Below are 413032 nucleotides of genomic sequence, written 5' to 3' on the forward strand. Positions count from 1 at the left end.
TTTAGTGTTTAGTTTTGGACTAAGGGGGGCCTCGTGCGAGAGCTCTTCAGCCACAGTGAAAGGGGCCTCGGAGATGCGACTTCGCCCACGGCTAAATTAGTTCACGCTACACCACTGAACCTATATCTACATACACCTGGAGACTACAGATCATCCGTTGTATCTCTTTCCCGCAAATCACAGTAATTAAATATTAGGTATTAGCTCAGTCCGACGTCTAAGTTGTTTACATTAGTTGCGATGCCATCGCCGGGCGACCAGCACGCGAGTGATAACCGTGACGTGCACGTTGTTAATATCGATGCCGATATCGATCGGATCATTAACGGTATCGATAAGAAGGATTCAATCGTGGTGCAGATCGAGAACGGAAACATGAATGGAAACGGTGAGTCTTAATTTTTGTGTTGATACACGATAATAGGCTGGCCCAAAATACGTTGGCATTTTTTTTTACTGCGGCATACAGTTTTAATTTTATTTTTTGTAAAAAACTTGTAAGTAATAACATTTTTGTCAACGTATTTTCGAGCCACCCTATACACTATAGTTCGTTTTTTTTAGCATTAGAAAGAAGGTAAGCGATCTTGATTCTTGACATGTCTTTTTATTAAAAATCACCATTGAGAAATAACTGAAATAAGTCACAGCAATTATGTTAGAATTATAAATCATATACGATCTTTTACATTCTTTTGAATTCATAAGTAATATACTAATTTTTTAAAGCGTTTTTCAATATTTTTTTAATAAAAAGACACGTCAAGATTGTTTACCTTCTTTCTAATGCTAAAAAACGAACTATAGAGTGAACGAGAATTAGATGCTTTAACTATTGGAGTATTAAAGTAAAAGTACCCGATATACATACCTCCCGTATTCATAATATTGTTTTATGTAAAACGGCATAGTTTGTGTGGTTGGAGTCTGCTCTTGCAAATATACGTAATCTCCGTATAATTCCGTGTGATTTTTTCATGGAATTTTCCTTTGTAAAAACGTGTAACAATTATATATATAAACTGCAATTATGCATTACCCTCCCATCTAAATACTTACGTAGAAATGTTAATTTACCTATAATACCGTCAGGAACAACATATTGAATAGGAATGATGATGTCACGAGATTGGATCGAAATGATCATGAAAACAAAAATAATTCGTTTTATGAATACACAATTACACATAAGAATGTGAAATCTAGCTAGAGTACTATTCGATACCTTACACTACACTGAAAAATAATCTAAGTAAATACATACATAAGTTTTAGCAACCAAACAAAGTAGAAAATGATTTATTACTTAGGTACCTAAGTACCTACACATAAACCACTTTATACGTAGTTTATAACATTTTCCACACATTCCGAGGCTGCTACTGCGAGTACTGCGACAGAGTTATATATAGGGTAATTCGCATAGTCTAATAAAACATGGTCTTCCATTCCCAGAGTGACACGGGCCTACGTCACAACAACATGGCCGCTATATATAGCGCTATCGCATATTATCATATAGCGCTGTCGCATGATGACGTAGGGCCGTGTCAGTTAGGTGACCTAGAAAAGACGGGAATGGAGTACCAGGCGGAGTATATTATTATACCATGGGTAATTCGGCAGTAACTGGCCACCGGCCAATAACTGGACACCCTAAATTAAAAATGAATTCTATTCACCTATAAACAGAATTCATTTTAGTATAAGGTTGCAATAACTGGCCAGCCTTCAATAACTAGCCACCTTATACTAAAATGAATTGTGTTTACCTATAGGTGAATAGAATTCATTTTTAGTTTAGCGGGTGGCCAGTTACTGGCGAATCATCCTACTTACTTATATGAGTTATATGTAATGCTTCATCTCAGTATAATTTATAAATCTATTCCATTTGGATCTTAAAATAATTTAAACAATAACTGTTATTTATTTTTGTAAACTTGTGTTGATTAGATTATAGATTAGATGATTTTGTTGCGACTTTTTTTTCGTCATTTAAAGCAGGCAATTATTTTTCTGTGCATATTTTTGACCATTTGTCATAGAAAAAGAAACTCTTCACCTGCCTGCAAATCTTCAGAAAATTCGCGTTTGTACGGGACAATCGGTAGACAATTTCATGGAATGCTCCTATGTATACATGTACTACAATATAAAACACGTGACTTAGCCATTCGGCCATACTTTGTAGTGTATTAGACTCAGTCACGTGGTTTTATTGTTTAGGATTATTTTAAGGTCCGAATGGAACCTACTCCTTATACATAAGTAGGTACGAGGCCTTTCAAGCGCCTAATACCTAAGAATAATAGTTTATTTTATTTCATAATAATAAATTACAGTAAAAATTATTCTACGTCAATCTAAATGAATTTATATTATGAACGTCAATTATTCTTTAATAATTTAACATATTATTCACCTTTGTTCCAAATTTCATTAAAATGGACGAACAGGAGATATGACCAAACTATAAGCATCCGTTTTATATCATTTTGGCTACGGTACCCTAAAAAACGTGAGTTAAACTATAAAATAAATTTTATAAAAATAAAAGGTACGTTTATATTATTATGTCGCAAAATTTCGTATATAATACACAAATCAAGAGCGAATGTTAATTAAGGTCGCAGTCATATGACGTCCTTAATATACATAGTAGTTTGGCGATTATAAAAATATAATAAATATATCAAAAATTACCGGTTAGTCCAGTATGCACTAGACACTATGCCTAACACGGCGGTAAATATCACGATGGCACAAACATTCGTTTTCGAGTTGACTCAAAAATACTGATGACGTTTTCCTATTTATACAGGTTGTCTCTAAAAGCTTATTATTAACCGGGCAACTAAAATATTAAACAGGAACTTTCATTGGGCATATAATAATATAATTTGGCTGTGCATTATTATTTTAGCACCAATACATTTAAATATCAGCCTCAAATATAAGCATCATATTGATAAAAAACTGGCAGCAAAATCAAGTCAAATCAAATAATTTATAGGGAACATGAAGTGATAAGTTGGCGTCTAAAATAATAAGTTGGCAACTAATATTGAAAAGCGATCATAAAATTTGGTAGTCATCTAGTTGTTCACATCTAAGTAATCATATTAAGCAAATCTTTTCAAGCATATTTTAATTCGAAAGCAGTTAAATGTAATGAATATTGTTCACTATTTACACAAAACACCTCAAATTAATTTACCAATGCGCAATGGTCAGTATGCTTATAGTCGAAATTCCTAATCATGAAACACTTAGTGGCCATTATACCACTAGATCTTTCAATTTTTAATTACTAATTTCAATAGTTCCCACTGTGTTCTGCCAGAGTCAAAAGATAGGTGCGACGACGAGCGAAGCGAGGAGGAGCGTGTTAGGTTGACCGTGTAGTGACCAAACAAAATATTTTAAAAGAACTTCATTTCTGAATTAATAGATAGCCGTTTTCTTTTTAAAATGTGTTTCATAAATGGTCTCCAATATAATAATTCAGTTGCCAAATAAATACTTGGTACCTGCCTAAAAATAATCAAACGCTGTAACGGCATTAAAATACAACTCATATTGATATATTTTAAGGCTCCGTTTTTGTTGCCAATCTATTAATTTTAGTACCCATATCAATTTTTATAAACTACCCAAATTCGATTAATTAGTTGACCGGTTAAATAAGTGCCTCTCTAAAATAAGTACTTAGTGAAAATATCATATAGGGTACCTACCTGGTGATGTAAAGAGTGTACTCCCATCTTAAATGCCGACAGCACAATTACAACGTGTTGCGGGTGTCTATGGGCAACGGTAATCGCTTACCATCAGGCGACACGTCTACTCGTTTGCCTCCTATGTCATAAAAAAAAGATCTAAACATGTGAGTTTTTTAATTTAAGTTAATTAAATTTTTAATGTTTCAAAGGTGGCGCTAATACAAAACTAAGTATATTATATGGATGTTTGTAAAACTGGTTTCTTTATTCGGTACTTTTTCATGTTAACGTTAACGTAAGGTGGTAAGAAAATCATAATATGTACTATTGGGTCAAACAGATCACTGTGTTATGTCTTTCCTGTAGACATACACGAGAGTTCAGGGCTATAAAGGTTAATTTTCATATTTAACCCTTATCCACGTGAAAAGGTCCTCCTTTTATTTAAAGAACTATGATAAAATCATTACTTACATGCCCACAAGCTGTTAACTATTGCCCACAGGAGAGAAAACTAGTGTGTTATCGCGAACAGTACATTTTTCTCTCCTGTGGGCAATAGTTAACAGCTTGTGGGCATGTAAGGAATGATTTTATCATAGTTCTCTAAATAAAAGGAGGACCTTTTCACGTGGATAAGGGTTAAATGAAATAATTAACCTTTATAGGCCTTAACTCTTGTGTATGTCTACAGGAAAGACATAACACAGTGATCTGTTTGACCCTATTACGGTAATATCCGACTGGGCGATAGGTCCTATTTTAGGCTATAAAACTTAATGATTAATTCATATACCTATTTTATTTTATTTTATTCGTCTCGTATAACAAACAAATGAACGCGGGTGGCGCTCTCATACTGAATGCGACGAACTCGCAGCGAAAATGCCTGGTGACTTGACTCATCTTCTAGCGACCCGCCCCGGCTTCGCACGGGTTAACAAACACGGGTTATACACCTAAACCTTCCTCAAGAATCACTCTATTGATAGGTGAAAACCGCATGAAAATCCCGGAGTTTTTGAGTTTATCGCGAACAGACACAAACAGACAGACGCGGCGGGGGACTTTGTTTTATAAGGTGTAGTGATAATCCATCTAGTAATTCTAGTTGTGTGTGTAACAGATCCATACCTAAGAGCCTGTATGGATTTAATGGAGTTTTAATGAGTAGACACCAACCAGTGGAACCAATTGCCCCTCTCTAAATTTGTCGTCGCCATTCATAGATATTTTGAAGTTTAAGATCAATTTGATAATTGATAACATGACTTTGTTTGTATGGACCTCGTTCTAAAGTTCAAGTTGGCGTTTATAACCGGCTTTCTAATCACTTGGGCATTCCATAAGCTGTCCAGTACAAGCGCATTTTAGTCAGTCGATGATTATTTAACTGAGAGTTTCACACATCCATTGTTACAAAGAAAAACTCCTATACTTACCTCAGAATCTTCATTAAATTCCCGTTTGTACGGTAGAAATCTTCGTGGATTGGTCCAGTTTGGCAGTGCCATGTCGGGTCGCAGTGCACACTGCACACCGCCAAGTGAGGAAGTGACGTAGCCGTGATTAGACTCAGTCCATGAAAAGTCTGCAGCGGATTTGATAGCCCACGCAGTGCACGTGTTATTTTAAACGTCAAACTTCTATGAAATTATGACGTATAAATGTCACACGGAAAAGGCACGTTTTCACGATAAAGCAGGACCCTAAATGGCATAGGTACAGTCGCTTTTAATTTACCGTGGACATTACCTACTGCATATAGCGCAACATCCACGGTTGTACAGTCACCAGCTATAATATGTTACGCAACAAAGGCCGCAAAAATATCTGACACGATCTTATTTGTAGAGCCATAAGAGCGTGTCACATATTTTTGCGGCCTTCGAAGAGTAACATATTATTGCAGGTGACTGTACAGCTGTACACAAATTAATAAATTTACGTCCCCTAACTTTACCATGAGGACAAAACGTACCATGGCCATGGACAAATTGACATCCACGATAAATGATTAAAGGGGCCAATTTGAGAAGGCGGCATGGCCCCGCCCCGTCCTTCCGTGCCCCGTCCGTGTAAAAAGTGTAAAAACTAGTTTTTGTTAGTTTTAGGTATTATGGCTCTTTGACTTTTATTTATAAATAATTTTCAGATCAGTGACACGCACACTACGCATAGGCTCGCATCACAGGATAACAAAGAAATTTTGATCTGGATTTGGTATGGATATGATGGACAGATTTTTTTCAACCAGAAATGTCACTTAACAGTTAACAGATCATGAAATAAATAAATCCAGATCAAATGCATAACCTGTTACTACAATCCGAATAAGCCTGCTGCTCCATTTTATAATACTTCCTGCCAAAACGCCACCGGTTACATTACATACCATTACATACCGGCCTGATTACGGCCACTCGGCCAGTTATGATGAGCCCGCCGGCCTCGCAACACGGCGTTGACACCGTCACACCAGTGGCCGCGCGCGAGTGTGAAACCGTCGTGACCATAGACACCGTAGACCAGGATTGTAAAATGAGTGAAGGTAACTCACGATCCAAAAACGAAAAAAAAAGTTTTTTCTGTTGGCTATTTCAGAATGAGTGAAGGGTAGTTTTACCCACGAAAAAGACAATTTTAATTAGTAACTCATTCAACTTTCAATTCATTCAGTGTTATCATGAGAATCGTAACATGATTAAAGTACTTTGTTCCCATAAAAGTCATAATAAATGTATACACATTTAAATTTGAACCAGTAGTACTATTTATAGTTCATCGATATTCTTTACTGTTTTCGCTGTCGGCATCGTCGTCATGGTGACGGTTTTCGGCGTGTAATCGGTGAAAGTAATTGTGTAGCGGATTGTATACTCGTGGTATACCTACTCGATGTGACATTATTATTATTATGCAGAATTGGTGGACTACGCTTAGTAATCTTTGGTTTAGGGTTAATAATTAATATTAATTAAAGCTACTTAAATCAAAACATTTTTCTTTCTAATTTGTTTTGTCTCGCTACGCTCGTGGTTCAAAATTGGAATATTTCGCTTGCTCGGGTATCAATCAATATAAGCACGAGCGGTTAAACAACAACTTTTGACCTCTTGTAAAACAAATAACTAGTGTACGGACAAGTGGTGGCATTTTGAACAGAGCGGGAAATGGAGTCGTTATTATCTACTAACTTTTTATGATTGAATGAATAAATTCAAATTTTATATGATATCTATTTACTTATAAAATTTATTTCTCTTGCTCTCTCACATTCAATCAATATACTTACTAACCATATACAACAACCTTAATTAATTACTGGCCAAAAACTTTATAAGCTGTAGATACGATAAAATAATTTGATGTTGTCGATTTAGACAACTGTTTGCTATATTTGTTGTTGTAATACGCTAGGCTAATAATTGAAAACAGCACGACAGCAGAAATGTAAATGAAACAATATGAATGACCCACCAGAATCGTCAATTTTGAAGTGGATTGAACCATACGATAATCTTGTATAAAACGATAACAATAGCGTGTACTGTATATCATGTGAAATAATTGTGTTAGCACAATTAGGTAAACATCGCAGCAGATACTTGAATAAATAAATAAATAAACTTTGGCACTACTTGAATAAGAATTAAAAAGTGTAATAAATATGTTTTCGAAAAACATTTAATCGTTATTCATCAATCATAAAATGCACCTAGGCGACTCCATTTCCCGCTCTGTTCAAAATGCCACCACTTGTCCGTACACTACAAATAACTAATCTACTCCTAGAGCTTGAGGCTGGTTTCGAACCAGCATTAGGTATATTGTGCTGGTACCTTGTTCTGACGTCTATTTAATTTTGGTCCAATAATGTTTACAATCAACTTGATATACCGCCAAAACGTTTTTTTTAAGTGTAGATGGTCTCTTCATGCAAAAATAAACATAACAACGACAACGATTTGACGCCGCGGCAGACATTAGTACGAGCTATGCATACATAATTGAATAAACAAAGAGTTTTTATGACCGGCACACAACCGGAAAATGTCAACAAACAATACATTCTTACAATTCCTAAGACTAATATGTATGTCTTTTGGACAATTAACAAACTATAGATGGTCAAGCAAATCCTGTCAGTAGAAAAATGCGCGAAATTCAAATTTTCTATGGGAACGATATCCTTTAGCGCCATAGATGTAAGTAAATTGAGGTAGATATGGTACCAGGCGCACGATTGTGAGCCATTAAATATAGGTTCCGGAACCTATATTTAGTTAGGCGTATGGGTGACGCCAACCTGTCAAGCTGTCAAAATCGTTGGATCAATTTTTAATTTTGTCAACTATGAACGTCACACGTCTACATAAATAAAAGGTCATTGTTTAGCGCCTACATTTTTCAAATTTGCCGCCTTTTTCTACTGACAAAATCTGCTTGACTCAGCATAGTTTACGAATTAGCGAACATTATATATATCTAATGTAAAAATTAGGATTTGTTGTGGTTACCTCACATTAACTAAACTGAAAATTGTAATTCAAGACCAAAAAAAGTAAGACAATGCTGCCACTGCAATAATTTATTTGTAAAATATAGCTGGTCAAGCAGATCTTGTCAGTAGAAAAAGGCGGCTTTGAAAAATGTAGGCGTGAAGGGATATCGTCTCATAGAAAATTTGAATTTCGCGCCTTTTTCTACTGACAAGATCTTCTTGACCAGCTATAGTAAATTCCTTTTTTATAAATAAATACGCTAAGATAATTTATTTATTGGTAATTTTACTCCTACGATTTAAAAAAGTACTTTTATTTACTTTTTTTACATAAATACAAGACGCGCTAGTAAAAAGTGGCAACATTGTCTTACTTTTTTTGGTCTTGAATTACGATTTTCAGATTATGAAACAAAAGATTTGTTTCCCAATCCACACACACCCACATACTGGCACACTAGCCGACAAAGGCGTACTTATTAAAAACTACCTGATATTTTTCAGGGATTATCCCTATGCCTCTACAATGATCTCCGCCTGAATCTCTTTTAAGAAATTTAAATATTGTCTATGGCTTCTCTTTTAGTATGGACAAACTATGGTCACGGAAGATCTGGATATAAGAAATTCATGCTCTGAATTTCAGAAACTTTCAGCTCGAGCTATAAACTAAACTAATAAATGATAATGAGGGAAAATCATACAACAATCATACATAAATCATCATTACTTCTCCTTCTTCCTCGCGTTATCCCGAATTGACGTAGGCACTAGTTTTTACGAAAGCGACTGCTATCTGACCTTCCAACCCAAAGGGCAAACTAGGCCTTATTGGGATTAATCCGGTTTCCTCACGATGTTTTCCTTCACTGAAAAGTTCCGAAAAACTCCGGATTGTAAGTCGCAAGCTCTTACCGCTAGGCTAGGTTCACGTTTCGCATCGCGTTTCACAATCATCATCACTGTAAACGAAAAATATTAAGTAATAATTTATTACTAATAAAGACCCCAATGGAATCGTCTTGTGTGGCCCAATAGATCGGGGAACAAAAAGTACAGCCTATTTGAATGTCAATCGGTATTTTACATTCGCAGCACGATTCGCATCTATCTATTACGATGACGAAGAGTCAAAAATTACACGCACAGCACCCACAGTTTAGAAAGCCTTTCATAACTTAAATAATGTCTAATTTACGAATATGTAGGAATATTACTTAAAGATATAGCTATCAAGTTACTTTCAAGAGACTAACCCTAAAATAGGACAAGACAGACATTACTTGTAATACGCAACCTCCTGCTTGGTGTAAGCACCAGTGTGTAGGTAATAAACTTCGGCACGTATTTAACCAGTCAACTAATTAATCGAATTTGGGTAGTTTAAAATAATAGAAATGGGTACTAAAATTAATAGTTTGGCAACTAAAACGGAGCCTTAAAATATATCAATATGAGTTGTATTTTAATGCCGTTACAGCTTTTGTTTATTTTTAGGCAGGTACCAAATATTTATTTGGCAACTGAATTATTATATTGGAGACTATTTATGAAGCACATTTTAAAAAGAAAACGGCTATCTATTAATTTAAAAATGAAATTCTTTTAAAATATTTTGATTGGTCACTACACGGTCAACCTAACACGCTCCTCCTCGCTTCGCTCGTCGTCGCACCTATCTTTTGACTCTGGCAGAACACAGTGGTAACTATTGAAATTAGTAATTAAAAATTTAAAGAAATAATGGTATAATGTCCATTAGGTGTTTCATGATTAGGAATTTCGACTATAAGTATAGTAAGTATAGTAGGGTATTATACGTAAATAAATTTGTGGTGTTTTGTGGATTAGAAAATTTGTCAATTTAAAGTACTAGGTATGCATATGTTTAAATTTAAATTATTTAAAAATGGAGTATTTAAAGCTTATGTATATGGTATCTTAGGTATTCTGTTTATGTACAAAATATATAAACAACCAAATTTTATGATCGCTTTACAATATTAGTTGCCAACTTATTATTTTAGGCGCCAACCTATCAATTCAAATTCCCTATAATTTTTTGGGTGGCTTGATTTTGCTGTCAGTTTTTTAATAATATGATGCTTATATTTGAGGCTAATATAAATTTATTGGTACTAAAATATTAATGCCCAGCCAAATTATATTATCATATGCCCAGTGAAAGTTCCTGTTTAATATTTTAGTTGCCCGGTTAATAATAAGCCATAAACTTCTAACAGTGCTCTCGTAATAAATCGCTACACCTTACCATCAGGTAAGGTGTAGATCTTATTAAGCGTGTATATGAGAAGAGCTCTAGAAAGCGACAAAATTTTACGATAGGTACCTATTTCATTTTTTTTTTCGTTTTCAATAAAGAAGGAAGTTTGAGAAAATTTTGTTAATTAACAATTGCCTAACTTGTTGAAAAAATAACTTTAAGATAAATTTCTACAAGTAGCGCATTTGTTGACATGTTTTAAATACACCATATTTTTTTTTTATTTTTTAATGTAATACCTTTGAAATTATATTTAATGTTACGTAATCGCTTTTTCACGCCGCGCGCGTTTCCCGAAAATGAGTCGCGGAGGTCTGTGTTCAGCGTTGAATAAAAAGTATAAATAATGGAGATACAGTTCTGCAAGTATGGAATGTTTTATTGAAAATATCCTCCTCTTTTATAATATTAATTTTGGTTTCTTAAATATTAATACTTTTTGAGATATAGGGGAAATAAAAAATATCTACTTTTTCTCCCCTTTTTTTGTTTATAACTTTTGATATTTTTTGTGTGCTAAATTGCTAATACACGTTTCGAATACCTTTTTTTAGGCATCATGACGAATCTAATGAGGTATCACACGTATTTTTAGGAGTAATATCTCTATTTTTCACCGTTTTCAGTTTCTCGAGTAGTCTATTAAAACAAAGTTCCCCTCCGCGTCTGTGTGTTTGTGTGTTCGCGATAAACTCAAAAACTACTGAACGGATTATGCGGTTTTCACCTATCCATAGAGTGAATCTTGAGGTTTAAGTGTATAATTTGTTAACCCGTGCGAAGCCGGGGCGGGTCGCTAGTTCTTTAATAAACTACTATACTAGATATTTGTAGCTATAATTTAGACATAGGTTTAGTTTAGTTTTAATTTGTATATTATGTTTATTAAACTTGTTTAGTTAAGGCTTGAATATGAAATAAAAGCAACTTGCGTTTAACTCGTTGGCGTGACTCGTGGTCAAGAGAAAGGCAATGGAAGCAGGAAGTATCCAACGAACAACTGTTTAGATGGAGGAGGAACCGAGGAACTGATAGTTAGTGTTTCATTGACAAGGACGCCAATTGTGAGTTGTAAATACTGATATTGTAAACGCATTTTGTATTCACGTGTGCATTTTGCTCGTAGGTAGGTTGTTTGCACAGGTATATGACTAATATTTGTTAGGTACCGTAAAATGGGGTGAGTAGGTGCAAAACTGACATTCAAACCTCGATAACTTTTTATTTTTACATATGCAAACTGAATGGTGTAGGTATATAATAAGTGTTCCGGACGTTTGTATTTTAGTTTTTATTTTATTTTGGGTAGTTCCATTTCATAACTTTGACGATAAACAGGAACACCTGACGCCGTAGCCCCTCGTATTTGGGGTGAGTTGGGTTTTCATACAAAGGTGATTTTGGAAGATTGTTGGATCGATTTTTTTTTATTATGAGTATTACTATAGCTCCATTTTAAATTGGAATACATTATTTTTGTAGCAGTAGCCTTAAAATCCCATCTCACCCCCCTTTCATCCCTTCTCTCCCCATTCATAACCCAACTCTCCCCGCGAACTCTACTCACCCCATTTTACGGTATCTAAAAAACTACATAGGTATACATAAAAAGAAACGACAAGGTATCCCTACCAACACCCAGCCGCAAAATTGCATGGCCCCTTTTATGAATGAGTTCATTCATGTGTCCATGCAATTTTGCAGCTCGCTGTACATTGCCACACATTCTATACTACTTACAGTTTGACTGTGGAAACAGCAGAAATTCTCAGATCAGATGGCAGTCGTTTTTGTAAAACCAAGTGCCCGAGTGCCATAATATATCTTCAGATGTTTCCGAGCGTGTCCCAGGCTTCCTAGGTGAACTGAGGCCAAAATGCTGGGAAAATCTTGAACAATAATGACTGACCTAGTACTTACCTGAAAACTGAAGGCACTAGGCAGGTATTTCTCCGAACTATGGGTGCATCAGTAGTGTTCTTGCCTCTTGGTAGCTTTTTCAATTTCAGTTGTTACAGGTACACATTAACACGCACACACGTACAGATGTCCAAGTTGTGGAAAGTTCCCAAAAAGTTGGAAAAGTTTTCGGAAACTTCAGGAAAATTTCACAGGAAACAAAGGAAACTTCCACCATTTCGATTACCATAAAAGAACATGAGGTATTTCCAATATTTTCCATGTGGAAATTTCGCAATTTTGGAAACTTTCCGACGGCATACCAGTGCACACACGTTGTAAAATTACTCTGTTAGCGTTCCGAATATATCGGTGGTAAAGCAAACAAAAGGCACTATTTTTATACCACAAGTTTAGATATATATACAACTTTGGTTCTAAATAAATCACTAATAAGTAAATAGCAGCCTCGTGGGTCTTTGAATAACTTTGACTTAGACTACATGACAACAGGAGTTCATGAAGACCGGTTCAATATCTGTGTATTGTCAAAAGAGGTTCAGTGTAAAATTTCCAGCCAATAATCAACACGGGATATTACTGCAATGTTCTGCCGCCAGAGTGCAGCACTACCGACTCAGTAAATTCATAGACTAACTTATACATACTGTGCCTTAAACTGTTTTTTGACAAGTTTTCACAGACAATAAAATATGACATTGATGCATCAAGGCGGTTTGTTAACAAGGGCCTACCGGTAAACGCGAAAATCGAAATTTAGTTATCTGCCTCTTTATCGCTCGAATATGCAAGAGTGATAGAGAGATTAGATAACGAAATTTCGATTTTCTTGTTTCACGGTAGGCCATGTAATTGACGGTGACGTGTGATGTGTCAATGTGGTTTGTTTACTGTATGTGCCACAAAGGTGCCATCTATGCATAGCTTTGCCTAATATTCCCTGAGCCATACAGGGTGGATTTGCGTGCTTCGTAGTATTGAGACAACTTTAAACCCGGATCATATACGATTACCTATGCAGTGGCGGATTTGCCCTAAGGGGTCATCCATTAATTACGTCACACGAATTTCAAGGCTTTTTGACCCCTCTCCCCTTCCTTGTCACACTTGGTCACATTTGGCAAACCCCTCCCCCCCTGGTGTGACGTCACATTTTTTCAACGAAATCGGCAAATCGAATTAAGTATTATTAATTTTTTGTCAAAATATTAGTAAATTTATAACCCAAAACTGATTATGAAAAAAAATTAAACTTATAAAAACGATTATATATCCAAAAACTTGTTTTTGAACTGTACAGTAAATAAAATGATTATAATAAAATTTTGGTTACTGATGAAGTTAAAGTGACGTCACAAAGTTTGTGACTCCCCTCCCCCTTGTCACAAGTTGTCACATTTTCTTGACCCCCTCCCCCCCCCCCTAAACGTGTGATGTAATTAATGGATGACCCCTAAGGCCCAGTAGGCCCGGGCCTAGGACGGCAAAATAATTAGAGGCGGCAAAATGTGACAACAAATTCGCTGATGATAACAAGAAATAACTCAAAATGTAGTCAATATGATGGGTGCTGCGAAAGGGGCGGCTATAGGGCCTGGGGCCTAGGGTGGTAAAGACTGCAAATCCGCCACTGCGTTTATTTATGTATGCCTATGTATACATTCCGTAACAGTTATCTAATACCTGATAGACTCAATGCCCTTACGGGGACAGGCTCGCCTGTTCACCTTGTACCTCTAGTGGCCTAAACCTAAACGAACATGATGTGTATAATTAATGCTAATTAGTGTTATTCGTCGTATGGAGCAAACATACATTTATTAATAATACCTATCCAATGTGTTAGGTAAATTACAATTTTATATTACCTAAGCGTCGTTGATTGAAGCCATCAGACGTAAAGAATCAAATTTCAAGACATTGTTAAAAAAAATACGTCCATACACTGCATGTACTTAGTAGAAGTAATTAACTGCTACTAAGTACATACATACAAATTATTTTATTTTGCTCTGTATAATCTTACTAATCTTAGTAACTAACTAGAGAGACTGATGATCCCACAGTCAAACTGGTCATTTAGTTTTGTGGGGCACTGACTATATTGTAAGATTAATATGTAGGTACCTAGAATATATGTATAGGTACCTAGATGATTGAGTATGCGAGTACCATTTCAATCTAAGAGTCTGATGAATAAGATTTTTTAATCAAATTTTATTATCCTGAGCTGACCCATTTTTCTCCTCATACTATGAAATTATTTTAGAACAAAAACAAAACTGAGTCGAGCCGCAATTCATAGTATCGTGTATGTATACTATCAGTACTCACTTATAAAAACATCCTGTATAATGAAAACAATCTTATTTTTACACATATTTACTACCAAACCTGCTACAATTTCGTCATTTAAGAAAGGTCAAGATTATTTATAAAACGAGTTTTGCGACTCTCAATAATATATGCTCTCAATATGAATCGTAGACAATGTAACTCGTAAAATTTATTTAGATTAATTCAGTCAGGTTGTTAGGATGCTGCAGGATGATGACAAGTTGACAATTAAAACTTTAACCTCAGATTAATATATTTACCATACTTTAAAACTGCCGCAAGTTCAATCAGCAGCAGAAGTTGCTAAGCGGGCCAGGTGTTCAAAATGATCTTGACGCGACTTTATTATTAAGAGAATAAGAGCCTGTCAAGGTAATTTTGAACACCTAGCCCGTTTAGCAACTTCTACTGCTGACTGTACATTTTCTGCCACTCAAAGAAAAGATCGCTTTATGTCTACAAATTTTAGCGTTACATAGCCTTGTCGTCTTTATAGTCGAGGGTGGAAGCCCTAAACGACGGCGTTGCATGAACAAAAGATTTCCTTTGGCAGGATTGGTCCTTAAGACCCAAGGATGGATTTAAGAAGTGGAACCACCGAGATTTTTGATGTAAATTTTTAGGGGGGGGGGGGCTCTCAAGTTTCTTGATATCTATATCATTTTAGTTACTAGGCCAAGTTTGGTACCGTTTTCGTATAAATCGGGGATGCCGAATTCATTTATGATATCATTCCGGCACCATTCCGAAGTAAAAACACATAAAATATGAAAAAAATACATTTTTTTATTCCTCTTTACGCTTAAACTGCTGAACCAATTTGTTGAAATTTGGTATAGAGATGGTTTGAGTCCCAGGGAAGAACATAGGATAATTTTAATGTCAAAAATAATCCCTAAAGGGTGTAAAAAGGGAGGTGGAAATTTGTATGGGGATTCAATAACCGCTGAACCGATTTAGATAAAATTTGGAATAGAGATAGTTTGAGTCCCGGGGAAGAACATAGGATAGTTTTTATTTAAAAAACCCTTAAAAATGAAAGGTAAGGTAAATAAATAAATAAATAAATATTGGGGACATCTTACACAGATCAACCTAGCCCCAAACTAAGCAAAGCTTGTACTATGGGTGCTAGGCGACGATATACATATGTACTTATATAGATAAATACATACTTATATACATAGAAAACACCCATGACTCAGGAACAAATATTAGTGTTCATCACACAAATAAATGCCCTTACTGGGATTCGAACCCAGGACCATCGGCTTCGCAGGCAGGGTCACTACCCACTAGGCCAGACCGGTCGTCAGTAGTAAGGTGTAGGATTGTATGGGAAATCAATAAACGCTGAACCGATTTGTATGAAATCTATGTCTACATCTTTGATTTAGTTGAAAATGATACTAAACTTGACTTAGAACCTAAACTTAAAGAATTATTAACCTCAGACGTCGCAGACGCTTAAACTCTGAGTGGCTCCACTTCTTAAATCCATCCTTGGATCCTAAGGACCAATCCTACCACAGGAAATCTCTTGTTCATGCAACGCCGTGGTTGACCTTTTTATGCTCTGAGCACACTCAACTATTACGAATATAATGATTACGATATTATTACCAATAACAAAATACTTAAGTTTCATCCATCACTGACTACTTTCATACTTAATGGTATGTTGTGATACATATTGCAACAACACTACAAACAGGCGCTTAATATTCTGGTCGATCCCACGCATAATACGCTATGCCCATTAAAATTATTACCATTTCATACCAAGTACCCAGTATCTAAGTATCTTTTGCTTTGATTTTAAAATCTTAAATCATCCCAAACTTACCGCAGGTGGCAACATTTAAAAAAATCCCCCCACTTCGTGATATGTCATTCATTTCATTCGTCCATTCACAGCTCGTGAATACGAATGGCGAAGTTCGATTCGAACTGTCAGTGTCAGTAGTGTCAAAAGTGAATTGTGCTTATTCCGTGTTATCGTAAATTGCTCAATCATTATTTCATTAAAATACGATTTATGCGGTGAAGTAGTTGTCTTGGCACTTAGATAAGAAAGGAACTAGTGTAAACGGTTGCTACTTATTTTTACTTTGTTTACTCGTCCTCGAACTTTAATCCAAAACAATGACTCTCGGTAAGTTATTTATTCGAAACTTGTTTGCTTCATAAACTATGTTTAATACATAATCAACTACCGCGTAAATTGAACTTAACATACCTACTTTGCTACATAAATAATGTACTAGAAATAAAGCGACATATATTTTGCCAGATGCCACAAAAACGACATAATGATATGTTTACCTTACACAACAAACATTAACCTAGATAATAGGTAACTATGTATCGCACACTAAGTTGCTAGATTGATTATGTAAACTATATGTCAGATCAGATTGGTAAACACTCCAAAGCTTAGAATTTTAAACTTTAGAAATGTTGCTTCTAGAATCACTAGTTGGTAGGTTTTAAAAAGTGTGTTGTAATAGTCTCAGAAATGTTTTAGGAAAAAAAGTTCACAAAGTTGTAGTGAGGTGAACAGGTTAGCCTTGAATGTGAATATTAAGTGGAAAAATTGAGTATTCATGTTTGCCTGTTGTTGATTTTTTTAGCAGATTACATAGACAGTGTATTTAATACTGATACTTTATAGAGTTCAAAACCGCTTACAGGAACCATTGTAAATTGGTGTATTCAATGAGAAGTCATATTAAAATCTGATTGTATTTATGTTGGTTCTACTGTATTATTATTTTGATTAAGTAGGTATGTTCTTTTGAAAATATTTCATGTAACTTAGATTCATGTATTAAATCAGGAACCAAGATATTATTCCGTACACGGAGGGAAGAAGTTGATATCTGGCGATAAAAAATTGAAGAAATTTGAACCTTATGTAATTTTATTTTAAGTTCAAATTCCTTCAGTAGAATATCTCGAGTTGTCAACTTCTTCCCGCTGTGTACGGTATTATCCTTTAACCCTTTAAGGGATAAACTGATGTTTTTAATTTAATTTTCCATTTTTCTTTGTTACAGGAGCAATATCAAATTCAAAGCCAAAGCCGGTAAACATTGAGGAGGTATGTAACCTGGACACAGTAACCGTAAATAGTTATTTGTTTTACAAGGGGACAAAGTTGTTGTTTAACCGCTCATGCTAATATTGATACCCGAGCAAGCATACAATTCCAAAATTGAACCTTGTGATGAATTAAACCAAACATTAAAAAAACCACTCAAAATTGTCATTTGATTACTTTGCTTCACATGTGAATAAAATGCAACTTTGCTATTGATTTTTGAACAATCAAGAGAGCCTTTACCAGTTGGTGTGGTGAAAACAACTTAACTATAGTCCAGTACCGTAAAATGGTCCTACTTTGCTCCTTGGTGGGTAACCTTTGCGCTATGACATGGGATTCTTCAAGAAGCGGGTATTTAGGGTTCTCAAGGGTCGGCAACGCTTAAGTGGCTCCTGTGATGTTGCTTATGTCCATGGGCGACGATGACCGCTTCCCATCAGGCGGCTCGTCTGCTCGTTTACTGACTATTACATGAAAAAAGAAAAAAAACTGCATGCTCCAATTCAGAAAAAGGTCTTAAGAGCGCTATTACATTTCGGCGTTGAGCGAGTTTAGGTATTTTACGCGCTGCGGCAGGCCGTGCGAGCTCAGTATGCCGATCCCTTCTACCACACTCGCACTACAATGATGGATTAAACATTCTTGATCCTTCGCGAAGCATATTGAAATCAACCATAACAACACTAACTGTACTTAACTTTTAAAGTTCTAAAACTGTTATTTGGTAAGTACGAAAATACTAAATGCAGTGCAAATGTACATAGGGGCTGTTCATAAATTACGTCATCTATTTTTGACGATTTTTGACCCCCCCACCCCTCAAATCATCCAAAAATCAAGCTTCGGATGAATCTGTTTCCTCCTACGTCATGTTACCATCATCCGATGTCCAGACCCCCCCCCCCCCCCCCACTCCTCCCATTTGAAACGACGTAATTTATGAATAGCCCCATACTCGTACTTATGAAGGTATATTACTCGAAAGAAATTATAGGTACCTACCTACTCGCTTATTTACATGTTTCGTCATTGCATTTGGTACCTATAGGTTGTAAAGTTTGTATCAACGAGGGTTTAAAAACGAACTGGTACTGAGGATCTGATGATGATTAAGGTGGTCACGGATAGTAGTAACATGATTAGGCTCGTTTGATTCGTCTCAACAAGATCTTTGACACTGAAGATACACAGGGTCTGATGATGGAGCTGGAAAGTGGCCACGGGTACCAGTCTATCATGTAACTAAACAACTTCGTGTTTGGGCTCGTTTGATTCGTCTCAACAAGATCTTTGACACAAGACAGTACTCAGGGTCTGATGATGGAGCTGGAAGGTACCATTACCAATCAACCATGCAACTAAACCACATCGTGTTAGGATCGTTTGATTCGTCTCAACAAGATCTTTGACACTAGGTGATACTCAGAGTCTGATGATGGAGCTGGAAGGTGGTCACCGGTATCAATCAACCATGCAACTAAACCACTTCGTGTTTAGGCTCGTTTTATTCGTTTCAACAAGATCTTTGACACAAGATAGTACTCAGGGTCTGATGTTGGAGCCGGAAGGTGGTCACCGGTACCAATCAACCATGCAACTAAACCAGTTCGTGTTTAGGCACGTTTTATTCATCTCAACAAGATCTTTGACACAAGGTAGTACTAAGAGTCTGATGATGGAGCGCGAAGGTGGCGACGGGTACCTGTCTATCATCATCAGCTCCATCATCAGACCCTGAGTAGTATCTTGTGTCAAACATCTTATTGCGACGAATCAAACGAGCCCAAACACGAAGTGGTTCAGTTACATGGTAGACTGGTACCCGTGGCCACAGTCCAGCTCCATCATCAGACCCTGAGTACTAACTTGTGTCAAAGATCTTGTTGCGACGAATCGAACGAAGCCAAACACGAAGTGGTGTAGTTGCATGGTTGATTGGTACCGGTGACCACCTTCCGGATCCATCATCAGACCCTCAGTACTACCTTGTGTCAAAGATCTTGTTGCGACAAATCAAACGAGCCCAAACACGAAGTGGTTCAGTTACATGGTAGACTGGTACCCGTGGCCACAGTCCAGCTCCATCATCAGACCCTGAGTACTAACTTGTGTCAAAGATCTTGTTGCGACAAATCGAACGAAGCCAAACACGAAGTGGTTTAGTTGCATGGTTGATTGGTACCGGTCACCACCTTCCGGATCCATCATCAGACCCTCAGTACTACCTTGTGTCAAACATCTTGTTGCGACAAATCAAACGAGCCCAAACACGAAGTGGTTCAGTTACATGGTAGACTGGTACCCGTGGCCACCTTCCAGCTCCATCATCAGATCCTGAGTACTATCTTGTGTCCAAGGTCTTGTTGAGACGAATCAAACGAGCCTAAACACGAAGTGGTTTAGTTGCATGGTTGATTGGTACCGGTGACCACCTTCCGGCTCCAACATCAGACCCTGAGTACTATCTTGTGTCAAAGATCTTATAGAAACGAATAAAACGAGCCTAAACACGAAGTGGTTTAGTGGCATGGTTGATTGGTACCGGTGACCACCTGCCGGCTCCATCATCAGACCCTGAGTACTATCTTGTGTCAAAGATCTTGTTGAGACGAATCAAACGAGCCTAAACACGAAGTGGTTTAGTTGCATGGTTGATTGGTACCGGTGACCACCTTCCGGCTCCATCATCAGACCCTGAGTATTATCTTGTACCAAAGATCTTGTTGAGACGAATCAAACGAGCCCAAACACGAAGTGGTTTAGTTGCATGGTTGATTGGTACCGGTGACCACCTTCCGGCTCCATCATCAGACCCTGAGTACAGTGAGTACTATCTTAAGTCAAAGATCTTGTTGAGACGAATAAAACGAGCCTAAACACGAAGTGGTTTAGTTGCATTGTTGATTGGTACTGGTGACCACCTTCCGGCTCCATCATCAGACCCTGAGTACTATCTTAAGTCAAGGATCTTGTTGAGCCGAATCAAACGAACCCAAACACGAAGTGGTTTAGTTGCATGGTTGATTGGTACCGGTGACCACCTTCCGGCTCCATCATCAGACCCTGAGTACTATCTTGTGTCAAAGATCTTGTTGAGATGAATAAAACGAGCCTAAACACGAAGTGGTTTAGTTGCATGGTTGATTGGTACCGGTGACCACCTTCCGGCTCCATCATCAGACCCTGAGTACTATCTTGAGTCAAATAAATACATATAGAATGTCAGGTCGTTTCAAATATTTTTAATCCTGTCCGGTAGTTTATTATACTGTACCATTATAAATTATAATACTATAAAAACAGTGCTAGGATCAAAGTCTCTCGTTGCGGTTTACACGCACACAGTATAGCGTTTTACACGGCGCCCGCCGCACACAATGATAAAAAACCTCGTCGTCGCCGTTGAAAATGTGCGGAGCCGACCGACACACGTCCTGCCTCTACAAGCTCTGCCGCGGCACTGAGCTGGCGCAGCGCGCGTCATCGGTAATATAGAGTAGTTTTCAAAAAATTGCCAAAAAATTATAGTAGAATTTCATAAACACTAATGTATACCAACAGTATAAGCAAACGTTGCAGATTGCTTGAGTATGAAAATGACTTCGATATTAAGTAGATTTTCGTAGGAATTGACACTTGTTTCGGAGAGAAAATCGAGTTCGTTTTACTTTGATTTTCTCTTTCTCAAAGGTATGTAGGAAAAATATAGTTTGATATGCCTAAAGTACAGGGTATTAGTAAAACAAAATAGCCAGGTTTAGCAGAGTAAAATTCTCAACATTTCCAAATAAGAGCTCGCCATTCAGTGCTTCACGGGGTTTTTCGGAAACGACCATCAGAAAAAAAATCATTACTAATTTAATAAGTCCTTTTTCTAATATTTACAACGATATTTATAAAGATAAGTAGACGCTTTTACTGGAACAAGTACTCATTGTTTCTAATAATGAGCGCAAAGTCCTGAATTTCGTCGACTAGTATCATCAATTTTGCATTATTTCGACTTTTCTTGTAAGAGCGCTCTTAACGTCTAATCTAATGTATTCAAACATAATATTTCTATATTATTATTTATAGATATTTTTCTGTCACCACTTATTTGTCTCCCTCAGGCCTAATCTTTCCCCAAAATTCAAACGCAACACAATATTTGGCTAGTTCTTGAGTTTGAGTTTTTTTAACAGGTAGTCCAAAGGGCAAGAGACACATTCGCTCGCGGCGTGACCAAACCGCTAGCATGGCGCAAGCAACAACTGAAGAACCTCTTACGTATGTACGAGGAGAATTACAATGCTATGGTCGAAGCCCTGCACAAGGATCTGCGGCGATCCAAGATGGAAGCTGTGCTGCTGGAGGTCGACTATCTTATCAATGACTTGAAAAGCATGTTGCATCATATTGACGAGTGGGCCAAGCCAGAACATGTAAGTGAATAGGGTCCATACAGAACAAGTGTGTCGCTTAACTTCAAACTCGGGTACATACATTCGACACTCTCAGCAAATATCTACTCTATTACCTAATTTTCTTAATACCAAAATCGCATAATCTGACAGATGGATTTAACAGAGTTTGAAGTTAAGCGACTCAAGTCCCCTTTAAAGGAAATTGCCGCGGGAACAGCTGCGAAAACGTGGCTCGCGCGAGGCAAATGCGGTTATCACACTGACGCGAATTCGCAATGTGTAGACCGCCTATGGATTATTCTTTTCAAGATGAACCCATAGGGCGATTGTGCACTACAATGAATTTTACTGTCCGGAAGTCCGAGTTTTTACGGTCCGATATGGCCCGCCATTAAATGTATATAGTAGCTTGTGCACTAGACGTAATTTTACCGTCCGACATTTTACTTTTCCCCATTCCGGACAGTTTTTTTCCGGTCCGAGATGACAGCTATGAAAAACGTGTTTATGCTTGTGCACTGCGTCTGGAATTAGTATTATTCATGACTTGGCCGGGCGGGGGCGGGCTAGGGGGGGTGTGTGTTTCATACCACTGCGCCGCACCTGCGAGTAAAAAGACGGATAAGTGCACAAGCCAATCATCCGGTTTTTTCATGCCACTGCGCCGCACCTGCGAGTAAAAAGACGGACAAGTGCACAAGCCAATCATCCGTTTTTTTCATACCATATCGGACCATGAAAACTCGGACTGCCGGACAGTAAAATTCATTGTAGTGCACAATCGCCCATAGGTGGCAGCAGCGTCACAGGTGCTACGCGCGGCAATTTTCTCGCTAGGCCTTTTAGCGAGTAAGATTTTTGTGGGATACCTGCCCTGTGTTGACTGCTTGCTCACCTATGTATGTAGTTATAAATTACTTGAAGAATATAATGCATCATACCGGTGAATGGGTCAAGCTAACGTTTGTTATACTTCGTTTTTTAGCAAAGGTATTATAGGTACCTCGTATTTTTTATCATTATAAAATGGTAAACAATCTTGACGTGTTTTTGTATTGAAAAACGAAAAAAAAATGTATGAAAATAAATGCTTAAGTGAAATCAAAAATAGTGATGATTCCATGCGTCATTAAGTCTGTATTTTTACCTGTACTTACTTTTAGAATTAATATCAAAGTCAAAAAATATCAAACTTGTTATGCGAACTTCTGAACCGTGTACTCAAAACACAAACATATAGGTAGCTAAAACGTTAATTATTATGTAAACATGCGCAAACCAATGAGCCAAGTTTCCGACAGTTGATAAGTGACAATAACACATTTCCAATGCCTTTATTTACCTCTGTCCTGACTTATTTTATTATACATTAGGTACCGGTACCTAGGTCTAGGTACCTACTGTAACAAAACTAACAAATAAATCGAGCACTAGCCAGAAACATTATAAAAATTCTTTTAAATGTATTATAGTATTGTTTGAAATAGCTAGTGTTTTTAGGTAATAAACACCTTTAAGTATGCGTGTTGTGACTGCGCCAACAATGAGTTCATAAAAAGTGTCTAATTGATCCATCAATTAACATAGCCTATTGTGATATCGAGTCTCGAACGCAGAACTACCTATCTTACTTGAGACGTAAATAAGCATTGTCAGCTAATGAGTCTTAGTTTCTCCTTATCATGTTTCGATTGTGTTCAAAGGTTAGTAAGGTGCAGTACATGCCGGTCAATTTCGGCCAATTTGCCGGCTTTCAGTATACGTAGCGTAAACGATTGGCATATTGGCTACGCACGCACCTTGTCCGTTATTAACTTTTCGATTGGCGTTTACGATTACCGATTAACCTTGGTGCGTAGCGAACAACACGCATCCGTCACTGTCGCTATAATATGGAAGAGTGATAGAGAGACACAAAGCATTGTCATGTCACCTTGGCTAGGCATCCTTGTCTCTCAGATCTCTTGTGCACTGACGAAATTAGTAAAATGTAGCTGCATTAGGCTTAATATCCTCGAGAAAAAAAGTTGCTAAATTAGGATATGTACCTACTTAGGTACTATCCGATAAATGTTGGAATCATTTATTAATCAAAAATACATAATACACACAAACAAAAAGCAGGGATGATAAAATGAATACCTTAAAACCTAAAGGGACTAAAACTAAAATACTACTAAATATAAAACACCCGATACATCCGATAAATGTTATTTAAGTACATAGGTACATGTACATGATTACGGACGAAATTAGTTACATGATAAATACGAGTATTAATACCTGATTAAATAAATTATGTTGTAATCTTTGATTGAAATATAAGATATAACTAAACTATTTCATTAAGCCAAATGCATCTTTTTATTAAATTGATATAAAAAGCTTTGTAATTTGAGCCTGGGTCTCGTATAGTAGCCAATATCTGCGAGACCGAGCTTTGCTCGGAAAACATATAAAAACTCAAAAATGCCCGTTTTCCCAGAGATAAGACCTAGCTAGATCGATTTATCGCCCCTGAAAACCCCCGTATACCAAATTTCATCGAAATCGTTAGAGCCGTTTCCGAGGTCTATATATAAACAAGAATTGCTCGTTTAAAGTTATTAGATGTTACTTGACCCCAGCTGATATTATAGTGCTGTTAATATGTATAGTGTTACAGTTCGAAATCTTACCAAATAAAATCGGAGTCGTGGCTGAAATTTTAACAAAACAAAACAAAAATTTTATGTAGGACGAAATGCACCGCCACTGCTCTTCTTCCTCGCGTTATCCCGGCATTTTTGCCACGGCTCATAGGAGCCTGGGGTCCGCTTGACAACTAATCCCATGATTTGACGTAGGCACTAGTTTTTACGAAAGCGACTGCCATCTGACCTTCCAACCCAGAGGGGAAACTAGGCCTTATTGGGAAATGCACCGCCACTGCAATAAATTCAAATCACAAATTCTCATACACATTACCCGATATGGTCAGTGGCAACGTAAAAGGACAAGGAGGGCAAGGACGGATGTCGTGAAAAAAAAAAGTAAAACCTGTAATATAAAAAAATATATTTAGACTCTGTGCGGAAAGAGAAGAGTCGTGAAATGTATGGCTCCCTTACATTCCACGACTATTCTCTTTCCGCACAGACTCTATCAATAAGTCCTATGTTGAGGAATTTATCTAGTGTGCCGGTGACGCCCATACCTACTTCAACCGTGATAACGACCGGCGCCCGATGTCCGTAATGACCCTTTATCTACACACATATCATAAACTCTCTATGACGCCTTCAAAATCCGTAAATAATGGCCCACATTACGATAAACTGTTTTGTTACAGCAAATTTCTTATCTGTGAAAATGTGGTAATAGCTTCATTACTATATCAAAATCGATTTGGTAATGCATTTTAAATTTCGAACATCTCTGAATAAAAAAAGCAATTTGATTTGACCCCTATTCTAATATCAGTCGTCATGACGTTTTATTCGAAATCAAATGACAATTGCATACAATATTGACAAATCCCGTATGTAAGTTGGTATCGGACGATATGGTAATCGACCCCGACTCTAGTTTGTCTCTGAATTAAAAAAAAAACTACGGATGCGTGACATACGTGAAAAAAGTTTTCCTTTGCCGCCATTTGACGTACAGTTTATATTTTAATTAATTTGTAAGTAAAAAATAATTTGTTTTGTTATTTTTAAAGTAACTATAACAAAAGTTTCGTGTAAATTGTGCGATAAAGATATTTCGGAGACGCCAGCTCATATCCGCGATTTCCGCCAGAGAGGAAAGTGCCCCAATGTCGGCTGTAATATGAGGTTAGTGAATTTATCATAGAAAGTTTATAATATGGGTGTAGATAAAGCAGTGTATGTAACTGTACATAATTAGGCATTAAAACACTCGTGTGATACTATTATGAAACTCATTTCATTCGTTTCATAAACCCACACTCGTATTTTAATGCCTTTCATTATGTAGCAGTCACATAAACTACTATTAATGATGTGTCGATGACTTGTCGCCGTCACCGCTGTTGGTAAGGCACAAGATAAGAAGAAATTAACTGATGAAAATAAATATAATAATAAGGCGTTCTACATGACATTAAAGCTCTCCATAGGGCCTCTACGTGTTGGATCTATATCCCCACGCAAGCCTATCAAAAGATTTATAGGCCCGTGAAATCCAAAATGAAGTTACAAATAATAATAATTCAGCCTATATACGTCCCACTGCTGGGCACAGGCCTCCTCTCACTCGCAAAAGGGCTTGGGCTATAGTCCCCACGCTGGCCCAATTCGGATACCTTTGAATTTCTTCGCGGATGTATGCAGGTTTCCTCACGATGTTTTCCTTCACCGAAAAGCAAGTGCTAAATATCAAATGATATTTCGTACATAAGTTCCGAAAAACTCATTGGTAAATGCCAGGATTTGAACCCGTGACCTCCGGATTGAAAGTCCGATAAATATAAAATATAAAACATATAATTGCCTTTTGATCCCTAAGTGTCGAATAATAAAAATGTGCCATAGATGACGTAGGTGCGAAGGACAAGACAATAGACTTAAAATGATGAAATTAAATCTAAAATCGAAGCTATTACGCATTTGTTGACTTGTCGTGTGTGTTTATTTCGGACTTTAGAAACAATTTTAAATTATCTTTGTGCACTCATTTTAAGAACATTTTTTTTGCTCTGTATGGCACGACAGAGGTCGAACCCAAGATTTTAGCAACACGTATACGAAAGGTTAAAGTACTTAAGAATATTAAATAGTTGTTCGAGTTCAAGATGATAAAATCGAACATCACGATTTGTATGGTTTATAATTTTGTATAGTGATGGTTATCATGAAGCGACTTTTAATATATTTGGGTCGGGGCTCGTATTCCGTCCACATTGTGTTGTCCAATGTTTATGTTAGCAACATGACTAAGAAACATTTTGAAAAGGTATCACGTACTTCATTCGGATGAAGTTGACCCTTAATCTGTTCCACAGCCGTCAAAAGGCTTTGTGAACATGCTGGACGAGGTGGTGATCTACAACGACCCGTACGGCGTGGCGCTGGTCATCGGCGCGTGGAACTACCCGCTGCAGCTGCTGCTGCTGCCCATGGCCGGCGCCATCGCGGCCGGCAACACTGTCATCGTCAAGCCCAGTGAGCTGTCCGTAGCCTGCGCCAACTTCGTGGTGGAGACGCTGCCCAAATACCTGGACAATGTGAGTGTATACAGATCCCACTCTGATGTCGGTAGACGGCGCCACTGCGGCAACAACATCTGTCAACGTATTTTTGGGACAATGTGAGTGATCCCACTTCTGATATCGGGGATTGATGCCATCGCCGCCGGCAACACCGTCATCGTCAAGCCCAGTGAGCTGTCCGTAGCCTGCGCCAACTTCGTGGTGGAGACGCTGCCCAAATACCTGGACAATGTGAGTGTATACAGATCCCACTCTGATGTCGGTAGACGGCGCCACTGCGGCAACAACATCTGTCAACGTATTTTTGGGCCATCCTGTAATTACCAATAATACCAGACTTAAAATTGCTGATTGGGAGAGAAACAATATTGTGGCGTTACTTAGTGCTTGAACGTATATATTCGTCCCAATGTTGAGCGTTCTTAAAGCAAATGTTCCTTTCAGGACGCAGTACAAGTGGTGGAAGGCGGTCCAGCAGAAACAACAGAACTGCTCAAGCAGAGGTTCGACTACATCTTCTACACGGGCGGCACCAACGTCGGCAAGATCGTGCACGCCGCCGCCGCCAAGTTCCTCACGCCCGTCACGCTCGAGTTGGGCGGCAAAAGGTAATAGATGTTAAGTATAAGATGTAATGTTTTAAAAAGATGTGTCCCGCCGAGTTTGTTGCCGCTCCCATATGTGGATACGTTTCTGCAATTGAGGGGGGATTTAAATCTACTCGAGGCAGAGGTGTAGGGTTGCAGCCGGTGTAGCTTTATTTGACGTTCATAAGCGCATTGTAATATGCCTACTTGGATAATAAACTATCTTCATCTCTTTATCTTATCTAGACAGTTAAACCTAATATTGTAGTGGTCCAGTAGAGACGGAGCTGCTCTATATTTCGTTTTTTTTAGCATTAGATAGAACTTGAAAGAAGGTAAGCGATCTTAACATGTCTTTTAATCGAAAAACGCTTTTTAAAAATCAGTAACTATTATGAAAGCAGAAGAATATAAATGATCGTATAAGATTCATAAATGTTACATATTTGCCGTAACTTATTTTTAAAATGTGGTTTTCAATTAAAAGACACATCAAGATTGTTTACCTTATTTCTAATGCTAAAAAAACGAACTATAGTGGTTCGACTACATTTTCTACATGGGCGGCACCGACCGGCAACGGTCTGCATGATCGTGCACGCCGCCGCCGCCAAGTTACTCATCCTGTTTTTGTACTGAAATGACAAATCGGTCGGACAAATTGGGGCAATGGAACTGTCATTTTAGTACTTATATGGAATATAAAAAACAGCTTGAAAAGTCTAATCGTAGCGATAATTTTATAATTTAACCGAACCGATGACATATTTCTTACAGCAGTTGATAGTAAATATGTGACAATCTCAATCAAAAGGTACCACATTGTCGCTTGCCATAAGAACGCTCTGACAGGTTATACGTATGAAGATACAAGCAAATTTCGTCTTTATGGTGGGCGACAAAGTGATACCTTTTTATTGAAAACGTCACATATAATTACTTAACCTTCAATATGCATTAATTATTTAACTATGCGTAACATACTATAATATGAGACGGCTTCAGAAAAGCTGTTGTGCTTAAATAGTGACAAAGATAATTTCTAGCTATATCTTGGCTACATTGTTTTTAAATATGACTACCTACCTATAAGTAAACCTATTTGAGTTGTAAACAATTGCCACTTGCAGGTAAATAGCCATGTGCCAATGGAGTCGCCGAGGTCAAGGTCGTCTATTTTAGCATCGAATACAATCAACTAATATAGAATGCGTCTTCTTAGGGTTCCATAGCCAAAATGGCAATATTTATAGTCTGTATCTTTAGGTATTTTTTTTTTTTTTTTTTTTTTATTTGGGGCATCAACAGCAATACAAAAAGTAAAAATACATGGCACAGTGAGCAAAATACAAAGCCAATAACAGATGTCCACAATAATACAGTTAATATGCAATAACTAAGTGGAAACTATACAAAAATGTTAAGAAAAGAGAAGGGAGGAAAAATACATTTCACAAAGTAGGTGCATGGGCTTGCGTAACGTGTGTGTGTGTTTACGTGCATGTGTTAGTGTTTGTGTGTGTGTGTATTTGTCTGTGATAGAGTGTATGGTGTGAGACGACTACGATGAATGTATGCATTATAATTTACTTATCTATCTAGTTATATTTTGTCAATTGTCGCTAATTTTGGATTTCAGTAGCAGTGACCGAACACGATTCTTTAAAGTTGTTTTTGTGCAGTCGAACAAGTCGATACTACTAAATTGTTTATTATATAGTTTTAGAATACGATTGATGGGCGAATTTTGAGCATAGTTGGTATGAACTTTGGGTAGACTAAACAGACAACGCTCAGAATTCCTAGTTCTAATTGATGGCACTGAGAATTTGATCTCCGACAGCAAAGGAGAATTGTCAATTCGCCCCGAGAGTATGTCGTACAATACAGTAATATCTAGTAAAACCCTTCTATCCTGGAGACTAAGTAAGCGGTGACGAATACACCTGGACTCGTAGTCGGTATCCCATTGTCTGATACGGAAGCCCAGGTGGCGCAAGAAGGAGCGCTGGATTTTCTCTATTTTTTCCTTATGAATAATATACTGGGGAGACCAAACGCAGCTAGCGTATTCAAGGACGCTTCGGACATACGCATAGTATACTATTTTAATGCATCCGACATCCTCGAATTCACCACAGACGCGAAACACGAAACCCAGATTTTTATAAGCACGGTTCACAATATCGTCGATATGTTGAACGTATGTTAATTTTGAATCAAGGGTCACCCCAAGATCCCTCACTGAGTATACTCGTTCTACAGCTTCACCTCCGATACTATACTGAAACTTAATTGGACAAGGACTACGGGTAAAGGAGATTTGGGCGCATTTTGTTATGTTTACAGTTATACGGTTGTTAATGTAATACTGAGATAAACGGTCCAGATCACTCTGTAGCTGTTGACAGTCGCTGAAACTACTGACATCCGTGAAGATTTTTTTGTCGTCAGCATACATAAGAAACTTTGAAAATCTAAATACTGAGTAAATATCAAAGAGATATGCGTTGTAAAGCAACGGACCGAGGTGCGACCCCTGGGGGACACCAGAAGGGACATTCACAAAGTTTGACCTGCATCCACCGAGGACTACCGCTTGCCGCCTGTTCGACACGTATGACGTAACCCATCTAAAGACATCACCACGGAGACCCAACCAGTGTAGCTTGCGAAGCAGGATGACGTGATCCACTCTGTCAAATGCTTTTTCGAAATCTGTGTAGATCACGTCAACCTGCTTTCTTTTATCCATATTTTTAACCACGAAGTTCGTAAAATCTATTAGATTCGAAATTGTAGAACGATTTCTGAGAAATCCATGTTGCTGAGGGGGAATACCTTTGTTAATTACATTGTAAATATTATTTAATATAATTTTCTCAAACGTTTTAGCGAACTGATTTAAAATTGATATAGGGCGATAATTTATTATTTTAGATTTGGGTCCTTTCTTGTGAATTGGGACAATTAAGGCCTCTTTCCATTTTTCCGGAAATAAACCCTCAGATAGAGACTTTTTAAATAATATAGCAAGTGGATGACTCAGGCTCGAAGCACAGTGTTTAATAAAAAAGGGGGGATCCCATCGCTGCCAGCGCTGCCATTGGGATTTAATTTAGATAGTAAATTTTCTATTTCTACGGGTGAAATATTTACTGCCGAGACAATCTGCTCGCTGTTACAATAGGGTGGCGCAAGATGCATCTCAGGGTAAACTGTGAGAGGCAAGCTAAATACGGAGTGAAAAAAATTATTAAAACCTTCACAAATCTCAGCATTATCATCTAAAGTTTGACCTTGGTATTCAAATGACTTAGGGTATGCGGAACCGCCCCGGCGAGCTTTTACAAAAGACCAGAGCTGCTTTGGATTACTTTTTATCCCATCTTGGACCGAGAGGAGATAACGTTTCCAGCACATTTCTTGCAGCTGTTTTTGACGTTTGCGTAATATTGAAAAACTATCATAATCAAGAGGATTTCTATATTTTTTCCATTTAGAGTGCATGTTATTCTTTTCTTTAATAACCTTAATTAAGCAGGTGCTGTACCAAATGGGATACTTACGTTTATTAGAGCGGGAATCAAGTGGTACGTGCTTAGCAATTACCTCGTTAAGCACATTATAAAACTTAGACAGCCCATGATCCATTGAGTCTGAGGAAAGGTAAGAGTGCCAATCAATGTCATTAAGGCTATTATTTATGTGAGTATAATTACCTTTGCGAAATTTAAATTTTGGTACCGGAGTGTCTTTTAATGGGCCGCAAAAGATGTCACTTATAGTTATTTCAAGAGGAGGATGGTATTTATCTGCGGTGACTAGAGGAAAATCAGAAATTAAAACCTCACATGAGAAATTGGCAAAGACTAGATCTAAAGTATTATTACTACAGTTTAGTGTGAAATTATGTTGTTCTAAGTTTGCAAAAAGAAAGCTTTCGACCAGTAAGGATGCGGCATTTTGGACTCCTACAGCTCCTCGTCTTTCAAACACTGGCAGTGCTTCGCTACTCCATTTAATATGAGGCAAATTAAAATCTCCTGCTACAAATAAATACGCGTATTTAAATAAAAGTAAACAAACAATATGTACATTTTCGGGTATACTACCCGAACAATTATTGGTTAACCGACCAATTACAAAACCGCCTGGACCAGTCACTAAACGACCTGACTTTAACCTACATTATTTGATCGTGTAATGTTTTTATCTACCCTCAACTGGCATAAGGAGCCATTTGAAGGTAGATTTTGTTTACTTTTATTTAAATACCTAAAGATACAGAGTATAGCAATTTTATTATCAACGAAATTCACATTATGCGATCCTTAACTCTTTAAACATCACTATTATTATTAATTATTCTTATTAAATTCATATATTTTAATGACGATTTAGTTTAGACATTCATTAGTCATTCTATGAAGACTTGAAATGTCTTGAGTTAAAGATTTGTAATGTCAAGGAAAACTTCGGAACTTATGTACGAAATATCATTTGATATTTACCACCCATATAACCATTCCAGTCGCAGAATCACAAAGTGGTAACTAAATGTCAGATGTGTCGTAACAGAGTCCACACAATGTGTCTAGAATTGTTTCGAAACAAAGTGTCGTCGCCGTGTCTACACTTTTCCGTAACAAGGTGTCGACACATTTGTGTGCACTTTGCGTGCGGTTTGCGACTAAATCTGACAGCAAATTTGTGACAGCAAATGTCAATATAAAATACCTCTTGAAAACCAAGGTTTGTCAAACTACTATTAGTGTCTCGTGTGCTCGTAATTCTAGTAAGTCATCATGGGCAATGCAAATGATAATAATCGACCGAAACCATATAAACACCCAACACCCGTCAACCTTTTACAGAAAAGTTTTTAAAGAAATTCAATAAGCTACTTAGGTCAGGCAACGAATGCTCCAAAAGTTGTAGAGGGAAATGCTCGGAACACAATTTTTGACTCCGTAACTCGGTTTGACAAGTTAGGAGGTGAACATATCAAAAGTCCCCGGCCGTAGCCCTTGAGCGGGGGGAGAGAGGGGGCTTTGAAGGTCCCATTTTCCCGTTTTTCGATTATATCTCGGAAACTATGCATCTCAGCGACATGGCCAGTTATACAAAATGAAAGTTAATTTAATTTGTTACAAGTTTATTCAGTCAATTTTTTCGATATGTTGAATAGTTTTTGAGATATCCGCTCTTGAAAGTTTATTTAGGGCTCTCAATTTTATCTTGATATATCTATATCAGTGAAGGTGCTAGGCCGTGTTTGGTATCGTTTTCGTATACATCTGGGGTGCTGAATCCATTTTCAGATATCACATTGACACCATTCCACAAAATAAAAATAAATCTTTTTAGGGTTCCGTACCTCAAAAGGAAAAAACGGAACCCTTATAGGATCACTCGTGCGTCTGTATGTATGTCCGTCTGAATACACAAAATAGTTCTTTACCTATAGATGACAGGAAAACCTATTAGAAATGTGCAGTCAAACGCGAGTCGGACTTAATGTACGGAACCCTTAATACGCGAGTCCGACTCGCACTTGGCCGGTTTTTTTGAAACTCTTCTTGACGCTTAACCGCTGAACCGATTTCTTTGAAATTTGGTATAGAAATAGTTTGCGTCCCGGATAGTGATGTGCCGTTACCGGTAAAATACCCAAGGTGGTAAAATACCCAGTAATGTTACCGGTAAGATTACCCAGAATCAGTAATTTACGGTAATATTCATATTAAGTAAATGTCAACATAAGTTGTTTTACATTAAATCATTACTTGTCAACAAATGCATCATACGAAGTGCAAAAAATCAACATAGGTTTACTTTTCTAGTAAATTCCCAAAACTACTGGTAATTTTCCCAATGTTACTCGGTATTTTACCAATATTACTAGGAAGTATTCCCCTTGTCTGGGCAAGTGGGCATAGTCAAAACCAGTTCCAGTCAAAACCACTCAATGAATAATACTAGAATTTTAGTAAAACTAAAACGAAAATGTATAAATCACATTGATTTAATAATAATCGTCACATCTTTATGAGTAGGTAAGGTGTAGTACAATGACATTGTTTTTATACGTTAAGTGGTAATTTTTTATAGCTTAATTGATATAATTATATTTATTTTATTTATTTTATTTATTTTATTTATTTTATTTATTTTATTTATTTATTTTATTTATTTTATTTATTTTATTTATTTTATTTATTTTATTTATATTTTATTTATTTTATTTATTTTATTTATTTTATTTATTTAGTGACATAATTAAGCCATTTCTACATGTTTTAAATTAAATTAATTCATTTATAACGTAAGCGTTCAAGTACGAGTATATTACCCGCTTTTGGGAATATTACCGGGAAGAATGGTAATTTACTGGTAATATTCCCAAATGGTAAAATACCGGTAATGGTATTTTACTCTCGGCACATCACTAGTCCCGGAACAGGACATAGGATAGATCTTATAACCAAAATCATCTTTTGAAGGTGTGAAAAGTGGCGTGGAAATTTGTACGGGAAATCAATAACCGCTGAACCGATTTATATGAAATTTGGGATGGTCTACATCTTTGATTTAGTTAAAAATGATGAAAAAACATGACTTCAAACCTAAACTTAAACAGTATTAACTTCAAGAAGTCAATTCTGAATTCCCCCCTACACCTCATTTCACACCTTTAAAGGATGATTTTTGAGATAACTTATTATATCCTGTCTCGGGACTCAAAATATATGTGTACCAAATGTAAATTAAAACTGTTCAGCAGTTTAAGCGTGAAGAGGAGTTTAAAAGAAAGTATTTTAATAAGTTTATATGTTTTTACTTCGGAATGGTGTCAATGTGATACCTTAACTAAATTTGGTACTTACTGCGAATTTATACGAAAACGATACCAAACATGGCCTCGTAGCTTTACTGTTGTAGAAGTCAAAATAAAATTGAGAGCCCTAAATTCTTATTACTTGGCCAAACTTGTGTAGAAGGAAAAGGTAAAATAAAAGTCTTCGGCAGGAATATAAGACACAAATATATTTTTTTTTTGCGTTACTATTTCATTCATCAAATATAAACATACCTTGATTATACTATTCTAGTGAGATTGTTAGAACATATAAACCTATCAGGTTGTAAACCTTACGCCATGAGCTGGCGACTATTTTGTTTTGTCTGTGGTTTTCTATTTTGTCAGTTTACTTGAACAAATGAATATATATATCGTTTTTCTGTCTGCACAAATAATGTTTTACTCTATTCAATCCTGGTAGAATTCCACTCTAAACCCAATAGGTTTGGGCCCAGGATACGCGAATAATTAGTACGTAAATAGTTTTCGGCAAAAAGTACAAAATTAATTCGAAAATGTCGAATGAAAATTTGTCGACGACGACCTCGTCTTCCGGGTCGAGTTCCGGGATCGCAGTCAATTTCGAAAAGCTCAGTGGCATAGCCAACTATGGAAACTGGAAGTTTTCGATGCGTATGTATTTGATTCACGAGAATCTATGGGATTGCACAGAGGAAGCGTCACCCGGCGTTCCCAAGATCAGCGATGAGCGTCGACAACAGAGAACGCTTGCAAAAATATGCCTGATGGTGCAACCGTCATCGTTTTCACATGTACGTAACGCAAAGACTGGATACGAAGCTTGGAACAATTTAAAAAAGGCCTACGAAGACAAAGGGCTATGTAGAAAACTAGGCCTGCTACGTACTTTATTTGGATTGAAACTAGAGCAATGTAAAGATATGGAGGCGTATCTCTTGAAGATCATGGATATAGATCAACAACTACGAAACATAAATCCTCCATTAGATGACGATTTCCTGTCAGTCATTATGTTAAGTGGTCTACCACCAGACTATGATCCACTTATAATGGCATTGGAAAACTCGAACGTTACATTGTACAGTGAAACAGTTAGAAGTAAATTACTACAAGAAAATTTACGAAGAGACGATAAGACCGAAGAAAGTTCTATGTTTACAAACCGGGGTTCTAGTACAAAAAGTGTCAACAAACATCCATCGAAGGTTAAGTGCTTCATATGTAAGAAACCAAATCATTATGCGAAAAACTGTCCGAACAAAGCCAATAAAAGTAAGGAACGCAGTGAGAAGAGTGAAAAAGCATGGAACGGAACGTTGCTAACCGCTTTGACAGTTGACGTCAAGTCAAACTCGTTCTACGTTGACAGTGGCTCTACAAGTCACATGTCAAACGATAAAACGTTATTGCAAAATTATGTTTTGGAAACTCCGCGTTCAGTAACAGTGGCGAATAAAGAAAAGTTACATAGTGAGGGACATGGAACCGTGGAATTGTTGTTAAAAGGACACAGTGAAACAACGAAACTAAGCGACGTTGTTTACGTGCCGGGATTGTCAACAAATCTTATTTCCGTTGGCAAGATGGTAGACAAAGGACTTGAGGTGCTTTTTAAGAAGCAAAAGTGCTATATTTACTGTGGCAAAGACGTAATTGCCAGTGCCACGAAGGTGAACGGCGTCTATGAACTGGACATGGCGAGTCAACCGTCACATGGATGCGAGCTAGCTGCGGCATGTCACTCTGAGGTTTTGGGTGAGCGAGTGCCTGAGGTTCTTTCAAGGGTTCCGGAAGCTGCTAATCTGTGTGAAACGAAGCCATCCCAGGAGTTGTGGCATCGCAGACTTTCACATCTGAACAGAAGGAGTATGGATTTACTGAAACAAGGTATGGCTAGTGGAATTGATTACACTAATGATAAACATACTCCGTGTGTAGCATGTCTTGAAGGGAAACAAAGTCGATTACCATTCCCTAAAAGGTCTTATACCAGAGCTACTGAGAAACTTGGTCTGATTCATACTGACTTAATGGGACCTATGCCAGTTTCCTCATTCAGTGGCAGTAGATATCTCTTGACTTTCATTGATGACTATTCTAGAATGACTTTTGGATATTTTATTAAAAGTAAAGATGAAGTATTGTCTGTATTTAAAACCTTTAAGAGTTTTGTTGAGAATCAAACTGACTTAAAGATAAAAGCAATTCGTTCAGATAACGGCACTGAATATGTGAATAAACAGTTCCAGATGTTTCTGAGAGAGCACGGCATCCAGCACCAGACAACCATACCATATTCTGCAGCCCAGAATGGAGTCGCGGAACGCGCCAACCGCACAATTATGCAGGCAGGACGCTGCATGCTGCAGGATGCTGGAATGGACCCGAGGTTCTGGGCCGAGGCGTTGAATACAGCAATATACATTAAGAATAAGTCACCAAGTAAGGCGGTAAGAGGGACCACACCTGAAGAGCTATGGTCAGGTAATAAAGTTAATTTATCCAATTTGAGAGTATTTGGCTGTGTTGCCTATGCAATGATCCCTAGTGAAAAACGTAAGAAATTAGATGCAAAAAGCAAAATGTATGTATTTGTGGGATATTGCGATGGATCAAAAGGATATAGACTGATTGACCCTCAAAACCCGTCTAAATGTATTAAGTCTCGAGATGTACAGTTCTTTGAAGAGAAAATGTTTAAAGATATAAAACTGAATCAGCAAAATTAAATAAACAAAAACATTTACTTAAAAAATTACAAGGTCGAAATGTCACGGAACTTGTGAGAGTAATATGTGAAAAATATAAACTTTTATGACAAAAAAAATCTGGACACAATGTAAGAATCACCCAATTGCGTCGAGGAATCATCTGTATTTTTGCTTGTTTCATTACCTCCTCGCTTCTTTTTTGTCCTTTGTATTCTGTAGCAATTTGTTAGATCTGAAAATAAAGATAACTTGCGTCGTCACGGATGTCGATTTATAGGTTTTAGGGAGTGCAGAATTCGAAAACGATGATCATTTTATAATCCAAGATGGCGGCTACGTATTTTGTCATAAAAGTGGAATCCAAAATAGTCATCATTTTCGAAATCTGCGCCCCCTAAAACCTATAAAACGACATCCATGACGACTTTTATGACATAGTGCATGGCCGCCATCTTGGAATCCAAAATAGTCATCATTTTCGAAAACTGCGCCCCCTAAAACCTATAAAACGATATCCATGACGACTTTTATGACATAGTGCATTGCCGCCATTTTTAAATTGAAAATGTTATCATTTTCGAAATCTGCGCCCCCCAAAACCTATAAAACGACACCCATGACGACTTTTATGACATAGTGCATGGCCGCCATTTTGGATTGCAAAATGGTCATCATTTTCGAAAGCGGGGCCCCCTAAAACCTATAAAACGACACCCATGACGACTTTTATGACATAGTGCATGGCCGCCATTTTGGATTTCAAAATGGTCATCATTTTCTAAATCGGGGCCCCCTAAAACCTATAAAACGACATCCATGACGACTTTTATGACATAGTGCATGGCCGCCATCTTGGAATCCAAAATGGTTATCATTTTCGAAATCGGGGCCCCCTAAAACCTATAAAACGACACCCATGACGACTTTTATGGCATAGTGCATGGCCGCCATTTTGGATTCCAAAATGGTCATCATTTTCGAAATCTGCGCCCCCTAAAACCTATAAAACGACACCCATGACGACTTTTATGGCATAGTGCATGGCCGTCATTTTGGATTCCAAAATGGTCATCATTTTCAAAATTGGGGCCCCCTAAAACGTATAAAACGACATCCATGACGACTTTTATGACACAATGCATGGCCGCCATTTCGGATTCCAAAATGGTCATTATTTTCGAAATCGGCACTCCCTAAAACCTATATATCGACACCCATCTCGACTTTTATGACAAAGTGTTTTGCTACCATCTGCATGCAAGACATTTCTATTATTTTTACGTACAAAAATGGCCCCCTGTCAACTTTCAATCGAGATTTAATCGATAATTTATTCGATTAATATTCAGATTAATTCAATTTCAATCTATGTTAGGTCGACTAAACTAATCGCGATTAAAATTTGAGAATTAACTTTTTTTATTCCATTAATTAGTCGAATAAACAGTTAATCGATTAATGCCCATCTCTGACCACGGCATTTTTACACTTTGAGAATATCTGAAAACAAATCAACACAAGGAGCCATTTTGCAAATCCAGTAACATACCAGTAACTTTGTTATTACTTTTGACAGCGCGTGTCATGTGTCAACACAGAGTCGACACAAAGTCGAAACATTGCAACTACTTTGTGACTGCAATATTTCTCAGCCTTAAACCATATTTATACATCATAATTAACAAGTTTCGTAGTATGTAAAGCGTTATTTCTGTTATTTAAGTATAGTATACGCATCGAAGTACTAAAAATGCTTCAAATAATATAGTTATGAACACAGGCACTGAGAAGTAAACAATTTCATTTCCGGCTAAACTAAAACAATGTGGTGGCGCGTTGATTATATTACACATAGTTTATCAAATCACTCGAGCAGTTTAATTCCCCATAATAATTTAAGTCATATTGTAATATAAATGCAAACAATATATAATTACGTCTTGTAATCCGTTTTAGAGATGGCGTATTAATGTCACTTATTTTTATTTAAGTATTTTTTCATCTGACAGTTTCCATTTGACAGGAACAAAATGAACGAATGAACGAATGATTTTGGCATAAAGTAGTCGCAAACCCGAAACAATGTGTGCACACGGCGACCACACTTTATGTCACTTTGTGTCATGTGTCGACCCTTCCCCATTTCTGGTAACTGTGTCGACACGGCGACGACTCTGCGACTGGAATTGTGACCGAAACAGACGGTGTCGACACAAGATGTGTCAACACCGCGTCGTAACGGCGACTGGAAATGGTTGTATGGGCAGTTGCTTTTCGGTGAAGGATAACATCGTGAGGAAACCGGACTAATTCCAATAGTTTAGTTTCCCCTCTGGGTTAGAAGGTCAGATGGCAGTCGCTTTCGTAAAAACTAGTGCCTACGTCAATGGGATTAGTTGTCAAGCGGTTCCCATCAGGCTGCCATGAGCCGTGGCAAAAATGCCGGGATAACGCGAGGAAGAAGAAGGAAAAACACAAAAAGTACATCGTCTAAAAATATTATAGTCATTTAAGAAGCAATTGCCTTGAACGTGACAGTTTACCCGAATGTGTTGTTTCCATAATAACCGGCAATTTGGCAATTTGAATCGTTAATAATGCTAGCTAAAACGAGTTAGCGTGTATTTTTAACTGACTTGACAAAAGGAGGCGGGGCTAAGAACTTTTGATATCTTTTGTACCTACATGTTGTATATATAAATTATACGTATAATTTATACGGATGCGATGTTCGTATGGAACGAATAATTATTGAATGATTGGTGTTGGTGGTATTAAGCGTGATGACGCGATTCGCATCCTGAAAATGATAATAGTATGTATTTTACGATTTTCAACTACAATTTATATAGTATGTATGTCTCTTTTAAAAAATTCAATTGCCTTAAATTAATCTTACTTGCGACATACCTATAGCTTTTATACTGTACAGATGTAATGGTGACATTTTTATTAAAGGAGTATTTAAAGTTACTTATATTTGGTCAGGCCATGTTTATTGACCTGAGTATAGTTATCGTCGAAAATTTATGAAACCGGCCAAGTGCGAGTCGAACTTGCGCACGAAGGGTTCCGTACCATTACGCAAAAACGGCAAAAAGTCACATTTGTTGTATGGGAGCCCCACTTAAATATTTATTTTATTCTGTTTTAGTATTTGTTGTTATAGCGGCAACAGAAATACATCATCTGTGAAAATTTCAGAGATACAGCCTGGTGACAGACAAACGGACAGTGGAGTCTTAGTAATAGGGTCCCGTTGTTACCCTTTGGGTACGGAACCCTAAAAAAACCTCATTGCCTCATTATTTACGTCGTCATGCAAAGAATGCTTTATTATACTCCCTCGTCTAAGCGCCGCTTGCACCATCCCACTAACCCGGGGTTATGGGTCGTGGGATCGGACAGATTAACCGGGTAAACCGTTAACCTAGTATCAAATTGTACTGGTAATCATGATAACTCACGGGTTTATACGGTTAACCCCGGGTTAATGAATGGTGCAAGTGACCCTAAATGTGTTTACTGCAAGGTTTCATTTTATTTTTTCCCACAGCCCAGTGTACATCGACAGCACAGCGGACCTCGAGGTGACCACGAAACGCATCCTCTGGGGCAAGTTCATCAACTCAGGCCAAACCTGCATCGCGCCAGACTACATATTATGCAGCAAAGAGATCCAGGACAAATTCGTGGCCGAAGCCAAGAAAGTTTTGAAGGAGTGGTATGGAGAAGACCCGCAGAAGTCTCCCGATCTATGCAGGATTGTAAACAGCAGGCATTTCAGGTAATGTTTACTAGGATAGGCTAGTTTAACACAGGGATCGGAACCGGTTTTTTGCAAAAACGTCAAAATAACCATGTATTTCGAATTATTTTACTCTCGACATGTAGGACTCAGTTGTGTTTTAGGTAACGATTTCGTATTATTAGATTGCTCAATTAGAAATGTAGTAATCGACGAAGAACGAAAAAATACCGTTTTCGTTCCCATACAAAAAATACCGGTATCCGATCCCTGGCTTAACACCTTCTCTGGCCAGTTTTCGACTACATACTGTTCAGCAAGGAGAATAGTCAACCAGGATAAAACCAAAATTTTAAATTAAAATGGCCATATATCTCAAATATTCCATAGTCATCAGTATTAAGGTGGTATTCCTCTGTCCAATATCTTGGTCCAATGTGCAATGCATCTCACTGACATTGGACGACGATATTGGACAGATGGAATACCAACCCTACGTAGGATTAGTTGCGAAGCGTCTTCCATAAGCCGTGGCAAAAAACCGGGACGGGACGATAAGTAATCAATATTACCTTGGATGTGTTCTCTCTGCAATGTTTATTTTCTTATTTTTCATCGTCAATTCTTCTTCAACTTACACGTGTCTGATAGGTTCACGTCAGAGCATAATTATGTTATTAATCTCACCGACCTTCTTACTTAGTATGCTGCTTGTAAATTACAGTACCTACAATAATTTTATTGTTTATTATTCAAGTCATAGATTTACTGTGCAGGATAATAAATAATATAAGAAAAACCGGTCAAGTGCCAGTCGAACTCGCATTCACAGGGTTCCGTACGTTACACAATATTTAACAATGTATTTTTAATGTGAAACGTGAGATGAAAATTTTAGACCCAGTAGTTTTGGAGATAAAAGGGGGGGGGGAGGGAATGGTCATTTTTTGCCTATTTTCTTAAATTACTTCTAAACTATTTATCTTACAATTTATAAAAAAAAATATTTGAGATTCTCACATTGAGCTCTTTCATTTGATATATAATATAACACAATATAGTTTGCAAAACTTTGTTTTTTAATTGTCTCATTTACCCCCCAAAAGTGTTTTAAATTCATTTATTTACATTACATGTCCGTCTTTGGGTCACAGACTTACATATGTCTACCAAATTTCAACTTGATTGGTTCAGTATTTTCTGAGAAAATAGGCTGTGACAGACGGACAGCCAGACGCACGAGTGATGCTATAAGGGTTCCGTTTTTTCGTTTTGAGGTACGGAACGAGTGGAAAAAGGAGCGTGAGAATTCTAATATTCCTTTCACGCCTTAGGGTGGTATTCCACCTGTCCAATTTCTTTGTCCAATGTGTATTTTGTCTCACATTTTGCTTAATGAGAGAGCACCAATATATTGGACAGGTGGAATACCACCCTTAGGGAGGCGCATCTACCTATGTTTTCGAGCTCTAGTCTGATTTCCATAGTTATCCTATCCGTTTGTTGAATGCAGCCTGCAGGGATCGGAACCGTTTTTTTTGCAAAAACTTGGAAATAACCATAATTTTCGAATTATTTAAAACTCGAAATGTAGGACTCAGTTGTGTATTTAGGTTGCGACTTCATATTATTAGATTGCCCAATTAGAAATGAAATAATTAACAAAGAACGAAAAAATACCGTTTCCGTTCCCATACAAAAAATACCGGTATCCGATCCCTGATTGAATGTACTATAATTATATTCCAGCCGCCTCCAAGCCCTAGTTGACGCCAGCAAGGACAAAATCGCCATCGGCGGCAAATACGACGCGCAGGAGCGGTTCATCACGCCCACCATCCTCACCAACGTGACAGGTTCGGACAAGATTATGGAGGACGAGATCTTCGGGCCCATCCTGCCCATACTGCCCGTACAGAACGCTTATGAGGCCATCAAGTTCATCAATGAGAGGTAAACCTGAAAGATTTAACCCTTATCAAGGCAGAGGCGATTTAACTTAAAACATGTATCTACAGGCTAAAAAAGAACTGCATTCCCGTTACCAGGGAGGTTTTGGGATTATACTGAGCAACTTTTACTATGGGACCAACCCCGAAATCGCGAAATTGGCTGTTTCATACATTTTGGCTGCTCCATTTTCTCTGGGAGGGTAAACTTTTTTTTCGCGATTTCGTGGCTGGTCCCGTAGTAAACGTTGCTAAGTATACTCTCAAAACCTCCCTGGCGATGGGAATTAGTATGTAGTTATTTTTTAGCCACCGTGTATATTTAATAAGTAAGACTGACATTCGATTGTCATTTTGTACCTGTCAGCCTAAGAGTTATTCAACAACAGGCAATGTTTTGTGAGTCAAGCCTCATGTGTGTGTTTTTCTTTTGTTTTGCTGGAGTTGCGTTTCTGTCGTTTTGTAATCAGATGCTGTACACAGTTCTTGTAATTACGTAATGCAACGTTTTTTATACATCGTGTATCGCCAAGAATTATACAACCTGGTGTTGTGACTTGTGAGCGTTGTGTGCCAACCGAGTAACAACATGCATGTAAGGGTCTCCCCAGATATATCGACGCGCATTCAGCAAAAGCCGATAGGAAGAAGCTTTATGTCCGCGCAATAAGACCGAAAAAGCTGTCAACAGGCATCGGCAGGCGCCGGCCGATGCGAGCCGAGCCGAACAACGACGTTCGCTGAGTTCGCTCTTATTGCGCAGACATACAGCTTTTTTCTAACGGATTTTGCCGATTCCGCGTCGACATATGTGGGCAAACCCAAACATTCACTCGGTATATTAATAACATGAATCGTGTTATTAAAAAGACCAAGTGCGGCTAGTTCAAAATACATACTCGTACGGTTATGTATTTACTCAGCCTTTCATCGGGACCACGAGCGCAATGCCGAACCCGAAATATCAATAACTACATTCAAATCTATATGATTAAAATGTATATGCTTAATACCAATGTCTCTCATATGGCTTAAAAATGTCTCTCACATATCTTAAAACGATATATACATACATGTGTATAAATAGATATTACAAGAACTGTGTATTCCGGGATACATCACGTCCAATTATTTTAACAATAGGTGTGTGTCATCTTTTTAGGTGGATTACTCATCTCAGAAATTCGTTTAATTGGAGGTTTTCATTAAGATAACTCCATATAATGGGCTCCATATTAAGATAACTCCAAACTTATCAGAAACATTACAATTTACAAACCATTACATTAATGGAATTCATCGTATATCACTTTGAAATATCGTCACGCGATGTTCCGTACAGTCAGCGACAGAAGTAGCTACAGCATATCCAGCTAAAATATTGTCTGAGTCTTCTCTTGACATTAGAATCGCATACGTGGCATATAGTATGCGCGTTCGTGTTATTAATAAATACATTATACAATACGCATGTTTTATGAAAGTTCGCCTCGGTACATATTTCCATATCTTTAATTGTGTTTTATTTTTGTTATAATTATGTTTATGATAATTAAATTGACGTACATATTTACCAAATATGTACCTACATATGTACTGATTGACATAATAGCAACTTTTGTCGTTGACATCGTATCATTGAATCTGACTATTCATGGAAGAAGGCCGATATTATCATAGTCATCGTTTTAAATTGTCGCCTAGAGTCCGGATGTATGACGGCTGCAATTGGTTTCCATACTTATTAATATGTATGGCTCTGTCGTAGGTACTTATCGTCGACTAAAGTCTCTATCGAGCGGAGTTGAGCGGTTTGCAACTTTAAGTATTGATAACTAAAGACGTAAATCCCTTACCTCTTTGAAGAGTTACGTTTGCAAATTTAGCCGCAGTTAGGTATTTAAAAAGTGACATAGTCCACGAATAATAGCCAAACATTTGTGGCGAACCTACAAAAAATTTTTAGACGTATATGTGGATTATATTTAATTAAAAACAATTGTGGCCTACTCGTAACTTATGTCAAAAAAGTATTGATATTTAAATGAGAGCTAAGAGTAGGAGAATAATAATAGCTTTACTGATTGTATTATACTGTTCAAAGGTTAATGTCATTCAATGCCATTACATTACTCAACTCGTACGAATAATACAAAAGCATAATGTTACTAGTGGTAATGTAGCATATTATTATAGACCAGTGTCGACAAGGTCAGATATCTTTAAACTGGAGTAAAGACACGAATAAATTGTTTGTTGTTTGACGATGCAATTTACTGTACCGGCCCATACAGTATTATGTCAGAGTATATTAGTTAGTTTGGAATGTTTTAGACTTTGAGTTGGCTATGGGACGACCGTTGTCTTGCCGTACTCAAGTCTCCCATATCAGATCGTGTTAATGCAACAAATCGAATAAGTGCGAAAGCGTAAAATCATAGTATGAAAACAGACGCTTAATCGGTTTTTATACATTTATAGAATTTGACAGAGACGCAGACAAAAATTCGGAAAATCACTACAAAAATGCCTACCTAGAAATATCATCACCATCCAATAGGGAGTATTACTGCAATGTTCTGCCGCCAGAGTGCAGCACTAGCTCCTCTAGTAAACCATAGAGTAACTTATACATACTGTGCCTTAAAATGTTTTTTGACAAGTTTTCACAGACTATAAAATATGACATTGATGCACCAAGGCGGTTTGTTAACAAGGGCCTATCGGGAAACGCGAAAATCGACATTTAGTTATCTGCCTCTTTATCGCTCGAATATACAAGAGTGATAGAGAGGTTAGATAACGAAATTTCGATTTTCTTGTTTCGCGGTAGCCCCCAGATTGTGACGCATAGTGGTAGTGGCGCCTCCTACGCAGAGTTTCGTGTAATATTCCGTATGCTTACATCGCCGATTTCTACTGATTGGGCCTCATGCCAGCTAGAGGGTTATTTCCACAGCCATATTTTTAGTTTCCGTTTTCTTTTTCCTGTGTTGTCATTGTCGTGTTCATCGCCATGTGACGGTTCCAGGGAGCACCCCCTAGTGCTTTACGTGTTCAGCATGGAAGCCAACATTCAGAAGTTGTTCAGGGAGCAGACCCGCTCGGGCAGTCTGGCCTACAACGACACGATCATGTTTTACGGCGGTAAGGACTGGCACGGCTGGAACTCGTGAAATAGATGATAGAAGGCCTTTTTTAATTCAATAGTACTAAGATCAACACTCTTAACTGTCCATTGATGAATCTTATGCACTTTGTAATAAGGTTTACCGTTGGACGGTTAACAGTGTGGGCGAGAGTGTAAACTCACGTTTCGGTAGATATATCGCAGACAACTGAACAATAGACATGCAAAGTCAAACAAGGGTTTTGTCGACTAAAGTCGCAGGCCAATTGTCTCCTTCGAAAGGAGTTAAGTGGTTTACGACTTTAGCACATGATTTGTTATAAAAATATAATAGCAACGTCATTAAACTGTAAACACACTTTAACTTTAAAATAGATTAGTTCCAAATTGTACAGTGACATATGTTTTGTAGCAATCTTATTGTAAAACACATGACAGTGTATAAACTGGCTTAAAAGACAACAGTAAATGCCATGTTGTGACGATACCATTGCTATTTTGCAACGAAATCTTGTTTTAGTTGCTAGTTTAGTTGCCTGTGATTATATCTTCTGTATAACTATTTCAATATAATAACTTCTATTATTGACAATAAACTAGAACATCCAAAAGGCCTTTTATGACTATTTCAGTCGATTGTCTTGCTGTATTTTAGAAACGCCAGTATAGGTAATGGGCCAGATTTGCTTGTCCATCTCTTACAATAACGGTGGAGGCTAGGCTCGCACGTTCCTGCTAATATTGTGGTGTAGGTTCTACAGGTTGTGGTTCATGTTTTTGGTGGTGGTACAATGCAAAATTGTTTGTGCTTGACAGCTGAATTTAAAAGTTTGATTTTGTACCTTAATGTAATAGAAATAAAGTCATTATTACAAGCAGCATACGATTCGACGTGTATAAAATATTGTCTTTAATTTTGTTTGTGTTAAGGTAGAAAACATGGCTTTAAATCATCTATAGAGCATACACTTAAAACTTACTTAAGTATATTTTGTGATAGTTTAAAAGTCGCATTAATCTATTGAGTTTTGTTGATGCCATATTTTAATTAAATTTAAACGCTAGTTTATAAGTATCTTGTATAAACTGACAGCTAGCTATTTTCTGTGCAATTCGTATTTAGTAAAATAATAATTATTAATATAGTAGAACTAAATATATGACCTAATTACGCTACTTTATAACAATTATACTATGTAAATATAACCTTATCTTCTGCTTAGCATACCAGCAACAGAAACACCAGAGCTTTAGAGAGTGGATGATAAACGCTTATTTGCTGTAAATCAAATTTAACATTGTTAGTACGTTTCATTTTTTAATTATGTTAGCCATTCTACTCTCTAAGGCAATGAGGTTAAAAACTAGACAATCTTCATATGTACAGGGGTAACCTCTTCTTATTAGATCCAAACTGTTGAATAGACTCATACTAGCATAGCAAAACAGAGATTAGTGTTTTGTGTGCCACCAAACATTTTGGTCCGTGACGTCTATAACGCGAAACTTGTCTTGTTAAAAAATTCTGCACTATTAGATATACTGTCATCTATTTCGTGACCAAGCAATCCTTCTAATTAGCACACACTCAAAATTCAATTGTAAATTTAAATATTCAAAGTCGTTCTTTGTCTGGCAGACCTCTGGGAGTTGGGATAATAGCCTGACATTCATACATTTAGATGAAGAGGAGCCCTCTGGCCGCAGACAGGGCGCGAGTGGCGCGCGGCGAGCGGCAAATCAAGGACGTTTATAGTAAACTTTTGCTCATAGAGAAATATAGTAAGCATAGAGTGCTCACTCCATACATCAGTTTTTGTATCAAAACGACTATTATTTTCGTAGTCGACATCTAGCATCGAGTAGCAGAAATATCAGTACCGCTACTTGATACTAGATGTCTCTAGTGTCGCGACTCACGAAAATTGTATTGAACAACAATTTACAACTAATATTAAAAGCAGAAGGAGTTGTAAATAGAGTTCCGGTTAATCCGGTTATAATATTAGCTGAAAATTGTTGAGCATTAGACTTTCGGTCGTCGCAACATCTATTGTCAAGTAGCAGTACTGATAATTCCGCTACTCGATGCTATATGTCGACTTCGAAAATAATAGTCGTTTTGGTGATGGTGATGTATGATAACTGATGTATGGAATGAGCTAGATGTATTTTTTTTCTCTATATGATTTGGTCGAGCGCAATGTGTGAGGCTTTGATTTGCCGCTTGCCGCGCGCTGCGTTCGTCCAGTCCACGGCCTCTATGTTAAGAAAGTCAGTTTTCAACCTCATCCGCCACGGTGGCAGCTCGCTGACTCCTCCTTTGCTTGCTAGAGAGAAGCCGCTGACGATGTACGTGTTCAGCAAGGACAAGGCACTGGTGTCCACCATAGTGGACAGCACCAGCTGCGGCGGCATGTGCGTCAACGACACGCTCATGCATATGGGAGGTTTGGAACATGCACCTTTTATAATGTGTGTCAGTGTCAGTGGGATAAGTTAATAGTGTTCAAATTGTTTAAAAAATAAACAAGTGCTAGTCGGACTCGCGTCCAAGGGTTCCGTACATTACTCAATTTTTAACAATGTATTTTAGTAATGTCTTTAAAAACCCGTAGGGCTCGGACCAAAAACTAAGTAATTATGTCCGACTCACGCTTGACTGCACATTTCTAATAGCTTGACAGGAAAACCTATTAGAAATGTGCATCTATAGGTAAAAAACTATTTTATGTAAGTATTTTTTTCAAAATTTTAGACAGTAGTTTCAGAGATAAGGGGGGGGGGGGGGGGGTCAGACAGACAGACGCACGAGTGATCCTATAAGGATTCCGTTTTTTCCTTTTCAGGTACGGAACCCTAAAAATGTTTAATAGAATAGGTTTTGAATGAATAATGAACATCTTTATTTCAAGCAACTAGTGGCCCATAGATATATACCATACAGATGTAGTGCATAATTATTTTCCATCGTATTTTCACGGAAACGTACGAACGCGTCTTACTGTTTCAGACAGTGTCGGTACAAAAAGTACTGAGATTGACTGAAGTAGCATGACAAATACGAACATTTCCGAGAAAATACGATGGAAAACAATTATGCACTACATCTGTATCTATCTATTTATTAGAAACTTTGAGGTGTAAATGTTCGAATACTGTATAAATTAAATTTTACCAAGCTCTTCATGTTAAACAGTTTTCTTTTAAAAAAAACAACAAGTATGTACTTATCTATTGCTATTAGAAGTATGTAGTCGCTTATATTATGTAGGTTTTGGGCACTTGATTATTTTGTATAAATAATGGCATAGTTTTTAGCTAAGTATGTATTATACCTGAAGTCGCTAACAATTGCATGCTCAACGAAACCATAGACAAAGGAACACTAAGACGCGCATAGTAGTAATTGACTAGACTAGATGGCGTTGTAAGGTACAGCCCGTTTCGTCGTAATTTAACCTTTTGAACGCCAAACGGCGCATCCATTTGCCGTGGCACTGACGCCACGGGGGTAAAATTTAGTTTTGTGAATAAATAATGCCAACCTAAAGGTGGGGTGTTTTTGAGTAGATTTTCATCAAAAAACGATCGACGTCAAATGCCGTACTTGGTGTCGTTGTCACGATTTTGCGTTGACGTCGTTTGCCGTCTGTGGCGTTCAAAAGGTTAATTATCAAGATTGCGCTACTTTGTGCGTCCTATTATTTATGGGCTTATAGCATAACTATAACTTGCTTTATATTTGTTTACACAAAACTTTAGCTATAGTATTGACCACAGACCATAAATAGATTGAAACACCTAACACGGATGTACGGGTGCCAGGATTTTTCATATCTTCAATGGTGTTACGAGAGCATATCTCTATGTATAGAAAACTCTTGGAACTTAACCCTTCGTTTCCCATCGATGTCTTCAGCAAAGGAATAAAAATATTTAGACCCCTCGAAATTGATCCTGGGTTAATTATTAACCCCTTACTGCATGTATTAAAAAATATTTGTTTAAGCCTTCGTATCCGCGTACGAGGAAAATATTAGAAAAAAATAATCACGGCACACGAGAGGTTATTAAATTTGAACTTTAATAGCTGTCAATAGAGTTGAATATCACATCCGCTATATATGGCATTGGATGCGGTAAGGGGTTAATTATCACTAGGGATGTACCGACTAGTCGCCGACTAGTCGGGAAAGCCGACTATCCGGCCACATTTGTAGTCGGCGACTAGTCGGCAAAAATGGCCGATTAGTCGGCACTTTATTAGTGAAAGAATACCATATGTTTTATTTTTATTTTACTAAAATACCTATTCAGGATGCATACGAAAACTTTTGTTCATATAAATAATTGACCGTTTGATCGTTATCGTATGTTGGTGGGCTGGTGTTTTCCTCTACAGGTCGATCTCAACTGATTCTCGTGTAATTTCATGTGCAAGTTCGATAGTTATTTTTTTTAATTAACTCAGTTTTTTTTTATGGTAGAGCCATGAGGAACTATTAATGTTATTGCTAAATTTAGAGACAGACAGGGCACGTTGCTCATAAAGACGCTGACCACAGGGGATAGGTTCTTAACTGGCGACTACGTACGGGAAATAGAGCCTTGGAAATACCTCCTACAAGCTGTACCCACTGACGGTCTGCTCAGGTTCGTAAAATAAAAGAACTAAAGACAGAAATTGAACGAGGATTCCTGTGATAGGTCTTTGGACCTGTAGAGAACACCTTTTAGCCAAGCTATTATGATGAATAGCGCAACCAAAGGAGCAAAACTATTGTTTTTCACCTGAACTTATACGAAACTAATGATCTGGCCGACTAGCCGACTAGTCGGCCGACTAATCGGCCATTCGAGCGCCGATTAGTCGGCTAGTCGGCCAAATCAATAGTCGGTACATCACTAATTATCACGCAAGGGTTTTTTAATGCATGAAATAGTAACTCGACCGAGCCGTGTTCGGTGCCTGACACCTACACTCGAAGAGATAAAAAGACGCACGAAGTACAAATGTAGTGCATAATTATTTTCCTTCGTATTTTGACGGAAACGTACGAACGTGTCTTGCTATTTCAGTCAGTCTCGGTGCAAAAAGTACTGAGGTTGACTGAAGTAGCATGACAAATGCGAACGTTTCCGAGAAAATACGATGAGAAACAATTATGCACTACATCTGTCTGTACGAGCTGCCTTGATTTCAATATGTATATGGTTTGTGGAACAAAGAAGTCAAAAATCTTTTTGATAGTGGGTTCAATGTTAAAACTGGAATAATTGACTCCAGTTTTCGTGTGCTTTCAATCCATAATATGTCGTAACTCGTATATAATAAGGGTGAATTTGCAGTTGAGACGCTACCCTTCGGCGGAGTGGGCCACAGCGGCGTGGGCGCGTACCACGGGAAGGCCACCTTCGACACGTTCACGCACAAGAAGAGTTGCCTCATCAAGAACTTCTCGCCCATTGGAGAGAAGCTCGCTTCGTGAGTACCTATATTACTTTTAGGGATCCGTACTCGAAGGGTAAAAACGGGACCCTATTATTACTAAGACTCCGCCGTCCGTCTGTCTATCACCAGGCTGTAACGCGAGCACCGTTGAAATTTTCACAGATGATGTATTTCTGTTGCCGCTATAACAACAAATACTAAAAACAAAACTAAAACTAAGTGGGGCTCCCATACAGCAAACGTGATTTTTGTCGTTTTTTGCGTAATGGTACGGAACCCTTCGTGCGCGAGTCCGACTCGCACTTGGCCGGTCTTTATTGATATTTATGTTGGCGTAGGTCAACACAGGACAGGTTTCGTAGTTGCATGTCTATGTTCCATTCGGATTCGGGCAGCCGTAGTGATTTTAGGAGTTCCCTCAATTCCTCGTGGAATCCATAATCATAACTCATCTTGACAAAATGATTGCATAAAAACCTAACTTGTTAAACAAACTTAACGAAAAAGCTATTGCCAAACGAGAAATACGTGTCTTTGAGGTTTTTAGTCTTGGTTATCATCAGCAATTCCACTTCATCAAATGTCGATGCTTGATTTGTTGATGGAAATACTCAAATCACGATATGTATGTCTATAAAATTAGAGAAGTTCCCTCGATTCCTCATGGATCCCATTATCAAAACTAGACTTTGACGACTTTCAATCAAAAAAATATTTTCCATATCGGTTGAGAAATGAGAGTTCGGAGGTAACAAACATTAAAAATAATTAAAAAAAAACATACAACCTAATAAGAATCTCCTCCTTGTGGAATTACGAAGTTGGTTATAATTGGTAAATGTATTTCGTGATAGGTTTCTTTCATTGCATTTGCAACACCTACTGACATATGTAAATGTATTAATTTCCGCTAACCAAAGGTTGTCTGGAAGAGATCGCTTTTTGGCGATAAGACCGCCTGTTGTTTACCTATGCTTGTATTTCTGTTTTATTTTGTATTGTCTTCTTTTATTGAAGTGTACAATAAAGAGTATTTGTATTGTATTGTATTGTAAATTGTTATCCAGCGGTCGGTACCCGCCGTACACTGACGGCAAGCTGAGCTTCATCACGACGCTGATGCGCAAGCGGCACGGCCCCTCGTTCGCCGCGCTGCCCTACCTGCTGTGCGTCGCGCTCGGCGCCGGCCTCACCTACGGCATCGTGGCCTGGAACAAGGTAAAGAAGTAAAGGTTACTGTCACGTCACAACTGGCGGCCTAGCCAAGGTGACAATCGCTTGCGTTTCGCCATATACAAATACAGTATCACTCTTCCATATTGATGTGACAGTGACAGTTGCGTTTGGTTCGCTACGTAGCATTAGCGATTGGCATGTTGTCTACGGGGCCTGAACTGTTATTACTGTAATAGAGAGATTAAGTCTAATAAAAAGTCATGCTCCTAGTTTAGATTACGCTGTATTGCGCCATGTTTTGTGACTGTCACTGAATTGTCAAATATCAACTTTTGACAACCAGAGTGCCCGCGTAATGTACCTACAGACCAGTACAGCGCCATCTACTGTCAAATTCGAAGCACGAATTTGAGTTAGACTAGTGCGATGCGAAAGAGATCATCAAACCCAAGAACTGTGTCTCACACAATATTGACATCTTGTATTCTCGTATTGACTACTTTGACTTCTCTTTCAATCACACTTTTTGGTCGAAGAGCTCACTCTGCTTTTAGTTATACTTTCGTGGCCCAGTAACAGTCACTGCCATGTATCTCCTTCGCTGGGTAACTGTTGTAATATTTGTTGCGCGTTTCACATGAGCCAGTATACCCCATCCTAAAGTAATATAGGTAGTTAAATGTCAGCTCATTCAGTTTCAGTTCTGCTATGCTCGTTTGCCACCGTGTAGATATTTAAATCTGTCCTGTCACTAATAAATTGTATACACTTAAATCGAATTAGTTCCATTTCTTTTGCTATTACATTCAATTGATAATACGACAGACGATTAAATGTTGACAGACGTTGTTGATTGTTGATTATTGATTAAGGATGCCGTTTAGCAAAAATGTGTCAACCCACATTCATTCATTCATTTTGCAGTAAAATGTTAAGCGTCAATTTTGACATATTATTGCAATATGAATGTGGGTTCACACATTCTTGCTTATCAGCTTCCTAATAACATAAGGATTACTTTTGTAATTACAATCTATAAATATTATAGATCCTATGTCGAGCAATAAAGTGTCAAAATATTTTGCTTTTATGTAAAAAAATAACAAAGCACATATATTATGTATATTAGCTTATTTTTAGTATTATTAGGTAGGTTTAACAAAACATATTTTCATATGTCATGAAATATAGATTTGGCCCCAATCGATCATGTTCAAATTATTTTTGTGATATTTAGGTGCTAGTATTATTTATCTAATGGTAGTAAGAATATTTAACTTTCAAGCAAAATGTAGTTCAACTAAAGTTGTAAGATAATCTTGTTATTGTTTAATTGGCAAATAACTTGTGTATATTGCAATAAATATTATAAAAGTAAACCTTTTGTTTTATTATAATGTCAGTCGCGAGAGCTGAAGCCACTGGTTCGATTCCAGTCCTGGGCATTGACATTCACCTATTACGGCAGGACCATACCATGATACTTCTACTTAATAGATTGTATTAAGATTTGGTCATATTAATTTTGTGATTTACACGGAGGATTTACAGGAAGTACCTATTAGAGCAATCATGCCAATACTAAATCAAACAAGGCGTATCTTATCGACATATTGTACAATGATTATCTTGTTATCAAGGCATAACTAGTTTTGAATAGACAATAAAATATAGCATAACAGTTAGAGAAAAAGATCTAGCGTGGAGTTGCCATTCGCAAAAATACAGTACCCGATATTTGCTTCGACTTATAAAACAATATTATCACAAATATCCCATGTATTAAAATCAAATTAGAATGATCGTTAATTATTAATGATTTTATAGGCACTATTCCCCACAAAATATAATTTAATCGTAGCTTAGATTGGTGGTATTCCACCTATCCAATTTATTTGTCCAATGTGTATTACGTCTCACATTTTGCTTTAATGAGAGCTTTTTTTTTCAGGCTGCGTCTGAGGAGCTGTAGACGGGTGGACTCTTAAACAGTCTCAAGAAACGAAGTACCAGGGATATTTGTGATAATATTGTTTTATAAGAAACGTTATATCTTTACTATTAACTATTTTAAATAATGAAACTAAGTTGGCAGGCATTCCGCTCAACTGTTGCATTTATATGTGTTTATTTTTGTTATGTATTGTTTACTGTATCATTGTTAACACGCTTGCCATCTGCTACAATAATAATTTTATATTGATATTTGGGCACAAATGTTCTTACTTACTTAAAGGTTGATAATGATCTAATTTATACCTTAAAAAAATTATATTATTTTTATCTCTCAATCTAAGTCACTATTCCCCTAACGAATTTACTTTAATGTACAAAAATTACTATATTTGTTTTAGTTAAAGCGGTATCCAGACGGGATGATCCAATCGACCGATTTGATCAGAAATTAAATTGGCGTCAATCTCCAATTTAATCACCAATTTTAGATTTATGGTGATATAGCCCTCTAAATTGAAAAAATGCCCCAGAACGAAAATACTGGCGTCATAAATTGGTATTCTTGCGTCCGCATCTCATTTTATCGGTAATATCGGTCATTATCGGGGGTTGAATTTGATCGGACAATTTAATCAGATTGGCGAAAAATTGTCCCCGTCTGGACACGCCTTAAAGGTGATGGTTTTTGAAGATTTGTGTTGCCTACCTTTGAAATAAATATTTCTTACAATTGGTAGGACTAAAAGCGATGTATACGCGTCGCGTAGGTACCAATGATTTAATAGCTCATTAAGAGGTTAGATTTTTAACTGTGATTTTGGTTGGGAAGTGTAGGGCGCTGAAAATAAATTTGGTACCTACCTAATAAAAAAACAGTATTGAGAAAAGAAGAAGTCCTTAAACAGTTTTCTTTTTAGGTCCTTGCACGGGTAGCACGATTGCGTGTATGACTGACATAAAACATTCTTCTCTCTCGCACTTACATACTTTGACCATAGGAAAAAAACCGGCCAAGTGCGAGTCGGACTCGCAAACGAAGGGTTCCGTACCATTATCTATAAAAACGGTCACCCATCCAAGTACTGACCCCGCCCGACGTTGCTTAACTTCGGTCAAAAATCACGTTTGTTGTATGGGAGCCCCACTTAAATCTTTATTTTATTCTGTTTTTAGTATTTGTTGTTATAGCGGCAACAGAAATACATTTGTGTAGTGAAAATTTCAACTGTCTAAGCTATCACGGTTCGTGAGATACAGCCTGTGGCCTATTTTATAAAGCTACAAGTTACAATTTACAAGCGGAAGTCTCGTTCTAACACATAGGGTTAGAAAGAGACTTCCGCTTGTAAATTGTAGCTTTATAAAATAGGCCACTGGTGACAGACAGACGGACGGACGGACGGACAGCGGAGTCTTAGTAGTAGGGTCCCGTTTTACCCTTTGGGTACGGAACCCTAAAAAGGAGTGCTACATGTCAGACATATATACGATTTCTCCTCTGTGTATGTTTTTATTGGTTGTATAAATAAGGGACGTTGTAAAGTCGTTTGGGATTTCAAGGACATGTAATAGTTTGATTAAATACTTTTTACTGTTCACCTGACGGAATGTATGGTCGTTAATATAACACATCATTAAAGTGCCTTAACAGTGAAATTTACTTCGTATTATTTTTATTCTATTCCCCATACCAGTTAATACAAAAAGAAACTCATTAAATGATAAAACCTCATATAATTGAGGAATTGGAGAACGATTCGATAAACCTCCTTATCGCCTTGGTTATAAATATACCCGCCTCTTTGTTTGGGCGTAAATTTAGCGTTCTTCACATGGAATTATGCTAATTCTAGAAATACCGCTGATGGATAGAACATACGTATGTAAAATATTGAAGTTTAATATGGTTTAATACTTATAATTTATCAAAATTTATTTTATTTCTCGCGTTGATAAAATATTAGAAACTACATGAAATGTGACTTTATTAATTAATAGAAGCCGAATTAAAGGGACCCACTGATTAACAGTCCGCCGGACGGTATCGGCCTGTCAGTTGTTCGGAACTGTCAAAATTTTGTTCTAACTCAGGCCCATAATAATTTGATATATATAATATACAGAGATACCTTCCAAGCGAGCTGTCAGTGGGACCACTTTTGTTTAGTGTACGATTAACACTTTCGCAACTAGAGCCTCTACCATCAGTTTTAACATTGACATAACGCTCACGTCTACGTAATTTACTTTCTGTACATCTCGCTTCCACTATTGCTCGCATATGCGAGTACGAGCGAGATGCATAGAAAGTAAGTTACGTAAACGTGAGTGAATATGTCAATGTTAAAACTGGTGGTAGTGCTTCAGTACGGTTACCATCAGTTTGTCACTGACATAAACGCCGTCGAGAACGTAATTTACTTTCTATACATCTCGCTCGCACTCGCATATTAGTGCAAACGGGATATATAGAAAGTAAATTACGTTCTCGACGGCGTTTATGTCAGTGACAAACTGATGGTAACCGTACAGGCAAAATTTCAAACAATACCCCAGAAACCGACAGTACTCGCTAGTCGGGCAACGACGTGCAACTCAATGCCGCACGCCGCGAACCCGCTAGTCGGGCAAGCGGCGGACGCTCAGGGCTGTGCCAAGTAACTTTCGTATAAGTACGTGGATAAAATTAAATCTGCTGTCTCATCTGTTTAGGCTCCCCGTTTTATCAATTATCACAATGCATTCAGTGGGGCAGTAGGAAATGAATAAAATCACACAAAGCCAAATCATCAACATTTATTAATATTGCACATCACAAACCATTACGGAATGGCTCCGATTGCAATTTTACACCGAGACCGGGTTGAAAAAAAACCCGGGTCGCAAACTTCAAATAGATAAGGGATGGTAAACAACATCTCCAGGGTTAAGGCGTGCTTTTCCCGTACGAGCTAAGCGAACCAGTTTTTTGAATCCATCGGAAATATAAGAAACAATGTTTTAAAATTGTGAATAAAATATATCTTATACTTAAGGATCTGGCAGATATGTTTTGGATCTCAAAAACATGATTAGATAAACTTTGCTCGATAGAAAAAAAATCCAAAGTTACGCCTTTTTTTAACAATAAATCAATCTCAGAGCTACAATACAAACTTTTTTGACTTGTTTTTTACATAAATGTATAGGTAATAAGATAATCTAGATGATTTGGATCACTTTGTCTCGGTAACATCATTAAAATAATTTCTATGTTTCAATACCTACTAAATCCGCAACCGCCATCACTCGCGAACGCACTTACGCCCTCTTCAGTCGCGCGGCAGCGCTTGTAGAGGACGGACCTGCGTCAGTATGTTCCGCGCGGTCACGTGATTTTACCATTTACAAACAATGGGAAACAAAGCATATGAAACGTAAGAAAAAGTCACTAAGTGCTATAAAAACACACTTTCTGATAACAGAAGCATCTAATACTTTACGAGGTGCTTGAAAGCGCCTAGCTTTCCTACATCAACAGTTAAAATATTTCAGTATTTTCACTAGGTCAGCAACCAATTGCAATGTAGGTAAATAATATTATATTCCTAGATACTATAATTGTGAGTATGTAAGTATGATATATTTACAGTATCTCACCTTTACTGATATACCTACGTCCGATCTGCAAAATGATTATATTCCTTCGTGCTCTTTGACTCCTTTGAAAATCAGAAATTATTTATTTGGATTGATACAGTATGGGGATGTTACAATATATGTATAGTGTTACGCTTTTAGTATGAGGGTGCCGAAGGCGCCCGGCTTTGGATCGCATGCAACGCGCCACGCCCGTCAAGCGTGCAAATTCATCATCGTAATCATAAAGTTAAATAAATATAAAATGTCAAATTGAAATAATTGAAAAAATTACCCTAATAGGCATATCGCAATACAATTATTTAAGAACTAAATACATATCACTAATTTTAATATTTGACCACGGTCGACATGAATTAAATATAATTGAGAGTTCAAGGTGCCTACAGGCAGTTCATCTTGCGCTTGGTTGTATTAGTCTTGTTCGAGAAACTGAACACGGTGAAAAATAGAGATAATACTCCTAAAAATACGTGTGATACCTCATTAGATTCGTCATAATGCCTAGAAAAATGCATTCGAAGCGTGTAGTAGCACACACAAAATATCAAAAGTTATAAGCAAAAAAAGGGGGAAAAAGTAGAGATCTTTAATTTCCCCAATATCTCAAAAAGTATTCATATTACGGTGCGAGATGGGTGGGGGGTGCTCGACCAAATGTCATAGAGGGCCCCAAGACAAAACAAACTGCATTTAAAATTTTTCAAAATGGCCGACTTTATTTTTTATTTTTTTTTCAAGTTGGTCCGAGCGCGCTGAGATTTGGCATGGCGAAAGATAGAGGCCTCTAGAATCCTATGAAAATAAAAAAATTTCGAAAAAATCTAAGATGGCGGAAATAATGGTCATTTTAATTTTGTATGGCAACTTTTAAACGGTGTGAGATGGGTGGGGGGTGCTCGACCAAATGTCATAGAGGGCCCCAAGACAAAACAAACTGAATTTAAAAAATTTCAAACAGGCCGACTTTTTTTTTAATTTTTTTCAAGTTGGTCCGAGCGCGCTGAGATTTGACATGCGGCGAGCTTGGAGGCCCAAAATTACCATGTGAAAAAAAATTTTTGGTAAAATCCAAAATGGCGGCGGACACGGGCCAAATTCAAATTTCCAAGTAGGTTAGGCGAGCCCGAAGGGCGAGCTTCAGGCTGGGAGGCCGAAGGCCGACCCCGCGGAGGGCCGTCAGGCCCGGAGCTTTATCTCGAATGTCCAAGCATCCTCCCCCCCCAGTAATTTTGGGCAAGGCCGAAGGCCGAGCTGCGGGAATGACGAACAAAGCAAAATCCTATACAAAAAGTGTGTTAAGCGAGCCCGAAGGGCGAGCTTCAGGCAGGGAGGCCAAAGGCCGACCCCAGTGGATGGCCGAAGGCCCGGAGCCTCCACCCCGACTCCCAAAACGCGAGGCCGAAGGCCGAGCTGCGTGAATGCAGTCCCTCCAAACGTCCTACAAAGTCAACTTTCTTGATAAGCGGAGCCGGCGGGCCGAAGGCCCGACGGCGAAGCGTCAAAGCTCGCGAAGGCCGAAGGCCGAGCTCCGCGTTGGGCCGAAGGCCCGAAGCATCACACGTGAGGAGGAAGTTAGGTTAGAACTGCGACCCTCACAGGAACGGACTGCTACCAGAAAAGTGGGTTAGGTTAGGTTAGAACTGAGAACCCGACAGAAACGGACTGCTAACAGAAAAGTGGGTTAGGTTAATAGTTACAACAGCACAAACAACAGCAACAACAACACGTCAACAACAGCACCAACAGCAAACAACACGCGTACCGCGGGGCCCTCGGGCCCCGCGCACAAGGCAAAATCTAGTTAATATTATTAAAGAGGAGGATATTTCCAATACAACATTATATACTTGCAGGACTGTATCTCCATTATTTATACTTTTTATTCAACGCTGAACACAGTCCTCCACGCCTCATTTTCGGCGTGAAAAAGCGATTACGTAACATTCAATATAATTTTAAAGGTGTATAAAAAAAAATATTAAAAAAAACATTTAGTAAACTTTACTAAATCAGATTATTTGTGAAGGGTGCGGAATACGGGGTGTGATTACAGGGAGTTCAAAATAAGGCGGGTATAAGACAATTTTTTTTAATATTTTGTGTTATTCAGTCAGTTACGTGGTCTTTCACTATCGGCCTCATCTGAGAATTCAAAGTCGCTCAACGAGCTATGGAGAGGGCTATGCTCGGAGTTTCTCTGCGTGATCAAATCAGAAATGAGGAGATCCGTAGACGAACTAAAGTCACCGACATATGAAATGAATGAAATGAAATGAAAGCATTTATTTCGGATACAAATACATCCATATTATGTTAGTACTAAGTAATAACTTATATTAGGTGTGTTAGTAGAAAGTATAATTATAATTATAATTGACATGCAAGGACATCCAGTGAGCGAGGATAGGGCTGTCCATCCTCTCAGCGATCACCTTCAGGAGAGTGTTGGCACTGCCCCGCACGCGCTCGCCCAGGGATGCTACCCGCTTGCGCAGCACGGCTTGGAAACCGTCGGTTCTCCACGCGGCGAACATTCCTGACGCGCTGCAGCGCCAGGGCAGCCCCAACAACCCCCTGAAGGCGTTATTGTATTGGACGCGCAGAGCACTGTAGGCTTTTTTGGTGTAGTGACTCCACAGGTTGCACGTGTATAAGGTTTGACAATACGTTTTGAACAGGGTTATTTTCACCTCTGTCGAACAACGCGCAAACCTGCGTGCATATTTATTTGCGTTATTTGACATCTGTCACTCACAACAGCAATACAACGTAAAATGTCTCGCACATCGAAATCACAAAGGAAAACAATTGCACTACGAACGTTTACGTTCTACGTCTTTTTTTTAATTTTATGGCTAGCCGGACACCACCTTTATGAATCGGTAGTCGTCTAAGTAAATCGATATGAATTTTTCATTTTTCTTTTAATAAAAATAAGGAAAAGGTGGATAATCAACTGTAAATATGGATATATTTATCGTCACCTAACAGACATCAAATTTGACACAGAAATAACATAAATAAACTTTAAAATAGATCCCCAGTTAGTTTAGATTTTGACGATGGGTGCGACCTACTCGGTCGGTGTATTAAATGCCTTGCGCGAAAACCATATAATTCTAGCTTTATTTAAATCGCAAATAAAAATTCATTATACGTCACAATTCGATACCTCAGTCTACGTGCCATCCAATCGTAATCGCTTGCTGTGACTATCGATTTGGGTTAGTTACATCTCTATACAGGATGTCCAGTAATTAATGGACAACCTTCTAACCATCGACAGGGCAGCTTAGGCTGGTCCAGAAAATGCACTTATAGGTCTAGTAAAAGTTTCGTGGTTTTCGAGATAATCGCACTTTTGTCTTTTTTACTAGTTAGCACCATACTTCACTTTAAACACCATCTAGGCCATATCTTTATTTGTAGAAATGTAAATAGCATGTGTGATACCATTTTAGAATCAGTATTAGATAAACTATTTTTAAGAAAGTTGGCCACTCTGTTCTCCATACATTTTTTTTTTACCACAAGCGACCAGACTTCTTGAAAATGTTATATATATATATATATATATATATGGGCAGGCCACATTGCGCGCAGAGAAGATGGCCGATGGTGTCGAAAAGTGCTCGAGTGGAGACCACGGACTAGCAAGCAAAAAAAATATATATAATGTACTTAATAAAATGTAGGTACCATCGGTGCGCGAGTTTGACTCGCACTTAATTGAATTATTTTCTTGAAAACATTGTTTCGTTAAAATTGTGTGATCATTAAAATAGGTATAAAGTCGATAGGTATTGTAAACAATAATTTATTAAGTTAGGCAACAAAAGTATTGAAAATTGTGATAATGAGACCCACCAAAAACATTTTCATGTAAAATGTTGCCAAGAAGAAACCATAAGGCTTGCACTGACAAAAAGTTATCAGAAATTTACTTTGAAACTGTTTTTTTTTTGTTTTTAGAGCTTATAAAAAAGTACTACTGATCAGTAACAACGTTTGAATTTCACGGCAGCGTTATTGAGTTAAAGGAATCTGTAAAGTAAAATTATTGATTAAGGTTAATAACCTTTATAAATAGAACCCTTAATTGACCGTCTCCTTTAAAATTGTTACTTTCCTTTAGGTACTTTAACTCGAACACGCTGCCATGAAATTAAAACGTTTTTTACTGATCAATAATAACTACACATGTCTATATAAAAATAATAATTCTACATGAAATTATCAGAAATACGTAATGCAAAAAATACATACGTACATATACAATAAAAACTCTAAAACGTGACCATTTCCCGGTCTAGTTAAAATACTGCCATCATAAGATCATTATACTGTGACCCGTCTGCTATGTTTACCGTGCGCGGCGCGCGCTCACGATCTCGGCGAGCGGCTCGCGGGACGCGCGGGCGGGGCTTCACGGTTTGCCGCGCACCTCACCCCCTCAGATTCGTTGATGAGTCGAATCATATCGCCTTAAGTGTATGATCACAGTAACTACATTCTTTTGTCAAAGAAGTTGCGACTTTATTGTATGTGTACGAACGTACTAATTATCGTAACTATTCAAAGCTACTTGTTACGTTTTGCTTCCACGCAGTTGCAGTGCAGTGCTGGTTTATGATGACTGACCTATTGTCTTTTTCTGAGAACTGCCGCTTAGAAGTTAGAATGTTGTTAGGTACTTAGTTGAATTTCTTGGTTTATTTTTCTCCGAATTTTGTTTCACAAAAATCATCCTATGAGTACTCATGAAATAGATGTATACTTACTAAATATTCGTAAACACAAATTAGGTTGTACGATTTACGAAAATTCTAACTCCTATTCATACATACCTTACCCGTGTATGCAATTTCACGTAACCAACTAATAAGAATTTTTATTTTGTAATCGCATTAGGTAAAGTAAATAAAAATACAAAGTGAAGTAATAAAATATAATAATCAACTGTACCAACTTTTCGACCACATCATAATCAGAAGACTTACAATTTTTTCTGTTAGTGGCAGTGGCAGCCCTGAGGTAGTGAAGATGCAATGCTTGCCCGCCTGTCGGGCACTTCGGCGTCGCGTGTAGGTTTATAGCTCTTGCCCGACTAGCGGGTATGCCGGCATCTGAGTAAAGTTTACGAGTGCCCGAGAGTCGGGTACGCGGTGTCGAATGTGTTAACAATGTGGCCCACCTTGCTGTAGCCATGTCGATAAAGTCATATCGATAAACTATCGACATTTCTTGCAATTTAAATTTTACTTCAAAGGTTTAACGATACCTAAAATGAACAAAAACGCTTTTATTCTTTATTGTGGTTATCAGATCACAATTTTATAGTCACGCCCCAGCAGGGAACCAAGGGAAAGTTCCGATATTTAATTAAAATACATACATACCTACTAAAATAGGTGTTCCGCAATAATTGAATTATTTTATTATATTATAATATATTCATTATTCATTAGCATTTCAATTATGTTTATGTTTAACGAAGATATTGAAGCTTCAATTAATCGCTATTTCGTTCCGCTGTGTAGCGTTTATCGATATATAACATTATTAAAATCGACTTTTCACATCCCTAAAAGAGCACACATATACGTTTTCACGCACACATACACAACCTGGGTCTACCTAAAAAGGGGACACCTGGATTTGAAGTCCATCTTGTTAACAGTATGGTTGTCCTTTTTTGACAAACGGCATTTTTAAAAGAGCAAGGAGAGCGAAATTATACTAGTTGCTGCGCCGTCAAAGAGAACAGACAGCGTTGGGGCCTTGCTCAGGCCGATACCGTCCGGCGGACTGTTAATCAGTGGGCCACTTTAGGGGGTTTCCCAAAAATCTTGAAATTCCCATATGATTAACGAACTTTTTTTTCTTTCATCACTACAAATATATTAAAAGTAAATCCGAATTAGTGCTGGATCGTGTGAAACTCTTTCTATAATTTTATTGATTGCTGCGTACAACGGAATTTAAAAATAAAACAAAATGTCAAATGGTGCGGTCATCAATTTTAATATCATTATGGCAACTCAGCGCGCTTATGTCATAGGAAAAAATAAAGAGTTAATTATTTTCTCGGAATAAAAGTGCTTCATTAACGAGTTATTGGTTGGAGTAGACATTTAAGGTTGGTTTTTTGTTATTTACTATTACTTTATCAATATTTGTTAAAAAATATTAAGGTCTAAATTAAACTCGTTAATTTTTACATATCGCAACACTCATTGCACGAACGAAAGTGCTTGTGATGAGCAGACGATTAGTAGTGTCGATAAGCCAATATTCTGCAGAAATTAGCCAGAATCTTCAGGTATCTACAAATATAATAAATAACCACCCTCGCATGTGAGGGTACTATGTGGTGGTGCTGTTCTTCTTCCGCTAGTTCAGGTGCTTATTCACAATTGAGGGCTTGTCTGACTACTCCCTACCCATAATCCTATACGGCGGCCATATTTATAAGTCACGAAAGGCGTTGACGCTCACTTGTAATTATTTGCGTTGCATTGTTTTACAGGAGCGATGGCTGCGATACGCAAAAAATTAGTGATCGTAGGTGACGGTGCTTGCGGTAAAACATGCCTGCTGATCGTGTTCAGCAAGGACCAGTTCCCGGAAGTGTACGTGCCTACCGTGTTCGAAAACTACGTCGCCGACATCGAGGTTGATGGCAAACAAGTGGAACTGGCGCTGTGGGATACGGCCGGACAGGAGGACTACGACCGGCTGCGGCCGCTGTCCTACCCCGACACTGACGTGATCCTCATGTGCTTCTCGGTGGACTCGCCCGACTCGCTCGAGAACATCCCCGAGAAGTGGACGCCCGAGGTGAAGCACTTCTGTCCCAATGTGCCCATCATCCTGGTGGGCAACAAGAAGGATTTGCGCAACGACCCGGCCACGATCAACGAGCTCCGCAAGATGAAGCAGGAGCCTGTGAAGCCGCAGGAGGGCCGCGCCATGGCCGAGAAGATCAACGCGTTCGCCTACCTCGAGTGCTCGGCCAAGAGCAAGGAAGGCGTGCGCGAGGTGTTCGAGACGGCTACCCGCGCCGCGCTACAGGTTAAGAAGAAGAAGAAGACTAGGTGTTCTATGCTGTAATTGTGCTGTTGTTGGGAGACTCTGATTTATGAATGGTTCGCATACTGCCTGAACACTTACGTTTGAAACGACCGGGCTGCAGCCGCGCCGCGGGCTCCGCCTGCTGGCGCCGAGTTTCGCCACTGCACGCACATCCACTCGGTATTCGTGTGGCTACACTTTCACAATTGGTACTTGTATATTTTATAGATTATCTATAAAGATTAAGCATAAATGCCTTAACAAATGTAGTCGGGGACGAAAGTGGGCCCCCCTGTCTATGGGCCCATGGAATTTTTGTGCTATTCTGTCGTTATATAATCAAGTAGCATTTCTTCCTTAATAGATTATTCCTTGCGCCCGTCTCAATGAGACTCGATTAGTTTCATATTTTGTATTTTAATTTTTCAATAAATTAGTGATGTATAATGTGTAGGATGTTTGTTTGTTTGACTCGGGCGCCCTGACGCAGCCAAGTGCCTGTCAGCTGATGCGTCTCTGAGACGTCCAATCAATCTGATTCTTCTCGTGTAGTGTAGGGCAGTTTTTTTGTAATCTATTTGTTTGTGTGAAATCTTAACTTCTGTATGATTACATTGCATGCTAATATAATTTATTAGTAATAAACAAACCCCATGTTTTAACAATTCTTTTCTAGACTCTTTTTGACTTTTATAAAAATTTAATACAGCATTTATAAATCCAAGGTGTTTAGGATGGGGAAATATTTAAGTTAAAATCGATCATCTATGTTATGTTTTATTAGTATTGTAAGTACAAAATTATCTTTCAAATATACATGAATTAACATAAAATTAGACTTCCTTTTATAATTTAAGATGACATGTTGGATCTACTCCAATTACACTTTTATTAACTAACGGAAGCTTTCACTTTAGGAACCCTAGACATTTTGAGTAGTTGTAGCGGGTTGTAGCGGCGGCGGGGCGCCGACATGAGCTGCCGCTGCAGCGCCGCGGCGGGTGCGCGGTAGGGCAGCGCGGCCGCCGCCGGCAAGCTGCCTCCCGCCCGCAGCTCCGGCGCCCAGTCCGCGTACAGCAGCGTGTCCGCCGCGCCCAGCCGCTCCCCCGCCGCCGGCGTCACCACGTAGCACAGCCCCTTCTCCAAGTCTATCCCGCGAACTAGCCCTGTGAGCGATACAACTATTACTCTACTTATCTTTAATCGGCACTTTATTGCCTCTATGTATCTGATAACGGAATTATTTATGACTTAACATTACTGAAAGGAAATTTTCAACTAAAATTGGTTGCGTGCCAATAGTTAAAATGCTGAGTTGAGTTAGAATTCTTTATCGCACATGTATCTGCGCCGGTCATTGATAAACAGTTATTATTTTGAACAAGTTTTTGGCACTCGTTCGTTCGCGCGCATCATAACTGCGGCATATGACCTAGTTACTTTTGATCGTGCAACCCTCTATAATTTTATTTTTACATCTCAAATTGTTATGACGTCACATAGGCAAATTACTCAGTACAAATGTTGTCATTACGTGAGTCACTGCAATGAGGAAACACCAACATTACAGATTCAGTAATTCATTGATAAATTATGTTTGTTGAAGCTATTTCCAGAGGCTCTAAAATTCTCGTTAAACATGTGACTAAGTAATCGTAAAATATTAAATTAGCTAGAGTTAAAATAAATATGAGATCTGCTTAAACCATTTTATCATATCCAAAAATGCGCACAAACATGCCAACATTTGTATTTGTACGAGCTAGTAATTTGCCTTCAGGGTTCTTGGTATCAAAGGGTCAAGGTAGGGGCCCTAGGTCTCTAAATCCGGGCCTAAATTCGCAAATTGCGGGGATCTTTCTCTTTTACTCCAATGAAGGTGTAATTACAGTGTGACAGAAAGATGTCCGCAATTTACGAACTTAAATTTTTGCGGTTATAGCCCTGATTCTACGCAAACAAAAACACGAGCAGAGGGCCTACCGCGAACCACGTATGACGTGTTGCCTCCCTGTCACACTTACGTACGAATTTACAACTGGAACAGAGAGGCAACACGTCGATCGTGGTCCGCGGTAGGCCTTCAGACGCTAGTTTAGGATATAAATAGGTATAGATGAAACAAACCGTGTCCGTAGCACCGTAGCGGAGTGTCTTTGAGCGTGTAGATCTTGCCGCTATCTCCCTGGTGTTTGCACAGCGCTACTATTTTACCGTTGATCACCCGCGCTATGTTGTCTTCGTTGATTCTAACATTCAACGCGATGTATAAGTTGCGTAGGTCCACTCTGAAAACAATTATGGGATGTTTTGAACCTACAAGTTAAAAGAATTAAAACAAGTGCGAGTCGGACTCGCCCACCGAGTGTTCCGTACTTTTTGGTATTTGCTATAGCGGCAACAGAAATACATCATCTGTGACAATTTCAACTGTCTAGCTATAACGGTTCATGAGATACAGCCTGGTGACAGACAGACAGACGGACAGTGGAGTCTTAGTAATAGGGTCCCGTTAATTTTTACCCTTTGGGTACGGAACGCTAACAAGTCTTTAGTAAATAAATAGTTCAAAAACAAAACAAATGCTTCTGGGGCTCCAGAGGTTACGTCTAAAATATAGGGTGAGCCAGAAAAATGGGTCAGTACGAACTCGAACTAATTTCATCGTCCCAAAATGTTGTCTGAAAAATATCGCTTTAAAGCGATAAGGCCGCCTGTACATCGACAGATCGATGATCGATGTGTCTGTCGATCGATGTGTGTTGTGTGTGACATTAGTTGTTAGTTTTTAACTATTCGGGCGGAAAAGTATTTTGGTGTAGTATGTAAGGTAAGGTAAGTACAAAGAATATGGATAATTGGATGTTACAATTAAATGATGTCATCGATGGAATTAGCTGCAGTGGTGATAAGGGCGATAGATCGCGTTGTCCGCGATGAGTCACGGCCGAGACGGTCTTCATTCACATTCGTACCGGGAACTCGGTAGTAACGGGAAGAGGTGGGCACGATGCGTGTTTGTGTACATACTACGTGTTTTTGCTAAGCGTTTTCAAGGTTAGCTTTTTGTTGGCTATAGTTTTTAATGTCGTGTCTGTGTGTGGCGATGGTGAGGGCAATAAAAGCCATGGAGTTCGGTAAAAATGTGAACAAACAATGCTAAATGTGATGTTATCTATGAAAAGGGACCTTATCGGCTTATACGCCATTTAACGATGCTCCGATATAATACAATGCCGCGCGATGCTGTGCGGCGTAAGCGCCATCGACAATAAGGTCCCTTTTCATAGATAATGCCCCAAATATGTTTACCAGATCGATGAAGAGAGTTGTATGTATGGGAGAAAAGAGTTTTAGGCATAGTATGCCTGTTTTTAGACACATTGCGCAGCCCTAGCAGCTTGATGGATTCTTGAATACAAGTGGTCGATATATTTACAATTTGGACTTGGTTTACATACGTTATTCTGGTTGTAGTCACGTCTAAAAATATCGATACGGACAAAGCGACAAAAACATGTGTACCACCTTAATATATAGGCAATAAGGTCGTGTATACCTATTTTTGGCACTTTGTCCGTATAAATATTTTAAAAAACACCGAAAAAAAATACTCGTTCATCCAAACTAATTATGTAAATGCGAAAGAAACTATCTGTCTGTTACTTTTCGCGGCGAAATTACTGAAGTGATTTTGATGATATTTGGCATGTAGAAAGTTTCCCAAGCGAGTGGGAGTGTGGATATAGCTAGTACCTAATATCACAATTAAAACCAACTTACTCATACGGAACAACGCTCAGCAGGAAGTCGTCAGTGGCATGATTAGTCATCATGCTGCCAAAATAGGCCAAAAAGTTTAGGTATCTCTCCTCCTTAGGCGGCAGGGAGAAATTGCCCTTAACACTATCAGCGTTTGACACTATCAAGGCATAATCCAACTCATTCTGTAACTTAATTGGTTTGAAAAGATAGTTATACTGATACTTATAATACAGAGATTTGACTGTGTCAGAATCAAGATAATGTGCGTATCTCTTTTTAGGGTTTTTAGAGTCAATTTGCAGAATGAATGTGGGTTGTAGAAGTATGGTTATCAGGGCCATGAACTGGAGGCCTAGGGCGTTGACCATGCCCATGGTGTTGACGATCCAGGGCAGGTCGCGGAAGCGGGGCTCGCTGTGGCAATAGGCGATGAGTTGTTGCACCGCTGTCGCGTAGCGTCTCGGGTTGTCCATTGTGTTAATGATACCGATGTTCAACATCCTGGAACAAAATGGTTTGTAAACAACGTGTTGATTTACTGAGCACGTATTTACGTTACTTTACTTGGTTTAGTAAAATGAATCAAAGCACAAATGTAATACATCGAATACCTAGGGGAAGGCCGGAAGGGTCGACAAACCGTATTCTTAGACCACTAAAAGCAACATTTATGGCTTTAGAAATTCTTAAAACTGGCAATGTATCCAGTGCTAGGTATTTTTTATTAACAAGCAGGTACGCTTTTGTGTCTTAACCAGAACCGGATCATAAGATTGGCCATTTTACGATATCCGGTCATTTCATAAATAGCAGATAGCCCTAGCTTAAATTGGCTATAAGGCTATATAATTCAAACGCATAATAATTTATCTTTTCCGAGACTTGAATCCAGGACCGTAAGTTAGTTTATTAGGCAGATTCACTAGGGCATAGATTACTAAAACCTAAGCAGACAGGCAAAGAAACAAACAGATAAAGCTACCCAAGGCGCCAAATCTTGAAATACGCCGTGAATGTTTATAAGTTTTGGGAAAACTACATATGTCATTAATCATTATTCTATCTTGGTCAGCGGTTTGATGAATTATTTACTTCAGTCTAATCTTTTGCTATGACTAATCTCAAGATACGAAAATAGGTACGAGTACAGATCAAATTGACTGCCTACATCATCACGACAGCACAACAACGTCGTACGACATGTTCGTGTTATATTTTAATATAGGTACTGCCGGTTGACTGGCTAATTAATACCTGTGACGTTAAGCAAAACCTACGCAGGTTCCGTATAAAATTAGGAAAATGTTCAATCAAGCAGAAGAACAACCAAAATAGCCGTTTGGGCGTTTCCGAGTGACTGAACGCTGCCGCCGTGTCGAGTAACCAGCAGTGGCACCACCAGGCGTATCACATGCGCGTTGCCCATGAAACGGTAATCTCTTTCTATCACTCTTCCATATTAGTGCGTGCGACATTAGCGTTTCGTTAGCTGGCATCTTGGCTCGGCGAACTGAACACGACTTTATTGTTTGGAGAATAAGAGTGTATGTTGTGTAGAATACTGTAGATCATTATTAATACATCAACCGCTTGGCCACGTGCTGACTGTACACTCTGCAGGAGTATGTTAAATTTCAATTGACGTACGATTTTTAAACTTAAAAATATGTTTCGGTTTAGTACAAACCTAAGTCACATTCGCAATTAGCGCCTGAAGTAGGTAAGTGGTAGGGCTGTACTTAGCAAGTCGTTACAATGTGGTCCTTTGTAAGTGGACAACTGCTCCTAACATAAGCGTGAAAACTAAATGGACCCCTACAGCTATGAAGCTCGCCCTAAATTTCAGTAACTAAGAAACCCAGTTCAGTATAAAAAAGAAAAAACAACTAACCTTTCGGGTGTCTTCAAGTGCGTGAAAGCCGGTCCAAGCAGCGGTTCCTCCACCACAGTAGCCGACACGGAGCCAGCCGGCGTGAACTCGCTCTGCCCCGGGTCCAGGTCCAGCACCAGCGCGGGACCGCGCGACAACATTTTGTTCACGTAGTAGCGGAGGAACGAGCTCTTGCCCGAGCCTTTACCACCGCATACGATTCCTCTGCTTTGGTGCTCTGAAAGAGTTTGCAAACATATATTTTAACACATTCAGACTGTTCATTACACTGTTCGTAGCGACTACGCGCTACATACGGCAAAGATACGGCTACGAGCGTAACCCGTAGCACTTAGTGGCAATGAATGTCTTAAAGTGATAGGTTGTAGATGCAAATGTGTAAAAATGCATTCCCATTGGCAAGGTGTAATTTCATGTGACAAAATTAAGAAGATACATTTGCTGTGCATTCGTTTTTGTACAAGAGTTTCCACTACACATCCTTCATACTAAAATGACAGTTTGATTGTCTCAATATATCTATTTGAGAGCCTACCGCAAAAAAAGTACTTAGTCGAGTATTAATTTAGTATTGTAGATTGATACAAAATGTACAAATACAACTTCTTAGAACACTATCTTTTCTATTCTTTTTTTACTTCTTAGAAACAATCAATTTCTTACAGTATAATGGCATTTCTAAGTGACAATATTAAACAAAATCTTACTATATCCATGTTGCAAAGCTTGGCTCCAACAAGGATTCTCTTCAAAACTCTTCCAAGGTTTCATAAGGTACAGTGAGCATCCCAAAAAGTCCGATGCTTTTCTGAAGCAGCCATCAACATTCTTATTGGTCTTGGAAAACAGATCTGTTATAGTGCAGCTGTTCTCTACAAACTGAGCTACTCTATCATGCAATGGTTGCAATTGTACAACACTGTCATGGGGACTGAGGGTAGTTACAATTTCTTCAGCAGCCACCACGGACAGGCCGGATCCTGTCAGCTTTCCAAATAACCCATAATAGCCCTTATCATGGTCTAGTGTCCGTAAGTATTGAGCACAGTTGTAATTTGGTGTGTAAACCCTATAAGTCTTATCTTGTAGAGTGTAGCCACCAATTTCTACTAAACCTCCCAATGATGTGACTTTCACTTTTCCATGAATGAATATTTCAGTAGGATGCTTAAGGATTAGTATGCAGCAATATTTCCCATAAAAAATATTTACAGGATTGACATAGTTGGTGTCAACTGACTCTGTTGAAGCTTCTCTTTGGAATGTTTCCTCTGATTGTATGGTATCGTCATAAGCAAATGAGCTCTCTTCCACTGGCATGTCTGAACTGGACTCTAAGTCCATGACTTCTGGGTCATCAACCTCACTTCCTAACTCAGGGAGTAAACTATCATTTGCATCATTCACACTCTCATCATCCAATGTTGGGAATATACCAGACTTATTAGTAGCAAACACATTCTGGGCTTCAGATGGCAAGTTTCTGATGGTTGGGTATGTGTAGTCTCCGAGTACATCGCTGAGGGTTTGATGGGGCATGTCTACTGCGGTTATAGAAACAAATGAAGGTGATGCAGTATTTGAGTAGTCAACAGTGTCTTCTGAATGTCTCTCTAATCCTTTATCAGAAAGCAACTCCACGCTTGAGTCACTTTCCATCAGAATAGATTCTTGACTATAATTCTCAGATTCTGGTATCTGACCTATTTTCCTTTTTCTTTCCTTTCTGGAAACTTTAGGATTGTCTCTCAGTTTTAATTTTTCAAATATTTTTGAGGCCAAGCTGCCATCGGGATCAAACGGTTCACTAGTGCTGGACTCAACATCTGAGGCGGAATCTACAGAAGTGCTAGTCATTGAGAAATGATCATCACTCTCAATGCCTTCAACAATAGAAATAGAGCCTTCAGAGAGACTTTCGATGTCCTCGTTTATATCAGAAAGAGACACATCACTGGTCTTTGGCAAACTAACATTTTCCTCAAAGCTACTGTCTAGATTTGAAGATTTATGTGATTGACCATCTACAGAATCATCTAAGTTGACAATTGCAGTATCTCTTACGCTTCCGGGTCCTATAAAAGAAATCCTTTGCCGTGTGCTGTTTCCCTCGCTGCTGGATGCTGTCAAGTCGAGGTCGGAAAATCCACTTACAGATGAGGAATCATCTTCCTTTTCAACATTAGCCGCGTCTCGAATGAGCCGATTATCGTTTTGTTTGTACCCGTACAGCATTTGCTTTAGTTGTTTCTTCATATTGTCGTCTGTGTTGTGATTCCGTTTTACAACATGCGCTTTTTCGAAAAACTCCATACCTGCAAAGCAATCAGTTAAGCCATAATAGTTCAAATACCATCATATGTTTATAGAAAATACTTTGATTTTACTCTTACAAATCTAATTGCTTTGGTCACTTCTTATTGAACATTATTTTCAACCAAAATGTAAATTGTACTTTATTAGTTTTACTAACTTAAAATATGCTTAAAATAAACGCGGTCAGCGCCGTCGGTGGTATTATGACATTTTTGACAAGACATTGTCAATAAACATTCAAACTATTTGAGACAACATTAAAACCGCTCATGTTTATCTATAATAGAACGACATCTACCGGTGAGTAGAGTAACTACGTGAAACTAAATCAAACTATGAACTTCAAAGAACCGCCAAAAGATGGCACTGTGACTTCGTTATCAAGATTATTGGCGACCTAAATTAAAAGCCCGCTCCACACTCGTTCGCGAAGCCGTGATAAGCGCACGAGTGTGGTGCTAAAGATAGAAACACTCAGGAATTTTATACGTAGCCAAACGTAGCGCAAGAAGTTATATGCGACAGTTAACCAACTTTACTTACTTATTAATTACTTTAGCGTCGGCTTAGCATTTGGCTGCAATTTTTATTAGCCCCCGCCGCAAATTGACCCCTATTGTGTCGTTTGTACTGGTAGCATAAGCAAAATTCTCTAACAATGATGAGCCCTTCAGTCAATAGCCTCTATTTTCGTAGGAGTCTTCAATAGTGCCTCAAAATAAGGTCGACACAGACTTAAAAACAACCACCATAAGAAAAGAAACCACCATACATTTTTAAAGACGTATATTTTTATATAACCAATACTCCTGCTCCTGACATTGCGAGAGATAAATACATTCCATGATTCGTATTCACATACAATACAGTCCATACGAATGTTAAACTACGTGAGCTGCTGACGGAAGCATTGGGCGTCAATGCTTCCGTAGGCGGCCGTTAGCCCGAGGTTGTACTGCGAGCCAGCCGATTTCTTGTACCGCAGTACAACCCCGGGTTATAAATAATATGCTAGTTTAAGACGAGGTGAAGGTAGCCAGGAAGTCGGTGACGATCTTCTTGAGCTGGGTGTCGGACTCGGGCGTGATCTGGCCGTCCTTGGCGATGGTGGCCAGGAGTGCCTGGTGGCTGGTCTTGATGTGGGCAGTGAATTCCTTCTCGAAGGCGGTGATCTTGGTGGGGTCCAGCTTGTCCAAGTGGCCGCGGACACCGCAGTAGATGATGGCGACCTGAGGTACACAAAAGATTTAGTCTTTACGTAATGATTCTGGATACCGTCTTGTTTATTTCTATGAAGAGACTATGAAAGCGAAATAGTTTGTGGGCTAGTTTAACAGAAACTTTATAAACAAGTGGAAGTATCCGAGGGCCTACAGTGATAATCGAAATTTCGCTATCTGCCTCTCTAACAATCTTGCATATTCGAGCGATAAAGAGGCAAATAGAGAATTGAACAAAAGAAATTGTTCACGGTGGATACTATGACTCCTAATTTCAACAACAAATTACTAAACAGGTAAAAAACAGGTATCATCCAAGATCTTTTCCAAGCGTAAACTGATCTTTAAAAATCTATCAATATTTTGATCAGTTTGTTCCATTCCCTCAGATATTTATTTATTGAATTTAATTTCAAACAAAACAAGGACCATTAAATTGAAAAATCTAAGTTACAAGGAGAAATTACATCTGAAATAAAACATTACCTGCTCCTCAATAGCCATGGGCACGTACTGGCCCTGCTTGAGCAGCTCGGTGAGACGCATGCCGCGGTTCAGCAGCTGCTGGGTGGCGGCGTCCAAGTCGGAGCCGAACTGGGCGAAGGCGGCCACCTCACGGTACTGAGCCAACTCCAGCTTCATGGAGCCGGCCACCTAAGAGGGAAAGCGGCTTAGTTTTCTGGACGTTTTTATACTGTTGGGGACTAGTGATTGTGTACCTAAAAGGCTCAGCTTTGTGAACATTTTACTTTCCTGTTTTAAGTAATAAAGTTAAGACGAAATTTTAGAGCACTTGTTTGAGTTTCTAGGTTGATCTGACTGCATCTGTGCCCGGCGGGGACAAATGGGAATACACCCGTATTGTGGCTGATTAGAATCAAAGATCTTAAGTAAAGAGAATTTGAAATAGAGGCGGATTGTCAACGTAAATTATGTAGCCACAGTACATTTACTGCCATCTTTCAACAAAAGATTAAAACTGTTAGAACGCCATTTGACTTTCAACCTTATTCTTAACAGTAACTCTCTATACACTATATTCTCTTTGTCTTAAATAAACAGTTTTTCAAACTGGTCAAATATAATATATGTTTTATGAATTCATATGAAAGTACAGAAAGTGTATGCGATCCCGCAGTGTCTGTGCTTACTGCTTAGATAATTTTCAATATTGTTACCTGCTTCATGGCCTTGGTCTGGGCGGCGGATCCGACGCGGGACACGGACAGACCGACGTTGATGGCGGGCCGGATGCCCTTGTAGAAGAGCTCGGTCTCCAAGAAGATCTGGCCGTCCGTGATGGAGATCACGTTGGTGGGAATGTACGCGGACACGTCGCCGGCCTGGGTCTCGATCACGGGCAGGGCGGTCAGGGACCCGCCACCCATCTTGTCGGACCTGAGAACATAAAAAAATATGTCACTAATTTATATTTCCTCAAATTCAGATATATTGAACGAAGTTTGTTGCCCTTTGAACGCGCATAGCAGAAAAATTGGCCTGTTTAAATAGGGCGTAAGGGCCATCTTTTGCCTTATCTGTATGTTTTTTTTTGTTTTTATCGTGTCTTATAACGGCATGGGGCCATCCTCTAGCCTGCAGTAGGCCGATATTTTATTTAATTTCAGGCATAACTTGTCTCAACTCGCCTACTTACATCTTAGCGGCACGCTCGAGCAGACGGGAGTGGAGGTAGAACACATCACCGGGGTAGGCCTCACGACCCGGGGGACGACGCAGCAGCAGAGACATCTGCGCAAAACATTCACATTAGCTTCTTTACAATTACTACCAGAACTACTAAAACCTTGTAAAACATGTTGTGCTTGAGAAATTCCAATGTTTTGTAGAAAATCCCACAAGTTACAGTATTTAAGTTTCCCTTTAGTTTCTGGACACGGAAACTGTACACACAAATACGTTTCAATTGGAAACATCATGCTTTATAGACTTAATTCTGGTGCAGGTTACAATTTGGCACCCTTTGGTACTTGATTCTGAACCTCATCCCACCAAAAACTTTTTTTTAACCAACTGTGGACTTTAGCATCGTCGAAATATAAGACGCAGCTTGAATTATTGACCTGACAATATTTCTGTGGTCGTGTATTACCTGGCGGTAGGCCACGGCTTGCTTGGACAGATCGTCGTAGATGATGAGCGCGTGCTTGCCGTTGTCGCGGAAGAACTCGCCCATGGCGCAGCCCGAGTAAGGCGCCAGGTACTGCAGGGGAGCCGCGTCGGAGGCCGTCGCCGACACGATGATGGTGTAGTTGATGGCACCTGCATACAACGTATTAGTTATACTACTTGTCTTACTTTAAATTAACCTATTGAGATTTACCCAAAAAACTAGAGCAATATTTCAGTGCCCACAAACTATGGCGGTATTATGGTTTATAAATAAATCTAGGAACAGCTTTGGTGGGTTTTCTTACCAGCATCAGTCAATCGCTTGACAATCTGCGCGACGGTGGACCTCTTCTGTCCGATAGCGACGTAGATGCAGTACAGCTTCTTCTTCTCATCCTCGCCCTTGTTGAAGCGCTGCTGGTTGATGATGGTGTCGATGGCCAGAGCGGTCTTGCCGGTCTGACGATCGCCGATGATCAACTCACGCTGCCCACGGCCGATGGGCACCAGGGAGTCTACGGCCTTGATGCCTGGAATTAATGGGTTTTTTTGTTAGTGTAGTTTGCAATCTGGTATAAAAAAAATGTAGGAGACTGTCAAGTCATCTTAAGAAGTAAATCTAAGCACATGATAATGGCTTGTGTAGAATTGAGAGCATTGGCACAGTTTGCAGTCAAAGCTTGCATAGTTGCATTCACAACTATGTAGGATTGAAAATCAATAACTGCTGACCTATTTTAAATAGAACTGGTTAGTAGGTGTTGTACGTATTATGTAACATGACACCCTCAGATATTTGTTACTTCTGATTGTCTGCTGCTGCTAACCTAGCCTTATAATAATATACGATATTAAATCAACTTCAATTCTTATATCAGAGATAAGAATTTAGCACACACTACATTTTGTTTAGGCACAGAAACTCTGCATTACGGCACCTTTACGCTTATAAATTGTGCTTACATAATATTGATATATGTATCATTGCAATCACTGCATACTATCTTTTAGAATGACAGCCTATCCTTGTTTCTGAAACTGACCTACAATTGCAATAAATAAAATGGTTACAACTTTCAAATAATCATATTTTTATTGATTTATAGTCAATAAAAACATGCCATGTACCTGTTAACAAACTCTTAGGCAGGTAAAGAGTTTGCGATTTTAACTGCTTTATAATAAAGTTGTATCTTTTGACTCCATTTGATGGAATTAAGCCTTAGTTAGCAAATTTAGCTATCAATATGCTAGGTCAGGCGTCTCCAAACTTTTTTACCTGAGGGCCATATTGCGCCTCAGAAACTTTCTGCTTCTTGCTGTTAGGACTGAAGCCCTGGAGCCTGGCTCCCGCGGGCCGTACGCTATAGATGTCGGCGGGCCGGATTGGAACGCGTCGCGGGCCGGGGATTGGAGACCCCTGTGCGAGGTTACAAAACTCACCAGTCTGCATAGGCTCGCGCACAGACACACGGGGGATGATACCCGGAGCCTTGATGCCGACACGCTGGCGGTTCTTGGTGTCGATGGCGCCCTTGCCGTCGATGGCGTTGCCGAGGGCGTCCACGACGCGGCCGAGCAGCTGCTCGCCCACGGGCACGTCCACGATGGCGCCGGTACGCTTCACGATGTCGCCCTCCTTGATCAGCTTGTCGTTACCGAACACGACGACACCCACGTTGTCGGGCTCCAAGTTGAGGGCCATACCCTGGGGATCGCTCGCTACTTTTATACATTGAAGAATGATAAGGAGGGTATTAATATAACTTTTTTTTAATATGTTTCCTTTTATATGATTAACTCTTACAAAGACAGAAGGTCTATAAATCCTGTTGCCAGAAACTGCAAACCAATTATTTTGGGTATAGGATTGGAAGTGGAACAAATAACAGCAAGACTTCTTACTGTTGCCTTTTTTTACTTAAACTTTTTTTTTGCTATTATCAAATTGATAGAAAACTAGAATATCTGGCACTGTGCCAAGTTATTCAACTTGTGTCACCATAAAATACCTGTTTTTTAAAGACTTTAAGCAAAAAAACAAATAAACTTACTATTTAATGCTTTTAATTAATTAACATGTTTTATTTTTTTTCCACTCATCTACTCTAAGGTTAGCTGGAAGAGATCCTGTTCTTGTACAATAATGTGACAGGTGTAATTAAATGTCCCAAATCTAGTTTTCTTTAAGAATACTTAGAATTCTGAAATATCAAAAAAAATTAAGGCTAAGGATATCTCATTAGCTAAAATCTCTCCAACTAAAGTAACTGCACTTGGCATTTCTTTTCTCTCATATTGTACCAACCTTTTAATGCCGATATAAAACATGTGTAGTTGTGTACCAACCTTAAGACCAGAAGAGAATTCCACCATCTCCTCGGCCTGGATGTTCTTGAGGCCATACACACGGGCGATACCGTCACCGATGCTCAGCACACGGCCAGTCTCTTCCAAATCAGCCTGGAAATAAAGGCCTGTGATTAAGTATTGATTTATTAGTAATAAGTTTAGTAGTAAAATGTTTTTTTTTGGACAATCTTGAAGACAACACAATATAATTCACGAGACATTAACCAATTATTTTGTAAGCCTTAATTCAAAGAAGGTTCTATTGGTTACTGACATGTATCTGTAGTGTATGACTGTAACATTAACACTTAGTACAAAATCAGCTGTTTGACTTTAATTATATATCAATAAATTAAAAAAAAACTGAAATTTTCCACAATTTTTGATTGAACTGAACATACAATAATTGACATTGAGAAAAACTTGTTATCTTAACCTCAACAGTTTATGTAATCACTCACCTTAGGTGCAGCACCGAGGATTCTCTCCTCCAGGATGGTGGAGATTTCGGCAGCCCGCTGCGTGCAAGAGACATGGAGCTTGCGCGCCGCCACGGACACGGCGGGGACGGCGACCTTCGAAACCTGCCGCAGCCATAACCCAACTATCAATAATCAATTCACTATAAAACACTTCTTAACACTATTATACGGGTTACGGTTGTCCATTTTAACGATCCACTAATTAGATATGCACTGTCCATTGCCATTTCCAGTAAAATACCGACGTCCTGCAGTATCGCCCTCTGTTACATAACACGAATCATACGCGAAAATTAACATCATATTAGACACAAATTATGAATGATTATGAACAATATCACTACACTGATGAACTAAAACAGTAATTCCACTGTGATAATTAGTTGAAAGTGGCAATTCATGTGATTTGCCAAGTTATATTGCAGGCTATCATATCACCGGTTAGGACACTAAGGTAGATCTAAACCTTGAATTTTAAGTAACGTAAGAACGCATACCTGTGTCGCGGCATTTGGGATACGCCTGGCCACCGAAGAGGCCAAACGAGCGGAGATCAGCGACATTTTTCACAAATTCTTATAACACTGGTGGAAGGAAGGGCCGTGTGGTTCTCCGCTCGTTTCTTCGTTGGTGCTAAGCCGGAAATGACATAATCGATCCTTGTCTGTGGTCTGTCGATGAAAATGTAGGTCGTTAAGAAACCAACATACTTATTGCTTCTAAAATAGTTTTTACGAAAATAGAATTTATATAAGTAACAATTGTGGACTTCATACATTTTGCTAGTATTAAATTTTTTAAATTTGATCCATTAAAAATAATTTAATTTGTATCTAAAGACTTTACAATTGTAAAGTTTCAAAGATGTAACTCCAAATAAATCGTCGAAACTTTCAGAACGCATTTCAAAGCGGATATTGAAATATTGAGAGACTATAATTATTATAAAATTCTTGAATTAAACTTTTATGCTGAATGCTACACGACTAAAAGAAAATCATTAATAACAACAAATTTTTTAGAAGTATTTCTTTAGATTTTACAAAATGATTAGAGATTTACCATTGCCAAAGTAGAGATGAAAAGAAAAAAAAATGAAACGTCATGTGTCTTTAATTTTACTAGCTGTCAAACGAAATCGCCCAGTTTTTAGCCTTTTTTTTAAATGTTTTTCCAGTGATAACAATAAATTTGTTATTCTTGTATAATGTAAATCGAAACCAATGAATTCTTATTACTTTAAATGTGATGGCTATATTTGAGAAAGAGTCTCATTCCAAAGTTATATTAGATGATACAGAGAAACTTATTTGTATCATAGAAAATGCACAAAATATCAACAAGCACACTGTAAGTCATATTCGTTGCGAAATATTTCACGGTTTGTTGAATCACATAGGTCATTGTCTTGCGAACATATTGCCTGAATACCAAATTATATTTAATTTTATAGGAATACAGATTACAAGTGCAAAGAGGTCCCAGCAAAGAGATCAAATGGACGGTGTCTCGGCGCTACAGGGACTTCGCAGCGCTGCATTCGGTACTGCAGCAAGCTAACATTGACTTGCCATTGCCACCAAAGAAACTTATTGGGAACATGCAACCATCTTTTATTGCAGAAAGACAAGTAGCCTTGCAGGTACACATCACCTCAGTGTAAATGAGTGGCGCAATATAGTCCTCCTCATCGTTTTCGATGACGGCGACCCTAAATAAACATGATGGACGTTGTCTAGCGTGAGCCCTTATGTGGCTGGCCAGGCCTAACTTGGTCTTAAATACTCTATTGCACGTGTGACAATAAAGTTGGCCAGCAGCGTTGAGCGTGTACACGTAGGAGGGCTTAGGTCTCTCTTTCCGTAATTGGCGTTTTGTGTCTAAGCTTGTGAGGCGGTTATATGCTGACCAAGTAGCTAATGCAACATATATTTTCAGGAATACATAAATCAAGCACTGAAGCATCCTATTCTAGCATTATCTTTACCAGTGAGGAGCTTTTTGGATCCAAATAATTATTTATTAAATATTGCAGGTAATTTTTTCTTGTTCTATAATTGTTATAAAGTTGTAGTACATGTTACTTAACAGATCTTTTTGTTTTAAGAAAAAATAATTGTATTTTCTATAATTACTTTGTTTTTCAGAACAAGCACTGCAAACAATGTCAATAGCATTGCGGGGAGATGGACAGTTTGAGTTGAAGGGGCCTCTGGCTGCTATTGGCTGGAGAGTTAGGAAACACAATTTTTTGGTAAGTTCTAAAACATTTTTATTTATTTATAGCCTTACATCAGAAATACATTTTTATACTATATCTACAGTTTTCCTTAATCTACAATAACCAATTCTGTGTGCCTTTGGGCAAAGGCCTTTCCCAATCTTCTCCACTCTTCCTTATTTTGAACTAATCTGATCCATGTTTTAGTCCTTCCAGCCATGTCTTTGATTTCTAAAACATAAGTTAGAATAAATGAAGCCTTATTGTGTGTTACTATTAGCTAAAAATATTGGGCATTAATGAGTTTGAAATATGGGTTCTGACATTTTAAAACTGGGTATGTTTTAAAAAAGACTTCAGTAATAAAGGCTATTTTTATTTTTATTTTATTATGTTTTACTGTTATGTCCTGGCTTATGGAACATAAAAACGGCAAAAAAAATTGATAGATGCAATAAGGATATTTCTTAGGGTAGTGTGTCTGACTCTCTCATTAAAGCAAAATCTGAGACGCAATACACATTGGACAAAGAAATTGGACAGATGGAATAACACCCTTAGTCAAAAAAAAGACAAACAAGCTCAAATTTAAAGTGGACTGTCAAAGAAACCACTTGTCTTTTATGTTTATTTTTAGATATACATTGAATGCGTGGTTGTGAGAACTGAAGTCATAATAAGCTTACACCCACACTAATAGTGTTTGGCTTGCTGTTACTGATGTATTCTAGTATGCTAATTATAATTTTCTGAAGCAAACTGCCAAACTCTCCAGTAATGTCCATATTATTTTATTTTCTTTAGGTATATAAAATTAGTTTCTACAATATATAAAGGTTTCTTATTCTTATGTTACCAATTTTTATTTATACCTAATTAATCTAACTATTAATCCAAATATGGCAATATAAAACTAGGATAATAATGTTCTGCTGTTTTTCATTTGGGGGTCACCCATTAATTACGTCACACGAATTTCAAGGTTTTTTGACCCCTCCCCCCCTCCTTGTCACATTTGGTCACATTTGGCAAACCCCTCCCCCCTGATGTGACGTCACATTTTTTCAACGAAATCGGCAAATCGAATTAAGTATATTATTAATTTTTACTCAAAATATTAGTAATTTTATAACCCAAAACTGAATATTAAAAAAATTAAACGAATAGAAACAATTATCGTTCCAAAAACTTGTTATTTAACTGTACAGTGAATAAAATAATTTAAATAAATTTTCGGTTAGGAACTGATGAAGTTAAAGTGACGTCACAAAATTTGTGACTCCCCCCTCGCCCTTGCCACAACATGTCACATTTTCTTGACCCCCTCCCCCCCTAAACGTGTGATGTAATTAATGGATGACCCCTTTCAGTGTCCATCACAGCAGTTGGTTTTACATCAAAAATAACTTTGACTCTTATACTTTAGCATAGATCATGGTCTAATAAAACATGGTCTTCTATTCCCAGAGTGACACGGGCCTACGTCACAATAACATTGCCACTTTATTTCAACATAACATGTTACATGGGTACATTATACCTATGGTTAATAAGTTAAAATATTTCTTTATAATTTTATAATTTTCATTTATATGTATTTTATCTTAAATTTTACAATAACACGTCATTTTTAATTATTCGTTAGCAATATCTTCCGATTCACGACAGAAATTTCAGACGTTCGGGGTAATTCTGTTTACACTACTGACAACACAGGATAGCGCTGTCACATTTGACAATTCGGATCTAGATAACTTCATGCCCTGACCGTCATCCTTGTCGAACGCGTTTTAATTGTTATTTCCTTCTCGCTCAGTGTCAGCAGTCGCAGTGTTTTCCAAACTTTTCACGCCGTAAGCTTGGTAATTAAGGTGTAACTGTTAATTAGTTTTTCAAACGTTTGTCTTGTATAGATAAATAAAGTTTAATTTAATACATTAGATTTGTTTTATTTTACTATGTTTCTACATGAATAACTTAAAATTAATGCCGTTAAAATAATTTTCACCGTTGGTTAAAATTCTCCCACATTTTAAAGTTTGAGAACCTGTAAACAGCATGATGACGTAGGCCCGTGTCAGTTAGGTCATACGCGAATCTCGGAATAGAGTACCAGGCGGAGTATATTATTATACCATGGCATAGATGTCTACTTCTTCTACCGAAACACCTTGGCAGACGAGATTATAAGCAAGATGACCATCGCATGGATTGATGTAGGGTAACTGATGTACACCTTGCTCACATAATCTCGTCTGCCAAGGTGTTTCGGCAGGAAAAGCCTTGGCAGACTTATATATTCCTGACATGAGGGTTCATACCTACCCACTGGAATTGGTTTCATGGTGGTATCAGATGGGTTAAATTAGGGGTCCCGGTGGCCACCTTTGAGAGCGTCTGCCAAGCACTTCCGGCAAAAAAAATACTGGCAGACTTCGCTTTTCTGTGTCTACATGTAAATTTCTAACTGCTGCCATAACTATTATTTCGGTATCAGATGGGTTAAATCAGCCCCCTTTTTTCGCACCGGAAGTGGCCTTCTTTTTCGTACTTTCGGCAAGTTCCGCCGTGGCAGGCTATCGAATTCGGACTTAGCATCACTTTTATGGGAAACCATTGTGCCTTTCATCGTGGTATCAAGTCGGTTAGAAAATTTGCGGCCGGCTCTTCTACTAAGTATTATAACACCCATTGAATTAAGCTACTAACAAAGTTAACATTTTTAGTATTAAGTATACGTATTGCAGGATGATGCATTAAATACCTAATTACGATAATATAAAAACATATTTTGCATAATTATAACACTATCTTTGTTATGAATCACTGCGAAAAATATTTAGAATATACAGTTATCATACGAATGATAAATTTGTTGACTACTTTTCTTGTAAGTTCAATGTCCTGAATTACCTTGATTGTTCTCAGGTGACTGACTCGGAGACAAGAACGAATTGTCTGTTATCGTGGCAGAACTATGGGCCTGATAGGTATTTAAGTGATAAGGATCTGCAAGCAGCTTTTAAGAGTATAAAGGGTGTAAATGTAAGTTGCTTTTTGTTAATATGTAAAATTGTAAATCTGTTATTTGTGACCCTATTTTATTCTGCTCGCCGCTCTAATCTCTTACAAAATACGAAAGGTCTTTGAACAATGTTTACTTTGGTGATTATGCGATTTATCATACTGATGGCGTCCGGCGCCCCGCGCGCCATTCAATTTCATGATGAGCTGCTCCTTGCGAAAGTACAATCTGATTTGAACCTTTTATTCGAGTGCAAAGATATAAAACTGACATGTGTACGATAAATTGGACTATTAAAAAGGCTTAATAAAAACTAGACGCATCGCAGCATAAGCGCCAACGCTTTAAGGTCTCTGCCCACTTCACCGTATAATACCATGACCGTGCTATGAACGTGTCAGGCAAAAATATATTCTTTGTATTAAAAAGTATGAAACTATGCCCACTAGCGCGTTCCGTCACCGACCGAATATAACCGCGTATGGTGACCGTTCTAAGCACGTTATAAACGCGTTGCTATATTTCTTGCTCGCTCTGACCAGTCTGATAACTATTCGCTCGCTCTTTCTGACGAGTCATGCTCTCGCGGATAAAACGCGGGTAATAAGGGGATGAAACGCGGATGCTAAGGGGATTATAGGCGAATGCTATGGGGATGATGCGCGGTTACTACGGGCACTAAACCCGTTATGTACGGATATGAAACAATGTGGACACGGTGTAGTGGGCATAGTAGTCCGTATCGCGTTACATTCCGTGCCTGATACGTTCACAGCACGGTCATGGTATGATACGGTGTAGTGGGCAGAGACCTTTATGGTTCGTTTTCCAATGGAATGGCACAATCAACAGTATGTTAACTTCGACTGGCTGAACCAATATGTAGTGGTTGTGGTAACTCAAGCGTGCTGGATCAGATGAATGGATTTGGATGAAATTACATATTCCAGTTACAGAATGGCTATAGGTGTATCTTATTCGATATTTAGGTCATAGCTACCTATCTAAAGTGAAGCAAAATACAACCTTATATATTATTGTTTGTTAATAGTTAATACATTTTCTTAATATGTATAACTTAATCAATACAATACATGTAATAAATCAAAATATACTTTAATTGCAGCATCCACATATAGATAAAATATTAGCAATTCATAGTTTGGAATCGGGGGCCTATGTAGTACGAAGGATACACGAGACCGGCAGCCTAAGAGACATACTATACGGGACCGAATACACGCGGAACCATCTAGCCAAATATGGGAACCCTAAAGTGAGGAAACCGTTGACTGAGGGCCAAATAGCGCATTATGGATATCAAGTGTTACAAGCGCTGAAGTTTTTACACGATAAGGGATTACCGCACGGTATGTACGCTTATCTGTTTATATCCGGTTATTTATTGCTTGGTTTTATGGTTGATAAAGACTACTAGTCAAAAAGTAATTCTAAATGTTGAATAACCCCAACAAAAACGTAACAGTGCATCAAGTGAATTATAACTCATTTAATTTTAAGATCCATTATTGGTGGAGCATAAAAATCACAAATCAATTATAGAAAATTGCTTTTTGATCGATTCATCCATTTGGGAGGTCCGATGCCGCAGACACAGATATACATTGATAAACTTGTAATTGTATTACCTTTCTCTTTAGCGAGGTCAATAACCCGTGTCTGTGACTTGTGTATATAAGGGGAAGGAAACGCATGTTTACAAAATATAGATATACGTTTTAACACATTCAGGGCCAAGAACCCGACTGTCGGGTACACTGTTCGTAGCGACTACGCGCTACATACGGCAAACCCGTGGCTACGCGCTACGAGCGTAACCCGTAGCACTTAGTGGCAATGAATGTGTTAAAAGCCAGATTTTCCTTCCCCCTAGCTTTCTTTTTTTGAAGTTAGAGTTTTTCAATCCCTTTTTGTGTAGGAGGATCCTAATACTCTTTTTTGTATAAATAATGCTTTAGTTTAAAGTTTAAACTATACCACACCAGCTCGAAAGACCTATAGATACTAAATGCTAAATTATGAAAGCTATCATCCTTTCAGGTCACCTCCACCCTGGCAACATAGCGATAGAAAACCAAAAAGCCCTCCTTATGGACATAGAGAACAGTATCCTCGGTGTGGCCAGCCTCCACCGGCCGTACCTTCTAGAATTAAAAAGAGTCTGGTCATCTGAAGCGGTAGATGTGTACTGCTTTGGGCGGACGCTGTACGAGCTAGCCTTTGCAGAACCGTTAGATAGCTACTACTGTGATGATTACCCTCATGGAATCTCAGCTGAGTTAGGTAAGTTGGTCGTCAAGAATATTCTGGGTGTATAACTCGACAGTGACAGTCGAAGAACGCAGCTATGCAGTCATTTGCAATAATATCTTGCATAATCCAGCTCAGAATAGTCATAAGAACGAACTTGTCAGATATTTTTGCGCGCTTCGTTGTGCATGATATTATTGTTAGTGACTGTATCCGACCTATACCACAGAATAAAATAATAGTACTAGGTATAGAAAACTCACTCTCTAACAAAACGCGTCTGTTGCGATCAGCACAGATATGGCCGCTAGGTGGCGACAGCGCCACGCGCGGCTTATGGCTTTCCCCAAAATTGGTGTGGAACGGATGTACTTTTAGCTACCTGTAGCAAAGCGACGAAATCGCGGAGTGAGCCACGCCTGCCTATACACTTGACATCGTCATATCACCATTTGTAAAAAACCCAATCATATCCATATAATTTCAGAATCAGTCCTCCAGCTGTGTATATCGAGCGTGGCGTGTAAGAACGCGCGCGCGTCCGGAGCCCTAGAGCCGTTACTGCAGCACCCGTTCTTCACTCGAGCCACGTTGAATGGGTCGCGGCTAGAAGCCCATCACCTCAAGTTTCCGCTGCCGCTTAAGGAGGAGCTAAGAAGAGCGGCGGACGCGATCGAGGCGCGGCTGAAGGCGGATCAGAAGTTGGTACGTTCATATTGTCACGTTTGTTACCTCCTGTAGGGTGATTCACTTTTGTATGGAGAAAAAAAAGTTGTAATATTTTTCCTGACTTTGCCCACCAATGGAGTCTCCCCACACTAAAAACTATCTATTTCAATTTTCAAAAGAATTGAATAACGTTTAGAGGTTGCACAAGTTGAAAAGGTAGAGTGAGAACCCCATACATTGCGTGAAAATGAACTATGCTCTAAAATGACAAAATATAATGAACTGATACTAAAATCGAATGAGAAAACTGAATTTTGCGTCTAAAACACGATAAAAGCACTTTTCCTTTGGAAACAGGTGGAAAAACTGAAAAATCATAATTAGAACATTTATCGAGTAACCAAAATCCAAGTTTACTACTAATTTTAAAATGTATTTATATGTAGAAGGTTCAGTATCACACTACTCTCCGCTTTGATGGTAGCCGCTTAAACCATTTTCTACCCTCCGATGTAGAGTCGTTGGTTATTTGAAAAATCTTTGTTGAAGTTGTGCAACCTCTAAATGTTGACCGATTTTAATTTTTTTTAACGTATAATATTTTTTTATCAGTTGGAACAAGAATTCGAGCAAAGTCAGATGAAAATCGAAAATTCGGAAAAATGAAACAACCTAACCTCCTGTATCTATTTAAACTCCCTGTTTGACCGCTAAAGATGTCAACTGACGCGCGCGGCTACAGCCCGATATCAACCTTCGTGCATTTCGACAAGGTTCACGATGACGCGCCGCAAACGATATGCATGAGTCATGGGATGTAACGATACCGATAACGATACCGATATATCGGCATCGCCGATTTAAATTCAGCCGATATCACTGTTTGAAAAGCGCGCGAAACGAATGACGCTGCTAATAATTTGAATAAACTTTGTTTCATTACCAAAAAATCTACCTAAAGAGAACTATAATTACTGATTTTGATTTACTTTCGCATTGATTTTTTGATGGTTACCTAAATCAATGTTTGCTTTGATTTTGATTTGGCATTTTTCTTTATTTGTTTTACAGTTTTTCACACTTCACAAAATCGAGTGTCTATATATATATATATTTATACTTATGTATAATGTATGTTTTATGCATATTAAGTATATAATTCCTTATTTATTTTATTTATTAACTAACTACTGTGCCTTTGATATCGGTATCTGTATCGGTATCGCCGATTATTTACTTCAAATATCGGTATCGGTATCGTATCGGCAAAATCATGTACATCCCTATGCATGACGTTAAAAGGGTTAAAGACAAGCTACAAAATGCAAATTCCTTTCTAAGTCCTCTCTCAAGTGCTTTTTGCACTCCAGAAATGTTTTTTTTAATTTTCAGGTGCGGAGTGCGAAACGTGAAGTGCGTATACAGGAAATACTCAAGTCCGAAACGGAATTAAAGAAACAGAAGAAAAGAGCGGTAAGTTATCTTTAATGTCACAAAAATGCCTGTAAACAGACATTGATTAGTTTAATTTATTTATTTGGAGATCTCAAGTATAATAGAAGCCTTATTGAGCTTACTGTGGGACTGGGTCGGTCTGTGTAAAATTTGCCCTATAATATTTATTTAATATTTAATAGAGGTTGTCTTCTCTTGCAGAGAAAAAGAGATAGCATGTGGAAGTCGACTTCGTCGCTGGCGGAGACGTTGCGCTCGCAGAGTGCTAGCACGGCCTCCTCGCCCACGCCGCCACACATATGTAAGTCGGAGTTGTGGTATTAATCTTCATTTATAATCTAGCCCTTACCATAGCCATTACGCATAACCAGGTAAAAAGTGGGTATAAAGTGGGTTTATTCCGCGAGAATATAATAGGTTTTCTATGTAATATATGCGTGAGCCAGAATCCATGCCATAAAAATTAGTCCCATGTCAAAGGCAATTCGCGCTCGCAGTCCGAGTGTATAGTTAAACTTAGTAAAGGCGCTAAATTTTAAAATAGTACAGTAGGAGGTATATTTGAAATGTCCCATCTGTTACGACTCATTCTTTTTACCATGGTGTTTTTGACACGCCACTCAGTTCTGCGAGTTAAATATTTTTTGATAACGTAATGTCGGAGGTTAATGAAAGTTGTCAGCTTTTTTATGATCTGTCGTAGCGGGCGAAACGAGCGGCGCAGACGTCAGCCCCCGGGCCGCGTGCAGCCCGAGCGACGCCCGCGGCGCGCTGCTCAGCGCCATCTGCGGCTTCGACCGCGCCCGCCTCGCGCGCGTCAACTCGCGGTGAACCACTACACTATATACTACCCCAGGGTCACGGAACGCACGCGCTGAGCTGACGCCGTCCGCCGTACATTTGGTTTAACCCTTTTCCAGGCATAGTACGATTTATCAACCACATACGCGCCACTAGAATTTCAACTTTAACATTCCGATTTAAAATTCAAATTAGATTGCACTTTCGGGAAAGGGTATAGCCGGGTAAGCATGGCCAAACTGCCCTTAGCGAAAAAATGAATTTCCTTTTACTGAATTATTAACCTATATATATGTAGTGCTTTCACGAAAAAATAATCCTCAAATGCTTCAGGTTTTTAAAAAAAAAAAAACAAAAAAAGAAAAAACATTTTTATTTTATTACAGCCAAAGTACTAATCCGATTTCTTTGTAATTTGGGTATGTTGTAGATACAATTAAGGTCGCTACCTGAAAAAAATAATATTGAATTATCTCTTGAAAAAATAGTAAAAAATTGAGTTGAAAATTTTCAGAAAAATAAAAAAAAATTGTGCGAAATTGCGACAGTTATCAAATTTACATATTTCATGTAAAATTTAATAATGTTTAACATATATTTTTTTCTAAAATTAAAATCGGGATAACAGTGTGAAAAACTCGAATTTGTAACACCCCATAATACTTTCTCTTCTTAATTTTCTCTTTCATAATACTTTGGCTGTAATAAAATAAAAATGTTTTTTCTTTTTTTGCATTTTTTTTTAATCCGCAGCATTTGAGGCTTAATTTTTGGTGAAAGCACTACATATATATATAGGTTAATAATCCAGTAAAAGGAAATTCATTTTTTCGCTAAGGGCAGTTTAGCCATGCTTACCCGGCTATACCCTTTGACTTATCTTCAAATGAATCATCAAAGCTGGATTAATTGAAATATATTTGGATTTTTCGGGAAAACCTTGTATATTGGTGCGGCCTGGAAAAGGGTTAACCGATGTATGAGGCTTGATCGTCAGCAGCGTCGATCGTACGGGTCGTGGCCGAGGCGTTGAGTTCATGAAATGTAAAACTTCTTTACCGACACACCAGTGGCGTAACTTTAGGGCAGCAAAGCGGGCAAAATGCCACGGACCTGGTCTGAAAAGGGCTCCAAATTGACCGAAAGACCGTGAGTTCAAGCCTCCATGTCCATTCGATAAATTAGCAACAGGCCTCTGTTGGTGCAGTTACGTCACTGATGTACCTTGCTTTACAGGTGGTTTATATTTGACTTTCTACCTTATTACAACAAGTAATACTAAAATCTTTATCAGCATTATATATAAACACAGTTGAATTAAATCACTAAATATTAACGCGTTCGTTTAAAAATATCCTAGTTGACATGACACAACTACAAAAAAGTGTGTAATATTGCTATAACAACTTTGTGAAAACCTCAAAACGTACAACTTCTCGAACAACTTGATTCCTGATCCACGTGAAACCTTTTCACATATACTACGTCATTAGTTACATTGATTTAAAAGGTAAAATTATTATGATACTTACTGTTAAAACGTGCTATGGCGGGTTCACAAATCAGTTTGTTCGATTGTACACAGGTACAACTTATAGTCAATTCGAAGTAATTTTGTAACTGAATTTCGTAGTTAGATACAAATAGTTCAAAGTGTTCGTGTGAATTGAATCCTTACGTTAACTGAAATAAAGACACGTTTTTAATTAACTTCACAGTTTTTCATCCCTAGGCCCCTATTTCACTAACACTTGCAAGGACATACACTAGCGGACGGTACAGTTACATTTTTGCCCATCAAAATTGAACTGTATTACCAAAGGACTAGAATGTCACTTGATAAAGACAACACGCAAGATAGCAAATTGATAATGATAACCTAGTGTGCATCTATAAATGTATATACAGAAATATCTTTGTCAGGAACTATACAACACACAGATGTAGTGCACAATTGTTTTCCATGGTATTTTCTCTGAAACGTTCGTATTTGTCATGCTACTTCAGTGAACCTCAGAACTTTTTGTACCGAGACTAACTGAAATAGCAAGACACGTTCGTACGTTTCCGTGAAAATAAGATGGAAAATAATTATGCACTACAACTCTACTGGTAGGTTTTGTAGGTAATTGTGTTGTCAATTTGGCAACATAGGAGCCATGGTTTATTTTGTTGGCATCGCGTTTAAAAAATCAAAGTTTTGATTATCGACCAAAGGCTTTCTGGCAGATCTCGGTTGGTTATTGTATTGATGTTTTACGTATAAGTATTAAATGGTGCCACGCAGTAACATTGTGTATTTTATAAGCGCAGTTAATGTGTTGATATTAACCTCCCGAGTCTAAATGTACATTACAATGTACATATTCGTGCAATCTAATTTGAACTTTTCATGAACCAAATAAAGTAGCATTTCTTTTGTTTCATTGCTTTTTAAAACAAACGCAATTCGTTCTAATTTACATATAGAACAAGGTTCACGTTAAAATTGAAAAACTTTCTATGGTGGGTCTTACGAGGGATTGTTTAAATCGTGCTTATTCACCAAACTCACCTGTCGTATTTAAGTGTTTTCCTTACTTTGTCACTCGAATTTAAGCTCGGCACTAAGTTTTTGCAGGACAAATAAGACCACGTCACAATTTTACCTTTTACATTACACTGTGTTATAAAAAGTTCAAGGGATTCACTCAAATTTACTAAATAAGTTAATGGATTATTTAACACTTTAAGGACATAAGGGTGTCAGAAATTATGCAATATTGAACCCTATCACTTTGAAATAAAGTTCAAACTCAGGTGGGAAATATATTGCCTCTGCCTTATAAAGGGTTATCGCCACTGGGGTTAACCGGGTTTTAGTATAAGATGTGCATATTAGAAGTTATCTTTTTGTGATGAAGGTGATCTTAAAAATGCTTTATAGAGAGAAAGATTCTAACCCTTTCAGTGCAGTGCATAATGTTTTTTTTTAGTGTTGTAATGTAGCCCATACTACACTCATGTTTTTAAAAGGAACTCAGGTGGTCAAAATCCTACCTACTGTAGGTAAATAAGTTATTTTATTTAAAATACACTTGAGTTTCTAGTCGCGGTTTTAATTTTAGTGATCGAACAAATAACTTGTTTTATTAGACGTGCGTAAGGGTCGTATTCCATCTATCCAATATATTGGTCCAATGTGTATTTGCGTCTCACATTTTGCTTGATGAGAGGGTGAGATGCAATGCGCATTGGGCCAAGATATTGGACAGATGGAATACCACCCTAACATCCAGAGGTACTATATCTCGTAATTCATAAATGTCCTTCAAGCTTTGAAATATTTGTGATCTGTGACTTTTATATTAATTGTGCTTGGTCGAATGAGACAAAACAATTTTTTTATCTAATAAGGACTATGTTAATTTTATGAATAACGGGACAGTTCCAGGTGACCGGTTGCCGGTCTGTTAACACTTTGAATGACAAGAGTAAAATGTTATATTTGCAAGCTTGTATACCAATGATGTTGGCGTGTACGTAACATTTATGAGTATGAAAAATTACGGTCATAAGGTTAACATTCGTTGCGGCTGCCGTATTAGAAATACTAAAATAATGCCTTTACTGTGCGGCGTATGCCGTGACAAACTTGTAATTGTATATTAGCTGTAAGTTAAAAAGTGATAAGCGACTGGTCAGTCTTCATTTGGGATTATTAAATTATTTTTAACCCTTTACCAGGCGGACAATTCAAAAATAGAACATGTTTGAAGTGCCGTATGTGGGAACTATATATCCCTTTGCCTGGTAAAGGGTTAAATGTATCGATGTAATAGCTTTAACCTTTATAAATAAGATGAACTATAAATGTTTAATATATTTTGTTGTAAGTGTATAAGAATATACAATATAATAAAACATTGATTAGAAGTCATTATTTATTTCAATTTAGTTGTGAAGTAACTAACAAATGTACGAAGATGCGTATTACATTCACTACTATAATCGTCTAAGCATATTTTTACGCGCTTGAGCGCATTATAATCACTTTATAATTTCTAAAGTCCAAGACAAATGTATTCTATAATTATTAAAATAAAAAATAAAATGTACATTCATTACACAATTGCCTTAGCTTTCTCAATCGACCAAAGTATTCTAGCTACACATACAGTATTCCACCATCGCTTATGAAAAATAAAAAGTTAGATCACAATCAGATACAATCAATACAAGCCTTATGAGATAGTATTTACAGGACATCTAGAACTTAGTGATAAAATAAGATAGAGACATATCTTTATTATTATATCATAACAAAGAGAATTTGGGTATCGTCTTGGGTCGTCCCATTCGTTTTTCGTCACGTTCTTAAATTAGTCCCATTCTGCCTTCGTCACTCATTCTACATTGAAAGCCACCGACGATTGTGACGAATGTAGAATGAGTGACGAAAGCAGAATAGGACTAATTTAAGAACGTGACGAAAAACGAATGGGACAACCCAAGACGATACCAGAATTTGAAATAGAGGCGGATTGTCAAAGTAAATTATGTAACCACAGTAAATTTACTGCCATCTTTCGACAGAAGATTTAGGGTCGGTTGCACCAAACTGTTCGTATCGTTAAAGAGTTCGCTAAATTTTTATGTATGGAAAGTTTCATAGTAAAGTGCCGGGGCGCGCCGGCTGACGTTGATCAGTCTGTCAAATGTGGTTGGTGCAACTGGCCCTAAATATGTTAGAACGCCATTTGATATTGATCCTTATTATTTCACTGATATGTGTCAATCTTTTCGAGCGAAGGCGCCATAACCTTTGGCCTACTGGATCAAAGTCAAATGGCGTTCTAACAGTTTTAATCTTCTGTCGAAAGATGGCAGTAAATGTACTGTGGCTACATAATTTACCATGACAGTAACTCTCTATACACTCTATTCTCTTTGATCATAATAACCAAAACAATATTTTTTCACATAAGACAGATATCTATGCAACTAAATAGTAACATAACCAAAATAAAATAACATTCCGTAACTTATTAGGGTTTAAAACACTGACTGTGTACTTAATCTTTTATAAAATCATGCTTATACTTATTACTATCATAATATTCGAAACATTTTTACCTGCAGAACTCAGCAAATCGTCAATAGTTGCCCGACAGGGTCTGTGATAGTCTGTGCGGAAAGAGAAGAATCGTAGAATATATGGGCTTCCATACATTCCACGACTCTTCTCTTTCCGCATGGAGTCTACCGCCAAAATTTTAGAACAATTGTCGATAAACGTACTATGAAATAATTCAGTCATAGTTATTATGAAACGATGTCAAGCTATCATTTTGACAGTTTAAAAGAATCCTTTATTTAGACCTGATGTATGTGTGTGTTACGAATCAAAGCACCAAATTAAATCAAAGAATCAAGAGATTACGTAAAAACATACAATCAAAATAGCTTTCAAACTAAAATACATCGTCAGGGTGCAATCTTAACACGCTAGCAGTAATCGGGGACTGCCCCATAAAAGAGATCACGAATCACCTGTAGGTTCATTTATCGACAAATGTAAATACTGCCTAGTTAAAACGTACTAAATCGCGACCAACGTATTTAGTGCTCTCGTTTGTATCAAAGAGTCAAGGTTGGTTTCTTTTTTTTATTTTCCAGATAAGTATTTTCAGTGTTTATTCTAACTCGATGATGTCGTCAATGTCATCTATGTCGAAATCCTTGAGTGTCATGGCTGAAAAAAAACATAACATTTTATTTCGTGCAAAAATAAAATTGCACTTACGTGACAGACATATGTGAAATCAAGTAAAAAAATATATAGTTCGTTTTTTTTAGCATTAGAAAGAACTTGCAAGAAGGTAAGCGATTTTGACAAGTCTTTTAATTGAAAAACGGTTTTTAAAAATAAAATTTAATACTTATGAAAGCAGAAGAATATAAATGATCGTATTAGATTCATAATTGTTACATATTTGCCGTAACTTATTTTTAAAATGTGTTTTTCAATTAAAAAACACATCAAGATTGTTTACCTTATTTCTAATGCTAAAAAAAACGAACTATAGTTATAAAAATAAATCTCGGTTCTGCGTAAAGCTTGACCAGGAATAAATGATCACGCGCCATGTTGCGGAATTTCACTGGAACTATTTTTTTCATATACGACTGAACTGTCACCCTATATATTAGAAAAACAGCGCCCTCTTGACAATGATCATATATTACCGGTCAGGCTTTACATGGTACGATTATCTTGCCTCAAACATACGATTATCGTACAAACAACGAGAGTTGAATTATTATAGGTATACGATACGAGTACCAAATACACTTGTACGATATAATCACAAGCGATATTTATCCTACGACGTTGGCATACGATTTCTTGGCTTGCGGCGGTAGTACGATCGAATTTTTATCGCTTGTCACCATGGCTGTCACGTTCTAACTAGTATGTAAGTGCGAAAGTGACGGGCATAGTGACTGGCGATAAAAATGGAACCATACTGCGCCCGCTGGTTAACTTTTTGTTTGTGTATGATAAGGATCCTGAACGAAGTCATCACTCATCTACTTGCATTTTTTCGAGGGAACAAAATGACATATTTACGGCGAGGACGTACATTGAATCCTAAACGAAGCGAAGGATTCTAAAGTAAAAACAGAAGTGTATCCCTCCTAGCAGGGAAGAAAAAGTACATATGTCGCCTGTAATGTAGGTACTCACGTTCAGTCTTTTTCCTCTTGGGCGCCTCTGGCTCCTGTTTGATGGCGGGCCGCTTCTTGTCGACGCGGCCCTTGACCGTGGCCGGCGCCACCGTCTCCATGTTAGTTACGCGCACCGAGCTCTTGCTGCTGGAAGTTACATGTTTTATTACAATTATTACTAAACAGTACAGTCATTTGGTATATAAAATCAATGTGGTTGTTATACAGGAAGTTTTTTCAACCCTTTTACCGCTTTTTGACGTTACGGTGTCAATCACCGCCCTCTAGGAAACCGCGCCATTTGGCTTACATAGACAACGTTTTATTGACGTCATTCACCGGCCCGCTATATGACGGCACCGCTTTCCTAGGAAACCAGTAGTGATGTACCGACTATTGATTTGGCCGACTAGCCGACTAATCGGCGCCTGGATGGCCGATTAGTCGGCCAGATCGTTACTCATTAATTTAAAATAAAAATAAAAAAAGTCTCAAGGCAAATTTGATAGGACATCCGAATCGGACATAAGAAAGCGACGACACGGTCAATAATTCGAACAAAAGTTTTCGTATGTGCCCTAAATAGGAATTTGATTAAAAAGGTGAAAACCTTATGGTTAATATTTGCCGTTATTTTTTTGCCCTGTTTTTCTGTCATTTATAAAGTGCCTACTAATCGGCCATTTTTGCCGACTAGTCGCCGACTACAAATGAGGCCGGATAGTCGGCTTTCCCGACTAGTCGGTACATCCCTAGAAACCAGAGCTTTATTGAAAGGTACAAGTAAAAAGAGGTACTTACGAGCTAGACGGCGCTGATCCCACGGTAATCTTGTTCTTAGTAGTCAATATGATGTTCTTAGACGTCCCGACCACTGTTTCAATCTTCTTGCTCGGTTTTATCGTCACCGAGCTCTTGCTAGTGACTTTATCAGGTTTGCTCTGTGACGCAGGCGCGGCAACGACGTCCGTTAAATCGACGGAGTCGAACACTGCGCTCGAGCTCTTACTAGTTATGGTTGTGGTCTTTTTCGGTTTCTCGGCTGGTCTCTTAGCCATTTCCTTCGCCTTTATGTCTTTTAACGTACTTAATTTTTGGAGGAGAGAGGGTTGTTTCTCGGGAGGTTTCTTAGTCGTGTTTACTTTGGAAGGTGGAGCATGGGGGGTCGGTTTGGAAGAGCTCGCTTTGGGGGTGGTCGGGGAGGGGTCGACGGTCTGGCCGCTGAGGATGCTCTGGTAGCGGTCGGCCGGGATCTGCACCACGTCCTTGAGGATGGACAGCGGGTCCGCGTCGACGGGGCTGGCGGAGCGGGAGCTGGAGCTGCTGCCGCTGTCCAGACGGAACGGCTTGTCCGCCGGTCTAGGAGCCGGCTTCGGGGCGACTCTCTCGGCCGGTCGGGCGGCGGGTTTCGCCGCCGGCTTTGGTGTGATTTGTTCAGTCGGTTTCGGAGCCAATTTTGGCTCGGTCGGTTTGGGAGCCAATTTCGGCTCGGTCGGTTTGGGAGCCGCTCGCTGCGACGCCGGTTTAGGAGCGATCTTCGGCTGCGCCGATTTCGGTCCCGCGATTATTTCGCTAGCGGTTCTTCCGACGGCGGGCCGGGCGGGGCGGCCGACCGAAACGGGAACGGAGTCCACCTTGCTCAGCACCTCGACCATCCCGGTCTTGCCGATGCGGATGATGTCGCCCGGCTTGCACACGGTGGCGGGCGCGGGCTTGGGTGCGAGCCTCGCCAGGTGGCGCGGCGCGGGCGGCGCGGCGGCGGGGTGCGCGGGGACGGCGGGCGGGTTGCCGTCGCCGATGTAGTAGTCGACATCGAGCACGGGGTCGCTGCGAGGCGGCCGCAGCGGGGTCTCGCGCGGCATCTGCAGCTCGAGGCGCGCGCCGGTGGCGGCCGTGAGCGTGACGGGCACGGGCGGCGCGGGCGCGGCGTCCTCGTCGTCGCTGTCGAGGCAGATGGTGCCGCCCGGCGCCGGCGCCGGCGCCGGCGGGGCGGGCGCGGCCCTGCTCCCGACGACCTTGATCATGGTCGCGCCGGCCGGCGCCTGCGGTGCCTGCGGTGCCGGGGCGATGGGCACTTTGATGTTTGTGAGGAGTCGCTCGTCCTGCAAGAGTCGCTGGCCGCTGGCGGCGGCGCTGTTGAGCAGCACGGGGGCGGCGCGGGGCGCGCGACGGGGAGCGGCGGGGGGAGGGGGAGGGGGGTCGGCGATCACGTGCACGTCGTCGTCGTCGGGCAGGATGCACTCCTCGGCCACCGCGCCAGAGTTGTTGGTATTTTTTATTCTGAATAATAAATACACACAATGAGGTTGTTATTCAAAGTAAGGCCGGTAATAACCGTAACCATATACCTATAGGTATACTATACAGATAGATGGCCCACCTGTCGGCTAAATATTATGAGCTGAGTACCGAGCTGTTTTAAGCATTTGGCATTTTTTAATCCATTTATCCCTTGCAAGTCTTGCAACAGTTACCTACCAAAATAACGCTTACGAGCGCTAATGGTTGAATGCTTCTAAAAGAACTAGGAAACTGATTTGTAGTTAAACAAAATTCGGTTTCCAAGGATCTCCAAAAAATTTAATTGCTCTTAAAGTGTTGCAAACAAAAATGTTCATACGTACAGTCGCCATCAGATATATCGGAGCGGCCAAGGTGCTCACAAATATCGGAACACGCCTCTATTGTCAGGGCGTTAGAGCGCGTGTTCAGATATTGTGAACACCTTGGCCGCTCCGATATATCTGATGGCGACTGTACGTGTCGTGAGTCAAAATTATATGTATCTGCTGTGAGACTGCATTTATTAGCAATCAGAACACTTGATTTCCATTAATTTACAGAAATTCAGATGGTATGGTGGTGATGGTGGTCAGGTATAATTTACTTTACATTGTTTCAATTCTTGAACAATTAAATAAACAATACCTGACTGTATAGTCTGTAATAGTCTCGAAGGCCAATGATGATGATGATGATGATGATGATGATGAAATAAACAATACTCACAGCCCCACAGGAACCACGACCGGCGCCGCGAGGACCGGCGTGACGGGCGTCAGCTTCACGCGCCCCAAGTTGGCTATCATCGGCTTCCTCTCCTTGGGCATCAACTCCGAAGTGACCTTCGGCTTGAGTAGGCCTCGCTTGGACTCGGGCGGGGCCGTGGCATTGCTCAGCATTTTCTCGGTGTCTGAGAGCGCTTTCTGGTTCTGTTTGTTGGCCTTGGAGTCGGCGGTGGGACCGTTGGTGTGGAGTTTTTTGAGGATGTCGATGCCTAGGACCTGGTGAGAACATTCATGTTAGTGAAATGCTCTTTAGGTACGAGATAAAATTGGGATAGCTACAGCGCTGGACCTAAACAGTATTTAATATAAATAATACACGCGTAACATAACATACAAATAAATAAAATTAATGAATAATTTTTAATATTAAAACCTCAAAATTAGGAATCAATAATTACTTTCAAGGCAAAACTGCCATTAAGTTATTTATTTACCTTGATTCATAATTATGTAAAACTGCTAAATCAATAACTGGATACTATTCAAGTTTTAAGTAAGATAAATAAAATAATAAACAGATACGGCTGGGATCGGAAGCGGTTTTTCGCAAAAACTTCGAAGGAACCATATATTTTGAATTATTTTATACTCCAAATGTAGGACTCAGTTGTGTTATTAGGTAACGACTTCATTTTATTAGATTGCCCAATTAGAAATGAAATAATTAACAAAGAACGAAAAAATACCGTTTACGTTCCCATATAAAAAATACCGGTATCCGATCCCTGACATACGGTATATTTCCTTAGTGCGTAAAAAATAAAATTGATGTAGAGCAGTACGCGCAAATACGGAACTGAAACTATGGCTTTCAAATTATTTTCGTGAAGATAGTTTAAAGTTATCGCTACGGTTTTGATTTTTTTTAAGTGATGTTACATTTTATATACTAAAAGATATAGAATTATAGCATGAAAACTTTCAACACATCGGTCAGGCCAAATAATTAGTAATGTTGGTAGTTACCTGGACAGCGATGTCGTAGATGGGCCCGCTGTCGATGGGCTTGCCGGTGGCCTCGGTCTCGCGCAGCGCCTTGCCGGTGCTGTACCACGCTGCCAGCGTGGCCGCGTCCTCGTCCAGTAATGTTGGTAGTTACCTGGACAGCGATGTCGTAGATGGGTCCGCTGTCGATGGGCTTGCCGGTGGCCTCGGTCTCGCGCAGCGCCTTGCCGGTGCTGTACCGCGCCGCCAGCGTGGCCGCGTCCTCGTCCAGCATGGGGTTCCCGGCCAGGTACGTGTGCGCCACTATCTTTATGAAGTTCTCGTTCGTGAGCAGCGACGGGTGAAGCGGATACTTCTCGCCTTTCTTTGCTGAAGGTTCCTGTTTGACTGTCACGGGTGGTCGAACTTCAGGCACGATTTCATCGTCGCTTAGCAATATACTTTCTCCCACTATGGATTGTTGAATGGTCTGCGCTAGCTGCTGAGGCATCTCGACCGGTGGAGTTTCGACCGGCTTCTTTTTACTCTTCGGACCCGGTTTGTATTTAGCTTCTTTTCTTTCTGTCTTTTCGGGCTCCGGGTTTCGAGTCGGCGCGACGATGAAGTCGTCGTCGTTGCGCCAGTCGTCGTCGTTGAGATCTATGACTACGTCGTCCGCTATGGCGTCGAACTTCTTCTGCGCGGACACGGCCGCTCGCCTTTTTCTTTTTACGTTGGCGTCCGGTTTGGAGGTTAGATCGCCAGTGATGGTTTCCGCATCTTCTTGTTCGAGTGGTGGATTGCTAGGTATCGTTTGTTGTATATCGGTGAGGGCCGGAGGGGTTCGTATGTCGGTGAGAGCCGGAGGGCTCCGTATGGCGGTGTGGGCGGGAGGGGTCCGTATGTTAATGAGTGCCGGAGGGGTCCGTACGTCGGTGAGGGCCGGCATAGACTGGGGTGCGACGGGAGAGTTCTTCCGCAGCAGTATTTGCGCGATGGCCGCGGCCGCCTCGTCCCCGGGCGGTAGTTTGCTCAGATCCCCGCTCGCGACGACCTGCTGGACAGTCGATATAAGTTTGGACAGATCCCGCGGCGTCCTCCTATTGTTGAAATCGTGACTGACTAGAATCTGTGAGATCTGGGCAACGATGTCGGTTTCCTGCCTCCTGTCGACGAAGTAGTCCGGCTGGCTGCTGGTGGACGGCTGCGGTGTCTGCCTTTGGATCGGAATGCGGCATTGGATGATCTTCTTCCTCCCTCGCTTCGATTTAGGCTCAGTAGGCGTGTAGTCCGCGTCGGCGTGTGGTTCCGGTTTGACCTCGGGCAGCGTCGGCTTAATATCCGGAACCGGAACCAGGGGAAGGCTCCTTTTAGTTCCTTTTTTGGGCACTTTATCCTGCGGCATCTCTGCGAGAAAACAATACATATAATTATTATGAGGAATCCTCATCTACAATCCCCTAAAAAGATGAAAAACCGTCTTCCCATTAAAATATCGCTTATTCTTGAAATGATCGAGAAAATATGACATGCTGACCCCCCGCAAGTAGGGATAGTAGTGGAACAAACAAAGCCAATCAGATCGGCGGGCGTGTCAAGCCGTGTGTGAGGGTATACTGACGGTTGTGCTGCGTCTCCTGCTGGAACTGGTGCCAGGCGGCGGCGCGCTCGTGCTCGGACAGCGCGGCCTCGGAGCCGCGCAGCAGCGAGTCGTGCTCGTGCACGGCGTGCAGCGCGGCGTCGCGGGCCACGCGCAGCAGCACCACGTCCTGCACGCCCACTGCCACGCCGCCGGCCACGCTAGTGCCCGTCTCGTCGAACCTGACACAACATTATTATCCCATCAAAATATGTATATACGATTCATTCAGACTTGTCGCAACTCGCAACGGCCGGTCGCATCAGTCCTATTACTAAAACCTAGAGACATTTATTTTTAAGAGCTTTATACTGGTCGAGGCGGTCCGTCCATACCCAACAGTATCCAACCGGTGACACGTGACGACAGTCGAGGTCAGCGACTCTGCGAGTAAGGGTGGTATTCCACCTGTCCAATGTGTATTTGCATCTCAAATTTTGCTTAGCGAGAGAGTGAAACGCAATGCAGGTCGGACCAATATATTGGACAAGTGGAATACCTACCTAACCGACGTGACGGAGTGTTTCTCAGAAAATTACTGTTGTACTTTCCAAAATTGACGACAGAAGACCAAGAGGGAAAAGTCCAATGTGCTGAACTGGGAGAGAAGAGGCTGATAATAGAAGATTGCCAGCATTGGGGTAATAGCCAACGCAAGGTCACAGAATAAATAATAGTACTACCGTATAGAAAGGACACTTATTCCTACAAAACCAAAGTTTGACAGCGATTCAGGGACGAATCGTGCTATCTCTTTCTAATGTATGGCACTTTCCCTTTCGGCTATTTAGGGTTGTGAAAATTCAAGTGATTATCTTATCTGTGGTCATGCACGCAAAATGACGTCAAGTGGTGCCATGCCAACCCTAATAATTGCTCGGAGCAATGCTGAGTCGAACGGAGCCGGTTTGCCCGAAGTCAGGTGTGTCTCCCCACTGGCAAGGTGTAGAATTGTCTCAAACATACCTGTATAGCTCAGTCAGCTCGGCCATGTTGTAGTGTCTGTCGATCTGTTGCTCGTCCACCACGCGACATGACACAGCCTGTTTCGTCACGGCTCGTTCGTAGATCTTCTGTTCCATAGTGCCCTGCGAAAAACGTAGCTTAAGTCCCCGATACTAATATACATTAACCTCTTTCTTGGGTTTTTAGAACGTCTTATCTCAGTGTGCGATAAGAATTGTAGGACTACATGCTAAATGTCTGGATTACTAACGAGAAAATATTCAAACGTTAAACGTTCGAGTTGATAAAAGTTCGGAAAAATCTCGCGGCTATAAAGACGTTGATATCAATTTTAGCCAGTCTTTCTGCGGGATCATTAAAAACGTCACGTTCGAAACGTTGGACGTAATTAACAAGCTTATGTTTACGCGATGTGTGTCGTGTCGCTGGCCGCCGTCATGCTCAGGCCAAGGGAACTCATCCCGTTTGACAGGCGCCCTATTGAAAATATTCAACTCACCAACGCCACCAGTCAGTAAATGTAGCATTCCTTCTTCTGCCCGTAGCCGTACACTCGGAAGATGCTCTGTATATCATGTATCGGGTTCCATGACGTGTCCAATATGATGACGCGGCTGGCCGCCGTCATGTAAAATCCGACGGAACTCTCACTGTTTGACAGGTGCCCTATTAAAAATATTCAACTCACCAACGCCACCAGTCGGTAAATGTAGCATTCCTTCTTCTGCCCGTAGCCGTACACTCGGAAGAAGCTCTGTATATCATGTATCGGGTTCCATGACGTGTCCAATATGATGACGTGGCTGGCCGCCGTCATGTAAAATCCGACGGAACTCTCACTGTTTGACAGGTGCCCTATTAAAAATATTCAACTCACCAACGCCACCAGTCGGTAAATGTAGCATTCCTTCTTCTGCCCGTAGCCGTACACTCGGAAGAAGCTCTGTATATCATGTATCGGGTTCCATGACGTGTCCAATATGATGACGCGGCTGGCCGCCGTCATGTAAAATCCGACGGAACTCTCACTGTTTGACAGGTGCCCTATTAAAAATATTCAACTCACCAACGCCACCAGTCGGTAAATGTAGCATTCCTTCTTCTGCCCGTAGCCGTACACTCGGAAGATGCTCTGTATATCATGTATCGGGTTCCATGACGTGTCCAATATGATGACGCGGCTGGCCGCCGTCATGTAAAATCCGACGGAACTCTCACTGTTTGACAGGCGCCCTATTAAAAATATTCAACTCACCAACGCGACCAGTCGGTAAATGTAGCAGTCCTTCTTCTGCCCGTAGCCGTACACTCGGAAGATGCTCTGTATATCATGTATCGGGTTCCATGACGTGTCCAATATGATGACGCGGCTGGCCGCCGTCATGCTCAGGCCGACAAAACCCGCCTCGCTTGACAGGCGCCCTATTAAAAATATTCAACTCACCAACGCCACCAGCCGGTAAATGTAGCAGTCCATCTTCTGCTCAAAGCGGTACACTCGGAAGATGCTCTGTACGTCATGTGCCGGGTCCCACGATGTGACCAACATGACCCGGTTGGCCGCAGTCATGTTCAGGCCGACAAAACCCGCCTCGTTTCACAGGCGGCCTATTAAAAATATTTAACTCACCAACGCCACCAGTCGGTAAATGTAGCAGTCCTTCTTCTGCCCGAAGCGGTACACCCGGGAGATGCTCTGTATGTCATGTGCCGGGTCCCACGACGTATCCAATATAACCCGCCTGGCCGCATTCATGTTCAGGCCGAAAAAACCCGCCTCGTTTCACAGGCGCCCTATTAAAAATATTCAACTCACCAACGCCACCAGTCGGTAAATGTAGCAGTCCTTCTTCTGCCCGAAGCGGTACACTCGGAAGATGCTCTGTATGTCGTGGGCTGGATTCCAAGAGGTGTCCAATATGATGACCCGGTTGGCGGCCGTCATGTTCAGACCGAGGGAACCGGCACGGGTTGAGATTAGGAACAATCTGGAATAAAAGAACTAGTTAATAAGAAGCAATTTCAAGTGAAACTTATTGTCCCGAACTGCCGTATTTATCGTTTGCAAAAAACCAGGCGAAGTGAAGAAAAAGTCGGAAAGTAGTCCCTATGGGCTCCGAAGCGGCGGACGCAACCGGGGTAAAAACAAAGATAAGAGAGATAATTACATATGTCACACAATAAAATGTGTGTTCTCGACGACAAGACGGTGCCGGCGTTTTTAGATCGAGTGTTATTGTTCGATTCAGCACAGCAACGCACGACCGCGTCTGTTCGACTGCTAAAATCCGAAGATGTATTAGCCGGAAAAACAACTTTTTCAGTAGAAAAAGGCGCGAAATTTTTGAAATTTTCTATGGGACGATAAGTCGATAACCCTTCGCGTCTACATTTTTTTAATTTGCCACTTTTCTCTACTGACGGAAATGGCTAGACAGACTTTACTTTACACACGGTGATAGGCGATTAAACCCTAATGAACTTGACTGGGCGTGACAAAGTCCTTTGGCACCCTTTGCGTCGACACGGCCTGCGGTAGATGTGTATCATCCACAAAAGTTGATAAATAAAGGTAAACTCCTCACTTGGTCTTGTAGTTGTGCTCTGCGTTGAACTCGCGGCACCACTTCTGGCGCACCTCGGGCGGCACGGAGCCGTCGAGCCGGTAGTACTCCTGCCCGAGACTCCAGTTGTTGATCTTCAGGAAGTACTCCAGCGAGTCCATGGTGATAAATAAAGGTAATTGTACAAACTCCTCACTTGGTCTTGTAGTTGTGCTCAGCGTTGAACTCGCGGCACCACTTCTGGCGCACCTCGGGCAGCACGGAGCCGTCGAGCCGGTAGTACTCCTGTCCGAGGCTCCAGTTGTTGATCTTTTTCAGGAAGTACTCCAGCGAGTCCTTGGTGATAAATAATGGTAATTGTACAAACTCCTCACTTGGTCTTGTAGTTGTGCTCAGCGTTGAACTCGCGGCACCACTTCTGGCGCACCTCGGGCGGCACGGAGCCGTCGAGCCGGTAGTACTCCTGTCCGAGGCTCCAGTTGTTGATCTTTTTCAGGAAGTACTCCAGCGAGTCCTTGGTGATAAATAATGGTAATTGTACAAACTCCTCACTTGGTCTTGTAGTTGTGCTCAGCGTTGAACTCGCGGCACCACTTCTGGCGCACCTCGGGCGGCACGGAGCCGTCGAGCCGGTAGTACTCCTGTCCGAGGCTCCAGTTGTTGATCTTCTTCAGGAAGTACTCCAGCGAGTCCATGGTGATCAGCGACGTGGAGAATATTAAACTGTTGAAAAAGAAAAAAAAGTGTCATAGAAATAATATTTGGGTTTAGCATTTTTTTTTTGTATTGTGAAAAAGTATTTAAATCAATCAAATGGCGTCGCCGAATTCGGTGTACAGTTGAAAGATTGACAGTATAGCTATAAATGTACAAAACCATAGATAATCAAACAGATACAGAATTCGATTGCATATCAAATTTGTACACGGCTTTATGCTTAACGCGTCTGCGCCGCGACAGCACGAGATAGACTACCCGTCTTTTTGTAACTGTATTAGAGTTAGAACAAGAAAAGTCTACAACGATTTTGATAGCACACTCAGTGCAAGTGTTATTTTAAACGTCAAACTTCTATGAAATTATGACGTAGAAATAACACTTGCACTGCGTGTGCTGTCAAAATCCTTGCAGACTTTTCTTGGTCTAACTCTAACTAGAAAGGGACGGGTAGGGTAGTCTATCTTACGTGCGAGACACTGTCGCGACGCAAAAATGCAAAGCCTACTGGCTATAGAAGCCTACCCCCTTATTCATAAACGTCTACTAAAGTTGACAAGCCGATAATCAGTGGCGTAGCGTAAACTAACCTAGCCGTAGGCGAAGTCGCATCTGCGAGGCACTTTTCTTTCACTGTGCCCGAAGGAGCCTCGCGCGAGGCCGCCCTTGGGGCGCGAGGCTGTGGGCGACGGCCCACTTCGCCCACGCTTAGCTACGCCACTGCCGATAATAATCGTTTGTCCCTTTCCTACGTATTGGTATGATGGAAAGGGACAAACGATTATTATATGGGCTTGTCAACTTTAGTAGATGTTTATGAATAAGGGGGCTAGTATATGTATGACTCACTTACACTTTGTCGTCCAACGCGACGGCCTCCTCCAGGATCCTGAAGACGGTGATGAACTTGTTGGAGCTCTCGAGCCGCTCCAACATGTCGCCACCCTCGAGGTACTGCAGCCACCACACGTCCGTGCTGGATGGCTTCATGTCCTCGCTGGCGGTCAGGTCTTCGCGCGCTAAGTCGTCTTCTAGCTTCTCAACTTTAGTAGACGTTTTCTAAGGGGGCTAGTATATGACACACTTACACTTTGTCGTCCAACGCTACGGCCTCCTCGAGGATCCTGAAGACGGTGATGAACTTGTTGGAGCTCTCGAGCCGCTCCAACATGTCGCCGCCCTCGAGATACTGCAGCCACCACACGTCGGTGCTGGTCGGCTTGATGTCTTCGCTGGCGGTCAGGTCTTCGCGCGCTAAGTCGTCTTCTAACTTCTCGGCTATCACAAAATAACATCGTCGTCATAAAGCATACAGAATTACCCCCTTATTCATAAACGCGCTACAAACCCCAATTAGCTAATAATCGTTTGTCCTTATCAGTCATTTTGACTTATGTATTTGTAAGAAAGGGATAAAACATAATTTAACTAAATCAGACCCGTAAAGTTTTATGAATAAAAAAACTGGGTATTCCGCTTCCCTTACTAGGTCAAAATCAGTGGCGTAACTAATATAGGGTAGCAAAGCGGCCTTGGCCTGAGAGGGACCTCAATTTGACAGAGAGGCCGTGACAGGTACAAACACTCAACACTCCTAAAAGTACATCGGTGGAACTTATTAGAAAGGCATAAGGTCCACCGATGTAGTGTGAGCGATGGTACATTACTCCCATTCGGTGAATTTTCCACGGGCCTTAGTTGCTATAGTTACGCCACGCCACTATAAATAAATAAATAAATAAATAAATATTAAGGACATTTTTTACACAAATTGACTAAGCCCCACGGTAAGCTCAAGAAAGCTTGTGTTGTGGGTACTCAGACAACGATATATATAATATATAAATACTTAAATACATAGAAAACAACCATGACTCAGGAACAAATATCTGTATCATCATACAAATAAATGCCCTTACCAGGATTCGAACCCGGGACCATCGGCTTCATAGGCAGGGTCACTACCCACTAGGCCAGACCGGTCGTCAAACTATAGTCTGTATCTTAAGGTATTTAAATAAAAGTAAACAAAATCTACCCTCAAATGGCTCCTTAAGTCAGTGGTAGATGAAAACATTACATGATCAAATAATGTAGGTTAAAGTCAGGTCGTTCAGTGGCTGATCCAGGCGCTTTTGTATTTGGTTGATTAAACAATAAATGTTATGACTACCCGAAAATGTACAAATTGTTTGAATAATTTTACGGTTTAGACTCACTTGCGCGCGCAGCGTGCGACGCGGCGAGCCGCAGTACGCGATACACGGCCGTCGTGAACGCTGCTCGCACTGTTAGTGCTTGAGAAAGGAGACCTAGGCTCTCCGAAACATGTCGCGCGAGTGACTAAAAACAAGTGAGTCTAAACCGTAAAATTATTCAATGTTAGTATGTCTCCCAACAGTTTAAATTCGATTACAAATTGTTTGTTTAGTTTTATTTAAATACCTAAAGATACAGAGTGTAGGGTAAAATGTTGTATATTTCTTACCTTTAACTTTCATCTTCTCGTCCCTCGCTTTCATATTGAAATTATGCAACACCTGAGGATGCGACCATATCTTCTGCAACGTATGGAAGTCCTTCAAAATACTCTGCTTATTCTTGTTCGCGTACACATTGAGGTAATGCTTGTACAAGTCACACTGGCATCTCGTTAGAGATATGAATACTGTGTATTCGTGTTTCTTTGGTAAGTAAGGGTATAGTACGGAGGCTTCCTGCCTTTGGAGGCAGCCCTCTAAGACTTTGTGGAGAATGTGGGTACGGGCCTTCATTAGCTTTATGTCTTCAACTACGGAATCGCGGTGCTGACCGTTCATTATGGGGTTTTCAAATCTGAAAATGATACAACAAATTGTTGACAGCTAAATTTTGGTGTAAAAGCTTACCTTTTCAACTGGGAACAAATCAAATAATTTTATTAAATACCACAGACTAAATAATAGTACTAGGTACAGCAGATTCACTCTCTAATAAAACGCGTCTATTACGACAGATATGACCGCAAGGTGGCGCAAGTGCGGCAACTAGTACTGCTAGACACCAAAATTGGTGTGGGCCGCATGTACTTGTAGCGACGCGACGAAAGCGCGGAGTGAGCCACGCCTGTCAATACTTTGATTTTAGTCTCTCAAATAGTCACAGTATTACACACAGGGTGTCCGGTATTAATTAATGGACTTCCTTGTAACCACCGACAGGGCTCCAAGGTTGAAAATGGACTTACAGGTCTAGAAAAAGTTGTGGTGTCTACAACGATTAAACAATGCTTGAAATGTAAGTATGATTTACCTGTTAGAATACTCCGAGTACGTCCCAAGCAGATTCGGCTTGACAAAGTTCACCATGCAATAATACTCTCTCAAATTATTCTGCATCGGCGTTCCCGTCAGCACAATCCTTCTGCGAGTGGCGACCCTGCTCATAGCCACCGCTAGGACCGAGCAATCATTCTTTAGTAAATGTCCTTCGTCACAGACTATAATGTCCGGGCCGGGATCGAGTAGGGCTGTGCGTATCTTGTCTATGATCGTTTGTCGGACGTCATCTAGTTCGGCGTCCAGGGTTGTCAGACTCCGGAATAGTTCGTATCCGACGATGAAAATGCCGCCTCCGTTGTACCAGTCCTCTAATTGGTACGCTCGCTCGTAGGTTTTTTTTAGCTTTGATAGTTCAAAAACCTGTGAATTGTGAATTAATTTTAATATAATAAATAGATATCATTCGTTATTTCGTAGAAAATAAAGTTGTAAAGGAGTAAATGGTGGTAAAAAATACCTCCTGAACGGTCAGATGGAATAAGATAAACATAGCTTATTTTGCTTGGCGCAAAATAAAACGTTTGAGTAAAGTCCCACGTAAGTAATTTTAAGTTAATTTTATTTATGCAACATTTTTATTTTTAGTATTTATTTTAATTTAGTTTTTAATACCTTCCTTGACCCATAGTTTATCTTACCCCACCTAACCTCTTATTGAATACTGAAGGCCGAAGGGGAGGTAGATGGATTCAATCATGAAAGATCTTGAGTGCAATGTAAAGCCGACACGTCAAACAGGGCAAAGTGGAAGACAAGGAAGGCAGGCAAAGAAGGAGAGAGAGATATGTTACTATTGATAATAATATTACCTGTAGCTTCCGTCTCATTTTACTTGGCTTGAAAAAATAAACGTATATAATTTATTGAAATTCTATTAAATGGTGAAAACCAAGTGAAAACGCTCTAAATCGTTCAATTGACCTGTATTTAATCATACTTAAGAATCTTAAGATACGTAAAGCAGTGCATATTATCGCCTCAAATTTAACAGTTGAAGTAGATGGCGCTGTATAGCCTGTTCCATCTGTCCAATATCTTTGTCCAATGTGTATTGCGTCTCACATTTTGAGAGTGAGACGCAATGACATTGGACAAACAAATTAGACAGGTGGAATACCACCCTAAGGTTTGACAATCCAGTCTACTTCCGCTAAGTACCAAATTCATGTCAGAATTTTGGCACTCCTTTACGCGTCTCAGCATTTCCTTGTCTATGGTTTTTACCTTTATTTCGTCCGTAACGGGTCCGATCCACTTGTGTATTTCGTCGACCCAGTTCAACACCGTCGACAGCGGGCAACAGACGAGGACACGTCGCATGCCCACGCTCGGGTGCGTTAATACCTGCGTGAATAAAACAAACTGGTTATATCATCGAAAATTTAAAATCTGTCATTCTCGGGTAACAAGAGGTGCCAATTTGTTTCGGGGGCGTCATGGCAGAATGTTCGCGATCCCATGACGTCTCCCATACGGCAATGCGGGTAAAGCCGATGTGGGTTTAGTGGGTACGACCCTCCCCCTCCCCTCACTCAGAGAAAGGAATGGGAGATGGGAGTCCCACATAACCCCCGACGCCTCCCAGGCTACAGGGGGTATGCGTAACAGCATTACCACATCGTTAAAAAAAAAAAAAGGTGCCAATTTGTTGTTTGTCAATAACAATTAGCTTAACACATTCAGTGCCGAAAACCCGACTATCGGGTATTTTATAGGGATGTCCCGACTAGTCGGGAAAGCCGACTATCCGGCCACATTTGTAGTCGGCGATTAGTCGGCGACTAGTCGGCAAAAATGGCCGATTAGTCGGCACTTTATTAGTGAAAGAAAAACCGAAAAAAAAAGTAATCAACAGTCAATATTTACCATATGTTTTATGACTATTTTACTAATATACCTATTCAGGATGCAAATGAAAACTTTTGTTCAAATTATTGACAGTTTGATCGTTATCGTCTATTGGTGGGCTAGTGTTTTCCTCTACAGGTTAATCTCAACTGATTCTCGTGTAATTTCATAGGCAAGTTCGATAGTAAAATAATTTTATTATTATTAAGTTCTTTTTTTTTATGGTGGAGCCATGGGGAACTATTAATGTTATTGCAAAATTTAGAGACTTAGATAGGGCATGTTGCTCGTAAAGACGCTGACCCCAGGGAATAGGTTCTTAACTGGCGACTACGTACGGGAACTAGAGCCTTGGAACCTGTACTCCTACAAGCTGTACTGACGGTCTGCTCAGGATCGCAAAATAAAAGAAAGATAAAAATTTAACGAGGAGTCTTGTGATAGGTGTTTGAACACTTTTAACCTGTAGAGAACACCTTTTAGCCGAGCTAATATGATGAATAGCGCAATCAAAGGAGCAAAACTATTGTTTTTCACCAGAACTTATACGAAGTGATAGTCGTTTTATTGTCTTTTAGCCGAGTTGCCCGGTAATTTTATTGCTTAAAAAAATGTTTAAGAGATACCATGGATCTGACTAATGTGGTGTAATATGGTTTCAAGTAATATAATTACCAGGTAACGCGGCTACAAGACATTAAAACTGTTACCACCGGATAACTACGTATCACCGAATAGCCAAGGTTTGCCCTACCTAATGATCTGGCCGACTAGCCGACTAGTCGGCCGACTAATCGGCCATTCGAGCGCCGATTAGTCGGCTAGTCGGCCAAATCAATAGTCGGTACATCACTAGTATTTTATTATTTCGTTCCCAGGCCGGACGACCGTGGCACTACTGCTTTATATGACGAAATAGTTGTGGCCTGGCGCGGATGTCTTCTTCGGCTGGGTGGCAATGAATGTGTTAAAGAGACAATTAAATAGTGAAAGGCTCTTTCGTAGAATGACCCTTAAAGATAATTATTATTTTCCATAAAGCAGGCGTCTTGCAGAAACGACTTTTACAAAAAGGACAAAGGGTAATTTTGCGTTTATAACAATTAGAAATCGCACTAATTGCATCACCTGCGTTCTCGAAACAGACACTGTTAACAAGGTAATAAATAAAGTACAGATTACTTAAAACTTTCGCGTTTTGAACACATATAATCTCACATTTATTGACGGGTCTATCGCGAATTTATTGTATTACCTTTATTTACCGACGTTTCGACACAAGTTTCACTGGTCGTGGTCGCGGCTAACACCTCCGCGCGCGAGGCTGTGGCGGCGGCGGGAAACGTCGGTAAATAAATTATAAAGGTAATAAAATAAATTCGCCATAGTCCCGTCAATAAATGTGAGGTAATACAGATTACTTACTGTGTGTAACAGGGCTAGGACTTGTAAGGTCTTCCCGAGTCCCATGCAGTGCGCCAATATGCAACCGCCGCCTGGGTGGCCCGACTGGACGCGCTCCAGGCTTTCGAAACAGGCGTCCCACATGAATTTGACACCTTCGTACTGAAAAGTCACGACTCCGTTACGTCTCGGCCACGAACTGCACGCTCCGAGCGTGCACGCTTGGTGCTAACGCCGACCGCAATACAGATATATAGTAAATAATTCTTTACCGTCGTATTTTTACGAAAACGCACGAACGCGTTATGCTATTTCAGTCAGTCTCAGTATAAAAAGTATTGAGGTTGACTAGCATGACAAACACGAACGTTTCCGAGAAAATACGATGGCCAGGATTGTTCACTATATGGTAAAAAGTAAAAACAAATGTACGACGGTCGGCGTCAGTGTCGAACTAGCACGCTCGGAGCGTGCGTTCCGTGGCCCTTGAGTTACACCAATGTCAAAATGTACGTCCCTACGCTAATGCTTTTATTCTCATACCTAAATGTGTTGGTTAGTTGGTTTGTAATCCTGATACGCCTAAATCATCCGGAGCTTGATCCAGATCCAACAGATCTTCCATAAAACTTGTTGCTGAATTACAAGGCTTAATAGTCTTTTATTGCTTGTAGAATTTGTATTACAAAAATATTTTTACATTACTTACCTGATGCGCTTTCATAACTTTGGTAAAGAACGGATGCACTGTGACCGCAGGCTGGCCTATATTGAAGTCGTATTCCAAGCAGACCTCGTCATTAGTCACTATCACATTTACGCCCTCTTCGCAGCCTAATATTTCTTCCTGCAAATCGTAATTAACATATGGTTTAACGTTTTGCTCCACTCTAAATTGAACCCTAATAGTATAATCCAAAGGTTCAAATTTGAGTGAATGGAGAAGTGTCGGGTGTCGGACGCGCGGCAATACTTCCCGCCAGACACTTGAAAATTGAACCGTTTAAACTTATCATTAGGGATTAATTTAGAATGCCGCTATCACTTGCGCTCGGTTTAGGAATATTAAACCATGATACCATATTCTTAACATCATTTAAAAATTAAAAATGTAAATTAAAGTGAAGCGCTGTGAGAAAATCGATAAAAATCCAGGAAAAATGGTAAGACAAAACTGATTTCAAGACTGCTGTAAAACAAAACTAGTACATCTGTAAAGGTACCTATAGTAAAGTAGTCTATAACTCACCAGTTGTTTCTGTTTCATGCTCAATCTTCGCTTTCTCTCGAATTCCTCCATATTAGCTATCACAGTACTCCGGGCCAAGGATTTCTTATCAATGACCTAAAACAAAAATATAAAAAATAATTTAACTGGAAATTAAGTTTGTCTCATACAGTACGGATATGATGGTCGTTCTTGTCTGCGTGACAGCGTGATAAAACGGCGTCCGTCACCTTCTATCCCACGGTGTTAAAAAGTGACAGTTATTTTATCATGTGGACAAAGAGGGATAAAGCCATCCATAATACGCCCGCAGGACAGGATATACACCCGTGAAATTACAGATATGTCGGAGCAGGAGTTGTCCCAAAGATGGCGTTAAAATTACAGAGTTGACAGATAGATAGAGGTAAGAGTCTTTTAAAATAAAACTGAATTTATGACAAGCCGATTTCGCACGCAGACATATTTATTATCGGGTTTGAGCCATTCACCGCTCATCCTCAACTTGTGTATGTGCATGTGTAAACACGAGGTAATTGGCGTGTTATGAAATCAACGTTTTGTCTTAGCGACCTAGATCTGTCTGTCTATCAACTCAACCCGGAAGGTTATAAATTGTGAGTTTAAGTTAAGCTAACAATGTTTCGGAATATTATTAAATTAAATATGATTTATTACTTAAAACATACCTTTCTAATATTACGCCGTCCCTTAAAATATGCTGCGGAGCTTCCTTTTGTGGCGTGCGGTCCCGCTTCTCCGAGTAGCTCGTACGACAGTACTCTGGAATAGTCAGACATATGGGTTATGTACTTATGTATTCAGTAGAGATACACCGGATATTCGGTTACTATCCGGTATCCGGCCTATCCGGCCATTATTTTAATATCCGGCCGGATAACGGATAGTGACCTACTATCCGGCCGGATACCGGATAGTAACATTGCTTGATTTCGGAGTAAACAATTGGTCATAATCGTACTCGTATTTATTTAAAAAAAAATTTAAACATTCAACTGACTTGCACGCGCACTCATTTCGAATCTAGAAATGAGTCCGCGCGAACGTTCACTAGGAAATAGATCAAACCTGATGCACAATGCGCACCTGAAAAACCGAAATGAAGGTATAGTTCCGCCGGCCGAATATTCGGCGGCCGGATACCGGATATTCGGCCGATGGTCCGGCGGAATATCCGGTATCCGGCCAAACAACTATCTGTTGCATCTCTAGTATTCAGGCAGCTTGGAGACAAATAGAACAACATTGAGAAATATTGTCCTAAAGTAATTCAGGCTTATACATCGCCCACACTGTTAACTGACAGTTCGTAAACCTTATTACAAAAGGCATAAGGTCCACCGATGGACAGTTAAGTGTGTTGCTGTTTGTACGAGTTACTACATTTTTTGCCTTCGATGTTAAGGGTGGCATTCCATCTGTCCAATATCTTTGTCCAATGTGTATTTTGTCTCGCATTTTACTTTATAAGAGAGTGAGACGCAACCACATTGGACAGTCAGCAGCAATGTTGCTAAGCGGGCGAGGTGTTCAAAATGATCTTGACGCGACTTTGTTTATAAGAGAATAAGAGCGCGTCAAGGTAATTTTGAACACCTTGCCCGCTTAGTAACTTCTGCTGACTGAAACAAGAAATTGGACAGGTGGAATACCACCCTAAACCATGAAAAGTTATAGGTATATTACCTCATCTGCTTCTGCCTTTCCAACATCTTCTTTCTAGAACGTCTGGATCGACCGCGAGGTTTATGATTCAATATCAAAGGCTTGTCGCTTGTGTTCCGTCGCTCTATGAACTCAGTCACCAGTTTAGCCCGCTTAGCATCATCTTCCCTACAAAAATAAGCAAACAAATTTAATAAAAAACAAACATAAACAAATACAATATAATTTAATAAATAAAATATAATCTATTCTATTCTAATGAAACACTTGCGAAATATTGCATTACAATATTCACTATGAAGTAAACAAACTTACATTGCAGTCTCTTGTTTTTTCCCCATTCTTTTTAGAAGTTTTTCTTTAGTATTAACCCATTGTTTTTCTTCCTCTGATGAGGAATCATCGGACTTTATTCGATCTCCCTTACCACCACTCTTTGTACCACTCCTCTGGAAAGCAAAAATAATAAAATATAATTTTAATCAATATATGCTAGCATAGTTACTTAAATTTAACTGTACATACCGGTTTATTCCTTGTAACGGGGCCTTTAACAGGTGTTTTCGCATTTTCGTTATCTAAAACTACTGGTGCATGTAAAAGGGTCAATTCTTTGTTCATCATCTTGTCGGCAGTAAGCATTAACGAATCTGTATGTTCCTGTTTTATATCAACTGTTTTAGATTTCGGCCCGGGCCTCTTCTTTTTATAAGTGCCATCAACTTCTTTCTTGATTTTTCTGTTGGATAGTGGTGTGTCGTCCTCGTCATCATCATCATTCATGAGCAAATTTTTCGCCATATTGTTTTCCGTAGCATCTGGACCCTATTATAAAACAGTTCATTAGTATGTACTTAAATAAAATAAAAATTGTTCATACTTATTTAAGCTATGAATAAATTTTAGTAGCAAACTTTCGTCTAAAATGCTTACTGGTGTTGTAAAATCGTCCTCGTAGTTATCACCTTCATCTTCAGATGGTAACAATTCATTGTAATGGCCTGCGTCTGCATCTGCAGGACTTTCCGGTCGTTCATCATCATCTTGAGAAGACTTTCCCTGCTCTTCACCTGCCACTTTTTCTTTGCGAACTCTAGGTTTCTTTACACTAGATAAAGATAACCTATTCAAAGACTGAAGGTTTGTCAATCTGAAATAAAGACAAGTTTAATGAAAGCTGTCCCTTCAAAACCAATTTACAAGGTAAATATTCGTGATTATATTTACCTATCGATTTCTTCATCGTCTTTGCTTTTTACCGCTATCTCTTGATATTCAAAATATGTCTGAACAAAAGCTTCTGGTAATTTTTCCAAGGGAATGATGGGGACTTGTTCATAAAGTTTTGTATCACTACTGAGAATCGGATAGCACTTCCATCCATTGCGTTCAGTGAATAATTCACTTTCCTGAGGTTCTTTGCCAAATAGTTCTTTTTTCCCATTATTATCATGTTTAGTATCCTCTTTGTCTTTGCTAACTGATTCTTCTTTAGCATGTTTAACTTCTTTCTTTTTGCCTGGTGATTTTGTGGTAGGTTTTCGATTAGGTTTAGCCTCCTCCTCCTCAAATATTGGCATGGTAGGTGTGCATTCTAAAAGTTCTATTGGTTCCTGTGAATTTATTATCTCATCTGTCTCTTTTTCAGTATCCTTTGTCTTTTCATCTTTGTTTGATTTTTCTTCTGTAGTTTTCGATTCCATCTCTTCATTTACTTTTGGTAAAATTTGGTCATAAACATATTTAACGTATTTATGATATGTAGAAATTTCATTTTGATCAACAGCAGTAAATCCAGTGAACTTATTATCTTCTTTGGGATTTGTTCCAGTTTCATCCTTGGATTTATTAGCAGTAGTATCCGTTACTTGTTCTGTTGAATCTACATTATTGCACTGTATCTCATCATCCACAGGCGTGTTATTTTTAGCAGCCAATCGTGATCGTCTCGTTTCTTTCTTAGTTTCTTTTTCTTTCTTTGAGGTTTGTGCCACATTTTCAGAATCCGAATCGGATGACGCGCCTTTTTTCTCCTCTTGTCTAATTCGTTCTCGCATTCGTCTAGTTAGTATTGCTAGCTCATTTACAGGAACAGATTTGTCTTTTGACTGTACCTCTTTATTGTCCTTTGACTGGACTTCTTTGTTTTCTTTTGAAGGGACTTCTTTATTTTCTTTTGCTGGTACTTCTTTGGTTTGTTTTGGAGGCTCAGGTTTCTTTGTTTTACGTCGACCAGGTTTTCGTTTGTTGTTCTTTTTACCAACATTTTCACTGTCACTCTCGCTGTTTTCCAGAAGGCTTCCTTTAGCCGATTCAACAGTTAGAGGCTCAAATGTATGTGGTATTAGTAAACTCATACTCGTGTCATTTTCGTTATCAGAATCAGGTTCATGCTGTCTGCGAACTCGCAAAGCACTTTGACTAAATGTTTCTTCATTCTCATTTTCGTAAGTGCTAATAGCATGTATCATTTTGTTAGACTTTACAAAATTTTCAAAATTTTCTTCATCAAAACTTGCACTACTTTGCCTTTGAATTGGTTCTCTACCAACGGGTAATGGATCTACATTATCAAAAGATTCAGTTTTTGTAACAACACTTTCTGGTATGATGGTCATTTGATTAACATAATGATCTGGTTCAGTTTTAATAATAGGAACAAAGTTCTCAGAAATAGCAGGTGTCTCCTCTAAACCCGGTTCTGTTTTGATATTAGCAATAAGAGGATAATTCTCAGCTACCTCAATATTATCATTTTCAGGGATGGGTTTTGAACCATTTTTCTGTTTGTCAGATTCAGCACAAGACATAAGTTCTTTTAACTGTACTTTCGACATCCAACTTTCATTTTCCCTATGATCCTCATTATCTTCATTATAATTGGGTTCCATGGATTCATCCTCATAAAAAGTGCCACCATCATCTTCATAATAATTGGAATTATCTTGATCATTTGTATTTTCCTCAATATTAAGGAATGCTTCTTCTGAGAGTGTATTAATGGCATTGATAGTTAGTGCTATAGATGGGGCTTCAGCACTTTCAGTTACTTGAGAATCGTCAGCTTCATACAACTTTGATACAATATCAAAGCATATATCAGCTAGCTTTTTCACTTTATGGGGAGTTAAATTACATACAATTTCATTTTGTGACTTAGCAGTGTCAATTATGTGACATTCATTTAATAAACTTGTTATACATTTAAAAGCGATATGCTTCAAAGAATTTGGAGATCTAAATGAGAAAGTGTCCTCAACACAAAAATCACTTGGCTTATTAGGTTGAAGAACTTTTTGTCCTTGTTGGATTACCTGAACACATAAAGTCAACAGTGACTTGACTTCTTGGCTGTAATCATCACATGAGAAGTCACTTTCACAATATTCAGTTTCGTCAATTTCACTATTAGACATTACAGTCTTATTATCACTTTTTATGCTATTTGCAAAGTCAAGTCTGTTTATTTTTGAAAGACACAATGCTTTCAAAGAGGGTATATTTTGGGTTAGGATTTCTGAAGCATTTAGTAAACAAATGTCCTCTTCTTGATTGTCTTCATCTTCGTCTGAATTTTCAATTTGATTTTGAGGTACAATCTCGGGAGCATTTACTAACAACTTATGTTGTGCCCTCAAATTCTGCTGATTTTTTTTCAGGTGCTCACAGCATGAAGAAAATAGTGTTTTTGGCTGATAAAACAGAGCTGCACTATTATCAATTGTGCATTCGGGAATGGAAAATGTATTGATAATATCACTAGGTTCCCTCAGGTAAAAGAGTTCATGCAGATTCTTCAAGCAAATTGATAAAAGTGTTGTCGGGTTGCTCAATTTGCTAACTTCACATTTTATTTTCTCACTAAGTTCATTGCCACTTTCACTCACACTTGGGTTACTTTCATTGTCCGTGAAAATCTCCTCAGTTCTAGAAATATTACCATTTGTAAGATTATCAGGTTCAACAGTAAAATATTGGCAGATGTATCTGTTGTATCGCCAGGTAGACCATTCCGTGGATACAAATGGAGCACACGCAAATAATGCTTTCTGGCGATAATAATCCTCAAAAAAATCACTTACCATTTTTTCTGTAATCTTATTATCGGGTGGTTTTTTATTTCGGCTGTCCTGGGCTAAAAAAGACTGCGGGCCCTTTACTTTCTTTACCATCACCGAATCACTGATCCACACAGTGTGTCTGCCTTTGATGTTAATATTTTTATTACTCTTGACTTCTTCACTTGGCTTTTTAGCAATTTTGATGGAAAGTTCTTTATTTAAAAATACTGTTTTTGGGTTGAATTTGGGTTTGCTTTCTTTTTTCACTTCAACCTTCACCTTTTGAGGTGGTGTTTCCCCAACTATTTCACAGTCACTATCACTGTCTTCTTTTTCCTTTTTAGGTGTAGGCTCTAATTTCTTCTCTTGTTCCCTGTATGATGATAGGTCATTTTCTTGTAGAAACTTTTCATATTGATTGGATAAGTCCTCTTCCATTTGCATAATATTATGTTTGGCAAGTTTCAGTAGTAAAAATGATTTCTTGACACAATAATCTATCTTAAAAGTGTCTACCACATTAGTTGTATTTATTTTCTTTTGAATAAAGTCATCAGACTTTTCCGTCATCAAGGTTCCTAATTCTGAAGTAGTTTTCACAATGCTAGTAAGGAATTTGCATGCATTTTCTGACTGTTCACTATTTAAAGGAACATTGGTCTTCATTGAAAGTGTGCAGGGCCCACTAGTCTGAGTACTTGTAGTTTCAGTATAAACTTTGTTGGTTTGAGCAGATGCTTCTACTTTCTTCTTAACTTCGTTTGCTTCTAAGACTGGGATTTCTATAGGTACTACTACACTTGGTGATGACCTTGATATTTTACGCACTTTTTTAATTTTCAAATTAGTGCCCTGTGTTTTCTTTGCAAGGAAGTTTTCAAACTCCTTACTTGAACCCCAAGTATTTACAGACTGTGGAGGCGGTGTAGGTTTGATTTCATTATTTACAGATGATTGCTCTTCAGTATCATCACACAAATCCTCAACTGTATCAGGTGAAAACCTCCAAGGTTCTTTTTTATCTTCAACTGTATTCAAACTTGATGTTTTCATAGGACTCTGGCTAATTACATCTGAAATAACGGGCATTTTCTCTCCTTCTAATTGAATATCTTTTTTCTTTCGCCCTCTTTTCTTTGTTGTCATTTTTAGCTCTTCTAACTCATCTAGTGCATCACCAACTGCACTATCTGAGGAGTCTATGGAGCTTGTTCGTCCTTTTCTTCCCGGTATGTATTCATCATCAGAGTTATACCTGCCACTTTTCTTTTTTCTCCTTGGTTCATCATCATCCGAAAGCTCAACATTAGCAAATGGATCTTCATCAGAATCATCATCATTTCTGTATTTTAATGTTTTCTTTGCATTCCTTCTCTTAGGTCTCTTAGAAGTATCTTCGACAAGAAGTGACTCATCCATACACTTATTTTCAACTTCATTGCCTATTATATTTTCTGCAGTGGTGTTTTCTGTAGTTACATTTTCTGTAGTTGCATTTTCTGTAATTGCATTTTCTGTAGTTACATTTTCTGTTGTTATATTTTCTGTTGTAACATTTTCTGTTGTAACATTTTCTGTTGTAACGTTTTCTGTCAATGGGGTGTCTGTTTCTTTTGTGGTGGCATCATTGTCTTTGATGACCTCAGCCTGGGTGATTGGGTCACTAGGAGCGCTTGCACTTTCATCAATTCCATTATTCAAATCTGCCTCAGGTTCAGCCAATGGTGAAGAAGGCATTTCTTGCAACCCTTGCAATATGGGGTCCTTGGCTTCAGATGCTCTTTCACAGTCAATTGATGTTTTCAGCTGACTTAAGCACATGTCTTCCTCATCATCATCATCATCCTCCTCTAATTTCTCTATATTAGAAAGGTTGTCCTGTAATTTACGCAACTTGTCTTCAAGTTGGGACAAATTTGCAACCATTTTATTAAGGTCTTTGATTTCGGAAGTGCTGGCAGTGACAGGTAAAGTATTCCCATTGACTGTTTGGTTTTCAGTTATATCGTTCAGACTTGAATTTTTCCTTGGCCGACCTCTTCTACGGGAAGCTCTTGGACTTTCAACTACCGGACTTTGCAAACTTCCAGTATCTTTAACTGGTGGAGCTCTTCTACGAGGAACTTTTGGACTTACAACTTCTGGACTTTCCAAGCTTCCAGTATCACTTACAACAGGTGGCTCTTTCTTTTTCCTGCCCCTTTTTCTAGTTACAGGGACTTGTTCAGTGGGAGTGTCCATACTCTGAATTGATGATGGTAGAAACCCATTTGTGTCAGTTTGAATTGAGTCAATATTGTTGTTTGGGGAGTGTAGTGTATTCTCAGGGAGAGGTTCTGAACTTATATTTGCCCTAATATCACTAGAAACGTCTGTGCCGAAATTAATAGAGGTTGAATCATTAAATGATGTTGTTTTCCTACCTCTGCCCTTGCCTCGCCCTCTCCCTCTTCCCCGTCCTCTCCCTCTGCCTCTGCCCCTACCTCTACCTTGTTTCGAAGGAGATAAGCTAGTAGGCTGACATACTTCTGAGCTGCTCACCGTTTCTATATCCACTGTCTCGTCCACCTCCATGTCTACGTCGTTGTCCACATCGTTACTTACTGCATAAGTTGGTTCTTGCACATAATCGGTTTCAAGTGAATTATTAGGTTCAGAGTTGGCCTCGTTACCAAGATCAAATGTGGTTTCGTCTGGCTCATCTTCGTTGATGTTCACTTCGCTGCCTACATCCATGTTGCAGTAACTTAGTTGCGATTGATCCTCGTTGTTGGTGGATGATACAAGATCGTTTTCTATGGACATATCGCTTAATTCGCCCACATCTACGGCAGCAGGCTGCGAGCACTCTCTGCCAGGAGAGGAGACACTCTCATTTTCTAAATACAAAGAATTTGATTGGGATACCTCAAAAGCCTCTCCGGCAGCGGAGAGGTTGTTTACATTCATGTCCATTTCTTCAGACATGTTATAAAGTAGTTACACTAATCATAGTAGATAATTCCGATAAATAACTGTCACATACTAATTGGCTAACGATAGCACATAGAATCGCAGTAAAACAAAAAGAAATCAAGGTTTTAAGTTGAACAAAATCTAAACTCGAATCGCCATCGCCATTGCATTGTATCGGTACGCGGAGCAAGAGGCGTTTTTAACGTTTTTTTTGTAGTGTTGTCAACATCATATTCAAATTACATAAAAATACAGGTTTTGAAATTGTCTTTAAGAACTAAAACAACAGAAATATTATTAAATAATTATTTATTTAACAATTTTTTGTTTCCAAAAATATCATGGTTTGTGAAGATTGCAAAAACCGGTTTAGTCAGAACCGGTTAATTTTCCATTCGATCATTGTACAGTCTGACACAAAAGAGTAGAAATTAAAAAGTTGCAATACTGTAGTGTCGATCCGTTTTCTTAAATGTATTGATTTGAAAGGGACGACACTACAGAATTGCCACTTTTTAATTTCTACTCTTTTTTGCCAGACTATATTTGGCGCTCAACACATGGGCTAAAATTACCTTCACAATTCTATGGTACATGTACATATCTATTTTTTATAAGGAAAATCTAAAAAATATAGACAATTACCTAATATGTATATTTATTCCGTTATTATAAGCATATGGTTTTTTTAAGCCAAGTTCGTCCCGACAATCAATTCAGTATTTTTTTTAACTGCAAACTGGAGGCGCCGTTCCACCCCAAGCTATTTCTATATTGTTTCTGTTTTTAATTTAAATGTTAAGTTGACGATCTTTTAATGAAAGCCTTTGTTTTATCTTTTGTGTAAAAGTACTGTGTCTTTTTCTTTAAGAAATAAGTATATCTAATCTAATCTAATCTAATATAATCTAATCTGTAGCCCGCTCCACACTCGTGCGCGAATTGCGGCGCGAAGCCGCGAACGCGAGTGTTGAGAGGGCAACCGTATGTTCTTTTGTTCGTTCATGCAAGATTGACCTTGACGGTTGACAAGAGAAGATGAAGACTGTAGTACTAGCGGTTGACCAAAATCAGCTGCAAATGGTGTTAAAGGTATGAAAATCGGCACGATTAATCTTTAGGCCATTTGAATCAATTTGACCAGAAGCGCCAAAAAAATAAAACAAACGGAAAGGAGTTATGACGTCATCTATTTTTTGTATGGAATAAAAAAAAATTGTTCAGAAACCTATCGTGTGTGGTATTAAACAAAAGGGCATTTTGAGCCGGTTCTAAAAATATATCACATTATTATATTTCCGTCACTTGCATTCAATTAAAATAAAAATAATTTTCAAAACATACCAAGTTTGGGCTCCTCCAGATACGAAACCGTTGAATTATTTTTTGTAAAATATACCTCAAGTAATACCCAATATCCTCATATCTAACCCCAAGAAATTAATTTCGAAAATATTAATTTTTAGTATTTTATTATTATTACAAATTGTGATCTATCAATTTATCAATGAAACGGCCTCCTAGCCTAGTCGATAGTGACCCTGCCTATGAAGCAGGAGGTCCCAGGTTCGAATCCTGGTAAGGGCATTTATTTGTGTGTTCATCATCATCATCACACAAATAAATGCCCTTACCAGGGCTTGTATATATGTGTATATTATATATATCGTCGTTATATGGGAACCATGATGATGATGAACACACAAATAAATGCCCTTACCAGGATTCGAACCTGGGACCTCCTGCTTCATAGGCAGGGTCACTATCGACTAGGCTAGGAGGCCGTTTCATTGATAGATTGATAGATCACAATTTGTAATAATAAAAAAATAAAAAAAAATACTTAAACTAAATATTTTCGAAATTAATTTCTTGGGGTTAGATATGAGGATATTGGGTATTACTTGAGGTATATTTTACAAAAAAATATGCAACGGTTTCGTATCTGGAGGAGCCCAATCTTGGTATGTTTTGAAAATTATTTTTATTTGAATTCAATGCAAGTGACGGAAATATAATAATGTAATATATTTTTAGAACCGGCTCAAAATTCCCTTTCATTTAATATCACACACGATAGGTTTCTGAACAAATATTTTTATTTTTCATACAAAAAATAAATGACGTCATAACTCCATTCCGTTTTTTTTTTGGTGCTACGGGTCAAATTGATTCAAATGGCCTAAAGATTAATCGTGCCGATTTTCATACCTTTAACACCATTTGCAACTGATTCCCGAATTTCAGGGTGTACCGCTATCGCTACTGGCAGAAAATGAAACTTCATATTTCTATTAGATTAAAATTTTTATTTTTTGAAATCTTCTTTCCCCTGCCCTTATCCCACGTTATGTGGGGTCAGCACAACATGTTTTTCTCTTCCATTCTCCTCTGTCTTTCGTCTAATCAGCACTCACTCCTTTCTTTCTCATATCCTCTTTCACACAATCCATCCATCGTTTTTTGGGTCTACCATACGCTCTCCGTCCATCAACATTCATCCCTAACATTCTTTTGCCTATATGGCATTCATCCCTCCTCATTACATGCCCATACCACGCTAACCTAGTACTCCTCATTTTCTCCGTTACTGGAGCTACTTTCAAACTTCCTCTTATATACTCATTCTTAATACGATCCTTTCTCGTCACTCCACACATCCATCTCAGCATTCTCATTTCCGCTGCGTGCACTCTTCTTTCATCCGCTACTTTCGACGCCCAGCATTCTGATCCATACATTACAACAGGTCTCACGATCGTTCTGTATATTTTCCCCTTAAGTTTAAGGAGCATTCGTGGATCGCAAGTTGTTCCAGAGACCTGTCGCCATTTCATCCATCCCACATTTATTCTATTTTTCACGTCTCGGTCGATGTTTCCGTCACTTTGGATCAATGACCCAAGGTACCGGAAGTCAGAGCAGACTGGTAGGGATACACCATCTAAGGCAATATGGGAAAAACTGGATAGACCACCGAAATCGCAGAACATGTGCTCCGTTTTAAATATTAGTAAAAATTTTATTCTTTGAAATACCGGCAATAAATGAAACCGGTTAATGATCGGTTCTTTATTGGTGATATAAGATTTAAATTTATTTCTTCGAGATAATCGGTAAATGATCGGTAAATAAAAAACGCCTTCGTTGTGTAAAATGTTGCCATTTATATACATTTTAATCTGTGATTTTGAAAGTGTAATTTATGTTCTTATATTATACTATGAAATTCAGTTTTGTTCACTTTATCATAATATTTACCTATTTCTATAAGTTTTGTAATTTTGTAGTAACAAGTATGATGTTCTTTGCACTAATTCGAGTTATTGTTTTACATTGCAATAAATAAATATAATTTGTATCTAGTAACACTGGCACTGGATTGTCACAAAATTGACAAATGAAAATGAGACGTCGAGACGTGTGTTGTGTTGTGTAGTAGAGAAGAGAGTATTTACTTGCTAAATTATGCGTTAACTCTCGTTTCATGTAACATGCTTTATAAATTATAGCAAGCTAAACGGCTGTTGCCTACCGGAATCAATATTCAATTGTTAGTGCATCAAATGTTGATTCTGCACAATGTACTTTCCAATAGGATGGCCCAAAGTTCTGAAAAATCCCACAGCAGATCATCAAATCATTCAGATTGTTTCAAACAGAGATAAAATATTGTTCGCTTCGCTTAGCGAGGACTGTTTAATGGTATGGTTTTGTAAGGTAAGTCGAAATTCTGATGTTGTTTGGTGGATTAGTTAAAATGCAGGACAGAACAGTCCTTTTTGTAACAAATAAATGAGTACAATATTGACTAAAATTACATTTTTATCTTCTTATGTTCCAGCCAAGTGTACCTATTGTGCATCACAAGCGTAGCACTGAATCCTTGCAGCGCCTTGGGGTTAATGTCGGAGTGGAATGGAAGCCAGACTCTTCAATGATATGCATTTCGGTAATAAATCTATATTATCTGTCTATAATATAATATATAATTTCTAACGAACTAAAAACAGAACTTAGATAGTTTTAAGAATATAATTGTGATTATTTCCCATATTTTTTATTGCAGACATCAGAAGGGCATTTGATTCTATATAATGTAGAAGTAGTGAGTGACCAGACTGCATACCAGCAGTATGACCCTCCCACTGCTAGCCTGCGGAGAGACTCAGCCGAATTGTTTGTGAAAGAAGTCATACCTTCTCTGAAGATAACATTGGTTTGTTATTTTTTTTGTTTTATTATTCCTTTGCAAAGGCCTTAAATGCTATTCTACAGTTATCTAAATCCCCAAATCCTACCTCTAGTATTAATGGGAACAGAGTTGCATTTGTTTTATTTTGTGAAACATAGTGCCAGTACTCGAGTTGTGGAAACCTGCCCATACTTACTACAAAATAACAGTGTTTCCTACAAACTGTCATTAAACTAATAAACTGTAAACTGGGCATCTATTCCTCCTAAAATAATTTTGGTATAAAGATGAAGTTCAATATTATCCACATGTATGCCAATTAAAAATATACATTGGGTGCTGTGTGTTCTATCATCTTTGCATATTCATTGTCTGGTAATGAATGGCCTCTTTATTTAATTCTTGAAGCCTTTTAACCTTTTGAATGCCGCGCATATTGTGCGCGCCGCGACTTTGTGAACCTTGCTGGAATGCACGAAGATTGATATTGGGCTGTAGCCGCGCGCGTCAGTTGACGTCTTTGGCGGTCAAAAGTTTAAAATATTCTTTTTGATTTCAGTTTAAAGAAGTGCTAGTATGGGACGGTCAGATCACTCGTATGTGCTGTATATCGGGCACAGAAATCTTGGTGTGCACGACTAGAGCACACCTGCTCCGGTACCGCTGGGACGGCTCACAGAATCGAGACTACTGCCTCGACCTTGGAAGGATACCCTTCTCTATCAACCAGCAAGTCTCCAAAGGTTCTAAACTTTATTCTGTTAAAGCAACACTGCCATACAATGTCTAGAGGACCGACCAAAAATACCTGAAGCATTACAATGTACATGAAACTATTTTTGGATTTCCAACTTTTTTGTCTATGTAGTGGCTTTTACATGTCTAGAAATGCATATCCTTTTGTCAATATTATGTTATTTTTAAGATGATTCATAGGGCTTCTTCACGTAGCACAGCAGTGATGTTCTGACTACTTACATTGATAAATATTTAAGCACCTTTATACCGCCAATGAGAAATAAGTAGCGAGAAATGTTTATGCATCTCTTATATTCAATACATATCATCCATATATTCGTACTTCGCTCAACTGGCTGCAGAATCTAGTTATTCACTAGTTTATTAACTAGGAAGCGAAAGAGGTACGTCAGGATCGCAGCAAGTGGAAATCCGTGGTCTCTGCCTACCCCTCTAGGAAATAGGCGTGATTATATGTATATATCAGGGATCTTACGGAGCTCCGGTTCCGTTTCCGTTAAGGCGGAACTTCCGTTTGGTATTGGTACACATCCGTTTCTGTTCCGGTTCCGTTATGTTTGAAACGGAAGTTATAACGGATGTCAATGCTTCGCGCGGCGGCGGCGTACATCAAAAACAAACAGGTTCATACCAGTCATTCGTTCATCGCCCCGCTTGCCACGTGCTACGCTAATTTGTCGTTTGTTTGTATACTTTGTTTTATTCGTTTTATTAAAATTAAAATCGTATGTGTTCTGTTGTGTACTGATTACTGACTGTGTGTAGTGTGTGTGGTGAATGTTTGTGTGTAAAAAAAACGCACAATGAAGCCGAAATCAAGTTCGATTTGGAACTATTTTGATGAAGTTAGTGGGGACATGGCTAAGTGTAAACTTTGTCTGAAGGTTTATTCTAGAAAGGGGAAAACGACTACATCGTTAAAAAGTCAGGCTCCGATTCTGGTTCCAGTTCCGTTTTCGGTTCCGTTTCCGGTTCCGTTTTCGGTTCCGTTAAACTAAATTGAAAACATCTGTTTCCGTTTTCGGTTCCGATAAAACCACATCCGTTACATCCCTGGTATATATGTATGTATTAACTATTTAAAGGTTTATATATTTAAAGGTTATATAAGGTATATGCAGTGGTGTAGGTAATACTACTCTACTACATCAGTATTACTGTTAGATCTCATTACGGGGGTGACATCATAACTGCATGACAAAACCCCTTTTAAAAAAAGAAAAAATACATAGATTTAAAAAAAAATCTTGTTTCAGCGGAGCCCATCCTAGAAGACAACACGCACGTAAACGACATAGAGTACTCGCCTCTAGTGTGCGGGTTCGGAATAACCCTTAACGACGGGCGCGCGGCCTACCTCACTGCGCCTAACCTAAAATTTGATCCTAATGTAAGCATGCGAGCAGCTACAGTATGTAAACTCAAACTATAATGGCTGTGGTCATCAAAAACCTTGAATTAGTCATCATCATTACCAGTCTATATAGGGTGACTGCTATAGTTATTAGCCACTATATAGTAATATTAGTAATTGGCCACTCTTTACAATAAGGCTTCAATTGGCTTGTTTCATTCTGATTTGATAAGAGTGGCCAATTACTATGAAGTGGCCAATAACTATAGCAGTCACCCTACTTAAGATACACCCCACTGAACTCCTGGGTAATAGGAATAGTACAACAAACTGCAAAATTGCATGGATATACGAATGAATGCACTCATAGTGGCCATGAATTTTTACAAGAGAGTTTTGAGCTAAATTCCTTAGGGTGGTATTCCACCTATCCAACTTCTTTGTCCAATGAGTATTGCGTCTCACATTTTGCTTAATGAGAGAGTGAGACGCAACGACATTGGACAGGTGAAATACCACCCTTAGCTAACCAAAGTGGAATGGGGACCTCACATAGCACCTATGTATTTCAGTATTAAGTAAAAGTTTTACTCCTCAAATTTAACATGAAATAGTCTTTGAATCCTTCCTCATTTGTTATTTATATTTACAAACATACTTATTTTTGATTTGTTTTTCATAAAATTACATTTTTACTACCTCAGATATTGTTGGATACCGATTTGAGGGTAAGGTTATGTAGGTGTGCTAATTTTCTGTCGTTTGATTTGAACAGAGGAAGTCAAATATATGTATACTATTTTTTGCCTTATTACAATGAAATATGGTGCATAGTAAACATATATGTGACATCAACTGACTCGAACATTTAACTCGCACAAAATGGATCATTTAGTCACTAACGTCAGTCGCAGCATCTTATTATTACCTGACTGCCGAAGGAAGATTAAAATATTCACTAAAAAATGCTCAATATGCTATAGGGTATTTCGCCAGTAACTGGCCACCCTAAACTAAAAATGAATTCTATTCACCTATAAATAGAATTCATTTTAGTATAAGGTTTCAATAACTGGCCAGCCTTCAATAACTAGCCACCTTATACTAAAATGAATTCTGTTTATAGGTAAATAGAATTCATTTTTAGTTTAGGATGGCCAGTTAGGTAGTACTAGGATTACCCTATAACTATATTCGAACTAAATCTTTTTAACTTTTAGTGTTTTACAAGTGATTATGTGCTCAAAATGATTTTATTAGATAAGTAGATGTCGCTATCCAACGCAATTGTAGTTAACAACATTTTATGTGAGTGTAAGTTGAAAGCTATGTGAGATTCAACTTAAAATGTCGCTAAAATATAGTAGAGAGTATTTATGTATTTACAATTATGAATGCGTAGCTCACAGGAATAAAAATCAATCATCATTTGCTTATTACTTTTGAACAATAATCATTGTAATATTTTTATGAAGTGGACCATGGGATGGGCAACTTTGTATGGAGTCTGGACCAATAACCAAGAGAAATGAGAGTTAGGTCATTAAATAGGTATTTTTATGTACTTCATTTCGTTATATGGTCTTGGTCACCAAGCGGAATTCCATTGCAGAACTGAGATATTGGTATTTTAGTCAAAATGTCGTCACCCTTATTACCTAGGCAATAGAGTCCTAGTAAGTAAATAATTGGTGCCGGGTAGATGTTCGCGCACCGCCGGGCGAGCGCGGCGAATGGTTTGCCGCGCTCACCCAGCGATGGACTCTATTGCCTAGGTAATAAGGGCGACGACATTTTGACTAAAATACCAGTATCTCAGTTCTGCAATGGAATTCTGCTTGGTGCCCATAAAACGAAATGAATTAAATAGAAATACCTATCTAATGACCTAATTCTCAACTCAGTTGGAACTATTATAACGGGTTTTTAACCTCATTTGATTATATTTCAGGCGGTCCAGGGCATCTGGGCACCGGCCATAGATGACGCGACGTGCGTGCGCGTCAACCATAAATTTAGACTTATCGCCATTGGTAGAAAGAAGTAAGTACTCTTTTCATTCAAACGATTGAAACTGACCTTTCTTTTGCTTATAGTGCTAGCGGTTGACCAAAATCAGCTGCAGATGGTGTTAGAGGTATGAAAAGCGGCACGATTAATCTTTAGGGCATTTGAATCAATTTGACCCGTAGCATCAAAAAAAAAAACAAACGGAAAGGAGTTATGACGTCATCTTTTTTTTGTATGGAAAAAGAAAAAAAATTGTTCAGAAACCTATCGTGTGTGGTATTAAATGAAAGGGCATTTTGAGCCGGTTCTAAAAACATATCACATTATTATATTTCCGTCACTTGCATTCAATTAAAATAAAAATAATTTTCAAAACATACCAAGTTTGGGCTCCTCCAGATACGAAACCGTTGAATTATGTTTTGTAAAATATACCTCAAGTAATACCCAATATCCTCATATCTAACCCCAAGAAATTAATTTGGAAAATATTTAGTCTTAGTATTTTTTTCAAATTTTTTATTATTATAAATTGTGATCTATCAATCTATCAATGAAACGGCCTCCTAGCCTAGTCGATAGTGACCCTGCCTATATCACACAAATAAATGCCCTTACCAGAGCTTGTATATATGTGTATATGGGCATTTATTTGTGTGATGATGATGAACACACAAATAAATGCCCTTACCAGGATTCGAACCTGGGACCTCCTGCTTCATAGGCAGGGTCACTATCGACTAGGCTAGGAGGCCGTTTCATTGATAAATTGATAGATCACAATTTGTAATAATAATAAAATACTAAGACTAAATATTTTCCAAATTAATTTCTTGGGGTTAGATATGAGGATATTGGGTATTACTTGAGGTATATTTTACAAAACATAATTCAACGGTTTCGTATCTGGAGGAGCCCAAACTTGGTATGTTTTGAAAATTATTTTTATTTTAATTGAATGCAAGTGACGGAAATATAATAATGTGATATATTTTTAGAACCGGCTCAAAATGCCCTTTCATTTAATACCACACACGATAGGTTTCTGGACAATTTTTTTTCTTTTTCCATACAAAAAAAGATGACGTCATAACTCCTTTCCGTTTGTTTTTGTTTTTTGGTGCTACGGGTCAAATTGATTCAAATGGCCTAAAGATTAATCGTGCCGATTTTCATACTTCTAACACCATTTGCAGCTGATTCCCGAATTTCACGGTGTACCGCTATTACTATTATTATATCATTTAAAGTTGAACCACAGAATAAATAATAGTAGGGTAATTCGCCAGTAACTGGCCACTGTTAGTAATTGGCCACCCTAATCTAAAAAAAAATCTATTCACGTATATACAAATGAATTCTATTCACGTATAAACAGAATTCATTTCATTTTAGTATAAGGCGGCTAGTTATTGAAGATTGAAGGCTGGCCAGCTATTGAAACCTTATACTAAAATGAATTCTGTTTATAGGTGAATATAATTCATTTTTGGTGTAGGGTGGCCAATTACTAACAGTGGCCAGTTACTGGCGAATTACCCTACTAGGTACAGAAGGTTCACTCTCTTACAAAACGCGTCTATTACGAGAGATATAAGCGCAAGCAGGCGTCCGTTCCGTAGCGGTGCGCGGCGATTACTGCTGCTAGACACCAAAATTTGTGTGGGCCGCATGTACTTGTAGCGACGCGACGAAATCGCGGAGTGAGCCACACCTGGTTTAACATACATTTTATAGTGTCGGAAAACTCCGTTTTTCAACTTTTTTCCCAGTTCTGTATACATCGACCCACAGACTACACAGACATCGCATTATGTAGTGTTTACGAAGAGCGCGAAATCACCACACATAGGTGCAATTTAATTCAACAATCGCTGAATGCGCAAGCGATGATGAACGCGAGATGTCTAGTATGCTTCATCAGAAGCCCATTGCTCGAACGATATTATATTAGTCTAATACTATAAGTGTGTTGTAATGGCAACCCATTCGATTTGACAGTTCGTGAACTAATAATATTAGCAAACGTCGGACTATAGGGGGCAATTTGAGGGCAAGGTAAGGTTTACAAAAAAATCTTAACTTACGAGTATTATAATGTACCTAGTATTTGTAACATAGTTAATTAAATTAGTTACCCGTTATCATTTATTCATCTTTAATGTGTAAATACTCTATGAAGTGATGACTGATAGCCCACTGAAGTGGCCACTTAGAAAACAAATAAATAGCTGACATGCGCCATTATGACTGTTGTTCATACTTATATTTGGAATTTCACATTATAAATACTAGGTACCAAATACTAAGTACAAATACTCGAAAGTGAATTGATTGATTTGCGAACCTTACCTATGATTCTGACATGCCACGAAAATGCCCGCTGGAGTCCGACGTATGAATATTAGTCTAATATAATATCGTCCAAAAAATGGGCCCCAACACTGCAATAAAGTTTTAATTTTACATTTGTCTAATTTTACGATTGTATTTCAGTTCACAAGTGGATGTGTATACGATCGACGAGGCGACGGGAGGTTTAGAGCTTTCTCACACAATGGTGCTAAGTTCCAAAGATTTTCCCGGTGACCCTGGACCCGTTAAATGTATAAGGTATGACTTTTGTAGTTTTCATCCTTATTACATAACACTAAAGTTCAATTTTAAGTGCTACGGAAACCTATAGTTTTGCTTATGACTAGTGATCGTTATCAACGTGCAGTTTTCGTAGCAAAGGGTATGGTTGGCAGAAAAAACAAATACATTTGAATATTCACTTTTGTTCTTAACTATAAAATGAATACTTATCTTAGGATTACACCTCTAGATATAACTCTTTACGCCGTAAGGTTTTGTACCGTAAAGTTTACGGTACAAAACCTTTTCCACCCTAATATATTTTTAAAACAATGTACGTCAAATGCCATTAAATGTCATTAAAATACAACTATATATGCAATATTTTAGGAACTTAAATTAACCTTCCTGTGACTTCTGTTAACGTAGAAAGGTCATTTTTTAGCTATTTAAAATTGATTTTTTCCAATCGACGTGAACGACTGACAGCCAAATCTGTTGAGCAAATTTAAGTAGTTTATTCAGTATAATTTGGATACGTGATTATAAATATGTATATAAATCTCATAATTTGTGAAATATATAATGTTTAAAATACTTGCGTATTTGTTTTTTTGTCAACCATACTTTGCTACCAATACAGCACGTTGATAACGATCAGTACTTATGACTTATACTGGCACTTGGCAGTCAAGTTTCAATCTACTCCATGTAAGATTAAGGTTGTTTTTACTTTGTAAGGCAATTAGGTTTATAAACGCCCGTTTCATTTAACTTCAGCGTTAGACACCTAAGTGTGATGAAGTTTGATCCTTATTTCAGTAGGTTTAAGGTTGATATGTGTCGTAGGTACAACGAATAGCTGTATATTTACAGTAACTTTGATCCTTACGGTACTATTGTTAAGGTTGATTATTAATTAAAGGTGGACGGCCGACGGTCGAGCAGTAGCTGTCAGTTGGGAGAGGGGCGGAATCTCAGTGTGGAGTACTTTTGGAGCTTTACTCATGTGCTCTTTGGCGTGGGACTACGGCCTCAACCAGGACTTAAGCAAGCACAACCCACTCTGCGTGTCTAGTATGGTAAATATGACTTTATGTCTGTGAAGTAAGGTTCAAAATTGGGTGAAATCTCAGCATGTACATTTGGAGCGTTACTCATGTGCTCTTTGGCGTGGGACTACGGCCTTAACCAGGACTTAAGTAAACACAACCCACTCTGCGTGTCTAGTATGGTAAATATTACTTTATGTCTGTGTAGTAAGGTTTAAAATTGAGTGAAGTCTAAGCATGGAGTACTTTTGGAGCATTACTCGTGTGATCACTCGCGTGGGACTACGGCCACAACTTGAGCAAGCACAACCCACTCGTCGTATCCGGCATGGTAACAAAACATGGTGGCTGTTTAACAAAAGCTTGTAACTTGTAATACAACTGGAAGTCCCTTTCTAACAAACGCTGTCAAAAAGAGACTTCCACTTGTATTACAAGTTACAAGCTTTTGATAAACAGGGCACAGGACTAACACTTATGTCGGCGGAATAACTAGTTATGACTTAGTTACACGTACATATAACCCGTTTGTCGTATCGCGTTTGCCAGATCTGGACGCATCTTTACTTTAACTTTGGTTTATGTTTCAGGAATGGGCCACAGAAGGTTATCAGCTGTGGATGGTGAAAGTTGAAGCCGATTCGAATACGAATCTGATACAGCTGGACTTTATCAAGAGTCCACTCAGTGTTAACCCTTGTATGGTAAGGACAATTTAATTGTACTTAGACTTATCAATCATAAGACTAAATCAATTTTAACTAGCCAGTCGTTAAAGTATTATAAAAACCCGGGCAAGTGCGAGTCGTACTCGCGCACGAATGGTTCCGTACCATAATGCAAAAAAAAAAGAAAAAAATAAAGCAAAAAAAAAACGGTCACCCATCCAAGTACTGACCACTCCCGACGTTGCTTAACTTTGGTCAAAAATCACGTTTGTTGTATGGGAGCCCCATTTAAATCTTTATTTTATTCTGTTTTTAGTATTTGTTGTTATAGCGGCAACAGAAATACATCATCTGTGAAAATTTCAACTGTCTAGCTATCACGGTTCGTGAGATACAGCCTGGTGACAGACAGACGGACGGACGGACGGACGGACGGACTGACGGACGGACGGACGGACGGACAGCGAAGTCTTAGTAATAGGGTCCCGTGTGTATTTAATTAAATGTATTTAATTTCGGAATTTACACATTTTTGCATAAATGAACCGTGAATGGGGTTGGCCGGTCGAAGTATTTAGCAGATGGCGCCATCATAGCTTGCCCTGTCATCCCTACAATTGTGTCAAATTTTTGTTTTTTAATGCCCTGGATGCGAGCCTTTTAAGCCAAATCTCATAGAAAACAGTTGCTAACCCAATTGTAAAAGGATTACAATAAAATGCCTATTGTGCTTTTTACGAGAGGATAGCTCGAGTGACGACCAATGAGCCGGATGAGCGCGTGGAATATGATTTTGGAGGGCTTTATCATTAAATGCCTGTTAATTTAACGGTACAAATAATCGTAATAGACCATCTATTGACATGACATACATATTTCCTAGCAGTGCCGTGAAAATTGTATTCTACATTCATATGGGCAATTAATTTAGCTCGATAACGCCAGTCATTTCTTAGCAAAACAAATAGAAAAAATATTCGTAGAAATTGCAACAATACAAAAAACTTAGCAAAACGAATGTACCTTCTACACTAACATGTTTTAATTTACAGAGCAATCAAAGGCACCTTTACCTGCAAGCGGACGACAAACTCTACGTCAACCTAGAAGACAACCTGACGAAGCGGACCAAGATGTCCATCATAGACTCCTCTGCCGAGACATATCAGGAGACCGGACTCGACCAGCCGAGTAACGAGTATGACTCCAGCGCTAAATACAGGTGAGTCTTACCTTAGAGAGATATTACGTCAACCTAGAAGACAACCTGACGAAGCGGACGAAGATGTCCATCATAGACTCCTCCGCCGAAACCTATCAGGAGACCGGACTCGACCAGCCGAGTAACGAGTATGACTCCAGCGCTAAATACAGGTGAGTCTTACCTTAGAGAGATATTACGTCAACCTAGAAGATAACCTGACGAAGCGGACGAAGATGTCCATCATAGACTCCTCCGCCGAGACATATCAGGAGACTGGACTCGACCAGCCGAGTCCCGAGTATGACACCAGCGCTAAATAAAGGTGAGTCTTACCTTCAAGATGATAGACAAGTCTACATACCTAGAAGACAACCTGACGAAGCGGACGAAGATGTCCATCATAGACTCCTCCGCCGAGACCTATCAGGAGACTGGACTCGACCAGCCGAGTAACGAGTATGACACCAGCGCTAAATACAGGTGAGTCTTACCTTCAAGACGATATACAAGTCTACGTAGAATACAACCTGACGAAGCGGACGAAGATGTCCATCATAGACTCCTCCGCCGAGATCTATCAGGAGACCGAACTCGACCAGCCGAGTAACGAGTATGACACCAGCGTGAAATACAGGTGAGTCTTACCTTCAAGACGGTATACAAGTCTACATAGAAGACAATCTGACGAAGCGGATGGAGATGTCCGTCATATACTCCTCCGCCAAAACCTATCAGGAGACCGGACTCGACCAGCCGAGTAACGAGTATGACACCAGCGCGAAATACAGGTGAGTCTTACCTTCAAGACGGTATACAAGTCTACATAGAAGACAATCTGACGAAGCGGATGGAGATGTCCGTCATAGACTCCTCCGCCGAAACCTATCAGGAGACCGGACTCGACCAGCCGAGTCCCCAATATGACACCAGTGCTAAATACAGGTGAGTCTTACCTTCAAGACGATGTACAAGTCAACCTAGAAGACAACCTGACGAAGCGGACCGAAATCAGAGTTGGGCAAAAATTAACTTGAATAAGAATAAGAATAAAAACAGAAATTTTATTCTTATTCAAATCGATTTGAATTAGAATTATTCTTGCACTAGTTATTTTAGAATAAAATTAAGGTGAATAAATCATGTGACTCTTATTTTAAATGCGGAATAAAAAACAGAATAATTATTCTAGAAGTGGGCCTATTCTAACTAAGGTTTTATTCAATTAAAATGTTATTTAGAATTAAGTTAATTTTTGTAGTACAATCGGTTATAAGACTTATAAGTTGATTTTCACCCTTCTATTTAAAAGTCGGATTGATTTGATATTTGTTACTATAGTTTAGGTATAGTACACATTGAAGAGTTCCGCTATACACTATCTAGTTCTATCATCCGATCAGGGTGCTTAGCCAACATACCAAACGTTGACCCTCCGTAGAGTTGCGCATAGTCTCTCTCTATCACTCTTACATATTAGTGCGATAGAGAGACAGATAGCGTTTCGTTGTCGTAGCGCAAACGTTTGGCATGTTGGCTACGCTCCCAATGTGCCTAGCCAAGATGCCAATTTTTGTTTTTATTTTAATAACCGAATCATTAGGTAAATTTAGCTGTTCTGGGGGCCTAGCCAACATGCCAATCGCTTGCGCTCCAACAACGAAGCGCTTTCTGTCTCTATCACTCTTACATATTAGTGCGATAGAGAGACAAAGATAGCATTTCGTTGTCGTAGCGCAAACGTTTGGCGTGTTGGCTACGCTCCCAATGTGTCTAGCCAAGATGCCAATTTTTGTTTTTATTCTTATAACCAAATCATTAGGTAAATTAAGCTGTTCTGGGGGCCTAGCCAATATGCCAATCGCTTGGGCTCCAACAACGAAGCGCTTTCTTTCTCTATCACTCTTACATATTAGTGCGTTAGAGAGACAAAGATAGCGTTTCGTTGTCGTAGCGCGAACGTTTGGCATGTTGGCTACGCTCCCAATGTGCCTAGCCAAGATGCCAATTTTTGTTTTTAATTTAATAACCAAATCATTAGGACAATTTAGCTGTTTTTAGCGCTTTCTGTCTCTATCACTCTTACATATTAGTGCGATAGAGAGACAGAGATAGCGTTTCGTTGTCGTAGCGCAAACGATTGGCATATTGGCTACGCACCCAAGGTGCCTAGCCTAGATGACAATTTTTGTTTTTAATTTAATAACCAAATCATTGAGTAAATTTAGCTGTTCTGGGGGCCTAGCCAAGATGCCAATCGCTTGTGCTCCGATAACGCAGGACTTTCTGTCTCTATCACTCTTACATATTAGTGCGATAGAGAGACAGAGATACCGTTTCGTTCTCGTAGCGCAAACGATTGGCATATTGGCTACGCACCCAAGGTGCCTAGCCAAGATGTCAATTTTTGTTTTTAATTTGATAACCAAATCTTTGGGTACAATTTAGCTGTTCAGGGGGCCTAGCCAATATGCCAATCGCTTGCGCTTCAACAACGAAGCACTTTCTGTCTCTATCACTCTTACATATAGTGCGATAGAGAGACAAAGATAGCGTTTCGTTGTCGTAGCGCAAACGTTTGGCATGTTGGATATTACGCTCCCAATGTGCCTAGCCAAGATGACAATTTTTGTTTTTAATTTAATAACCAAATCTTTGGTTACAATTTAGCTGTTCTGGGGGCCTAGCCATTATGCCAATCGTTTGCGCTCCGACAACGAAGCGCTCTCTCTGTCTCTCTATCGCACTAATAAATAAGCGCTTTGTTGTTGGAGCGCAAGCGATTGGCATGTTGGCTAGGCCCCCAGAACAGCTTAATTTACCTAATGATTTGGTTATAAAAATAAAAACAAAAATTGGCATCTTGGCTAGGCACATTGGGAGCGTAGCCAACACGCCAAACGTTTGCGCTACGACATCGAAACGCTATCTTTGTCTCTCTATCGCACTAATATGTAAGAGTGATAGAGACAGAAAGCGCTTCGTTGTTGGAGCGCAAGCGATTGGCATGTTGGCTAGGCCTCCAGGACAACTAAATTTACCTAATGATTTGGTTATTAAAATAAAAACAAAAATTGACATCTTGGCTAGGCACCTTGGGTTCGTAGCCAATATGCCAATCGTTTGCGCTACGTCAACGGAACGCTACCTCCGTCTCTCTATCGCACTAATATGTAAGAGTGATAGAGACAAAGCGCTTAGACCAGCTAAATTTAACCTAATGATTTGGTTAGTAAATTAAAAATAATACGGTTACTGAAACTATGCGTTATGCGACAGTCAATTTGTAAGATTTTATTCCATAAAATAGGTATAAATTAGACAAGAGACTAACTACTATTACATCTACCTAACTATACGTAATTAGTATCTATACGGTACCCGGACTACATTTTTATTCGTGGAATATTATTTCGATTAAAAATCATGATTATATTTATTTGATTAAGAATAAGTTATTCTCATTCAATTTTTTCTCATACGAATTATTCCCGACCAAAATTATTTGAATATTTTTGACGGGAATAAAATCGAGATGATTTTATTCCTACGAATTCTTATTCAAATAATGATTTTATTCTTGAATGCCCAACACTGACCGAAATGTCCATCATAGACTTCTCCGCCGAGACCTATCAGGAGACCGGACTTGACCAGCCGAGCCCTGAGTACAATACTAGTGCCAAATACAGGTGAGCCTTACTATAGAGAGTGGACAACGTCTTCGGCAACTTTAGATGACAAGTTGACGAGGTCCATCATACCTTAAAAAAAGACGTTGAAGTTTAAATTTAGAATTTAATATTGACTTTTCTGAATCGATGTCGATGATAATCCCGGGTGGGAAGCGAGGGGTTAATGTCTAAAAAGTCTTATCTTAATTTTTTCATTTGTACAGAGAATATGTTGATGACAACGAGTGCCGGAAGCAGTGGATTGTGCTGCCGCTGCCGGCTACGTATATTGCCACGAACTGGCCACTAAGGGTAAGTTTTGAAATAGATCTTATGATATTTTTCACAGTTTCAAACTTATTTCACACAAAATAACTCTACCAAACGCTAACGTTACTGACATTATATATAGGTGATAACAAAATACTTACTAATTAGGCACTACTGCAATTTCAGAAATCAGAACCTTAGTTAACGTCGACCAATTATCAGTTAAGAGTGTTCCTACTCCGGTGTCAAGACTTGATTGTGTACATATTTTTTTAAATCTCTTACTACTTTGATCTTAATCAACTAATCAAGATCAAATCTTATAATACTGTGCCTGTCTATTCAGTACAGCGCGATAGACGAGACCGGAGTGAACGTGTGCGTGGCAGGTCGAGCCGGCCTCGCGCACTACAGCTGCGCCGCGCGCCGCTGGAAGCTGTTCGGCAACGAGTCGCAGGAGAAGGAGTTCACCGTCACCGGCGGCATGCTGTGGTGGCGCGACTACATCGTCATAGGTGAAACACCCCCACCATGTATATAGATACTGTTACATAGACCGGAGTGAACGTGTGCGTGGCAGGTCGAGCCGGCCTCGCGCACTACAGCTGCGCCGCGCGCCGCTGGAAGCTGTTCGGCAACGAGTCGCAGGAGAAGGAGTTCACGGTCACCGGCGGCATGCTGTGGTGGCGCTACTACATCGTCATAGGTGACACACCCCCACCATGTATATAGATACTGTTACATAGGCCGGAGTGAACGTGTGCGTGGCAGGTCGAGCCGGCCTCGCGCACTACAGCTGCGCCGCGCGCCTGCTGTGATGGCGCGAGTACATCGTCATAGACGCGTGACGTCATCTTCTTTCATCCTGTTACCCACTGCTGGGGTGTAGGGCTCAAGAGCTATCATGGCGCAGTTTGTAAACATTCGCTTTGAAGTACGGAGGTCCCTGGTTCGATCCCCAGTAATTGTATGCTGGGACATAACATAACTTTTCGGGTGAAGGGCTCGAATCATATTCTCCTATTGACTTTGGTCCTGGGCAGTTTCGGTAACCTTCTCCTCCCCATCCCCAAAATACACCCAGCTCTTGCTCCACAGAACGGTGCCAAGTAAATTTAGGGCGACCATGTTTCTGTTTTCCGGGCATCTTCCAGCGGGCGCAGCACGGTTCCATTTTTATCGACTATCACTATGCGCGTCCCTTTCGCACTTACATACTTGTTAGAACGTGACAGGCATGGTGACAAGGGATAAAAACGCGACCGTGCTACGCCGCCAGGTCAGGGCCACTTTGGATAGATGCATTTTCGTGTCTGGATCTCCGGGTGCTTGTCCGGTTTCGTGGTTACGGCATGACGTCATACCGGCCACAAGAAAAGCATTGCAACAAAAAACTGTGACAAAACTATTACATTGGGTTTTGTCACAATTACAATTCAAACAGCCGAATAGTCCAGCAATGGTCTATGTGACATGATTATACACACCGTTTGTTTCTTTCTGGTTCATTTAACATCCGATATAAAACGAGCTTCTGTTCCAGGCTGCTACAGTATCGTGGACGGCCACGACGAGATCCGCTTCTACCCGCGCGACTCCAAGTTGGACAACCGGTTCGCGAAGATCGTCCGAGTGCATTCTCAGGTGTGGTTGCATTTGTTTTCATTTAGTTGTGTCCCGAATATTGGGCTCTCTTCTCATTAATGCCAGTCGTCCCAATTATTACTTGTGTTGGGCTTACTCACAATTCTGTAACCTAAAATTGATGTGGTCTCACTCTCAATGAATATATTCCAAGACAAGTACAAATGTTGTTTCATTAATCTAGGTGCTTCAGGTAATTCAGCTCGGTTGACGTATATATATGTATAATACGCTATGATTGCATAGTCAGCATCAACAAGTTAATGATGGGCAAAGTGGCCGAATATATCGGGACACATGCTTTTTTCCATGGTAACAAAAGAGTTACGATATATTTGGCCACTTTAGCCGCCACTACCTATCTATTGCGTACCATCGCCCACACTGTTAACTGTCCATCGGTAAACCCGATTACAAAAGGCATGGTCCACCGATGGACAGTTAAGCGTGTTGATGTTGGTACGACGCTAGATAAAGTAGATACTCGGAAGTCGAAGCAAGGTTTGCGTGAGGTATGTGTGACATAGTTTATGGTCCGCTAACAATAGGGCGTATTACTGCAATGTTCTGCCGCCAGAGTGCAGCACTAATTTGTTTAGTAAACCATAGAGTAACTTATACATACGAGGCCTTAAACAATTTTTTGATAAGTTTTCACTATGACATTGATGCACCAAGGCGGTTTGTTTACAGGTGGCCTACCGCGAAATGCGAAAATCGAAATTTCTTTATCTGCCTCTATATCGATTGAATAAGCAAGAGTGATAGAGAGGCAGAAACCGAACATTCGATTGTCGTGTTTCACGGTAGGCCACATGTGATTGACCTAATGACGCATGATGTGTCATTGATAATACAATGAGGTTTGTTTACTTTATGTGCTAGTGGTGTCACCTACGCAGAGCTTTGCCTAATGTTCCCTATTTGTTGATTTTTCACAACAAATATAAATAGATGAGTTTTTAAGGTGGTCGAAATAACACAGACTGACATAATTCTTATGCAGGTTTTCGTGTTGGACGCGCTGGATGATCAGCTGGTCGTGTTCGGAGCGGACGCGCTCGTCACCATTTACGAGCTGAGCTGTACTGACAATAGTGAGTTCCAAGAAACTAACATTTACTATTCTATCTATCAATACTTCCTAAATACGATTGAAGAATTTAACTGTAAGCAGCAATTTCGCCAGTGTTTTCATAGGTTTGTAACCCAGTTAAAAGTAGATGAAGTTCAAAATGTAGTGGCAATTCTTCTCTCACTGTCCTTTAAGGAGTTATATTATACTTAGACGTCGTCAGGTATTTTTGACAACTGACGCAGAATCGAACGCATTTATATCGGCGAACCGGCCTAACGGTAACGTAAATGACACAGGCGCAGTTATAGATGTTCAAACAGCTCCAATCACATGCGTATGTCTCTAACAACGTTCTCATTTTTCAGCGGGCAACATTGAGATGCGATGCGTGCAGGCCGTGGACGTGTCCGCTCTGTCGCACCCGGCGTGCGTGGTGTCGGCGTCGCTCTGCCGTCTGCAGGACTGCCAGCGCCAGCCCGCCGTGCAGCAGCCCGACTCGCTGGTAACATTACTGTGTGCTACAGACACAGCGGGCAATATCGAGCGTGCAGGTGGACGTGTCCGCTCTGTCGCACCCGGCGTGCGTGGTGTCGGCGTCGCTCTGCCGTCTGCAGGACTGCCAGCGGCAGCCCGCCGTGCAGCAGCGCGACTAGCTGGTAACATTACTGTGTGCTACAGACACAGCGGGCAATATGGAGCGTGCAGGTGGACGTGTCCGCTCTGTCGCACCCGGCGTGCGTGGTGTCGGCGTCGCTCTGCCGTCTGCAGGACTGCCAGCGCCAGCCCGCCGTGCAGCAGCCCGACTCGCTGGTAACATTACTGTGTGCTACAGACACAGCGGGCAATATCGAGCGTGCAGGTGGACGTGTCCGCTCTGTCGCACCCGGCGTGCGTGGTGTCGGCGTCGCTCTGCCGTCTGCAGGACTGCCAGCGGCAGCCCGCCGTGCAGCAGCCCGACTAGCTGGTAACATTACTGTGTGCTACAGACACAGCGGGCAATATGGAGCGTGCAGGTGGACGTGTCCGCTCTGTCGCACCCGGCGTGCGTGGTGTCGGCGTCGCTCTGCCGTCTGCAGGACTGCCAGCGCCAGCCCGCCGTGCAGCAGCCCGACTCGCTGGTAACATTACTGTGTGCTACAGACACAGCGGGCAATATCGAGCGTGCAGGTGGACGTGTCCGCTCTGTCGCACCCGGCGTGCGTGGTGTCGGCGTCGCTCTGCCGTCTGCAGGACTGCCAGCGGCAGCCCGCCGTGCAGCAGCCCGACTAGCTGGTAACATTACTGTGTGCTACAGATACAGCGGGCAATATCGAGCGTGCAGGTGGACGTGTCCGCTCTGTCGCACCCGGCGTGCGTGGTGTCGGCGTCGCTCTGCCATCTGCAGGACTGCCAGCGCCAGCCCGCCGTGCAGCAGCCCGACTCGCTGGTAACATTACTGTGTGCTACAGACACAGCGGGCAATATCGAGCGTGCAGGTGGACGTGTCCGCTCTGTCGCACCCGGCGTGCGTGGTGTCGGCGTCGCTCTGCCGTCTGCAGGACTGCCAGCGCCAGCCCGCCGTGCAGCAGCCCGACTCGCTGGTAACATTACTGTGTGCTACAAATACGGCGGGCAATATCAAGCGTGCAGGTGGACGTGTCCGCTCTGTCGCACCCCGCGTGCGTGGTGTCGGCGTCGCTCTGCCGTCTGCAGGACTGCCAGCGCCAGCCCGCCGTGCAGCAGCCCGACTCGCTGGTAACATTACTGTGTGCTACAAATACGGCGGGCAATATCAAGCGTGCAGGTGGACGTGTCCGCTCTGTCGCACCCGGCGTGCGTGGTGTCGGCGTCGCTCTGCCGTCTGCAGGACTGCCAGCGCCAGCCCGCCGTGCAGCAGCCCGACTCGCTGGTAACATTACTGTGTGCTACAAACACGGCGGGCAATATCAAGCGTGCAGGTGGACGTGTCCGCTCTGTCGCACCCGGCGTGCGTGGTGTCGGCGTCGCTCTGCCGTCTGCAGGATTGCCAGCGCCAGCCCGCCGTGCAGCAACCCGACTCGCTGGTAACATTACTGTTACAGAGATACCACAGTCGGAAATATCTATTTAGCTTGTAACATTACTCCACATGCTGGTAACATTAACTAGCAAATTACACTAACTAAATTCAGAAACAGGATCTTTTGGCCCAATGAGAAAACTCTTACGTCGTACTCTAAGTATGGAACCTGAGGGTACAAATAACCGGCTTAAGCGGGGTTAAGTGGTTATACCGTTAACCCAGTGTCAAATTGTACTGGTAACCATGGTAACTCCAGGTTTAACCGGTTAACCCGGGTTAGTGGAATGGTGCAAGTGGGCCTAACAAGCGATCATATACTACAGGACGCTGCGTAGAAAAGCTCCCAACAAGGTGGACAGACGATGTCAAAATCTTAAGTTCTGCTATATAATAGTAAAAACGATGTTTAGGCACTACAATAAAAGGTTTTTTTCTAGGTACTGAACGCAAGCGGTCGCCTCATGATGGTCCAGAGGGAAGAATACGACGTGGATGAAGGCAACAACCCGGTAAGTGATTTTACTTTTGTTGCTTATGTAGTTATATGTTCCTAGTTGCCGGACAGATTCTTATATTCGTCGTTTAAAAACTGTACAGGTACAAAAATGCATTTAATAATGTACAGATGTAGTGCATAATTATTTTACATCGTATTTTCACGGAAACGTACGAACGTGTCTTGATATTTCAGTCAGTCTTGGTACAAAAAGTACTCAGGTTGACTGAAGTAGCATGACAAATACGAACGTTTCCGAGAAAATTCGACGGAAAACAATTATGCAGTATCTGTAATTCGATATCATTGTAGCTGACTGCATTTAGTCTGCAAATATTATAGAAATAATGCAAATGTATTCCATCTCTGAAAAATCTGTTATTAAGAACTCTGTGTTTTTATCGGAACCACGAGTGCGTTTTTACGAGTCAGCGTTTTCTAGCGCTTTGGGATTTCCCAAGCGGATTTCCGCTTGTTATTCATAAACATCCTAATAAACTCTGCTAGCATTTCTTGCTTGATCTCACTACATAATTTAAGTGTTTATTCAGCTTTTTACAGCGGTTCTTACATTATACTCAACAGCAATGTTTAAGATTTAATCTCTAGAGTTAACTTATTTGGTAAACGAAATACCAACAATGCCGGGTCTAATACAAATCAGATTTAAAAAAAAAAAAAAAAAAAAAAACATTTTTGATACAAGCTTTTATCGCTGATTATACTTTTCTTAAAACAGGCAACATTATGTTGCGTTGTTTTATGACAGAGTTCCTATGGCTACCTCCAGTGCCCTAATCAGCTCTATGGTACCATAATATTATATTGCCACCCACCAAGTTTCAGCTCAATCGAATAATGAGAATTAAAAAAAAGGTTAAGAATTAAAAAAAAAACAATTATTGTTTATGGAATCCAATTCGACGGCCATAAAAATCTCTCAAAATTTGCTTGTTTAAATCTAACAATAATGGTACAAAAGCGAGCGGACTATAAACTACAGACATTTGTTGGGTTCCAATACAAAAGACATTTACAACCAATTAAATCGGTGGGTGGATCTTATTAAGAATAATGATTAATCATGGTTGAAACACTCGAATTTTCATTCGCCTAATGAACAGTCAACGCCTATTTTAAACAAATTCAGTACCGCGTCGCGCATCGCCGGCAAAGAGGACGCTCGCATTGGCAAGAGCACAATTAACACAATTGGTTTCCATTTGAATTTGAAATGAGACGTTTATCATACTGATCTAGATTATCGGAAATTATCGGCTACTACGTAATATTGGTAATAAAGAAAGTAGTACAATCATTGGGTGCAAACAAGTGCAGTTAATTATGAGCAAAAATGTTCCAAAATGACTTTATCATACAATTTCTACAGCTGTCAGACCGATAATATTTGTTTGTATGCGTATGTGTAGGCATAATGTTTATTGTAGTGTGCGTGACCGCTAAAGACGCCCGGGCGCGCCCCCGCAGCCTGACTACGGGGATGTAGGATCCTACATCCGATATCGGATCGGACAATGTGAAAACGCTCTTATTGAAACATAAAGAAAACGAAACCTATAAAGCCTTTTTGTTTTAGCTTTGCCCATTTGTGTATTGATAAATAAAATTTTGTTTATTTAATCAATGGAGCATTAAATTCTATGTAACTTTGTGATAGTACCTAGTTTTTCGGGTTTATTTTGAGTCCGACGTCAGAAAAGGAAAGGCCGCAAATATATTTTTACATTTATTCTTAAATACATATTCGCTCAGGTACACTTCGTTGCTTTGGAATTTAACCGTAACTTAACTTCTATCAAGACCTATGTGTATTTTAACATATATCTGTATGCCAAAACACACAAGCGCCGTGAGTAACTATGGTTACCTATACACGTAGAAGCTTATAATTATTAGCACTAGATCAGTGCTTGGTTCGAATGGTCAGCTTTTGGCCGGCGAGAGATATGGGCCCGGCGGTCCATCGGCGGACTATGTTGCCTTTGTGGCCGTAGGTGGAGCCCGAGAGGTGCACCCAGGGCTCTAGTGAGGGGTAGATCGGGTATACGTCGTAAGGGGCGATGATAGGCGCGGTGTCGATTACCGGGGTGATGATCGGGCTGTGGACGATAGGTTCGGGGTCGATGGCTGCGATGGGAGCGTGCGCTATCGGGATCGGGGCGGCAGCGATGGGAGCAACCGGTGCAATAACCGGCGCGGCCGCCAACCCTACAGAGTGCACATTAGGGCCGGTCCTCTTTACAACGGCGTTGAAGCCACGCAGCGAATCGGCAGTGTACTCGACGACTCGGACGTTCCCGTCGGGCTCCACGAGCGAGTAGGCGCCCTGGACGACGTCGCCGTTGCGCGTCTCCCACTGCGCCTTGTTGTCGCCCGTGGCCGGGTCGTTCACGGCGTAGTTGAACCCGTAGCTTGGGTTCGGCTGGAGGATTAAACAGCAGGGTAAACAAATTGTGGCGTCGAGGCTTTTCGCGCATTCGGAACGTTCTACTTACGATATTCTCGATGGTCGCTACGGGGAGGTATGAGAGCGTCGCCGGGGGGTTTGCTGAGACGATGGCAGCGAATGCCAAAAGGCAGGATACCTGTAAATAATTATTCAATCGTTGTTATCCTGAATTCATTATGTTATGGGCTCACTATTATAACCATTATTATCATAACTCGTGCACTGAGAAGAGACTTCTGTCAGAAGTGTATTTTCACTAGACAACAGTAATAAGTAAGTAGATGTTGAATTATATTAACACTGTTAAGTTCGTCTACTTACAGAATGTACGACAAATGATTAGGTACTCTATTTGATGGTCTGGAGTGAGGTGAAATGGAGAAAACTTAACCCTCAATTTCGGCGGCCGCACTAAAGCGTTAGGTTCTATGAACTATAAAGCTTTAAAGCTTTTTTCGGAGACAAAATGCCTACATTCTTAATCAAGAACATCCACTTCCATTAAGTTAATCCAATCAGCAGGATTCACGAGACGCAAATGCTTCTAACACTTTGACCAAATTGTATAATGATAATTACCACAATATATGAGTTCATGTTGTTGACAAGGTTCTCCAGTGAGCAAGCGAAGTGCACTGTACCTCTGTCGTTTTCCGGCAGCGTTATATACTACATACCACACTAATTATTCAATTCAGCGCTCCAGTTTGTCAAACATACACGGATCAGTACACTCTTTACTTGCAAATTTACCTTGCACACGTAACCTCACGAATTATACAAATGAATTACGTTAAGTCCTAATTAATTGTTTGTTTATTATTGGGGTGGGTCTTGCAATATCGTGTGTTACATGCCCTTTTCAGTGGGTGTTTATGATTATAATTCATTCAGTAATGTGTTGGCTGCTGTAATGTTTTAACGGCTCAGTGGTTCGAAATAATACAAACGCTTTATTATCATCTATTAGTCCCGTTGGGTTTATCTGGAAATATAAACCTGCATTTAGAATAAATAAAAAATACTTATATTTGTACATTTATCTAAGTATTTCCAGGTCGGTTCTCTTAGAGACAGAAAAAAGCAGAATCTTGTCTGTAATTGTAGTTAAATATAGTTTGTTCAGCCGAATTTGGTGAATAATCATCCTTAAGAACAGCGCCAGCTGTCAGCTTAGCGCTAATCTATCATGGCAGGTCCGACAGCCGTGTAAGCGCTCATTAACATTTCCTACAAACTTGTTTACAGATTGCACGCTAGGTGGCGGTAGCGATGTCTTGTATGGTCCACTTAACACATAGTCTGGATCTGGAACATACAGGTTTTGTTTGTGAAATTCTGTATATGCTTTAATAATTAAAACAGTTTTTGCGAAAATAAATATGTTTGGTTATGGGTTGCACACCTGCACAGTCATTGAATATGTAGGTGCTCGGTATTTTATTGCAGAGTTCTTATTTTTATGATTAAAACTAAGTAATAATAAAAACTAAACGAAATTAAAAATATGACTAAATTTAATCTAGAATAAATCTAAAAATGGGCCCTGCGGAATTAACGAGGCTTTCATTGTATGAGTGACATCTCTATCTGACAGTGTACAGTCAGAGGCACCATTTTATTGGTTAAAGTTATACACACATAGATATTTTCTTTCACTCATTCATTCCATTCGTGCCAGCTCTTGTGAATCGACCTGTACCGAAGACTCTGGCAGCACATCAGACGTGCATAATACCAAGCAAAAATGTGAACAGTCAGAGGCACCTTTTTATTGGTTAAAGTTATACACACTTAGATATTTTCTTTCACTCATTCATTCCATTCGTGCCAGCTCTTGTGAATCGACCTGTACCGAAGACTCTGGCAGCACATCAGACGTGCATAATACCAAGCAAAAATGTGAATCGTTTATTTGTTGACAGTTTTGAGATATGCTAACTGTATAATGTAGACCACAGCTGCAGAGTGCAGGTCGGTGTCAATCATAATTGTTATGACTCATGAACACAGTTGTCATGAACACAGTTCAATGCAAAATTGAACCAATTAAAGGTCCGTAAATATTCTTATAAAAGGATTCAGATAAGGTCATGTTAGGTAAGAGTGGGTAAGAAAAATATAGGGGCAAAAGAAACACTTGTAGGGAATCATTATATTGTTTGTCTTGCCCCGAGCAAAATAAAATATGGTCGGTCAAACATGATCTTACATATCTGTATCTGTTTCCATGAATGTAATAACGCTTCGTGCATTAAAATTTTATGATGTAATATGGTGGACCCTACAAAGAAACATACATATTTGATTATACACACAAGTTCAACATTGTTTGCCTCTTTTCGTCGTGAGTCAAGTGAAAATCCTGAAAAACTCGTACGCGGCACATAGATCATACGCAATAGTGTGGTTTTTGCAGGAATGTAAATACCTACCTACTGTAGCTGTAACCGTTTATTCATAAAACTTAGTCGTCCCGGCACGATCAAGCACGTAAGATTAACACTCGTGATTGACCGTAGACACCGATTGAAGCGTTTGTCATACGGAGCTCTTTAGGATCCTACTTATATGAATGGGATTAACAGATATTTTGACTGACGTCACCGATTGATCGCTTCGCAATGTGATTGACAAACATTTTCGTCTTCGTCTATTTTATCTCTATTCAATAAAACAAAATGTTAAAGTATGGAAATAGACGGCAGAAAGCAATTCAGATTCGACAGCCGTTTATTAATAAACAATCTATAGGTTAGGGATGTCCTATCTTTGTATGATTATAGCCCTCGTGAATTTGTACATAATTTAATTAGACAGTATTTAAAATTGTTGTACTAATTACACGTGATAAGTAGTGTGGTACTAATTGATTATCAGTGCTAAGCGTAACACTATGTTACATAATATGTGATATGTATAAATATCATATAACAATCAATCATCGATCACCACCACCTACGATTCTGGGTAGTTTTTAGACGAAATCTATTGCGGATTTGATTTGTCGATGATTAATCGATTGTTACTGGATGACTGAACATTCACTTGATCGATAGTGAGTTATCATCTTTTTAGAAACACTACTCGTAGCAGGTACAGAAAAGGAACTTGGGAAGGGAAATGATTTAGTCGGATACGTCGATAAAATGCTTTATTTTACACGTTTAAAACACGCATATATAGCTTCGAATACATCCCGTAACAATAATAAAATAGACTAGTAACATTTCAACTCACAGACCTCAGGTACAGTAGCGTATAATAATATTTACAACATATCACTACACTACCGTTTCTTATATTCTAGTAGTTTCTATTGTTTTCTACAGGACCTAAAGTTTCTTCTTCAATACAAGCTTTCTTCCCGCTAAGGAGATCGGACCCGTCGTCCATTTGACAAGTTTCCCATTGACGATTTTCTTGCTATGTATGGTCGCGTATGGTCCCGGACCTAGGGATAAGGGCCACAGGGGTCCGTTGAGTGGCACCCAGCCTCCGAAAGAGTGCGTTAGTGGGTCCCATGGGAGACTCCATTGTCCAAGCGTAGCGGGTTTGGGTAAGCCGATTGCTAGAGGAGCTGGGCCGAAGCCGTAATTTAAAGGCGCGATTAAAGGCAAGGGTTTTATAGGAGTTAAGGGTATCTTCGCTAGCGGAGCAATAGGAGCTAACGAAGCTATGACTCCTTGTGCTATTGGTATTTTGGCAATAGGTGTTATAAGGGCTCCCTTGGACGGATGGACGTTAGGGCCTAGTCGTTTGACGACTGCGTTGAAGCCGGTCTGAGGACTGGCTTTATAGTCGACGACTCGGAGGCTTCCGTCGGGCTCCACGAGCGAGTACGAGCCCTTGACTGCGTCGCCGTCCCGCACCTCCCATTGCGCTTTGTTGTCTTTTGTTAGGTGGTCGTTGACTGCGTAATCGAAGGCGTACCGCGGATGGTTATCCTGTCAATGTGAAATGAACTTTAAGTTGAGGATATTAAGATCGAATTGATGCGTGAATTGGCTTGTATAGTACGTACCACTACGACGGTCGCTGCAGGCGCAACAGGGACAACGCCGCTCGAAACTGTGGCCGCTAGTAGCGTCAGAGTTAACGCAGTCTGAAATTCAAAAACATAATCGTTGAATAACAAAATATTTATATACAATGTTCAATAGTTTTCATGCGAAATGCTTGCAAACAGCAATACTCGTAAATTGTAATTATCTATTAAACGATAATTTTTATGATAGAATTGCAATATCTTGCACAAAAAATACCAATGGGTCGTTATCTATTACTATGTTACAATGTGTTCATTATACACGGTGAGTGAACACGTTTAAAAAAAAGAACTAATATATGTATATCTATGCGCCACATTTTTTTTTAAATAAATATAGTCTCATATTTAGTAGAGCAGGGTCAGACTCAGAAGTTGCTGTAGCCTGTATTTTGTCAATTCAAAAAAGAAAGAAGATATAGTCTGAGTTTCGACTTTGACAGAAAAAAAGTGTGAAGTGTCACTATAAACGTCATACTTTCATAGATATATGACATTTCCACGCTATGACATGCAAAGTTTGGTCCGACTCTAGTAACCTCGGTTCTGACAACCGGCACACTGACAGGTCAAAGGTTATAAAAAGTTTCAGTGTCAAGATCAGGATTGACTTGTTACCCGTCTACTAAATCAAATTAACCGTCTGTCGAAAATTAATTACCAATGTTCTCGTCATAGTCGGTTCCGTCTGTGAGCTGTCGTAATTCAATGCGTATTTTAGTGGAATACAATGCTTTTATACGGGCGCCTCGCCTATCGAAGCGGAGTCCTGAAAAACTGGCGCGACCCGTTGCTTCGACAAGTGTTCGAGTTATGCGGCCCCTGCATGATTGGCTGCTATTAGCGCTGTCGATCGGGTTATTTCTACTTATTTTTAGGGTTACTGAAACGCGTGTAAAGAAACCTTTATTTTTAAGCACATTGTTATCGTTCGCAGACGTTTCTTAATACAAAGACTAACCTGGAATGGCTCGATTATTTTATGTAAGTCCAACGAAACGAGAAAGAATGTCAACCATTTGACAGATTTGAACATTTTGAACGTTGATAAAATATACCTAAACCTCGAACAGGTACCTACTCGTAAATAAGTACAGCAGTCGCCATCAGATATATCGGAGCAGCCGAGGTGTTCAAAACTATCTGAACACGCACCTAGCGTAGGGTGATTCACTTTTGTATGGAGAAAAAAAAGTTGTATTATTTTTCCTGACTTTGCTCACCAATGGAGTCTCCCCACACTAAAAACTATCTATTTCAATTTTCAAAAGAATCGAATAACGTTTAGAGGTTGCACAAGTTGAAAAGGTAGAGTGAGAACCCCATACATTGCGTGAAAATGAACTATGTTCTAAAATGACAAAATATAATAAACTGATACTAAAATCGAATCAGTAAACTGAATTTTGCGTCTAAAACACGATAAAAGCACTTTTCCTTTGGAAGCAGGTGGAAAAACTGAAAAATCTTAATTAGAACATTTATCGAGTAACCAAAATCCAAGTTTACTACTAATTTTAAAATTTATTTATATGTAGAAGGTTCAGTATCACACTACTCTCCGCTTTGATGGTAGCCGCTTAAACCATTTTCTACCCTCCGATGTAGAGTCGTTGGTTATTTGAAAAATCTTTGTTGATGTTGTGCAACCTCTAAATGTTGACCGATTTTAATTTTTTTTAACGTATAATATTTTTTTATCAGTTAGAACAAGAATTCGAGCAAAGTCAGATGAAAATCGAAAATTCGGAAAAATGAAACACCCTAACCTAGCGCCATGACAATAGAGGCGTGTTCAGATATGTTTGAGCACCTCGGCCGCTCCGATATATCTGATGGCGACTGTACAAGAACACTGCCCCACACCACGCATAGGTAACGGTCAAAACGACCATTGGAAAAAGTATTAAATTTTATATCGGACTAGACGGGCCCGCAGCTCCGCTCGCGTAAATGAAATAAAGAGTTTGTCTTATGTTTAGTTAAATACCGACATTAGTATGTAGCCCTGCCAGGGTTTATAACTGTGATAAGGATTTCTTATTTGTCAAGTAGGTAGCCGTTATTTGGATAACTTAATTCGAAAATTTCTTATAACGTACGTAGGTATTTATTTAAAACTTGTTTTAACATAAAATTATTACTTATTGTTGTAAGCCTAGTTGCAAAAACGTTCATTAGATTACTTATTTTCCGCTTTAAGCCACGAATATGGACGACCACCGCCCATAAATCGCCTTTTCATACAAACGTAGGTAGTCCCCATTTCCCTTTGTGGATCTTAACATTACTACGGCTAAGGTGACGCAAGGATCCAAAGGACTCACCTGGCCTCCGATACCAGATCACGTCATGTTTCTTGCGATCTTGCGATAGCTCTCGCCATCGGGCGTCTCCCATTTTGTTGTCCCAAGTACGCTCGTCTCCCATTTTATAACTTTGTATTTTTGGCTCATCTCGGCAGCCCTTTCCCTGGACGAATGACAATGTTTGCCGAGCCATGAAAATCAATCTGAATAATAATAACTCATAAAGAAATTTAAAACAATAAAATACAAATTATTAACACGATAATCATACGATAATATTAATTTGATTGATATGTTATAAATGGCATAATTCACTCGTATGGGCTATGGACTAAGGTTGAGGTTGGCAGCACTTTTTATTTTACTTCGTGTAAAAAAACTCAGAAATACCTGTATACCAACATGACAAACATAATTTAGTTTACTTTAACTTACGGATTATTTGGTCTAATCTATAGCACCGCCAAACGAAAGCAACCGAGAGTTCCCGAGAAATGGTCGAAGTCGTAAAATGAAGATTGTTATGAAAATTTCTTTTCCTTATTGTAAATTAAATACGCATCGAAAGCGATAGTTTTTATGTTCTAGTTTTATTTTCATATGTAGATAATAGATTTAAACAGTTTTTTCTTATCATACGTGCGTTGTATTCGAGATACGTGTCAAAAACTTTTTTAGAAATTTGTAAGGCGCCATCTCTCTTCTTCGCTCGTTTTTTATCCCGTTCTGGTTTTTCAATTTTATATATATGATTGCTGCGCACTAAATTCTAAATTCAAACAGGTTACGGCTGCAATGGTAGGGCAGAATTAAAGTGTAGTTGCGCGGAACCATCGGTGCGCAGGTATAACTCGCAATTGACAGCAATCATATTTATTTAACGTTTAAGTGCTTGTTAGGGCGATTTATTACACCATATTTAATGCACAACACGCATTTTACATTGTAGTGGAGCATTCCACGGGCTGTCCCGTACAAACGCATTTTATTTCCTGTGTTGCGACTTTTTTTTCGGCATTTAAAGCAGGTGATTATTCTTCTGTGCATATTTTTGACCATTTGTCATAGAAAAGGAAACTCTTATACCTACAAATCTTCAGAAAATTCGCATTTGTACGGGACAAACGGTAGACAATTTCATGAAATGCTCCAGTACATTTTTAGGGTTTCGTACCCAAATGGTAAAAACGGGACCTTATTACTAAGACTCTGCTGTCCGTCCGTCCGTCTGTCGTCTGTCTGTCTGTCTATCACCAGACTGTAACTCATGAACCGTGAAAGCTAGACAGTTGAAATTTTTAACAGATGATGTATTACTGTGGCCGCTATAACAAACAATACTAAAAACAAAATATAATAAATATTTAAGTGGGGCTCCCATACAACAAACGTGATTTTTTTGCCGTTTTTTTTCGTAATGATACGGAACTCTTCGTGCGCGAGTCCGACTCGCACTTGGCCGGTTTTTTATCATTGCTGAAGTATTTGTTCCTAATCCAATGGCCAGTAATCGTGTCGCATTCGTCCCGGTAAAGGGGCCCACTGATTAACAGTCCGCCGGATGGTATCGGTCTGTCAGTTAGAACAAAATTTTGACAGTTCCGAACAACTGACAGGCCGATACCGTCCGACGGACTGTTAATCAGTGGGCCCCTTAAGCAGGCGCTTTAGTTATTCCAGAAGTGTCACATTCGTTTTACCGACTTTTGAAAGCTTTATGAGGATTCACCGTATTGACAGCTCTTTTGTAGAAAAATAATAGGAGAACCAGTGCAATCAATCTGTAAAATGCAGGAAGATGACGAAATACGGAACTCTATAATTGTAAAATTAAACATGTATTGACAGGCAACAATGGCCCATATATACATACAGATCTATAAATCGTATAATCTTAAAAACTAAGATTCATTTTGGCGACACAACAGTTTTGTTGCTGCGTCACCCGTTCTGGTGCAGGGAGGCTACAGCGAAAACCGAAATTCGCAAATTGCGGGGATCTTTCTCTTTTACTCCAATGAAGGCGTAATTAGAGTGACAGAGAAAGATGCCCGCAATTTGCGAACTTCGATTTTCGCGGTTATAGCCCAGATTCCCACGAAACCGCCGAAATACGCCAGAAGTCCGCGCTCGCGATGGTTTCCGGCAGCGTGACTCACGAAAGTTTAAATTCGATTAAAAGCATAATTATTTAAGTTTTAAAAACTGAGTACGTAATTAATTACGTATGCTTAGACATGCACGCATACGCCACGCAAAGTGTGTGACGTTTTTTTTAACGCTGCATACATTACAACGCGCACATGCATGTGTACGCATGGACAACCATTGCGACTCGGGCTTTAAGACTGTGACATACTCGTAATGATTCAATTAATAATTTTCTCAGTCTAGTAAACGTTCTAAGCCCATTCCAAGGTCACTAAATGTATACCTATTTACTTTAGCTGGTTACCGGCCCTTTCGATTGCTCCAAGGTGACCGCCTCCGCTCCGCTGGACCGCCCGAATTCCCGATCGTTGACTGTTATCAATGTTATCATTCTAATTAGCGTTTACCAAAGTATAGAGACCATGACAGTAACCTATAAACTGAAGTTAAAATGTTGAAATGCTTATAATTGGTCAAGCAGATCTTGTCAGTAGAAAAAGGCGGCAAATTTGATAAATGTAGGCGCGAAGGGATATCGTCTCATAGAAAATTTGAATTTCGCTCCTTTCTTCTTTCTTTCATCTTCTTTTCTCGTTCTTATCTCAATAAAGAAACAAGCCTTTATCTAACCATCAGCAACAGCGTGGTATAGGTATGTTGTCATAACATTTGATTAATGAGTTGTATTTTTATTTTGATAGGACGCTAATCGAGTTAAGGGGTAGGACAATAAAACAGTAATTATATACCACACGGTGGCGCATGCTATATTGTGTTCGTAAAGATATACTAAATATCTTAATCGTAGCAACATAAATATTACATATCCTAAAATAATTACAATTTGGTCTAAACTATCGACTACGTTGTCATATCACCAATGAGGGCTCATGGTTAGTTATTCTAATCAAGACATGGCAAAGGAGCCTTGAAAAAGGCAGCGGCAAATGATTGGTAAAGTAAAAAGCCCACTGCACACTATTACTTGCTTTTGTCATCCTTTGTGGGTGCGTCGCGTGTGCCGTTGTGGGCTTCCGGCTGCTATTTATCGTTGCGATCAGTGTTTGTACCCGTCTTGTGGGTACAGAGGATACTCTATCGGACCGTTCCAGGAGGGCAGCAGACGGCCTTTTTCTAATCCTGCGTAGGGTAGGACAGGTCCAATGTTTCCTTTTAGCAATCCGTAACCTCCCAGGGATGGGCTCAGCGGACCGATGCCCTTGCCCAAACCATAGCCCTGCTCGAGCTGTCCTCTACCTAAACCTTCCCAATCGAGCGTGCTGATAGGTCCTTTACCATATAGTCCAAGATCTACTGGCCCCTTTAATAAAGGCAAAGCGGGCAACGGCTCCTTGTAAAGAGGTACGTGTTCATTGTAAAGGGGTAGTGGCGCTTTGTAATCTGGTAGCGGGCCTAAAGGCTCAGAGTAAATCGGCCCAGCCTTGTAGATAGGCCCGGGCAGGCCTTTGAGGATTGGCAGAGGTCCGTAGGAAATGGGACCGTTCTTGTAGATAGGACCGGGTAGGATTGGGCCGTTTTTGTAGATGGGTCCTGGCAGGAGTGGGCCATTCTTGTAAATAGGTCCGGGTAGAATAGGACCTTTGATATTAGGCTCAAAAAGAAGAGGAGAGGTCACGATTGGACCATTCTTATAAATGGGTCCGGGCAGAATAGGGCCTTTGATGATCGGTTCATAAAGAATAGGTTCAGACAAGATTGGGCTTTTTAGAATTGGCGAGTGATGGATAGGCTCTTGTAATATAGGTTCAGAGAGGATCGGCGCGGGCAGATGTTTCACGATCACTGGTTCTTTGAATAGGTTCTGAGACGACACAGCGGGGCTATAGATCGGGCCTCCATGGATCGGCCCTGAAATCAGAGGTGCGCTCGCCAGGTGTCCCAGGTTCGCCACCGGGCCGACGGAAATCGGGGAGAGGACGGACCCATGTCCGCCGAGTACCGGGATCGGGGCCTTGTAGATTGGGGCCGCGTGGACGGTGGCCGGGTGCAGGTTGGGGCCCAGGCGCTTCACGACGGCATTGAAGCCCGTCTTGTCGTCGGCGTAGTACTCCACGACACGCAGGCTGCCGTCGGGTTCCACAAGTGAATATGCTCCTGCAACGTTTTAACTCACATTAGAGATCGAACTATTTAGTCTCAAATTATGAATGGATATATTTTACCTTTGACAACGTCTCCGTCACGTTTCTCCCATTGCGCTTTATTGTCGCCGGTGTGAGGGTCTTTCACAGAGTATTCGAACGCATAACGGGGATAGGCCTAAAATTCAAAATATTTTTGAAATTAACACTGAATAATTCATTCAACAATCACGTTTAAATTACTGCAACTTACATAATAATCAACTGAGGCATGCCCGGGTGCGTACACTGGCCCACCTAGGCCTCCGAGCCCCAGTCCCCCGTCAGCCTTCGTCGACGCCGTGAGCGCCAGAAGACATATCTGTGGAAAACCAAACCGTCACTTCACTGTCATACAAACAATCCAATATGGCAAATATAATTCACGCACCGCAACGTATAAATTCATGTTCACGAGACGCACTTGACCGCGTCGTGTCGAAAACGCACTGATACGCAAAGAGCAATCTGAGCCATTTATACGAGACCGCTGTAGACCTTCGTGTCCTGGTGGCGGCGGATGCCGGTCGTTCGCGCTGCTCCGCTTCAACAACAATCACTCAAGGGTTGCATCAGGCTTCCTACAACCTTCGGCTAGTGAAAACGTCTGTCTTACATTTACGATACCATTATACTCGTATCTACATGTGGCTCGCTCGCGGAGGATGTAGCGTCTATTTGCAAATGTCTGTGTATGTGCCTACTTGTAAAATTATTTGTATCCGAGTATTTGATCCTAATTTGGTCGATTAGCGTTATTATTGGCTCAGTGTGTTACATAACGTTCCCGAGGGTAATGATAATGATAGTGATGTGACACGGGGGTTGTACCTTGCGTGTCGATTTGACGCAATGCAAGCGAGCTATTCGACGAGTTGCTCTAATTCCAAACAGCAATTACCATAGTCGACACAGTTAAATGGGCATTCTTATTGCAATGGGATAGGGTGTACTAATGATCAGTTAAGTATGTTGCTTTGCTGTGTACCAAGAGTCGAGCACGCGATATTAGGTGCATATGCTTAACAATGTTTACGAGTATTAGCTCATTATCAAGCCTAATCCATTCGCAGTGCCGACGCGTAATCGTTACACAATTTCTTCTTACAGACATTACATTTACATCGCGCCCTTGCTGCTATTGAACTTGAATAACTTAATACTCTACATACTAAGACCTTGAGATATTTGGAGAAGTTATGATGCATTAATTCATGATGCAATCTCGATTCGAACACGCGTAATAGCTGCGTATTAATGTAAATCAGTTCATTGGCTTTTATTCCGCACTTTTTGTTTTCTTGACATACATAACATTGAGAATTATTGCTGTTTACTTTACAATGATATAAAATGAATGCCGCCCATTTTTTGACTGTCAATGTTTTCACACAATTCACGTTTCTTTATGTATAGTTAAACATATTATAAAGCTTATTAGTTTTATAATAGTCAAACTCTATAGCAAATCTCATCTACCGTCTATCTCATGAACAATTAATCTATCGTTCAGGTAAAAATGTAACAGACGGACTGTCTTATGTTTGCTTTTACGTTTTATGACGTAGTATAAAAACTTTGCCTTAGTTTACAATTTACATACGCTGCATCGATTTCCGGGTGTCAAGCTAAATATGTAAAACGTACTTGAATAATTATATGTCCATGTGTCAAATGTAGAGGCTGACCGCCGAATTTCGTTTCGTTTCCGTACGTAAAGACACACTTCCCTTTCCTTTTCATAAGCTTTTATTTAACTTGCAATGTCAGTATTTAATTATGTTTTAAGTTATCGTCAAAATTTGCAAACCATTTTTCGATACTTATTGGTATTGAGCTAAAATTTGGCACACCTATGAAAAGCAAAACAGACAGACGGAATTTATGTCATTTCGTTTTGACAACGGGACTTTAATAAATTTAGTCATTCGTTATCTAGTTTTTCATAAATGGCCCGAATATCAATAAAAAAAAAATCGAGTTATATGACGCACAAACCTTACTACCATATAGGGCTAAAAACAAATGTTCTATACATTAGGGACGGAGTACGTATCCAATGTTATGGGCCATTAGGACCTAAAATATTTATAGGTCCTATAATTGATTTGCACTTTTGTTTTTGCCTTTATATGATTATTCTTATTTACTTTTACCAACAGGCATACAGCTGCCTTCCAGCGACCGTGCTCGCGTCCTGCGTCGAGAGCGTCTGGTCCTGCGGCGGCGGCGGCAGGGCTCAGACACAACTGTCCCGAGCACTTTGGCTGTGGTGCGGCGCCCTCGGCGCGCGAGTGTGGCTCCCTTTGTTACCACGGGACGCGACAAGACACCCCGACTCGTCGCGACACACGTTCATGGCTAAACGGATCATGCTGCCCTTCCATCTAAACATATATCCGCTAAGTAAGTATAGCAAATGTTTGAACGTATTGACTGGCATAAATCTCACAACACAAGTATAGGTATAGGAAATATAGTCTGGCAATCAAGTCTGCTTTTTCGGGGATATAATACTAGTATAAGAAAAAGACAGTATGATTCTCTCTGCTTATACTCCACTGACAAACGGTTCTTGACAAGCTGTATATTCGGCCAATTACAGCAATGGAGTTAAAACGTCTCTTTTCCCCAGTCTGATTGAGTAAGACTGACATTCGAGTGTCATTTTTGAGCTATAGGCCGAATACGGCCTAAACTGAACCTTGTGCCTAAAACAGAAAGTCGTAATTAAATTAAGAGGTTGGAACATTTTCACCATAATTTGCCGGTATGTTGCAGCGATACTATTTGACGACGCGATCCTCTTGGGAGCCGAGAACGACACGACGCTCTACACGTCGGACTCCAACTCTGTTTTCTCACTACCGTTCTGCGTCGTCAACAGAACCGTAAGTGTTGTTAGCTTAATGCCTTCAACGCCTATTGTCGTGAGGTAATTAACCATCAGAAAATCGCTTATTTCTTAAACGACATCGAAAATTATTTATATCAAACTAGTTGTCACATTTAGTAAGTACTCAGGTGACAACCAAAACTCACTAATCCAAAAAAATAAACAACCTTGTTTTGATACTAATACGGTTCACGATGGTTATGAACTTGTGGTAATAATTAGAATTAGTGAGTCTTGGTTGTCTCTCACCATTTAATCGTTTGAGGTCCCTAAGTGGCCTTTATACAGTCTGAACCACTGATGCCATTCGTGAAGAATCGACAAAATTACGTATTCAGAGGTAGAAAGTCTCGCGCATACGAGTATTCCACCATAGTACTTTTAGCAAACATGCAAATTAATACTTAATGTATCGAATATTCATGCATCCGTGATTCATACAGTTAAATATTCGGCATCAGAATTGGCGTATTTATGCAGTAATTGTGTCTATTTAAACCTAATTATGTTTATTGATTTAATCACTGAAGCGCTTCGACTTTAGGTGTAGATTGCAACCTAAGTGTACCGTTATTTACGATTAGAAATAGCCGTAATAGATACAAGGTAAGATATATTAGACAATACACCGTAGGGGTATTCGCAATTGAGCAGTAAAAAATGATTTCATGAATTTTTAGCAGTATTTTTTTGTTGCCTCAGATTACCGATATTAACGAGGTTATAGTGCTACGTAAGCTGCGTTGTTTCAATCCGAGACTGAATATCGTACAAATCAATACTGACTATATTGAGTGTTCTGTAATTTCTGTATGTTCACTCTTAAGTTGATATCCAGCGATGTACGAAGGTTACTAAGAGTAATTATGGCAGGCGACAACCAAAACTCACTAATTACTACCACAAGTTAATAGCCATAGTGAACCATATTAATACCTAAATAAGGTTGATTTTTGTTTAATGTTTTTTTTAGTAATTAGTGAGTTTTGCTTGTCACCTGACGTTATATGAGAACGCCTCTAGACGTGGTAATTAGACGTCCCATCAAATTCTTTACCCCTTTTACTGTTGTAAAAGAGGTTACTAAGGTAAACGTCGTAGTGCTCGACATGCTAATGCCCCATGATCCTTTGCTGTCACCTCTATCGACAATGACTTAAGGTGCAGTAGGTTCAGAAAACAGTTTTTTCAAAAGTCGCTTTTTTGGTACACAATACGGCTGCCGTAAATTTAATTAGCAATCTTGAGGCCTTTCTCGAGGGATCCGAATCCTCAGTTTTTGACTTTCGCTCGATAGAAAAACGAACATAGGTCTAAATAGTCTAAAATGCACTTTAAAAAATTATGCACAAAAACTCAAATTATGAAAATTGCTTCTAAAAATCGACAGTATCATGCTTCAGAGAACTCAGCGATTATTTTTAATTAAAACGTTTATAAAATTTTAAATTAATAAAACATAATATTAGCGCTCCCGAGGACACACTTCCATCTCGCTCACGCTTACGGTCAGTGAAAGTGAGAGAAGAACACGAACTTACTGGGATTTAAGTTTAAAGATCACATGTATTGGGACAGTGACGAGCACTCGGACGTCTCCCTTATTTGATGATGATGATTGTTACAGAGCCAAGTGTATCTGCATCAGATATTGCGGCAGCTGCTGCGGAGGAATCTTGGCTACCACGCGTGGGAGATCGCCCGCTCCTGTGCCCAACTACCCTATTTCCCCCATTCTTTGGAGTTACTGCTGCACGAGGTCAGTGTATTTTACTCCTAATTCTCCCTCTACTCCTGAATCCCTGATTGTTGAACAAGTTTAGTATAGTTTTCATACTTTTTTTCAGGTAAATACGCTTTTCGGCGTACTTGTTTTAAGTGTGGCCCAGAAGAAGGCTCCAAGATTTCACATGTTTGATTTGACAAGAGATTACCGTGTAACATGTTTTTTCATTGTTATTCTAACGGGTGAAATTGTCATCTCTGAGGGGTGAATATGTAGGTCATACTTAACAACTTTTACTATAGGGCCAACCCCGAAATCGCAAAAAATTCTCAATGTTTTCTATAGAATAACTGTTTTTTTTTCGCGATTTCGGGGCTGGCACCATACTAAAAATTGTTCAGTAAATGTAAATGATAACAATTTCAGCCTGTATATCCCACAGTCCGAGCATCCCATCGGAGTGTGACTTTCGAGCGCTACTCTTTTAATACTTCTGATAGCGCAAGAGAGCCAGTTTTAACTTGACGATATTCCTACAGCATGACTAAAATATAAGTTCAAAATGTTGAAGTTTGTATTGACCGCAGGTTCTGGAGGAAGAGGCGACGAGCAAGGAGCCGATACCGGACGCACAACTACCCAGTATTATTGAGTTCGTTCACGAGTTCCCTGTTTACTTACAGGTTAGTTTCGCGTAAACACTTTCTAGCCTCCTAAGGCCCAAGGTCCTACCTACAGTACTTAATCATTTCGATGAAATTTAAACCATATTCAAATAGGAATAGAGTTGCAATTGTTTTGTTTCGTTCAATTTTCTAACAAAACAAACTCAACTCTATTCCCTGCATTATAGGTTCAAATTTCAGTGGGAAATTTTGAATTTTTTTATTTGTATGGCAGGGCCTGAGGAGGAAGATAAATGTAGATGCATCAGAAACAGACACACAAGATTAGAAATGAAACATGTTTGCCATTTTTCAGACTGTAGTTCAATGCGCGAGGAAGACAGAGATAGCGCTATGGGCTTACCTATTCTCGGCAGCAGGGAAGCCGAAGGAACTGTTCCAAGAATGCCTGCAACGGAAGATGCTCGATACAGCTGCGTCGTACCTCATTATATTACAAGTAAAATTTATTAACTTATTATATCCGTACACGGCGGGAAGAAGTTGATAACTCGAGATATTTTATTGATGAAATTAGAACTGAAAATAAAATTACATAAAGTTCAAATTTCTTAATTTTTTTTCTCGCCACTTATTAAATGTAAGTAAACAAAAAGTTTTGTGTATGTATGGCTCACCCGGTATTGTAATTATCTTAGCTTTAAGTAGATAATATATTGTCTTGCATGGTAGGTTTTAATGAAAATTGTACTCTAACATTAGTATTTAAGTCCTGTTACTAACACTTGTATGGGTCTTGCCTGAAATAAATGATTATTTAATTTAATTAACTTCTTACCGCCGTGTACGTGTGTATATATTACTTGCAATTGTCGTACCACCGCCCACACTGTCAACTGTACATCGGTGGACCTTATGCCATTTGTAATAAGATCCACGATGTACAGTGGCGTTCAAAAGTGCATGGATAGATGTCGACCGTAATGCCTTAATATTACGGTTGAAACATCTCCATGCACTTTTGAACGCCAGTGTACAGTTAGGAGTGTTGCTGTTTGTATGTAACTAACTATACATAAGTACGGCAAACATATCTCCAATCCATAGTCTAATAAAACATGGTCTTCCATTCCCAGTCACAACAACATGGCCGCTATATATAGCGCTATCGCATATTATCATATAGCGCTGTCGCATGATGACGTAGGCCCGTGTCAGTTAGGTGACCTAGAAAAGACGGGAATGGAGTACCAGGCGGAGTATATTATTATACCATGCTCCAATCCAAAGATCAAAGAACTGACGCGCGCGGCTCAGCCCAATCTCAAACTTCGTGCATTACGGCAAGGTTCACGTTGCGAGATGACGCGCCGCGCATGATAGGCGTGGCGTTAAAGGGTTAAGCAAAAGTAGTGCGATAAATGATTTGTCAAGTGTTAACTTTTTCGACGCCGTGGCTAACACAAAAGCTGTCACTCGGACGCCACGTCACCGAAGTATCAAAACAGAAATGGAACTTTATGCATATGTACATAGGGCTGTGTTGCTCTGTGGTCTGTGACCGATTAATCGGTCTTTGGCGTTAGACCTACGGTACGGATATATCGGTAATTGGCGTCCAAAAGGTTAACGCGTGACAACAATGTGTTACAGCGAAATATAGCAATAATAGTAAGGTAACATTTAATATAATATCGAATAGGGGATATAGCAATATATTCTATTATATAAAAACTTCAGAAATTTATGAGATATTTCCTATATGTAAATTCTATGTACAAACTCGATAAACCTTGATTACATAAGTGTTACAAGAACTGATGTAACGATTACCTGAGTGCGCTTATTATCATGCCGATTGTTATAATTAACTATAATCGGGTGCGTAGTTTTTTTGCGGATGTGCGCGTCAGCCGCCGTACTGACAATGTATATTCGACGTCAAAAATATGTTTACACTTTTGCACCTTACTCCTTTGTAATAAGGCATAAAGTGTAAACATATCTTTGACGTCGACTGTACGTAGTTGGTGTTATAAGGTTTTTACAACATTTCTTATGTACCTGGTATGTGGGTCAAATCTTGGAAGTAAGATTTGATGTAGTTCCCGGTGTCAGATTGACCTGAAAATTTGCATATTTATAATAAACTGATGATACTTATAGTTAATTTGGCGTTCATACGGAATAAACAAATGCTTTGTTGTTGTTACAGATTGGAAGGGTAATACATGATTCTATTCTATATTATTGTCCGTTGTGAACTTTGTCTCAAAAAGAGTTTGCTTTTATTTATTTCTAACGGATCGGCCACGACATGCGACGTCGACGGTGACTGGCGACGGCGGCGGCAGCAACCATAGGTTCGAGCGAGACACAGCGATTGGACCTTTCGTTCCCACCTATGGTTGGTGCCGCCGCCGTCGCCAGTCGCCCAATGTCGTGGCTGAGCCGTAAGGCTTCAACTTTTTACTCTTGGTCTCCGGTTGATACCGCACGCAACGTATCGTATCTCCCAAACAGTGTGTGGAAACCGTACCGCGTTACCGTTGACCATTTGACCAAGTTTTTAAGCTTCCAGTACTGTTGGTAATGACAGTTATGTTGCAGAACTTGGAGAGTTCAGCAGTCAGCAGGCACCTGGCCACGCAGCTGCTGGACACGGCGCTGCAGCACGAGCGCTGGGACCTGGCGAGGGACCTGGTGCGCTTCCTCAGGGCTATAGGTAACTAGTGCATACTGTCGAGGGAAGGGAGTTCAGCAGTCAGCAGACACCTGGCCACGCAGCTGCTGGACACGGTGCTGCAGCACGAGCGCTGGGACCTGGCGAGGGACCTGGTGCGCTTCCTCAGGGCTATAGGTAACTAGTGCATAACTGTCGAGGGAAGGGAGTTCAGCAGTCAGCAGGCACCTGGCCTCGCAGCTGCTGGACACGGCGCTGCAGCACGAGCGCTGGGACCTGGCGAGGGACCTGGTGCGCTTCCGCGGGGGTATAGGTAACTAGTGCATAACTGTCGAGGGAAGGGAGTTCAGCAGTCAGCAGGCACCTGGCCACGCAGCTGCTGGACACGGCGCTGCAGCACGAGCGCTGGGACCTGGCGAGGGACCTGGTGCGCTTCCTCAGGGCTATAGGTAACTAGTGCATACTGTCGAGGGAAGGGAGTTCAGCAGTCAGCAGGCACCTGGCCACGCAGCTGCTGGACACGGCGCTGCAGCACGAGCGCTGGGACCTGGCGAGGGACCTGGTGCGCTTCCTCAAGGCTATAGGTAACTAGTGCATACTGTCGAGGGAAGGGAGTTCAGCAGTCAGCAGACACCTGGCCACGCAGCTGCTGGACACGGTGCTGCAGCACAAGCGCTGGGACCTGGCGAGGGACCTGGTGCGCTTCCTCAGGGCTATAGGTAACTAGTGCATACTGTCGAGGGAATGGAGTTCAGCAGTCAGCAGACACCTGGCCACGCAGCTGCTGGACACGGCGCTGCAGCACGAGCGCTGGGACCGTGCGAGGGACCTGGTGCGCTTCCTCAGGGCTATAGGTAACTAGTGCATACTGTTGAGGGAAGGGAGTTCAGCAGTCAGCAGACACCTGGCCACGCAGCTGCTGGACACGGCGCTGCAGCACGAGCGCTGGGACCTGGCGAGGGACCTGGTGCGCTTCCTCAGGGCTATAGGTAACTAGTGCATACTGTCGAGGGAAGGGAGTTCAGCAGTCAGCAGACACCTGGCCACGCAGCTGCTGGACACGGCGCTGCAGCACGAGCGGTGGGACCTGGCGAGGGACCTGGTGCGCTTACTCAGGGCTATAGGTAACTAGTCTTCTTAATTACAAAAGTTCCTTTTAAGTTGAGGACTCCTTCCATGTAAGAACAGATCACTCACGTTTTTAACTTGAGAATTTCTCAACGTTCGTTCCACAAAAAAGAGCATTATGGAGAGATTCTAGAGCCATACATGTTGGATAACACGACGGAAATCTCGTCTTGTTCCAAATAAGGCACCCCAGAAACGCCTACAGGCGCCATTAGACATATCTGAGCAACCAAGGTGCTCACAAATATCTGAACACGGCTGTATTGTCAACGCTTTAGAGTGCGTGTTCAGATATTTTGGAGCGGCCGTCCGATATATCTGCGACTGTACTAAAGTTACTATTGGACCTTGGACTCGCTTACATTTGATAAGTACCTAAAGTAACCGTGATTGTTCTAGATCCAAATGACGTGGACTCGCCGCGCAACTCGGTGAACGTGCAGGCCAAGTACGGGCAGATCGTGCAGTCGCAGACCGTCACCCCCAACGCGGAGGACCTCTCCGTCATACTGGGCAGCATGCAGGTAACTGGTCACAATGACGTGGTCTCGCGGCGCAACTCGGTAAACGTGCAGGCCAAGTACGGGCAGATCGTGCAGTCGCAGACCGTCACTCCCAGCGCGGAGGACCTCTCCGTCATACTGGGCAGCATGCAGGTAACTGGTCACAATGACGTGGTCTCGCGGCGCAACTCGGTAAACGTGCAGGCCAAGTACGGGCAGATCGTGCAGTCGCAGACCGTCACTCCCAGCGCGGAGGACCTCTCCGTCATACTGGGCAGCATGCAGGTAACTGGTCACAATGACGTGGTCTCGCGGCGCAACTCGGTAAACGTGCAGGCCAAGTACGGGCAGATCGTGCAGTCGCAGACCGTCACTCCCAGCGCGGAGGACCTCTCCGTCATACTGGGCAGCATGCAGGTAACTGGTCACAATGACGTGGTCTCGCGGCGCAACTCGGTAAACGTGCAGGCCAAGTACGGGCAGATCGTGCAGTCGCAGACCGTCACTCCCAGCGCGGAGGACCTCTCCGTCATACTGGGCAGCATGCAGGTAACTGGTCACAATGACGTGGTCTCGCGGCGCAACTCGGTAAACGTGCAGGCCAAGTACGGGCAGATCGTGCAGTCGCAGACCGTCACTCCCAGCGCGGAGGACCTCTCCGTCACATTAGGCAGCATGCAGGTAACTGGTCACAATGACGTGGTCTCGCGGCGCAACTCGGTAAACGTGCAGGCCAAGTACGGGCAGATCGTGCAGTCGCAGACCGTCACTCCCAGCGCGGAGGACCTCTCCGTCATACTGGGCAGCATGCAGGTAACTGGTCACAATGACGTGGTCTCGCGGCGCAACTCGGTGAACGTGCAGGCCAAGTACGGGCAGATCGTGCAGTCGCAGACCGTCACCCCCAACGCGGAGGACCTCTCCGTCATACTGGGCAGCATGCAGGTAACTGGTCACAATGACGTGGTCTCGCGGCGCAACTCGGTAAACGTGCAGGCCAAGTACGGGCAGATCGTGCAGTCGCAGACCGTCACCCCCAACGCGGAGGACCTCTCCGTCACATTAGGCAGCATGCAGGTAACTGGTCACAATGACGTGGTCTCGCGGCGCAACTCGGTGAACGTGCAGGCCAAGTACGGGCAGATCGTGCAGTCGCAGACCGTCACCCCCAACGCGGAGGACCTCTCCGTCATACTGGGCAGCATGCAGGTAACTGGTCACAATGACGTGGTCTCGCGGCGCAACTCGGTAAACGTGCAGGCCAAGTACGGGCAGATCGTGCAGTCGCAGACCGTCACTCCCAGCGCGGAGGACCTCTCCGTCATACTGGGCAGCATGCAGGTAACTGGTCACAATGACGTGGTCTCGCGGCGCAACTCGGTAAACGTGCAGGCCAAGTACGGGCAGATCGTGCAGTCGCAGACCGTCACTCCCAGCGCGGAGGACCTCTCCGTCATACTGGGCAGCATGCAGGTAACTGGTCACAATGACGTGGTCTCGCGGCGCAACTCGGTAAACGTGCAGGCCAAGTACGGGCAGATCGTGCAGTCGCAGACCGTCACCCCCAACGCGGAGGACCTCTCCGTCACATTAGGCAGCATGCAGGTAACTGGTCACAATGACGTGGTCTCGCGGCGCAACTCGGTAAACGTGCAGGCCAAGTACGGGCAGATCGTGCAGTCGCAGACCGTCACCCCCAACGCGGAGGACCTCTCCGTCATACTGGGCAGCATGCAGGTAACTGGTCACAATGACGTGGTCTCGCGGCGCAACTCGGTGAACGTGCAGGCCAAGTACGGGCAGATCGTGCAGTCGCAGACCGTCACCCCCAACGCGGAGGACCTCTCCGTCATACTGGGCAGCATGCAGGTAACTGGTCACAATGACGTGGTCTCGCGGCGCAACTCGGTAAACGTGCAGGCCAAGTACGGGCAGATCGTGCAGTCGCAGACCGTCACCCCCAACGCGGAGGACCTCTCCGTCACATTAGGCAGCATGCAGGTAACTGGTCACAATGACGTGGTCTCGCGGCGCAACTCGGTGAACGTGCAGGCCAAGTACGGGCAGATCGTGCAGTCGCAGACCGTCACCCCCAACGCGGAGGACCTCTCCGTCATACTGGGCAGCATGCAGGTAACTGGTCACAATGACGTGGTCTCGCGGCGCAACTCGGTAAACGTGCAGGCCAAGTACGGGCAGATCGTGCAGTCGCAGACCGTCACTCCCAGCGCGGAGGACCTCTCCGTCATACTGGGCAGCATGCAGGTAACTGGTCACAATGACGTGGTCTCGCGGCGCAACTCGGTAAACGTGCAGGCCAAGTACGGGCAGATCGTGCAGTCGCAGACCGTCACTCCCAGCGCGGAGGACCTCTCCGTCATACTGGGCAGCATGCAGGTAACTGGTCACAATGACGTGGTCTCGCGGCGCAACTCGGTGAACGTGCAGGCCAAGTACGGGCAGATCGTGCAGTCGCAGACCGTCACCCCCAACGCGGAGGACCTCTCCGTCACATTAGGCAGCATGCAGGTAACTGGTCACAATGACGTGGTCTCGCGGCGCAACTCGGTAAACGTGCAGGCCAAGTACGGGCAGATCGTGCAGTCGCAGACCGTCACCCCCAACGCGGAGGACCTCTCCGTCATACTGGGCAGCATGCAGGTAACTGGTCACAATGACGTGGTCTCGCGGCGCAACTCGGTGAACGTGCAGGCCAAGTACGGGCAGATCGTGCAGTCGCAGACCGTCACCCCCAACGCGGAGGACCTCTCCGTCATACTGGGCAGCATGCAGGTAACTGGTCACAATGACGTGGTCTCGCGGCGCAACTCGGTAAACGTGCAGGCCAAGTACGGGCAGATCGTGCAGTCGCAGACCGTCACCCCCAACGCGGAGGACCTCTCCGTCACATTAGGCAGCATGCAGGTAACTGGTCACAATGACGTGGTCTCGCGGCGCAACTCGGTAAACGTGCAGGCCAAGTACGGGCAGATCGTGCAGTCGCAGACCGTCACTCCCAGCGCGGAGGACCTCTCCGTCATACTGGGCAGCATGCAGGTAACTGGTCACAATGACGTGGTCTCGCGGCGCAACTCGGTAAACGTGCAGGCCAAGTACGGGCAGATCGTGCAGTCGCAGACCGTCACCCCCAACGCGGAGGACCTCTCCGTCACATTAGGCAGCATGCAGGTAACTGGTCAGACTGGTCTTTACATCTTACAGCGTTCACTCAATTGTGGCGTACTCGAAGAGAGGCCTATGGTTAGCAGTGGGCGATAAAGGGTTAATTAACACTTCAAACTCTCGCGTTCTGTACACATATTTAATTACACAAACGGATGACCACGGTATAATTTCGCGGTAGACCCGTTTGTGTAATTAAAAGGGTTAATTATCGCATTGTCCGAAACGGATGAGGATGAAGGACGCAGACTTCAGATGCCCGGTTATTGTCACTACTATAATTTCAGAACCAATTCAAGAGGCGGCGGCGTATCCATCTTCGTCCACGAATCTCTGACCCATCATCTTATAGAAGAGCGTTGTGTTAATGATAACCACTTTCTTTGGGTGCACATAAACAAGTATTCTTTGGATGTCGGAATTGTATACAAACCTGAACGAACCAATTCAAATGATTTTCTGGATGAATATGCGCTCCAACTCCAGACAAGAAAGAGAGTCCTAATCTTTGGAGACTTCAATTATGACCTATTGAAATCTAGCTCAACGACTCACAGTTATAAGCAAGTTCTTAAAGAAAACGATATTCAAATTCTGAATAAGATTGACCATGATTTTTGCACACGGGAGACACACACAACGAGGACCATATTGGACCATGTATGTTCAAGCCTTAAACAAAATGACTTCCATCTAGCTATCATAGATTCAGCCATGGCTGATCATAAGCAGATTTTCTTAGAGGTGAAAAAATACCAGCCACGTCCTGCAAGAAAAATACAATATGATGCAGTAGACTACAACAAATTATATGCGACTTACAAGTCTTTACGCGAGGATAATGTAGAGGTGACGTATGAAAATCTGGAAAAAAATATTTCAATTTGTTTATCAAAGTGTAAAACTAAAAAATACAAGTATTTAAACCAACCTCGACAAGAATGGATAAACAAAGATGTCATAGATGCAATACAAAAACGAAATAAGCTGTGGCAGTTGAAAAAATCCAACCCATCTCTCAATAACATAGATGAAGATCTAAAAAAGAAGAAAAGGTCCGTAAAAGAAATCATACAAAAATCAAAAACTACGTACTATCTTAACACTTTTAATGCATGTGCAAAGAAACCCGCGAAGATGTGGAATTTAATAAATAGCCTCTCCATTAATAAAGTCAAAGACGCAACATCACCTACGAGACTTGAAATCAATTCAAAAACTGTTACTGATAGCGCAGAAATATGTGACCATTTTAATCTATACTTCTCTACGATAGGATCAGACTTAGCAAATAAAATACCTGTAATGTACCACACCCATGAGTGTCCTCAAATCACAAATGTCAATGAACTTCGCATATTTGATCCGGTTACTCCGGATGAAGTAGATAAAATAATTAAAAATCTAAAATTAAACTGTAGCTCTGGCATTGACGGAATAACAACTAAATCAATAAAATCTATAAAATTACTAATTATTGATGAACTTACAAATTGCATAAATAAATGTTTCGATCAGGGTACATTCCCTGAGAGTCTTAAAATTGCTCCCAGTTCTATCAAAAGTCTATGAAAAAGTAATTTACAATCGTCTTAATAAATTCCTAACATTAAACCAAACACTATCTCCAAAACAATATGGGTTCAGGCAAAAATCAAATACCCTTTCTGCTACAATTGACCTCGTCACACGAATAAAAAATAATATTGACCAAAAGAAAATCGTATTAGGCGTCTTTATTGATTTAAAGAAAGCCTTCGATACGGTGAGCCATCAAATACTACTGCATAAATTAACTAGTATAGGAGTGACTGGCAAAGCTCATGAAGTTCTCAAATCTTATCTGTCAAATCGTTTCCAAATAGTAATAAGAAAAAAAACCGGGCAAGTGCGAGTCGGACTCGCGCACGAAGGGTTCCGTACCATAATGCAAAAAAAAAACGAAAAAAAAAGCAAAAAAAAAAAACGGTCACCCATCCAAGTACTGACCACTCCCGACGTTGCTTAACTTTGGTCAAAAATCACGTTTGTTGTATGGGAGCCCCATTTAAATCTTTATTTTATTCTGTTTTTAGTATTTGTTGTAATAGCGGCAACAGAAATACATCATCTGTGAAAATTTCAACTGTCTAGCTATCACGGTTCGTGAGATACAGCCTGGTGACAGACGGACGGACGGACGGACGGACGGACGGACGGACGGACGGACGGACAGCCAAGTCTTAGTAATAGGGTCCCGTTTTACCCTTTGGGTACGGAACCCTAAAAATAAATGATCAGCAAAGTAGCCTCAAACCTATTATCTACGGCGTCCCCCAAGGTTCCATTTTGGGGCCACTTTTCTTTTTAATATACAGGGTGGAAAGGCACGACGATCCTTCCCGGAAGTATTAGGTCGTTTAAGTGATACAGAGACTATTGGTAATGGTAAGAATCGTTAATTGAGTAAAAAATAAAAATTGCAAAAATACTACTTTTTAACTGTGGTGATAACCCTATAGCATGTGCACATGACGGCTAGATTAAGGATCTCCGTCGGGAAAGCTCGGGACTTTACACTTTTTTCCGATCGTTGACAGTATCGCAATGATGTATGAATGACGCATAAATGTCAAATAAATCAAATGCATGCAAAATTATTACAAACAATTTTATTACTTTCTTAGATAATTACTTTTTTCCAATATTTAATACTATCTTCTTTTCACATACGGTGTTCAAATGTACCTCCGTGTATTACAACGCCGCCGCAGCCCGTACCCGAGTATGTCGATGCACATGCGATATAGTGTATGCTCTTCGTCATTTATCCTCCGCAGAAAGCACCAATTAGCCTTTGTCTCATTTCGTCCGCAGTTTCACATTCCGTTTGGTTTGGTACACCATATCTTTTACACAGCCCCACAAATGTAAATAGCCACGAGCATCTAACATTTTTATTTGAAGAATATGACATTCAATAAGTATAGTTCAATGAAAATTTAATTTCAAACATCAGACGTCTTGTCTATTTCCTACCACGCAAGAAGGTTTGTTAGTTTGGTATTGAAGAAGTATTTATTCTTGATTTATTCTTAGTATTTCATTTTTGCAAGTTCATTTGGTGCAACTAACACAACCTACATGTAATTTTTTATTATTTTAAATAGTTTCCAATTATTCGAAAATAATTTTGTGAAACGTGTTAAGAAACTAAAACCTTTTTATCAGTCAAGGAAACCAGAGATATTTATGAAGTATTTGAACAAATTAAATTATTTTTCAGAAAATATTTTTAATTTGTTTTTATCAAGTAGAAACACTACTATATAAATTATAAACTGAAATAAATGTCATATACTAAGAAAAAGTGACCAAGGCCTCCAGTGCCCCAGGCTGGAATCGAACCAGCGTCCTCTGCTATCGCGGCAGGTGCCTGAACCACTCGGCCACCGGGCCACAGCGACATTAGTCAAATTTTCCAAGTATATGCACTTCCTACTGAAGGCTTGTGGCGCCCCCTAGCCATCTCTAAGGTAGAACAGTATGGTTCGAACCTTCTATCTGGATCATTCTCATGATGATACCGAGCTAGCGAGAGAGATGGCGCTGCCAATCAATACTATGAAGTATTTGAACAAATTAAATTATTTTTCAGAAAATATTTTTAATTTGTTTTTATCAAGTAGAAACACTACTATATAAATTATAAACTGAAATAAATGTCATGTGGCCCGGTGGCCGAGTGGTTCAGGCACCTGCCGCGATAGCAGAGGACGCTGGTTCGATTCCAGCCTGGGGCACTGGAGGCCTTGGTCACTTTTTCTTAGTATATGACATTTATTTCAGTTTATTATTTCAGAGATATTTATAAGACGATTGCGTACTTTTGAGTGGTTGTCAATGTCACCATTTGAACTGTCGTTGTAAACAATGTTGTTGTTAGTATTATTAATATTAAGGAATAACATAACTATTTCATTCAAGTATTGAACAAGTGGAACCACTAAGAAAGCGAAAATCCTGCAATGATTCTTACCGTGCTGTAAGCAGACCTAAAAATGGTTAGATGGCAACAAATTAGCATAATTTCCTGTCGAATACTGATTGTTTACAAGTAAGTTCATTGACCCTGTCACCTGTTAGGGTTAGAACAAAGTAGTTTTTTGCGTGGATGTTTAAAAGGTCATAATTTAGAAACGGTTGCCCATATTAACATAGTTTCTATGGAGAAAATATAGAGCTTAGGCTAAACTATCTCCCATTTCCGGAAAGGATCGTCGTGCCTTTCCACCCTGTATATAAATGACATACAGACTATTGGCCTCAAAGGAGATCTAACACTCTACGCTGATGATACCAGTCTTTTTTACTACGGCTCTTCCATTTCCGAAATTGTAACTGATGTTCAAAACGATCTAGAGCTACTGAACACTTGGTTTCTGCATAATCTACTAACTATTAATATAGATAAGACAAATTACATTATTTTCGCCGCGAAAAACAAAAAGATAGAAGCCTACGCAGATCCCACATTAAATTCTAAACCTATAACAAAAAAGACATCCGAAAAATATCTAGGCTTAATACTGGATAGCAAGCTCACGTGGGAACCACATGTTCAGAAAGTTAAGTCAAAATTATCATCATTAACTGGGGCTCTTCGTGCTGTAGCACGGTGTCTACCTCACAAAGTAAGATATTTAATATATAACACGCTAATTAAGCCGCACATCGATTATCTTATAGAGATATGGGGGGCTGCGGCCAAAATACATTTAAAAAAAATACAAACAGCACAAAATAAATTAATTAAAGTTTTATTTAATTATAATTACCTAACTCCTTCCGAGACACTTTATAAAAATACTAAAATATTTAGCATAACACAAGCATATATCTACAATACATGTATACTGGTGCGTAAAATACTGAATAAGGATATCCACACGAATATTAACTTCAAAAAAAAAGACCAAATCCAAAAAATCCAACTACGGAATGCGGATCATCTAGTTTCGCGACCCCCTAGAACCAACTACGGGAAAAAAAGTATTAACTTTGAAGGTGTCAAGTTATACAACAATTTACCGAGAGACATTAAAGACGCTAAGTCTATGGCCAGTTTTAAAAAACAGCTTAAATCCCACATAACTGAAAAGATCGCCCCGTGTATTTAGTAACTACTAACAAAATAATAATTATATAGCTTGAAATAATAAATAAATAAATATACCTATTGCACAAACAAAAACCTAAATATATACATATACACAAAACGACAACAAAATAATATAACTATTCATACCCCCTTTACTATACTATATACTTTGAAACATACTTAATTTAAATTCAAACTTACTTTAAAAAATAATAATAATAATAATAAAGTGGGAGGAAACCAACCTTCGTACGCCCGACACGCAGCCGCCGGATGCTACTGCCATGACTGAGTTCTGGCGTAGCATCTGGTCGGTGCCTGTCGGACACACCGAGGGGAGTTGGATGAGTGTTGTCGAGCGTGAGTGCGAGTCCATCGAACCTATGGGGGCAGTCACCATCAGCCCCGATGACGTGAGTTGTGCCATCCGCACGGCCCAGAACTGGAAAAGTCCTGGGCCGGATGGATTGCACAACTTCTGGCTAAAGTGGTTCCGATGCTCGCACTCGCGCTTGGCAGCACAATTTCAACAAGCCCTCGAGCTTGGTTCTCTCCCACCTTCCTTAACAACTGGTGTCACCTTCCTGCTCTATAAGTCCGGTAGTACCACGGAAGCGAAGAACTACAGACCCATCACATGCTTGCCTACACTATACAAGCTCCTTACATCCATCTTGAGAGCAAAAATCAACGCGCACATTGTTGCAAACAATATTCTGGCTTCCGCTCAAAATGGATGTAGGGTTGGGTCCCGTGGTACTAAAGAGCTCCTCCTCATAGACATGACCATCTGCCAACAAATCCGGCGGAACAAGGGGGCCCTCTCAGCCGCTTGGATTGACTACAAGAAGGCCTATGATTCGGTGCCTCATTCATGGTTGGGGAGGGTCTTAGAGTTGTATAAAGTTGATGCAGCTTTGAGAGCCTTCCTAAGCACGTGCATGGGGCAGTGGACCACAGTCCTTCGTCAACCAGGAGGCGGGGATGACCGCCTTGGCCCGCAGGATTTTATAAGGATTGAGCGAGGAATCTTTCAGGGCGACAGTCTGAGTCCCCTGTGGTTCTGCCTAGCTCTGAATCCCCTCAGCACCCTGCTGAAGGATTTGGGACTAGGTTGCCGGCTTCAGAGAGAGGGTGAAGTCATTTCTCACCTCCTGTACATGGATGACCTCAAATTATTTGCACCAAATAGCCAAGACTTGTTGGAGCTACTGAAAACCACCGAAGTCTTCAGTAGTGCCATCAACATGGAATTTGGTGTCGATAAATGTGCGGTTATGCATGTACAGCGGGGGAGGGTTGTAAATTCAAGAAATTTACAACTCTCTGAGACAATGTCTTTCAGATCTATCTCTGAATCAGAAACCTATAAATACCTTGGTATGTCACAGTCGTTGGGTATTGAGGACGAGGGTATTAGACGGTCGGTGAAGGAGCGCTTTTTCAGTCGGCTTACAAAAGTCCTTAACAGTCTTTTGTCAGGAGGCAACAAAGTGCGCGCCTTCAACGCCTGGGTAATGCCCCTACTCACATACTCCTTTGGCATACTAAGGTGGACTCAGACCGAACTGGACGCCCTGGATCGGAGGGTCCGATCACTGCTCACCACACATCGCATGCTACACCCACGCTCGTCAGTTATGAGATTGTACATCCCACGGAAGTGTGGAGGCCGAGGCTTCCTAAATGCCAAGGATCTCCACAACCGCGAGGTGTACAATCTCAGGAATTATTTCCTTAACAACGAGTGTGGGATGCATCGTGATGTGGTGGCAGTAGACAGGAACCTAACGCCGCTCTCCTTGGCAAACGAGAACTGGCGCAAACCTGTGGTACTAAGTACTGCGGATCGCAAGGCGGCATGGGAGAGTAAGGTGCTACACGGGCGGTTCTACAAGGCCCTCACGGGACCCGACGTGGACCTGCTCGCGTCGGTGAACTGGTTACGATTCGGGGACCTCTTCGGAGAAACCGAGGGTTTTGCCTGTGCAATTGCGGACGAAGTGATGATGACGAACAACTATCGGAAATATATCCTGAAGGACGGTACGGTCGACATTTGTCGGGCATGCCGCCGTCCCGGAGAGTCACTCAGGCATATCATTTCCGGTTGTTCTCATCTTGCTAACGGCGAGTACTTGCACAGACATAATCTCGTAGCCAGGATTATTCACCAGCAACTTGCTCTTCTATACGGCCTTGTGGACCGCGAAGTACCGTACTACAAGTACTTACCTGCGCCTGTTCTCGAGAATGGTCGTGCCACGCTCTATTGGGATCGATCTATCATCACTGACAGGACTATTGTAGCCAATAAGCCTGACATCGTGATAATAGATCGATCGCAACGTCAGGCCGTGCTCGTTGACATCACCATCCCCCATGATGAGAATCTCGTGAAAGCCGAGAAGGACAAGTCCAGTAAGTACCTAGACTTGGCTCACGAGATAACCGCCATGTGGGATGTTGATTCGACGATCATTGTCCCGATAGTCGTTTCAGTGAACGGTCTAATAGCGAAGAGTCTCGACCAACATCTTGAGAGACTCTTGCTAGGTGGTTGGATCAAGGGTCAGATGCAGAAGGCGGTGATCTTGGACACGGCGCGGATAGTCCGCCGGTTCCTCTCTCTGCGGCCCTGACCACCGGTAGCTTGGGCCCTGCCCCGCTGCTGGCGGCATTCTAGGTTAGGTTTTTTATAATGTGTTTATATTATTTTTTATTGTTTTGTAAGTGTTTTTATATTTTACTTTTATATTCATATTATAAATAACCTAACTTAAGATGAGAAATGAATAAAGAGAATAATAATAAAAAAAAAAACATTCAAACTAGGTATGTTTATATATTTATTACAATAGGGAAAACAAAACAAAAATGTCCACATTTAACTTATGCTTATGTGCACACTCGAGTATGCCGCATCCATCCTAGCGCATCGTCTTATCTGCCTCATACATCGCTGGTTGTGGTGCAGTTAGCAACGTAAAAATATGTTCCGTGCGTTTAGTAATAAGTATCTTGTAATGTATTTCTACCCACTATGAATAACATGTTTTCTTTTTGTGTACACTGTATGCTTAGTCTTAGTTTTAACATGTAAATTTTCTCATGTAAGTGAATCTTGTAATTCTTTATGAGAAATAAAGTTCTTTAAACCTAAACCTAAACCTAATTAATTTGATGAAGGAAACTGGACGCTTCGTTGTACCATCACGCTCCGCGATTGTTGCGCCATTTAGGGTCCTAGCTATTGGTTGTTCAAAACTTACGCTATAGAATTTCCAATTTAGCAAGTACCCTAAATGGCATAACAATCCCGCGTGGCTGTACTTGCCAGAAAATGCAATTTTGAAATAGTCTTAACATGGATTAACAAGCTTACTCGTATTTATCAAATAAAAAGATCATAATACTGAATAGAATCAGGCGTTACTTTGCGGAAATCCATATTAATCAAAACCAAAATATTACTTTGCTAATCCGCGAAAAGATAACGTGCTAGTCAATCAGTCTTATGTTTTCGCGGATTAGCAAAGTAATATTTTGGTTTTGAGATCATAATACATTTGTAGGATTTCACGTTTCAGTCATGTTGCATTTACAGCTGGCTGGCGGTCGCGGTCGCAGCTTCAGCACGACGACGACGCCGCGGGCGGAGGCGGAGGCGCCCGCGCCCGCGCCCGCGCCCGCGCCGCCCGCGCCCGCGCGCTCCACCGCCGCCGTCAAGAGGAAGAAGTCCGTGCCTACGAGGAGTGACAAGTCAGTGTGGTTACTCATTCTCTTAGGACTCTTATGCTTGAGACATTTTCCACGCGCAAATACTATGTTTGGGGTCATCCATTAATTACGTCACACTAAATTTCGATTGTTTAGACCCCCCTTCCCCTTTGTCACAGGAAAAAGAATTTCGTTAATACGTGCTGTAACGTAATATGTGGATGAACCCTTGAGGTGGCTAAGTACCTGTCTAGGTGCTTAGCTACCCCAAGGGCCCCGCTGTCAAGTGAAAGAAATTTAGCTTTGCTCCACAAGTGTTCAAGTGTCACCTTAAAAGAACTACGATTAGCTGGATGAGGGAGTCAAGGATATCGAAAAAAAAAAACGTTCTAGGCAAACATTTACTCTAACGATTTTATATTTTGCTAATGTGCATCCGAAAGGGTTATGCCCGCTAGTTACCACCAAATTGTTAGTTACCACTGGGAACAACTTGGCAATAACTAGTGGGAATAAGCCATCAGAAATAACTGTGCACACAAAGTGCTCAAGATGATGTACATAGAAGAGCTACTTCCTGCAGAAGAATCCTGCTAAGTTTGTTTGTCCTATTTTTCACATTCTTCCTTTTTTAACCTTTTAACCGCCATAACATTTTTCATCGAGCGTGCTCGTGTCGCCGGCGGTACGAAGTTACACGAAGTTTTGTTTTATTTATCAGACCGCGGCGAAATAAGCCCGATTTTGTATGTTTTATGTGCCAGTCTATGGCGGTTAAAAGGTTAATACAATTTCATTTCAACAGAGAGAGCTACAGCGGCACAGCGGAAGAATTCTTCATCGACATGATGATCCAACGACACGCCCGCCTCCTCCTATCCACCGCGCGCCTCCACGCTTTAGGCAAGATGGCCGCCGCGCTAGACTTGCACCTCGTGGCGTGGCTCGCGGGAGAAAGGGAGAGGGCGGCTAGAGTGGATAGTGCTGTCCTGTGCTTGCGCCGGCTACATGAAGACTTCGCCTGGCCTTATCCAGTGCTGCAGGACGCTGATGAGTACATGCAGCGGAAAGGCAGCACTGTCACCAGTTAGTATTGTTTTAGTGAACAAGATGGCGGCCGCATTAGACTTGTTTTCTTTGGCTCAAGAGAGAGAGGGCAACTAGAGTGGTAGCGCAGTCCTACGCTAGCGTCGCTTGCATGAAGACTTCGTCTAGCGCTACCCAGGTACCTACATACCTGCTATTGCAGGAAGCTGATGAGTATATGCTGTGGAAAGGCAGCGCTATATAATTGGTAGGTAAATTCAAATTCTTATACTGTCAAACCCCGTATCAGGTTGAACCGTTTCAACTCCTTTTGTTGGAAATTTTAATTTTATTCGAAAACAGTACGAGTATTCCAGTGTAGAAAATCCAGTGTGGTCGCGGAAGGGTCCCGGATTTTCCCAGGCTACGTTTCCACTACGCAGCCCGATTGTTCTACCACTTCAAAAGTAGGTATAGAGCTTAAGTCACAAAAAATAAATCTGTTCCCGTCAATTATACGCTCAATAAAGACGCCCACTGCTGGATGAGCCTTCTTATATTATAACACTTTCAATTTTCTGCTGTTAACGTCAGTTCTTTCTGCAGGTTCCTACACGCCATCTGCAGACTCAGACAGTCTATGTGGCGACAGCGGCTACATGAGTTTGCCGATGCGCGCGGCTCTGCCCGCTGGCGGCGTGCCTGTCAGTCCCGGCCCTGTCAGGTCAGTACTGTAATTTTTTCCGTGACCACAGCTGGTGCAACTCAGCTGAAACATCGGTAAATTAAAGGTAAAAACAATGAAATTATATCGCGGTAGACCCGTTTGTGTAATTAAATATGTGTAATTTTAAGGTTAAGAAACTTTATTCTCAAAAATGTTACGTAATGTAGATTTGGAGAGTCTTGGTTTCCATTTTTAAGTAATCCGCTGCGCACTCCGGTCTCAGTGCTTAAAAAAACCGGCCAAGTGCGAGTCGGACTCGCGCACGAAGGCTTCCGTACCATTACGCAAAAAACGGCAAGAAAATCACGTTTGTTGTATGGGAACCCCACTTAAATATTTATTTTATTCTGTTTTTAGTAGCGGCAACAGAAATACATCATCTGTGAAAATTTTAACTGTCTAGCGATCACGGTCTGTCTGTCTAGATACAGCCTGGAGACAGACAGACAGACGGACAGAGGAGTCTTAGTAATAGGGTCCCGTTTTTACCCTTCGGGTACGGAACCCTAAAAATGGACACCTATCAACATTTCATAATGTTACTATGTCTCACGAAAGTTTAATATGGATGTTGATGTGTTTGCAGTTCCGCGGGAGAAGGCAGCGTGGCAGAAGGAGGCGCTGTTTCTTGGGGTGAGAATGGTGAGGAACGGCGCTACGCCGCGCTCATGGAGCGACTGCACCACAGCCAAGTCGAGCGAGGGAGTCATACGGCGCATGTGCAATTAAGGTATACGCCTATAATGAACATTATACTTCACTAAATCGTTGGATAATGAATATTATAGTTGTCTAAATCGTTGAATAATAAATTTAGTTACAATTGTTTGAAAATATCAAATTTATAAAGTATGCCATAATAATTTGATAAATGAAGCCCTAATTCGACGAATAGACGAGTAAAAAAAAGATTCAAAATATAGCCTCGATGTCTTTTCTGTTTTATCAACTCCTAACATCATCTCTATTCCAGATACTTCCTCCAACTGATGACCGAAGCGAGCTGCGTAGAATGGGCGCTAGTAATAGCCGTAGCGCTGCGCGACGCGCTCGCGGTACTGCGGACGTGCAACGCGGCGCGGACACCGGACGTCAACATAGCCGCCGTCAAGCGGCTCAAGACCGCGCTGCAGCACATATACGCGTGGAGCGACAACGAGTGGTGAGTGCCGAGCGTGATCCAATATACCAGACCTTTCCTTTTAACTGAATAAAGTGAACTATGTGGAGTGGGCGCTAGTAATAGCTGTAGCGCTCGCGGTACTGCGGACGTGCAACGCGGCGCGGACACCGGACATCAACATAGCCGCCGTCAAGCGGCTCAAGACCGCGCTGCAGCACATATACGCGTGGAGCGACAACGAGTGGTGAGTGCCGAGCGTGATCCAATATACCAGACCTTTCCTTTTAACTGAATAAAGTGAACTATGTGGAGTGGGCGCTAGTAATAGCCGTAGCGCTCGCGGTACTGCGGACGTGCAACGCGGCGCGGACACCGGACATCAACATAGCCGCCGTCAAGCGGCTCAAGACCGCGCTGCAGCACATATACGCGTGGAGCGACAACGAGTGGTGAGTGCCGAGCGTGATCCAATATACCAGACCTTTCCTTTTAACTGAATAAAGTGAACTATGTGGAGTGGGCGCTAGTAATAGCCGTAGCGCTCGCGGTACTGCGGACGTGCAACGCGGCGTGGACACCGGACATCAACATAGCCACCGTCAAGCGGCTCAAGACCGCGCTGCAGCACATATACGCGTGGAGCGACAACGAGTGGTGAGTGCCGAGCGTGATCGAATATTCCAGACCTTTCCCTGACTAAAGCGAACTATGTGGAGTGGGCGCTAGTAATAGCCGTAGCGCGCTCGCGATACTGCGGACGTGCAACACAGCGTACACTAACTACATAATAGCGTATCATTGTATAGGGAAATATAGTAACTTTTCTAAGGATTTGTCAGCGTCTTCTGTGCCAATTCGGGCTTCTTCGTGTGTTCAGCGCCTAAGATCTATATAATAAAGACAAACGTATTATAACTAAGAGTCAGACTGCAGTTACTTGGTTCAGCCAGGCCTCGCACGGACATTAACCTATCAAATATCGTCAGGTACCAAGCAAAAATCAATAATTACTAAAAAATATTCAACCAAAAATCAACCTTATTTTTGTTATTGATACGGTTCATTATGGCCATGCCACTTGTGGTGGTAATTAGTGAGTTGGTTGTCATCTGACGATATAAAAAGAAAGTCAATCATTCGAAACGTAATCCAGATTTCTCTCATTCACAGCCTGGGCTACAAACCGTTCATGGTGGCGATCAGCAACCAGATCCCCTTCCTGACCTCCATCATCAACACCCGGGAGCGCCGCATGTCCATGGTCAAGACCCGCGTCCGCACCGCCAGCACCGGCTCGCTTCAAGAACAGAAACCCAAGCCCCCTCCGGAGCCCAAACCTCTACAGAAGGCCCAGGAGATCAAACAAACTGTAAGAAAGGAATCTCCCAGCTCGCGGGTTTCTGTCCCAGATGTGGTGGCCAGTGTGACTGTGCCGACTCCGCCGCCGCCGCCCGAGGAACCGCCCTCGAATTGCGTGCTCATGTAAATACGGTAATGTGTGTGAACGTTTTGATATGCAACATTGTCTAATGGTAAATTGTTACGGTAGTGAGCGTAAATTAGTTCCAAAGTCTGCTGAACCGCAGTATGTGGTACTCGTTGAAAAACTGTTGCAACGGAAACAAAACTATATGTTGAAGTATTTGAGCAAAATTCGACCTTATTAGGATAAGGTATGGTCGAGATTTGCTTTCATCGTTTCGTGTATAGTCTCTACCGAAATGGCTAACGGCATAGGGAGTTACGCTCGGTAAGACAATAGACTAGCGGGTTTTACACTGTTATAGATGTACATTTCGCTCATGTTATATTGGTTGAATCATAACTAAAGTAACATTATAAGTGGTGCTAACATAGTGTATAGTAAGTTCAGAGCACCTTGTTTGCTGTGATAAACCTGAGACGACTCTAGTCTGCCTGGCTAGCACATGATTGGAGCGACAGTATCTCGCGGGGAGATAGACTACCCCTCCCTCTTTAATTAACATACAAAATGATGAGTAGTCTATCTCTCCGCGACATACTGTCGCGCCAATCATGTGCTAGGCCTACTGTTCTCAAGTTTATTTGTTATAGCACAGAGTATATTTTAGACCAATCACATTTTACAACGTAAAATTCTATAATAATTTATTGAAATTATATGTATAAATGAATTTGTTTATTGGAATATGACGTTAGCACCATTTATAATGTATTTGTGATAAGTTCCCTTGGTGATGTGAGATTGTCTGTGTTACTTATAAAATATTGTAGTTGAATTGTGAAATAGTTGAATTTTACAACGGTTTTATACCATTGCCAAATTGTATGTTTTAACTAGAGGTTTAGAAAGTAATTTGATACATCGGCTGCACGCTCGGATTGTTTACTCATCATTTGTATTTAATCCTAAATCCTAACTTTAAACACAAGTTCGCGGTGCGTTTTAAAGTATTATTTGGCACAGTCTGATCCGAAACCCCTGTTTTATAAACATAGGAATTACTTGGTACATTGCCTATAAAGAGTAAAAAATATCATAGGTGGTGAATACGCGATATAGGCGATTCAAAATTTACACGATTTAGGGCCACTTTCACCAACCACAATTGACGGACTGACTAACGTCACTCAGCAGCATAGACTAGGCATCCTCTAGACGGAATTTAGAGCAATTATTTCATGAAACCGATGCTGCCAAAAATACGGAATGCGGGGGACGAGGTGGGCGAGGTCCCGTGCCGTGATTGGTCCGTTCAAAGACACGGACGTCACACAAAGACACTTTCGACTCGAAAATGGAGTAAAACTACCGTATTTGTGGCAGAGGGGGTAGAGCTACTATGCTCAGTCTGGAAGAGGTCTTGTCTGTGCTCAGCAGTGAACTATGTGATTTCCCATAAGCCCGCTCCACACTCGTGCGCGAATCGCGGCGCGAAGCCGCGAACGCGAGTCTGGAGTCGATTTCGCATATCAGCGAACTAGACTCCACACTCGCGTTCGCGGCTTCGCCCGCGATTCACGCGCATAGTCTGGAGGGGGCTATACAATAAAATTTTGCGAACTCTTTAACGGTGACAGACGGTTTGGTGCAACCGACCCTTAGTGCCAGGAATAATCTTCGTACATCTTAGTGCAGGGGTCGGCAAGCCGCGGCTTACAAACCGCATGCGTCCTTTTGGACCTGCGATTGCGTCTCTTCAGGACAACCAAACAATCAACACTTCTGGGACTTAAACCATTTAAATATTTTATTTGCTGTTTGTCATTCCTAAAACGGATGCTTTCTGCTGCGGTTGTCTCTTCTATTTCAAAAGTTTGCCATCCCCTGGGTAAGTGCATTGGCACTTGACGGTTAAAATACCAATAAGGTAAGTTCAACAACTAAGGTCCATCAAGAAAATGCGCAATAATCATGTCAAATTTGGCATTATATTACCTGTAATGTACACGCTGAAAGGGTTTCATATAATTTCATATGAATTATTCTGTGTGTAATTTAATTAATAATTACAATTATTTTGTCCATTTGGTGCTGTATTGTCACATTATATTATTCAATATCTCGATACACTTTAATTAACTTAATTAATTTATTACTAGTCTCGTAACAATGATTATTGTTCAATATATTTATTTTATTATCATATCATTTATGTAATCCAATTCATTAAATCGAAATTAATAGTTTTAAGTAGGTACTTAAATTACGATTAGGAAAATAATAAAAAAAACATTAACATTGAATTTAATCGGTCTTCCGTCTCGATAATGAATACTGAATGATAAATATTCAATCAATTTTGTGATTGCCTTAAAATATTATAATCAGCCTATATACGTCCCACTGCTGGGCACAGGCCTCCTCTCATGCGCGAGAGGGCTTGGGCTATAGTCCCCACGCTAGCCCAATGCGGATTGGGGACGCGTTCAGAATCAGATCTGCTGAAAGCGATGCTTGCAGGCGATTTGCGCACCGCTCACGTACTGCACACGCGTTGAACGTTAAACGATATGATATGCAACCAAACAATTAGCTATGTTTTCGAAAATCGATCACGCTCGCGTTTACCAGATCTGGTGGCACCATAGGAAAATTACTGAGTTCAAATTTAAACTTAATCCCAAATATCTTACGAAATGAATCCAGTGTTAAATTGATTTTTGTTATTGTAATTTCAAAATAGACTATCCTTTAAACTAAATTTGATATCAAATAGTAATAATATAGCAATAGTAGTACCTTTCCATGTTAAATTAACCTTTTGACCGCCGTAGTCTGATATACAAGACAAACAAAATCGGGCTCATTTCGCCGCGGTCTGATAAATAAGTCAAAACTTCGTATAACTTCGTGCCCCCCGGCGACACGAGCACGCTCGATGACAAATTCTATGGCGCTCAAAAGGTTAATCATTATGTCTGTATCTTTAGGTATTTAAATAAAAGTAAACAAACAATATGTACATTTCCGGGTACTTATAACATTTATTGGTTAACCAACCAAATACAAAACCGCCTGGATCTGTCACTGAACTGCCTGACTTTAACCTACATTATATGATCATGTAATGTTTTCATGTACCCTCAACTGCCTTAAGGAGCCATTTGAAGGTAGATTTTGTTTACTTTTATTTAAATACCTAGAGATACAGAGTATAGATAAGTTGCTCATTACTTTTCATCGACAGTTATTTACTTATTGATATTTTATGTTGCTCAATGGAATGTAAAAAATCTCATCAAATGTTTATTTTAATATAAGACGAATATTTATTTTAACTTCCCACCATCTCGGTGCCAATATCTTTAATAGGCTTTTAAAATATTGAGTTATTAATATTGCAGTACAAATTACTTGTTTTAATTTACTTGTATTAAAAAGAACTAGGGAGAAAGCTTGCGACGAATATGAACTTATATAATCATTCTAATGTATTGTTCAATTGTCAACCTTATTAAAGCTGAGTAAGGTTGGCATTTCGATGTGCAGTATAATACGTGCAGCTACTAAAACTATTTTTTGTCGTAACAGTATTGTGAAGCCAAGCTTTCTTCTATGTTTCGATGATTGGCAAAACTAAGGAAGCGCTATTAATATAGTATTGGCGATGGAGGAAATAAACCGGCCAAGTGCGAGTCGGACTCGCGCACGAAGGGTTCCGTACCATTACGCAAAAAACGACAAAAAAATCACGTTTGTCGTATGGGAGCCCCCACTTAAATAATTATTTTATTTTGTTTTAAGTATTTGTTGTTATAGCGGCAACAGAAATACATCATCTGTGAAAATTTCACCTGTCTATCATGGTTCTCGAGTTACAGTCTGGTGACAGACAGATGGACAGTGGAGTCTTAGTCATAGGGTCCCGTTTTTACCCTTTGGATACGGAACCCTAACAAGCGACGCCAAAGCACGACGTGGTGAAAATAAGAACTTTCGTGCGGCGACATTTGACAGCAGCCAACTGTCAAATAAGCAATATGACCCACTACTAGGGCGGCGCCACAGTCATGCACGAAGCGAAGAGTGCTTATCGGCTCAAGTTTCATCTTGTTTGTTCGCGGTTTATAGCGGTGTAAAGCCCTTATTCACTTGGATAACCGGTATTACTTATTGTTCTTAGTTTTGCCATTGATGCGCATTACTTTTAACCTATAATCGTTATTCACGATACAAGTGCGGAAAAGAGGAAATTCGAAACGAGTGGCCATAAATTAAAACACGACCGAAGGGAGTGTTTTAAATCGACACGAGTTGCGAATTACCTATTCGCACGTGTATCGTACAACGTTTTACAGTACATATGGCCCTTTAAACTTTTGACATACACACGAAAAGTGCTATTTTACGCACTAGTGCGGGAAAATAGGACCATATGTACTATAAGGATTATTTTGATTATTTTTAAATGTAACCATAATGATCATTACTAAATATAATCACGTTTCCTTAGGTAGTACCGAAATTGTAAGTCATTTATTTGTTCAAAATTTTATTATTATTTAGTCTTAAATGATAATTAACTATTTGTTATATTAGTGTGTTTAGGTGTAGAAAATTCGATAACATTCCTTTTTTTGGTAGTTACATAAAAATACATGTCAAGTCAATTATATAATTATGGTGGCGACACACTTCGCCACATTTGCCGAAATGTTGCATTCCTTTCCTTAATATTCGCGCAGATGCCAAAGCGGGCAGTAAACGAATTTCAATTAATTTACTAAGCAATACAGAAGCAATACAGAAGATGCTATTAACCTTAAGATTGGTTATGCATGACACAGGAATATTCCAACAAATTGTCGCTTATTCTTCGCTTCGCTTACTCTTTTCAAAAGCAGAATTGGTTTGATACTGTTATTTTTAAAAAATACACTCTGAAATAAATACATACATACCGAAAAACGGCTTTATGCGTTTTCAGAAGTAGGTACCTAACAAAAATGTATCAACAGCGACATCTAGTGGAATCTGGGCTCTATTTAGAAAGTTACAAGCAGGGACCGAATACCGGTATATTATTCATACAAATTAACCGGTATTCAATTTCGGTATCACGGTTGTTTATGTATATTTATGCATTTAATTTAGCTAATCTGATCAATCACTATCCTTACCTAAATACTATTTTTTTAATATCAAAAATTTTTTTTTAATGCTATGTGATATTTTTATTTTTAGTTATACCGGTAATGGTCCCTGCCGCCGCCGTTGTAACTTGTAACTTACAAGTTACAATTTAACGGCTTGATTGTACAACTGGCGCTGAACGGATGATAAGAGACCTTTCGATCAATGTTGGTTTACAATTGTAGAATTTTTACTTGTAGATTTTATAAAATAGGACTAGGTCCTGCTCTATCTGCCTGCTCCTGCTGAGAAATAGGCTCTGCTGGTCTGGTCATGCATTAATTTAAATGTTTGCAATATATGTATAGGTATTATAAGTATTTTTTGTGTACAAATCTTTATATGTTTTGTAAATTCACTGAATAGAACTACATATTTGATGTTTTGAGTATTCCTCCCCTACTACACATCCTATCACATCCCCTACTACATACTAACATTTGTCAATTTCTATTGTAAGTAAAAATTTAGTTCAAATTTTGATTAATGACGCGCTTTTCTTATGAATATGAAACATATTTTATGAATTAATCGTCCTCAGTACAGTCAGCAGCAGAAGTTGTTAAGCGGGCGAGGTGTTCAAAATTACCTTGACACGCTCTTATTTTCTTAACAATAAAGTCGCGTCAAGATCATATTGAACACCTCGCCCGCTTAGTAACTTCTGCTGCTGACTGTACATTTCATTATAGCATGAATATTTGTAAGAATCATGGAAATAAGTAGATGCCAAAATTTAACAATAAAAAAATGTATTTCAGCTATGAACCATGTCATAAAGTAGAGCAAAACTACGCCGTTCTAGAAAGTAATAGTTTACTTAATTTTTGATATCGATTCCATGATTTTTTGGTACTCAAAAGCAATAGTGATCAATTTGCTTGTAGATGTAGATTGTAACAAAGTTATGCAATAGAATTTTATATGTGGTGTTTTGTAAGTAAGTAATCATTATTTTTGTATATATTTCTCACTTATTAGACGTACAAGGAATAAATCTACATTTATCCTATTAAGTTGCAGTTTTATTTAAATGCCCCATAATCCTGGATTCTGGATATGCTTAATTAATTAACAAATAATATGCTGGATTATGCTTATAAAGTATACATTATAATAAACAAAAAACGGCTACAAATTAAAGTTAATATTTTAATACTATCAATGACGGTGCAAGTAACTAGAATTAGCTAATGCGATTCTAGTTACATGAATTTTCAGTAAGTTGTTCACCCATGTACAGCTTGGCAAAAAAGAGTAGAAATTAAAAAGTTGCAACACTGTAGTGTCGTCCCTTTCAAACCAATTTATAGAAGAAAACGCTTGGAGAGAGAAAACGGGACTACACTACAGTGTTGCCACTTTTTAATTTTTACTCTTTTTTGCCATGCTGTAGCCCGCGCCTCAATCTGGGCTGTAACCGCGAAAATCGAAGTTTGCAAATTGCGGGCATTTTTCTCTGTCACTCTAATTACGCCTTCATTGGAGTAAAAGAGAAAGATCCCCGCAATTTGCGAATTTCGGTTTTGGCGGTAGCCCCTCTGAATATGCACAAGCTACATGCGCCACGTGCAAAGAAAAGAGACGAATAATATTTTAAATTAGTCATCAATTGTAGCGAAAATTTAAGGATAAAACAAAATAATTAAACTAAATATTAAAATTAAAACTAAAATTAAACTCTAACAACTGTAGCGTGTATCCGAATGTCAAACTTTTTTCACTATCTTCATGTTGGCAATGGCTGTCAGTAGTGCATTGAACTGTCAAGACGTGATACTTTTGGGAGAATGTAGGAATTATTTTTGATTTTAACATTTTTAATCGTTGTTTTCCGAGATTATTTAATTTGTTTATGTGGATAAGAGAGACGGCCGTCTAACTGTCACGAGATGGCAGCCACGGCGCAAGGGGAGATGTCTGTGGCGGAGCTGAAGGCCGAGATCGAGAGGCTCGGCCGAGAGCTGGACCAGGCGAGCAGCGAGAAGATCCAGTCGGCGCAGCTGGGTCTGGTGCTGCTGGAGGAGAAGAGCGCGCTGCAGCAGCGCTGCGACGAGCTGGAGACGCTGTTCGAGAACACCCGGCACGAGCTCGAGATCACACAAGAGGTTAGTGGCCTACATTCCATCATTTTCACTTTTTATGCATTAATACGCACATTAAGCGTGCAGCTACGTTAACTTCTAAGCATATTTTTTACAATTTCGCATTCATAAGTTGAACTACTTTCAAAATTATAAGTGGACATACTAATGTTAATGTTACTAAGGAGTACACTTCAGTATAACATCATTTAATATTTTCTAATAAGAATATTATCAACTCCAAAAGTTACAAAATTGATACTCATAAAACTTATTTTTCTGTATGGAAAAGGATTATAAACAGTACAGTTTCCTAGAGATGTAAAACTTATAATGTTGTAACAAATTGTCATTTACAAATTACAACCTGACGCATTTCTTCCCACCTGATACTATTCCAGCAGGCCTGCCTTCTTGTCTAGTCAAAGTACTCCCATTTGAACAAAAATAATGTTTCAAATAAAAATTTCGACACACTTTTTTTTTATATAGACTATTTTGTGTCCCACTGCTGGGCAAAGGCCTCCCGTTTATTCCGCCATTCATCACAGTTTTTTGCAGGTTCCCGCCAGTCGCTGCAAAAAGTGACTTAGTCTTTTTCTTTTACCTACTAGACACTATTTGTCCCTAAATTTTTATAATTTAAACTTTATTATTGATTACAAATCAAAATTCTTTCTTGTATGTTTTAGAAGTAAGAACAATTAGTTTCACAATACAATGTTGTTACAGGCTTTGATGAAACTAGATTCAACCCAGAAAGTGACGACACAGAGTGGCATAGAGCAGGAAAATGCACTCCTCAACGAGTCGGCCGCCATGGAGAGCTCGCTCACCCTCCAGATCATCGAGCTGGAGGGAGAAACTAAACAGGTAAGACATTTTCCATTTAATAAATGAAAAAAAAAACTATGTATTTTGAATTCTAGGAGTGTTTATTACTTACCAGTATCCTCCTAAGGCCCAAGGTCCTACCTAAAGTACTTATTCAGTTCAATGAAATTTAAATCATATTCAGTTGGAACAGAGTTGCTTTTGCTTTGTTTCTTTCAGTTTTTGAACAACGCAATATCAACTCTATTTCCTACACTGTAGGTTCAAAATTCTGTGGCAAATTTTGCATTTTTCATTTTTATGGCTGGGCCTTAGGAGGCTATAATGCTAAAAAAGTTACAATAAAGAAGGTTAACTTGATAAATCTATTTCTTAACAGTTAATCTGTTACTTAATAGTTAGTCCAAGGAAAACATCACATCTATTTTTTAGGAAAACCAATGCCAGCACATTTTACCACAATAAGGGCCACTTGCACCATCCCACTAACCCAGGGTTACGCGGTTAAACCGTTAACCTAGTGTTAAAATGTACTGGTAACCATGGTAACTCCAGGTTTAACCGGTTAACCCGGGTTAGTGGAATGGTGCAAGTGGCGCTAAGAGATCTTTTTATGTTCACAGACCAAATTAAAAAAATTTAGCATGTATTTACATGCACTTAATATCTTTGGTTTTAATTTTTATTTAGGTAATATTCATAAAATCAAAAATATAAATCAAATAACAGGTAATTAAAAAATAATTTAGGTCAAATTTCACTCTACATTCTTCAATCCATTACCACCACCTGCAGTAAGAGGCCCAGAGGAGGCGTCAGTTAACTGTTATCTAGTACCCACACTAAACAAAAGCATTGTTGAATTTACTTGGGACCTAAAGTGTCATTCTATGGAACTTGCTAACTATGTAAACAAAATTACTAGTAAATTCATCATTCAGAGACAATTTCAATATGGCGGTTTGTTTACATAGTTAGCAAGTTCCATAGAATGACACTTTAGGTCCTAGTCCTAGTACCATATGTGTAAAATAACTAAAATTGTCTTTTAAAATTAATTTAATAATTGGTTTATTTTAGGAAAAGCACATAGTAACAATGTTATATATAACATGAGTATTTCTACAAATTTATTTAATGTAAACTACTAAATTATTTTATCCTCGTGCCGCCCACCATACAAAATTATTGCCAAGGAAGTTAGAATCTTGTTGTATTTCCAATTGGGTTGAATTTCATTTGTTCGAATATTTTACAAGACAAATGAAATGCTTTGTTTTTACCTACTTTGTTTTTAATTAAGGTTGACATTCCATCGAAACTGAGTGTACATCCTATATAATGTTCATTGGGCGGCACGAGGTTATCATAGGTCTTTAAATCTACTAATTTCTTAATGACGTAAATTGGACTGTCATCATTTTTTCTTTGAACTAGAGAAAGTTAGAAACATTTGTATAAGTAGTTTGTTACATTAGTGACCGAGTGTTTTGCGTGGGAATGTTATTATCAAGCAACGTGTAAGGTCAATGTGGCTAATCCCGTCATAGGGACTATTCCGTCTACAAGCTTATATTTCTTTGATTTTCAACCGTAGGAAAAAAAACAATTTGCTTTTGATTGCTGAAACTAAAAGCAATATCTGGTTTGTGGAAGAAATTATCAACGTTGTTCGTTGTTGGAGAAAAACGTTAGGGGACAGAATTAGCCAGATTGACCTTATTTAATATACATGCGAATTGTTGCCGTGGGCGTACGACATAAATAAATAAATTTTAACTTGGTACCTACTTAAAGTTATATATTTCAAACATGTTTTAAAATGGTGTCAAGAGAAGTTGTTTTATCGTCATAGTATAAGTACGTTATCTGTTAGACCGAGACAGTGATTATCTTCGACAATAATTAGCAAGATTATCTAATAATCATGACATGTTTAGGTACAGTCGAGTTCATAAATATGCATACATTTTTTCACCTTATTGCAATGGATTAAGGTGAAGAAATGTATATGACACCGTAAGATTGTGAACTCGACTTTACCTACTAAGAGTAGACTGATGCGTTTGCGACAGTTTCTAAAGCAGGCCGCTGACAAGCCTTCCAAATGGATGCCGTTACAATGGATTCATCCAAATGGACGGCATCCTAATATTAAACATTGTACGTTTTTGACATTCACGAACCGATTTTGGATTGCAGCCACGCTATTTGGACTGTTGGAAGGCTCATCAGTGGCCACCTTAACTTTCTACTGACGACTACCCTCGCCAAACACCTGTGCTTTTATTGTTTCATCTGATATATAGACAGGTACAGCATGCCTTGTCAAGGTTTCTCTGCATACGATGTAAACGAGCCCCTAACAGCTTCAATGCTAATTGAAACCCCAACACATTACGGGAGAAACAATCTTCAATAAAAGTTTGAATTTGCATTTATATTCAATGCAAACCAATTAAGACGCAAACAAGCCAAGCTGTTTCATAAACATTCAGTTTTATAAGCACAGGAACGCTTGTAACGAAATCCTATCATAAAAACCAGTTTACGACTGACCTCCAACAGCACTTACTTGTTACGGATCGAAAGCTCAAATTATATTAGGGACGAGCCCCCACAAATAAATGGAATTTGTGAACGGTTAGACCGGGAACTATGAATTGCTAAGTGAGCGGTCCTACCTTCCTGTTTAGTATGCAAGCGCTGTTGTAATTAATGCCGCGGCATGTCCCGCGGGGCGGACGTGTGCTGCTCTCATTATGCCAACAACTATGTGTTATTCAGTTAAGAGAAAAAAAACATTTATTTAGCGAGTGTATCTACTTTATTGTATACAGGATGTTTTTTCCAACCTTGGTCATATTTTGCGAGGCGAAAATGCAGGTCATGCTGTGCAAATATGGGACGCGAAAGCGAAAAAGAATTGGCTGTTCCATATAAAATTTTGCTGACCAGATGCCGATGTTTTCTATGAAAGAGGCAACATTTTATTTTACGATTTTTGGGTTGAACCCATAGTAAAAGTTGCTCGGAACTTATAATCACCTCGCAAAATTTGGCTTAGGCTTCAAACAACAAGTACTGTTTATTGCAAGGACTGACTTCGTAAAAACAGTATAAAGAGGTTATTCTTGTAGCACTCTGCTCGTAACCCTTTTGTCCCAATTTTAAGTGTAGTAGTTTTATGTGCTTAAACGTAACAAGCGGGTGTAAATATAACAGCGTCATGATTGTTACATTTACTTTTACTGCCCAAACTGAACCTCGAGTCTATGTCTGTATAAAACTAGATGTGTAACAGAACACAAACCCATCCAACTAATGCAAGAACTCATTTGAGACTTAATTAAAAGTACCTACGCTTAATTTGTGAGCAAACCGTGTTGATTACCAGCGACTCCAGACTTCCAGAGTTAGAGCACTGAATATGTAAAACGCTTTCTTAGGATAACTTCTCAAAACTTTTGAGACTAAGTACCGGTTATTTAATATCGAGAAATCCATCAAATTAGGTACAACGACCAGTAACTCAAAACATTCACTAATCACCACATTATACACCTAGGGGCTATTCATAAATTACGTCATTTCAAATTAGGGGGGGGGGGTCTGGACATCGGATGACGGTAGCATGAAGTAGGAGGAAATGGGGTCATTTGATGCATGATTTTTGGATGATTGTAGGGGGGGGGGGGGTCCAAAATCGTCAAAAATCGATGACGTAATTTATGGACAGCCCCCTATCAAAAAGATTATTGGAAACGCGTCCTGCCTATTAACTAAAAAAATTTCGTAACTATATTAGACAAATTTTGTTAAAAACAAACGCCTGTCGGTGTCGCTCCAAACACTGAACAAAGTTAAATAAACCTCTATTAATAAAACACAAATTCTTCACTTAAAAATGCGCCTGTAATCCGGAGTTGGTCATTATCTCGTTATCCAGACGGGTCTGACGAATTGTGCCTACGCGCATGAAATGGGAGCAATTGATGCGACGTGAATCATAAGGCCCTGCGCGCGCGGCTTGATCACAACTTCTCAATAAACGACCCGATTTTTTCAGACTGAATTTAATTTTTTCTCGCCATTTTCGCAATGATTAATCTCGGGTAATCGGAAGCGATAGTGCTTGAACAAATCAACCGTGATGTAATGCGACTGACGTAAGCACACCGCCGGGAATCCATAACACTGGTCCAGAAATACACATTTATAAACCCGGCCTTGATTCGCTAGTGAATGGTCCAGGTTTTTAGAAATATACGATAGTGTCTGTAGAATGGTGGTGCGCGAGTGCCAAGTGCGTGCAGACAGTGAGTGTACCTAAGGAATGCATTTGTGAATTTACGAGGACATGGGTGACGCTGATACTGGTGGCGAGGTACGAGTATGAAAATGTTTGAGATTACATGAGTACATGTGCAGATCTGTGAAAGGTGGGGTCTGTGAAGTAATTTCGGGAACGGAGCCATGACAACAAACACAATATTTACACACCTGTAAACAAAAGAGGTGCAAACGTTGCTGAAATTGTCCCCAGGTTGTTTAATAGATTGAAATTAAAAAAAATATCTAATAGGTCGCTACTTTAAGTTAAATTAAAATTCGATACACTTCTTCTTAATACATTATTAAGAATGGTTCAATCTTATACAAAAGACCGGCTAAGACGAAAATTTGGGATGGCATAGAGATAGATATTTTTCAATAGAATGTCAAAATATATCAGGCCAGGCATATTTAATTATTTACTAATCTTGTGGATCATGGTCGTTTTGTTTATAGTTTTAAACCTCCCCTTTTAACTTTTGTTACATCTGTTCTTCTGCTGATAAGGCAATGAAACATCATTCTCTAAATACATTATTAGGTCACGACTGAATTAAAATTGTACACGGACAACTACCATAGTTCCATCAATTGATTAGGAAAAATGTAAAGCTGTTAATAAAATATGTATGAAACATGCTAGATTTTTAAAAGTTCTAACTTCTTTCTTGATAATTGTCAAAAAAAATACATCGGTCTATATTAACGACTGTTGAATAAAGTTTTATCGCAAAATCTACTTACATCGTATATTTTACCGTGCTCTATTGTCCAAAACCTACAGCGAACTTAATACGACCTCTCCGTTTCGTCCATTGTGCGTCAAACATATGCTGAAAGTTCGAAAGGGAAGCCTGTCGAAGTTGTGTCGTATTTCACGCGGTGTTTACAGAGATAATGGACCGTTGTTGACATGCCTCGGCTGGCACTCCGCCAAGCGGAGGGCTCAAGGGCTTCCTACCGCTTCGCTACACATGACCAGTTTAACTTTTACTTCTAATCACTGACACTTATTATGAAATCATAGGTCAGATTACACTGGGGTTAAAGCGCAGACCTGTTTAAAGATTTGTTAATAAATAGGTAGCGTGTACAAGCCACACCATTACCCTGTAACGAGCGTATCCTACCCGCTAAGATGTAAACACCTTGGTACGTGTTTTGAATGCAAAGTTTGAGTTACAAACTCCACTTTCGGAGGTCGTAAACTTTGTTACTTTTAGTGTTAAGGGCGCTGTGTTATAAATTTTGAAGTGCCTTGGCCTGTTTTTCTGAAATGGTAGCCAACGGTCATAAAACTGAGTTGAGATAGCCTAAGAGTTTTACTTCTGTCCGGTGAAAATTTAATGAAATCCCTCGACGACATAAAAATCATTCTAAAATCACATTCAACTATCAGTCTAGGTTGCGGAATGTCATTGTTTATTTTATTTTATACTGCTAATTGCTAAAATCATATGCCATAAAATGGGTTATTCGCGGGCCGGATGGTCTAGAACGCAAAATGACTAGTGTAATATTTGGCCATTTGAAGATAACTAACTAACCTAACCTACCCTAGTGATATAAAAAAGTGGTCATTTTGCGTTCTAGACCGTTCGCGATGTAGACTATAAGGGATATAGGCAAAATATTACACTAGTCATTTTGCGTTCTAGACCGTCCGCGACTATACCCATAAAATGGCATTTCGAGTATATTCACGCAGATTTTATTCGCTGTATTTAAGATATTCTCGTAATCCATTCATAACATTAGGTATGTGCCTGCAGGAAGCTGGCCGCGTAGCCAACATGCCAATCGCTTACGCTCCGTAGCGATCGAAACGCAACTGTCACTGTCGCACTAATATGGAAGAGTGATAGATAGACACAAAGCGTTTCGTTATCGAAGCGATAGCGATTGTCACCTTGGCTAGGAAGGCTACAGTGTACGCCTCACTCGACACAAATCGGCGTGTTTTGAAACTGAATTCTATGGTAGTTGCGACCTTTAGGGCACGGGTGACGGTTTTAGAGACCAACGAGATGACTGTCGGATTAATTTAAGACATCCGTTATTACTCATTAAGTTATATTATTACTCTATACTTTTTTATTACGTGATATGGCGCGTGGATAGACCTAAATTTCGGTCGTAATTTTAAATGAAGAGCGCTTAAAAAGTTTGTTAATAGGTATGTATAAAAAATATAATTTTCGGACATAACACTGATTGACCTAACCACAAACTAAGCAAAGCTTGTATGTACTTAGTTTGGTGCTAGGTCGATCTGCGTATAATAATGAAACACGAAGGAAGTCTGTTACACCGCATGCATTATTACAAAAGGTATAAGAATCGATACCTATTTGATAAACTTATGTATAGTAGGTCAAACCAATTTGTCAGTCAGTAAGAACCAGGAAAACTATAGCTACTTATCCTTTTCTTTTGGGTGCTAGTACTACTGTAAGACAAAGATAATAGTATGATTCTCTCTGTGTCTATGACTGAAATGAGACAGTCCTTTGACAAACATTAAGTTCGGTAACAAAGAGGGTGATCAAGAATGTAAAAAACTAACTGATAAAAAAAAACAATAGAATCTAGCGGTGGTGGCCGAGTAGATTTGACGTCCGACTTTCAATCCGGAGGTCGCGGGTTGAAATCCTAAGTCGTACCAATGAGTTTTTTGGAACTTTTGTACGAAATATCATTTGATATTTACCACTAGCTTTTCGGTGAAGGAAAACATCGTGAGGAAAGCTGCATATATCTGCGAAGAAATTCAAAGGTGTATGTGAAGTCCCCAATCCCCATTGGGCTAGCGTGGGGACTAAAGCCCAAGCCCTCTCGCGCATGAGAGAAGGCCTGTGCCCAGCAGTGGGACGTATATAGGCTGAATGATTATAGTATTAGAATCTAAACATTTTTGGAAAATGCTGTTTTGTGATAACCCTTGCATTTATGGACGTGCAAGGAGGCATGGTCGGACCAGGTCATTTCTGTTATCACTACGTAATGCGTATGACTAATTCTTTACATTGTGCAATGCTGATATGCAGGACCTTGAGATTCGTAACGCGCTGCCTTGATAATACTTAGCTATTAGTTAAAATTTTACTTACCTTGGAGAGTGAAACTTGCTAAGCTAAAGTAATAAATTCACTAGGTACCTAGTAGATATTCAAAACAATCGTGCGAATCAAACCTGATAGCTGCCGAATTGTAAAGAAATATTATCAAATCGATATCGAAATAGAAATGTGACCCAAACACTTCCACCTTCATGATGGAGGTTAACTTATCATAGGTTAGGAGCGTAGTCACATTTTTCAGTTAACCATTTTTAGGGTTGCGTACCCAAAGGGTAAAACGGGACCCTATTACTAAGACTCCGCTGTCCGTCCGTCCGTCCGTCTGTCACCAGGCTGTATCTCACGACCCGTGATAGCTTAGACAGTTGAAATTTTCACAGATGATGTATTTCTGTTGCCGCTATAACAACAAATATTAAAAACAGAATAAAATAAAGATTTAAGTGCTCCCATACAACAAACGTGATTTTTGACCGAAGTTAAGCAACGTCGGGCGGGGTCAGTACTTGGATGGATGGGTGACCGTTTTTTTTTGCCGTTTTTTGCATTATGGTACGGAACCCTTCTTGCGCGAGTCCGACTCGCACTTGCCTGGTTTTTTTTTATTATGAACGATTTTTTAGGTTCTAGATTTTTAGGATTTTAGTAACCCACACAGGCCACACATATAATTGATATAATATGAAAGGTAAATCTAATCAAAATTCTACGCTCCTTTCTCTATCGGTTCATTACAAATAGTATCCGAACGTGTATAAAGAAACTGCGGGTAGACGTATGAGAAAAAGCACGCCAATTTTAAATAGGTCACCATATTGGACGCCTCCCGTGTCGCTTCAAATCTGCACTTTAATTTGTCACAGCGGAGTTCTCACATTAAGTATTTACTGTAACCACTATAATGAATCCAGGAAATAAGGTAAAATAACTTTTGGTCACCATATGTACCTATTAATATGTATTAATGTTAAAAGCCTTTGCATGTAAGCTTAGATGTATGCCGCGATAGGTCCTGTTAATTTTCAAATTGCTCTCCGAAGCAAACTTGAGCAAGGATGTAACGTAGTTTTTTCTAACGGTAACTTTCAAATAAAGCAACACCGTCTTACACCTTGTACTAAACTTTCTTTACCTAACAAATTCACTAATCGCGATATCTAACGTCTAATAACGGTTCATTGCATGCCAGTAACATAATTTCTGTATAAGTACATTTACATCGTGTTTTACATAAGCAATCAAACACTACTTTATAAAAAGTTTAGGAGACTAGAGTTGATTTTCTGATCATCATGTATATCGTATAGCTCCCAAAGTAATAGGTAATTTTGGCCCGCATCCTACTTATACCCTGACCTGAACATTAACTGCTCGAAACAGGAAAAGAAATTAGTAATACAACGCCTCTATATCCCTTGTTTAAAAGCTTCAGTGATAGCTTATTATAAACGGTATTCAGTCACCCATTCAGGGGCTAGAGGCTACATATTTAGAGTTAATTTACGGACCACACCTCGTGCTAGTTAAGCTTGGTCGGGACACACCCAGCCGTCATGACTTAGTAACAATGCGCTGGGGTGGCGTTACCCTTATTATTCAGTCTAGACGTCGATAACGCACCTTTATTAATGAATGGATTGGGCTTATGTGTTAATCAAATATTTTTGTGGATAATAATTTTGTACACTGGTCAGCGCAGTTAGATTTGAATAGTACATATTAAACAACTGTACCGATATTCGGAACCTAATAATAATATTGAGAATGGCAACACTGCGTAGTCGGTCGTATTGTCCTTTTCTAGCATATACGTCCTTCTCTCTCCCACACTCCCACCGCTCAGGCAGGTTGCTTTGACAGTTAAACAAGGCAAATTTTCAAGTCATTGGCTTGCTGTTTTTCCATCTGGAAGGTCGTGAAGCTAAACTGCTGGTGAGTTTTTGAATTTGTACCCCAGTTTAGCTGACTATATTGAAAAACAGTTTCTAACGGTTTTTGCCGTTCGAAATAAATAAATAAATTTAGTTGTCCGATAAACTATCTAGCAAATAAAAACGATCCGGAATAGTGATGTGCAAGTGTTTTCAAAGGCTGCCTGCGCGCACCGTGGCTATGCCAATGAAAATACTAAAACACATATGTTAGAAAACACATCGAGCTGGTAAAGCGTGCACGTGTCACCATTAGAATTTAATTTTATACCTACATTAAGTCTCTTCCGAGTCTTGTTAGTTTAAATCTTTGTGGGTGTATAATAACGGTTGAAATTATAATACTTAAATGGTGATGTGTGGAGGCATACCCTTCAGTTTTCAAGTGATTTGTGTTTTCGAATACGAAAGGATCTGATAGTTAATACGTGTTAAGTAGAACCTATGTATTGAGGTAGAAGTTTATAGACGTGTAGGTTTTATCTGCCCAAGTATCTATCAGCAATTTGTCTTTTTATCCCGTTCCGGGTTAATATAATATTACAAAATTATTTTTTTGTGAATTAAATTGCTGATAAATAAGTGTACCCGCTTAGGAGTCGACGAAGCCCCGCCTTCGCGGGGCTTCTATTTCCGCTCTGAGGGACACAAGGTAACGAACAAACCTACATCGCAAACATTGCATTTATTTTTGTGGAAAGTGAGTACTTCGGCAGTACATAAACTTAAATCTGACTAGACATAGAGAGAGATTAGCATGGCTCTGCGCAAGAATGACATGCGAAATCGTGAAGTATTTCACTCTTGATCTACCAACTAATATCTCTCCAACTAGATATTTAATTTTGAAAAAATTGTTAAAATGTAGGTAGGTTAAAATGTAGGTACCTACTTAAATAAATAACTTAGCAGGTACTTACAGCTTAAAAGGTTAAGGAAAATAACTCTTGCATGTAGTTGCTATATGTGCTTGTGTTATTTTGGATTTGAATAACTGGATTATTAATTCGTTACGTAACTACCAAGTAACTACATACAAGAGGGTCAATTCTTAAGCCTACCTACCTACCTACATAAATAGTACACTTGGAATTAACGATACGGGAATCTTTAGATTGCTTCATTGACGAAGACGCATGGTTTGGTTCATATTGTCAAATTATATTAGTTAACTGAAGAGTTAAAGTTTAGTTTTGGCAAATCTGCGCGTCACCGTGAATGACACTTTCTAAAAGTGCCTGTAAAAGCCTGCATAAAGCTTTTCACCTTGTCGAGCAAGGAACCCGCAACTAAGGGAATATTACCCATAAACTCAGGGTATTCGATTTGAATGATATTCTTAAACCTACGTCTGTTATGGTTCCACCTGCGCAAGGTGTGCCTAAGAAAATCTTTTATTCGTTCACAAACTAACGTCAAGTTATTTGTGATGAAACCAATATATTATGTACCTATCTAAGGCTGCGCAAGGCTGCCATGTCTCCACCTGCGTAAGGTGTGCCAAAGAATCTTTGATTCATTCACAAACTGACGTCAAGTTATTGATGATAATATTATAACCTATGTAAGCCTGCGCAAGGCATGTCAGACATATTAACAGAAATATAAATGATATGGTCATAACACATGCGAGCAAGTAAGCCACAATCAGAAAAATATTACAAAAATGAATTTGTAAATATCTCCTTTTAGAGAAAATAAAAAGGGTTCTAACAAAATCAGTCGAAATAGGCAAGGCTTTGTTATTAGTTTTCATTTTTGTTTACCAATCTATTCTAAAAGGGTCCCAAACACCCTATTGGCTAATCCCAAAATTGGGCTAATTAACTGTGGTAAAAGTGAAAACTGCTTTCCATTTACATTACATTTCTAAAATTATAAGGTATAAAATAACCTAAGATTCCAGGCCTATCTCGACTCATTTTTATTTTAAAGATGAAAAAATCTTTGCACCCTAATATAAAATTGTGGTCTGGAGACGCTTAGCCTCATAACTTGGGCGGCATAGAGAATACTAAGAGATTTAGTCACCTAATTTCGATTATAAGCCCAGGCAGAAAATTGATAATTAGAATCAGGAGTGGTCAATCCACCAAGGTCCAGACAATCTGTGGACTCTAATTTAATCAGACTATGTAAGCTCACGATAGTGCTTACGGTTCCATTCTGAAATAAGCTATGTTTACAATATAATTCAAATTATATTACTCATGGTGTGAAACAAACAGCCTGCTCAAGGTGTACAAAGGGTCCGATTAACGGCCCTATGAATATCTAAAAAACCTTTGGAGTCTAGGCCTGCTAAGGCAGACTAGAAATAAATACATATGATCTCAATGTAAGAGCAGCTCACAGTTGCATAAATTATATTTGCCTCGAGAGCACTAGACTTTCAGTTAACATGTTTACGAGTACCTACCTATGTACACGACATGACCAAGGTTACCTGCCTATTTAACTATTATATCCCTGACTGCCATGGTATAGGAAAATTATCATGTGCTGGCGGTGCTGCACAAGCATGTTTGAAATAAAATATACAAAACTGGCCTGATGGGCGTTTATCAATTATGTATTTTACACCTTGTGTCTGTATTGTGACCCAGGAAGTTTTAAACCACCTGTATCGTAAGTGCTCCTATGCACGGATTAAGTTTATTTTAAACTACCCATGCCCTAACCTCAAGGGCAAGTGCTTCTATGCACGGACTAGATACTGTTATCACTTAATTCACTTATCATGACTTGTCATAGTTTGATACTACACGTTTAACAAATTTAAGACCGTGGAATGTACCCACTACAAAAAGGTTTTTAAAAACAGTGACTGAATGGTTTGCACGAACGGTTCTAGCACAACTTCTGGGCGGTCACGTCTAGGGCATGACCCTCTAGTTCTCAATTTATACATAATTATAACATTGTGATACTGTTCGCTTTGCACAATAAAATAGGGAAACAGGAGCACGCCTTGCGAAAAGGCGAAGCTATTTTGAAACGCGAACTATTCAAAAATAGATTGAAATATATAAATATGTCTTTGACGTGGAACATGTACACCCAAACAAATGCAGTCATTTATTATATGTTAGCAAAACTCTGCCAAAGTGTTAGTCTGTCTGTACAGTGTAACCTGAAGACATCAATGAAAAAAAAAATCTCTTGAAACATGGTGGATTAATTAATTTACACCCCGTCTGTGTCTTGCTCCTACCAAATCCACAATTTAAGGACCTCAACCTATCTAGGTACCCTTCTTGCTCGAGACCTGAAAAAATGTTCACAATAATCTCATGCAGTCAAGTGTCGGAAAACTAGGTCCACACACTTAGCGCTACCGTGAATATATATCTAAGAAGTCTGTATACTGCCTTCCAGGAGGCGGGATGTTAATAGACTAGCCTATATCGTAGGCCAGAGATATAGTATACAAAAGCACACTGGCCCAAATAAAGTAATATTATAATTTCAGAATATAAAATAATTGACAATTCTGCGTATATTTGATATCAAAAAGTTACAGTTATCCTTAGTTCATAAGGAGGATAAGTATACATAAATATCAAATAAATTCGACAAAGTGTTGACTCTAGCAGTGGATGAAATAGGTCCCTCTTAAAGGGCCTCTGCACTGTTGGCTTTGGGCCCACGGGTGCCCGGCAAAAGGTCGGGGACCCCATGGTTCCGCACAGTTATTGCAAATAATGTAAAATCACTAAATAAACACACAAATCTGCATTTTGGTTAAAACACATGCGATGAGCTAAGGTTTCGAATTAAGTACCTTATTCTTAATAATTTACACACTGGAAAGAGGAAACTGAATATTCAGAACTATGCAATGTCTATAAATGCTTTACATAAATTAAGCCACTTAAGCGTTCAGAACCAATCAAGCTTATGTCTACTAGTAGGCACCAGATAAGGTAAACTTACTGCATATACAGGGTGAAATTTAATTCACTGGCCAAATTGAAACACCCGAAAGAACTCGAAAAAATATTAAACACGTGTTTTTTCTTTTAATACCGCTCAGTACATTTTTTTCGAAATAACTCATCATCAAGTTGTCCTAAAAACCTCGTACGTTATGGTGAACCGACAACTACCCACTACACCCGCTTCTCTCTTATCAGTTAAGGTCATTGACACCCCGCCCCTCCCGCTGTTTGCAATCGCGTCACCAATTATGAACCCTATTGCAGCGAGATAAGACGCTTACCTACATAAGTTGCTAATTTTTCCTTCATACTTTAACGGGCTTAGAGCCATCAAAATGCAAAGGCAACCCATTTTTAATCTAAAATATTATTTCTGACTAATGATTATTAACAAAACGTCCGTGGCTTAAAAACAATGAGTAAAAACTAGGTCAGGAATCTTTGCATTCAGGCGTATTTAAAAAATTGAATCATCTTATGTACTTACATTTGATTAAAAGTCGACGCAATTAACGAAAGTCCCACGAGATGGTACTCTTGGATTCAATCCTTGTCTGCGAAGGCGTGGAACTGATTCCATTTCGTATAATCTTTGTGCACCACGTAAACACTCACCACTTAATAAATAACACTGTACCATTTCCTAATATTCCCGGTTCGAAAACATTTTTTTAAACCTTAGTACGCGCGCGATTATTATTTTAAGGTTGGCGAGTGACGAGTGACTAATCATTTATGCTAACCGTTATGTTTACCGCTAGCGCGGAATGGTTTAGACTACCCTCGAAATTGATAAACCTGCCTACCATCGCCAACACTAACTAGGTGGACCCTATTGCAACGATTATAAGGTTTAGTGAAGGTCAGATAAGGGTTTTGCTGATGTTGTTGTTAAAACCTACTATTAGGTTTGTTTACATTTGTGGTAATAGGGTGACCACGACTCGTGGAAAGTATTTAAAAATTGAAAAATGAAAATTAAAAAAAAATGTACTCTTTTTTTCGCTAAATAGATTCCTTAAGTGTAACCTAGTGCCTGGAATGAATATGGCCGTAGATTTAAATTTCACCCTGTATAGAAATTAATGAGTACAATTTAGGTCACTTGATGATAGCTAAACATGAATATAATCAGAATGAGCCTGCACCTATACAAATATCATTGATAAGGTTCTGTGGCATTTCTATATTAACCATTTGAACGCCAAGAGCACCAAAAAGCGTCATTATCATTACTAGTCGTGCCAACATGAGTGTTATGTTATGGCTTAAGCTCTCAAAGTAACCTTCACAATTTTAAGTAAGGTTTGTTTAGGTACATTAGCTCGCGTTCGCGTTAGTAAAGCGTACAAAGGATTAAATGCATTTTATAGCTATAACCAAGTATATAGCACACATTGGCTCACAGTCATGAAAGGAATTCAGTAATTCCCTATGACATTTTAGTAAGTAGGTACCCAATACTAACTTTGTGGGTAGTGATAGTGATATAACGAATATGTACAATATTCGTCTACTTAATCCCGAGAGATTTTGGAAATAAGAAAGGTCTTGTCCTTTTGTTATATTCCTGCAACTGCTTACTTTACTAGATAATTATTATCAAATTTGTTAATAATTGGGAGTTATAAATAAAAACTACTCGAGTACTTTATAAATAATTCTTATCTCTTCATATTTTAATTACATCACTCCTTATCACAGATGTTGTATGCTCCTTGAAGAGTAGACTGACTTAAAATCTCATCTTCTTTTACCTAGTTTCACATACATATAATTAAGTATAGCACCCTTGTGGTGACTCACTTATCCTCTTTGAAAATTTATAAGTACCTACATTAAGTACATATATAAAATGTAAAGTTAGTATCATAATATAATTTTATATCAAAATGTATGCTTTACTAAATACCTCTCTCCTCACAAGTGTTAAAATAAAGGGTGTACTACATAATTAATTAAACACTCGTAATATAATAATATTACATATACATAATAACTACACGTATAATCACATTGGCTTGGCGTCTTCCCACCACCAGGCGATAACAAACACGTCTCAATATTATTATTAGGTTCCGAATATCGGTACAGTTGTTTAATGACAGCGTTTTACACAAAAATAAAACGCTAATTAAATAACTTACCATATTCGGAACCTAAAGTTTTAATCCTGCCTGGTGTAAATATGAATAATTTTGAGACAATGACTTGAAAATTTGCCTTGTTTAACTGTCAAAGCAACCTGCCTGAGCGGTGGGAGTGTGGGAGAGAGAAGGACGTATATGCTAGAAAAGGACAATACGACCGACTACGCAGTGTTTGTTTGAGCGTTATATGTATTATTATAAGATTTATGAGTAATTTGCCATTCATTGTGCAAATAGTTTAATTTGAAACCTCAAACAGCTCGGCCTAGATTTATGTCAAAGATATTTTATCTGTGCTTTGTCTCTTGCAAAAAAATGGCTGCACTAGCTAGTTTCGCTTTCCTTTATAATAAAACGGGAAATTAGTTATAATGTCGATTCACGGTATAAATGTATATGAAAAGTAATAATACAATGCGTCTTTTCATAAAATCAAAGTTTTATTGCATAATCATCCACCATTGAACCAGATTTATCCAAATCCAAATTGTGCCGGCCAGGCGGTCGGACATGGTCCAAACGAACCGGAAGTTTGTAAAACAAGTGAAAGTTCACCACCAAAATCATCATGGAAGTCGACTCTTATACCAAATTACAGAAAAATATAGAAGAGAAGATAGATAAAGCCGTATCTAACTTCAAAAAATCGCCCAAGGCCCGGATTACGAGTACATACTTAGAAACAAGGTTAGACCTGTTAGAAGGCTACTGGAAATGTTTCGAGAACAATCATCAAGCTATCGTGTTAGAATCCGAAGATCCCAACAACACCTATTTCACATCCGAGACTTATGACAGAGTCGAAGAGAAATACATCGAATATAAATGTCAGTTAAAAGAGGCCTTGGACAAAATCAAACCACAAGCAAGCTTGCCGGCAATATCCATAGCTCACTCACACAATAACGAATCCAATGTATCCAGTGCAGTGAAGCTACCAAGAATTATTATCCCAGTGTTTTCCGGCAAGTATGCAGAGTGGCCTACCTTTCATGACTTATTTGAATCTGTGATCCATAATAACCAAACTTTAGCACCTGTGCAAAAGCTCCATTACTTGAAAGGTCATCTGACAGGTGAGGCAGAGCAATTAATACGACACACACCCATAACTGATGCAAATTATGAACAATGTTGGACATTATTAAAGAAAAGGTACAGTAACACACGCTACATCTCATCGTGCATACTCAATCGATTAATAAGCCAAAAGACCTTATCCACAGCATCTTGTTATGGTGTCAAACAAATATTGGACACAACAAATGAATGTTTAAGTGCTCTCACCAACATGAATATAGATGTTTCATCCTGGGATCTCATTATTATCCACCTGGTCATACAGAAGCTTGACCAGGAATCCCGGAAACTATGGGAACACAAGATCAGTGATAACTCAGACACACTACCAACCTTTAGTGAATTTTCATCATTCCTGGAATCCAGATTCAGAGCATTAGAGTTCCTAGATCCAAGTAACAAGAGAGAAACAAAACCAAAAGAAGCAGAGCGACCTAAGGTGTTCAGTGTTACTACAACAGCGTCATCAATATCCTGTCCATGCTGTGCAGAGGCTCACTTGTTGTACCAATGTAAGCGTTTTAGCCAGGACTCAGTACAACAACGGCGGGACTTTGTCAAAAATAAGGCGTTGTGCTTCAATTGTTTTGGAGCAAAGCATTCTGCAACACAGTGCAAGCGAGATACATCATGTAAGCGCTGCGGTCGTCGCCACCACTCCCTGCTGCATCTGGACAGCGAGCATCCACCTTCAGCGCAACCAAGCCGACTCAGTGAAGGGGAAAAGATCCACGGCAAACAGCGTGAAGGTATCCAGGAGAAGCCAGAGCAGAGGGAACCAGTACCTAGTAACATTGTGGCTCATGCTGCTGAAGGGTCGAGTATGCCCAATAGTGAGGTAATGTTAACTACGGCATTAGTTAAGGTAGAAAATAAGGGAAATTGTCATACACTTAGGGCATTTCTTGACCAGGGTTCTCAAATATCATTTGTGAGTGAGCATACTGTACAATTACTTCAGTTACACAAGATACCTGCAAATGGTAGTGTTGATCCTTCAGGACTGGGTGGGGAGAAAATCCCATTGTCAACACCAATTAAACACAAGGTTCAATTCAAAATACAATCCACTTGTGGCTCCTTTAGTTGTGTTGTTCAGGCATATGTGGTAAGACAGGTAACTAATCCCATTCCTTCACAGAAAGTTGAGATTCATAATTGGCCAGAGTTGAAGAAATTAAAGATGGCAGATCCAGGATATGACACTCCAGGGCATGTGGACATGTTGCTGGGCGCTGAGGTGTATGGACAGACTCTGATAGAGGGTATGGTACGGAATCCATCGTCCAACCTGACAGCACAAAACACCGCTCTGGGCTGGATCCTGTCAGGAAAAACACAAGTGAGTAACCATGCTAATAACTTTATAACTGCCCATATTCTGGATAGCTCAATTAATGACACTCTCCGTAAATTCTGGGAAATTGAAACTGACCAGCCTCGCACCTTGTTGTCTAAGGAAGACCAAGCGTGTGAGGAGCATTATGCATCCACTACAACTAGGGACAGTACAGGTCGCTATGTTGTTAGTTTACCATTCCGTGATGATGATCCGTTATGTCAGTATGGGGATTCACGGAAAGTCGCTTTAAGGAGATTTCTCTCATTGGAGAAAAAGATGAATAGTAATCCACTCCTAAAGCAAGAATATACCAAAGTGATCAATGAATATTTATCACTCAATCACATGGAACTTATCCAAGACCAGCAGGAAGCTGCGAAGCCTGGTTGTGTGTACATGCCTTTTCATGCCGTGATTCGCAGTGACAAATCCACAACCAAGTTTCGCATAGTTTTTGACTGCTCGTCTAAAGGTCTCAATGGTAGGTCCTTGAATGATGATCTCTTGGTTGGTCCACGACTACAACCTGAACTGCGTCATATCATTATGAAATGGCGTATTTATCCAATTTGCTTTATAGCAGATATTATCAAAATGTACAGACAGGTTAAAGTCGTGGACAAAGACACTGATTTCCAACGCCTGCTGTGGCGTGAGAGTTCTGATGATATTGTAAAGGATTACAGGATGTTACGTGTAACCTTCGGGGTCTCGTCAGCTCCTTATCTTGCAGTCAAAAGTTTACAGCAAGTGGCTAAAGATGAAGGTCAAGATTATCCATTGGCTGCAGGAAGGGTGCTGACAGATTTCTATATGGATGACTTAATGAGTGGGTGTGAGACTGATGATGAAGCTATCCAAATTTATTCTGAGATGGTCAGTTTGCTAAGTAAAGCTGGGTTTGAATTACAAAAATGGGCAAGCAATAGCCAAAAATTAATGGACACAATTTATCCACACCCGGTTACTAGCTCTGACAAAGACATAAAGCTGGATGACATGATCAAAATCCTAGGTTTGTCATGGAATCATCAGACTGACTCATTTCACTACAAGGTTAACTTACCTCCACAGCCAAGCCCCGTCACCAAACGGAACATCTTGTCTGACATATCACGTCTCTTTGATCCACTGGGATGGATTTCCCCAGTTATTATCCGAGCCAAGATATACATGCAAAAACTATGGGTTTCAGGTCACTCCTGGGACCAGGAAGTAACTTCCAACTTGCTGACGGAGTGGAACGAGTTCCGGGAGCAGCTGCCAGTTCTCAACAGCTTCATCATGCCAAGATGGGTCGGTCTCCGGCAAGATGCAAGTGATATCCAACTACATGGCTACTGTGACGCCTCCAACGACGCTTACGCAGCAGTCGTATACCTTCGGGTAGTGGATCATGAAGGTAATGTCACAGTCTATTTAGTCGCAGCTCGAACAAAGGTCTCTCCAATCCGCCAGATATCCATACCCCGACTTGAACTGTCCGGGGCAGTACTTTTATCCAAACTGCTGGGAGAAGTATCCGCTATTCTATCCATCCCAGTCAGTCGTTGCAGGGCTTGGACAGACTCGACTATAGTCCTAGCTTGGCTTCAAGGCGAGCCGAGCCGCTGGACAACGTTTGTTGCCAACCGCGTCACTGATATTCTATCCATACTTAACAATGATCAGTGGGCGCATGTAGAATCCACCAGCAACCCGGCGGACTGTGCCAGTCGAGGAATGTCACCAGCCGATTTTATCCAATTCGAGTTGTGGGTCCACGGCCCAGCATGGCTACAAGACCCTAACTACCAGCATCCAACATCCGAAACCGTATCCACTGAGCTTGAAGCCAAGCCCATGAAAGTACATGTATGTACTGTTTTATCCACGGATCAGCCATCCGAAGAGTTGAGTGTTTGGACTAAATACTCATCTTTATCCAAGACGGTAAGGGTAGTAGCTTACTGTCTCAGATTTTGTAAAAAATTGAGAGGAGAATCGTTTCAGTCCTATCTGACCGCAAGGGAGCTTGATAATGCCTTAAAGGTAGGTATCAAAGCAAGTCAATCTTCAGCTTTCTCTCGGGAGTTAACTAACTTGAATAATTCTAATCCAATCCCCCGAAGAAGCATAATAGTATCATTGTGTCCCTTCTTGGACGAGGATGGTATTATGAGAACTCGAGGTAGGATTGAGCATAGCGATCATTCTTATAATGTTAAGCATCCTATAATAATGCCCCATGACCATCACTTATCCAAGCTGATTGTGAGTGACGCTCACACAAGGACTCTCCACGGAGGCCCCCAACTCACCCTAAATTATGTAAGATCCAAGTTTTTAATTCTCAATGCCAAGAGCTTGATTAGGCATATTTTAAGTAAATGTGTAAGATGCATAAAGTACAAGGCTACCAAAAATCAACCCTTCATGGCTGATTTGCCCAGTACAAGGGTAACTATTGCTCGTCCGTTTCATCGCACTGGGTGCGACTATGCAGGCCCTATAAATATTAGAATATCCAAGGGTAGAGGATGTAAAAGCTATAAAGGTTACATAGCACTGTTTGTATGTATGGTAACACGTTGTATCCACCTGGAGGCAGTAAGTTCACTTACCACTGAAGGGTTTCTAGCTGCTTACAGACGGTTCGTCGCACGTCGGGGTCCTTGTAAGGAGATTTGGAGCGACAACGGCTCCAACTTTGTCGGTGCATCCAAGGAACTGCGAGTCCTCTTCCAGCAGAGCGAGTCTTCTGTCATGAAAGAGGTTGCTGAGGCCTTAGCTAATGAAGGTACTGAATGGCATTTTATTCCACCCCGGGCTCCCAATTTCGGTGGACTTTGGGAGGCGGGTGTTGCCTCTACTAAATACCATTTGAAACGGGTCCTAGATGGCACCACTCTCACGTTTGAGGAGTTATCAATGGTTTTAGTCCAGGCGGAGGCTTGTTTAAACAGTAGGCCCATGTACCAGCTACCGTCAAATGAAGTGGACACTAGTCCACTCACCCCGGGACATTTTCTAGTTGGTGAAGCTCTGGTAACCGCTCCAGATCGTAACTATGAAGATTCTCAGATCAGCCCTTTGCATAGATGGCAGCTCACCCAGAAGCTCATGCAGCAGTTCTGGCGAAAATGGTCTCAGGAGTACCTAACGACGCTCTATCAGAGGTACAAATGGACTAAGGTCACCCCGGAGCCACAGGTAGGTGACGTAGTATTAGTTAAGGAGGATGATCTCCCGCCCTCGAAGTGGTTATACGGGTTAGTACAAGAAAAGCACCCTGGTCCAGACAATGTCACTAGAGTCGTTACCTTAAAATGTAATCATTCCAAACTTGTGAGACCTGTTTCCAAATTAATAGTATTGCCTGCTGCCAACTAGTATTACTTGTAATGTAGTTATTGTTTTTTTTGTATTCTTATCTTGCTACAGGTCAGAGCAAGACCATGAGTATGTTATTTTATTAATATATGTTTAGTTTAGGGTATCCAAATGGTACTGCAATTTTCATGTGGTTGATACTGTTACTGTATAACTTTAGAGACTTATTAAAGTTCCTATAAGGTTTACCAAAGTTTTTATTAATAGTATAAAGTCACTAGTTATGTAAAACTATATCAGTGTACTTAGAAATAAAAGTGTACTTATTAAAAATGACTGATAGGAAAGAGTATTATTATGTTGTACCAATACTTTAATAGGTATACTTATAAGTGTTTAATTTATTTAAATTTTCATTTATGTTATATTGTTATAACAGAGTTGTAAAACCTCTGATGATTGATGATACTCACCTTTGTACGGGTATATTAGTAAATATTAACAAGTGGTTAGTATACAATGTAACTTGTCTTAGTTAAGGCTGTGATCTCTATCTCTATAGATTGTTATCAAACTTGTTTATGATCTCTTCCTTATAGACTGGTGAACAGTGTACCTTGTATTGTTTTCTATTTTAAAACTTTAGATAGAGTTCAAAGTTGTCTATTGATGTCATGTTAGCTCTTGTTAATTTTAGTACTTTATTAAGGTGCAATGCCTAAACAATGTTATGTATGCAATTCTATATGCCTGTTCCTGTATGATGTCATGGCGGGCGGTAGGAAGAACATGCTGTTCTTGGCGGGCGGGATGTTTGAGCGTTATATGTATTATTATAAGATTTATGAGTAATTTGCCATTCATTGTGCAAATAGTTTAATTTGAAACCTCAAACAGCTCGGCCTAGATTTATGTCAAAGATATTTTATCTGTGCTTTGTCTCTTGCAAAAAAATGGCTGCACTAGCTAGTTTCGCTTTCCTTTATAATAAAACGGGAAATTAGTTATAATGTCGATTCACGGTATAAATGTATATGAAAAGTAATAATACAATGCGTCTTTTCATAAAATCAAAGTTTTATTGCATAATCATCCACCATTGAACCAGATTTATCCAAATCCAAATTGTGCCGGCCAGGCGGTCGGACAGTGTTGCCATTCTCAATATTATTATTAGGTTCCGAATATGGTAAGTTATTTAATTAGCGTTTTATTTTTGTGTAAAACGCTGTCATTAAAGTAAAACTAGGTACAGAAATGACGTAGCTTATGGCTAGCTACCTACATACATAGTTCTATTACCCAAAAACGGACACAATTGAAGTAGTCTGGCACGGGAGAGATCGCAATTACAATTAAAAATTCCATAATTAGTTAACGACAGCACAGCAACTGACTTATGTCTGAATTTCCGATGCAAAATTATCACAATGAGCGACTTGGAGTCAGGTCGATGTTCGTCTGTCCACCAAAGGTTTTATTAACCTTAAAGTATTTACACGTATTTCTCGCAGCGTCTAAATAAGCATATCGCCAAACGATCATCATAAATGTATACGCTTGTACTCGTAAAAATACATATATTCTGATTCGTTGTTAATTAATTCTGTAATTGCGTGTTATCGAGTACGAGTATCGAGTATAAATCTCGGCCTGTCGTGCTGTTTGGGGTGCGACGACCTGTTGGCGAAATTAGTAGTTCATTAACGCCTCGGAAGTCTACAATGTTTGACCTAAATTTGTATTTTTATCGTTCCTAAATACGGCCGCTTCTCACGCTTTATTTTATAAGAGACAACTAAATCGCGACGCCAATATACGGAAATCAAGTATGCCGAGTATGCGAAATCAGATAGCAGTTCGTGTAGGTTGAAAACTTACGATTTAGTTTACCACCATTACAAAACGAATGTCATAATTAAAATGAGCAACGTCAACGTAGATACTTTAGGACCTTACATATAGACGAAGGGCACTGTTGAAATTTTCAAGTCACGCCTATGTCTATTAAGGGTCTGCCGTCGCTGTTTTCCATCATATGTATTTAACGATGACATTTTTCTTAAATCTTATGCCTTTGTTCACAGCTACGCCACGAGCTGGAGCGTGTCGTGAGCGAGCGCGACCGTCTGCTCACGGAGAGCTCCGAGCTCGGCGTGGACAAGGCGTCGCGTGAGTCCGAGCGCGCGGCACTACGGGCGGAGCTGCGCGAGGCGCGCCAGCGGGAACAGAGACTACTACTGGACATCGGGGACTTGGAGGACGAGAATATATCGTTACAGAAGCAAGTGTCGGCGCTGCGATCATCGCAGGTATGTTCTTAAAAAGGGTACAGCGAATCGGAGACCAGCTACGGGTTGAGCTGCGTGAGGCGCGCCAGCGCGAACAAAGACTACTCGACATCGGAGACTTGGAGGTTGAGAAGATATCGTTACAGAAGCAAGTGTCGGCGCTGCGATCATCGCAGGTACGTTCTTAAAAAGGGTACAGCGAATCGGAGACCAGCTACGGGTTGAGCTGCGTGAGGCGCGCTAGCGAGAACAGAGACATCGACATCGGAGACTCGAAGGTTGAGAAGATATCGTTGAAGCAAGTTTACAATTAAAAAGTGACACGACGATTTCTTAACTTGCCTCAATTCCATTCAAACAATGATAATTGATAACTTTTTCAGGTGGAATTCGAAGGGCTAAAACATGAGGTCCGACAGCTGCGCGAGGAGGCGGAGAATCTCCGCGCGGCGGCCGACGAGACCGCGGCGCTGCGCCGCATCGCCGAGAGGCAACTCGGCGAGGCGCTCGAGGCGCTGCAGGCCGAGCGCGAGGCGAAGTTCGCCGCGAAGAAGGAGCTCGACGCGCATCTTAGCCGCGAGGCAGCTTATAATATCACCAACCTTGCCTACAGCATACGAGGTAAGGGCATCATAATGAAATTAACTGAAATGACGAAGAGGCAACGTGGCGTGTGTTTAGACGCAAGGACGTGCAAGATTTTTTTAGACAATTTTAAGCTACTTGAATGTAGTTAAAGCCAATATGGCTCTTATAGGCAAGTCTTCACTTGCACGCAAGATGACGATATCGTATCTTTTCTGTTCTAATTTTGTACATCTCATGTGTTTTTCTCTGTGAATTTTGGATAACATATAGGTGTAATTGCCGTGCAATTTCTGGCACAACCGTTCCTATACTTAGTAAACTTTTAACACATCTTATTGTTTGCTGCAGGCATGGGCGAGGAAGGCGGCTCCGAGGAAGGCTCTCCCGGCGCCTCCAACTCTGAGCTCGCGGCGGCCATGGGCGAGCACCACGCCGACCTGTTCTCGGAGGTGCACCTGCACGAGGTCTCCCGCCTGGAGAAGCAGCTGGAACAGGCCCACAACGAGAACGTGAGTCGAGCGACTTGGTTTTATGAGGCAGGCTTTGAGGTTCCGCTCCAACTCTAGCAGCCATGGGCTAAGGTCAGCTCTGCAGCTTAGGGAGCGTTCAAGTATTACGTAACGAATTTGGGGGGGAGGGGGGTCTTGTAAAACGTTACGATGCGTTACAGGGGCGGGAGGGGGATTTTGAACTACGCGTTACGTAACATTGTTTTTTAACCCTTCAGAACGGTCGCGTAGAGAGATTCTCTCACGCATTTTTTAAAACGTGATTTTTCTGAAAAATTTAACGCATTTCAAATGTTAATTAATAACATATTTCTAATGCAGCAATATTTCTAATGTTATAATCTCCGATTCTGATTTAATTGACGCTAGTTGTATAACCATACAAATTGGGGGAGATATATGTATCCTAGCTATATATAGACCACCATCAAGTAAAGACATTACACCATTTTTAACCTCCTTAGATCAAATTTTAACCAAAAATAAAGCCTTCAGCACACTAGTTGTAATGGGTGACATCAACATAGACATACAAGACAACAATAGGGACCCTAATTCGTCAGAGTACCTTAACCTGATGGCAAGTCACGGACTCTTGCCAGGACATAGTCTTGAAGATAGAGATCTGTCACTTATTTGGGCGCGCGTAGATTACGGTGGCCACGTCCGTATCTATGTGTGCTTATACAGGTCTCACAGCGGAGACTCGGAAACCAATCGCCTGCTGGAGCGTATCCAAGTGGGACTCAGCGAAGTTCTCGAGCGGCTTCCCTCGGCGGAGTTAGTGATCCTTGGTGACTTCAACGCGCACCACAGCGAGTGGTTGGGATCATTGCGCACTGACTACGCCGGGAGAGCTGTACACAGCTTTGCTGCAGCGTATGATCTCTCGCAAATAGTCGATGGTCCCACTAGAATTCCGGACATCGAAGGTCATGCCCTGCTCTCTTAGACCTACTGCTGACCTCGCATCCAGAACGCCACCAGGTATCCCGTCTTGCACCCTTGGGTTCGTCAGACCATTGCCTGGTGCGTTCTGTTGTTACCACGGAGCGGACAGGGCAATCTCGACCTTCTGGATTGCGCCGTGTCTGGCACTATGGATCAGCAGATTGGGATGGACTGCGGGAGTTTTATGCGTCCTACCCTTGGGGGCAGCTCTGCTTCTCCTCGGATGATTTTGACAACTGTGCGAAATTCGTAGCTGACACGATCCTGCTAGGTATGGAATGCTTCGTTCCTAGCACATTAGTTCGTGTTGGCAATCTTTCTCAGCCCTGGTTTGGTCGAGCGTGCGCTGAAGCCCGTAAATCAAAGGAAGAAGCTTACCAAGCCTGGGCTGCTGCGCGTCAGGTCAGTGATCGTAACTGTTCCGAATTGAAGAAGCGACTTAATGCTGCTACTAGGTCTTGTAAGAAGCGAATTGTTGCAGCCAAGTTTGAACATACCCGCAGAATTGGTGAGAGACTAGTCAGTCAGCCCTCTGGGTCCCGAACTTTCTGGTCTCTCGCCAAAGCTGTTCAGGGGAACTTTTGCAGGGTCTCCTTACCATCCTTGCACAAACCCGATGACTCACTGGCTCATTCCGCAAAAGAGAAAGCAGACCTACTTTGCTCTCTATTTGCGTCGAATTCTACACTGGACGACGGGGGCAATACACCTCCCACTATTCCGCAATGCGAGTACTCTACGCGTATGCCCGAGGTCCGCTTTACTCAAAGCGCAGTAAGGCGTGCTCTCTTTGCCCTCGACGTCAAGAAGTCCAGTGGGCCAGACGGTATTCCTGCTGTTGTATTAAAAACGTGCGCTCCAGAGTTAGCTCCGGTTCTGACGCGACTATTCTCGCTCTCATACCGCTCAGGGAAATTCCCGTCTTCCTGGAAGATTGCCTGGGTTCACCCTATACCCAAAAAGGGTGACCGTACCGACCCTTCCAACTACCGGCCTATTGCGATCACCTCCCTGCTCTCTAAGGTGATGAAGCGTGTGGTAAACAACCAGCTCCTTAAGTACCTCGAAGACCACCAGCTAATTAGCGACCGGCAATACGGGTTTCGCCGTGGTCGAGGCGCTGGAGACCTTCTTGTTTACCTCACTCACCGATGGGCCACCGCCATAGAGAGTAAGGGAGAGGCACTGGCTGTTAGCCTGGATATCGCAAAGGCCTTCGATAGGGTTTGGCATAAGGCACTTCTCTCAAAACTTCCCTCATACGGGCTTCCTAAGGGGTTGTGCACATGGGTTTCCAGCTTCCTGTGTGGGCGTAGCATTTCAGTCGTCACTGACGGAATATGCTCGGACTATAAGCCCATAAACGCTGGCGTACCCCAAGGATCTGTACTATCGCCTACTCTGTTCCTTCTGCATATCAATGATATGTTATTGACTAACAATATTCATTGCTATGCAGATGACAGCACTGGCGATAGCTGTTATACAGGTCGTGTAAACGCCCCCCCTGAGCAGGTGTCGGAGTGTAGGATGCGACTTGTGTCTGAGATCGAGACGTCCCTTGAACAGGTCTCCGAGTGGGGTAAACGTAACCTCGTCCAGTTCAACCCCAGTAAGACACAAGTCTGTGCGTTTTCCGCTAAAAAAGCCCCATTTGTCACGGCGCCAAAGTTTCAGGGCATTCCCCTTACCATGGCTAAAAGTATCGGGATACTTGGTGTCGATATTACGAACGAAGTCCAGTTTCGGAGTCATTTGGAACATAAAGCCAAACTGGCCTCCAAAAAGCTTGGGGTGCTTAACAGAGCCAAACAGTACTTCACACCTAGTCACCGGCTTTTGTTATATAAAGCGCAGGTTCGACCTCATATGGAGTACTGTTCTCATCTCTGGTCTGGCGCTCCACAATACCAGCTCCTTCCTCTTGACTCCATCCAACGGCGGGCAGTTCGTATTGTCGGCGATCCCGAACTTACTGACGGCTTAGAACCTCTTAGCCTTCGGAGAGACGTTGGCTCTCTTTGCATGTTCTACCGTCTGTACAATGGGGAATGCTCGGAAGAACTTTTTGATTTGGTGCCATCGTCTCGTTTCTATCACCGCACCTCCCGCCAAAGGAGCAAAGTTCATCCCCACTTCTTAGATACATGGCACACCAAGAATAAGCGGGCATCTCGCTCGTTTCTTCCCAGAACGTGCAGAATGTGGAATGACTTGCCTCCTGAGGTATTTCCTTTGCGCTACGACATGGGATTCTTCAAGAAGCGGGTATTTAGGGTTCTCAAGGGTCGGCAACGCTTAAGTGGCTCCTGTGGTGTTGCTTATGTCCATGGGCGACGATGACCGCTTCCCATCAGGCGGCTCGTCTGCTCGTTTGCTGACTATAACATAAAAAAAAAAAAAAAAAAAAAAACAACCTCGTGCCACATGGCAAAACAAATCTCGATCATATAATTCTTAAAACAAATAAACGTGCCACTACGCTAGTTCTGGAGACAGCAGTGACTGATCATAAATCTGTAGTACTATCGATAGATAAATTGAAATTACATACGACTAATAAATACAAAACGACGGTAAATTACCAGGACCTCGATTCTGCTATAAAAAATATCGATTATTCATATGTTTATAATGAACCAGATGTAAACCTAGCACTTAATTACCTTGTGAACTCCTTAAAGAGAGAAATAGAAGCTAATATAAAAAATTGCTTAGTACCTCACCGCATGCGTATCCATAAGCCATGGATAACCCCTGGTTTATTGAAATGCATGAGGAACAGAGATAGAATGAGTAAAGCAGCTAAATCAACACCACATAATGAAGTGCTTTGCAAGACATTTAAACGGTATCGTAACTTTTGTAATAATTTACTAAAAAAACTTAAGAATCAATATGAGAGCAACCAATTAAAAAACGCCGGAAATAATCCTAAAAAGCTTTGGAGTACTATAAAGGAAATAACCCACACCACAAAACAAAAATCCACCGCTGAAGAGCTCCTTGCAATAGGTAAGTCTCCGGATAGCTCCCTGTCTTATATTAACAACTTTTTTGTCAATGTTGGAAAAAATATAGCCCAAAGCATCTCGTCAACTGCCAGCGCAAATAAATATAATAATGACATATCCTCCGGAAGTAACATTAATTCTTTAGTATTTCTCGAAACTGATGAACTAGAGGTAGAACAAATTCTTAATTCACTCCGTACAAATTGTGCAACAGGACATGACGGTATTTCGACGGACTTCCTAAAACGATATAAAACCATCTTATTACGCCCACTAACCCATATCTTTAACCTATGTATAGGAACCGGTGTCTTTCCGGAAATACTTAAAAAAGCACTGATACAGCCTATCCATAAGTCTGGAAGCCGAAAACTTGTGAATAACTACCGTCCAATCTCAATACTTTCTTCACTGTCTAAGATATTGGAAAAAATCATGAATAAGCGTCTTAAAAACTTCCTAGAACACAATCAATTATTGTCCGACAGACAATATCGCTTTCGGAATTCGAGATCCACAAACGACGCCGTTCACGACCTCACTAACCACATAGTGGAAGAATTGGACGCTAGTAAAAAGTGTGTAGCCATTTTTATCGACCTAGCTAAGGCTTTCGACACGGTGTCGATTCCTAGACTACTGTACAAGCTTGAATCAATAGGAGTACGAGGTCCCCAACTTCAGCTATTCCAGAGCTACTTGACAAACCGGAAACAATGTGTTAAGATAGGTGATCGCACAAGTAGTGAGCTGGTAATCGAATACGGGGTACCTCAAGGGAGTATTCTTGGACCGACTCTCTTTTTGTTGTATGTTAATGATATGTGTAATATTGATCTACCTAACGGAAAAATAGTGGCTTTTGCAGATGACACGGCACTTGTTTTCTCAAGTCATTCATGGGAAGATACATTCCGCAAAGCACAGTCAGGCTTTGATAAAGTGAACTCTTGGCTCTTAAATAATTCGTTATCTCTCAATGTTGACAAAACAAAATACCTGGCTTTTTCTATAACGGCAAGTGGTGTCAAATGCCTTAATGACCATACTATTACCGCACATAATCACCAAACGGACATTGATCAGAAATGCAACTGTCCTACGCTCAGCCGAACTGATACTGTGAAGTACTTAGGCATAATATTAGATGATAGATTAAACTTTAAACCGCACATAGACGTCAGAGTACGAGAGACGTCTGGCAGAGTACGAAAATTAATTTTCATTTTTAAACATCTACGACATGTTGCTGGCCCCAAAATTATAAAAATGCTCTATTTTGCCTTAGCACAATCATTGATAGGATACTGCATACTCACGTGGGGAGGTGCTGCCAAGAGCCACCTTATCAAACTGGAGCGTGCTCAAAGAGCCTTGTTAAAGGTAGCTTATTGACCGAAGCGAAGCGAAGGTCTACGTTTTGACTCGGGCATTTTGCTTTCGTATGTCCGGATGTTCTCCTCTACAGGTCGCAATTCTTAACCGATTCTCGTGAAATTTTGTGACCGAATTTTATGACTAAATAAAATTTTTTTGTCAATCCGGTTTTTGGAAATTTTTAAAAATGGCGGAGTCGTGATACCTGGCGCCTAAACAAATAGTCGTATCGATATCATAAGACTTTTTTCTTTTTGAGACATGTTTACAGAGTTAATAGCAAAAAATGCAGAAAAAAATTATCGCTGGTTTAGGCGGTATTTAGATATTTAATTTTAACTAATTTTAATTTGAGAAGGAGTAGCTAAATTTCGTCAACCCATCTAAGAACTATTTGGCTCAGTTTGTAAACGTTCGCTTTTTCTGTTTGCACAGAGGGTCTGGGTTCGATCCCCAGTAATTGTATGCTGGGATATTATAACTTTTTGTATTTTTTTACACATAAATTTCGTATTGTTTTTCTTTAATTTACTATACACCGTGTTTTTATTGAATTCCGTTATCTTCGGGGTATAGTTAAGTACGTTTATAAGAACTAAATGGCATAGTTAATTTTCAAAAAAAAATTTTTTTTTTGTTTTCTTTTTTGTTTTTTTTTTTTGTTTAAAAAGTAATTAAATGTAGCATATAGCGTTGTTGTAACACGGGCATTACATTTAACTCAACCAAACAATTGAAATCTGTGACATATCAATGACATTTCGTACATCAATCGACCGAGATTGTACTGAAGTTTAGTAGCAAATGTATGAACTCATTCTAAACACTAATCAATATGTAAGCCGGCCCTAAGGCAAGTGTACACGCTTGTAGAGGCCTTATAGTAAAAAAATAAATTATGGATTATCTCCGAAATGGACTTAATTAGAACATCGGTGTCTTTGAGAAAGTTACTTGATTTAAGCTCAGGAATGCACCCTTGAAATTAACGGAAATAAAAAAAACACGGTGTATTTAAAGCTCTTAGCACCATGTTATTTCAAGCTCTGCTCGCGAGGTCTACAGCTCACAGAGCCACTAGTTGTAAATCTTTTCGTTATTCCACCGTGGAACTGTATAAAACATGTGAGGTACTCACAGTCCGGCAACTATTTGTACTCCAAATAGTATTGAAGAAACACTCCGAATCCTTTTCTTCCACAGTTACTAATATCCACAGAACACATCGAGGTAGGCGAAAAAAAATGATTCCACGACATGCTATTTGTAGAACAGCATTTAGTAAGAGATTCTATTATTTTCTAGGTAGCTTCTTGTATAATAAGTTTAATTCGTTCCTAAACATTTATGGCCTTAATAAATACACCTGCAAACAGACATTGACAGAATATTTATTGAGCAAATCATACATAGACACTGAAATTCTTTTGCATCCTATGACATAACTATTACTGTTTCAATTTAGTGTACTTTAAAAAAGACGCGCACACACACACACACGCACGCACACACACATACACACACACACACACACACACACATTTTGGAGCTCTTGAAAAAACTTTTTTTTTTTTTTAATAATTCCTTTTGCTATCTTTATAGATAACTTCTAATATTTCCTCATTGTTATAGATTTTGCATAACTTTCTTAACAGTATGTAGCTAATTATAAATAATACTCGCCTGTACAATATACATGTAAAGTACATAGAGACAAATGGAAGGTAGCTGGTACTTATAGCACAGGTTTATACCTAATTTAAGTACCAACGATAGATCTTAGACAGATATACCTATGTAACATAACTTATGAAATTATGTATGAATGTAACCTTTAGAGCTTAATAAACTTTATCTTATCTTATCTAATATTAATGTAACTTTCACAGTGCATCTCTGTTAATTTCTTTACTCTGTCCTTGAAAATAAATATTAATTAATTTAACATTAACGCGATTAAAACAATAACAAAGGTATTTTAGCGACTTTCCGGTACTTTACGCCACATAATTGTGGCCTTTAGGTAAAAAAATGGTCACTTGGTGGCTACGTAACGTTTTACTAACCCCCCCTGGTTACAGAAAAACGTTACGGCGCGTTACATGGGGGGCGCGTTACGTTAAAAATGTCAAAAAATTGCGTTACGTAATACTTGAACGCTCCCTTACTGATAAGATCAGCGTGATGCACCGTTACACTAAGTCTCGTATTCCGTACACAGTATGCCGTATACTATTCGGCGTCAAGTTAGGATCTTTTTAAATGTTCAACTGTTTGAGGTGCAAAAATTACATGTAATTATCATTATTTTATTTTATTTGTTAGCCTCACTGCTGGGCAAAGGCCCCCCTCTCTTTTTTCCACGCGTTTCGTTCTATGGCAATATTCGGCCAATCTTTCCGAAAGACGTCAAGATCGTGCCGCCATCTTTTCGAGATTATCATTACTGATTATGTTTGTCCACAGAGCCAGCTTTCGGCGTCAGTGCGTGCCGCACAAGCGACGGCGGAGAGCGAGAGCGCCTGCGCGTGTGTGCTACGCTGTGGTCTACAACGCGCCGCTTCTCGCGTCACCGCGCTCGCCGCTCTTCACAAGGAGACTCAGCCCGTATGTTTCTATTTATCACAACACTTGCCACAGATTGTATCTTTGCAAGGTTTACGTGACATCTGTTGTGCGTGACCTCAACTTTGGTGCTGATCATACCTATAATCACAAATCACACGAGGATACATGGAATCATAAAACGAGCACTTAAAGAAATCATTGTTTATTACTTGTAAGAGCGAGTTTATTGGTCAGTTTTAACCCTTCAACTGCCACGGGTCAAAATTTGCCGACGAATATAGAATTAAATTTTGATCGCCTTTGCTGACCCAATATTGCGTAATAAAATAAGTAGGTACTTATATCGTTTTTGTAGGAGGAGGAGAAGTCGGAAGGCGGCAACGGCGTCCCTCCTCGCGCGGCGGCGTGGCTGACGTGGTGGCGCGTGTCGGGCGGCGAGCTGGGCGGGCTGGGCGCCGCGCTCGCCGAGCTGCAGGCCGCCTCGGCGCCGCCCGACGCCTCGCCCGCCGCGCTGGCTCGCGCCTCGCTGGCTGAGCTCAGCGATAGAGTGGCGGAGGCGGAGGTGCGCGCTGCGGCGTTGCAGGCGGACTGCGACTTGCTTAGGACTCTGGCCGGAGGTATGTTAACTTTCAAACTCTCACCTAGTTCATCTGGTGACGCGTGTTGGGTGGCGGGCTCACCGCGCTCACCCAGCTACGAGCAGCTTCGACCCCGCCTGCGGCACTAGCCCGCGCGTCGTTGGCTGAGCTCACTGACAGGATTGAGGAGGCTAGAGTGCGAGCTGCTGCGTTGCAGGCCGATTATGATTTGTTTAGGACTTGGCTGGAAGTATATTCTCTTACGATATCATCGTAGCTCACCGAGCTACAAGCAGCTTTAGCGTCACTCAATACCTCGCCCGCAACTAGACTTAGTGACAGGGTCGTCGAGGCTGAAGTGCGCGTCGCTATGTTGCAAGCTGGCTGCAACTTGTTTAGGACTTTGGTCGGAAGTAATTGCATTAACTCAGAAACGGATAAAAAAAATATTACAAGAAATATGACATAAATATGAATTGAAGCTAAGTAATAGCGCGTGAAAAACTTTTTCTTCATAATAATAATAATTTATTTTTAGGAGCGGGTCGTGCACTATCTTCAGCCGCGCCAGCGCTCACGTCGGCGGCCGAAGCCCTCGCACAGATGTACCACCACGTGTGCGCCGTCAACGGCACGCAGCCTGAACGCTTGTTGCTGGAGCACGCCGCCACAGACGGTAACTATGCTAGTAGTACTAAAGTACAGTCATGAATTATAATTCGAGATTCCTTTAATTGCCTGAAATTAGATATTACTACATGTCTTTCATTCGCTAAACGGTTTGTGACATTTCGGCATTCATACATAACGGCATACCTCGTGCAATTAGCCTCATAGATGACTATTTTTTATTTTTTTTTTAATCATTATTTATATCGTTTGAACACCGGAAAAAATAAAAATACTTTATAAACCTTCCCATAATATTATTAAAAAAAAAATGTTTGAAAAATTTTGAGTTGTTGAAACGCTCATAATTTTTGGCGCAAATTTGACGTCACTCGGTGTGAACGCAACTGACGTTTGCTACTTAGTGGCGAGTCAGGTCATAATGCCATCTCTTTCACACTTGGTTGGTCTTAACAATTTGTTGAAACGAGTGACATCACGTGCAGTGTTGGGCATTCAAGAATAAAATCATTATTTGAATACGAATTCGTAGGAATAAAGTCATCTCGATTTTATTCCCGTCAGAAATATTCAAATAATTTTGGTCGGGAATAATTCGTATGAGAAAAAATTTAATGAGAATAACTTATTCTTAATCAAATAAATATAATCATGAAATTTATTCGAAATAATATTCCACGAATAAAAATGTCGCCTGGGGTTGAGTACATAGTAGCATAGGTACTAATTACGTATGTATGGGTGCATTACATTTATTATAATTACTTTTCATATATTATACTTTGATATATCGTTATTTTGAATAACGTAATAAATGGCATACTATCGTAATACCTAATTAACGGTATACATAATGTTATTATTGGTATAATGGTCATAAGGTATATTTACACGTCGTCTAATATACTTTGCCATACTTATTACGTAGTTTAAAGCATATTATTTGTTATAACAAGTGACATCACATAATTATTTGTGTGGCATAATAGTTGCATGACATAAATGGGTTAGGTTATGTTGAAACTGTGACTCCGCACAAACGAATAACTATCTAACAAAAGGAGGGTTAGGTTAGAACTATGACCCTCCGTAGAATAAAATACTCTAGCAAAACAGTGGTTTAGGTTAGGTTTGAACTGTGGCCCCCGCAGAATGAAAACCGTGAATAAATTAGTAAGGTTAGGTTAGAACTGCGACCTCCCTAGAATAAAATAGCAAGCAAAAGCAATAAGCCTGAGTACTATTAGTTATAAAAAGTATGTAAAACTTTACGTTATCAGTAAATGAAATATGACAAAAACTGTCATACAATATATGCATTTATACTTGATAAAATTGTATGAAGTATTACGTTATACAAAAATATAATATAACAAATGTCATTATAAAACATGTTAATATAATACCTATTTGAAAATTATATTACGTTAGGCATGATATCAATGACAGTTTAGATGAAATCACAATATAATAAAGGAAACGTATAATAAAAATTACATTATAACATACAATAATATATCAACTGGCGTTATAACAAATGTATGATAGTTTTTTTTATAATTATATTAAGCATTACACACCTCGTATGTATAGTTAGGTAGATGTAATAGTAGTTAGTCTCTTGTCTAATTTATACCTATTTAATGGAATACAATCTTACAAATTGACTGTCGCATATCGCATAGTTTCAGTAACCGTATCATTTTTAATTTACTAACCAAATCATTAGGTTCAATTTAGCCGGTCATCTTGGCTACGCACCTTGGGTCAAAATGTAACATTGTATGTTTGCAGGTCTCGGGACGGACGGTCGCGGGGTGGGGCTGGGGGTGGAGGTGGAGGAGTCGGCGCTGGCGCTGGCGGCGGGCGAGCTGGAGGGGCTGCGCGCGGCCGGCGCGGTGGCGCGCGCCGCGGACACGCTGCTGGACCAGCTCACGCACCTGCGCGCCGCGCTCGACGCCGCGCTGGACTCGCGCCGCCGCCACCACCGCGCTCCCGGTAACACACACACACACACACACACGAGTTATGTCATCTCATATAGACACGACAAATTTGAGAATCCGGTGCCGTTAAAAAGATGTAATCGTCTTTCGGTAGATGTCCCTATACGCCACAAAGGCGTCTATACATAAGGGAAGGAATAGAAAGATTCGCGAGATTCTGGTAGGCTTCCGTAAGTCAATTGGTTAGAGCTAACGCACGGATTACGGAGGTTGCGGGTTCAAGCCCTGCCGGAAGTGTAAATATTTCCATTTTTTCCTTTAATATAAAATTTGGAATATCGCTCGGAGACGTATCTGCATGTTTAAAAATTGATTTAGACACGACAGACGTCTATCTGACTTATTTTCGCCAACTATAAAAAATCCAAGATCTATTACACTCTCAGTATGCAAAAACAGCCCAAAAATGTTGTACACCATGTGGGCTACCTGCGCCTCACGAGAATTTGAGTAGGTAAGTCGCGTGAGCCGCCGGCGGTCCACGAATGCTGCAAGAAACTATAATTATGTGAGACACCAGCGGCTCAGTGCCATTTAAAATCTCCAGTAATCCTATAGAAAGTATATGCACTGTCCTGTCCATTATGCTCCGTATCCATGTATAACCTACATATCCTTCCTTCCCAGGCTCCACAGATTCCCTGTTCTCGAAACAGAAATACTCCTGGAATACCATTAAGAAAGCCAAAGAACAGTGCAACGCCAAACTTAAGTCCTCTGACATTAAACGAAAACTTGTCCACCTTACGCCCAAACTACAGAAAAAGATGAATTATGAACAATACGTCAACTATAGCGGCATCGGTCGAGTGAAAAAAATCACGGACTATTTTGAACACATATCTAAAAACTCCATTGAAAACAAACTAAGAATAGATAAAGACGCTTGGCGATCAAACGATTGCTTTTCGAAATTCAACCTTACACCTACGTACAATAAGTCTATTCCTAGAATCAGGAAGCCTGTGATAGCTAGAAATCCCGCGAACTTCCATTCAGAGTGGAAGAACGCGTTGACACAGAGCGCGCACTGCCGGGGCGTGCAGAATACTAATGTGTTGAGTAGTGTGGGAGACTCCTTGAGGCTGTTGTTGCTGCATTATATTATGTGATGGGTGTAACAGTAAGATAATTACCCATTTTATTTCAATACAATATAGTGTCGTTAGTTGTCAGACTGTTGTTATAAATCTTACCTTATTTGTTGGCTGTATCAATATTTTAATTAAAAAAAAAGATCGATAAATTCACGGAGTCGAGCAAGATTCAAACTTGCAATCTTTCAGCACATTGCTCTAACTATCAACGTTTCTCGTCCCTCAATCTAGCCCATCCACCTCCAACCTCCATCCCTCCATGCATTTTTTCATTTTACTTAAAATATCGTAAGTTTTGTTAGAAGACTTCACTGTTTATACAAAAATTCATTAGATCATGCAATTTTGTGTACGTATATCATTCTTTCCATACGCCGTATTTAGGTCTCTTTTCTTTTAATTTCATACACTATTATTAATAATAATAATGAACTCTTCACAGGAATGGAATCCGAAGAGCGCGCCGCCGAGCTCGCCGAAATGCAAGAACAAGTCATCAAGCTCAAATCCCTCCTGTCGACCAAACGCGAGCAGATCGCGACGCTCCGCACCGTGCTCAAGTCCAACAAGAACACGGCCGAGGTGGCGCTCGCCAACCTCAAGAGCAAGTACGAGACGGAGAAGACCATCGTCACCGAGACCATGCTGAAGCTCCGGAACGAGCTGCGGCTGCTCAAGGAGGACGCAGCTACCTTCTCCAGTGAGTTGACAATGTTGTTATAGCAAGTCTTTTAGGTCGCATCCCTCCTGTCGACCAAACGCGAGCAGATCGCGACGCTGCGCACCGTGCTCAAGTACAACAAGAACACGGCCGGCGACTGTAGTAGACCATGCTAAAGCTAAGGCACGAGCTGTGGTTGCTCAAGGAGGATGCTTCTACTTTCATCAAGTTGCAACTGCCGTAAGTAATTTAATGCTGTGGCCGCACGACAGAAAGTGGATCTGGGCTTCAGACTTCAAAGGTTTCTTTGTCTAACGCCGTTTTTGTTCAGTCGATGGTGTTCTGTTCCTTTAGGTTTTTTGTATTTCTCTCCAACAACACCTATTTGTGGGAAATCCAGCAAGTTGACAAGATGAAATCCCTGCTTGAAATCACAGTCTAACTACTCATTTTAGCATCGTAGAACTTACAACTGTTTTGTGTCCAGGTCTCCGTGCTATGTTCGCGGCGCGTTGCGAGGAGTACGTGACGCAGGTGGACGAGTTGACGCAGGCCCTCGCCGGCGCCGAGGACGAGAAGAAGACCCTCAACCAGCTGCTGCGGCTCGCCGTGCAGCAGAAACTGGCGCTCACGCAGCGCCTCGAGGAGCTGGAGGTATGTGCTGGAATTTACTGGAATACTCCTGTAGACGACGCAATATACTGGACCTGAAATAAATAACCTGAAACATAAAACTTAGTAATTAATATACATTTTAGTTTAATATTATTAAATCATATGTAGGTACTTACCTTGCTTACCACTGTTGTTTTCTATGTGTTAATAAAGTGTGCGCGAGAGCATGCATATGTGTGCAAAGAGCATCGGCTATCGGCCAATCAACGTCAGTTCCCTATACGCCACCGAGCGACACACGCATGTCCATGCGCTCTAACACTTACCTCAAAAGGTATCCCTAGTTGTTCTCATTTCTGCTCCTCTCCACCCGTGGCTGCAATCGTCGGCTACAACTCCAAATATTATGTGTATAGAAAAGTAGATGCTGTCGCGGGGCTGACATCAAACAGGCTTTTAACACGTTATTCGGTTCGTTCGTAAGGCATTTTATTCATTTCAGTATACCTAACCAGTAACCTAAATGTACCGGCGTGGTAAATTTCATCATTAACGCTGTGTTATTCCGAAGGTGGACCGCGAGATGCGCACTCGGCGCGTGCCCAAGGCGGCGGGCCCGACGCGGACGCGCGGGCGGGATTTCTAGCGGCTCGTGCTCGCGCTCAAGGCCGCCGCCCTCGCCCTGCGCGCGCTGCTGGCGCGCCCGCCCCGCGCCGCCTCCGCCCGCCCCTCCTGCCCCTCCTCCAGGCTGCCCCAGTCGCTCTCCGCGCCCAGCATGCGCTGACGGCGCCGGTGACCCAGTGGACGACGAACTTAATACTTGCGACTTATGCTCGCTCGATCGATACTTAAACTGCGATGACTGGCGCAGTCGGTAGGATCGACGTTCAGACCGGAGAGGACGCCGTCTTCAGTTTAGTGTTCCCGCTTCCCTCTCGGCGGGCACGACGTCTGATCGATGCGAGTTTTAACGAATTTACCGCGCCGCGTCTCCCTTTGCGACGCTCCACGACTGGTGACGCGAAACTTGTCGATTTCGGACACGTACAGTGATTAGTGATTCCCGGGGCGCCGCGCGGGTGACTGAGCTAGAGCGAGCGCGGCGCCCCGAAGTTTTTTATAAATCGTTCTTAGGCGACAAAATTATTTATACGTTTTATAAAATTATCTTATTAACCGTACCGCTAAGATTAGGCGGAGGGGCCCCGCCGCCGGCGGCGCGCGCACGCGCGGGAAGGAACCGTCAAACTGTGCAATAGCGTGCGCGCGCCCGGAGGGATGAAGTGAAACTTTGGTCGGCGGAGCTCCTCCATGAATGGTTGGTGTTAAATTAAAGTTGACTGATTTTAATGTGTGGCGCCCGAGGGCGGTTGTTGTTGTTCGCGTCGCGTCGCCGACTAGTGTATCGAATTTCCTCCTATTCGTATCTATTGCGCCGTCAAATTAATGTTGATCGAGTATTTTTGTAACAGTTGCGGTGTATTTTTATTACGCGAATGAATTTATCGCCGTTGTTATGTCGCGTACGAGACGATATATCCCTCGCGAAGCAGATTTTACTATTATTATCGTGTCGAAACAGGAATTATCGATAAAGCCGTGCGAAGTTATTTTTTATGACATGTTTATAATATAATTGTACGGTTCGCATATATATTTAATGATTACGAAATCCTCTACTCGATACGAATGTTTAAGTACGTCCAAAATGAAATTTCTAAAATAAATGATCGGTGTCCATCCATTGTGCGCAAAAAGACTATGTAATCTGTTCTATAGTCGGTCGTAGGTTCGTTGAGTTTGTGGCCCTCCGCCGATACTTTCGTCCATCTTGTTGTAGAGTAGTGTGTCCGCGTTTGTTTGACCTGCCGTCCCTAGGCCGCGTGCCACTCGCGTCCATTCTTGTCCAGCGCCGACCGGCCGGTCGCACAAAGACCTGTGTCTGTTTCGCTCCGTATTTTTATCTTTAATAAAAACAAACCGGTCTCTAGGTTGCTCAATCTCGCTCACGGCGGCCGGTCGGCGTTTCTATTATTAAGAGGAAATTTACAAATATTATTGACTTGTTACGGTATTGTTTACGTTGTGTATCGTGGATGTGATAGGCGGCTCGCCTCGGCGCGACGTAGTCGTAGTGTCCAGACCTAGGCTAGTTCGACCGTTCCATGTAGGGGCACTCGCCCGTAGTTGTAGGTATTTTCACTGGATTAGATATTATAGTTCTAGTTAATACGGTAATCTCCAAGTATACTTCGTAGGTTATCTATGAGATCTCCGTCGAGATGCGTAGTGAATTGGTTTGCAATATTAACATTACTAGCATAATTTGTTTGCATAGCTCAAAGCGGGCTCGCCCGAGGACCATAGCCTTGCATTTATTGTTTTTAGACTATCGTATGAATTAGCTTTTATCGTAGCCTCTTTATGTACTTAAACGATGGACTTACCAGCAGTAGTTAATATTTATCTTTATGTATGTTTATCTCTAGCTAAGCAGCAGACATCGTTTATGTATTATTTATGTCTAGTCAATGTTACCGCCGCGCGCGCCGCTGTCTACGCCGAGCCAGATACTCTGTTGATTGTATTTGTTACTTTATGTTAAAGTATTACTATTTTTCCTACGGTTGTTATGAAATCAGTATTTAATTGCCCTTATCTTCCGTCTTAAAAGCGAGGAATGAAATTGTTTCTAGTGTTACTATCTGGCTGTGATCGTGACAGCGGCGCGGACGGATCCGCGTCAAAGTTTCCATGGTGGCAAAGCACTATGTCTATTTATACTTTTATCACTATAAGCCTCTTTCGTCCACATACATTTATCTTGACATTGTTATGTTTAATAGTATTGTACACAAGTTTTTTGACATCAAATCATTTACATTAATTTTATATCAGATTGTTATATTTTGTTAAAATGAATTTGACTACACGAGCGGCGATTACTTAGCCGCCGACCGTGTTACTGTGAATCGATGGCCTGATCTCGGTTTATTGAACGTTATCACGATCGATATCAAATGAGTCCGAGATCCGGGCCACGGCCGGAGTCGCTCGATGTCTGCTGCCACTCGCCGGTGGTGGTTCAGAGCGATTAACCAAATATTTCTTTATTTATACACTTTAACTCTTTAGAATAGGTACTTATTTTGCTTAAGCATAGATATTATTTTCTATCATAGAAGATGATTGAGTTTTTATAATCATTAAAGATTTAAAAGTATTTAAAACGCGCGCTAGTTTATTATATTGCGACATGATTTAGTATTGGGCAAACGGGTCGCATGAATGTTCCCAGTTCACCTAGTCCGTAGCCGACGTCAAATATTGCACAGTTTGACGGTTCGTCATTTATTCCTAGAGTAGATACGCAAGATGGCCACTGTCGTTGCTTTAACTTTCACGTAATCATATCAGATTACAAGTCTTTGCATAATAGAATCTCAAACAGATGTAACTAATGAGCTTTAGATGTTATGTGTTCGCTGTATTTCAGAGTTAGGACAGATCAGGAACCAGTTTCGGGAACATATCATGACAGAAGGACTATATTTTCAAACTGTAAGGCACGCCGTGTTGTCGCAATGACTGATAACAATCATGTATGAGAATAATAAATTATTATATTTAACATTTGATTTTTATTTTTGGGGTTGATAAATAAAAAACAAATTAATGATTGGATAGTTTATTTAGATAGTCAAGTGTACATTACTGTTGATGACTGCTACCAAATGTTACATAGTCGTTACCTTACCCTAACCGGGAATTAAGGTATATACCTAAGGTCACCATAATCGCCGGTGAAGGCACAAGTTAAATACAAAACCCTTTTATGTCTGAGTATATATATATGTATACAGGATGGCTAAAAAATAGTACCCAATTTTTTTTCGCGATTTCGGGGTTGGTCCATTAGTCGCTCAGTATAATCCCAAAACGTCCCTGGCAACAGGAATGCAGTTATTTTTTAGCCACCGTGTATATCCATGAACTGGGTTTTTTACTTCATCGCATTATCGTCAAGTCGGTTACCAACAGTCTACAGCAGCGGTCGGCAACCGGCGGCGAACCTCTCACTTGCGGCCCGCAAGCCTCCCTGGCTATTTTGTATGTAATATTGACAAACGACAATGTCTAATAAAGTCATAAATATTAACAAAGTGCGGCCCGCGTCAACTCCGTTAACTACTATGTGGCCCTTGGCTGCTAAAAGGTTGCCGACCGCTGGTTTACAGCTTCCTGCCCAAAGTGCTCATAACTCACTCAAGAGCAACGAAAACGGGTTATTTCACTTTAAATAAAAAAAAAATTGTAAAGTTCATTCTAAACCGTTTTATTCACTCTTGAGTAACTAAATAAATACATAAAATAAAATCATTAGAGACAATGTTTTGGGCTGCTATTTAACTGATCACCAGATTTAGTAAAATTGAATACCAAAAAAATCTACTTTACCACCCTAAAATAATAAATGATCACCAAAATTGTAACACCATTTTAATGTGAAATGATTACCAATTTTATTACATTTTACTATCCTATTAAAGGAAATGACACCAAACTAATCATTATTAACCCAAAAATTGTAAATGATTACCAAATTTCAAACCCCATTTTAATGCGAAATGATACCCAAATTTTTACATCTTGCTATCCTATTAAATAAAATGACACCAAAATAATCATTGTAAACCCAAAAATAGTAAATGACCACCAAAATTAGAACTCCATTTTAATGTAAAATTATAACCAAATTTTTTAATCTTGCTATCCTATTAAAGCAAATGACTCCAAAATAATCATTGTAAACTCAAAAATTGTAAATGACCACCAAAATTATAACCACATTTTAATTAAAAATGTGCAAATATTTAATATATCGTTACCCTATTAAATTAATTAATCCACCTTTTTCTAACATAACCTAACCCACTTTTCTAGTAGCATTTCGTTTCTGTATGGGTTGCAGTTCAAACCTAACCTAACCCACTTTTCTAGTAGCATTTCGTTTCTGTAAGGGTCGCAGTTCAAACCTAACCTAACCCACTTTTCTAGTACCTAGCATTTCGTTTCCGTATGGTTCGCAGTTCAAATCTAACCTAACCCACTTTTCTAGTAGCATTTCGTTTCTGTGTGGGTCGCAGTTCAAACATAACCTAACCCACTTTTCTAGTAGCATTTCGTTTCTGTAAGGGTCGCAGTTCAAACCTAACCTAACCCACTTTTCTAGTAGCATTTCTTTTCTGTAAGGGTCGCAGTTTAACCCACTTTTCTAGTAGCATTTCTTTTCTGTAAGGGTCGCGCTTCAAACCTAACCTAACCCACTTTTGTAGTAGCATTTTTTTCTGTAAGGGTCGCAGTTCAATCCTAACCTAACCCACTTTTCTAGTAGCATTTCGTTTCTGTATGGGTCGCAGTTCAAACCTAACCTAACCCACTTTTCTAGTAGAATTTCGTTTCTGTATGGGTCGCAGTTCAAACCTAACCTAACCCACTTTTCTGGTAGAATTTCGTTTCTGTATGGGTCGCAGTTCAAACCTAACCTAACCCACTTTTCTAGTAGCATTTCATTTCTGTAGTAAGGGTCACAGTTCAAACCTAACCTAACCCACTTTTCTAGTAGCATTTCTTTTCTGTAAGGGTCGCAGTTCAAACCTAACCTAACCCACTTTTCTAGTAGCGTTTCAGTTTGCTACTAGAAAAGTAGGTTAGGTTAGGTAGGTATGCGGTGCGGGGTACGAGGGGGTTGAGCGGGAGGGGCTAGTAATTTTGGCATCATTTTACTTTATTTGGTAATATGTATACATTTTTTGGTAATCATAGTGGCTTATTTAGGTGAAAATATCGCATTAATTTGGTCTTCAAGATTTGGTGATCATTAATGATTTTTGGTGATCATTTAATATATTTGGTATTCGAATACAATTTGAAGTGCAGTCGTAATTAAAACGGTGGTACTTTTGTAATTTTAGGCCTTATTTTTTTGGTGTTCGGTAATTTTTTTTGGTATGCATGATTTTTTTATTTAGGGTACCAAAGTATTTTTTGGTGGTCATTATATTTGTAGCCAATGTTTTGTCTTGTCACCGAGCCTTCTAGCCGATGTTCGAAAAATAAAAATTACAAACGATTTAAATGCATATTTACATGTTAAACATACACATGTCATGTTCTACTAATCTTGAAAAAAATCTTTCGTACAGGCCTTTTAGTAACTGGAGATGTCATCGCTGTCATTTTCTTTACGAAACAGTCTGCCGTGCACAATTGTGCAAGTTTTTCGGCAGAAGGGTAAGCTCTTAATGGCCACTCCAGTTATTAAATGCTCTAATGTACAGTCTGACGAAAAAGAGTAGTAATTAGAAAGTGGCAATACTGTAGTGTCGTCCCGTTTTCTTATATAAATTGGTTTGAAAGGGACGACACTACAGTATTGCCACTTTTTAATGTGTACTCTTTTTTGTCAGACTGTATGCTCAATGGTAGAGGATAAGGAACGCCGCGTCCGTCCCTATAGTCTGTAGTTATGCCTGGCTATAGGACGAGAAAGTGTTGGTAACCAATTTTAACTCACAAGCCGACGAAGTACCACAGGCAGGGCTCGGAACCGGTAATTTGTAAAAACCTCGAAATAGCCCAATATTTTGAATTATTTATGCTCTTTACGCAGGGGGTAAAGCTCATGTCACATAGCATGAAAATATGGGAAAAGGTGATAGAGAGACGCCTGAGAGATGAGAGTGATATAACACAAAACCAGTTCGGGTTTATGCCGGGGAGAGGTACAACAGACGCCATTTTTGCACTTCGCCATCTGTGCGAAAAATACCGACATGCCAAAAAGAACCTGCATATGGTGTTTGTTGACCTCGAAAAAGCATACGATCGAGTACCCCGAGAGGTTTTGTGGTGGGCTCTGAAAGAGACATGCGTGCCTGGGAAGTATGTAGAGCTAATTCGGTCAATGTACAATCGATGTTGTACACGCGTCCGGTCAGCTGCTGGCACCACCGACAAGTTCGGTGTCACGGTAGGCTTGCACCAGGGATCGGCTTTAAGCCCTTACCTCTTCCTGCTTGTTATGGACGCTCTATCGTCTGACATACATGAGGAGGCGCCGATGACATTGTGCTTGTTGGTGAAAACGAACTAGAGGTGCAGAGCAGACTTGAGAAATGGCGGCAAAATTTGGAGAATGTTGGCCTGAAGATCAGCAGATCTAAAACAGAACACATGTTCTGCGATTTTGGCGGTCTCTCCAGTTTTGCTGCTATTGAACTCGACGGCGTTACATTGCCGGTCTGCTCCGACTTTAAGTACCTCGGTTCGCTAGTACAGTGCGATGGCGACATTGACCGTGACGTGAAAAACCGGATTAGCACAGGATGGATGAAATGGCGACAGGTTACGGGAACTATTTGCGACGCCCGAATGCCTCTTCAGTTGAAGGGCAAAATTTATAAATCAATCATAAGACCTGTCGTCATGTACGTATCAGAGTGTTGGGCCCTGAAGGTGACGGATGAAAAGAGATTGCATGTAGCGGAGATGACAATGTTAAGATGGATGTGTGGCGTGACGAGAATGGATAGGATAAGGAATGAGTATATAAGAGGAAGCCTGAAAGTTACACCCATAACAGAAAAAGTAAGGGCAATTCGCCTAGAGTACGGGCATGTGATGCGGAGGGATGAAAGTCATGTGACGAGAAAGGTATTACGAATGAATGTGGAGGGAAGTACGAGAAGAGGAAAAGGTGGATGGACTGTGTGAGAGATGATATGAATCGAACGCAAGTGAATGATGAAATGACGGGCGACAGAGAAGTGTGGAAGAGAAAGACATGCTGCGCTGACCCCAAGTGAATGGGACAAGGGCAAGAGAATGATGATGCTCTTTACGCAGGACTAAATCATCAGTATTTAGATAACAACTTTGCATTATTAGGTTTTCCCATTAAAAATTAAATAATAAACCAAAGAACGAAAAATAACGTTATAAGACCGGTATTTTTGTATGGAGCAAATACCGGTTTCCGACCCCTGACCACAGGATAGGGTAACCACAGTAACCAGCTCTAATATGGGCCAACTATTTTTCACCTGTTAGCTGGTGTTATGGTACCCTAATACGTTAAAATATTAATCTTATAAATGTAATGTATGTATTTACATTTACATTTTACGTATATTATTACGCGTTTTTTTAAAGAAAATAATTTTAAATAATATTTACAATCTTTATACAAATAAGGTTAAATAGGTTACAATTTTATTTTGACTAAAATTTAGGCGGTACAAAATTACAATGCAATACATTAAAAAAAATAGCTATCCAATTCGTTTTAATTCTACGCAAGAAATAAATAAATAGTTTGTTAGGATAATATAAACCAAAGATTCATTGATTGTATAAGATGTATAAAGTTAAAAATAAATAACGTCTAAGAAGTCTTCGTATTTGACGGCTGATGTAGATGGCGCTATACGGCGGCAAATTATTTAGTAACTGGTTGTCAAAAGTTGACGTTTGACAATCGAGTGACCATAAATGTTACGCTGTACACCGCCGTCTATTTCAACTGCCCTACACATATTTTTTTGGCCGACCGAAGGAAAGGTCTCCTTTTCAGTTAGAGCCTGCATGCTTTCGTGTGTTTGGACCAAACGTCGGACTATAGGGGGCAGTTTGAGGGCAAGGTAAGGTTTACAAAAAAATCTTAACTTACGAGTATTATAATGTACCTAGTATTCAAAATTTAAAGGATATAAAAAAAATTAACACCTAACTAACGTACAGCCTTAGAGCCGTGTTCATAGAACTTGACATGCCCAGTTAACTCATTTGTTTTTCACGCCACTGTTCGGAAATGTGGCAATAGATGGTCTAAAACCAAGCTGGAAAGTAGGCAATAGCTGTAGCACCTGAACCACCACTACTACAATGTTTCATTGTTATCATCATCTGTCATCGGTGACGGATAGCTACAGCAATGAGTATCATTTAAAACATAAAAATCAATACAAGGTCTTTTTGGCGCAACTTTTTCCTTCAAAAATAAAATTAGGTTATTTACAGGACCAATTTTTTGTTTAAAAAAAAAGAAATGTCAAAACCATTCATTCATTCAGTTCATTCGGTTCACGCATAAGGCGTTTTTTACTTTTGTAGCTGTTTGTGTTTTTTTAGCAAAAACGCTTCTAAGTTTAGAGTCGGTTTGAAGCAAACAACAGAAAAACGCCTCTTAAAAGTGTTAAAAAAAGTAAAAAAGGCGGGATCGGAAAATACTCACTGAATTGGATAGTGTAAATTGTGTTTGACTAAAAAATACAAGAAACAGTAGATACGTGTTTCTCACTCGCTCACTATAAATATGAGTTCTTCTAGTGAAGAAAATTATATTCTTACGCTGACGCCTAGCGAAATTCAAGAGACAGCTCTGACAGTGGCTAGTAATTTGCTACCAGAGATATCGCGGGCTAGTACTTATAGTTATGCAAATGTTTTCTTATTTCCTCGCAGTAGTCGTGAAAAGCACTATGTAATGCCTCGGCCGGAAACGCTAAAGATGGACTCATATTATTTGAGGGCCTCCACTGACGTGTCGGCCCTCAAACTCACTCGTCCATCTTTTAGCGGTTTTCCGTCCTCTCCTACAATACAATGTACTATTGTTCCTTTCTCACAGCTGCAATTGTCTGAGTGACGGATAAAGCCAAACGAACTTTTTCGCCATTTTGACTTATGTGTAGTCCAAGTACGTTTATAAATAACGCAGTCAGTTGCTATGATATTTGGAATTTCACATTATAAATACTAGGTAGGTACCAAATACTAAGTACAAAAACTCGAAAGTGAATTGATTGATTTGCGAACCTTACCTATCATTCTGACATGCCACGAAAATGCCCGCTGGAGTCCGACGTATGGTTTGGACGTTTTCCTCTACAGGTCGCATATCTCAACCGATTCTCGAGAAATTTTGTGAGCAGGATCAATAATTATTTGGACTTTTTTGTTGATTCAGATTTGTTTTTAAATGGATGGATGGGGTTCGCGAGGTCTACAGCTCATAGAGCCACTAGATCTCATAGTTTACACCTCTTCTACAATCAATAACTCTTTGTATAAACTTAACCAAATAAAATACATGGTTACGAGTCAAACCGAAACTCATTACATCGAGCCGGAGAGACATTTTTTATTCAAATTAATAAAAATTTTAGGGTTATTCCCACTAGTTACCACCAAGTTCTTACCAGTGGTAACTACTTGGTGGTAACTACTGGGAATTATTATTCCCAGTAGTTACCACCAAGCCGAGTTGGTGGTAACTAGTGGGATTTTTTTTCCAGTGGTAAAAGGTGGGAAAAAAAATCCCAATAGTTACCACTTACAGTCCTTAGCTTTTCCTTTTATTTCATTGAATCGAAAAGCTCATTAAACCGAATGACTATACATAGAGTTAATATGATGAAAGTATCAGTTACGTATAAAAATACTACCAGTCAACTACCTTACAAACTAGTAACCAAATTTTAAACAATCCAATGAAAACCCGTTGAAAAGTCTCGTCTGTATTTAAAAGGCAGCGAGTAGCGACGTGGACGAGCGAAGATTATTCGCGGGCGTAAGTTAAAGTTCACGCCGACAAATAACATTCATGTCATTTATTCACACAGGATATTACACTTTCTCACTACCACTCAGAAAAACTGCCTTGCATTTTTAAACCTTGAGTGATTAAATATGTTAGGTATATTTGGGTCGATCAACTATTTCTTGTTGTAATTCTGTCCCATCAGCCAGGAGATAATAGTAGCATAGTTTATTAGAAGAGCTGCTGTACCATGTTCTACAAACGTGCTTAGTAGATGTCCCATTATGGAATAGTCTTATAACTACCAAAAAATTCAAGTTTGGTTCATTTAAATACGAAATAACTAGTATTTTCACCACACCAGCTCGGAAAGAATTACTTTGCACTTCAAAAACGGATAGCAAATTTGCACTTTGCTATCAGTAATTCACATGTGAGGCAAAGTAATCAAATGCAAATTTTGAGTTGTTTTCTTATGTTTGCTGGTAGAATTGACTCTTAAATGATAATTTTGGATGATAAATATTTAATAACATTCATTTGAATTTGATTTGGTTTGATTTTGTTTGACATTTAATATTTGCTTGGGGTTGGTGTGGTGAAAAATTTTGTGTTTCACTCGGGGGCAAATTTTGTTTAACCCTCGTGCTTTGAAACCCTCGCAACGTTCAAGATTCAATTTTTCGAACCACTCGCTACGCTCGTGGTTCAATTTTGGCATCTTTCGCTTGCTCGGGTATCAATATTAGCACGAGCGGTTAAACAACAACTTTGCCCCCGAGTGAAACAAATAACTATTTAAGAGTGACCCAGGAGCCCGTAACCATGGCAACTAGTCACAAGAAAAAGTTGATTCACCCATTTACCTCCTTCGGTAGTATTATCTTTTCATTTATTATTATGTAGAGCGACAGAGATTCAGATTTCGGCGGTCTAATCCCTTATGCTAGTAGGTTTAATAAAAGTAGTGTTTTAGACAAATATGGTTAAAAATTCTAATATAACCTATTATTCTCCGTTCCAGCACCGGGACACCGTTTTTACACGCGTCTTACAAGCAATACTTATAGTTGGTCAAGCAGATCTTGTCAGTAGAAAAAGGCGGCAAATTTGAAAAAAGTAAGCGCGAAGGGATATCGTCTCACAGAAAATTTGAGTTTCGCGCCTTTTTCAACTGACAAGATTTGCTTGACCATCTATAGTAATTTTTACACCTTCACAAAACTCAAAAAGCTCAAATATCTTCACAATTTGTGGCAATATAGTAAAACTTATCGCCCCTCTAATGTGTGTGATTTCGCATCTATATATATGCAGTACACATAACAAACACATTAAAACTTATGTATATGTATTAGTGGAGGTTCACAACCCGACCAAGCCAAATTCGCTGTATCTCGTTCTTTTTAGCATTAGAAAAAGAGTAAACAATCTTGACGAGTATTTTTATCGATAAAACGCTTTAAAAAAATATTACTTGTGAAACCAAAAAATCATTTTTCAATGTTCCATCGTTACAAGATACAAAAATAATCACGATAAATGTGTCGCTTAACTTCAAAATCGGGTAAATCCATTCGACCCTCTCAGCAAATATCTACCCTATTACCTTTTCTTAATACCAAAATCGCATAAACTGACAGATGGATTTACCCGAGTTTGAAGTTAAGCGACTCAAATATGTATCTTGTATGGAGGTCTCGTCTAGTTTTTTGTGTTTTATATTGTTTATTTTATTTATTTGAATTTCCAAATATATATAAGTCAAAATTCATTATTTATCGGTAATAATTTTAACACTGCATTCAAAATTTAATAAATTTTCATAAAACACATTTTTAATTGTTTTTCCCGCCGTATATTCGATATATGACTCGTTAATTGCACCTAATCTTAGTTGTTATAGTCACTATTTTATTTTTCAAACCAATCGTGTCCAGTGAATATCATAAATATGTATACAATTCTCAACCTTAATTTAATGAAATAAGGTAAAAAATTTAGACATGTGACCTAGCGTGTGACATTGTGAGCACCTTTATATGCTAGCGTGTGTCATCATCATCGCCATTTCGCGTGCCTCACCTCACAGTGCGACCAGGTCCGCTATGTCCTGCTGTGGCGGCACCTTGCTCGGCCGGAAGTATCTGCACAGGTTGTCGTAGAGCTGCACTCGCGCGTGTCGCGCCGCCCAGTCGGCGTCGCCGGCGCCGCTGTCGGCGTCGTCCTCGCCGACGTCCCACGTGTCGGGCGCCTCCAGCGACACGTCCTCGTACGGCGTCGGGGGCTCGGGGATCGTGTCGTCGGCACCTAGCACCTGTTAAACGTACGTAAGTAAATTCACTTGCGCTGGAACGTTGGCGATTCACTAATTACCCTTGTATTTACAAATTCCCCTAAGTATTCAGAGCATTTCGTCAGATGACAAGCAAAAGTCACTAATTACATTACTAAAAAAAACTTAAACAAAAATCGACCTTGTTTTAGTATTAATATGGTTCACTATGGCTATGAACTTGTGGTGGTAATTAGTGAGTTTTGCTTGTCACCTGACGATTTAATAACTGAAGTCGCCTTTAAGAGCTTACCCTTCTGCCGAAAACTTTGCACAATTGTGCAAACTTTTGTATAGACTGACGTTTATCTGACATGGCTATTTGTACCAAGACCAAGACCTAAACCTGGACCTCGACCTGGACCTGGTCCTGGACCCGGAAAACCACTGATACTTAAACTAAATAAACCACTATCATTACTTACCATAAAATGTAGGTACTTATAAAGTATGCCTGATGCCAAACTTACTAGTCCCTCCCGCTCAAACCCCCGTACACCGCACCGCACGCGCCGTTAAGTGGGTTAGGTTAGGTTTGAACTGCGATCCTCACAGAACCGAACAAAAGTGGGTTAGGTTAGGTTAGAACTGCGAGCCTTACAGAAACGAAATGCTACTAGAAAAGTGGGTTTGGTTAGGTTCAAACTGCAATTCTCACAGAACCGAACTGCTATCACAGAAGTGGGTTCGTTAGGCTAAAACTGCGACCCTTACAGAAACGAAATGCTACCTACTAGAAAAGTGGGTGGTTTTACCTCCTTAGAAGTCGGTTTACTTTTCTTAAAAAATATTTTCTATTTTATGTCGCACTATACGAGTAAGTAGGTGCAACAAAATCGCTCTATATAATTTTGGCCAAACCGCGAGTTCTCAGTTCGGGGCGAACTACTAGTTTAACTAAATCAGGGCTGTAAATTTTTATGAATAAGGGGGTAGGAGTACAGAGTTACATAACGTACCGCGTGCAGCGCGTGCGCGAGGTCGGGCGGCGCGGCGTGTTTGGCGCGGCGGCGCGCCAGCGTGCGCGCGCGGCGCGGCGTGAGCGCCACCGAGCCGCGCGCCCCGCCGCCGCCCGAGAACAGCACCGTCGCGAGCGCGTGGAAACGCTCCACCTGGCACAGGGAAACAGATTAAAGACACACAGATCAGATCTGATATAGATTACTCCATAGAACGTACCTATATCTCAGGACTCGCCTTACGGGCAATAAGAATGGGGCATGAATGGGGCCAGTACAGCGGTGTGACACCGCTACAACGCGATTGGTTGATGAGTTCGCATCGCGCGGGCGATTGGTCGCAACTAGTTGGTTTACGGCTCGGCCACGACATCGAGCGACTTGCGACGGCGGGAGCGATAACCATAGGTTGGAGCATGACACAGCGATCGGACCTTTCGCTCCAACCTATGGTTATCGCTCCCGCCGTCGCAAATCGCTCGATGTCGTGGCCGAGCTATTAGACTGCACGATTGGCTCGAATTCGTGAGTGACACCGCTGAACTAGTACCATTTTTAGTGGCCGTAAGGCCCGTCCTGAGATATAATACGTCAATGAATTACTCACTTTACCCGGTACGCCTTGCGGCTAGTATAACTAATACAGTCGAGCCGACCTATCTCTGCATGCCATTTGCAATAACAAAATGTGTCAGATATCTATGAAAATATGACGTTTATAATAACACTCGCTCACTTTGTTCTGCTCACGTCGGTGCAAAGTTACCTTAGACGCGAGGTAGCATCCTACGACTCTTGCCCACATTACAAAACTATATAAAAAGAACGGCTCAAAGTACCGTTAAGTACCTCCTCACCCTCAGAGTTATTATGATCCAATATATCATGTAACTGCTTCCTCAGATACTTTAGCGTCACAGTATCCCTCGCTGGCGTAGCCGCCAACTTTTTAAAACAGGCTTCTCTTAATGCGAGTTTGGCTTCTCTGGAGACTTTCTCGCACGTTTTGATACCAAAAGCAACCTTAACATTATAGCCATAAGATACTCACCTCCTCAGGGTTATTATGATCCAATACATCATGTAGCTCCTTCCTCAGATACTTTAGCGCCATGGTGTCCCTCCCAGGCGTAGCCGCCAGCTCTCTAAAGTAGGCTTCCCTCAATGCGAGTTTGGCTTCCCTCTCTATGGAAACGCGTTTTGATACCAAAAGCAACCTTAACATTATAGCCATAAGATACTCACCTCCTCAGGATTATTATGATCCAATACATCATGTAGCTCCTTCCTCAGATACTTTAGCGCTATGGTGTCCCTCCCAGGCGTAGCCGCCAGCTCTCTGAAGAAGGCTTCCCTCAATGCGAGTTTGGCTTCCCTCTCTATGGAAACGCGTTTTGATACCAAAAGCAACCTTAACATTATAGCCATAAGATACTCACCTCCTCAGGATTATTATGATCCAATACATCATGTAGCTCCTTCCTCAAATACTTTAGCGCCATGGTGTCCCTCCCAGGCGTAGCCGCCAGCTCTCTGAAGCATGCTTCTCTCAGAGCGAGTTTGGCTTCTCTGGAGACTTTCTCAATGGAGGCTCGTTTTAAATGGAGGGCCCAGAGGTCGTCGAGCCGAAGGCGGAGACTGTTCTGGTTGCCGGGGTTGCCGCCGAATAGGTAGTGTATCTGAATTAATACCAATGGTTAGGACTTATGTTACGTTTTAAAAAATAGAAGTATAAAATTGTTAATAAATATTTTAGTTTAGTCGAAAGTGCCATGATTAAAAAGTATGTGATTATAATTTGTAGCCTAAATTAAAATACACACTAGTCCTCGGCTGTGTAATGGTGGTATTCCATCTGTCCAATATCATTGCGTCTCATTCTGTCATTAAGCAAAATGTGATACAAAATACACACTGGACAAATAAATTGGACAGGTGGAATACCACCCTAAAGCCTATGTTTGGACGCCAGAAGAAAGCGGGGCGACAATTGAATTTTTCGAGGCCGCAAATAAAATTGATAATTCAATGTGTGAATGGCCGTTAATGACGCTCATGGCTTGGCAGTAAGGCGCTGGCGTCCAGTTTTCGGCTTTACGCTGCGGCCATGCAGCGCGCCGCACACCCCGAGTGTATCCGTCGTTCCATGGCCCTTGAGTTAGACCAACCTTCCGCACGGGGTCGTAGACCAGCTGGTGGGCGAAGCGCGGTCGGGGCTCGTGCGGCGCTATACTGTCGTTGTAATACACGCACGTCCAGGTCAGACGCCGAGAGAACACCCATAGAGACCGCGTCAAACGTCATTCACACAATAATGACTACGGTATTAGTATTAGTTCATACATTCGAGGCAGTCTCGGTTTGACCCGATCGATAGCTAGTCTAGTAGTACTAGCCTTCCGCACGGGGTCGTAGACCAGCTGGTGGGCGAAGCGCGGTCGGGGCTCGTGCGGCGCTATACTGTCGTTCCGGTACACGCACGTCCAGGTCAGACGCCGTAGTGAGAACACCCATAGTGTGTTGTACACGCGCTTGTCTTTCTCTTTACTCATGCCCTGAAACAAATATGGAATGTGAACCATACGTAAGTTAATCGAGCTCCCAAGATAGGTATATGGTATCCTACTAGTTATTAGGCCCACTAGAGCTGCACGAATTTTGAAGTGGGTATGTCCTTAAACTACGTCTAAAAGAGAGGTATCGGCCCTGTTAATGTTATCTCGCTTGTGGTTGTACAGTAGATGTTATTCCAGATCTAGAGTAGTGCCCAAATGGGGAAGTACCTCCACCTTACAGAAAACCGCAGCCAAATAACACTAGACTAGACCCTACTCATAGTGTTGTGTTCCTGCTGGTGAGTAAGGTTGCCAGAGCTCAACGAGGGTGCGGAGTGTTAGGAGTCTGGAGTTGCGTACATAGGCTACGGAGACTGCTTACCATCAGGCGGGCGGTATGCTTGTTTCCCACCAACATAGTATTAAAAAACCGGCCAAGTGCGAGTCGGACTCGCGCATGAAGGGTTCCGTACCATTACGCAAAAAACGGAAAAAAAAATCACGTTTGTTGTATGGGAGCCCCACTTAAATATTTATTTTATTCTGTTTTTAGTCTTTGTTGTTATAGCGGCAACAGAAATATATCATCTGTGAAAATTTCAGCTGCCTAGCTATCACGGTTCATGAACCGTGATAGGTATCTCATGAGATACAGCCTGGTTACAGACAGACGGACAGACGGAGAGTGGAGTCTTAGTAATATGATCCCGTTTTTACCCTTTGGGTACGAAACCCTAATAGATATAATAGAGCTGCACCAATTTTGAAGAAAAGTCACAAAAAGTGTACAGACGGAGAGCACGAAGAGCTCGTCGGAGTCGGGGTCGAGCGTGGCGCGCTGCGTGAAGCCGGCGGCGGGCGGCGGGCAGGCGGCGGCGCCGCTGCACAGCGCGCCACACCGACCAGAGCCCACGTCCCACCACCACAGGTCCAGCAGGTGCTCCTTGTTGCGCTGCCCCGCGAGGATGTACAGTCACAAGAGTACTGACCGAGAGCACGAAGAGCTCGTCGGTGTCGGGGTCGAGCGTGGCGCGCTGCGTGAAGCCGGCGGCGGGCGGCGGGCAGGCGGCGGCGCCGCTGCACAGCGCGCCACACCGACCAGAGCCCACGTCCCACCACCACAGGTCCAGCAGGTGCTCCTTGTTGCGCTGCCCCGCGAGGATGTACAGTCACAAGAGTACTGACCGAGAGCACGAAGAGCTCGTCGGTGTCGGGGTCGAGCGTGGCGCGCTGCGTGAAGCCGGCGGCGGGCGGCGGGCAGGCGGCGGCGCCGCTGCACAGCGCGCCACACCGACCAGAGCCCACGTCCCACCACCACAGGTCCAGCAGGTGCTCCTTGTTGCGCTGCCCCGCGAGGATGTACAGTCACAAGAGTACTGACCGAGAGCACGAAGAGCTCGTCGGTGTCGGGGTCGAGCGTGGCGCGCTGCGTGAAGCCGGCGGCGGGCGGCGGGCAGGCGGCGGCGCCGCTGCACAGCGCGCCACACCGACCAGAGCCCACGTCCCACCACCACAGGTCCAGCAGGTGCTCCTTGTTGCGCTGCCCCGCGAGGATGTACAGTCACAAGAGTACTGACCGAGAGCACGAAGAGCTCGTCGGTGTCGGGGTCGAGCGTGGCGCGCTGCGTGAAGCCGGCGGCGGGCGGCGGGCAGGCGGCGGCGCCGCTGCACAGCGCGCCACACCGACCAGAGCCCACGTCCCACCACCACAGGTCCAGCAGGTGCTCCTTGTTGCGCTGCCCCGCGAGGATGTACAGTCACAAGAGTACTGACCGAGAGCACGAAGAGCTCGTCGGTGTCGGGGTCGAGCGTGGCGCGCTGCGTGAAGCCGGCGGCGGGCGGCGGGCAGGCGGCGGCGCCGCTGCACAGCGCGCCACACCGACCAGAGCCCACGTCCCACCACCACAGGTCCAGCAGGTGCTCCTTGTTGCGCTGCCCCGCGAGGATGTACAGTCACAAGAGTACTGACCGAGAGCACGAAGAGCTCGTCGGTGTCGGGGTCGAGCGTGGCGCGCTGCGTGAAGCCGGCGGCGGGCGGCGGGCAGGCGGCGGCGCCGCTGCACAGCGCGCCACACCGACCAGAGCCCACGTCCCACCACCACAGGTCCAGCAGGTGCTCCTTGTTGCGCTGCCCCGCGAGGATGTACAGTCACAAGAGTACTGACCGAGAGCACGAAGAGCTCGTCGGTGTCGGGGTCGAGCGTGGCGCGCTGCGTGAAGCCGGCGGCGGGCGGCGGGCAGGCGGCGGCGCCGCTGCACAGCGCGCCACACCGACCAGAGCCCACGTCCCACCACCACAGGTCCAGCAGGTGCTCCTTGTTGCGCTGCCCCGCGAGGATGTACAGTCACAAGAGTACTGACCGAGAGCACGAAGAGCTCGTCGGTGTCGGGGTCGAGCGTGGCGCGCTGCGTGAAGCCGGCGGCGGGCGGCGGGCAGGCGGCGGCGCCGCTGCACAGCGCGCCACACCGACCAGAGCCCACGTCCCACCACCACAGGTCCAGCAGGTGCTCCTTGTTGCGCTGCCCCGCGAGGATGTACAGTCACAAGAGTACTGACCGAGAGCACGAAGAGCTCGTCGGTGTCGGGGTCGAGCGTGGCGCGCTGCGTGAAGCCGGCGGCGGGCGGCGGGCAGGCGGCGGCGCCGCTGCACAGCGCGCCACACCGACCAGAGCCCACGTCCCACCACCACAGGTCCAGCAGGTGCTCCTTGTTGCGCTGCCCCGCGAGGATGTACAGTCACAAGAGTACTGACCGAGAGCACGAAGAGCTCGTCGGTGTCGGGGTCGAGCGTGGCGCGCTGCGTGAAGCCGGCGGCGGGCGGCGGGCAGGCGGCGGCGCCGCTGCACAGCGCGCCACACCGACCAGAGCCCACGTCCCACCACCACAGGTCCAGCAGGTGCTCCTTGTTGCGCTGCCCCGCGAGGATGTACAGTCACAAGAGTACTGACCGAGAGCACGAAGAGCTCGTCGGTGTCGGGGTCGAGCGTGGCGCGCTGCGTGAAGCCGGCGGCGGGCGGCGGGCAGGCGGCGGCGCCGCTGCACAGCGCGCCACACCGACCAGAGCCCACGTCCCACCACCACAGGTCCAGCAGGTGCTCCTTGTTGCGCTGCCCCGCGAGGATGTACAGTCACAAGAGTACTGACCGAGAGCACGAAGAGCTCGTCGGTGTCGGGGTCGAGCGTGGCGCGCTGCGTGAAGCCGGCGGCGGGCGGCGGGCAGGCGGCGGCGCCGCTGCACAGCGCGCCACACCGACCAGAGCCCACGTCCCACCACCACAGGTCCAGCAGGTGCTCCTTGTTGCGCTGCCCCGCGAAGATGTACAGCTTCCGTTGTACCTAAAATCAAAAACTAACCTGAGCTAACTAAAACCAACGATCGGTTACACAAGCACCAAACCGTTATAGTGTTCGCAAAATGTTATTGTATGCTGTGACGTTGATCACTCCGCTTATCGTGGATAGTGCATCTGGCCCTTACCCAATAACGCCGATTCCCGTACATCAGCAGTAACTATTGTGTCTAATGTAATGTAACAATACGAGACTGCTCGTTTCTAAATAAATAAATAAAAAACCGGCCAAGTGCGAGTCGGACTCGCAAACGAAGGGTTCCGTACTATTATCTATAAAAACGGTCACCCATCCAAGTACTGACCCCGCCCACAGTATAATAAATAGTACTAACGTACAGTATGGACACTCCCTGCCTCCCGTTGAAAGTGCCGCCCACCCGCTCTCGGTTACCTCTCAGTTACCGGCTGGCAAGGACGCGACGACACGGTGCGCAGAGCGGAGGCCACGTAAAATATTAAAATATCCTTTTGTAATGGGCGTGTGTTGGTTGTTTAAGCTCTATAAACGACAAAACTAAAAGAAAGTTCCACAGATTCCCATTGTATGAATCAAGGCAAGTACATACCCAGTTATTTTTAAAGTGTTTTATGTTTTAGTAGAATACCAACTTACAATAGGTACTTATGTTTAGTATTTCTTTTACCCTATCTGTTTTAGACCTAAACCTATCAGATCACACTGAAAACAACACAATATCTATATGAACAAAAAATCATATTTTCAACTTACGTAATATTTTGGTGGTCTGAATTTCCTTACAAAAATTTTGTTACTTCGTTTATACTGATTCAAAATAGGAAACTATTGTATAAATCGAGCTTAGATACCCACCTTACAGCATAATATGATTCTTATTTCTTCCTAATTCGCGCAATGAGTTTTGGGTCATTGAGGTCAACAAAATGGCGGGAACCCTAGCACGTCTTATCTCACTCACACAAGCATGGTACGCGTTTACCTACACGAGCTTAGACTGTGTGCGTAGGAACGCGTTTGTTTCATACATTTGATCGCCAGTGTCCGGGGTGTGCCCCGCCCGACGTTGCTTAACTTCGGTCAAAAATCACGTTTGTTGTATGGGAGCCCCACTTAAATCTTTATTTTATACTGTTTTTAATATTTGTTGTTATAGCGGCAACATAAATACATCATCTGTGAAAATTTCAACTGTCTAGCTATCACGGTTCGTGAGATACAGTCTGGTGACAGACAGACAGACGGACGGACGGACGGACGGACGGACGGACGGATGGACGGACGGACGGACAGCGGAGTCTTAGTAATAGGGTCCCGTTTTACCCTTTGGGTACGGAACCCTAAAAAACAACGGGTTGCACTCCGGGAGTGCCGACAGAAGTGAAAACTCAATGACTAGTCCAAAATGTCTGCAGCACTATGTATAATTGACCCATCCTCCTTTCTATTGAAAAACTTTAGTTCCGAAATTGCTGGCCAGTGAGCTTAAATTTGTAGAGTTAATTGTTTAAAATTCGAATAGAAATTGTAAAGTTACCTTGCAGACCTCGCATCTAAATATATTTGGTCATGATATTTTGAGTTTTATTCACCAGTACTAGAGTTCACTTTTATTAGCGATTTCATCAAGATGTAGCTTTATTGAATTATATTGGAGTGATATAAAGTTAGAATGTAACTGTGAGATCCTCGTATTTCAGCCCGTACAAGATTAGAACATTGAGCTTTATTGCTTAATATAAAAGTCCAGTTTTAAATAATTGACCTGATTATGATACGTTATGACTAAAGTTCCTTGGTGAATAACATTGTCCGTCACACATAACATAACGTCACGCAAGCACCCTGCGCCGCCTATATGAAACAGCAGGCTCAGGCATACATTTTCGCCGTGCGGTAGAAAGAGAGGAGAGACGCCTTACGCGTTACGCCTTGCGCTGACTCGAGTTTATCATTTTTTCCCCACCTCAAAAAGTGCCGCTAAAGAAGTTTTCACTTCAAAAATAAATTAGTTTAAGCAAATGTATGGGGATCGGCGTCAGCGTAAAGCATATGTTTCGTGAGTTCGTGACCGAGGCGTTAAGGAAACATCTAGTCGATTTTGCTGGTCAAAATCTGACTGGCTGACTGACTAGAAACATCTGCTCAGAGGGCGTGAAATGGGCATTTTACTCACCGGGTGGAACAGCATGGAGTGCGACACGCGCGGCTGCGGCGCGGGCAGCGAGTGCCTGTCAGCGAGTAACAGCTGCCAGGTGTTCGTGTTTAGGTAGTACGCGTATAGGCCGGAGTACTGCGGTGTTGCGGCTTCCTCTCTGAAACAAGAACATTGGGTAAGGGTGATTCCACCAGTCCTATTTCTCTGTCCAATGTGCATTGCATCTTACTTTCTCATTAACCAAAATGTGAGACCCAAATATACACTGGACCAAGATATTGGACAGATGGAATACCATCCTAATCAACCTTGTCTTTTCCTCTTAACAATATCAGTTCAGTTCATTTTGAACCTCGACCCTTTAGTAATTTTTGCTGATGACTGACCAGTCTGAAGACAGGAACCACATTCCTGACGAAAGAGAAATCTTCATTGCCTGTCAAAGAGTTATTAAGCCTATCTATAGGTAGTACACTGAATTGATCGTTGACGAATAAGAATGCTAACTTAAATTAGATGTTAAAAATGGCAACCAGTTTATTTAATAATAGTTAAGAAAATATCCATTTTGAACGCAATCCGACTAAAGCATGACCAGTAATACATATATGATCATTGTCAAGAGGGCGCTGTTATTCTCATGTATAGGATGACAGTTCAGTATAGTATGAAAAAATTGTTCCAGTGAAATTCCGCAACATGGCGCGACATATATTCCTGGTCGGGCTTTACTAGCATAGGAGTTTAAACTGTCGTCACATCTGGTGGTCGACCACGAGCCGCTAGCGGCCACTGTCCTACCACTCACGTGTTGTGTGGCAGCACTCTGCCGCCGAAGACGTAGACGGTGCGCGTGTCGCTGTCGATGCACATCTGGTGGTCGAACACGAGGCGAGGGCCGCCCGCTGCTGCTGTGTCGGCCATTACTAGCGACCACTGGCTGGTGGGCACGTCGTACATGTATAAGTCGCTCTGAAAATAAATAAGGTGATAAGATGGGCATCTTTGGGGCTCATATTAGGCACTTGCGATAGCCCTACGGTGGATTGCGCCTTCGATTTTAATATGGAACCGGTCATGGTCGCACTCACTTCACCGTCAACTTATAGTATGCAGGTGTTGCGGCGCGCCACCGCGGTTGTGATTGCAAATGCATACGTAATAGTCGTGTCAAGAGTTTTAAAAATACTTTGGATGGGCCCGTCCTCATCCTCAAGCCCACTGTGCTAGCATAGTAAGGTCATAAGGATCTAAAGTTGGTCAAGCAGATCGTGTCAGTAGAAAAAGGCGGCAAATTTGAAAAATGTAGGCGCGAAGGGATATCGTCTCATAGAAAATTTGATTTTTACTGACAAGATTTGCTTGACCATCTATATAAAAGAAAGTCGTTAAGCATCGCACACACGTTCATATTGCTAGGTATTCGCTGAGCGTTGTCCAAGTACCTCCCCATTGTGTATAATCTTCTGTGCACGGACGAACACCATATTGTGGCACGAGCGCGGCGAGGGCCCGTTCTCGAGCCCACTGTGCTAGCATAGGACGAATAGGACCTTAATGACTATGACATAAAGTCGTTAATTCATCACACTCACGTTCATATTGCTGGGTACTCGCTGAGCGTTATCCAGATACCTCCCCAGCGTGTATAATCTTCTGTGCGCGGGGTCGAACACCATATTGTGGCACGAGCGAAGCGAGAGACCCCGTTCTAAAGTCCACTGTGCTAGCATAGGACAAATAGGACCTTATTAACTATGACATAAAGTCGTTAATTCATCACACTCACGTTCATATTGCTGGGCACTCGCTGAGCGTTGTCCAGGTACCTCCCCAGCGTGTATAATCTTCTGTGCGCGGGGTCGAACACCATATTGTGGCACGAGCGAAGCGAGAGACCCCGTTCTAAAGTCCACTGTGCTAGCATAGGACAAATAGGACCTTATTAACTATGACATAAAGTCGTTAATTCATCACACTCACGTTCATATTGCTGGGCACTCGCTGAGCGTTGTCCAGGTACCTCCCCAGCGTGTATAATCTTCTGTGCACGGGGTCGAACACCATTTTGTGGCACGAGCGCGGCGAGGGCCCGTTCTCGAGCCCGCTGTGCCGGCAGAGGAGCGCCCAGCGCTCAGTCTCCGTGTCATATGACCTGTTATTATACAAAATATTGTCATCATTATAAAATAATTTTTTGAATCGTCGCAGAGGCATTTCAGAGAACGTATCGTGTACGTGACGGTATATTTTTCTTCAGATGAAGTTAGCTAGCTGATATTGGCATGAAAACTTGGATTTAAGTTCAACGGTACAGATTTACCTAGATTGACCTTGTTAAGGTCGTCGGAAGACGCTGGATGCGGGGGTCGCTTTAAACCGGTACCTATGGACCTCCATACGTACCGGTTGAAAGCTGAACATAGGCCTCCCCCTTGGACCTCCAAGGGGGAGGCCTATGTTCAGCAGTGGATGTCTTATGGCTGAGATGATGGAGTGAACAGAGTGGTACAATGTCTGTTGCACAGTGTGACAGAGAAGGCAGTACACACCACAAGTCGTCGAGGTCTTCCGTCCCGTTCCAGCCGCCGAAGAGGTATAGTGTGCCAGTAGTGGAGTCCACTACTAGTTGGTGACCGCCGCGCGGACCGGGTTTGGTACAGCAGGCGGTATCGCATTCTGATGATTCGCCGTTGACGGGCACCTCCTGTGAAGAACACAAGTTTCATATGTGCTGAACGAAAATACTTTTTTTATAGTGTGAGGAGCTACAGATGTAAAAAAATGAATAGGTGATATAGGTAGGGCTGGAAACAGGGACATAGGGGCTGTCCATAAATGACGTCATCTTTTTTTGACGACTTTTTGACCCCCCTCCCCCCTCAAATCATCCAAAAATCATGCTTCGAATGACCCCGTTTCCTCCTACGTCATGCTACCATCATCCGATGTCTAGACCCCCCCTAATTTGAAATGACGTAATTTATGAATAGCCCCATAGTGTATGAAGGAAGGCCCTGATCTGCTGTCAGAGGCAGTTCTGGACCCACAGCGACAGGCACATCGACTTGAACAGTGTTTCCACTTAGCCCTTTTAGTAGCATAATCGTATTCGTAATATTCGCATGCAGTGGCAGGAGCATGAACTAAGTATAAACGGTATTATAGTTTGGCAAACACAGCTAGTCAGTCAGAAAGAACCAGGAAAATTATACTCATCCCTTTCTTTTGGGTGTTAGTACTAGCGTAAGACATAGATAGTATGATCTCTCTGTCTATGTTTGAAATGATACAGTCTTGGGCCAAACTATATATACATATAATAAATCGTCTCACCGCATCGAGCGGTCGTGGCTCGCGGTCGGCGCACGACAGCTCGTTGGAGCGCTGTGGAGGCGGCGTGTCGCAGCATAAGCGGTCTTCCACCTAAAGTTAAAACATAAATAAGAATCACGCGAGATGCGCACACAGTATATTCATAATAGGGTATTTTCCTACTAGTCAAAATAAATCAGTTACTTTTTTAGATTCAACGATTTGCTAATATAGAATTTATATGAAACATTACATCGTGACGTCACGGTCAACTCACCTACTTTTTAACCGATTTCAATTTCATAGAAGGAGGAGGTTCTGTATTCGGTTGTGGCTATTTTTTTTTTTTTCTATGTACGTTCACCGATTACTCCGACATCCGTAATCCGATTTGAGTAATTCTTTTTTTGTTTGAAAGGAGCTACCTCCGAGTTGGTCCCATTTTAATTTGGTTCTGTTCTGATGATGGGATCCATGAGGAATTGAGGGAACTCCTCAATTTTTAAACAAACAAACAAACAAACAAACAAACAAAATTTACTTTATTCATGTAGGCCTAGCAACAAGCTCTTATGAATCGTAATTAATCTTAATCTAATTATCAGAGCAATTTATTGATGTTAGTATTATGCCATAATAAAATTGGATTATTATACATATCAAATTTAACACTAAAAATTTCACAAAAGGATCGTCAAACATTAAAAAGATTGTATAAAAAAATACTAGTCTAGAATTTCTAGAATAAAATCTAAATGTCAAAAATAAGCATAAGTGCATGTAAAGGCACATGCATGGTGTTTTGGGCGTTTTCTTAAGCAACTCGAGCATTTTCTCTCGAAAACCACTAATTTGATGAAGTAGACCTGATGATGATGATTATTTTGATGATAATGATGATGATTTCTTTAAATGTAAATATGTTCAGCGATTACTCTGGCACCTGTGATCCGATTTGAGTAATTCTTTTTTTGTTTGGAAGAAGTTACCTCCAAGGTGTTTCCGTATTATTTTTGGTTCTGGTCTGATGATGGAATCCATGAGGAATTGAGGGAACTCCTCAATTTTTAAAGGCACGTGTTAAGTGATTTCGGGGTTTTCTAAAGTAACTCGAGCATTTGCTTCCGAAAACCACCAATTTGATGTACTGCAACTGTAGCCTTACCACGAGTTTGACATTGACATATTCGCTAACGTCTTATGCATCTAAATGTAACTTTTTATGCATCTCGCTCACACTAAGGTTAGTACGAGCGAGATGCATAGGAAGTAAGTTACACACATGCTAGCGAATATATCAATGTCAAACTCGTGGTAAGCTGGTAAGGCTACTGATAGGGGGTTAGGGTTAGGAGTTAAGGGGTCAGAGATTAACGGGTCGGGGAATGGCGGTTGAAGGGTTGCTGGTTCAGGATCGAGGGGTTCCTGGATCAGGGGTTGATGTGCTGTGAGGTTGAGTGATCGGGGGGCTGAGGGATTGGGTCAGTGGCGGGGCGGGCGGATGGATTTAGTTGACAGGAATTATAATTTCCCAGACGGACTCGAGACAATTCCTGGTTCAGGGTCGAAGGGTTCCTGGATCAGGGGTTGATGCGCTGTGAGGTTGAGTGATCGGGGCGTTGAGGGATTGGGCCAGTGGCGGGGCGGAGGATGGATTTAGTGTAGTAGTGACAGGAATTATAATTTCCCAGACGGACTCGAGAAAATTCCTGATTACATACATATTTATTAAAGTAATAGGTACACGAATTTAGTGTTAAACATGATCTTGTTTTTCATTCATGCGTCGCGCTCTTAACAATGCGTTAAAACTAAAAATGGAAAAATAAAAACTTTTTACAAAAAAAAGCAAACCGACTTCAAAAAGGATGAAATATAATATTATCCTTTTTGAAGTCTATGCGTTACCAACTGATATGTTTGAAGTCGGTGCCAAGCCAAGTAGTAACAATACCAGTCAAAATAATCAGCTTTATAGCTATAAATCCCATTAGAACTGCACTAATAACTATTACAAATGTGTCAGTAATTTTGTCTGCCTCTTTGTCGCCTTTTCATGGCTAAACAACTGAACCGCTTTAGGTGAAATTTGGCAAGAAGGTAAATTTCTTAAATTGTTTTATATTTTGAAATGTAGTCCTCTGGATAAGGGACGGGAAATTACTCAGTCCCAATCTCACACTTGCGTGCTATAGACTGTTCGAGCATTAGTAAGAAATGCTCTTTAAAAAAACCGACGAAAAAAAAATGCATTGGATTTCCACTAATGTGCCGACAAACATGGTACAGACTGCGCCAAGAAGGTTTGATCGTGTGTTCTGAGGTGTGTTCTTAGATACAATCGACGTCAAAGATATATTTACACTTTTGCACCTTACTCCTTTGTAATAAGGCGAAAAGTGTAAACATATTTTTAACGTCGACTATACCTACAGAAAGTACGTTCATTGTCGTCGTGTAAGGCAATCCAACGTAGGTACATCCTTATCGAATCGCACCAAAATCATGGTATGCTTCAAAATTTGGCTTGGCACCGACTTCAAACATATCAGTTGGTAACGCATAGACTTCAAAAAGGATAATATTGTATTTCATCCTTTTTGAAGTCACTTTGCTTTTTTTTGTAAAAAGTTTTTATTTTTAGATTTCTATTCGATTTATTACGTAGAACTTGTGTTTAAAAATAACTCCTATTCCTATTTGTGTTTTTCTAATAATTATCTGGTGATTTATTTCATGAATGGAGTAAAATAATTTATTTTAAATACAGTATAATACCCTATACGCATTTTTTTTCGGGTTTTACAGCGCGTTCGCAAGTTTAAGCCTGCCAAAGTGAATTAAGTGTAGTTACACTTAACTATCAGTTGATAGTACCTGCACGGAGCACCCTGACATCTCGCGCCACACCGGCGTGTACGGCTGCCACGACATGTACCAGTCGAATTCGCCTTCTGCCAAACAAAGAAAAGTCAAATTTACTAGACACCCACCCAACCCGCTATCTTCAGTTACCCGTGAACAAGATGCACGTAACTGCGTCGAAATATTGGGAGCTCGAAAACAATACAAAAGGTTATCACGGTCCATATTCTGGTCGATATAAGTCTATATTTTAGGGTAAGGTTAACTAGGTACGCATTTGATTTTCTACCTTAATACCAACACAATAAAGTTGGTATTAATATAACACCGCCTAATAATGTGATGTTTGTTATTGTGTGATAGAATTACTATGACAAGGTTCTTTAGCTTCAGAAAAGCAGAGACTTAACTGCAGCGTAATCTGTCAACATAACAAATCCACATTAACAATACTAACAGATATAACATTTTATTAACATTTAGGATTCTCACACATAACATATTTAAACTGTACCCACAAAACAAGCTTTCGTGAGCTTACCGTGTATTACTTTTTTTGGTCTTGAATTACGATTTTCAGTATAGTCCCCGTTCTCGACGAGAGCGTGCCACAGCCGCGCTTGCAGCTCGCCCTCGAGCCGCACGCCGCTCTCGCGTGACAGTGCCTCGAACGCGTCCTAATAGTAGCATTCTAGTAGCTGTATGTGTTCCAGTAACTCACCAGTGACCGCCTCGTCCAGGATATCCTCCGCGAGCTTGTAGTCCCCGTTCTCGACGAGAGCGTGCCACAGCCGCGCTTGCAGCTCGCCCTCGAGCCGCACGCCGCTCTCGCGTGACAGTGCCTCGAACGCGTCCTAATAGTAGCATTCTAGTAGCTGTATGTGTTCCAGTAACTCACCAGTGACCGCCTCGTCCAGGATATCCTCCGCGAGCTTGTAGTCCCCGTTCTCGACGAGAGCGTGCCACAGCCGCGCTTGCAGCTCGCCCTCGAGCCGCACGCCGCTCTCGCGTGACAGTGCCTCGAACGCGTCCTAATAGTAGCATTCTAGTAGCTGTATGTGTTCCAGTAACTCACCAGTGACCGCCTCGTCCAGGATATCCTCCGCGAGCTTGTAGTCCCCGTTCTCGACGAGAGCGTGCCACAGCCGCGCTTGCAGCTCGCCCTCGAGCCGCACGCCGCTCTCGCGTGACAGTGCCTCGAACGCGTCCTAATAGTAGCATTCTAGTAGCTGTATGTGTTCCAGTAACTCACCAGTGACCGCCTCGTCCAGGATATCCTCCGCGAGCTTGTAGTCCCCGTTCTCGACGAGAGCGTGCCACAGCCGCGCTTGCAGCTCGCCCTCGAGCCGCACGCCGCTCTCGCGTGACAGTGCCTCGAACGCGTCCTAATAGAAGCATTCTAGTAGCTGTATGTGTTCCAGTAACTCACCAGTGACCGCCTCGTCCAGGATATCCTCCGCGAGCTTGTAGTCCCCGTTCTCGACGAGAGCGTGCCACAGCCGCGCTTGCAGCTCGCCCTCGAGCCGCACGCCGCTCTCGCGTGACAGTGCCTCGAACGCGTCCTAATAGTAGCATTCTAGTAGCTGTATGTGTTCCAGTAACTCACCAGTGACCGCCTCGTCCAGGATATCCTCCGCGAGCTTGTAGTCCCCGTTCTCGACGAGGGCGTGCCACAGCCGCGCTTGCAGCTCGCCCTCGAGCCGCACGCCGCTCTCGCGCGACAGCGCCTCAAAGGCGTCCTAGTAGCTGAATGTGTTCTAGTAACTCACCAGTGACCGCCTCGTCCAGGATATCCTCCGCGAGCTTGTAGTCTCCGTTCTCGACGAGGGCGTGCCACAGCCGCGCTTGCAGCTCGCCCTCGAGCCGCACGCCGCTCTCGCGCGACAGCGCCTCAAAGGCGTCCTAGTAGCTGAATGTGTTCTAGTAACTCACCAGTGACCGCCTCGTCCAGGATATCCTCCGCGAGCTTGTAGTCTCCGTTCTCGACGAGGGCGTGCCACAGCCGCGCTTGCAGCTCGCCCTCGAGCCGCACGCCGCTCTCGCGCGACAGCGCCTCAAAGGCGTCCTAGTAGCTGAATGTGTTCTAGTAACTCACCAGTGACCGCCTCGTCCAGGATATCCTCCGCGAGCTTGTAGTCTCCGTTCTCGACGAGGGCGTGCCACAGCCGCGCTTGCAGCTCGCCCTCGAGCCGCACGCCGCTCTCGCGTGACAGCGCCTCGGATGCGTCCTAATAGTAGCATTCTAGTAGCTGTATGTGTTCCAGTAACTCACCAGTGACCGCCTCGTCCAGGATATCCTCCGCAAGCTTGTAGTCTCCGTTCTCGACGAGGGCGTGCCACAGCCGCGCTTGCAGCTCGCCCTCGAGCCGCACGCCGCTCTCGCGCGACAGCGCCTCGAAGGCGTCCTTGTAGCGGCGCCGGCGTAAGTGTTTCAGGAGCATTCGTACTGCTTCCTCCTCTTTGCGCTAAATAATGAAGTAATCGTATCACTGGTTAACAAATTATACACCTAAACCTTCCTCAAGAATCAGTCTATTGGTAGGTGAAAAGCGCATGAAAATCCGTTCAGTAAATTTTGAGTTAATCGCGAACAAACATACAAACAGACAGACGCGGCGGGGGACTTTGTTTTATAAGGTGTAGTGGTATATGACTGTATGTGTTCTAAATAAATAAATAATAAATAAATCCTTAGGTGACTTGTAAAATCTATATAAGTCTACTTATAACAGAGTTATAAGTAAATCCAAAACCTTAAAAACGAAAATAGAAAAATCCTATGCAAGCCTCATGTCTCGATATCGCGCGGCGGCCGCGCGAGCAATGTTCGACCGCGGCACACCTGTATTTTGGTTCGCGAGTCAATTCGGCACCATCTTGAACTTATGCGCGCGGCTGGCGATCCGACGATCGACCACATTATATCACAAAAATTAATTATTCGGAACGAAGTATAGCCAAATAGAAAAATGATCTGTTGCGATAATCACTTCATGTACTGTTCAATAGAAACTGTTTAGTGCCGTATAATGTAATTGAAGTACGACACTTTTCATTATCCATGTATGCTGCCGCGCGAGCCAACTGAAATATATACACACCCGTCTACAACAAGAGGCCAGTCTCTCAGCGGTAAGATTACGAACTGATGGGTCCAAAACAGACAGCGGATCAGGCTCTGGAACCTTTTCAGAAGACCTGAACATGTCAATCACCACTCCGCTAGGAGCACATAACTCGGTATTCCAGACTGAGTGCATGGGCATCATTAACGCGGCGACTGCCATCACTGCAAGGAAGGTAGTAGGATCCTCCATCCGCATACTCTCCGACAGCAGAGCAGTCTTAATGGCCCTAAAAAGCCATATAGTCACATCCAAACTTATACACGAATGCCACGAACAACTAATGGAGGTATGTCAGAACAATAAGATCACCTTACAATGGATCAAAGGACACAGTGGATCCCGAGGTAACGACGGCGCGGACGAGCTCGCCAGACAAGGATCGGGTGCGGGGGCGATTGGCCTGGAACCGATCCTCCCGATACCGTTTAGTAAGGTACGCTCAATGCTGCTGGCACGTACAGGGAAACTACACACAGAACACTGGCTAAACCAAACTGGATGCAGACAGGCCAAGCAAGCCATGCCTAGCATGAACGGTAAGCTCACAAGGGCGCTCCTTCAACTAGGAAAGGTTCGACTGAGTATGGTAACCAGTGTCATAACAGGTCATGGACTTTTTAACAAACATCTTTTTATAACAGGTGTCACAGACAGTCCCCTATGCCGTGTGATGGTACGTGGGCGGAGGTCGGAGGATCTTGAGGGAATCGGAGAGAAAAACAGCGTGTGCTTCTTATCGTGTCTATTTGGAAAGTGTAAGAGTACATCACAAATTAACTAGCCTAAAATAATTAAAACTAATAACAGCACCACCTATGCACTTTGTAGGGAACTAAGTAGGTAGGTACGTTTATGTAGATCATTATTAAAAAGTATGTAAGAGGTGAGATAGATGGCGCTGTTAAATATACAATTTAACACCGTGGATGCATGGAGGAAGAAGAAACAGCCTCTCACGTGGTGTTGGAATGCAGCGGATTGGCCCCGTACAGGGCAAAACATCTCGGATCCCCGAGTGACCTCCCCGAGGTCCTACTCAACATCGAAGGTTTGATAGGATTCCTCGAGGAGCTGGGCTGGCAAGACTAGTCCACCCCCTATCACGCAAAATAGGCGCAAGACGTCGAGTTGCGGAAAATCGCCCGAACTACAATATAATACACACCCGTCCCAACTGCGCGCGAACATTCCTTTGCCGCGCGTCGAAAAACCGACAATGAATGGTTCGTCGCGCGGCGCTGGCTCGCGAACCAGTGATCGAGCCAGCACGGTATCCATTGCGCGCGGCTGCCGCGCGAGCCAATGTTCGATAGCTTGCCGCGCGATATGGAGACGGGGCTTTACATGTTGAGTTTCGTTATAATTATATGTTTTGTTTCTGTAAACACTTGTAAATCACATAAAATTTGAGTAGTATTTTCAATATGATGTACGCATTACCTTAAATCAAGCCCTGAGCATTTGTATCATTTCATAATGATTACTGACTTAACATAATATGATAATAGATCACTTACCAAATTAATAGTATCCAGCACACTGGCCATCAGATCTTCATGCGTCTTCCCCTGCAGCTCCACATACCAGATGGTGTAGTTGTATGCTGGGCCCCAAGACTGCAGCGGCACTATCTTCAGGTACTGCACTGGCAAGTACAGGCCTTCTGTAGTTCTGTGCCGGAGCCTGAACACCTCTGGCGCACTGTCTTTTTTGAGCCCTCTACATGACAAAAAAGACATCATATGGAAAAATAAGTCTAGAATTAATGTTAATATTAAGGAGACCAAGCTTTATACCTTTTTTATAGCTTCTTTTTATTGTTTTTTTTTTTAAGCTTTATAGAAACTCAAAAATGCGCGTTTTAACCTAAGACCTAGCTAGATCATCTTTTCGCCCCTGAAAACCCCCATATAGCCAATTTCATCGAAATCGTTAGAGCCGCATCCGAGATCCCCGAAATATATATATAAATAAACAAGAATTGCTCATTTAAAGATGTTAGATTAGGAATGAAGTGAATATTACAACCTTTATACAACTCCTTACTTAAAGAATATGCATTTTCCACATTCAACAACAAAATAAAAGTTAAACAGAATTAATTAACCTATATGTATTTATATTTTTTTACAACATATTGTTAAAATGTAATTTTTTGATTAACATAATAATGTTAAAAAGCAAACTCATATCAATTTAGATTTTCTAATTTAGAATGAAACAAAAGAATTGTACTCTTCCATGGCCTGTTATGTTAAAAATAGGTATATCCCCAGCATTGTTCTTGTTGGGGGCCTAGTTGTCAAAAATAGATTTTCTGATTATAAGTTTCATAGTTGAAGTTATTTAAGAGGAAAAAAATACTGTTAGTTATTAGTTATTACAAATTTAATGGGATCATATTGCCTAGAGAGAAGGGCCAATATTTCATTGGATTATTCTTTCCAGCAACAGCTCTAATAATATCAGCCCAAACAACTGTTTGTAACAAAATAAAGTTTGTAGAATGACTAGTTAGTACTTATTATTGTTCAATACTCACGCTGATAATAACACAGACAAGTTGTGTTCATCTGTGCCTCCTAATATTTGGAATTTCTTCAGGTCACTGACGTGAGCTTTAATGTATTTCCCGAATTTGATAGTTTCCACTATAGCAGGCCCTTTTATTTTCAACATAATATACTGTGAGGGCGTGTTGCTGTCCGTAAACCATCTCGAGAGTTGATCCGATGGGTTGTTCACCATTATATTTCTGGAATAAATCATGAAAATCGTTCATTTTCGTAGAAACCGGATCTCTGCTGGAATAACTATCGAAATAAAGGGCATACCCCTAGCGCTAAGAAACTTACTCTGGTATATAATTGGCCGAATGGCTCGAGTATTTGTGTATTGTGTAACATAGCTTCACCGTTTCATATTTATCGTCCATTTTTAAGCAATTTCTGAGTAACTTATTAATAAAGTGTGCTAAAATATAGTCTTGTTATTATCACCTGACATTTGACAGTGACATTATGTTCCGATACTAGGTATAGTCAGCGATTAGATTGATAATTGGCTTTTTCGTTCATTTAAAAGTTTATGTAAACTACCTGTCCAGATGGACGAAAAAAAAAATATGTAAACTACCAATCAATATTATTTATAATGAAAATATTTAATTAAATTTTCACCACACCAGCTCGGAAAGGCTTACTTTGTACTTCAAAAACTAATAGCAAAGTTTCATTTTATTCACATGTGAGGCAAAGTAATCAAATGCAAATTTTGAGTTGTTTTCTTATGTTTGCTGGTAGAATTGACTTTTAAATGATGATTTTGGATGATAAATATTTAATAACATTCATTTGGATTTGATTTGGTTTCATTTTGTTCGATATTTTACATTTATATTTGCTTGAGGTTGGTGTGGTGAAAAATTTTGTGTTTCACTCGGGGGCAAATTTTGTTTAACCCTCGTGCTTTGAAACCCTCGCAACGCTCAAGATTCCATTTATCGAACCACTCGCTACGCTCGTGGTTCAATTTTGGAATCTTTCGCTTGCTTGGGTATCAATATTAGCACGAGCGGTTAAACAACAACTTTGCCCCCTTGTAAAACAAATAACTATTCCTTCTTACTTGTTTTTTACTGATCTGATCTTTGATATATTGATATGTCTTGTTTCGTCGGATGCTGCATGCATTTTTTTGCTTTAGTGTTTAGTGCAAATGGTATTATTATAAATATTGTATCGGAACGTGCGATGCATTTTGTTTTCGTCTTCTCATAAGTGATTGGATGATGGATTTCTACTTCTCCAAATTCCTTAGCTCCTATTGGTTAACAATTTCAGTGGTATTGCCATGTACAAATCAAAATTTAATCGGATAAATCGACTTTAAATCGATTTATCTGTAATAAAACGAGAATTCGTATCTCGAAAGTAAACATTTTTTGTAATGGTATATCCAAGATCTCAAAGGCCACAAGGTCATATTTATTTGTGTGAGCAATTATTTTTTTAGGGACGTGTTATTCGTGGACATTCTAGTTCTATCAACAGATCAACACCCCATTTGATGTTTTATTTGTTTTTTTTTGTGTGAAAAAAGTTTGTTTCGAATATGAATTCTATTCTAAAATGTTTCACTGTAATTGGATTGTATTTTTTTGTATTAATGACTAAAATGGTTACTTCGTCAATAGTCGAAGAATGTTCAACTATCGATAATTTAAACGAGGAAAGGCTTTTAAGCCTCGGTAAAATTATTGTTCCTGAATTTGAAGGCAAAAGTAAAGGTGACGCTGGTAAAATATGTGTTATAGGTGGATCTACCGAGTACACTGGCGCACCATATTTTTCAGCTATCTCATCCTTGAAGGTACACTTTTTTATTGAAATTTTATATTACCCTGTTTTTTGAAGTGAAAACTTCTTTAGCGGCGCTGGGCACTTTTTGGGGTGGGGAAAAAATGATAAACTCGAGACAGCGTAACGCGATCACGTGACCGTAAGGTTTAGATGGCCACTCATTTATAGTCGCACCAAAAAAGTCTGCAGCGGATTTGATAGCCCACGCAGTGTAAGTGTTATTTATACGTCATAATTTCATAGAAGTTTGACGTTTAAAATGACACTTGCACTGCGTGGGCTATCAAAATCGCTGCAGACGTTTTACGGTCTAACTCTAGATGGCATTTAAATCAATAAAGAAAAACTCAATGACATTACATGAAAAAGGTTCTTATATCTTATACGGCTTGAAATACGAGGATCTCACAGTTACATTCTAACTTTATATCACTCAAATATAATTCAATAAAGCTACATCTTGATGAAATCGCTAATAAAAGTGAACTCTAGTACTGGTGAATAAAACTCAAAATATCATGACCAAATATATTTAGATGCGAAACAATTAACGCTACAAATTTGAATTTCGAATTTTAACCCTTAAATGCATGATTTTTTTCTTTTTGCCCGATATTAATATTTATGTATCACATAATTGTTTGCCGATTCTAGGAAAAATTGTTTAAAAAAATATAACTTCGATTTTCACTGCGAAATCAGTGTTAGAAGTTGAATTGGCTAAATCATATTTATGTAAATATGTAATTTTCAGTAATATATAAATGATTTTTTTTACTACCATTAGAAAGGTAAGTACTCTATTTGTGATATACCTATGATAAAGTTTTTAAATATAAAATAATTACATACCCCGAAATAACCGTTCAAAATCACACACTAAAAATTATCAACTTGTGGATTTTTCCAAGTTTGCCGACTTTTCGACTTAAGCGCCCTCCACACTCATGCGCGAATCGCGGCGCGAAGCCGCGAACGCGAGTGTGGTGTCGATTTTCGCAGACAGCGAAATAGAGATGGGCGAAATGTGTCATTAGAGGGAAAAGATTGATATATATCTTTTTACCACTGGGATATGTATCACTCTTTTATATCTCTATATCCGTGTGTATCAGTTGTCCCGCTCGTAACTGTATCGACACTTACTGACTTTGCGTCATCTTATGAATGAGAGAGAGACAGAATTGTTATTATAACGTGGCGACATTTTCATTTTCATTTTGTATCATGATGGATATAGATTGGTACATTCACAAAGGAAGCTTGATTTGGTTCGTATTGTCATGCGCAAGAATATATTTGCCTAATAAAATACCTTATTGCTTTTTGTTTACATTTTATTAAATGCAATGCAATTTAACTCATTAACCGAATTAATAACTCATCATTGCAATTTGCATTGCATCCTGCGCGAGCGAGAAATACTATACTGTCTACTTCTCGTTCCCGCGGAATAGCGAATGACGCGTCCGAATCCGCCTGAACGACCGCTGTCGCTCGTTCGTGTTACTTCGGTCGACGCGCGACCGAGTCATCGCTTTCGCTTTAGTAAATCGTTGCCGAGGGAGTGAGCGGTACGGATATACTGATACATTCGGATTCGTAAAGACAAGAAGAGTGATTCATGAAACGAGAAAGATATATATCTTTTTTATCTATCACTCTTGAGTTACCCATCTCTACAGCGAAATCGACTACACACTCGCGTTCGCGGCTTCGCCCGCGATTCACGCGCATAGTCTGGAGGGGGCTTTAAAACGAGTGTAATTTTTATAAATTAAAAATATTGCGTAAATTTAACCCTTAAATCATCACCTTATTACTTGACGTTTGGTATAAAGGTGCTTTCAAGAACGTAAGCCTTTTTATTTTAAAACAGTGACCTGTCTAATGGTTTGTAGACATTTGGCAACACTATGCATTTAAGGGTTAAACAAGCTCACTGACCAGCAATTTCGGAACTAAAGTTTTTCAATAGAAAGGAGGATGGGTCAATTATACACAGTGCTGCAGAAATTTTGGACTAGTCATTGAGTTTTCACTTCTGTCGGCACTCCCGGAGTGCAACCCGTTGTTTTTTTTAATCTATGCGTGAATAGAGTCTGTGCAGGAAGAGAAGGATCGTGGAATGTTTGGGGCCCAATCATAGAAGGTAGGATCGTATAGAAGTGGTATACGCGTGCCTCCGTGAGGGACAAAACATACGCAAATGCGACACTGTGATTGGTCGAATTCATTTGTTGCCCACACCCATACTAAAAAAACGGTGGGGAACAAATAAAATGTGAGACTGTGACAAGGACAAACAATAATAGCTCTTTCGCTGCTACTCCTACTGAAAGATACATAAGACTATCCTGTTCGGTCACTTCTCCCCAGCTCCCCACCCTCATGCCAAATCCAGTTTTAATACTAGATTCACGGGCCCAATACATTCCACGACTCTTCTCTTTCCGAACAGACTCTAGAAGATATTATTATATTCAAAACATATTCAAAAAACATTATTATATGTATTGTTATTTTTTTAATGGGTCAGCAAAAAGATTTTTTTTTAAATTTTATTTCATAAAGTAATTGTACGATTAGTCGATTACGATACACATAGGGAGCGTGTACGGAAGGAACTATTGAGGACAGCAAAGGAGCCTCTGTGAAATCAAGTTTAAGTTTTCGATTTAGGCCACATGGTGACACACGCTCCAATTAGTACAGTCCCTGTATGAATTTATCGTTATTAAGTTCATAATAATTACAATATTAAGTCGGACCATGCTAAGTTTTTATGGCAAATGCTACATCAAATCTAGCGCCACTCTAATCTATTACTATTAGATCTCATTACGGGGTTGACATCGTCACTGCGTGACAAAACCCCTTAAAAAAAGATTAAAAGAAAAAAAAATCTAACGCTCCTATCGGATCGGATATGTATGCATTGTTACTGCCAAGCTTATGCAAACTTAGCGTAGTCTAGTCGGAGTCTTTCTTTGTACTTATTAAATTCGCCTTTTTTACGTACAATATGATTTTCTATTTGCATTTTAACATTAAACAAATGGTAGTAATTTTCTTTGATTTGTGGCTTTGCAGTAGGTAATGGTGCCGTGGTTAGTCTTTGTTGGCTTGTGATCCTTGATGGAAATACATAAGATAATATCGCCTGTATGTAATTATATATCGTTTCAGGTTGGCGCTGATTTAGTTTTTGTTATCACTACTGAGAATGCAGCACCAGTAATAAAATCGTATAGCCCAGATCTTATCGTTTATCCTTATTTAAGCTCCAAGAACTTACCAATAATTGAAACATTGCTAAAGAAAATGGATATAATCATAATCGGGCCAGGATTAGGAAGGGAAGAAAACACAATGACATTAACTTATGACATCATAGAAGCCTGCAAGATGTTAAAGAAGCCATTGATTATTGATGCTGATGGCCTGTACGCAGTTTCAAATAATTTGACTATTATTAAGGGATATCCCTTACCAGGAGCTATCCTTACCCCCAATAATAAGGAAGCAAAGAGATTTATTACTGCAATTTCTAGCAATAGCACTTGGTACACTTTCTGGGGAGACAATGTTAGCGTTTTGCATAAAGGAGGTGAAGATCACTACTACTCCAGTATTGCTTCTTTCGATTGGACTTTGTCAAAAGGAGGATCTGGTCGAAGAGCCGGTGGGCAAGGTGATATACTTTCTGGAGCTTTGGGTACTTTTTATACATGGGCTTTGAAATATGATCTTTGTGATAACGAAAAGTCTGTTCAACTTGCACAAAGTGTGGCTGCTTTTTTATCTGCTAGGTTTACGAGAATATGTAATTATAAAGCTTTTTGCATTCATGGTCGCAGTATGACTGCTTCAGATATGATTAACCAGATTCATGCCTCATTTGATGCTTTATTTTTGTGAATTTATAATAATATTGTGTATACTCATGCAAGTCTTGTAAATCATATACAAATTACAGTTTATTTTTAAATCTGCTATACAGTTATCATTTCAAGTCGCTGAACCCTGTTAGAGTCGATCAAAGTAACTCTGCAAAGACTTTATAAAGAAAGAAGTGCCAAGATAGCTTAGGCGGCCGATAATGTATTTTCAAATATTTATTTCAATTTTATATCAGTTTGTCTGAAACTCGTAAGTAGGTAAATGGATATTTTTGGAGAAGAATTACAGTAACAAAGTGTTGGAAGGTTTTTATTTTAATTTTTACATTTTAATATACTTTCGCGTAATAAAGGCGAATCAAATGATATGACATCTTATCTTTCATCAAAATCGGCTCAGCCGTTTTGTAGTAAGGAGGAAACATACTATGTTATACATGTATTGTAAACTAAACTGTTAGGGATGGATATATATACAAGTCGAACACATAAGCCTCTTATTGGATTCGGCGCAGTCGAGTGACAACGAGAAAAAATATTTAAGACGAAAAAAATACTAATGCAGAAGAAAATCGGTTAGAATCGGACTTGACTGCATTAATCGATTTAGGGTTTCTATTAATATGGCAACATCTGTTTAAGTGTCAATTTTGACATAAACAAGCGACGTTCATAAACATACTCTTCAAAAATGTAAAACCAAAAATATTTGTTATTGTTATCAGTTTCATTTATTACATTACAAAATCAGTGAAGTTTATGTTGTGTAGTTGAGATTTTCATCTCTAATGACCATCCTATTCCAATAATGTTATACAAACCTTAAATTTATGTAGTAACTTATTATTTTCACACGGGTGTAACACATTTTGAACGGTGTTTCTTCGCCATCGCGCAATCGGAACATTATAGCAAATTTAGTTTTCCTTTATCAAATCATAATATCTGGTAGAATTTACTCAAGGACATTCAATTAGCAAAATAATATAATTCAATGTAGTAGCGATAAGGGCAAAGTAGCTCCACTGACATGGAGGACGAAATCGAGGAATGTGTTCGAAAGAAAATACAATGGGCTAAGCTGCCAGCAAACGTTAAAAAGGTAAACTGATATGGTTTGATAAGTTTGTGTAATCTGAGCTTATTAAAGTAATAAATTGTATACTTGATACTTAATACCTTCAGGACATTATGTCTTAATTATGGTCATCATCAGACTTTACTATAAAAGTAAACAAAACATTGATATCCACATGAAACTTGGTATATTTGCTATCTGTATTGTTTGTAATCTTAGTGAGATTCTTATTGGAATTACTATTTTAAATCAGAAGTATGATTAAACATTTATTTCAGCTGCTAGGGGATTCCAGCAAGGAGTATGAGAGATATATATTTGAATTCAGTATTAAAAATCAACTCCGGTACAGGGGAAGTCTTGGTAAGTTTTATTATTTCAAAATTTATAATATAGTTTTTTATTATGAATATTTTTGTTTTTATTTTCTACTAAGAACTTATGAAGCAAGGCTACTAAAGAATACAAAGGAGTGCGCCTAACTTTTGTGACTATCCCTACAAAATGTGTTCAACAGTTACTAGATTAAAATGATTGGGGTCACTTTTTCTTACTCTTATTGAATAGTAATCAATAGAGATGCCCTGAATAGTGATTTTGGCCGAATACCAAATAGTTGCCGAATATTCGTGGCATCTCTAGTAATCAACATATGAACTAAATTTAATTTTTTTTTAAATTATTAATAAAATCTGTTACCCATGTTGTTATGTTGCAGTGCGGACAGTCCAGAAAGATGAAAGGAAATATTACGAGACTCTTGTGCACAGCAGCATTCAAAGGCTCATGCTGTACCCCTACCATCTGGCCGATATGATTGTCAAAGGTAAAAGGCTAAGTTGCTTAGTTGTTAATTTTTTAAAAGTTTTTTATGTAATAGGAAGCAAACAAGCAGACGAGCCACCTGATGGGGAGCAGTCATCGCCGCCCATGGACATAAGCAACATCAGAGGAGCTGGGTGAATCAACTTTTTCCTGTCACTAGTTACCATGGTTATGGTCTCCTGGGTCACTCTTAAAATATATTTTTTTTTTGTAGGGACTGAAATGAACCAATCTTGAATTTTGTGGTAGTTATAAGGCCTTTCGATAATGGGACATCTACTAAGCATGTTTGTAGAACATGGTACGGCAGTTCTTCTAACAAACTATGCTACTATTGTCTCCTGGCTGATGGGACAGAATAACAACAAGAAATAGTTGATCGACCCAGATACCTATGCATAGCCAACCTTACAAAAATTACTGTATTTTTTAAATTGCATGGTAGTATTGCCTTGTCTGCCGACTAACAATAAGTGAGCTTAAACCCACTTCCAAACATGGTAGACTCATGCATTCCATTAAGGTTTACAATGGCATGTTGTATATGTATAATAGGCGTGGCGATCAAAGTGTTAAACTGTTTACAGTGTGTTTTAAGTGTAAAAATTAGTTTAATGTGACTTACAACTGTTGATCAAAAAGATGACCATTGCGTAAAATGGCACCTACTAATCCTACTATATTAGTTGTCATGTTTCAGGTCTGCGGATAACCCCGTTCATCTACTACGTGGAGGTGGTGGCTTTGCTGATCGAGCTGGAGAAGAGCTATGACACCATGCCCAACTTTACGGCTGCCGATTGTAAGACATTATCATGACATACTTTTATAACTTTGATAACATTTTGAATGACAAACTCGACAAACACTTAAGACAACTAACAAAATGAACATTAATTGTTAAAAATAACAAGTGGTGTGATATACACGCATCAGCTTTCACATGGTTTTTTTGTCCACTACATTTTTTGCTGAGTATTTTTGACCAATTATATTTTTAAGCAAAGTTTGTTATAAATATTTTGAGAATGAACCTTAGGTCACAAAAAGTCTATTTCCTTCGAAACATGTCACCACATACCACAAGTAGTAAAAAAATAATTAAATAGAAAGTCTTTTAACTTATTGCCAAAAGCTTATCCTTCTGCTTGATATTTCCTATCAAATAAACACTAAATATGTACGCATTAGTAATTTTTCTTGACGCGACATTACGGCAAATTAGCATACTTACAATGACATATTTCAGGTCTTCGCTTACTAGGCATCGGCCGCAACGAATACCTCGAGCTCGTGGCCAAGTCGCGCTCCCTCGGCCGCCGCGGGCGCTCCAAAGCCATTAGGGCATTACTACCGAGGGTTCCACTCAACATCCCCATGCAGCCGTGGTGGCGGATCGAGCTGGGCTATGTGTTAGAAGCCGATGTTAAGGTGAGTGCTAGTAATATGGGGCATTATCTATGAAAAGGGACATTATTGTCGATGGCGCTCACGCCGCACAGCATTGCGTGGGATTGTATTTATAACGGAGCATCATTTAATAATGGCTACGCGCCATCGACAATAGGTCCCTTTTCATAGATAACGTCACATATGGTTGAGTTGGTATTTTAGAGTGTTGATAAATTGAAACATGTTTTTGTTAATGCTTAATTTTTGTTAATATTTAATGGCCTACGAGAAGGCCACGGTAACCGCTTTTGTTAACCGAATGGTGTGCCAACTAATCCTTTTGTTGCTAGCCGCTCAACGACCAGGAACGGGAGTTGATCGACCTCCTGATCGACCGCGGTTCTCAAACTGCCGGCACTCTCGACTACAACACCGTTAAGACCTTGTACAGGTAACTACATGCTTATCAGTACATAATTAACTAAATGAATGAATAACATTTTCTATAGCTTGGTCTCTAAGAAGCTTTTGATCGTGCACAGAATTGGCATCTTTTGTGGCATCAATGTTAAAATTGATGATTTTGTCGCTGACTATAATTTCCCAAAATCTCTAAATGCCAATAGTTATTAATCAAAACCGGCCAAGTGCGAGTCGGACTCGCGTTCCAAGGGTTCCGTATATTACACAATTTTTAACAATCAGTGCCGGATTAAGATATTTTGATGCCCTAAGCATTTCTAGGTGCCCCCTCTCCCTAGGGTCATCAAGATTACATTGATTTTTTGGTAAATTGAGAGAAGTTCATTGCCGCATTACAGCTGAGAATGGAAATCAGTCACATCATTTTATCACGAAAATTGACAGTGCCGCAGCAGTAATGTTGCAACAGAGTACGTAATGCTGTTGCAGTCGCCACCCGAATGTCACCTTTATCATAGCGTAGAAAGTAATAGAAACGCGAGCGAAGCGAGCGCGGAAATTTTTCGATATAAAAACGCAATATGATAGACAGTTGTACATTTTTACTTTTAGTATGGAAATCAGTCACATCATTTTATCACGGAAGTTGACAGTACTGCAGCAGTAACGTTGCAACAGAGTAATGTTGCTGCAGTCGCCACCCGAATGTCACCTTTATCATACCTTATAAAGTAATTGAAAACGCGAGCGAAGCGAGCGCGAAAATTTTTCGATATAAAAACGCAATTTTAGTTTTAGTCCCAACCAGGCGCGAATCCAGGATTTCATACAGAGAAGGGATGGGACAGTTTTCTATCAGCCTAGCTTCGCATAGGGCTCGATATTTAAGGGTCTCAGCGAGGTTGTTTTCATGCATAAAATATGCAAGAAAGCAGAGAGCTTGGAATTGAATTGGCGAAGTGTGAGAAATGCAGTAGGCCCAGCTGCGAAAGAGGAAAGCTTGGATTTGGATCCACGCCCAAGTGTAATTAAGGCAGAAGATCAACTTTGCCGTAAGGCAGAAGGCCTCGCATAAGACCTAACGCCGAACCGCAAAAGAGTGGGTTGAAATCGAATCTATGCATGTAATCACGACTCTTCTACTGCTACCGATTGTTTCCCAAAGAATTACGCGCCATTATTTTTGCAAATTAGCTTTTGGACAGCTAAAAAAATCGTGTGGTAAAAACGATGTGTCTGTCCCTAATTTTAAAATTTGTTCACCTTTTTCAACCTGGCATTTTGGTGCCCTCTCTGAACGTGGTGCCGTAAGCACGTGCTTGTTTTGCTTATTGGTTACAAAGTCTTTATCAATTCAACCATTAAAGTCGATGAGTACAAAAAACTTTGAGCTAGCTCTCAATTTAACATATTTTTTTATACATTATTTTTAATTTGACCTTACAATTACTCGTAAGTAGGTAAGACCGTTAAATATTTAAAATGATTATCTTATCAGAAAATTATCACCAATTACTCTAAGAAAACTACTACTCTAAGTAATCCGGCACTGTTAACAATGTATTTTTTATGTGAAACGTGAGTGAAATCTCTTTAAAAAATCCGTAGGGGTCGGATCAAAAACTGTAATTAAGTCCGACTCACGCTTGACTGTACATTTCTAATAGGTTTTCCTGTCATCTATAGGTATAGACCTATTTTATGTATTTTTTTTTTAATTTAAGACTTAGTAGTTTCGGAGATAAGGGGGGGGGAATGGTCATTTTTTGCCTATTTTCTTGAATAACTTCTAAACTGTTTACTCGAAAATTATAAAAAAAATATATTTGAGATCCTTACAATAAGCTCTTTCATTTGATATGTAACATGATATAGTTTGAAAAATTTTTTTTTTTCATTTTTTCATTTACCCCCCAAAAGTGGCCCCCATGTTTAAAATTCATTTGTTTACGTTACATGTCCGTATTTGGGTCACAAACTTACATATGTGTACCAAATTTCAACTTGATTGGTCCAGTAGTTCCGGAGAAAATCGGCTGTGACAGACGGACAGACAGACAGACAGACAGACAGACAGACAGACAGACGCACGAGTGATCCTATAAGGGTTCCGTTTTTTCCTTTTGAGGTACGGAACCCTAAAAAGTTAGGGAAGATCCTCTTAAGACGGACGACAGCACGGGATCTGATAGCTGCTCTTAGTGACGCATTAAAAAAATCCACCCTGTGTAAACTTTATCTATAAAAGTTCGATTGCTGCAAAGCAAAAACCAAGTTTGCTTTTTTGTTGTACAAATAACTAAATTTCTTGTAATCTTTTTAGGCGCGGGCTGATTTACCTGGATGTGCCGATCACGGCTGAAGACCGGGTTTCCGTCCCCCCGTTAAAAGGGTTCGTCATGAACCGCGTCGCTGGAGATTACTTCGAGACGTTATTATACAAGGTGTTCGTCTCCATTGACGAACATACTACGGTGGCTGAGCTAGCAGCAGTGTTACAGGTACTAATATAAACCTTATTGACTTGACATAAAGTCTACTTTAATAATAATAAGGGTTCGTCATGAACCGCGTCGTTGGAGATTACTTCGAGACGTTATTAATGTTATTATACAAGGTGTTCGTCTCCATTGACGAACATACTACATTGGCTGAGCTAGCGGCAGTGTTACAGGTGTGAATGTCAACCTTACTGCTATGAGATAAGGTTCACTATACTAAAACCCATGGTATAATAATATACTCCGCCTGGTACTCCATTCCCGTCTTTTCTAGGTCACCTAACTGACACAAGCCTACGTCATCATGCGACAGCGCTATATGATAATATGCGATAGCGCTATATATAGCGGCCATGTTATTGTGACGTAGGCCTGTGTCACTCTGGGAATAGAAGACCATGTTTTATTAGACTATGCTAAAACCTACTTCGAGACGCTGCTCTAATAAATGTTCCTGTCTATACGCAAACACAGAACTACGGTCGCGGCTGGGTTTAAAGGTGCGAATGTCAAGTTCACATTGTCAACCATATTACGATTAGATAAGGTCTACTATAGTTTTTTTTTAGCATTAGAAAAAACAACAAACAATCTTGATGTGTCTTTTAATTGAAAAACACATTTTAAAAATAAGTCACGGCAAATATGTAAGAATTATGAATCTAATACGATCATTTACATTCTTCTGCTTTCATAAACAATAGTTACTGGATTTTCAAAAAGCGTTTTTCAATTACTCGATCATTAGACCTATATACAAAAGCGGTTGTCATATGAATTACTCTAATTACAGGCCAATTGCGATATTATCTGTTATAAATAAAATTGTCGAAAAAACTATCCTCACGCAAATAACGGAGTACCTAGAACAATATAACATACTATCAATAAATCAGCACGGCTTTAGGAAACATAAAAGTACTGCTACAGCATTAGCGCAATTTTCAGACGATATATGTCATAAGTTAAACGAAAAAAATCACGTAGTTGCCATTTTTATTGATTTTAAAAAAGCTTTTGACACACTCGAACACAGTGTGCTTTTAAAAGCTATGTTCGAGTGTGGCATTCGCGGCTTGGTTAACGACTGGTTTAAACAATACCTAACTAACCGCAAAATGATAACTGAGATCTTAAAGGTGCGCGGCGACGAAGCGCTGATAACAGGCGGCGTGCCAACCGGTTCTGTATATGGGCCAATAGGCTATATAATGCACGTAAACAGTATTGGTAGTATAGTAGAAAATTGTAGTATGTATATGTATGCAGACGATATGTGTATATTTTACGCAGACAAAGATCAGCAAAAAATAGAACAGTGTATACAATCGGATTTAGAAAAAACATAATAAAATGGTCACATGACAACGGTATCATTATAAATATGTCTAAAACAAAAGCTATGCACATATCGTCTACACATTATCAGAAAAAATGTAAACATTATAATATTATAGGGCACACATACGACTGCTTACATAAACTAAAAGACAACTGTAACTGTAACATAATTGAGTTTGTTGAATCATATAAATATTTAGGGTTAATAATAGACAGGACATTTAACTGGAAATTACAAGTACAAGCATTATGTAACAAATTGAGATATATTTACGTAACTTTCCAACAACTTAAAAAATATGTAAATCGTAAAACCATGCGAACACTTTACTTTGCCCTAGTGGAATCACACATAGATTATGGATTAATAGCATATGGTCGTACATTTAAAACACAACTAGATATGATTAGAAAGCTACAGATTCGGTATTTAAAATTATTAGTTAATCCTAAACAGAAAAAAACTTGTAACAAAGATTATGATCAGCTGTTTAGATTGTGTAATATTCTACCCGTAAATGAAAAATTTAAGTTATTTGTAGCATCTCATAATTATAGTACAAAGTCATTTCCATGTAAAACACAGAATAAAGATAAAGTGACAAGAAGAAAACCTAAACTATTCTTAGAAAATTTTACTCCCATTAATTACTATGGAGAGCGGACGTTTCAATATTTGGTACCTAAAATATTTAATGCACTTCCAGAAAAACTATTTGCTAAAGAGATAAGCCCACATACCTTTAGAACAAGTGTTAAGAAATATTTAATAGATATTTGCCCACAGGAGCAGTAGAGAGGGGTCAACTTATTATGGAAACTTATAAAAGTGGACCCGTCTTTGCTGGCCCTGAAGGCCTATAATAGAATAACTAGATTTAAATTTGCATGCTTAGTTATTAAGTTAAAATAATACAGCATGTTTATAAATATTTAACTGACACAAACATGTATATCAAGAGCTTTACTAACTGCCATCAAACTGTTTTGCAGTTTGGCAGTCCTATTTCAATGTAAAACATTTGTACTGTGTCTTATGAAAATAAATAAATAATAATAATAATAATTAAAATACATGTCAAGATCGCTTACCTTCTTTCTAATGCTAAAAAAAACGAACGATATACTAAAGTAGGCCTTGCCTCATTCAAGTGATCTGTATGTGTAATGATGACGATGATGATGATGCATTCCTGTTATCCCTCATTAGGGACATAGGGCTCGCCGAAGAATCCGCCATTCAGTAAAAGTATTCAAATGTTAAAATGTTGACTCCTTTTTCTGTATTAATATTTTATATTTCAATGTACATGTTTTTGTGTAAGGTTGAATGCGGCCTAGTGAAGCAAGCGGTGTCCCTGTACTGCCGGCTGGGGTTCGCGCAGCACCTGCAACCGCCGCGGGTCCCCAACCCGCACGCCTCGTGGCGTACAGCGCACACACAACCTTTACACCCACAGTGAGTCGACTGTACACCTTGACAAGGCAGCTAAGTCTAGTTTAGCTCGCAGGTCTCCAACCGACACGCGCCCTGGCGTACAGCGCTCACGCAGCCTCTACGCCCACAGTTAGTCCACTACAGTGGTCTACAGACTTTATTGATAGGGCAGCTAAGTCTAGTTTAGCTCGCGGGTCCTCAACCCGCTTGCATCGTGGCGTACAGCGCACACACAACCTTTACACCCGCAGTAAGTCCACTGTAGACCTTATTAACAAGGCAGCTAAGTCTAGTTTAGCTCGCAGGTCTTCAACCCGCTCGCGCCCTGGCGTACAGCGCTCACGCAGCCTCTATACCCACAGTTAGTCCACTGTAGACTTTATTGACAAGGCGGCTAAGTTTAGTTAAGCTCGCGGGTTCTCAACCCGCTTGCATCGTGGCGTACAGCGCACACACAACCTTTACACCCGCAGTAAGTCCACTGTAGACCTTATTAACAAGGCAGCTAAGTCTAGTTTAGCTCGCAGGTCTTCAACCCGCTCGCGCCCTGGCGTACAGCGCTCACGCAGCCTCTATACCCACAGTTAGTCCACTGTAGACTTTATTGACAAGGCGGCTAAGTTTAGTTAAGCTCGCGGGTTCTCAACCCGCTTGCATCGTGGCGTACAGCGCACACACAACCTTTACACCCGCAGTAAGTCGACTGTAGACCTTATTAACAAGGCAGCTAAGTCTAGTTTAGCTCGCAGGTCTTCAACCCGCTCGCGCCCTGGCGTACAGCGCTCACGCAGCCTCTACACCCACAGTAAGTCGACTGTAGACCTTATTGACAAGGCGGCTAAGTTTAGTTTAGCTCGCGGGTCCTCAACCCGCTTGCATCGTGGCGTACAGCGCTCACGCAGCCTCTATACCCACAGTTAGTCCACTGTAGACTTTATTGACAAGGCGGCTAAGTTTAGTTTAGCTCGCGGGTCCTCAACCCGCTTGCATCGTGGCGTACAGCGCTCACGCAGCCTCTACACCCACAGTAAGTCGACTGTAGACCTTATTGACAAGGCGGCTAAGTTTAGTTTAGCTCGCGGGTCCTCAACCCGCTTGCATCGTGGCGTACAGCGCTCACGCAGCCTCTACACCCACAGTAAGTCGACTGTAGACCTTATTGACAAAGTACCTAAGTCTAGTTTAGCTTGACGCACCACTAGGATTACTTCAAAAGTACCAGACCGTATTAAACATAGATATTTTTTCAGGTACAGCCAAATATCGCCGCTAACATTTAACCCCAACATGGAAGAGGAGGTATTACAAATGGAGCCCGTACTTATGAAAGAACCGTCCACGTCCAAACAGGTACAATTAGTATTAGAAGTACACAAATAAAACATAAATAAAAAATAAAATTATTTTCAGAAAATATTTTATTTTGTTTTTATTTCAAGTAGAATTAAAACAAATTTGTTTAAGTCAATTTTATTTAAAAGTACAAATTATAAACTGAAATAAATGTCATATACTACGAAAAAGTGACCAAGCCCTCCAGTGCCCCAGGCTGGAATCGAACCAGCGTCCTCTGCTATCGCGGCAGGTGCCTGTGCCATTCGGCCACCGGGCCACAGCGGTATAGGTCACTGGAGGCCTTGGTCACTTTTTCTTAGTATATGACATTTATTTCAGTTTAGGTACAATTAGCTACAAAATATCTTAGAGCGCTGCTATAACATTTGTTAATAGCTCTTGCATAGGGAGCATGTAATTTGAGCATGTTGAGTTATAGTAGAGTCAGACCAAGAAAAGTCTTCAGCGATTTTGATAGCCCACGCGGTGCGAGTGTTATTTATACGTCATAATTTCATAGAAGTTTGACGTTTAAAATAACACTTGCACTGCGTGGGCTATCAAAAACGCTGCAGACTTTTCTTAGTCTAACTCTATGAATTTTCTCAAATAAATTTACGCCTAAACAAAAGCCATTGCTTCTTTAGTACGAGCAGTTGGCTCCCGTGTTAGCCACGTGGCAAAGTACTTTAAAAACAAAATAGAATAGAATAGAAAAACGTTTATTGCAAAAACCATTTATACATACAGCACCATAAAAAACAATTTTTAAAGAAAGAAGATCTTATACGCTAAACATTTAAATCTACTTGTAGCTTATACTAACATGCAATAATTACAGTATTGATGCTGCTATAGAGGCTGCAAATGGAAACCACTCAGCATATGCTATACTATAACATATAATATGCTACAGCGCTGGTAATCAATGTAATCATGTTTAGTTTTATTTACAGAGCAGTCAAGACATGAACGATAACTCCACCAACAGTGGCGTCAAGAGGGTGGCGCTGCTCTTCGACTCCACTTTAGCCGCTTACCTCATGATGGGAAACCTTTCACCGGTAAACAAATACCCCCTTATTCATAAAACTTTACGGGCCTGATTTAGTTAAATTATGTTTTATCCCTTTCTTACAAATACATAAGTCAAAATGACAGATAAGGACAAACGATTATTAGCTAATTGAGGCAAAGGGACTTTACAATTGACCCTTACATAAAAAAAAAACTTATTTTCATTAAAAATACGTCTCATTTGTTTAACCGCCACGACTATTTTACTGCATTGCGCAATAATAACTCCTTTGACAAGGCATGAAGGCTCATTTTTAACTGTAGGTAACCGTTGTCGTGTATAGCCAACGGTAGCGTAATGAGTAAGGGCCCTTTATATTGTAAAATTTCAATAAGTCATCGGAATATGTGATTCAAATAACGAATGTGTGTTTGTTTTAGGATCTCAAAACGCATGCTGTTACGTTATTTGAAGTTGGAAAAATATGCGATGAAAGTCTGGATAGTTTACTTATGGAATTAGATAAGGTAAGTGATTACTTTCGTCACCCCATTGAATTAAACAATGAATTACTCGTTATCTCGTGGAGGTGTAATGGCGATGACGATGAATATTATGGGTATTGAAAAAAAAAGTATAAATTTTGGTTTGTTTTATTCATACTATGTATTTTTTTTACAAAATAAATTCCACCAGGAATAAATAAATAAAATAATAATAAGCAGGCATCTCGCTCGTTTCTTCCCAGAACGTGCAGAATGTGGAATGACTTGCCTCCTGAGGTATTTCCTTTGCACTACGACATGGTATTCTTCAAGAAGCGGGTATTTAGGGTTCTCAAGGGTCGGCAACGCTTAAGTGGCTCCTGTGATGTTGCTTATGTCCATGGGCGACGATGACCGCTTCCCATCAGGCGGCTCGACTGCTCGTTTGCTGACTATTACATAAAAAAAAATCACTTACATTCTGTGTTGACCTCTCATTTAACTTCCGTATTCGTAAATATGATGCAATTTTCCAAATGAGATATTTGCTAATTGAAATTATGTATTAAATACTCGTATTTCAGGCATACCTACATGCCTTAAAAACGAGTTTACGATATCAGCATCAATAGACCAAAAATCTACTATAGTTGACTCGTAATATGAATTCCATAAAGTCATTATAGTGTGTCAAATTACTTAAAACCTTAAGTATTGGAATGGCCCAGGTGGCAGGGGATCCTGAAATCGAAGGCGAGGCGGCGCGCTACTTGGCGGCGGCGGCGTGCCTGCGGCGCACGCTGCGCATCCTGCGGCCGCGCATGCGCCCGCTCGACCTGCTGCGCTGCGAGGCGCTGCACGCGCTCGGCGCGCCGCAGCGCTCGCGCCTGCTGCAGCACAAGTACAGGTGTGTATTAGCTACCTAGCGGCGGCGGCGTGCCTGCGGCGCACGCTGCGCATCCTGCGGCCGCGCATGCGCCCGCTCGACCTGCTGCGCTGCGAGGCGCTGCACGCGCTCGGCGCGCCGCAGCGCTCGCGCCTGCTGCAGCACAAGTACAGGTGTGTATTAGCTACCTAGCGGCGGCGGCGTGCCTGCGGCGCACGCTGCGCATCCTGCGGCCGCGCATGCGCCCGCTCGACCTGCTGCGCTGCGAGGCGCTGCACGCGCTCGGCGCGCCGCAGCGCTCGCGCCTGCTGCAGCACAAGTACAGGTGTGTATTAGCTACCTAGCGGCGGCGGCGTGCCTGCGGCGCACGCTGCGCATCCTGCGGCCGCGCATGCGCCCGCTCGACCTGCTGCGCTGCGAGGCGCTGCACGCGCTCGGCGCGCCGCAGCGCTCGCGCCTGCTGCAGCACAAGTACAGGTGTGTATTAGCTACCTAGCGGCGGCGGCGTGCCTGCGGCGCACGCTGCGCATCCTGCGGCCGCGCATGCGCCCGCTCGACCTGCTGCGCTGCGAGGCGCTGCACGCGCTCGGCGCGTCGCAGCGCTCGCGCCTGCTGCAGCACAAGTACAGGTGTGTATTAGCTACCTAGCGGCGGCGGCGTGCCTGCGGCGCACGCTGCGCATCCTGCGGCCGCGCATGCGCCCGCTCGACCTGCTGCGCTGCGAGGCGCTGCACGCGCTCGGCGCGCCGCAGCGCTCGCGCCTGCTGCAGCACAAGTACAGGTGTGTATTAGCTACCTAGCGGCGGCGGCGTGCCTGCGGCGCACGCTGCGCATCCTGCGGCCGCGCATGCGCCCGCTCGACCTGCTGCGCTGCTGCAGCACAAGTACAGGTGTGTATTAGCTACCTAGCGGCGGCGGCGTGCCTGCGGCGCACGCTGCGCATCCTGCGGCCGCGCATGCGCCCGCTCGACCTGCTGCGCTGCGAGGCGCTGCACGCGCTCGGCGCGCCGCAGCGCTCGCGCCTGCTGCAGCACAAGTACAGGTGTGTATTAGCTACCTAGCGGCGGCGGCGTGCCTGCGGCGCACGCTGCGCATCCTGCGGCCGCGCATGCGCCCGCTCGACCTGCTGCGCTGCGAGGCGCTGCACGCGCTCGGCGCGCCGCAGCGCTCGCGCCTGCTGCAGCACAAGTACAGGTGTGTATTAGCTACCTAGCGGCGGCGGCGTGCCTGCGGCGCACGCTGCGCATCCTGCGGCCGCGCATGCGCCCGCTCGACCTGCTGCGCTGCGAGGCGCTGCACGCGCTCGGCGCGCCGCAGCGCTCGCGCCTGCTGCAGCACAAGTACAGGTGTGTATTAGCTACCTAGCGGCGGCGGCGTGCCTGCGGCGCACGCTGCGCATCCTGCGGCCGCGCATGCGCCCGCTCGACCTGCTGCGCTGCGAGGCGCTACACGCGCTCGGCGCGCCGCAGCGCTCGCGCCTGCTGCAGCACAAGTACAGGTGTGTATTAGCTACCTAGCGGCGGCGGCGTGCCTGCGGCGCACGCTGCGCATCCTGCGGCCGCGCATGCGCCCGCTCGACCTGCTGCGCTGCGAGGCGCTGCACGCGCTCGGCGCGCCGCAGCGCTCGCGCCTGCTGCAGCACAAGTACAGGTGTGTATTAGCTACCTAGCGGCGGCGGCGTGCCTGCGGCGCACGCTGCGCATCCTGCGGCCGCGCATGCGCCCGCTCGACCTGCTGCGCTGCGAGGCGCTGCACGCGCTCGGCGCGCCGCAGCGCTCGCGCCTGCTGCAGCACAAGTACAGGTGTGTATTAGCTACCTAGCGGCGGCGGCGTGCCTGCGGCGCACGCTGCGCATCCTGCGGCCGCGCATGCGCCCGCTCGACCTGCTGCGCTGCGAGGCGCTGCACGCGCTCGGCGCGCCGCAGCGCTCGCGCCTGCTGCAGCACAAGTACAGGTGTGTATTAGCTACCTAGCGGCGGCGGCGTGCCTGCGGCGCACGCTGCGCATCCTGCGGCCGCGCATGCGCCCGCTCGACCTGCTGCGCTGCGAGGCGCTGCACGCGCTCGGCGCGCCGCAGCGCTCGCGCCTGCTGCAGCACAAGTACAGGTGTGTATTAGCTACCTAGCGGCGGCGGCGTGCCTGCGGCGCACGCTGCGCATCCTGCGGCCGCGCATGCGCCCGCTCGACCTGCTGCGCTGCGAGGCGCTGCACGCGCTCGGCGCGCCGCAGCGCTCGCGCCTGCTGCAGCACAAGTACAGGTACGTGTATTAGAGTTAGACCAGGAAAAGTCTGCAGAGATTTTGATAGCACACGCAGTGCAGGTGTTATTTTAACGTCAAAACAAAGTCCTCCGCCGCGTCTGTCTGTGTGTTTGTATGTTTGTTCGCGATAAATTCAAAAACTACTGAACTGATTTTCATGCGGTTTTCACTTATCAATAAAGTGATTCTTGAGTAAGGTTTAGGTGTATAATTTGTTAACTCGTGCGAAGCCGGGGCGGGTCGCTAGTGACGTATAAATAACACTGGCACTTCGTGTGCTGTCAAAATCTCTGCAGACTTTTCTTGGTGTAACTCTAGGTTTAGTAGGGAGGTAGGAGTGATGATCGCCAGAAAAAACAAATCTCATTAAGAAATACTTTTAGATCCTTATGGTTTTCACGAGACGCCACGCCATGAAGCGCTTGTGCATTATATTGACGACGTTTTCGGATCAAACTACACAGGCTTATTGTGTAGATGTGTATAAAACGTTCATAGTTTTCGCTATCGTTGCATACTTGTCAAAACGTAAGGGAAGATAAACAACTACTTTTTAATGAAACATCCACAGTTTACGGGTTAATTTATTCTAAAACTCTTGTTGTATTCAGGCTAGCGGTATCGACGGCGCCTTTATGCCGCGAAGCCCGCGCCGGTCTGGCGGCAGGCGCGCTGCCCCACGTAGGCCCGGCCCCGCCCGAAGCCTCCACTCCTTGGATGAGGCTGTACCTGTACCACGTTGCCGGTTACGGGCCGCCGACGCTCTTACTGAAGAAAGGTAAAGGGACACAGGGTGGGTCAGGTTGGCCGTGTCGCAAAGTTTGGTCATTCAAATTTGAACTTTAATTGATTGTTTCAAAAATGAATCTAGTATAACTGGATCAGGCATGAGGGGTGGAGGGAAATGACCGAACGGGATAGTCTTATGTATCCTTCAGTAGGAGTAGCAGAGAAAGCGCTATTATTGTTTGCCCTTGACACAGTTTCAGATTTTTTTATTCCTCACTGTTCACTGACTACACTGCACTGCACTTCCTACCTTTTTTTACGCGAAATATTCTAAGTGTTTTTTACCGCGAAAATTCACTAAGTCTTTATTTCCAGTGTCACTGTACTCACGATTATCCTGTTCCGAAGGACCAATGTTCACTGACTACACTGCACTATGTATTTTTTTTTTTAATTGGGCAACTATAAAAACTAAACATTACTACATTCAACACTCACCATATGGTTTACGGTGGCAACAAATCTAACCGACTAATCATTTTGTCGTATTGCGTATGTTCTGTCCATTAAAGGTGCACGCGTATAGCACATCTATAGGATCCTACCATCTATGGATTCAAAGTTGTTCATCCTACGAACAAATTGACGTATGCCGCCCGGGCCCAAAAGTCCCAAAACATTCGTCATTGTTAATCATATGGTTTGTCGTTAGGCACGGTGGTCCGCAGCGTGCCGCGGCTGCTGCTGGGCTTCTCGCGGCTCGTGGTGGCGTGGTGGGGCGCGGAGGCGGCGCTGGACGGCGCGGGCGGCTGGGCGGGCGCGCTGCCGGCCGCCGCCGCGCTGCAGGCCGCCAACTCCGCGCTGCGCCGCGGACCCGTGCTGCTGCAGGTAACACAGGGAACTGCTGCTGGGCTGCTCGCGGCTCGTGGTGGCGTGGTGGGGCGCGGAGGCGGCGCTGGACGGCGCGGGCGGCTGGGCGGGCGCGCTGCCGGCCGCCGCCGCGCTGCAGGCCGCCAACTCCGCGCTGCGCCGCGGACCCGTGCTGCTGCAGGTAACACAGGGAACTGCTGCTGGGCTGCTCGCGGCTCGTGGTGGCGTGGTGGGGCGCGGAGGCGGCGCTGGACGGCGCGGGCGGCTGGGCGGGCGCGCTGCCGGCCGCCGCCGCGCTGCAGGCCGCCAACTCCGCGCTGCGCCGCGGACCCGTGCTGCTGCAGGTAACACAGGGAACTGCTGCTGGGCTGCTCGCGGCTCGTGGTGGCGTGGTGGGGCGCGGAGGCGGCGCTGGACGGCGCGGGCGGCTGGGCGGGCGCGCTGCCGGCCGCCGCCGCGCTGCAGGCCGCCAACTCCGCGCTGCGCCGCGGACCCGTGCTGCTGCAGGTAACACAGGGAACTGCTGCTGGGCTGCTCGCGGCTCGTGGTGGCGTGGTGGGGCGCGGAGGCGGCGCTGGACGGCGCGGGCGGCTGGGCGGGCGCGCTGCCGGCCGCCGCCGCGCTGCAGGCCGCCAACTCCGCGCTGCGCCGCGGACCCGTGCTGCTGCAGGTAACACAGGGAACTGCTGCTGGGCTGCTCGCGGCTCGTGGTGGCGTGGTGGGGCGCGGAGGCGGCGCTGGACGGCGCGGGCGGCTGGGCGGGCGCGCTGCCGGCCGCCGCCGCGCTGCAGGCCGCCAACTCCGCGCTGCGCCGCGGACCCGTGCTGCTGCAGGTAACACAGGGAACTGCTGCTGGGCTGCTCGCGGCTCGTGGTGGCGTGGTGGGGCGCGGAGGCGGCGCTGGACGGCGCGGGCGGCTGGGCGGGCGCGCTGCCGGCCGCCGCCGCGCTGCAGGCCGCCAACTCCGCGCTGCGCCGCGGACCCGTGCTGCTGCAGGTAACACAGGGAACTGCTGCTGGGCTGCTCGCGGCTCGTGGTGGCGTGGTGGGGCGCGGAGGCGGCGCTGGACGGCGCGGGCGGCTGGGCGGGCGCGCTGCCGGCCGCCGCCGCGCTGCAGGCCGCCAACTCCGCGCTGCGCCGCGGACCCGTGCTGCTGCAGGTAACACAGGGAACTGCTGCTGGGCTGCTCGCGGCTCGTGGTGGCGTGGTGGGGCGCGGAGGCGGCGCTGGACGGCGCGGGCGGCTGGGCGGGCGCGCTGCCGGCCGCCGCCGCGCTGCAGGCCGCCAACTCCGCGCTGCGCCGCGGACCCGTGCTGCTGCAGGTAACACAGGGAACTGCTGCTGGGCTGCTCGCGGCTCGTGGTGGCGTGGTGGGGCGCGGAGGCGGCGCTGGACGGCGCGGGCGGCTGGGCGGGCGCGCTGCCGGCCGCCGCCGCGCTGCAGGCCGCCAACTCCGCGCTGCGCCGCGGACCCGTGCTGCTGCAGGTAACACAGGGAACTGCTGCTGGGCTGCTCGCGGCTCGTGGTGGCGTGGTGGGGCGCGGAGGCGGCGCTGGACGGCGCGGGCGGCTGGGCGGGCGCGCTGCCGGCCGCCGCCGCGCTGCAGGCCGCCAACTCCGCGCTGCGCCGCGGACCCGTGCTGCTGCAGGTAACACAGGGAACTGCTGCTGGGCTGCTCGCGGCTCGTGGTGGCGTGGTGGGGCGCGGAGGCGGCGCTGGACGGCGCGGGCGGCTGGGCGGGCGCGCTGCCGGCCGCCGCCGCGCTGCAGGCCGCCAACTCCGCGCTGCGCCGCGGACCCGTGCTGCTGCAGGTAACACAGCGTGGCTGATAGCAGCTGGTCGTACTGGACGACGCCGGCTGCCCGCCCGGCGCCCTGCCTTTACTCGCCGTAGACATAAAGTTTATATTTGCTAGAAATGGAATAATACAAAAAATAACTACACATTTAGGCCTGACTAAACCTCAATGTGAGGTATAAGGACACCTCACGTGTATTTTTCTACAGTGAACGAAACTAAGAAAAAATACCTACCACATGAGTAGGTACTTTTTCTCGGTTTCGTTAAACATAAATCTTCACTGCGCACTTCAAAATAGCGAGTCTATTTTACGAAATTTTGGAGCGCGTGGCCTTAACGGGTCGGATAGAAACATTTCAAAAAAATACACGCGAGGTTATGTGGGGGAGGGGGGTAGCCAAAAATGAACCTCACCAAATATCACCAAGGGGAACGGATTCAAAAAGTTGCCGAAAACACTTCGCGTGATTTTTGCACAACCCCATATTAAAACTTATACCTATGTTTATGATTCGACGTGTCTTACTTGTTGTAGGCTGTTGGAGTCCGACAACCGGCGAAGCTAAGACATGTCGTGTTCCCTCCTGAAGCCGATAAATCTCCTGGTAAAGTAACATTTTATTGCATTTTTTTGCCGCCTTACAGATGCTAAGAGCAGTCTATTGGTTACTATTAGCTTGCGTATACCTACTTACCCCCTTATTCATAAACGTGATACAAACCTCCATTAGTTAATAATCGTTTGTCTTTATCTGTCATTTTGACTTATGTATTTGTAAGAAAGGGATAAGACATAATATAACTAAATCAGGCCCGTAAAGATTATGAAGGGGGTTAGTAAACAATTGTTCGTCGACAGAGACCAGTGCTTTATGGGCGCGACATGCCGGACTGAGACGGCTAGCATCCCGGCTACGGCTGTCTCGCTCTGTCGGCTACGTGACCCTAGCTGACATAGGAGTTCCCGATTTGGGCGCACGGCCGCCCCCTACCGTGCAACTCGGTAAGTTAAACAACCATAATTATTATGTTAAAAACCAAAACACTCTATTTTTCCAAACTACGACCTAAAAATTCTAAAAACGATTGATGAAATCTTTCACCAACGCTGCGACTAAATAATACCTTTTATTTTCTTTTGTAATTCAAAGAATGGATACTGATTGAAATATTAAACCTTTCCAAAGCCACCGTCGGCTATGCACGACAACGGGACGGTAAAATTTTTCCTTCATGCATTCCCGAAAAGCGGACAAATGTTTACAGTGGTTTACCATTTTTCGACTAAAATAATGACTGTGTGTCCCAAATAATGTCCCATACCCATACACCGAGGTTTTGGATGCAGGAATAATTTCGTGTATTTATAACTTTGTGTTTATTGTAAAATTAGTTACCAAACTATGAATTAAAAATAGGCAGTAAGCTCCAAATGTGCTTAGAAATGTTAAAATAGTTTCTGTACTTACAGTTATTACCTGTTTTTGGCTATTGTAAAAGATTCTCGCACCTAAAACCCCAGGGTATTCTTCTATCTCTCAACCTCTTGATATTCCAGTTGCGCCGCGCAAAATGAAAGAGGTGTGCGGCATAGCGAAACCCGTAAGCGAGGTGTCGATATCGTCGACCGAGTCGGGCGACAAGTCTGACGACAAGCGGCTGCAGTCGCCGATCGAGTCGCACTTCGCGGTCACCCCGTCCACAGACAGCAAGACTAGCTCGCCGGCGAATGGTTTCACTACGGTGGAGGGTACGTTGTTCTATCGTCGACCAGTCGGGCAACAAGTGGACGACAAGCGGCTGCAGTCGCCGATCGAGTCGCATTTCGCGGTCACCCCGTCCACAGACAGCAAGACTAGTTCGCCGGCGAATGGCTTAATTACGGTGGAGGGTACGTTGTTCTATCGTCGACCAGTCGGGCCACAAGTGCACGACAAGCGGCTGCAGTCGCCGATCGAGTCGCACTTCGCGGTCACACCGTCCACAGACAGCAAGACTAGCTCGCCGGCGAACGGCGTCACTACGGTGGAGGGTACGTTGTTTTATCGTCGACCAGTCGGGCGACAAGTGGACGACATGCGGCTGCAGTCGCCGATCGAGTCGCACTTCGCGGTCACTCCGTCCACAGACAGCAAGACTAGCTCGCCGGCGAATGGCTTCACTACGGTGGAGGGTACGTTGTTCTATCGTCGACCAGTCGGGCGACAAGTGGACGACAAGCGGCTGCGGACACCGATCGAGTCGCACTTCGCGGTCACCCCGTCCACAGACAGCAAGACTAGCTCGCCGACGAACGGCGTCACTATGGTGGAGGGTACGTTGTTTTATCGTCGACCAGTCGGGCGACAAGTGGACGACATGCGGCTGCAGTCGCCGATCGAGTCGCACTTCACGGTCACCCCGTCCACAGACAGCAAGACTAGCTCGCCGGCGAATGGCTTCACTACGGTGGAGGATACGTTGTTCTATCGTCGACCAGTCGGGCGACAAGTGGACGACAAGCGGCTGTTGTCGCCGGTCGAGTCGCACTTCGCGGTCACGCTGTCCACAGACACCAAGACTAGCAGAACTTCCACAGATCTCAATATAAACACTACTACTTTGCTCCTTTGTATAACAAATGATTATTATAACGTCATAAACTTCATCTTGGTGTGATTCTACAGGTGGCCAGCTACTCCGCGAAGAGCTCGACAGCCTCGCGATCGGCGACACCACACGAAGCAAGGAGTCCCTCCCGTCCAGCGACGACCTAGTCCCCATACATTCCTCCTCCACCAGCATAGAAGACTTGAAGGACAGACCCAAAGAATGGCGAAGCAAGGAGTCTATCTCGGACACTCCTCGTTCTTCGAGTGCGGATTTTAATTTTGAGAAAGAGAAACAGTTGAACGATCTGTTGAGTCCGGCGGAGGAGTCGATATCGATGTTCACGCAGTTGAGCGACAAGTTGACGGAGATGGCGGAGGGCGATAGTGGAGTTGATACGGCGCATACTGACGATGAAACTTGTAAACCAGAGGTATAAATGCTTGCTCATAGTACAGCTTTTGTGTTTTCTTATATGTAATACACAAAACGCAAAATTTGCGGTGAATGTACAAGCATCTTTTTAAGCTCTGTTTTCCTAGGATAGCGGTGCCGTCATAGCGGCCGTCTCCATACAAAATAATACGGCTAAAATATGGATGAGTAGTATTTTGTATGGAGACGGCCGCTATATGACGGCACTGCTATCCTAGAAAACCAGAGCATTACGTTGTAAGAGTATGAATCGTACAAATATCGGGTCACAGAACTTCCGACCAGAGAGCGAGATTACTTTGTATTTTTCTATGATGTAAAGGTTACTATCGGTGTTATTTGATTATATTATTCTATCAAACACTTATGTTGTTGTTCTTTTTCAGAAATGGACTATACTTGATCTCCAATTTGGCATTCCATTGTTTGACGAGGTGCTGTGTGAGAAGATATGTAACTGTTTAGCTGACCGGATAGCGGAACCAGAATTGTAAGTATTACATACAAATTCCTGTATCAGGCATATTTAGTATATCAAATAGTTGCTCACGTTTTGAAGTCGAAAATTGCTCGACATATTTCGTTTCGTAACGAGGAGCTTCAAATAGAACCGTTCACTTTGGGTAACCGACACGGGTAGTGATTGAATATTAACTACTTACAATGGTCCTTTTTTTTTGTTAGAAAATGTTATTGTTCTCATGTAATTTTATAATTAATTACTTGTTTTGTTATTTTTAGGTTGGATAAAATTAAGGAAGATAATGAGTTCCTATGCTCGGATGTATTAAAGTTTGTGTCAGAATGTCAAGTAAGTTGCTTTTCCTTCTGGACCTCCAATTCTCTTGTCGGTGGACTAATCGCCAATCATTTCTTTCTTGTGCCAGTCTTTTAATTTCCTCATACGATGCATTATTTTTTATTTGGCTGAGATAAGTAATTCTAGGTCTCCCTTCTTCTCTTGCCTTTTCAATCCTGCCTTCCAGGGTGTTTAGGATGTTTATTACACATAATTCATACATTTTCAGTACTACCCGGGAGAAGACATGGGCATAGTGAAGCGAGGTACTCTGGTCCCCTTGCCGAGGAAAAACCTGGCGTTTGAAAATGGCCGCATCAGTGAGTGGAGCGGGAAATGACGCCCTCTCGCTCACACTTGCCTATTCTCCGTAACCACGCCGCTGTGCGAAAGAGACCGTCGTATATTGGTATATTAAGTTTAGATTGCGTATTCGATGTCCGTCTGCAGTGCTGATGTATATCGACTGTTTATTGTATTAAGAGCAACATTAGTAGCTGACCATTTGTAAACATTGAGTGCATAGAGACGGATTGTCAATAGTAGTTTGTGTTACAAGGGATCAAAATGATATATTTCCGTCAAGGGCGTACATTGAATCCTGAATGAAGCGATGGATTCTAAAGTAGAATCCTGAGCGTAATGAGGGATTCAAGTGTTAATGCCCAAGACGAAATAAGTTTGATACCGTGTGACACATACTGCTTTTCACATCAATTATGAGGAAATTGTTATGTTCTAAAATATGTATTATTTGACCAAAAAAAAAAAATAGTATGCAAGAAAGAAAAAATCGTGTCCTAGAACAGAAAAGTACAACTTTGATCCCTCCTAGCAGGCAAGAAATGTGCCACTTTGATCCCTCCTAGCGGGGAAGAACAAGCCCTTTTTCGAATAGGTGATGTGAATAAATTATGTAGCCACTGTAAATTTACTGCCATCTTTCGACAGAACATAAAACTGTTAGAACGCCATTTGACTTTGATCCTTATTCTTTCACTGATATGTGTTAACTTATTAAATATGAATATTAACGCCATCTACTCGACTATAGGCCAAAGGTATGGTGCAATCTTTTCGAGCGATGGCGCCATAACCTTCAGCCTACTCTCGAGTAGATGGCGTTAATATTAATATTTAACAAGTTAACACAATACATATCAGTGAAAGAATAATGATCAAAGTTAAATGGTGTTCTAACAGTTTTAATCGTCTGTCGAAAGAAGGCAGAAAATGTACTGTAGGTACATAATTTACCATGACAGTAACTCTCTATTTCAAATTCTCTTGGGCGTTATTCATGAACGCGCTTACAAGGCTCAATTCGATTTTTTTATATCGGGTGGAACAGAACGACGGACTTTTACGTAAACTGGGAATTGTTCAGACTACGTACTTTTTTTTCACTTATTAATCACGTTAATATTTCTAACCGTTTTTGAGATACAGTTTGTTAAACATTAGTGCGAAAATCTGTATGTTTCAACCCTAGCAAGTGGATCGTATGAATGACATGACATGTGTCAATTGAAAATGTAAATAACTTTGTAGGGTTGTCACTGATATAAAAATATTTCATTTTAATGATTTTGTTTTACTATTAAATCCAGCTTTACGATTATAATAACTCGATTGTAGATCACTTACATAACACTATCCTTTCAGCTCAGTCTCTAGAAATGTTCCATCTTGTATAGTTCGTTTTTTTTAGCATTAGAAATAAGGTAAACAATCTTGATGTGTCTTTTAATTGAAAAACACATTTTAAAAATAAGTTACGGCAAATATGTAACAATTATGAATCTAATACGATCATTTATATTCTTCTGCTTTCATAAGTAATAGTTACAGATTTTTACTTCGAGCAACACGGAAGGGAGGCGGCATTCGCACTATTTCCCCTCTGCCGAGGTACAAGATTAGCGCGTCAATCTAATCTAGCGCGGGTAATAAAACTTGGATTTTTCACTAGACCGAATCCAGACGCGGGCGTGAACACTGCTGCACAAAAATGCCTGTTTGCTCGGTTTTTTGTTATAAAAAGAGGTCGGGGACATCAAATTTACAAAAAGAAAGTGTTACATTTCACTTGTAATATTTTTTTTACATATCATACGTTTAATTACATTCAAACACAATTATTATATTTTAGTCTCATGTAATTGTTGGATTTATCGATTTTGCTCGCTAAGTACTAATTGCGGATCGGTCGAGCGACAAATCCGACTTCTCATCTCTCAGAATACAATAACATACTTCAACGAAAATGTGTTAGTGTGCGTGTTGTGACACTTGTCACTCGTCCGTACACAAAAAGAGATCGAGGTTTGCAAGATTTGTCTTTGACGTGTGTCATTTTCTATGTATTTGTGTCGTCATTACAGATTGGATTTTGTATGTAAGTGTGTGAGAAGTGCGACTGTGTGCACCTTTCCCCCCGCGAAAAATGGCAGAAAGATTTGTACGGTGAGATATCGCTTGGGCCCCTCCCTTCCGATGTGTCGGAAGCCGGTGTTGCTCGAAGGATTTTTAAAAAGCTTTTTTCAATTAAAAGACATGTCAAGATCTTGAGAGACCTTCTCTCAAGTTCTTTCTAATGCTAAAAAAAACGAACTATATATATAATCTGTCGTTATGACACAAGTCACAATGTGTAATTGTGTATGAAAGGGATAAAACATAAATTAACTAATTGAGCCTTGTAAAGGTTGTATGAATAAGGGGGTATCTCGCTGACGTAACTGCATGCCAACTGCCACGTCGGCGTGCAGTTCCCATGCAAGTTGCAGTCGGGTTACAGTCCGTCTGTATCGGCCCTAAGGGATAAGAATGGTATGTTAACTGTCGTAAATTCACACCAATATAGTTAGTAATATGACATCCACTAATGTCACGTAAGGATATGATGGTTGCACTTTCAACGTCTTTCGTGACATGCATCACTTTTCCACTTGCATACTTGTTAAAAAGCCGAGTTAAAAAGTGATGAAAAAAATCGCTACCATTTGAGCCGCAAGTGATGTTAGTGTATATCACACTGATATTTGTATTATTATAACGTTTGATTACACTTGGCCATATTTTGTGTTCACATTAATATATTCGCTATGTAGATACTAAATATAGTATTATATTATATGAAAGAGCGGTCTGATCAAGTAACTGGCAGGCCAATTAAAGTTTTAGTTATTTGATAGTATAATACTGATATGTTAGTGTCAAAAGTGACGTTTTTGGTTGAAGAAATGGCACTTTGACACTAACAGATCAGTATCATATCAGAAACAAATCGAATAACTAAAACTCGAATTGGCCTGTGGGAAGAAGTACCATAAGGGCTCATTCGCACGAGCGCTTTTACAACGCGTGTTGAAAAAGCGTTTGAATGACACAAATGGATACATGTGTATTTTTATTCACACGATGGCGGTGGCGCTTTTTATCCAGCGTTGTTGGATTTTCGACTTTAAGCGTTGGTCGTTAAATCGAATTTAGCGTGCGGCCGGATTCAAGCGCTTCTTTTAACGCGCGTTGAAAAAGCGCTCGTTAGTAGGAGGCCTAAGAATTGATGTTCTAAATTTTGCGCATAGCGTCCGCTCGATTTTAATTTAGGTACCTACAGTATACGTAGGATTTAAATTGGTTTTCGCGACACATAATTTTAAACTCATACTATATTTTATAAACGCACGTTGAATGATAAAAAATAAACTTAAAGTAACAATGACTACTACTAGCATTGCGAAAACATCTGTGTTTTCGTTTTTTTTAGGTTTTTAATGAATATGCTAGAAAGTCAATTATTAAAACCGCCATCTTATTTTTATAAAGTTCAAGTATTAATGTGATTTAAAAAGATTATTATTAGAATTAGAATTATGTTTTACACGACAGTTAGCAAAATATTTCCAATTTCCTGTTAGTGTAAAGATTTTAGAGACTGTCGTGTAGAGCACTCTAGAATATTATAGAATAATAGATAAAATCACCGAGTATAAATTTCTACCTGTAGAAAACAGCTTTCCGACTATCTTTTAGACTTTTGATATCGAAATTTGCGAACAAGTTTCACGATGATTACTTATATCATTTTACAAGGCGGTTTGTTTACAGTTTGTGCTAGTGGCGCTCCCTACGCAGAGTTTTGCGTAATATTGGGTCACGAAGTTTAATAAACTTAATTTTATTTACAAATTCACTACATATAACGGCGATTTGTTACAAAATAGAGGTGTTATAAATAATTAGTTACAATAAGAATACAATGATATTGAATATGGATGGTTACCATAGAGATTTTAGATCTCCATGTAAGCTGTTCCTATGTTCAGAGAGCACGTATACATTATATTCATAGTTTGGGTCTATCAGTTCAGTTCAATGCCTTAGTTAAAAAATAATATATACCTATTGTATTTATAAAGAATTATTTATATTGAATAAACACTACGGATCGACAGATCTAGATAAGAAAGCTGAGGGCCTACCGCGAAGCACGAACGAAGTTTTGCCTCTCTATCGCACTTGTAAATTCATTGTGACAGGGAGGCAAAACTTCGTTCGTGGTTCGCGGTAGGCCCTCTGAGGTGTAGACACCCTATTCTCACCAGCTTGCCTATTTTGAGACACCAGAGTCCCGGGATCGGCGGGACATCAAAAACATGAATTATTTATTTGTTGGTCACCAGCACACCAGTCACCAGTCATATTACCCACTGGATTTTTCCATAAAGTTACATTTATACTATGTTAATGTATATTAAAGTTTATAATGAGGCAGAATTTCACAATTTTGTTTTTTATCGATTACCAATATTTTTGTTATTTTATTTTGTATTTCAAAATTATAATAGTTGTATTTAGTAAAAAAAACAACGTGTATAATATTAATATAAAAATATATATGATTAAACTTTTATTTAATAAAATGTGTTTTAAAATCCGATTTAGTTCTAATTTATGTAACCGATAAGTGAACCGATAGAGTGAAATTATTTGCGTTTTCTCAACTTGTAATACACAGATCCTTATGAGAGACGGCACACCGCTCGTGAGACGTGTGCGTGCACGTCTCCAAGATTTTTTTTGCTTGAACACGTCTACGCGCACGTAGCCCGGTGTGCCCTGGCCTTAAAACAAGGCTTTATTGCTTGTTTATTCCTGAGGCACATGTGCAAAATCTTCGTTTATGGGACTTTATACAACATTCACAAACATGTACAATTGTAAAGCCAACCGTCTGTTTCAGTAGTAGAGCAAGAGATAAATAGAATGCTCTAAGAGTGTTATAGTGACAGTTGGGTGGCTGGCCATTATGCAATGCAGAAAGCTTGTTTTTGTTTATAAGTATCTGTAATATTTTAGGTGTAAAGTACCCTAATAAAGTATGTGTACATAAAAGTATTACTGTGCTGTGTCTTTATTCATTACTGGAATCTTATCAAACCAAAGTAAAGCCTAGCCAAGGGAACTATTATGAAGCAGAAAAAAGGACGATGAAGTGTGCGTTTAGGGTGAGTGCTTGTTTGCTTTTCTACCCTTCGGCAATTGCTCGCTTGGAGGTTAGTTATTGGATTATTTATGCTATTTGTATGTCAAACGAAAAAGTCTCGGTCACACAATAACAAACAAACTAAGAAGCGAAAACCATGAACCACCATGAACCAACAAATAAAATGTTTGCACACGGCGCGTGTAACATACTTGCGCTTGATGGAGTACTCCAGGGGTGTATTCCCATTTGTCCCCGCCCCACGTGACCGCCGCCATACATGAGGCGGAGACGAATATTAATGATTTCCATTTCTTTTTCAAAAATTGGCGGGTCGCGGGGGATACCAGTGTTGACCCTCAGCGCAGTCCAAATGAGATTCTTAACATAATTTTCATGAATATAATGTATTACGAATGTAAATTTTATTAGAATATAAAAATTTCTTAAACGTGTTTTTTAAAGAAAGGTTCTGTAAAAGTTTTTTTAATACATCCCTAAAATGTACCAAAGACAAGAAAGATTTTTCGTTTGACGTTTCATTGTTCCACCTACTTTCCATCCAGCTGCAAAACTGACATTGTGACATTTGTGTGTAAAAAATTATGAAGTGAGGGACCGAGCTCGAGCTGTTTATTATTTACATTCCATATAATCCGATTATCGTAACCATTATCTGTGTGTACAAGAAATTTCGTAATCTTGAACATTGGCAACGTACAACGTAACATCTACAATGGAAGTGGATCAGTTCGCGAGTGATTGGAGCTTCACCGGCGAAGGGTCGCGGCTGCCGCTCATTGACGAATCCACGGCTCTAGGAACTCAAGCTCCAAAAGACAGGTGACCTTCAATGTCCTTTATCCCAAAAATCGATTACCACTAGGTTCCTGCGCAGTTGATCTCAAGATAACATCGTCTTATGTATGTACCACGTCCGAAATTGGTCAACGCGTTGTTTAGGCCTAATCGCCGCCTACGCTTCGCTCAACTCTGTTGCTATGTCTCAAAATGATTAAATAACATGTGCTCTCAACAGCATGCTCATTAAAGCGATATAAAAAAGCGTCGTAGTTAGAATAATACGTAGATATGTGTATAATTGATTGTGGTCTGTGAAAGTGAAACATGGAGCTGTCACTGGGGCCTGTCAGGAGGTGAATGAACTCGTTATCGTGTCTGTTTGTGTGCGAATTCAACCATGGGTTGTGTGTTAATAGCACTTAATTTGTGTCTGCAATAAAGCAGATTATTGATGAGGCTGGCTATAATACTTTTGATTATAATTCATCATTAGTACATCAAGTAACTGTATAAGTTTTAAAATGGTTAAGATTCAATCAATGTAATTATGTATGTAGATGCAGAATCATAATAAGCAACTTTCTTTACTCTGTTCCTTAAGTGAAAGTTGCGGGCATGCACACAGTAAAATAATGCACTAAAGGACTATTAAAGTTATATTGTTCTGTATTGTTAGAATCAATGGGGAAAATGCCAGTTTATTGATCAGCACATATGGACTGCAAACCTATTTATAATGCTTTGGTTTCATTTTACCTAGTTACCAAAATTCCCTGATCTCAAAACTGAATAGTGTCAAAATGTTTGAATCCCAGAATGCCAAAATTTTAAACATTCTCATTAGCCTAAACTTCATATTGATGTGATGTGGTGTCTAAATAATCAAATTATGTACACTAGAGTGCTATATTATCCAATACTTAGTCAGGCCATAAGTTCTGTCACAAAGGTTTTGACTGATAAACTTTAATAAAAAAAAGTTAGCCATGATTTGAAAGCTTTGCAACATAGTGGCAACATATGGACTTGTCTTTAAAAAGTGTTTACTAATGAAACAAAAATAATTGCTCACAACCCCAGCAAACATTGACAAGTTAACAGGGGCGTATTTACCCTAGGGCAATCCGGGCCATGGCCCGGGGCGCCAACCCCCAGGGGCGGCATACGCCGCCCTGGCGGATTGCAGTTTGTTTTTCTTACTTGACTTCTGGGGCGGAGAAACGTTATGGCCCGGGGCGCCAAATTTCAAAATACGCCCCTGCAAGTTAATATTAAAGTACCACAGTTTGAGCCGTAAACCCATAACATATTGTTTGCTGCAGGCTCATAGCGGTGCTGGACCAGGTGGAGATGCGCGTGGAGCGTCTCCGACGAGACACAGTGCGCATTGAGGAGGAGCGTGACTCCCTGCTCTCCACATTGGACAGTGTCAAGCACTCGGAACTGCTGGCAGAAGTCTCGGAATGTAAGATATGGAAATGTCAACTTTTTATAGCCTGTTGAATAAACCTTTTAACATAATCTACATACAATGCTTTTGCAATATTCAAATTCATATTATTCATACTTCACTATCATAATTATTATTTATGTTTACTTTGTACATTTAAGTACCAACTTTGTTTTGGGACTAATACATATACATATGTATAATTTTTAATAATACATTACTTGAGCATTACTTAATTGGTCATGAATGAAAAAACTGTTTACAACCGATTATGGACCTTGTAGCTTGATATAAATGAATTTTATTTTATTTATTTTAAAATGTAGGAATAGATAGTAGTGGTTAAAATAATAATAATTTAATTCTTTGTGGGTGTAGTCAAGTTTATATTTTGTCATCTGTAGTTTACGATTATTGCACTACATATAATCACTGTAGTATAAGATATGTACTAGTTGATAAGATATGTAGACTGCACTTATGGTCAAGGTGACATTATATTTTGTGGTTTAGATTGTAGAGTTTTTTACCAAACAAAAAGTAATGCAATTGTTACCTTTTGCATGAATTGCAACTGTTGAGGGTTTCATTAAATAGCTGTTAATGGATCAGTTAGATCAAAATAGTAGATAATAACAAAAATGCACCCCTATTAATTATATCTATATTATTTTGTATTTATAAAAGAGAGTTTATTCGAATTTAAACTGTTGTGAAACATACTAACATTGAATAATTTTACGGTTTAGACTCACTTGTTTTGCTGCGCGCAGCAGCAGCTGCGTCAGCAGTACGCGATACACGGCCGTCGTGAATGCTGCTTGCACTGTTAGTGCTTGAGAAAGGAGACCTAGGCTCTCCGACACATGTCGCACGAGTGACTAAAAACAAGTGAGTCTAAACCGTAAAATTATTCAAAGAGAGTTTATTGTCTAATTTTAGTTATTTGTATGTACAGGTGACAGAGATGACATCTCGCGGTACGCGGAGCGTATACTGGCGCGGGCGCAGACGGTGGAGGTGTGCGTGCGCACGGACCGCGACCCGCAGCAGGAGGAGGCTCTGCACCAGGTAACATATACTATCACACATACACTTGCACAGAAACGTTACGCTGTGTGTGTGAGGGTGGTATTACATCTCGCGCTACGCGGAGCGTATACTGGCGCGGGCGCAGACGGTGGAGGTGTGTGTGCGGCACGGACCGCGACCCGCAGCAGGAGGAGGCTCTGCACCAGGTAACATATATTAAGACGGCGATTTAGACGGCGCGCCAACTCGCATGCGATTTTAGTTACATTGCGGGCTGTTGGTTACGTCCAATTCAACCGACCAATCAAAAACCGCAATGAAATGAAACTCGCATGCGACTTCTCGCACCGTCTAAATGAGCCTTAACACACATGTATACAAATGCACAAAAACGTCCATGCTGTGTGTGAGGCTGGTATTCCACCTGTCCAATATTTATACAAATGCGCATTGGGTCTCATTCTCTCATTAAGCAAAATGTGGGACGCAAATACAAATTTGATCAAATATTGGACAGGTGGAATGGAATTCCAGGATATAGGTTAGGAGATAGGTTACATATAAAAAAAACCCTAAAACTGGGTTGATAAAAATGTTCCAGAGTCCGTGTTTTACGTACTGCCTGCTGTCAAATTTATCACATCAAAAACATTACATGTAAAAAGGTGCAAGTCTCGCAACGCTTTTACTACAAAAAAGTTTTGAGATGTAATGTGAAACCAAGTCGGTTATTTTAATTAGTGCCAGGGGGTGTTAAAACCGTATCAATAAGATATCTTTAATTTGTAATACATATAATGACTTAGCCTTCGCACGGCTGCATAATGATAATGACATAAGGTTCATCGTCACCTATTAAAAATAATTCTAATTGAACATAACGCTAGCGCTAATTGCAGTTTGAGCATTACACATATTTACGAGTACGATACGAGTAAAGCATTATGTGCGATTGCCAAGTCATTATATGTATTACAAATTAAAGATATCTTATTGATACGGTTTTAACACCCCCTGGCACTGATTAAAATAACCGACTTGGTTTCACATTACATCTCAAAACTTTTTTGTAGTAAAAGCGTTGCGAGACTTGCACCTTTTTACATGTAATGTTTTTGATGGGATCTCATCTCTTTTTGTAGGCAGTCCTTCTTTTCCGTTACTCATACCCATACTATGTATACACATATCATAACTAAACACATCTTCATTCATACTCACATCGTATATCGTAGTGTACCTTTACTTTACCTACTATTTGTAGGAACTGCAACAGTAACTTTGTAATAGCATATATTTATATGGGATTACAAACTTACTTATGTAGTTCTTAGATCTTTAAAACGTGACTGATATAGCAATATTTTTAGGTTTTCTATGGCTTGATAAGCTGAAAACTACTTATGTTTAAAATTTGAAGCTTGTGGGTATGCTAGAAGTACCTTAGAATTATGATGATCGTAGGTGAGTGAGTGAGTGAGTGAGTGAGTGAGTGAGTGAGTGTGTCAGTGTCGAAACTAAGGAACTTTGACGTACAATAATTCTTAAACTACAAGTTCAGATTTAATGTTTTTGAGAATACATCTAAAGCATGTTAAGCCCTATATGTCACTGAAAATTCAGGGTTCTAGCTTCAGCCAGCACAAAATTACAGGACGTCAAAAATGGCCTGAATCGCTTCGAGAAAAGGATGGTACGGCCGTGCCTCTTTGTTTTGCTCGACTTGGCGGGGGCACTACCGTTCCCCCAGATATTGACGAAATTGACTTGCCACTCTTGCCAGGCTGTAACAAAACTGTCATTTCAGGTAAACATGTACATCGACCAGCTAGTAGTGTCAGTGCAAGACGACGCGTGCACCGCGCACGCGCGTTGTCAGGCCTACATGGCGGCCTGCTCCAGCGCCGCGGACTCCGCCGCCACCGACAAGAACTTCGAGACAGCCATCCTGGGCTGCACGCTCGACGACCAGAAGCGCGTCAAGAAGCGCCTCCAGGGTCTGATGGACTACTTCGCTAAGAAGAATGTTACCTCGTGCTCGTGAGCTTGTGATTGTGTGGTTGGCACTGCTGGACGTTAGTGAGTTTTGTTAAAAAAATCGTACCGGAAAAGCTGTTAAGCCTTTAAAAGGCAGAGGGAAGTTTCCCACCTGATTTGACCTTTATTTCAAAGTCATAGTGTTCAATTTTGTATAATTTCTGAGACCCTTATGCCTTATAAAGGATTGGTTTTGTCTAGCGTTCACAGATACTGGGACAGACTTTCACGTGGGCACTGTTAATTATTTACCTAGAAACTTAGAGCATTTAATAACTGGAGTCGCATTTAAGAGCTTGAGTCGCCTTTAAAAGCTTACCCCTCTGCCGAAAAACTTGCACAATTGTGCAAACTTTTGTATGGACTGACATGGCTATTTGTACGTTACGTACACAAATCATGTAGAAATAGCAATACATTTGACGGCCCCTCTTTCGCAAAAATCGGCAGACTGTTTCGTGTTTCGTACAGAAAATGACAGCCATGACGTCTCTAGTTACTAAATGCTAAGAAAATATAACACTTCGAACTTCCCAGCAGCTGGCGCTGGATTTTGTAGTACTTAACTGGATTGTTAAACGTTAACTTTTACAAACAGTTTTACTGCATTAATTACATTAGTTATTATTTATCAAACTATACCTCGTTGTTTTAGCATTAGAATAAGGGTAAATCTTGACGTGTCTTTTTATTGAAGAACGCTTTTAAAAAATCGTAACTATTACTTATGAAACCAAAAGAAGGTAAATATAATGTCCTTGCTATTGCTATAACAGCTGCAACTTACTTTTCATTAAAAATACAAGATTGTTCTTTATCTAATGCTAAAAAAACAAGGTATAGAAACTCATTTTTTTCTGCATCTCTTCTACAATAAAGATTTTTTTTGATATACATATGTAATTATAAAAAAAAACCATTTACTACAGATGTGACATTTAATAAGAGATTCCACATTAAACTTGTCTAGTAAAGTGCTCTGGGGAAATTAACTAAAGAAATTAAAATTATACTATGTATCAGCCTCATAAAGATGGACATGTGAAAAGTTTATTCAATATTATTTATGTCTCGTGGCAAACATTGGGCAGCAGTGTCACTGTTATAGTCTAGTATTATTTATTATCGTTACGGTAGTGTTCACAAGCTTCCATTTTGTATCGCTACGTCGTTGTTCACGCCTTTCCACAACATAGTTGTGTCACTGAGGTTTCCAATACCTCTCGTCGTCGATGTTGCCGAGCCCGTTTTTATAAAAACTTGTAATTTGTGATACCATCATGGTCCGATATTGTTGCGCCATTTACAGCTAGGCAAAATAGAGTAGAAATTAAAAAGTGGCAACACTGTAGTGTCGTCCCTTTCAAACCAATTATATAAGAAAACGGGACGACACTACAGTGTTGCCACTTTTTAATTTCTACTCTTTTTTGCCAAGCTGTAGGGTCCTAGCTAAATTGGTTGTTCAATACTTACGCTATAGAATTTCCAATTTAGCAAGAACCCTAAATGGCATAACAATCCCGTGTGGTGGCTGTACAAGCAAAAGGCTTCTTAAGCCGTTTATATATCCCAGATTCTAAAATGACAGTTTGATTGCCCCAACTTGTTAAACCAATGTGTCTTTGTAGTTGAAAATTGAACCATTAGGCTGTGTGGACCTCAGAACGAGCCGCCTCGAGAGGAAATTGCCGCGCGAAGCAGCTCGGTCGGTGGCGACGTGCCTCGGCCGCCTTGCCTTGAGCGAGCCACGTCTCCACCGACCGAACTGCTTCGCGCAGCAAGTTCTGTGTGGACCCTTCTATTGAACTGTCATTTTAGTATCTACAATATAAAAACATGGTTTATCTCCTGCTTACTTTTGCATTACAAAAAGCCTCAAGTGCTATTGTTCGTTGCAGTGAGTTTTAATTTGATGCTAGTTCATTTGCATTTCCCCTTCAAATGTTTACATTTTTAGTAGGGCTAGCTAAAGCGGCTTAAGCGATTCTTTCACCTCCAATAAGCATCTCGCGCGATTGTTGCAATATTTAGACATTTAATTCCAAAATTTGTCTTAATGTGCTTTGTTTTGCTTTAAAATCTTCGTTATGCACGCTTTGAGTGGCGCGCGTCCAGCGGAGCGTTAAGCGGAGCGGGCAGCGGCAAAGTGCTCTGTACAGCGTGCATTCATGCCGCTCGCCGCTCACGTGCGTTTGCATTTGTTTTACTTACATAAACGCAGTACGCTCCGCCCAGCGGCACTCAGTAGGTCTATCATCAGTTTTGACATTTACATATACGCTCACGTCTACGTAACTTACTTTCTATGCATCTCGCTCGTACTCGCATATTAGTGCAAGCGAGATGTACAGAAAGTAAATTACGTAGACGTATAGGTCGTACACTTACATATAAATCTAGCATATAAATCGCCTTCTGACCGACAAAATAAATGTCTCGATTTCGTTATTGTCTTAAAACTTGTACATTCAACAATAAAAGGCAAATAATTTATTTGAAGTTTGTTGTCTCTAGACATATTTCCATAAGTTTTTCAGATATATTGTTTGTGTTAGAATAGCTTTATTTTTGCATTCTTAAGTATACGGACCAGAAATGTAACTGTTATGTTAGTCTTTTGACTATGGTGCAGTAAAGTGTCATTCTATGGAACTTGCTAACTATGTAAACAAAAGTCACTAGTAAATTCATCATTCAGAGACAATTTCTATATGGCGGTTTGTTTACATAGTTAGCAAGCTCCATAGAATGACACTTTAGTCTTAAACTTATTTAGATGCTTGTGTTGATATTTTGTAGTTTCATTTTCACCCAGAAATTCTGAAATTCAAGAGAAGAGCTATGACACCATGCCCAACTTTACGGCTGCCGATTGTAAGACATTATCATGACATACTTTTATAACTTTGATAACATTTTGAATGACAAACTCGACAAACACTTAAGACAACTAACAAAATGAACATTAATTGTTAAAAATAACAAGTGGTGTGATATACACGCATCAGCTTTCACATGGTTTTTTTGTCCACTACATTTTTTGCTGAGTATTTTTGACCAATTATATTTTTAAGCAAAGTTTGTTATAAATATTTTGAGAATGAACCTTAGGTCACAAAAAGTCTATTTCCTTCGAAACATGTCACCACATACCACAAGTAGTAAAAAAATAATTAAATAGAAAGTCTTTTAACTTATTGCCAAAAGCTTATCCTTCTGCTTGATATTTCCTATCAAATAAACACTAAATATGTACGCATTAGTAATTTTTCTTGACGCGACATTACGGCAAATTAGCATACTTACAATGACATATTTCAGGTCTTCGCTTACTAGGCATCGGCCGCAACGAATACCTCGAGCTCGTGGCCAAGTCGCGCTCCCTCGGCCGCCGCGGGCGCTCCAAAGCCATTAGGGCATTACTACCGAGGGTTCCACTCAACATCCCCATGCAGCCGTGGTGGCGGATCGAGCTGGGCTATGTGTTAGAAGCCGATGTTAAGGTGAGTGCTAGTAATATGGGGCATTATCTATGAAAAGGGACATTATTGTCGATGGCGCTCACGCCGCACAGCATTGCGTGGGATTGTATTTATAACGGAGCATCATTTAATAATGGCTACGCGCCATCGACAATAGGTCCCTTTTCATAGATAACGTCACATATGGTTGAGTTGGTATTTTAGAGTGTTGATAAATTGAAACATGTTTTTGTTAATGCTTAATTTTTGTTAATATTTAATGGCCTACGAGAAGGCCACGGTAACCGCTTTTGTTAACCGAATGGTGTGCCAACTAATCCTTTTGTTGCTAGCCGCTCAACGACCAGGAACGGGAGTTGATCGACCTCCTGATCGACCGCGGTTCTCAAACTGCCGGCACTCTCGACTACAACACCGTTAAGACCTTGTACAGGTAACTACATGCTTATCAGTACATAATTAACTAAATGAATGAATAACATTTTCTATAGCTTGGTCTCTAAGAAGCTTTTGATCGTGCACAGAATTGGCATCTTTTGTGGCATCAATGTTAAAATTGATGATTTTGTCGCTGACTATAATTTCCCAAAATCTCTAAATGCCAATAGTTATTAATCAAAACCGGCCAAGTGCGAGTCGGACTCGCGTTCCAAGGGTTCCGTATATTACACAATTTTTAACAATCAGTGCCGGATTAAGATATTTTGATGCCCTAAGCATTTCTAGGTGCCCCCTCTCCCTAGGGTCATCAAGATTACATTGATTTTTTGGTAAATTGAGAGAAGTTCATTGCCGCATTACAGCTGAGAATGGAAATCAGTCACATCATTTTATCACGAAAATTGACAGTGCCGCAGCAGTAATGTTGCAACAGAGTACGTAATGCTGTTGCAGTCGCCACCCGAATGTCACCTTTATCATAGCGTAGAAAGTAATAGAAACGCGAGCGACGCGAGCGCGGAAATTTTTCGATATAAAAACGCAATATGATAGACAGTTGTACATTTTTACTTTTAGTATGGAAATCAGTCACATCATTTTATCACGGAAGTTGACAGTACTGCAGCAGTAACGTTGCAACAGAGTAATGTTGCTGCAGTCGCCACCCGAATGTCACCTTTATCATACCTTATAAAGTAATTGAAAACGCGAGCGAAGCGAGCGCGAAAATTTTTCGATATAAAAACGCAATTTTAGTTTTAGTCCCAACCAGGCGCGAATCCAGGATTTCATACAGAGAAGGGATGGGACAGTTTTCTATCAGCCTAGCTTCGCATAGGGCTCGATATTTAAGGGTCTCAGCGAGGTTGTTTTCATGCATAAAATATGCAAGAAAGCAGAGAGCTTGGAATTGAATTGGCGAAGTGTGAGAAATGCAGTAGGCCCAGCTGCGAAAGAGGAAAGCTTGGATTTGGATCCACGCCCAAGTGTAATTAAGGCAGAAGATCAACTTTGCCGTAAGGCAGAAGGCCTCGCATAAGACCTAACGCCGAACCGCAAAAGAGTGGGTTGAAATCGAATCTATGCATGTAATCACGACTCTTCTACTGCTACCGATTGTTTCCCAAAGAATTACGCGCCATTATTTTTGCAAATTAGCTTTTGGACAGCTAAAAAAATCGTGTGGTAAAAACGATGTGTCTGTCCCTAATTTTAAAATTTGTTCACCTTTTTCAACCTGGCATTTTGGTGCCCTCTCTGAACGTGGTGCCGTAAGCACGTGCTTGTTTTGCTTATTGGTTACAAAGTCTTTATCAATTCAACCATTAAAGTCGATGAGTACAAAAAACTTTGAGCTAGCTCTCAATTTAACATATTTTTTTATACATTATTTTTAATTTGACCTTACAATTACTCGTAAGTAGGTAAGACCGTTAAATATTTAAAATGATTATCTTATCAGAAAATTATCACCAATTACTCTAAGAAAACTACTACTCTAAGTAATCCGGCACTGTTAACAATGTATTTTTTATGTGAAACGTGAGTGAAATCTCTTTAAAAAATCCGTAGGGGTCGGATCAAAAACTGTAATTAAGTCCGACTCACGCTTGACTGTACATTTCTAATAGGTTTTCCTGTCATCTATAGGTATAGACCTATTTTATGTATTTTTTTTTTAATTTAAGACTTAGTAGTTTCGGAGATAAGGGGGGGGGAATGGTCATTTTTTGCCTATTTTCTTGAATAACTTCTAAACTGTTTACTCGAAAATTATAAAAAAAATATATTTGAGATCCTTACAATAAGCTCTTTCATTTGATATGTAACATGATATAGTTTGAAAAATTTTTTTTTTTCATTTTTTCATTTACCCCCCAAAAGTGGCCCCCATGTTTAAAATTCATTTGTTTACGTTACATGTCCGTATTTGGGTCACAAACTTACATATGTGTACCAAATTTCAACTTGATTGGTCCAGTAGTTCCGGAGAAAATCGGCTGTGACAGACGGACAGACAGACAGACAGACAGACAGACAGACAGACAGACGCACGAGTGATCCTATAAGGGTTCCGTTTTTTCCTTTTGAGGTACGGAACCCTAAAAAGTTAGGGAAGATCCTCTTAAGACGGACGACAGCACGGGATCTGATAGCTGCTCTTAGTGACGCATTAAAAAAATCCACCCTGTGTAAACTTTATCTATAAAAGTTCGATTGCTGCAAAGCAAAAACCAAGTTTGCTTTTTTGTTGTACAAATAACTAAATTTCTTGTAATCTTTTTAGGCGCGGGCTGATTTACCTGGATGTGCCGATCACGGCTGAAGACCGGGTTTCCGTCCCCCCGTTAAAAGGGTTCGTCATGAACCGCGTCGCTGGAGATTACTTCGAGACGTTATTATACAAGGTGTTCGTCTCCATTGACGAACATACTACGGTGGCTGAGCTAGCAGCAGTGTTACAGGTACTAATATAAACCTTATTGACTTGACATAAAGTCTACTTTAATAATAATAAGGGTTCGTCATGAACCGCGTCGTTGGAGATTACTTCGAGACGTTATTAATGTTATTATACAAGGTGTTCGTCTCCATTGACGAACATACTACATTGGCTGAGCTAGCGGCAGTGTTACAGGTGTGAATGTCAACCTTACTGCTATGAGATAAGGTTCACTATACTAAAACCCATGGTATAATAATATACTCCGCCTGGTACTCCATTCCCGTCTTTTCTAGGTCACCTAACTGACACAAGCCTACGTCATCATGCGACAGCGCTATATGATAATATGCGATAGCGCTATATATAGCGGCCATGTTATTGTGACGTAGGCCTGTGTCACTCTGGGAATAGAAGACCATGTTTTATTAGACTATGCTAAAACCTACTTCGAGACGCTGCTCTAATAAATGTTCCTGTCTATACGCAAACACAGAACTACGGTCGCGGCTGGGTTTAAAGGTGCGAATGTCAAGTTCACATTGTCAACCATATTACGATTAGATAAGGTCTACTATAGTTTTTTTTTAGCATTAGAAAAAACAACAAACAATCTTGATGTGTCTTTTAATTGAAAAACACATTTTAAAAATAAGTCACGGCAAATATGTAAGAATTATGAATCTAATACGATCATTTACATTCTTCTGCTTTCATAAACAATAGTTACTGGATTTTCAAAAAGCGTTTTTCAATTACTCGATCATTAGACCTATATACAAAAGCGGTTGTCATATGAATTACTCTAATTACAGGCCAATTGCGATATTATCTGTTATAAATAAAATTGTCGAAAAAACTATCCTCACGCAAATAACGGAGTACCTAGAACAATATAACATACTATCAATAAATCAGCACGGCTTTAGGAAACATAAAAGTACTGCTACAGCATTAGCGCAATTTTCAGACGATATATGTCATAAGTTAAACGAAAAAAATCACGTAGTTGCCATTTTTATTGATTTTAAAAAAGCTTTTGACACACTCGAACACAGTGTGCTTTTAAAAGCTATGTTCGAGTGTGGCATTCGCGGCTTGGTTAACGACTGGTTTAAACAATACCTAACTAACCGCAAAATGATAACTGAGATCTTAAAGGTGCGCGGCGACGAAGCGCTGATAACAGGCGGCGTGCCAACCGGTTCTGTATATGGGCCAATAGGCTATATAATGCACGTAAACAGTATTGGTAGTATAGTAGAAAATTGTAGTATGTATATGTATGCAGACGATATGTGTATATTTTACGCAGACAAAGATCAGCAAAAAATAGAACAGTGTATACAATCGGATTTAGAAAAAACATAATAAAATGGTCACATGACAACGGTATCATTATAAATATGTCTAAAACAAAAGCTATGCACATATCGTCTACACATTATCAGAAAAAATGTAAACATTATAATATTATAGGGCACACATACGACTGCTTACATAAACTAAAAGACAACTGTAACTGTAACATAATTGAGTTTGTTGAATCATATAAATATTTAGGGTTAATAATAGACAGGACATTTAACTGGAAATTACAAGTACAAGCATTATGTAACAAATTGAGATATATTTACGTAACTTTCCAACAACTTAAAAAATATGTAAATCGTAAAACCATGCGAACACTTTACTTTGCCCTAGTGGAATCACACATAGATTATGGATTAATAGCATATGGTCGTACATTTAAAACACAACTAGATATGATTAGAAAGCTACAGATTCGGTATTTAAAATTATTAGTTAATCCTAAACAGAAAAAAACTTGTAACAAAGATTATGATCAGCTGTTTAGATTGTGTAATATTCTACCCGTAAATGAAAAATTTAAGTTATTTGTAGCATCTCATAATTATAGTACAAAGTCATTTCCATGTAAAACACAGAATAAAGATAAAGTGACAAGAAGAAAACCTAAACTATTCTTAGAAAATTTTACTCCCATTAATTACTATGGAGAGCGGACGTTTCAATATTTGGTACCTAAAATATTTAATGCACTTCCAGAAAAACTATTTGCTAAAGAGATAAGCCCACATACCTTTAGAACAAGTGTTAAGAAATATTTAATAGATATTTGCCCACAGGAGCAGTAGAGAGGGGTCAACTTATTATGGAAACTTATAAAAGTGGACCCGTCTTTGCTGGCCCTGAAGGCCTATAATAGAATAACTAGATTTAAATTTGCATGCTTAGTTATTAAGTTAAAATAATACAGCATGTTTATAAATATTTAACTGACACAAACATGTATATCAAGAGCTTTACTAACTGCCATCAAACTGTTTTGCAGTTTGGCAGTCCTATTTCAATGTAAAACATTTGTACTGTGTCTTATGAAAATAAATAAATAATAATAATAATAATTAAAATACATGTCAAGATCGCTTACCTTCTTTCTAATGCTAAAAAAAACGAACGATATACTAAAGTAGGCCTTGCCTCATTCAAGTGATCTGTATGTGTAATGATGACGATGATGATGATGCATTCCTGTTATCCCTCATTAGGGACATAGGGCTCGCCGAAGAATCCGCCATTCAGTAAAAGTATTCAAATGTTAAAATGTTGACTCCTTTTTCTGTATTAATATTTTATATTTCAATGTACATGTTTTTGTGTAAGGTTGAATGCGGCCTAGTGAAGCAAGCGGTGTCCCTGTACTGCCGGCTGGGGTTCGCGCAGCACCTGCAACCGCCGCGGGTCCCCAACCCGCACGCCTCGTGGCGTACAGCGCACACACAACCTTTACACCCACAGTGAGTCGACTGTACACCTTGACAAGGCAGCTAAGTCTAGTTTAGCTCGCAGGTCTCCAACCGACACGCGCCCTGGCGTACAGCGCTCACGCAGCCTCTACGCCCACAGTTAGTCCACTACAGTGGTCTACAGACTTTATTGATAGGGCAGCTAAGTCTAGTTTAGCTCGCGGGTCCTCAACCCGCTTGCATCGTGGCGTACAGCGCACACACAACCTTTACACCCGCAGTAAGTCCACTGTAGACCTTATTAACAAGGCAGCTAAGTCTAGTTTAGCTCGCAGGTCTTCAACCCGCTCGCGCCCTGGCGTACAGCGCTCACGCAGCCTCTATACCCACAGTTAGTCCACTGTAGACTTTATTGACAAGGCGGCTAAGTTTAGTTAAGCTCGCGGGTTCTCAACCCGCTTGCATCGTGGCGTACAGCGCACACACAACCTTTACACCCGCAGTAAGTCCACTGTAGACCTTATTAACAAGGCAGCTAAGTCTAGTTTAGCTCGCAGGTCTTCAACCCGCTCGCGCCCTGGCGTACAGCGCTCACGCAGCCTCTATACCCACAGTTAGTCCACTGTAGACTTTATTGACAAGGCGGCTAAGTTTAGTTAAGCTCGCGGGTTCTCAACCCGCTTGCATCGTGGCGTACAGCGCACACACAACCTTTACACCCGCAGTAAGTCGACTGTAGACCTTATTAACAAGGCAGCTAAGTCTAGTTTAGCTCGCAGGTCTTCAACCCGCTCGCGCCCTGGCGTACAGCGCTCACGCAGCCTCTACACCCACAGTAAGTCGACTGTAGACCTTATTGACAAGGCGGCTAAGTTTAGTTTAGCTCGCGGGTCCTCAACCCGCTTGCATCGTGGCGTACAGCGCTCACGCAGCCTCTATACCCACAGTTAGTCCACTGTAGACTTTATTGACAAGGCGGCTAAGTTTAGTTTAGCTCGCGGGTCCTCAACCCGCTTGCATCGTGGCGTACAGCGCTCACGCAGCCTCTACACCCACAGTAAGTCGACTGTAGACCTTATTGACAAGGCGGCTAAGTTTAGTTTAGCTCGCGGGTCCTCAACCCGCTTGCATCGTGGCGTACAGCGCTCACGCAGCCTCTACACCCACAGTAAGTCGACTGTAGACCTTATTGACAAAGTACCTAAGTCTAGTTTAGCTTGACGCACCACTAGGATTACTTCAAAAGTACCAGACCGTATTAAACATAGATATTTTTTCAGGTACAGCCAAATATCGCCGCTAACATTTAACCCCAACATGGAAGAGGAGGTATTACAAATGGAGCCCGTACTTATGAAAGAACCGTCCACGTCCAAACAGGTACAATTAGTATTAGAAGTACACAAATAAAACATAAATAAAAAATAAAATTATTTTCAGAAAATATTTTATTTTGTTTTTATTTCAAGTAGAATTAAAACAAATTTGTTTAAGTCAATTTTATTTAAAAGTACAAATTATAAACTGAAATAAATGTCATATACTACGAAAAAGTGACCAAGCCCTCCAGTGCCCCAGGCTGGAATCGAACCAGCGTCCTCTGCTATCGCGGCAGGTGCCTGTGCCATTCGGCCACCGGGCCACAGCGGTATAGGTCACTGGAGGCCTTGGTCACTTTTTCTTAGTATATGACATTTATTTCAGTTTAGGTACAATTAGCTACAAAATATCTTAGAGCGCTGCTATAACATTTGTTAATAGCTCTTGCATAGGGAGCATGTAATTTGAGCATGTTGAGTTATAGTAGAGTCAGACCAAGAAAAGTCTTCAGCGATTTTGATAGCCCACGCGGTGCGAGTGTTATTTATACGTCATAATTTCATAGAAGTTTGACGTTTAAAATAACACTTGCACTGCGTGGGCTATCAAAAACGCTGCAGACTTTTCTTAGTCTAACTCTATGAATTTTCTCAAATAAATTTACGCCTAAACAAAAGCCATTGCTTCTTTAGTACGAGCAGTTGGCTCCCGTGTTAGCCACGTGGCAAAGTACTTTAAAAACAAAATAGAATAGAATAGAAAAACGTTTATTGCAAAAACCATTTATACATACAGCACCATAAAAAACAATTTTTAAAGAAAGAAGATCTTATACGCTAAACATTTAAATCTACTTGTAGCTTATACTAACATGCAATAATTACAGTATTGATGCTGCTATAGAGGCTGCAAATGGAAACCACTCAGCATATGCTATACTATAACATATAATATGCTACAGCGCTGGTAATCAATGTAATCATGTTTAGTTTTATTTACAGAGCAGTCAAGACATGAACGATAACTCCACCAACAGTGGCGTCAAGAGGGTGGCGCTGCTCTTCGACTCCACTTTAGCCGCTTACCTCATGATGGGAAACCTTTCACCGGTAAACAAATACCCCCTTATTCATAAAACTTTACGGGCCTGATTTAGTTAAATTATGTTTTATCCCTTTCTTACAAATACATAAGTCAAAATGACAGATAAGGACAAACGATTATTAGCTAATTGAGGCAAAGGGACTTTACAATTGACCCTTACATAAAAAAAAAACTTATTTTCATTAAAAATACGTCTCATTTGTTTAACCGCCACGACTATTTTACTGCATTGCGCAATAATAACTCCTTTGACAAGGCATGAAGGCTCATTTTTAACTGTAGGTAACCGTTGTCGTGTATAGCCAACGGTAGCGTAATGAGTAAGGGCCCTTTATATTGTAAAATTTCAATAAGTCATCGGAATATGTGATTCAAATAACGAATGTGTGTTTGTTTTAGGATCTCAAAACGCATGCTGTTACGTTATTTGAAGTTGGAAAAATATGCGATGAAAGTCTGGATAGTTTACTTATGGAATTAGATAAGGTAAGTGATTACTTTCGTCACCCCATTGAATTAAACAATGAATTACTCGTTATCTCGTGGAGGTGTAATGGCGATGACGATGAATATTATGGGTATTGAAAAAAAAAGTATAAATTTTGGTTTGTTTTATTCATACTATGTATTTTTTTTACAAAATAAATTCCACCAGGAATAAATAAATAAAATAATAATAAGCAGGCATCTCGCTCGTTTCTTCCCAGAACGTGCAGAATGTGGAATGACTTGCCTCCTGAGGTATTTCCTTTGCACTACGACATGGTATTCTTCAAGAAGCGGGTATTTAGGGTTCTCAAGGGTCGGCAACGCTTAAGTGGCTCCTGTGATGTTGCTTATGTCCATGGGCGACGATGACCGCTTCCCATCAGGCGGCTCGACTGCTCGTTTGCTGACTATTACATAAAAAAAAATCACTTACATTCTGTGTTGACCTCTCATTTAACTTCCGTATTCGTAAATATGATGCAATTTTCCAAATGAGATATTTGCTAATTGAAATTATGTATTAAATACTCGTATTTCAGGCATACCTACATGCCTTAAAAACGAGTTTACGATATCAGCATCAATAGACCAAAAATCTACTATAGTTGACTCGTAATATGAATTCCATAAAGTCATTATAGTGTGTCAAATTACTTAAAACCTTAAGTATTGGAATGGCCCAGGTGGCAGGGGATCCTGAAATCGAAGGCGAGGCGGCGCGCTACTTGGCGGCGGCGGCGTGCCTGCGGCGCACGCTGCGCATCCTGCGGCCGCGCATGCGCCCGCTCGACCTGCTGCGCTGCGAGGCGCTGCACGCGCTCGGCGCGCCGCAGCGCTCGCGCCTGCTGCAGCACAAGTACAGGTGTGTATTAGCTACCTAGCGGCGGCGGCGTGCCTGCGGCGCACGCTGCGCATCCTGCGGCCGCGCATGCGCCCGCTCGACCTGCTGCGCTGCGAGGCGCTGCACGCGCTCGGCGCGCCGCAGCGCTCGCGCCTGCTGCAGCACAAGTACAGGTGTGTATTAGCTACCTAGCGGCGGCGGCGTGCCTGCGGCGCACGCTGCGCATCCTGCGGCCGCGCATGCGCCCGCTCGACCTGCTGCGCTGCGAGGCGCTGCACGCGCTCGGCGCGCCGCAGCGCTCGCGCCTGCTGCAGCACAAGTACAGGTGTGTATTAGCTACCTAGCGGCGGCGGCGTGCCTGCGGCGCACGCTGCGCATCCTGCGGCCGCGCATGCGCCCGCTCGACCTGCTGCGCTGCGAGGCGCTGCACGCGCTCGGCGCGCCGCAGCGCTCGCGCCTGCTGCAGCACAAGTACAGGTGTGTATTAGCTACCTAGCGGCGGCGGCGTGCCTGCGGCGCACGCTGCGCATCCTGCGGCCGCGCATGCGCCCGCTCGACCTGCTGCGCTGCGAGGCGCTGCACGCGCTCGGCGCGTCGCAGCGCTCGCGCCTGCTGCAGCACAAGTACAGGTGTGTATTAGCTACCTAGCGGCGGCGGCGTGCCTGCGGCGCACGCTGCGCATCCTGCGGCCGCGCATGCGCCCGCTCGACCTGCTGCGCTGCGAGGCGCTGCACGCGCTCGGCGCGCCGCAGCGCTCGCGCCTGCTGCAGCACAAGTACAGGTGTGTATTAGCTACCTAGCGGCGGCGGCGTGCCTGCGGCGCACGCTGCGCATCCTGCGGCCGCGCATGCGCCCGCTCGACCTGCTGCGCTGCTGCAGCACAAGTACAGGTGTGTATTAGCTACCTAGCGGCGGCGGCGTGCCTGCGGCGCACGCTGCGCATCCTGCGGCCGCGCATGCGCCCGCTCGACCTGCTGCGCTGCGAGGCGCTGCACGCGCTCGGCGCGCCGCAGCGCTCGCGCCTGCTGCAGCACAAGTACAGGTGTGTATTAGCTACCTAGCGGCGGCGGCGTGCCTGCGGCGCACGCTGCGCATCCTGCGGCCGCGCATGCGCCCGCTCGACCTGCTGCGCTGCGAGGCGCTGCACGCGCTCGGCGCGCCGCAGCGCTCGCGCCTGCTGCAGCACAAGTACAGGTGTGTATTAGCTACCTAGCGGCGGCGGCGTGCCTGCGGCGCACGCTGCGCATCCTGCGGCCGCGCATGCGCCCGCTCGACCTGCTGCGCTGCGAGGCGCTGCACGCGCTCGGCGCGCCGCAGCGCTCGCGCCTGCTGCAGCACAAGTACAGGTGTGTATTAGCTACCTAGCGGCGGCGGCGTGCCTGCGGCGCACGCTGCGCATCCTGCGGCCGCGCATGCGCCCGCTCGACCTGCTGCGCTGCGAGGCGCTACACGCGCTCGGCGCGCCGCAGCGCTCGCGCCTGCTGCAGCACAAGTACAGGTGTGTATTAGCTACCTAGCGGCGGCGGCGTGCCTGCGGCGCACGCTGCGCATCCTGCGGCCGCGCATGCGCCCGCTCGACCTGCTGCGCTGCGAGGCGCTGCACGCGCTCGGCGCGCCGCAGCGCTCGCGCCTGCTGCAGCACAAGTACAGGTGTGTATTAGCTACCTAGCGGCGGCGGCGTGCCTGCGGCGCACGCTGCGCATCCTGCGGCCGCGCATGCGCCCGCTCGACCTGCTGCGCTGCGAGGCGCTGCACGCGCTCGGCGCGCCGCAGCGCTCGCGCCTGCTGCAGCACAAGTACAGGTGTGTATTAGCTACCTAGCGGCGGCGGCGTGCCTGCGGCGCACGCTGCGCATCCTGCGGCCGCGCATGCGCCCGCTCGACCTGCTGCGCTGCGAGGCGCTGCACGCGCTCGGCGCGCCGCAGCGCTCGCGCCTGCTGCAGCACAAGTACAGGTGTGTATTAGCTACCTAGCGGCGGCGGCGTGCCTGCGGCGCACGCTGCGCATCCTGCGGCCGCGCATGCGCCCGCTCGACCTGCTGCGCTGCGAGGCGCTGCACGCGCTCGGCGCGCCGCAGCGCTCGCGCCTGCTGCAGCACAAGTACAGGTGTGTATTAGCTACCTAGCGGCGGCGGCGTGCCTGCGGCGCACGCTGCGCATCCTGCGGCCGCGCATGCGCCCGCTCGACCTGCTGCGCTGCGAGGCGCTGCACGCGCTCGGCGCGCCGCAGCGCTCGCGCCTGCTGCAGCACAAGTACAGGTACGTGTATTAGAGTTAGACCAGGAAAAGTCTGCAGAGATTTTGATAGCACACGCAGTGCAGGTGTTATTTTAACGTCAAAACAAAGTCCTCCGCCGCGTCTGTCTGTGTGTTTGTATGTTTGTTCGCGATAAATTCAAAAACTACTGAACTGATTTTCATGCGGTTTTCACTTATCAATAAAGTGATTCTTGAGTAAGGTTTAGGTGTATAATTTGTTAACTCGTGCGAAGCCGGGGCGGGTCGCTAGTGACGTATAAATAACACTGGCACTTCGTGTGCTGTCAAAATCTCTGCAGACTTTTCTTGGTGTAACTCTAGGTTTAGTAGGGAGGTAGGAGTGATGATCGCCAGAAAAAACAAATCTCATTAAGAAATACTTTTAGATCCTTATGGTTTTCACGAGACGCCACGCCATGAAGCGCTTGTGCATTATATTGACGACGTTTTCGGATCAAACTACACAGGCTTATTGTGTAGATGTGTATAAAACGTTCATAGTTTTCGCTATCGTTGCATACTTGTCAAAACGTAAGGGAAGATAAACAACTACTTTTTAATGAAACATCCACAGTTTACGGGTTAATTTATTCTAAAACTCTTGTTGTATTCAGGCTAGCGGTATCGACGGCGCCTTTATGCCGCGAAGCCCGCGCCGGTCTGGCGGCAGGCGCGCTGCCCCACGTAGGCCCGGCCCCGCCCGAAGCCTCCACTCCTTGGATGAGGCTGTACCTGTACCACGTTGCCGGTTACGGGCCGCCGACGCTCTTACTGAAGAAAGGTAAAGGGACACAGGGTGGGTCAGGTTGGCCGTGTCGCAAAGTTTGGTCATTCAAATTTGAACTTTAATTGATTGTTTCAAAAATGAATCTAGTATAACTGGATCAGGCATGAGGGGTGGAGGGAAATGACCGAACGGGATAGTCTTATGTATCCTTCAGTAGGAGTAGCAGAGAAAGCGCTATTATTGTTTGCCCTTGACACAGTTTCAGATTTTTTTATTCCTCACTGTTCACTGACTACACTGCACTGCACTTCCTACCTTTTTTTACGCGAAATATTCTAAGTGTTTTTTACCGCGAAAATTCACTAAGTCTTTATTTCCAGTGTCACTGTACTCACGATTATCCTGTTCCGAAGGACCAATGTTCACTGACTACACTGCACTATGTATTTTTTTTTTTAATTGGGCAACTATAAAAACTAAACATTACTACATTCAACACTCACCATATGGTTTACGGTGGCAACAAATCTAACCGACTAATCATTTTGTCGTATTGCGTATGTTCTGTCCATTAAAGGTGCACGCGTATAGCACATCTATAGGATCCTACCATCTATGGATTCAAAGTTGTTCATCCTACGAACAAATTGACGTATGCCGCCCGGGCCCAAAAGTCCCAAAACATTCGTCATTGTTAATCATATGGTTTGTCGTTAGGCACGGTGGTCCGCAGCGTGCCGCGGCTGCTGCTGGGCTTCTCGCGGCTCGTGGTGGCGTGGTGGGGCGCGGAGGCGGCGCTGGACGGCGCGGGCGGCTGGGCGGGCGCGCTGCCGGCCGCCGCCGCGCTGCAGGCCGCCAACTCCGCGCTGCGCCGCGGACCCGTGCTGCTGCAGGTAACACAGGGAACTGCTGCTGGGCTGCTCGCGGCTCGTGGTGGCGTGGTGGGGCGCGGAGGCGGCGCTGGACGGCGCGGGCGGCTGGGCGGGCGCGCTGCCGGCCGCCGCCGCGCTGCAGGCCGCCAACTCCGCGCTGCGCCGCGGACCCGTGCTGCTGCAGGTAACACAGGGAACTGCTGCTGGGCTGCTCGCGGCTCGTGGTGGCGTGGTGGGGCGCGGAGGCGGCGCTGGACGGCGCGGGCGGCTGGGCGGGCGCGCTGCCGGCCGCCGCCGCGCTGCAGGCCGCCAACTCCGCGCTGCGCCGCGGACCCGTGCTGCTGCAGGTAACACAGGGAACTGCTGCTGGGCTGCTCGCGGCTCGTGGTGGCGTGGTGGGGCGCGGAGGCGGCGCTGGACGGCGCGGGCGGCTGGGCGGGCGCGCTGCCGGCCGCCGCCGCGCTGCAGGCCGCCAACTCCGCGCTGCGCCGCGGACCCGTGCTGCTGCAGGTAACACAGGGAACTGCTGCTGGGCTGCTCGCGGCTCGTGGTGGCGTGGTGGGGCGCGGAGGCGGCGCTGGACGGCGCGGGCGGCTGGGCGGGCGCGCTGCCGGCCGCCGCCGCGCTGCAGGCCGCCAACTCCGCGCTGCGCCGCGGACCCGTGCTGCTGCAGGTAACACAGGGAACTGCTGCTGGGCTGCTCGCGGCTCGTGGTGGCGTGGTGGGGCGCGGAGGCGGCGCTGGACGGCGCGGGCGGCTGGGCGGGCGCGCTGCCGGCCGCCGCCGCGCTGCAGGCCGCCAACTCCGCGCTGCGCCGCGGACCCGTGCTGCTGCAGGTAACACAGGGAACTGCTGCTGGGCTGCTCGCGGCTCGTGGTGGCGTGGTGGGGCGCGGAGGCGGCGCTGGACGGCGCGGGCGGCTGGGCGGGCGCGCTGCCGGCCGCCGCCGCGCTGCAGGCCGCCAACTCCGCGCTGCGCCGCGGACCCGTGCTGCTGCAGGTAACACAGGGAACTGCTGCTGGGCTGCTCGCGGCTCGTGGTGGCGTGGTGGGGCGCGGAGGCGGCGCTGGACGGCGCGGGCGGCTGGGCGGGCGCGCTGCCGGCCGCCGCCGCGCTGCAGGCCGCCAACTCCGCGCTGCGCCGCGGACCCGTGCTGCTGCAGGTAACACAGGGAACTGCTGCTGGGCTGCTCGCGGCTCGTGGTGGCGTGGTGGGGCGCGGAGGCGGCGCTGGACGGCGCGGGCGGCTGGGCGGGCGCGCTGCCGGCCGCCGCCGCGCTGCAGGCCGCCAACTCCGCGCTGCGCCGCGGACCCGTGCTGCTGCAGGTAACACAGGGAACTGCTGCTGGGCTGCTCGCGGCTCGTGGTGGCGTGGTGGGGCGCGGAGGCGGCGCTGGACGGCGCGGGCGGCTGGGCGGGCGCGCTGCCGGCCGCCGCCGCGCTGCAGGCCGCCAACTCCGCGCTGCGCCGCGGACCCGTGCTGCTGCAGGTAACACAGGGAACTGCTGCTGGGCTGCTCGCGGCTCGTGGTGGCGTGGTGGGGCGCGGAGGCGGCGCTGGACGGCGCGGGCGGCTGGGCGGGCGCGCTGCCGGCCGCCGCCGCGCTGCAGGCCGCCAACTCCGCGCTGCGCCGCGGACCCGTGCTGCTGCAGGTAACACAGGGAACTGCTGCTGGGCTGCTCGCGGCTCGTGGTGGCGTGGTGGGGCGCGGAGGCGGCGCTGGACGGCGCGGGCGGCTGGGCGGGCGCGCTGCCGGCCGCCGCCGCGCTGCAGGCCGCCAACTCCGCGCTGCGCCGCGGACCCGTGCTGCTGCAGGTAACACAGGGAACTGCTGCTGGGCTGCTCGCGGCTCGTGGTGGCGTGGTGGGGCGCGGAGGCGGCGCTGGACGGCGCGGGCGGCTGGGCGGGCGCGCTGCCGGCCGCCGCCGCGCTGCAGGCCGCCAACTCCGCGCTGCGCCGCGGACCCGTGCTGCTGCAGGTAACACAGGGAACTGCTGCTGGGCTGCTCGCGGCTCGTGGTGGCGTGGTGGGGCGCGGAGGCGGCGCTGGACGGCGCGGGCGGCTGGGCGGGCGCGCTGCCGGCCGCCGCCGCGCTGCAGGCCGCCAACTCCGCGCTGCGCCGCGGACCCGTGCTGCTGCAGGTAACACAGGGAACTGCTGCTGGGCTGCTCGCGGCTCGTGGTGGCGTGGTGGGGCGCGGAGGCGGCGCTGGACGGCGCGGGCGGCTGGGCGGGCGCGCTGCCGGCCGCCGCCGCGCTGCAGGCCGCCAACTCCGCGCTGCGCCGCGGACCCGTGCTGCTGCAGGTAACACAGGGAACTGCTGCTGGGCTGCTCGCGGCTCGTGGTGGCGTGGTGGGGCGCGGAGGCGGCGCTGGACGGCGCGGGCGGCTGGGCGGGCGCGCTGCCGGCCGCCGCCGCGCTGCAGGCCGCCAACTCCGCGCTGCGCCGCGGACCCGTGCTGCTGCAGGTAACACAGGGAACTGCTGCTGGGCTGCTCGCGGCTCGTGGTGGCGTGGTGGGGCGCGGAGGCGGCGCTGGACGGCGCGGGCGGCTGGGCGGGCGCGCTGCCGGCCGCCGCCGCGCTGCAGGCCGCCAACTCCGCGCTGCGCCGCGGACCCGTGCTGCTGCAGGTAACACAGGGAACTGCTGCTGGGCTGCTCGCGGCTCGTGGTGGCGTGGTGGGGCGCGGAGGCGGCGCTGGACGGCGCGGGCGGCTGGGCGGGCGCGCTGCCGGCCGCCGCCGCGCTGCAGGCCGCCAACTCCGCGCTGCGCCGCGGACCCGTGCTGCTGCAGGTAACACAGGGAACTGCTGCTGGGCTGCTCGCGGCTCGTGGTGGCGTGGTGGGGCGCGGAGGCGGCGCTGGACGGCGCGGGCGGCTGGGCGGGCGCGCTGCCGGCCGCCGCCGCGCTGCAGGCCGCCAACTCCGCGCTGCGCCGCGGACCCGTGCTGCTGCAGGTAACACAGGGAACTGCTGCTGGGCTGCTCGCGGCTCGTGGTGGCGTGGTGGGGCGCGGAGGCGGCGCTGGACGGCGCGGGCGGCTGGGCGGGCGCGCTGCCGGCCGCCGCCGCGCTGCAGGCCGCCAACTCCGCGCTGCGCCGCGGACCCGTGCTGCTGCAGGTAACACAGGGAACTGCTGCTGGGCTGCTCGCGGCTCGTGGTGGCGTGGTGGGGCGCGGAGGCGGCGCTGGACGGCGCGGGCGGCTGGGCGGGCGCGCTGCCGGCCGCCGCCGCGCTGCAGGCCGCCAACTCCGCGCTGCGCCGCGGACCCGTGCTGCTGCAGGTAACACAGCGTGGCTGATAGCAGCTGGTCGTACTGGACGACGCCGGCTGCCCGCCCGGCGCCCTGCCTTTACTCGCCGTAGACATAAAGTTTATATTTGCTAGAAATGGAATAATACAAAAAATAACTACACATTTAGGCCTGACTAAACCTCAATGTGAGGTATAAGGACACCTCACGTGTATTTTTCTACAGTGAACGAAACTAAGAAAAAATACCTACCACATGAGTAGGTACTTTTTCTCGGTTTCGTTAAACATAAATCTTCACTGCGCACTTCAAAATAGCGAGTCTATTTTACGAAATTTTGGAGCGCGTGGCCTTAACGGGTCGGATAGAAACATTTCAAAAAAATACACGCGAGGTTATGTGGGGGAGGGGGGTAGCCAAAAATGAACCTCACCAAATATCACCAAGGGGAACGGATTCAAAAAGTTGCCGAAAACACTTCGCGTGATTTTTGCACAACCCCATATTAAAACTTATACCTATGTTTATGATTCGACGTGTCTTACTTGTTGTAGGCTGTTGGAGTCCGACAACCGGCGAAGCTAAGACATGTCGTGTTCCCTCCTGAAGCCGATAAATCTCCTGGTAAAGTAACATTTTATTGCATTTTTTTGCCGCCTTACAGATGCTAAGAGCAGTCTATTGGTTACTATTAGCTTGCGTATACCTACTTACCCCCTTATTCATAAACGTGATACAAACCTCCATTAGTTAATAATCGTTTGTCTTTATCTGTCATTTTGACTTATGTATTTGTAAGAAAGGGATAAGACATAATATAACTAAATCAGGCCCGTAAAGATTATGAAGGGGGTTAGTAAACAATTGTTCGTCGACAGAGACCAGTGCTTTATGGGCGCGACATGCCGGACTGAGACGGCTAGCATCCCGGCTACGGCTGTCTCGCTCTGTCGGCTACGTGACCCTAGCTGACATAGGAGTTCCCGATTTGGGCGCACGGCCGCCCCCTACCGTGCAACTCGGTAAGTTAAACAACCATAATTATTATGTTAAAAACCAAAACACTCTATTTTTCCAAACTACGACCTAAAAATTCTAAAAACGATTGATGAAATCTTTCACCAACGCTGCGACTAAATAATACCTTTTATTTTCTTTTGTAATTCAAAGAATGGATACTGATTGAAATATTAAACCTTTCCAAAGCCACCGTCGGCTATGCACGACAACGGGACGGTAAAATTTTTCCTTCATGCATTCCCGAAAAGCGGACAAATGTTTACAGTGGTTTACCATTTTTCGACTAAAATAATGACTGTGTGTCCCAAATAATGTCCCATACCCATACACCGAGGTTTTGGATGCAGGAATAATTTCGTGTATTTATAACTTTGTGTTTATTGTAAAATTAGTTACCAAACTATGAATTAAAAATAGGCAGTAAGCTCCAAATGTGCTTAGAAATGTTAAAATAGTTTCTGTACTTACAGTTATTACCTGTTTTTGGCTATTGTAAAAGATTCTCGCACCTAAAACCCCAGGGTATTCTTCTATCTCTCAACCTCTTGATATTCCAGTTGCGCCGCGCAAAATGAAAGAGGTGTGCGGCATAGCGAAACCCGTAAGCGAGGTGTCGATATCGTCGACCGAGTCGGGCGACAAGTCTGACGACAAGCGGCTGCAGTCGCCGATCGAGTCGCACTTCGCGGTCACCCCGTCCACAGACAGCAAGACTAGCTCGCCGGCGAATGGTTTCACTACGGTGGAGGGTACGTTGTTCTATCGTCGACCAGTCGGGCAACAAGTGGACGACAAGCGGCTGCAGTCGCCGATCGAGTCGCATTTCGCGGTCACCCCGTCCACAGACAGCAAGACTAGTTCGCCGGCGAATGGCTTAATTACGGTGGAGGGTACGTTGTTCTATCGTCGACCAGTCGGGCCACAAGTGCACGACAAGCGGCTGCAGTCGCCGATCGAGTCGCACTTCGCGGTCACACCGTCCACAGACAGCAAGACTAGCTCGCCGGCGAACGGCGTCACTACGGTGGAGGGTACGTTGTTTTATCGTCGACCAGTCGGGCGACAAGTGGACGACATGCGGCTGCAGTCGCCGATCGAGTCGCACTTCGCGGTCACTCCGTCCACAGACAGCAAGACTAGCTCGCCGGCGAATGGCTTCACTACGGTGGAGGGTACGTTGTTCTATCGTCGACCAGTCGGGCGACAAGTGGACGACAAGCGGCTGCGGACACCGATCGAGTCGCACTTCGCGGTCACCCCGTCCACAGACAGCAAGACTAGCTCGCCGACGAACGGCGTCACTATGGTGGAGGGTACGTTGTTTTATCGTCGACCAGTCGGGCGACAAGTGGACGACATGCGGCTGCAGTCGCCGATCGAGTCGCACTTCACGGTCACCCCGTCCACAGACAGCAAGACTAGCTCGCCGGCGAATGGCTTCACTACGGTGGAGGATACGTTGTTCTATCGTCGACCAGTCGGGCGACAAGTGGACGACAAGCGGCTGTTGTCGCCGGTCGAGTCGCACTTCGCGGTCACGCTGTCCACAGACACCAAGACTAGCAGAACTTCCACAGATCTCAATATAAACACTACTACTTTGCTCCTTTGTATAACAAATGATTATTATAACGTCATAAACTTCATCTTGGTGTGATTCTACAGGTGGCCAGCTACTCCGCGAAGAGCTCGACAGCCTCGCGATCGGCGACACCACACGAAGCAAGGAGTCCCTCCCGTCCAGCGACGACCTAGTCCCCATACATTCCTCCTCCACCAGCATAGAAGACTTGAAGGACAGACCCAAAGAATGGCGAAGCAAGGAGTCTATCTCGGACACTCCTCGTTCTTCGAGTGCGGATTTTAATTTTGAGAAAGAGAAACAGTTGAACGATCTGTTGAGTCCGGCGGAGGAGTCGATATCGATGTTCACGCAGTTGAGCGACAAGTTGACGGAGATGGCGGAGGGCGATAGTGGAGTTGATACGGCGCATACTGACGATGAAACTTGTAAACCAGAGGTATAAATGCTTGCTCATAGTACAGCTTTTGTGTTTTCTTATATGTAATACACAAAACGCAAAATTTGCGGTGAATGTACAAGCATCTTTTTAAGCTCTGTTTTCCTAGGATAGCGGTGCCGTCATAGCGGCCGTCTCCATACAAAATAATACGGCTAAAATATGGATGAGTAGTATTTTGTATGGAGACGGCCGCTATATGACGGCACTGCTATCCTAGAAAACCAGAGCATTACGTTGTAAGAGTATGAATCGTACAAATATCGGGTCACAGAACTTCCGACCAGAGAGCGAGATTACTTTGTATTTTTCTATGATGTAAAGGTTACTATCGGTGTTATTTGATTATATTATTCTATCAAACACTTATGTTGTTGTTCTTTTTCAGAAATGGACTATACTTGATCTCCAATTTGGCATTCCATTGTTTGACGAGGTGCTGTGTGAGAAGATATGTAACTGTTTAGCTGACCGGATAGCGGAACCAGAATTGTAAGTATTACATACAAATTCCTGTATCAGGCATATTTAGTATATCAAATAGTTGCTCACGTTTTGAAGTCGAAAATTGCTCGACATATTTCGTTTCGTAACGAGGAGCTTCAAATAGAACCGTTCACTTTGGGTAACCGACACGGGTAGTGATTGAATATTAACTACTTACAATGGTCCTTTTTTTTTGTTAGAAAATGTTATTGTTCTCATGTAATTTTATAATTAATTACTTGTTTTGTTATTTTTAGGTTGGATAAAATTAAGGAAGATAATGAGTTCCTATGCTCGGATGTATTAAAGTTTGTGTCAGAATGTCAAGTAAGTTGCTTTTCCTTCTGGACCTCCAATTCTCTTGTCGGTGGACTAATCGCCAATCATTTCTTTCTTGTGCCAGTCTTTTAATTTCCTCATACGATGCATTATTTTTTATTTGGCTGAGATAAGTAATTCTAGGTCTCCCTTCTTCTCTTGCCTTTTCAATCCTGCCTTCCAGGGTGTTTAGGATGTTTATTACACATAATTCATACATTTTCAGTACTACCCGGGAGAAGACATGGGCATAGTGAAGCGAGGTACTCTGGTCCCCTTGCCGAGGAAAAACCTGGCGTTTGAAAATGGCCGCATCAGTGAGTGGAGCGGGAAATGACGCCCTCTCGCTCACACTTGCCTATTCTCCGTAACCACGCCGCTGTGCGAAAGAGACCGTCGTATATTGGTATATTAAGTTTAGATTGCGTATTCGATGTCCGTCTGCAGTGCTGATGTATATCGACTGTTTATTGTATTAAGAGCAACATTAGTAGCTGACCATTTGTAAACATTGAGTGCATAGAGACGGATTGTCAATAGTAGTTTGTGTTACAAGGGATCAAAATGATATATTTCCGTCAAGGGCGTACATTGAATCCTGAATGAAGCGATGGATTCTAAAGTAGAATCCTGAGCGTAATGAGGGATTCAAGTGTTAATGCCCAAGACGAAATAAGTTTGATACCGTGTGACACATACTGCTTTTCACATCAATTATGAGGAAATTGTTATGTTCTAAAATATGTATTATTTGACCAAAAAAAAAAAATAGTATGCAAGAAAGAAAAAATCGTGTCCTAGAACAGAAAAGTACAACTTTGATCCCTCCTAGCAGGCAAGAAATGTGCCACTTTGATCCCTCCTAGCGGGGAAGAACAAGCCCTTTTTCGAATAGGTGATGTGAATAAATTATGTAGCCACTGTAAATTTACTGCCATCTTTCGACAGAACATAAAACTGTTAGAACGCCATTTGACTTTGATCCTTATTCTTTCACTGATATGTGTTAACTTATTAAATATGAATATTAACGCCATCTACTCGACTATAGGCCAAAGGTATGGTGCAATCTTTTCGAGCGATGGCGCCATAACCTTCAGCCTACTCTCGAGTAGATGGCGTTAATATTAATATTTAACAAGTTAACACAATACATATCAGTGAAAGAATAATGATCAAAGTTAAATGGTGTTCTAACAGTTTTAATCGTCTGTCGAAAGAAGGCAGAAAATGTACTGTAGGTACATAATTTACCATGACAGTAACTCTCTATTTCAAATTCTCTTGGGCGTTATTCATGAACGCGCTTACAAGGCTCAATTCGATTTTTTTATATCGGGTGGAACAGAACGACGGACTTTTACGTAAACTGGGAATTGTTCAGACTACGTACTTTTTTTTCACTTATTAATCACGTTAATATTTCTAACCGTTTTTGAGATACAGTTTGTTAAACATTAGTGCGAAAATCTGTATGTTTCAACCCTAGCAAGTGGATCGTATGAATGACATGACATGTGTCAATTGAAAATGTAAATAACTTTGTAGGGTTGTCACTGATATAAAAATATTTCATTTTAATGATTTTGTTTTACTATTAAATCCAGCTTTACGATTATAATAACTCGATTGTAGATCACTTACATAACACTATCCTTTCAGCTCAGTCTCTAGAAATGTTCCATCTTGTATAGTTCGTTTTTTTTAGCATTAGAAATAAGGTAAACAATCTTGATGTGTCTTTTAATTGAAAAACACATTTTAAAAATAAGTTACGGCAAATATGTAACAATTATGAATCTAATACGATCATTTATATTCTTCTGCTTTCATAAGTAATAGTTACAGATTTTTACTTCGAGCAACACGGAAGGGAGGCGGCATTCGCACTATTTCCCCTCTGCCGAGGTACAAGATTAGCGCGTCAATCTAATCTAGCGCGGGTAATAAAACTTGGATTTTTCACTAGACCGAATCCAGACGCGGGCGTGAACACTGCTGCACAAAAATGCCTGTTTGCTCGGTTTTTTGTTATAAAAAGAGGTCGGGGACATCAAATTTACAAAAAGAAAGTGTTACATTTCACTTGTAATATTTTTTTTACATATCATACGTTTAATTACATTCAAACACAATTATTATATTTTAGTCTCATGTAATTGTTGGATTTATCGATTTTGCTCGCTAAGTACTAATTGCGGATCGGTCGAGCGACAAATCCGACTTCTCATCTCTCAGAATACAATAACATACTTCAACGAAAATGTGTTAGTGTGCGTGTTGTGACACTTGTCACTCGTCCGTACACAAAAAGAGATCGAGGTTTGCAAGATTTGTCTTTGACGTGTGTCATTTTCTATGTATTTGTGTCGTCATTACAGATTGGATTTTGTATGTAAGTGTGTGAGAAGTGCGACTGTGTGCACCTTTCCCCCCGCGAAAAATGGCAGAAAGATTTGTACGGTGAGATATCGCTTGGGCCCCTCCCTTCCGATGTGTCGGAAGCCGGTGTTGCTCGAAGGATTTTTAAAAAGCTTTTTTCAATTAAAAGACATGTCAAGATCTTGAGAGACCTTCTCTCAAGTTCTTTCTAATGCTAAAAAAAACGAACTATATATATAATCTGTCGTTATGACACAAGTCACAATGTGTAATTGTGTATGAAAGGGATAAAACATAAATTAACTAATTGAGCCTTGTAAAGGTTGTATGAATAAGGGGGTATCTCGCTGACGTAACTGCATGCCAACTGCCACGTCGGCGTGCAGTTCCCATGCAAGTTGCAGTCGGGTTACAGTCCGTCTGTATCGGCCCTAAGGGATAAGAATGGTATGTTAACTGTCGTAAATTCACACCAATATAGTTAGTAATATGACATCCACTAATGTCACGTAAGGATATGATGGTTGCACTTTCAACGTCTTTCGTGACATGCATCACTTTTCCACTTGCATACTTGTTAAAAAGCCGAGTTAAAAAGTGATGAAAAAAATCGCTACCATTTGAGCCGCAAGTGATGTTAGTGTATATCACACTGATATTTGTATTATTATAACGTTTGATTACACTTGGCCATATTTTGTGTTCACATTAATATATTCGCTATGTAGATACTAAATATAGTATTATATTATATGAAAGAGCGGTCTGATCAAGTAACTGGCAGGCCAATTAAAGTTTTAGTTATTTGATAGTATAATACTGATATGTTAGTGTCAAAAGTGACGTTTTTGGTTGAAGAAATGGCACTTTGACACTAACAGATCAGTATCATATCAGAAACAAATCGAATAACTAAAACTCGAATTGGCCTGTGGGAAGAAGTACCATAAGGGCTCATTCGCACGAGCGCTTTTACAACGCGTGTTGAAAAAGCGTTTGAATGACACAAATGGATACATGTGTATTTTTATTCACACGATGGCGGTGGCGCTTTTTATCCAGCGTTGTTGGATTTTCGACTTTAAGCGTTGGTCGTTAAATCGAATTTAGCGTGCGGCCGGATTCAAGCGCTTCTTTTAACGCGCGTTGAAAAAGCGCTCGTTAGTAGGAGGCCTAAGAATTGATGTTCTAAATTTTGCGCATAGCGTCCGCTCGATTTTAATTTAGGTACCTACAGTATACGTAGGATTTAAATTGGTTTTCGCGACACATAATTTTAAACTCATACTATATTTTATAAACGCACGTTGAATGATAAAAAATAAACTTAAAGTAACAATGACTACTACTAGCATTGCGAAAACATCTGTGTTTTCGTTTTTTTTAGGTTTTTAATGAATATGCTAGAAAGTCAATTATTAAAACCGCCATCTTATTTTTATAAAGTTCAAGTATTAATGTGATTTAAAAAGATTATTATTAGAATTAGAATTATGTTTTACACGACAGTTAGCAAAATATTTCCAATTTCCTGTTAGTGTAAAGATTTTAGAGACTGTCGTGTAGAGCACTCTAGAATATTATAGAATAATAGATAAAATCACCGAGTATAAATTTCTACCTGTAGAAAACAGCTTTCCGACTATCTTTTAGACTTTTGATATCGAAATTTGCGAACAAGTTTCACGATGATTACTTATATCATTTTACAAGGCGGTTTGTTTACAGTTTGTGCTAGTGGCGCTCCCTACGCAGAGTTTTGCGTAATATTGGGTCACGAAGTTTAATAAACTTAATTTTATTTACAAATTCACTACATATAACGGCGATTTGTTACAAAATAGAGGTGTTATAAATAATTAGTTACAATAAGAATACAATGATATTGAATATGGATGGTTACCATAGAGATTTTAGATCTCCATGTAAGCTGTTCCTATGTTCAGAGAGCACGTATACATTATATTCATAGTTTGGGTCTATCAGTTCAGTTCAATGCCTTAGTTAAAAAATAATATATACCTATTGTATTTATAAAGAATTATTTATATTGAATAAACACTACGGATCGACAGATCTAGATAAGAAAGCTGAGGGCCTACCGCGAAGCACGAACGAAGTTTTGCCTCTCTATCGCACTTGTAAATTCATTGTGACAGGGAGGCAAAACTTCGTTCGTGGTTCGCGGTAGGCCCTCTGAGGTGTAGACACCCTATTCTCACCAGCTTGCCTATTTTGAGACACCAGAGTCCCGGGATCGGCGGGACATCAAAAACATGAATTATTTATTTGTTGGTCACCAGCACACCAGTCACCAGTCATATTACCCACTGGATTTTTCCATAAAGTTACATTTATACTATGTTAATGTATATTAAAGTTTATAATGAGGCAGAATTTCACAATTTTGTTTTTTATCGATTACCAATATTTTTGTTATTTTATTTTGTATTTCAAAATTATAATAGTTGTATTTAGTAAAAAAAACAACGTGTATAATATTAATATAAAAATATATATGATTAAACTTTTATTTAATAAAATGTGTTTTAAAATCCGATTTAGTTCTAATTTATGTAACCGATAAGTGAACCGATAGAGTGAAATTATTTGCGTTTTCTCAACTTGTAATACACAGATCCTTATGAGAGACGGCACACCGCTCGTGAGACGTGTGCGTGCACGTCTCCAAGATTTTTTTTGCTTGAACACGTCTACGCGCACGTAGCCCGGTGTGCCCTGGCCTTAAAACAAGGCTTTATTGCTTGTTTATTCCTGAGGCACATGTGCAAAATCTTCGTTTATGGGACTTTATACAACATTCACAAACATGTACAATTGTAAAGCCAACCGTCTGTTTCAGTAGTAGAGCAAGAGATAAATAGAATGCTCTAAGAGTGTTATAGTGACAGTTGGGTGGCTGGCCATTATGCAATGCAGAAAGCTTGTTTTTGTTTATAAGTATCTGTAATATTTTAGGTGTAAAGTACCCTAATAAAGTATGTGTACATAAAAGTATTACTGTGCTGTGTCTTTATTCATTACTGGAATCTTATCAAACCAAAGTAAAGCCTAGCCAAGGGAACTATTATGAAGCAGAAAAAAGGACGATGAAGTGTGCGTTTAGGGTGAGTGCTTGTTTGCTTTTCTACCCTTCGGCAATTGCTCGCTTGGAGGTTAGTTATTGGATTATTTATGCTATTTGTATGTCAAACGAAAAAGTCTCGGTCACACAATAACAAACAAACTAAGAAGCGAAAACCATGAACCACCATGAACCAACAAATAAAATGTTTGCACACGGCGCGTGTAACATACTTGCGCTTGATGGAGTACTCCAGGGGTGTATTCCCATTTGTCCCCGCCCCACGTGACCGCCGCCATACATGAGGCGGAGACGAATATTAATGATTTCCATTTCTTTTTCAAAAATTGGCGGGTCGCGGGGGATACCAGTGTTGACCCTCAGCGCAGTCCAAATGAGATTCTTAACATAATTTTCATGAATATAATGTATTACGAATGTAAATTTTATTAGAATATAAAAATTTCTTAAACGTGTTTTTTAAAGAAAGGTTCTGTAAAAGTTTTTTTAATACATCCCTAAAATGTACCAAAGACAAGAAAGATTTTTCGTTTGACGTTTCATTGTTCCACCTACTTTCCATCCAGCTGCAAAACTGACATTGTGACATTTGTGTGTAAAAAATTATGAAGTGAGGGACCGAGCTCGAGCTGTTTATTATTTACATTCCATATAATCCGATTATCGTAACCATTATCTGTGTGTACAAGAAATTTCGTAATCTTGAACATTGGCAACGTACAACGTAACATCTACAATGGAAGTGGATCAGTTCGCGAGTGATTGGAGCTTCACCGGCGAAGGGTCGCGGCTGCCGCTCATTGACGAATCCACGGCTCTAGGAACTCAAGCTCCAAAAGACAGGTGACCTTCAATGTCCTTTATCCCAAAAATCGATTACCACTAGGTTCCTGCGCAGTTGATCTCAAGATAACATCGTCTTATGTATGTACCACGTCCGAAATTGGTCAACGCGTTGTTTAGGCCTAATCGCCGCCTACGCTTCGCTCAACTCTGTTGCTATGTCTCAAAATGATTAAATAACATGTGCTCTCAACAGCATGCTCATTAAAGCGATATAAAAAAGCGTCGTAGTTAGAATAATACGTAGATATGTGTATAATTGATTGTGGTCTGTGAAAGTGAAACATGGAGCTGTCACTGGGGCCTGTCAGGAGGTGAATGAACTCGTTATCGTGTCTGTTTGTGTGCGAATTCAACCATGGGTTGTGTGTTAATAGCACTTAATTTGTGTCTGCAATAAAGCAGATTATTGATGAGGCTGGCTATAATACTTTTGATTATAATTCATCATTAGTACATCAAGTAACTGTATAAGTTTTAAAATGGTTAAGATTCAATCAATGTAATTATGTATGTAGATGCAGAATCATAATAAGCAACTTTCTTTACTCTGTTCCTTAAGTGAAAGTTGCGGGCATGCACACAGTAAAATAATGCACTAAAGGACTATTAAAGTTATATTGTTCTGTATTGTTAGAATCAATGGGGAAAATGCCAGTTTATTGATCAGCACATATGGACTGCAAACCTATTTATAATGCTTTGGTTTCATTTTACCTAGTTACCAAAATTCCCTGATCTCAAAACTGAATAGTGTCAAAATGTTTGAATCCCAGAATGCCAAAATTTTAAACATTCTCATTAGCCTAAACTTCATATTGATGTGATGTGGTGTCTAAATAATCAAATTATGTACACTAGAGTGCTATATTATCCAATACTTAGTCAGGCCATAAGTTCTGTCACAAAGGTTTTGACTGATAAACTTTAATAAAAAAAAGTTAGCCATGATTTGAAAGCTTTGCAACATAGTGGCAACATATGGACTTGTCTTTAAAAAGTGTTTACTAATGAAACAAAAATAATTGCTCACAACCCCAGCAAACATTGACAAGTTAACAGGGGCGTATTTACCCTAGGGCAATCCGGGCCATGGCCCGGGGCGCCAACCCCCAGGGGCGGCATACGCCGCCCTGGCGGATTGCAGTTTGTTTTTCTTACTTGACTTCTGGGGCGGAGAAACGTTATGGCCCGGGGCGCCAAATTTCAAAATACGCCCCTGCAAGTTAATATTAAAGTACCACAGTTTGAGCCGTAAACCCATAACATATTGTTTGCTGCAGGCTCATAGCGGTGCTGGACCAGGTGGAGATGCGCGTGGAGCGTCTCCGACGAGACACAGTGCGCATTGAGGAGGAGCGTGACTCCCTGCTCTCCACATTGGACAGTGTCAAGCACTCGGAACTGCTGGCAGAAGTCTCGGAATGTAAGATATGGAAATGTCAACTTTTTATAGCCTGTTGAATAAACCTTTTAACATAATCTACATACAATGCTTTTGCAATATTCAAATTCATATTATTCATACTTCACTATCATAATTATTATTTATGTTTACTTTGTACATTTAAGTACCAACTTTGTTTTGGGACTAATACATATACATATGTATAATTTTTAATAATACATTACTTGAGCATTACTTAATTGGTCATGAATGAAAAAACTGTTTACAACCGATTATGGACCTTGTAGCTTGATATAAATGAATTTTATTTTATTTATTTTAAAATGTAGGAATAGATAGTAGTGGTTAAAATAATAATAATTTAATTCTTTGTGGGTGTAGTCAAGTTTATATTTTGTCATCTGTAGTTTACGATTATTGCACTACATATAATCACTGTAGTATAAGATATGTACTAGTTGATAAGATATGTAGACTGCACTTATGGTCAAGGTGACATTATATTTTGTGGTTTAGATTGTAGAGTTTTTTACCAAACAAAAAGTAATGCAATTGTTACCTTTTGCATGAATTGCAACTGTTGAGGGTTTCATTAAATAGCTGTTAATGGATCAGTTAGATCAAAATAGTAGATAATAACAAAAATGCACCCCTATTAATTATATCTATATTATTTTGTATTTATAAAAGAGAGTTTATTCGAATTTAAACTGTTGTGAAACATACTAACATTGAATAATTTTACGGTTTAGACTCACTTGTTTTGCTGCGCGCAGCAGCAGCTGCGTCAGCAGTACGCGATACACGGCCGTCGTGAATGCTGCTTGCACTGTTAGTGCTTGAGAAAGGAGACCTAGGCTCTCCGACACATGTCGCACGAGTGACTAAAAACAAGTGAGTCTAAACCGTAAAATTATTCAAAGAGAGTTTATTGTCTAATTTTAGTTATTTGTATGTACAGGTGACAGAGATGACATCTCGCGGTACGCGGAGCGTATACTGGCGCGGGCGCAGACGGTGGAGGTGTGCGTGCGCACGGACCGCGACCCGCAGCAGGAGGAGGCTCTGCACCAGGTAACATATACTATCACACATACACTTGCACAGAAACGTTACGCTGTGTGTGTGAGGGTGGTATTACATCTCGCGCTACGCGGAGCGTATACTGGCGCGGGCGCAGACGGTGGAGGTGTGTGTGCGGCACGGACCGCGACCCGCAGCAGGAGGAGGCTCTGCACCAGGTAACATATATTAAGACGGCGATTTAGACGGCGCGCCAACTCGCATGCGATTTTAGTTACATTGCGGGCTGTTGGTTACGTCCAATTCAACCGACCAATCAAAAACCGCAATGAAATGAAACTCGCATGCGACTTCTCGCACCGTCTAAATGAGCCTTAACACACATGTATACAAATGCACAAAAACGTCCATGCTGTGTGTGAGGCTGGTATTCCACCTGTCCAATATTTATACAAATGCGCATTGGGTCTCATTCTCTCATTAAGCAAAATGTGGGACGCAAATACAAATTTGATCAAATATTGGACAGGTGGAATGGAATTCCAGGATATAGGTTAGGAGATAGGTTACATATAAAAAAAACCCTAAAACTGGGTTGATAAAAATGTTCCAGAGTCCGTGTTTTACGTACTGCCTGCTGTCAAATTTATCACATCAAAAACATTACATGTAAAAAGGTGCAAGTCTCGCAACGCTTTTACTACAAAAAAGTTTTGAGATGTAATGTGAAACCAAGTCGGTTATTTTAATTAGTGCCAGGGGGTGTTAAAACCGTATCAATAAGATATCTTTAATTTGTAATACATATAATGACTTAGCCTTCGCACGGCTGCATAATGATAATGACATAAGGTTCATCGTCACCTATTAAAAATAATTCTAATTGAACATAACGCTAGCGCTAATTGCAGTTTGAGCATTACACATATTTACGAGTACGATACGAGTAAAGCATTATGTGCGATTGCCAAGTCATTATATGTATTACAAATTAAAGATATCTTATTGATACGGTTTTAACACCCCCTGGCACTGATTAAAATAACCGACTTGGTTTCACATTACATCTCAAAACTTTTTTGTAGTAAAAGCGTTGCGAGACTTGCACCTTTTTACATGTAATGTTTTTGATGGGATCTCATCTCTTTTTGTAGGCAGTCCTTCTTTTCCGTTACTCATACCCATACTATGTATACACATATCATAACTAAACACATCTTCATTCATACTCACATCGTATATCGTAGTGTACCTTTACTTTACCTACTATTTGTAGGAACTGCAACAGTAACTTTGTAATAGCATATATTTATATGGGATTACAAACTTACTTATGTAGTTCTTAGATCTTTAAAACGTGACTGATATAGCAATATTTTTAGGTTTTCTATGGCTTGATAAGCTGAAAACTACTTATGTTTAAAATTTGAAGCTTGTGGGTATGCTAGAAGTACCTTAGAATTATGATGATCGTAGGTGAGTGAGTGAGTGAGTGAGTGAGTGAGTGAGTGAGTGTGTCAGTGTCGAAACTAAGGAACTTTGACGTACAATAATTCTTAAACTACAAGTTCAGATTTAATGTTTTTGAGAATACATCTAAAGCATGTTAAGCCCTATATGTCACTGAAAATTCAGGGTTCTAGCTTCAGCCAGCACAAAATTACAGGACGTCAAAAATGGCCTGAATCGCTTCGAGAAAAGGATGGTACGGCCGTGCCTCTTTGTTTTGCTCGACTTGGCGGGGGCACTACCGTTCCCCCAGATATTGACGAAATTGACTTGCCACTCTTGCCAGGCTGTAACAAAACTGTCATTTCAGGTAAACATGTACATCGACCAGCTAGTAGTGTCAGTGCAAGACGACGCGTGCACCGCGCACGCGCGTTGTCAGGCCTACATGGCGGCCTGCTCCAGCGCCGCGGACTCCGCCGCCACCGACAAGAACTTCGAGACAGCCATCCTGGGCTGCACGCTCGACGACCAGAAGCGCGTCAAGAAGCGCCTCCAGGGTCTGATGGACTACTTCGCTAAGAAGAATGTTACCTCGTGCTCGTGAGCTTGTGATTGTGTGGTTGGCACTGCTGGACGTTAGTGAGTTTTGTTAAAAAAATCGTACCGGAAAAGCTGTTAAGCCTTTAAAAGGCAGAGGGAAGTTTCCCACCTGATTTGACCTTTATTTCAAAGTCATAGTGTTCAATTTTGTATAATTTCTGAGACCCTTATGCCTTATAAAGGATTGGTTTTGTCTAGCGTTCACAGATACTGGGACAGACTTTCACGTGGGCACTGTTAATTATTTACCTAGAAACTTAGAGCATTTAATAACTGGAGTCGCATTTAAGAGCTTGAGTCGCCTTTAAAAGCTTACCCCTCTGCCGAAAAACTTGCACAATTGTGCAAACTTTTGTATGGACTGACATGGCTATTTGTACGTTACGTACACAAATCATGTAGAAATAGCAATACATTTGACGGCCCCTCTTTCGCAAAAATCGGCAGACTGTTTCGTGTTTCGTACAGAAAATGACAGCCATGACGTCTCTAGTTACTAAATGCTAAGAAAATATAACACTTCGAACTTCCCAGCAGCTGGCGCTGGATTTTGTAGTACTTAACTGGATTGTTAAACGTTAACTTTTACAAACAGTTTTACTGCATTAATTACATTAGTTATTATTTATCAAACTATACCTCGTTGTTTTAGCATTAGAATAAGGGTAAATCTTGACGTGTCTTTTTATTGAAGAACGCTTTTAAAAAATCGTAACTATTACTTATGAAACCAAAAGAAGGTAAATATAATGTCCTTGCTATTGCTATAACAGCTGCAACTTACTTTTCATTAAAAATACAAGATTGTTCTTTATCTAATGCTAAAAAAACAAGGTATAGAAACTCATTTTTTTCTGCATCTCTTCTACAATAAAGATTTTTTTTGATATACATATGTAATTATAAAAAAAAACCATTTACTACAGATGTGACATTTAATAAGAGATTCCACATTAAACTTGTCTAGTAAAGTGCTCTGGGGAAATTAACTAAAGAAATTAAAATTATACTATGTATCAGCCTCATAAAGATGGACATGTGAAAAGTTTATTCAATATTATTTATGTCTCGTGGCAAACATTGGGCAGCAGTGTCACTGTTATAGTCTAGTATTATTTATTATCGTTACGGTAGTGTTCACAAGCTTCCATTTTGTATCGCTACGTCGTTGTTCACGCCTTTCCACAACATAGTTGTGTCACTGAGGTTTCCAATACCTCTCGTCGTCGATGTTGCCGAGCCCGTTTTTATAAAAACTTGTAATTTGTGATACCATCATGGTCCGATATTGTTGCGCCATTTACAGCTAGGCAAAATAGAGTAGAAATTAAAAAGTGGCAACACTGTAGTGTCGTCCCTTTCAAACCAATTATATAAGAAAACGGGACGACACTACAGTGTTGCCACTTTTTAATTTCTACTCTTTTTTGCCAAGCTGTAGGGTCCTAGCTAAATTGGTTGTTCAATACTTACGCTATAGAATTTCCAATTTAGCAAGAACCCTAAATGGCATAACAATCCCGTGTGGTGGCTGTACAAGCAAAAGGCTTCTTAAGCCGTTTATATATCCCAGATTCTAAAATGACAGTTTGATTGCCCCAACTTGTTAAACCAATGTGTCTTTGTAGTTGAAAATTGAACCATTAGGCTGTGTGGACCTCAGAACGAGCCGCCTCGAGAGGAAATTGCCGCGCGAAGCAGCTCGGTCGGTGGCGACGTGCCTCGGCCGCCTTGCCTTGAGCGAGCCACGTCTCCACCGACCGAACTGCTTCGCGCAGCAAGTTCTGTGTGGACCCTTCTATTGAACTGTCATTTTAGTATCTACAATATAAAAACATGGTTTATCTCCTGCTTACTTTTGCATTACAAAAAGCCTCAAGTGCTATTGTTCGTTGCAGTGAGTTTTAATTTGATGCTAGTTCATTTGCATTTCCCCTTCAAATGTTTACATTTTTAGTAGGGCTAGCTAAAGCGGCTTAAGCGATTCTTTCACCTCCAATAAGCATCTCGCGCGATTGTTGCAATATTTAGACATTTAATTCCAAAATTTGTCTTAATGTGCTTTGTTTTGCTTTAAAATCTTCGTTATGCACGCTTTGAGTGGCGCGCGTCCAGCGGAGCGTTAAGCGGAGCGGGCAGCGGCAAAGTGCTCTGTACAGCGTGCATTCATGCCGCTCGCCGCTCACGTGCGTTTGCATTTGTTTTACTTACATAAACGCAGTACGCTCCGCCCAGCGGCACTCAGTAGGTCTATCATCAGTTTTGACATTTACATATACGCTCACGTCTACGTAACTTACTTTCTATGCATCTCGCTCGTACTCGCATATTAGTGCAAGCGAGATGTACAGAAAGTAAATTACGTAGACGTATAGGTCGTACACTTACATATAAATCTAGCATATAAATCGCCTTCTGACCGACAAAATAAATGTCTCGATTTCGTTATTGTCTTAAAACTTGTACATTCAACAATAAAAGGCAAATAATTTATTTGAAGTTTGTTGTCTCTAGACATATTTCCATAAGTTTTTCAGATATATTGTTTGTGTTAGAATAGCTTTATTTTTGCATTCTTAAGTATACGGACCAGAAATGTAACTGTTATGTTAGTCTTTTGACTATGGTGCAGTAAAGTGTCATTCTATGGAACTTGCTAACTATGTAAACAAAAGTCACTAGTAAATTCATCATTCAGAGACAATTTCTATATGGCGGTTTGTTTACATAGTTAGCAAGCTCCATAGAATGACACTTTAGTCTTAAACTTATTTAGATGCTTGTGTTGATATTTTGTAGTTTCATTTTCACCAATAGATAAAATTCATTAGTATTAGGTATTTTTTGGATTTTATGCCTTTCATTCTGTTAAAAAGTTAAGATGTTGAAGATGGGTATTTCATATGGTCATATTTGATAATGTGTAAGTTCTCAACCTTATTACTTAGAATACATAAGGTCTAAAATGCATAAGTACGTATTATTAATATGGCCATCATGATCATACGGAGTGGGACAAAGACTGGCAAGTACTGCCAACACATTAAACTTATAGCTAAGGGTGGTATTCCATCTGTCAAATATCTGTATTGTGTCTCACATTTTGCGTTAATGAGAGAGTGAGACGCAATGAAATTGGGCAGGTGGAATACCACCCTAAAGGAGGAATGTTGATAACTGCAAGTTACGCTCACAGTTTATGCTTCTTTTGAAGTAATAGTGGATAATGTTAGTAAAGTTTTGTGTTACTTTAGTGAACACTTTAATTCACATTGGGAACAGAAGATTTCGAGAAGTTGTCCCAAAAGTCTCACATGAATTGAGTTTAATTCGAACTCTATGGTTTTTAGCTTTTTTTCTTCGATTCAGAGTTGTCTGTTGTTTATAGTCGATTTGTAATTATACTCTGTCAAGCCATTTCCGTCAGTAGAAAAGAGCGGCAAATTTAAAAAATGTAGGCGTTAAAGAGTTATCGATCCATAGAAAATTTTAATTTCGCGCCTTTTTCTACTGACAAACTTGTTTGACCGTCTATAACTGTCTATCAATTCAAGATTAAGGCACATTGATAGCGGCCCTCTTAAGTATGATGCTAGTGATTATCTTTAGATAATTCCGACCTTGTTTAGGTTAGAAAAGGTGGGACTGAATAGGACACTTGGGTTTTGCGGAGGAGTCAACAACTCTTGCCGGTTGATGGTTACGAATAAAACATTCATTACTATAGCGTTTTTATAATTTTATATGTAACATACGTATAATAGCTAGATTTTAAATTGAACAAATGTTACTTATTTTTGTGTTATTGCCTGGTTCGATGTGATGTACACCATTTGTTAGGATCCCTTTTGGTTTACTAAAATGCGAGTCGAGTGTCTTTTAATTGGTATAGAAAATTGCCTTTTTAAAGTTAATTAACGAAATTGATAATGCTAAAGCTATAAAAAATGTAAGCAGGTACTTAGTGTTAAGGTTAGGTGTCCGGGAGACGAAAAAAAACGTAGGTTTTGGTAATTTTGGAAAAAAAGAATTATTGACTGTAGAAGAAATTAAAAAAATCGAATAAAAACGTGCTTCTAATTTGACAGCTGATGTAGATGGCGATGTACGGCTCAGTACATTATGTCGTACTCTAACTATCAAAAGTTTGCCATAAGTTTTTCAGCGCCAGCTACTTCAGCAAACTCGCCAAGATTATTTCTCTACATCTCCTACCATCAATAACTCTTTGTTTGATAGTAATGACTTGTGCCCTGTTTATCAAAAGGTTGTAATACAAGTGGAAGTCCCTTTCTAACAAAAACTGTCAAAAAGGGACTTTCACTTGTATTACAAGTTACAAGCTTTTGATAAACAGGGCGTAATTCGTGTTACAAGTGCTGATGTGCAGTCGCAAAGTTTCAAAAATTGCGAACTTTCCAATTCTATTTCCAAAATGAATATTTCCTGTAATTTCCAGGAACTTTTCCAACTGTTTGGAAACTTTCCGGAACTTGCACATCTGTAGCTACAAGCGGTAACATCTTTCTGACTTGTCCTTCTAGAAGCTATCACTTGTAAGACTTGTACCACTTGTAGTTATCAGGCTCATACTACCCTCGTGTGTGGTCGTCTCTCGGGCCGCCGAGCGAGGAGTGGCCGGCTTGCTTCAAGCAATTTATGTACTGTAAGAAACTCCAAAGTACCTCTTTATTTATATTCTAATGTCTAATAAAAGTAATAAAATATGTAACATTATACAAGTTTGTTTAATTTCAGATTTCACTCTTAAACTTCAGTATATGGTGAGTAATTTTCTTATTCTAGCCAAAAAATAACACGAATAGCAGTTACAAAAAATAATTTATTTCCACATTTTTTTACAATATGATTTATTTACATGATTCAATGTCATGGATCTATCAATATGAACAATAGTGACTAAGTTTCAAGAGTAAATTAGTATTATCTTATAAATGTATTACTGAAACGACTCTGTACCTTTTCGCTACAAGTTTACAATGGTAACAAGGATATTATAGAAAATCTCATTTCATTTTATAGCAGATTCAATAATACACCTATAGATATCTTATAATTTTGTTGGTATCTAAACTAACATTAGGTATTCATTGCACATCGCAAATATTTTTACACAATTACTACACATATGTACACGCGTACAACTAACCTACGTCTAAATTATAATTATATGTTTGTTAACGAACATAACTAGATCCCATTTCATATAAAGCTATAATTTTATTATTTAAAACAAGCAACACTGGTCAAAAGGTCAAGCGCGGTTTACACCTGTAAAATTATAACTTGTAGCTTCACAAAACTAGGTCTGTCTAAGTCCAGTGTATAAATCAAGGTATTCGACCTCTATATATGATGGAAACTTTATTTTTTAAGTATATAAGAGCAGAGAGTACCATCATCTTTTGTAATAAGGTCCACCGATGTACAGTTAGGTGTGTTGCTGTTTGTACATATAGGTACACTTAAGAGTAAAACCATACAAGGATTTTGCTACGCCGGCTACATTTGATCCCTAAATCGCTAGAGTCAAAATCGACACATTTGCAGTTTACTGGCTGGCGTTGCCAAAGGACAATTAGAGCACTAGAGTTATACCAAGATAAGACTGCAACAATTTTGATAGCACACACGCAGTGCAAGTGTTATTTTAATAGAATAGAATTGATTTATTCGTAAGCACAAACAATCGTTACAATACATTATATAAAAGAAAACACAAAATAAGATTAAAGTGCCACGAAATGGCCCCATCTTCTGTTCATCTTAGCATGTTGCTGGTGGCTTCCAGCGCTGATCTTCCGCTGGTATTTTAAACGTCTAACTTGCACTGCGTGTGCTATCATAATCGTTGCGGACTTATCTTGGTCTAACTCTATAACAATAATATATGGCGCGGGTGCTCCGTCATCAGTGAAACTCCTTGCTAAGGTATATCATTCTTTAACTTTACAGCTCTGCAGTAACCAACGCTAATGTGTGAATGTAGATACTTAAATCAGTTCGTCGCTATTTGCTCTAAGCTATTCGCCTAGTCACTCACTTAGAGTGCAGAGTTAAGACCTCTGGCAGCGGTCACTGGCACGTTCAAAGTTCAAACGCAGAATGCAACGTGTAAAAATCCAAGATGGCTCTCCTTTCTCAGGCTGAAGCCTGGTTGTAAACGCGTGGCGGGGGACGAGCGGCAATTCAAGGCCAAATGTATGAATGTATTTGAACGCCAGCTGGTCGCCCCGCTGGCGTCGAGTCCGCGGCTTCCATGGCTATGCACGGCTATGTTGGTCAAGTCAGAGTATCCGGCAAGCGTTCCTCAGCACGTTCTTCTTCTTGCCGCCGGGCCGCGCTTTCACCGGCCGCAGAAGTATTGTGCCGTTGCTGCTCAGGTTCGTGAAGTTGCCTGCAAATAACAATAAACTTCTTACAAATTTGGGAAATTATTAGTGGTTGTGCCTCGAAAGAAGCGTCATACGTCGTCATACTCGTACTAGCTAATCTAACTAAGGGTGGTATTCCACCTATCCAATTTCTTTGTCCAATGTGTATAGCGTCTCACATTTTGCTTAATGAGAGAGTGAGATTAAAATATGACATTGGACAGGTAGAATACCACCCTAAGTGGCAGCATAATGGTGGCAGGCGTAATAAAAATAATCTGCTGGTCTATCAAGAAAACTTGTGGTTGACGAAAGGAGCAAGTCAGGCAAATTTGGACTTAGACTAGACTGTGTCTTATGGAGGGATATTGATTATTTATTATAATTAGAACAAGTGAAATGTAAACGAAGTGAATATTTTTGTGCACAACATGTCGATTGTCGCCGTTTGTATCAAAATGATAGTGATGTTTTTCTTACTGGCGTTAGCCCATTATGGCAGCAATATTATAATACTCCTAAACGAATGTGCTCATTAAATAGCCCAACTTTCAAGTAGGTACTTAAGTATACCTATGTAAGTGGACAGCGCTGATCGGAAGAAAGTTCGGAACAAGGTGTTTAACTCCTACATGGGCCGTTTAGGCGACACTCGGTAAGTGAACTTTCACTCTCGGAGCCAAAGATCATTGTCGTAGGTACTTTACATTATTGCGACGAGATGGTTCTTGGCGCCATTTTAGGGTTCTGTACCCAAACGGTAAAAACGGGACCCCTATTACTAAGACTCCTCAGTCCGTCTTGTCTGTCACCAGGCTGTATCTCATGAACCGTGATAGCTAGACAGTTGAAATTTTCACAGTTGATGTATTTCTGTTGCCGCTATAACAACAAAAACTAAAAAGTACGGAACCCTCGGTGTGCGAGTCCGACTTCATCTACTCTCTCTCTCTCTCTCTCTCTCCTCAGCATTATTATTCCTATCTGATTGTGGGGTCTGCTTTTCTGGTCTTTTCTCTCCACTTCATTCAGTCCGACTTCATCTACGTTGTTCGTTTAATTAGGTTAATTTGAGGCATCTTGTTAAATGTTCTCGGTTTGAATTGGTGTATAAATATAACATAAAAAAAACGGGTTGCACTCCGGGAGTGCCGGAAGCAGTGAAAACTCAATGACATTGTAACAGTTTTTCAAACAGATCACGTGTCCGTCTTACGAAGCGTCTTACGTCTTACGCTGTCGCGAGTTTAACATTTTTTCCCCGTCACAAAAAGTGCACAGCGCCGCTAAAGAAGTTTTCACTCCAAAATGCAATATACCTGTATCTTAGCCAGATTGACATGATACAAAACAATTTGGCAAGGAAGGAACCGGTGAGGGAAATCGAACGAAAGATGATATAAGTGGCACCTACGTAAGTATATTACTTAGGATCTTTTTAGTTGGTAACTAGTTAAATAGGTACCTACTAGCCGATTGTTATCACTAATAATGGGACTAATTTCTTCGTTCGTCGTGTCTTCGCTATCTACTGGGTATACTGTGCGTAGCAGGAGTGAAACAGCGCAAAGCAGCCTGTTATTGTCGTATGGCGTGCGGAAAACGGAACTATCTGCGTCTAGCATCCACGTGAAAGGTTCGCATTCTACTATGGTGGAGTGGATTCAATACTTTATAGCTCACCACTGACATTCCCGGATAGTACTGACCTATGACGGGCGTGGTGACGGAGCAGGGCGGCACGTCCTCGTCTTCGCGCCGCTGGTCGGCCAGGCAGCGCGCCGCCAGCGCGCGGAACACGGAGCCGACGTTCACGTCTTCTTTCACTGAAGCACGCATCAGCCGGCAGCCAAGCGCACGTGCCACTAGCTCTGCCTCGTCCCTGCAAAGAGTATGAAAGTCTTACTATCGGTCATCATCGCGAGCTTATGTATGTCTCATTGGTTGGAGCTACAGCCAATCAATCGCCAAACGCGGATTGAGGAGACTTCGCATTTTAAGTAATATCTTTTACTTTTAAATTTCTTCGTAGACGTAGGTACGTACGCGGGTTTCTACCGTATGTTGGGTACATACGCACTACACCCTGTCATATTTGTTTAGGTATTAATAAATATATCTCTTAACTTATGGCAAATTACATGAGATGTAGTTGGGTAGACAGGTGCTCTTTAAGTTTCCCTTGCCAAGGGATCTTGTTACGAAGTAGATTTATGATAGAGCATTCGAATTACATATATATATTTGTAATGTATGCCCCATAACCACTTGAAATAGTTATGAACTGTCTGTTATGCAGTATAAAAATTGAATTATAATTACAGCGATGGTATCATTGAATGCATGTATTTAGCGGATGCACGGTGTTTATAAATATATAGGTATGATAATGATGAAAGATACTCACGGTCCGACGACGCACTGGTCCATTAGATCTATTTTATTTTGAACTATGATGGTTGGGATTTCTCCACATTCATTCTCCACCTGAAAGTAAATTAAAACCATTGATTTAAATACAGCATTAGCCTTTTTATTTCAGTTTCAGTAATACACTACTAGACAAATATACTTTACAATGCTATTACCTGCATGGATAACTGGGTTAAGGTTTACAATGCTATTACCTGCATGGATAACTGGGTTAAGGTTTTGTTTTAGGATACCTATTAAAAAGACAAATAAGGCAGAGTAGGTACCTACTCAAAGAGGTTCAAGTATTGGTAGGTACCCATAGAGTTACAGTATATTTAAATAAGTGCAGGTTATCAAGTAGGTATACTATACTATCAAAGTATAAACAGTAAACACACTTGGAAAAAAGTCAAAGTTGATCTTTGGTTAAGTTTCTTGCTCTGGGACATTGTTACACGAATCAAAATTTCAGGGGACAATCCGGGCTCCCTTCTCTTCCAGTCATGACATCTATGCTCTCAACAGTCCTCTGGATTTCGGTGGCTGACCCCAAGCTCTTCGCCAAAAGCACGCCCCGTCCACCCGACGAACAGTTTATGCCCATCACATAATTATCCTTCACAGGTATGAACAAATACTTGTAGATCCGGTCGCACGAGCGGTAGAGAGATTTGACTTCATGATCTCCGTAATAAGTGACTGTAGTCAACTTCCCAACGTTGTTTACGTACGACGACTGTACAACGTTCGTGTTTCCCGACACATTAGAGCTGGAACAAGCACTTTGAAGTGAAATTACTTCATCCTGAGATAACTTTTTAAAATTAATCACTTCACAACTTTTTCTCTGTCGGCTGTTCGGTGGCCAGAAGTATACAGCGTACCAAATTCCTTGAAGGGTACTCAGATCGAAGTTATTTCCCGTTTTGTAATAATCGATGCATTGCGATTCTCTGGAACTTTCACAATGCACAAATAACACTGCCAAAACCAGAATCAGACGCTTAATGCACATTGCGCGTTGTTTTGCGGCGTCCAAATGGTGACTGATAACACCGAGTGTTTACTGGTGCTATTATTTTAGGAACTTATCAATGAATCGTGCTAGTTATAGCGCGGATGTTTAACGTGACCTTTTTTTATCTTTGCGATCAGGATGTCGAGACCCAACCAAAACCAAACAAAAATAGGTAAGCAATTATAATGCATTCATGTAAAATACCTAAACGTAAGAGTTACTAGTACTTAATGGAGGAAGACTCTAGGCTTCGAAGCAATAGCTGAAGATGCAATCAGGACTAACGAAATTGGGGTATGCACTAAGTACCTATCAGTGGTGTTTGACCAAAGAGGTAAACTCTACCTACTAAAATATAGTAAAATATATACTAGTTCACGTGTCCCTAAATTAGTTCATGGGCTTTGTTCGGATTTAGCAAAGTAGGGCATTATAAAATGGAGCATAATTTTATTGTATCGTTGAATAAAGTGCGAACACGTCGACGGATATTGACAAGTAGGTAATTGTAGGCGACAATGCGAATCGATCGGAACCGGTTGGCGACGTTATGTCGACCGCGGCGCGTGACCGGCACCGGCTCCAGCTGCGATAATCGGTTTATACATGCCTGCAGCTTTGTAGCCAACTTATGGTCTCACTTACACTGTTATGCCAAACTTAGATTGAAAGGAAAATTAACTCGTTCGTTCCCAAAATCTTAATTACGTACTTGTTTTAGTCCAAGTTTCTTAAAGTCTCTGCTCTTAAACAAAATGCCCCAGAAGGTGTATGAGGGACTTAAGTCTTCCGTAGGTCAGATATGTATATGGTATAGCATTACCAACGTCGTCCGGTAGATAGTCATTTACCTAAAATTCATGTGATGTCTCTGGGTCACACTTGAAGTATAATCGTATCTTTCCGTACCTATTTGCGCTTCTGTCTTAAGGACAGGATGTCCCACTTCTTAAACTATTCGATCGGTAACAGGAAAGCTAAATTAGACCCTAAATGCAGGTATAACTGATTAAAATTAAGATAACCCTCTTAATTAAGTACTTAATATGAATTTCATGTAGATTTCATTAGCTGGAATTCATCTAAATGCTAACGTTAACATTGTGAGAATCGACAGAGTGACCTTAATCACTCCCTGTCATTCCAACTTGCATCTCTGCATTCTTTCCCAAACAACAATGAGAGATCGAGCCAGCTCCGTACCTAAACGCTTTATGTTTAGTGTGAAAATTGGAAGTGGCGTTCAAGTTGCGACTCGGCAATCTACTATTTGTCACAAACTTTTAACATCGGTTTCTTCAGTAGAAGTAGGTAAGTACGTAACTAGGGATCATAATACCGTAACTTTCCATGAGTATAAGTATAATAGCCACTGAAACTCGAAAACTTTTCCCCTCAAACTTAAATTTCGCGCAATATAAGAGAAGGCTTGGTCTATGGTAGTACGCCTTGGTGATGTTGAACTGTTGCCGGCTATATCCACAGTACCACGTACCTTGAGTTTCCACGAGTGCAATGCCAGGAATGAGTCCCGGTCTGTGGTAGAGAAAGCGAGCACGCATGCGTGCGCGCCGCGGTAGTACGCCTTGGTGATGGCGTCGAACTCCTCCTGCCCCGCCGTGTCCCATAACATGAGCCGCACCTCCTCGCCATCGATCCTGGACAGATAAATTAAGTTGATCATTTAATGGCGCGTATTTCTCGCAACGAATCGCCCTGGCGGTTCAGCGAGGAAACGCCGCCAGCGTAACCACAGGCGGACCTGCTGGAGGGGGTATTCTTTTTATGATTAGGTTTTTATTTTATAGGTAAGTTCTTTTATTTTAGTATTAAGTTTAATTTGTTTGTAGTTTTAGTTTATTTTAATAAGTTAGTTTATATTTAATATGTTATTTAAGCCCCAATAAATACATAAAGAAAGGTCAGTCAGATTTATTTGTAATATCAAATGTATACATGAATAAGTAAGTGTAATAGGGATAACTGTGTCTTGGTGATTATAACATTTAACTTACCTGCCCTTTCGTTAAAGAATTTATCACTCTGACTGACATTGTTTAAAAGTATAAACGTTAGTAGGTAGGTATAACAAAAGCTGTAAAGTTTTAACTAATCAGATTTCTCTATGTTTCAAACGCGATTAAACCCACTCCTTATTGCTAGAAATCTACATCTTTGAATACTAAATTTTGAAAGTGGAATTAAATCCACACTATTTAATCTATGGATACTTAAATTGTTTTAGTATTTAGTACCTATTGATCGTTCGCTGTTTTAATTAACTAACACTAGCGAAGGCTGTAACACTAGAGTCTGGTTATGGGGTATAGATCTGATAGGTAGATCGTGAAGCTAGCTTCCGGTTATCACTATCAGGTCTCTGACTGTGTTGATTTGAATAATTTGAATGTTAAATTATTATTAACATTCAAATTTGAATATTTAATAATTAATATTTGAATATTAAATTATTATTAACATTCAAATTTGAATATTTAATAATTAATATTTGAATATTTAAAAATATCACATGTGAAATAGGATCATTGTATGCATAATTGCATAGTCCGCGGTCATTACCTACTACCTACGACTAAGCATTTAGCTCTTAACATACAGATTTAATTTGTAATAAAATTAATCAAGTGTCCCCAAGGGTTCGACCCTCCCCAGGTTCCTCTAGAGACTCTGCCGGCCTATAGTGATAGCGGTACAGCCTGAAATTCGGGAATCAGCTGCAAATGGTGTTAAAGGTATGAAAATCGGCACGATTAATCTTTAGGCCATTTGAATCAATTTGACCCGTAGCACCACAAAAAAAAACAAACGGAAAGGAGTTATGACGTCATCTTTTTTTTTGTATGGAAAATAAAAAAAAATTGTTCAGAAACCTATCGTGTGTGGTATTAAATGAAAGGGCATTTTGAGCCGGTTCTAAAAATATATCACATTATTATATTTCCGTCACTTGCATTCAATTAAAATAAAAATAATTTTCAAAACATACCAAGTGTGGGCTCCTCCAGATACGAAACCGTTGCATTATTTTTTGTAAAATATACCTCAAGTAATACCCATGCAATATCCTCATATCTAACCCCAAGAAATTAATTTCGAAATTGTTTAGTTTTAGTAAGTATTTTTTTTAATTTTAGGGTTCCGTACCCAAAGGGTAAAACGGGACCCTATTACTAAGACTTCGCTGTCCGTCCGTCCGTCTGTCCGTCCGTCCGTCTGTCTGTTACCAGGCTGTATCTCACGAACCGTGATAGCTAGACAGTTGAAATTTTCACAGATGATGTATTTCTGTTGCCGCTATAACAACAAATACTAAAAACAGAATAAAATAAAGATTTAAATGGGGCTCCCATACAACAAACGTGATTTTTGACCAAAGTTAAGCAACGTCAGGAGTGGTCAGTACTTGGATGGGTGACCGTTTTTTTTTTTGCTTTTTTTCTCGTTTTTTTTGCATTATGATACGGAACCCTTCGTGCGCGAGTCCGACTCGCACTTGCCCGGTTTTTTTATTATTATTATTACACGACTGCCCAAACAAAAAGAGTGTATTGTTTTCAGCGTTCATGTTTGTATGTATGTGAGTTTCTTTATTCCACCTTAACTTCTGAATGCCTTATCCGATTTAGACGTATGATACATCATTAGAATCCTTACGTCATCCCGGGTAACATAGGCTATGTGACGTCATTATAAAAACAATATGGCGGACTTAATACGCCATATTACGCAACCTTTAGAAAAAAATATCGTGCAAACCTATCGAGTAGGGTATCAAAATGAAGGGCTGAAAGCCGATTGATACTATATATGCAACATGTGGGTTTAAGTTTCATTTTGAGAAAGTAAGAATTGACAAAATATGTTAAGAGAAGCTAATCTCATAAAACCAAATATTATTATTGAATGGGATACTTATTAAAATAAAAGGAAAGGGTTTGACCGCTGATCATAAAAAAATATAATTAAGTATATTATATTAGGTAGGTACATACTACTCATAGTTTTTAAAACATGTTCGTAATTGCGCTTATGGAATCGAAAAGTTTAAAATATAACTTCTATTTATTAATCGATACGATACAGAGTCCGTCTAAGCTAACTCTGCACCGACTTTGGCAGAACAAATCGTGAAAGTATCATTATAACCGTATGGTTTGATTTAATTTTAACATTTTTGATGATGATGACATTTTTTTTAAGGCCGAAGGGTGAGCTCCACGTAGGGCCTACGGCTCAGAGCGTAAGAAAGATGTGCGCTTCCTGCAACTTGTCCAAGTATATGCACTCTGTCCAAAGCCAGGCGCCAAAGACGCCCCCACACTAAAAGGGTCAGGCGTAGCCCGACGTACGTGACACGCTATACGCTTACCAAAGCCGGGCGCCTTCGGCGCCCTCATACTCAAAGCATCGGCCGTAGCCCGACATATGTGGCGCGTTGTACGCGTTCCAAAGCCGGGCGCCTTCGGCGCCCTCATACTAAAAGAGTCGGGCGTAGCCCGACGTACATACGTGGCGCACTGCGCGCGGTCCAAGGCCAGGCGACTTCTACTTTCTCATACTAAAAGTGTCGGGCGTAGTCCGACGTACGTGACACGCTGTACGCATACCAAAGCCGGGCACATTCGGCGCCCTCACACTTAAAGGTTTTGGCGTAGCCCGATGTACGTGGCGCGCTGCACGCAGTCCAAAGAAAGCCAGGCACCTTCAAATCTCTCATATTAAAAGTATTGGGTGTAGCGTGACACGCTGTATGATTACCAAAGCCGGTCTCATACTCAAAGCGTCGGGCGTAGCCCGACGTACGTGGCGCGCTGTACGCGTTCCAAAGCCGGGCGCCTTCGGCGCCCTCATACTAAAAGAGTCGGGCGTAGCCCGACATACGTGGCGCGCTGCGCGCGGTCCAAAGCCAGGCGACTTCTACTTTCTCATACTAAAAGTGTCGGGCGCCTTCGGCGCCCTCTTACTCAAAGCGTCGGGCGTGTACGAGGCGCGTTGTACGCGTTCTAAAGCCGGGCGCCTTCGGCGCCCTAATGGTAAAAGAGTCGGATGTAGCCCGACATACGTGGCGCGCTGCACTCGGTCCAAAGCCAGGCGCCTTCGACTCTCTCATACTAAGTGTCGGGCGTAGGCCCACATACGTGACACGCTGTACCCTTACCAAGACGCCTTCAGTGCCCTCTTGCTCAAAGCGTCGGGCGTAGCCCGATATATGCGGCGCTCTGCGTGCCTTTCTGTACTGAGGACGCCCTCGCAAAAGTAATATAAAGTGACTTCAAATGGTTATTAACGAAATCATGACCCCAAAATTAATTAAATAAATAAAAAATTAAAAAACACGACTGCGAAAAAGCGAACTGAAAAGATAAAAATATTTTTTAGTTGTGTTAGTTACTCAACTTAATGAATGTAAAAATTCTAAAAAGTATAAAATAAAATTAATTAATCAAAAATTAAAAAACACGACTGCGAAAAAGCGAACTGAAAAGACAAAAATAATTTTTAGTTGTGTTAGTTAAGGCTTGGCCACACACAGAGCGCGACGCAGCGCCGCGTCCGCGCCGCGTGATGCCGACGCGAAGCCTGGTCAAACAGGGCGCGCGCCGATCGCGCCGGCCTCACGCTCTCAACAACGTGAACGCGGCGCGGCCGCGCGGGAACGCGGCGCACCGCTCGCTGCCTAACGTACGATCCTACTGATGTGACCTTGCGCGACGCGGCGGGCCGCCGCGTTCGCTCGGCGCAGCGCTGCGAACGCGCCGCGCGGACGCAAGGGGCCGCGCGGCGCGGGGCGCGACAGAAGCGGGGCGTGATACCGGCGGGACGCAGTCTGTTTGACGTCGGTAACCTGTTAGCATGTGCCGCGGTCGCGCGGCGTGGACGCGGCGCGGACGCGGCGCTGCGTCGCGCTCTGTATGTGGCCAAGCCTTTACTCAACTTAATGAATGTAAAAAAATATTAGAATATGAGTGTTTAGTGAAGGTTATAAACAACAAACGCAAAAGTTTTATGCTCATTTAGGATCGTGACTGTACCTGTGTATTTTATTTCAATTGCAGTCGGGGACATTTTAAATGGGAAAATGTCAATACATCAAGGTCCCCGACTGCAATTGAAATAAAATACACAGGTACAGTCACGATTCTAAATGAGCATAAAACTTTTGCGTTTGTTGTTTATAACCTTCACTAAACACTCATATTCTAATATTTTTTTACATTCATTAAGTTGAGTAACTAACACAACTAAAAATTATTTTTGTCTTTTCAGTTCGCTTTTTCGCAGTCGTGTTTTTTAATTTTTAATTAATTAATTTTATTACAAATTGTGATCTATCAATCTATCGATGAAACGGCCCCCTAGCCTAGTCGATAGTGACCCTGCCTATGAAGCAGGAGGTCCCAGGTTCGAATCCTGGTAAGGGCATTTATTTGTGTGTTCATCATCATCATCACACAAATAAATGCTCATATAAACATATATACAAGCCCTGGTAAGTAAACATACTAGGCCTTAAACAGTTTTTTGCGTATTAGAGACCGGGCCGTCTCCGTCGCATCGTTTTCTAGGGAAAGCATCACGTGATCGCCTGTCATGTCATAGAAAAATAAGCGCCGGAAGGTCAGGCCCGGACACGGCCCGGTCTAACGTGAGTCATCGTCATCCTTTAGGTTACGATATCCAGTCCGTAACGGTCTAAGCCAAAATTATACAACTGTGTAGGTAAATATTTTTTTCCATTCAATTTTACGTCATACAAACATTTCTATCTATTATACAACACGTACAGTCTTACATAATTAGTTGAATCATGTTATTTCCACTAATTTGGTTAAGAAAAAGACAAGACAGAACGTAAGAAGCCGTAAATCATTTGACGGAAACGCCGAATATCGTAATACGATTAATTAAGGCTGCTATTAATCGCTAATTTACATAATCAGACAAAACAAGCGATTCGATATTCAAATCTAGCCATTAACTCTTTTAGCATTTGTTTAACTATCGTTTTAATTATTAAAATAGACTATCCAGTGGTATTTGCCGTTATACTAGATTTGAAGAATGCCACAATACAATACAAACCAACAAGCCATAAATATATTTTGTTTCCATAAATGTAAATTTTACTTTCACGCAGACGATATTATTGATATATTTAATTTTATATATTGACCAGATCGCGCGGCAGATCACCTATGTGCTGGACTGACCAAATAAAATCCGCAGTGGGAAACCGCGTATCTGACTGTGCCAGACAGTCTGCCAACAGGAAGAGATGGCGGGAGATCGTGCGAAGAGCTGTGTCCGCCTACGCCTCTACTACCGATGCGGACGCCTCAACGTGACCACGACCGCTCTGTCAAGAGCGATACGACATAGAAGAAGAAGACGATATTGGCTGCGTGCGTGATAGAGCTTGGCGGTTATGGCACACATAGGTCTTAGTTATGTGGTCACTTATGTGACAGTTAAAGGCTTGGCCACATACAGAGCGCGACGCAGCGCCGCGTCCGCGCCGCGTCCACGCCGCGCGACCGCGGCACATGCTAACAGGTTACCGACGTCAAACAGAGTAAACAGACTGCGTCCCGCCGGTATCACGCCCCGCTTCTGTCGCGCCCCGCGCCGCGCGGCCCCTTGCGTCCGCGCGGCGCGTTCGCAGCGCTGCGCCGAGCGAACGCGGCGGCCCGCCGCGTCGCGCAAGGTCACATCAGTAGGATCGTACGTTAGGCAGCGAGCGGTGCGCCGCGTTCCCGCGCGGCCGCGCCGCGTTCACGCGCGCCCTGAGGGCGTGTTGAGAGCGTGAGGCCGGCGCGATCGGCGCGCGCCCTGTTTGACCAGGCTTCGCGTCGGCATCACGCGGCGCGGACGCGGCGCTGCGTCGCGCTCTGTGTGTGGCCAAGCCTTAATAGAAATCAAATGATTAGAATTTTTTAGCCGAAGAAAGTTAAAGTGCTTCTGCCATTATATAAAAATAAAACTTGCAAGTACTTATACTTCTTCTTCTTATTTTTTCGTTTGTATCTTTTTACTGAGGTGTGCCAATAAAGAGTATTTTATCTATTCCATACTCATACTCTTAGTGGTTGATCATGCTGGATTTGCTCCGGCACTTCGTCGTCTTCAGTCATATTAGTTGCACTACACAATAAAACCAAATTGGGCTTGCCCACGAACCAGAACCACTTGTGTCACCTGTGTTGTACTCAATCTGTCGCTCCAGGAATAGACACCAATAGTAGGTATTCTTGTAATTTCTGGTCAAGGCATCGCGGCAGATATTCCCTACGATCACCACCTTCACCGTCACCTGTAGCTCTTAGGGCATCTTATTTTGTACTCACTCAATTTGCCGCTCTAAAAAGTCTACACCAATCGTCTTCTTATAATCCCTGGTGAAGGTCCCGCGGCAGTACCGCTGGATCATGCTGGACTTGCCGACGCCTCCATCGCCTACGATCACCACCTTCAGCGCCACCTCCAGCTCCTCCTCACGCATCCTCGCACCATGTGGGTGTCAAACATCAGTGTGCGTTGATCGCCTGGAACAATGAAGCGAGGAGTTAATGCGTTACCCTTCACTAGTCTAGTCGGCTTTGACAGGAACCAAAATTATACATATAATGGATACGTATATGGACATATTGGACATCCACAACTACAACGAGCAGTGAGTCTGTCAGTAACAACTATATGCGAAATGTTAGTGGTGCGAGCGGTTGAACGTGAACGTAAAATCCAGGCTCCTGTAACTCCTGTCCCTATTGGCACCTGGTACCCTAGACTAGATGCGGTAAAGTACCCGTTGATGATATTAATACTGCACAATATTAGTTTATTATGAGTGAGTTGCAAAAAAAATGTACGTAATTAAGCGCAGTTAAGAAGCTGTGATTAGTTTTAACTTAATTGATTCATTTGTGTTACGAAAATTAACTATGTAAATTGTATTTATTGTACTTAATTCGTGCACATATAAGTCTATAGCATACGCTAACACACTTTCATGCATCTAACTTAAATAGAAATGGCTTAACTGTGGTAACACAATGGAATCAATTAACTTTAGACTAATTACTGGTGCTTAACTATGTACAATTTTTTCGCAATTCACTCATAACGTCCTTCAGCCAAGTACACAGGATTCAATCGACGAGTGACGAAAGAAATTTTGTTCAAAATTGTACCCTATTTAAGTTTATATAAGATTAATTAAATTGTGACTGCGACAAGAAGATACGAGTATGAGCTTGAAGAAATAAAATGGGCAGTAAATATTCTACTGCCGTGCCGTGTGTTAGTACATATTACTTACTCGTAACCTCAGTCCCAATGAGACGTTGTGTTCAGGGAAAGTAATTTCATATCAATACACTTTACGAGACAAGTATATCTGCTTTCTCAACGTAGCTTTCTGTTGGTTTACTCCACAAAACTTGAAAGAGTACCTTTACACGTTAGTACTAGTACCTATACTTACAATTATTTGCACTGAATACAAACATTATTAAAGAGTAAAACTTGTTTTGCCATAGTTTCGTCAGTTAGTAGCAAATTAAAGTAAGTAAATCAGTCAGCATAAATAGTAGTGGATTCTAGACTACGTGTCAAAATAACACTTTAAACTCTCGCGTTTTGTACACATATTTAATTACACAAACGGGTCTACCGCGATATAATTTCATTGTTTTAGTCTAGTCTTTCCGTGACCACAGCTGGTGCAACTCAGCTGAAACGTCGGAATTAAAGGTAAAAACAATGAAATTATATCGCGGTAGACCCGTTTGTGTAATTAAATATACGTGTCAAAAGTATATATACCTATGTTTTCTAATAGCTTCATAAGATACCTACATATATTGTATCTAGGTAAAGGTAATCTAGCTATATGGGCATAGGTAACTACTTACGTACCTAAAACAAATGCTATGTGGCAGACAGTTTTGAACACAAAATGTAAATAATATCTCTACTTATTTAACAGAACAGTTATTTGTGAAAATATAAGAGGGAGGCGGTTACTTTTGGTGCGTTGTTTTATCATTATCACGCGCTACATTTTTGTACACTCAAGACCAATGAAAACTTATCATTTTGAAGTAACTAGTGATTGTCGCGGCACAAAGCGGTCTAAATGACTTGTGTCACGCGATGCAAATGTAAACATAATGCTAATCTCATTTGTAACCTGAATTAAGAACATTGGCGAGGTGAGAGAGTGTAGGTACGTACCACGAGTTTCGTAAGACGGTCATAAAACGTGAATGGCCTCGAGCTAAGTTTTCTCGTTGGGTATTTTATACGCATGAAATGTGGCAAAATTTTATGACACCGATTAAACGTAAAGATGCGTCTTATGAAGCCAATTAAATTACTGATCGACCGTTCCATACAACTTATGATCCTACTTGATACTGTCAGGCTTATTAGGTAATAGTGACCCTGCCTGTGAAGCCGATGGTCCTGGGTTCGAATCCCAGTAAGGGCATTATTTGTGTGATAAAGTATATATTTATCATGAAGTATGTATCTATGTATATCGTCGCCGCACCATATATATACATATATAGGTCCAGCTGACACACGTATCTCATTTTAAATACGTAAGCATTATTCGTTTCTATACATCAGTCAGTCACTTTTTATGGATAGCCAAAGACCAAACTCTGAGTGGAGTCTAAGTACCTAGTATTTTGCAAACCATTTCCCACTGTTTGTAAACAGTGCCTACACTGTACAGACATAAACACGTGCATTTCTACTTCATCTTGATTTGTCGAAATAAGATGAAAATACATATTTACAGTACATATGGTCCTATTTTCCCGCACTAGTGCGTAAAATAGCACTTTTCGTGCGATGTCAAAAGTTTAAAGGGCCATATGTACTGTAAAACGTTGTACGATACACGTGCGAATAGGTAATTCGCAACTCGTGTCGATTTAAAACACTCCCTTCGGTCGTGTTTTAATTTATCGCCACTCGTTTTGAATTTCCTCTTTTCCGCACTTGCGTCGTAAATAACTATTTTGACGCGTCAGTGATTGAAATTACAAAACGTTAATTGGTCGAGTTATTTCAGAAAGCAGCTTATTTGAGGCACTCTGGTTGGATCCCGCTTTATATTTGTGTTAGGTCAACAACAACATAGATTCGTCGAGTGTGGAGGCGGACAAATAAAGGCTCTATCAATATCTCTACCGCTCTACCTACACTACTTGTACACTACTATTCAAGTAGCGTTTTTGCAGAAACGATAATTCCAACTTGACTGCAAGTTGAATCTTAAGCACCTACCTACATATACATTTATCTTTTCGCTCATTAATATTATATGACAATTAAAACGGGTGACTGTACAGTCGACGTCAAAGATATGTTTACACTTTTGGACCTTACGCCTTTGTAATAAGGCGAAAAATGTAAACAAATCTTTGACGTCGACTGTACTGTAGCGCCTTTACCCTCTTTTATGTAAAATTAATAAACAGGTATCACACCGTCTGACGGGTCGAACTTAACCCTCACTATGCTACTCAACTCACTCACTATTTATATAACTTATAACTCATGGAAATATTGATTTACCTACGCTAAAAAAAGATAAGTGAGAGTGTGTTAATGATATTGATATATTGTGTGGTGACTGATTGGTACATATTTATGTTGAATTCGTTGTAGAAGTTACGCAAGATGTTAATAGCTCCATATTTATTCCTTCATAAATATTTAATGTCGTACAATTCCTACAAATAAATACATTAAAATCATTTTCCTTATTTTAGAAAATTAGAAAATTTTGCATGTCATTGACAGGAGTGAAATAAAGATACCTACTAAGAGCGAACGACGAAAAGCAACTCTCTTAATATTGAGCCTAACAATCCTTACATCTTAGGGGTCAACCATTAATTACATCACACGTTTAGGTAGGGAGGGGGTCAAGAAAATGTGACATTGACATGTTGTGACAGGGGGAGGGGGGAGTCACAAACTATGTGACGTCACTTTAATTTATTTAATTCGCTGTAAAGTTAAATAACAAATTTTTGGAACGATATTCATTTTTATTCGTTTTATTTCCTATCAGGTTTTGGGTTATAAAATTACTAATATTTCGTTTTCAAAAATATTTTGGTAAAATATTTATACATAATAGGTACAACCTACTTAATTCGATTTGCCGATTTCGTTGAAAAAATGTGACGTCATACCAGGGGTTTGCCAAATGTGACCAAGTGTGACAATGAGGGGGGAAAGGCCAAAAAACCTAGAAATTCATGTGATGTAATTAATGGATGACCCCTTAAAGCTGCCTTTCCACTGCAGCGGAGATGATGCGTGCGGGATTCAACCAATTAGCATTGGTTGTAATTCATCGAAGCCGAGCAGAAATGCAGGTAGATTACATCCGTTGGTACCTATTGGTTGATTTCTGGACGTTTCCTCTCATCTCCGCCTCAGTGGAAAGGCAGTCTTATGAAATAACTAGCTTTTGCCCGCGACTTCGTCTGCGTGGAGTTAGTAATTTGGGTAGCTTATTTTTTATCCAATCTGCTTTTTATCGATTCCTTATACAAACTTCCACCCCCCTTTTCACCCCCTTAAAGGGTGATTTCTGTGATAAAAACTACCCTATGTCCTTCCCCCGAGGAACTCAAACTACGAGTATCTCAATACCAAATTTCAACTAAATCGGTTCAGCGGTTTAAGCGTGAAGAGGTGACAGACAGACACACTTTTGCATTTATAGAAGGTACTTAGTATATGAAATTATTACGGTTTATGAATTGTATGTTCACAGTGTAGATTATGGTATTTTGTAAGTACCTAGGTACTTACAAAATACCATAAAACCGGCCAGTATTATTATATGTATTCGAGAACAAAATCTAATGTGCACCAGCGCGCTCGGCGTTTCTCTCGGAATTCCGCGCAGTCACGCAGCCTGATGAAGCATTCCGATTATGTCAACACTCCGTATTTATCGAACACTCGGTGCTGGTGGTCGAGCGTCCGTTGTTTTATTTTGGATGCTACCTAGTAGGCGTGTTTAATTATTTCTTACATATAATACATATATGTATGTCCTATTTAGATTTTAAATATGTGACAACCGGTCTGGCCTAGTGGGTAGTGATCGACCCTGCCAGTGAAGCCGATGGTCCTGGGTTCGAATCCCGGTAAGGGCATTATTTGTGTCTCGAACACTCGGTGCCAGTGGTCAAGCATCCGTTGTTTTATTTTGGATGCTAATAGGGGTGTTTAATTATTTCTTACACATATGTATTTAGATTTTAAATATGTGTCAACCGGTCAGGCTTATTAGGTAGTGACCCTGCCTGTGAAGCCGATGATCCTGGATTAGAATCCCGGTAAGGGCATTATTTGTGTGTAAAAGTATGTATTTTATACCTTTAAACGAGCAATTCTTGTATATTTATTTATTTATATATATATTTGGGGGATCTCGGAAACGGCTCTAACGATTTCGATGAAATTTACTATATGGGTGTTTTCGGGGGCGAAAAATCCATCTAGCGAGGTCTTATCTCTAGAAAAACGTGCATTTTTGAGTTTTTATATTTTTTCCGAGCAAAGCTCGGTTTCCCAGATATTTTATCTATATAAGTATGTATATAGTCGCCTAGCACCCATAGTACAGGCTTTGCTTAGTTTGGGGCTAGGTTGATCTGTGTAAGATGTAGATGTCCCCTAATTAATATTTATTTATTTAGATACTTGTATCTACTTCTTCATCGTAGCATTACATTCTTGTGAAAATTACACCCTATTATAGATGAGCCAAAGTTCACCATTGTTCGTCAAATACTAAGAACTGGCGTACCTCTCCCATCTGGCCTTCCAGTCCAGATAGAAAACTAGGCCTATATATTGGTATTGGGATTAGACAGATTTCTGCATGATGTTTTCCATCACCGGAAAGGGAAACCGGCTTGAAAAATGTCAAATGACACTTCATTTCAGATTAATTTTGTATCAAGCAGAAACAACCTCTGCGAACGATGCTATTGTTTCTAAGCTTGACACTACATTTCATACATAAGTTCCAAGAAAGTCAAGCTAGAGTTCAACCGTGGTTCAACTAGTGATCCAAAGGACTCGAGCCTTTTAGCTCTTTTTTTAGGGCTCGCCTCATCTCTTGACGCCTAAAAGGCTATTTAGCTCTTTAGCCCCCGAGCCTAATTCTATTTAAGAGCCTAGACTCTTGGGGCTTAATAAGGTTATTAGCCCAAAGAGTCTAGGCTCTTGAATAGAACTAGGGTCGGGGGCTAAAGAGCTAAATAGGCTTTTAGCCTTTTAGGCTTCAAGAGATGAGGCGAGCCTTAAAAAAAAAGCTCCAAAGGCTCGAGTCTTTTGTATCACTAGGTTCAACCCATGACCTCCGAATTGGAAGTCGCAGGGTTTTTGTTGCCGTCGCGTTTTTAATTTCATAGATTAGTAGCAGCCACTGTAAATAACTAAATAACAATGTACAGTCAACTGTTAAAATATGGGTGTAGCCAACTTATTCAAAAATATGTCCCATAGTTCTTAATTCGCTGACATAGGAGCTATGGGACATATTTTTGAGATGATTTGTGCACCATATTTTTACAGTTGACTGTACCTAGTAAGAGTTTGTTTATGTAGACTGGATGAAGTAATTTAGCATTTTCACACTGTTTTTACAGAATCATTATCTAATGAAGTCATCATGACGGAGTGTGTGAGGATCCCCCGGCATCAGATTTTTATACAGGATGTCTTATAATGATGATATACATGTTACCGTTATAATTGTCTTACCTAACCGTCAACCTGCTGTCTCAGCACGGTTCCATTTTTATCGACTATCACTATGCGCGTCCCTTTCACACTTACATACTTGTTAGAACGTGACAGGCATGGTGACAAGGGATAAAAACGCGACCGTGCTAAGCCGCCTGGGTACCTTAGCCCGTTCCAGAAATTGGACGTATGTTTAGTAAGGTCTGTGGTTTTCGAGAACTTTCGAGACATTCAAATTATGTGTAAAGGATGACTCGCGCTAGACCGGGCCGGAGCTTCCGACGCTTCGTTTTCTATGGAAAGCACCACGTGATCAGTTGATCACCGATCAGCCGTCATATAAAGTGACATGTCGGACGCCTCGGCCCGATCCTTAATGGGCTTTAGAACAATACTGCTACCTAATGATGTCTTGCCATTAACATTTTCACTGCATCATCAAGCAGATAATCATCACGACTGTGGTTTCACCTGTACGGATATGATGGTCGTTCTTGTCTACGTGACAGCGTGATAAAACGGTGTCCGTCACTTTCTATCCCGCGGTGTTAAAAAGTGACAGTTATTTTATAAGGTTGATAAAACCATCCATAATACGCTGGCAGATTATGATAACGACGATGGTTAATTTGCCGGTGTCATTATGGAGAGATCAAAACTAATTCATGTTTTGTGGATAATGTAAATTTGATGTAAAAGTGTAAAATGATGCATTAATAGTTAAGCCCAGGTGTCATCAAGGAGGAATGAAAAAAAAAATGTGTAGGTAATGTAGATCGTATACCAAGTCATTAAATAATATTTATATCAAGTGGATAGTAAATATTAAACTCGCTTGAAGATGATTAGAAAGTGGTATGACCGGCTCGGCAGTGGAAGGAAACGCAACATAAAACGTAAGATATTGGCAACTATCTACGACTCATAAAGTCATAAAATTCGCCATTCTTTATATGTACATATATTGCTCTTAGCGTTAGTCTTAGGGGTCATCCATTAATTACGTCACACGAATTTCTAGGTTTTTTGACCCCTCCCCCCCCCCCCTTGTCACATTTGGCAAACCCCTCCCCCCTAGTGTGACGTCACATTTTTTCTACGAAATCGCCAAATCGACGAATTAAGTAAGTACCTAAGTATTATTAATATTTTATCAAAATATTTTTGACGATATAAATATTAGTAATTTTATAACCCAAAACTGCTTAGGAAAGAAAATTATACGAATAAAAACGATTATCGTTTTAAAATCTTGTTATTTAAATGTACAGCGAATAAAATAATTTAAATAAATTTTCGGTTACTGATGAATTTAAAGTGACGTCACAAAGTTTGTGTCTCCCCCCTCCCCCAAGTCACAATATGTCACATTTTCTTGACCCCCTCCCTCCCCCTAAACGTGTGATGTAATTAATGGATGACCCCTTAGTTAGTATTTGATAAAAATAATAGGTTATTTATAATATTATATAAAAACTAAAATATACTAATAAAATATATGAAAATAAAAAGAAGTTATAAAGAGAATACCCCTTCTAGAACCTCCGCCTGCGGCATTGAGCCCATAACGCTGGCTGCGTTACCTCTCTGTATTGCCAGCGATATGCGCTGGGAGAGGTAAGCGCCAGCTCTATGGTCTCCCGAAGCGTCGACCAGACGTGTCGACAGGTCCCCCATGAAAGTTTTCATGTCCGCCGACCAAGGACCCATTGTTTCCACTGCAAGCGCCGCAAACTCATAATCTTGCAGTAAAGATGAGTATTTGTGGCGCTTGAGTAGAAGTATTAGTTAAATTTTTAAGTAGATTTATTTTAATTTTAGTTTAGTTTTTAAATCTTTAATTCATAGTTAGTTTTAATGTTTTTTTTTATTACTTATTTGATTAATTCTTAATTCTGGCTGAATAATTTCTTGATTTGTCGTAATATTGATAGGTTATTTGACTACTAGTCAAATCAGTTTCTTTTTTCGAACTGTCAAAACGATTTGCTACTGTGGTATTTATATGAAACACTAGCATCTGACGGTGACGTCACGATCATATTACCTACTCTTTATAATTTTATACGGATTTCAAATAGAAATTGTGTCTATATATAAGCTGTTTACGTTTCTTTATTAATCTTCTGGTGCTATTTCTTGCATGGTGTAAAATAATTTATTTTAGATACAGTCAAATACCCTATTTGTTTGAAACACAAAGCACTCGTGTTGTGGAAAATATGCATAGTGTGTGCTTATTATGATACATAAATAAAAAGTAGCAATAATTGACACAATTGTACATTAATGGGTAATAAAAAGAATAGCCTCGAATGCTTTCTGTAACTCGTTTACGGAAACCTTAAGTAATTGTTCTAACGCGGCAGTTACGATTGTTTCTTACAGTCATTTCTCTGAAGTTGTTCGCCGAGAAACTTAGCTATTGTCATTTCCTTTCAGAGGTTCCAATACTAGGTACGTAATGGTTGAAAGATAAAAACTTAGAAAACTACCTTTTACTGAATAACAATTTGAAAGGTCAATTAGGGGCTGCGTTATAGGAATCTACTCGTACTTTTCAATATTTGCGCACATCATTTCAACTTATTCTACAATGGCAAGTAGATGTAAGTAGAGATGATAGAGAGGTCACATTCTATCGTAACAATATTTAACAACACGTAGAGACGGCTGCGGCTGTATGGTATTCGCCGTTGCTTTTGCACAAAGCTCCTCTATGACTAGAGTAGGTATGAGATGAGCATAGGTTATTAAATAAGTAGGTATTCGACATAATTATTGATATGTCGGCGGCCGATCGTAAGATCAGGCATATCGTGAATCGTGAAAATCTTTGACTCGTTCCCTGAGTCGACGGAGCCCTAGCGGGGGCTCCTATTTCTGGGCAGTTTGCCCTTCGGGCATCTGAAGCAACCTAACGAACCTATCCTACCTATATATTGGTTTAATGTGACTATCGTCAAAACATTACACAGGAACATTACGATCTGCCTGATCATACGATCGGCCGCCGACGATACATTAAGCGTATTAATATTCATCACCAGTATTGTGTGCTCTGCTTTTGTTCATCTAATTACAATGCAATTTCTCATCTTTATTCAGTTCTTGTATGAATGGCGTGTTAAGTGATATGTAAGAATTACGGTTCATATCCGTGTCGTATCAATAGTATTCTATAGCCGGTTCAGTAATTAGATATCAGTTCGTAATACACGAGTGTACCTAGTGGTTTAGTTACACATTCGCTTCACACCTTCGATTCAATGAACTTCTTTAGTAATTGAATCTGAAGTCAAGATCAATGATAACTGATATGTTGTGTAGGTACCGTGGAATGGGGTTACTTTGAATCCTGGGTTTACTTTGATAAAAACTTTACTTCGTGTTCAAACTCGAATAGTACGCTTTCTGAACGCACCCTGTGGATTGCTTTTTTTACGGTTGGCAAGATTGAACGTCACTGTCAGTTAGTGATTTGTGTCCGTGGGATTAAGCATGTCGATCGATGGGAAAAAAATTAAAATATGCAAGTATCAGTTTTGTGTACTTTTAAAGACTTTTAATAGCCTGTATAACTTCTAATGTACAATGTTCTATATAGCAAATACATAAATTTGATGTAATGCATTGAATTAGGCATGTATCGGCCTATAACATCGATTCTTGTTGCAAATCATAATCATGGCGGCCATTTTAGTATCTCGGTTTTTGTGGCATGGGGTGTCATTGATCGCCTATAAGGGTTTACTTTGATCACTGATCAATGACAACGGACGACATATAATTTTTTAGATTATTTAGATACTAGCTGTGCCCGCGGCTCCGCCCGCGTGGAATTCGGTCTATGTCAGTAAGCGGCTAATTTCTAATCCTAATTTCTCTCCCTCTCCCCTGGAGGCGGAACTTGAAGTAGGTAAAGTTGACAGATGGATATGCTAGAGGACTGTAGTCCAGATAAAATATTTTACAATTAGGTACCACTAAATAAAACTACACTCCAAAGTCAATAGTTTTTTCGCCCTTATTCAAATTTTACACGTGATTTAAACGACAGAGTAGGTAGTAGGTATATATCGGACGATACAGTAAGCCGTAAGGTATACGCGCGAGCGAAAGTGATGCGGCCTGCCTGTGGCTAGACCGCCACTCACCGTGGTCTTCTTCAGACTCCTTGGAGCCTCCCTGAGGAAGACACGTGCCCCTTGTAACCTCAATGCGTTGCGAGACTTTCGGGAATGATTCGATTGTTTTCGGGAATGCATGGTAATGAGTATAAAATGCGAGTCCCAAATCATTTGACTCCGCAAACGACCAGTGCCGGATGCCCTAAGCATTTCTAGACCATGGTGCCCCCTCTCCCTAGGGTCATCAAGATTACATTGAATTTTTTTTGGTAAATTGAGTGACGTTCATTGCCGCATTACAGTTGAGAATGGAAATTAATCACATAATTTTATCACGACAATTGACAGTGCCGCAGCAGTAACGTTGCAACAGAGTACCTAATGCTGCTGCAGTCGCCACCCGAATGTCACCTTTATCACATCTTAGAATGTCATTGAAAACGCGAGCGAAGCAAGCGCGAAAATTTTTCGATATAAAAACGCAATTTTATAGACAGTTGTACATTTTTACTTTTAGTATGGATATCAGTCACATCATTTTATCACGAAAATTGACAGTGCTGCAGCAATAACGTTGCAACAGAGTAATACTGCTGCAGTCGCCATAGCTTAGAAAGTGATTGAAAACGCGAGCGAAGCGAGCGCGAAATTTTTTCGATATAAAAACGCAATTTGATAGACAGAGTTGTACATTTTTACTTTTATATGGAAATCAGTCACATCATATCACGAAAATTGACAGTGCTACAGCAGTAACGTTGCAACAGAGTAATGCTGCTGCAGTCGCCATATATTAGAAAGTGATCGAAAACGCGAGCGAAGCGAGCGCGAAAATTTTTGGATATAAATAGGCAATTTGATAGACAGTTGTACATTTTTACTTTTAGTATGGAAATCAGTCACATAATTTTATCACGAAAATTGACAGTGCTGCAGCAGCAACGTTGCAACAGAGTAATGCTGCTGCAGTCGCCATATCTTAGAAAGTTATTGAAACGCGAGCGAAGCGAGCGCGAAAATTTTTCGATATAAAAACGCAATTTGATAGACAGTTGTACATTTTTACTTTTAGTATGGAAATCAGTCACATAATTTTATCACGAAAATTGACAGTGCTGCAGCAGTAACGTTGCAACAGAGTAATGCTGCTGCAGTCGCCATATATTAGAAAGTGATTAAAAACGCGAGCGAAGCGAGCGCGAAAATTTTTCGATATAAAAACGCAATTTGACAGACAGTTGTACATTTTTACTTTTAGTATGGAAATCAGTCACATCATTTTATTAGGAAAATTGACAGTGCTACAGCAATAACGTTGCAACAGAGTAATGCTGCTGCAGTCGCCATATCTTAGAAAGTTATTGAAAATGCGAGCGAAGCGAGCGCGAAAATTTTTCGATATAAAAACGCAATTTGATAGACAGTTGTACATTTTTACTTTTAGTATGGAAATCAGTCACATCATTTTATCACGAAAATTGACAGTGCTACAGCAGTAACGTTGCCACAGAGTAATGCTGCTGCAGTCGCCATATCTTAGAAAGTAATAGAAAACGCGAGCGAAGCGAGCGCGAAAATGTTTCGATATAAAAACCCAATTTGATAGGCAGTTAGACAGTTGTACATTTTTACTTTTAGTATGGAAGTCAGTCACATCATTTTATCACGAAAATTGACAGTGCTGCAGCAGCAACGTTGCAACAGAGTAATGCTGCTGCAGTCGCCATATCTTAGAAAGTTATTGAAAACGCGAGCGAAGCGAGCGCGAACATTTTTCGATATATTATTAATTTATTCAATCAACATAATTATTCAATTATTTTTGTTGATATCCGTGTCTTCTAAACTTAGAGTTAATTTGGCAAAATCTTTTGTCGGTGGCTTATTCATGTCACAACGTATTAAATTCAGCTCCATCTGTTAGTTTACCAGGGTACTCAATAGTGGTAGCACATATTTGAAAAAAGTTTGCCCCTCCTTCCTAAGTAGCGCCATAAGATTCAGGGGCAAACTTAAGTCAATCGAGTGTTATGGCTACACCCCCTTTTAGGGGTTGAATTTTTATAGCCTATAACCTGGCCGGGGATTTTCTCGACAGATTAGTAAAGTTTTCATCAAAATCCGTTCAGCCGTTTTCACGTGATGCGCGTTCAAATAAACAGACAAACAGATAAACAGACAAACAGACAAAAATTCTAAAAACTTTTGGAACGTGTTCTGTTATCGATTCTAAGTATCCCCAGCCAACTTTTTTTCAAATATCTTCCATGTACAGACTTTCGACCGTCTTCAGCTTTATTATATGTATAGATTGAAGGTTTTTTTAACTGATTTTTGTATTATTGTTTTAGAATAATGCCTGAGCATATAGGAACTACTCTGAAAAAGTTTTAAACCGGGCTGTGGAAGTGGGCCGAGAAGTGGTCGAAGGCAGGCCGTCGATACGCCAAGCATCCATACATCATCGTATTGTTATTACATATTGTCAATAAATTTTGATAGGTTTTTGTTCAATTATGCTTCTTACCTTAAATAAGTAAAATATGAGACTGTTTTGCAATAAAGTTGTTTTTTTCTAAGCCAACCTTTTTTCTCTTTGTCAAAGTAACCCCAAAGGCAATAAAATCCTTATAAATCCTATACCTGCGAACGGATTTTTTTGTAATGTTTTGAAGTTTTAGTCCCTATAGGGGTTACTATCGAATTCCGTCGAAAAAAAGGGGGGTTTCAAAGTAACCCCAAATTCAGTTTAAAGTTGATCACCACTTTAGAATTTTTTTTCAAAGGACACATTAGTATTTAAAAAAATATTATTGGTGAAATCGATAGAGGAGCAAAAACCGATATTGTCATTTTTTTTTAATTACTTATTTTTAAATTCCATATTCGGGGAGATAAATGAATATTAATTTTGAAATTGATCAACGTAACCCCATTCCACGGTATATAGATGGAAATTCAACCCTCAGTAAAGGTAGGTATGAAAGTTTTCGCTGGTTGCCAAGTTTAAAGTATGAAAAAATGACGGATCTATGTATAATTCAATTAATTTTATCAGGTTTTTATTTAGTTACCTAGAACCTACACATCTTATTCATGCTGTAAAAATTATACAGTAAAATTTTATGCGCAGCATGTAAATAGAGCAGAATATGGGACGAGTGATGTTAGGTGAGCACACGTGCGTGCTGGATGGTCCAGCACCCTAGATAAATTAATCAAGAGCATCAAGTCACAATCTCATAATCAAATTAGCTATAAATGTTGATTTCGTTGCTCTAAATAATCTCTTAAAGTTTGCGCTACTAAAAACGCCGCGATTGGACGTCTAAAAAGTTGCATGCTAGTCGAGACTCGCGGTTTGCCGACCGCAACCCCTACTCTAGACTACAGTTAGTCCTTAGAAATATGGCTGCAATAAAAACTAAACACTACCTACACGTATATAAAAGCCAGTTTTAGATCTTGATCATTCCATAACTCTACACGCACTGCCCTACATATGTCAAGTTGCTTCAGAAACTGCCATTACAATTTCCTGTTCTTCTTTTTATAGGAATAATATTTATATAATTTGCTAATAAGCGTACTTTAGTGTCTTAATAAGGAGTAGGATAAGGAGCGGGAGTGTGCGAACTTAAGTTTTTTACATTCGCTACCTTTACATATACCAAAGAGAATATAACCACTAGGTTGCCTATACTTTTCTGAATAAAAATGTATAAGGTGGTGGTACTGTGGTACTAGTGCTCGACATGCTAATGCCCAATAGATGACACCCTGCTGTCACCTCTATTTGACAATGACTTAAGTTTCACGATGACATGTACTGGGACCGTTTCGAGCACCAGTACCACCACCTTAAGTAATCAAGAATACAGTAAGGTAAGTATTTGGTTTTCCAAAACATTGCACTTCTTAAGTTGCACCAACAAATAGTTTTTTATTGATGCAAATTATTTGAAAAATTACATCTGCCTATTACTTTGGATTACATAATTGAGTTTTATAACGTAAGAAATGTATATTTTATACCAGCTAAAACCAGTTTGAGAGAGTGCCATTAATCGGCCCGGCATCTTCCTGGGTTTATTCTTGTCAATCTTGCCAAACACATCGCCTCAGTCAACCAGTATAATAATAAATATGTCGGCATTTTAGTAATTTCCTGCTACTCGGTAGGGCAATAAGGATAGTAATTACGGATCTCAAGCTCGCTTTGCTTGCGATCGCACATCAACAACAAAAATTCCTAGCCTCAGCTTCCGGACTTCTTGTCTGATCTTGATTTTAGATATTGATTTGTATTCCACGCACTGGCTCTTATTTATTGGTGGTGGTGGTATTAATATGCACCGCAAGCAATATCAAATCAAGATCAAATGTTTTAAATATCGAATGCAGCATGAACCATTTGATCGATGCTATAACTCAGCCGCTGCGAATCGGCTTGGATTAAATTATGTGATATAGATCTCGCAATTATGAATTCTAATCGAAACTTTATTGAAGGATGAAGGCAATCTGTAATCAACTACACATAAAAGCAATGACAACGGGTCACTGTACAGTAATTTACAAATAAAATGACCCGTTTAAATGAAGAAGAATTTTTACGGTTACGTAAAACAGGGGTTGTAGGAAAAGAAGCTTGTACGATGGTAGAGGGTCTATAGATTAGAATCGTCCGTTAAAATCTGAAATATAATTCCCATCAGTGCTTGAACCTCCAGGCCTCAGTCGTACCGACGGTAAACGGCCTGATGGTCTGACTTTGGTACCATGGGAAAGGGGACGGTGTTTGGTATGGGACGCTACGTGCGTCAGTACCTTCGCCGCCTCCCACATCAGCCGTACCTCGCGCGTGGCCGGAGCGGCAGCCGAAACTCAAGCGGATCTAAAGCGTCAAAAATATGCTCCTCTCTCCCCTGGCTACATAGTCATCCCTTTCTCTGTAGAAACGGCGGGTTGCTGGTCAGCCGACGCGAAATGCTTCACTCGCGATTTGAGACGTCGACTCAGACAGAAAGGGGAGGGCCCCCGCTCCGAGTCGTTCCTTGTGCAAAGGCTGTCCGTGGTGATCCAGCGTGGAAATGCTGCGAGCATCATGGGCACCTTTGCACCGGGAACGGCAGGGAGCTGTTTGTTTTTTTTAATTTATAGTTTTATTTTTTATTTGTAAGTGTTAATTATATTGTAATTTATACAGCTTAACCTATAATACAAACATTGTACATGAAACTCTGCGAGATGAATCAATCTTTCGTAAATTACATCCTATAAATAACTAAATTTAGAAGCCATTTATTTTATAACACTTTTACAACTCAAGTGAGAAATTGTTGCTTTATAAGCGATAAACCTTTACTGTGTAAGTGCATCTCTTAATTAAACAAGCGATATCAAATATCTTTCGGAATGAATATGCTACCGATGTCTCATGGGACGTGAGCTTAATTGGACACGGATATAGTGCAGAATAACGATACAGAATAATTCGTTTTAGATAATTAACTTAGATCCAAGCAGATGGGAAGTATGGAATTAATTTAATAATCTTAATATTGCACGGATAACCGAGTAGGTATAAACTCTAAACTGAAAAAGTAAAAATAACTATTTAGATGTAAACCCCAAGTAACATTTTAGTCCTATAATTTTAGTTTTTATCGCTAAAAGCTTGTATAGACGTCGTATTAAGGTTTCAGAGATGACCACCTGTCGTATAAAAGCGCTTGGCAACACCTTTTTGCTCTATAGGCTTATACAGCTAATATATTCTATAAGCAATTGATGTAAAGGTTTACTTCATCATTTTATAGAGCCGTTATAGGCGTGTACTATAACAGGTTCAAATATAATCACTATAGAGCAATGTTACTGTAGATTAGTATTTGTAATCACTTTTATGCAACTAATTTGCGCTATTAAGGTTCCCTGCCAAGCCGCTATAGTTTTGTGTTTTAACAGTGACAAAAACCCAACTATACAACGATTTTAGGATATAGTGGCTTTAGAGATGACTGCTATAGTACATAATACTTTAGTAGTTTGCGCTATTAACGTTCCCTGCAAGCCGCTATAGTTTTGTGTTTTAACAGTGAGAAAAACCCAACTATACAACGATTTTAGGATATAGTGGCTTTAGAGATCACTGCTATAGTACATAATACTTTAGTAGTTTGCGCTATTAAGGTTCCCTGCAAGCCGCTATAGTTTTGTGTTTAAACAGTGACAAAAACCCAACTATACAACGATTATAGGATATAGTGGCTTTAGAGATCACTGCTATAGTACATAATACTTTAGTAGTCATATGAACACTATTATAGAACTGTTTTGCTCTATAGTAGCGTTTTTGGGACATATTTATAGCGTTAAAAAGCGCTTTAGTCGTTTTTAAATCCCTATTATATCTCATCGCTGTAAACGTCACAATGACTCTTTTATATCACAAAACTGTTGTATAGTGGTTTTGTTTTTTCTTTTAAAAGACAACAGCGTTATAGCTGAGTTTTTATGTCTTTTATAATCCGAGTTAGATACATAAAGGTAGAAAACGACTACTTGTAAATGATAAATTTGATCTGTAATGGCTACTTATATCTTGCTTATATAAGTTCAGGCCTAAGCCACATAATGTGGTTCCGTACAAAATATTTTTATATTTTAATGAATTGATAAAAAAGACCCCAGTGATATTAGTGATTGTAGGTGAGATTTATCATCAATGATTTAATACAAGCATAAAATCGTGACGGTTTAGATATTTATCGACATCCATTATTAGCACATTTTTTTTACCAATCACATTGAAAAAGGAAACAACAGTAATTACTACATCTAAATTAAAAAAAAAAATCCTATATCTTTCTAAAGAGTTCGTAGGTGCAACTGGGTCACTGCAAAATTCTTTTGGAACCCTAATTTTAATCATGATGGCGGTGAATATTTCGTCGTAAGTTCTATAGTTAGCCTATAAAAGCGTCGGATTTACTTCTTGGCTGTATAGTAGTAACTATGGTGAATATCATAATATTTTATTAAAAACATAAATAAATCGAGGGGGCATTTAAAATTCCTCATTAACCTAATACTATTCTAACGGTAAAACTTCCGTCCCATATACTTTTTGCACTAAGGACCGAATTATTCGACATCTAAATGGCGCATATTAATATAACGTCTTTACTTAGTACCGTTTTTGTGAAGTAAACACACAACAAAACCACTCACAACAGTTGATGGAAAACTTGATAGCCAAATTTCGTAGTAAAGGAACTATGAATTCTACAATAGTATAAAAAAGCACTATAATAGAATTTCAAATACTACTATAGTATAAAACAAGCACTATAATGGAATCTCAAATGCTACTATAGTATAAATTAATACTATAATGGCGTTACTGACAACAAATTAGCACAAAAGTGATCATCACATCACTTTTATAGACCTAAAACGTCACGACTGACACTGGTCTACTATATCACTGAATGGCACATAAGATGCGCCATTTCGGCTTTATACAATCTTCTTAGGTCTTTTATAGGACCTTAGGTGGTATTTGGGAAACGTTCTATCGACTACTATAGAACCACAAATTGTTACTTGGGACCTTCAAGGTACAGATGTAGTCCTTAATTGTTTTGCTTCGTATTTCCTCGGAAACGTTCGTATTTGTCATGCTACTTCAATCAACCTCAGTACTTTTTTTACCGAGACTGACTGAAATACCAAGACACGTTCGTGAGTACGTTTCCGTGAAAATACGAAGGAAAATCATTATGCACTACATCTGTACCTTAGGTTCGACGGCCACACCATAGCGATGGCTACGTACGTCTTGAATTTGTGCAAGTAAAAGAGCGTGTTAAATTGTTAATAACCCCACCTTAAAAAACCTCATTACGGCGGTTGAATCGAGCTTTCATTACACAAGCTCGTGTAACGAACACCCTCAACTCGTGCAACAACAAACAGCCTTCTTGTTACGGAAGTGTTAACATAGGTACCCAAAGCAGCATGTCTGACCTAGGCCTCATTTGTAGGCTGATGGGCTGGGCTATCGCGCCAGGCGTCGCAACGTCCATTGTCTCCATATTAGCATAACCGGTGCTCGTGGGAGGCTATTAGCCGAAGCTTGTTTGCTATGCGATTGATTAAACGGATAGAATTTACTTGTTTGCAGTACTTGGGGTTACATCACAGAATAAGTACATAATAGTACTACCGTACAGAACGGACACTTCCTACGAAACCGAAGTTTGACAGCGATTCAGGGTCGAATCATGCTATCCTTTTCTAATGTACGCCATTATCCCTTTCGGCTATATAGGGTTGTCAATATTCAAGTGATTATCTTATCTGTGGTCGTGCATGCAAAGGGACGTCAAGTGGTGCCAATGCCAACCCTAATAATGATTGCTCGGAGCAATGCTGAGCCGAACGGAGCCGAGTTTACCCGAAGTCAGTAGTGTCTCCCCACTGGTTACGTGTTCAGCGATGTATACTTCGATATAATAATGCTGTACAGTGGGCGGGCTATTGCTTAAACCAGTGGACTTACTCCTTAAAGGTGACAGTCCATTTCCAACGACAGCAGCACTACCATTGATTTTACTATGGAAATTGACAATAACACCGACGCGTTCGTACTAGAGTATAGTGCAGCTGCGGTCAGAAATGGAATGTTACCCTAAGAGTGCATGGTTAATGGTTATACGTTATACCTAGATATTATTAAACAGAAACTTCCTATTTGAACGAAGTTTCATATTGCCTTTTTAAGCCCAGGTTGGACAATAGTTTTATTCAACCAGCCAAATGTGATGAACATATTCGACCCCATCAGATAGGTATCATTAGTATCATTACTTACATCGTTTGGATAAAGCTTTAAAAGTTTATAAGGATCAAAACGTAATAATCCTAATGAATATAAAGCTTTACCTAATGTACTTCTGGTTTTTATTGTTATCGAGAGTAATTTCCTTTTAATCGATGAAGAATTTTCATGTTCAATCAATCGACTGCGGGCTTCTTAACAGCGATATAAGTTACCCATTATTAACCAGGCTGAAAAGCAGATATCCGATCGCCGTTACTATGAACCAGGCTGAATGCCAGTGTCGTTCAAATGTGGTTCAAACCGAGACAATTGACAGTCGAAGCCCGCGATTACACATAATTTTCGATATTAGACGGGTGGTTCCACGAATCAAATAAATGTAGCGTACTTTCTAGAACCAAGTGCAAAATGTGCCGGGTTTCATTACTCCAGAGTGTAGGTTTCACATTGCTCTCTTATTGTAACCGAAGCTCCTTAGCAGCGATATCCGATACCCGTTATTGGGTCTGAATGTGAGCAGTGCCATTCAACCTCAGGAATTTAATGTGCTGCACACAATAAGCCGACGCTCGATAACACGTAATTTTCGTAATGAGACGTAGGTACGAGAATATTAACATAACAAACTGAAATATAAGTCATGAAAGATAAATGATTCCATACAGTGCGGATCGGATAAATTAAGGTTAAGCCACGTTCTTTAGAACCACGTGTCAAATGTACCCATTCTTCCGAACAGTTTATAATACTGATGTACCTGGAAAGTTTCTTCCAGCACAACAGCTTATCATATTGTTGTATGGAGTTTTAGAAAGAGTTTGTAAAAAGAAATGTCCATTAAATTTTCTACAAAAATCTGAAAACATTTCCAACTTCTAGGAAATTTTAGTCGTAATTTCATTTATGATAACACTACACACGCTGTGCTATCAAACACGGTGCAGAGTTAGCTTAGACGGCCTTTAATAAGTAAGCAACGAGCCGTTAACGGGTCTGGATGTGAGCAGTGTCGTTCAACCTCAGGAATGTGGCAGACAATCGGCAGCCGACGCCCGATTACAGGTAATTTTCGTAATGAGCAATAAGAGAATATTCCATTCTGTATTGGGTGTTATTGCGAATCGGTTAGATTGAACTGCTAGTCTTCGGGATCAATTACATGTGCTAGATAGATAATTTATGGCGTGCTTTAGGTACAGTTGAATGCAATTTTTAAGATATTTTATTTAAAACCATAAACATAATTAATATCAAACTTATTACAATAAAAGATAACCTAAAATTAAAACTACCTACAAAACTAAAACTAATACCTAAAAAATAAATAAAACATAGCATGGGTGACCTAGCCCAATATGTATATATCACATTTTTAAGTCTATTGAATGTGAAGATTCATTCTTTGGTTATTTACGTGATACGTCCTAGGATTGGCGTAATTTTCCTCGTCTTGGGCTCCAGGCGAAGAGCAGAAAACGATGTCTAGTGGGATATGTACGATTGTACACAGTCAGGTAAAAAAAAATAGCTAAAAAGAACTGATTTCACTAATCAGCTTAAAATGCCACCATTGTATGGTCTTCATCGGCAGTTCACCAAACTGTGTTTTCTACAGGTTGTGAACAAAAGCTCCTGTGAATTTATTCGGTACCTATTTAATAATTGAGTAGGTATTTAGTTCAAGTTCAAATATATCAAGAATAATGTGTTTATTTTCTGACAGCCGACTGTACCGCAAATAAGATAATGTTACCAATTTCCCTCAGAAGCCGTTTCATAACTCCGTACTTGTTTTTATATCCAATTATTCTATCAGTTATTACTCGCCTCGTACCATCGGTGATTCATAACGCTAAACCGATGATTATCTTTCTAGAGCCCGTAAAAGTATAAAGTAGAGCTGTAGGCACGCTATTAAAGTAGAGATTAAACTCATTATTTTTGGTCCGCGCTAAGGCCAGGAATTATAAAGCACTCGGGTTTATAATCTTCATAAAGTTACTATGTCGTGTTAATAAAACAAGTGGCTACTTATCATTTATTTTTCACCACACCACGTCGGAAAGGCTTACTTTGCACTTCAAAAACTGATAGCAAAGTTGCATTTTATTCACACGTGAGGCAAAGTAATCAAATGCAAATTTGAGTTGTTTTCTTATGTTTGCTGGTAGAATTGACTTTTAAATGATGCTTTTGGATGATAAATATTTAATAACATTCATTTGGATTTGATTTGGTTTGATTTTGTTTGACATTTTACATTTAATATTTGCTTCGGGTTGGTGTGGTGAAAAATTTTGTGTTTCACTCGGGGGCAAATTTTGTTTAAACCCTCGTGCTTTGAAACCCTCGCAACGCTCAAGATTCCATTTTTCGAACCACTCGCTACGCTCGTGGTTCAATTTTGGAATCTTTCGCTTGCTCGGGTATCAATATTAGCACGAGCGGTTAAATAACAACTTTGCCCCCGAGTGAAACAAATAACTACTGTACAATTAATTCTGTAGTATGGAACACTCAGATATTATGCTCAACCAACAATATAATCACAAAATGTAAGTAATGTAGGTAGTATTTAAATTTTACACGACCACGGCCACCAAAAGTAAGGGTTATGATTTTTGTAGTCTATGTATATGGAGCCCAATTTTGAGCTGATTTAGAATTTGTCAATCAATGTCCAAAAATGTGAAGATGAGGTATGTCTATTGGAAGAACGTCTAAAGGTTTAATTACTAATGTATATTGCCCTGTTTTCTAATAAAAGCCCGACAAAGATACATATACCCTGGCAACGAGAATGCAGTTATTTTTTGGCCACCGTGTATATACCTTTTTCAGACTTTTTCCTACATAGGTATATGTATCGATATCGACAAGTACGAAGAACAGTGGCTAGTGGCTACCTAAATTATATTCTACCTTTATAACTTAGCATGGTATAATAATATACTCCGCCTGGTACTCCATTCCCGTCTTTTCTAGGTCACCTAACTGCCACAAGCCTACGTCATCATGCGACAGCGCTATATGATAATATGCGATAGCGCTATATATAGCGGCCATGTTATTGTGACGTAGGCCTGTGTCACTCTGGGAATAGAAGACCATGTTTTATTAGACTATGTAAGTTAGCTTTAGATACTTACCTAATGTATAGCAATAACTATACTTATGCCAGGCAATATATTTAGCATCCTGATGCATTTCGTTTAATGGACTCGAACCTATTAAATATATTAAAAACGGGTCACTCACGTATTTTAAGTCGAAAAACGCTCGACATGTTTCACTCCGTGCCTAGGAGTGTCATCAGGCAGTCTGCGCCGGTCCGTCACCGTAAACGCAAGCTCCTGATGACACTCCTCGGTATGGAGTGAAACATGTCGAGCGTTTTTCGACTTAAAATAAGTGAGTGACCCGTTTTTAATATATTTAATATGTCTGTGTCTCACGGAAGCGAACCTATTCAGAAACGTAAAATATGAAACCAAATTGATTTCATTACTAGTGACTATATTCGATAGCGCGCTTCGTTGTATATATCTAGGTATAATGTGTGCTCAAATGCGACATAATGAGATTAAATTGATATCATAATTTACATTCCTGAATACACCTGGCCCCAATTTCACCACGGTGACAGGTGCGACAATTGTAAAATCACTGTTGCTGACGTCACAGGCATCCATGGGCTACGGTTACCACTTACCATCGGGCGGGCCGTATTCCTGTTTGCCACCATCATTGTATTATTTAAAAAAACTTTATTATATCGGAAAAAAACAGATATTTCTTTTGCGTAGTTTCTGACAATTGTCAAGATTTAGAAGAATTGTAGGTAATTCTTGACAGGTAATGAGATATATGTCGGAATTTCGTGACAATTGTAGTGTTTCTTGTGACAATTGTCATAAACTTAGCAAGAGAAATATCTGTTTTTTTCCGATATAATAAAGTTTTTTTTAATAAAACAATGATGGTGGCAAACAGGAATACGGCCCGCCCGATGGTAAGCGGTAACCGTAGCCCATGGATGCCTGTGACGTCAGCAACAGTGATGTTTTACAATTGTCGCACCTGTCACCGTGGTGAAATTGGAGCCTGATAGTTGCGGCTCCGTCGTAAATATCAGTCGGAGACTTGCGGTGGAATCGTGGAACCCGTTTTATGAATGGCGCGTCCTTGCCGCAGTGAGTCCTGTTTTATTTACAAAGTAATTTTATACGCGGCTGGAACTTGTTTTGTTTCTAACATAACTTGATCACGAGATTTATAATTTACCTACATACATAGTCCGAACGCTCAGCAACCCAAAAACTGAGGCAGTTTTCTACAAAATTGCCGCATGGTTTAACTCTAATTTTGCCTAGATTCGCCTCCAACGGCTCCAGCGATATCTGTGGTTAAGTGCTGGGGGCCCTGCAAAGGGCCTACCGCGAACCACGTCTTGCCTCTCTGTCGCACTTGTGAATTCGTACGTACAGGAAGGCAACATGTCTATCTGCGTTTAAACTCTCCTAAAACGGGACTCAGACTATCCCGTTACCAAATTTCATCTAAATTAGTTCAGCGATCAACTCAGACAGAATATAAATTTACAATATATTAATAAAGTCTTTTCTAGACGATGAATCAACATTGTGAAACTTTTCTAACATTAGGCAGCAATTATTTGTACCTATTCCACGCCTCTTAAACTTCATATTCAACAACAGGGCCAATCGCGCCTCATACGTGAGACTATTTACCTACATGGCGGTTATTCTTTAAAGACGTTACACAACATGTCTTTGTTCCACTAACCATCGCATTTTTAATTACACTTGTGTATTAATACCTATTCGTCACACACGACACAGGCATGTCAAATACAAAATTGCATTTAAACATGTCTAAAGTTCCAAACTGGTTAATGTTTTATTTGTGTAACCGTTTAATTTGTGCATTATCAAATTTTGTATTTCGCAAAATTCCAGTTGAGCAATGTTTAAATCTGCTATGGAAAATTATCAAAAAGTTATGGGGTCCCTTTGTTTCCCATAAAGTTTTAAGTTCATATAATCATTAGTCATAAAACTGAAACCGTTAACTTTTCAGGATTTTCGCAAGGTTATCCTATAGATATCTAGGTTAGGTTAGATTTGTTTTATGGCAATCCTGAAAAGTGACGCGTTTCTGAACCAAATAAATTATGACTAACAAAAATGCGGGCAAACAATACATTATGACTAAAAACTTTTGACGTGTGTAAAATAACAACACCCTTGAATATATTTATCCATTTACTTCTTGTCTTATTCCAATTCACAATAATCTCATCTTATGACAACCGTTTGCTAGCACAACTCAACAACCAACTGAGCCCCGTCGACCGAGTGTAGTTTCTTTTTATACCCAACCAATAACAGTCTTCAATTTCAAACTACCCTTAACTTTAAAAACGAATTAACTAGGTATGCTAAATACCAAAAACCCTACACTCGTCCATCCTGACTCCGTGTATGTCCTCATACACGTGCCAGGTGGAAACCCTACACTTGGCCGACAGACTACGTATACTTAACAGTGGATACACTAATCGCAAACCGATCAATTTCTTGCGATCAGAGTTAATGTGTAGGATACGAACCAGTTCTATTCTCGCACCTACTACTTAATTGTGTCAGCACACGAACCGATCATTTCTCGTGACTTAAAACAGTTTCAATCAGTCATCAGCACGTCAAAATCTCAAAAACATCGTGTAAATAACCTTTCGTATGCCTGGTCCCGTATACGTACCACACAATTTGGACTATAATTTACAGTTTCAAGGTTATTAATTCAGTAGTAAATTTTGACTAAGGCATACGAAGGGTTAAAATTGTTACTCTTCTGCCGGAGACATCCACTCGACATCGACCAGAGGCCGACACCGATGTCATCAGAATGGACGACCGTCGAGCGGTGAGAAGGGCCCTGGCTCTGGAGGTCAGCGCGTGCGGGCTGCGGCGCGGCCGGGGCACGGGAGCGCGGAGCGGCGGTCGCCGTGCTCTAGACGCGCACCAGACTCTGGCGGCGCGAGGCGGGCTCCTGCTGGAGACGGCTCGCACCGGACTTTGGCGGCGCGAGGCGGGCTCCTGCTAGAGACGGCTCGCACCGGACTCTGGTGGCGCGAGGGGGACTCCTGCTGGAAACGGCTCGCGCCGGACTCTGGCGGCGCGAGGCGGGTTCCTGCTGGAGACGGCTCGCACCGGACTCTGGCGGCGCGAGGCGGGCTCCTGCTGGAGGCGGCTCGCACCGGACTCTGGCGGCGCGAGGCGGGCTCCTGGTGGAGACGGCTCGCACTGGACTCTGGCGGCGCGAGGCAGGCTCCTGCTGGAGACGGCTCGCACCGGACTCTGGCGGCGCGAGGCGGGCTCCTGCTGGAGGCAGCTCAGTCATCGCCTGTTGACTGTACTTGCTTCTGGCTCCTGGTGTCAGTGTCACGCGAAGCGGGGGACGCCGGGAGAGGTGCGGTGCTCAACTTGCTAAAAATATCCAACATTGACTAAGTAATTCAGGGTAACAGATCAATAATTGCCATTTATTATTCGATTTTCATAAGTATTGATCATCTCTATCTGCAGGTAGACAGTACACGAACCAATTCAATTCTCGTGACTGAAACATCTCTAAATAGTACACGAACCAATTCAATTCTCGTGACTGAAACATCTCTTCAAATATCATGTCAAGAAATCAACAATTATAAACCTCACTCTTGAGACAGGATTCATATTTCCTGAGAACCTTTCAATAACTTTAACCCTGACTATAATTTATAAAATATTACTATGATGAATAACAGCGATAATTAACTTCACATATTCATATGAAAAACATGTGTAAAACTGGGACCTTATTGTGTACAACTTGACCTATTATGTTTCCATTATCAATGCATCAATTCAATCATCAAATTGGTAACTAAAAACCTGTAATCCCATTGTTTTCAGAGAAGGTCGTATATTCTAGATTGTTAGGATTTATCCAAGCTGACAAAGTACTTAGTTCATCAATTACAAGACGCGTTGGGATTTCAAGACCATTAATTTTATTTTTATAATATCCATATTGTTTTATGAAAGACTTGAACAGTATATTAATAATACACTAAACGTTGTTGTTAAATAGCTGAAGTCTATAAACCTTAATTTAAACATTACAGAATACCAAAACGCACAGTGCAAAAACCTGTTATGCTTTACCTATCCGTACCATCTGACTTGTTCTAAAAATGCCCTCATTGGTAATCTACTATTATTTGATAACGTACAAAGTTATACAGAAAATAATTATAAACTAACCTATTTTATTCAAGTTTGAGTGAAAACATATTACTATAATTAATCAGAGGCTATCAATCCTCCTTGATCTCGGTTTAATTGTGGTGTTCTGTTCTAGTAGCTTACGAACCAAATCAAGTTCTCGTAAGTATAAACAGGTTCAACCATGCAGTCTTCATTATCGCTTTCATTTCAATGTAATGTTGTAACATTAACTGCAGTAACCTATTAATTCAATAATTCAGTGATTCAACAATTCAATAATTCAATAACTCAATAATTCAATAACTCAATAATTCAATAACTCAATAATTCAATAACTCAATAATTCAATAACTCAATAATTCAATAACTCAATAATTCAATAACTCAATAATTCAATAACTCAATAATTCAATAATTCAATAATTCAATAATTCAATGACTCGATAATTCAATAACTCAATAACTCAATAATTCAATAACTCAATAAGTCAATGACTCAACAATTCAATGACTCAACAATTCAATGACTCAATAATTCAATGACTCAATAATTCAATGACTCAATAATTCAATGACTCAATAATTCAATGACTCAATAATTCAATGACTCAATAATTCAATGACTCAATAATTCAATGACTCAATAATTCAATGACTCAATAATTCAATGACTCAATAATTCAATGACTCAATAATTCAATGACTCAATAATTCAATGACTCAATAATTCAATGACCCAATAATTCAATGACTCAATAATTCAATGACTCAATAATTCAATGACTCAATAATTCAATGACTCAATAATTCAACAACTCAATGATTCAGTAAATCAACAACTCAATAATTCAGTAACCCAATAATTCAGTAACTCGATAATTCATAAAGTCAATTAATTCGTAAATTCAAGTCTTCATTAAGTAATTAATTCGTTAATTCAATAATTCGTTAATTCAATAATTCGTTAATTCAATAATTCGTTAATTCAATAATTCGTTAATTCAATAATTCGTTAATTCAATAATTCGTTAATTCAATAATTCGTTAATTCAATAATTCGTTAATTCAATAATTCGTTAATTCAATAATTCGTTAATTCAAATAATTCGTTAATTCAAATAATTCGTTAATTCAAATAATTCGTTAATTCAAATAATTCGTTAATTCAAATAATTCGTTAATTCAAATAATTCGTTAATTCAAATAATTCGTTAATTCAAATAATTCGTTAATTCAAATAATTCGTTAATTCAAATAATTCGTTAATTCAAATAATTCGTTAATTCAAATAATTCGTTAATTCAAATAATTCGTTAATTCAAATAATTCGTTAATTCAAATAATTCGTTAATTCAAATAATCCGTTAATTCAAATAATCCGTTAATTCAAATAATCCGTTAATTCAAATAATCCGTTAATTCAAATAATCCGTTAATTCAAATAATCCGTTAATTCAAATAATCCGTTAATTCAAATAATCCGTTAATTCAAATAATCCGTTAATTCAAATAATCCGTTAATTCAAATAATCCGTTAATTCAAATAATCCGTTAATTCAAATAATCCGTTAATTCAAATAATCCGTTAATTCAAATAATCCGTTAATTCAAATAATCCGTTAATTCAAATAATCCGTTAATTCAAATAATCCGTTAATTCAAATAATCCGTTAATTCAAATAATCCGTTAATTCAAATAATCCGTTAATTCAAATAATCCGTTAATTCAAATAATCCGTTAATTCAAATAATCCGTTAATTCAAATAATCCGTTAATTCAAATAATCCGTTAATTCAAATAATCCGTTAATTCAAATAATCCGTTAATCCGTTAATTCAAATAATCCGTTAATTCAAATAATCCGTTAATTCAAATAATCCGTTAATTCAAATAATCCGTTAATTCAAATAATCCGTTAATTCAAATAATCCGTTAATTCAAATAATCCGTTAATTCAAATAATCCGTTAATTCAAATAATCCGTTAATTCAAATAATCCGTTAATTCAAATAATCCGTTAATTCAAATAATCCGTTAATTCAAATAATCCGTTAATTCAAATAATCCGTTAATTCAAATAATCCGTTAATTCAAATAATCCGTTAATTCAAATAATCCGTTAATTCAAATAATCCGTTAATTCAAATAATCCGTTAATTCAAATAATCCGTTAATTCAAATAATCCGTTAATTCAAATAATCCGTTAATTCAAATAATCCGTTAATTCAAATAATCCGTTAATTCAAATAATCCGTTAATTCAAATAATCCGTTAATTCAAATAATCCGTTTATTTAAATAATCTGTTAATAATCCGTAACTCATTAATCCGTAACTCATTAATCCGTAACTCATTAATCCGTAACTCATTAATCCGTAACTCATTAATCCGTAACTCATTAATCCGTAACTCATTAATCCGTATTTCATTAATCCGTAACTCATTAATCCGTAACTCATTAATCCGTAACTCATTAACACGTAACTCATTAACACGTAACTCATTAACACGTAACTCATTAACACGTAACTCATTAACACGTAACTCATTAACACGTAACTCATTAACACGTAACTCATTAATCCGTAACTCATTAATCCGTAACTCATTAATCCGTAACTCATTAATCCGTAACTCATTAATCCGTAACTCATTAATCCGTAACTCATTAATCCGTAACTCATTAATCCGTAACTCATTAACACGTAACTCATTAACACGTAACTCATTAACACGTAACTCATTAACACGTAACTCATTAACACGTAACTCATTAACACGTAACTCATTAGTCCGTAACTCATTAACACGTAACACATTAACACGTAACTCATTAACACGTAACTCATTAACACGTAACTCATTAACACGTACTTAACTCATGAATACGTAACTCATTAAAACTCAATCCAATAACTCAATCCAATAACTCAATCCAATAACTCAATCCAATAACTCAATCCAATAACTCAATCCAATAACTCAATCCAATAACTCAATCCAATAACTCAATCCAATAACTCAATCCAATAACTCAATCCAATAACTGAATCCAATAACTCATTAATCCAATAACTCATTAATCCAATAACTCATTAATCCAATAACTCAATAATGAAAATAATCCAGCAATTTTATAATCCGATACTTCAATTACTCAATTCAATAATCCAACAACTCGATAATTCTAAGGGTCGAATAATTCCACAGTTCTAAAATTCAATAGCTCGATAATTCAATAATTCCATCTCTTTGATTGATAACTTCGATACACGATACACGATACGCGATACACGATACACGATACACGATACTCGAAATTTGATCAATAAATAATTCAGTTTATAATTAGATGGCATTATAAATGTGGAGCTTCCTTGCAGTTTAAATAGAAATCACAAAAGTCGGTCAAATGGTTAGGATGAGAACCACTCATCAATCGTATCTATTATTTCGTAAGATATGTCATATTAAATTGATATATTCAGGCAAAATTTTCTCATAATTGGTACACAAGTAATAGTTTTCTATCGGTTCATCAAATTTATTTTTCTCTCAACTTATCTTTTGGCAAAATATTCTTATACTTATGTTATATGTGCTAGATTCGATGAATGAGATGAAGTCTCAGCTTTTAAATCAATTGACAGTATCCAACACATATTACAATATCAAATCATTCATAATATAGTAAAAGTAGGTGTACATGACCTGATGTCCAGTGGCGCGTGCCCCTCACTAAGGCTGTCGAAGCGGGGTTACTCCCGACTTTCACAACAGGACTCTGCTTCGCTCTGGATTCCTTTTTCACTTGCCGCTGTAATTCCAGCTACATACGTTTGCAAGCGCCGTTGATCATCATGAGTCATCGTCAGCCATATTCTCCAACAACTCGGCATGAAACGTAAAAGTATCCGGTGTTACATATAGGTACCTATATACTATATCATAATACCTTGTAAACTTTAAAGGAATTACATACATAAAATTATGTTTAATGGTAGTTCAAATTATAAACATTCATTTTATCTCAAAAACGGTGCGTCGTAGCGAAAAATGAATGAAAATTCAAGCCCCCTTTAATGCCCCGTTTGCATAGTAGCCATCTATTTATATTACCACAAATTTTAACATTAAGGATCAAAATCAAAACTCAAAATCATCAATTAATTTGCGAGACCTGGTTGTAAATCATAAATATCAATTTATCTCGGAAACTGTGCGCCGTTGTGAAAAAATAATGAAAATTAAGGCACCCTTTAACATCCATAACCAACACATATCAAGACCCACGTGTTAACATATTCTGCCTAATTTCCACATGTGTGTGGGTAGGTAAGTAGCAAAAGAAGTAATTACCGTCACGTATTTATTAGGAAGAAGGTGTACTTGATTTTGTTACTTTGAATTCTCGACCAACTGACGCATATATTCTTATGATTATGTCCATTTAAGGGTCATACTAACCTAAGTTTAACTGACATGCAATTAGATAGCCTATAATCATAATCATCATAATATTATTAATACATTATGTAGTTACTTATTTAAATTAAATAAAAATGTTACCAGTACCATATTTCTTACGTAATCCATTATAATTTTGTATATTTAATTATCTCAAAGCTCAGAATAAGGGTCATGTTATTATCAGTTATCTCACTAAATCAATAAGTAATAACAGTAGGCGTGTACTTACGTTCTGCACACTTCTGAAGTGTAAAATAACAACACCCTTGAATATATTTATCCATTTACTTCTTGTCTTATTCCAATTCACAATAATCTCATCTTATGACAACCGTTTGCTAGCACAACTCAACAACCAACTGAGCCCCGTCGACCGAGTGTAGTTTCTTTTTATACCCAACCAATAACAGTCTTCAATTTCAAACTACCCTTAACTTTAAAAACGAATTAACTAGGTATGCTAAATACCAAAAACCCTACACGTGTTAACGTCTTATAAATCGATGAACACCGGTAGCATGCACGAAAAAGTGTCGCATTGTGGACAGATCTCCATGGTAACGTTACGTAATGTAATGGTAACGTTTTCTTATGACGTTATCACGCAGAATTATCGTCTGTAAACCGACTTTACAGACAACCATATTTTTTTTCGGAAACAATAGAGACCCAAAAGTTATATGTCAGATCAAACTTATGCAGAAGTAGCAATGCAGCAAATGCAGGTCATGCGCCGCTACCATTTGATGCGCGATGGCAAAATGACCGCAGTCGTTAAGATTTGAATGAAAAATGACCGTGGACTGATGTGATTGTGAATTCATCGGTCATTAGTAATGCAGTCAATCTGAAACTACTGGTCTTAAACTCAAGTCAGGGAAATAAAGGTCAGGAAGATAGAAAAAGATATGAGACATATGTAAATCCTAAATATATAGGGCTCTAACATAGATTTATTTGGCAAAGTTTATGGGCCTCTACATAATGTCTAGGTTTTACCGCAAAGCCAATTTCAATATTCTGATTTAAACTTTCACGATTTTTACACATTAATCAATTGTACAACGGGACTTAATCGCGTATATTTAAGTTTTAAGATTCCACCGAGACCACGGGGACAACGCCGTCCTCGAAACGTCGGAGGTACCTAAATCTAAATAAATTAAATATGCGTTTAAGTCACGTTGTATACAATTTAATAATTTTAATATAAGTTAATCAAAAGAAAAGCGACTATTTAAAACGCCGTGAGCATGAAAAATAAAAAAGCTACCTACGTAAGCCGAGCTTCAAGAGAGGACATGTTATCTTTACATGGGCAAGAAAAATCGTAAAACTCACTTTTATTTAGTCTGTGAACCATTTATAGAATCGTTTCTGAGGCATTTCGCTAGCTGTATCTATAAGTAAATGGATGAAATTAGGTTGTATAAGATGGACAAGGGATGCGTTTATAGGCTGGCCGACTGCCGCAGGCGTCTCAACAATCGCTGTTTGCCTCGGCATCGGCACTTACCATACAGTTACTGGCACCGTTACTGGACAAATAATTTCCAACTATCGCCAATGAAATGAGCAGAATATTTCATCTGCACATCTTATGATAACTAATTTTGTAATATTCCTTGGTAAAAAAAGTTTTAAGTAATTTATTATATATATTTTTTGGATTGTATACATACACATCTCTACATTAATATCATCGTCAGTCAGTTAGTCATCAGTTGATATATATTTATTACTTATAATATAATAACTATGAATTGGAGAGTAGCATAAAATGGTACACAACTACTAGAGTATTTAATTTAATGTATCATTTTGGCCCACCAATTAAATCAGGCTTTCTGGGAATCGACGCGGCGGATAAACGAGTAGGTAGGTAGGTATCTTAGGTGGGTATAATACGTTACTGATAAGTAAGATAAAAGATAAGATACATTCTTTTAGATACAGGTAGGTAATCGCAAATGCATTCATTTTAACTTAAAAGCTGATAACTAAAAGCTGTATAACTTCTTTACCAATGTTTGAGTTAAACTAACCTAGTAGAATTATTTAATTTTATTCAATAATTTATATGAAAACAGAATGCCTTCTTTGCCTTCTGGTTAAGTTTTATAATAAAAGTCTACTGTTCGTGTTTTACAGACTTTACAGTAGACTTTGTTATTTATTTGTTTTTGTAGAAAAAATGCCGAAACTACTGATTGTAGCTTTGGCTCGGCGTTGGTTATAAGACTTATAAGCTGTATAATGTAGATCATCATAATTTAACATCGTTATCTACTTTGTAAAATGGTTAAGTAAGTCCTTGGTTTGTTAATTAACTAGCAATATACGTGTTCCTTAAAATTAAAATACTGGAATCGCGGTAGGCTCGGTAGGTAGAGACGACAGGTGCGGCGCGGCGCGGCGCGGTGCAGCTGCCGTCGCGCGGCGCTTTTTGTACGCTTCCTCTGCCCTTTACCAATTCCGCGGAGCTGTATATTCAGGTTAGCTAAATAATTAAATATTTATTGGAATTAGTTTCCACGTATTATTTCAAAACGTGCTCAGTTTAAGCAAAGTGTAATATGCAAATCACATCTCCGAATGACTCCGTATGACCGGATTGCACATCAAATGTGTAATCAGTGTAATGTCCTAATGACAAAGGGGTCATCCATTAATTACGTCACACGAATTTCTAGGTTTTTTTACCCCTCCCCCCCTCCTTGTCACACTTGGTCACATTAGGCAAACCCCTCCCCCCTGGTGTGACGTCACATTTCTTCAACGAAATTGGCAAATATTTATTTAATATTTTATCAAAATATTTTTGACAAAAGAAATATTAGTAATTTTATAACCCAAAACTGATTAAGAAATAAAATTAAACGAATAAAAACGATTATCGTTTAAAAACCTTTTTATTTAAATGATAATTAGCGTATAAAATAATTTAAATACATTTTCGGTTACTGATGAAGTTAAAGTGACGTCACAAAGTTTATGACTCCCCCCTCCCCCTTGTCACAACATGTCACATTTTCTTGACCCCCTCCCTCCCCCTAAACGTGTGATGTAATTAATGGATGACCCCAAACGTGTGTTGAATTTTTCACCGTTTTCAGGATCTCGAACAGACTACCAATGTTTTGGGAAAAGTGCTGTGTTTTCCAATGAGTCGTGCTGCCTGAGGAGCTCAATGAGGATTGAGGAGCCTGTTGTCGCTGACTCCAAATACTGATTCCAAAACGAACGAAGAATTTACAGAATATAAGTAAATCTACTTGTACGGGCATAGATAAACCGATCAAATTGACCCAGTTATATATATTTAAATATATATATAATATATTTTATAATACCAAACCAGAAACCAAACGACTTTCCTAAAAAAGGAAATAAATTAAGACATAATTCTTAGTTTAGTAACTTCATACAATTCATAATTTTAATATATGCCCATCGAATTAAAGTTAAACGATATCGTTAAGTATTATAAACCTTATAAATACATTTGATCGTATTCATATTTACAATTTAGATTTGTAGCATAACAGCATACTTAACCCAAAACCCAACCAATAATGATCTTGATTTATGATGTCAACAATGACATCATCATTTTAACCCAATTCTATCAATATATATGAAGTAACATTTAAGAATATTTAGTAGAAAGTTACGTACTGCATATCTCACTCCAAAAGTCCAAACACGAAAACAAAATAAAAAAGCTTAGAACTTTAAAGGTTAACAAGCTCATTCAATCATAATTTTCACTTTATTTACTATACTACTCTTATAAATCCTAAAATTTCAGTTGTTTTTCCTACAATGAGAAATGATATTTGGTACAAGCTATATAGATTCCAGTGCTTTTCAGTTTCAGTGCATACTCGATTGTCAGCTGTATTTGCATGTCGATTCATGGAAGCTTTGTTCGGAGCTGAACCAGAATAACTCATTGTAGGGGCAATATGACAGTGACTTTGATCGTCATTAAAACTATTTTTTTTATTGATTAATGATATATTTTACACGTAGCGCATCTTGCTTAGGTATACATATTTCGACCTCAATATTGTCTTAAGGATGCTCCAGATTTGCTTCGCTCATCGTATCAGATAAACTTGTGGCGGTGCGTGTGCGTGTAAACTCTTCACACGCGGCCGGCGCTCTACTTTTTCTAACCCGCCCAATAAATAATTGACGTATAGTCTCGCTTCCGTATAGTTTCCGTGTCACTGGATTATTTCCGCCATATTTACGTAATCGGCCATTTTATATGGCGTTACGTTTGACGTTAATAAATTCGTTGCTTGATTGTGGGAGTTTTTAAATTGCTTAAATTTATAATATAATGCTCCGTAAAATGTCGGTACATGAATGACGCTTTGTGTTAATTAAATGCCTGTCAACTTTTGCCTGAGAATACGAATATTAGATAACCTTTGTTAAATGTTATATGTATTATATTACAAATGATGTCTGTCATTATTAAATTAGTGTTCGACCGAAGGTTCGGTTTCGGTTTCGGCCAGTTTCGGCCAAAAAATCATGTTTCGGCTGTAGTTTCGGTTTCGGCCAAAAAACGGCCGAACCTTTCGGCCTGGCCGAAACTTACGAAATGGTACTTCGGACAAAGACCAAAAGTTGGGGAATAAGTAGGACAACAATATTAATACATATCTACATATACTGATTCATGTATAGGTACAGAAATTAATTGGTTTATTATAAAACACAATTCCACTAATGAGAGCGCCACTGGACGGTCGACGCAGTCTTAAGAGGCTGTCAATACCTATAACGCGCACACTGTCTAATTGTATCGGAGTGAATGAGATAGCACTGTCGCACGTAGCCGTTGGCCGAGTATCAGCTCGGCCCGAGTCGAACGATGTTCTTTTCGCTCTTATTCAGTCATTTTTCTATCTACCTCTAATGGCAAATTTTAAGCGAGGCTAAAGGCTACGCTCAACTAGGGCCGCAAAGTTGATTTTCTCAATAGTTAATATTTTGCAAAGCTGAACAGCTGACTATTGATTAAAACGAAGAAAAAACCCTTAAGATTGTCCCCAGTACAGTTTTTCATACGAATGCTCGACCTTAGCCTCACTTTTTACCTCAATTTACCATTGGTTTGTGTTCCACATGTCCCCTACTTCAGCTTAGCCTTTGGCCTCGCTGCGCCATGCTCGGCCTGCGGTGTCGCTTTTTAATACAATGGACATTGGTTGGAGTCTGTGCTTAACTACTTACTTATCCTGAAGCCAGAAGCACGGCTTTGACTTCGCATGAAAGTTCGCCTCACTGGGGCACTTCGGACTTTTAGGCCCTTTAGGATATTGTTAACAAAAAATTTCGCGCTCGCTGCGCTCGCGTTTTTGATTGGTTTTTTGGTTGACCCTGTATCTACATGTTAGCTTGACTGGTGAATGAATAGAGTTAGACCAAGAAAATTCTGCAATGATTTTGATAGCATACGCAGTGCTACTAGTGCAAATGTTATTTATACATCATAATTTCATAGAAGTTTTGACGTTTAAAGTAACACTTGCATTGCATGTGTTATCAAAATCGTTGCAGAATTATCTTGGTCTAACTCTAGTAATTTTCTTAAAAAACTGCTTAAGTAACATCAATTTCAAGGACATTGGGTGTTGACAGCCCCATAATATGTGTGTAAAAGCGGTTTTATGACATTTTTTCAACGATTTTAACAAGTCTACGAAAGTTTCGGTTTCGGTTTCGGCCGAAACTAGAGCCAAAGCCGAACATTCGGTTTCGGTTTCGGTTTCGGCAAAAAAACATGTTTCGGTCGGACACTATATTAAATTAGTATGTATAACGTTTGCGAATCTGATAGAGATCATTAAATTCCATACGTTATATTTGATTTGAATCGCTTTGCACCTGCAAGAAATGCCGTAATGTCTTCAGCAGATTCCTTATATAATTCGCACTTAGGCTAATTATTTGCTCCGAAGGATCTTAGGATATTTTGACATCAAATATAGGATGTAAAGTGTAGGTAAGCATTTAGGCGTATACAAGAAGTTTTATTGGAATAATCCTCCAAGAGATTTGCGGCATACGATCAGCGGCCAAATACGCAATAGGTACCTAAGGGAATTTTTAACACTTAGAAATAAAGGAACAGAACAGCACAAGGCAGCATACGTGCCCGCTTAATACCTACAAAATGATGTATTTAGGGAATTTTTAATGTAAAGAACAATTTGTTGACCCAAAAAAAGCAACATAATAATAACAGCATAGGTACCTTCAGATCCACAGCGCAGGCTTCGTCATCATACAGATAGCTCATCCACCTCAGGTTTCATCAGGGATTTTTAATTGGTTTATTGTTAAAGTTGTAGGGTTTTTCCTTTTGATCCCTGTTGAAATCGTCCAGCGAGCGCCTTTCTCTCGGCAGAATCTTCGCGACGCATTCTTGCAAACCGGGTGCAGGCCGATGGCAATTCAGGGGTCTGTTTACAAGCGTTTTGTGTAAAGTGAAACGAGTTTACGAGATCGTAACGCCTTGACATCGAGGTCTGTTATCAGAAGAACGAATCTGTGGCTTTGAGCTGGTGTTTCCTTATTATGTACCTATACCAAAACAGACATGTATCCAAAGTGGATACATCGTTCAATAATTTAAGTACCGTAAAAAACTCAGACAATGCAAAAAAAAGAATGAGATTGATACTTACTTACTGAACGCGTGGACCATAGGTTTAGGTAGTACTGGAATATAGTTGGGTGGTTTTACGGTATCGGTATTGAGGTGTTGGAAAGTCAATGGCACACTTTATTAATTGACATGCACGTATATAGGTGTCTTTAGAATATTTTTTGACTCTGGCAACTTGTGCGCTGTCATTCTTTCTCTTTGCTATCACGGATCGTACGGTAAACATGCTATTAGGTTTACTCTCTAAATATTATAAGTTATTTAATGTTAATGTGCTTACAGACGACTTTATAACATTTGTGCATTTTGAAAATACATCGAGTGTTTAAAGGACGACGTTGTTTTAGTTCACTATCGCACCACTTCCTCCTGCTGCGTATGCACCCCAGAGACGGGCTCTGCATAACAGGTTATGGGCCCAGCATACCACGAGAAAAGGAGAAATCGTGATCCATCTAGTAAGTGGCTGTCGATCAAGTGGCAAAACCTACAAAATATTACCTCTTACGTCGTCCTACAACGTTAATTCTGAATATTTTTTTTTATCATATTGTCACGATGGCTGTAAATGCCACTAATGTCGTCATGGGCACTCCCGTCATCGAGAAGCTGGACGGGAACAACTATCTGACGTGGAAGTTCGCTTTGAAGATGATCTTGATCACAGAAGGATTGTGGGACACTATAGACAGGGAGTCGGACGAGGCTTTGACGGGCGCAGATGCCGCGCGCGACCAGCGCGCTTTGGCACGTGTCTGTCTCAACATAAAACCGGCATTATTTCAATACGTTCGGACTGCGACAACAGCTAAAGAAGCGTGGAAAAACTTGTCGGACACATTTGAAGACAAAGGGCTGTATCGGCGGGTGTTACTTTTAAGGCAGCTACACAGGGTAGATTTCACCGAGCATGCAGACATGGCTACATATATTGAACATGTAATGTCCCTAGTTCACCAACTCGCCGACATCGGCAGGGTGGTCGAAGATAAAGAAGTGGCTGAAATCTTATTGAGTGGCCTTCCGGCAGACTATGACACTTTGGTGAGCAACCTAGAAACGTATTGTATATCTTCTGAAGAGCTGAAAAGCGACCTGGTGCGTACTCGTCTTCTTCAAGAGGCGCAAAGGAAGTCTGCGAATAACGGGAGCTCAACAACAGCGTACATTACAAGCAAAATTAAGTGTACATACTGTCACCGAGTCGGTCACATCAAGCCGAAGTGTTTTAAATATAAGAGAGATAGGAAACAAAGGGATTCTTCCAAGTCTGCCACCGCCACCGCAGCTTTCTTCACCCAGGACCGGACGGATGTCTTCTTGGACTCAGGCGCGTCTTCTCACCTTTCTAATGATCCAAACTTGCTCAGCAATATAAGGGATACAAAGAAGCAATCCATAAGTTTGGCTAACAGTGAAACAATGTCAAGTTCCAAAACTGGAGATCTTAGTGTTGCTTTAAATGGACAGGTGAGGACCTTTAAGAATGTCTTGTTAGTTCCCAACTTATCAGCAAATTTACTTTCTGTGTCTAAATTATGTAAAGATGGTCATTCTGTTTTATTTAATAATGATGGGTGTTTTGTTTATGACAGGGGTCATAGTCTCAATAAAGCACCTAGCGACTATATGGCTATAGCTAACTGTGTTAATGGAATCTATAAACTCTCTGGGGATGTGTCTAGGGCTGAGGGATATAATCCTAACAGGAAGCACTCTTTGGACCTGCAATCTAGGCAGGTCGCACCGAGCGCTGCAGTTGCCGTCTCTACCCCGTCTGTGATGGACTTGTGGCATTTTAGACTTGGTCACCTGCACTCAGCTGGGATGTGTAAGTTGAGGGATGCATGTGGTGTGTTGTTTCAGGATAAAAACCTCAAGAACTGTGAAGCATGCATTAAGGGGAAGCTTTCGGCCGAGCCTTTCCCTAAGGCTAGCAACAGTGCAACAACGCAACCACTACAGCTGGTGCACACTGACGTCTGCGGACCAATGCCAGAGACGAGCCATGGAGGAGGAAGATATCTACTCACCTTTACGGATGACTACAGCCGGAAGAGTTTTGCCTACATAATGAAGAACAAATCACAGGTATTTGATTGTTTTAAACATTTTAAAGCTATGGTAGAAAAAGAAAAGAGTTTGCCTATCCTTTGCCTTCGTAGTGATAATGGTGGAGAGTTTACTAGTTCTAAATTTACTCAATATTTAAAAGAACATGGTATTATCCACCAGACCACCATTCCCTACTGTTCTGCCCAAAATGGAGTAGCAGAGAGGACTTTTCGCATTATATTTGATAAGGTACGCTGCATGTTACAGCATTCAGGTCTCGGCAAACGATTTTGGGGAGAAGCAGCAATGACTGCTGTATATTTAAAGAATAGGTCTCCCACGTCGGCTTTGGCTGGACGTATACCTGAGGAGGTCTGGTCTGGCAAAAAGGTCAACCTTGGACACCTCAGGGTTTTTGGCTGTACTGCTTTTTCATTGTTACCTGAACATAAGCGAGATAAATTGGATGCTAAGGCAAAGGAATACATTTTTGTGGGATATTGTGATACATCTAAAGGTTATCGCTTAGCTGATCCTTTGGATCCCACAAAGGTCATTAAATCTCGAAATGTTGCTTTTATTGAGAATAGATTTTACAACCCCTGTACAAACCCCTTGCAAGAACTTTCCACGAGTGATAGCATTTTAACTTATAATGATATTTCTAATGAGATCTGTGATATTGGTAATGTTTCTAGTCAGAATAGTCAAGTAAATTCAAATAATGATAATGAAATGGAAAATAATGAAATTATTAATAATGAAATTTTAAATGATAATATTTTAATCAATGATACTAATAATGAGATTAATTTGAATTTATCTGACAGAGATTCATCATCATTTTCAGGTGGAGAAACCGATGAGTACTGCACTGGGAGCAGCGACTCCAGCACAGCTGATTCACCAGGTGTCGGCGGCCCACAACCAGTGAGCCTTCCCCCCGTGGCAGCTGAAAGTGATGGAGCGTCTCGTCCTGTGGCCGACGCTACACCACAACGCTCGTCTCGCTCCACGCGTAATGTACTCCCTGCGAGGTATTTAGACTATGATTTATCCTTACTCGCTCATGGTCCCTCTCCATCGACTGATGAACCCATTACCTACAAAGAAGCTGTAAGTGGCTCTAATAGCCAGCAATGGCTAGATGCCATGAAAAGTGAGTATGATGCTCTAGTTAAAAACAATGTCTGGGAATTGGTAGATAGGCCCGTTGGTAAAAATGTAATAAAATGTAAATGGGTTTATAAAACTAAATATGATGCTTCTGGTAATTTTGATCGTTTTAAAGCAAGATTAGTCGCCAGGGGCTTTACCCAACGGGAAGGCATTGATTATAACGAAACGTTCGCTCCTGTTGTCCGTCACTCGACAATGCGAATTTTATTTTGTATAGCTAATCAGTTAGACTTAAACATTGACCATCTAGATGTGGCAACAGCTTTTCTCAATGCTGACCTTAATGAGACTGTATATATGGAACAGCCTATTGGTTTCAGTGATAATAATAAAAATAAAGTATGTTTGTTAAAGAAAAGCATTTATGGCCTCAAACAGGCAAGTAGAATGTGGAACTGTAAAATACATAGTTTACTTAGTGAGCATAATTTCACTCAATCCAAGTGTGAACCCTGTGTATATGTAAAAAGTAACAAGGATGATTTAGTGATTTTGGCTTTATATGTTGATGACTTTTATGTGTTTTACAGCCAAAACAGTTCAATTAAGCGAAATTTGTTAAACATTTTAGAAAGTAAATTTAATGTTAAAAATTTAGGTCCGCTTAAGAGCTGTTTAGGTATAAACGTGTCTAGGGATAAAGTTAAGGGAACTTTGACTCTAGATCAGAGTGAATATATCAGAAAACTACTTGTACGTTTTGGCATGGAAAATTGTAAGGCCGCAGCCACACCTATGGAAATTAACTGTAAACTTGTAAAATCTGAAAATAATGACTGTTTGCAGGATGATGTTTTTAACTATCGACAACTTTTGGGTTGCTTGATGTATCTGTCTGTATGTACACGGCCAGATATATCATATGCATGTAGTCAACTTAGCCAATTTAACAATTGTTTCGATAGGTCACATTGGTTAGCAGCTAAGCGTATATTGCGTTATTTGGCAGGTACAATTCATTATTCTCTATGTTTTCATAAGAATGAGAATTGGTCTATGTATGCTTATACTGACGCAGACTGGGCCAATGATATTACTGACAGAAAATCCTATACTGGCTATGTCATTAAATTGGGAAATTGTACAGTCAATTGGGAGTCTCGCAAACAAAGGTGTGTCTCTTTGTCTTCATGTGAATCAGAATACCTAGCAATATCTGATGTATGTAAAGATGTATCATTCATTAAGAGTCTTTTGTCTGAGATTTTGCCTAAACAAATTAATTGTATTGTATATAATGACAACCAAAGTGCTCAAAAGCTTTTACAAGCTAAGGAATACTGTCATAAGCGAACGAAACACATCGACATAAGGTACCATTATGTTAAAGATTTAATATCTAAAAATGTAATTAAAGTAGAGTATTTGCCTACAGACAAAATGATTGCCGATGTGTTGACAAAACCTTTAGGTAGAGTTAAGCATAATGAGTTTATCAAAGCTATGAACGTTTGTTAATACTTAATTCAATAACTAGAGCATATAAAGTAAGTTGTGATTGTACTCTAAATTTATATTAAGTATTTTTATCTGTTGTTTTTTTTTCTTTTATAAAAAGCTAACAGGTTTATTATTATTACTAGTATATGGTAGAGTCAATATGAATTTGTTTTAAATGTACATTCAATGTTTATTTGTGACATTTAATATGGTAGAGCCAAATTTAGTTGTTTCATGTTAGTTTTCTCTTTGAAATATTTGACTCTACTATGGTTATTATTTAGATAACAGTGTGCCCTTGAGGGGAAGTGTTGGAAAGTCAATGGCACACTTTATTAATTGACATGCACGTATATAGGTGTCTTTAGAATATTTTTTGACTCTGGCAACTTGTGCGCTGTCATTCTTTCTCTTTGCTATCACGGATCGTACGGTAAACATGCTATTAGGTTTACTCTCTAAATATTATAAGTTATTTAATGTTAATGTGCTTACAGACGACTTTATAACATTTGTGCATTTTGAAAATACATCGAGTGTTTAAAGGACGACGTTGTTTTAGTTCACTATCGCACCACTTCCTCCTGCTGCGTATGCACCCCAGAGACGGGCTCTGCATAACATGAGGTCGTCTTGTGAGAATAGGATTTGTCTGAATATAGTGCATGTAACTACATGCAGCCCGAGTCCTTAGAATGCAACCATAAAAGTATTAAGTTAAGATGGAGGTTGTTGAATGTATGAGTGGCAAACGTAGTTAAAGTTAATCTTTGTGAGGAAGGCCTCTCAGGTAAGTTTGACAGCACAATTGGTGTAAAACATTTAAATTAACAAAACTGGAACGAAATTGCCTTAGTTTGGATTGTTTAGTTACTCGGATTTCACGGTAGTTAAGGAAACTGGCGGGAGTCAGGCTCTTTGGATGATTGAACATCGTGCTAAGTAAGACGGCGTAAAATAAAATCCTAGTCAAACGATTTGTACATTCTTTTGGTTAATTATTTTATTTTTAATACTACTACTGGTAGCAATGAATAAATAATCTGGTAACAACGAACATAATCAATTAGCAAAAAATATTGTAAATTTATTGAACAAACATGATAGTAGGTATGTACATATAAGTATTTTAAGATATAGCGGAGACCGTCCATATGATTAAAATTATCGGACACTTAAAGCTTCATGAAGCTTTCATAAAATAACAACCCTAATATAAAACAAAGGTAAGGTCTAAGCAAGATCTGACCTCAATCAAAACCTGATTCGTTGTCAGTCGCGTGTGCAGGTCCAGCGAAGCGCGGCGGGAATATTATTTATTTGTAAAGAATATACATGATTGACACCTTGTAAAATCAGTTGAGATGCAAGCAAAATTTCAAATGGAAACCGGATATTCAAGTTCTTTATTAAGGATGACTCACGTTAGACCGGGCCGTGTCCGGGCCGGAGCTTTCCGAGCTTACTTTTCTATGACATGACAGGCGATCACGTAATGCTTTCCATTAAAAACGATGGGCCGGAAGCTCCGGCCCGGTCTAACGTGAGTCATCCTTTATTCAGTCAAAATAATTTATTTCAACGTGCCATATTTATAATGAATGACAGCAGAGATATGATAAATAACGTGTTTAAACAAACAAATGTCACAAATGTGAAAGTAGGTTTTACTTTGATTTGCCGCATTTTCACTTTCAAGAAGTTCAAGCGTGGATTGAATTCTGTTTAAATGTGGAATGTTTGCACCGATTGGTTACAGTTTCCATTATGTGGCGTTTATGACCAAAATGTTGATTTTCAATAAAATTGTTCATAAGAATAACAAATAATGCCCTTTTTTAACGAAAATAATAAAAACATAAGTTAAGTACAATACAAGCATCTTAAAGGCTTGTCACGGGCCTTGGGGTCCAAATAAGTAAATAAATCGAATTAAAATACAAAATGTACGTACGAAAAGAAAGATATATTTTCCAAGTAATGCCCTTAATGGCCCTTATAAATATTTTTTTTATATTAAAAAATCAACAAAGATGTAGTTGCCTTTGAATAATTAGGTAGGTATAGGTATCCTACCTAATGTCCGAGGCCGGAAAACATACAAATTTTCGAGATTCTAAGAACGTTCGATATTATTAATAACTTTTTAATCTAACACTAATACAGTGTATTGTACGCAGTCGCATAGCGAGGCTAGTGTCCGACTTAGCAGCAGAAAAAGCAACCTTGTGCCGCAAGGATTAAGACTCAATTTAACTTAAACAAAGTTAGTATGTAAGATCTATTCATAGAGGCGGTGATAAATGACTGCAACGGGGATGGTCTAATTGCAGAGGCTCCGATATAATTAATTAATGATCTAGAAAGCAAAAATACTTATAAAGCTTTTAATGTTTGCGGATTCAATACTTTAAATATATACGAATTTAGATTTTGTAACTTTCGCTTGTTGTAAAACGTTATTTAGCCTGATAGAGCTACTCGAATTACTCGTCGTATTACTTTAAGATATGTTAATACATTAAGGTAAACGTACTAGTGCTCGATATGCTAATGCCCAATAGATTACACCTTGCTGTCACCTCTATTGACAATGAGTTAATTTTCAAGATGAGTACTGGGACCGCGTCGAGCGCCAGTACCACAGAATAAGTAATAGTATTATCATACCAATACGTTTACCTTACCTACTCAATTTAAACTTCCATATGAAATTATACTAAAAATAATTTAATTATTGAAGTTATCTTAGGCATGTACATATATAAGATGGTCAAGCAAATCTTGTCAGTAGAAAAAGGCGCGAAATTCAAATTTTCTATGAGACGATATCCCTTCGCGCCTACATTTTTCAAATTTGCCGCCTTTTTTTACTGACAAGATCTGCTTGACCAACTATAGTTATCTGAATTTTAAGCCCGAAGTCGTAAAGTTTTAAGCCAACTGACGCACGCGTTTATGTCTTTTGCACGCAACTTTCAACTGTTAATTTTTGAAATTCGAACATCGAGAATTTCCACCCATTTTATTATCAGTAATAACTGTAGTCCAATCCAGCGTAAATATATACTTGTACCGAAATGTAAGCAACGATTTAGTTCCTTTCGGGACCTCGTATCTAACTAACTAGCGTCATTACCAAATCGACTTTAATTCTTGCGAATAAAGTTGATTTCTCAAGAAGTAGTAAAAGTGGCATGTGTACATAGAAGAGTAAGCAGTGGTGCGACGTGCAAGGAGATGGGCCGGCGACGGTGCGTGAACCGTGACGGCTTGGACAACGACCCGACTTCACCCAAATTTGTTCTAGGACCATGTTCTAATTTGATTATAATTTGATATGACTACCATGTAGTGAGGAACAGCAAATAAAATGCCGGAATGTCGATAGCCATTGGGTCAATGGTATGTTAAATATACCTACTGCATTATTGGTTGTCGATAAGGTACTACATAAAAATTATACAATATAATCAGAAAGTAATCTGCTACATGCTTTTTGAACTTAATAAGATTGCATAGCTAATCATTCCAATTCAATAAATATTAAAAGACGCAAAACTATTGAATTACAAATTAGCTATCCCATGTCACGTTAAGAATAATAAACGGTATCAATATTTAAATCTATATGGGTTTAGATACCAAGTAGGTTTCCACAAACTCCACATGTTGACCCGGTTCCGTGTTACAGATTGGAAACGCGAAAGTATTTTTGCCAAAGCGACGGTTTCCTGAAAGTTTAATACTTTTTTGTCAGTTACTTATATTAGCGTGTGTAAAATTAGAAAGCGTTTTATAATAGTATTGTAATGGGTGTTTATAAAAAATGCATCAAATGTCATTACGTACATTTGAAGATGAAACTAGGGACGTACCCACATGCATAGGGTTTGACATGCAATAAATTATACTTAGACTTACTTATACAAGAGGTTTTACCGAGTACAAAAGCCAGCATTAAGTACATAATCTTTTATTTAAAAATTAAATGAATGTATTTACTTTTTAGGTCTAAATATCTGTCTTACTGTTAAAAATTGTCTGTGTAGTCTATGCCGTACATTAGGTGTCAAATATTTTGTATCTGTGACCTTTATCTTTGCTCGCTGCCCTCAGCTCATGCAGCCGTAAGATTGCGTCGTCCCTTTTTTACATTTATATTTTATTTTTATGTTTTAACAATTTACTACTTATACAGGAAAGACTTTTAACCCATATTCGTAAATTCATATAGTTCGTTATTAATATGTGATTAATATACGCACTCATATATTGTTGGCGTTATTCATTCCGTAATCTTGACTAGTCCCTCGCCTGTTTCTATCGCCAGTACTCCTTATATTCCGAACACTTACTAGTTAACGTTTTGTCAGCAAAAGTCATAAAAAAGTTGATAAAATTTGTAGATTAGTCATGAGTAGGGTTGCCACATTTTTTTTTGAGATATATAGTATTTGGTGGTTTAAAGGATCAAAAAATTAAGTATACGCAGAAAAATAAAGTATTTCTTTATTTCTTACACATTTTTTGCTTGTTCTAGTTTCAGCTTAAAATAAAGTATTTTAGCATACTTTATGTGTTTCGTATTTATGAAGTATACGGAGGCCAAATAAAGTATAATACTATATATTATAGTATGTCTGGCAACCCTAGCCATGAGTCACGTCACGTTAATTAATAATTTATTTACCTACTTTCTTTATAGCAAAATGAATGTTTTACCTGACCTGACTCATATTGTGAAGAATTTCTTCATAAGTGAGAAAGATCTTCAATCACTGAGCCACAAATGTCACTCGTTTCTTCAACAAAGTGCCAGTATTTATTTCACATCGTTTTGCAAACTCTGCCAATGTCGCGTTCAATGAGACCGTAGCCACATAAAAACGTACACACCAAGACCGATCCTTTTCATTCGGGAGAAAGGCTTGCGTTTAAATAGAGCTCTTATTCTTCAGGTCATAAGATACATTCGTTTTACTTTTCCAAGTAAACGATCGCAAAGTAATGGGTTGTGAAGTGAGAAAGTATTGGGTGTGCGCTTGAGACGACAATGATTGCAATTTTATGCTAGAACTTGTTAATTAAGAACAGAAAATAGGTTCTTGCCTACAGCGACGTAAGTACGATTCTATATGTATATATACAGTACGCAGCAGGTGAGCAGGTAACATTAGAATTTTGGGGAAGTAAAAATGGTGTAAGTACATAATTGAAATAATACCGCAAAGCATTGCGGTTTTTTGCAAAACAAAAAGTAGGTATATCTGCAGTAAGACTACAATTGAATCGAAAGAAATTAGTGGTTAATACACGTTTATTAGAAAAGAGTGCTTGATTTATTATCTTTATTGCCTTTTGTTATAGTTGTGCCTGAGCCATTGGGTACAAGTATTCTAAGTTCTGCTCTATTGTAACATTTAAACCGCTTGACAGAGCCAAGTTCTCCGTTGGAAAGCTATGATTTGTTGCTAAATCCGCGCCAGCGCAGGCTAATAACGTTGTTCTTCGGAACGGGACCACGACCATTCGCAATGCTTACCGGAACCGCTGCTTTAATAAAACCAGTATAAGCCTGTTCTCAAATCACGCATAGTTGTTACTGATCTAGAGGTTAAGTTAAACTGGCGAGGAACGCGCAATTCAGGTATGTTTGGTGAAGTTATCTGGGCCTTATCATTAGCGGCCGTGCCGCGCAGGTAGATCCTTGGATATTATGCATTCCGACCGCTGAAGCTCTTATATTAGCGCAGTCAAAAGATACAAGTAGGAAGGTAGGCATAGCAAAGCTTAACTTATTAACACTGACAAGCCTATACATTTACGAAGCAGCTGTCTTTGTGAAGAAGAATCTAGAACTCTTCCCGCCATTTAATAATATAAATAATAGACCTCTTCGACCTTCGAGCAACACGGAAGGGAGGCGGCATTCGCACTATTTCCCCTCTGCCGAGGTACAAGATTAGCGCGTCAATCTAATCTAGCGCGGGTAATAAAACTAGTTGCACTTGGATTTTTCACTAGACCGAGTCCAGACGCGCGCGTGAACACTGCTGCACAAAAATGCCTGGTTGCTCGGTTTTTTGTTATAAAAAGAGGTCGGGGACATCAAATTTACAAAAAGAAAGTGTTACATTTCACATGTAATATTTTTTTTACATATCATACGTTTAATTACATTCAAACACAATTATTATATTTTAGTCTCATGTAATTGTTGGATTTATCGATTTTGCTCGCTCAGTACAAATTGCGGATCGGTCGAGCGACAAATCCGACTTCTCATCTCTCAGAATACAATAACATACTTCAACGAAAATGTGTTAGTGTGCGTGTTGTGACACTTGTCACTCGTCCGTACACAAAAAGAGATCGAGGTTTGCAAGATTTGCCTTTGACGTGTGTCATTTTCTATGTATTTATGTCGTCATTACAGATTGGATTCTGTATGTAAGTGTGTGAGAAGTGCGACTGTGTGCACCTTTCCCCCCGCGAAAAATGGCAGAAAGATTTGTACGGTGAGATATCGCTTGGGCCCCTCCCTTCCGATGTGTCGGAAGCCGGTCGGAAACCTCTTTTTATAACAAAAAACCGAGCAACCAGGCATTTTTGTGCAGCAGTGTTCACGCGCGCGTCTGGACTCGGTCTAGTGAAAAATCCAAGTGCAACTAGTTTTATTACCCGCGCTAGATTAGATTGACGCGCTAATCTTGTACCTCGGCAGAGGGGAAATAGTGCGAATGCCGCCTCCCTTCCGTGTTGCTCGAAGCTACCGCCCTATAACCTTAAAATAAGAAAAAAAGGCGCATATCACATGTGTATACAAATTTTTAACAAAATTCCTGCAAACATAAAGACGCTACCATTTAACGAGTTCAAATTTAAATTGAAAAATATATTGTGTAATGCAAGTTTTTATAACATTGATGAATATTTTAATTATAAATTCTAACTATTACTTACTTCATTGTGACATGTTAACGTTTGATACTATAAATTCTAATTTTTACTTCATTGTGACATGTAAACTTTTGACATCATAAATCCTAATTTAATTATAAATTCTAACTATTACTTAATTATGACATGTAAACTTTGACATTATAAATTCTAATTCTTACCTAATTTTGACATGTAAACTTTTGACATTATAAATTTTAATTTTTACTTCATTTTAACATGTAATCTTTTTACATAGGTAAGTAAGACAATTAGATTGAACTATAATAGATTGATGAACTTAGGCGCTGAATTTGAATGACTAACTGACTGTAGAACTTGGTGTTTGTATTTAATAATTTAAATTTTGATAATATTTTAATAAACGCGACATTTTTGTAACGTATTTTCCTTTGACATGCATGAACTATGTCAATACAAATAATTTTCACATGCCATAAGGCCGAACATATCATGGGTCAATATGTACACTTAATAATATCTACTGTACCATATGTTCTCGTGAATAAACTTTCATTTCATTTCATTTCATTTCATAGAGTACTGTAGGCAAATCAATTAAATATTGCAAATCATCACATAAGGTTTTCTATCGACCCGTCCCGTACCATACCGTGAATCTTAGGAAGAAAATAGATTAGCTAAGCGTGCGCCTGTAGGTACTGTAGGCATACTAGCCCGGCTAACACTAGTGGCTCTGTGAGCTGTAGAGCTCGCGAGCATAACCTTGAAACGGAATAAATCTATGGCTCCGCCATTTAGAAAAAAAAAACTCTATAGACTGAATCGACAAAAAACTATACTTGGTCAAGCAGATCTTGTCAGTAGAAAAAGGCGGCAAATTTGAAAAATGTAGGCGCGAAGGGATATCGTCCCATAGAAAATTTGAATTTCGCGCCTTTTTTTACTGACAAGATTTGCTTGACCGTCTATATTTAGTCATGAAACCTGGCCTATAACCGCGAAAATCGAAGTTCGTAAATTGCGGCCATTTTTCTCTGTCACTCTAATTACGCCTTCATTGGAGTAAAAGAGAAAGATCCCCGCAATTTGCGAATTTCGGTTATCGCGGTAGCGCCTCTGCTCACAAAATTTCACGAGAGTAGGTTAAGAGTTCCGACCTGTAGAGGGGGACCTCCGGACATACGAAAGCATTTTTGCCCATGCTGAAACAGAGATCTTCGCTAACGCTCGGTTAATTGGGTTTTTCCCACTAGTTACCACCAAGTTCTTACCAGTGGTAACTACTGGGAATTTTTTTCCCACCTTTTACCACTGGTAACTACACTAACTACTGGGAAAGTAAATTCCCAGTAGTTACCACTGGTAAAAGGTACGATTTTTTTTCCCAGTAGTTACCACCAAAATATTGTTAAAGTTCAATACTAATAAAGACAGTATAAATATGTACAGGCTGTTTTTTTATAGTCACCTGCAATAATTTACGAGGTGAATATGTAGATCATACTAAACAAGTTTTATTGTGGAAGTTTTCCCAGTAGTTACCAGTGGTAAAAGGTGGGAAAGAAATTCCCAGTAGTTACCGCTGTAAGAACTTGGTGGTAACTATTGGGAATAACAAGGTTAATTAGCAATAGAATAGATTTACTACGCTAAGCTATCACTAAGCTATCTAAGATACTTATAACGAACGTGATATCCTGTTGATTGTAATTGAGTTGCGATCGAGCGTTCCGAGTTCCGCGCACTTCGTGCATACCATACCTACTTCTTTGAAACAGCGTACTTTTATCTCTTTGCTATGCTGCTGGCGTAAACACAGGGTCGCGTGATGACGCTTTTTGAATTCTAATCGCGTAAACACGGACGCTGCGATGTCGTGTTTATCGCGGGATAGCTCGTCCTTTACTACTAATAATAGTGCGAACAAGATGGAATATATTCCATCGTTAAAACGCGAACTGATTGGGCAGGTATGGTACGAAATATAAAGCAGTGGGTATCAGAAAATGTAATTAGGTAGGTGGGCGTTTTCAGAAATAAATATTGAAAACCTGATTCTTTCACATCTGGTCTGGACGTTCTTGGGCTCATTCTATTCAGAATCGACAGCATTCTCCATCCCACCATTAAAAAAAGATGTCCCAAAATGTCCATTCCATTACGTCACGTTTTAGTATGAAATAAAATTTCACTTGTATGTGCGTGACGTAGTGGAATGTACCTACAATTTTCATACAAATTTTTGGGACATTTTTTTTATCATCAGAATTGAATATGCTGGTGATTCTGAGTTGAAAGAACCCAAAAACACCGGGATCTGTTAGAATCGGGTTTTCGATATTTATTTCTGAAAACGCCCAGAGGTCTGGTACATGATTGTATTAGTGTGTATTCTTTCGCTCTGTGGGAATTAACGAACCTAAACTTACTTTAGTTACCTCTGTATGTGGATTTAAGCGTGTTATTTCGGTAAGGTTCTAGCTTTGGGAAAAATCTTAAAATCTTTAAACCTATTTATTTTGGATTATCCATGTGATCAAATAAATGTCACTTTTTACCACCGCGCGATTGAAACAGTATCTCCGTATCTACAGCTTGTAGAACTCAATAACACTTGATTAAAAATTCCTACAATAGATATGTGTCTTTGTAGAAACTTATTACACAAATAGGTACTTTTTCCATCAGCACAGGGCAGTAGAACCGGTCGATAAATCGCCGGCGTTCGATCGATATTCCATCCGGAATTTTACACCTGTTTAGTAACAGTGGAGTGTTCAAAAAATTCACGTAGCTCTGTGTATGTGTAAATTGTGTAATACTTATGTAGAGTTGATATTAGACTACGAATTTAGCTTAACATTGAGGCAAACCGAACTCACTATTAACGTATATTTTTATAAGTTACCACGAAGAATTTTATTGAAAGTATTGAAACCCGTAGGAAATTCGTGTCGATATAAAACACCCTTCGGTCGTTGTTTTAATTTGTCGCCACTCGTTTCGAATTTCCTATTTTGCGCACTTGTATCGTAAATCGTAATGTACTATTGTAGGTATAGTCCAAATTTACAAGACTAAATTTTCTTATAATAAATCATAACATAAAAAGTAATTAACTAATTACCTATTGACTATAAGGGCCACTTGCACCATCCCACTAACCCGGGGTTACGCGCTTAAACCGTTAACCCAGTGTCAAATTGTACTGGTAACCATGGTAACTCTAGGTTTAACCTGTTAACCTCGGGTTAGTGGGATGGTGCAAGTGGCGCTTATTTAATAGTTATGACATTTTATTACCTACATGGACAACTTTTTTTTTATACTTAGCTGATATAGAACGCCTGAGGGATGTGAATTTTATGGATACCTCTAACCTCTACGATAGAAATAGTTATTTACGATACAAGTGCGGAAAAGAGGAAATTCGAAACGAGTGGCGATAAATTGTAGTGTAGATAGTAATCGACACGAGTTGCGAACGCACGTGTATCGTACAACGTTTTACAGGACATATGGCCCTTTAAACTTTTGAAATACGCACGAAAAGTACTATTTTACTATTTATTTTTTGGAAAATAGGATCATACGTACTGTAAAGTTTATTTATATGTAGGAATGGAAAGCGTTTTAAATTGTAATAAACGTCTCACCTTGCGTTAATGAAAGTGGTTATTAATTATACCTAGGTAACATTCACATTCTAATAATTTCACTCCAAAAACGCTGACAGAATCAAGTGCACTTTCGGTTCGATACATGGATAACTTTATTAATTAAAATTAATATTTTTTTAATGGATTCGTCGATGCGTAACATTACTGCACTTGGTACATAATAAAATAGCCAAGTGAAAGTGTTTACTTAATGACAAAAATTCGGAAGCCTGTATTTGCCTGTATTGAAGTTAATTAAATCTCCGACTTAACTGAAGTAGGTGTAGCTACTTAAGAAAGCGCATTTATCCAGTACAGTTGGCATTAATAAATGTAGCTTTTCGCCTTCTTCTAATGCAAATAATGCAATAGTTACTTACACATTATAAGTACAGTCGACTTCACAAACATCTTTGCAAGCCAACTTTCCAAAAATATATTTACAGTGTCTACCTTACCTTACCTACTACCTTATTCTTAAGTGTCTTAGAGGCGTCGGCGTGTAATATTATAGTACATTACGATACAAGTGGGAAAAGTAGGAAATTCGTAGCGAGTGGCGATAAATTGAAACACGACCGAAGGGGGTGTTTTAAATAGACACGAGTTGTGAATTACCTTTTCGCACTAGTATTGTACGTTTTACAGTAGGTATAGGTAGGTCCTATGGCCCTTTAAATTTTCGACATAGGCACGTATTCATATAGTTACCGCACTAGGGCGGTAAAATTACACCATAATATGTACTGTAAATACATATATTACAGTACGTATGGTGCTAGGTGCTATACTTTACCGCACTAGTGCGACAATTAGCACTCGTGTCGATTTAAAACACTCCCTTCGGTCGGGTTTTCATTTATCGCCACTCGTTAAGAATTGTCTATTTTTCGCACTTGTATCGTAATGTACTATTATCCAAAGAATGGCAAAGAACAGCTGTTATACCTAATATACCTATATTAGGTCATCATTCGAATAAAACATTGAAAATGCACTCAAAAAGCACATATGTCATGGCAATAAAAATTTTCAATAAATTACCAGACGCACTTAGAAACGAAGAACTAGACTCTACCTTCATAAGAATTCTAAAAAAATTACTTATCTCAAAATGTTATTATACTATTACTGAATATTTTGATGACAATTTAACAAATTCTAACTATAACGACTTGACATTTAACTAATTTTTACTATTTAATTTGTTATCATTCTAATTTACTATAATAATAATGTTTGACGATAATTATGATAAATCACTAATGTTAAATATTTATTACCAATTGATTATTATAATATTTCCACTGCAACTACCAATTTAAACATATCTTGTTTTGTATAAATAAACTGTTTAGTTTTTAACTAGTTTTTAAGACAGTGCTACGCCCTTGCAGGGTGACCATGTACCAAACCTTTATGTAACACCTTTATATCCATGGTTTTTCGCATGAAATAAATGAAATGAAATGAAATGAAATTTTTATCAATTATGATATGATTTTTTTGCAGTGCAGTCGACTTCACAAACATCTCCGTATAAAATATTACCTAATAGGTACCTACTTCATTGTAAATGTTTATTACGCACTTATCTATTATTGGTCAGGTAAAATTAAGTACTTTACATATTATGTACTAGAAATCTCTCGAACGTTTTAAATTACCAGTTCATTAACAATCATTCCGTTAACTATTATACGTCGCAAAAGCTCACATACCTACTTCATTTAAATTGAACAAAGCTTGAGAACTTACATTAAGCTCCCGTCGAATCCGCACATACGTTATCCAACAACAATCTTGGACATCTATCAATAAACAACACGGTACAGCAGATTTCACTTCACTGAATAGCTTCAGGCACTCACTGCGTTTGGATTATTGGAAAACCGCGAAAAACCGAATTCATTGGCGACAGACGTGCACTCAAGACGGCGTTTGTGTGGAGACTGGTGATGGGACTGATGGGGCGCGCGGGCGCAGCCTCGGGTGGAAAGTTCATCGAACGAGAGGCGAGACCTCCGCCGTCACACGTGAAAAGTGAGAACCCTTTGAAAGCATGCTAGAGGCTCGTGGAGATGGAACCCTGATAGAGGGGACACTAACTTTTTCTAGGCTGAAATAGGTATGAATGGGTAGGTATGAATTATTTAATCGAGAAATCATGTTTTGAGCAAGGTACTTGTCCATGCTACCTATAAGTATGTTAAATGTTAACTTTAGGGCAGTTTTAAAAAGCTGGCTAGTCAAGTCACTCGGTAGAGGCAATAATTCAGAATTTAGAAAATGTTTATATGTATGCTAGGTAGAGTGGGTAATCTTCTGTAAGCACACAGAATCCAAACAATTTGCGTTAATTGTGATTATAAGATTTCCTTTCGCCTGGGCTGTACATAAGTACTAAACTTATGCAATTAACTTTAACGTCTTTAACTAGTAGCCCAGAGGAAGTACCCTGCGACGTGACAGTATCTCGACGTGACCGTCACTTTCTAACTGTATTAGGTAGGTAGGTAATGATGATGATGATTATTTATATATTTCGGGGATCACGGAAACGGCTCTAACGATTTCGATGAAATTTGCTATATGGGGGTTTTCGGGGGCGATGAATCGATGTAGCTAGTTAGTATCTCTGGGAAAACGCGCATTTTTGAATTTTTATATGTTTTCCGAGCAAAGCTCGGTCTCCCAGATATTCTTACTCTATACTCTTTAGCCCCCTCCACACTCGTGCGCGAATCGCGGCGCGAAGCCGCGAGCGCGAGTGTGGAGTCGAATTCGCGGATATGCGAAAGCGGGCTTTTGGGTTAATCCCTG

The 413032-nt window shown here is 40.8% G+C and overlaps 19 protein-coding genes and 1 non-coding gene across 24 annotated transcripts; 11 read left to right on the forward strand and 9 right to left on the reverse strand.

Annotated features, from left to right (window-relative positions):
- Window positions 1-240: 240 nt before the first annotated feature.
- On the forward strand, window positions 241-55764 carry LOC134798354 (aldehyde dehydrogenase, dimeric NADP-preferring). Its single transcript, XM_063770764.1, has 11 exons — window positions 241-388; window positions 17830-17873; window positions 22061-22300; window positions 27291-27512; window positions 27942-28105; window positions 41199-41429; window positions 43140-43343; window positions 46371-46486; window positions 51822-51957; window positions 52992-53142; window positions 55052-55764. Exons 1-11 carry the CDS (start codon window positions 241-243, stop codon window positions 55070-55072), a joined length of 1677 nt encoding a protein of 558 aa, XP_063626834.1. The 3' UTR covers window positions 55073-55764.
- A 9174-nt stretch (window positions 55765-64938) lies between these two features.
- On the forward strand, window positions 64939-66437 carry LOC134798350 (ras-like GTP-binding protein Rho1). Of its 2 annotated transcripts, none has more exons than XM_063770761.1 (2): window positions 64939-65020; window positions 65228-66437. In XM_063770761.1, the coding sequence occupies exon 2, from the start codon at window positions 65233-65235 to the stop codon at window positions 65809-65811; it is 579 nt and encodes a 192-aa protein (XP_063626831.1). In that variant the 5' UTR covers window positions 64939-65020; window positions 65228-65232; the 3' UTR covers window positions 65812-66437. The 2 variants fall into 2 exon arrangements, with proteins under 2 accessions (XP_063626831.1, XP_063626830.1); XM_063770760.1 differs by having other exon boundaries at window positions 64976-65100.
- Window positions 66438-66536: 99 nt separating this feature from the next.
- LOC134798344 (polynucleotide 5'-hydroxyl-kinase NOL9) lies at window positions 66537-73978 on the reverse strand. Of its 2 annotated transcripts, none has more exons than XM_063770750.1 (6): window positions 73913-73978; window positions 72136-73743; window positions 71429-71645; window positions 69556-70038; window positions 67900-68060; window positions 66537-66938 (listed from the first exon to the last, which is right to left on the reverse strand). In XM_063770750.1, exons 2-6 carry the CDS (start codon window positions 73739-73741, stop codon window positions 66664-66666), a joined length of 2742 nt encoding a protein of 913 aa, XP_063626820.1. In that variant the 5' UTR covers window positions 73742-73743; window positions 73913-73978; the 3' UTR covers window positions 66537-66663. The 2 variants fall into 2 exon arrangements, with proteins under 2 accessions (XP_063626820.1, XP_063626821.1); XM_063770751.1 differs by lacking the exon at window positions 73913-73978 and adding an exon at window positions 73822-73888.
- Window positions 73979-74515: 537 nt separating this feature from the next.
- On the reverse strand, window positions 74516-80585 carry LOC134798342 (ATP synthase subunit alpha, mitochondrial). Its single transcript, XM_063770749.1, has 10 exons — window positions 80429-80585; window positions 79911-80033; window positions 79447-79560; window positions 78541-78805; window positions 77403-77627; window positions 77078-77247; window positions 76622-76716; window positions 76143-76362; window positions 75451-75618; window positions 74516-74973 (listed from the first exon to the last, which is right to left on the reverse strand). Exons 1-10 carry the CDS (start codon window positions 80492-80494, stop codon window positions 74761-74763), a joined length of 1659 nt encoding a protein of 552 aa, XP_063626819.1. The 5' UTR covers window positions 80495-80585; the 3' UTR covers window positions 74516-74760.
- A 444-nt stretch (window positions 80586-81029) lies between these two features.
- On the forward strand, window positions 81030-94292 carry LOC134798346 (PX domain-containing protein kinase-like protein). Its single transcript, XM_063770755.1, has 11 exons — window positions 81030-81281; window positions 81385-81573; window positions 81870-81966; window positions 82079-82185; window positions 85081-85197; window positions 86304-86547; window positions 87239-87481; window positions 87936-88153; window positions 89510-89590; window positions 89774-89873; window positions 90276-94292. The coding sequence occupies exons 1-11, from the start codon at window positions 81180-81182 to the stop codon at window positions 90401-90403; spliced, it is 1626 nt and encodes a 541-aa protein (XP_063626825.1). The 5' UTR covers window positions 81030-81179; the 3' UTR covers window positions 90404-94292.
- Window positions 94293-95123: 831 nt separating this feature from the next.
- On the reverse strand, window positions 95124-123613 carry LOC134798351 (uncharacterized). Its single transcript, XM_063770762.1, has 23 exons — window positions 117676-123613; window positions 117382-117598; window positions 116974-117273; window positions 116764-116897; window positions 116470-116616; window positions 115452-115545; window positions 114784-114879; window positions 114244-114381; window positions 113556-113696; window positions 111507-111626; window positions 111092-111118; window positions 110254-110642; window positions 109451-109797; window positions 108051-108240; window positions 106798-106968; window positions 105498-105669; window positions 103682-103803; window positions 102698-102897; window positions 101252-102483; window positions 100094-100368; window positions 97886-99364; window positions 97104-97231; window positions 95124-96107 (listed from the first exon to the last, which is right to left on the reverse strand). The coding sequence occupies exons 1-23, from the start codon at window positions 123474-123476 to the stop codon at window positions 96049-96051; spliced, it is 11979 nt and encodes a 3992-aa protein (XP_063626832.1). The 5' UTR covers window positions 123477-123613; the 3' UTR covers window positions 95124-96048.
- Window positions 123614-126868: 3255 nt separating this feature from the next.
- LOC134798353 (guanine nucleotide exchange factor subunit Rich) lies at window positions 126869-186028 on the forward strand. Its single transcript, XM_063770763.1, has 29 exons — window positions 126869-127184; window positions 127309-127416; window positions 127534-127683; window positions 128219-128402; window positions 129675-129808; window positions 131724-131815; window positions 134279-134395; window positions 135285-135441; window positions 136002-136115; window positions 137132-137301; window positions 141179-141266; window positions 141571-141739; window positions 142768-142868; window positions 143875-143965; window positions 144312-144448; window positions 146425-146496; window positions 161765-162008; window positions 162384-162493; window positions 164126-164257; window positions 164812-164907; window positions 165206-165349; window positions 167461-167575; window positions 169061-169185; window positions 181095-181249; window positions 182013-182293; window positions 182840-182957; window positions 183547-183690; window positions 183934-184122; window positions 185254-186028. Exons 1-29 carry the CDS (start codon window positions 127047-127049, stop codon window positions 185567-185569), a joined length of 4191 nt encoding a protein of 1396 aa, XP_063626833.1. The 5' UTR covers window positions 126869-127046; the 3' UTR covers window positions 185570-186028.
- Window positions 148222-149726, reverse strand: LOC134798349 (cuticle protein 7-like). Its single transcript, XM_063770759.1, has 3 exons — window positions 149533-149726; window positions 149000-149089; window positions 148222-148926 (listed from the first exon to the last, which is right to left on the reverse strand). The coding sequence occupies exons 1-3, from the start codon at window positions 149548-149550 to the stop codon at window positions 148408-148410; spliced, it is 627 nt and encodes a 208-aa protein (XP_063626829.1). The 5' UTR covers window positions 149551-149726; the 3' UTR covers window positions 148222-148407.
- Window positions 152051-153064, reverse strand: LOC134798020 (cuticle protein 21-like; the record flags this gene model as incomplete). The annotated part of the gene is made up of 2 exons (XM_063770353.1): window positions 152051-152900; window positions 152978-153064. Coding segments are annotated over 2 exons (699 nt in total), but the record flags the coding sequence as incomplete, so codon positions are not given.
- LOC134798347 (uncharacterized) lies at window positions 158203-160094 on the reverse strand. The gene is made up of 4 exons (XM_063770756.1): window positions 159994-160094; window positions 159817-159924; window positions 159645-159741; window positions 158203-159576 (listed from the first exon to the last, which is right to left on the reverse strand). The coding sequence occupies exons 1-4, from the start codon at window positions 160009-160011 to the stop codon at window positions 158519-158521; spliced, it is 1281 nt and encodes a 426-aa protein (XP_063626826.1). The 5' UTR covers window positions 160012-160094; the 3' UTR covers window positions 158203-158518.
- A 6397-nt stretch (window positions 186029-192425) lies between the features above and the next one.
- Window positions 192426-235307, forward strand: LOC134798355 (protein bicaudal D). Of its 3 annotated transcripts, XM_063770765.1 has the most exons (12): window positions 192426-192810; window positions 193519-193659; window positions 216879-217103; window positions 217466-217703; window positions 218019-218179; window positions 225988-226128; window positions 226445-226706; window positions 227206-227343; window positions 229092-229295; window positions 230843-231100; window positions 231549-231715; window positions 232248-235307. In XM_063770765.1, the coding sequence occupies exons 1-12, from the start codon at window positions 192595-192597 to the stop codon at window positions 232320-232322; spliced, it is 2226 nt and encodes a 741-aa protein (XP_063626835.1). In that variant the 5' UTR covers window positions 192426-192594; the 3' UTR covers window positions 232323-235307. The 3 variants fall into 3 exon arrangements, with proteins under 3 accessions (XP_063626835.1, XP_063626836.1, XP_063626838.1); XM_063770766.1 differs by lacking the exons at window positions 231549-231715; window positions 232248-235307 and adding an exon at window positions 229931-230426 and having other exon boundaries at window positions 230843-230984; XM_063770768.1 differs by lacking the exons at window positions 192426-192810; window positions 193519-193659 and adding an exon at window positions 197552-198007.
- Window positions 203671-203774, forward strand: LOC134798485 (U6 spliceosomal RNA). Its single transcript, XR_010145201.1, has one exon. It is a non-coding gene; the product is annotated as a U6 spliceosomal RNA (small nuclear RNA).
- An 8222-nt stretch (window positions 235308-243529) lies between the features above and the next one.
- LOC134798356 (muskelin) lies at window positions 243530-265933 on the reverse strand. Its single transcript, XM_063770769.1, has 15 exons — window positions 265781-265933; window positions 265468-265680; window positions 264443-264644; window positions 262070-262262; window positions 259810-259886; window positions 256954-257043; window positions 256170-256324; window positions 255601-255772; window positions 254426-254589; window positions 253636-253774; window positions 251274-251465; window positions 247970-248128; window positions 247013-247252; window positions 245574-245726; window positions 243530-244596 (listed from the first exon to the last, which is right to left on the reverse strand). The coding sequence occupies exons 1-15, from the start codon at window positions 265858-265860 to the stop codon at window positions 244366-244368; spliced, it is 2460 nt and encodes an 819-aa protein (XP_063626839.1). The 5' UTR covers window positions 265861-265933; the 3' UTR covers window positions 243530-244365.
- Window positions 265934-266958: 1025 nt separating this feature from the next.
- LOC134798379 (ATP-dependent (S)-NAD(P)H-hydrate dehydratase-like) lies at window positions 266959-271282 on the forward strand. Its single transcript, XM_063770795.1, has 2 exons — window positions 266959-267296; window positions 270476-271282. Exons 1-2 carry the CDS (start codon window positions 267039-267041, stop codon window positions 271205-271207), a joined length of 990 nt encoding a protein of 329 aa, XP_063626865.1. The 5' UTR covers window positions 266959-267038; the 3' UTR covers window positions 271208-271282.
- A 551-nt stretch (window positions 271283-271833) lies between these two features.
- On the forward strand, window positions 271834-295230 carry LOC134798357 (protein FAM91A1-like). Its single transcript, XM_063770770.1, has 21 exons — window positions 271834-272290; window positions 272545-272629; window positions 272985-273092; window positions 273792-273893; window positions 274341-274522; window positions 274834-274934; window positions 277230-277407; window positions 280074-280207; window positions 281437-281536; window positions 282478-282585; window positions 282980-283066; window positions 283753-283931; window positions 286783-286949; window positions 287613-287788; window positions 290106-290175; window positions 290430-290573; window positions 291129-291320; window positions 292237-292592; window positions 292981-293084; window positions 293336-293405; window positions 293623-295230. The coding sequence occupies exons 1-21, from the start codon at window positions 272219-272221 to the stop codon at window positions 293731-293733; spliced, it is 2826 nt and encodes a 941-aa protein (XP_063626840.1). The 5' UTR covers window positions 271834-272218; the 3' UTR covers window positions 293734-295230.
- Window positions 295231-299451: 4221 nt separating this feature from the next.
- On the forward strand, window positions 299452-304558 carry LOC134798358 (BAG family molecular chaperone regulator 2-like). Its single transcript, XM_063770771.1, has 4 exons — window positions 299452-299727; window positions 301011-301153; window positions 302097-302209; window positions 303978-304558. Exons 1-4 carry the CDS (start codon window positions 299621-299623, stop codon window positions 304212-304214), a joined length of 600 nt encoding a protein of 199 aa, XP_063626841.1. The 5' UTR covers window positions 299452-299620; the 3' UTR covers window positions 304215-304558.
- Window positions 304559-305221: 663 nt separating this feature from the next.
- Window positions 305222-329902, forward strand: LOC134798021 (protein FAM91A1-like). The gene is made up of 20 exons (XM_063770354.1): window positions 305222-305248; window positions 305839-305996; window positions 307026-307084; window positions 307532-307713; window positions 308025-308125; window positions 310421-310598; window positions 313265-313398; window positions 314628-314727; window positions 315669-315776; window positions 316171-316257; window positions 316944-317122; window positions 319974-320140; window positions 320804-320979; window positions 324764-324833; window positions 325088-325231; window positions 325787-325978; window positions 326895-327250; window positions 327639-327742; window positions 327994-328063; window positions 328281-329902. The coding sequence occupies exons 1-20, from the start codon at window positions 305222-305224 to the stop codon at window positions 328389-328391; spliced, it is 2703 nt and encodes a 900-aa protein (XP_063626424.1). The 3' UTR covers window positions 328392-329902.
- A 4207-nt stretch (window positions 329903-334109) lies between these two features.
- LOC134797905 (BAG family molecular chaperone regulator 2-like) lies at window positions 334110-339216 on the forward strand. The gene is made up of 4 exons (XM_063770250.1): window positions 334110-334385; window positions 335669-335811; window positions 336755-336867; window positions 338636-339216. The coding sequence occupies exons 1-4, from the start codon at window positions 334279-334281 to the stop codon at window positions 338870-338872; spliced, it is 600 nt and encodes a 199-aa protein (XP_063626320.1). The 5' UTR covers window positions 334110-334278; the 3' UTR covers window positions 338873-339216.
- A 4481-nt stretch (window positions 339217-343697) lies between these two features.
- On the reverse strand, window positions 343698-412326 carry LOC134798381 (ras-related protein Rab-23). Its single transcript, XM_063770796.1, has 6 exons — window positions 411968-412326; window positions 357063-357260; window positions 350192-350354; window positions 347671-347750; window positions 346973-347145; window positions 343698-345286 (listed from the first exon to the last, which is right to left on the reverse strand). The coding sequence occupies exons 2-6, from the start codon at window positions 357215-357217 to the stop codon at window positions 345177-345179; spliced, it is 681 nt and encodes a 226-aa protein (XP_063626866.1). The 5' UTR covers window positions 357218-357260; window positions 411968-412326; the 3' UTR covers window positions 343698-345176.
- Window positions 348087-348712, reverse strand: LOC134798382 (uncharacterized). Its single transcript, XM_063770797.1, has one exon. It carries the CDS (start codon window positions 348691-348693, stop codon window positions 348139-348141), a length of 555 nt encoding a protein of 184 aa, XP_063626867.1. The 5' UTR covers window positions 348694-348712; the 3' UTR covers window positions 348087-348138.
- Window positions 412327-413032: the final 706 nt, after the last annotated feature.

The sequence above is a fragment of the Cydia splendana genome, chromosome 16 (genome assembly GCF_910591565.1).
Source record: "Cydia splendana chromosome 16, ilCydSple1.2, whole genome shotgun sequence".
NCBI classification, from domain to species: Eukaryota; Metazoa; Arthropoda; class Insecta; order Lepidoptera; family Tortricidae; genus Cydia; species Cydia splendana.

What these genes read in the sequence shown, in the direction of transcription:
- LOC134797905 (XM_063770250.1), top strand. Translation starts at nt 334,279, where the DNA reads ATGGAAGTGGATCAGTTCGCGAGTGATTGGAGCTTCACCGGCGAAGGG. An exon ending in GCTGGCAGAAGTCTCGGAAT is followed by an intron (nt 335,812 to 336,754) that starts GTAAGATATGGA and finishes TTGTATGTACAG; the next exon opens with GTGACAGAGATGACATCTCG. An exon ending in AGGAGGAGGCTCTGCACCAG is followed by an intron (nt 336,868 to 338,635) that starts GTAACATATACT and finishes CTGTCATTTCAG; the next exon opens with GTAAACATGTACATCGACCA.
- LOC134798382 (XM_063770797.1), bottom strand. Translation starts at nt 348,693, where the DNA reads ATGTGCATTAAGCGTCTGATTCTGGTTTTGGCAGTGTTATTTGTGCAT.
- LOC134798379 (XM_063770795.1), top strand. Translation starts at nt 267,039, where the DNA reads ATGAATTCTATTCTAAAATGTTTCACTGTAATTGGATTGTATTTTTTT. An exon ending in CAGCTATCTCATCCTTGAAG is followed by an intron (nt 267,297 to 270,475) that starts GTACACTTTTTT and finishes ATATCGTTTCAG; the next exon opens with GTTGGCGCTGATTTAGTTTT.
- LOC134798355 (XM_063770765.1), top strand. Translation starts at nt 192,595, where the DNA reads ATGGCAGCCACGGCGCAAGGGGAGATGTCTGTGGCGGAGCTGAAGGCC. An exon ending in CCTTGCCTACAGCATACGAG is followed by an intron (nt 217,704 to 218,018) that starts GTAAGGGCATCA and finishes TGTTTGCTGCAG; the next exon opens with GCATGGGCGAGGAAGGCGGC. An exon ending in GCTTAGGACTCTGGCCGGAG is followed by an intron (nt 226,707 to 227,205) that starts GTATGTTAACTT and finishes ATTTATTTTTAG; the next exon opens with GAGCGGGTCGTGCACTATCT.
- LOC134798357 (XM_063770770.1), top strand. Translation starts at nt 272,219, where the DNA reads ATGGAGGACGAAATCGAGGAATGTGTTCGAAAGAAAATACAATGGGCT. An exon ending in ACCGTTAAGACCTTGTACAG is followed by an intron (nt 274,935 to 277,229) that starts GTAACTACATGC and finishes TAATCTTTTTAG; the next exon opens with GCGCGGGCTGATTTACCTGG. An exon ending in TGAAGCCGATAAATCTCCTG is followed by an intron (nt 290,176 to 290,429) that starts GTAAAGTAACAT and finishes GTTCGTCGACAG; the next exon opens with AGACCAGTGCTTTATGGGCG.
- LOC134798346 (XM_063770755.1), top strand. Translation starts at nt 81,180, where the DNA reads ATGGCTATATTTGAGAAAGAGTCTCATTCCAAAGTTATATTAGATGAT. An exon ending in AAAATATCAACAAGCACACT is followed by an intron (nt 81,282 to 81,384) that starts GTAAGTCATATT and finishes TTAATTTTATAG; the next exon opens with GAATACAGATTACAAGTGCA. An exon ending in GCCCACGCCGCCACACATAT is followed by an intron (nt 89,874 to 90,275) that starts GTAAGTCGGAGT and finishes GATCTGTCGTAG; the next exon opens with CGGGCGAAACGAGCGGCGCA.
- LOC134798350 (XM_063770760.1), top strand. Translation starts at nt 65,067, where the DNA reads ATGTGGTGGTGCTGTTCTTCTTCCGCTAGTTCAG. An exon ending in TTCTTCTTCCGCTAGTTCAG is followed by an intron (nt 65,101 to 65,227) that starts GTGCTTATTCAC and finishes ATTGTTTTACAG; the next exon opens with GAGCGATGGCTGCGATACGC.
- LOC134798351 (XM_063770762.1), bottom strand. Translation starts at nt 123,476, where the DNA reads ATGTCTGAAGAAATGGACATGAATGTAAACAACCTCTCCGCTGCCGGA. An exon ending in TCCTAGCCCTGTTACACACA is followed by an intron (nt 111,627 to 113,555) that starts GTAAGTAATCTG and finishes TTATTCACGCAG; the next exon opens with GTATTAACGCACCCGAGCGT. An exon ending in GGATCAGCGCCGTCTAGCTC is followed by an intron (nt 97,232 to 97,885) that starts GTAAGTACCTCT and finishes TGTAACTTCCAG; the next exon opens with CAGCAAGAGCTCGGTGCGCG.
- LOC134798381 (XM_063770796.1), bottom strand. Translation starts at nt 357,217, where the DNA reads ATGCGTGAGGAGGAGCTGGAGGTGGCGCTGAAGGTGGTGATCGTAGGC. An exon ending in TTTTTAGAGCGGCAAATTGA is followed by an intron (nt 350,355 to 357,062) that starts GTGAGTACAAAA and finishes TTATCTGTCCAG; the next exon opens with GATCGATGGCGAGGAGGTGC. An exon ending in TGCACTCGTGGAAACTCAAG is followed by an intron (nt 347,751 to 350,191) that starts GTACGTGGTACT and finishes ATTTACTTTCAG; the next exon opens with GTGGAGAATGAATGTGGAGA.
- LOC134798021 (XM_063770354.1), top strand. Translation starts at nt 305,222, where the DNA reads ATGTATCAGCCTCATAAAGATGGACAT. An exon ending in ATGAAACTTGTAAACCAGAG is followed by an intron (nt 327,251 to 327,638) that starts GTATAAATGCTT and finishes GTTCTTTTTCAG; the next exon opens with AAATGGACTATACTTGATCT. An exon ending in CGGATAGCGGAACCAGAATT is followed by an intron (nt 327,743 to 327,993) that starts GTAAGTATTACA and finishes TGTTATTTTTAG; the next exon opens with GTTGGATAAAATTAAGGAAG.
- LOC134798356 (XM_063770769.1), bottom strand. Translation starts at nt 265,860, where the DNA reads ATGGACGATAAATATGAAACGGTGAAGCTATGTTACACAATACACAAA. An exon ending in AGAGTGCTGCCACACAACAC is followed by an intron (nt 253,775 to 254,425) that starts GTGAGTGGTAGG and finishes TTCTTGTTTCAG; the next exon opens with AGAGGAAGCCGCAACACCGC. An exon ending in ACTCCATGCTGTTCCACCCG is followed by an intron (nt 251,466 to 253,635) that starts GTGAGTAAAATG and finishes TTTTGATTTTAG; the next exon opens with GTACAACGGAAGCTGTACAT.
- LOC134798353 (XM_063770763.1), top strand. Translation starts at nt 127,047, where the DNA reads ATGTACTTTCCAATAGGATGGCCCAAAGTTCTGAAAAATCCCACAGCA. An exon ending in AGTTCCCTGTTTACTTACAG is followed by an intron (nt 164,908 to 165,205) that starts GTTAGTTTCGCG and finishes GCCATTTTTCAG; the next exon opens with ACTGTAGTTCAATGCGCGAG. An exon ending in GTCAGTCCCGGCCCTGTCAG is followed by an intron (nt 182,958 to 183,546) that starts GTCAGTACTGTA and finishes ATGTGTTTGCAG; the next exon opens with TTCCGCGGGAGAAGGCAGCG.
- LOC134798358 (XM_063770771.1), top strand. Translation starts at nt 299,621, where the DNA reads ATGGAAGTGGATCAGTTCGCGAGTGATTGGAGCTTCACCGGCGAAGGG. An exon ending in ACTCAAGCTCCAAAAGACAG is followed by an intron (nt 299,728 to 301,010) that starts GTGACCTTCAAT and finishes TGTTTGCTGCAG; the next exon opens with GCTCATAGCGGTGCTGGACC. An exon ending in GCTGGCAGAAGTCTCGGAAT is followed by an intron (nt 301,154 to 302,096) that starts GTAAGATATGGA and finishes TTGTATGTACAG; the next exon opens with GTGACAGAGATGACATCTCG.
- LOC134798344 (XM_063770750.1), bottom strand. Translation starts at nt 73,741, where the DNA reads ATGGAGTTTTTCGAAAAAGCGCATGTTGTAAAACGGAATCACAACACA. An exon ending in AGCTTTGCAACATGGATATA is followed by an intron (nt 71,646 to 72,135) that starts GTAAGATTTTGT and finishes AAACTCTTTCAG; the next exon opens with AGCACCAAAGCAGAGGAATC. An exon ending in CACTTGAAGACACCCGAAAG is followed by an intron (nt 70,039 to 71,428) that starts GTTAGTTGTTTT and finishes ATTTTGTTCCAG; the next exon opens with GATGTTGAACATCGGTATCA.
- LOC134798349 (XM_063770759.1), bottom strand. An exon ending in TAGCGACCATCGAGAATATC is followed by an intron (nt 148,927 to 148,999) that starts GTAAGTAGAACG and finishes TTAATCCTCCAG; the next exon opens with CCGAACCCAAGCTACGGGTT.
- LOC134798347 (XM_063770756.1), bottom strand. An exon ending in ATGCCTCAGTTGATTATTAT is followed by an intron (nt 159,742 to 159,816) that starts GTAAGTTGCAGT and finishes TTTGAATTTTAG; the next exon opens with GCCTATCCCCGTTATGCGTT. An exon ending in TGACGGAGACGTTGTCAAAG is followed by an intron (nt 159,577 to 159,644) that starts GTAAAATATATC and finishes AAAACGTTGCAG; the next exon opens with GAGCATATTCACTTGTGGAA.
- LOC134798342 (XM_063770749.1), bottom strand. Translation starts at nt 80,494, where the DNA reads ATGTCGCTGATCTCCGCTCGTTTGGCCTCTTCGGTGGCCAGGCGTATC. An exon ending in CTCGAGCGTGCCGCTAAGAT is followed by an intron (nt 76,363 to 76,621) that starts GTAAGTAGGCGA and finishes TTATGTTCTCAG; the next exon opens with GTCCGACAAGATGGGTGGCG. An exon ending in CCATGGCTATTGAGGAGCAG is followed by an intron (nt 74,974 to 75,450) that starts GTAATGTTTTAT and finishes TGTGTACCTCAG; the next exon opens with GTCGCCATCATCTACTGCGG.
- LOC134798354 (XM_063770764.1), top strand. Translation starts at nt 241, where the DNA reads ATGCCATCGCCGGGCGACCAGCACGCGAGTGATAACCGTGACGTGCAC. An exon ending in CTCGAGTTGGGCGGCAAAAG is followed by an intron (nt 28,106 to 41,198) that starts GTAATAGATGTT and finishes TTTTTCCCACAG; the next exon opens with CCCAGTGTACATCGACAGCA. An exon ending in GTAAACAGCAGGCATTTCAG is followed by an intron (nt 41,430 to 43,139) that starts GTAATGTTTACT and finishes ATTATATTCCAG; the next exon opens with CCGCCTCCAAGCCCTAGTTG.